This window comes from Puma concolor, chromosome C1, assembly GCF_028749965.1.
Source record: "Puma concolor isolate L17-30 chromosome C1, mPumCon1.1.hap2, whole genome shotgun sequence".
NCBI lineage: Eukaryota > Metazoa > Chordata > Mammalia > Carnivora > Felidae > Puma > Puma concolor.
Genome location: NC_141674.1, coordinates 108,762,885 through 109,339,600, shown reverse-complemented (window position 1 = coordinate 109,339,600; position 576,716 = coordinate 108,762,885). Strand labels below are relative to the sequence as shown.

Here is a 576,716-nt window from a genome sequence, read left to right as displayed (position 1 = left end):
AGCACAGTCTCAATGCCTGACAGCTCTTAACTTACCTGTCTATTCCTTCTGATACCCCTAGGAAGTAGAAATTGTTGTTAGACAGTTTAACAGGTAAAACAACTGTGTAACTGTTGTTAGACAATTTAACAGTTGGGACAGCTAAGGCACAACAAGGTCATGAAGCCTGTCTGAGGTCAGAAAGCTAGTAGCTAATACCAGCTGTAGCACATGGCTTCAGAGTGCCCATTCTGGCCCTGAGGAAGGGCCCACATCCACCTTCTTCCTGACCCCGCCCAGACAGCAGATCTCCACACCATGTTGGAGGCCATGGAAACAGTCACCCTGATGGAACTAGACAGAGGACATTGGAGGCCAACATGGCACTGAAGTTTCCAAGCAGAAGGTGGCTACAGGCATGACATCTAGGTGAACAGCAGAAAACCTGAGGCTAACAAAGGAGGTGCTGCCAGTCTACTGAAAAAAAAAAACTGAAGATAAAGGAAAGGCACAGCTTGAGTGGCATGCCTCTGAGCTCCACCTGGTCCTAATGAATTGCATTAGCAATGATCCAGGCCTTCACCAGCCCAGAGAGCCATTAGGTGGAGTTGCTGGTGTCCAGAATTCATACTAGATTCCATTTCTTTGTGATTCATATCCTTTCAATTAGTCTCTCTGATGTTATTGAACAGTCTTTATATATACAATTCATGTTGTCAAAAATCAATGTGTCTGAAGGAATTGAAGTCTTTTGATAAAGTCAGTGTTTCTCAGAATGAGTTTAGTCTTCTCAAAAGATAAATGGTGTTCTTCCTTAAAGTTCATTTTATGCTTACTAATAGGACATCAATCACACATAGGGTGACTATGAAATACATCATCCAAGCAAGACACTTTTGAGAGTGACCAGGGGCTCTGTTAATGACACCAGGACAGCTGACATAAGCCGGATCTGACCAGAGTAAACTGGGGCACCTAGTCAACCTGGTCAGACAGGAAATGGAAAATGCATTGCATCACTGATGGTTTCCCAGACAGAAAGGCATTGGCCTTTTGTGGGGCAGCGTGTGTTTTCTACACCTGTGATTTTTAAATGTTCAGATACCTGTCACATTAGTATTGGTTTGTGCCACTACACTGATCTACAGTAAACAGAGAAGGTATCACAAACATAGGCTCATCTAGGACACTGCCCTTTCATTTTGAATTTAGTTACTATTTAGGCAGAATTATAAGTATATTTGTGGGATTTATTTACTGTGTAGAGCAGATTTATAAGTATGTTTCTAGAAATAATGACAAATCATTCTCAACTACATGATTTAGGTGGCATGGAACTTTCACTTTAATGATATTTAACTCACATACCAAAATAGATGAATCCAAATTGCTCCATTTCTTTGAATCATTCTTTTATCTGGCTCCCTAAAGAGAGAAAATTTAATTTGCAAAGATTCAAGATAGAACTCCAAAGTGTGCTCCAAGGGATATCAGAACAGAATGAGATCGCTAGAAAGGAAACATCATTCGTATCTATATCGTAAGGTTTACAGGCAAAGTCTTCATGAGAAAGCTCTTATAAACTGGAGCAAGTGTCCAAAAATCTGATTTTCATCAGAAAATCTGAGTCAGCATCTAGTGTTCTATGAGAAATTAAACCTGCAGTTTTTTCAGAGTCCAGCTCAGCTCCCGCAGGATGCAGACTGCTGCAGATCCCCACCACACAGTGCAGAGAACACCTTGCTGGAATCTGTAGGCATCACATTATTTGCCACGGAGGTGACAATCTCATTTCATACAAGGTGGGAATTTGGACTCTGCCCTGAGAACAGGGCCTCTTTGACTCAGCAGATAGAGAAAAGATAGATGTTCTGTCTAGACAGGAGCATGATCTGGAGGAAAATCTGGCTCAAAGCAGTCAGGACACCCTACTCTTGTGACAGTCAAGTGCTTTCACACATTTGATTACTCAAATCTCACAGCAACACTGTGGTAGAGGCTAGTGAGTTGTTCCTCAAACCCTCCCTCTTCCCTCCACACAAAATAAGGACCACATTTCTCAGCCCCCTTTTTCAGCTCATGCTGTGTGACATGGAATGTGAGTAGAGGCGATGTGTGCTATGTAACCTCATACATGTCTTCTATCTCTTCCATTGTCTGCAGCCAGATGTCAACATCAAGGGCATCCCAGAAGCCAGGCTTTGGGAATGGCAGGGGCTCCATCCAGATGTCAAGCCTGGGTCTGTGGATCACAGCACAAAGCACCCTCACCCCTAACCTCCATGGACTGACTGGACTGTATGTGAACAAGGAATAAGATGTTAGATATTTAGCCAAGCCACCAAGAAGCTGAGGTACATCTATTACAGAAGCTGGCTGTATCTTAACTGATAAAAAGAGTGACATTAGGTGGCTTCAGGCTGGCAGAGGGGGGAGAGCTATTGCGAATTGCATACCTTGAGCATCTACTACACCCCAGGCATCCTGCCAGCGCTTTCCTTACCTTATCACATGTAATGTTTACAACCATTCTGGTGACTTTCTTATTACGTTGTATGATGCAATATTTACAACCACTCTACCAAGGAGTTCTCTCCATCTCCATTTCACAACCAAGGGAAAGGTAGCTCAGAGGAGTTAAGTACTTTGCTTAAGATCTGGCAGCTGGCACTTATCAGTGGTAGGAATTTAACCTGGGTCCAATTCCAAAGCTGAGCTCTTTCATTAAAGCAGAGCTCCCGCTTGTCCTGGTTCCATGCTCAAAGCTACTCCCACAACATCATTCAGTCTAAAGTGTTTCTTGAGCATGACATAAAATGATGACATCAGCAGTTTATTGAGGTACTCCCTGCCTTGTCCCTCCCTGTCCTGAGCCAGAACACCCTCCTCCAGGGTCTCCCCTAGGAGGGACAGGAGCTGTGTGACACCCACTCACATCCCCAAACCCACCATGCACAGGGCTCAGCCACACCCCACCATGCAACTGCAGTCCTTGGAGCTGAGTGCTGTGCTCATTCTGCACCCCCTGCAGCCACCAGCCCCAGGCACTCACACCTCCTGAAGGGTTGGTGTGTAGATACTCCAGCTCCTTTCCCTTGGAAAGTGTGCGTTTGCACCAGCCTAGAGTTTCTGACCTCCCATCTGTGGTAGCTGACTGCACTGCTCTCTGCCCTGCTCTCACTTCTTTCCTGCATCTCCCAAGCAAACTCCTTGCCCTGAATTCTTATCTCAGAGTTTGCTTTTGGGGGAATCAAACCTGCTGCTAGCCCTGGGCCTGAACCAGATCCAAACTTGCCCCATCTCCTCTCATTTAGATTCATCTGTTTAGATCCCACTGCTCTAAGCTGTTCAGCTTAGTTCAAGAAATATTTCCTGCACCCATGAGGGCAGCCAGACCTGGAGACACAGAAGTGACTCAAATGTGTCTGTGCCAGCAAACAGCCCCAGGGCTAAGTGGGAAAGGCAGCCAGAGGGACAGGAGATTCTGACCTAAGGCAGTTGGTAAAGGGATGGCTGTTTGCTCTCATACTCACTGAGTGCCGGCTCTGTTGCAGGCACTGAGCACCCAGCAGGGAATAAAGAGACAATCCCTGTCCTTGAGAGCTTCAATTCCAATGGAGACAGACAGCCACAAATGAGTCAGGTGGAGTCGCTGCTGCCAGCACCCAGGACGGGGAGGAGTCAAGGTCAGCTGCAGGCCTTGGAGCTGAGCCAGTCGAAAGATGAAGCTATCAAAGCCACGAGTGAAGGTCTCGGAGTTGAAGAAGCCTATCAAACATTCAAGTAAAGAACTGGGGATTCAGAGGAGAGGGCCAGGCAAGAGAAAAACTGCCGATGAATTTAAACTTTTTTAAAGTTATAGCAATATTTAAAACACTCATATTTCCATTCAATTCAACTGCTCAGAATCTCCCACGGGCCAGTCTGGGAGATGGAATTTTTGCTACAAGTCTTCCTATTCAGGCAGCTAAGGGGGAGGGGCGGGGGGTTCACTGTGACACACAGGTCCAAGTGCTGCTCTTGCTGCAGAAGAGGTGTGATTTGGGTGCTGCACTTTTCTTCCTTGCTCCTTGCTGTGTCCCCGCCACCGCAGTACTAGTAACACCTCTCTGGGTGCCTGGGAGGATCCAATGTCAAGCCCTGATGGAAACACACACTCAAGAAATGTTAGTTTTCCCCTCTTCCCTCTCTCTGTACCTCAGGAGACTCCATAATACTATTTCTAACTAATGTGAGCCTGCAAGACCAATTGTGGTTTGAAGGTGAGATATCGCCCCTGTGTCTCCCCCTACTCATCTACTGAACCCAGGGACTGGTTCTTCTCAGGCACCTGGCACATGGTCTGTGCACTCTCCCATGGCCACCCACCCTATGAGGGCTGGCTGTGACCGTAAAGCACCAGTCAGAACATGCATCCACAGGCATCACCCTTGTGATCCCAGCCCCATGCTGGGTTTAATGAGGAGGAACACAAGACAGGTCCAGCCCCTGAGGACATCACAGTTGAATAAGGCATGCACACAGAGTTCAGAATGCTAGAATGAATGAGTGAAGGAGACCAGTCCCTGGGAAGCTCCCTCTTCCTTCACCTCCTCTCTTCTCCCCTGTGCCATGAAGAGACAATGAAGATGAATTCAGGAAGGCCCTTCCCAAAGACTTACTGGGTTCCAGGAACACTCTCTCCCCATGCAAACCACTCCTAGCCTCCAGATATGTCACCTAGAACTGCACTCAGCATCAAGCAAAAGAAAACCCAAATCATAGTATTTTAAACATATGAGGCTACTTTACCGCAGTAAATTTCAAAGGAGACAATCCTAGGCAGATGCATGTGCATCGTTTTGCTGCCCCATCCTCTGGCCATGGATGACTACTTCTCTAACTTCATCTTTGTCTCCATAGCAAGAGAGAAGCAGGGAAAACCATCCCTAGGTCACAAAAGCAAAACTTTACTGGAAACCATTATCTTCTAACTCATCAGCCAGACTGCATCACCTGGCAAGTTATAAATACCCAGAGGCCAGGGAAGGAGGAGTTTTTATCTGGACACATTGACCGCCAAACAAAATCAAGATTCTGGTATTCAGGAAGAAGGGAGTGGATACTAGGAGAGCAAACAGCCATTTCCACCATCCTAGACAAGGATAAAGAATTATTCTTGAAGAGTAACCCAGACCTGGTGCCAACCCCCTATGTCACAGTTGTCATTTACAAGGGCTGACGCTGCCAAGGAGGCAGGCAGAATCTGTGGGGTCCTGGGCCTGGGAGACATGCATACAGACTCTTTGAATGCATGAAACACATCACAATTCTTTTTTTTAACACATCACATTTCTATTCCATCTCTAAGTTTCCAGTCTGTGGGAGCCATGTTCCCATCACAGAGCGTAAGAACAAAGTTCATGGTCACCTCTATATATTTAATATACCTCAATAATGACCAGGGTGACAAACAGTTATGGGGTCCCTCCTTTCCTGTGAGTCTTCCCAGAGTCTGCAAAGGCAATGAACAATTCAGCTGATGCCATAAGTCCTAAAGCTTTCCAGATCACATTCATGTTCAGAGATTATTTCCTGGTTCTCCAAGTGTTAGCCCTCCATCCAGCTAACAGAGACTCCCTGTGAGAAGAGTAGTTACTGTGTGTAGGGCACCCCCCCAAACACAGAGAGAAGGGGCACTGCCCCCATGTGGAGGAAGGGGCATGCAGGGACACCCCTTTCCCCCATGTAGGGGGAATGGATGTGCCACCTTCTCACCTCACACCAGGCAAAGAGGTTCTTGAGAGAACTACTCAGACATCATGCTGAGGCCTCCTGGGGTGTGCAGGATGTGAGGAGAAGTCTAAAGGCAATGGCTAAGGTTAGGAGGCCTAAGATATAGAGCAGAAAGCTGGGCGCAGCTTGGGAACAAGCCACACTTTTGGCAAGACTGTCTGCCTGGTTTAGTATGTTTGCCACATGTCTCCTTAGTCTCACAGAGAGAAGCAAGTCTGAGACCATCTCAAAGGGAAATGTACCTAAGAGGACAACAGCTAGAGGGAAGACAGAAAATCCCCTAGGACAGATGAACCAAGGACCTCATCCAGGGATGGTAGGAAGATCTCACAGAATATCCAAGGTTGCTGAGACAATGTAAGCAACTGTCCATGACCGATGTCCAAGGCTAGGTGACAAGCACAGCAGCCAGGTGGAACATTCCCTGCCTCTTCTGTCTTCATTCCCCATAGCAACCCTGCAGGGACCAAAACCCAAAACTACGGAGCAAGATAACATAGAGCTAGCAAACAGGGGAGAAGGCCCCAGTGGCCCTTTCCCCTAGTCCAGGCTCCCAAACCCCTGCTGTAGTCCCAGAGGATGGGGAAACAAGGGAGGAAGGAAGACTTAAATTGAGATGGGAGTTCAATGTGCTCGCCTTTATATCAGATTAGACTCAGAGGAACTGGAATCGTGTTGGAGCCTGCCCAAAATACCCAGAGGGCACTTAAGGGGGCAGTAGAAAATGACCAATGTGATGTCTTCTTTGATCATACAAGGTGGTGGGGTAATGAAATGGTTAAACTACATTTACTTATACATATATTTCTAGAATCAAGTTAAAATATCAGGTTTAAAAAAGTCCCCAACTCTAGAAATAGAACCACATAGAATTATATGAAAGCCAGACACCCCATTTGTATTCCCAAGTTTATTCTTCAATTTTATTTTTTTTAATTGTTTTGAAATTTATTCATTTTTGAGAGAGAGACAGAGCACGAGCAGGGGAGAGGCAGAGAGAGAGGGAGACACAGAATGGAAGCGGGTGTTTCCCTTCCACAGCCTTCAAAACCTGCTTTCTCATTTGGAGAAGCAAGTCCACTAAAAGGAAGATTTTTCCAAAATCTTCCTACTGAGAATATTCCCCATGAAGCGTGATGGCCATTTTTCATCCTTTACAACAGGACAGAGGAATTCCCAAGGAAGAGGCACCTCTCAAGCCATTGGTACATTCTTGAGTGTGTGTGGCCCCCACATGTGTGAGGTTGACTACACCCCATCTCCATGGGTGTCCCTTCAAAAAACAAGGGGATGTTTCCCCATAACCTTCCTTTTGAAAATGAAAAAGTGAAAAAATGACTTAGTTAAACCTGACTTTCTAAATAAAACTTTCCCTTTAGCAGGCCTGTAGAAATGTGTCATGTATGGGGGCACCTAGTAAATGCCAGACACTCCTTGTGCATTATTGCTAGCCCTCACAACAGCCTCGGGAGCTAGGCCCTGCTTCCCCTATTTTACAGATGAGGAAACTGAATTTGAGATAGACGACCTTGTCCAAGGTGACCCAGACAAATGACAAGAGGTCTGTACTCCTTCCACTTCCCCACACTGTCGCCCTGCATATCAGATGGCCACTTGTATTATTTTCTGGAAGCAGTTGGGGGGGGGGGAGCAAAAGAAAAGAAAAAAATTGCATCTACCTCATGCTAATAAATGTTCAGTGTATTGCTTTATCTCCTCATGTTAAAGGGTATCCAATTCCCAATAATAGTTCCTATTTCAGCAGCATTAGAGTTCTTACCCCCGATGAAGCTAGTAAAGCCTTCATAGACTTGAAAGATGCAGAATCACAATCCCAAAACTGTAACTGGAAGAAAAGTTGAATTTTTTGGAGCCAGGTTAATTTTCAGTTAATTAAAATATAAGTGAAGAAGAGGGGTGCCTGGATGGCTCAGTCGGTTGGGCAACCAACTTCAGCTCAGGTCATGATCTCACAGCTCATGGGTTCAAGCCCTACGTCGGGCTCTGTGCTGACAGCTCGAAGCCTGGAGCCTGCTTCCGATTCTGTGTCTCCCTCTCTCTCTGCCCCTCCTCACCTCACATACTGTCTCTCTCTGTCTCTCTCAAAAATAAACATTAAAAAAATTAGAATATAAGTGAAGAAGAGAACATGCCTAAGGCAGCTGGCAGAGCATGTACATATACACAGGAACACACACACACTTCTCAGACAATCCAATTATCATTCTAAGATGCTCAGTGTTACAGACACAAAGATAGAGCTGTGTGTCATCATCATCATATCTGAAACCCCCTGTTTCACCTAAATACTAAGTATTGCCCTTGTTTCCCTGCTGTCGCTTTCACCAGGTAAGTTCAATTCCAGCTGGAAAAGGAAAAAGTTACACGCACACACACGCACACACACACACATTCTCTCTCTCTCTCTCTCTCTCTCTCTCTCTCTCTCTCTCTCCCTCTCCAAGAACATCATTATGATTATCTCACCCTGGGAAAAGAAGAATGAGAATCACAAGAAGGCTGAAATGTAAAGATTAGGTATATTGTTTTGTGGGAAGGGAGTAGCTAAAATCCCATACTAATGAGCAGAAGCTTCCTTTTTATGTTTGTGTTATTAAATTTTATTTCACTGAGTAAGTAAAAGCCAGTAAAATTAGAAATCCTCATATTGTTGCCACACTGGGGACACTGTAGCAACACCTTGTGTCAACCCACGGGAGCAGTGGACAGATGTACTAGGCACAGGTGCTCCCTCGGCTCACCACCACCCCCCCCCCCCAGTCTCCAGAGGCTATTCTGCCCAGGTACCTGGGGGTATAGAGCGTTCTATAGAGACTGGAGACTGGGGGATGAGCGTTCATTGCCTGCTTTGTCCCCCATACCTCATAACAAGTTGGTCTCTACTATAAGCACCCAGATCTCAATCCAACCAGTCCCTGAGGGAGAGTTTACAGAGGACCAGGTTAAGACCTACACGTACAGATAACACTTCTCACATTGACACAAACCTAATGCAACAATAAAAGAGTTCTCCTCCTTCCCCCAAGACCATAGCTCAAGGGATAAGACTCTTACAATAAAGAACAAACTAAGGGTTGATGGAGAGGAGGTGGGTGGAAGATGGGCTAGATGGGTGATGGACATTAGGAGGGCAATTGTTGTAATGAGCACTGTCTGTTGTATGTAAGTGATAAATCAACTCCTGAACTCTACTCCTGAAACCAATATTGCACTGTATGTTAACTAACTAGAAAATAAATAAATAAATAAATAAATAAATAAATAAATAAATAAATAAGGGAGCCTTTGTTGGCAGATGCCCCTAAGGCATCGAGAAGGAAAGCCATCCACTGTCCTCTGCCTAAAAGACTATTCCCACACTCCTATAAGGAGAGGGTGGTCTTTGCAGAGCCCATCCCAGAATCCCATCCTTTCTGATGTGCTGTGCTTAGGCCTCTGATATTTGGATTTCTATTTCCAAATTGTTTAAGTGCAAGACCTCTCTTATTTTTCCTTTCTTATTTTCTTCGGAAGTCAGAGAAGCCACAATGAGTGACTGGTGAGTTTAAGGACTTCATTCTCCCAAGCCTGCTACAAAGTTTATGTGTACCCACCCCCAGCACTTCAAGACCTTGCTACAATTTGTAGTTTACTGCCACGTGTTTTCCACTGCCATTTGTAAGAGTTGCCCCAAAAGAATTATTTAAAGGATGTATTTACCCGCTAACCAACCTAAGTACAAAATTCACCCATTCTAGAAATAGTGCCAAACCCAGTCTTGATGGCTGGCATCTTCCAGCTGGCCAGTCCCTTCTCAGCAAACTGGGATCTGCCTTTTTGAGGAGGGTGACCCTGGTAACTGCTATTCTGCACAGTTCACCTTGACCTAGAGCTGGCATCCCGCTGCCAAGCAAAAAACAGGTAGCTTGCTTGCTGCCCCCAGGCTGTTGCATCTTTCAATCTGCAGCAATTTTCTCAGGAACAGGGTCACTTCTAAAGGCTAAAGAACACCCAACTTTACAACTGAGTTCATAATTTATTTTAAACTTTTTATTGTGAACATAACCTAAATAGCAAAGGACATAAAACATATATTTATAATGCATCAAATAATAGTAGAATGAATACCCAACCACAGCCACCTGTAGACAGAGGGCACTGTAACCATCCAGAAGCCAGGGGTCTCCTCCTGACCCCTGCCTCATGCCACCAGTGCCCACTATCTTGACTTTTATGACAGTCAGTCCTTGTTTGTGTTTCATTTTTCTATCTACCTATGCATCTGTCAACAATATACCACATTTCATAATATCTAAAACACTATCAATTATGAAATACATCATTATTTATGTACAAATCAGAAAAAAAACTCCCACAATTAAACACTTTCTTGATTAGAATGTTCATTTTATACTTATTAAAAGAACACTTATGACTTATCCACACATAGCCTTATTATACATTACCCTTGTACATACATGAAAAGGGAAAGGTAAGTATACTGTCTAAGGCTGTCCTAAAACTTCTTTATATTCAGACTCCACACCCTCCATATTACTTTTGGAATTGTATTGTATCTGTTTTTTCCATGCTATAATATCTTCTCTGCAAAATGTGTACTAGAAATGGGGAATTTTTTTATAATAGTGCCCCTCCACTGTTTCCGGGCTTTCCTGCAAACCGCTGGCACTCATTCAACAAGTTCAGGAGGCAGACTTTTCATTATGCCATTCATAGTAATTATCATACTAGTCACCACCATTTGACCTTGTAGCCAATAGGTGGCATCAACATGAAACTTCTGTAACTTTATCAAAGTTCATACACAATGCTGCTGGTACCACTGCTGGATATGTGGCTGAGCTCAATCGCAGAGTGGGCCCTTTTGGCCATTTAAGTTGCTTAAGATTTTTTTTTACCTTGGCATTCCTTTGCAAGACATTAGCTTGAGTTTATTTTAATTTATATCATGATTTATGGGTCAGAATTCAAGCAGGTCTCAGCAGGGTGACCCGCCTGGTGACTCAGCAATGCTCAGCTAATGAATGGGTTCATCTGGAGGTGCAATACAGCTTCCCTCACATGGAAGATACACTGGAGGGGGTGGCGGAAAGCCTGGGCTCAGCTGGGACTGGTGACCACAGTGCCTATATGTGGCCTTTTTGGCAAGTGAGCCTCAGGCTAGTTGCTTTTCTTACATGGTGGCCCAAGGCTCCCAGAAAGAATGATCCAGAAACAAGCAGGACAACGGACCTTAAGTGAACTTTTAATCCTGATTATTTCTAAAAGGTCTTTTTTTTTCAAGTTTTCTAAATAACTTTCTATAGTTTCCTGCTCCCTGCAAACATTTCCAAGCTTGCCCTTAATTTATTAAATATAGTACGCAGAATTGTTTTATATTTCATGTCTGATGACTTCAATACCTGGGTCTTTAAGTTCATTGTTTATTTCTGGGGACAGCAAAGTGGCACTTCTATCCATTCTTGTGAATGCATTTTCTTGTGTGCCCTACTATCTTAGACTATGTACAGTCATTGTACTTAGAAACTTATTTAAGTACTAATCTTTGAAGTCTTGGATCAACATATCTGCCTCCAAAGAAAATCAAAACTGCTCTCTAAAATGCCATTTTATGTCCCCACATCTTGTACGTAACCCATAATATTAAACTTCTTTCTGCTCTGCCTTCCCTGAAGTCTGCTTCTCTTGTGAGGCCAACAGGTGCATGGGAGCCTCCTCCTTCACCTCACATGCCTTGAGGTCAGCAAGTAGAGTTGGCCATTTCTTCACTTGTCAGTGCAGAGCTCAGATTTTCAAACATTTTTTATATCCTTCATAACAAAAATAACAAAACAAAAAAGTATTCCATCTGGATTCATGGTATCCAGTTAAACAATGTCCTAAGTCTGAATGTTTGATCTCCCAAGCTGTACTGTATACAATTTTCACACCTGGTTCACAATATTCCTTTGCATCCAACTTATCAACATCCAGAGTGACATAATTTATTTATAAATTCACCTTAAATCCAACGTGATCAAAAATGAGTCCTACAAAACTGCACCTTCTTCCTATATTTTCATTAATGGTGAATGTCACAATTATTCACCCAGCCCCCCTCTCCAAAAGCCTAGGCATTTTCCTAGATTCCCCCTTCCTTCTCCTTTACTCTCCAGTTAGCAAGTGCTTCCTTAATATTTCTTCCATCTATCCCTGTTCATATTCTCACTGCTATACCCAAGTTCATCCTGCTCCACCCTTCAGGCTTGGATGCTGGCAACAGATTCAGACGTGACTTGAGTGGTCCCATGCCTTCAAAACACCGTAAATGTTAGCTCCCTGGCCCTTCCATACAGTGCTTCCCCATCTCCTACTTAGGCTCCAGAGAGCAGATCCAAGATCTGAATTATGGGAGAACCACTGAAGAAGTTTCAATGACTCTAGCAAATCAGCAATTAGTTCCCCCCTGTAATACTGTAATTCCCATTAATGTTAGAAAACCTCTGTTCTTTTCATTTGTTCCATTTTGTTTCATGTGTTCCAAACACATATTTACTGTCACTATAGACATATATTCATATTAAGTAGCCAGCTGCTGCAACAGTGGCTACTGTAAAAGCTCATATAACAGCCATGTTTTCTGCTGCAGAACCTTTTAACAGTATCCCTGCTCACCTTATCTTCTTCCTTATAGTGGTACCTTTTCTTTTTCTAAGTCATCAACTTTATAATAGATAAAAATTATAAAATCAATGTATCTAGCAAACATTCCTCTTATCAGTCCTATTTATTCAAGTAGCACATAATCTTTGAAGAGGGTTTTGTTGCTTTAAGAAAGAAAAAGTTTCCAAGTCACTGCCATAGGCAACCAGCAAGAATTATTTGCAGAGTCATCTCCTCTTGCTTGTGAATAAAGACACATGAATGATACACCACATGTTTGAGTGGGTATTTTAGCCATTTAAAATACTTTTTTAAAAAAGTAATTCACTTGAGGCACCTCTGCAGATACCTGACATCCATAAGACCAGCTTGACAACTGCTTGCTATAGGGAAAAGTGAAGTTTCTTAGCCAGAGTCACATAAGGCTCTCCCTGACACTGGGAACTGTCTACCCCAAATCTTTCCCCTTTCTGGAGGTAGCAAATGACCCTGAAAGAGGAAGGTCCTTGACTCTCTCCAGGCAAGGTGATGTCATGCAGCACAGTCCCTCCAATCAGATGTGGGCAGAAGTACTGGCCTGGGAAAGATGCCTGGATCTCTCCAGTCCTCCTGCCCTGCCCCTGCAGATGGAAAGAGGACACAGCAGGCACCTGGCACAGCTGTGGGGAGACACTGTAGGGCAGTTCCTGCAGCCCTGAGTATAAAGCCACTTAAGTTTCCTCTATTCTTTGAGGCTGTCTGGAAGCTTTCCTTATGATATGCACAACATTTTTCAAAAACATAATGGTATTATACCAAAACAGTGTGGCAATAGGCAGGGGGATGGAGGGCTATAACCAAATATGTGTGGAAATTTCTGGATTAAACAAAGTCAAGGCAGTTTCTTTCCGGCAGGATGCCTTGAATTCTTTCCTATGTTAATATTAAGCCTAAGAAATCACCCACAGGGGTCTGGAGCATGAGTATTTCCCGGTCTCTTTAACCATGAAACATTTTGAGAGAGATTCCTCCTGGGAGGAACCATTCCACAGAACTCACTGGGGAAGTGTTGCCCCAGGTTCTCTGTTGCCCTGGCCCTCCCCAGTCAGCACCTGCCTCACTGGCCACATGGTTAGCAGCTACTCAAAACTCCACACTGTATCACCTGTCTGGGAAACTTACCTCAGCTGGAACTGTAGCTGCAGTCATCTTGGGACCAGGCACAGGTCTTTGTTTAAGAGCCTGTCCCCTGATTGGGACCCCCTGTATCAGCCATGGCCTGTGGCTCTTCTCACAGGGCCTCACCGTCCAGCCCACCGTGGACATTAGTGCCTTCAATGAATGTTGGAAGCTGTTGAATGGATATTAGTGATGATTGGAGTCATGTAAGAAACCTTAAATTATGGTCAATATGTTTTGTTTAGGAAGAAATGAAAAATGCAATGCTCCTGGAAATAAGTCTATCAAGAGATCAGGAGCAGTGCAACTTCACAAAATTCTGCACTGAAAGAAGAGGCAGTATGTGGACACTTCATTTCCTAGTAATGGCAAGAAAAAGCAGTCTTACTGTAGGAAGAAATCAACTTCTTTGGACACATGCCTTGGACTCTCAGAAATGTATTTTTTATTTTTAATGTAAGTTTGGGAAATACATCACACACACACACACACACACACACACACACACACACACACCACAGAGTTTTGACAAGGGACACAAGTAATTTCTAATTTCTTATTTAATAACTCTAAATTACCTTGTGTCTCCCTCATTAAGAAGGTGATTTAATTTTCTCTAGATGGTGCAGCACTGTCTGAAAATTAGTTCAAACAACAATTCCACTAAACATGGATTTAGTTTTCAGCTTCTCATTAGTCATATTCCAAAAAGAATTTAAATTCCCTACCAGAAACTTTTCCAAATTCTTTTCAGTGTGCTTTTTGGATACTTATTTAAAATTACTTGATAGAGCAATCCAAAAGAAGATAATTCACTCTTGTTTGACTATGGAGATAAGTTGCAAGTGTCCCACTATTAAATTTCTTGAAAAGTTTTAACTACTTCAAATAGACACTTAAGAGAAATTGAATTGGGCCCGGGTTGGTAATCAATTTGAAAACAGCACTAATAACTGAGAAAGTAAAATTGCATTTGCCCGTATGCCTGTCTTCCAGAGATTTATCAAAACTTCATGTTTTATGGCCTTTTAAAGAAACTTTGAAATGGGAATTAGAGTGCCTGACACAGAAATCAATTGGTCTCCATCATTTTTAATGCATACTTAGCAGTGAGTCAGCACCCATCTCCAGAGGAGGACTTAAGCAACGCCCAGTGAGAAGCTTCTGCAAAAGCCCCCACTGATAGATGGAGCCCAAAGGTGCAGCACACCCCAGTTTTTTGGGCCAACTGTAATTCCTTGATTCTCCACAGTGTGAGAAAGAACAGATATATCCACAAATGTCATACCAAGTGGAACTAGGCAGCAACTCAAATGTGATTGCATCTCAATTACCACCCCTGAGGCGACAGGACAGGGTTGACATGACGTGTTTCACCACTTTGAGGCCTCTTATGACCACTTTTGTTTCCTGTCACAACAGAGCTCAGAATAGCAAGAGAGTCAGACAAAAAAAATTGCTATTACTGTGCAACTCGTCATAAGTCATTGTGAGGGTTTGTCTCTATGCCAGGGCATGAGACACCCAAGACATGGTTGAAATAACAACATGGTCAAGTCATATTGATGCTTCTGGAAGATACTCAAGGGTGCCACCATAACCAATGTCCCATTTCAGCTATGGGCTCTGCCTTCAGCCCCTACTGAAGGAAGCAACACTGGTCTGCTTCTTGCCCAGGGGTAGTTGTTACGTGCACCTGAGCGGGCATCTTCCCATAAGTAAGTTATCAGCTACCCCTGAGATGATCTGCTCATGAGGACCTGACACATAAGTAATGAGTTAATTTGTTAAAGCAACCAGAATTCTTTCTTCTGGGATCTGGGATGGAAGTTCAGTTAGAGGAAGAGACCAAGAAACAGGTACTAAAAGAACTGGAGAGAGGAACCCATGCTAAATGGTCCAATTCCAGTCCACAAACATTCCCACCATACTATCCCCTTGTTACTAGGTGGCTTCCATGAGACTCTGTTCCTTGCCCCCATATAAGTTCAACCTTCACCAGAAGGACTGCCAGAGCTATGTTTCCAGAACCGGAAGACCCATGCTTGGCCTGGACTCCCAGCAGGATGTCGGTCTTCCTTGCCTCAAATGTCACTCCCATGTCACAGAAACCAAAGATGCCAGGTTCAACTGAAAACACAAAGGATAAATAGCTTTCCATCCCTACTCTTTCCAAAGCCTAATAGGCAGGCCCAGAATTCATTGAGCAGAAAGAATTAGGGACAGCAAACTCACCATGGCAATCAGATAATAAAAACTGAGTCCTTGAAAGTCATGCCAGAGGCACATGCAAAAGGAGAGAAAGCCAAGCCCTAGCTCTGATGCTCCTGAAGCAAGAGGCTGGCATTAAGCATCTCCAGACCAGCTAGAGTCCATGTGGGACATGAAGGACCCTAGGAGCTTACACAAGGAGAATTCCAAACATGCCACAAGTATTCCTTTTGTTCTGTGTTCTGATTTGCCAGGGATGGTTCAGGTTTATGCCTGCCATCCATCCCAGGGTAATTTTATTATCAGAATTGTTCTAGTTAAGGTAATTAATTATACTATGATCCCCCTCCTTGAGGAGGATTAGCATGTTCTTCACAGGGAGTGTCTTAGTTACCTATTGAGCCTAACAAATTATCCCACAATTTAGCAGCTTAAAACAAGCAGGTATGATCTCATGGTCTCAGCAGCTCAGGATTTCAAGCAAGGCTTAGCTGAGCATCTTGGGCTTAAGGTCTCTCATGAGGTCACTGTCAGGTTGTTGGTCTCATTTATGGTCTCATTTGAATACTCAACTGTGGCGGTAGGGATACAGGTGGACCACTTTCAAGGTCACTCACACAGTTGTTGGCTTCACTTCTTCATGGGCTTTTGTACAGAGGGTCTCATTTCTTTATCAGGGCTCATGGGCCTCTTCATAGGATTGCTCATAAGGAAGCTGGCTTCACCCCAGTGCAAGTTATCCAAGATTGGATGAGATAGAGACAGAGAGAAACAGAGACGAGAGCCCAAACAGTACAGTCTTCTTCTTATGACCTAATCTTGGAAGTGACATCTCATAATTCCACCATATTCTATTCACTAGAAGAAAATCACTAGGTCCAGCCCATACTCAAGGGGAAGAGTTTGCACTAGGCCCATTTACCAGGACAGGGGGTCATTGAAGATCATGTTAGAAGCTGCCACCTACAGTGAGTATATGGATTCCAGGTTCAGAACTTAACAACTGTAAGTTCCTTGAGTCTTGTGTTGTGCCCCTTGATAGTTCTCATCTCTGTTTTATCTCATTGCTATGCTTCCTAGAGTTTCACATTTAAGGAGTCCTTCCAGAGACAGCTATTGACATAAGACATAGACGGTAGATGCTACCTGGCCATTGGAGAGACAGAGGTGGCATAGCCCAACACCCCAGAGGTTGCATGACCCAACCTTGGACAAGTAATTTAGCTTTCCTCTGCCTCTGTCTGTCAAGTGTGGTAGTTATTAGTACCTGTTTCTCAGAACAACTCTGAGAATTCATAAAGAGATCATATTGAAGATGCTTATAGTTCTCAGCTCATAGGAAGCACACAGTAAATGTTAATTATCATCATCATCGTCATAACCATTACAGATGACTGGGCCCTTGAGTTAGAAGAGCAGGGTAGCAGTCCACCTAATGCAATGGTTTCAGGAAACCAGTTTCCACCTGAATGCCTGCATGCCCACAGTGCTTCACATTTCCTCTCCAAGCCCAAAGACTCCTTCTTGGGGCCTTTGTCTCCACAGAAATGGCCCGGAGAGCTAGTCCTCTGTCCAGGATCCAATCCCTTTACCAAATTTCCTGAAATGAGCCTCCAGCCATCCTCAATCCAATCTTTTCCTCCCCTTCCCTCCTCTCTTGCCCTTTCTAAACAGCCAGTTCTCAGACCTGTAGTGTGTTCTCAGTTCTCTCACCCCATCCCACATCACTATGTCTATCCCCACTTGGACTCCTGATGAGGCACTCTGAGCTGACACCCTTTCCAGGGTAATGTTAAAGAATCACAAATAAGTGCCCATCCCTGGGAAGGCCAAGCATGACTGGCCTTTCTTTGCCAACATTTACACACCCCAAATCATTTACTTGCATTTTATCAGTAAAAGAGTTATTGCCACATGAGCTCAACTGACAGATAAGGAGACTGAGTCAATTCATAAAGCTCCAAATCCAGAAATACCTACCCTCAGATTCTGGCTTTCTTTTGCCACCTTGAAAGCTGAAGCCCTGCTCTCCCGTCTTTGCCCCCATAGAAGATGCACCTCACATCTGTGAGAAGATTAACCATGCCCTTGTCACCAAAGCACCAACACATGCACACCTACAGGCCCCAAACTTGCACACAGCACAGGCAGCTCCTGAGTACCTTAGCAGTGCCTTAGAGGTAGATTTTGTGAAAACCCCTGGAGGTTACATGGAAATGTTGGCACTAGAGAACACAGCAAAAGGAACGTGCAGTTGGCCCAGTTCTGAGAGTGTGACCATCTGTCTGTGGACAGGGTCTGACTGGGCTCTGTGAGAGACAGGAGCTCCTTGTCACTTGTGGTCCCTGCAAGCCTCCTATTCCATGGGATGCTTCCTTTTGCTTTTTGCTTTTAGTTTATTGCTTGCTTCTTTTAAGAACAACCTGTTTGGATATATAAAATATTTTCCCTCATCTCCCCAGCCTTCTCCAACAGTGCTTTGAGGTTGGTTGAACAGTAAATTCCATCAATGGCCCAAATTAGGACCCCTGTGCTGGCCACCAGGCTGGGTCTTTCATTTGCAAGAAACAGGGCTTCCAGGCTTCTATTCCTCAGTGGGCTGTCTGGCTGCTGTGTGACCCTACTCATGGACAGGGTCTGCTCCCCACCATCAGACTCATAGACAGGGGTAACCCGTCTACCATTAGACTTATGGACAGGGGCATCCCTTCACCATCAGACTCATAGATAGGGGCAGATCCCCACCATCATATTTGTAGACAGGTGTGGCTCCCACCATCAGTTCATGGATAGGGGCAGCCCCCGACCATTAGGCTCATGGACAGGGATAACTGCCTACCATCAGACTCATGGACAAGGGCATATCTGCACCATCAGATTTGTGGACAGGGGAGCCTGCCACCATTAGACTCATGGATAGGGGTGCCCCCCCCATCAGACTCACAGACAAGGGCGGACTGCAACAATGGTCAGTCAACAAACTGGGAAGACAGGAAGGCAATATCCATCACTTCCAAGAGTACTGAGCAGGCAAACATTTTCCATCCTACTGGCTGCTAAGGGCTGTGTAGATTGTCCCCTGTGGGGAATAAGTTTAGACAGTCCCTGAACTTGCACCAATGGGTTAACAAGGCTTAGGATGAAAGCATCCAGAATAGGTAAACAGGGCAAAAGTGTCCCCAGCATAGAACAAAAGCATAGAGCTGCTTCCACAGGACAAGTGTCCAGAATAGGTAAACAGGGCAGAAGCACCCCCAGCATGAAACAAAAGCATAAAGCTGCTTGCACAGGATAAAAGCATCCAGAATAGGTAAACAGGTAAACAGGCAATAGATCACGCAGCAGGGTGAAACTGCCTGGAGCTAATTAGCAAAAGAAAGGTGCCTTGTTGACCCTGAGGTAATATGCTATATCTGTCTTATCCCCTAGGCAAGTTAAGATAAACAGACACAGTGCCCGGTGCCTGCAGTAAACAGCCATCTGCTCGGTGCTGGGATTTTGCTTTGTATTGACCCAAACCCTTAACACTGCATATCTTCAAGACCCCTTTTGTCTCACACACATGAGTTGATGATCACTGTTTCATTGTCTCTTGCTGCACATCCATCACATTTGTGAGCCTTCTGATCCTAATAGCTATGGAGCAAGGACCCTTACTCAGGGCTCTTGTCTCCTCCCAGACATTAGCCTCGCTCATATTTAATTCTGCATCTGCTCTCTTACTGGACAAGAGAAAACTCCAGACTCAAACTTTGTGACAGTCCCCTCTGTTGGGAGGACACTGGGGCTCTTGGGGAAATGACATGTCCAAGGCTGTACAAGTGGTAAATGGTCTCATCCAGCATGGTCTGAGCTCAGTGCTCATGCTAAATTTACCAGGCTCTGCACTACCATATTTTACTCAGTTGGGTCCAGAACAGCATTTCCTAAAGACATCCAGAGGTCCTTGTTCTGCGTATGGAAGAAAGTGTTAACTGAGTCCAGTGATTTGGGGACGCACAATGCCACCCTCCTAAAGGCTCAAAATGTACACCCACATTTTAGTCCCTGGAAGCCCTCCAGGATTGGAATCTTCTCAGATAGCAGTGTTAATAATAGGTGCTCCAGAGCTGAATCCCAGCTGTGCCTATCCCAGCTGTGGAGTCGGATTCGTCACTTCTCTTCATGCTTTAGTTTCATCCTCTCTAAGGTGGGGTAATAATTGTACCTGCTCCATGGAGAGAGTGAGCAGATTAAGTGAATGAAATACATACAGGCCTCCCCACAGTTTTAATGTTGTGGAACTGGAGGCTGGTGCAAGGGAATTTATTACACTAATTTCAATGTATTGAATATATGCTTGAAAATTTTCACAATGTTAAAGTATAGCTTTCAAACTGGTGAAACCATGTTCGTCATACAAATATAAAATAAACGCTTGCCAAATATTTCATTTAACTCATTAATTAAAGAAATAATCAGATGTTGAAAATGTTTCAAATAAAATTGACCTACAAGGAGGCCTTTCAAGATGGCAATAGAGGAAGATCCTGAACTCACCTCCCATGGACATAAAAAATCTACAACTACATATGGAAAAACCACCCTCTAAAAAAAATCTAAAAACCATCTTAAGCTCCTCCAAAACAAAGGATCAAAGAACAACATCAAAATGGGTAAAAGAGGCATAGATGCAATCTCACCAAAAACCCCATCCATAGCACAGTGACCCAAAGTCAGGCAGTATCTCACAAATATAAATAGAATTTCTCCCTGAGGAGCAAGGGGTTTGTGCCCCACATCAGGCACCTAACCATGGGGACATGCACAGGAGAGAAAGACCCCAAAATATCTGGTTTTGAAAACTAGTGGAACGTGTGTCTAAGAAAGTCATAGTGTTGTAGAGAATGGAGACTCCACTCTTAAAGGGCTCATGCACAGACTCACTTATCCTGGGATCCAGCACAAAAGTAGCAGTTTACAAAGCACCTAGACCTTAACTGAAGGAGATTTGCTATTCTTAAAGTGTTTGATGGAAGGATAGAAGCATGTTGGAATGCTCTCTGGGGAAGGAGATGTAGGTGTTTTCTATCTACCCTCCTAGCAGACACAGGAACAAAGCAGACATCATTTTTGTACTCTTCTAACCTGCTAGTGCCAGTGGGCATTTCCCTGCCCCTGAGCCCATAACTCCACAACTTAAGGTGGCCAGTGGGGCATACCATGCCTGCATGCCACTGTACCATGGTCCCCACAAAGCCAACTGTGGGAAGCCCACACAGAGGATGCTCTTTGAACTTCCTGGGTCTAGTATCCAAGGATTATTTTGAGGTCCTATGGTTCTGAAATTGGCAATCTACCACCCCCAAGGCACTGCAAAGACAGCAAACTAAAAACCACCCCCAGTCATCCTATGAAAAAGGCCTTTTACTTAGTCTGAGCTTCAGCCAGAGGGGCAGGCTTGAGGCTCACCACACATGTAAAAGCTACAGAAGGGCTCTCAAAGAAAGTAGGCTGGGAGATACCATATTTGAGTTCTTATTTGGTCTTCTATATAGCTCACTGGTACCTTCCAGAAAAAAGCCCATACACTTGCCTGGAGCCCCAAATTTTGCAGCTATCACCACATTGAGGGGGTATCAGAAGTGGAGATGCAGTCTCTGAGGTAAACTCCCGAGTGCCTGCTCTGGAGGCCAGTGGGGTCTACAGCTGTGGTCTATATATATTTGCTTACCTTAAAAGCTGCTGCCTGAGGGTCTAGCTTGAATCAGCCTTAACATAGGTGCTGACTGACCCCTCCCTTGGAAGACTCACAGGTGTTAGCACATCCTCAACAACTGGGACTTACAAAAAAAAAAAAGACCCAAGCTGCTTAAACAATCACAAAAATTCAGAGACAACCAAGAGCTAATGTAAGGTTAAATGATAAGATTCATCTCCTACAGGAGGCCACTCCTTCAAGAATGGGAGAAATAGCTATTTCATCTAATACACAAACACAGGGTGTCAAGAAAAATGGACAGAGAAATATGTTCCAAATGAAGGAAGATAAAACCCCAGAAATATATGCCATTTACAATAGAGATAAAGCATGTAAGGTACCTAGGAATAAATCATAAAAAAAGATATTCAAGATATATCTGAAGAAAATCATAAAGTTATTAAAAGAAAATAAAGAACAGTAAACTAAATGGAGAGATATATGATGTTCATGGATTGGAAGGATCAATATTATAAAACAGGTTATTTTCTTCCAAACTGAACTATAGATTCAACAAAATCCGATCAAGACCCCAATAAGGTTTTGAAGGAACTTGGCAAGTTGCTTTTAAATTTTTTATAGAAGAGAAAGGTCAAAGAATTCATGAAGAATTTAGAAAGGACAGTTGCCCTACCAGTTATCAGTTGTCAGTTCAGGGACCATCAAAATGACCAGTGGAACAGGACAGAGAATTTAGAAAAAGCAAACCATACATGCACATTAAATAGTAGCAGAAGTAGGACTTCAGTTCACAGAGATGGCATGGAATATCCACTACACAATACATGGAATAAATCATCCTAAGGCCACTGTTTGCCTCCGTGGGGAAAAAAAGACATCTACTTCACTCCAAATGGTTTAATTATTTAAATTCAAAATCAAAATGTTAACAATTTTGTAAAAAAAAAAAAAATCATAGAAGACTGTTTCTGTGCCTTTGGAGAAGGAAAGTCTTTCTTAAGCCAGACCAACAAAGCACAAAGTACAAAGGGAAAGACTGACAAATTTTACTGCATTAATACTAAGAATACCATATGATTTCACTTTTAAGTAGAATCTAGAAAACAAAACAAGTGAACAAACAAAACAGAAACAGACCCATAAATACTGATAGCAAACTGGCGGTTTCCAGAGGGGCTGGGACTGGGGGAATGGGCAGAAAGGGTTAAGTGGAGTGGGAAGTATAGGCTTCCAGTTATGGAATAAGTCATAGGGATAAAAGGTACAGTATAGGATTATCCTGATACCAAAACCAGATAAAGACACCACTAAAAAAGAGAACTACAGGCCAATATCCCATAGGTGCAAAAGTCCAGAATAAAATAGTAGCAAACTGAATTCAACAATACATTAAAAAATAAATCATCCACCATGATCAAATGGAATTTATTCCTGGGTTGCAAGGGTGGTTTGATATTCACAAATCAATCAATGTGATGCACCATGTTAGGTAAGATAAGATTGGAGAAAGGATATGAATCATATGATCCCCTCAATAGATTCAGAAAAAAATATTTGACAAAATACAGCATCCATTCATGAAAAAAACCCTCAACAAAGTAGGTTTAGAGGAAACATACCTCAACATAATAATGGTCTTATGTGAAAAACCCACAGCTAATATAATCCTCAATGGGGAAAAACTGGGCTTTTCCTCTACAGTCAGGAATAAGAGAGGGATGTCCACTCTCATCACTTCTATTCAACATAGTACTGGAAGTCCTAGCCACAGCAATCAAACAACAAAGAGAAATAAAAGGAATCCAAATCAGCAATGAGGAAGTAAAATTTTCACTATTTGCAGATGACATTCTATGTATAGAAAATCCAAAGACTCTTCCAAAAAAAAAAAAAAAAAAAAACGGCTAGAACTGATAAATAAATTCAGTAAAGTCTCAGGATATAAAGTCAATATACAAAAATCTGTTGCATTTCAATACACTAATAATGAAGTTGAAATTAAGAAAGAAAAAATGAGAAAAAAATCCCATTTACAACTATACCAAAAATAATTAAATACCTAGGAATAAACTTTACCAAGGAGGTGAAAGACCTCCTTGTGCCCTGAAAACTATAAAATACAGATGAATGTCATCGAAGATGACACAAACAAATGGAAAAATATTCCATGCTCATGGATTGGGAGAACAAGTATTGTTAAATTGTCCATATTACCAAATGCAGTCTACACTGATTCCAATCCCTATCAAATACAAACAGCATTTTTCACAGAACTAAACAAATAATACTAAAAACTGTATGGAACCACAAAAGACCCTGAATAGCCAAAGCAATATTGAAAAGAAGAACAAAACTAGAAATATCACAATCCCAGATTTCAAGATATACTACAAAGCTATAGTGATCAAAACAGTATGGTACTGGCAAAAAAACAGACACATAGATCAATGGAACAGGATAGAAAACCCAGGAAAAAAAAACAATTATATGATCAATTAATCTATGACAAAGTAGGAAAGAATACCCAATGAGAAAAAATAGTCCCTTCAACAAGTAGTGTTGGGAAAACTGGACAGCAACATGCAAAAGAATGAAACTGGACCACTTTCTTACACCATACACAAAAATAAAATGAATATGGATTAAAGACCTAAATGTGAGGCCTGAAACAATAAACCTCCTTAAAGAAAACATTGTCTGAAATCATTGTTGCACTATATGCTAACTAACTTGGATGTAAATTTAAAAAATGAATTAAATAATTTAAAAAAAGAAAACATTGTCAATAATCTCTTGGATATCAACCTTAGCAATATTTTTCTAGATACGTCTCCTGAGGCAAGAGAAACAAAAGTAAAAATAAACTATTGGGACTACACCAAAATAAAAATCTTTGCACAGGGAAGGAAACCATCAACAAAACAAAAAGACAATTTACTGAATGGGAGAAGATATCTGCAAATGACATATCCAATAAGAAGTTAATATCCAAGGGGCACCTGGGTGGCTAGGTTGGTTAAGCATCCGACTTCAGCTCAGGTCATGATCTCATGGATTGTGAGTTCAAGTCCCACGTCAGGCTCTGTGCTGACAGCTCAGAGCCTAGAGACTGCTTCAGATCTGTGTCTCCTTCCCTCTCTCTGCCCTTCCCCTGCTCATACCCTATTTCTCTCTCAAAAATAAATAAACATATAAAAAAAATTTTTTTTCAACGTTTTTTATTTATTTTTGGGACAGAGAGAGACAGAGCATGAACGGGGGAGGGGCAGAGAGAGAGGGAGACACAGAATTGGAAACAGGCTCCAGGCTCCGAGCCATCAGCCCAGAGCCCGACGTGGGGCTCGAACTCACGGACCGCGAGATCATGACCTGGCTGAAGTCGGACGCTTAACCGACTGCGCCACCCAGGCGCCCTAAAAAAAAAATTTTTTTTAAGAAGTTAATATCCAAAATATACAAGGAACTTATACAACTTACCAGTAAAGAAACAAATAATCCAAATTAAAAACAGGCAGAAGAGGGGCACCTGGATAGCTCAGTCCATCTGACTCTCAGTTTTGGCTCAGGTCATGATCTCATGATTTCGTGAGTTGGAGCCCTGCATTGGGCTCTGTGTTGACAGTGAAGAGCCTGCTTGGGATTCTCTTTCTCTCTCCCTCTCTCTCTGCCCCTCCCCTGATCATTCTGTCTCTATCTCTCTCAAAATAAACAAACAAACAAACAAACAAACAAAAACAGGCAGAAGACATAAACTGGCAATTTCTCCAAAGAAGACATCCAGATGGCTAACACACAAGAAAAGATGCTCAATATCACTCATCATCAGGGAAATGCAAATCAAAACTACAATGAGATATCACATCACACCTGTTAGAATGGCTAAAATCAAAAATACAAGAAACAGCAAGTGTTGGCAAAGATGTGGAGAAAGGGGAATCTTCTTGCACTGTTGGTGGAAATGCAAACTGGTACAGCCACTCTGAAAAACAGTCTGGCAGTGCCTCAAAAAATTAAAAATAGAACTACCCTATGATCCAGTAATTCCACTACTGGGTATTTACCCAAAGAATACAAAAACTAAATTCAGACATATATATGCACCCCTATGTTCATTGCAGCTTTATTTATAATAGCCAAATTATGGAAGTAGCCTAAGTGTCCATCAATAGATGAATGGTAAAGAATATGTGGTACATATGTACAATGGAATATTATCTGGGCATAAAAAAGAATGAAATCTTGCCATTTGCAACAACACAGATGAATCTAGAGAGTATTATGCTAAGTGAAATAAGTCAAAGACAAATACCATGTGATTTTATTCATACGTGGAATTTAAGAAACAAACCAAATGAACAAAGAAAAATAGAGACAACCCCCCCAAAAAAGACTCAACTATAGAGAAAAAACTGATGAGCAGAGGTGGGAGGAGGGATGTGTGTGATAGATGATGGGGATTAAGAGTACACTTATTATGATGAGCACTGAGTAATGTATATAATTGTTGAATCACTATGTTGTGCACCTGAAACTAATGCAGTACTGTATCTTAACTATACTGGAATTAAAATTAAAATTAAAAGTACAGCACAGGGAATATAGTCAGTGGTATTTTAATGGCATTGTATAGTGACACATGGTAGCTACACTTGTGTCATACACAGTATGACATATAGACTTATTGAATGACTATGTTGTACAACTGAAACTAATGTAACATTGTGTGTCAACCATACCCCCAAAATTAATTAATTAATTAGTTAATTAATTCAAAAAGGAAGATGAAAAGACAAGATACAAACTTGGAAAAGATCTGCAACACATACAACTGACAAGTGATTAGTATTCAGAATATACTTAGAAAAAATTCCTATAAATCAAAAGAAAAACAACTCAATAGAAAAAGACATAATAAGATTATAAGCATTTCATAACAAAAGATACACAAAAGTCAAAGAATTTCAACCTCATTAATTATCAGTTACATAGAAGTTAAGATCACAGTTAAGATACTCCCACGAGATTGCCAAAAGTTAAGAAGTCTGATAATACTATGTGTTAGGATGTGGAGAGAGGGACAATCTTCCAGACCACCAGAGCAAGTGCATTAATTCAGCCACTGTGATAAACAATTTGGCACCATCTGATAATTCTGAGACCTCCTTTATAGTACTCAACACTTTTTAAAAAGCAAAATTAAATGACACGTTGTTTAGGGAAAATACATTTTTTTGTGAGAGAGACAGCAAGTAGGGGAGAGGAGCAGAAGGAGAGAGAGAGAGAAAATCTTGCCTGATACAAGGCTCAATCCCACAATCCTAGGATCATGACCTGAGCCAAAATCAGAAGTCAGATGCTCAATCAACTGAGCCACCCAGGCACCCCTAATATAACCATTTTAACCAAAGAAATAATAAGCACAGATTTCAGGATGATGCTCCCTATGGGGAGGCTGACAGTTAAGAAGAAAGACATGTGGCTTTAGGGATACTTTAGGATTTGAGCTATAAGAGTGTTATTTTGACATTATGCTCCATAAATTGCATGTGTTTGTATGTTTCATTTTGTATATTAAATATCACATGGTAGGGGCGCCTGGGTGGCGCAGTCGGTTAAGCGTCCGACTTCAGCTCAGGTCACGATCTCACGGTCCGTGAGTTCGAGCCCCGAGTCGGGCTCTGGGCTGATGGCTCAGAGCCTGGAGCCTGTTTCCGATTCTGTGTCTCCTTCTCTCTCTGCCCCTCCCCCGTTCATGCTCTGTCTCTCTCTGTCCCAAAAATAAATAAACGTTGGAAAAAATAAATAAATAAATAAATAAATAAATAAATATCACATGGTAAATATTATTTTTATTAAAAAAGAAAGAAAAGCACAGTCACATCTGTGCCAGGATGGGTGCAGAAGGGTATTAGGTCTCTTAGGGCAGAAGGGACTGAGACACTCCCAGTTTCCCAGAGCCCCAGAGTGGTGTCCAGAGTCCTACATGTTCCCAACAGAGCAAGAGAAGACTGTAAAGAGGCTCAGAGAAAGAGAAAGAGCCCATAGAGGCCTGCAGTCAGAACAAGACGCAGACACAAATGACCTGTGTGGACAGGTGATCACACACCAGGCAGGAAGGAGCACATCCCAGTGGAAATCAGTGTGGACACTAGTGTATCTCCACCCGATCTAAAGGCATCCACATTTAATTAAATGAATGATAGATGATGACAATGATGATAGATGATACATAGATAAATATATACATGATAGATATAGATAGATTAAACAGATGATAGGGGCGCCCGGGTGGCTCAGTCGGTTGCGTGTCTGACTTCGGCTCAGGTCATGGTCTTGCAGTTCGTGGGTTTGGGCCCCACGTTGGGCTCTGTACTAACAAACAGCTCAGAGCCTGGGGCCTGCTTTGGATTCTGTGTGTGTCTCTCTCTCCCCCTCCTTTGCTCATGCTCTGCCTCTCTCTGTCTCTCAAAAATAAATAAATGTTAAAAAAAAATTTTTAATAGATGATAGATATAGATAGATGATAGATAGATAGATAGATATGATAGATCGATAGACAAGATAGATAATGGGAGAGAGAGAAAGAGAAAGGAAACAAATCCTCCTCTGCGCTGGGCCTGGCGTCTTGCCCCAGACCACTCCTTCCTTGCTGTCCCCTCCCATGACTGGATGGCTGCCCCCAGGATGCATGGAGGAGGAACCAGGACTCCACCATTGCATTAACTCATCTGTGACAAACACTATGGATTCCAGAGCTCCCATTTCTATTTTACACAGTTCAACAAAGCTGGTGAGCAGCAGTCCCCTATCTGGGGTGGCGCAGCAGTGTGGAATCAGGCAGGTCCAGGCCCACCAGGTGATTGAGGTTCAAGTCTCCCTCAGCTACTGCTTGGCTTTGTCAGCTTGGAGACTTCATCTCTCTTTCTCTGGACCTCAGTCTCTTCATCTGTTAAACCAATAGTGCCTTTGAAAAAGATGAAAGAGGCAAAATGTTTGCCCATAGGAGGTGCTCACTGAGAAGCTCAACAGCTGCCACTCCTGCAAGTGCCACAATGTAGAAAAGGGCCACATATGTAGAAAAACCAAAGTTCTCTTTCTGTAATGGCTGAGCCTTCTATTTCCCCTTGCTGCCATACTGCCTTACAAGAAAGCCCACCCCTTAGGGAGACAGCCAGCACTGTACAATAAGATATGGTCCCCTCCTCTTCCTCCACCTGTCCCTGTGGGGGTTCCAGAAGGAAGGGCTCTAAGGAAGAAGCTGGTCAGAGGAAAGAGTCCCAATTGAAGTCACACATCCAGATGGATCCAGAGACAAAAGTCTCTGTGTCTGAGCCAAGTGTGGGACAAGGGGATGGCCAAGAGGATGAGGGGCCAGGCCTGGGCAGCTCCCAAATCACAAGGAGGTCCCTGCTTGTGCTGGGATAAAGGAAGGGCCTCAAGAGAGCACAGGAAGCTGTGTCATTGGGGCTCAGGGAGACATCCTAGCTCCCCTCAACCAGCCACACAAGTAACAAAATTCCCAGTCTTCTTCTTGGACACATGGCAGGACTGCGTCTCCCAGCCCCCTTGAATTTCAGCACTGCCACCTGATCTGCTTCAGCTAACAGAATGTAAGTGGACATGATGAAGTGACACTCCTGGAAGATTTCATCTGTGGGGCTGTGTGACCTGGCTGCACTCAGCAGGCTACCTGGACTCCTGGGACCAGGAGGGACAATGGAGAGGGACAGGGAAGATAAGCAGGGGAGCCTGCTCCAGCTCCCCCCAAGTCCTGCATGCTACTAGCCAGCATGCAGAGAATCTGCTTCACCCTTCCTGACCCTGCAAGGTCTGCCAGGCTCCTTACAATTCCCAGACACACATAAAGTGAGTAACAAATACCTCAGGTATATTTTCTGTACATTCCTATCTGGGGATAGTGACACCCTTATACGAGGCTGTCAGGAGCAGTCTGCTGTGACATACAACACAGTTGTACAGGAATATTTCACATCCATTCTTAATGCAGAACAATGTCCAAAAAGGCACCAACTCCTGTGATGACCAATATGGCTAAAAAGTAAGCCTTTTGAGACCAAGTCTCAAACCCTAACTGTATAAAATTGAATTTATGATTAATGAGGAGAATCTCAAAAAGGAAGGAAAAGCTTTCTCTGAGAAGAAATAATAAGATGTCTCTCAAGCCATGAGATGCAGACTGGAAAATACCTGGTCTCGTCCCCATAAACAAGGCCCTGACACCTCAAAGTGCCCCTCCCTCGGTGTCCACCCTTCTAGGGGACCCTGATCCCCCATACCCTCACCCCACCCTGGTTTCCCCATATCCCTACCCATCTGGGGGTCCCTTAACACCCCCTGAGTTCCTGCCCATCTAGGAGTCAAAGGGTGGTCTCCAGGGTGGGTCTGCCCCCTGAGAGAGGGTTTCTCAGAGTACAGGATACCAAAGTCAACCAGTAGACTCTGCTCACCCCACCTCATGGCCCTTCTGGCATCTTCCAAAGTGTAGAACACATTTTCTTTCCTTGCTGAAAGGACTCCTCAGGTGAGGGCAATGACAGAATTTTTCAATGAAAACGAGGCTCTTGACTGGAGCACAGCTGCATGTGCCAGTCAATCATCAATAAAGGGACCACGGGACGTCTGCATGGAGACATGAATGCCTACTTCACAGTGAGACATTGGAAGCCAGACCCAAGAGATGGTGAACATAGTGTCAAGCACTGCTGTCCATAACAACATTTCATATGCAAGAGACAGGAGCCCGAACACAGAACACCGCTGGTCCTTCCCCTTAAGTGGCTCCATCACCCCCACTGAACCCGCTTGACCAGGATCACTAATCCCTCAGAACACTGCCCCACACTTCTACTGCAGGATTCATATCTGGTCCCTCCCTGCCCCTGGCTCCCCAGTGTGATGAGCACACCTTGCTCTCCTCCTGCCCCTCTTCTTCCTGTTTCACTTGCTAGTTCCTCCTAGTCTCTGACTTCTAGAAAGCGAACCTGGGGTTCCTCCCTCTGGCCACTCTGGGTCTCATCCAGTGCCCTGGCAAGTAAACTGCCCCTCCCCGAGAACCCCAGAGGTGTAAGTCCAGTCTGTGCCTCTGCCCTGAACGAAGCCCAGGCCTGCTGCTGTTGGCTCCCCACTCTGCTGGAGCCACACAGCCACTCCCATCTGCAGGTCAGCCTGCCCTGGCTCCAGACAGCCAGGTGCCAGGTGCTAGCCACAAACCATGGAGTGAGCTATGACCTTCCCTCTCCCCAGGCCCACACATAGTCCAGCAGGCCATCCAGGTGTCTGCCTCCAAATAGACATGGACTCCAAGCACTTCTCACCACCCACCCTGCCAGCCTTTGGCCTGCGCCACTGCATCTCTCTGTGCATCCCTGCTCAGCCACCCCACCCTTGTTCCTCGGGTTCTTCTTGGCTAGGCAGTCAGAGTGAGCTTGTTAAATGAAAGTCAGTTCCTATCCATCCTCTTCTCTGTGCTGCCTCTGGACTTCTATCTCACTAAGAGTGAGGGCCAAAGTCCCTGCAGTGGCCCAGGCCTGATTAATTCTGGTCTTGCCCTCTCATACCCCTCTCAGGGTCTTTGCACTTGCTGCTCCCTCTGCCTGAAACTCTCCTCCCAGACCTTCACAAGGCTTCCTCCCTCACTTCCTTCAGCCTCTGCTCAACTTCTCAGGCCATCTATTTGTGGTTACAAACCTCCGACTTGACACACACATCCCCACCTTTACTTTTCTTCTTGGTACTGTGCATCATGTCACCTACTCTACAGGGTTTTGTTTGTTTGTTTGTTTGTTTGTTTTACTTATCTTATTTGTTTCTCCACAAAAATGTAGGCTCCTAGAAGGTGGAGGTTTGTGTTTCCATCACTGCTGAATCTCTAGCCCTTAGAATGCAGAGTAGCACATAAGAGACTCTCATTGTGGATTTGGGGGATGTGGAAAAACAGTCAGGTCCAGAGACTTTAGAAGGATGATGTAACATCAGTGTAAGCCCCACCACAGTGTCCAGGGAAGACGGGCTCAGGATGGCCATTCCCTTCCTCCCCAGGAGAAGACACAGGGTTGTGGGTGAGTCAAATGAGATAATGGGGAGTGCGGAGAGGAAGGGGAAGGGGCAGGCACTTCATGAAGCACTTTACACATTATCTACTTCATCTTTACAACAATGCTAAATTGAGAAAACCAAGGTTTTAAAGAAAGGGAGAGCCAGCTCAGATAGCCCTCAAACCTTGCCAACAGCAGAGTCTATAAAAATGTACTCATTACACTGCCTGATGATATTTGGAAAGGTAGTCATCTGTGCAGGAATACTGAGTCTTTTCAGGTGACTAGCATGCAGACAGTGACCCTGGTTCAAAACCTGAAAGCGGGGGCGCCTGGGTGGCTCAGTCGGTTAAGCGTCCGACTTCAGCTCAGGTCACGATCTCACGGTCCGCGAGTTCGAGCCGCGCGTCGGGCTCTGGGCTGATGGCTCAGAGCCTGGAGCTTGCTTCCGATTCTGTGTCTCCCTCTCTCTCTGCCCCTCCCCCGTTCATGCTGTGTCTCTCTCTGTCTCAAAAATAAATAAACGTTAAAAAAAAATAAAAAAAAAAAAACAACCTGAAAGCGTGTGCTGGAGATAAATGATGTGGGGGCACAGGTACAGGGTAAGGTCCAGCCCACCTGGCCAACTCCCAGCTCCCCTGCAGGACAGGGTGTGCCTGCATGCCTCCCAGGGCTGTCCCAGGACTCAGTGGGAAGGTGCCTGGGAAAGGAAATGAAGCCAGCCTCACACCATCTCCTCGTCCCTCACCCACAAGTCAGCCCTCTGACTGCAGGTACAACCTCACCTTACAAGCTGGAGTGTATCCCTGCGAGTTCGCCTCCAAAGTGCCCCTGAGAAAAAGCCTCTATTCAGTCCATGATATTCCAGCCCTGGCCCACAAATGCATGTCCTTTGCACACAAAACACAGTTATTCCATCCCAGGAGCCCCCAAAACTCTGAACTCATTCCAGCACCAATTCTGAACTCTGAAGTCCAAAGTCTCATCTAAATATCACCTATTGTAGGGGCATTCAGGTGGCTCAGTCAGTTGAGCATCCAACTTTGGCTCAGGTCATGATCTCATGGTTCATGAGTTCAAGCCCCACATTGAGCTCTGGGCTGACAGCTCAGAGCTTGGAGCCTGCTTCGGATTCTGTGTCTCCCTCTCTCTCTGCCCCTCCCCTGTTTGTTCATTTTCTCTCTCTCTCTCAACATAAATAAACATTAAAAAAATTTTAATATCACCTATTGTACATAATGCTGCAAACCCTATGTTTATTGGGTTAATAAACTGGGAATATTACTCAGCCATAAAAAGAATAAAAGTATAGAGAGTGTAATACTAAGCAAAATAAGTCAGTTAAAGAAATATACATACCATATGATTTCACTTATATGTGGAATCTAAAAAACAAAGCAATCAAAGAACAAAAAACAGACAAATATAGAGAAAAAACTAGTAGCATCCAGAAGGGAGGATGGGAGGGTGGCATAGATAAGGCATCTTACGAGGTACAAACTCCTAGTTACAAAACAAATCAGTCACAGAAATGAAAAGTCCAGCATAGGGAATATAGTCAATAAGATGGTAATAATGTCGTTTGGTGACAGATCGTGGCTACACTTACTGTGATGAGCACTGAACAATGTATAGAACTGTGAATCATTATGTTATACACCTGAAACTAACATAACACTGTGTGTCAATTATACTTAAATAAAAAACACAAGAAAGGAAGGAAGGGAAAGAGAAAGACAGACAGAAAAATAGAAAGGTCACCTAAATCAGATGTGGGTGAAACTCTGGGCACAGACCATCCTGAGGCAAAATTCGTCTCCAACTGTGTGAACTGTGAAACCAGACACATTAAACACTTCCCAAATGCAATGGTAGGACAGGCAGAGGTCCCATTCCAAAAGGGAGAAAAAGGAGAGAAGGAAAAGGGTGACAGGTCCCAATCAAGTCCAGAACCTAGTAAGGCCGATTCCATCTGATCTTAAGGCATGAGAATAGTCCTCTTTGGCTCAACACCCTGCCCTCCAGGCTCACTGAAGTGACAGCCTCCATGGCTGAGGCCACTTCTCCCCAAGGCTCCATAGGGCAGTCCCAAGGCTTCAGTCATAGACCACCTGACCTGCTGGAACCAAAACAGTGGCCTTGATAGTCTCCAAATTACCTTCGCCCTTCTTCCCTTTCCTTGAAGAATGGCTCATACTGGCAGCCAAATGGCTCTCCAGTCAGGTCCTGTAGGATCTAGAAATCTGATGGCCTTCCTTCATTCTGTCTCTATTTCTCTGTCCCTTCTAGTCCAAGTGGGCAGTGTCTACGATGGCACAATGTCATCTCTACCCCTCTTTTCCACTGCAATGGCTGATTAAGCATATGAGTGGCACCCGTCCCATGACCTGTTTATCAGGTGGCCGTTCAGTCACACTCTTAGTGCTCTCTGCAGAACAAACTTACTTGTTGTTTGCAATATAGATAGACTGAGAATTTTCCAAACCTTCAAGTTCTGGCTCCTTTTTGCTTTACAATTACATCTTAATTCCTTTTACACTTTACATTCCTTAAGCAGTCCGGAGAAACAAGGCCACATACTTTGCTTAGAAATCTCAGCTACAGCAGCAGCTGGGTGGCTCAGTCCGTTGAGCGTCCGACTTCAGCTCAGGTCAATATCTCGCACTCTGTGAGTTTGAGCCCCACATTGGGCTCTGTGCTGACAGCTCAGAGCCTGTTTCGGACTCTGTGTCTCCCCCTCTCTCTGTCTCTCTCTTTCTCAAAAGTAAATAAACATTAAAAAAAATTTTAAGAAATCCCCTCAGCTACATATCCTATTTTATCAGTCACTAGTTCTACCTTCCACTAATGCTAGAACACAGTGTGGCCAAGTTATCTGCCACTTAATAACAAGGATCACTGTTCCTCCAGTTTCCAAGAACATGTTTGTCATTCTCGTCTGAGTCTCATCAGGATCACCCTTAACATCCATATTTCTAGAATGCACCTCAACACTCTTCCAGCCTCTGCCCATCACCCCATCATTCCAAAGCTGCTTCCATGTGTTCATGTATTTGTTACAGCAACATCCCACTTCCCAGTACCAAAATCTATATTTGTCAGCTCGGGCTGCCATAACAAAGTGCCATAGACTGAGCAGCTTAAACAACAGAAAGTTTGTTTTCTCAAAGTTCCGGGGGCCGTAAGTCTGAGGTCAGGGTGCCAATATAACAGGTTCTGGTGAGAGCCCTTTTCCTGGCTGGCAGATGGTCTCCTCATTGCGTTCGCATATGGCAGAGAGAGATAGCAAGCTCTCTGGCAACTCTCCTTATAAGAGTAGTAATCTCATCACTGGGGCTTGGTCCTCATCACTTCATCCAACCCTAATGCTTGTCAAAAGTCCTACTTCCAAATATGATCACACTGAGGGTGAGGGCTTCAGCATATGAACTTGGGGTGGGGTGCACAATTCAGCCTATGGCATCTCCCATAGTGGCTTAGGAGTGGCCTGTGGCACCGAAGTTTCATTGGCCCCAAGCTCTGGAATTAGTAATCCTTGATCCTTGGCATGGAGAAATGCTCAGGGCACCAGACCCTGTGTCCACCTCCACGCCATCCCCTCGTCACTGTCAGCAGCGATGTCGGGATGTAGGTACTCCAGGAACACACCTGTGGGAGCTCACTGCAGGGAACAGAGCCTTCATGTAGACTAAATGCCCAGACGTGAGGTTCAGAGGAGAACAGCATCCCCCAGCCTTAAACCACTTGCTTCACCTGCAACCCCCACCAAGAGTGCATTCAACCTGACACTCACCTGATGTTCCCAGGAAACACGGCCCCTCCCACCCTGTACCCCCAACACTCTGTGTGGGATCAGGCAGACAGTACAGGGGACAGTGCCACACACACACAGAGGCTCCCACCCTCTCTCTCAGCAGGCACTGGTCATCAATGGGACAACATGAGCCCTGCCTTCAGCACCTGTCTGCTCTACTTCCCAAATGTCAGATGAGATTCTGGTCCCAGTTCCAAAAGCATTTTCTTTTCTCTCTGCTTTTCCTTTGTCTTCTTTGCCTCCTGATGAGGGTGACTTCGTTTATGCTACAGAAAGAAATAGGAACAAGGCCTGCCCAAGGGGTGGACTCCTCAGGGGAATTTGGAGTGTCTTCCACTCTTGTTGCTCCAACCCCAGGATGTGACTTCTGTGGAGAGAAAATAGGAGAAAGGAAGGATGGATGGTCCTGAGGGAAAGAAGGAGGACCTGGGAAGGTGAGGAACCAAGAAGGGAGGCAAGGACAGAGAGATAAGGAAAGGCCAGGCCAGGAGGACTTCAGCTTCCAGGGAAAGGCAGAATGGACCACACAGTGGTCTGGGCCTCTTGCCCTCTCAAGACTCATGGCAGGGGTGGAGGAAGCCTCATGGTCTGGCTGGAGGAGGCTCTACAGACCCAAAGAGGTAGATGGAGAGCCTGAGGTCCCTAGAGCACAGTCTAGTGGGCAGAGTGAGAGGGGGCCTACTCCTGACCTGGGCCCTCTCAGGAGACATGGTGGACGGCCTCTGGACTTGCAGCAGAAATCCCGCACCCACCAGGAACAGGGACTGTGTGTGGCAAGGCACCATCTTTAGTCCCTTTGTCACAATAGCCACTCCCAAAAATGTGCTGAATTAATGCATGAAAGAATAAATGAAGTAAAACAATTCAAGAAAACATGCTGTAGAAGGTGAAGTACTGTACAGATGCAATGGTTTTTTCCTTCACTGCCCATAATTCTGCCTGCCTTTTGGGGCTCTGGAATACAACTCTTGGCCCCAGTTTCCTATACTTCTCCACAAAGTTGTCTCAGGGCATGGTCAAATCCTCTTCTGCATACACACCCTCAAACTTGCTTCCCCTCACTTTTCTCTGTGACGTGGATTGTCAGTTGAAATTCCAGGAACTCAGATACCCAGACCTCCACCACTGAACCCCACCAGAGGTCTCTGTGGGTGCTGCATTTACCAAGAAGGATCCACCTGGACGACATCAGACAGGTGATCAATTTCTGTTTCTCAAGCTCTTACACTGGATTTGCTAAGAACTTTAGAGAACACTTCTGCAAGGTGGTGGTGATGTGCTAGGCAGGTTCCCCAGTACCAGCCATGGCACTCTCAAACCCCCATGGTAAATTGCCCCTTCTGGTAGGCAGAGTAATGGCTCCCAAAAGATGCCCATGCCCTAATCTCCAGAACCGGTGACCATGTTACCTTATGCAGGGAAAAGCACTTTACAGATGTGATTACATGTAGGATCTGGGGATGGGGGATATCATCCTGGATTATCCAGATGTGCTCAGGCAATCACAGAGTTTTTATAAGATGGAGGCAGAATAGCAGAACCAGAGAAGGGGACACATGGAGGAGGCAGAGCTTGAAGTGACTGGCCATAAATCAAGGAACGCAGGCAGTCTGTAGAAGTTGAAAAAGGCAAGGAAGCAAGTTTTACCCTAGAGATTCTGGAGGGAATGCATCCTGTTAACACCTTGATATTAGCCCATTTCAGATGTCTATACTCCAGAACGAGAAGATAATAAGTTTGTGGTGTTTTATGCTGCTAAATTTGTGGTAATTTGTTACGGTGACCATAGGAAACAAATACACCCCACATGCTTTTGCACATTCCTTCAACCAAAATTGTGTTGTCTCAATTATTTGTAATGAGGTCTTTACTAGACAATTGTCAAAGGTTTACAGCAGACCGTTTTATAAATTACAGAGAAATAAACTAAGTCAGCTATAAGTATCTCTCTCAAAGCTAACCATTAGTCATACTCCAGTGTGTTTCTTTCTGTCTGTATACAATTTTACTTGCTGCAATGACACCACATGTTTCTGTATTGGCCTTTTCTCAATTACCGTCAATTCATAAGCATGTCCCTGCTATTCCAAACTCCCACAGTGTTCATGACTAGTCACAGAGCTCTCACCAAACCCCTCCTCAGCTCTCCTGTACAACCACCCCCAGACAAACTCCAGCTCTACGGTTCTGAGCAACACCAGGAGGTTTCTGCTGTGGCTTTGAGTTTCTTACTGTTTCTTAAAACAGATTCCTAAAATCAGAATAATCAAATCAAAAAATATATATATAAATGTTAACCAAGTGAAAAAGTGCTTTCTTTTTTTTTTAATTTTTTTTAATTTTTTTTAAAACATCAGTAAAACCTTTATTTTTTTTTTTAATATATGAAATTTATTGTCAAATTGGTTTCCATACAACACCCAGTGCTCATCCCAAAAAGGTGCCCTCCTCAGTACCCATCACCCACCCTCTCCTCCCTCCCACCCCCCATCAACCCTCAGTTTGTTCTCAGTTCTCAACAGTCTCTTATGCTTTGGCTCTCTCCCACTCTAACCTCTTTTTTTTTTTTTTTTTTTTTTTGTTCCCCTCCCCCATGGGTTTTTCTTAAGTTTCTCAGGATCCCCATAAGAGTGAAACCATATGGTATCTGTCTTTCTCTGTATGGCTTATTTCACTTAGCATCACACTCTCCAGTTCCATCCACGTTGCTACAAAAGGCCATATTTCATTTTTTCTCATTGCCACGTAGTACTCCATTGTGTATATAAACCACAATTTCTTTATCCATTCATCAGTTGATGGACATTTAGGCTCTTTCCATAATTTGGCTATTGTTGAGAGTGCTGCTATGAACATTGGGGTACAAGTGCCCCTATGCATCAGTACTCCTGTGTCCCTTGGATAAATTCCTAGCAGTGCTACTGCTGGGTCATAGGGTAGGTCTATTTTTAATTTTCTGAGGAACCTCCACACTGCTTTCCAGAGCGGCTGCACCAATTTGCATTCCCACCAACAGTGCAAGAGGGTTCCCGTTTCTCCACATCCTCTCCAGCATCTATAGTCTCCTGATTTGTTCATTTTGGCCACTCTGACTGGCGTGAGGTGATATCTGAGTGTGGTTTTGATTTGTATTTCCCTGATGAGGAGCGACGCTGAACATCTTTTCATGTGCCTGTTGGCCATCCGGATGTCTTCTTTAGAGAAGTGTCTATTCATGTTTTCTGCCCATTTCTTCACTGGGTTATTTGCTTTTCGGGTGTGGAGTTTGGTGAGCTCTTTATAGATTTTGGATACTAGCCCTTTGTCCGATATGTCATTTGCAAATATCTTTTCCCATTCCGTTGGTTGCCTTTTAGTTTTGTTGGTTGTTTCCTTTGCTGTGCAGAAGCTTTTTATCTTCATAAGGTCCCAGGAATTCACTTTTGCTTTTAATTCCCTTGCCTTTGGGGATGTGTCGAGTAAGAGATTGCTACGGCTGAGGTCAGAGAGGTCTTTTCCTGCTTTCTCCTCTAAGGTTTTGATGGTTTCCTGTCTCACATTCAGGTCCTTTATCCATTTTGAGTTTATTTTTGTGAATGGTGTGAGAAAGTGGTCTAGTTTCAACCTTCTGCATGTTGCTGTCCAGTTCTCCCAGCACCATTTGTTAAAGAGACTGTCTTTTTTCCATTGGATGTTCTTTCCTGCTTTGTCAAAGATGAGTTGGCCATACGTTTGTGGGTCTAGTTCTGGGGTTTCTATTCTATTCCATTGGTCTATGTGTCTGTTTTTGTGCCATGAAAAAGTGCTTTCTTGAAAGTTGGTCCTGATATCCACTTTATCCATTTGTGTCTCCTTTCACACTTGCTAGCATTGTAAAAAGGCTATTATTAAATCCTAGCTAATATAATTGTCCCCTCAAAATGGTATCATTTTATTTTATCTGCCTTGAGTAGCTGGGATATGCAAGCCTCAGACAATAGAGGTTTTCCTTCAGCTCTGCTTTATTGTCACAGCCCATTCTGCAGGCCAGCCATGAACAGAGAAAAGTGAAACAGAGACCAGTCTTCAGGGAGACTGTGACCCTCTGAGAAGACAAGATTTATGTACACATGGAGAAGAACACCAGGAACCATGTTCCACACTGTGGCACACTAAGTTTATTTGCCCAGTATGTCCTCCCTGACACGTGCAGGGGGCAAACTCCTCTGTAAAGACCTCTGACCCCTGACAGAGGCAGCCCCTCCTCTGGCTTCCTGAGCACCTTGCAGGACCAACATCTTCTCTGACTTCCACATCCCTGACCCCTGGCTGGGCTGACCTCTCCTCTGAGCCTCCATTGAATCTTGCTCCAGGTAGGGACCCTGATATACTGATGCTCAGTGCATCTATGTGCCATCCCAACAGCTATGACTATTGTAATATTCCCTGTCCTTAGCATGGTACATGGAATATAGCAAGATCTCAGTAAATTATTATTAACAAATGAAGTTGAGTAAGTGTCCAAGTATGGAACAGACCATCAAAGCACCTGCTTTTCTTTTTCAAAATTGGTTTGGCCATTCAATGTCTTTGTAACTATAAACTTTGTCACTCTTTTCCACACTTGACAATAATAACTTACTGAGATCCCACTATATTCCATGTACCATGCTCAGGACAGGGAATATTAAAATACTCACAGCCCTTGGGAAGGCAGGGTCTCTTCCTGGAGAAAATCCATGGAGGCTCAGAGGAGGAGTCAGCCCTAGAGAACATAGGGGAAAGGAAGAAAAAAATAAGATAAAAACAGAGAGGGAGGCAAACCATAAGAGACTCTTAAATACAGATAACAAACTGAGGGTTGCTGGAGGGGAGTTGGGGTGGGGGGGGGGGTCAGCTAAATGGGTGATGGGTACTGGGAGGTCACTTGTTGGAATGAGCACTGTAATATGTAAGTGATAAATCACTAAATTCTACTCCTGAAATGATTACTATACTATGTGTTAACTGACTTGGATATAACTAAATAAATAAGCATGATTCTGAATAAAAAAAGCAAAGCAAGGAGGCATCACAATTCTGGACTTCAAGGTGTATTACAAAGCTGTAGTCATCAAGACATTATGGTACTGGCACAAAAACAGACACATAGATCAATAGAGCAGAACAGAAAAACCAGAAATGAACCCACAACCACATGGTCAATTAGTCTTTGACAAAGCAGGAAAAAATATCCAGTGGGAAAAGAACAGTCTCTTCGACAAATGGTGTTGGGACAACTGAACAGCAACATGCAAAAGAATGAAACTGGACCACTTTCTTACACCATACACAAAAATAAATTCAAAGTCGATTAGAGATATAAATGTGAAACAGAAAACCATAAAATTCCTAGAAGAGGGCACAGACAGTAATTTCTCTGACATTGGTCATAGCAACATTTTTCTAGATATGTCTCTTGAGGCAAGGGGGATAAAAGCAAAAATAAGCTATTGGGACTTCATCAAAATAAAAAGCTTTTGCACAGTGAAGGAAACCATCAAAAAAACCAAAAGACAACCAACAGAATGGGAGAAGATATTTGCAAATGACATATCCAATAAATGGTTAGTATCCAAAATATATAAAGAACTTATCAAACTCAACACCCAAAAAGCAAATAATCCAATTTAAAAATGGGCAGAAGACATGAACAGACATTTCTCCAAAGAAGACATCCAGATGGCTAACAAACACATAAAATGATGCTCAACATCACTCATCATCAGGGAAATGCAAATCAAAACTACAATGAGATATCACTTCATACTTGTTAGAATGGCTAAAATCAACAACACAAGAAACAACAGGTGTTGGTGAAGATGTAGAGAAAGGAGAACTCTCTTGCACTGTTAGTAGGAATGCAAACTGGTGCAGCCACTCTGGAAAACAGTATACAGATTTCTCAAAAAAATAAAATAAAAATAGAACTACCCTAAGATCTGGTAATTGCACTACTGAATATTTACCCAAAAAATACAAAAATGTTAATTCACAGGAATGCATGCACCCCTATGTTAATTGCAGAATTATTTACAATAGCCAAATTATGGATGCAGCCCAAGTATTAGATGAATGGATAAGGAAGAAGTGATATATATAAGGAAATACTATTCAGCCATAAAAAAGAACAAAGTCTTGCCATTTACAACAACATGGATGGAGCTAGAGGGTATAATGGTAAGTGAAATAAGTCCAAGAACGACAAATATATGATTTCACTTATATGTAGAATTTGAAAAACAAAACAAACAAGCAAAGGGGAAGAAATAAGAGAGACAAACCAAGAAACAAACTGATGACTACCAGAGGGGAAGTGGGGAGGAGGGGTTAAATAGGTGATGGGGATTAAAAAGTGTACTTGTCATGATGGGTACCAGGAATCACTGTACTGTACACCTGAAACTAATATAACACTGTGTGTTAACTATACTGGAATTAAAATTAAAAAAAAAAAAAAACAAAGTCTGCAATTACAGAATGAGAATTCAGTGGCAGCCAAAGAGGCTGGGTGTCTGGGCAGTTTGATGTCACCTGTGCCATCTGCAGGCCATATAATGTGGCCAAGCCTTCAACCTCCCTGAAACTTCATATCTTCATCAATAAAGTGTGAACCATTCCAATTCCCCAAGTCATAGTGGGAGGAATGACCAGAGGATGACCTCATATCACACAATGCTGTGGCCTACTGCAGACCCTCAGTGATCAGTTGCCATAATCGAAGCATGTCTGGGCACAGATCAGGTGCACAGAGGAAGAAATGACATAGTGGATTAGTTGATGGGCTGACAATTGACCAAAGGTTGGACAAACCAGAACTCAGGTCAGTTGAAATGTAACAAAATCTCTTTTGTCAAATTTATCTCCATTCCCTTCTCACACATACACACACACACACACACACACACAAGTCCTCCAACTTCAGAATGATCTATGATTAGTGTACAAATTTTTTAGAATTCAACTGAACAGTCACATTTGAAAAACTATTGCATTGTATAAAGCAAATTCTAGAAGCACACTCCAACAAGACCAGCATAAGTGGATTCTGAATTTGGGAAGACAGAGTCAGTGACACGTGGCAACTCGTCTCACCCTGCTATTGGGAACCCCATGCAGCAACCTTCAGGGACACTTGGCAACTCCACATGTTTACCCCAAGCCCTGGACTACAGATTTGGAGTCCACTATATCCCAGCCCAGGTCAGTACATAACTCACATCCAGATATGGGGGTGCTGCATTCTGAAGTCCTGACAGCCTGTCTGAGGAGAGACTTATCTTGGGTTGGATCCATGTCTCATGTCTCACACTTGACGGGGCTCATGAGATTTATTTCTGCACGAAAGGAAAGCAGAGGAGTCTGTGGATTATCATGTACTCCACATTTGCCTGCTTCTCCTGGCAGCCCCTCTCTTCTGCTCTGCACAAGCTCTGGGCCCTCAGCCCAGCAGCACTGTCCTCATCTGGGAGCTGGTAAGAAATGCTGAAACTGGGGCCCCATCCAGAACTCCTGAACCCACATTTGCTCCTTAATGAGACCCCTGGGAGATATGTAGGCACATTCAGTCTGAAGCCACATAGGACACCGTCATCCACAGCTGGCTCTGTGGATCTCTTGGCCCCCTCACAGTGGACAGCCCAGGAGAACTGTTTTCTGAAAACCCTATAGCACCACTCCATGATCCTTTTCCCAAGGGTAAACATGGTTGTGCCCATCAAATCCTGCACTCCCAAGACAGCCTCTTCTCAGGGCACACTTTTAAAGAGGGATGAGAGCTTGATAGAGAGACTGGATTTTCCAGGTGCCTGGGTGGCTCAGTAGGTTGAGCATCTGACTCTTAATTTCGGCTCAGGTCATAAACTCATGGTCGTGAGATTGAGCCCCACATCAGTCTCTGCGCTGGGCATGGAGCCTGTTTAAGATTCTCTCTCTCTCTAGGGGCGCCTGGGTGGCGCAGTTGGTTAAGCGTCCGACTTCAGCCAGGTCACGATCTCGCGGTCCGTGAGTTCGAGCCCCGCGTCAGGCTCTGGGCTAATGGCTCGGAGCCTGGAGCCTGTTTCCGATTCTGTGTCTCCCTCTCTCTCTGCCCCTCCCCCGTTCATGCTCTGTCTCTCTCTGTCCCCAAAATAAATAAACGTTGAAAAGAAAAAAATTAAAAAAAAAAAAAAGATTCTCTCTCTCTCTCTCTCTCTCTCTCTCTCAAAATAAATAAATAAAAAGTCTTTAAAAAAAAGACTGGATTTTCAGCAACTCAAAGGCAGGGGAAATTGACATCAGAAGACAACAAAGGTGTGAAGCTTGTTTGTTCCAATGTCTTCCAAAATGTGTTTCATAAAAACAGAGGGAAGTTAAATAAATTCACATTAGGGAGGGAGAGATTTGGTTGAAACTTAGCCAGGCCTCCATAGGAAGGCTCAATGCAATGATGGGCTCCATTCCCAGGGAGGTGCTCATGACATTCATGAAACATTTCATTCCAGGGGAGAGAAGCCCAGAAATTTCTAACTTCGCAATTGAAAGATCAGTAGTCAGGCAATTAAACTCGCCAAGAGAAACCATGATGTGATCATCTAGGAAAAATAGTTTTAGAGAAGACAAACTAAAATGGGCTCCTCCTCTGAGTCTGGCCATGGCCATCACCTAGAAATTCTCATCCTTTCTTCAGTAATCCCATCAGGGCCACCTCTCATCACCATTCATCAAAAGGGCACCCTGGACAGGAGGGGCTGTAGCAGGGTGAATAAAGGGGTGGGTGATGGGTCTCAGTCTGTGCCTGTTAGCTCACACCAGATTCCACCTTCGATTTTACTGCATATGTGTCATTGGGTTTCCCTCCCTTTTTTCATTTCATTTTTAAAAATGCAGCTAGACCCGGGGGCCTGGGAGGCTCAGTCGGTTAAGCATCCGACTTTAGCTCAGGTTATGATCTCACAGTTTGTGAGTTTGAGACCCGCGTTGGGCTCTGTGCTGACAGCTCAGAGCCTGGAGCCTGCTTCAGATTCTGTGTCTCATCCTTTCCTTGCCCCTCCCCCACTTGTGCTCTCTCTGTGTCTCCCAAAAATAAATAAATGTAAAAGAAAATTTTTTAATAAAAAAATTAAAAAATAAAATAATAAAAATGCATCTAGACCTTTAGGATCTTCAGACATGTGTGCAGTGTTCACAAAGACTGAAAAAATTAGATGCCATGTATCCTATTCTCTGCCAAAAGCAAACCTGGTTGTGAAAGCATTTACTCAGGGAGAGAGGCCCACCTGCATTTTCCACACTAGACCCCAGAATCACAGCTCACGGAGGCAGGAGGTCTCCAGAACATCTAGTTCCTTACACACAACTGGGGGATCTTAAATTAAGGTTTGCATGAAGACCACACAAGGATTTCTTGAAATCATTGAGCCCACATTCTGGAACAAAAACCACAGCACACAGTGAGTGAGGCAAACTTAAATCAATTAAGCTATCAAGACATTCAATGCAGACCTGGGCTGTCTCCGGTAGAGTGATTCAGCAGGGAGCCGCAGCCAACCAAAAGCGCTGCTAACAGCAAGTATGAGTGGGTCTCATAACTAGGCGGCCATGGCTGGCTGGAGCACAGCCTTCTCATGTCTTTACCCTCTGCTAAATGTGGCATTACCACCAGGCTGGGAAGGGGCCACATCCAGACATAGAAACACTAGAGGTGAGAATGGCTGCCCTTCTCCTGGGACCCTTGTTCAGAGCTAAGGAACTTATCCAGAGCCCCAGCATTTGCCTCCCCCCCACCGTACCCCTCCCACCCCTGCTCGACTTAAATCAGCCAAATGCAAAAGCTGCTTGACTAAGCCACCCACAGAGGGGCTGGGGAGGGGGTTGGACTGGGTGAAAAAGTGCAGCCCTACATGGGTACCACAGCCAGTGACAGTAACAGCGAGGCCTCGGTTTCTACTCACACAGGAAGGAGAACAGAGGGGCAGGGAGGAGGTGCCTGCAGACACTGGGGTGGTACAGTGCTGGAGAGCAAGGAATCAGCAACTGGGCTGGCACCACCTGTTCCACTGACTTTGGGATCCTGCTTTGCTTAAGCTCCCTACTCTATTTCCTCATCAGTAAAATAAAGGTTTATGAGATAATGTAGGAAAAGTGCTGCTTCATGATGAACATTCATTAAAGTATGATTTAATATTGTTATTTTTGTTGTAATTTCTCAACTACAAAGAAACTCCACTCAAAAAAAAATTTGCTGTTGCTCTGATGCCTTAATTAACTTCCTATCTGCTATCTGAGGCTTCAAAGTTTTCCATAATCTAATTAGGCATGAGACTGGAAATAGAAATCCCTGCAGAACAGCGGGCTGTGGCCAACATCTCCTAGAGGGAGATGACAATAACCACAGTAGCCCAGCCCTTTTCCACCAACAAGCCCGCTTGTGTTCCTAGACAGGGTAATGTCAAACACTTGCCTGAACACAGATTTTTACCGGGGTTGGGTGGATGATAGAGGTGAAACTAATCAGGAACAGAGAAAGGAGCACCTAAGGAAGGACAGTGTCAGGGACAGTGTCACTGAAGACAGGCTGGACATGCCCTATCTCTGCCATGGTCAGTGTTGGACTGACCATGGGACTTGCCCCCGCCCCAGGTCCTCCACCTCTGAGGCTGGACTTAGCCTGTCCTCACCACCCCCTGCACCAGTGACCGCTTTTGCTTATTTACCCTGACCTGTGGGGTCTGCCAGCTGTAGTCCATGGAGGTCCTGCCTTAAGCTGGGCCCACCTGGAGCAGCTCTGAGCCAAGAGCTCAGCCCTGGGCTCCTGTCACTGCCTCTCAGGGCCTTGTCCCTGGAAAGAGCTCAGCCCTGGACTCCTGTCACTGCCTCCCAGGGCCTTGTCTCTGGAAAGCTTCCTGTCAGCTCCTGTGGAATGGCCAGTGCCATGTCAGGAGCCACACAGTGACTAAAGGAACAGGAGTCTGGAACCAACCCATCAACTCCCCAGCCAGCCACACATCCTGTGCCCCACAGCTGCAGTTATATCCTCTGCCAACTTCTGGCTTGTACAAAATGGAGATTGGCAGTCTCTTCTGGCAGAACCAGTATGACATTTACCTGAAATAGTAATAAAAATGAATTTCAGCAGTGCTGGACACAGTGCAGGAGAGGCCAGGCCCCCAATGGTACTTCCAGCCCTGAGACTGTGGGCTGCTCCTGACTCACTCCTAAATGCCCCCAGCTTGCCTGCATCTACCCACTAGTGCCTGCTGCTGGGCTCTGTCTCAAGGGCTAGTGTTTCCAGGCCAGTCTATCTGGACCGTGGGTGCTTACCCTTCTGCATCCAGACTACTGCTGGACCTGCTTCTAACAGAGAAGTATCTCCAAAATCCAGGAGGTCACAGGTCAGCATTTTCATCATGACAGCCTCAGACTGCAGAGGAAAAGTACTGTCCTTTTATGGCCCATTCCTCAGGAAAGAAAAAGTTCACTGAGCTTCTATCAGTTCAGTGGGAGTAAAGCACACTTTTCTCCAGGGCTTTGCAATCAGGCACATACATCTTTGCATCCATTCTCAACCATTTATGACTGTGTGCTTCCCTGCCTGAGGCTGCCTTCTCATTGGCTGACTAAGCAAACACTATTTCAGAGCTGGTCTGTGGAGTAAATAGATAACGCAGTCAATGTGTGGGGAGTATGCTTTCTCCATGGCCCTCCCAGTGCAACAACAGCACCTGGATGCCAGGGTGGGGGTCTGCTTGGGTAAGGGCCCCTCAGGACCTCCCCTCATTCTGCCCCAAAGGTCTAGGCTGCAGTGTGAGCCCATGCTCTACTTTCTGTGAGAATCAGAGCAGAAAAGGTGGACCCTCTAGAGAAAACAAAGCCAAGGAGAGAGATGGACAATGCCTGAGTCTGCTGCCAGGCCTGCTGGGCCAATACCCAATTTAGTTCTGCCAGGCTGCAGCAGGGCTCCCTGATCTGCCCATGAGAAAATCAATCAACACAGACCAGGTCGTTACAAAGACATGAGAGGAGGGAAGGGCCTCCAAGTCTGTTCCTTGTAAATCAGCATGTAGTTTTGTATCATTTCTTCTGATTGTAAATCTGTATTCATTGCAGGAAATTAGGAAATAGGGAAAGATGAAGAACAAATAAAAGCTATCCATAATTCTCCTTCCCAGAGAGAACCACTGTTATTAATTCAGTACATATTCATCTGCTCTAGATTTTTCAAAGGTGAGATATTGAATATTCAGTTTGGTGCCCTGCTTTTGTCAGTTAATATTTTATACTATCATTTCATTTTATTCTTTAAATATCCCCCAAAGCATGACCTCTAGTAGCCATGCAATGTCACACTGCATAGATATTTTTGCTAATTTCTCATTGCTAGATATTGGGTTGTTTCCAGGGTTTCACCATTACAAAGAGCAGTAATTACACTTCTTGGTCACAGATGGTTTCCATACCTCTAAGGCATCCTGAGGCAACAGTTGCAGACAGTAGCCAGCTGGTCCTCTTGAGCACACAGCCAGGCTGCATCCCAGCCTCCTTACAGATGAGAGTGCCAGTGCCTGTGCCTGAGCTCTGGCCACCCTCAAAAGGCTCCCACGCTCTTCCCTTTAGAAGTCAAGTATCCAAAATGGCAGAGGCTCTATCAGCCTATGTCCCTCAGTGACCATGGAAATGACCAAGGAAAAGTGCTGCCCTCAGATCTGTTCAATAGTCCAGGTGAGTCCCATGAACAAGAAATAAACTTTTGTTGTTTTAAGCCATTACTTGTTTGGATCTTCTGGAGAGTTTAGCCAAGCTACTCCGTGGTACTGCTGCCTTGACATCCATTTCATTTGGCTAAGCAGCCTGTGGGAAACATAAATTGACACTAGCCCCACATGCAAGTGCATGCCCTAGATAATGGCCCATAGAGTCACAAGTTAGTTTCTGATAGGACTTACCAATGGTCCTTGTGATCAGTCTCCCACTCCTTCCAGGACTTTCCCTTTGTGCATCCCTTAGATAAGACACCTGTGGAGCTCACCAAAACTCCACTCTCTTTGTTTTGGATTAACCAACCCAGACTTAGCCTGGGAACCCCAAAGCACTCTACCCAAGGAATCTAACAAATGCATGAGTCACAGGTCCTATGGCTCTCCCTGCCTGCACTCCACCCTGATCTCCCTGCTTGGTGTCTTGAGGCCTGCCATGTCCTTGCTCTTGAACTTGTGAGTAATGAACTCTACTGAAATTTTTTCTGTGGTCTGTTTTTGAATTATGGCTCACCATCCAGCACCCTATGCTCCACTTAAAAGATGTTAATTTAAGACTAACATCACAAACAGGATGGTAGAGGCATGCTTGCTATTGCCCAATGAGAATGCCTTTTAGCTGTGGATGGTGGTCTGGCTCTGCAGACAGGTAATTCTATCTGGAGAGACAGATCCACCACTTGCTGGTATTCATTCACACTGCTTTTCTCAGCAATGTACTGCTTATGCAGAGTGCTGCCTCAAATTCCCATCCCAAAGTGAAAGCTGGGAAAGAAACAGCCAGAGTTCTCCCAGATCTAGGGGTGTCACTCATTGAAGCTGGCTTGAGGTGCCCTGAATGTGTCTTCTAACTGCTAACATTCCACAGAAGATGAACTCCCCAGTGGGTATTAAGTTTGGGGTGTGTTTCTCAACTCTAAACATGGACCTAGCTATCAACTGTTAGGAGAATTGGCTAGGATTTTTGAAAGGTCCTGTTGTGTTAGTTAACAGCCAGGACACACTAGTGGCAACCCCCACCCAAGGTGAGCTTCTGGGTAAAGGTGCCAGGCAATGCCCTTAGGGGGAGAGAGATACTCCACTATGTTTGTGTGTAGCACTGCAACTCCAAGTCCTAACCAATACATTAAGGGCACCCTCACTCGGGAAGATGTAGCTCCTCACAAAAGCAGGTGCAGCTGGAGCCCTCGGTCCCTCTGTTGCTGTGCACCCTGCTGCTGTTTCACCTCACCACCCAACACTATGGGATATCATGGTTCCTTACCCATGGCACATGGGGGCACAAGATCTAATGGCCTGAGCACCCAGTGTCAAAGCCACCCAAAATGCCCAAGGGAGTTAGCAAGCTCCTCACTAAATGTAAAATGCCCACAGAAGTGGCCTGGGAACTGCTACTCAGCTCTGGGATATACCAATACACAAAGCACCAGTCCTGCTCATCATGGAATCTCCTTCTTAACCAGATATGTGCTCATCCCCTTTGGTCCACCAGACATCATAGATTCAGATTAAGATACCCGTTTCACCTCCCAGGCAGATCAGTTACAGTCTCTATAACGTGGAATCTTGAGGAATCTCCACCTAGTTTGCCAGCTCCAAGTGGCTGGACATATAGAGAGGGACAATGGCCTATTCAAAGATGTGTTCCTCGGGGCACCTGGGTGGCGCAGTCGGTTAAGCGTCCGACTTCAGCCAGGTCACGATCTCGCGGTCCGTGGGTTCGAGCCCCGCATCAGGCTCTGGGCTGATGGCTCAGAGCCTGGAGCCTGTTTCCGATTCTGTGTCTCCCTCTCTCTCTGCCCCTCCCCCATTCATGCTCTGTCTCTCTCTGTCCCAAAAATAAAATAAACATTGAAAAAAAAAATTAAAAAAAAAAAAAAAACAAAGATGTGTTCCTCAAGCTTTTAAACAACAGGCAGTCCCCTACATGGACAGAAATTTTAGCCCAGTCTCCAATACTGCTTGATCCCTGGCCCTCAGGTCTCCATGCCCACTCCCCACCAGTTACCAGTCTTCTGCTAAGAACTCCCATCTAGTGCTTCAGGGAATCCCCACTCCTCTGACATCAGGAAGGACATCATACATATCTGTTCTTCCCATTGTCTCTCCATCTTCTACATGATGGCAACTTGAACAGGGGAAGATTATGCAGTCTGACCCCCTTAGGATAAAAATCCCAAGGGAAAACCCCTACTAAATTGTTTACAGATCATGATTCTACAGATTTATTGGCCCAGATGATGATCCATAACCAGATATGAAGCTAAGGCCACCAGCTTTGCCTCACTATTCAGGTGATAAATCCTGGCTAATTAAACCAGATTCATCACAGATTTTGCAGGAGATTGACATTATAGCTCCAGGACAAATAGCAGAAATGTGTGAATCTCACAGGAGAAGAGGCCCTTCACCAAGTGGATGTCAGTCACATTAGGAAATGAAACCCTGGGATCTGGTGGCTTCTATCAGCAGACCCAGGCCAAGCCCTACCCAACCACAGACAAAGAGGTAAAGAACCTCTTGCTCCAAAGCAGCCATACTGCCCTTGGTCAGCATCCAGATTGTTTGCCCCAAAGGATGCCCCTGCAAGCTACCCAAATGTAAATCCTCCCCTTGGTTGTGACTATTACTCTTACTGTGCACAGCCTGGATAATAGGGTTGCTAGTAGACCCCCTGTCTCAGGAGATGTACGGGAACAAAATCAGCCAGGTATACAACTGCACTGCAGGATTGCTAAGTGCTGGTGCTGGCAGGTTCTGTTAGAAGAGCTTTGACCAGCATGCCACCAGGCATGGATTCTGACCCATAGATCACCTCCTTCTACATTAAATGATACCAATGGAAGCAATGCTTAAAAGAGTCACTCCCTCTTTATCCATGGCCCTCTCAATGTAACCAAATCCTATCCACCCAGCTGGTGGGTTTGTGCTCTAATGACCTTACAATAGTTTTAATGGCACCATCTCTGGATTATAAAAGTGCCATCCATAAAATGTCCCTACAATGAGACTATTCATGTGCCCAGGATTCATATGCATTGTGGATGGGGTCCCCTCAAAGCCTGGTCACAGATATTGTGAAATCTTTGCAAGGTACACTCCTGATGATCTGACAAAGCCCACTGAAGTCTCCTCACCTAGCAGTAGAGCCCACACTTGTAGTTCCATCCTGAGCCAGCCTCTAGCACAAATACTCAGAATGTAACACTGGCAGCCACTCCTACCCTTCATGAATCTCCATCTGGGAAGGCCACTTCTCACCAGGCTGGCCTCTGTCATCCCTAAGTATACCAACACTTCAGAGACAATGACCCAGCCCAAGAGCTCACAGTTGGAGATGACAGTGAAAGGGTCTCTCCTTTCTGCTCTGGATGCCTGTGCTTGGCTTCTTCCCTGGATACATGAATCTTCCTCAGTTTTACAGATAGTTGTTTTTCTGGGCAGGATGTCTGCTCCACCTGTGTTCATCATCTTTAGCCAACACTCTTCTCTGGTATCCTCTTGGGCAGAAGTAAACCAATGCTGCATCAGTGCTACACATCAGGAGTTTCTCACTTAAACTCTCACATACATGGCCCACAAAGACCAGCCAGGCACCCCTGAACCAGTGCTGGCTTTACTGCGATGCTGTGGGAAACAGAGTGAAGCACCCCTGCAAGCCCCAAATCCTTCCCAAACCAGCCCTATTACTGGAGTGCACTGGGCAACTTGTGGTGGGAGATCATTCAGCACTCCATTGTCTTCACCAGACACTGGGGATTCTGGGGTTTCTCAGAGGTTTGCCTCTACATGCATCAACCCATCCCTGTTTCTCCACTGGTGTTTGGGAGGCATTTAGACAGATTTCCGGGTCTGTGGCTGGCTGCTACAGAATCAGTTTTCCAGTAATTGTATTAACCTTTAATGTGCTAAGCCACTTTTGTCCTTTTATTCTGGTTATTGCTACCCTATCCATGCTTTCTGTCAGGTGGAGAAGGAATTGTATTGACTCACACAACTTTGGCTAAGAAACCTTTGGAAAGAAAATGAGGTGGACAAAGAAAGACTCTTCCTTAAAACTTCCACATGCCCTGTAGATTCTGGGGAAGGACACATGAAGTAAGTGTGTAAGGAAGCATACTGTATGCACTATGAGCCTCAAGGCTTCACTCCCTCAGACCCAGCCTCAGCACATCATGCTCCTCTACTCCACAGTTCTGGGTGCTGGCCATGGGACTTGCTTTGACAAATGGGATGCTAACAGGTGCAACACTCATGCTAATGCAGTTGGATACCCTCTTGCACTGCTAGTGCTTGGGTCTCATCTGCCTCCCAGCCTCGAAGCACAGCCATCCCAGCCACCCACAGACATGAATGTAAGACATAGATTCTAGTGGCCATAAGACATGGAGATGCCATAAACCTGTATTATATATAGTGCATGCGCTGACTGATAGAGATTTTTCTCCAGGCCCCCATTTTTTCTATGATATGAACTACACTTCATGTTCTAAGGGTGGTGACCACAAGTCCCCACATGGCCTTAGGGTTCCCAGGCCAGCTGTGGCCTCAGAAATCCCCACATCTCCTCACGGTTGGAGGTGTGATACAATATTCCCTGGAAGAAACCTATCAACCAGATCAATTTTTTTCCAGTAATTTTTAAAAATTATTTTTAATACGTAAAATTTAATGTGTAAGATGTTATTCCTAATATCAACATAAAAAAGTTTAGAGATACAAAAGCCTTATAGTGAAAATATCCCCTCCCTCCCTCCCCCACACCGGGTCCTGGGCCTCTGTCCAGACACAGGCTGTGCATATACCTGCCCAGATTTAACTCCACTGTGACGAATAGCACTCTCTCCCTATCTCATAGTTTTCACTTTGGAAATCAATGCACATCAGCAGTTAGGGTGCCTCCTCACACTTTTAGTTAGCTGCATCATATTCTGTACCTGAATATATCAGAATATATTTAATGGTGCCTTGTGATAAACAGTGAGGTGTCCAAATGTAATGCGACTGCTAACAATATTGCAGTGCATGACCTGAGACAAATGCCACTCCTATGAGTGATTGTATGGCTGCAAAATAATTTCTGTGTACTTTCTACCTTGACAGATACTGACAGAGTGCCTTCCATAGACACTGGATCAATTCCATACTCCCTTCACCAATGTATGAGAGTATCCATTGACCCACAACCTTGCTAACAAGAATCATGTTCCTTGACCACCTAGTAGCTGGAAATGGTAACTCATTGGACCTTTAATTGTATTTCTCTCATTAGAAGTGAGAAGTGAGGTTGAACTTCCATTGGTGGTGATGGCTTAAGAGATATATGCTTTTGCTTTCTGGCAAAGCTTTTTTCTGTGTCCTTATGGCCTTTGGCATTTTTCTATAGGTAATTGTAGGAAACCTTCTAGTAAGGACATGAGCACTTTTTATGTAAATATCTACCCTAGTCTGTGTTTGCCTCTTGACTGCGTATATATTTCTAGTTTTCGGTGTGGAACTTTTTTTAACTGTCTTATAGTTGAATCTATCACTTTTCATTTATGGTTTTGCGGTTTTCATGCTGGGAAAAGCTTTCCCTAAAATAAGATTACAAAAAAAATTTTTTAATCTCAAGTTTTTTCTAGTTATCTTTATGGTTTTATATTTTAGTTTTAAAGCCTTGGTCTGTCCAAAATTTAGTCTGGTGTAAGGTAGGAGGCAGATAAATTCTCTTTTCCCCCAGATATCTAGACAGTTATGCCGACTCATTTCTTAAATGGTCCTATTTTTCTCACTGATTTGCATTGCTCTCCTCATCCAATATCAGCTTCCCATTTCAACCTAATTCTGTCTCTGGAATCCAGCTGAAACAGGAAACATCTCTCCTGACTGGTTCCACCAAAAAAAGAGTGATTTAGTCTACTCTGGGAGATAAAACTGTGCTTCACATTTGGCTAAGACTGCATTCTCCCCGGAACCTATCAGAGTTCAGTGGGGAAATGGACAATTCATCAGAAACTTATGGGTGCTACTGACTGTACCCACCTGACACCCACCTGAAAGCTGGGCTTAGCAGGGCTCCAGTGGCAGAGTGAACAGTGGGCAGATGATGAACAGCATAGGCTTTGAGGCAAAGAGGCCAAGACCAGGGTGTGAGACCAAGGAAGACATTTGTGTAAATACAGTTAGAAATCAAATTTTTCACTGTAAGAGAAAAAAGATGCAAATATAAAGTAAACTAATCTTCAACGTAAAATTGGAATTTTAAATATTAATACAAGTTCATGATTTAAAAAATAAGTCTCCTACCTCTAGCCACTGAAAAGGCTAGAAACTGATATCCTAGCGGTAATGATCACACCCAGAGTGCAGTTTTTGGTTTCCAAATACCCCCTCACCAACAGAAACCAGGGCTCCTTGGAGAAATGACCAGTTCTGGTGCAGGGACAGGGAAAGGACAGGTGAAGCTGGGATGCTTTGTTAGGCCAAAACGAAAGAAATGCTTCAGTCAAAAGGACTCAGAAGGCACCTTGAAGGGGCTTCTGCTGGATAAATTTGGAAAAACATAAGCATCAAACAGACTAATGATTATAAGGTACTATAAAGCAAATAATAACTAAAAATGTGAATCCATAATGTGAGGGGGGTGAGGGAGAGAAAGATGCAGTGGGTAGAGATAAATTGTCAAATACTCAGGCAAAAATAATATTATGACAAAGTGTTAACAATTGTTGAAGCCAGGTGGTGGGTAGACAGATGTTCATTGCAATCTTCCTTTTACATTTCTGTACACTTGAGAATATTCGTTCTAAAAAATGGAGGAAAACAAAAGCTCCCAGGTGGTCCCAATGTACAGCTGCACCCTGCACGTGAGGGAAAGAGCAGGTGGGTTTCCACCAATGAGTGAAAGCGGTAGTCCCGAGGCAAGTGTGAGAGTGAGAGGAGTGTTTTTGTGTGTTTGTGAGTATGTGGGTGAGTGATTTTGTGAGTTTGTATGTGACTGTTAATACGTGAGTGTGTAAGAGGTTTTGTTCCTGTGTGCATCAGTGTGTAAGTATGTGTGAGTCTATGTGTGAGGATATATGTGAGTGGGGTGTTGTTTGTGTGTGTGAGTGTATGAAAGTGACTAGTGAGTCTGTGAGAATATGAGATTGTGACAATGTGTGGTGTGAGTGGGGTATTGTTTGTACATATGAGTATGTGATTGTGTGAGTCAATGTGTATATGTGTATCACTGTGATTTTTGTATATGTGAATGAGAGTGTGTGTACGTGGGAGTGTGTAAAGATGAATGAATATGTGTGTGAGAGTCTGGGTGAGTGTGTACACATGGGAGTGCATGCATGACTGTGAGGGTGTGTGTGCATGAGTGTGTATGTGTAAGAGTGTGGGTGTGTGTACACAGGAGAGTGTGTGTGTGTGTGTGTGTGTGTGTGTGTGTGTGCATGCGCCAGGAGCTGGGACAGCACTGTGTGTTTCTGTGAGGATTTCAGCATCAGGGGAACACTCTGGCCCTGGGAAGCAGCTGCTGGGGGGAGTATAGTAGGCCCCCTTCACGTACACCCTGCTCCAGAAAGCCCTTCCCTGCATGCACAGTCTCTCTGTGCCCTTCCCCTCTTCACTCCTCCACTCTCCCTCCATAGCCTCCCTCGCACTCACACCCCCAGAGTTACACCAGGCCCCACGACATCACCTCTCACTTCCAGTCCAGGCTCTCTGGGAGCTGCCTCTTTCCTTCCTTCCAGGCCAAGATGACTAAAAGCAGACTCTGACCAAGTCCAGAGAGCCCGTGCATGGACCTGCTTTACAGGCCAGACATGCCCAGGGCCTATATCCCCAGCAAAAGGCCTCCTCCAGCTTCTCCTGAGCCTCCCACTCTTCTTTCCTCCCCCAGCTTCCAACTGGAGCCAATGATTTTCTAACCTAGCAGCAACAAGACCACCCAGCTCTTGAGCTCTTTCCCATGTGCTGCTGACATGCCTCGCACTGAAAGGCAGGCTAGCCACTCTGTAAAACAGTATAGATGTTACTCAAAAAATCAAAAATAGAACTACCCTACAACCCAGCAATTGTACTACTAGGTATTTACACAAAGGATACAAAAATGCTGGTTCAAAGGGACACACACACCCCAATGTTTATAACAGCACTAACGACAATAGCCAAATTATGGAAAGAGCCCAAAAGTCCATCAACTGTTGAACAGATAAAGAAGACGTGGTATATATATATATATATGTATATATATATATACATATATATATATACACACACACATATATATATGAATATTATATGGAACATATATAATTATATGGAATATTACTCAGCAGTCAAAAAGAATGAAACCTAGCCATTTGCAACAACTTGGATGGAAGTAGGGTGTATTATGCTATGCGAACTAAGTCAGAGAAAGATAAATATCATGATTTCACTCATATGTGGAATTTAAGAAACATAACAGACGAACATAGGGGAAGAGAAGGAAAAATAAGATAAAAACAGAGAAGCAAACCATAAAGGATTCTTAAATACAGAGAACTGAGGGTTGCTGCAGGGAAGTTGGGTGGGGAGATGGGCAAAACGGGTGATGGGCATTAAGGAGGGCACTTGTTGGGATGGGGACTGGGTGTTATATGTAAATGATGAGTCCCTGGGTTCTACTCCTGAACCAATAATACACTGTAGGTTAACAACCCTGAATTTTAAAAAATAAATTAAAAATTAAAAAGGCCGGCTGGGTTCACTTTGAATTTACTGGAGCTGTGTCTAGGGGGAAAATGCTGGGTCATTTCCAAGATGAGGTCATGACAGGTGATAGAGTCCACCTGGGACACCCCTATGAGAGCCCAGGTGCCATGTTTTGGGTGGTTTTTTTGTTGTTTTTAGGGTTTTTTTGTTTTTAGGTTTTTATTTTAATTACATTTTGTTAACATACAGTGTTATATTAGTTCCAGGTGTACAATATAATGATTCAGCACTTCCATATATCACCCAGTGCTCATCACAAATGCACTCCTTAATCTCCATTACCTATTTCACCCATTCCCCCACCCACCTCTCCTCTGGTAACCAACAGTTTGTTCTCTATAGTTAAGAGTCTGTTTCTTGGTTTCTCTCTCTCTGTCTCTGTCTCTCTCTCTCTTTACCTTTGTTCATTTGTTTTGTTTCTTGAATTACACATATGAGTGGAAATCATATGGCCTTTGTCTTTCTCTGACATACTTATTTCACTTATCATTATACTCCCTAGATCCATTCACATCATTGCAAATGGCAAGACTTCATTCTTTTTTATGGCTCAGTAATATTCCTCTTCTTTATCAATTCATCAGTTGATGGACACTTTCTGTTTCCATAATTTGTCTATTGTAAATAATACTGCTATAAACATTGGAGTACGTGTATTCCCTTGAATTAGTGTTTTTGTAACTTTGGATAAATACTTAGAAGTGTGACTGTGGGATCATACAGAAGTTCTACTTTAATTTTTTGAGGAAACTCCATACTGTTTTCCAGAGTAGCTTCACCAGTTTGCATTCCTTCCAACAGTGTAAGAGGGTTCCCCTTTTCTCCACATCCTCACTAATACCTGTTGTTTCTTGTGTTGTTGATTTTAGTCATTCTGACAGGTATGGGTTGATATCTCATTGTAATTTTGATTTGCATTTCCCTGATCGTGAGTCATGATGAACATCTTTTCATGTATGATGGCCATCTGGATATTTTCTTTGGAAAATGTCTGTTCTGCCCATTTTTTTTAAAGATTTTATATTTAAGTAATCTCTACAACCAATGTAGGGCTCAGACTCACATCCTGAGATCAAGAGTTGCATGCTCTACCTGAGCCAGCCAGGTAACACTGTGCAGCATTTTTTTAATTGGAGTATTTGTTTTCCGGGTGTTGAGATTTATAAGTTCTTTATATATTTTAGATACTAATCCTTTATCAGATATGTCATTTGCAAATATCTTCTCCCTTTCTGTAGGCTGCCTTTTAGTTTCGTTGATTATTTCCTTCACTGTGCAGAATCTTTTTATGTTGATGAAGTCTCAATAGTTTATTTTTGCTTTTATTTCCCTTGCCTCAAGAGACATACTTAGAAAAAGTTGCTAGCTGATGTTAAAGAGCTTACTGTCTGTGTTCTCCTCTAGGGTTTTGATGGTTTCAGGTCTCACGTTTAGGTCTTTCATCCAGTTTGAATTTATTTTTGTGTATGGTGTAGTGGTCTAGTTTCATTCTTCTGCATGTTGCTGTCCAGATCTCCCAGCACCATTTGCTAAAGAGACTGTCTTTCTTCCATTGGATACTCTCCTGCTTTGTCAAAGATTAGTTGGCCATATATTTGTCAGTCCAATTCTGCATTCTCTATTCTATTCCATTGGTCTATGTGTCTGTTTATGTGCCCATACCATATTGTGTTGATGACTACAGCTTTGTAGTGGAGGCTAAAATCTAGGATTCTGATCCCTCCTGCTTTGGCTTTCTTTTTTAACATTACTTTTGCTATTTGGACTCTTTTCTGGTTCCATACAAATTTTAGGATTCTTTGTTCTAGCTTTGAGAAGAATGCCAGTGCAATTTTGATTGGGATTGCATCGAATGTGTAGATTGCTTTGGATAGTATTGACACTTTAACAATATTTATTCTTCCAATCCATGAGCATGGAATGTTTTTCCATTTCTTTGTGTCTTCTTCAATTTCCTTCAAAAGCTTTCTATAGTTTTCAGCATACAGATCTTTTACATTTTTGGTTAGGTTTGTTCCTAATATTTTATGGCTCTTGGTGCAATTGCAAATGGGATTGATTTCTTGATTTCTCCTTCTGTTGCTTCATTATTGGTGTATAGAAATGCAACTGATTTCTATACATTGATTTTGTACCCTGCAGCTCTGCTTAATTCATGTATCAGTTCTAACAGCTTTTTGGTGGAGTCTTTCGGGTTTTCCATGTAGAGTATCATGTCATCTGTGAAAAGTGAAAGTTTGACTTTTTCTTTGCTAATTTTTATGCCTTTTATTTCATTTGTCGTCTGATTGCTGATGCTAGGACTTCCAACACTATGTTAAACAACAGTGGTGAGAGTGGACATCCCTGTTGTTTCCTGATCTCGGGGGAAAGATCCGTTTTTCCCCCATTGAGGATAAGATTAGCTGTGGGCTTTTCATATATGGCTTTTATGATGTTTAGGTATGTTCCTTCTATCCCAACTTTCTTGAGGGTTTTTATTAAGGGGAGGCTGTATTTTGTCAAATGCTTTTTCTGCATGTATTGACAGGATCATATGGTTCTTATCCTTTCTTTTATGGATGTGATGTATCACATTGATTGATTTGCAAATATTGAACCAGCCCTGCACCCCAAGAATGAATCCCACTTGAACATGGTGAATAATTCTTTTTATATGCCGTTGAATTCAATTTGCTAGTATCTTGTTCAGAATTTTTGCAACCCTGTTCATCAGGGATATTGGCCTGTAATTCTCCCTTTTTGTAGGATCTCTGTCTGGTTTGGGAATCAAGGTAATGCTGGCCTCATAGAATAAGTCTGGAAGTTTTCCTTCCCTTTCTATTTTTTGGAACAGCTTAAGAAGGATAGGTATTAACTCTGCTTTAAGTGTCTGGTAGAATTCCCCTGGGAAGCCATCTGGCCCAGGACTCTTATTTGTTGGGAGATTTTTGATAACTGATTCAATTTCTTCACTAATTATGGGTCTGTTCAAACTTTCTATTTCTTCCTGTTTGAGTTTTGGTAGTGTGTGGGTGTCTAGGAATTTGTCCATTTCCTTCAGGTTTTCCAGTTTGTTGTCATATAATTTTTCATAGTATTCTATGATAATTGTTTGTATTTCTGAGGGATTAGTTGTGATAAATCCATTTTCATTACTGGTTTTATCAATTTGGGTCCTCTCTTTTCTTTTTGAGAAGTCTGGCTAGACATTTATCAATTTTATTTATTTTTTCAAAAAAACCATCTCTTAGTTTCATTGATCGTTCTACTGGGTTTTTTTATTCTATATTATTTCTGATCTAATCTTTATTATTGCTCTTCCTCTGCTGACCTTGGGGTTTCTTTGCTGTTCTGCTTCTAGTTCCTTTAAGTGTGCTATTAGATTTTGTATTTGGGATTTTTCTTGTTTCTTGAGATATGTCTGGATTGCAATGTATTTTCCTCTTAGGACTGCCTTGCTGCATCCCAAAGCGTTTAGACTGTTGTGGTTTCATTCTCATTGTTTCCATACATTTTTTCTTTAATTGTCTGGCTGACCCATTCATTATTTAGTAGGATGTTCTGTAACCTCCGTGCATTTGGAGGTTTTCCAAACTTTTTCCTGTGGTTTATGTCAACTTTCACAGCATGGTGATCTGAAAATGTGTGCTGCATGATCTCAATTCTTTTATATTTATTGAGGGCTGTTTTGTGACCCAGTATGTGATCTGTCTTGGAGAATGTTCCATGTGCACTCTAGAAGAATATGTATTCTGCTGCTTAAGGATGAAAAGATCTGACTATATCTGTCAAGTCCATCTGGTCCAGTGTATCATTCAGGGCCATTGTTTCTTTATTGATTTTCTGTCTAGATGATCTGTCCATTGTTGTAAGTGGAGTATTAAAGTCCCCTGCAAGTACCGCATTCTTATCAAAAAGATTGCTTATGTTTGTGATTGTTTTATGTATTTGGGTGCTCCTGAATTGGGTACATAAACATTTATAACTGTTAGCTCCTCTTGATAAATAGATCCCATAATTATGATATAATGCCCTACTTCATCTCTTTTTACAACCTTTAGTTTAATGCCTAGTTTGATATAAGTATGGCTACTCCAGCTTGCTTTTGACTTCCAGTAGCATGATAGATGGTTCTCCATCCCCTCATTTTCATTCTGAAAGCATCCTCAAGTCTAAAATAGGTCTCTTATAGGGGCGCCTGGGTGGCGCAGTCGGTTAAGCGTCCAACTTCAGCCAGGTCACGATCTCGCGGTCCGTGAGTTCGAGCCCCGCGTCGGGCTCTGGGCTGATGGCTCAGAGCCTGGAGCCTGTTTCCGATTCTGTGTCTCCCTCTCTCTCTGCTCCTCCCCCGTTCATGCTCTGTCTCTCTCTGTCCCAAAAATAAATAAACGTTGAAAAAAAAAATTAAAAAAAAAAATAAATAAAATAGGTCTCTTATAGACAGCAAATAGATGGGTCTTGTTTTTCATCCATTCTGATATCCTATGTCTTTTGATTGGAGCATTTAGTCCATTTATATTCAGTGTTATTATTGAAAGATATGGATTTAGTGTCATTGTGTTATCTGTAGGTTTCATGCTTGTAGTGTTGTCTCTGGTCCTTTGTGGTCTTTGCAACATTCCACTCACAGAGTCCCCCTTAGGATCGATCTCTTGTAGGGCTGGTTTAGTGGTGATGAATTCCTTCAGTTTTTGTTTGTCTGGGAAAACCTTTATCTCAAAGAGTCTTTGTATTCTGAATGACGGACTTGCTGGATAAAGGATTCTCAGCTGCATATTTTTCCTATTCAGCACATTGAAAATTCCCTGCCCTCCCTTGTGGCCTGCCAAGTTTTAGTAGATAGATCTGCTACTACCCTTATGTGTCTACCCTTGTGGGTTAAGGCCCATTTGTCCCTAGCTCCTTTCAGAATTCTCTCTTTATCTTTGTATTTTGCTAATTTCACTATTTTATGTCATGCAGAAGATTGACTCCTGTTATGTCTGAAGGGAGTTCTCTGTGCCTCCTGGATTTCAATGTCCATTTCCTTCCTCAAATTGGAGACATTCTCAGCTATGATTTGTTCAAGTACACCTTCCACCCCTTTCTCTGCCTCTTCTTCTGGTACTCCTATGGTACAGATATTATTATGCCTCATTGAATCACTTAGTTCTCTAATTCTCCTCTTGTCTAGAATTATTTTTGTCTCTTTTTCTCAGCTTCCTCTTTTTCCATAATTTTATCTTCTAATTCACCTATTCTCCTTTCTGCCTCTTCAACCTGCGCTGTGGCCGCATCCATTTTATTTTGCACCTCATTTATATCATTTTTTAATTCATCATGATTATTTTTTAGTTCCTTGATCTCTGCAGCAATAGATTCTCTGCTGTCTTCTATGCTTTTCTCAAGCCCAGTGAATAATCTTACGACTATTATTCTGAATTCTTGTTCAGTTATATTGTTTATATCTGTTTTGATCAATTCTTTAGCTGTCATTTCTTTCTAGAAATTCTTTTGAGGAGAATTCTTCTGTTTCATCATTTTGGCTTATTTTCTGTCCCTTATGTGTTTTAAAAGTTTGTTATATGTCCTACACCTGCGAGCACTACTATATTAAGGAGGGGTCTATTAGCCAACCAGATCCAACAATACATTAAAAAAATTATTCACCACAACCCAGTGGGATTTATACTTGGGATGTGGGGCTGGTTCAATATCCACAAAACAATCAATGTGACTCATCACATCAATAAAAGAAAGGACAAGAACCATATGACCAATAGATGCAGAGAAAGCATTTGACAATATACAGCATCCTTTCTTGAAAAAAACCCTCAAGAAAGTAGGGAGAGAAGGAGCATACCTCGAGATCATAAAAGCCATATATGAAAGACCCAACACTAATATCATCCTCAATGGGGAAAAATTGAGAGCTTTCCCCTTAAGGTTAGGAACAAGACAGGGATGTCCACTCTCACCACTGTTATTCAACATAGTATTGGAAGTCTTAGCCTCAGCAATCAGATAACACAAAGAAATGAAAGACATCCAAATCAGCCAGAAGGAGGTCAAACTTTCGCTCTTCACAGATGACATGATACTCTATATGGAAAACCCAGAGTCCACCAAAAAACTGCTAGAACTGATTCACAAATTGAGCAAAGTTGCAGGATATAAAATCAGTGCACAGAAATCAGTTGCATTCCTATTCACCAACAATGAAGCAACAGAAAGAGAAATTAAGGAATCAAACCCATTTACAATTGCACCAAAACCATAAAATACCTAGGAATAAATCTAACCAAAGATGTGAAAATTTTAAACACTGAAAACTACAGAAAGGTTATGAAAGAAATTGAAGAAGACACCAAAAAATGGGAAAAGATTCCATGCTCCTGGATAGGAAGAACAAATATTGTTAAATGTCAATACTACCCAAAGCAATCTACATATTCATTCAATCCCTATCAAAATAACACCAGCATTCTTCACAGAGCTAGAACAAATAATCCTAAAATTTGTATGGAACCAGAAAAGACCGTGAATAGCCAAAGCAATCTTGAAAAAGAAAACCAAAGCAAGAGGCATCACAATCCCAGACTTCAAGCTATACTACAAAGCTGTAATCATCAAGACAGTATGGTACTGGCACAAGAACAGACACTCAGATCAATGGAACAGAATAGAGAACCCAGAAATGGACCTACAAACATATGGCCAACTAATCTTTGACAAAGCAGGAAAGAATATCCAATGGAATAAAGACAGTCTCTTCAGCAAGTGGTGTTGAGAAAACTGGACAGCAACATGCAGAAGAATGAACCTGGATCACTTTCTGACACCATACACAAAAATAAACTCAAAGTTGATGAAAGACCTCAATGTAAGACAAGAAGCCATCAAAATCCTTGAGGAGAAAGCAGACAAAAACCTCTTTGACCTCGGCCACAGCAACTTCTTACTCAACACATCTCCGGAGACAAGGGAAACAAAAGCAAAAATGAACTACTGGGACCTCACCAAAATAAAAGGCTTCTGCACAGCAAACAATCAGTGAAACTAAAAGGCAACACATGGAATGGGAGAAGATATTTGCAAATGACACATCAGATAAAGGGTTAGTATCCAAAATCTATAAAGAACTTATCAAACTCAACACCCAAAAAACAAATAATCTGGTGAAGAAATGGGTAAATGACAAGAATATACACTTCTCCAAAGAAGACATCCAGATGGCCAACAGACACATGAAAAGATGCTCAACATCACCCATCATCAGGGCAATACAAATCAAAACCACAATGAAATATCACCATACACCTGTCAGAATGGCTAACATTAACAACTCAGGCAACAACAGATGTTGGCAAGGATGCAGAGAAAGAGGATCTTTTTTGCACTGCTGGTGGGAATGCAAACTGGTGCAGCCACTCTGGAAAACAATATGGAGGTTCCTCAAAAAATTAAAAACAGAACTACCATATGACCCAGCAATTGCACTACTAGGTATTTACACAAAGGATACAGGAGTGCTGTTTTGAAGGGACACATGCACCCCAATGTTTATAGCAGCACTATCAACAATAGCCAAACTATGGAAAGAGCCCAAATGGCCATCAGCTGATGAATGGATAAAGAAGAAGTGGTGTGTGTGTGTATATATATATATATATATATATATATATATATATATACACAATGGAGTATTACTCGGCAATCAAAAAGAATGAAATCTTGCCATTTGCAATTACGTGGATGGAACTAGAGGGTGTTATGCTAAGTGAAATTAGTCAGAGAAAGACAAATATCATATGACTTCACTCATGAGGACCTTAAGACACAGAACAGATGAACACAAGGGAAGGGAAGCAAAAATAATATAAAAACAGTGAGGGGGACAAAACACAAGAGACTCTTAAATATGGAGAACAAACAGAGTTACTGGAGGGGTTGTGGGAGGGGGGATGGGCTAAATGGGTAAGGGGCATTAAGGAATCTATTCCTGAAATCATTGCCGCACTATATGCTAACTAATTTGGATGTAAATTTAAAAAAATAAATAAATTTTTTTTAAAAAAGAGGGGTCATACACTGTCCAGGGCTTGGTTTTGGAGGTGTTTTTTGGAGTATGTTACTTGCTCTCTGTTTTTTGGACTCTAGTTGTTTTATCTCCCTACTCATAGTGATAGTTTGGTTCCTCCACCAGGTGTGCTTTGATTTGCTCTTTGAAGTAGCCCTGGAAAAAGCCCTGGAACAACAACAACAACAAACAAACAAACAAAATGGATGGGGGGGGCACAGTGTTGATGGAAGAGGTCTTCTCCTATACAAAGAGAGAAATGACAGGGATGAGGAAAAAGAAAAGAAAAGAAAATTCACCAGACAGAGAAACTATACTGCTTAATCCAGAGAGAGAGAAAGAAAAAAAAAAAGGAGATATAGAACAGATATAAAGAGAATAGATTAAATATGTCTGCCTAAACAAACCAACAACCAGAATACCCAGATAAAGGAGGGAAGAAATAAGGAGAAAAGGAAGAAGAAAACACACACACACACACACACACACACACACACACACACACACACACACGTGATAAGAATTATCCAAGATTAAATCAGAAAATGCAAAAACACTGGGTTCCTTGGACCTGGTGGCAGTGCTGATCTGGAGGAAGGAACATCTGGTTCCTCATGGTCAATCCCACTCCGTAGATATGCAGGTACCAGGCAGAGAAGGGTGTGGTTTGGTGTAGGCGGGTCCTGCCTCCACTGTGGGTCCACTGTCCGTTCCCGGAAGCCCCACCTTGTTGGTGATGGGGAGAAAAATGGTGACACCCCAGTGTTTCCTCCACAGACTGGGTGTCCCAAACTACTCTGTTCAAGCAGTCCTCACAGTGCTGAGTGGCGAGAGCAGACCATTTTGTTTGTTTTTGTTTTTGTTTTTTCTACTCCACAGTCTCCAGCGTCTCCCTGGGGCTTGTCTGGTTTTCAAACCCAAATGTCTTAAAGAATCCTCCGTGCGCCCCAGTTCCCGGGAAGTGCGCTCCACCCCACCGATGGAGGGCCTCCTCTCAGTGCCACTCGGGCACGAACCAGATGGCTTGTCCAGCTCTGCTGGCTCTGGTGCTTCCATGGTACTCAGCTGGTATTTAAACCCCAATGTCTTAAAGGGTCCCGCTCCATGCTCCCCAGTTCTGGGGAAGTGCCACTCCGCCCACCAATATTAGCCTCTGGCTGGCGGACGCAGGCAGGGTCCTTTGAGCGGTCATACACCTTCTTCCCACAGCACTCCAGGGAGGGGATTGCTTTCTCCAACTGCAGATTGCACCTCTGAACTAGTTACCGATCCCTGCTGGCTCCCCTCCTTCCCAAGTGCGCGAACTGGGGAGCCGGCCCGAGTCCGGAGGAAGCCCCACAGTCAGATATTGGATCTTTCTCCATCCTGGTCCGTGGTGTCTCCTGTCCAGATACGGTCCTACGCTTCTCCAGCCTCTCTTTCTCTTCCTTTGTCTCTCCGCAGACGGGGATCCCTCCAATCCGTGCGGATGCTGCCTACTTTATCCCTCCCAGTTTGCAATCACACAGCTATGGCCCACCAGGTTGTCCCCATGGGTCCCTGGAGATGTCCCTGTCACTCTGCAGCCTGGACTCTTGGAATTCAAAGTCCTTTGACCTCAACACTGCTGTGTTTGAGGGACGAGGGAACTTTGGGTCCCCCTATTTCTCCACCATGTTCAATCTCCTCTTTCTCTTTATTACTTGCATATTTATTAGTGGTTTTTGATATATGCTCACCATTAGGTTTCTATATAACCTCTTATGCAAATAGCATTCTACCTTAAGTTGCTGGTTGTTTAACTTTGAATGGATTCTTTACTCCTCTTCTCCCCAACTTCAGGTATATGTTGTTACATTTTACATCCTTTTGTTTTGTGAGTTCCTTAACTGATTTTTTTAAAGAAATATTCATTTTTACTGTTTTTGTGTTTCCTACCTTTATACTGTCACTTTTGTTCTCTCCTTTCCACTCAGAGTCCCCTTTAATATTTCTTGTAGGGCTGGTTTAGTGGTCATGAACCCTTTAGTTTCTGTCTTGGGAACTCTTTATCTCTCCTTTTATTCTGAAAGATAGCCTTGCTGGATAGAGTATTCTTGGCTACAGATTTTCCCCATTCAGCATGTTGAATATATCATGTCACTTCCTCTGGCTTGCAAAGTTTCTGTTGAAAAATTTCCTGTAGCTTTATGAGTTTTCCCTTATAAGTTCTTTTGTCTTGCTGCTTTAAAAATTTTTTCTTGGGGTGTCTGGGTGGCTCAGTCGTTTAAGCGCCAGACTTCAGCTCAAGTCATGATCTCACGGTTTGTGGGTTCAAGCCCCACATCAGGCTCTGTGCTAACAGCTCAGAGCCTGGAGCCTGCTTCAGATTCTGTGTCTCCCTCTCTCTCTGCCCCTCCCCTGCTTGCACTCTGTCTCTCTCTGTCTCTCAAAAATAAATAAACATTAAAAAAATTTTTTTTTAATTTTTTCTTTATCACTATATTTGGCCAATTTACTTACAATATGTCTTGTGTGGGTCTGCTTGTGTTGATTTTGATGGGAGTTCCCTGTGCTTCCTGGATCTGGAAATCTGTTTCCTTCCCCAGATTAAGGAAGTTTTCATCTATTATTGCTTTAAATAAATTTTCTGCCACCTTTTCTCTCTCTTCTTCTGCTGTGACTCCTATAATATGAATATTATTATGTTTGATAGAGTCACTGAGTTCTCTAAATCTATTCTTATTTTGTATAATTTTTTTTCTCTCTTTTGTTCAGCTTGACTACTTTCCATCACTCTGTCTTCTAGGTCATCAATTTGTTCCTCTGCTTCATCCATGCTGCTGTTCATTCCATCAAGTATGTTTCTCATTTCATTTACTGAGCCCCTTATCTCTGCTACGCTCTTTTTTATTTGTCTGTTAAGGGTCTTATTCCTGTCTTCTCTTTTTTCTCAAGTCCAGTGAGTATCCTTATGATTGTTGTTCTAAGTTCTCTATCAGGCATTTCCTTATATCTGTTTCACTTAGATCTCTGGCTGTGGCCTTGTCCTGTTGTTTCATTTGGGATATATTTCTCTGTCTCCTCATTTTGTCTGCCTCTCTGTGTGTTAAGAAAGTCAGTTGTGTCCTATGAAGAAGAGGTCGTGGAGTGCCCTGATGTGCAGTGCCCCCTGTTCACCAGAACCTGGCAGTGCAACAAACTATCCTATGTGTGTTGCTTATTCCCTGCTGTTGTATCTGAGTCACTATTCCTTTTAGTGCAGTCATCTGCACTCTCTGCCTGTGGTGGGTCATGCTTGCTTTCTGTGGTGTTAGTGGAATCCAGGCAGGCCAGCTCTGAGAGGGTGTGTCCACCACAGAACTTGGGAGTGGGGTGGCAGTGTTAGCAAATTTGTGCTAGGCCACTAGTCCTATTCCAGATCCCCCAAAGTGCTGCAAGAGCTGGGTGCTGCACAGCAGCTGGGCATGGCCTGAGGCAGCAGTTGTGTGCCCTATGGCTGGGTAGGATGAGTGTGCACAGCTTTAACAAAATTTGCTCTGAGCCCAGGGCCAAGGCTCACAGACTTAGAGTGGGTGAGTCTTCAGGAGAACTCACAGGCATGGCACACTGCTAGATGGTTTGGTTGTAAGAGTCTGTGCAGCATCACCTCCCACAGATGACCTGTGTTTATGCTGGGGGACAGGGGAGGGAAATGGAACCTGCCAGCTCCCTCATTTTCAGGGAAGTCCCCAACACCCTCCAAAATCAGTATGAACAGATCTGTCTCCCATTTGACCATGGTGTTGTATAAACTGCTGTTTTTATGTTGCCTTTCCTTGAAGGCTGCTGTCTCTTTAAGGGCGGCAACCCAGCTATTCCTTGCCCTCCAGGCTCACCCAGTGCTCATTCAGCTGACTCTCAAAGCTCCAGGTTCCTACCGGTTTTACAAACTCTCTGGTTTTCAAAGCCAATGAGGATTAATTTTCCCCATAAGAGCTCCCTGGTGCAGGGGCCTGTTTCTTGGCCCTCTCCATGAACCTCCCTCCCTCCTGGGGGCAGCCTCCCTCTACCTTTCTGACCTTCCTAACCTTTCAGCTGCAGCTTCTTCTCCATATTTAGTTGTGGAACTTGTTCTGCCAGTCTTCAAATCACCCTCCAGTTTATTTACTTTGATGTGGATATCTATTTGTAACCACAGGATGGGGTGAGCTCAGGGTCCTACTCTGCCATCTTCTCAAGCTCCTTCTTTGCTCAGGTGCTATGTTTAAGGAAGTCTGGGCCATGCATGGGTATCTGGCTGACCACCCATCCAACATCTCACCCCCAACCACCACATACACAGTGTGTAAAACTTTGAGATGACAGCATGTGTTAGCTTTCTCCAAAGTATCAGAACCACTGGGATGAGTACACACATGTAGAGAGATTCATCTTAAGGAACTGGCTCATTAGATTGTGGAGCTGGTAAGTCCAAAATCTGCAGGCCAGGTCAAATGGTGGAGACTGAGGAGAGAGCTCTGCTGTGGTCTTGAGTCCAGGAGCAGCCTGGAAGAAACCCCTTCTTCCTCAGGCAACCTCAATCTTTGTTCTCAAGGCCTTCAACTGATTGGTATGGCCCACCCACATTATGGAGGGTAATCTGCTTTACCCATTGTCTACTTAAATACTAATCATGTCTGAAACATAACTTCACAGAGCATCTAGACTTGGATTTAATCAAACATTTGGACCTATAGTCTAACAAAGGTGGCACAGAAAATTTACCACCACACACCATCTGACTGCAATCACATAGAGGGACCCTGAGAATAAGACTCTCTGAGCTAAGCCCACTCCACTCCCAAAATCATAATCAATAATAATAAACTGATTGTTTTAAGTTACATTTTTGGGGTATTTGTTATGCAGCCATACCTAACTAGACTACTATCCAAGCTCTACCCCCAACAACTTGCTGCTCCAGGAATTTTTTCTGCAGTTAAGATGCATACTGACATTGTCTCCACACAATGCCATTAGGGTGAGGATGAGCTAACCCACACTCAGGGAATACATCTTCCCATGAGTCTCGGGTCTGAGCTGGAACATGGCAATGAGTATCCAAGAGGGAACGGCTCCCCCTCCAGGCTTTGCTCTCCTCCCTGTCATTGCCCTGCTGATTCCTGTCCACCCTTCCTGACAACAGTGGATCATCTATACATCTGCACTCCCAGTCAGTGGCCCCGTGTCATCAGCCAGCATTTATTGAATAAATAAATGAGACGCCAGGAACCCTCAGCCGACAGGAAGTGAGCCTGAGAGTGCAGCATGCTGCCCGCCACCGTGCTCTCTCCACAGGGGAGTAGGTGGCAGTAGGTGGAGTAGATGGTTCAGGCAGGTCCTGCATCTCCACATCTCCTGAAGCTCCACAATCACCCTGACCCCTCAGGGAGACCATGCACATCCAGGGCCCAAGGAGAGCTGACCCAGAATAGGCTTACAGTAAATGGTAGGGGTTACCCCAGGTCGATGACCTGTCCGCATTTCCTTGTGTGCCTGTCTGCCTGCCCAGTGCCACTCCCAGAGTGGAGGGCTCAGAACCAAAAACCTCAAGGGATGCACCTGTCCCAAGTCCTGTAGGGCTCTGGGGCTTCCTGTCTCTGCTCTGCTGTCAGGGGCCCAGGCTCATATCCATGCTCTTCCAACAGCAGTGGCCTCAGCACACAACAGACGCTGGCCTGGCCCAGGTGGGAGGGATGCCACAGGGAGCAGAGCAGAGGGTGCGGGCTGGCTAAAAAGACAGATGGTAAACAAGGAAGTATATCATCTCCTGCCTGCTAGTAATAAACAAAGTAGGGGTGGAGACAGAGGCTTCTGTAGATCAGGTGACAAGGTGACATTGAGCAGGGAACTGAACAACAGTGTGAGAGAATGAGATGGGCCTTCTATGGCAGGTGGTGGGAAGAAGAGCAAAGGCCCTGAGGACAGGGTATGCACCCGCACATGTGAGGGACAGAGAAGAGGCTAGAGTGGCTGGGACAATGAGACAAGCCTGGGGTGACAACAAGAAACAGGTGGGGAGAAAACCAGGAACAGATCCAGTGGAGCCTCTAGGGAGCCCACAGAGGGTCAGGGAGGGAGAGCAGACAAGGCAGGGGTGTTGAATCTGATTTCAAGGGCTCTTCCATACAGACAGGTGGGAGGTGGCAGCCAGGCCCAAGTAAGAGACTCAGTGCCCTGACCAGGCCAAAGATGGGGCAGTGGGCGAGGTGTGTCTGGGTCTGGAATCCAGAATTTTGAAGACAGAGGCGAAAGTCTTGCTGCAAGGCAAAAAGGGCTAGGCAGAAAAGAGAGAGGTCAGATACCAAGGCCTGTCCTCAGGTGTAACCCCCAGAAGAGGGGTGTGCCAGAGAGAAGAGCCCCCATCTGCTGGAGAACCCAAGGCTCCCCCTGGAGGGGACAGCATGCACTTGGCTTCCCCACCACCAGACATGTGACTGTCTGTCAGGCAACATCCAACACCGCCACCACTCTTGCAACAGTACCCAGGTAAGAGCAGATACACGTGTGTCCCAAGGGATGGTAATCCACCCCATCTCCCCAGAAAGTTCTTGGATTCTATCTGACAGAGGATAGCCCAGGAGGATATGGCCAGGTTAATAATCACAAAGTCATGGGGTGCCTGGGTAGCTCAGTTGGTTAAGCGTCCGACCTCAGCTCAGGTCGTGATCTCAGTGTGTGAGTTTAAGCCCCGCGTTGGTCTCTGTGCTAACAGCTCAGAGCCTGAAGCCTGCTTTGGATTTTGTGTCTCCCTCTCTCTCTGACACTCCCCTGCTCACACTCTCTGTCTCTCTTTCTCAAAAATAAATAAACATTAAATTTTTTTTTTTAATCACAAAGTCATTTTCTTTCTCATGATCACCAGGGCTTATTTCCTCCGGGCATATATGCGCCAGAAATGGCAGGACCTGGCCGTTCAGAGACCCCCAAAATCAAATCTCTATCGCCAAGGAGAAATCAAGAACACCATGACATGCTTATTGTGTGCCCTAAAGTTTGCCTTTCATTCTGCACCCAACAGGCCAGATGGTCACTGATATATCACTTTGACATTCATGGAAAGATACCTCAGGTCAAATCAGTTCAAAAAGTTCCTAGCTCATACTGAGCATGAGAGGCCATGCAATGTGGTACAATGTACTACAATAAAATATAAGAACTATATGGCTTTAAAGGAAAAATAGAACACACATTCAAATTCTGTGACTTCGAGAAAGCTGCCTAATCTTTCTGATCCCCAGTTCATTCAAGGAAAAGGGATAACAAAGCCCACTTCATGGGTATACAGGAAAATTAGATGAAACCATGTATGTGAAGCTTCAGCTCACCCCACATAAGCGTGCAGAGATAGGGGTCAGACACCTGATGACAGTCAGGGCAGACAGGATGGGCCCAAGGATGGCCTGGGTGAGCCAGACCCTTCAGGAAAACTGCAAAGCCACAGAGGACACTGGAAGAACACAGCAGGGTTCACTTGCTGGGGACACCAGAAGAACACAGCAGGGTCCACTTGCTGAGGATACCGGAAGAATACAGCAGGGTCCACTCACTGCCCACTAACAGCAGCAGCAGCAACAGCAGCTGATGACCATAGTGAGCTGGTCATGGTCTAAGTGTGCGGAAATCACCTGTGTCCTCTAGTAACTCCACCAGGAGAGCACAAGTGACCACAGCGATAAAACTTACAGTACGGCTCAGCCTCCAGGCTCCGTGTCCAGGCATGAAGTCTCCACGATGCAGCCCTGTGCCCTGTGGAAACTTACCCTGCAGTTGGGCTCTCCGCTACCTGTGTACCAGCAGTCTCTTGGACGGCATTGAGACCCAAGGGTCAGCGTGGCGCTGGTTAAACTCCAAACTGCCTCTCACACTGGGGCACCAGAGCCTGGCACCTGACCTCTCCAGCCCCTGCTTCCTCTGTAAGATGAAGACAATAATAGTCTGGCTGCAAGGTGTCCTAGGGGAGGGAGACAACACAGAGAAAAGGTGCCTAGCAGCCTCTCACTGACCCCTGGCCCTCCCTCCAAAGTTCACTTCAGGTTGTGGAGAGGGAAGATGGCAGCGTAGGAGGACGCTGGGCTCACCGCGCGTCCTGCTGATCACTTAGATTCCACCTACACCTGCCTAAATAACCCAGAAAACCGCCAGAAGATTAGCAGAATGGAGTCGCCGGAGCCAAGCGCAGACGAGAGGCCCACGGAAGAGGGTAGGAAGGGCGGAGAGGCGGTGCGCGCTCCACGGACTGGCGGGAGGGAGCCGGGGCGGAGGGGCGGCTAGCCGGCCAAGCAGAGCCCCCGAGTCTGGCTTGCAAAAAGCGGAGGGGCCTGACGGACTGTGTTCCGACAGCAAGCGCGACTTAGCGTCTGGGAGGTCATAAGTTAACAGCTCTGCTCAGAAAGCGGGAAGGCTGGAGGACAAAGGGAGGGAGAGCTGCTGAGCTCCCGGACGACAGAGCTCAGTTTGGTGGGGAACAAAGGCGCTCGCCAGCGCCATCTCCCCCGCCCATCCCCCAGCCAAAATCCCAAAGAGAACCAGTTCCTGCCAGGGAACTTGCTCGCTCCGCGCAAACACCCAGCTCTGCGCTTCTGCGGAGCCAAACCTCCGGGAGCGGATCTGACTCCCTCCTGCTGCCACAGGGCTGCTCCTGAAGTGGATCACCTAAGGAGAAGCAAGCTAAGCCTGCCCCTCCTGCCCCTGTGCACCTTGCCTACCCACCCCAGCTAAGACGCCAGATCCCCAGCATCACAAGCCTGGCAGTCTGCAAGTAGCCCAGACAGCCCACCCCACCCCACAGTGAATCCCGCCCCTAGGAGAGGGGAAGAGAAGGCACACACCAGTCTGACTGTGGACACAGCGGTGGGCTGGGGGCAGACATCAGGTCTGACTGCGGCTCCGCCCACCAACTCCAGTTATACACCACAGCACAGGGGAAGTGCCCTGCAGGTCCTCACCACACCAGGGACTATCCAAAATGACCAAGCGGAAGAATTCCCCTCAGAAGAATCTCCAGGAAATAACAACAGCTAATGAGCTGATCAAAAAGGATTTAAATAATATAACAGAAAGTGAATTTAGAATAATAGTCATAAAATTAATCGCTGGGCTTGAAAACAGTATAGCTGACAGCAGAGAATCTCTTGCTACAGAGATCAAGGGACTAAGGAACAGTCACGAGGAGCTGAAAAACACTTTAAACGAAATGCATAACAAAATGGAAACCACCACGGCTCGGATTGAAGAGGCAGAGGAGAGAATAGGTGAACTAGAAGATAAAGTTATGGAAAAAGAGGAAGCTGAGAAAAAGAGAGATAAAAAAATCCAGGAGTATGAGGGGAAAATTAGAGAACTAAGTGATACACTAAAAAGAAATAATCTACGCATAATTGGTATCCCAGAGGAGGAAGAGAGAGGGAAAGGTGCTGAAGGGGTACTTGAAGAAATAATAGCTGAGAACTTCCCTGAACTGGGGAAGGAAAAAGGCATTGAAATCCAAGAGGCACAGAGAACTCCCTTCAGACGTAACTTGAATCGATCTTCTGCACGACATATCATAGTGAAACGGGCAAAATACAAGGATAAAGAGAAAATTCTGAAAGCAGCAAGGGGTAAACGTGCCCTCACATATAAAGGGAGACCTATAAGACTCGTGACTGATCTCTCTTTTGAAACTTGGCAGGCCAGAAAGAATTGGCACGAGATTTTCAGTGTGCTAGACAGAAAAAATATGCAGCCGAGAATCCTTTATCCAGCAAGTCTGTCATTTAGAATAGAAGGAGAGATAAAGGTCTTCCCAAACAAAAACTGAAGGAATTCGTCACCACTAAACCAGCCCTCCAAGAGATCCTAAGGGGGACCCTGTGAGACAAAGTACCAGAGACATCACTACAAGCATAAAACATACAGACATCACAATGACTCTAAACCCATATCTTTCTATAATAACACTGAATGTAAATGGATTAAATGCGCCAACCAAAAGACATAGGGTATCAGAATGGATAAAAAAACAAGACCCATCTATTTGCTGTCTACAAGAGACTCATTTTAGACCTGAGGACACCTTTAGATTGAGAGTGAGGGGATGGAGATCTATTTATCATGCTACTGGAAGCCAAAAGAAAGCTGGAGTAGCCATCCTTATATCAGACAAACTAGACTTTAAATTAAAGGCTGTAACAAGAGATGAAGAAGGACATTATATAATAGTGACAGGGTCTATCCATCAGGAAGAGCTAACAATTATAAATGTCTATGCGCCGAATACCGGAGTGCCCAAATATATAAAACAATTACTCATAAACATAAGCAACCGTATTGAGAAGAATGTGGTAATTGCAGGGGACTTTAACACCCCACTTACAGAAATGGATAGATCATCTAGACACACGGTCAATAAAGAAACAAGGGCCCTGAATGAGACATTGGATCAGATGGACTTGACAGATATATTTAGAACTCTGCATCCCAAAGCAACAGAATATACTTTCTTCTCGAGTGCACATGGAACATTCTCCAAGATAGATCATATACTGGGTCACAAAACAGCCCTTCATAAGTTTACAAGAATTGAAATCATACCATGCATACTTTCAGACCACAACGCTATGAAGCTTGAAATCAACCACAGAAAAAAGTCTGGAAAACCTCCAAAAGCATGGAGGTTAAAGAACACCCTACTAACGAATGAGTGGGTCAACCAGGCAATTAGAGAAGAAATTAAAAAATATATGGAAACAAACGAAAATGAAAATACAACAATCCAAATGCTTTGGGACGCAGCGAAGGCAGTCCTGAGAGGAAAATACATTGCAATCCAGGCCTATCTCAAGAAACAAGAAAAATCCCAAATACAAAATCTAACAGCACACCTAAAGGAAATAGAAGCAGAACAGCAAAGACAGCCTAAACCCAGCAGAAGAAGAGAAATAATAAAGATCAGAGCAGAAATAAACAATATAGAATCTAAAAAAACTGTAGAGCAGATCAATGAAACCAAGAGTTGGTTTTTTGAAAAAATAAACAAAATTGACAAACCTCTAGCCAGGCTTCTCAAAAAGAAAAGGGAGATGACCCAAATAGATAAAATCATGAATGAAAATGGAATTATTACAACCAATCCCTCAGAGATACAAACAATTATCAGGGAATACTATGAAAAATTATATGCCAACAAATTGGACAACCTGGAAGAAATGGACAAATTCCTGAACACCCACACTCTTCCAAAACTCAATCAGGAGGAAATAGAAAGCTTGAACAGACCCACAACCAGCGAAGAAATTGAATCGGTTATCAAAAATCTCCCAACAAATAAGAGTCCAGGACCAGATGGCTTCCCAGGGGAGTTCTACCAGACGTTTAAAGCAGAGATAATACCTATCCTTCTCAATCTATTCCAAGAAATAGAAAGGGAAGGAAAACTTCCAGACTCATTCTATGAAGCCAGTATTACTTTGATTCCTAAACCAGACAGAGACCCAGTAAAAAAAGAGAACTACCGGCCAATATCCCTGATGAATATGGATGCAAAAATTCTCAATAAGATACTAGCAAATCGAATTCAACGGCATATAAAAAGAATTATTCACCATGATCAAGTGGGATTCATTCCTGGGATGCAGGGCTGGTTCAACATTCGCAAATCAATCAACGTGATACATCACATTAACAAACAAAAAGAGAAGAACCATATGATCCTGTCAATCGATGCAGAAAAGGCCTTTGACAAAATCCAGCACCCTTTCTTAATAAAAACCCTTGAGAAAGTCGGGATAGAAGGAACATACTTAAAGATCATAAAAGCCATTTATGAAAAGCCCACAGCTAACATCATCCTCAACGGGGAAAAACTGAGAGCTTTTTCCCTGAGATCAGGAACACGACAGGGATGCCCACTCTCACCGCTGTTATTTAACATAGTGCTGGAAGTGCTAGCATCAGCAATCAGACAACAAAAGGAAATCAAAGGCATCAAAATTGGCAAAGATGAAGTCAAGCTTTCGCTTTTTGCAGATGACATGATATTATACATGGAAAATCCGATAGACTCCACCAAAAGTCTGCTAGTACTGATACATGAATTCAGCAAAGTTGCAGGATACAAAATCAATGTACAGAAATCAGTTGCATTCTTATACACTACCAATGAAGCAACAGAAAGACAAATAAAGAAACTGATCCCATTCACAATTGCACCAAGAAGCATAAAATACCTAGGAATCAATCTAACCAAAGATGTAAAGGATCTGTATGCTGAAAACTATAGAAAGCTTATGAAGGTAATTGAAGAAGATTCAAAGAAATGGAAAGACATTCCCTGCTCATGGATTGGAAGAATAAATATTGTCAAAATGTCAATACTACCCAAAGCTATCTACACATTCAATGCAATCCCAATCAAAATTGCACCAGCATTCTTCTCGAAACTAGAACAAGCAATCCTAAAATTCATATGGAACCACAAAAGGCCCCGAATAGCCAAAGGAATTTTGAAGAAGAAGACCAAAGCAGGAGGCATCACAATCCCAGACTTTAGCCTCTACTACAAAGCTGTCATCATCAAGACAGCATGGTATTGGCACCAAAACAGACACATAGACCAATGGAATAGAATAGAAACCCCGGAACTAGACCCACAAACGTACGGCCAACTCATCTTTGACAAAGCAGGAAAGAACATCCAATGGAAAAAAGACAGTCTCTTTAACAAATGGTGCTGGGAGAACTGGACAGCAACATGCAGAAGGTTGAAACTAGACCACTTTCTCACACCATTCACAAAAATAAACTCCAAATGGATAAAGGACCTGAATGTGAGACAGGAAACCATCAAAACCTTAGAGGAGAAAGCAGGAAAAGACCTCTCTGACCTCAGCCGTAGCAATCTCTTACTCGACACATCCCCAAAGGCAAGGGAATTAAAAGCAAAAGTGAATTCCTGGGACCTTATGAAGATAAAAAGCTTCTGCACAGCAAAGGAAACAACCAACAAAACTAAAAGGCAACCAACGGAATGGGAAAAGATATTTGCAAATGACATATCGGACAAAGGGCTAGTATCCAAAATCTATAAAGAGCTCACCAAACTCCACACCCGAAAAGCAAATAACCCAGTGAAGAAATGGGCAGAAAACATGAATAGACACTTCTCTAAAGAAGACATCCGGATGGCCAACAGGCACATGAAAAGATGTTCAGCGTCGCTCCTCATCAGGGAAATACAAATCAAAACCACACTCAGATATCACCTCACGCCAGTCAGAGTGGCCAAAATGAACAAATCAGGAGACTATAGATGCTGGAGAGGATGTGGAGAAACGGGAACCCTCTTGCACTGTTGGTGGGAATGCAAATTGGTGCAGCCGCTCTGGAAAGCAGTGTGGAGGTTCCTCAGAAAATTAAAAATAGACCTACCCTATGACCCAGCAGTAGCACTGCTAGGAATTTATCCAAGGGACACAGGAGTACTGATGCATAGGGGCACTTGTACCCCAATGTTCATAGCAGCACTCTCAACAATAGCCAAATTATGGAAAGAGCCTAAATGTCCATCAACTGATGAATGGATAAAGAAATTGTGGTTTATATACACAATGGAATACTACGTGGCAATGAGAAAAAATGAAATATGGCCTTTTGTAGCCACGTGGATGGAACTGGAGAGTGTGATGCTAAGTGAAATAAGCCATACAGAGAAAGACAGATACCATATGGTTTCACTCTTATGTGGATCCTGAGAAACTTAACAGGAACCCATGGGGGAGGGGAAGGAAAAAAAAAAAAAAAAGAGGTTAGAGTGGGAGAGAGCCAAAGCATAAGAGACTGTTGAGAACTGAGAACAAACTAAGGGTTGTTGGGGGGTGGGAGGGAGGAGAGGGTGGGTGATGGGTATTGAGGAGGGCACCTTTTGGGATGAGCACTGGGTGTTGTATGGAAACCAATTTGACAATAAATTTCATATATAAATAAAAAAAAAAACCAAAAAAAAAAAAACAACAAAGTTCACTTCAGGCCTTCCAGCTGCTGTGACCAAGCGTCAGCACAGCCTAGACGCTCCCATCGCCACCCAGGGCCCCAGCCCCCACCCCTAGGGAGCAAGCATCCCTGCACACAGACTGAGTGCATGAGTCCACCCTACCCGCACCGACGCCCCACCCTCTAGTCTCCATTCTAGTGGGGGACAAGCCATTTACCATGGTAGGATGAATGTTTCAGAGTCAAACTGCCATCCTTTAACAATATTTACAAGGTTGTCACAAGGTGATACAGAAATATTCACAAATATAAAAAGGCCTGCCTCCTGATGCCTATATTTTATAGTAAGTTATGGATGCAGACTTTGGCTACACAGAAAACTGATTCTGCCGTGATTACTAAACTCATGAAACAACTTTTTCCACACTTATCCATAGATGGGGCCTCAAAGGTCCTCTAACAAAAGTTTCTCCAGGATCCTCCAATCCCACCCAGTGGCTGTCTGCGCCTGTATGTTGTGCTCCCCAGGAGGGTTCTCCCTAACTCCCTGCCAGCCCATTCTTCTGAGGGACAACAGGAGAGGAGGGTGTGGGAACATGGGAGAGGGCAGGGAGGACCAGCATGGGCCAACAAAGAGCACCAGCATTGTGCATCCCCGGTCCTTGCCCCCATGCAGTGCTTTTTGCTGCCCCATCAGCACAAAGAGGCTGAGTGGGAGCAGAGATATTCACAAATTCTGCCAAAGAACCAGCTGGCAGCCTTCCTGTGAGGCCATCGGTTCTCTCAGGCACTCTCAGCTGTGGACTCCTTCTGCAAATGAAGTCTGAAAAGGAAGCAGCACATATAGAACAGGGAAACCTGGCATGGGTCTGCATGATGTGGGCATGGGGGCTCGAGCCCAGCCCCATCTGCTTTCCCTGGACCCCTGAGGCCCAGTCCTAAGGCACAGCTCTGCAGAGGAATGCTCTTCCCTGAAGCCCACCAAGCCTGCCATCAGTGCAGAGCTGTCTGGGCTCTGTGCATTGTTCAGCATGGTAAGGCCGGTGCTAGGAAAGGCAGGCTGAATCTCTGTGGTTGCTGTTCCACACGCGGAACCACAGGAGCCGCTGCTAGGCTTTTATTCCCTGCACACCGTGGCGGGACCAAGACCACCCCCTCAGCAGACTGGCATCTGTGGTGCCCAGCACACCTCAGGGATGCAGACATCTGTCCTGCCATGTCACCGACCTGCCAGCATCACAGGAGCAGACTGGAGACCCCATTCCTTGCTCAGAGAGGTACATTCTGACTGAGAATCATAAAAGCAGAAATGCCACAGCCCGACACAATTTCTTTATAAGCCGTGACTTCCGCTCAGCTTCTTGCTCTCTCCCACTCTTCCTCACTACAACCCCAACCTGTCATGACAAGTAACGGGACCAGAGGGACAGCAGAGGCTATGCTGCCAGGGCAGCAAGCTCTCCACATCAGGGACTCCTTCTCCAAGTGCCACCCATGGCCAGGGCCTCATCTGACCTCTGGATTCTCCTCCAGGCTCAGCCTCAAGTACAGCAGACAAACGCCTGCAACAAACCCCATACAGAGAGGAGGGGAAATGAGCAGAGGTGAAGAGCCAGAGCCTCGCCAGGAGTCTAACTCCATTAGGCGAGGAAATGCGAAGCTTGCTGTCACAGGCTGGCCCTGGACAGATGGCAGCTTAAGACACCGCACTCCAGGCCCCACGGCTGGAACAGCCCACAGGAACTCCTTGGCTGCAAGCGAATTCCAGGTAACATTTTCCCTCTTTACTTGGGCCAGAAGGAAGCTCATGGATAGGCCCTGTGGGGAGTGCTTTGTGTGTGGACCCCTTGGCGCTAGATGCATCTTATTTTCTCTGCACCCACATGCCTTGTTCACTTGTTTGTGGTCACCCATGGGGTTGGAAGTGCCTCTATGTAAGGCGCCTTGGGTCTTTCCAGTGTAGACAGAGAGGCACACCCTGCAGCTAAGTGATGGGTGGAATTGTGGTGTGGGCAGTGCCCCTGAGCTGTGTCTCTTCCCTGGGGACATCTATCATGAGTGCCAGAGGGGCCTGTCTGGCTGCACAGGACTGAGCTTTGGGCCCAGGAAGACTCGAAGGCTACTGAGAAGGCAGGAACTGGACTCTCTCTGTGGCAGGACTGATCAAAACAAGAATGGCCGAGTGACAATCCCAGCAGAGGTGTTCAAGTCAAGCAGGAGCTTACTTCCTCTCTGGTGAGGCAGCTGAATCAGGCAGGGCAGTTACCTGTCCAAGGCTCACCATGTGCTGTGTCCCAGGGTCAACAGCCAGGCCCTCCCTGCATAGGACCCTGCACCGGTCAGGGCCATGGCTGAGGGACCTGGCCTCCAGTGCTGTGCAGCTTTCTGTGAGTCTGGCAGTCACCAACTTCTCCTGCCCCACCTATCCATGCAAGGAAAGTGCAATAACACTCACATCCTGGGCTTAATGTGAACAATAAATCAGGTGTTGTCCCTACTGCAATGCCCAGGACACTGTGGGAACTCAGCAGATGTTATTCCTCTCTCCCACTAGGCAGATCCACTCTTTTGTGGGCCACCCACCTTCCCAGTCCCCAGCCCGCCTGCCAGGGTTCCCACTCCCCTCCCACTGGGCAGGCCCAGTGCCCCTTCCAGACAACCTTCCCAGTCTCCAGCCTGCCTGCCAGGGCTCCTGCTCCTACTCCCACTGGGCAGGCCCAGTGCCCCTTCCAGACAAACTTCCCAGTCCCCAGCCCGCCTGCCAGGGCTCCCACTCCCACTCCCACTGGGAAGGCCCAGTGCCCCTTCCCAGACAGGAGGCTCAAATAAAGGGCATGGTCCTGAGGCCTAGGTGGGATTGAGAGCACACAGACATGGCCCTTGGGGGCCATCCACAGTGAGGCCATGGCATTCCTCAGGGTTAGGTGAGGGGGCAGGTGAGAAGGCACCCAGAAACAGAGCCCAGCATGGAGGAGACAGGGAAGAGATGCCCCAGCCCTCTCTCCTCACACCCACATCTGCCAGTGCTCTCCATTGGTCAAACCCATCTGGATGCCAATAGGCAGAGGTGTCCCAGGGGCATGTGAGGACGGCTGCCCTTCAAGGGCCTGGGCAGGGCACAGAGCAGAGGAAGGAATGAGGGTGGGGGCAAAAGGAGAACAGCCAGCCTCCCTAACAAAGAGTACCCCTTTCCTGAGACCTACAATCCCTCAAGCAATTATGATTCTCCCCATAATTATTTCAGTTTATTTTTCACCGCAATTCCTTTCATGTAGGGTCATTATTTCCTTCTTTTTTTTTTTTTCATTTAATTTTTTATTTTTTTTTTTAATTTATATATGAAATTTATTGTCAAATTGGTTTCCATACAACACCCAGTGCTCATCCCAAAAGGTGCCCTCCTCAATACCCATCACCCACCCTCTCCTCCCTCCCACCCCCCATCAACCCTTAGTTTGTTCTCAGTTCTCAACAGTCTCTTATGCTTTGGCTCTCTCCCACTCTAACCTCTTTTTTTTTTTTTTTTCCTTCCCCTCCCCCATGGGTTCCTGTTAAGTTTCTCAGGATCCACATAAGAGTGAAACCATATGGTATCTGTCTTCCTCTGTATGGCTTATTTCACTTAGCATCACACTCTCCAGTTCCATCCATGTTGCTACAAAAGGCCATATTTCATTTTTCCTCATTGCCACGTAGTATTCCATTGTGTATATAAACCACAATTTCTTTATCCATTCATCAGTTGATGGACATTTAGGCTCTTTCCATAATTTGGCTATTGTTGAGAGTGCTGCTATGAACATTGGGGTACAAGTGCCCCTATGCATCAGTACTCCTGTGTCCCTTGGATAAATTCCTAGCAGTGCTACTGCTGGGTCATAGGGTAGGTCTATTTTTAATTTTCTGAGGAACCTCCACACTGCTTTCCAGAGCGGCTGCACCAATTTGCATTCCCACCAACAGTGCAAGAGGGTTCCCGTTTCTCCACATCCTCTCCAGCATCTATAGTCTCCTGATTTGTTCATTTTGGCCACTCTGACTGGCGTGAGGTGATATCTGAGTGTGGTTTTGATTTGTATTTCCCTGATAAGGAGCGACGCTGAACATCTTTTCATGTGCCTGTTGGCCATCCGGATGTCTTCTTTAGAGAAGTGTCTATTCATGTTTTCTGCTCATTTCTTCACTGGGTTATTTGCTTTTCGGGTGTGGAGTTTGGTGAGCTCTTTATAGATTTTGGATACTAGCCCTTTGTCCGATATGTCATTTGCAAATATCTTTTCCCATTCCGTTGGTTGCCTTTTAGTTTTGTTGGTTGTTTCCTTTGCTGTGCAGAAGCTTTTGATCTTCATAAGGTCCCAGGAATTCACTTTTGCTTTTAATTCCCTTGCCTTTGGGGATGTGTCGAGTAAGAGATTGCTACGGCTGAGGTCAGAGAGGTCTTTTCCTGTTTTCTCCTCTAAGGTTTTGATGGTTTCCTGTCTCACATTCAGGTCCTTTATCCATTTGGAGTTTATTTTTGTGAATGGTGTGAGAAAGTGGTCTAGTTTCAACCTTCTGCATGTTGCTGTCCAGTTCTCCCAGCACCATTTGTTAAAGAGACTGTCTTTTTTCCATTGGATGTTCTTTCCTGCTTTGTCAAAGATGAGTTGGCCATACGTTTGTGAGTCTAGTTCTGGGGTTTCTATTCTATTCCATTGGTCTATGTGTCTGTTTTTGTGCCATCCTTCTTTTTTTTATTTTGAGAAAGAGAGAGAGAGAGAGAGAGAGAGAGAGAATCCCAAGCAGGCTCTGCACCATCAGCATGAAGCCCAATGTGGGGCTAGAACTCACAAACCTGAGCTCATGACCTGAGCCGAAGTCCTACACTTAACCGACTAAGCCACCCAGGTGCCTCTCATTATTTCCTTCTTAAAGTAAAACTGAGGCAGAGCAGCACAGTGGCTCACCCAGGGGCCCTGCCAGGTGTGCCACAACCAGTATCCTGATCCCTGCAGGTTTGCCTGCCTTGGGACAGGGACACACCAGGAGAACAGTGTCTTTTCTGAAGAGTGTGCAAAATGGCACCAAAACTCTGCATGGCAGTCACAAGGGGGGCATGAAGGATGTGGGGCATGGAGGAGGTGGCTGAGGGACCCACAGGCTGTGCCCAGTAGGAAGAGGGGAAGGGCTCGCCAGCAGGCCCCAAGAAAAAGTGTGGGTCTGGCAATGCAGAGGCGACTGGTGGGCTCAGGCCTGGACACTGGAGTCTCTCCCTGGACTCAGATCACCCCAGCCGACACCACTTCCACAACCTGAGTTCAGCCACATTTTGCTCAATCACCCATCAAAGTATGATTTATTTCCAAGGGGAAGGAATCAAAAGTCAACAGATAGAGGAGCCAAATAAGATTGTTTCCACCCAACACCACTTCTCTACATGTCTGTTTGGCCGTGGGTTGGTGTCTGTCTCTCTATGTGCACACACGCAAGGCAACTGGCATGTATGAAACCTGATCATGTGTTTGATTGCAGGGCACATGTGTCTCTGCATTGATGTGTGTGCATATGACCCACACATGTGGGCCATACATTTATATGGGTGCTGCTGTGCCTCATTCCATTAACATTAGGCCCCCATCTCTGCGCTAAGGGCTGGCTTCTTCAGTAGAGAAGCTGGTTTGTGGTCCTGTTCCCACGCCAGAAGGCCTGGTTCCTGGTGGTGTCAAAGCTGGCTGAGACAATGCTCCAAAATACCAAAGGCCAGTCACAACTAGATAGCAGGGTGCATGTGGTGGCCTGGACACTGTCCAGGGGTGAAAGGCACAGGAAAAAGTAGCCGTGCTGGAGCTCACAAGGCATCCCCAGATGACAGGAGGTGAGACAGGCACAGCCTCTGATAGCAGAATCACAGGGACCAGCGCAGGATACCAAGTGCCATGAAAACTCTCAGCAGCTGCACCACTGGGAACTGCCACAGGACAGTGGAAGTGCTGTGGAACAGGTCCTACATAGAGACCACTCGGGACGGTGGCCTGAGACCGCTGGCCCACCATCTCTCACTGTGTAAGCTTAGGCAGGTAGCCACATGCCGGAGCCTCAGATGTAGGGACACCAGGAGTAAGTGAGAGGGTGCATGGAGAACCCTGGGCATTCAGCAGACCCTGACAAAGGCCATGTCCTTCCATATCTCCCTGCCTGCTGCAGGAGACCTGACCACCTGCGAGTCCAGACCACAGACACAAGGGCCTCCAGAGGTAACCCAGTGCTGATATTCAGGGTCTCTCCTCAGATTGTTTAGCAGCTTGGAGGAGTGAGGGCAGGATGGCTCAGTAGGACAGAATCAGTCTTAGGAGTCAAATCTTTATATCTTCTACTTTGGCAGGCATTCGACCTTGAGCAAATTATCCAACCCTCTGTGCCTGCTTTCTCAGTATAAAATGTGGTACAAGTGAGATTCTCTAAAAGTAAGCTCAGCTTCCTGCCGGGATAGTCCCCAGGTGCTGAGCAGCTCCTATAAACAGCTGGCACCCCAGACTCGAACCACTCAATGTCAAACACGTCTGCTTACACCCACTGGGAAAACTACCCTCACACTTGCTCTACAGGAGGGATATCAGCAGGGCAGGGCTTGCTCCACTGGAAAAAAATCAGCCTCCTGGCCTCAGCACCTGCCCCAGCAGAAAGGAGAATAAGGGAAACCATGCCTTCTCTTCTCTGGCTTCTCTTCTCTTCTCTTCTCTTCTCAGCCTACATGAATGTCCCCAGCAAGGTATATTCCTTAATGTCTGTGGAGTGACATCATGAAACGGGTCCTGACCTAGGCATGAAGCCTCTGCAGTGAGAGCAGAGTGTTCTCAGAGCAGGTCTTCACAGCAGGGGCTGGGCTCTGTCAGTCCACAAAAGCTCACGCAGCACCTATGATGTGCCAGGTCTATCCAGGGTAGATGACAGGGCAGGGCATGGAACAGACAAGCCCTTGACCCTCTTGGGGCTTACACTCTAGTAAGATGGGACAGGTAGCAAATACACAGATTAAGCCTGTTAGATTGTCCTAAATTCTTAGGGGAAAAACACAGCAGGCCTTGCTGGCACAGGAAAGGGTGCAGATGTAAACACCCGTCTATCATCAGGGACTTGTCTCAGTGAAATGTTCTGGGAAGCCCTGTGTTTACTACTGGTCTGCTTGTCCAACTTGCCAGAGCACAGCCCCCTGTGGCTACAGACCAACAGAACTGGGGAATGCGGGACCTTCCTGCCACAGATGGCCTGACTCTACACTCAAATGCCAAAGAGTGCCTTTCTCAGAGGAATCCTCTGATTTGGTGGCACATCAAAGCAATCTGATGTCCCAGTCATTCCTGTTCCTGTTTGTAAATCAGCATGCTAAATGGTGCTGCTTTGGTGAGCTGGTGAAAAATGCGCTGGAAATGTATTCTCCCACACAACCATAATGTTTATTTACTGTTTCAATTAATCTCAATTCTTCCTCTTCCACAAATTAGGTGGCCGCTTTTTACACAAGTCGTCTTTGGAGCTTAAATGAGCATAAGTGTAAACATCGGTTAATTTATCTGTTTTCACTGTAGACAATTTCATATCCCTGGAGAATCTCTCAATCCCCTTTATGGGCTAGCAAAAGGGCTCCCCAGCCAGCACCTGGGGTGACAGTCCCTCAGGGCATAGCCAATGAGGGCATCCATTGTGTTGTGTCTTGCCTACTTTAAGAGGCCATAATTTCAGATGCCCAGGTAAAAGAAAAACAGACATGTCCCCCACAAAAGAGAGTGCTGAGCCTGGGCAGCCAGGAGACAGGACAGGCAGAGGCAGAGACAGCCTTACAGAGGAGCAGGGAGCCAGCAGCCAGCAGCTGTGCCTGGTGTAGCCATCCCCAACTCAGGTTGGAAGGTTGGTGTCTGCACCTAGCTCAGCGCTGAGACTTGTTCCACGTTCTTAAGGAAAGCATTTGAAGCCCTCACCTTAACCACTTCCTGGGGGAAACTTGAGGCAAGGTACTCGGTGTAGGTTAATGAAGAGAGGCCCATTGCCCATTTCCCCCTTGGTGGGGAAAGTGGCAAGGACACTGCAGAAAAGACAGGGAAACTGACCTGCCTGACAAGCCCACTGTGTGGAGGCACTTGATGAATGACCTGAAGAAGATGTTCACTCCATGGGCACCCTTGGGCACTGTGATCAGACACAGACCCACAGGCTCCTGGGACAGCTGCATCCCTCCCACCCTCCACCACACACTCACCATCTCTGGCTGAGATAATTGCGGCAGCCTCCTAGCTGGCCCTTCACCCCAGACCCGACAGCTTCTTGATCTTCCCTACAGTCAACCTCTCTCCTCCCTCACCCTCTTCAGTGGCTCCTCATCGCCCCAAGATAAAGTCCAAACTCCTTCTGATGGCTTTCAGTGACCTTCCTGACCTTGCTTCTTGACTTTTACATTCCATCCCCACCCTGAGGCCTCACTGATGTCCCTGGGGAGCCTGCAGTCATCAGCGCTGGCATCTATCAGGCCAGTGGGTGAACTAGGGGGCCCAGGGACAGGTCGCGGGCTCTGACCTGCAGAGACCCAGTGCCCTGGCCGTGGCTGTCCACTGGCCAGGTCCAGGCCTGGAAGCAGCCATGAACCTCTCCCCACCCCCACCCCCACCCCGGCTCCAATGGAGGCGGCCTCTTGGAACCCCAACCTTGCTGGCTGCCCACTCTCCTGGCCCAAGTTTGTGGGGCCTATGCCAAGCACCAGCCCAGCCAGTGGGGACGCAGTGTCTTTAGAGGTGGGGCATGCTGGGGTGAGAAGAATGGAGGCCACTCGGAGTTGTGGGAGGGCCCAACAAGGCAGGTCTACATTGATGTGAACTTGGCCACCCCTGGGCCTCAGAGCCCCACAGATGCGGGCCATGGGATGACGGCTCCGTCCTAGTTGGACTGCTCCAGACAATGGACAGAGGCTCTATTGGGCCTGGTCCACAACAGGTGTTTTGGTTAACAGGCCATAAGGCAGTGCTCTTCCTTCTACCAGAGGTTGATGTTGGAAAATAGAAATGGGAGAATTTCACACCACATTTGACCAAAAGGAAGACCACCCTTTGGGAAGATTTACTGGCCATTTATAGAAGGCCTGTGTATATAATATGAAGTTATCCCCCAAACTTTCAAAAGAAAACTTTTGCTACCTCTGGGCTTTCTAGATGTAAAGAGGTTGCCGACATATGAGAAAGTAGAGCTAGAAAATCACACATCTTGTAAATGTCTGTTTATTTGTTTTTTTAATCATAGAAAAGAAACGTCTTCTGGAAATGACTTTTGAAATGGAATTGTTAGACAACCTCTGCAAGTGACACCAGGAGCCACACACATTCCTGTTTGTTCAGTGGGTAAAAGGACATGAAGTTGAAGACCTTGAGGAAGAAAGAAGGCTCTGTGCCACATTGGTCATATTTAGAAGACATTTTCATATTATAACCATTTGTGTGTGTGCGCATTTTATTCCTAAACTACTGTATACATAGTTGACAACGCTAAGTACTTTTTTTAAATCTCTAGTCTTTTCAGATGTTCTTAAGTATCTGATATGTTAAAAATAGAGGTAATAAAAAGACATTCTGTAGATATATTTTTGTTGAAATTCATATGAAATAGGTTTTAATTTGGGGGGAATGGCCAAACCACCTCTTTGAACAGTAGCCATTGTGTTTGTGCACTGGTTCAGAGGAGGAAAGGAAAAGGGAGGGCCAAGAGTTCTGCCAGTGTATTCATAGTGAGGCAAGATTTCACCATTGTCCCTTTTGTTCCCGCATTTTGGATTACTTAGCTGTGTATATAGTGTATATACTGGACAGAGGAGTCCTAATTTTCAACATTTAGTCTTTCTAGATGTTAAAGAGGTTGTCAGTATATGACAAGAATAGAGTTAGTAAAATAATACATTTTGTACATTTGGTCTTAAAATTCCTAGAAAGATTGTCTTCTGAAAATTTGACCATTATAGCCCACTGGGTTGACGGAGGAAGGAGAGAAAGAGGAGAGATCACAACCAACACAGCAGAAACACAAACAATAATAAGAGAATATTATGAGCAATTAGATGCCAATAAAATGAGCAATCTGGAAGAAATGGACAAATTCCTAGAAACATATAAACTACCAAAGCTGAAACAGGAAGAAATAAAAATTTGAACAGACCCATAACCAGTAAAGAAATCAAACTGGTAATCAAAAATCTCCCAAAAAACTAGAGTCCAGGGCCGGACAGCTTTCCAGGAGAATTCTACCAACATTTAAAGCAGAGTTAACACCTATTCTTTTGAAGCTGTTCAAAAAAATAGAAATGGAAGGAAAACTTCCAAACTCATTCTATGAAGCCAGCATTACCTTGATTCCAAAACCAAAGACCCCACTAAAAAGGAGAACTACAGGCCAATTTCCCTGATGGCCATGGATGCAAAAATCCTGAACAAGATACTAGCCAACTGGATCCAACAATACATTAAAAGAATTATTCACTATGACCAAGTAGGATTTATACAATATCTGCAAAACGATCAATGTGGTACATCACATTAATAAAAGAAAGGACAGGAACCACATGGTCCTCTCAATAGATGCAGAGAGAGCATTTGACAATACACGGCATCCTTTCTTGATAAAAACCCTCAAGAAAGTAGGGATAGAAGGATCATATCTCAAGATCATGAAAGCCATATATGAAAGACACACTGCTAATATCCTCAATGGGGAAAAACTGAGAGCTTTCCCCCAAAGGTCAGGAACACAACAGGGATGTCCACTATTGCCACTGTTATTCAACATAGTATTGGAAGTTTTAGCCTCAGCAATCAGACAACAAAAAGGAATAAAAGGCATCCAAATCAGCAAAGAGGAAATCAAACTTTATCTCTTCGCAGATGACATGATACTCTATGTGGAAAACCCAAAAGATTCCACCAAAAAACTGCTAGAATTGATCTATGAATTCAGCAAAGTTGCAGGATATAAAATCAATGCACAGAAATCAGTTGCATTCCTATACACCAACAATGAAGCAACAGAAAGAGAAATCAAGGAATCTATCCCATTTACAATTGCACCAAAAATTATAAAATACCTGGGAATAAACCTAATCAAAGAGGTGAAAAATATATACAGTGGAAACTGTAGAAAGCTTATGAAAGAAATTGGAGAAGACATAAAAAAAATGGAAAAATATTCCATGCTTCTGGATTAGAAGAATAAATATTGTTAAAATGTCAATACTACCCAAAGCAATCTACATATTCAATTCAATCCCTATCAAAATAACACCAGCATTCTTCACAGAGGTAGAACAAATAATCCTAAAATTTGTATGGAACCAGAAAAAACTCCAAATAGGGAGTTTTCTCCTGAAAAAGAAAACCAAAGCTAGAGGCATCACAATCCCAGACTTTAAGATGTATTACAAAGCTGTAATCATCAAGACAGTATGGTACTGGCACAAAAACATACACTTAGATCATGGAACAAAACAGAGAGTCCAGAAATGAACCCACAAATGTATGGCCAACTAATCTTTGACAAAGCAGGAAGGAATATCCAATGGAATGAAGACAGTCTCTTCAGCATGTGGTGTTGGGAAAACTGGATGGCAACATGCAGAAAAATGAACCTGGACAACTTTCTTACATCATACACAAAAATAAACTCAAAATGGATGAAAGACCTAAACATAAGACAGGAAGCCATCAAAATCCTCGAGGAGAAAACAGGTAAAAACCTCTTTGACTCTGGCCACAGCAACTTCTTACTCAACATGTCTCCAAACACAAGGGAAACAAAAGCAAAAATGAACTATTGGGACTTCATCAAAATAAAAAGCTTCTGCACAGTGAAGGAAACAATCAGAGACACTAAAAGGCAACACATGGAATGGGAGAAGATATTTGCGAATGACATATCAGATAAAGGGTTAGTATCCAAAATCTATAAAGAACTTATCAAACTCAACACCCAAAAAACACGCACCCAAAAAAAATCCAGTGAAGAAATGGGCAAGAGACATGAATGGACACTTCTCTAAAGAAGACATCCAGATGGCCAACAGACACATGAAAAGATGCTCAACATCACTCATCATCAGGGAAATACAAATCAAAACCACAATGAGATACCACCTTACACCTGTCAGAATGGCTAACATTAACAACAACAGATGTTGGCAAGGATGCAGAGAAAGAGGATCTCTTTTGCACTGCTGGTGGGAATGCAAACTGATGCAGCCACTCTGAAAAACAGTATGGACGTTCCTCAAAAAACTCAAAATAGAACTACCCTACGACCCAGCAGTTGCACTACTAGGTATTTATCCAAGGGATACAGGTGTGCTGTTTCAAAGGGGCACATGTACCCCAATGTTTATAGCAGTGCTATCTACAATAGCCAAAATATGGAAAGAGCCCAAATGTCCATCAACGGATGAATGGATAAAGAAGATGTGGTATATATATACAATGGAGTATTCCTTGGCAATCAAAAAGAATGAAATCTTGCCATTTGCAACTACGTGGATGGAACTAGAGAGTATTATGCTAAGAGAAATTAGTCAGAGAAAGAAAAATATCATATGATTTCACTCATATGAGGACTTTAAGATACAAAACAGATAACATAAGAGAAGGGAAGCAAAAATAAAAATAGGGAAGGGGATAAAACATAAGAGACTCTTAAATATAGAGAACAAACAGAGGGTTGCTGGAGGGGTTGTGGAAGAGGGGGATGGGCTAAATGGCTAAGGGACAATAAGGAATCTATTCCTGAACTCATTGTTGCACCATGTCCTAATTAAAAAATTAATTAATTAAATAAATTAAAAATTAAAAAAATAATTAAAGTAAAAAAATGACAAATATGAAAAACGGGTTGAAATATGGGAGAGAACAGGTGAAGGTCCAGCATTCACTTAACAGAAATTCTACAAGGGGAGCAAAGATAGAATGGAGAAGACACAATTTTTGAAAAGAAAATGGCTGAGGATTTTCTCAAAAATAAAAAAAAAAAAAGAATCTTCAGATTCATAAATCACAAGTTTTAAGTAAGATTTTAAAATGTCTAAATTAGACATATTGTAGCAAAACTGATAAACAGCAAAGACAAAACTGTAAAATAAGTAGAAAGAAAAGGCAGATTACTAACAAAATTAACAGAAATTATGTTCACAGCAAAACTCAAAGCAAAAATTGGAGAACAGGCAATTGTGAACTATCCTAAATGTTGACCAGAAACCAACGAAACAAACAAACAAATAAACTGACCATCACTCTAGTATTCTATACTGAGTTTATTTAAACCATTATTCCTGAGTAATAAGAGAATAAAGATATTTGCAAGCAAAGACTCAGATGGCTTATCACTGCATACCCAATGGAAATGACTCCTAAGAGAAAGAGATTACATGTAGAAGAAAAGAGAAGAGATACAAAGAAATAGCAAATGAGGCAAATATAAATGTTTACTATAAAATAATTATGATAAATTGGAGAATATAAAAAGGAGCTAAACTACTGGACAATAATAGATGAGAATAGATGGCAGAGATAGTGGGAGGTCAACATTCTAAGAATCCAGTGTCAATTAGGGGGCAAATTTGACACTATTAAGTCTGGTTTGTAGACTTAAGAGTAAGCATTAGAATGTTTAATCTCTGATGTACCTAGGTGGCTCAGTCATTTGAGCATCTGACTTTGGCTCAGGTCGTGATCTCCTGGTTTGTGGGTTCAAGTCCTGCAATAGGCTCTGTGCTGACAGTTCAGAGCTTGAAGCCTGCTTTGGATTCTGTGTCTCCCTCTCTCTCTGCCCTCCCCCACTCATGCTCTGTCTTTCTCTCTCTCTAAAAAATAAACATTTTTTAAAAATGTAAAAAAAATTTTTTTTTAATTTTTTTAATGTTATCTTTATTTTTGAGACAGAGAGAAACAGCATGAGCAGGGGAGGGTCAGAGAGAGAGGGAGACACAGAATTGGAAGCAGGTTCCAGGCTCTGAGCTGTCAGCACAGAGCCGAACGCGGGGCTCGAACTCATCAACCTCAAGATCATGACCTGAGCCGAAGTTGGATGCTCAACCAACTGAGCCACCCAGGTGCCCCTAAAAAAAATTTTAAATAGCCAAGATATGGAGGCAACCAAAGTGTCCACCAATAGATAAATGGATAAAGAAAATGTGGTATATACATACACAATGAAATATTACTCAACCATAAAAAAGAATAAGATCTTGCCATTCACATGCCATTCACATGCCATTCACATGACAAGATAAACCTAGAGGGTACTAACCTAACTGAAATAAGTCAAACTGAGAAAGACACAAACCATATGATTTCACTTATATGTGGAATCTAAAAAACAAAACAAAGTAACAGAAAGCAGAATCTAACCCATAAATAGAGAACAAACTGATGGTTACCAGAGGGACAGGGAGTGGGGGGATGGGCAGAATGAATAAAGGGAGTAGGAGATAGAGGCCTCCAGTTACAGAATGAATAAACCACGAGAATAAAGGTAAAGCATAGGGAATACAGTTAATGTTACTGTGATAGCATTGTACATAACAGAGGGTAGCTACACTTGTGGTGAGCAGAGCATAACATATAGAGAAGTGGAATCACTATGTTGTACACGTGAAACTAATGTAATGTCTTGTGTCAAATATACTCAAAAATGTTTTAACAAAAAGGCAAGAGAAGTGCCAGCCTGGATAAGATGGCACAGAGCCATTTCTCCGTGCTTCTTCCACGGAGCACACCTACAAACCCTGGAAATAACAAAAAGCAACCAAGAAGAATTCTCAAAGATGGAAAGAGGAAGGAAAACTGGCTTAGTCCCCCAAACTAGGACTGGAGGCATAGCACAGTGTAGGGCATCTTCTGTCTTCCCAACAGAAGATGACCCAGGCTTAACATTTCTTTCCCAGGCCCCCATCCCCAACTTAGTATGACAAGGTGGCACAAGTAGGCTCATGCTTCCTCTGGTTGGAACGGGAGTCCCTCCAACACTACTGAGCAAACCCAGCACCACCAGCAAGGGGATCAGTCAGGAGCCCCACTGACTGAGGAGGTGGCTGAGGAGGTATTCTCCTTCCTCACCAGGCCTGAGACTCTACAACCCCAGCCCAGATAGTATCTTGGAGGTACCAGCAAGAATGGCCTGGTTACAAGAAGTAGCCCAGTACAAGAAATCTCTTCATGTCTGGGAGCCTGAGATTGCCCTCCCCTGCAGATGGCCCAGGGGCGGGATGAGGGACAGGGAAGTGCAGGCAAGAAGGCTTCTACCTCAACAAACGACATAGGCAAAGAAGCTTCTTTATGCCCTTGAGCCAGACTCCCCTCCTTGACAGGGAGACACTGAGACTGCTGGGGGGAACCACAACTATAAGCAGGGACCCCAAATCCTCTTTGTATACATGGGCCTGAGATTCCTCTCCTCACCCCACCCACCTACAAAGAGGCATGAAGGCAGATGGGTGGCAGGAACAAGAGGTATTCTGCCACAGTTAGTACCCAGCCCTGAAAGCTTCTTCACCTCCCGCTGCAGACAGGAGATCCTACTTTCTGACCCAAAGACATCAAGGTAGCTGGGGGGCATCCACACACACAGTAAGTGCACAGTTCATGAGGTGCTTTCCAACCCTGCCCACGGATGGATCCCACCAGAAAAACACATAGCCAGAGAACCTTCTCTGTCCCCAGGAACTTGAGGCTCCTCTTCCCAATCCCTCAAACTGGACAAACCCCCTACACCCCGGACAAAGCACCACCTTGTGCCAGCAGGAGCCCCAACAACACCAGATAAATCAGAACAAAATATCACTTCCAAAGTTCTGAAAATTCAACTGCCATTAAAACCACAGCCAACAAAAAGTGGGCCCAGACCTGTGCATAGACATAACTAGATTTAATAGAACCCAAAGTCTCTCAACATAAGAAAAAGTAAGAGTCAAGAAAATCACAACCTGAATGAGAAAAATCACTCACCTGACACCAACACCAAGATGAATCAGATGTTGAAATTATCCAACAAGGATTTTGAACCATATATTAATCATGTTTTTCATATTTAATGATGTTTTGACCTGGCTAGCCAGAAAGAGATTGCACTCCCAGAGCTACCTAATTCCTAAAAATAGTAAGCAACTCACCAGCAAACTTACCCTTCAGATGCAAACCAACCAATCCAGAGTCCATAACCCCAACCTTTATGGAACTGTCACACCAAGGCAATATTTCTCCTACCCTAAGTCAACTGAGAGTCAGGTACGAGACAACTAGGGACAGCCTCTCTTCCCCAGAAACTGCTGGAATTATTCAAAGTAGCCAATCCTAAGCTGTTTGCCCTGCCCTGCCCTGCCTTTCTTTCAGAAATCCCCCAAAATGCCATGGCCTATGCCTTCCTTTTGTTACTTCCTGCCTCCTGAACAACACAGGTACTTCCCCACCTCTGTGGCCTTACATGGCATGCCTCTTAGGGAAATTGTGAGTAACATTAAATTTCTTGCAATGACATCAACTTCTTCATGTCGTCATTCAGTCACCTTTATAAATTAAGACTTGGCACAAAATCAACAATCATAAAAATGCTTCAACAACAAAAAATTACAAACAAGTGAAAAAATTGAAAAATCTCAGTAAATAAATAAAAGTAATTTTAAAAACAAATGGAAACAATAGAATTGAAAAAGCCAATCACGGACAAAAGGAACAATGGCTAGGCTCAAAAGTAGTGTGAAGATGACAGAAGATAGAATCAGGGAACCTGAAGACAGACTAACAGAATTTACAAGATAAAGAATAAAGAAGGAAAATAAACTAGTATAGCCTCAGGGACCTCTGGGGGAAAACAAAAGAGTTAACATTCATATCATCATGGTGTCAGGGAGAGGAGAAAAGAGATTGAGTTTGAAAGAATATTCAAATCAATAATGGCCAAAAACTTCCCAAATTTGGCAAAAGACACAAACTCACAGATTTAAGAAACTGAGAAAATCCCTAGGAAAATAAACCCAAATAAATTCATGCCAAGAGTGCATCATAATTAAATTTCTGAAAACTAAGGACGAGAAGAATCTTGAAAGCAGCTAGAGATGGCATCCGAGATGGCAGTGTAGGTGGGTCCTGGGCTCACCCCCTCCTGTGGACACACCTAATCTATAGCTGCAGATAAATCATTTCCCTCTCCAGATCTGAAGACTAGATGAACTGCTCTCCAAAGGACAAAAGTGATGAGGTTTTTGGGAGTGACAGTGGGGTTTGTGGTGTCTGGAGCCGACAGTCAAGAAAGAATTCTTGAAGACGTCTCCAGGGCAAAAATGTGATTTTATTAAAGCACAGGGACAGGACCTGTGGGTGGGAAGAGTTGCCCTGGGACCATGAGGAGGCTGGGACCATGAGGAGACTGGGACCATGAGGAGACTGGGGTTGGGGGAGGTAAGTCCAGGGGAAGTTTCCAATGAGATTTTCATATGCTAAAGAAGACTCCCAGGATCCCGGAGGCCTGGCTATTGTCAAGCTAGGGTTGTTTTCCCTTCTAGCAGAGCATTATCATTAAGACATAGGGAGTTACTCCTGCATGGGTGGCTCAGTAGGTTGAGCTTCCGACTTTGGTTCACGTCATGATCTCCCAGTTCCTGGGTTTGAGTCCCGTGTCAGGCTCTGTGCTGACGGCTCGAGCCTGGAACCTGCTTCACATTCTGTGTCTCCCTCTCTCTCTCTCTGCTTCTCCCCTGTTCATACTCAGTCTCTCAAAAATAAATAAAGATTAAAACAAAACAAAACAAAAAGACATAGGGAGTTACTCTGCCTACCTCCAGGATTTGTCAATGGGCTGCAGTTTATAAGGAAATTTAATTCTATCTGCCTTTTCCTTCTGCCTTTGTTCACCACCTCACTATGGAGGGATGATGGAAACTTAGGTCCTGCAGGACTAAGATCTCTATCAGTTAATCCTTTGTTTTCCCCTTTCCTCTGTTCTTGGGCAGCCAGAGTGCCTGAGGAATATCCCCACATATCCCACCAGGGGGTGGGGGGCTGTTTGTGGCCTGTCAGCTTGCCTTATGCTCCCTCATCAAAGAGGACACATCAAGAGGTGTAGCAGACCAGGCACCTGGATGGCTCAGTCAGTTAAGCGTCCAACTCTGGATTTCAGTTCAGGTCATAATCTCACCAGTCTGTGGGTTCGAGCCCTGCATGGGGCTCTGAGCTGACAACAAGGAGCCTGCTTGGGTTTCTCCCTCCTTCTCTCTCTGACCCTCCCCTGCTGCTCTCTTGCGTACAGCACCCTCTCCAGCCCAGCCCCTCTCCACTCCAACCCCCATGCCCACCTGCCCTGTGGCTCCCTCACATCCTGGCAGTTCTGTCCTGAGAGTCCCTGTGCCCCAGATTACCAGCTGCAGGCCTTACAGGACCATCCCTCTGCCTAGACCTCTGTCCTGCCCTCCGGATGCTCCCATAGGACATTCAGGAGAAATCCCACACCTCACACAGCACACTCCCAATGTCTCTGCCCCCGTCTTACCCAGAGGCCCCAGGATGAGGCCCAGGATCCTGGTCAGGGATCACTCCTCCATCCTCCAGCCAACCCTCAGCAAGTCCTACACGGGTCACTTGACAACAAATCTCCAATTATTCCAAGGTTTGGCCTCCACCACACAGCTGCCAGCTCCTCCCAGCGCTTCTCCAAGTTCTCTGTCCCCAGAGCCACCCTGCTAAAGCCACTCATGGCTCCACCATAGTCTGGAAACCCAGTATAACCCCTGCCCTCCAATGCAGCCCCTCCCAGCACTGCGCAGCACCCACTAAGTTGGGGTGGTTGCTCCACAAGGCAACAACCTGGTCTCTCTAGTCTCATGCCCCAGTGCCTAGCACTGAGCAGAGCCCAGTGTGTGTTGAGTGCATGGGTGGTGTACTCTGGCCTAAAATAGAGGGGAAGACTTGAGTGGGTCTGTGGGCATAGCAGGGACTGTGGGCATAGCCTCGGGGTGGGGGGCATTCAGGAGGCACACTGCCCTTTCATGTGGAGGCAGCAGCAACCACAAGGCTGGACAGGACCTGAGACAGGGCCTACAGTGGCAGGACAGACAGGGCCTAACTGTGTAGACTAGGTCCTCAGGGCCTGGGAGGCCCAGGCCAGGGCTCACAGATGGACTCAAAGCTTGGAGTTTGCAGAAGCTTTGTGGAGGGAGGGCCAGCATGAGAGAGGCACCTTGGGAGGAGTGAGAGTTGGGCATGAACCTCACATCCTTCATGACAGCCTACATGGTGCTGGGGGCTGTCCTTGTCCCCATTACACAGACACTACCAGATTCCCCTCCTCAGGGCCTATGTGGCTCACCCTGGGGAGTTAGGAAAGGACAGGGAAACACTCTCCACCCGGACAGTCTTGGAGTGACTGACATTCAGCAAGCCCCTTCTCCTCTAGGGACGGCACCTAAGGCCTCCTCAGCCCCGAAACACTAGAGACAGAAGATGGGAACATGGACTCCTCAGTCCAGGGGAGTGAGCAGGGAGTGGGAATGTGGGTACAGGGGCTCTGTTTCTGCAGTCAGACCCACACCACGATCCAAGCATGTCTTCTTTGGGGCTAAGTGTGGGAGCCCTGGGAGACAGGGCAGGCCTGGGAGGGGTTGACAGCAGAGACATTCCTGAGGCTGCTCTGACACCCAGTGGTGATTCTCAGAACCAGCTGCTGCAAGGAGGAAGTGTAGCTGCTCCCCAGCAGAGAAGTGGGACAGGGGGTAGAGAAAGGCAGAGAAGGGGTGGGGTGGGAGAGATTGAGGGAAGGACAGAAACAGAGAAGGAGAGAGTGGGTGGGAGAGGATGGGAGGAGGAAGTCTATTTTAGGCCAATGGTTCTCAAGACTTGAACTTGCAGTGGAATCAACTTGAGGGCTAAGTTGCTGATTCAGGTCTGGGCTAAGCCAGAGTTTGCATTTCTTTTTTTTCTTTTCTTTTCTTTTTTTTTTTTTTTTAAGTTTATTTATTTTGAGAGAGAGCATGAGTAAGGGTGGGGCAGAGAGAGGGAGAGACCAAATCCCAAACAGGCCCCGTGTTGGCAGCTCAGAGCCCAACATGGGGCTCAAACTCCCAAACGGTAAGATCATGACCTGAGTCAAAATCCAGAGTCAGATGCTTAACTGACTGAGCCCTCAGGTGCCTGTAGAGTCTGCATTTCCAGTAGATTTCTGGGGGAGGGGGGCTGCTGGTGGTCTGAGACCACACTCACACTCCTTTCCTTGTTTAGGAAAGGAATGGAGGGGAAGAGAAGGAACATCTGGGCTCCTGCTATGTGTCTGGGGGCTGGTTCTGTCATTATTATACTTAGACTTGGGGAAGCCCCCAAAGTCCTTCCCGCGGTCCTTCCTTCACATCTGCCTTGTATCTGCCACCCCCATCGTGGCATGAGAGGCGGCTCCTGGGAACTGGGATGAACAGCCTGTGGGTATGGGGACCATACCCACACCTTCCCGCAAGGATCCAAGGCCTCAGCCTCCCACTGTGCTTGGCACACATTCTCTGTGCCCATGACATGCTCACCTGGCCTCTTGAAAATCACCAGAAGAACCAGGTAGGGCCCTGCCTGGTTGGCTGCTCAGGAGAGCCCAAGGCTCACTGCCCACTAGGGGAATGGCCCTGCTTAATTAAGGAATGTCATCTGGATGACTAGGGCTCGGGGCCGGGGGGGCAGGGGGTGCCTCTGACCTGACTTACCACTGGCCAGGCAGAGGAACAGCCAGAGAGCCATGCAAAGTGTACCAAACACCTGCCTCCCATTGTGTCACTCTCCTCCTTGCTGTTTTTACCTGGAAGGGGCAGAAAATCTCCCTAGGCACAGCAAGGATGGAAGAGAGGTGCCCTAGCAGAGAAGAGAGGAAGGCATAAGTGTTCTGGGGAGGCAGGGCTTGGGGACCCTGGGACTGGGGCATTGAGGCTGGAAGGAGTACCCTGGGGTTTGGTGAAAATGAAGACTCCAGTCTACCCTGAACCCCTCTGGCCTTTCCGGACTTGAGCCCCAGGGTATGCACTTATTATCAGTACCTGGGCTCTACAGTTTGGACGAGAACACTCATGTTCCTGAGCCAATTCATGCCACACACCATACCAGGTGAGGCAGAGAGGTCTGTTCCTCCCAGTGATTGAGGAGACAAGGTAAGTCACACAGAAGCAAGCAAAAATGTAAAACTCTCTCAGCGAAGGGAGGAGGATCAGGGGCAATGATGTAATCTGCCACAAAGCCCACTATTTGGTGTGATAAATGAGTTTAAGGTATTAAAGAACAAATGAGTGAAATGACCACATTCCTTGCTGTGAAGGGGGACTCTCCTCCCCTAGGCCCCAAGCTGCCTGTCAACTGGGGAGTAGGGAAAGAAATAATTGAACAAGAACAAAATCTGTGAGCAATGATGTTTGTGTTGTATGAACCAACAATTTACATGTAATTTGCAACCACCTACTGTACCAATCAGTAAATACTATGCAACTGAGGGTTAATATAAACTGATTTCCATTGAGTGTCAAGGATAGCTGGCCATTGTTATCTGCCATTCACTGGATGTTCATTGGCAACTGTCATCAGGACAGATTGCTCCTGAACTCGGACTACACTGTGTAGCCAGGGCCATGTGACTCTTACCACTGGAATGTCTAAAGTTTGAGCACCACTGCCAAGCTGAAGAATGGGTAGATCTTCACCACCTTTCTGTTCCAGCAGGATGCCAAAGCATCCATGAAGGACTCCAAGACAACCAGTGTGGTCCCTAAATGATAGCCTGGGGAAATCAACCACAGGACGAGGACTTGAACAGTAAAGCATTCAGCACTCAGCTCCTGAGATCTCAAGTGGCTTATCACAGCAGTCAGCCTCTGCATACAGTGACACAGACTCCCACTTCCAGGTCTTATGCTCCAGAGAAGCTTATCATCCATGAGTTCCACAGAGCCAACAGGAACACAACCCCTTCAAGAGCCCCACACTGGGATGAGAAACTTTTGAACAATATCCTTCATTATAGCATTGTTAGCAATAGCAAAAGTCAAATGGGTACTGGATGGAATTATAGGATAAATCAAATGAATGAGGAAGTTCTTTAAGTACTACATGGAAACACCTCAGATATGTTCGGTCAGGGGAAAAAAAAAAAAAAGGTAAAGAATAGCATACATACATCAGCAGTTTTCAAGGTATGATCCAAGGACTCCTTAGGGTACCCAAGACCCTTTCAGGGGGTCTGCTCAGTCCTCCCTTTCCAACTACATGTCTATGTGCAGCCATATTTCCTTCTATGCCTCAACTAACAAATCAAATCAGACTGAACACAGAAACATACAGGAGAATCCAGCTGGTTTCTATTAAACCAGATGCTAAAGAAGTATCTTCAAATGTGAAAATGCTTTGCCTCAGATTTTGGTTTGGAAAATAATTTTTGTAAATTCTATGTTATAGGTTTTAAGTTTCTAATTGTCTCAATTTTATTTCATAATATGGAAAATATTGATAAATATAACTCATGTTTAAAAGCTCTTTGGAGGCCTTAAAAATTTAATAGTGTAAAAGGATCCTGCGACTGAAGTGTCTGGGTACCACTGGTGTATATATCAACCTCTGTGTAAAAAGGGGAGAAAAATAAGAATATTTTTTGTACTAGACTATATATGCATGAAGGATAACATGAAAGATAAACCTTCATGAGAAGAGAGAACCTCAAGAGAGGGTAGGAAATGGGCAGATGGATAACCCATTACTAAATCTTTGTTTTTAAAAAAAATTCTGGTGCTGTGTATAACTTATTCAAAAAAAAATTTTATACAGCTGGAGGCAGCAGGGGTCAGCATGACAGATGACGATAAAGTCAAGCTGGAGAGGGAAAGGGCTGTGGTCTGTGTGTGGAGTGTCTACCCTTCTCCACACCCAGAAAGTGTCTCCTGGCAAAATACTGGAGGATTGCTCTCTAAAGAAATGAAACCAAGAGACTCAAAGTTTCTGGTATAAATAAAACTCACCTTAAACTGTAACACGCAACCACACATCACCATTTAATGAAAGTTTGCAATAGGTGAGGTAAACAGAAAAACTAGCCCAGAGGAAACTGTGGTAATTCAGGATCTAGAGATTTAATTTGGGGATGGGGAAAGGGAAAAAAAGAATACAGTCATGCAACCAAAGACATGTAGTTGGAAGAAGTTACTGAATCTGCACTGCCAAGTGGATCTGGTTCAGGATGATCAGTTTTCTAATGGTCATCTTACAAGTATTACTACACATGCCATCCATATGTTCCTGTGGAAATTACACCTTTACAGGACATGGCATAAGGAAAAAGAATATGCTTTCATATCAGATATAAACCCATTTCACTTACTACCTGTGTGCTCCTGAGAAAAATATTTAACTTTTGAGCCTGTTTCATCCAGTGTAACCTGGACAATAGTGCCTTATAGAGTTACTTTAAGAATCTAATGAGTCATTCTTTTCTGATGTGATAATACATTCCCCAGCACTCAGGGATTTCTCAGTAAGTGCCATTCTTCTTTTTTTTTAATTTCTTTTTAATGTTTATTTATTTCTGAGAGACAGAAAGGCAGACCACGTGTGGGGGAGGGGCAGAGAGCAAGGGAGACACAGAATCCAAAGTAGGTTCCAGGCTCCGAGCTGTCAGCACAGAGCCCTATGCGGGGCTCCAAATCATGAACCGTGAGATCATGACCTGAGCCAAAGTCAGACACTTAACCAACTGAGCCACCTGGGTGCCCCACTCAGTAACTGCCATTCTTATTGCCCATGATGTAGCAGAAAAAACTGACAGTGTGTTACTATAATATTTTTAAAAAATGGATTGGTGGTTGCCAGAAGTGGGGGTGGATAGTGGGAGAAATAGGTAAGCTGGGTTTTATTTAGTTTAACTAAATTTAATTTAAAAAAACAAGTCACAATGCAACCTGCTTTAAGGTTAACCATTTAATGTATTAACATTTTCACTTATAAACATACAATTTGCATATACAGGGAAAATAGGTTCTGTGGACACAAGAGAATATGAGAGGGAAGCAATCAGAAAACAGATCAATTCTAGGGGGGGAAGAAATGGAACTGCATTCCATGCCTGTGTCTACATAAACTTGGGAAGGAGAAAGAAAAATGAAACAGGATCATAACTGATGCAGAAAATAAACTTAGGCCATTCGTCTCAACCATGGTTGAGACCAGTGTCTTGGGTCCAGGTCTGGCCTGTTTTAGGATGATCATCTGAAACACAGCCACTGGTCTTTCTTTTCTCCTTACTATCTAAGACTCTGAAGTTCACTCCAGTAACCAAAAAACAATCAGCTTGGCATGTGTGCAATGTCAGTGGGCAACTTCTTCCACATATGAAAGTGAGAAAAGCTCACTCACACCTGAACAAGTTCCTTCCACCTCATCTAACTTTTTTTGATTTAGGATTACCTAAATTGAGGCAATCACAAAGCTGGCATCTACAGAAATTGGACCAAGGAAATGAAGTATCTCAGCCCATCTTTATACCTACTATGCATTTCCTAACAGCATCAAGTCACTGGCAACACTGAATTTCCAGGTTCAACTGTGGCTGCCCAATGGGGCTGGCCAACAGAGTGCACACACATGTGCCCAAGCTTCAGTTTACACCTGCCCCTTCTGTCAGAGGGGGGACTCTGCTTCCCAGGCATTTCAGCAACATAACTCAGTACCCTGTGGTTCCAGGAACTCCAAGTTCAAAATCAATACCCCAATACCACATTAAAAACTGTTTAATATTTTATTAGTAAAGCATACAGCTCTTAATAATAACTATCATCTAAACAAAGCCATTCTTACTACAAAGGATGTAAAATCATAAGAGCAACATTTTTAATCATCAAAACCAACCTTGTCACAAATCACAGTTGGCAATTTTCCACTGTCTCAAATATCCAAAGGGGTGACAGTCAAGTGCACCTCCTTTCAACTAGAAACAAACTCTACAGTGTAAGTTCAGCAGAACTGCCCAGGAAAACAGACCTGACATCAAGGTCGTTTGGCAGATGGCTTCATATGGAGATACTATTTAAGTCTGCTCAGAGATGGAGTCAGTTGACCTATGAAAGAAGTTATGTATATAACTGGCCACAGAAAATAAAAACAGAATTTGTGCTACTAAGGAGTGTATTTTGGAGTGCCAGCGTAGGGACTATTACTGTGCTAAACTGCCTTGGTGGAAGTACATTTTTTAAAGCTTGCGGGACAGAAGACTGGACTAATTTTGGGCTTTACAAATTCATATAAAGAAATAACAGAAGTGCAGGATTATGGGTTTTCCAGAGCTTCACACATAGCTGGGGCTCAAAATTACATGGTTTAAGCTTCTGTGTCAGGAATAAAAACAAAGCCCATGTCCTGGTCAAGCTGAGTAATACCTTGACAGAAGGTTATTCATGTCCTTAGGCAATCATTTCCCACCTGTAACCTGAGTCTCCCCAACAGCCATGGTCCCAAGAGCCCCCACTATACATCACCAGGGCTCCATGAACCCCAGTGCTTGGGGGACAATCACAGTGCCCCAGTCCTGCACAAAGCAGGACACCTGCTCTTCAGAAGGACAGAAGAGAGGAAAAGAGCACCCTCTGCACAGTGTGATCCCCAGAGGCCTGACACAGTCACACTGTAAGTATGGCTCTCATTCCATTTCCTCACCACTCTTAATACCACTTTCTCAACAAGTAGCAAAATAAGCTATAAGTAGGCTGATGTGGCAATAAAAATATCCAAAGCAGACACTAAAAACATAGGGTCTTCTCTGAATAAAGCACATCTACCTCCACACACTTCAAACTGTTTTGGCTTCTTCAAGTTTTAAAGGATAAAACTTTGAGGCTCAACCCAATTCCTAATATGGGATATTTTCCAAGGATAATACCAAAAAAAAACAAAGAATAAAATGAAGAAGCATCATTTTAAGAGGAGGTGGGGAGGAAGGAGGGTGGGGAGGGGGGCTGACCCTACCCCATCATCCTGAGCAGTCAGCCTTGCTGGCCCCAGAGGTCCTGGGGATACCACCCCACTGCCTCAGGGAAGTTCCTGGTTGCTTACCAGTCCACAACTCCTGAAGTTACATGCAGCCAGCTCTGATCCAAGGCTTCAAAGTTCAATGTTAAACAGAAAGAAGATGCAGTTCTCCTTGCCACATTGCTCACTCATACATCACCATATATAAACAGAACACTAAATTATCCCTTAAGCACTATACCTAACTCTGAAAAGAAAACGCCATTCTAAATAGGTATGTCCAAAATAAGGTATTCCAAGAGTTCTAGAATGAAACTCCTGGAATGAGCCAGTGCCCCAGAGATTCCATGTTTTAGCTAAACACAAATCAGAAGCCTTCTCTATAGTACGTGTATGGATTAGTTAGAACTATGATGTCATCACTTTCAAAAGAACAATTAAACTATTATTAAAAACATTTATCACCAACAGAAATGCCCTGCAAATTATATTATTGCACACAGGGTATCAGAAGCTATGCACATCCAGATCTGAAGGACTCTAGAAGACCCAGAACAGAGACCCTAAGGCCATGCCGGTGGCTGCTCCGGCCAGCATGCCCAGTGCCAGATCACTGTCGCTGTCTCGATACCGCTCCCGAATGATGATCTGGTTGGCAGGCTGTTGTCCATAAAGTCCTAAAAAAGAAGTGAAAAAGCAGATGCTGTTAGGAGCAGTTTGTGAAGTCCAACATTCCCTCATAAAGACAGTGTGCCCTGAAGTGGCAGAGGTCACATCTCCCTGCATGTGCATCTCTCTCCTACAGTGCTGTCTTCCTCTCAACAGGTGTGTGGAGTCGCTGAGTGGGTGCTCCCCGGCTCTCCCAGAACAGGCCATGGTGACTGTTTCTAAGACTGCAGTAAGAGGAAACCAAGGTGCTCAACTTTCCAAGGTCCAAACCCCCAAACGCTGCAAATAGCAGGGTCCTAGTGCAGCTGTAAGCTCCAGTCCCCAATGTCCACTTCTCCCCCAAACACTGCAAACAGCAGGATCCTACTGCAGCTGTAAGCTCCTGTCTCCAGTGTCCACTTCTGCCCTCCCCCAAGCACTGCACACAGCAGGGTCCTAGTGCAGCTGTAAGCTCCAGTCCCCATTGTCCACTTCTGCCTTCCCCCAAACGCTGCAAACAGCCAGGGTCCTAGTGCAGCTGTAAGCTCCAGTCCCCAATGTCTACTTCTGCCCTCCCCCAAACACTGCAAACAGCAGGATCCTAAGGCAGCTGTAAGCTCTGGTCTCCAATGTCCACTTCTCCCCTCCAGTCACACTTATTAGGATGACAGGTAGATACAGGAGAGCATGGGAGATACACAGAGCCTGCATCGTGAGAGGCAAGAATCTGCACCTAAAGCTGAAAATGAAAAATCCATTTAAAAGCTAATTAGCTTCTTGATATTCATGTAAACGATTTTTAAATTAAACCTTAAATCTGCTAATAAAACTTGCTCATTTTTAATCATAGGTCTTTATGGGGGAAAATACTTACGTTAAGGGGAAAACTTCTAAAAAGCAAACTTTAAACAACTTTAATATTTAATTTGCATGACTAAAGTTTACAACTGGAAATGTACTATTTGTTCTGTTCTATACTTCACAGCTATACTATCTAACAGCTAATTAGCTTTAAAATTACTCAAATATAAATAATGTTAACTTCCCTCCCTGACCTGCTGTTCCCTTAACAGTTCAACCCTACGGGAGCAAGAAACTAATACAACAGTAATGTGTATATGTAGATGAAAACCAACAGCAAAACAAAGGCTAACATTTAGAAGTCCTTAGTACTCTAAGCAATTACAGTACTACAAGCATTTACATGTACTGACTCACTTAATACTAACAACCCTATGAGTTGAGTTTATTATTATACCCATTTTACAGATGGGCAAAAGTGAGGCACACGGGGGTTAATGGCAATAAGGGCATGCAAACCCAGGCACTCAGGCTACAAGTGTGCACTCATAAACCACTAATACCTCAAATATGATGGAGGAGAATAGAAGAGAAAAGACAAAACACCAAAGCTGCACAGCAGAATGACACCATTATAAACAAAGGGCTGATCAAGTACAGGTAACAGCACTGGAAGCAAACAATGTTTTATGCAATGTTTACCTTTCAAAATTGGTGAACTAGTAGTATTTACTTTCACTGCCTTGAAATTTAAAAGTTTTCAATTAGGCAAATGGAACTATGAAATGTAGGATAGTAGGAACTTGCAAGCTGACTTAATTAGAAGATCCCTTGGACAATCTAAATCTACATTCCCTCAGTAGATCACATCAAGGGCCTCCTGCACTTCATGACCAGGAGAGACCTCTCCTGCAGCTCCTGCTTGCCTCTGCTCCTACCAGGAAGAGAAATCCTTACCCAAGTCAGCTGGGGACATTTCTAAGTTGTACGTACTGTAATTACCTAACTTAACTAAGCTTTACATAAATGGTCAAAATGTGAATGTGAAATAGGCAGCTATTGCTTCCAGGATAACTAAGTTCGATACTTTAGGGTGGACTGAATAAAGGCAGGTAACTCACAAATTACTATCAGAGCAAGGAAATGAGTAAACTAAAAAACTAAAAAAAGAATCTTAAAACCTAGACTTGTTTGTACTTACCAAGGGAAACCGCGATGCGGTGATAGGTCATGAGCACAGTGTTTACAAGACAAGAAAACTCCAACCAAAGGAGCCAATGCAAAGCAAAATCCTAGAGCCCATGTCAAAAGACAGCTGAACACTGTCCACTAACACAGGTAAATTAAAACAGAACACTCATAGAGTGTACACAGCACCCTTTATACTTTTTTAATTGGCTGACTGACCACTGGCTCCAATCATATTAAATAGAAGGCCTTGGGGCACCTAGGTGGCTCAGTCAGTTAAGCGTCCGACTTCAGCTCATGTCATGATCTCACAGTTCGTGGGTTCGAGCCCCGCGTCCGGCTCTGTGCCAACAGCTCAGAACCTGTAGCCTGCTTTGGATTCTGTGTCTCCCTCTCTCTCTGCCCCTCCCCTGCTTGTGCTCTGTCTCTCTTTCTCTCTCAAAAATAAATAAACATTAAAAAAAAATTTTTTTTTTTAAAAAGAGAGAAGGCCTTTAACCTGCTATATGCATGACTATGGTGTCTAAAGACCACATAATGTCATGAAGCTGGCCAAGCACTGGGGTATCCAGAAAGAGACTGAGAAGCTCCAATCTGGTCATCAGGACAAGGCTACTGGGGGATGACCACAAACTCAACTCACCCTCTCCACAGCAAGTATACCTGCTAGATGGGTCACAATGCTAATGCTGAATGCCCACCTACTTCTTGACTCTGCCCTCTGCAGCAAGTATCTTGAGGGTGCTCATGAGAGGGCTATCTCTTTTTCTATGAAGAAAGGCAAGAGCAAGTAAAGAATCCAATTTACAGAAATTCCCTTTACTAGCACTTCTGCAAAACATCTGCTCTTCTATACAGTAAGAAACAGCTGAGATTACCCCAGTCAGAGGTCTGGGGGCTGAGTAAGAAAGAAGTTCGCTCTCATGGCATGGTAGGCTAGGGCTTAAAACCCACCAACTGCAAGACAAACAGGCAAAGAGATCAAGTTTGTAAACAATTACACCATGTTTATCTCTGCCAGTCAGCAGAAAAATGTAAACTAAAGCAACCTAAGGATCCACTTTAGACCCAAGGAGGGTATCAAAACTTTTAGAGCTATTAACAATAGGCAATCTTTCAGGACAACTGAGAAACCAGTGCTTCAGGAACTTCCTAGAAGTGGTAGAAACTGGCAAATTTTACCAACACTGAAGAATATCTTCATTTTTGCCAATGTGATCAGCAGAAATGGTATCTCATTTCAATTTGCATGTCTTTATTAGTGAAGTTGAATTTTTTGTTATTAGTCATTTGCCTTTCTTCTCATGTAAATGGTCTCTGGCCTCAGTTGGACCAGTCTTAAATTATTCCCTTTTCAAACTCAGTCTATCATTGATTCCTCCCCACCAGGCTACATCTCCAATTCTATCATTGAAGTAGTAGAAAAAAATAAAAGTTCCTTTAAAGAAAAAAAAAAAAAGAAGAAAGAAAAAAAACCATAATGCTAAGTGAAATAAACCAGTCACAAAAATACACATACTATAGGATTCCACTTATATGAGATGTCTAAAGTATCCAAATTCACAGAAAAATAAAGTATAATAGTGGTTATCAGGGGCTGGGAGGAAGGAAAAGGGAAGTTGTTGTTTAACGAGTACAGTTTCAATATGGGAAGATGAAAAATTCTGGAAATCTGATGCACAACAATGTGAATGTACTTAACACTACTGAACTGTACAATTAAAATGGTTTTTAAAAAAGTAAATTTTATGGTACTTTTTTTTTTTACCATAATTAAAAATAATAACAATAGATTTTCTTCAAAAAAAAAGAAAGAAACTGGCAAACTGTTCTGAGAATCAACTGGGCAAATGGTATCAAGATTTGGGGCGCCTGGGTGGCTCAGTCAGTTAAGCGTCTGACTTCAGCTCAGGTCATGATCTCGCAGTTTGTGAGTTCGAGCCCCGTGTCGAGCTCTGTGCTGACAGCTCAGAGCCTGGAGACTGCTTCAGATTCTGTGACTCCCTCTCTCTGCCCTTCCCCTGCTCATGCTCTGTCTCTCTCTGTGTCTCAAAAATGAATAAACATTTAAAAAAAATTAAATAAATGGTATTAAGATTTACTGTAATACTGTCAGATGAAAGGATATAGTGTGGATTTCCCTCAAAACAATCCAAAGATGACAGGAGATGGAGGTGAAACAAAATTAGGCATGATATGCTAGCTGAAGGTGGTAATGGACAAATGACAGTTCATTACACTATTGTCCATACTTCTGCATGTTTGAGAAGCTTTCTAAATTTCAATGGTATCAAAAGAAAAATAAATGTCTATGCCCTTTAACACATTAACTTAATACACAGAAATGAAAAACGTATTCTAAGATCTAACAGGAATGAAAAAGAAAATCATTAGACATGTTCAAAGCAACATTTATGACTGCAAACAGGAAAAAGTAAACAGTTAATACTAGAAGATCACCCAATATGATAATATGCAGTCATTAAAAATACTTACGGAAATTATGCAGCACTCAGAATACACAGAATTTTAAAATGAGAAAAGAAATGCAAAAGGTGATATAAGATTTCAATGACAAAAATTTATTTTGTATGGGGAAAGTAATTCAAACAAAAATAGTTGTGCTAAGATCACAGGGCCAACAAATACTTCATTTTTTAGCATCATCATTTTATTAGTTTTCAATTTGACATGAAAAAAAGTCAAAAAGTCACAGTCCATGCTAGTTGAGTGAACTACATCAGATTGCAGGAACAGATAAGCAGAGAACCTCTCATATTGAATGCTCACCTATGAGACACCAAAGTAACCACCACTAATTAGCAGGATACTTTGAGTCAGGGGGCGGCAGCCCTGGGCCTCTCTGTGAGATTAACATCAGTGACCACTTACCTCTTTGGCAACAGATTCTTCTTCCACTGCCATGGTAAGACACTGCACTAGGTTTGTTCACAGCGCCCTCAGATTCAGATTCCCAACCGCTCTATGGGCTCAGGACTCTTGTAAGCTATTTGCCAGCTTCATTCACTTATACATTGATCCGATATGCCATGCCCACTGCAACCACCTCTGCCTGACTTCCCTTCTCTGGGCTTCTGGGTGTGGCCTTGTTCTTCAGTCCATCAATCACATGATGGGGGCTCTTGGGCCCCCTCATCCTGACTGTAGGCTCTGGCCTCACAGCCAGCACTCTCCTGCACCTCCACCTTAGACCTCCCACTGCCTAAACTGCACCCAGGACTTGATGCTACCTACACAGGCCAGTTACTCACAACTACAATTTTCCTCAGGTAAGGTAAAAAATGGAAGTGCATCAAAAGCCTGGAATAAATGTAAGAACCTTCCAGGCCTTTATTTCACTTGCAAAATGGGGTATCGCCTCAGTAGTGATAATATTTGAAGGATGTTACCAGAAGAGAAAAAACAGGAGAAAGTTATCGTTTAAAATGGGATATAAGTGAATACCAGTAGGTACAAATTCTCTCCTTGGGAATAAATCTGGATACAACAGTGAAGTTTTAACAAGCCTACTCTGGGGCACCTGGGTGGCTCAGTCGGTTAACTGTCCGACTTCGGCTCAGGTCATGATCTTGTGATTTGTGAGTTCGAGCCCTGCGTCAGGCTCTGTGCTGACAGCTTGGAGCCTGGAGCCTGCTTGGTCTTCTGTGTCTCCTTCTCACTCTGCCCCTCCCCCAAAAATAAATAAATGTAAAAAAATTTTTTTAAATAAAAAAAAAAAACAACACAAGCCTACTCCAACTTTATAAGACAACGTAAAAATACATAACTTTTTTTTTTTTTTAAAGCATAGTAGAATCATTTGTGGTCTATAACCAGAAGCACTGCTCACTTATCCTTAAACTAAGAAATACAATTCCTTGAGGCCTCACAGATCCACCCAGTAAATGAAGAGAAATAAGGAATGGAAGGTGGGCGTGGGGTACCTGCATACGGGTACTGGTAGGGTACAGCATAAGCCTGTCCACTTGCAGCATAGACAACTTGAGTTCCTGGAGGGTACGCACCACTGTATGGACCATAGCCATATGCCTGCTGAAAAGAAATAGGCCCATCAGAAATACAATTTTGAAGTTCAGCATCCACTCACAATAAAAATCACCAACAAAGCAGGTGGAGAGGGAATGTACCTCCACATAATAAAGGCCATATGCAACAAGCCCACAGGACATCATAAACAACAGTGTAAAGTTAAAAGCTTTCCTCTAAGATCAGAAACAAGACAATACGGTGCCTGCCCACTCTTACTACTTTTATTCAACATCATAATGAAATTTTATTGTGTTTCACTTCACTGCACTTTGCAGATACTGTGTTTTTACACATGGGAGGTTTGTGGCAACCCTACACAGACCATGTCTATTGGCACAATTTTTCCAACAGCATTTGTTCACTTCATGTCTGTGTCACATTTTGCTAATTCTCACAATATTTCAAACTTTTTCATTATTAATATCTTTCTTTTTTTGAGAGAGCAAGCAAGCGAGCACACAAGCAGGGGAGCAGGGCAGTGGGAGGGAGTGGGTGGGAGAGGGAGGGGGGAGAGTGGGTGAGAGGGGGAGAGGGGGAAAGGGGGAAAGGGGGAGAGGGGGGAGAGGGGGATGGGGAGGGGGGAGGGGGGAGGGGGAGAGGGAAGGGGGAGAGGGGGGAGAGGGGGAGGGGGGAGAGGGGAAGGGGGAGGGGAGGGGGAGAGGGGGGAGAGGGGAAGGGGAGGGGGAGGGGGGAGAGAGGGAGGGGGAGAGGGGGAGGGGGGGAGGGGGGAGAGGGGGAAAAGAGGAGAGAGGGAGAGAGGGGGAGAGGGGGAAAAGAGGAGAGAGGGGGAGAGGGGGAGAGGGGGAAAAGAGGAGAGAGGGGGAGAGGGGGAGAGGGGGAAAAGAGGAGAGAGGGGGAGAGGGGGGAGACAATCTTAAGCAGGCTCCACACTCAGCACAGAGCCCACCACAAGGCTCAATCCCATGACCCTGGGATCATGACCTGAACCGAAATCAAGAGTCAGACACTCAAATGACTAAGCCACCCAAGAGCCCCGTTCATTATTATATTTGTTACAGCAATCTGTGATCAGTGATCTTTGATATTACTATTGTAATTGTTTTGGGGTGTCACAAACCACACCATATAAATGGGCAAACTTAATAGATAAATCATGTGTTCTGCTTGCTCCACCAACCACTAGTTCCTATCTCCCTCTCAGGTCTCCTATTCCCTAAAACACAACAACATTAAAATGAGGCTAATTGAGAAGAACCCTACAACGGTCTCTAAGTGCTCAGGTGAGAGGAAGAGTCGCAAATCTCTCGCTTTAAATCAAAAGCTAGAAAGGATTCAGCTCAGTGAGGAAGGCATGTTGAACACTGAGACAGGCCAAAAGCTGGGCCTCTTGCACCAAACAGCCAGGTTGTGAGTGCAAAGGAAAAGTTCTTGAAGGAAATTAAAAGCACTACTCCAGTGAACATACAAATTGTGAGAAAAAAGAACAGTCTTATAGTTGATACAGAGAACGTATGAGTGGTCTGGGTAGAAGATCAGCCAAACCCTAATCCAGAGGAAGGCCCTGACTCTCTTCAATTCTGTGAACGCTGAGAGAGGGAAAGAAGCTGCAGAAGAAAGTATGAAGCTAAGAGAGGTTGGTTCATGAGGTTTAAGAAACCAGCTTTATAACATAAAAGGGCAAGGTAAAGCAGCAAGAGCTGATGTAGAAGCTGCAACAAGTTACCCAGAAGATGGCAGCTAAGATCATTTATGAAGGTGGCTACACCTAACAAGAGATTTTCGGTGCAGATGAAATAGTCTTCTATTGGAAGAAGATATTATCAAGGATTTTCATAGCTACAGATGAGAAGTCAATGCCTGGCTTCAAAGGACAAGTGGACTCCCTTGTTAGGGGTTAATGCAGCTGGCGACTTTAAGTTGAGGCCAATGCTCATTTACCAGAGTTTCTGCTCTGACCATACTTTTTTTTTTTTTTTACCTCCTGATGTTTAGGATTCTCAGTTGTCCAAAAACAGAATAGAAATGTCAGAGAAAAAGAATCAGTAAACGTACTATAAAGTGGAATAGAGAGGAAAATATATTGAAGAAAAGAAGGTGCGCGTGGGTGGCTCAGTCAGTTAAGTGTCCAACTTCAGCTCAGGTCATGATTTCATGGTCCATGGGTTCAAGCCCCGCGTCAGGCTCTGTGTTGACAGCTCAGGGCCTGCAGCCTGCTTCAGATTCTGTCTCCAGCCCTCTCTGCCCCTCCCCTGCTTATGCTCTGTCTCTAAAATAAATAAACATTAAAAAAAAATTTTTTTTTAATAAAAAGAAAATGAACAGAATCTGAGACATGTGGGATATCTAACATCCATATCATTAGTTTCAAAAGGAAAAGGGGTGGGGCTGAAAAAAACATTCCAGAAATAATGGCCTAAATTTTCCCAAATTTAGCAAGAAACAAAAAGACAATGAACGCCAAATAGGATAACGCCCCCAAAATCCATACCAACATACTATAGTCAAACTTCTGAAAACTAAGGACAATGAAAATAGCAAGAAACAAACAATGCATTACCTACATGGGGAGAAATGTAAATGATAGCAGATTTCTCCTCAGAAACCATGTAGACCAAAGGAAATAGCACACACTTGACAAATGCTGGAAGAAATGTCAACTCAGAATTCTACACTAGTGAAAATATCCCTCAGAAATAAAGAAAAAAATCAAGACATTCTCAGATGAAGAACTGAGAATCTGTTGCCAACAGAGCTACTATCCTAAGAGAATGGCAAAAAAAGAGTTTCACTGAACAAAATGTAAACAATAAAAGAAAGGACCCTAAAACATCAGGAGGTAAAAAAAAAAAAAAAGGTACAGAGCAGAAATACATGTAAATAAACTTTCCTTCACAGCTTGACTTTTCTAACAAGTCTGACAGCTGAAGCAAAATTTCCAACACCATCTGATGTGGTTCTCATATATAAAAGAAACGTGAACACTTGACTTTGAAAAATACGTAAATATGAATAATGTAGAGCAACCACTAAAAAAGCAATACAAAGAGACACACTCAAGAAACATTATAGATAAATCAAAATGCAACTTTATTTTTTTTGATGTTTATTTATATTTGAGAGAGACAGAGAGACAGAGCACGAACAGGGGCAGAGAGAGGGAGACAGAATCTGAAGCAGGCTCCAGGCTCTCAGCTGTCAGCACAGAGCCCGACGAGGAGCTTGAACTCACAAGCATGAGAGCATGACCTGAGCCATAGTCAGATGCTTAACCAACTGAGCCACCCAGGCGCCCCTCAAAAGGCAATTTTAAAACATGTTCAAATAATTCACAAAAAGCTTAAGTAAAAGAACACAGAGAAATTTAAAAAGCACAGAACCAAAGGGAAACAAAAAACAAAATGGCATACTTAAACCTAATATATCAAAAATTACATTAAATGTAAATGGTCTAAATATACTAATTACAAAATAGATATTTGTCAGATGTCAGATAGGGAAAACTCACATACATGTTATCTATGAGAAACTCACTTCAAATGAAATATGTAGGTTGAAAAAAAAAAAAAAAGATGGGAAGAGATACCACACAGTGAAAAGCAAGAAGAAGTGACTATATTAATATCAGATAGAGCAAACATCAGACTAAAGAAAATTGCCAGAAACAGAAAGGGACATTACATTATGATAATACAGTTAACCCACCAAGAAAATGTAAACGTCTGTGGACCAATGACAGAGGTACACACGTAAATTAAACAACTTATATGAAAAGGACCAATTACTCAAAAAGTACAAATTACTACAATCCACTCAATATGAAATAGAAAATGAACAGTACTATAACTCTCAAGAAAATAGAATTTGGAGGCGGCTGTGTGGCTCTCAGTCAAACATTCAACTTCGGCTCAGGTCATGATCTCAGGGTCCATGAGTTCGAGCCCCACATGGGGCTCTGTGCTGGCAGCTCAGAGCACGGAGCCTGCTTCCAATTCTGTGTCTCCCTCTCCCTCTGCACCTCCCCCACTTGCACGCTCTCAAAAATAAACATTTAAAAAAAATAAAATTTGTAATTAAAAATACCCCACCCTCAAAATCTTCAGGCCCAGACTGTTTCACTGGAGATTTCTACCAAATATTTAAAAAAAGAATTAACATGGGACGCCTGGGTAGCTCAGTCAGTTAAGCATCCAACTTCAACTCAGGTCACGATCTCAGGGTTGGTGAGTTTGAGCCCCGCATCAGGCTCTGTGCTAACAGCTCAGAGCCTGGAGCCTGCTTCAGATTGTGTGTCTCCCTCTCTCTCTGCCCCTCCCCTGCTGGCACTCTGTCTCTGTCTCTCTCAAAAATAAACAAACATTTAAAAAATTTTTTTAAATAAATTAAAAAAGAATTAACACAAATTCTATATAATCTCTTCTAGAAAATAGAAGAGCAGGGAACACTTCCCAAAATTCATTCTGTAAAGCCAGTATGACCTAATACCAAATAAGAGTACAAAAAAACTACAGACCAATATCCTTCATGAATATAGATGCAAAAATCTGTAAGAATATTAACAAACAGAATTCAGCAATAAAAGAAAAGAATTATACACCCAACTAAGAGAGGTTTATTACAGGGATGCAACTCTGGTTCAATATTTGAAAATCAATCAGTATAATCCATCATATTGGCAGAGGTTTAAAAAAAAAAAATCACATGACCATGCCAATTGATGCAGAAAAGGTATTTGACAAAATTCAACACCTATTCATGATAAAACTCAGAAAACTAGAAAAGGAACTTTCTCAACTTGTTATTGAACATCTTCAAAAACTACAGCTCACATCACATGTAATGTAGAAAAACCGAATGCATTCCCCTTAAAATCAGGAACAAGACAAGGATGACTGCTCTTACCACTGCTATTCAACATAACATTAGAAGTTCTAACCAGGGCAAGGAAATAGAAGGCACACAGACTGGAAAGAAAACTCTCCCTATTTACAGATGACATGATTGTGTCTATTGTAGAATATCCCAGAGAATGTACAAAAAACTACTTCTAGAACCAATAGGTGAGCTTAGTAAGTTCACAAGCTATAAGATCAATAAACAAAAATCAATGAACTTGGGGAAATTAAAATTTAAAACATAATACCATAGAAAACGATCAAAAAAAAAAAATACGTAAGTGTAAATCTAACAAAACATGCCCAAGATTTTTATACTGAAACTACAAAATGCTGATGAAAAAAATCAGAGGATCTAAAAGAGACAGTCCATGTTCACTGACTGAAAAACTCAACATAATATGTCAATTCTCCCCCCCAAAACCTGATACATAGGTTTAAAACAATTTCTTTCAAAATCTATCAAGAAGATTTTGTTGTAGACTTAGACACATCATATGGAAAAGAAATGGAACCAGAATAGTTCAGGGAATTCTGAAAAGGATATAGTGGGGGATCAGTCTACCCAATTTTAAGACTCATACAGCTACAGTAATCAAGTCAGTGTGGTGCAAGAGGAAGAAAAACACATAGATCAATAGAACAATCAGAGAACCCAGAAATAGACACACACAAATACAGCCAAGTGAATTTTCACAGAGATGCAAAAGCAATTCCAGAAAGAACTTTTCATCAAATTGTAGTGGAATAAGTGGACATTCATATTAAAAAAAAATGAACCCTAACCCTAACGCCTTACATGTAAATCCTGGCACTATGAAACTTCCAAAAAATAGCACAGGAGAAAACCTTAGGAAACCTGGTCTTGGGGGAAGTATGAAACGACAACAAAAGCACAAACCATAAAAACTGATCAACTAGACTGCATGAAAACTAAAACTCCATGAAAGGCACTGTTAAGAGGATAATAACACAATGCTCCAGACCACATATCTGACAAAGTGTTCCTATCTCAAACTCAAAGAACTCTCAAAACTCAATGTTAAAAGAAATAATAATACAATTAGAAAACAAGCAAAAGACATGAAGTGACATTTTACTGAACAGGATATACAATGGCAAAAAAAAAAAAGCACATAAAAAGATGTCCAACATCGCTAGCTATCAGGGAAATGCAAATTAAGATTAGAATGAAATATCACTACATACCTGTAAGAATAGCTAAAATTAAAAAATGGTGACAGCATTTAATGCTGGGAAAGATACAGAGAAACTGGATTATTCACATAAGTGAAACAGTAGAGTCATTCTGGAAAGTAGTTTCTTAGCTTTTTAAAAAATTAACCATGTACTTACCATATAATAGACCCAGCAATTCCATTTTGGGGCATTTTCCCCAAAGAAATAAAACTTTATGCCTATATAAAAAGCTGTACATGAGGAGAATTCACAGTACATTTAGTGGTAATAGCCAAAACTTTGAAACAACCCCAAGTAAACATCCATCAATACTTAATGGGGTATACATGCAAGAATTTGGCTGGGTCTCAAGGGAACTGTACTAAGTGAAAAACATCAAACTCAAAAAGATCAGGGGTGCCTGGATGGCTCAGTCGGTTAAGCATCCGACTTCAGCTCAGGTCATATCTCACGGTCTGTGGGTTCAAGCCCCGTGTCGGGCTCTGTGCTGACAGCTCGGAGCCTGGAGCCATCTTGGGATTCTGTGTCTCTCTGCCTCTCTGACCCACCCACCCCCCTCACCCCCCCCCCCCCCCCCCCGTTCATGCTCTATCTCTCTCTGTCTCAAAAATTAAATAAACATTAAAAAAATTTTTTTTAAAAGATCACATGCTGTATGATTCTATTTATATAACATTGTGGAAATAACAAAATTATACAGACAGAGAACAAATCAACAAATCAGTGGCTGATGGGAGTTAGGGGAATGAGGGTATAACTATGTAAGGGTGTAGTGGGAAGATTTTATCAACAGTTTTATATCTTGACTGAAGGGCTGGTTACACAAATCTACACATATGATAAAATGACACGAAACCAGACATAAACATTTTGCCAATTTCAAATTCCTGGTTTTGATTTCATGTAACATGTAACAACTAAGGAGCTGAATGAGGAGTACATGAGATCTTTCCGTATTATTTTTGGAACTTCCTGTAAATCTATAATTATTAAAAGTTAAAAAAGCAAAACAAAACAGAAGTCCCTCCCACAACAGAGACTTCTATATGTAGCACTGAACACTTAACACATCTAACTAGGAGATACTCCTAAGGTACTTGATATGTGATTTGTTTCTTAAGTTTTGTTTTTTCAAAGTAAAAAAAAGTAGGGCTCCTGGGTAGCTCAGTCAGTTAAGCATCTGACTCTTGATTTCGGGTCAGGTCACCATCTCACAGTTCATGAGATTGAGCCCCACGTTGGGCTCTGTAATGACAATGTGGAGTCTGCTTGGGATTCTCTCTCTCTCCCTCTCTCTGCCTCTCCCCTGCTCGCTCTCTCTCTCAAAATAAACAGAATCTTTTAAGTAAAAATAAAAATAAAGCATCTTTTCTGGTTATAAAGAAAATTCAAGTAATTCATTAAGTATAAAAATCATCAATATCATATTATCAAAGCAACTATGATTAACATGAATCATTTTTAGGGGGTGTCTGGGTGGCTCAGTCAGTTCAGCATCTGACTTTGGCTCAGGTCATGATCTCACAGTTCATGAGATCAAGCCCTGTGTCGGGCTCTGTGCTGACAGCTCAGAGCCTGGAGCCTGCTTCAGATTCTGTGTCTCCCTCTCTCTCTGCCCCTCCCCTGCTCACACTCTGTCTCTCTCTCCCTCTCTCTCTCTCAAAAATAAACAAACATTAAAAAAAAAAATTAGGGGCGCCTGGGTGGCTCAGTCGGTTGAGCGTTTGACTTCGGCTCAGGTCATGATCTCACGGTTTGTGAGTTCGAGTCCCGCGTCGGGCTCTGTGCGGACAGCTCAGGGTCTGGAGCCTGCTTCGGATTCTGTGTCTCCTCCTCTCTCTGCCCCTCCCCTGCTCATGCTCTGTCTCTCAATAATAAATAAATGTTAACTTTTTTTTTTTTTTTTTAATTAAAGGGGCGCCTGGGTGGCTCAGCCGGTTAAGTGTCCGACTTTGGCTCAGGTCATGATCTCATGGTTTGTGATCTCAGGTCATGATCTCAGGTCATGATCTCAAGCCCCGCGTCAGGCTCTGCACTGACAGCTCAGAGTCTGGAGCCTGCATCAGATTCTGTGTCTCCCTCTCTCTCTGCTCCTCCCCCACTCACACTCTGTCTCTCTCCCTTTCTCAAAAACAAATAAACATTAAAAAAAACATTTTTTTAAATAAAAAATAAAAAAAAAAAAACCATGAATCATTATCAGGCCTATCTTAAAAACAAAATGTAAACATGGAGATTATAAAGCAATAGCTTTATTTTATGAAAGCAAACAATGACAATAATCTGTTTTTTAAAAAGTTTAAAGAAAAGGGTTGAGTGCATTTTTAATTTCTCTGATACTGGTTCAAGGGGTTTTTTTGTTTTGTTTCTTAAAAAGGAGAGTAGCACAGTTGGGAGGGGTGGGGAGGAGAGTAGCACAGAGACCCCAACCTCCCTAAAACTTGGATTCCAAAACACCAAGATTTGCTCCCTACCTCAGGGGTTGGTGCAGCATAGGCTGTGTAAGGAGGAGGGGAAGAAGCCACAGCTGTCTCATCATACAGGACTTCTGAGCCAACATAAGCCTATGAGAGGAGAGAGAATGAAAAACAGCTTTCTGTCACAAAGCAACCATATACAGGCTCTCATGATTCTGTACGTATACATATCCTTTCTATTCAGCAAAATTTTAAAAATCAGAACAGCAAATACAACAGGTCTCTGAAAAGCAGTGAACAACAAGAGTATCTCCCCACAACCCCCTCTAATCCTGCACTCTCCTGTCCTCTGAATTCGGGAGGAGGCTGTCCTCCTCAGCCATCTGCAGAAGGCACGAATGGAGCTCTCACTGCCTAAGGAGGCCAGAGTCTACCATTATCCAGGCCTTTTCAAAGATGTGGCACCACTCTCAACAACCCTTCTGTTAAATATAAATCCTACAATCTGAAAACACAGCAGTCAGGGATTGTCCTACACACACAGCCTGCTTCTTGCACTAAAAAAAAAATTCCTTCATTAAATTACTTCCTAGTGGAAAAAGAAAAATCTATGTACTCTTTTAAAAAAAATTCCAGGAGCACCTGGGTGGCTCAGTCAGTTAAGCATCTGACACTTGATTTCAGCTCAGGCCATGATCTCATGGTTCTCGTGGGTTTGAGCCCCATGTCTGGCTCCACGCTGATGGTGCACAGAGCCTGCCTGGGATTCTCTCTTCCTCTCTCTCTGCCCCTCCCTGTGAGCACGTGTGCTCTCTCTCTCTCTCTCTCTCTCTCAAAATAAAAAAATAAACTTAAAAAAATAATAATAAATCCATGCAAAGAATCATCTTGGGATCTTAGCCCCAACAGTATGGATCATTAACACTAATTTCAGCCAAGATTTTTGTGAAAGAAAAGCTAACTGGAGTTGCAGAGTAGGCTAACAGGAAGAACTGTCTTGGGCTAACAGAGTAGGAAACAATGACATTTGGATATTAAGTCTTTTTTACTTTTCCTACCTGTACAAATTATTTTATAAGCTTCATCTACCTTTTTCTTTTCCTACCTTTATAGGGAAAAATAAAATCCTATCTGAAGAATAAAAATGTTTCCTGCAGAGGAAGTTGCCTTGATTCTCGGACACAAAAATGGCATTAGACCCCTACAAATGGGGTTTACTGTCTCAGTGACTTCCTAAGGTCAGAAGCAGAACTAGAATCAAGCACAAGTCCCCAAAATGCTTGTTTCACAAGGCTGGGGTGCCATGAATGGACTCTGGTCCTTTTTGAGCCTTCTCTGTAAACTACAGCAGAATTCAAAGTGCTGCAAAACTTTCTGAGATACAGACACTTCTGGAAGATAATATTAGGACCAGTGTTGCCTGTATTGGCAGGGATCCTCCTGCCTTAAAAGGTTTGGCAAAATCTAGCTTACTCTCATATCAGTAAAAGGTGCCCTGCCCAGCTATGAGTGCTCAGCCATGGCTGGACGGTCAAGGAACCCATCCCCATTTCCCTTTCTTAATCCCCTATCATCCCATTTGTTACAGCAAGGCAAGGCAAAAACGTTACAGGTGATTGCCCTTAGCAACTTACTGTGTTTGTCCTGGAATCCTGCAGTGTAAATTTCCAGGCCCTGGAGAAAAGAAAAAGGGATGCTTATTTAAGGCAATCCAACATCTACCTCAAGGATTCTCAAACCTGTGTCGGCATGAAAATTTCTGGAAAAGTTTGTTTCAAGAACAGGCCTTCTGTCCTTACCCCAAGACCCACTCAATCAAATCATCTGAGATCTGCACAATACACAATATGTGAAACAATATGTATCTGTGGCGCATACACTATGTAGTATTTAAAGCATACTCTATCGGGGCGCCTGGGTGGCGCAGTCGGTTAAGCGTCCGACTTCAGCCAGGTCACGATCTCGCAGTCCGTGAGTTCGAGCCCCGCGTCGGGCTCTGGGCTGATGGCTCAGAGCCTGGAGCCTGTTTCCGATTCTGTGTCTCCCTCTCTCTCTGCCCCTCCCCCGTTCATGCTCTGTCTCTCTCTGTCCCAAAAATAAATAAACGTTTAAAAAAAAAATAAAATAAAAAAAAAAATAAATAAAGCATACTCTATCACTATACAGTTTTTGCTTTACTCTTTAGTAAGTATTAAAAAATGCACCATGTTTAACTCTACTGCAACTTGCTTTGTCAGTTCATGTCACACACACAGATCTACCGCGTTTTAATTTACTGACTTATTGATTGATTCTGGGATTTTATTATTTAAATTAATTTTCAAATTGGTTTCCATACAACACCCAGTGCTCATCCCAACAGATGCCCTCCTCAATGCCCATCACCCACTTTCCCCTCTCCCCCATCCCCCATCAACCCTCAGTTTGTTCTCAGTGTTTAAGAATCTCTTATGGTTTGCTTCCCTCCCTCTCTGTTTTTTCCCCGTCCCCTCCCCCATGGTCTTCTGCTAAGTTTCTGAAGATCCACATGAGTGAAAACATATGGTATCTGTCTTTCTCTGCCTGACTTATTTCACTTAGCATAATACCAACTGCATTTTTTTAATGGCTACATAATGTTCCATGATAAGAGATTCAGATTGTCAGCAATTTTTTTGTGATTGAAAACAGTCCTTGTACTTTTTTGCCAACTTGAGAAATTGACATATTACATGTAAGTTTACAGTATGCAATGTAATGATTTGATGCAAAATGATGACAATATGATTCATACCTTCATCCCCTCACATAATTACTTATTATTTCTGATCATAACACTTAAAACCTAGTCCCTTAACTTGTTCAAGCATGTAACAAGTATTTGCTAATTATAATCACAATACTACATAACTAGGTGCCCAGAACTTAGTCATCATATAGCTGGAAGTTTGTATACTTTGACCAACATCTCCCCATTTCCCCCAACCACCATTCATTCTACTATCTTTTTCTAGGAACTTGGCTTTTTTAGATTCTACAAGTGAGACATATAGTAATTGTCTTTCTCTGTTTTACTTATTTCATTTAGCACAATGCCCTCAAGGTCCATCCATATTGTTGCAAAACACAGGATTTCCTTCTTTTTTCCTTAATTGAATAATATTCAATATATGTGGTGTGTGTGTGTGTGTGTGTGTGTGTGTGTGTGTGTGTGTGTATCACATTTTCCTTATCTATCATCCATCAACAACTGCTTAGGCTGTTTCATATCTTGGATACTATAAATAATGCTGCAGTGAACATGTGGATGCAGAAATCTCTTCAAGATAAGGATTTCATTTCCTTCAAGACATATATCCAGAAGGGAATTGCTACATCATATGATGGTTGTACTTTCATTTTTTTTGAGGAACGTCCATAATGTACCCATAGTGGCTTATACCAATTTACATTCCTGCCAACAGTGCACAGGGCTCCCTTATCTCTACATCCTCACAACATTTACCTTTTTGTCTTTTGACAACAGCCATTCTAAGAGATGTGAGGTAATCTCATTATGATTTTGTTTTGCCTTTCCTGTTGATTACTGAGGTTGAGCATCTTTCCCCATACCTATAGCCATTTGTACATCTTTAGAAAAGTATCTACTCAAGTCCTTTGCCCATTTTTAAAAATTGTAGTGTTTTGCTATGAAGTTATACAAATTCTTATATATTCTGAATACTAAACCCTTATCGTGTGGATGGTTTACAAATAATTTCTCCCATTCCATATGATGCCTTTTCATTTTACCGATGGGTTTCTTTTGCTGTGCAGAAGCTTTACAGTTTGGGGTGTATGGGTGGCTCAGTCAGTTAAGTGTCTGACTCTTGAGTTCAGCTCAGGTCATGATCTCACGGTTCAAGGGATCAAGCCCCAAGTCACGCTCTGTGCTGACAGTGTGGAGCCTGCTTGGGATTCTCTCTCTCCCTCTCTCTCTCTCTCAAAATAAATAAACTTAAAAAAAAATTTTTTTTAACTAAATATTTTTTTTAAAGTTTTACTGTTTGATGTAATCCCATGTGTTTCCTTTTCCTTTGCTGCTTGCACTTTTGGTGTCATATTCAAAAATTCACTGCCAAAACCAATGTTAAAGAGCTTTTTCCTGATACTGGACCATTTTCTTACACCATACACAAAAATAAAATGGATTCAGGACCTAAATGTGAGACCTGAAACCATAAAAATTCTAGAGCAGAACACAGGCAGTAATTTCTCTGACACTGGCCATGGCAATTTCTTTCTTGATAGGACTCCTAAGGCAAGGGAAACAAAAGCAAAAATTAACTATTAGGACTCCATCAAAACAAAAAGCTTCCCCACAGTAAAGGAAGCAACCAACAAAACTACCTACTGAATGGGAGAAGATATTTGCAAATGGTATATATCCAATGCAAGATTAGTATACAAAATATATAAAAAACTTACCAAACTCAACACCCCCCCAAAAATAATCCAATTAAAAAATGGGCAGAAGAGGGGCGCCTGGGTGGCTCAATCAGTTAAGCATCTGACTTCAGTTCAGGTCATGATCCCATGGTTCATGGATTTGAGCCCCGCATCGAACTCTGTGCTGAGAGAGTCTGGAGCCTGCTTCGGATTCTGTGTTTCGTTCTCTCTCTTGCCCCTCCCCTGCTCGCGCGCTGTCTCTGTCTCTCAAAAATGAATAAATGTTAAAAAAAAAAAAAAAAAAAAAAGTTTTTTTAAATGGGCAGAAGATGTGAACAGACATTTCTCCAAAGACATCCAGATGGCCAACAGACACATGAAAAGATGCTCAACATCCCTCATCATCAGGGAAATGCAAATCAAAACTTTAACGAGATAGCACATCACACCTGTCAGAATGGCTAAAAACAACACAAGAAACAGTAAGTGTTGGCAAAGATGTGAAGAAGGAACCCTTGTGCACTGTAGGTAGGAACGCAAACTAGTGTAGCCACTGTGGAAAACAATATGGAGATTCCTCAAAAATTCATAATGGAGGAGTGCCTGGGTGGCTCAGTTGATTGAGTATTCAACTCTCAATTTTCAGCTGAGGTCATGATCTCATGGTTTGTTGAGTTTGAGCCTCACATTGGGCTCTCTGCTGTCAGCACAGAGCCTGCTTCTGATCCTCTGTCCCACTCTCTGCCCCTCCCAACTCACACTCTCTCTCCTTCTCTCAAAAATAATTTTTTAAAATTCTTTTTTTTTTTTTTTAATTTTTTTTTTCAACGTTTATTTATTTTTGGGACAGAGAGAGACAGAGCATAAACGGGGGAGGGGCAGAGAGAGAGGGAGACACAGAATCAGAAACAGGCTCCAGGCTCTGAGCCATCAGCCCAGAGCCCGACGCGGGGCTCGAACTCACGGACCGCGAGATCTTGACCTGGCTGAAGTCGGACGCTTAACCGACTGCGCCACCCAGGCGCCCCTAAAATTCTTTTTAAAAAAAGGAAAAAAATTCAAATGGAACCACTGTATAATTCCATAATCGCACTACTGAGTAATTTGCCCAAAGAATATGAAAAGATACATGCACCCCTATGTTTATTGCAGCATTTAGTGACCAAACAACAGCCCAGGTGTCTAGCAATAGATGGATAAAGAACATGTGGTGTATATATGTGTATGTGTATATATAAACATATATACATATATGGATCTAGAGAGTATAATGCTAAGTGAAATAAGCCAGTCAGAGAAAGACAAACATCATATTATTTCACTCATCTGTGGAATCTGAGAAACAAAAGGCAGAGATTGGACTGATTCAGTGGCAAGCTAAGGAATGCCAAGAATTACCAGCCACAACCCAAACTAGGAGGAGGCAGGAAGGGTTCCACTGAAAGGTCTCAGAGGGAACATAGCTCTGCTGACATATTGAGCTCAGACTCTTAGCTTCCAAAACTCTGAGGGAATACATTTGTTGTTTTAAGGCACCCAGTTTGTGGCCCACAGCAAACTAACATTCTCCCATTCTTTACTCTATTAGCATTCTCATTTTATTTCAAGTTTGTTTCTTGTTAATAGACAAGTTATACTCTGTATTTTTTACCCAATCTCAGATCTTACTTTTTTTAAGGGAAATTTAACCAATTCACATTTATTGAGGTCATAAACATCACTGGTTTAACTACTGCTAATTCCAGATATTTTTTCCACTACTTAAAAGAACATTCCATTTGACACCTTAGTGTACAGTAGAGCACAGCTCCACAGCAGCTCTGGAGACAAAGGTTCAAATCCTCAGTCTATTCTACTAGCTCTAAACTCTTGGGAAGTGTGGTAAGCAGAATGATGTCCACCTCCTAATCCCCAAAACCTGTGAATGTTACTTCACAGGGGAAAGGGACTCTACAGATAGAATTCAAATTAAGGACCTTGAGATAGGGAGATTACCCTGGATTATCTATGTTGGCCCAAACTATTCATTAAGTCCTTAAAAGCATATAACCTTCCCCAGCTGCAAAGAACCAAAGAGATGACCACAAGAGAAGGGCTCAGCCCAGAAGCCAAGAAACCAGGAAGCCTCTAGAAGCTGGAAAAGGCAAGGAAACAGACTGTCCCCTAGAGCCTCTAGAAGGGATCATGGCCCAACCAACAATGGTTGGACTCTTGACCTCCAGAAATGTAATCATAAATTTGTACTGTTTGAAGCCACTAACCTCAGGATGATTTATTATAGGAGCATTAAAAAAGTGATATAGGAAATTAACCTAAGCCTGTTTCTGTTTTGTTTTGTTTTTTTTAAGTTTATTTCCTTATTTTGAAAAGAGCACAGACATGTAAGTGGAGGAGGGGCAAAGAGAAAGGGAAAGGGAGAATCCCAGGCAGGCTCCACACCGTCAGTGCAGAGCCCAATGTGGGCTTGAACTTATGAACCATGAGACCATGGCCTGAGCCAAAGTCAAATGCTTAACTGACTGAGCCACATAGGCACCCCAAACCTAAATTTCTTGTAACAAGAACAGCATCTACCTTGTAAGATATGGTGAGCATTAAATACCATATATAAAGCAGTTAGCACAGTGCGTAGGGCCAAGTGAGTGTTCAAAATGCATGTTTAAATTGTTAGATACTAATAATATATAGACCCGATTTATAAAAAAAAGTAGCAAACTGGCTGGACATGCAGTCCTTTCTCCATCAGTCTATTGGAAAGCAGTATCTCTTCCAGAAAGTATCACCGAAGATTCACTGATAAAAGAAGAGTGTAAAAAAGTAGCTACGGATGGGATTTAAAATAAACTCTAGAGTTTAGCATGGAATAAATGTTTATATTGAAGAGGAACATGTATGTGAAATGCAGAGCAGGCACTCTGACAAACTTCTCTGGATTATATGAAAATACCACTTACATATGAATGCTTTAATATAAATGAAAATCACAATAATCTGTTAGTGAACTCTCACAATGTCCAGAATTTACTCATGGGAGTGATACAGAGTGGCCAGAAAGAAAAAAAACTCTTCCACCCCACCCCCCAAATTTCATTTAATCAGTGTTGGCTCCATATCCCTTCTTCAGAGAAGGCAGATGGAATAAGAACCATCAAAGGAAGGGAAAGACTTCATAATACAGATGTCCGTGCTTTTTAAAAAGACATTTACATAAAAAGAACAAGCTCTAAGAATCCATTCAACTACGCCCATTACCCAATGTGCATCTAGAGAAGAAAAAAGAGCACGTGCAGAATGACTACATGCTAATACCTCCTGTCATTCCCACTATAACGGGGATCTCGCCCGGACAGCTTGCCCAGACACAGAAACTAGGACCAGAGTTATTAGAGATGGAACAAGGCCCTGTTACATTTCTTTCACACATCCTCTCAGTCACTTATTCTGATGCCTGAAAGAAAACTCCATTCTCATGCTTCTCCCTTCCTGATAACTGGAAATAAAACAGGACACTTTTTAAATTATACACATAAAAAAAACCCAAACTTACAAACAATCATCTGTGCTTTCTGCACAAAGACTGATAGTTTTCCCATCTCGGCAAACAATCTGCAGCATACAGTCTTTTGACTTCCCATCTGGAGGCTGAATATCTATGAAACATAAGTAGAATAAAGAAATATTTACATAGTTTTTTTTCAAGATTTATTCTTACCTAACAGCTCCGATAAGCAAAAGACCAGTACTTCAGAACATTCCAATTACAAAACATCTTTGTCCTGCTCCACAGAACCAAGCACATAAATCACAACTCTGTTCCAATTAAACTTAGGTTCCTTCTAAAAGGCAATTCACATATGGAGACGTACAGAAGAGCCCAGATATTACAAGAATAAACCCCACACAATGAAAAGTGTTACAAAGCATCAGGTAACAGAATACTTACTGCTTTTATTCACAGGAAACACTAAACTGGATCACTGCTTTAAAAGTGAAAATCATATTTTTAAAGTATCTGTGTACCAAGAAATAAGGTCTATGATATTTGAGCTTGGTTTAGGTAGATTTCAACAGCTGGCCCATGGACACTGGTGTTTCAAGACCTAACATGTAGGAGTAAGATGTTACAATACCAATACTTACTATAGGCACATATGCCACTTGTGACTCTTTAATTCAAAACCTATTATGTAAGAGCAGGAGGTTTCAAACATCAATGTTTACTAAAACAGATTCTTTATTCCAAACAGAAACAGAGCTAAAAAACAGGGAAGTCTATAAATGCCATTAATTAGAAATAGAGGGGTGCCGGGGCGCCTGGGTGGCGCAGTCGGTTAAGCGTCCGACTTCAGCCAGGTCACGATCTCACCGTCCGTGAGTTCGAGCCCCGCGTCGGGCTCTGGGCTGATGGCTCAGAGCCTGGAGCCTGTTTCCGATTCTGTGTCTCCCTCTCTCTCTGCCCCTCCCCCGTTCATGCTCTGTCTCTCTCTGTCCCAAAAATAAATAAACGTTGAAAAAAAAATTAAAAAAAAAAAAAAAAAAAAAAGAAATAGAGGGGTGCCTGGGTGGCTCAGTCAGTTAAGTGTCCAACTCTTGATTTCAGCTCTGGTCATAATCTCATGGTTCGTGAGTTCAAGCCCCACATCAGGCTTTGTGCTGGTAGTGTGGAGCCTGCTTGGGATTCTCTCTTTCCCTCTCTCTCTCTGTCCCTTCTCCACTCATGTTGTCGCTCTAAAAATTAAAAATCTAAGTCTATACTTATTAAAAATCTGTTCCTTTAAAATGAATATAAGGGATAACTCCAAAAACCAAAGTATCATGGATTTTTAAGTAACTGACTGATGTTGTCATCAGTAAGATGCCCGTTCCGAGTCACAAAACCTATACTGCCTATGTTGGTTCCATTCTTCCTGGGGATCCCAGAACTCTGTTTCCCCACCTTCTCCATAGGACAACAAGGAATGTGAACTGCTGGGTTTAATTCAGATGAGAAAATTCAATCTGCCCCAATCATATGATTCATGATTCAAGTATCTAGGTGTCCACCGTGGTTACCTCCCAAATGAAACCCTTCTTTGGTCTGCTAATGAAAGCAAAATGAGTAAGAAAGAGGATTCAATTCCCACCAAGAATGCGGAAAGGTAGAGGACAGAAGCCGACCACAACAGACTCACTTTCACTTACCCCGACACTCGTGCCCCATGCGGATGTTGATGCAGTCCACCGGCATGTGGACCTTATCCTCAACACTCTGCCGAGTTTGGTCATCATAATAGATCAGGTGACCATCTGACCACAGGTCAAACCAATTCTTCTTCCAACGCTTCAAAATAGTACCTGAAAAAAATGAGAGAGATATGCTTTACGCTAAAACAGTAAGGACTTTATCCTCTAACCCACAGGTAACAGAAACAGGAAACTTTCCTCTGGCCCCTTAAGTATACCTGCATACAAATGCCCAGAGCACTACATCAAAATAGAGATGAAAGCAGATTGCTTGGACTTCAAGCTGTATTACAAAGCTGTAGTCCTCAAGACAGCATGGTACCAGCACAAGAACAGACACTCAGATCAATGGAAAAGAACAGAGAACCCAGAAACGGACCCACAAGCACATGGCCAACTAATCTTTGACAAAGCAGGAAAGAATATCCAATGGAATAAAGACAGTCTCTTCAGCAAGTGGTGCTGGGAAAACTGGACAGCGACATGCAGAAGAATGAGCCTGGACAACTTTCTTACACCATACACAAAAATAAACTCAAAATGGATGAAAGACCTAAACATAAGACAGGAAGCCATCAAAATCCTCGAGGAGAAAGCAGGCAAAAACCTCTTTGATCTTGGCCACAGCAACTTCTTACTCAACACATCTCCAGAGGCGAGGGAAACAAAAGCAAAAATGAACTATCGGGACCTAATCAAAATAAAAAGCTTCTGCACAGCTAAGGAAACAATAGCAAAACTAAAAGGCAACGGACGGAATGGAAGAAGATGTTTGCAAATGACATATCAGATAAAGGGTTAGTATCCAAAATCTATAAAGAACTTATCAAAACTCAACACCCAAAAATCAATCCAATGAAGAAATGGGCAAAAGACATGAATAGACACCTCTCCAAAGAAGACATCCAGATGGCCAACCGACACATGAAAAAATGTTCAACATCACTCATCATCAGGGAAATACAAATCAAACCACAATGAGATACTACTTCACACCAGTCAGAATAGCTAACATTAACAACTCAGGCAACAACAGATGTTGGCAAGGATGCAGAGAAAGAGGATCTCTTTTGCAATGCTGGTGGGAATGCAAACTGATGCAGCCACTCTGAAAAACAGTACAGAGGTTCCTCAAAAAAGTTAAAAATAGAACTACCCTACAACCCAGCAATTGCACTACTAGGTATTTATCCAAAGGATACAGGTGTGCTGTTTCGAAGGGGCACATGCACCCCAATGTTTATAGCAGCACTATCAACAATAGCTGAAGCATGGAAAGAGCCCAAATGTCCATCGACGGATGAAGGGATAAAGATGTGGCGTATATATATATACAATGGAGTATTCCTTGGCAATCAAAAAGAATGAAATCTTGCCATTTGCAACTACGTGGATGGAACTATAGGGTATTATGCTAAGCGAAATTAGTCAGAGAAAGACAAATATATATGACTTCACTCATATGAGGACTTTAAGATACAAAACAGATAAATATAAGGAAAGAGAAGCAAAAATAATATAAAAATAGGGAGGGGGACAAAACATAAGAGACTCTTAAATATGAAGAATAAACAGAGGGTTACTGGAGGGGTTGTGGGAGGGGGGATGAGCTAAATGGGTAAGGGGCATTAAGGAATCTACTTCTGAAACCACTGCTGCACTATATGCTAACTTGGATGTAAATTAAAAAAAGAAAAGAGAAGAGAAGAGAAGAGAAAGAAAAGAAAAGAAAAAGAAAGCAGACTCCAATGGCACAAACACCCGTGCTGTACCAAGGCTACATGCAGCTCACGCTAAAGATACTAAGAATGCTGCTAAATTAATAGGCCCAAATTTTCAAAAAAAAGTTCAATAAAACCTTGATTTTGTTAACAAGCACTGGTGAGGATGCAGAGAAAAAAGAACCCTTGTACACGGTGGGAATGTATATTGGTACAGTCACTACAGAAAACGGTATTGAAGTTCCCCAAAAAATTAAAAATAAAAAGACAATATAGTCCAATAATTCTACTGGGTATTTACACAAACAAAACAAAAACACTCACTCAAAAAGATACATGCACCTCTATGTTTACTACAGCATTACTTACAATAGCCAAGACAGGGAAGCAACGTTAAGTTGCGAAGTGTCCATGGACAAACATGAAAAGGAAGATGTAATGTTTATATACAAAGAAATATTACAGTTATAAAAAAAGGAGACTGTGCCACTTGCAATGACATGAATGGACCTAGAAGGTATTATGTTAAATGAAATAAATCAGATTGATAAAGACAAATACCATATGATTCCACTCACATGTGGAATCTAAAAAAAATATATGAAATGAGTCAGTCACTGGAATAAAAGGCACAGCATAAGGAGTAAAGTCAATGACACTGTAATAGTGATGTATGGGGACAGATGGTAGCTACACTTGTGGGGAGCACAGCATATATATATATATATATATAATAGAGTTATATACCTGAAACTAATTGTGTCAACTGTTTTTAAAAACATTTTTTAAATAGAAAATGAACATCTAATATTTTATCTTCTCAAAACTTTCCCAGTACTATTTAACTTTGCTAGACTGTTCAGAAAACATGGCACTGTGAAGTCTCTATATACAGATAACAATAGTACCTTCCACTTTAGGGAAAATACGTTTTTCTTTTTCTTCAAGGGCTTTCACATCTATTCTTCTCTAACATTCACCTTCCCTTAAAGCCCATGGGTCTGGGAGGGTGGCTCAGACACTGGAGGCACCCACAACCAGGACACTGACCCCCATCCTGTGTGCATCCCTACTACTACCTCACATGTCCCTTTCAGTTTAAGGAATTCATCCTGTCATTTGTAGGGCTAGGCACTCAACTTCATAAAACTCAAATATCTCTGTCAGCGAGAAGGGAAAACTAAAAGGCCAAGTCACTCCTACCCTTTCCTCATACCCAGACACTAAGTACTATATCCTTTGTTCCCATAGATCCCACTCTGTTGTTGGCGGCCATCATGCACAAATCCCATTCTGTGTACCTCTCCTTATGCTCCTGTGGCTGCTACCAGTGTTAACCAAATAGGCAACACATCAGCCTTCCAAACTTTTTACCACTATCAGGTACCCTCCTTGCTGAGAGGGGCATCCACAGCACTGGCCCAAACTGATAAATAAGTGACATTAGCATCCATGTGATTGGCAGCCCCTGAGCTATACAGAAACTACCCAAGAGAGCCACCAAAACAGAGACAGGTGGAATCACTGGATTAGAGAGTTCTACCCAAATATTTCACCTGCCACCGAAGCCCTGACTGCAGATTCCCAAATTAAGCGTCCTCCAGAGCCCAGAGGTCCTAAGGGTCTATATGGCAATGGCAAGAAAAGGAGCCTGGGAGACCTCTTTGCAAACATGTAATTATCTGTGTACCTCTGCTACCCAGTGAATATAATGCATTTCACCTCATTTTATTTTATTGTGATTGATAGTTCTCCTTTTTCAAAGAAGGAAAATCAACCCACACATTGGCTGGCAGATGGGGAAATGGAGTAAATCTTCTGAATATACGGATTTGAGATTGTCATGGACCAGGACACTGGAAAAGTCTATACAACTTATTTAAAAGACATCTATTTTGTGTACGTCATCATGCTAGGCACTGATGGGTGGGGAGAGGGAGCAAAAAGCAATTGTCAAAATGGTCACTGTTCACTTACGCTGACAGGGAGACTGCCCTCAGTCAAGGGCGCAGTAAAGCCTAAGGAGAAAACCAGAGGACATCCAAAGGGCCAGGAAAGGAAGGCACATATATCCTCAAGGTCTGAGCAAGGCTCTCTTCATACCCTGACAATTTAGGGAAGGATAGGATCACAAAATCCAAGACAAGAAAACTTACACAAAGCCTGGGGCTAGGCTCCAATACGCCAGGACTTTCTTTTTAAAGCCAACATTGTAATGGCTCTCTCTATTCTTAGAATACAGAACTGTCACAGACCTTGAAGGACACCTGGTTCAGCTCCAGGTCTGGGAATGTAGAACTAGTGACAGGACAAATAAGCTGAAAGCTTCTCTCCTGGTAGAAAGTGTGTCAATGTTGAAATGACACAGTCCTGCGTCTGAATACAGGTTTGCTACCCTGTGTTACCAAGTTACCAATTATCACTGAAATTCAATTTCTTCTACTAGAAGAGCTGTTGTGATTACATAATATATGTAAAATCTTTATAACAGGGTCACAAACAAGCTTCACAAATAATAGCTTTTATAAACCATCTAAGGTATGCAGTCCATTCTTCACAGTTAGTCTCCATTTTAGCTAAGTTCTAAAAGTATCCCCCATACAGAAATTTGTATCTCAACAATAAAGAGTGTAAACTACAGCTCAGGTTTTTTCTTGAGTCATAAATGATGTCACTTTTCCCTTAACTCTGCTGTTTCTAGAAGAACAGCAGAATAATCTGTTTACTCCTTCTTCAATGAGCAGTCAGTTCTCCCTGCTCCAGAACACACCATGAATTCTACTTCTAGTGGCAGTCTCAGAGATGGACAGTATATGAAAGATCATCACACACACAGATAAGTCTAAGAATGTGAATTCAACTCCATAAAGAATTGAGTCTATTCTGCAGAGTCCTTTTGGAGATCCAAAAGACCTTCTTAAATAAACTCATTCCCTCAGGTCTAATCTTCATCCCTATAATTAAAGTCTCCAGTACTTCAGAACCTTAGTCACTGTTCAATCCCCAGACAAGACAGGTATTTCCCGCAAAAAGAGCAGTACCTCCATGCTAATATATCAGAGCTCAGCTTGGTTACATTCAAGCAGGGCCTCAGGTCAGCCATGAATAATACAGCATGCTAGTGAGAAAAAGAGAAAAACCAGCAGGGATTACCACCATTCTCTGGTTTCTGTCAAGGCAGCAACCAAGAAAGAACTCTGTGTGAACAGAAACACAGCTCACAGAGCTGTAAAATTTCCAAGAGAAAATCCAGAGCAACAATATTAATAAGACTTTGCTATTTGTTTTTTTTGTTTGTTTGTTTTTGAGAGAGAGAGAGAGAGAGAGAATGCAAGCGGTCAGAGAGAGAGGGGGAGAACAGAATCTGAAGCAGGCTCCAGGCTGAACTGTCAGCACAGAGACCGACACAGAGCTTGAACTCACAAACCACAAGATCATGATCTGAGCTGAAGTCAGATGCTTAACAACTGAGCCACCCAGTCCCCCTATTTGTTTTTAAGTGTGATCTGTTTCAGCAACAGAAATAAATATGTACCCTAAGGCAACATTAAACCCAGACCAAGGTGCTCATGTCCTGTACTTACTCTGTCGCAGCAACCAGCCACTCTTCACAAACGCCATCTTTCCACCTATAAAAAAAGCCAGGTTCAAAGTTACACCCAGAAAAGAGAATGGCCCACATGAGCCGTTTTTCACTTACAACACTTCTGACACCAAACGTGTGGGGTCTTTCCAACATTAATAACCAATTCTCCCTATCTCAGGACACCAACTGGATGTCTACTGATTCAACCCAATTCCGACCTGGAGTTAGCATCCGACCCCACAGATTCCGGGCTCAGTTCCACAAGAGTGCTCCCACTTTAGACACAAGTCCTGAGTCTCCAGTATTTCTGACCTACTAACTGGGAGTTCCCACAACCTCTCCTCAAATTTGATAATCTGCCAGAATTGCTCACAGAACTCAGGAAAAAGCATTTTATTTACCATTGCCTGTTTATCATAAAGGATATAACTCAAGAAGAACAAGATGGAAGAGTGAGGGCAAAGTGCCTTCTCTAGGCACACCACCCCCTCAGCACCTCTATGCGATCATCAACCCAGAAGCTCTTGGAACCCCGGCATTTAGGGGTTTTAAGGGAGGTTCCATTAGGTAGGCATGATTGATTACATCACTGGCCACTGGTGACTGAACTTAATAGCCAGGCTCTCCCCATCCCTGCAGGTCCAGGGATGGGGCTGAAAGTTCTAAGCGCTTTTTTTTTTTTTTAAGTTTATTTTTTTTTTTTTAATTTTTTTTTTTTTCACCGTTTATTTTTGGGACAGAGAGAGACAGAGCATGAACGGGGGAGGGGCAGAGAGAGAGGGAGACACAGAATCGGAAACAGGCTCCAGGCTCCGAGCCATCAGCCCAGAGCCTGACGCGGGGCTCGAACTCACGGACCGCGAGATCGTGACCTGGCTGAAGTCGGACGCTTAACCGACTGCGCCACCCAGGCGCCCCTAAAGTTTATTTATTTATTTTGAGAGAGAGACAGAGAGCGTGTAAGCAGGGGAAGGGCAGAGAGAGAGAGACGAAGAGAATCCCCAGTGGGCTCTGTGCTGACACTGCAGGGGCTTGAACTCATGAACCGTGAGATCACAGCCTCAGCAGAAATCAAGAGTTGGATGCTTAACTGAGTCCCCCAGGCGCCCCTGAATGTTCTAAGCTTGTAATCACAAGAGTGACCCTCAGCAACCAGCCCCATTTTGAAGTTATCTGGGGACCCACCAAGAGTCACCCCATTAGCATAAACTTATGTATGGCTGAAAGGGACTTATTATGAATCACAAGACACTCCTAGCACCTCTATCTCAGGAAATTTCAAGGTTTTTTTTTTTTTTTTTAAGTTTATTTTTGGAAGAGAGAGAGCATGCACAAGTGGGGAAGGGGCAGAGAAAAAGAGAGAGGGAAACACAGAATCCAAAACAGGCTCCAGGATCTGAGCTGTCAGTGCAGAGCCTGATGCAGAGCTCAAACCCATGACCTGAGCCGAAGTCAAACACTTAACCAACTGAGCCACCCAGGATCCCGGAGAAATTACAAGGTTTTAGAAGTTCACACATTTCTTATTACATCACAAAATCACAGCCATCTCTCCATTCTCATCCCTTTCTGTGTCAGCTGAGGAAGGGACCAAAGCCATTTTACCTAACTGGCCACTTGGCATTTACCTAATACCTCCTCAGTGGGGTCAATATAAACCCTCCCCCCACCTTCCACTCTAGGGTTTGGCCTCAACACTCTTACCCACCTTACGAAATCTAATGCCACTCAAGAAACATAAAGCAGCCCCAGGAACACTAAGACTCTGTCAAGGACCTGTAGCGTCTCCTAACATGCCCAGTGTCCTGGGGCTCTGGGGTCTGCTGCCTTAGCTTTATATTTGGTGTGCCCAGTTGACTTCACACAGCCCAGTCAGATGTGAACTGGTGTCAACAGGCAGAGTGGCCCGGTCAAAGCAGAACACCAGAAGTCAAGAAAAGGTGCGATAAATTTAACTCCATAAAAATAAAAATCTGAGTGACAAAATAAAAAGTCAAAAAAATAAAAGATTAAAAGAAAACACTTACAGGGTGCCTGGGTGGCTCAGTCGGTTAAGTGTCTGACTTTGGCTCAGGTCATGATCTCAAGGTTCATGAGTTCAAGCCCCAAACTGGACTCTCTGCTGTCAGCTCTCTGCCCCTCCCAGCCCCCCATCTCTGTCTCCTTCCCTCCCTCCCTCTCTCTCAAAAACAAATAAACTTTAAAAAAAGGAAAAAAAAAACATTTACAATTATATGGCAGCAACAAGCTAATTTCCTGCATGTACAAAACTCACATATAACAAATGATTATCATCAGGCAGTTCACAAAAAAAAACATAAATGAGCAATAAATTTGTAAGACATTCAATTTATCTCTCAATTCAAGAGACAAAATTCAAAACACAAATTAACAATATTACCTATCAGATGGGCACAAATGAAAAACACTATTATATCCAGAAAGGAGTATGTATGATGGCAGGAACAAAAAACGTTGCAAACTTTTGGGAGGAAACTTTGACAACATCTATCAAAATTTTAAATGTTCATAAACTCTGACCCAGCGATTTCACCATTACTAGGATTATACCTCATTGATACATGTGCAGAGGCTCACCAACATATCTGTGTATTTGTGGTAATATCACTTATACTGGAAAGAACTAGCTCCAATCAAAGTGCCCCACATCAGAAGACCACTCAAAGGATACCCACCCTCCACACATATGACAGATCATTTCGCAGATGTTTAAAAGGGGGTAGAACAGTATGTGCTGATACCTGCGTAATTGTTTTGTGGAAGGAATCAAAGAAACTGCTAAGGATGTGTATCTGAAGAGAGGAGAGAGGCAATGCTGGGTATGTATCAGAAAAGTGACTATTCAGTCCTATTACACCTTTTTTGTGATATTTCAAGCCCCCAATGCAGGGCTTGAACTAACTAATGAGATCAAGAGTGGGACGTTCAATCAACTGAATCACCCAGCAACTTCTATCCTTTTTTTTTAATCAACAGATTTTAGAGGCGCCTGGCTGGCTCAGTTGGTAGAGCGTGCAACTCTTGATCTCACGTCGTGAGTTTGAGCCTCATGTTGGGCATGAAGATTACTTAAAATTTTTTTTTAATTAAAAAATAGATTTTTTTTGGAGGCTGAAATTATGGGCCACTTTGGTTCTCTACTTTAGCATTTTTAGGTATTCTCTTTAAGGGTTAGTTAGCAAAACAGAGCAAAAGCCCAAGTAGGCACCTGAAAAGAACAAATTAGTCTCCCCACCTTTAATTTTTCCCACATCTAAGTACGGCTAAATTCTCCCCTCTCCAAACCTTTGCAAAAAGAGCTCCACAAGCTTGGTTCATCCTATACTCCAGCATCTCCAAAATCTCATACTCTAAAGGTTCTTAATGTCCTTGCAATTTCTGCCAACTCATGCTATCTGTCCTCACCAAGAAAGGAAGTTTTCCATCTTTCCCCATTTTTCTCCCACATATTTAGATGCTCAAACAGTCCCAGGTGAATGAGAATCAGAAAGGCAATGTCTCCCCCTTTCCCCCAGTGGATATGCAGGTGCACTGGCAGGGAAACCCACCCTAATCCAAAGCTCTCTGTTAGGCAAAATGAATGTTTCTTTATTATTTAAACTGGGTTGAACTGGTTTCCTAAAACTTGGAGCCTAAAACATCCTAAAACAATCATTTAGTTCCAAACGGACACCACCGTATTTTCATCCAACACATATCCTTTGAGTGCTAATATGTTCCCAGCCTGTGGTAGGCACTAAGAACACAGCAGGGACCAAGCCAAAGTACCCGTTTTTACGTACTTATACTTTAGTAAAAGCAACAGGTCAAACTTATAAATTAAACAGATGGGTGATGCAATGTTATAGACAGCATTACATCTCGAACAGCTGTGTTATTACCCCAGAACATCAAACCACATTCATTCATGCCAAATCCTAGGTAATTATAGTAAAGTGTCTACCATCGTAACATGAATTCTCGGTCTGTATTTCATGTGAAAAAGAAAATATCTGGGAATAGGCCAAAAATTACTAGCAGGTATTGGGAGCTACCAAGTCACAATACGATTATTATAAAACTTGGCTACAGGGGCGCCTGGGTGGCTCAGTTGGTTAAGCGTCCGACTTCGGCTCAGGTCATGATCTCACAGTCTGTGAGTTCGAGCCCCGCGTCGGGCTCTGTGCTGACAGCTCAGAGCCTGGAGCCCATTTCAGATTCTGTGTCTCCCTCTCTCTCTGCCCCTCCCCTGTTCATACTCTGTCTCTCTCTGTCTCAAAAATAAATAAACGTTAAAAAAAAAAATTAAAAAAAAAACTTGGCTGCAAAGTTGTCCTACAATTTTGCTGGTACTTCAACAGCTGGTGGTTGTGTAAAAATGTGGAGCAATAGAAAGATGTTTCCTGAACTTTTCTGGTAACTTTTTTGTATTCTCAAATGATTCTTGATATCATTTTGACTCTATTTGCTGTCATTCATAATAGTCAAAATGGCAGACCGGTGTTAACACTGGTAAGAACACCTTCATTGGGGCACCTGATTGGCTCAGTCAGTCAGGCACCTGACGCAGATTTCAGCTCAGGTCGTGATCATAAGGTTCATGGGATCAAGCCCCGAATCGGGCTCTGCACTGACATTGCGGAGCCTGCTTGGGATTCTCTCCCTCTCTGAAATCCCCTACTTGCGTGCCTGCTGTCTCTCCCTTTCTCTCTCTCTCAAAATAAATAAACATTAAAACAAAAAAACAAAAAAAACCTTCATTTACTCAAAGGTCTTTTAAGAAACTGAGTCCAACAATTTTACATACCTGTAAAACCATTAACAACGCTAGCACCCCTGAAAATAGAGTGTCAAAAAGGAAGTTCCAAATAAAACCTTAAAAACCTTGAGATTTCCTATTATCTACCAACTGCATGGGTCAACATCTGAGTTACTCATGTTCTCTTTGGTACTGCCTTGGCGTAAGCCTGGGTTTTACTTTTCAGGTATCTGGCACTCAAGGTATGTCAACAATAGGAATCTGATCAGCTGACTTGGGAAATCAATTTCAGACCATCTGAATAAAAATTCAAAAAGAAAAAAAACAACTTCTACATCAAGGGGACATCGTAAACATACCTTTGGTGTGCTTATGTAAAATAATTCAAAACCATTAGAGAAAGAGAAAACTATTATAACAAGGTCTAAAGAAACTTAAACTGGAATTATCAACAGAAACTCGTGACTTTTTGAAAGGGTAATTCTGTGGACTCAAGTAGCTTCTTATCTGGTATCATCCTGTCTATCTTTAGTCATTATGTGGGACAATCTCACATGCACCCCATGTCCAGATTTTTATCTCTGATACTGGTCTTCTCAAAAAGGAGTCAGTGCTCCTTGAAAATCAGCTGGTTACAATTTAGGGACAGGAAACCGCAAGTTGTGCCTACTGTCAAAAAGCAAAGACACGTGGCACCTGGGTGGCTCAGTCAGTCATGATTTCAGCTCAGGCCATGATCCCAGAATTGTGGGATCAAGCCCGGCATCAGGCTCTGCGCTGAGCATGGAGCCTGCTTAAGATTCATATCCTCCCTCTCTCTCTCTCTCTCTCCCTCCCTCCCTCCCTCCCTCCCTCTCTCTCTCTCTCTCCCTCCCTCTCTCTCTCCCCCGCCCCTGACCCTCTCGCCTGCTCATGCACACTGTCTGTACAAATAAAAATGTAAATTAAACTTTAAAAAATTAAAGACGCTTTCAGGAAGGAATGTCTTTAGAAAGGATTAAAAAAAACCAACCAGCTGAAGGAAGAGCATCTAATAATGCCAAATCGAAAACAATAATTATAGTTCATTAGAACCAACTGAGGATGAAAGGCATCCTAAGAATAAAATGATGACTAAAACCAAATACACTGCTATAGAATGTGTTAGAGAAAGCACACAACTTCCGATGTGAGTTTGGATTTCACCCAACTGGGGGCCCAGGGGAGGGGGGTGTTAAAAGAAAGTTTAAACGCTCTGACTTGTATAATACCTTCTCCTCACTTGATAATTCAAATGGTTATTATGGTAATAATAAGGGGTATGTGTTGTGTTTACCAAGATGCCACAATTTCTTTTTTAAGACAAAAAGCCTAGACTTCTGAGTTAAGGGCTCAAGTGTATAAAACTTAGCAGTAGAGAAGACTGTAGGAATAGACTTCAAACCAGCCTAAAACTTAAACCACTGGAGAGCAGGACTTTTAGGAAACAAACCTGGAATTCACACCCGCAGGAACACAGAGTCCAGTTACTTGTACTTGCTGGGCAGGCACTCACAAGCCAGTCTCCAGAAAAGTCAAAAAGAAGAAAATATTAAAGCCCCATGATAATGAAAGCCTCCTCAAGCACCCTGTGGGATCTTCACTCTAGTCAGGCAGTATCATCCACACAGCACATCTTAGGGGGACTGAGGCAAGGGCATATTGCCATCTAGCAGACACAGCAAGGTGGGCACTCAACTGAAGGCAGGAAAATAAGTTCTTTACCTTCACTGAAGAGATGTGTGTCCTTTGTGACTACTAGCCTCTTCTGTCAGGCACCAGTTATCACCAGCACCATATGCAGCATATTGCCTCATCAGCCTTAGTCTCAGCCTCCAGCAGCAAGAGCAATCTTGCCTCTGGCTCCCAACCCACAAGCAACATGTATGTAACACAATACAGACCCTCCACACTATGCCCTATAAAGAAGATAAACCAAGGGCAACAAGTTCTTTTTTTTTTTAAAATTTTTTTTTTTCAACATTTATTTATTTTTGCGACAGAGAGAGGCAGAGCATGAACGGGGGAGGGGCAGAGAGAGAGGGAGACACAGAATCGGAAACAGGCTCCAGGCTCTGAGCCATCAGCCCAGAGCCCGACGCGGGGCTCGAACTCCCGGACCGCGAGATCGTGACCTGGCTGAAGTCGGACGCTCAACCGACTGCGCCACCCAGGCGCCCCGGGCAACAAGTTCTTAAATAAGCCGTTGCCAGTACCTGGCTCCTTAAATGACCCACTTCACCTAAGCTGGACTGCAGCTGTATCTGTCTAGAATCCATACCCTGCCAAGCTCCTGAACCCTGACCAGAACAGAGGAGACACTGTCACTCAGTCCTGCCTTCAGCCTTACAGAGCACTCACATGTCACTGCCTAAAAGAGGTATCCTACTATTCATTGGCCTAGGCCAATTCCTGATCCTACTAGCCTGCCCTGCTTTGAGGTTACCTAGAAACAGTGCTGGGGCGGGGGAGGCAGACTTCAAACATCCATTTTTTTAATTTTTCTTTCTGTGTTAAACAAAAATATTACAGTTATGTAAAATCCGTATTTTTATCACTAAACACTGTAATTCACAGGAGAGTTATTTTCAAAGAGAGAAGACACACAGTGATATTAAAATGAGAATCCAAGACAAAAGATATACCAATAATGTCAAGATTACCCATGCTAATGACTGCTTTGCTATTTTCAACATTAAAGATGGATTATTAGGAGCATAAACAGCTAACTCTGCTCCCTCCTGAAATGCAACTAAAATGAGTTAAGGGGAAAACAAAGCATAAATCACAGAGAGACCAGCAGCAGAGACAAAAACAGATGACCCATGTTCAAATCCTGACTCACTCACTTATAGATAACTTTGGGCAAGTTATTTAACTTTTCCAAGGCTTAGTTTCTTAGCCCATATAATGAGAACACCAACACCTACTTGATAGATATTTGGAAAATTGGGTGAAAAAACATGTAAATATTTGGCATAGTGCCTGACATTTACTAAAATTCAAGAATTGGTAGCTGCTCACGCAGCAATTACTATTATCACTATTACTTCCTCACTAGCACATGAATAAAATTTGCCCAAAACATTCCAGAAGACAGAAACACATTAGGTGGCTTCTCAAATGGCTTAGAAGACTTAATAAATTAAGATGCTCTTGAAGGTCAAAATTTGAACATATATACACTAGAAGTAAAAACAAAAATCTTGTAGACAAACAAAAAACTTACCTGAATACAGAACCAAATCCATCTTTAAAGGAACAGGAATATTTTTTTGCCTTACTTTGCTGAAGTCCACATCACTTCATAACTTATTTCAACGTTTCACTATTTATATCCTGGAGCAAGATCTACTGCATAAACTAAAACTCATCAGATAAAAGTCCTGCTGTTGGGTCTCAACAGAATAAAACACCAGCAAACTAGCTGCAAAATACCCACATTACACACATGCCAGAAAACCTATAGGAAGTTTTAAACATAAACCATATTCAACAATTCATATTTTTTTTAAGTTTATTTATTTTTGAGAAAGAGAGAAAAAGCAAGCATGAGCAGGGGAAAGGTGGGGTCAGGAATTCCCACACAGGCTCTATGCTGTCAGCCAGCAGCCCGAGGCAGGGCTTGAGCTCATAAACCATGAGATCATGACCTCAGCCAAAATCAAGAGTTGGACACCTAACCAACGGAGCCACGCAGGTGCCCTTCAACAATTCAAATTATTTTATTATTTTTTTTTTTTTTAATTTTTTTTTTTCAACGTTTATTTATTTTTGGGACAGAGAGAGACAGAGCATGAACGGGGGAGGGGCAGAGAGAGAGGGAGACACAGAATCGGAAACAGGCTCCAGGCTCTGAGCCATCAGCCCAGAGCCCGACGCGGGGCTCGAACTCACGGACCGCGAGATCGTGACCTGGCTGAAGTCGGACGCTTAACCGACTGCGCCACCCAGGCGCCCCTCAAATTATTTTAAATGTGAACTGAAATCATTTTAAAAGCACTGAATCCAAAAGAGATTAATTTAAGAGGTAGAAAGAACATTGCCTTTGGAATCTGTCAGTTCTGAGCTCTGCCTTTTACTAACTGGTATGACTTTGAGCACAATACTAAACCTCCCAAGCTTCACTTTTCTTCTTACCTGTACAACAGGGCACTACTAGTTATCTCATAGGGGGTTAGTGTGAGAATTAAATGAGATAATATGCCCAAAGAGCCCTGTAGGTACTCCAAAACTGAGAACTGCTATAATTACGTTACTATTTTAAGAAATGCAATTTAGAGTTGCGTGTCTACAACTGACTCATTCACAATATCCTGGTTCCTCTAGTTAGCCCTCTCTGTACCTTAACTGTAAAAGTTCCTACCTTTTCAAAGGGAGGAAAACTCTGTTCTTCAAAAATAATAGTGTAGGGGAAGGGCCTGGGTGGCTCAGTCAGTAGAGTGTCCAACTTCGGCTCAGGTCATGATCTTGCAGTTCATGGGTCTGAGCCTGCTTAGGATTCCCTATCTCCCTCTCTCTACCCTCCCCAGCTAGAACTCTTGTCTTTCTCTCTCTCTCTCTCTCAAAAAAAAATAAACCTTAAAAAAAAATGATAATGTTAGGGGCACCTGGAAGGATAAGGTGGAGCGTGCCACTCTTGATCTCAGGGTGGTAAATTCGAGCCCCATGCTGGGTGTAGAGACAACTTAAAACCTTAAAAAAAAAAAAAAAAAGTTTTTTTAATGTATATTTACTTATTTTGAGAAAAACAGAGCATGAGCAGGGTAGCGGCAGAGAGACATAATCCCAAGCAGGCTCCATGCTGTTAGCACAGAGCCCGATTTAGGGCTCAATGTCATGAACCATAAGGTCATAACCTCAGACAAAATCAAGAGTTGGATGACTGACTGAGACACCCAGATGCCCCGAAAAAAATTATTTTTCTTTTAAATTATAACCATTTTTTCTTAGGTTTATTTTACTTATTTTAAGAGAATGAGAGAGAGAGAGAACATAGGAGGGGCAAAGAAAGTAGGGGGGAGAGAGAGAGAATCCCAAGCAGGCTCCCACTGTCAATGTGGAGCCCAGGCTCGAACTCACAAACCACGAGATCATGACCTGAATGGAAATCAAGAGTCGGATGTTTAAACAACTGAGCCATCCAGCTGCCCCCCCCAAAAAGTTTTTAAATAACAATAATGTAAAGGCAACAAGAAGTCCCAAGTGTACCCTAAATACAGGGGACAAGAATTGGGTGAGCCATCATCACTCAGAGGTCAGTGTAGCGTTGGCACTACAACCACTGGCAGTAGCAACCACTTCTTAACAAGCCTAATACAAGTACTCATCAAAGGGCAGACAAACTAGACAGATAAGAAAGTTCAACTGTCTGTGCCCATGATCAAATTCAGAAGCAAATATACAACCAATAAAACATGACAGCCCACTTTTTGTAACATGTTTAATAGTTTATTTTACTATCTGCAGTTTTTTGTAGTTAGAGACACTAACCATTTTTAATTTCTTTACACATCTAGAAAAAAGAAAAAAGGCAGAGGTAAGGAGAAAGAAACCAAATATTCCTGTAGGGTGGCAAACTGGGAAGCATAGCATAGCTTCTAGGGAGAGTCAGGAAAAACTAGTATCTTCCAGAAGAATAGGACTATCACAACAAGAGTGGTATCTGTTCTTTCTATACCACTGATGCACACATTTCATAAATTCAGTCCTTGAGATTATTAGGAATTTTACTTATAAAATGTACTGACATCATTAAAAATATGCTAGTGAAGAACCTTTGTCAGATTCTGAGTTATTTTCTGCAGCCTCCCTTAGAAAGCATTTACTGAACACTACCTCATCTGCCAGGATGATCCTCCAACATATGTTGGATTTCTGCCCTCAGAGATCAGATCAGTATGCTGCTGGGGGGGGTGGGGGGGGAGGGGTGAAGAGGAGGAGTCAAGTAAAAAAAATCACTACCAGGAAGAGGAAACCCTAGACATTCTCGTTCCCATGTACAGGCTGGCCCTTAGATAACCTGGCTGCACAAGCACATATAGGCAAATATTTTGGTCATTGATTTGTTCAACAAATAAAGAGAGCCAAAGTAAACAGGCAGCTAAACAGTCCCAGCTCGGCCCTAATTCCCCTCGTGACTTCTGACAACTCACTTCCTGCACTGGCACTGGTTTCCTCAAAGACCAGGAGACCCTTTCCTCCCTTTAAATACAAGGGAACTGCCTCTGGCAGTGGCTTCACCCCGTCCTAATCAGAGGAGGTACTTAAAAAAAAAAAATTCTCAGGGACTTGGAGTCAATGGTGCTGGGAATTAATCACAGTGCTCTAGATTTTTTGGTAGTGTTGACAGTCGTACCTCATTCCCTCCACTTCCCTGAAAAAACGGGAACTTACTATTCGTTCATTTACAAAGCCTCTTCTATGTAATTTACTCTACATTTGAGATAAAAACAAAAAACTCTATGTCAACACTAAATAAACCCCCGCTGAGGTTCAGAGTTCCTGATCTGGATGAATGAAAGGATCAGATGTGGAAAAAGTACAACCAAGGCCCTAAGACTGCACAGCTTAGAGTAGGTGAAACGAAGAGGGGGCCGAGCGCACCCGCGAGTGCAGAGTTTCAATGCCGTTCTGGATTCCTTAAAGAGGGTGCGATCTCCGTGCCGGAGGGGAACGAAAAAGAGCCCAAGTCTCCTCGACCAGACAGCCGGCACTAGGACACCCGAGCTGGAGGAAAGACAGCGGGACGGGTGGGAGCACCTGCGGGGAGCGGAAAGGCAGCGAGCCGGCCGGGAGAAACTGCGGGAAGCGGAACGGCTGCGGGAGAGCTCGGGCGGGGCTGGGAGACTCTAGGGGAGGCTCTGGAGAGGCCAGCACCAGGGAGGGGAGAGGGCGCGGGCCGAGGGCAGTCCCTGCAGAGTGGCGCGGAGTTGGGCGGCTCCAGCCTGGTAGAAGCCGACGGTGTCAGCTCAGAGGGTCGCGGGATGGGCGGCTCTAGGAAAGGCTCTGGAGGGGCCGACACGGTGGAAGAGGAGGGCGCGCGCAAATGGACGGCTCTAGCAGAAGCTCTGGTGGGGCCGACACGAGCAACGGGAGAAAAGAATGTGGGCCGGGGGTCAACTCTGAGGGGCGCCGAGTGGGCGGCGCTAGAGGAGGCTCTGCTGGGACCTACGCCCGGGAGGGCGTCCTCTCGGAAGGGTGCGGTGCTGGGCGGCTCAAGGGGAAGCTCAGCAGGGACCGACGCTAGGGAAGGGGAGGGCGCGCAGAGCGGGGCAACTCTAGCAGAGGCTCTGCAAGGACCGACACTGGAGAGGGGCGGGACGCTAGCCGAGAGGGGGTCTTCTCGGAGGAGTACAGGGCTGAGCCCCAAGAGAGGCTCCAAAGGGACCAACTCCAGGGGATGGGGAGAAGAAGGGGCGCAGGCGGGTGGGTCCGGCTCAGGGTCGCCGGAACCAGACAGGGACATTTACCTGCGAACTATCGGGCCGCCGCCGCGGAGCACAGAAGCAGGGCGACAGAGCGCAAGGACGCCGCTGAGGCTCTCCGGCTGCAAATGCCCCACGCCTGCGTCCTGGCCGCCGTCCAACGTCACACCGCCGTGGCGCATGCGCCTGGCCGCGCGGGGCGTGCCTGGAATGGTCTTGGGGGCCACCGCGAAGCCTGGGTATTCGCGGGGAGGGGAGAGGAGGAGAGGGGAGGAGAGCCGAGGGGAGGGCAGGGGAAAGGAGAGCTGAAGAGGGAGGGGAGGGGGCTGGGACATCCTCAGTTCTGCTGGAGTGAAGGGAGGCTTACTTTTCAACTGAAAAGGAACTGTTTGCACCCTGATCTTGCATCTAAATATAACCCTCCAATAAAAAGAGCCATGGCTCCTTAGAGAAATGAGTGGCTCTAGAGGTGGGGCAGGAAAAGTACAACCTAGAGTCTGGAGCTTGATGTAGCGCCAGAAGTAAGGAATGCTCAAAAAATAAACCGTGGAGGCGTGTCATAAGATACAGAAGTCAACCTGAAAGAGCTCTCCATGGCCAAATCTGGAACAATTTGAGCAGCAAAATAAGTTATACATAATTGGATTATAACTTACAGTGTAAAACAAGCCCTTCTTTTGTAAATAAATGATTAAATAAATTAATGGGAAGAAAAGTTTTTTTTTTTTTTTTGTAGAGGAATTCTAATTAATCATCCTCCATTATGAGGGGCTATTAATCTCCACCCACCCACCCCTCAATCTGCATAATGACTTCCTCCCAAAGAGTAAAGTGTGAGAAGGGGGAAAAATAACTTTACAGTGGAAAAACCTGACAAACGCTACTCAACCATGTGATCAAGGTTGACATCAACAGTGGCAGTAAGTCATGTTGGTAATATTTAACCCTGACATGATGTAATGAGAATGTCACTTTTCCTGTGCTCTTCCACCCCAGTGGAATGAGAAAAACATCAGGCAAATCCCTATTGAGGGATGTTCCACAAAATACTTCACCAGTATGCCTCAAAACTATGAAGGTCGTTGAAAACAGGGAATGACTGAGAAACTGTCAGGTGCAGTGAGGGATCCTAGATGGAATTCTGGAACAGCAAAATTGACAGTGAAAAAATTGGAAATTCCAAATAAAGTCTTGACTTTAATAATAATTACTAGTGATTTTTAGTTTTGAGAATTGTGCCATGGTTATGTGAGATGTAAGCATCATGGGAAACTGAATATACTAATTTTTCTCTGCAAATTTAAAATCATTTCAAAATAAAAATTTTATTTAAAAACAAAGAAGGCAATGGAGGGGAAAAAGAAATGTTAGTTATCTTTACTGAGAAACTTTTATGGTGCTTTTAAGCCCCTGTGGGGCCTCTAGGGTCAGGGTTGGGACACTTCCTGGAAAGTGGCCTGAGGGAATCTTGGGCAACTCTACTCCTGAAAGGTAAGTACTGTGTAAACATTTATCAAGCTGTGCGCTTAAGATTTGTTTTCTTTTCTGTGATAAATAGCAAACACGTAACTGAGTTAATTTTTTTTTTTAAAGATCAAATTGATTTTATTCGAGGATTCATGAATAGGGCAGCATCCTACCTAGCAAATAGAAAGGAACTCCAATGAGCTGTAGAAAAGGAAAGGTTTTTAAAGGTGGAAAGAGGACAGAACAGGAAAATTGTTAGCAAAGAATGCATTGTTTCAGGCAAGGATGCCTTCCTAAGGGGATCTATCAAGCAGATTAACTCACTATGCTGACCAGGTAATTCCATATTGTAGGTTAAAGGTTACATTCCTGGGAGGTTGAAACTACACTTAGGTATTAAGTCTTGGTTTGGTAGTGTGGAATTTGGCACAAGTGACTCCCTTTGGGGACTGCTCTCTCATTTTTAACATCTGCATGTAAACTCTTTCTCTCACGCACACGTGCGCGCGCGCACACACACACATTTTTTAAATTTTAAAAATTGGAGGAAAGGCCTGTAGTTAATGGGCTTCAAAACTCCAAACTGAGATGGCAAGAGCTCCTGTCTTAACCTCGCTTCTCTCTGGGAAAAGAAATTCAGGGTGGGGAGTCCTGTGATGCTTTCCAATCTAATGTTTTGTAAAATAGTGTGACTTAGTCAACAAAGAGTTCAGAGATTGGAGTCTTCTAGAATTCTTCCTGGTCCCCACTACCCAAGAATAAGTCTGAGCAAATTACCTGACATCACTGAAGTTCCTGACCATCTCTCAGTAAAGTGATAAGGCTAGCCCTATCTTCTGTGTTAATCTTAGGTATCTTTCAAGGCTTGGAGTTGAAATGTCCCAAAATACACAAGCATTTTGTCTTTGAGCAATGGGGCTGTGGATGACTTATTTCTTCATACTTTTCTGTATTTTCCAAATTTTCTTCAATTAATCACTTGACTTTAAATCACTGAGACAACAGGAAAAAGGTAATAATTGAATCCAATTTGGTTTAAGTGGATGTTCCAGGAGCTGGAGCAGGAAGTGTCTCCTAGTAAGTTTTCTGGTTTAGTAAAATTGGCTTTCTTTCTTTCTTTCTTTCTTTCTTTCTTTCTTTCTTTCTTTCTTTCTTTCTTTCTTTCTTTCTTTCTTTCTTTCTTTTCTTTCTTTCTTTCTTTCTTTCCTTCTTTAATTTTCCAATCTCTTTAATCTGAATTCAGGTCAAAACAGTCTCTTATGCTATTAATACACTATTCCACCATACATAGCAGAGCTCACAAGCACTCACCATCACCATGTTTTGTGCATGGTTACAAACACTTTATTCAATAAAGGTGAATTGAAAAATCACAGTGTGCCAGTCACTGGTGATACGAACAGCAACTTACAGATCCTAATCAGCCTGGACTACTGGGACTCCATAAGTGGAAGCAGGAGGTAAATGAAAGTCTCCTCTGGAGTGTCCTGACATGCTCTCAAATCACCTAAGTCATTTTGACACCAGCATGCCCAACTTGCTGCCACTAGGCCTGGTGCTGCATTTGATCTGAGGATGGTTGCAGGGCACTCTCACGAGGAGCAGTGCTCAGTAAAATTGGTTTTCTGTCCAAGTTTACTGACAAGAAAGTATAGGAGGAAAAAGGCCAACTGTGGAGGTAAGAATACCTGCTTTCCAGCCCCATATCTGCCAATACTGAATATGTGTCCTCCGGTCCAGAACTGAAAGAGGGCTTCAAGGAACCACGCTAGGACTCCATATTCATTGGTCGCCTTGCTCCATGGCTCCATAGAATTTGTGGTCCCCAACTTGGTCAAACCAAATTATGTGCTCCCTTTTTTGCCCTGTTTACTAGTACTAAAATTGAAAAAAGAAAATGTTAAGTCTTTTGTGGTTAGAAAAGAAAATCTAAATAGGAAATGCGGATGCCTGGCTGGTTCAGTTGAAAGAGCATGGGACTATTAGTTTCAGGGTCATGAGTTCAAGCCTCAGAGATTGGGTGTAGAGATTACCAAAATACATACATACGTAAGTACATAAACTTCAATAAAATAAATAAGACATGAAGTAATATGTCATGTCTCTCCATGCCACATCCCACTTTATTTGGAATGGAAATCTTCTAGTGAAAACAGACTTGACTTTTGGGTCAAGCTAAAGTGAAGTCCAGCCCAGGACTAGGAAGCTCTTTCACTCAGCTTGCTATACCTTTGCTCTACCTAGACAGAAATTCTGAAACGGTCTCTATTGGGTAGGAAACAAAGAGTTTTTGCATACTTAAATTTGACTTTATTTTGCCCTCAACATCTACTGAAAAGCCTTAGTTTTCTTCAGACAGTTGAGCCACTTCTTTTGGGTTTTTGCCCACTATAAACATGAAACTGTCCATGCACACGAGAATGGGAAAGAGAGCTGTTACTGTCCCTGTTCATAGGCTATTTCTCACCACCTTTCCCTCTCCCTCCTCACACCTGCTCTGCCTATTTAAACCATTTACATTAAAGTGAGTCCCTCTCCTCCCTCATTCACCACGGCCTCTATTACTACTTCAGTTTGCTGTGTTGCTTGTTAAACACCTAATATCTATTTCATAGAAGTCTAAAGAGGGAATAGAAGACCAAAGTGTGTTTTTGGTCTGCCATCTTGAGTGAGAAGCTTCGGACCCTAACTGCTTTCTACATGCTCAACTGTCTGTAAATATCTGGTCAACCAATAGTATCCTTAAGTTGTTTTCCAGGACTATTCAGGATTCCTTCTTTTAAAAATACCTTTTCTTGGGGCACCTGGGTGGCCCAGTAGGTTGGATGTCTGACTTCAGCTAGGTTATGACCTCATGTTTCTGAGTTCAACCCGCATCGGGCTCTGTGCTGACAGCTCTGAGCCCTGAGCCTGCTTTAGATTCTGTGTCTCCCTCTCTCTTTGCCCTCCCCCACTCACATTTTTTTCTCTCTCTCTCTCTCAAAAATAAACATTAAAAAAATAATAAAAATAAAAAATAAAATAAAATAAAAATAACTTTTATAGCCTGGCTGGCTCAGTTGGTAAAGCATACAACTCTTGATTTCAGGGTCCTGAGTTCAAAGCCCATGGTAGGCATGGAGACTACTTAAAGTAATAATAAAATTATTAATAAAAAACAAAATAAATAATAATAATAATACATTAAAAACACATTTTCTTTTACCTTAACAGGGTTTGGAAGGGAAGAGTAGATCCCTATGTTTAATCCAATATGCTGAACCAAAACAGTTTTGCACTCTTAAAAACTTTGCCTCCAGCTAGATAGTAAAGGGGAAAAAGTGCTGTTCTCCTATTAACTCCTCAAGTTTTATCAGAAGGAACTCAAACGGATTGACATGAAAAACCCTAAGACTCCAGTATAAAAACAGGCAAAAAATTATGAGTAAATCATTCACACAAATGAATTGTGTAAATGAAGCTTGCCTGTGATCTAACAAATGCAAATTAAAACAAGTGGTTTTTGGGGCGCCTAGGTGGCGCAGTCGGTTAAGCGTCCGACTTCAGCCAGGTCACGATCTCGCAGTCCGTGAGTTCGAGCCCCCGCATCAGGCTCTGGGCTGATGGCTCAGAGCCTGGAGCCTGTTTCCGATTCTGTGTCTCCCTCTCTCTCTGCCCCTCCCCCGTTCATGCTCTGTCTCTCTCTGTCCCAAAAATAAATAAACGTTGAAGAAAATTCTGTAAAAAAATACAAAAAAAAAAAACAAGTGGTTTTTCAGTGATCAAATTTTAAAAGGTTTTTAATGAAATGTTAAATACAAGGATTTGATGAGACAGTGAGTGGCATACAGTGCTTGTGCAACTATAGATTGGTGTAACCCTTCCAGAGTTAAATTTGATATAAGATTTAACATAGAAGTGTAGCATAGTTCGTACTCTTTAAGCCAGTAATTGTTTAGGGCAATGATCCCATAATAAACAGACTCTGGTCAAAAATTATTTACAAGGATTATATCAGGTGCATAAGAAATAGAAGTTAAAACAATTGTGAGATGACATTACACATTCAGCTTATTGGCAAACATTTTAAAGTTTTATACTAAATGTGACAAATATGTGAAGCTATCAGAGCTTGTATCTTACTACGGATGGTGTAGCTTATTACAAACCTTTAGAGAGCAATTTGGCACTATCTAGTCAGTTTTAAGATGCTGGTAACCTGTGAACAAATAATTGTGCTTCTCGGTAAATACCGTAGAGTAGTATTTTCCAACTTTTTGACTATCGCCTACATAATGAATTTACTTCATAACCTAGTACATAATATATGTAAAAACATATATATGAAAAATGAGTGATGGGCATTGAGGAGGGCACTTTTGGGGATGAGCACTGGGTGTTGTATGTAAGCAATGAACCACGGGAATCTACTCTTGAAGCCAAGAGCACACTGTTTACACTGTATGTTGGCCAACTTGACAATAAATTATACTAAAAAAACATACATATGAAGAGTTACAAAGTAATACTTAACCATACTCTTGTGCTAGGCACTCTTTTATTTTGTTATTTTCCAGTCTAGTTCACTCTAAAATGCAGGCAATAAATGACTAGATTGATTTCACAATGTGGGACTGATATTGGGTTGCTGTTCAAGAGAGAGCTGCTCTGATTATGTACTGCTGTGTACCAACTCACCCCAAAATTTAATGCTTTAAAACAGCAATTTATTGTTACGGTGTCTCATAACCTAGACTGACATTTCCCTTTATATTAAACAGTAAGATTTGAGTGAAAAAACCTTATTGGAACTTCGGTTGCTTGTCAATGACATGAGTGACTTCTTTCCCAAGTAGGATAGTAGTTTTTGGATATTAGAAAAATATTTCCTAAATTTTTTGTGCTATTCATAAAGGGAAAGCTATAGACATTATCCCCTTTGAAGTTTAATCTACATTAATATTTTCTCCATCTTATTCTTTTTTTTTTAATTTTTCTAACGTTTATTTATTTTTGAGAGAGACAGTGACAGAGTGTGAGTCGGGGAGGAGCAGAGAGAAAGGGAGACAGAATCTGGAGCAGCCACCAGGCTCTGAGCAAGCTGTCAGCACAGAGCCTGACACAGGGCTTGAACTCACAAACTGCGAGATCATGACCTGTGCCAAAGTAGGACACTTAACCAACTGAGCCACCCAGGCACCCCTCCATCATATTCTTAAGTTTACAAAATTGGCAAGCAATAAATTAAGCCTTGTTTAGTATTATTGGACAAGTTGCATGACGTAGATAGTCCTACCATGGTCAGAGTTCAGGCTACAATGTGACCTCATGGATGGGAGGCAGGAAAGGAAGCTCTTGCAGCTTAGTGTTATAGAGCATTTCCGCCAGGCAGGTCCAATAGCCCCAAAGAGCCTCAAAGAGCCTTAGGGCACAGGCAACAGTAAAACACAATAACTAGGAAGGGATAAGTTTTTGCATCTTTTGTTTTTAACAAATTTCTATAACCTAATCTTGATAATTGTGCTTGCCAAGTGTCTTGCCAAATTCCTGAAAATGTATCCTTTGGCTTTCAGGAGCTAGTTCAAACCATTGTAAGCAGGCCCCAGGCACCCTACTGAATTGGTTCAGCTGTTCTCCTGATGACAGATGTGTGGACTTCTTTCAATTTTTGGCTATTATCAATAAAACTGCTATGAACATTTTTGTACAATTCTTTTGAATGGATGTATGTTTTCATTTCTTTTTGGCAGATACCTACAATTTATTAGGCGATAGGACAGGTGTATGATTAGTTTTTTAAGAAACAAGACTTTTTCCTAAAATGATTATACCATTTTACACTCCTGCAAATTTATGAGATTTTATTTATTTATGATTTAATTTTAGAGTATGTAATACATTCATATATTTCAAAGGAAAAACAAACCTTGAAAATTATTCATCTCTTCCCTGTCTTCCATTTGCTCAGGGTCCACTCTGTCCGTAGCCTCATTACAGTAAATCACTGCTGTTAGTTTCTTGGATTTTAGAAATTATGTCTGTCTTCATACACAAGTAAATACATAGTTTCATTTCCCCTTTTTACATGATGTTCTTTAACAGTTAAAGAACATCATGATGTTCTTTAACACAGTTGAATAGGGCTACTGTAACAAATACCACACAAAAAAACAGCTTAAATGACAAAAATTTATGTTCTCCCAGGTCTGGAGGCTGGAAGTCCAAGATCATGGTGCTAGTAGGGTTAGATTCTCCTGAGGCCTCTCTCCTTGGCCTGTAGATGACCCCTTCACACTGTGTCCTCACATGGCTGTCCATACATCTGTGTTGTCTGTATCCTAATCTCCTCTTCTTATAAAGACATCAATCAGATTGGATTAGGGCCCACCCCACTGACCTCATTTTAACCTGACTATTTCTTTAAAGGCCCTATCTGCAAATGCAGATTCTGAGGTACTGGGGGTTAGGGCTTCTGCATATGAATTAGGGGTGGGGGAACACAACTCAGCCTGTGAAACAGTTCCATCCTTTGCCTTGTTTATTTAACAATCTACCTTGATGGTATCTCCATTTCAGTTTATAGAAAGGTTGCTCATTTCTTTTTTGAGTTATAGAGTAATTTATTGTATAGATGAACCAGCCAATCAGTCCCCTATTGATGGACACTAGGGTTGTTTCCAATATTTTGCTACTCTAAAAAATACTGCAATGTATGAACTTGCGCCTATTTCATTTTACACCAGCAAGCATCTCTATAGACAGATTCCCAGAAGTAGAATTGTTGAGTCAAATATTTTGTGTATACTTGTCATAATACATCAAGTGGTCCCTTCTACACTCTAGCAATGTGCCTGCTTCCCCACAGCCACATTCATAAGGTGTACTGTCAATTTTTTGGATGCTTGCCAATCAAATGGGGGAAAATGCTATCTCAAAGAAATTTAACTTGCATTCTTCTCTTGAGTGAGGTTGGATTTTTTTCATGTGATTAAGAGCCATTTACTTTCTTTTCTGTGAACTCCCCTCATTGTTTTTTTATTGAATTGTAGGATTTTTTTTCTTATTAACTTCTGAAAGTTCTCTATGCTAGGGAGATTAACCCTTTGTCTATCATATGTGTTGGAACTATTTATTCCTTGTTAATCATCTGTCTTTTGACTATGTTCATGGCACTTTTTGCCAAACCAAAGTTTTTCATAATGTGGCTTTTGGATTTTGAACAGGAGTTAGAATGGCCTTATTTACTCTAAGATTAAAAAGGATTTTTTCCCATGTTTTCTTCTTGTTCTTCTTATACATTCATATCTTTCTTCATTTGGATTTAATTCTAGTATAGTGTAAGGTATGGACCCAATTTTATGTTTTTTCAGATGGCTATATTTTTGTCCAAATGCCATTTATTGAATAATTGATCTTCATACCTGGTGGCTTCCCAAAATTATTTGGGTGTATTTCTGGGTTTAACATTATATATATCATTAGTCTGTGTATTCGTATTTCAGTGACACACTGCTTTATTGAGGCTTTTATTTAAAAAAATTTTTTTAAAACTCATGACCCCAAGAGTCAGATGCACTACTGACTGAGACAGGCAGGTGCCCCTTTAATGAGGCTTTTAAATATGTTTTCTTATTTGGTAGGTCTAGTTGCCAGCTCCCTCCCTATTACTCTTTATTTTCAAAGTTTTCCTGGCAGATTCTTTCTTTTAATTCTTCTTGATTATTTCCTAGAGGCAAATTAGAATCACTTCATCTAGTTAAAAATAATTATTGGCGTTTTATAGGAATTGCATTTAAATTTGTAAATTAACTTAGGGAGCATTGACATCTCTTTGATGTTAAATCCACTTTTCCAAGAATATGTTTTTCTCCACATGTTTAAGTGTTCTTTTGTGCCATTCAGGGATTATTCAAAGTTTTATTCACATCAATCTTGTGCAATTCTTTTTTTTTTTTAACGTTTATTTTTGAGACAGAGAGAGACAGAGCATGAACGGGGGAGGGGCAGAGAGAGAGGGAGACACAGAATCGGAAACAGGCTCCAGGCTCTGAGCCATCAGCCCAGAGCCCGACGCGGGGCTCGAACTCACGGACTGCGAGATCGTGACCTGAGCTGAAGTCGGACGCTTAACCGACTGCGCCACCCAGGCGCCCCAATCTTGTGCAATTCTTATGAAAGTTTATTGCTAGGTATTATGTCACTTTATTTATTGATGAATGTATGTATGTATGTATGTATGTATGTATTTATTTATCTATCCTGTAAGTATCCTTGTATACTATTGATCTTTTATACCATTTCATTATATTTTCTAATTGGTTGTTATTTAGATACATGATAGCTATATATTTTTTTCATTTTGATTATTGGTTTTTGCTGAATGCTCTTATTGTTTGTATAGTTTTTCAGACAATCCCACCTGCTTTTGACTTCATGTGTAAGTGAGAAGTAAAATTCTGTTGTGTGAAGACACTTAGGTTTTGGTCTTGGAGCATTTCCTAGTTATCCTGACAGAAACCGGTAATTTAAAAAGAAAGAAAGAAAGAAAAGGGGGCACTTGGGTGGCTCAGTCGGTTAAGCATCTGACTTTAGCTCAGGTCAGGATCTCATTGGTTTGTGAGTTTGAACTTCGGGCCCTCTGCTGTTAGCAGGGAAACCGCTTTGGATCCTCTGTCCCATTCTCTCTCACAAAACAAGGAAATAAAACTTAAGAAAAAAAAAAAGAACAATGAAAAAACAAAGAAAGAAAAGATGCTCAACACACAAATATATTAGGGCAAAATTCTGTGGGGGCAGTGGAAGGAGAAAAAGGAGCAATTAAACTTTTAGTTATAGAATTTACTCATGTCTTTTTTAAATGGAAAAAAATGCGAATTGAATCACCATAGTGTTTATATTCTCATGGATGTTTTAAAAAGTAACATTGTTTTTTTACAACTGTCAACATTTACAGCTTGCCAGGAATCATCTCCTTTGAGACTACTTTAATCTGTACCCAGAACTCTTAACAGATATGCTAGGTAGAGTCTTTAGGAACTGTATATAGTGAGTGTCCCTCCAGATCCGGTTGTTACCTGCACAGTCAGCAAGATAAACTGCTGGTTTCTTTCTGTTGAGTACAGGCCCACAGGATTGTCCAACTCTCTTCAGACCCTTACAAGAGACCCATCTCAGCCTGCATCTCAGGATTCCTCCACCTTTCTCCACAGCCGACTCACGGACCCTCAGTTCAGGCTAGGACCTTGTAGGTTCTGTTAATGTCGTGCAAGTAGCTAGAGGTGTTCTGGGAAAACTAAAACTCAGAACTCCCCCTTTATTATTTTTTTTTTAATTTTTTTTTTCAACGTTTATTTATTTTTGGGACAGAGAGAGACAGAGCATGAACGGGGGAGGGGCAGAGAGAGAGGGAGACACAGAATCGGAAACAGGCTCCAGGCTCCGAGCCATCTGCCCAGAGCCCGACGCGGGGCTCGAACTCACGGACCGCAAGATCGTGACCTGGCTGAAGTCGGACGCTTAACCGACTGCGCCACCCAGGCGCCCCCAGAACCCCCTTTAAAAGCAAGCGCTTTGACGCCAGATGTTGGGGTTTGAATCCTTAGTGGGCTTTCTAATAGCGTGTTCTTGAAAGCTTGTCAGCCGCTTTGTGTCTTAATTCCCTCAATTGTAAAATGATTTATCACAAATATTAAATGACTTAAGGAATGCAGAGCACTGGAAACAATGATTAGCAGAGTGAATGCAGTCAGTGCCTATGCCCGCAGCCTCTACGTGGTGCCCCAGCGTCGCTGGGACGTGCTTTGTTGCGACGGTCCTTAGGGTGTTCAAGGCCGGGCTCCCATGCCGCTCTGTGGGATAGCACTTCACCTGCACGCCACCACACCAGCCCTGGCTGGGGGTGCTGAGTGAGCCTTCTACTCAGTTGCCACCATTGGGCATCACAGCCAGGACCAGGTCACACACCACCACTGCACCTTTGCCTTCTGCATTTACACACAGGTTCCTGCAGTACAGTGGCAGGATCGTACGTATTTTAAAAATACGAAATGAAATGCATTTTTTCTAAGAAATCAGTACAATTCTGTAATTATGTTCCAATACGTTCTTTCCATATTGCATTAGAAAGGCAAAAATGGCGCGAGGAAAAAGTCCATAGTAAGCACCTATTCCTTAAGGTCAACACAGACGTCCCCACGGGCGCCACTAGCTGCTCGGGCTTCTCGCCTTACAAGCTCCGCACGACTGACCCTGGGGTAGCCCAGCCAGGGGTCGCACCACGCGGTGCTCCCCGCAGATTCCATCCGGGCGTCTCTCAGACGCCGGCGGGAGCGAGCACGCCGCCACCCCAGTCTGGACGGAGCCATACAGTCACGTGCCCGGCGCGTCCCCGCCGCGGCGCGCTCCAGGCGGAAGTGAGGTCGGTGGCTCGGTGGCTGCGCAGCGTCGGCGGGGAGCGCGGGCTGCGGAGAGGCGGGCCGGGCGGAGCGGAGCGACTGGAAGCGCGGGCCGGGGAGGCGGCGGCGGCGGAGACGGGGGCCTCGCGGCTCAGCCCCCGCATCAGAACAGGTCTCCGCGGCGCTCGCCCTTCGCCGAGCCCTACCGCCGAGCCCGCCCCGGGCCGGCGTGCGCTGGTCATCAAGGCCCAGGCTGCCGCTGCCGCTGCCGCGGCGCGGTGAGTGCGGGCGGGCGCCCCCGGGCGGGGGCGGGGCGGGACGCTGCGCCCTGTCTGGCCCGGGGCTGAGCGCGGGCCCGGGCGGCGGGCTCGGGCGGCGGCGCTGCCGGCCGGAAGTGCGGCGCTTTGTGCGGCCGGCCTGGGGCGGCGCCAAGGTCGGGCCAGCGGCTTAGGGTCGCTTGGTGCCCGGGCGGGGGGACGGCCTGGTGGCACCCGCGGCGGTAACCCAGGCTGTGCTTTGTCCGGTGGGACAGACCGGGCCTCTGGGGGCCCCGAGGGAGGAGGAACTGGGCGCGGACTGGCGCGCGGGCAGGTGCGGTGTGGGTGGTGGGGGGCTGCTGCCCAGGTGGCCGGTGAGAGGTGGAGTCCATGCACAAGAATGTTCGCTGGGTCTTTTTAAGGTCCGACTTAGATCAGGTCAGGAAAACGTATGAAAAATGGGGAGGCAGCAGGGTGTTGTTTTCTCTAACTTAGATTTGGGATTCTTGTGGTTGCAGTCATTTCGAATGTGTAAACTAGTCACCTTGTCTACCTACAAAGTAAAAATGATTCTATGTGCCTGGCAGAAGCTTAGTGTTCGCCCTCCAGCTTGAAAGGCTTTTTAATTTCAGAAAGGACGTTTTGTCGCCCAGTCTGGGTTAACTTTAAAGAGGTGAATCTTTGCAGCATGTCCACAAACGTTATTTTTCTTTTACAGCGTACTCAAGTGTGCGTCTTAATGGGTCGTATGAGTTAATGTTTTATTAAAGTCGTACATGAAAATATTCGGGAGTGTTTGTGGCATGCAAGAAAAAATTATAAGTGAAAAGGTTTGTCTCATTTCCACATTTAAAATTTTCAAGCCATCGTGTAATTGAGATTATTTTCTCAAATACGTAAAAAAGTTTGAAAGTATTTGCTGTGAGCAGTAAAAGGGATCCATTTTACAACTTTGGTGAGTAAGTAATGGATTATTTTTGCTTTGACAGCCAATTGGACAATTTAAAGCTCTTTTTCCTAATGCTGAAGCTACTGTAGTACACGCTGTGAAGATTTCCCTTTATAAACTTTATAACTTTATAAAGTGGGCTTGCTTTGGTGGGAGGGTTTGTATGTTACTAATGTTTAGTTGTGTTTGTGACTAAATGGAAGCTAAGATTTGATAGAGGTCCCCGCAGGCTTTAAGAGTTGAAGACAGAGCCAGCTGCCTGTGCCTTCTGATGGGTGTCCTTGAGGAGCAATTGCTAAAAGTGTTGAGCAGGTAGCATCCGCTCTTCCTGGCTCCTACCTTTGGAAATAGTGGAAAGATTGGGTTCTGCGTGTGAGGCGAGTGCCTGCAACTCAGGAGGAAGCACCATCTGTTGCTGTAGCTCTTACTGCCCCTGCCCTCTTACCAGGCCGTGATAAATTTGTTAGGATTTTTAGTTACTGTTCTACTCTACACCTGCCTTTCAACTCATTTCTACTTTATGGTTAGAATTGTAATGCCAAAATTGTTGGATTTTCAAACATTGAGAAAATTAGTAGTAGAGGTAGAGGATTAGAATTGGAAAATAAGAACTTAAGTGCGTTGTAAAAATATTTTAATTTTTTGTATGTTCTGTAGTTTAAAGGGAAATTTTATTTCTCACATAAACAGCTTCTTTTTCTAGATCAGTTGAGAGCACTTTTAAAACAACAGAACACTAACCTAAAAGAGTAATAGTTATTTTTCTGATATCTGTGTTCCACTCTACGTATATGCCTTTGAAGTCTTTCCACTCCTGTGTAGAAATACATGAATTTCTTCCAATTTCTACCTCAGTAGTGAAAGTAGAGTTTGAGGGAGTTGAGAACTTTCTCCTCTTTAAAAAAAAAAAAAAGTTTTAAGAGAGAACGAGTGTGCACACTTAAAATTTTTTTATATTTGATTAGTGGATATGAAAGCTAAACCCACTGGCCAATCTTAACATCATCACCACAAGTCAAACTATTTAACACTACGTGCATCCTCATGTGATAGAAGTACTCTGCATCACCTAAGGGTACTGCTACAAAAAAAATTACAGTCTGCATCAATAGATTCTATACATCCAACTTCCAGTTTACAGACAAATTGGAGGAATAGGGTGGGCAACACCATGAAGCAATCAGACAAACCCAAAAGTTGGGGCATTCTAGAGGACATTTTTATAACTGTAAAATCTTTTTACAGTTTTTTTCAATATAAATCAAAATCCAAACAAAATCCACTAATGACTTTTATGTGTAAATCTATTTTAATCTAGAACTGCCCTCCCCACCCCTCTACCTTTTTCCAGACCTTTGACTTACTGAAGAAATTGGGTCATTTGATTTTTAAAATGCCCCCTTTTGGTTTGTTAGTGTTAAATAGTTTGTCTTGTGATGATGATGTTAAGATTGGCCAGTGGGTTCGGCTTTCATATCCACTAATCAGTAAACAGAAGTTTTCAACAATTGTGAGTTATATATTTTTTAAGTTTATTTATTTTGAGAGAGAGAGAGAGAGCATGGGCGAGCAGGAGTGGAGCAGAGAGAGATGGAGGAGAGAATCCTGGCAGAGCCTGGTGCCAGGCTCAATCTCACAAAGTGTGAGATCATGAACTGAGCCAAAAGCAAGGAAGGATCACGTGCTCAGCCGACTGAGCCAACCAGGTGCCCCTAAATTCTGAGTTATATTTTAAGTAAACATTTCAACTTCATATATATATGAAAAAATATATATACATATATACATATACATATACATATACATATACATATACATATACATATACATATACATATACATATATTTAAAGTAAGCTCTGTGCCGAATATGAGGCTTAAACTCACAACCTAGAGATCAAGAGTCCATGCTCGACTGACTGAGCCAGCCGGGCACCCCTCAATCTCACATTTATTGCTGTGAAAAGTTATATTTTCTATTAGTTGTTTTATTCAAGAACATTCAGAAGATACATATAAGATACCTGTGTGCCAAGCATTGATGAAATGCAAGGAGACAGAGCTGAGAAAATTATTTTCCCTGTCCTTGAGCCTCAGAATCTTGGGGAAGTCTCATTATTTGAAAAGTAACCTAAGAATCTTTTTGACATTAGTTCACGGACTTTGTCTTTATATTATTCAGGCCTTTTTATTGAATAGGAGAGGGAACTGCAACCTTTTTTTTTTTATCAGTCTCGTTATATTTTCTTAACCTGTAATTTTTAATTCATTAAAGACTTTCAATCACTCTAGGAAACATTATTAGCCTCTGGGGAAGTAAAAGTGCTTTCAGGAAGTGTAACTTTTGAGTAGTTTGGAACTTATGGTATTGAGAATTCAGGTGCAATTCTGTACATTTTTAGTGGCAAATGTACAGAATTGTGTTACTGGTTTACACTATGAGATCCTTATGGCAGGAGAGCCTTGTGGTATTCAGTGCTTCATTGAGTTATTTAAAATTTTTGGTTGTTATGAATAACACTATTATAAACATTTGTGTACAAATTTTTGTGTGGATGTATATGTTTTCGTTTCTCTTGGGTATTTACCAAGGAGTAGAATTACCAGATCATATGGTAATGCTTGTGTTAAATTGTTTTGCTATTCATGAGCTTCATTGCCTACTCCATGACATCTCCTACTCAGCCCCACTTCCATAACCATATTTGCTGATTCCCTACAAGTCCAATTGCCCAGTATTACTAAAGTACATCTTGTATTTTCTCACTTCTATGGCTTTTCGGGATCCTGCTTGTCCAGAGCTTGTTGGAAATATCACCTCTGTAATCCAAGTTTTTTCTGACCATTCATTCCCCCCCTCACCTGTTGAATTTTTGCTCTCTCCCTCACCCCTCATAATACTTTATTCTTTTATGGCTCTTAATGTGGCTATTACTACTGTTTGTTCTATATCACCATTATTCATGTTTTTTGTTTTTCAGGACTGGGTTGTCCAGTATAATAGCCATCACCTAGGTGTGACTGTTGAAGTTAAACTAAAATGCGGTTCCTTACATGTGTTAGCCACATTTCAAGTATTCACTAACCAGCCATTAATGGCTACTTTACGTGGATAGGGTAGCCATACCTTTTCTTTTTTCTTTTCTTTTTCTTTTCTTTTCTTTTCTTTTCTTTTCTTTTCTTTTCTTTTCTTTTCTTTTCTTTTCTTTTCTTTTCTTCTCTTTTCTTGTCATATGTTTTCACAGAAACTTCTATTGGACAGCACTTTCCTAGATTGTAAACTCAGAACTGGGACTGTGACTTGCTTTTTTTTTTTTTTTTTTTTTTCTTTTTTTCCTCTGTGGCCTTTGCATAGTGCTTTGCTTATCTTGAATTCAGTTGAGTAAATGAAATTAGATCCTGGCACAGGATAGAGAAACAGTTTTGGAAGGTATGCACTTTCTAGAGATCATAGTTGAGCTACAGAGATGGATGGAATTTGTGAGGGTTTCCACAATTCTTATGTTGTACATCCACTAAGAATGGGTTAAAAGTGCAGGACAGTAGGGACTGGAAGTTGTCAATTTGCTTATTTATTTATTTATTGCCAATTTGCTTATTCTTAAACTGTGGGATAAGATACATAAGTAATTCTCCTGCTTGCTTTCTATGGCTGCCTGTTATTTTCTGTCATCTGTATTGTAGACATGTGTCATTCACTGTGATAGCCTCTAGTCTCATATGACTATTTAAATTTAAGTTGAGGGGTGCATGGCTGATTCAGTCAGAGAAGTGTGCAACTCTTGATCTCAGGGTCTTGAGTTCAAGCCTCACTTGGGTATAGAGATTATATAAATAAATAAACTTTAGAAAAACAAATTTGAGTCAGATAAATTTAAAAATCAGATCCTGCAGTAGCCAAGCCATATTTTTGGGTGCTTAGTAGTTACTTTTCGCTAATGGCTGCCATACTGGAAGGCACAGAGAGCATCCTCATAGTTGCAGAGAGTACTGTTGGCCTGTACTGATCTAGATTTATCTTTTACCTGTAATTGTGAATGTCATGGTAAAGTTGGCACCTGCCTTTTGGTTTAGAAGTTTAAAAAAAAAATTAGTTTTTCAGATAATGAATATCCAAATCAGAGATGTTCCTAATTTATTCCTAATTTAGACTAGAACTTGTTACAAAGGTTAAGGATGGGACCTTGTATATTTTTTTCTGTATTGAACTGCTTGATTATGAATATGCTAAATGAGTCGGGTAAGCTGAGACCTTGAGGTAGTTAATTTTTGCAATATGTCTTTGTAATGGAATTTGATACCTACAGTATTTGAAGGTGCATGTGTTTTTTAAGAAAATCAGCAAGTACTTGCACCTGTTTTGTGCCAGATACTGTTATTGGTGCTGCAGTAAATAGGACTGAGTCCCTGTTCGCTGTCTGCATGGGGCCACTTTCTAGTTGGGGATGTGGTAAGGGAGGCACACACTAAACAAGTAAATACATGTACATTTTATTAATTTTTTTAAGTAGACTTTTTTAGAGCAGCTTTACGTTCACAGCAAAATTGAGCAGAAAGTACAGAGAATTCCCATATACCTATTACCTGTCATCCCCCCACCCTGTGGTGTTTTTATTTTTAAATTTAGGGTCCCCCTTAATCCTTACTACCATGTAAATTTGTGTGAGTGACTTACTGGACGAGGAATGCAGAATAGTCTTGATTAAACTCACTTTCAGAAAATACTTTGGGTGATAGAATTCAGAGGAGCTTGCTGAAGATACTGATGAGAATCATATTTCTATTGAGGAAGGGGTAAATTCATGGTTGTAGCTGGGTAAGTTGAACTTTACGGAAAAAGATTGTGAAAAAACATTGAATGGGTTAATAGAGTTGCTGGGGTGTAGCTGATTTTTCTTTTTAAGAAAATATATGTATATTTAACAAAAGTTATTTAAGAAACAAAGAAAAGTGCAGAAAGAACACTAACCCCACCCCATCTAGAGACAGTCTCTGTTCATATTTTTATATTCTCCCAGATCTTTTCTCCTTGTGTTGGAAGTACACATGCCTGTGCCTATACTATGTGCGGGTGCAGATTTGATATCATACTACATAATGCAGCATCATTCCCTTCCTTTTTCTATATAACATTATGTCAGTCATGTTCTTAAACACTTTAAAAAGTAGCTGTACAATATTTCATATTCTGAATAGATCTGGTTTACTTAACTATTCTTTGTTATAAGGACATTTAAATTATAAGGATTTTTTTTTCACTGGTTTAAGTAGGGCCGTAGAGAGCACTTTTTCCCTTTAACTTCCTATGGACTGAAGAAGCTGTGAAGGAAAGTTTACAATATTAGGTGGGTGCTCTTCAGGACTTCTGGCCTTCCTTTTCTAAGTAGATTGGCAGCAGCCTTAGATGCCTTGTTTTTAGTAGACTAGAGGAGGGACTCTTGCTGTCTGCTATTTTGAGACTGATGTTGGAGAAAAACTAGAGAATAAAAGTGCTTGGCTAAATCACTTTTTTTTTTCCTTTTTAGTTCTTGAAATCATGAATCCTGTTTATAGCCCTGGTTCTTCTGGGGTTCCCTATGCAAATGCCAAAGGAATTGGTTATCCAGGTAAGCAAGTAAAACTTTGTTTTGTTACGGAACTTTGAGCACTTAGTAAATTTCCATGTCCCTAAGAATGCTTCTAGTTGACAAACTTAGCTCAAAGTGAGTTACACAAGGAAGAAAATGTTTTGGCTCATGGAACTGAAAAATCAAGAGGTAGGACTGGATTTGGTCAAAGCTTGATCTGGTGGCTCCAACAGGTGGTACTGGGATCTGATTTCTGCCTCCTGGACTCAGCTTCACTTCCTCAGGATTGGCTCAGTATTGGTCATGGGTTACACTTCTCCCCATTGTGGTCTCTCTCTGGTGTTCAGCTACTCCCACCAGTATACTGGCTATGAGCCTTGTTACATCTGCTCTATAGGAACCCCCCATGGGGCTTCTCGTTCTCTATTCAGACCAGTCCTGGGGTGTGTTCTGATTGCACTCAGCTTCCATCCCTGGGCCAGAAGGAGATTCTACTGGTTAATTCAGGTCTGAGGCATATTCCTCCCTTATTGGAGTCAGCTAGTCAAACTTGGGCTGTGAGGGAAGCAGTAAAGCAAATTTGGGGGACTAGGAGCTGATTGGTTGAAAACAGCACATGGTCATCCTAGTTGGTGACATCTAACATGGAGTCATTATTTTATTTTTTTTAATTTTTATTTTTAGTTTTTTTATTTTAGAGAGCATGTGTGAGTAGGGGAGAGGGGCAGAGGGGGAGAGAGAGAATCTTAAGCAGGCTCCATCCTCAGCGTGGAGCCCGACGCGGGGCTGGATCCCATGACACTGGGATCATAACCTGAGCCAAAATCAAGAGTTGGTCGCCCAACCCACTAAGCCACCCAGACACCCCAAGGAATAATTATTTGTAATGTTAAATTTTTTTTTGTGGGTTTTGATAATATGGTGGAACAGATAACCTTAAAATCCTGTTGCTATAAAACCTCTAGAAAATTGAATACAACATTTAGGGGTGCCTGGGTGGCTCAGTGGGTTAAGTATCCAACTTCAGCTTAGGTCTTGAACTTACGGTTAGTGAGCTCAAGTCCCACATTGGGCTGTATATTGTCAGTGGGAGCCTGCTTCAGATCCTTGTCTCCTTCTCTCTCTGCCCCTCCCCTGCTTGCATGCTCTCTCTTTCTCTTAAAAATAAATATTTTTAAAAAATTGAATAAAACATTTAAAAAATGTACAACTGAACTTGCAGGGTAGTGAGCGAAATATCTGTAGCTAAATATGAAAGTGACATAAAAACCAGTGCATTTGGCCATTGAGCTGATAATTAGCTTGTCTTAGGGGCATGTGCTCTTAGTTGGTTTTAACATCCCACAAGGGGACAGAAAGTGAGGCCATTGTGAGGCTGAGAGTTGGGAGTGGGACCCTACACCAATCTTGTTCCTCCAGAGGGTCATACTCCCAGGGAAGATGTAGACTAAAACAGTTCTTTCACTGGTTCCACAAGGGAATTTTATCTCTGCTTGGGCTCTAGGAAGGGGGAAATCCTTCCTAACACTTTATAACCAGTCAGAGATATTGGAGGCTCCACTTTGTATTACCCAGACTTACCAGGGGTCCATAATTGAGAAACTAACATAAAAAGTAGTCTGCAGCCTTCATTACCCCTAAGCACCTGACAGCAGCAAATGCAGAACTGCTCTGGAGGCATATGTTCCCATTCCAGGTTGTGTGGGTTTCCCACGAAATTCTGCCTGTTAACAATGCAAGTAAGAGTCACCAGTCATGATAGACGTCAGGAATAGAACATCAGGTAGAAACCACATCACACAAACAAGTTTAGAATAATTGGAGATCAAAAAGAAAGAATCAGAATATAAGAGGGGAACTAGACATGGGTATGTGTGTGTGTGGGGTGACCATAAAGAACCAAAGGAACTTAAAAAGGAATGGCATGTGAATAAAATTCAGGTTAAATTGCAGGTAAAACACCACTAAATGGGAGAACCAGGATGCCAAATAAGGAAAGGGGGGAGGGCTATAGGAGAGCATTTAAGAAATCTAGATGTCAGAATGAGAAGACTTGGGGAGAATTAAGAGCTCCATAAGGTCGAATAGAGAAGAAAAGGAGTGACAGAATTTTCTGGAATTGATAAAAAGAAATTTAGTAATAAGACCTACTATCTTTAAGTCATCAGACTAGTTTAAACAGAATGCCGAATAGCTGAGGAGAATCCTGGGTGGATCTGGAGCAACGGAAATAGGCAAAACCCTATGGTATTAGTGTTGCCTGATAGTCTTTTTTTTTTTTTTTTTAATTTTTTTTTTTTTCCACGTATTTATTTATTTTTGGGACAGAGAGAGACAGAGCATGAACGGGGGAGGGGCAGAGAGAGAGGGAGACACAGAATCGGAAACAGGCTCCAGGCTCTGAGCCATCAGCCCAGAGCCTGACGCGGGGCTCGAACTCACGGACCGCGAGATCGTGACCTGGCTGAAGTCGGACGCTTAACCGACTGCGCCACCCAGGCGCCCCTAATAGTCTTTTTAATAAAATATTGATTGCCTTTCATATTCCAGTTCTGTGCAAGATACCTAAATTTTGTTCTTGTTCTTTGGCCAAAAGCAGAGATTGGCAAACTTTATATAAAGGTCCAGGTGTAGTATATATTTCAGGCATTGTGGCTCTCTGTTAAAACTATACAACCCCTACTTTCCAGAACAAAAGCAGCCATAGACAGTACTGAGTGTGTGTTTCAGTAACACTGGAAACCGCCTCAGTAGGTTGATTTTTTTTTTTTTTTTTCTTCAAAATAGTAGTAGCAGTGATTCTTCACGAATTTTTTTGTTTCTCCTCCCTTCTCTCTTGGGACTTACATTTATAAGTGTAGTAAATCATTTTACCTGTTTCTTGTGTCCTGCATTTTTTTGTCTTTTACATTTTTTTCCTCTGTGAGCTTTAATGTGGATATTTTATCCGGAAACCGCCTCAGTAGGTTGATTTTTTTTTTTTTTTTTTTTTTTCCCCCTCAAAATAGCAGTAACAGTGATTCTTCACGTATTTTTTTGTTTCTGCTCCCTTCTCTCTCGGGACTTACATTTATAAGTGTAGTAAATCATTTTACCTTGTGTCTTGTGTCCTGCATTTTTTTGTCTTTTACATTTTTTCCCTCTGTGAGCTTTAATGTGGATATTTTGTACCAACCTGCTTCCATTTCACTAATCCTGCTAATTCTTCTCCATTTTGCTATAAAACGCATTTATTGAATTGACTTTTTTCATGTACTCCAATCTTCTCTTTTTTCCAACATACTAATCAGAGTCATTTTAAAGATCTTGTTTGGTGACTGCAGTCTGTGAATCACCTGTGGGTCTGTTTTTATTGTCAGTTGTCCCTTTTTTTGTTTGTTTCTCAGCCATGTGGTCCTGTCTCCGCATGCCTAATGTTTTTTCATTCAGTGCAATACACAGTGTACTAAAATTGGAGGTGGGCAGTCCCTATCAAAATAACACCAGTATTCTTCACAGAGCTAGAACAAATAATCCTAAAATTTGTATGGAACCAGAAAAGACTCCGAATAGGCAAAGTAATCCTGAAAAAGAAAACCAAGCCTGGAGGCATCACAATTCCAGACTTCAAGATGTATTACAAAGCTGTAATAATCAAGATAGTATGGTACTGTCACAAGAACAGACACTCCGATCAATCGAACAGAATAGAGAACCCAGAAATGGACCCACAAACGTATAGCCAACTAATCTTTTTTTAATTTTTTTAAATGTTTATTTTTGAGAGAGAGAGAGAGACAGAGCATGAGCAGGGGAGGGGCAGAGAGAGAGGGAGACACAGAATCTAAAGCAGGCTCCAGGCTCTGAGCTGTCAGCACGGACCCAACGCAGGGCTCAAACCACAAACTGTGATATCGTGACCTGAGCCACAGTTGGACACTCAACCAACTGAGCCACCAGACACCCCCACTAGTCTTTGACAAAGCAGGAAAGAATATCCAATGGAATAAAGACAGTCTCTTTAGCAAATGGTGTGAAAACTGGACAGCGACATGCGATAGAATGAACCTGGACCACTTTCTTACACCATACACAAAAACAAATTCAAAATGGATGAAAGACCTAAGACAGGAAGCCATCAAAATCCTAGAAGAGAAAGCAGGCAAAAACCCCTCTGACCTCGGCTGCAGCAATTTCTTACTCAACATGTCTCCGGAGGCAAGGGAAACAAAAGCAAAAATGAACTACTGGGAACTCATCAAAATAAAAAGCTTCTGCACAGTGAAGGAAGCAATCACGAAACTAAAAGCACATGGAATGGGAGAAGATATTTGCAAATGACATAACAGATAAAGGGTTAATATCCAAAGTCTATAAAGAACTTATCAAACTCAACACCCACAAAACAAATAATCCAGTGAAGAAATGGGCAAAAGACATGAATAGACACTTCTCCAAAGAAGACATCCAGATGGCCAACTGACACATGAAAAAATGTTCAACATTACTCATCATCAGGGAAATACAAATCAAAACCACAGTGAGATACCACCTCACACCTGTCAGAAAGGCTAAAATTAACAATTCAGGCAGCAGCAGATGTTGGTGAGGATGTGGAGAAAGAGGAACCCTTTTGCACTGCTGGTGGGAATGCAGACTGGTGCAGCCACTCTGGAAAACAGTATGGAGGTTCCTCAAAAAATTAAAAATAGAACTACTGTATGACCCAGCAGTTGCACTACTAGATATTTATCCAAAGGATACGAGAGTGCTGATTCAAAGGGCCACATGCACCCCAAAGTTTACAGCAGCACTATTGACAATAGCCAAAGTATGGAAAGAGCCCAAATGTCCATCTACTGATGAATAGATAAAGAAGATGTGATATATGTATGTTTATGTTATATATAAATATATGTAATGGAATATTACTCGGCAATACAAAAGAATGAAATCTTGCCAATTGCAACAATGGATGGAACTAGAGTATTATACTAAACAAAATTAGGGAAAGACAAATATGACTTATGTGGAATTTAAAATACAAAACAGATGAACAGAAGAGAAGGGAAGCAAAAATAATATAGGGAGGGGGACAAACCACAAGAGACTCTTAAATACAGAGAACAAACAGGGTTGCTGGAGGTGTTGTGGGTGGGAGGATGGGCTAAATGGGCAAGGGGCATTGGGGAGAACACTTGCTGGGATGAGCACCGGGTGTTATATGTAGGTGATGAATCACTGGATTCTACTCCTGAAATCATTATTGCACTATATGCTAGCTAACTTGCATATAAATATAAATATAAATAAGAATTGTAAGTGGTCCAGTTGATGTCTTCCTTTGTGAGGCAAGATAGCATACTGATTGAGCTTTATTTTCTTCAAGCCAGCTTTATTGAGTATGATTGACAAGTAAAAATTACATATATTTAGGTTGTACAACATGTTTTTTTTAAAGGGGTATATGATGATTTAATATATGTATACACTGTGAAATGATTACTGTAATTGAGTATCTTCAAATGCTATCATATTTGGAGATTAGAGTTTCAACATACAAATTTTGGAGGGGGCATATTCAGTTCATATCATGCCCCCATGCCAATATGTCCATGTATTTGAATTTCTCTTTTTGTTACACCAGATGTGGTGGACACAGATAGAATTAGAGAAGTAGGCTTTTTGGGAGGGAGGATAATACTTGTGAAAGGTCTAATGAAGAGGAAGCAGAATCAGGTAGGGAGAGCCTCAGGACTGTGCTACACATTGCTGAGGTCTTAGCCGGCTCAGGGGAGAGCTGTGAGGGAAGGATTGGTGGTTAGAGGAGGCCCTCATTAGGCAGAAGTGGCCCTGGGAGTCAGCCCACATATTCCTCATGGCTGAGCAGGGGGTTCTTTTCTGGAATAGTGATGCAGGTGGTAGTGTTCACTTTGTTTTGTCAACTTAAGATATTCTAGGAGTCATTCCATGTTGGTTCACAGAGGTTTGCCTTGTTCTTTTTCATATTTTGCATAATGCTGCTGTTGTAATCTTGCATCTTGTGGGGTTTCCAGAGTTTATTCAACTAGTTCTTTGGATAGATATGTTGTTTGAAGTATTTTGGTATTCCAGCAATACTGCAGCTTATATTGATTGTGGAAATTATCTCAGGGTGGATTCCTTGACATGGGATTGCTGGGTGAGAGAGTAAACACATACGTAATTTTTAAAATACTGATGATTTCCCTTCCATAGGATTTTTATTGTTTTGTATTCCTACCAGAAGCATGGTTTCCCCACAACCTTGCCAACAAAGTGTGTTTTCAGCTTTTGGATTTTTGCCAATCTGATGTTAGAAATGGGATCAGTGTAGTGGTAGTTGGCAGTTCTATTCGTGTCTTCTATTTATTTTTTTCTATTGGTTTTTTTTTTTTTTTTTTTTTTAGTTTTAAGAATTATTTATATATTAGGAGTATTAACTTTTTGTATAATTTGCAAGTATTTTTGCTTTGTATTTTTTTTTTTATTTAGCTTATGGTATCTTCTGAACTTCTTATTTTCATGAAGTGATTAGTCATAAAAGTGATTAGGATTTGGGATTACTTCCAAGTGTTTTACAAGAGTGGAGTCTAGGTTTTGTAATTTCTAGCTTTCTAGTGTTTCTGTCTCAAAAGGGAGCTAGACTAGATGTTGAAGGAAACAGTCTGTGGTACTTACTGTGAGGGGCATTTTTAGGAAGACCGTGCTGTGGCCAGGAAGATTGATAAGAATAGGAAGGCACAGTGCTTTTCCACTTATTTATTAGAGCCCCCCTGCAGGTTAGAGTTTTCTGGAAAAATTAAGAAACTGAAGGTGCTACAACCAAGACCAGTTAAAGCAATGTTCGTGAGGGGCTGGGGAGGCAGTCCTTTCAAGGGTTTCCATGTGGGGGGTTTTGTGTGGATACAGTGGAAACCTTTGGACTAGAGTAAGTGGGGTCCCGCTGTGGGGCCCTGGGTCAGGGTGGTGGTGTGAGTGGTGTGCCAGTGTGGTGTCCTGTTGCTGGTGTTTAATTATGCTGTTTTAAATACTTGTTATTTGGGTTTTCTCTTTCATTTAATTTTATTTTTTTTAATTTTTTTTTTTTTAACGTTTATTTATTTTTTTGGGACAGAGAGAGACAGAGCATGAACGGGGGAGGGGCAGAGAGAGAGGGAGACACAGAATCAGAAACAGGCTCCAGGCTCTGAGCCATCAGCCCAGAGCCCGACGCGGGGCTCGAACTCACGGACCGCGAGATCGTGACCTGGCTGAAGTCGGACGCTTAACCAACTGCGCCACCCAGACGCCCCATTCTCTTTCATTTTAGAGCACAATAATTCATTGTTAGAAGATTAGGATAGGAAGCGCCAAGCAAACATAATAGTAGTGTTCCAGGAACCTCTTAGACACAAGACAAGTACAGGAGCAGATGATGCCCCTGGAGGATTTACTGGTAGAATTTATGGAGAGATGAGGACATTGGATTTTGAGGGGATTGTTGTAGAGGCCTACCTGATAAGATCTAGGTCAGTAGTATTTAAAATTTTCTTCTTAACCATGAAACTTTCGAAGATTTGTAAGTGGTTCCATAGTACTAAGGTAAGTTAGAGCAGCAGGGTGAATTGAGGGCAGGCTCCAGAGCCTGCTTGACCTCCTGCTGCTCACAGTTGAGGCCTCTAAGGAACTGTACAGGTTTCATAGAACACAGATTAAAAACTACCTTCCTGGTCTTTTTAAAATAGACATTTTAGGTCTATTTCAAGTTGAATCTGTCCTTGATATCCAAAATGAGTGAATTTGGTAAGCATTTGATCTCCTCACACTGTTTTCTAAGTAATTGGGCAAATGGGAAAGTGGTGATCTATGAAGGAAACTCAAAATAGCTTCTGCTGAGGTAGAGGAAGATCAATTTTGAGAAAGGAAAGCGACTCCGAAGCAGAGGATTGTATATGAGATGAGAAATGGGCACTTGCAAGTAGGGATCCCTTGGGAGTGGTAGGTCTGGAGCCCCTGCCTTGCAAGGAGACCCGTAGAGCCTACAGGACCACTGCTGGAGCAGGAGATGCAGCAGACCAAGGGCATCCAAGCTGTGCTGGAGAAGGCAGGGGTTTCTGTAAGGCACTTTATCCACACCTTTACAGGTGACAGCCAGACCCACAAAGATTTTCCTTCTGGAATTGTACTCTGTTTTCTCCTTTGTTACCTTCCTACCCTTGTGGTTTTTCACTTTGGTTACTCTTAGAACTACAGTGCCTTAAACATCCCTAGGAGACACTTTCTCTGAGTCTCTTCAACACAGTCTTTTGAAGTCTGCTGTTCCATTTCAACTTTATTTACAGGTGAGGGCAAGAGGAATAGAGAAGGTAACAGCTTTTCTTAACTAGTTTGTGACAGACAGTAGTAAAGACTAGTGAATCTGGGTCATCTTTATTGGTTCTGTGCCCTGAATATAAGGAAGGCTTTCTAATGCTCCAGCTGTCACATGAATGGAGTGTTCTGGACTGTGAGCCAGCTGGGTCAGGGGAATGCCTGGGCATGGGCCTTACAGGGCTCCCTAGGCTGTGAAGAGGCCAGGAGCAAGTAACTGAGGCCCTACTCACTGCTGGTGGACACCTGGTGACTAGGATTTTGACCGTAACACTGTTTTATTTGATGTTTTTGTTGTATTCACATGAATTAGTAGTGGTTGTGGTTTAGTGTTATTAAAGATTCATCATTTGTAATTATTTGTAATTAGGTTGCTTGCAAGTGGGTTGTGACATTGGATTTTTCCCATTTCCGTGTGTCAGTAGTACCAGTTACAGCCCCTTCACGACACGATCTCTCAGCATTCTCATTACTCTTGCTAAGTAATAAATTATATGATGAGAACCTAGAATATAAAACTGATAAGTTTGAAAGACTTGATTATGACCCATCCTAATTCTGAGGAAAGGAGACACCTAGTGACAAACTGCTTAGCATACATACCCTTAAGTCAGTCTGTGGAGAAGATAAAAACGACTGGGTCTAGGAGCCATGGTTGTAAAATTGTGTTACTCTTTTAAGTGGTGACATTACATTGTTCTGTTTTTCTCCAGCTGGTTTCCCCATGGGCTATGCGGCCGCAGCTCCTGCCTATTCCCCCAACATGTACCCTGGAGCAAATCCTACCTTCCAAACAGGTATGCAGCCTGTATGTGCTGGGTGGTAGAAGTGCTTTGCATGGCCGGGGAGAATGTAAAGTGGGTGGGTGTTGAGAAGAGAGGTTATAGAATTAGGATTTGGGGTTGAGTTGATTTCTTGGTTCGTAAGATTAGCCTTGTTGTTGAGTGCAATAAAAGCTTTATTCTTACTGCATGTAGAGGTCTCTGGACACTGCGTTTCTCATGTTCTTCCACAACGTAGATCTTCATTCTAATCATAGGTTGTAAGTTGTAGGTAACTAGAGCCAGGATACATATTTATGAAATAGTGTTGATTACTAGAAACTAAAGATTATTTTGTCTGGTTAATAGGTGGAATTCCATGTTGCTAACATTTTCAGAGATAACCGATTTCTCCCATATTTTAGCACTTTGATTATAGTTTTACTTCTTTTCTTTGAAGTATAGTTAACAATGTTCCATTAGATTCCATAAATCTATAAGTTATGCTGTGCTCAAAGTATAGCTACCATCTGTCACCAGACAATCCTATTACAATACCGTTGATTATATTCCCCATGCTGTCTTACTTCCTCTGCATGAGAATATTTTTAGATTTTAGAAATCAGTGATAGAGTTGAAAGTTTACATGGTTTGGGTCGTAACCTTGTAAAGAGAGTGGGGCTTTTCCTCTGTGAGCTTGCGCTCTGCTGTGGGCTTGTTGCAGGCTCTGTTCACCCAGATTGGACTTCATGATTCTGCTGCAGCAGTAGCCCACAGTGACCTGAAGGCTTGGCCTTATGAGTCTGCTGGGGTGCTTCCCTTTTTTCATTTCAGAACACCTAGCCGCACACTGTTCACTTTGATAGAAAAGCAGATAGCTGTAGTGTCCTTACCTTGAATTCTCCTTATTTTGCCAATCATAAAATTCTTCCTTCTGTGACTCTTTTATGCCTTTTTCCTTTCTTTAAAAAAATGTTTTATTTATTTATTTTGAGAGAGAGAGAGAGAGCGCATGAGCAAGGAAGGGGCAGAGAGAGAGAGAGAGAGACAGAGAATCCCAAGTAGGGTCTGAGCTGCCAGCTCAGACTGCCACCAACTGTGAGATCACCACCTGAGCTGAAACCAGGATTTGGATACCTAACAACTGATCCACCCAGATGCCCGCCCTTTCTCCTTTCCTGTCCCTACTCTAACTGTATCTGTTCAGCTTGTAGCTCATAGGCTGTCGAACTCTGTGGCTTGGTCTTCTCCCAAGCTTTCTCCTGTGGTTCATGTTCCCTGCCTGCGTACGCCAGAGTAATGTTCCCAGATGAAGGTTTCCCAGATGAGACTAGTTTTTTGCCACATTGACTTGTTTTTTCCAAAATAGTTTTTGCTTTGTGTTTTTGGGAGCTTTTAATTACCCTTTTTCTCCTACCTGGCAGAGAGTACCTGCTACCTTGTTGCCTATCTTTTGGGGTCTGTAAAAGAAATCCCTTTCCTGGGATCAGTAGTATTATATTATTACTCACTGAATTCTCTAACAGCTAAATGGCACCACTCATCCAGGAGATCACTGATCTGTTTTCTCTCACTATAGATTGTATTTTTTTTTTAATTTTTTTTAACGTTTATTTATTTTTGAGACAGAGAGAGACAGCATGAGTGGGGGAGGGTCAGAAAGAGAAGGAGACACAGAGTCCGAAACAGGCTCCAGGCTCTGCGCCATCAGCACAGAGCCTGACGCGGGGCTTGAACTCACGAACCGCGAGATCATGACCTGAGCTGAAGTCGGACGCTTAACCGACTGAGCCACCCAGGCGCCCCTATTGTATTTTAAAATTTGTGTATAAATGAATCATATGGAATGTACTTTTTCAGGGCGGGGGGAGGACTGGCTTCTTCTGTAATTAACATCCGTATTGTAGTCTTTTTTTAATTTTTAAAATTTTTTAGTGTTTATTTTTGAGAGGGACAGAACTTGATCAGGGGAGGGGCAGAGAGAGAGGGAGTCACAGAATCCAAAGCAGGCTCCAGGCTCTGAGCTGTCAGCACAGTGCCCAATGCAGGGCTCAAACCCACGAACCATGAGATCATGACCTGAGCCGAAGTTGGACACTTGAACCGACTGAGCCACTAGGCGCCTCCATGTAGTCTTTATCAGCAATTCATTCCTTTTTATTGTGAGGTTCCCTTGTATGAAAATAACACAGTTTGCTTACCCATTCCCCAGTTGGTGAACGTATGGATTATTTGCAGTTTGGGGCTGTTATCAATGAAACTGCTATGAAGATTTGTGTACAAGTCTGTATGGATATATGCTTTCGTTTCTCTTGAGTAAATACAGAGGGGAGTGGCTGGTTCTTAAAGCAGGTGTATATTTAACTTTGTAAAAAATTGCCAGACTGTCTTCCAAAATGGTTGTAGCATTTTATGTTCCCCACCAGCAGTGTGTGAGAGGTCCAGTTGTTCCCAATACTTGGTGTAGCCATTCTTCTTAATTTTAGCCATTCTAGTGGGTGTGTGGTAATGTATATCATTCCAGTTTTAATTTGAACTTACCTAACGACTAATAATTTTGACCTTTTTTTTGTTATTTGCCATTTGTAATGTCTTTGGTTGAGTGTGTACATCTTTCACTGTATATCAGTTTTGAGTTTGTTTTCGTGTTGAGTTTGAGAGTTCTTCAGATACATGATTTGCAAATATTTTCTTCTGGTCCGTAGCTTTTTTCATTCTCTTAACATTGTCTTTTTTTTTTTTTTTTTAATTTTTTTTTTTTCAACGTTTATTTATTTTTGGGACAGAGAGAGACAGAGCATGAACGGGGGAGGGGCAGAGAGAGAGGGAGACACAGAATCGGAAACAGGCTCCAGGCTCTGAGCCATCAGCCCAGAGCCCGATGCGGGGCTCGAACTCACGGACCGCGAGATCGTGACCTGGCTGAAGTCGGACGCTTAACCGACTGCGCCACCCAGGCGCCCCAACATTGTCTTTAAAAGAGCAAGAGTTTTTATTAATTTATGTTTTTCTTTAAAGATTTTATTTTTACATAATCTCCACACCCAATGTGGGACTTGAACTCAGAACCTTGAGATCAAGAGTCACATGTTCCACAGCTGAGCCAGTCAGGCACCCCAAGAACAAGAGCTTTTAAATTTAATCACTTTCGGGGCGCCTGGGTGATTCAGTTGGTTAAGCGTCCGACTTCGGCTCAGGTCATGATCTCTCAGTCTGTGAGTTTGAGCCCCGCATCGGGCTCTGTGCTGACAGCTCAGAGCCTGGAGCCTGCTTTAGATTCTGTGTCTCCCTCTCTTTCTGACCCTCCCCCGTTCATGCTCTGTCTCTCTCTGTCTCAAAAATAAATAAACATTAAATAAATAAATAAATTTAATCACTTTCAGGTTATCATTTTGTTAATTTATGGGTCATATGTTTGGTATCATTTCTAAGAAATGTTTGCCTAACCCAGATCACAAAGATGTTCTATTTTCTTCTAGAAGTTTCATAGTTTTAGGTTTTACATTTAAGTCTGTGGCCCATTTTGGTTTAGTTTTTGCATATGGTGGTAAAAATGGATTGAAGTTCATGCATAAGAATTAGTTGTTCGCGGGGCACATGGCTGGCTCAGTCAGTGGAGCATGCGAATTTGAGCCCCACATTGAATGTAGAGATTACTTAAAAATAAAATGTTTTAAAAAAAGAAAGAAAAAGGAATCAGTTGTTTGTTACCATGTATGATCATGCTGCAGATCACTCTAAAATGTCACATTCTAGAATTTTTTAGAGCAGCTCACTTCTCATGTTTTCTTGGAGTACAAGTTAATGTAAAAGCATACTGAAAGCTTACAACTCTTCTATTCTTTTACCAAAAAACCTTCAGATTTGTTTGAGGCTGGCAAAGCTGTTCTCCTTGCCCAGCGTGTATAGCTCCCCAAGAGGAAGCTTGGTGTTTGTAGATCTGGTCAGCTTTCTCCTTGGGTGCTACTGGGTGTCCTCCATCTTCTCCCGTGGGAGCCTCTGGGTGTCCTCCATCTTCTCCCGTGGGTGCCTCTGGGTGTCCTCCATCTTCTCCTGTGGGGTGCCTCTGGGTGTCCTCCATCTTCTCCTGTGGGGTGCTTCTGGGTGTCCTCCATCTTCTCCCGTGGGATCCTCTGGGTGTCCTCCATCTTGTCTTGTGGGATCCTCTGGGTGTCTTCCATCTTCTCCCGTGGGTGCCTCTGGGTGTCCTCCATCTTCTCCCGTGGGATCCTCTGGGTGTCCTCCATCTTGTCTTGTGGGATCCTCTGGGTGTCTTCCATCTTCTCCCGTGGGAGCCTCTGGGTGCCCTCCATTTTCTCCCGTGGGAGCCTCTGGGTACCTTCCATCTTCTCCCGTGGGTGCCTCTGGGTGACCTCCATTTTCTCCCGTGGGAGCCTGTGGGTGTCCTCCATCTTCTCCCGTGGGAGCCTCTGGGTGTCTTCCATCTTCTCCCGTGGGAGAGAAGTCCTTTCTTGCTACTTTGCCATGACTGCTCTCAGGTTGTTGTAACCACAAGGCTGGGTTAGGCAGGTGGGAGTAATGGCATTGTTGGGAACGGTGGCTGCCTCATTCAGAGGAGCATTTGCTGATAGATGCCAGAGTTGTCAGCTGCCAGACTGCTGGCGCAGTATTGTCAGACCCTCTGATTTTTAGGAAAAGCTGGGAATAAAGATGTATATGATATTTGTGAATGGCAAAGTAAGCTGAGAATAAAAAATAATCTGGGAAGAAACCAGGATAAAGATGTATATGAAACTTGCAAATGAGAAAATAAAAGGCACTTTGAAGGTCCTTCCAGTGTCTCGCAGTGCTTTCAGCCACCTTACCTGAGTCTGGGCCATGGCTGTGCTCCCATCTTTTTCTAGGATCTACTCAGTGTTTTCATACTGTGAATTTAAAAATTTGCCTTTTTGAGGCGCGTGGGTGACTTGGTTGGGCGTCTGACCTCGCCTCAGGTCGTGATCTCACGGTTTGTGGGTTCGAGCCCCACTTTGGGCTCTGTGCTGACAGCTCAGAGCCTGGAGCCTGCTTCAGATTCGGTGTCTCCTTCTCTCTGCCCCTCCCCCACTTGTGCTCTGTCTCTCAAAAATAAATAAATGTAAAAAATAAAAATAAAAATTTTCATTTTCCGTGGGCCTTTCATTTCACCTGATGAGCAAGCCAGAGCTGTCCTTATAAAAAAGTTAAAGTTTGTTTCCATTTCTGTTGTTTTCTTAGTCTGCCTTCTGGTTCTCTTCACACCACGTTTGTAGATAAAACTAACGTAGTACAGGTGGTGTGTTTGTGGAGATTGGCTTTCAGAGAGTTAGTAGTCCTAATATTGCTTATTTCTTAGTTCTTCTAAGTGTGACATGATGAGGGTTTAGAGGACTTTGTAATGAGATGTCATATCTTTTGCTGAAAGATTCCATTACTTGAACCTGTAGGTGGAGGCATCATTCATTTCATCCTCATGGACAAGTGTAACAGGCTGAGTACCCATGCAGCCAGAGTGGGCTGTCCTTTCTTAGAATCAGAGGAATACATTGGAAAGAGTTTGGGCTGTGAAGTTAGCTAGATGTGGCTCAAATCCAGACTGTATCACTCCTGGGAAAGTTATTTTATTTCATTTTTAGCATTTGTATAATGTTTTTCTTTTTAATATAATTTATTCAAGTTAGCTAACATACAGTGTGTATACAGTGTGCTCTTGGCTTTGGGAGTAGATTTCCATGATTCATTGCTTACATACAACACCCTGTGCTCATCCCAAGTGCCCTCCTCATTGCCCATCACCCCCACTGCTCAACCCTCAGTTTGTTCTCTGTATTTAAGAGACTTGGTTTGCCTCCCTCCCTCTCTGTTTGAAACTATTTTTTTCCCCATTCCCTTCCGCTATGGTCTTCTGTTAAGTTTCTCAAATTCCACATATGAGTGAGAATACATATTTGTCTTTCTCTGACTGACTTGTTTCACTTAGCATAATACCCTCCAGTTCCATCCATGTTGTTGCAAATGACAAGATTTCATTCTTTCTCATTATTGGCATTTGTATAATGAATTCACATGTTCCCTCAGCTGAGGATTCCGGCAAGCAGCATGCACAGTCAGGCTCCCGTGGCCCTGAGGATGCACATTCACACTTCCCCGTTTAGTCATGAGTATCTGAAATTAATATTTACCATTATCATGTAAAGTCACCAAGAACACATTCAATTCTTTGTAGTAAACTCTATTTAAGAAGTGATTCAAACACTACATTAGCACATATTTTGGGGGGATATTTATTTATTTTCTAAGTTTTTATTTAAATTTCAGTAAGTTAACATACAGTGTAATATTAGTTTCAGGTGTAGTATTTAGAGATTCATTACTTAGATACGATACTCAGTGCTCAACCCAACAAGTGTTCTCTTTATTACCCATCATGCGTGTAACCCATCTCCCCACTCACCAGCATACATTTTTTTTTACTTTCTAAAAAACGTTTATGTAATTTTGAGAGAGAGGTGTGCACATGAGGGGGGAGGAGCAGAAAGAGAGAGCGAGTGAGAATCCCAAGCAAGCTCCACACTGCCAGCACAGAGCCTGACACAGGGCTGGAACCCTGTGTCACGAACTGCAAGATCATGACCTGAGCAGAACAAGAGTCAGATGCTTAACTGACTGAGCCAGCCACCCAAGCACCCCACCAGCACACATTTTAAAGGGAGGAAAAAATGTTGCTAGGAGTGATGAAATAGTTTCCTTGGTTGCTTTGCCCTGCAGGGCTGGATGGAGGATAAATTGGGGAAGATTTGAATTATGTCCATGAAGTAAGACCCCAGGTTTGTTTAAAAAATAAACTTCATTTATGGCAGCCACACAGGAGAGAAAAGCCTTACAGTGTTACTGGGTTGTGGAGTCATGGGATCTGTTTCTGTCTTATTTAAATTAAAGGTTTAACATGCACATAGTTTACAGATAACCTCATTCTCCTTCCCACTCCTGGTATGTGACCACTTGAGCATCCTGTGGTGAGTGGTTATTTTCTTCAACTGCTCTGACCTCCCTGGACCTGGTATCCTAGTTGAGGCCTTATCCTGGGGGTTATTCTTCTCCATCATCTTGAGTTGCTCGTGTCCTTTCCTTCTGCTTGATTCCGTGTCTTAGTTTACTCTTGGGTTTTAGTGGAGGATCCCCTTTAGTAGTCTTCCAGTAGAGATTGGGAGAGTCACAGTTTTGAGATTTTTCATATCCTGAGGACATTTTGTTCTGCACTCACTTCAGTAGTTGGCTTATAGAATTCTGGGCTCGCAGTTATTTCCTCCCAGAATTTTGATAATATTGCTTAATTGTTTTCTAGCTTTTGTTGCTGCTGAGAATTTTGATACTTTGCTGATGCTTGATTGACTGTAATATAACCTGTGTTTCTCTTTGGTATTCTGTAATTTTTTTTTTTTTTTTTTTTTTTGTCTCCAGTGTTTTGAAATTTCATGGTGCTGTGTTTTGGTGCAGGTCTTTCCTCCTCACATACATTTTATGATCTGAATTTTCTTTTTAAATTAAAAAAAATTTTTTTTTATTAACGTTTATTTATTTTTGAGACAGAGACAGAGCATGAATGGGGGAGGGTCAGAGAGAGAGGGAGACACAGAATCCGAAACAGGCTCCAGGCTCTGAGCTGTCAGCACGGAGCCCGATATGGGGCTCGAACTCACAGACTATGAGATCATGACCTGAGCCGAAGTCGGACGCTCAACCGACTGAGCCACCCAGGCGCCCCTTAAATATTTCTTAAAGATTTGTTTTCTAAGTATTTATTTAATCTCTACACAAACCATGGGGCTTGAACTCAACCCTGAGATCAAAAGTCACATGCTTTTCTGACTGAGCCAGCCAGGCACCCCTATTGTTCTGAATTTTCTAAATAAACATCTTTTATGCTCAGAAACTTACTATATAAAATCTTGTGTGGTATATAGTACTTTTAGAAGAAATGATCTATTCTACTACAAAAAGTTTTTGGCACCTCACAATTTGCAGTCTCAGAACAGTGGCCCTATACATGAGTGTTTCCCTAAGAGGAAGTCAGCCATTGGTGACTCACTTGTTTGATGAGAGTGAAAGGAGAAGCGCTCTAATCATTTTGTTGTCTGGGTTGCATTGCTATGGATGGTCTTTTTAGGAAAGGAGAATCTGGAAAGCTATTAATATTTTTAAAAGACTGAGCAGTGAAGGTATTTGGTTTTGTATTGTGAATGGTTGACAAGTCTAACAATTATTTTAGAAGGCCATGTCAGTTTTGGATGCCGTGTGATAGGGGTGTGTGTGTATTTTAAGTTTCCTGTTGAGGGTCTCCTGTGTGACACGGTGGGTCTAGTGCTGTATAAAAAACAACAGCAGCAAAAAGAAGGTGCCTAGCCTAGCACACACTCAGTTTTTAACGGGACTGGGAGACAGGGTTTTATTCCTTGAAACTGATTTGTCTTGAGTGTTGGATAAAAGGTGCCTATATAAAAACACAAAATTTTCTGGTTAGTGTTAGGACATAGCTCATAGTTACAAGAATATGCAGTAAGATAACCTACATTAAAAACCATTGCTGTCATTAGTAGAAATAGTGGGTGACTATTTTTCCAACATTTTATTGTGATAATTTTCCAGTATACAGAGAAACTGAAAACAAATTCACATTGAACCTCTTGTGGACTGCCAAGATTCCGCAATAAAATCTTTTAAAATCAACTTTTATTTCTGTTTAAGTTTTGTTTAATCTCTGTACCTCATGTAGGGCTCAAACTCAAGACCCTGAGATCAAGTGTCACATGCTCCACTGACTAAGCCAGCCAGGTGCCCCTACAATCAACATTTAAAATTTACATTTTACTTGTATCACATATGTATCCCTGTGTCTATCCTTCAGTCCATCTTACTTTTTGACGTGTTTCAAAGTAAGTTGTGGACATCAATTACACTTGACCCCATTTACTCCAGTGTGCATGTTGTTAATATTTGTTTGCAGCTCTGGGGTACCCACCTGGCTGGTTCAGTTGGTTAAGCATCTGACTCTTGATTTCAGCTCAGGTAATGATCTCACAGCTCGTGAATTTGAGCCCCACATTGGGCTCTGCACTGATAGCGCAGATCCTGCTTGGGATTCTTCCTCTTTCTCTGCCATTCCCCCACTTGTGCTCTCTCTCTCAAAAATATATACATATTTGTTTGCAGTTTTATTTTAGTTTTGTTTTCACATGAAACTTACATATGCACAAATTTTAAATGTACCATTCAATCATAATCTCACAGGTGCATACACATAGTAGCTTTTTGGAGTCATCTCACCATCTTCAACAAAGCATACATATGAGGCAGGTGTTACAAAAGCCACCTTAAGAGACCTGGGGGCAGCTGGAGGGATTTCTGCAACAGTAGGCCTCTGGCCTCCATTAGAAGAAGAAAGGAAAGGCATTGTAGGTTGACCGTTCATTGGTTGTGAGTGAAGGACTTCACCTTCTTTCAGTGCATGTGGTTGACCAAAAGAGTGATTCTGAATCAGAGAACCTCTCTGTGGAGGGCTGTATGCCTGGGTCTTCATTGTTTTGGATTTATACTGTATTCCTGGAAGCTCACTCAGGTTGGCAGCTTCCACCTTGTATGCAGTTCAAAACTCCAAGCTCTTTTTGCAGTTTGAACAGTGACAAAATGGTCTTGGACTTACTTGTTAGGAATAGTGATAAGTTTTTTAGAGGCTCTCTTTTCTCCAATTTTTCATCCAGGTCATGAATTCGTTGCTTGTGTGTTTTCACTTCCTCAAATAGCTTCTTCTTTTTCTGAATTAGTTTATTGTATTAGGATCAGTGAGATGATGGTGCATGGTGGGCACACTTGTGACCAGTCATGTTGATGGAAGCACTGCACCTGAGGAGAGTGGCTATTCGTTGTTGCCACTTAGAGTTAACCTCGCAGTTAAAACGAATTTCAGAATAATTTAGGGAAACCTGGAAGGGTCTTTTCACTCTTCAGGGTGAAAACAAAGTAGTTGAGCTTGGGAGTTGCCTGGTTTGGACAAAGGAGTCAGGACTCACAGTCAGGTCTGGGTTTGTACCTGCTCTACTACTTGGGACTGGGTGACCTTTTGGACAGTATCATCTTTATCAGCATCTTCATAATGAACGCCATGAAGGGCATTCTGTGGAGTGAACCTAGGCACACAAAGTACAGGACAGTTAGAAGAACTTCTAAGACTGACTTGGTCCTTGTCAAAGGGGGATTTCTTTCATGTGACTTGAGAAAAGCATCATTTAGAGCTGGTGTACTTCCTGGGAGTCATTTCATTTTCTTTCTCTCTCTTAAACTTTTTTTTTTAAGTTTATTTATTTATTTTGAGAGAGAGTGAACAGGGAGGATCAGAGAGAGAGAGGGAGAGAGAATCCCAAGTAGGCTCTGCGCTGTTAGTGCACAGTCTGTTGTGGGGCTCTATCTAATAAACAGTGAGATTACGATCTGAGCCAAAATCAAGAGTCAGACCCTTAACCGACTGAGCCACCCACGCGCCCCTCTCTCTTAAATTAATAACAAAATATATGTACACTTCTAACCACAGTCCAATAATGTAATTAAAATTTTTCAACTTTTTAAAGTTTATTTAAAAAAATTTTTTTTTTATTTAAAAATTTCTTTTAATGTTGATTCTGTCTTCAGAGACAGAGAGACAGAACATGAGGGGCAAAGAGAGAGAGGAAGACACAGAATCTGAATCAGGCTCCAGGCTCTGAGCTGTCAACACAGAGCCTGACAGGGGCTTGAATTCATGAACTGAGATCATGACCTGAGCCCAAGTGCCCAAGTTGGATGCCTAACCAACTGAGCCACCCAGGTGCCCCCTTACTGTCTTAAGTCAAATCTTTTTACCATAGCCCTGGTGCTTGATAATTCCTCCCCCCCCCCCCGCCCACTTTATTTTGCTGTGATAAACACTGTGATGAGCATTTTTACAGTTGAGTCTGTTCCAATCTATGCTTTTTTTTGGTGGACTTAGGGGATGTAAAGACAGACATTTAATGCTAGATTGTGCCCTAGATGTGTACCCATTTGTATTCCTACAAAACAGGTATATCTTTTCTGTTCCTGTGTTGAGTATACTGTCAGTAGAACTTTCTCCTTGGTTTTTTCCTTCTCCCCCAAATGCCCCCTGCTTCTACCCCACACACACATACATGTATCAGGTCTGGAAATGAGGTCAGATCTTTGTGGAGGATGGACTGGTCCATAGTGGTGTCACATCTTGACTGCGGTCAGGGCTAGAACACTGCTTGGTTCCTCCCTGTGCCAGGTCAAAAGTGGGTTTGAATTAAAGCCTTTTTTTCTTTTCTTTTTGAATTTTATGTTAGTTTCAGGTGTACAACATAGTGATCCAGTTCTGTCTGTGTGCTATACAGCACAATAAGTGTATTCATCATCTCTCATTGTACAGTGTTATTACAATGTTACTGACTGTATTCTTTGAGCTGTACTTTTTATTCCTCTCCATGACTTACTTATTTTATAACTGGAAGTTAGTACTTCTGAATCCTCCTCACCTTTTCACCCATTACCATTGCCTGCCCAGCCCAGCAACCACCACTTTGTTCTCTACTTATGAGTCTGTTTCTGGTTTTTGTTTTGTTTTGTTTTTTAGATTGCACATATAAGTGAAATCACATGGATCTTACGGTATTTGCCTTTCTCCGTCTAACTTCACTTAACATAATGCTCTCCAGGTCCATTTGTGTTATTGGAAATGACACCTCATTCTTTTTTTTGTAGTTGAGTAATATTCCACTGTGTGTGTGAGAGTGTGTGTGTGTGGATGTATGTGTACATACATATACATGACATCTTTATCTGTTCTGTCTTTGGGTACTTGGGTTGCTTCCGTATGTTGGTATTGTATATAATGCTACAATAAAAATAGGAGTGTATCTTTCCAAACTAGTGTTTTCATTTTCTTTGGGTAAATACCTAGTAGGGGAATTATTAGATCACATGGTACTTCTGTTTTTAATTTTTTGAAGAACCTCCATACTGTTTTCTGTACTGGCAGCACCAATTTACATTCCCACCAAGGTGTACCAGGGTTCCCTTTGCTCCACCTCCTCACCAGCTCTTACTGTTTCTTGTCTTTTTGTTAGTAGCCATTCTGACTGGTGTGAAGTGATATCTCACTTCACAAAGTGGTTTTGATTGCATTTCCCTGATGTGAATGATGTTGAGCATCTTTTCATGTGTCTGTTAGCCATTTGATCTCTTCTTTGGGAAACTGTCTATTCAGGTCTTCTGCCCACTGTTCAGTTGGGTGCTTTTATTTTGGTGTTCTTTGTGTATTTTGGATAGTAACTCCTTATCAGATTTATTTGCAGATCTCTCCTCTCGGTCAGTAGTTTGGTTGTCTTTTGTTTTGTTGATTGTTTCCTTTGCTTTGCAGAAGCTTTTTAGTTTGATGTAGTCCTAATAGTTTATTTTTGCTTTTGTTTCCCTTGCCTAAGAGATCCATAAGTATGCTGCTAAGGCTAATGTCCAAGAGATTATTGCCTGTTTTCTTTTAGGAGTTTTAAGGTTTCAGGTCTCACATTTAGGTCTTTAATCCATTTTGAGTTTATTTTTGTGGCTAGTTTACGAAAGTGGTCCAATTTCATTCTTTTGCACGTAGCTGCCCAATTTTCCCAACACCATTTGTTGAAAAGACTGTTTTTTTCCCACTGTATATTCTTGCCTCCTTTGTTGTAGATTAATTGGCCATATAAATGTAGGTTTATTTCTGGGCTCTTTATCCTGTTCCATTGATCTATGTGTCTGTTTTTGTGCCAGTATCACCATTTTGGTTACAGCTTTGTGTAGTATATCTTGAAATCTAGAATTGTGATACCTCCAGCTTTGTTCTTCTTTCTCAAGATTGCTGTGGCTGTTTGGGGGTCTTTAGTGGTTCCATACACAAATTTTAGTATTGTTTGTTCTAGTTATGTGAAAAATGCTATTGGTATTTTGATGGGGATTGCATTGAATCTGTAGATTGCTTTCAGTAGTATGGACATTTTAATGATACTAATTCTTCCAGTACATGAGTGTGGTGTCTCTTTCCATTTATTTGTGTTGTCATCAGTTTTTTTTCATCAGTTTGTCCTACAGTTCTCAGAGTATATGGTCTTTTACCCTTTTGGTTAAATTTATTTCTGGATATTTTACTGTTTTCGGTGCTGGTGTTGTAAATGGGATGGTTTTCTGAATTTCTCTTTCTGCTACTTTGTTATCAGTGTATGTAAATGCAACAGGTTTCTGTGTATTTTATGTCCTGCAATTTTACTAAATTCATTAATTCGTTATAATTTTTTTTTTTTTTTACTTAGAGAGCGTGAGCTAGGGAGAAGGACACAGAGAGGGAGGGAGGAGGGTAGAGAAAGTGAGAAAGAGGGAGAATATTCCAAGCAGGCTCCATGCTCAGTGCGGAGCCCACAGCTGGGCTTAATCCTGGGATCATGACCTGAGCTGAAATCAAGAGCTGGATGCTCAACCGACTGAGCCACCCAGGCACCCCAGTGAATTCATCTATTCTAACAGTTTTTGGTGGAGTCTTTAGTTTTTGTGTATAGTGTCATGTCAGCTGCAAATAGTGATAGTTTTACTTTTTCCTTACCAGTAGGGATGCCTTGTATTTCTTACCTGGTTGCTGTCGCTAGTACTTCTAGTAATGTGTTGAATAAAAGTGGTAAGAGGGGAGGGACATCCTTGTCTTGATCCTGATCTTAGAGGAAATCTCTTGGGTTTTCACTGGCCACTGGCTTCTTTGTTTCAGGTTACACTCCTGGCACACCTTACAAAGTGTCCTGTTCCCCCACCAGCGGGGCAGTGCCACCATACTCCTCCTCCCCCAACCCCTACCAGACTGCTGTGTACCCTGTGCGAAGTGCCTACCCCCAGCAGAGCCCCTATGCACAGGTAGGCCTGGGTGTGCTATGGGTCCCTTAATTAAGTGCTCTTGGGCATTGTGTGTGTGGGAAGGGTTGGTTCTCTCTGGACTCTGACCCATGAGGTGTGGAGCCCTGTGGTATTTGTCTCTCTTCCTCCCTGCAGCAGGGCACGTACTACACACAGCCCCTGTATGCAGCACCCCCTCATGTCATCCACCACACCACGGTGGTGCAGCCCAACGGCATGCCAGCAACAGTGTACCCTGCTCCCATCCCTCCACCTAGAGGCAATGGCGTCACCATGGGCATGGTGGCTGGGACCACTATGGCCATGTCAGCAGGTGAGTCCTTGACCCTGGGTTGCCTGTTTTATGAGAGCCAGGAGACGGGAGAGCTCACTAATTCTCTGACCCTTGGTTTGATTTTTCAATGGCTTGAGTTGTGTGGAAGGACATACTCTTTGGGAAAGGAACAGCATATGATCCTTCTTTCCCTTCCTTTCATTTCTTCCCCTTCTTCTTTTGGTTGAGAGGAGAGGTGTGACCAGCCAAGAACCAAGTACCCTCCCCATGGGGCATGAGTGGATAGTGATCAATGTATTAGACAGGTGAGCTGAGCCCTTAGCAGTAGGGCTGAGGGGCATACCAGTGAACATACCAAGCTTGGGCAGAAGGTGATCACTTTGTATCTGGGTGGGCTGGCCTTCCTGATAACTCCCCTTTAGTGTAGGCTGCAGGGCAAGTTGTGTGAATGTTGGTGTTTGCATGAATCTAGGAAAGCTGGCTTTGTGTTCATGGACATAACAGCCTCTTATAGAAAATCTTTGGCATTGGTCACCTTTATTTCCCAAGGCTTCCCTTTCCCTTGCTCAGGAAAATACATCACAGAGAGATGAGACTCCTGGCTAGGATGTGCATATCTCCCTGTGAGCCCCCAGTGGGCATGTGGGTTGTCTGTGGCACGCAGCCAAGTACGGAAGATGTCATTGCTTGCCCATGGCTGTGTGTGTGTGTTTTAATATTGTTCCCTCCCTCTCTCTTTTTTTTCCCCCTTTAACTCCAATATAGGGAGATTGTGCCAGAGAGAAAGGTGTGTTAGGATACCATGTGTGTTTCTGCTCAGAGTCTCCCTTGTATTTGGTTTTCCCATACTTTTCTGTGAAGGCACAGACAGAAACTGCATGTTTGAGGCACGTGAAGGGAGAGATGGCAGGCCCTGGGTTGGTTGTGGGCAGGAAGATGGGAAGTGAAGAAAAGCAGGGTGAGGCCGTTAGGTTGGAGGTTATGCTGATTTACAGATGGACTCAGAGTTGCTGAGTTTTCTGCAGATATAGGGAAAATACATTTATCTTCATGTACTTACAAGGTCATGTAGTTTAGAATCTCCCTCCTTCCCTCTCTTTAATTTTTACTCTCTTAACCATTTTTAACTGTATTAGTTGAGTAGTGTTAAGTATTTTCACATTGTTGTAAAACAGATCTCTTTCACCTTGCAAAACTGAAGATCTGTGCTCATTAAATAACAGCTCTCTTTTTCCCCTGCCCCACCCTCCCACTCCCCAGCCCCTGGCCACCACCATTCTACTTTCTATCAGTTTGACTACTTGAGATACCTTATGTAAGTGGAATCCTACTGGGTGTGTCTTTCTGTGACTGGCTTATTTCACTTAGCATGACATCCTGTATATTCATCCATGGGTAGCATGGACAAATTTCCTTCCTTTTTAAAAATTTTTTCATTGTAAAAGCTTATTTATTTGGGGAGGGGTGTTTGGAGGGACAGAGAGGGGGAGAGAGAGAATCTCAAGCAGGCTCTGCACTGTTCCTGAGGAACCCAATGCAGGGCTCAAACTCATGAACTGGGAGATCCTGAGCTGAAGTCCAGTGCTTAACTGACTAACCTACCCAGGCACCTGAATATCTTTCTTTTTAAGGGTAAATAATGATTAATTTGTTGATTATCATCTGATCTGCAAAAATCATTGAGTATGCTTATATGAAGGGAAGGCACAGAGCCTTCTACAGACATTATCATATGAGCTTGCTGTGTTTATACAACTTTGAGTTGTGTATGATCTGAATTCTGACAGCAGTCTAGGTCGTGACCACCCCTCTTCCTGTTAAAGCAGGACAGGCCAGAGCTCTCTTTTCTGGCAGCATGGAGCTGCATGGTGACATAGGCTAGCCTCATGTGGGTAGTGCTGCCTGCCATTGAGACAGCTGCTCTTTCTTCCAGGTACCCTGCTGACCGCCCACTCCCCAACTCCTGTTGCCCCCCACCCAGTCACTGTGCCCACGTATCGGGCCCCAGGAACGCCCACCTACAGCTACGTGCCCCCTCAGTGGTGATCACCCTGCAAATGTAAGTGACTGGTGAAACCTGGGTTGGCTTTTTTTCCAGTACAGAATGACAAATCTATATTTTAAGCACTAACGAGAAAAATGCTTAAATGCCCCTCTTAATCCAAGGGCAGTGTGGCATTTAAAGATTTGTTCTTATTTGGACTCTTAGAAAGTAGAAGGAAGGAAACCATTGAGTACTTGCTGTGTACACTATATACTTTGTTCCTTTCCTAGTCTGTGCTCTAATCTCCTACTGCCTCCTACAGGAACTAGGATTCTGGTTGTAACCAGGAGTCACTCTAAGGTGTGCGGCAACCAGGAGCAGTGGCCTTTCCCACTGCTGCCCTTTCTGGTCCTAGTGGGTTTTGTCCTCCTTGACTTAAATGAAATTCCTTTTTGGAGCAGCGGTGCCAGGGGTGCTCCGTGTGACCATGTTTGTCTTTCTCCCCCTGCCAGGTTTGAGGATGGAGCTGTGCAGTCACATCTTGGAGGTTCCACAGCTGGTGCTGCAGGCCTCGCGCCTCCAACCTGGACTTTCTTCTTAATGCTCTCGACACTTAGCTAACACTACTCTGGCCCGGCCCAGCAGGTCCCAGCGCCATTAGTTTCCAACTGACTCTGTGGGTTGGTCTTAAAGCAATTCCTGTTTTGTGGGCTGCCTGGCAATTTTTTAGCTAACTGTAATGATAAAAAGGGAGTATTAATCTATTCTGAATCATATCTAGTTGAATGCATGTTTAAAAAAAACAAACAAAAAACAAAGCTTGCTCAATCTACCTGCAGTGACTGATGCAAAACCATCATATGCAAAACCCAAAGGAATGGAAAAGCATTTTACAACTTGTATCACTAATGCACTGTTGTAATGTATGCAGAGTCTTCAAGTTATAAGTGTTAAAGTGAATTTCTTCATAGAGTATCTGAAATCCCTTGGATGATTCTTCGGCCTTTGGGGTTGATGTGGGTTGCCAGTTGGTAACGTGGACTTTGAGTTTTCAGCCATCTGTTTCTTTCACACTGACTGCACGGGAAGAGAGTCGCAGGGACAGGAAAAGTGCAGGGTGGGCCACCACTGCCTGGGGCACAGCCAGCTTTCTGGACGTCCCTTTCCTTGCCGTTTAGGCTTGCCTAAACATTGTGGTGTGGACATTCTTAGAGATGATCATGAAAGTATAGAGTTGTATGGCCAGTACAGTTAGGGGCAAGAGGTTGTCTGTGTATCAGCAAAGCAGTTTTCTCTGCCATCTCAATTTTCATTACAAGTCTCCTACACGTAGAGATGAGGTTTTCTGTGTCTTTATTGGGAAAGTTTTATGTAGAATTAAATTATTTTCCTGGGATGGAAGATGTGTGAAGGAGAAACAGTCACACTTGGAGGAGGTATTGGTTTCTCCTTTGTTTAGCTTAGAAAACCATTCGTCCCTCCCGCCCCCAGAAGTTTCAGTACGGAAAACATATGTGGGCATTGCTGTCCTCTACCACTCCCCCACCAACGAAGGGCAAAGATTTCAGCTGTCTGTTACGAAGAAAGTTAAATATTTAAAAGAACTATTAAAAGGGAACAAAACTCGATTTGAAATTGTTTCTTGTAGAGAGGCAGGGCTGTGGCTGTGTTTCAGCCCATCCACCTGAAGGGGCCTTGTCATCTAACACCATCTGGAGGAGACTTCTGGAGATGGGTCTGGGGAGGTGTGAGGGAGGGGCTGGTGCCTCTGGTCTGTGAGCCTTGTCTGCCATCTGTAGCTGAGGGCTCTCAGCACAAAGCAGGTATGGACAGCAAGGGCCCAGGCAGCATCAGAATGCATTTGCCTGCCAGGATTTATTTAGAAAGGAATTTGTGTTTAAAGTCAGAATATTGTATATAAGAAATGAAGGGGATTTTTTTTTTTTTTTTTTTTTTTGCTTAAATGTGCCCAGCTTGTATCAGTGGGAGTGTGTCTGTTCACAGAGGGGGTGGGAGGGTGAGGGTTTTGTTCCCTTTCAGCAGTCTGTCAGGGGGTGGATGTGCTCCTATTCACCCCATCATTTCAAGTGTATGGGCTTTGGTTGGGGAGGGGACCCTGCTCTTACGTCTCTGGCAGCTAGGTCAGGGCTCTGGCACTGGTTTGGCTTTCGGCCCCATTTCCTGAGTGGGACACCTGACCCCTGAGCCTTTGGTAACCTTATTTTTTATAGTAAGTACCCCATAATTTTCTTTTTTCACGTTTTATTTTATAAGAAGTTTAGGAATATTTTTGCATGGATCATTGTAAACAGAAGGTTCCTTATTCCTAATGTCTGTTAACATAGTGTGCTTACTGATAAGTACCTTAAATTGCTTCATTAGCACTTAACCCACGTGTGTCTGTGTGTGTGTGTGTGTGTGTGTGTGTGTGTGTGTGGAGAGAGAGAGAGAGAGAGTGTGTATGTGTGTGTGTGGGTGTGTGTGTGTGTGTACCATGTACCCCAGGCACACAGTTTGTGTCTACTTTAGCTCTGTGCTGGTTATTCCATCTGTACGGTGGATGGTTTATAATATCCATGAGGTTCCAAGGGTTCCAGGGCTGAACTGATCAAGTAACAGAAAAGTCCATTTTCCTAGTTTAGTGTAATAGATTAGGAGAAAATATGATTTTAGTGTATGCTTTAAAAAAGCCCTAAACATCAAAATGGGAAAACACACATACACACACACACACACACACACACACACACATCCTATGTGTAAGGGTGGAGTCACTCAAATGTAGAAGTTATATCGGATGCTTCATTGGGCTTGCTTGAGACATGGTGCACACAGGGTGAGTGTTTTCACAAGCACTGAATTAAATAGTGTTTTCAAGAGCAAGAAGGTTGGGTTGCATTTTGCTCCCATTTACATCAGCTCATAAACACTTTACCCCCTATAATTTTTTAAAATCTTTTTTCCCTTTTGTGAAGGTGAGTTGGGAGACTTTATCAAATACCTTTGCATAATGGAATACATCTGTGTGGAAATCTTTTCACATCAGGGCATCAGCTACCAAATATAATGAAAGGTAGATCTTATCTAGTAGGTAAGAATCTGGACATATGAATAGTAGCAAAACTATCATAGATTGTAATTTTAACAGCAGTTCCAGTAAAAATAATTAAGGAATAGAACTTGTTATAAAATTGCATAATTTGATATCCCAAGCATAATTGTGGAACAGAGAAACGGCCTTTTTTTTGTATGTGACATTCCTAATTTGATACTCTTTCAGCTGAATTATGGTTCTTTTGGAAGTGGAGACAGGTAGGCAAGGACCTAATTCCTCTAAACATGAACGTCGTCATCATGGATAATTAAAAAAATCTTCTACAGCCTCTCTGCCAAGGTTCAGGAGGCCTGTTTCTCTGCTTATGGAAGTTTTGTTTGGATCTGGGCCTGGTGACTTTAGTGATGAGCAATGTTCCCATCAACCCGCTGCCTCTGAGAAGTGAGGCCAACATCAGGACCAGGGCCATTCGTGGGAGGCATGAAGGCAAGGCGCTTCCAGAACCTTTTATGTCTTCTGTGTTAAATCTTGTCAGAACATTCTTGTTGGTATGGTTAATGAGGCCTACCAGTTGCTGTTCTGTGAATCTGTTTCTTGAGTGCTATGCAAATGTATTTATAGGACATGAGAGAGGTCTTGAGACTTGGGCTGGGTACTTGTTGGTGAGCATCCTACCCTTCCCACTCTCGGCGTACAGTGCCTTGCTCCATCTGGTGGCACCATCGCTTCTGTAATAAGAGGAAATATATTCTTACGGCATTTTGGATATGCTGATATCTGGCATGTGAGTTTCTGTGAGTGTGCCTGCCAGTTGGTGGTGAAAGGGTGGCACACACCAACCACATCAATATTGGGGCCTACTTCAAAAGGAAATCCACCCTTCTTCACCTGTTCCTGTACACATTTGAAACAGTATTACTCTGACTGGTTGGGCCACCTTCTCCCCACCTGGCAGCTAATGGCTGGATACCCTAGTCGTCGCCAACCTGGGTGTTGCCCAGTCAGGACAGGATGCCTGTCTGACCCCTCAGCAGGCTCACGGGCAGTTTTAAGGGCAAGTGCTTGGAGGGTGAGGGGCAGCTTCTGGTTCTTTCTGGTGCTTTTTAAGGGTGGGGGGGTTCTCTAGAGAGGAGTGTGGTTGGCTCAGGGGAAGGGCAGACTTCTTAGCTGTTTCTAGCATATCTCAAATATTTGTGTTTTTCCCCTGAGCTGTTTATTATTCAGCCTGAGCTCTCTGAAGGTGCGTCAGACTATTTTGAACAGACTTGCAGATGACGCGCTGCAGAGGAGGGTCTGATCATTTTGGGTAGAAAGTTGCAAAGTTGATCTTACGTGTTTTAGAGGATTTGCCCCCCCCCCCCCCCCACATTCATTTGAAGAACAGAAAACCCTAGGGGTAACCTTAAAGTTTACTCACTTGGGACAGGGAGACAGAGGAGAGGCAGGCATCTGTTCAGGGAACCTGCAGTGGGCTTCAGGAAATGTGTGCTCCCAGGGCTGTTGTGTTGGAGATGACAGGTGTCTCATTTGGGCCTCCTGAGCCCTGTCAGTCTCCCATGGGTCCTTGTGTAGACTAGTGGTCAGTAAAATAGATGGGCTCTGCTGTGCTCCTGGCAGGGTTTAACGTGATGGCTGCTCTGAGGAGAGGTCCCAAGGAACCACGTGGGTTATGACTGACTAGGAAATGGTTCCTTTTTTTGTTTGTTTGTTTAATGATTTTTAAATACTTTTTTTAGACCGTTTTCTTGGTACTTTTTTTAAGCTTATGTCGGCATTGTCTTCCATTGTTAAAGGCATCCCTCACCTCTGCATTGAACTTACGGTGTCAATCAATACAAAGGAATGGAACATCCATCCTGAGCCAGTTCCATTAAGTGTAAATTCATACTATTTTAATTTTTTATGCAATCTGATGAGTAGAGCTCAGATTTAAAATTCTTAAAAGCACGTTTATTGTAACAAGACTTGTTATGTATTAATACTGCAGTTTTCAATAAAGATTGACTTGTGTTGCATAGTGTGATTTTTATGTTTTTTTTTTTTTTCCTGTAGGGTTTATTTTGAGGTGGCATGGCCTGGCTGGAAGGTGGTGTAGCTTCTTTCTAGTTAGGACATGCAGGGTTTGGGGGCAGAAGGCCTTGTGCTGGGCTGTGGTGACCTTGTGTGGTGTTGTGACAGCACGGTGTGTAAGGGTGTGTGGAGGCAACAGTTTGGGAAGACTGCTTCCTCAGGGGAAAGGGGAGGAAAGCTGACCCTGTTCCTTTTCTCTTGGTCTTGTGTCCTGGTCCCCATCCTGGAGGACACATTCTTCTCTATTTCATTGAAGAGGATGCTAAAACCCAGAAAGATTGCAGACTGCCAATCCCCCAAATTCACATTTGCTAACTTCAGCTAAACATGGACTCTGGGAGCAGTCAGGGAGCCAACAGGCTTCCAGCCCCCTGTGGTTGGAGGAGCCGAGCCAGCTGTATCCCATACCAGGACAGCTCCCAGACCACATGCTGTCCTCGCAGCTCCTTCTGAGCATCTGAAGCATTTCTCCCGCCACCTTCGCTTCTTTCCACCAAAGCTCTGAGGGTATGGTTTGCAAGTAAGGGAGCTCCCACCACACTGGGCGATGCTGGGCTCATCCTTTCTGTTTAAGGAGAGGCCCAGGGCAGAGAAAGGTAACTGTCATAGGAAGGATGGAGCATGCAAAGGAGAAAATGCATAGACACAAATGGAAAAACCAGGGCCGACAGGTTATTTTTTCATGTTTCTTTATGAAATTAAATGTGGCTTCTGGCTTGGAGAAGGTATAGTGCAAGAGTGACTGACTGTACATGCTGCTGAATTCCCTTAGGCCAGAGGGGCAGCTCAGTGTTCCTGCACCCACAAGCCAGGTTCTGGCTGTACTTGTGACCCTTCTCGGCAGGACATAGGCTTCCCTCTTAACTCACATGCTCACTGGACTCTGGGTTAGTGGGTCAGTCCTGGATGCTGGGCTACAGAATTCAGTCCTTATGGCTTCTCACACTCACTTAGGGTAAGGCAATCTTTCTGTGTCACTAATAACAATTACTTTTCCCCAATGTTAGAAAAACAGAACAATCCAGACAAACTGGGAGCAGGTTCTGGAGTCAACCCACAACTACACGTGGACTGGTCACAAACCCTGACAGAAGTATGCAGTGACTATGGTTTTGTTTTCTTTCCACTATAAACACATCACAAGTGAAGAGGGTGTCCAGCAGCCAGGAGTGTCTAGAGAGGGACTGGGAGGCAAAAGAGGTGGGCTCTGGGCCCGACATTTTTGTGCACAGAATTCCGGTTCCCACCATCCAGGGATGCAAGTTGCCTGGCACCACCAGCTGGGGACCAGGGGCCTGAAGGAGGACAGAGGGGCACACAGCCCAACTTTGCAGGGGCTGAAGGCAGTCTGCCCAGAGACAGCAGGAGGAGGGATAATAAGATGTCCAGAGAAGAGGGTCCAGAGTGGCCAGTCCTCTCACGCGTGTTGACCTGGCCGGTGGCTCTGAGCTGTGGCTCCCAGGAGGCCCCATAGAGGTCCAGAGGATGGCGGAAGGCTCACCGCTGTGGGCCCCTGCCCCTCCAGCTGGTGTCTTCAGTGCACCAGTGGTGGGGAAGAAACGAAGAATGGGGCACCGAGCAGTTCCCTCCCTCAGCCTGTAACTTCCAGTGCACATGACAGGCAGAGGAGGCCACATGCTATGGGCCTCAGGGAGAAAAAGCTGGAGGCCCACTGGAGGGACAGGTCCATATGGTGCTGTCAGGTGGGGGCTGGCTCACTTGCGGAACGGTGCCAGCCGGCTAATGCTGTGCCAGAAGGTGGATGGCTTCCGCTTGGGCTCTGCCAGTACCAAGACCTGTTGCTGGGGCAGGCTGGCCGGCAGTGCCGGGTGCTTCTGGCGTGCCAGGTAGTAGGGCCGGCTGAGGGCTGAGCAGGAAAAGAAAGCAGGGATCATAGGTGCCTAGGGAGCCAGGTGTCACATGGCAGAATGGCAGCCTCTGCTGCCATGGTTGGGGCGGGGGGGGAGGCCGAATGGGTCCCATCCCATGGGAGGGAAGTTCCTTCATGGGGCTGACCACATCCAGTGGCCTGAGCCACTGTAGAGGGGATGGCCAGGAAACCTGGGACGGTGTGGGGCCCTGGAGCTTCTCCATGGCACAGGCCCCGTGCCAGGCATTTATCAGCTCTGTTGGAATGGGGATATGGGCTCCTTGCCAGGAGGTTGTACGGAGGCCTGCCAGAAAGCAGTCCTGCCTGGGGAGGTGTGCTGTCATTAATGCTACTGCTCTGGGGGATGTGAGGGGATTGAGAGCAAAATTATCAACTGCACACTGATTAAAGCTTTGTCACCAGTGGCCCCTTACCACCAATCTTTGGGAACAAACACCTGGAAAGGGCAGTGGGCAGCAGATGGGACCTACATGCTAGCTGGCTTTGTTCTGGGGGTCAGAGAGGAGTTTGATCTTGATCAGGTAGTAGGGCCAGGCTGCTGTGGGAGGAGGTAGGGTACCATCCACTTACCTTTGGGCTTCCCGGTGGCCTGCTGCTTGCTGGCATTCAGCATGGCCTGCTTCCTCTGCAGCTCGGTGATGGAAAAGCCTGGGAGGGAGGACCCCAAATGAGACCTCTGCTTGACCTCTTCTTATTTTGAGGACTTGACTTCCACCTCCTCCCCCTCCCCAGCCAGTGTTGCTCTTGTCCTGTGCCTCTTGGCACCTGGTGTATCCTGCATCTCTCACAGGGTCTGGTGTCCCATCATGCTGCAGATGCTCAGTATCCTGCTCAGCCAGCCTGCCTTGGCCAACCAGGCAGAGGAGATGCTCAGTGGGCCCTCCCTACATCCTTGCCCTACCCCATCTCTCACCCAGACCCAGTCCTTGATGTATTATTCAGCATCTAGTGTCCTTTCCACTATGGTGGAGGCTCTTTCCCAGACCAAGAGCCAATCTGGTCATTCTGAGTGTGATGTCCAGGGGCCCATGGAGAGAAAAGGAATGCAGCAGGGAGGTATCTTGCTTATGTTGGGGTGGGTGAGGTTTCTCAAAGCCCATGCCCAAATCCTACTTGAATGCTTTGTGCTGGAAAGGGGCCTCATCAGGTCTCTGCAACTGAGAAGGCCCCCACCTTATGGAGTGTGTGTGGTAGAAAAACCTGGACAGGCCAACAGACCATGCCATGCCTTGGGGCTGAAATGAAGAGCTGCCCTGGGTTGTGGCACATGGCTACCTCGCAGTCTCAAGGTTGTCCTGACCTTGCATTCAGGGGTGAGGAGGGCTGGGTGGGCCCTCACAGTGGATCAAGGCTGAGTGGGGTCTCGCACCTGTCTCCTGGTCCAGCCGCACCTGCTCCCTCTCCCTGGCGAAGGCCTTGAGCCAGCGTTGTTTTTGCTCAGGCTTCCTGGCACACAGCAGGTGACTCTCTCCCGTGGTGCCGCAGAGCAGACGGAAAGCATTCTTGACACTCACGTGGAGGTCTCGATCTTTCCCGTCCTCCAGGTCCACCACCTCCAGGCCATCCATGTCCACTCGGCCCTTATAGTACAGCACATCCCGGCGGAGAAGGTCCTACCAGAGACTCTGTGAGCTCCTGCTCTATATCCTGCTTTTCAAGTCCTTACCTCTCAGGCCTCTGAACCACTCTCCTGACCTATTTATGCCTCACCCCCTGCCCTGCAGTCAGAAGGGCCAGCGGGCTGCACACCCACTTTCCCAGCAGGTGGTAAGCTCACAAGGGCAGAGTGTGGTGTGGCCCACAGCTGTGTGCTGAACCCATGCTGGAGGAGCCTCGTGCCTTCAGTGAAATTACTGACTAGCCTGGAGGGCACCCACTGCCTCACAGAGAGGCAGCCATGGAGACAGTGGGTCAGGGCCCATACTGCACAACAGAAGAGTACCAGGCCTACCGGGCCGGGCCCAGTATCAGTTGACCGGGAGGGCTTCCTGAACAGGGCCACTTGGGCCATGTGCTGAGAGGAGCAGAAGCTAACGGCAAAGAAGAGGCAACAGGAGCAGAGGATGCCAGGGCTCAGGGGGAGCTGAGGTGGCTTTAGAAGCAAGCAGAGGTTAGGTCATGAAGGAGGGTGTTCTCAACAGCACTGGACCCTGGTCAGACTGTGAGGGCCACCCCATGGTCCTCGGGCTACTTGGCTTCCTTCACAAACAACGATCCTCATCCTGGCCCTATGGGCCTGAACAGGGAAGGGCCTGCTGTACTGAACGTCCTCAGGACGTGTGTGGCTCCTTTTCTCTGGCAGCTACTCCCAGCCCCCAGCTTCACCCCCTCCACTCCCGCTCTGTGTCCAGCAGGGCACAGCAGCTCTGGTACCTTCTTGCAGTAGATGAGCTGGTGGTCAAAGAGGAAAAACATCCTCTGCTGGCTCTTGGCTTGTGGTTGTGTAACACGGGTCAGCTCCCCCGAGTAGATGAGTTCCGAACTCCTGACCAGGAGATCTTCCCCCTGGTGGACCCCAAGGAACACTATGAGCTGAGTGTACCCAAACTGGGAAGCCCCCTCCACTGGGCACTGCCCCCTGCCTCTGTCATGAGTTGGGCAGGCTCCCCACTGGCCTGGTCTGCCTGTGGCCCCCACTGGGCTAGGGTCTGCAGTGAGCAGCAGGCCACAGAGGGAGGGGTTGCTCTTGAAGCCCAAGGCAGTGGTGGGCACAGTGGGGTGTTAAGGAGTAAAAAGGTGGTTTAACCTACAAGTTAGTTGTCTCTGCAAAATGGGGCCAGTGACGGCCAGTCATGTGCACACTTGAAATGTGGCTGATCCCTATTGTGATGTCATGTAAGTAAACACCAATTTTGAAGACTTAGTATAAAGAATGTGAAATATTTCACTAATGATTTTGTTGCTTACACGTTGAAACACTTTGGATATGCTGACTTAAATAAAACATTATTAAAATTAATTTTACCTGCTTTTTTTCTGTTTCCAGATAGCTATTAGAACATCTAAAATGACCCATGTGGCTCCCATGATACTTCGATTAGACAGTGCTATGCTCAAGAATAATTAGACCTGGCTCAAGTCACCTGTGAGCCTTGTCTTTAGGGGCTTATGAAGTTTTCTTAGCTAAATGTAGTTAGTACCTGAAGCTCCATCATCAGACCTCAAACTTTCAGGCTAAGCCAAGCCTCACTCTGGTTCCTCCTTAGAAAATGCAAACCATAGCCAGTTCTTGGCAGCCATTCAGTTTGGGATAAGTGAGTTTGTAGGGGTCCTTAGCCAGGGCTAGGCCTCAGAACCAGTCACCAGGAAAAGAAAACAAGCAAACAAAAAAACCCCAAAGACTACACTGCTCAGCCCTGCCACCAGGGATTCTAATTCTGTGTTTCTAGGGTGGGGTCCAGGAATCTGTATTTTCATAACATTTTATGGCTGGTGGGTGGGGGTGGAGAGAGCAGGACGGGAAGGCCTCTAAAGGACAGGAATGTCCCCATTCAGGTCTCTGGGTGGCTTCAGAAGGCAAGACTGGTGGATATAAGGGTCATGTGCAAGCCTGAAGAATGGAATCAGGAATGGAATGAAAACCCATGGCAATCCGTTTTCGGTCATGCTGTGGCAGGCCTGAACCCTTCTGTTGGGAGTCCCAGTAGTTACTGCCACTTGGGGATCTGGCCTGTCCCTTGAGGGCTGAGGACTAGCTCCTCCTGCTGGGTCAGCTGACTGCACTGGGAGCAGCATCCTATGTCACACATGCTGGGCACTCTTGACCAGGAAAGAGGCCACCAGGCCTGCAGCTGCATGCTCCAGTGGGTTGGCCTGGGCAGAGGACCAGCTCTCCTACTGCGAGCTCCCAGAGCATGACTCCCACTTCAGCTCCTTCCTAGATTTTTCAAAGGCAAGCGTGATTTTAAAGCAAGGAGCCATGCCCCACGGTATTTTCCGAGCTGTGGGGCCCTCACCTCCCAATCCTCTATGGAGCTCTGCCACTGAGCAATCTTGTCAATGTTTTCAAGCCTCCGTTTCCGTTCGTTGATGAGCTGGGCCACATTCTTCATGGCATGTAAGGCTGCCTCCACATCCTTGAAGTCCCTGGGGCATAACAGACATGGAAGAAGGTTGTACTAGGGAGGGCAGAGAGGGGCTGTGGAGCTGCCTCCCTCTGGGGCTATGCCCTTGGCAGTTTTCACTTGTCAATGCCAGACGGTGCGTCTGGGCACCACAGAACTTAACATCCTATTTTTGTCCTCTTCTTTCATTGTAATGACAGCATGTGACAGCAGGGACTATTTTACTATGAGTAAACACTCATAACAGAACTCAACACTCTGGCTGACCCAAGGCATGAAGAGCCTCAGACTGCCCTCCCTCTCCAGCAGCCTCCTACCTGTGCTGGGGGGGTGTGTACTTGAGCAGCTCAGCCAGCTGCAGAGGGTACTTGCAGATCTTCTGTACCGGTGTCAGCAGAAAGCCGTCCAGGGAGATATCTATCATCTTCTGCAGTAACCGGCAGGCCTCAAAGAAGTACACATACTTGCTGAGCTTGGTAAGCCTGGAGAGCTCCACACAGGCATTGGGGTGGTTGTTGCAGTACTCCGAGTAGATCTGGAAGTCTGCTTGCTGGGGGCACAGCTGGAGGTCAGGATGGTGACCTCCTGCTCCCTCAGGCCACCCAGGCAACTCGGGCACAGCATAGGAGAGGGAGCAGGGGCCTCTGTATTTCCCTCAGGAGCTGGGCTCAGAGGGCCCAGGCTCTCTCTACCCATGTCACTGGGCACAAGCTATGTGGAATTAGACACAGGGGTATTAGACACCTGAAAACTCAGGCATGTGTGTGTCCTGTCACCACCCAGATTTCTCAGCAGATATTTTGACTGTATGTCAGGTTTTTTTTGGGTGAAATCAATGATGTTAATAAGGAAGCACTACCAAGGCCAAAAACTAGAAAGAGAGAGAGAAAGGAGAGAGAGAAGGAGGGAGAGGACAGGGGAAAGAAGGGAGAGAAGAGAAAGAAAGGAGAGACAGAAGGGGAAAGTGGAGTGGGGGGAAGAAGAGAGAGAGAGAAGGATAGAGAGGAGAGAGGATTGGGGGGAAGAAGGGAGAGAAAGGAGAGTGAAGGGGAGAGAAGAGAGGAGATAAAGAAGGAGAGAGAGGGAGAAGAGAGAGAGGGAGAAGAGAGAGAGAGGGAGGGACAGAGACAAGGAGAGAGAGAGGGAGGGAGAAGGACAGAGAGAAGGATTGAGAGGAAGAGAGAGACAGAAGGAGATTAAGGGAGATTAAATGGCTTCCAGGGTCTATGGCTGTGCCCCCTGGTGTGTCACTTCTTCCTCACAAAGCTCTGGCTTCATATCTGGGCAGCCAGTGCCACTTTATCCATTCACCATGTGACAGATACGTCCACATTGTGTGTGTATTGTTTAAAAAAATTTTTTTTCATGTTTATTTATTTTGAGAGAGAGAGAGACAGAGCATGAGCAGGGGAGGGGCAGAGAGAAAGAGAGGGAGAGAGATCCCAAGCAGGCTCCACGCTGCCAGGGCAGAACCTGACACCAGGCTCAATCCCACGAACCACGAGATCATGACCTGAGCTGAAATCAAGAGTCAGATGTTTAACCAACTGAGCCACCCAGGTGCCCCTTGTGTGTGTCTTGAGACACACACACACATGAGGCACATGAGACTCACTGTGCCTTTTTTTTTTTCATTTTTTGTTGTTGTTGTTGTTGTTCTATCTACCTGACCCAGAGAAAGACTGGGTCTTTAGTGACTAGGACTTCATGGACTTAGGTGGGAAAGGAGGGTAACAGCAGTAAGCTCACTGGCCAGTTGCTGTGATGGTCACACTGGGTGATGTCGATAAAGTGCCTATCCCTCCCTTCCAGCCCCCATCACAACTCTGTCTGCTGCATAACTGGCTCCAAATCCCACACTCACTCAGCTGCTCTGACCCCACTACCCATTCCTGCTCAGGGAATCTAAGGTCTCCCCTTCCAGTTCTCCTGCCACTGGAGCCAGGTAATAGGGCCCTTCCAACAGCCCCCTCAACCCCCACCACCACATACACTGGTAGTAGCCAGGAAGGAACCCATATTGTCCTTGATGGGCTGGCCTTGGCATCCTCTGCTCAACCCCACATAAATGCCACAGGAGACAGACAGAAACAAGTGCTTCCTTACCAGGCAAGGCCAGGAGTCCATCTAGCCCACACCATCCAATTAAATCCAATTAAATCACCAATCCAACTGGCATTTAGAGTGGAAGTAAGTGCTACACATTACACAAATTCCAGTTTTCTTACTGTGTGAGGAAGCCCAGAATCTGCTATGACAGCTCTGAGGATGCTCAGCAGGTGGCCCCGCCCAGCTTTGCCTTCTACTTCCTGTAGCCCAAGAAAACCTTTTCTGCTGATGCCTAAGGCCCCCTGCTCCAAGGAGCCTTCTCTGACTTGGTCTGCCTCCCAAAGAAGCAGAGACATTGCTGAAACAGCGCTGGAGGGTGAAGGCGGTTGGGTACTAGGGGAGTGGGGCCTGGAAGCTTCTGGGAAGAGAAGAGCAAGTTGCCTGGGCTTTTAGCCTGCAGGGCCCACTTCTGTCTGCGAGGAGGCAGGAATGGGAGCCAAGGGCAAAGGGTGGCTTACATGCTCGGGGGCCAGGGTGTGTGTGTGCAGGGGAGTGGGGACCACCAGCAAAGAAGGGCAGAGGGGGACTGCCTGGCTGGGAGGCCTGGAGAATGGGCCCTGGGCAGAGAGGTTGCTGGGGCAGGGCGTGCTCACGTGCTCCAGGAAGCAGGCGCCCAGCTCGCTCAGGTGGGGGCGCTCCCTGTTGAACCTCTGCTCTAGCGCCTTCACGAACGCCTTCTGGCACCGGTAGATGTCCTCGATGTTCCCAAAGATGGTGCGCAGCTGTTCCTCACTGAACATGTCAGCACGCTTGCGACACTGCCTGATGTAGCCCTGCAGCCCATGGCCCGTCAGGTCTCTCTCTGGTCCCCCCACGCCACCCTCCGCACCTCCTGCCAGGCCTCACCTCGCAGATGTCCCGCAGATGCTTGATGTAGTCCCGCTCAGTGCTGAGGATCTCGTTGATGACGTTGGTCCGCATCTGGTCCTTGCTGCTCTGTGCCTCGGCACTTCCATCCTCGGCCCCGCCGTCCCCGGCCCGCAATGTGTCATCGTCAGCGGGCTCGTCCTGGTTCACCCGTAGCTGCAGGCAACACGTGGCCAGTCAGTGCCCGGAGGGTCAGCCCCGGTGGCCCGCACGCGGGGGCAGTGGTGAACTGAGGCTGGGAGGAAGGTAGGCATGGCAGCCCCCTGCCCCCAACACCGGAGGCTCGCCAGCCCCTCCAGAGGCGCCAGCTTCTGTCCCTCTCCCTCTCTGTCGCCTTCTGTCCCCCTCCCCCTCCCGCGCTGGTGCTGGACTCCGTGCTGGGAGCAGAGTGGATGCTCACTCTTAGGGGGTTTCCAAACCAGTGCCTGCTCACACCAGCCCCTCTAGGGCCTGTGACAGAAGTGAATGGGTGATTGGGGCCTTTCTGGCTCTGTGACCTGGAACTAGGACAGGCTTGGGGTGGACAATGGGCCGTTTATCCATGAGGTCTGGGGCAGGGGAAGCAATGAAACCCAAGGTCTGAGAACTCTACTCCCCACTGCCTTCTGCATGGCCTTTGAGGGTACCCGGGTTCCTTCCTTGGACACCAAAGGCCACCATAGGTAGGTTCTGGGTCTCCTCCCTGTGATCTTTTGTGCTAACGACTTAACTTGTCCAAGCCTCAATTTTCTCAGGTATAAGTGGCTGTTCCCAGCTCCCAGAGCGTTGCGGAAGTTTGAGATGCCTATCCAACTTTTCTGAAGTGTTTAGTAAATGCTTGATACACCGAGTTGTTTGTGGTGGTGGCATTCTAACATGCAGATTCCCCCTGGAGGAATCCACACACCATCGTTCCTGACCCATTCCTTTCTGCACACCAAGGGCACCCTGGTGGGAGGGGTGGGGCAGGCAGGAGTTTGTGATGGTCTGCAGGTGGAGGAAGGTTGTGTCACAATTCTGTGGCTGGCCTTCTTCACATCCCCGTCCCCACACCTCCCATCTCCAGCCCGCAGTCTTGCAGTCCCAGCACAGACATAGGTAGGTGGGGGTCCATGCCCAGCACCTCTAACCCCAGAGCAGTTTCAGGTCTGCACTTCTGAGCAGAGCCAGTTGGCTCCTTATGGACCCAGAGAAAGCATAGGCTGGTGCCATACCCGCACGAAGCTGGCTGGAAACCACCCCTCGCCATCAGCAACACGACCCCACCACCACTCTCTGTTGGTGGCATCCATTACTTCGATGACATCCCCAGCTTTGAAGCCCAGTTCCTGGTCATCCATGGTGACATGGTCCCAGAGTGCTTCAGCACAGACCACACTGCCATCACTGATGAGCTGTAAAGAGAGCCACAGATAGGCAGATCAGTGGGGTAAAGCTGCCAGGGACCTCCTCATGGGGCAGGGTGTTCCTGTTTTCTGCCCCCCCCCACCCCTCAGCAGCCCTGAGAAGAGGGGATCCTGACTCATGTTACAAAGGAGTGAACGGAGGCTCCTCCTGAGCCAGCCATTCTTCAGGGAACAGGACTATGCCCTGGGCATGTCTGGACTGGCAGGGTTCATGATGAAGCCTGAAGTGAACTTGACCACTAGAATACTGGTGAGCCACAGAATCTGAGAAGCAAGCATGTTGCTCACTCTCCTGCACAGGGCACACCTTCCTCCCATCCCCATTGGACTAGTGATTAAATTATTGTTCTCAGCTTCATTTACCATCTCTGCTCTGCTCTGTGATGCTGGGGCTGGGCACAGCAAGCTACATTTCTTCTGTGCCAGCTGCTCCCTGTTAGGTTCTCCAAATGTGGTGTTGGAGGGTACCACAAGGCTGGAGGGAGAAGGGCTTGCTCCCTCCTGCTGGCTTCTTGTGGACTTGCATTACCTGTGAGGTCACCTGGCAAGCAACAGCACCACTCCTCCCAGGGACAGCGGTTCCCAGCCATCACGGTAGCTGGATCTGGTTTGCAGTGTTTTTCCAACACTGGCAGAACCGGTCTCTTGGCCCTCCCCTGCCACATCCACCAGCACTAGCTGAGCAGCACCTATCCTTAGACTTCTAGGTCTCAAGCCCTACAGGATCCTCAGCTTTAATTACTCCAACCTCTTTCCTATATTCCCTAGCTGTAGGAGAGGTAGGTTCACCTTGCAGCTGCTACCTCTGTAACAGATACCTCAGGATTGTTCTTGTGCACTTGGGTTATGGAGTCAAGTACTTTAAAACTGGCTCATAATTCTTTATATTAATTTCTCTCTGCTGAAATAACTTGGTGTGTTTCCTTACTCCAACATGGCCATGGACCTCACATCAGGAGCGATGCTCCTATCATGGACCTCACATCAGGAGGAGATGGAATTCCGCGCCGCCCCCCTCCCCCCCCCCCCAAGCCCCCAGGCAGCCCTTGTGCTCAGAGCTCCATTTCCTGTTGGGCTGACACCTGCTTTCCTGTAACATGGGCTCAGTTTCTGCTCCATGAATAATGAATGGCTCTGAGTGCTTAGGACAAGAGGAAGGGTAGACAGGGGGCTATACAAGAGGTGAGATCTATGCCCCTTTCTGCTGGGACCAAGTGTTGGTTCTATCACAGCCATGGGCTGGCTCTTTGGTTAAGCAGTCACTACCGCAGAGCATCACCAGTCAGGCCGTCTGCGCCAACTCTTTCCTCCTCTGAGCTGCTTGCCTCTGCCCCCATTCATGAGTGTGAATCCTCCCTTGGCTTCAGGTCCAATGGGACCTTTCCTCAGTGCTCCCAGGGCAGTGTGTGTTCTTCAGATTGAAATGGGAACCAGAGCAGGGCTGCAGCAAGACTAGCTGGGTCTTCACCTAAGAGTTCCAGTAGCTAAAATGTTTCCCCCAAACCCTGAATGGGCAGAGTGAAGGGTAGGGCAGGCCACCTGGTACCAGAGCCCACTCAGGCTGGAACCTTCCCTAGGGTAGGGCCTGAGCAAGCACATTCAGAAACCTTCAGTTTATGTATTCTGGGAATGGAACCTACTCCAAACCCTGATGAAATCATTCCTCAGAATGATTATATGCACATTTACTCTCACGCAACAGCCATTCAGGGGCTGCAGATGCCCAAGGCCCACCAGAGACCACAGGCACCAAGCACTGGGTTATTTCTGGGGGGTTGCATGCCTCCTCAAGGGACCATTGCAATCATCCCAGCTAAAAAGACATACTACAGGTATGTCCTCTTCTGCAAGAAGGCCTGGCCCCCAGGATCAAGACCTCCTGGCTGCAATATGACAAGATGAGACCAGAGGACTCAGCAAGGCATCATGAAAGGAGCCAGCCTGCTGTACCTAGGGAGCAGGCACTAGACTGGGCAGCCCATAGCTGGCACACTCCACACAAGCAGGCTACCACTCCTGGCCTTGAAAAATCTTGCCTGAAGACGAGGAAGAAACAGAGTACTCAAGGGTGGTGTGGGTGAGCCAATGAGAATGTGGGCTGCAGGTGAATGTCCTCTTTCAGGGACAGTGATCACAGGTAAGCATGTGCATCAGGACCGAAGGTGTGTGTGACGATGGATGAGTGTGGGCATAAAGACAGAGGGTGTGTATGACATCAGGCAAATGTGTGCATCACGATGGAGGGAATATGTGACTATAGGCTATTTGGGTAGTTTTGATCCTTAAGAGGCGGGTGTTCCGAGACCCCCCTCTTCCTGCACACACCCTGACATGCACCTGCCAACACACATTTACATACTCACTAACAGGATGCTACACTTTGATCTCTGGAGAACAGTATGCCATATTGCAGGTATATGCTCTCCACCCTCAGTTCACACCAGCTACATACACATGCAGGTCTCTAGGACAGCATGGATGCTGCCTTCACTGCTGGAGCCCAGGCAGGGAGGAAGCAATGCAGACATACCCACACAGCCCAGCTTCCCACCATTTCTCCTCCCAGGTTGTTTCCTACTAATATTAACCAGGCCAGGTGCCTCCTCCTAACTCCAGGTTTTCTCAAGTGAGCCCTGAGCAAAAGCCCCTCTTGTAAGGCCCAATGACTCCCCCTTCTGCTTTATTCTGCCAGCCCTTGCAGAGAGGTGCACATCCTACAGAGTGGTTTCCTGTATAGCTATGGGGGGAAGGGCTCCAGGTATGGGACAAACAGGTAAGGCTTCCCAGAGAGACCATGGTTCCTGACCTTTATGGACAAGCCCCAATACCTGCCTTGTCCAGTTATCCAGAAGCCCTTGGTGGTGGTGGTGGTGGTGGGGTTGGTCACATTTGTCACTTTCTTGTCCTAGTACCTTGCTGTGCACAGGAGTTAGCCTGACAGACTCACAGTCTTCAGCAAATCCCCTGGTCTCCCTCACTGATGCCCACAGTAACCATGTGCTCTCCCTGGGCCACAAAGCTCCTCTATAGATCCACAAAAGGGCGGCACTCTGTCACCAAGATAAAATATAGCTCCAAGAGGTCAGACATGCATTCTACCTCCAGGATAGTCCAGAGGCCATCAGGGCCCACACTAGATGGGTTTCTGGGCAGAGGCCCTTCCTGAAGCTCTCTGTCTGAGGTACGGCTGCACAGAAACCCAGATTTGAGTCCAGTAGGCTGAGGGGCAAGGGTTGCAGGTTCATTCTTGGCCTGGCAGTGGGGAGCAGAAGCTGGCTCTGAGACATGGGCTGTTTACCGGGGGCAGGTCGGGAGAGGGAGGGGGCAGGATCCAGTCTTGTGCCCTGGAGACTTTGACAGGCTGGAGGAAGCCAGGCTTTACCTCAAAACTGCTCTTGATGACCACTCACCACCCTTCCCACCCTGTCCTATCTCCTCCTCTCTCTCACACATGCCCACCCTGTCCTATCTCCTCCTCTCTCTCACACATGCAGGCCGGTGGAGGATTCCAATCAGACAGTCTGGGAAGGAATATGGCTCAGCTCCTCCAGGCCGCGGCCCAGCAGGGGAGAGGGGGTGTTCAGTGCGCCCACGTTCCAGGGATGCAGGCAGGGCTCTACCCGTAGTAGCGGCACGCTGGCCGAGACCACTAACCTGGATAAAGCAACGGCAGATGACACGTGCACAGGAGCCCACTCATCTCCCCATTTTTCAACCCACACAGAAACGCATGTCCAGTTCCGCGCACACGGCAGTCACACGTACACTTTCCAGACAACCACAGACAGCCGTGTCCACAGCTGCATCCGCATCCTCAGTTACATGTAGAGACGCGCCATTTTAGGTACACGCACACGCGCACGGCACAAAGGACAGGCAGAAGAACCCCGTGGCACAAGGGTCACCAGGCCCCAGAGTCACCTGCAGGGCCGCACCACCCGGGGGACGCACGCACACACCGGGCCGTGGCACATGGAGCTGGCAGAGGAGGTGGGGGGGGGACCAGGGCCAGGCGGGGTCAGCCGGCGCACCTCCGGCCACTGCGGGCACTGAGGAGGACGCGGCTGAAAAGGAAGATGCTCCGCGGCGCGGCGCCACTCACCCCTGCGCGATCCCCCGCGGCACCCTGCCCGGGCGGTCAGCGGAAGGCCAGCAGGAATATCAGCACGACGTTGATGAGGACCAGGAGCGCCAGCACGGCGAAGACCACCACGCGCTGGGCGCCGGGGGGCAGGTTGCAGCGCAGCAAGGCGCGCAGGGCGCTGCCGGGCGCCGCGGGGCGTCGCCGGGACTGCGGGGCTCTGGCCATGGCCCCGGCCTGCCAGCCCCGTGCGGCCCGGAGATCCCGCCGCGATACGGCGGGAGCAGGGCGGCCCGGAGCGCCCGGAGGGGGGCGGAGCCGCTGCGGTCGCCGGGCCCGGGGCTTCTCCAGCTCAGCTCGCGACGTGCGCGCCGCGTCTCCAGGCCCCGCAGCCCTAGCAACCGAGCCGGCCGCAAGGGCGGGGGAGCCGGGGTGGGAGGGGTGAGGAGGCTCGGGCGTGCGAGGCGGCCTGGCCAGGGTGCCTCCTGACGGGGGGCGGGGGGGGGGGGGCGGGGGGGGGGGAGTTCCTAGGGGGACCTAGACGCGCTCCCGGCGATCGGGGACCCCGCACTGACCGGGCGCGGAGGGCCACGCTGCGCTCGGGGCAGGGCGTGGGAGGAGGTGCGTGGGGGTGCCTCAAGGCTTCACAGTATTGGGGCACCGGGCCATGGGGATAGGCCAGGGGCTCTGATCCCTAATACCAAGAGCTGTCGTGGCCCCCACTTCAGGAGTCAATGCATCTCGCAAAGGTCAGGTAATTTGCTCACTCATAAAAGCGCCTAGGAATACAGGGATGGTGGAGTCAGGACAGACTGAGGCATCACCCACATGGAGGTGCTCCAGGAAGGTCCTGACTCAGGACTTCTCCTTACTGACCCATCCCAGCAGCATTTTGTTCCTTTGGGAAAGCAGCTGGCTTCTTCAGTGGCTACTCCCCTTCTCGCCCCTCCCCCCCCCCCCCCGCCACCGTTTTATTGAGGTATAACTGACAAAAATTGTATATACTTAAGAGATATAATTTGATGTTTTGAAATAGGTATACATTGTGCAATAATCACCACAATCAGGCTAATTACCCTATCACCTCTCGTGTGTGTGTGTGTGTGTGTGTGTGTGTGTGTGGTGACAACACTAAGATTAACCACTTCACACACTTCAAGTATACAACACAGTACTTCTTAACTATGGTCACCATGCTGCACATTAGATCTCCAGAACTTAGTCATCTGGCACAACAGAAACTTTGTATACTTTGGCTGACATGTCCCCATTTTTCCCTCCCTCAACTCCAGGCAATCCCCTGTCTATCTTCTGCTTCTATGAGTTTGTTTGACTTTTAGATTACACATATAATAAGATGACACACTTTTCATCTTTCTGTGTCTGGCTTATTTCACTTAGCATAATGTCCTCCAAGTTCATCCGTGATGTCACAAATGGTGGGCTTTCCCTTTTAAAGGCTGAATAATATTCCATGGCATATAAACCACATTTTGCTTGTCCAATCATCACGCAATGAATGCTTAGGTTGTTTCCATGTCTTTGCTACTGAATAATGCTGCAGAGAAGACGGGAGTGCAGATATCTCTTCGAGATCCTGATCCCATTTTCTTGGAACACCCACAAATATGATTGCTGGATCACATAATAATTCTATTTTAAATTTTTTGAGGAGCTTCCATACTGGCTGTACCAATCTACATTCCCACCAATAGTTTATAAGGGTTTCCTTTTCTCCACACTGTCACCAACACTTATCCTTTGTCTTTTTAATAATAGCCACTCTAAGAGATGTGAGGTGATATCTCATTGTGATTTTGGTTTGCATGTCTCTGATGATTAGCAATGGTGAACATCTGTCCATATACCTGTTGGCCATTTTGTATATCTTCTTTTGAGAAATGTCTATTCAGGTCCTCTGTCCATTTTAAAAATGGATTATTTGGGGTTTTTGCTACTGGGTTGTATGAATTACTTATATATTTTGGATATTAATCCTTTATCAGATATATGGTTTGCAAATACATTCTCCCATTCCAAAATTGCCTTTTCACTCTGTTGATAGTTTCCTTTAATGTACAGAAGCTTTTAGGCCTGGTGTAATCCCACTTATCTATTTTTGCTTTTGTTACATGTGCTTTTGGCATCATATCCAAAATAACATTGCCCAGACCAATGTTGAGAAGCTTTTCCCTATTTTCTTCTAGTACTTTTGTGGTTTCAGGTTTTTGGTTTAAGTCTTTAATCCATTTTGAGTTGATTTTTGTGTATGGTGTGAGTTAAGGGCCCAATTTCATTCTTCTGCATGTGGTTCAGCAGCTTTTTAAAAAAATCCTGTGTCAGCTATGCAGGAGTATCCTATGTCAGCTCCTATTATGCTCCCTCCTGGGGAATTTCCACTGCCTCCCTGACAGAGGCTGTACACTTAGCAGGTGTCTATCATTCCATCCACAAAGATGTGCTCTGTTACAGTCACCATGCCCCTCTGACGGATCAGAAGGATGCAGCCAAGCTGGCCAAGGAGACTTAAAAGCAGATCAGAAAGACCTGCTCAGAGATTTCCAGGCTCCATGCTCAAACTATGGCCTCCTGGGTCAGAAGGAGTCATGGAATTTGTGCAGAGGCAGGTGTTCACACATGAGTGACTTTGTTTCCTGTATATTGAGGTTTCTGTGTGTTAGTACTACATGCATGTGAGTGAGTACAGATGAGTCACCTGTGGACACCACCATCCTGCTGAACACCCCAAGCAGGTGCCGGGATATATGTGCGCATGTGGGTACCTGTGTGTGTGCCAGGGGAGGGCTAGGATTACATCTAGAGAGGCTGGCTGCCCTCCTCAGATCTGAAGGTTCTGTTCCCATCTGTCTGGTTGTGAGGGGAAAGTCATTTTTCTGTTTCTCTTCAGTTCAGAAAACTAGGCTCAAGATTTGCTCCCTCAATTTCTCAGGAGGATATGGGGTAACAGAAGGCATCAAAGGCTCCCAGCCACCCCAAATCCCAGGGCTCCTCTGTAAGACTGTGTGACATGCCCTCTTGGTAGGGTGTGGCTCAGAAGTCCTGACTTTAGGCCAGATGTTTCATTGTTCCCCTGTGGTTCCAGAGCCACTGGACAGCAAGGAAGAAAGGCACAGAGGACAGTTCTGGGAATCCACTGGTCAGCACAGTGCTGAGGGCTGTGGGTCTATAGCACTCTACCTGACGCTGTACTGGCCCCAGAGGCCTGTTTTAGGGCTTCAGCCATGGCCCATTTCTGGAACAAGACCTCTGTCTCCCCTGTAGCTGACCACCTTGGGGCAGAAGAACCTCTGAACCTGGGCTGGGACCAAGACCTAAGAGTTGGCCACTGCCTTGCCAGGCGGCACCCAGACTTTTGATCCTGGTGAACTGGGGTGATAGCAGGGAACACAATGACAATGTCCTTTTTGTGTATGTTTCATGACCAAAAAAGCAAAGCCAGAAAAGCTTGAAAGCAAAGGCCTTGGCCCTTGAGGGGTTCAAACTGGATGGTTCCAAGCCAGGGAGGGGAGGGTAAGTGGAGGAGGTAGCAGGGAGTTGCAGGGAGGCACTGCCAGTGGCAGGACTGGCAGGGAGATGGACAGGTGACATAGGTGTTTGGACAGATGAGGAATAAGCCCCCAGCACTGTGGCTTGGGGATGGATGAGGAAAACTGCTCTGGGTGTGCTGGCCACCAGACAACTTACAGTCCTGGCCCAGGGTCTCCTGCTACCCCATCTCATGGAGAGTTAAGTGAGGTTGTTGTCCAACAACAGGGCATGAAAAGGTATCTGGGGCACTGACCAGTATCAGGCTCTTCCTTTGGACTGGTGCCACAAGGGGTACCAGAGCCAGGTAGGCCTTGGGATGGATCTCCAGGCTCACGGACACTGGGGAAGACAGAAACACCTGGAGAGAAGGTCAGACTATCTCCATGGAGGGGGAGGTCATAAGCTGGCCTGGTGTCCTGAGTGTCCTCTTAGTGTTCCACAAAGAGTTTCTGGGAGCTTGAGGATGGCAAGACTGTCTTCTATCCTCAGGTTACCCTATGGCCTGTGGGCCAGGACAGTCCTGCTTCCCACCCGCTGTGCTGGCCTAATTATTGGTAGGGCTCCTATTATGCTCTAAGCCCCAGGTTAGAGGACAAGATTTATGTCTGACTGCCCTCTAGTTCACACTTATCTCTTCTCAGCAGGAGGATCCAGGAACTATCCTTGGCACGCCCCCTCCATGCCCTCCTAGAGCAGGGACATCAGGTGCTTGGAGCAGACCTGGATACAATAAGACCCTTAGAGCCAGAGTCAGGTAGTGGGCAGAACTAGGGAAGACTGGCTCCACACATGCGCCCTTTGTTAATGCAGCCATGACCTGGACCCCAGGGGAGATGCTGCCACCCACAGCACAACGGAGGGGGCATCAGAAGACCCCAGGCCAGGAGCCATGCCCTCCCCTCCTCTGGTCCCATCTCACAACTGGGCGGGGGGTGGGGGCGGTGTAGGACTGGTGGAAATGAAAAGAAGACACCTCTTCCTTTCAGCCCTCAACCCCAGAAAAAAATCCTTGGGCTAATGATACCCTCAGGCCTGACTCCAGCCCAGCAAAGTATGCTCAGAGCCTCATGAGGCAGGGAAAGGCTGGGAAAGACCGGGAAGAGGGTGAGGAATTGGCCAGACAGACATAGGCCTCAGTCATGGGCATCTGGACAAGGTACCAGACCGCGTGACACTCAAAAAAAAAAAAAAGGAACACTTCTAGGCACTGCAGTTAACTCATGTTGCAGGGTCTGGACTATCACGAGGTGCAAGGCACAAGTGAGATGCAGAGAATACAGAATGAATATGATATTGTGTCCCTTTTCACTTTTGTCAGCGCACAGACATGCACTGCCTATCCCCACCCTCAACATTCCTATATATTCTGTATCCCAGGGCCTGGGACATTACTTGACAGTAATTACATGCTCAGTAAATATGTCACATGCATTCAACACACACATATACACATCACATTCATAAACCTGCATGTGCATGTGTTTGTGAGCACATGCACTCATTTCTTCTGTACCCAGAATACAAAAATGCTTCACTATTCTCCCCTATGTCTACTGCGCTTTGGACTGGATGGTTTGAACTCCCTTCTGTTTAGGAAACTGAGATGTGGTGTCTTCTTCTGAGGTCAATACAAACGAGAAAGTGTCACAATTTAGAACATGATATGTGTGTCTAAAAAATATAAGTGAATATGTGATTTTAGAGCAAGATAAATATTCTTTAGTATGGACTTTTCTCTGACATCTGTTGCTGCTATAATCTCTAAGTATGAAACTCATGTTGACCCTAGCAAATCAGCTTGCCACACATGTGAACCAGCAGTGAGTGCTGGTGTGTTCAGGGCATTCATGGTGGGGCTTCACTGCTCTTGGAAGGCCAAGTGAAGTAGCCTTATTGCAGAATCACCTTTTATATCTCTTCAGTTTCTGATAAAGTGGGTCTATTCAATGCTGCTGACAAATGGGTGCTGCCTTTCCTAAGTCCCTTATACACCTGGGTACAGTGACCCTCCTGTAGCTGCCAGTGCAGCTCAAGTGACACACCCATCCCACCAGAGGAAACTGAGGCCCTGAGGATTGGATGACTGGCCACATGTCCTCCACTGTCCAGTGGCAGGGTGGGGGGGCAGATGCAGTGCTGCCAGCCTCCAAACCCAGGCCCTGCCCTTCATGCTATGTTGCCCTGAAAAGGGGATCTAGAAGTGCTGGTGGGTCTCATGAAGGAGAGCAGCCTGGTGGACACTGACACCTGCATTCGCTGCTGCATCACTGGAGAGGGGCTCCCCAGTCTGACTGGCTGCCCTCCTGCATGATGTGACATGTCCTTCCCCACAGGGGCATGTCCAGGAAAGACAAGTACCCTGAAGCACCAAGCACTTTAAACATAAGATACAACATCACTCCCCGTCTACTCAGGAACCTCAAATACCAAGAAAGACCTTTGAACCAAACAAGAAACAAAGTCTCTAAGCAGCTAAAATAGGTGATATCCAATTCATGACCTAAATTACCTTTATTTCCTTCATAGAGGTGTCCTCTGCCAGCAGCTATTGGTTCTTAGAGCACTCCTGGCTCTTGGCTTTCCTTATCCAAAACCTTTTAGAATGAATAACTTGTCAAGGGCCCCAGAAGGCACTTCCTTACCAGCAGCAAGATAGGACAGACCAGAATTTCACCCTCAAGTAGGAGATACACAACTATGAAAAGCAGACACAAGACCTCTAACAATGCAGCACTGATGGCTAATCAAATATCCCCACAACTGTTCAGAGTCTCTAAAAGCTTTATGTTAGCATTCCTTCCTCACTATCATCCTCATTGCTGGACAACCCACCATATGCCAGGTTATCTATGTTATTTCAGTTAGTCCTTATGTAAGCTCATGGCTATCCTTGTTTACAGTTAAGTAAACCAGAATTCAGAGGGTTAGCTGCTCAGAGCTTTACGCCAGGCAGGGTACTGGGCAGGGAGGAACTCCCATCCAGGAGTGGGAAGCCCCAAAGTCCGGATTCTCCCCTCTTACACCATGCTGCTCTCCACCAGGGCTGGGGCCCAAGACTGAGGAGGGCAGCCTGAGACTTCAAGAAAAACCATTATCTGTGAATTCTGCTTAAGAAGTCATATTTTAGGACATCTTCCATTCAAAATAACCTATGAGAAGCACTTAAAGAAAGGCTTTATGTATTGGAAAAATCAACTTATTTAACTTATTTGAATATGTATTCTTTAACAAATGGATCTTGAATAAAGCATTATTCAATGACTGTTTTAAATCATTTATTCAGAGCTGGGCCTGGGGAAAGAGTTCATCCACCATCAACAGTTTGTAACCATCTGTCCAGTAAGTAGGTAATAAGGACAGGACACTCCTTGAGGGTTTCTGAGAAGCCCACCAGCCCACTCATTCACTCAAACTGTAAATTGATCCCTTCCGAGGTGTAAGATCCTGGGTGGTCAGATTCTGGTTTTGATGAAGCATTAATAGATAGTAGCTCATGACTAGGAAGAGAACATGGTGTTGTTATGGATGTGGGTTATGGACCACATTATGTTTAATGCCCCCCACCCCCGAATTAAAAGCGAAGAAGGGGAGAAAACAGGAGTATAAGTGATAAAAAGAGAGGAGTCAAGGTCTCAAAATTTCTCTGTCCTTGGACAATGCAGAAGGAGTCCTCGGTATGGGAACCAGTTTTGCCTAGAGGAAGTTTGTCACTAATTTCTTCTGCGTAGGTAGGAACAGAAAGAGAAAAAAAAAAGAGTAACTTGCACACAGTTGTCATAGCAACCATAATAAGTTTTGAGCTCTAGGAGTCAACAGGAAAGAAATCAATTTTCACTTGCCTCACTCCCCCCAATCCTGTCCTGAAAACTTCTTGGAGGGAGGGGGCTAAGCCCTGGCCTTCCTCCCACCAAGCAGAGTTCCTGCATCCAGGAATTGGGTAGGATAGACCAGTACACTTTGATTGTAGGTCCTGAGTCATGCCTGCCATTCTGGGTTCCCTGTAGGTCCATAAGGGCAGAGGGGTGGGCCCTGTATTTGGGTTAGCTCTGCTAGCAGATACCACATCCTAAAGGGAGAACCACAGGCTCAAATGGTGTTGTGTGCATGCTGGTGCCACTGCCATCTGCTTGGAACACGGAGCCTGTGGACATCTAGGTCTGTGTGAGCATGCTGGACTCATCCTGACAGCCAAGCCATCTGTCCCAGTCCCTTCCCTTCACCCATGCAGCCCTGGCCCTACCTCATTGATGGCCAGCTGCTCACCACCCCCTCCAGGGTGGCTGTAGTGGTGGCTGGAGCTGTGCAGGTCCTCATACAGGTCCTCCTCACTCCCTGCCTCGTCAGCACGGATGGCCGGGTCCAGAACTCCATCAGGGATAGCTGGAAGGAGAGACACCAGCTGGCAAAGAGGAGCTGAGGAAGAGGGACAGGCAGAGAAGGAGATGACCTTTTTCAGGATAAATGCTCCTTCGAGAGGAGGGAGAAGACCTGGGAACTAGTTTCTCAAACCATTTTTGCTGCAAAATCGTTGTCTAGTTGAAAGAGGGCACTGGTTGACTTTCACCCCATCATTGTTAATCACCATTCAATTCCCACCAACTCCATAAACAAGGAAACTCATATGTCTGCCAGAGCATGGCACTCAAGAGCCCCTCCATCTGAACCAACATGCCAAGTCTGATAGAAGGCCTTTAAGAATAATGCTAACAATTTATTATGAAATATATATATATATGAATATATGTATTTGGATATATATATATATCTCCAAAGAAATATATAGTATATACATTTAAATATAGATAGAAAATTAATAAAATGAACTCCCATAGTACTTACTCTGTTTAAGAAAAACACCAGAGTCTTAGAATTCAACCGCCTGTATGCCCTACTCCAATTGCATTCCCCTCTCTTCTCTCTTTCCTTTAGGGCTATCCAATATTTCAAAGTTCTATAAATCATACCCATGCTGTATTTAGCATTTATTTCTGTCAAGTTTTGCATGGTTTGACCTTACATAAATGGGACCATCCAGTAGCTTCTCTTTGACTGACTGACCTTTCTTTCTTTCTTTCTTTCTTTCTTTCTTTCTTTCTTTCTTTCCTTTCTTTCTTTAAGTTTTTTTTTTTTTCTCAACAGCTTTTTTTTGGGTTATGCAGCTGTGACTGATTCAGTCTCACTGCTGCACAATCTTGCATTTTATGAATACGTCACATTTTACATACCCATTGCACTGCTGGAGACATTGGGTGCTTTTCTGTGTTGTTGCCAGTGTGAACGATGGCATTGCAAACATACCTACAAACCTCCTGGGCACATGTCTCAGAGTTTCACCTTGGACGGTGTTTCTCAACTCTTTCTCATTATTAACCCCTAAAGAGCCTTTTATACATGGTTTTCCTAATCATCTCAATGAAAATTTAATACTACAAATATACCATATGTTTGTTTTATGTTCTGTGGCTCTTTGGAAAACCACAAACTATCATAATACCTAAGGTTTTTGCCCCCTTTGGCAAAATTATTACCCCTGGTGTGAATTCATGCTCTAGGGGGCATGTGCCCAGGTTTGGCATTCCTGGGTTGTAGGTATGCCAAACTGTTTCCCAAAGCTATTCCACCACTTAAGACCTCCAACAGTGTGTATGAATGTTCCCACCACTCTGAGGACTGGCATTGTCAGACATTGTTGACAGGCTGATGGGTATGGAACCATATCTTACTGTGGTTTGAATTCACCCGTCTCTGATCACTAATGAGGTGAACACACCTTATCTATACTTATGAGTCACTAGTATCTCCTTTCATATGAAATATCTATGTCAACTGAGCTTGTTGGTCTTTAATGTAATCATTAATGTAAAAAAAATTTATTTCTATGTATATATATATATATGTACATACACTGCTCTCATTCTCCATACTAAATCTTTGTCACCCACATGTATCAAAAATATGGTCTCCCACTTTGTGGCTTGTCCTGTCTCCTTAAATTACTTTTGATGAACAGAAGTTCTTAATTTTCATATAGACAAATTTATCAATCTTGTCCTATATGGTTTTGTGTTTAGGAAACTCTTCCCTACCTCAAAGTTACAATATTTTCCTATGTTATTCTTCAATGTTTTATAGTGTTTTTGTTTTGTTTTGTTTTAAGTAGGGCTCATGCCCAGCATGGAGCCCAACATGGGGCTTGAACTCATGGTCCTGAGATCAAAACCTGAGCTGAGATCAAGAGTCAGACACTTAACTGACTGGGCCCCCCAGGTACCCCCTATAGTTTTTCTTTTGACATCAAGTTTTTATGCAACTGGGAATATATTTGTGTATTGTATATCGTGTATTGTGTGGGTTGGAATCTGTGGTACTGTGATTTATAATAAGAAATATATATTTGGTCTTCCACCCGGTCCAGGCAAAGACCTCCTAAAACCCTTGGGAATATCCAGTGATAAGAGAGATAAAGGTTTTTTGTTACATTAATCTGACTTCCAGAAAGCCCCTAGGTAACCTAGGGATGGGGATGGTTGCCAGGGGAAACAACCCTGACATTAGAGGTTTAGAACTTTTAGTCCATCCCCCAACCTACTTCTGGGGCACGGAGAGGGGTTGGAGGTTGAGGTAATAGCCAATGGCCAATGATTTAGTCAATCATGCCTACATAATGAAGCCTCTATAAAAACCCAAAGGACAGTGTTTGGAGAGCTTTCTGGTTGGTGAACACACGGAGACTGGGAGAGTGGCATACCTGGAGAGGGCATGGCAGCTCTGTGACCCTTCCCGCATTACTTGCCTGTACATGTCTTCCATCTCATTGTTCCTGAGTTATATCCTTTTATAATAAATCAGTAATCAGTCAGTAAAATGTTTCTCTGAGTACTGTGAGCTGCTCTAGCACATTACTTGAACACAAGGTGGGAGTCAGCTGGAACCTCCAATCGACAGCCTGTTGGTCAGAAGCACCTGGAGTTTGTGACTAGTGTCCAAAGTGGGAGAAGAAGGGTAGTTGTACAGGACTGAGCCCTGTTAATCTGTGGGATCTGATGCTATCTCCAGGTAGAGAGTGTGAGAATTGAGTTGAATCGTAGGACACCTCGCTGGTGTCTGAGAATTGCTTGGTGGTGGGAGCACACATGATAATGGGGTCCAGAACCTTTAGAATCCAATTTCATTTTTTCTGTAAAGATAAGCAATTGTCTTAGCACTATTTGTGGAATAGATGGTCCTTTCCTATGGATCCATAATGTTTGCTCTGTCCTTAAATCAAGTTGTTGACTCTATTCTTGTGGGAGGCAGAGTAATGGACCCCCCAAAATGTCAAAATCCTAATCCCTGGAGTCCATGAATATGTTATTTTATATGACAAAGAGGAATTAAGGTTGCAGATGGAATTAAGTCTGCAAACCAGCTGACCTCAAAATAGGGAGATTATCCCGGATTACCCGGGTGAGCCAAACATAGGTGAAAATATTAACTTTCAAGACTCACCTCAAGCATTACCTCCTCTGTGTAAGTCTTATTAGACATCATCACTCCAAGGACTGACATCAGCTTCTATTTCACTCCCGAGGTGCTTTGTACAGACAATGGTTATGGCATTTATCATACGTCCCCTATATATTGCATTGTCTGACTGTCTCTCCCAAAGGCAGTAACCATGCCTTATTCATTGATGTAGACTTCTGTAAGTGTTAAAGAAATGAATGAGTAGACAGATGGGTGGAAGAATGGTGTACAGAGGAATGATAGAACAGATGAATAAAAAAGTGGAGAGATGAATAAATGAACGCAGAGAGGCCTAGAAGAGAAATAGTTGAAGGCAGAGCCTATGAGGCCTGGCAGAGCCAATACCAGGAATACAGTTAAAGTTGCATGCACGTGGCTGAATATGGAAACAGAAGCATGTGACTTGAGAGCAGCATCCTGTCCCTGGAACTGACCCGAGAAAGCCCTCTGCTCTAGCCTGGCAGCAATGGTCTGAGCCCAGCTTGGGGGCAGGAGCTAATAGTTCTGCCACTGACCCACGCAATCAAGAGTCCCAAGGAACCCTCATCATTTTTATTTCATTTATGTTTTTAAATTGTTTTATAATGGAAAGTTTGAAATATGTACAAATGAAGAGATGACAGTGTAAATGAATCTTGTACACCCATCATCCAGCTTCAACAATTCTCAACATGAGGGCAATCTTGCTTCATCTTTATCCCCTCTCCACAGATCCAGGATATGACATAATTCCATCTGTAAATACTGTAGTATATATTTATAAGAGATGAGGACTCTGTCTTTATAAAAAATGTAGCTGCAATACACATCTAAAACAAACTATAATCCATCAAAGGTTCTCTGAGTGGCATACCTTCTCCTCTAGAGCATTAAAAAAACTTTTTATTTTGAAATAACCATAGAGTGTAGGGAATTTGTAACAGTAGTGAAGAGGTCTTGTGTACCCTTCACACAGTGATTACAGCTTATGGAATTCTAATATAATATCACAGCCAGGAAAATTACCTTGGTACAATGTGTGTATATGGTTCTAAGTCATTTTATCACCTGTGTAGATTTGTGTAACCACCACAGCAACCAGTATGTAAGCTTTAGAGGTTGACTTTTTTCACTCAGCCAAAGGCCCTTGAGATCTGTCTGAGTTGTTTGTATTTAAACCTCATTCCTTTTTATCGCTTACTAGTATTCCATGCAATGGGTTTACAGGTTTGTTTAATCATTCAGCCCACTGACAGACATCCAAGTGATTTCCAATTTTACACTGTTACAAATAAAGGTACTAAGAACAAGTTTTCATTTCTCTGGGATGAATGTAATTGCTCAGGAGTGTAATTGCCAGGTCATATGGCAGAGCTCAAGGAAGGGCCTGACCTCACGAACTGTGAGATCATGACCTGAGCTGAAATCCAGAGTCGGACATTCATCCGACTGAGCCACCCAGGTGCCCCAAGTGTTTAGTTTTTTAAGAAACTGCAGAACAGTTTTCCAGAGTAGTGGTACCATTTTACATACTCACCAGTAATGTATGTTTCTCAAGAATCCTTACCTGAATCTCGTATTGTCACAATTTTATATTTTAGACATTCTGATAGGTGTACAGTGATATTGCATCATGGTCTTATTTTGCATTTCCCAAAGGGCAGGTGCTGTTGAACATTTTTTGATGTGATTATTTGTCATCCATATATTTTTAATGGTGCAGTATTCCTTCAGGTCTTTTTTTTTTTTTTTTTTGCCTCTTTCCTAATTAGATTGTTTATTGCTTTAATGTGGAGATTTGTAAATTCTTAAAAAACACTTTTTTTATCAAGTAAACTCTGCCCTCACCATGGGGCTTCAAATCATGATCCCAAAATCAAGAGTCATGTGCTCTCCCAACTGAACCAGTCAGGTACCCCTGAAAATTCTTTTTTCTTTTTTTTAATTTAAAATATTAAATTATATATTTTTTAAGTATTTTATTTTTAAAGTTTATTTATTTATTGATCTGTGAGAAAGTTATTTATTTATTTATAATATGAAATTTATTGTCAAGTTGGTTTCCATACAACACCCAGTGCTCATCCCAAAAGGTGCCCTCCTCAATACCCATCACCCACCGTCCCCTCCCTCCTACCCCCCATCAACCCTCAGTTTGTTCTCAGTTTTTAAGAGTCTCTTATGGTTTGGCTCCCTCCGTCTCTAACATTTTTTTTTTCCTATCCTTCCCCTCCCCCATGGTCTTCTGTTAAGTTTCTCAGGATCCACATAAGAGTGAAAACATATGGTATCTGTCTTTCTCTGTATGACTTATTTCACTTAGCATAACACTCTCCAGTTCCATCCACGTTGCTACAAAGGGCCATATTTCATTCTTTCTCATTGCCACGTAGTATTCCATTGTGTATGTAAACCACAATTTCTTCACCCACTCATCAGTTGATGGACTTTTAGGCTCTTTCCATAATTTGGCTATTGTTGAAAGTGCTGCTATAAACATTGGGGTACAAGTGCCCCTATGCATTAGCACACCTGTATCCCTTGGGTAAGTTCCTAGCAGTGCTCTTGCTGGGTCATAGGGTAGATCTATTTTTAATTTTTTGAGGAACCTCCACACTGTTTTCCAGAGCGGCTGCACCAGTTTGCATTCCCACCAACAGTGCAAGAGGGTTCCCGTTTCTCCACATCCTCTCCAGCATCTATAGTCTCCCGATTTGTTCATTTTAGCCATTCTGACTGGCGTGAGGTGGTATCTGAGTGTGGTTTTGATTTGTATTTCCCTGATGAGAAGCGACGTATTTATTTATTTTGACACAGGGAGAGAGAGGGAGTGCAAGTGGGGGAGGCTCTGCACTATCAGTGTGGGGCCTGATGCAGGGCTCAAACTCTTAAACTGTAAGATCATGACCCGAGCCAAAGTTGGATGCTTAACCAACTGAGCCACCTGGGCACTCCTAAAGATTTTATTTAACTAATCTCCACACACAACATGGGACTTGAACTTACAACCCTAAGATCAAGAGTCTCATGCTCTACTGACTGAACCAGCTGAAACCCTGAACCCCTGAAAACTCTTTATATTTTCTAGATGTGAGTCCTTTGTCAGATATGTGATTTGCAAATATTTTCTCTTAGCAGCTTATTTTTTCATCCTCTTAATAAAGGTTTTCATGGGGTGCCTCGGTGGCTCAGTCGGTTGAGCGAATGACTTCAGCTCAGGTCACAATCTCGTGGTCCGTGAGTTCAAGCCCCGCGTCAGGCTCTGTGCTGACAGCTCAGAGCCTGGAGCTTGTTTCAGAATCTGTGTCTCCCTCTCTCTGACCCTCCCCCGTTCATGCTCTGTCTCTGTCTCAAAAATAAATAAACGTTAAAAAAAATTAAAAAAAAAACAAAGGTTTTCATGAAGAAAAATTTTAAATTTTGATAAAGTTCAATTCATTGATTTTCCCTTTTATGGATCATGCTTTTGGAATCATGTCCTAAGAACTCATCACAAACCCTAGTTCTAAAATATTTTCACTTATGTTGTCTTCTAAAAGTCTTTTACCTTTTACATGTAAATCTATGATCCATTTTGAGTTGGGTTTTGTTTTGTTTTGTTTTGTTTTGTTTTTTCAACTGTTGTATACCTACATAAACTAGATGATATGGACAAATTCTTAGGAACACACACTTACCAAAACCGACTAAAGAAGAATCAGAAAATCTGAATATACCTAAAATTAGTAGGGAGATTGAAGCAGTAATCAAAAGCTACCCAAAAGAGAGAAGCCTAAGAGTAGATGGCTTCACTTGTGAATTCTACCAAACACATGAATAAAAATTAGCACCAGGGACGGCTGGGTGGCTCAGCTGGTTAAACGTCCAACTTCAGCTCAGGTCATGATCTCATGAACCGTGGGATTGAGTCTTGCATCTGGCTTTGCACTGATAGCTCAGAGCCTAGAGCCTGCTTAGGATTCTCTCTCTTTCTCTGCCCCTCCTCTGCTCATGTGTGCATGTTCTCTCTGTCTCTCTATCTCTCTTTCTCAAAATAAATAAACATTAAAAAAGGAAATAATAAAAACACTTAGGAATAAGTTTAACCAAGAAGGCAAAAGATGTGTACACTGAAAATTACAAAACACTGCTGAAAGATATTACAAAAAATCTAATAAATGGAAAGACATTCTGTATTCATGAAATGGTAAAGTTAATATTATTAAGATGACATTACTATGCAAAGCAATCTACAGATTTCAATGTAACCTCCATCAAAATCCCAATGGCATTTTTACAGAAATAGAAAAACTCCTCCTAAAATTTATATGGAATCTAAAGGGACCCTGAATAGCCAAAATTATCTAAAAAAACAAAACAAAACAAAACCAAAAACAAAACCTTTAAAATTAAGTTAGAGGACTCACATTTCCTGATTTCAAAACTTACTAGAAAGCCACAGTAATCGATGGGGGGTGGGAGGGAGGAGAGGGTGGGTGATGGGTATTGAGGAGGGCACCTTTTGGGATGAGCACTGGGTGTTGTATGGAAACCAATTTGACAATAAATTTCATATATAAATTAAAAAAAAAAAAAAAAGAAAAGAAATCAAACAGTGAGCGCTGTCCTAAGGATAGACATATGGGCCAAAAGAATAAAATAGAGATCCCAAAAATAAACCCTCATTCATACATATAATCATTTGATTTTTGACCAAGATGCCAAGACAGTCAGTGAGGGGAAAAGATAGTCTTTTCAACAAATAGTGTTGGGAAACTGAAATTCTGCATTCAAAAGAATGAAGTTCAATCCTTACCTTATACCATACACAAAAATTAATTCAAAATGAATCAAAGACCTAAATATAAGAACAAAAACTGTAAGACTCTTAGAAGAAAACAGAGGAAAGTCTTTAAGACTTGGATGGGAAAATGGTTTCTTGCATATGACTAAAAGTATGGGTAACAAAAGAAAAAATAGATAAACTGGACTACATCAAAATTTGAAAGGATTGTGTACCAAAGGATAGTCTTGAGAGTGAAAAGGAAGCCCACAGAATGGGAGAAAATAATTGCAAATCACATACCTAATTAGAGATTAATAGGCAGAATATATAAAGAACTCCTATAATTCAAGAACAAGGACAACAAACTGAATAAAAAATGGGCAAAAGTCTTGAGTAGATATTTCTTCAAAGAAGATACACAAATGGCTAATAAAGACATAAAAGAATGTTCAACATCAGTAATGATTAGGGAAATGCAAATCAAAACCACAGTGATAACCACTTCACACCCTTTAGGATAACTATGATTTAAAAAAACAAAAAAACAAAAAATGGAAATAGCCAGCACTGAAGAAGACTGAATGAACTAGGACCCTTAGGCACTGCTGACAGGAAAGTTAACAGTGCAGCTTCTGTGGAAAACAGTTTGGCAGGTCCTCAAAAACCAAAACTTAGACTTACCATATGACTTAGCAACTCCACTTCTAGGTATAGACCCAATAGGATTGAAATCAGACTCAAACAGATACTTATGCACCGATATCCAGAGCAGCATTATTTACAATAGCCCAAAGTGGAAAACAACCCAAATGTCCATCAACAGATGAATGGATAAACAAAATGCAGTATATACATACAACAGAATATTATTCAGCCATAAAGAGGAATGGGGTTCTGATACATGCTACAACATGGATGAACCTTGAAAACACTATGCTAAGTGAAATAAGCCAGACATAAAAGGACACATATTGTATGATTCCATTTATATAAGGTACCTAGAATAGGCAAATTCTTAGTGACAGAAAGTAGATTAGAGGTTACAAGGGGCTATAGGGATAAATTACTGTGTAATACTTAAAAGAGTTTCCAGTTGGGGTGATGAAAAACTTGGTGATATATAGTGGTGACGGTTGTACACATAAAAATAATTAATGCCACTGAATTATACAATTAAAGTGGCAAATTTTATAATATATATTTACCACAATTTAAAAAATTACTAATGTATACCACAAACCACTGAATTTTATACTTTAAGTGGGTGAGTTGTATGGTATGTGGCTTATATCTCAACAAAGCTGATTAAAACATCGGTTGGCTATATTTGTTTGGCACTATTTCTGAATACTCTGCTCTGTTCCAATGATCTATTTGTTTATTCCTCCAATACCACACAGCCTGTACCATACAGTATTCTGTAGCTGTATAATAATTTTTGAAATTTGGTAGAGTGATTCCTCCTACTTTATTCCCCTTTTTCAGAATTGTTTTAGCTATTCTCATTTCTTTCCCTTTTATATAAGTTTTAGAATAATCTTGTCTATAATTAAAAAAATACTATATTTGCTGAGATTTGATAGAAATTACATTAAAACTGTGGATCAATTTGGAGATAACTGACATCTTTACTCTGTTGAGTCCTCTAATCTGTGAACATAAAATATCTCTCCATAATTTAGATCTTTGATTTTTTTCACACTGCATTATTTTAAAGCAAATCTCACACATCGTATAATTCAATCTGTAAATACTATAGAATATGTCTTAAAAGATACAGACTCTTTGTCTCTGTCTCTGTCTCTCTCTGCCACACCTTCTTCTCTAGGGAATTTAAAAATCAGTGGTCTTGAGGGAAATAAAACTCATTGTAAGAGTCCCTACTTTCCTTGCCTTTTTTCTTAGCCAGTCCCAGCTGGAGTCTCAGCAGCTCACAGGAGGATTGCTCACCTAGCAAACTTGCAGCTCAGGAGAAAAGAAAAGTGTTTCAACATGAGTGTCCCAATATTTTTATTTATGGTCTAATATCCAGCTTCCATCACCCAGGTCTAGGGTGGAGGTAGTGTTTGCATTAAAAGAAAAGAGGGGGAAATTTCTGGGAGTGAGTGGAGGCCATAGTGGGAGAATGACCCCAGGACTAAGTTAGGAAACCCAGGCCCTGGCTGGTCTGTACAAATGGGCAGGGACAGAGTTGTCACCTTCTCTCTGAGAGGTAGCCCAAACCCCTTTCTTACAAATCAAGGCCAAGTGGAAGATTCACATGTAGTTGGCTTAAATGAAAGTGCTAAAGGGGGGAAGCAAGTGTACCACAAGCATCTTTGGGTAAATAAATACACGACCACAACATGGCCTGGTCAACACGAGTCAGTCGTGACCTAAATTTTTAATTTGTATATAGGAAGACAAGTCAGCTGTCTGATCCACTCTAAGAATCTAACAATTTAGAACACTGAAACAGCAAAAGAACCAAGAAATCTGGATTCTAGATAAAGGCCAGCAAGGCCCTTGTACCTCTGATAAACAGCACCTAAACCATTCCTTGTCTCCACTTATAAGGAAAGGCCACGGTTTTGCCAACAAGTGGAGACAGTCCCAGGGGAATCTTTTCGGTGCTGCTCTAGACCTCTGGAAATTACAGTTCTCAAAGTGTGGTCCCCAGACATTACCATCACTTGGGAACTTGTTACAGATGCGGTTTCTGGGGTTCCCAGGACCTCTGGGGTGGAACCCAGCAGGCAGAGCTGAAAGTCTGAAATTGCTGCTCTCAGTCAAGAGTCCTTAACAAAGTGACTTAACTAACTGCCAGGAAATTTCTGCTCCAGCAGATCGATCAGGAAATACATTCTTTAGGGGGTGGCCTCAGGGCACTTTTAGAAACCTGTAAAGAGACTGGCACATAGTTGCAGAGTAAAAACAGAAACTCGAGAATGTCGGAGCATCTGGAGTGGTGAAGGGAGCCTCAGCTGTTCCCCGGGCACCAACTGGCCAGCGGGTCCACTTACTATGCATTTGCTTCTTTCTTTCTGAATTCACTCAGAAGTACTCAGTGCTCATTGTGTGTGTACCATTAGATACACACTGGGTTCTGAGGATGTGGTGTGAAGAAGACAGACACACTCCTTGCTCTTGTGGGGATCAGTGTCTGAAGGGAAACAGGAATGGAACCATTGACAAGCGGCAGAGCTGTGGAAGAGCAAGCCCAGGAGACATTGGCTAAGCCTGGGACGTGCTGGACACCTCGAGGTTGCAGGACCAGGGGCAAAGGGTGTTCCAGGCAATGGGGGCAGCAGCATCAAGCCCCAGAAGCAAGAGGGTGGGGCTGTCCAAGGACATGCAAGAGTCGTGGAATTCCAGGAATAGAGAAAGGGAAAGGGAAGGACGAGGCAAGGTCTGATGGTCACTTCTTGGGGAGGACAGCTGGTGCAAACAGCGTTGTCCTAGGCAGCCCCTTGCTGAAGTAAATTCTCAGGTCTGTCACTACATAGGCTTTTTACTACATCCTAGTGACATGGACAGAAAAGGTTAAATTATGTAACCCGTTCTACAGATGAGGAAGTGGGGACTCAGAGAGGTAATGTTCCTTTCGAAAAATCACCCCGCTGGCAAGGAGCCAAAGCTCGGACACCAGCCAGATCTCTGGACTGTTTGCACCGAACTGAGTTTGTTTGAATTGAGTTTGTTTACATTTATTTCTCTTCTTCTGCACGAAGGGTTCCTGCTGATGGCAAGTCAAACAAGGGATGGTAAGGTTTGTGTTGATTGTTAAAAGAGCACATAGCATAGGCAGTGTCCATGCATTCATTAATAACCTACTGCCTGCCCTGCATCGTCTAGCAGTAACCAGGTGAAGCAGACACTTCCTGCACTGTGTCTGAGGCCAGGTCTGGGGTCAGGAGTATATAGAGTATATACTATACTCTATATACTATATATATATAGTATATATTATATAGTATATAATATAGAGTATATATACTCTATATAATAATTATTACTCTATAATTATTACTCTGTAGAGTAATCCAATTATTACTCTATAGAGTAATTATACTCTACAATATAGTAAAATACCATCACATGCTTTACTGAAAGTTTTCATTTTTACCTCAATACCCTGCAATGCAATAGAATCATGTCATACATTACTGCAATAATAAATTTCACTGCAAAAAATTAAGTACCAAATAAAATATCATGATTTTTTATGGTAGGTTATAGTTGAGCCTGTTACTGAAATAAATTGGGGCTTTAAAATGATACAACTTTCTTCTTTTAGTGTACAGGCTGCTTAAGTTAAATGCAATAGCACAATCTCATGTTGTCTAAAAGGTGTTTGTGCACAAACATTTAAAGAAGACTTAATGGCAATCTTTCTCAAAGTCTTCCAAAAAACTGAAGAGGTAGGAACACTTCCAAACTCATTTTATGAGTCTGTAATTACCCTGATGCCAAAGCCAGACAAAGACAGAATATGAAAAGAAAACTGTAGACCAATAGCCCTAATGAATATTGATGTAAAAGTCATCAACAAAATGCTAGCAAACCAAATTAGAGAATCATACACCACATTAGAAGAATTACACACAATGACCAAGTAGGATTTACCCCTGGGATGCACAACTGGTTCAACAAATGATAATCAATGAATGTGATGCACCATATTAACCAAATAAAGTATAAGAATCATGTGATCATTTCAAGAGTTGCAGAAAAAGTATTTGACAAAATTCACTACCCTGTCATGATAAAAAAATCTCAACAAACTAGGGATAGAAGTACCTCCACATGTATAAAGGCCATGTATAAATTTCTACAGCTGGCATGGTACTCAATGGTAAAAACATGAAAGCTTTTCCTCTGACGTCAGGAATGAGACAAGGATTGCCCACTCTGACCACTTCTATTCAACACAGCACTGGGAGTTCTAGCCAGAGTAACTAGGGGGGAAAAAAGGCTTCCAAACTGGAAAGGAAGTACAATTTTTCCTGCTTGCATTTTATTATCTTATATATAGAAAACCCTAAAGACTCTATTAGAAAAACTGTTAGAATTAATAAATGAATTCAGTGAAGGATGGATATACAAAATAAAGATACAAAAATCACTTGTGTTTTTATACACTAGCAAAAACCATCTGAAAAGAAAAGGAAAACAATTCCACTTAAAATAGCACCAAAAAAAAAAATTACTTAGAAATGAGCCTAAGGAGAGGAAAGACTTGTCTACTAAAAACTACAAAACACTGAATAAAGAAATCAAAGAGACAAAAACAAATGGAAAGAGAGCCTGTGTTCATGGACCAGAACACTTAATATTATTGAAATGTTCATACTACCCACAATGTAATCTCTATCAAAATCCAAAAGGCATTTCTTTAGAAATAGAAAAAAAAAAAAACAATTGTATAATTCATATGGAAACACAAAAGATCACAAACAGACAAATCAGTCCCGAGAAAGAAGAACAAATCTGGAAGCATCACACTTCCTGATTTTAAACTATATTATATTATAAAACTATACTACAGTAATTAAAACAATATGGTAGAGACAGACATGTAGACCAATGCAGCAGAACAGGGAACCCGGAAATACGCCCATGCACATATGGTCAACTGATATTTGACAAGGATGCCAAGAATGTACAATGATGAAAAGACAGTCTCTTTGACAGATGGGGTTGGGAAAACTGGATAGCCATACATGAAGGAATGAAACTGGACCTTTATCTTACACCTCACACAAAGGTCAACTCAAAATGGATTAAAGACTTAGATTTAAGTCCTGAAACTGTAAAGAAGGAAACACAGGGGAAAAGCTTACAGCATTTGTGTTGGCAATGATTTAATGAGTATGACCCCAAAAGAACAAGGCAACAAAAACAAAAATAAGCAAGTCAGATTACATCAAATTAAGAAGCTACTGCTCCGCAAAGGAAACAATTAACAAGGTGAAAAGGTAACCTATGGAATGGGAGACAGTATTTGCAAACCATATATCTGATAAGAAGTTAATCTCCAAAGGAACTCCTACAACTCAATAGCAGAAATAACCCAATTAAAAAATGGGCTAAAGACCTGAATAGATGTCTTTCCAAATAAGATATACAAATGGCCAACAGGTAATAAAAAGGTGCTCCACATCACTAATTATCAGAGAAATACAAATCAAAACCACCGTGAGATATCACTTCACACCTGTCAGTGGCTAGTATCAAAAAAACCTAGAAGACAAGTGGAGACGATGCAGAGAAACTGGAACCTGTGTATACTCTTGATGGAAATGCAAAGTTTTGCAGCCATTATGGAAAATAGGATGGAGGTTCCTCAAAAAATTAAAAATAGAACTATCATATGATCTACTAATCCCACTTTTTTTTGATGTTTATTTATTTTTGAATGAGAGAGAGACAGAGTGCAAGTGGAGGAAGGTGAGAGAGATAAGGAGACAGAATCCGAAGCAGGCTCCAGGCTCTGAGCTGTCAGCACAGAGCCCGATGCAGGACTTGAACTCATGAATTGTGAGTTCATGACTTGAGCCGAAGTTGGATGCTTAACAGACTGAGCCACCTAGGTGCCTTGAGGACTAGCCAATTTTGATTGAAGCTACTAGGAACCACTCACGTGGATGTTAATAACATGCACTGCTGGCCAAAGTAATTGATGCAGAGAGAGGCATGTGTTTACATCCTGACATTTGAGGCTCAAGTCCTAGAATACTGCTGGAATCATTAAGACTTCCCAGAAATTCCATTTTTCTTCTTCTCTGCTACCATCCCTTTTCCTATCAATCCTGATACTGTCTATTCAAATGATCATAGTCTTTTAGACAGATAAAATAAATTTGCTCAAGGCTACTTTCCTCCCATTGTCAAAATATTTTCCATAAAAATCCTGGCCATGGGCATGAACACTGTGAAACTTAGAATAATTTGGGGGTGGGGTAGAGGGGTTAAAGTTGGGATAAAGAGGGCTAAAAGAACAGGCATGCTAACATGCTTGGACTATTTTGTTTTAATACCAAGAAAATGCAGTCTAAACCTTTAAGATTCAGATTCAACAAATATTGCATTTATTCCTCTGTCATGTGAACTAAGTTATTTGTCTTCATTCTACATGAGAGAAATGCTGTAGCCTGGAAAGCTTTACCAGGTCACAGTGGTAAACTGTGGCAGAACTGACATAGAAACTTGAGGGGCGCCTGGGTGGCGCAGTCGGTTAAGCGTCCGACTTCAGCCAGGTCACGATCTCGTGGTCCGTGGGTTCGAGCCCCGCGTCGGGCTCTGGGCTGATGGCTCAGAGCCTGGAGCCTGTTTCCGATTCTGTGTCTCCCTCTCTCTCTGCCCCTCCCCCGTTCATGCTCTGTCTCTTTCTGTCCCAAAATAAATAAAAAACATTGCAAAAAAAAAAAATTAAAAAAAAAAGAAACTTGAGTCCTATGTCTTCAAGTCTGACACATATACCTCTGTACTACCAATTTACCCAGCTCTTGTTTTTTTCTTTTTCTGAAGACCTCTCCAGAATTAACTTAAAGACATTGTCCATTTTGGATCTCCTTTTAAAACACAAATGTGAACGAATTTGATTTCTGAAGTAGAAAAGTCCCTTAAAATATGATAAAATGTAGGACTTTATTACCAAGTGTGCAAATAAATTAATCTTGGTTACAACACTAACACTCACTGTGACTTACACTCATCCTTAATTATTCTACTTCAAGGTGTTTAAGGTCAAGTAAAATGTATTTTCCCATGTCAGAGAATGTCAAAATATCTCCCTCAACTCAATAAATAAAATATTTTTATCTCAAAGGCTCCTAGTTAATAGTGCAATAAACTATCAGAAAAACTCTCCCATGGATAATTATACCCACTGAAAAAAATGTAGAAGTCAACAATTTGATGGCCCTGGAGAATGACCCAAAGCCGGAAGAAATTAGAGGTGAGAAAAACAGAACACTACTGGAGGAGTTTCCTGTCCTTCTAGCTTTTTGCCTTAAGGCAGGCTCCAAGAGCTCACTAAAACTCAGGTAGGAACCTGCGGTCACAGTCTCATTGTCAGGAGAATCAGAAAACAGGATTCAGGGTGATCATAAAAGCGGGAGTGAGGAAGACAATCCCAGAAAAGAGACAATTGAGAGGGAACAGCTACAAATAATTTCTGGGTGGAACTCTGCCCAAATATCTGGCTGACTCCTGAACTCTGGAGGCATGGGAAAGACTAAGAAGTCTCGCTAGGGCTAAAAAACTGAACAGGAATGTGAAGTTCTAATTCAGTAAACTTAATTTCTTGCTAAAAGGAAAAAAAAAAAACCCATACTACTCTACAGAGAAACAGATTATAGAGACTCTACAATTTATCATTCGACGAGCAATATACAATCCAAATTTATTATACACATGAAGAAAAGGAAAACATGACTGGTTCTCAAGAGAAAAGTGAGTCAATCAGTGAAACCAACACTTAGATGATCCAGATGTCAGAATCAGCAAATAAGTTATTGTGATAATGCTCAAAAATATACAGGAAAACATGTTTCTAATGAATGAAGAAATAAGAAATGGCAAAGAAATGGAAATTATAACAAAGAATCAAATGGATATTCTAGAACTGAAAAGTATAGTATGTTTAATAAAAATATTCACTGGATGGGCTTATAGCACATTGGAGATATCAGAGGAGAGAGTCAGTGAATTTGTTTTTCTTGTTGGTTTGTTTTGTTTTTTTAATATTTATTTATTTTTGAGTGAGAGAGAGACAGAGTGCGAGCAGGGGAGGGGCAGAGACAGAGGGAGACATAGAATCTGAGGTAGGTTCCAGACTCCGAACTGTCAACACAGAGCCCATCGCAGGGCCTGAACTTGTGAACCGTGAGATCATGACCTGAGCTGAAGTATGACACTTAACCGACTGAGCCACCCAGGTGCCCCAAGAGTCAGTGAATTTGAATATAGACCAAAGAAATGATCCAATCTGAAAAAGAGATTTTAAAATGTTGGAAAATAATAAACAGCACCTTAGTGACTTGTGGGACAATATCAAATGGTTTAACATTTGATATTTAACATGAGAGAGTAAATGGGGCAGAAATAAATCTTACGAAATAACAGCCAAAATTTTCACAAATTTGGTACAGATTCAAGGTTATCAGTGATCTCCAAGCAGTATAAATAGAAACATAATTAGACAGACCTTAGTTGAATGACAGTTGACTGATCATTATGAGGACAGAAATGTGTTAAGACTATCTTTGAATTCTTTGGCTCAGGTCATGATCTCACGGTTCGTGAGTTCAAACCCCATGTTGAGCTCTGTGCTGACATCTCAGAGCCTGGAGTCTGCTTTGGATTCTGCCTCCTTCTCTCTCTGCCTCCCCCCACCCCCACCCCTCTCTCTCTCACACACACACGCATACACACACACACATACATACACACACACACACACACACACACACACTCTCTCTCTCTCTCTCTCTCTCTCCTTCAAAAATAACCATTAAATGGCACAAAAACAGACACATAGACCAAAGGAATAGAATAGAAACCCCAGAACTAGACCCACAAATGTATGGCCAACTCATCTTTGACAAAGCAGGAAAGAATATCCAATGGAAAAAAGAGTCTCTTTAACAAATGGTGCTGGGAGAACTGGACAGCAACATGCAGAAGATTGAAACTAGACCACTTTCTCACACCATTCACAAAAATAAACTCAAAATGGATAAAGGACCTGAATGTGAGACAGGAAACCATCAAAACCTTAGAGGAGAAAGCAGGAAAAGACCTCTCTGACCTCAGCCGTAGCAATTTCTTACTTGACACATTCCCCAAAGGCAAGGGAAATAAAAGCAAAAATGAACTACTGGGACCTTATGAAGATAAAAAGCTTCTGCACAGCAAAGGAAACAACCAACAAAACTAAAAGGCAACCAACGGAATGGGAAAAGATATTTGCAAATGACATATTGGACAAAGGGCTAGTATCCAAGATCTATAAAGAGCTCACCAAACTCCACACCCGAAGAACAAATAACCCAGTGAAGAAATGGGCAGAAAACATGAATAGACACTTCTCTAAAGAAGACATCCGGATGGCCAACAGGCACGTGAAAAGATGCTCAACGTCGCTCCTCATCAGGGAAATACAAATCAAAACCACACTCAGATATCACCTCACGCCAGTCAGAGTGGCCAAAATGAACAAATCAGGAGATTATAAATGATGGAGAGGATGTGGAGAAACGGGAACCCTCTTGCACTGTTGGTGGGAATGCAAATTGGGGCAGTCACTCTGGAAAACAGTGTGGAGGTTCCTCAAAAAATTAAAAATAGGTCTACCCTATGACCCAGCAATAGCACTGCTAGGAATTTACCCAAGGGATATAGCAGTACTGATGCATAGGGGCACTTGTACCCCAATGTTTATAGCAGCACTCTCAACAATAGCCAAATTATGGAAAGAGCCTAAATGTCCATCAACTGATGAATGGATAAAAAAATTGTGGTTTATATACACAATGGAGTACTACGTGGCAATGAGAAAGAATGAAATATGGCCCTTTGTAGCAACATGGATGGAACTGGAGAGTGTGATGCTAAGTGAAATAAGCCATACAGAGAAAGACAGATACCATATGGTTTCACTCTTATGTGGATCCTGAGAAACTTAACAGGAACCCATGGGGGAGGGGAAGGAAAAAAAAAGAGGTTAGAGTGGGAGAGAGCCAAAGCATAAGAGACTGTTAAAAACTGAGAACAAACTGAGGGTTGATGGGGGTGGGAGGGAGGGGAGGGTGGGTGATGGGTATTGAGGAGGGCACCTTTTGGGATGAGCACTGGGTATTGTATGGAAACCAATTTGACAATAAACTTCATATATTGAAAAAAAACCCAAAAAACAATAAACAAAAATAACCATTAAAAAAATTAAAAAAAAAAAAGGGGATGCCTGGGTGGCTCAATCAGTTAAGCATCCTACTAGTATCTCATGGTCCATGAGTTCAAGCCCCATGTTGGGCTCTGTGCTGACAGCTCAGAGCCTGAAGCCTGCTTTGGATTCTGCCTCCTTCTCTCTCTGCCCTTCCGCCTCTCACGCTCTGTTTGTCTCTCTTTCTCTCTGCCTCAAAAATAAATAAACATTAAAAATAAAAAGACTATCTTTGAATTGCTGGGGGCTAGGGGAGAAGCTGTCAACTCAGAATTCAATGCAGAGCAAAAATGTCTTTTAAGAATAAAAGTAAAATAAAGACAGCTTCAAAAAAAATAAAAATTAAGAGTGTTAGTGACGAAGTAGATCATTACTGCAAAAAATATTAAGTTCCTCAGCTTGTGGTGAAATAATAATAAATGATCTTCAGAAGAAATGACAAGCACCGGAAGTGGTGGAAATGTGGGCACACACAACACGTTCTTTAAAAAAGTCAACTTCTTCAAAACGCTTAAAGCAAAAATTATAACATTATTTTGTGGGGTTTATAGTTTGTGTAGATGAATATATATGGCAGCCCTATCATAAAAAATGAGAAAGCGATAAATGCAAGGTTCTTACATTTTGCATGAAGTGGCATAGTATTATTCTTGGTAGACTGTGAGAAGTTAGAGATATATATTATAATCTCTAGAGCAAGAATTATAAAACAATGCAAAGGAATAGTAGCAAACCAATAGTAAATACAAATGATATTTAATGAAAGGAATAAATTAACCCAAAAGAAGGCCAGAAAGGAGAAAGAGGAACATGAAGAAGTGAGAGAAAGAAAAAAATGGTAAATGTAGGTCTAACTATACTAATGGTCACATTAAATGTAATGGGCTAAAACCCCCTGTTAAAAGACAAAGACTGTTGTGAGAATAATGTCTTATTTCTTGATCTGGGTGTGGGTTGCACAGGAATGAAAATTGTGAAATTCATCAAAGCATACAGCAATTATTGTTGTATGTACTTCTATGTATGTGTATTATAGTTCAAGAAAAGTTTTACAAAGAAAAAACCATATTGATCTAGCTTTTCTACTTCTAGGACTTTATCCCAAGAAAATAAGTACTTATATAATGAAATATCATGCAGCTGAATTCAAAAGGATGATTTTTCTCTATATATTAAAACATAAAGTCACTAAAAACATAGTACTGAAAAAAAGTAGGTTACAAATTCGTAAGTAGAGTGTGACCTTATTTATGAAAAGTAGTGAAAAGACAAATAATGAAAAAGATATACATATACAGAAAGTTATTTACCAAAATGTTAACAGTGTCAATTTTTTGAATGGTGGGATTTCAAGTGAATTTAACTTTAATAATTTTCTGTTATCTTGAATTTTCCAAGAAGAATATATTATTTTCATAAATAGGAAAATATAAACTGTTTACACTTTAAAACAAATACTTGGGAGGAATCAATAAACAGAAGAAAATACCCTCGCTAAAAAAAAAAAAAAAAAAGGTAGGAATAATAGCTAAGAAAAGTTGGGTGAAATATAAGAAAATAATCTGTTTGAAGGTCCCAGGGAGATATTAAGGAAATAGGAAATTATAGGGCTAAAATTGAGGAGAGGAGGGGAGGCCTGGAGGGCATATGCAGCATGTGGGCCTGTTTCCATTTCAAGCATTTGCCTATTTGTTTGAAATTGAATTGAAACAGGGACTGAAAAAGCTGAGCAGAGATTTTGACCAGACACATGGGGCTGGGGGACAGGACATTCTAATGAGGAAAGACCCTAGTAAATTCCCAAAGCTTTGGGTTGGGGCCTCAATGAGCCACACTCTAGAAATAAGACAGAGACAGACCAGCTCTCATACAGGGACTGAATCCCAGATGTGAGGTGATACAAGATTGACAGTGCCACTAGCTAACTGCCCATAAGAAACAAAGTCTTCTCTAGTGGGAGATAGGATCTCTCAGAGCCATAAATTATTTCTCAAAGTGTTCGTATACTATGTTCAGTATTCAATAAAAAATAATTAGGCATAAGAGGAGACACAAGCATGAGATTGAAAGCTCAGGGAGAGGCTCCTGGGTGGCTCAGTTGGTTAAGTGTCTGACTTCGGCTCAGGTCATGATCTCTCGGTTCGTAAATTCAAGCCCCACGTCAGGCTCTGTGCTGACAGTTGGATCCTGGAGCCTGCTTCAGATTCTGTGTCTCCCCCTCTCTCTGCCCGTCTCATGCTCTGCCTCTCAATGATAAATAAACATTAAAAAAAGTTTTTTTTTTAAATAATAAAAAAAAGAAAGCTAAGGGAAATAATTGACAATAGAAACATATCCACAAAGCACTCAAAATGAAGATGTGAGACTCAGGCTTTAAAATAACTATGCTTAACAGGGCGCCTGGTTGGATTAGTCAGTTGAGCATCCAACTCTTGATTTTGGTTCAGGTCATGAACTCAGGGATAGAACCCAGGTGGGCTCTGTGCTGAGTGTGGAGCCTGCTTGAGATTCTCTCCCTCTCCCTCGGCCCCTCTCCCCTGCTTTCTCTCTCTAAAAAAAAAAAAAAAAAAAAAAATCAAATAACTATGCTTAATACATTGGAGAATTAAAAGAAAAGATTGGGAATTTTAGCACAGAACTAGAAATTATAAAAAGAACAAAATGGAAATTATAGACCTGAAAGAGAAGTAAGTGAAATTAAGAAACCAGAGGAAAGTTTAAGTGTGTAGATATAGCTGAAGAGAGATTTTTTGTGAACTGGAACACAATTTGGAAAAAATATTGAGACTGAAGCATAAAGAGAAAGAAGGTGAAAAATATAGTAAAGAGTGTTAAGAGCATAAAAGATACAATGAGAAAACTAATATGGATGTAACTGGAGTAAAGAAAGAGGAGAGATAACAGGGGCAGAAGAAACACAGATACAGTCTAGGAATTCTTCGTTACTGACAAAAGATATGAAGCTATAGTTTTAAGAAGCACAGTGAAACCTGATCAGGATGATGACAATGAAAAGTACTCCTAGCTCATCAGAGTAAAATTATTGGCAAAGATAAAGAGAAAATTATGACAGCAGCCCTTGCTCTTAAGTAAGCCATATTATCTCTAACAGAGTAACAACAAGCCAGGAAGGAGTCAACAAGTGGGTAATTCTAGGTGACAGTTGACTGTACACAGTAACAATATCTTGTGGAATTTAAACTATAGAAGTAAAATACAAACAACAGGATATAAAAGGTGGGAGGCGGGTAAATTGAATGAAAGTACATTGTCTTTGCATTGTCAAGGAAGTTGTAAATACCATTTTATACTTTAACAAGTCAATGATGTTGTAATATGTAGGCTAACCACTAAACGAATAATAAAAGAATGTATAATTAATTAAGTTAATGGAAGGGAAAATTGGGGAGAACTGACATCTTTACAGTAATGGATCTTCTAATCCCTTGCCAGGGTACATCTCTCCATTTATTCAGGTCTTCTAATTTCCTTCACTTATATAGTATAGCTTGCTGGTCTTAAATAACTTTTACTAGATTTTTTCTTAATGTTTTGGTATTTTCAATGCCAAATAATTGGCATTGAAGTAAATATATTATTTAAATAATATAAGTAAATATATTTAAGTAATATAAGTAAATATATTATTTAAAAATTTCATTTCCTAATTGTTTTCTGTGTAGAAATACAATTGATTTTTGCACATTGGCTTTTAATCTAGTGTCCTTATAAATACACTTATTAATTCTAATTGTGTCCTTGTATTTCTAGACACATCACTATCCTGATTACCTTCCAATGGGAAGACTCAGATTTCTCTAATTATGAAATCATGTCATCCTGAAATAATGAGTTTTTTCCCCTTTTTTTGCAGTTGTCATTTCTTCTCTCCTGCCTTGTTGTTCTGGCTAAGATATCTAATACAATGTTAAACAGAAGTGGTGCTGACCAGCATCCATGTGGTATTCCTGATCTCTGAGGAAAAAATGCCAATACCTGACCATTAAGTATGATGTTTAAGGGTCTTTGTTGTTATTGGTAACACTTTTTAGTGTTAGTTTAAGTTAAAAACAAAAAACAAAAAACAAAAAACCATGAATAAATTTTGATTTTGTCAAATGCTTTTTCTAGACCTATTAAAATCATCTTATGATTTTCTCCTTTATTGTCATGTGGCCAGTTACAATGATCAATTTGTTTTGTAACTTTGTGAGGTATAAGTGACAAAGTGTAAAATTGGATGAGTGCTGATATACACATACACCTGTGAAACCATCACTACATTCAAGATTACTTACACTTGTCATCCCCAAAAGTTTCCTCATGCTCCTCTGAAATCCTGTCCTCCATCTATCCCTGTCTGCAGCAAGCACTGTTATGCTTTCTATTAATATAGATTAATTTGGATTTTCTAGAATTTTATGTAAATGGAATCATTCAATCTTTTTTGTCTGACTTTTGCTCAGCATGATGGTTCTGAGATGCATCCATGCTATTCTGTGTATCTGTAGTTTATTCTTTTTTATGTTGAATAGTATTCCATGGTATGGATATACCACATTTGTTTACCTATTCACCTACTAATGGACATTTGGGTGTTTCCAGGTTTTTTTTTTTTACTATTTTTTATTTTTATTAATTTTTTTAATGTTTATTTTTAATGTTTATTTCAGAACACAGTGGGGGAGGGGCAGAGAGAGAGGGAGACACAGAATCTGAAGCAGGCTCCAGGCTCTGAGCTGTCAGCACAGAGCCAGATGTGGGGCTCTAACTCACAAACCGTGAGATCATGACCTGAGCCCAAGTCGGATGCTTAACTGACTGAGCCACCCAGACACCCCTACTATTTTTTTTTTAAAGGATTTTATTTTTTTAAGTGATCTTTACACCCAGGTGGGGCTCAAGCTCACAACCCTGAGATCAAGAGTTGGCATGTTCCATCACCTGAGCCAGCCAGGTACCCCTCCAGTTTTGTGACTATTAAAAATAAAGGTGATATAATTTTTTTTTTAGGTTTATATTTTCATTTTTCATGTGAAAATACCTAGGAGTGGAATGGGTAATACAGTAAGTGTATGTTTACCTCTTTAAGAAACTGCCAAACTGTTTTCCACAGTAGTTATACTTACTGACTGATTTTTGAGAATTTAACCAGGTTAGATGTGTCCATTATTTTACAATGCAGAATCTGCATTGTTTGTTAATTTTTTTGTTTAGAGCTTTTCTCTATTCTAATAAGTACGTCTTGTAATGTTTCAATGTTATATAGCTTCAAAAAACAAAGTGGGAAGTATTTGCTCCTTTATTATTCTCTGGAAGAGTTTATATAAGATTGGTGTTATTTCTTCTTTAAAAGTTTGGTAGAATTCAGTAGTAAAGCCACATACTCCCATTTTATTTTGTGAGAAGGTTTTCTAATTATGAATTTAATTTCTTTTTAGATATAAAACTCTGCAGATATTGTTTCTTCTTGGTTAAATTTGATAAGCTGGTTTTTCTAGGATTTCAAAGTTTCAAGTTTATTGTCAAAATGTTGCTCAAAATATGGTCCTAAGACTTCTTTAATATCTATATGATCTGTAATGAGTTCTTTTCCCATCTTCACACTGGGAATTTGTGTCTTCTCTCTTTCTTACCCTCTGTGATCACTCTTGGTAGGGGTTATGAATTTCAGACTTTAACAAATTAATTACTAGACTTTTCAAGGGAACAACATTTGTTTTTGTTGATCTTTATCCTATGTTTGGCTTTATACTTTTCTTTTAAATTTTTTTTTTAACATTTATTTATTTTTGAGACAGAGAGAGACAGAGCATGAACAGGGGAGGGGCAGAGAGAGAGGGAGACACAGAATCCGAAACAGGCTCCAGGCTCCTAGCGGTCAGCACAGAGCCCGACGCGGGGCTGGAACTCACAGACCGCGAGATCATGACCTGAGCCGAAGTTGGACGCTTAACCTACGGAGCCACCCAGGCGACACCCCCCCTTTTTTTTTTTAAAGGCTTTATACTTAATTAATATCTTCTCTCATATTTGGTATTCCTTTCCTTCTATTTAACTTTGAGTTCAACTTGCTCTTCTTTTTCTAACTTCTTTAGATATATACACATATCTTAAATGTAGTACTGTGGTGATCTAAGGAGGTATAAGTTCCATTGTGTCTGACTGAACACATCTGGAATACTATGTCTGGTACTTGGCAACATACTTTCAAGATGAACCCTCACCAATATGAGCATGTCTGGTGGAAGGTAACTGGGACAATGGTATGTCTATAAATATCAGGAAGAGTTATAAGTAACTATTGGTGGTTATCCTGGCAAAGGGAACACTTGGATACAGAGTAGATGAGAAAGATTTTCAGGCTTTTATAGGGTTGTCACATTTAAGAGCAATAAAACTTTATCTGAATTACTTTAAAGCATAAGCAACAAGGAAAAGCGACAGAAAGGCTGATTTTGGCCCAGTGTAAGGACGAAGCCTTTTCTAAAGCAATAAAGTCTTCCAAAATCAAAACTAATGTATTCAATCCAGGAAGAGGGGAACGATGGCTGATGGGAGTAATAACGAAGGGGTTCTTGCTTGTGGTTAATGATTAAACCAGAATGGCCTTTAGCCGTTTGGGATATTCTTCTATCAAGCCAAAGACTAGCCTTAGTTCTGCACACATATTACCATTGCACGCTGGTATTATTAAAAAGAAACCCACAGGCCCAAAATGGAGACACACTTTGTTAAGGACTCCACATCTGCAAACAAGACTTACTATCCTCCTTCTCCAGGAATGTAATCTTCAACCTTTGAATCAACTTGAATTTCCTGGTCAGCACTTGGAAATTTACTGATAGACCCTTTCCGGCCCCCTGAGGAGGGTGACCTTGCCTAAAACAATGGATTCTTTGCTAATAATTTCCTTTTTTTCTGCTCTCTCTCTACCTTTAAAAACTTTTCCTTTTCTGCAGTTTGATGAAACTCCTTTCTGTCTGCTAGATGGGATGCTGCCGATGCATGATGGTTCTGTTAAATCATTCAGTTAAGTTTCTGTTATTTAAAAGTGTAAATGAATATAAACAGTTTCACTGAATAGAAGAGGGGACCCCTGGACAGGCCCACATAGCCCCAGCATTTCCAGCAGAGCCCAGGGCATATCCTATCCTCTTAGAAGGAAATGGGGAGGCAAGGGTAGAGCAAGCCAAAGTACCTGAGGACAGATTTCTTACCGATTTCTGTTCTCCTCCCATCCTGCCGTGTCGCATTACCGGCCAGAACTCTAGGACACCTCATTAAAAAACAAAACTCCTGCATATAAAATCATGATTGCAGATGAATGGTAGAAGGAAAGTCTTCATCACAAGGATTCACCACAAGATTCCTCTTAATGGTAGTAGGCAACCCATTCCTACATCCAATGCATTTAAACCACTCAGCTTTTCTTTCTTTTCTCTAATTATGAAACAAATATGTTCTCATTGTAAAAAAATTTTAAACATTATCTAAAGTAAATAGTGGAATACTGCCCACCATACTCCCTGTATAAAACACTATCAATAATTTGACAGATATCTTTCTAGATCCATATTCTATACACATACATACACATACGTGTCAAGATTCAGCTTTTCAAAATTTAACTTGTATATAAATCCACATATATATGATTCTTAACATTTATCCAAGGAAAAATGGAACCAGTGACCACTGAATGCTTCTTAAATGGCAGGGCATTTTGCCAGGAGCTTTACATCATTTCTCTTCTTTAATTCTAATAACAACCCAGAAAGTAGATTTTATCATCTCCATTTTAAATCTAAGGAAGTGGAGGTGAAGAAAAATAGTGAATTTCATAGTAAGTGCTTGAGTCCAGAGTTGAACCTGGACTTTCTTTCTTCATGAAATACTCAGGCACCCTGTACTGTTTGGACTCCCCGTCTCTTAAAGACTGTAAGAGGCAGTTCTCCATTACTGTGCTCTCACAACCAGTATGCTGATGAAGAAATTCGGGCCCCTAAATAGAGAGAACCTTGAGTGACATAAACTAGACATAATCTAAACAGTCTCAACAAATGACAGCTCCTTAATGTTTTATTAGGAGATCCTATAACGCCTTTCTAATGCACGTGACCATGACTTGTGAAATGCAACCTTTCTTTCAAATGCTAACTTGCTCATCTGTGAGGATGCAATTTTCTCTCCTTTTCAGTATCAAATCTCCCTGCCCAGTCTCTGCTCACAAGTCTTCCAAAGTCTGCTGACAAGGCAGTTCTCAAATGGAGTATGAGGTCTGAGGTTTTAACTGTAGAGAGAGAACTTGGATTTCCCCCCAGTTTTTATTTTGAAAATGGCAAACCTGAAAGTATGCTGTTTCACCTAGATTCACCAGCTGTTCACACTTGCCACATTCACTTCATCTAGTTTTTTCTTCTTAACTGAGATACAATTGACATATAACATTGGGTAAGTTTAATTGACATATAGCATTGGGTAAGAATGCAACATGTTGATTTGATACATTTATATATTGTAATGTGATTAACACCCTGTAGCAGCATTAGCTAATACTTGTAATCAGGCACATAATTCTTTCTTTTTTGTGGTGAGAACAATTAGCTTTCAACTTTTATAATACAGTAAGTATTGTTGACCATAATCATTCTGCTGTGCAGTACTTCTCCAGAACTTACTTAGCTACCAATTGCAGGTTTGTGCCCTTAAACAGCACCTCTCTAGGTCTTTCTCTTTATACATACATTTTCCTCCCACACATAAGTGATTTATTTCACACACTTTGTTTTGTGCTAAACCATTTATTTTATTTTTTTAAATTTTTTTTTTCAACGTTTATTTATTTTTGGGACAGAGAGAGACAGAGCATGAACGGGGGAGGGGCAGAGAGAGAGGGAGACACAGAATCGGAAACAGGCTCCAGGCTCTGAGCCATCAGCCCAGAGCCCGACGCGGGGCTAGAACTCACGGACCGCGAGATCGTGACCTGGCTGAAGTCGGACGCTTAACCGACTGCGCCACCCAGGCGCCCCTGTGCTAAACCATTTAAAAGTAAGTTGTGGCCATGGCGACCCTTCACCTTTCAAAGTATGAGCATATAACTCCTAGGAAAGACTTTCTCCTATATGAGCACAATACTATTATTAAATATTAGAAAATTAACATTAGTTCAATAATATCGGCTAGCCTATAGCTCACATTAATGCTCTCAATTTTCCCCTAAAGAAGTTTTTATAACTGGTTTCTGTGTCCATTGTATCTCAGCAATAAGGACAATGCCTCAATAACAATTTGATGAATGAATGAACACTTGGGGTCAGGTAGGGTATCAGGTATTAGGTAGCAGCAAAAGGCCACAATATTTACACTCTGCATTTGATTGTTGTATCTTTTTATTTTCTTCTAACTCAGAAAAGTAGGCCACCATGTTTGGAACACCTACTTTTGTATAACTGGCCTCATGATATTCTAAACTTTTTCTCCATGCCACTTTTCACAAACACCAGTACCTGGCTACTTCCATGTACTGTGATAGATGCCACAGCTGTCCTGTTTGTGGTTATGTCCTTACTTGTAGCACAACGACAGGAGGACATTAGAAAATGCTCCGTTTTTGTTGAATAAATGAATGAACTGAACTAAGTAGACTTTTTAGATTAATTTAGGAAAGAGATGAGATTTTACTTTATAATATTTAAAAATAAGTTTTCTAACTTTCAAGTTTTGTTTCAGTAGAATTTTAAAAACTTCTTTATATAGCTCCACCACCTTTCTTTTCAAGATCAAAAGGTATCTTTTAATTTTGAGTAGAGATAGGTGTGACATCTTTTCTTGCATTATTCTTGTTTATATATTTTAAAATGGCTGATTTTTAACATTTTATTTATTTTGCCTTTTTAAATTTTTTTTTCAACGTTTATTTATTTTTGGGACAGAGAGAGACAGAGCATGAACGGGGGAGGGGCAGAGAGAGAGGGAGACACAGAATCGGAAACAGGCTCCAGGCTCTGAGCCATCAGCCCAGAGCCTGACGCGGGGCTCGAACTCACGGACCACCAGATCGTGATGGCTGAAGTCGGACGCTTAACCAACTGCGCCACCCAGGCGCCCCTGCCTTTTATATTAGATATATAATTCTGTGCACCAGTTTTGTGACCAATTACATTACTGAATCTGTTTGCATGTAATAGTTAATTCTCTTTAATTTTCCAGGAATAGACAGTAATCTTCAAATTATAATACCTTTGCCTCCTCCTTTCCAATTTTTATGCCTTTCTTTTCTTTTTTTTAATGTTTATTTATTTATTTTGAGAGAGAGAGAGTATGTATTTGTGTGAGCAGCAGCATGAGCTGGGGAGAGGCAGAGAGAGGGAGAGAGAGAGAGTCCCCAGCAGGCTCTGCACTGCTGACTTCGGACTTGAGCCCATGAACCATGAGATCATGACCTGGGCCAAAACCAAGAGTCAGACACTTAACCGACTGAGCCACCCAGGCTGATTTATGTTCTTATTTTACTGCATGTGTTGGTACATCAATAATAATAATAATAATAATAATAATAATAATAATAATAAAAATTTGAGTGTTCACTATGTATTAGAAATTCAGTTAGTGCTTTATTATAATCTCACTTAATCCAAACAAACCTCTAGATAGGCACTATTATCTCAGTTTAAAGAAACTGAGATACAGAGCATTTAAATTAATCTGCCTAAAGTCACATGGCCAAAGAAATAGTGAATGAAGCTGGATTCAAATCTAGACATTCTAGCTCCAAAACCCATGCCCCCCAAGCCTGACTTATATAAAATCCATGCTTTGAACCAAAAACACTCCAACTGAACCTTTTCTATAGAACAAGCCCACTCACACTGCAAACAGCACAGCTCAGGACTAGATTATGACCCTCAGAAAGGCAAAGTCCTCTCCGTGTTTTAGGGGTTAACAAATCCTGTTGAGGATCCCCCCTACCTTTTTAGCCCTTTCTGAGGTGGCAGGAAGTGGAGAGCACTCATCCCAACCCACCCCTAACACAATAAAATCCTAAGCCAATACCACTCTTTGCTTCAACTATTCCAGGCATGCTGGCAGTCTACCCTATTTTCCCAGAGAGCCCCCTTATATGAGCAACAAACCTTTTCATAATCTCTTGGTGTATATGTGGTGTCATCAGACTCAAGATCTCTCCCAGGTTTTAGTACACTGAGCAAGGAATTGATCCTGCCCTCCATGAGGCAACCATGAAACAATATGCAAGTTCTATGCCAACACAGGACTAAATGCAAAAGTGGAGATGTTGCTCCAGAAGGTATCAGTTGAAAGGTGTGCCCCCTGGGTACAGGTCATTCTTCATTCTCACATTGGCACGGAGATCTAGACCTGGGCTCTGCAAGGATGTGGGTGGCACAGAGGCCACTGCGCACACCTGGAGGTTGGCTGAGGATGGCAGGCCCTGTGGTCCGAATACACGTGACAGGGAGGCAGAGCTTGGGGCATGGCCCTGGAAGGACTATTGATACCAGCTCCAGAGGTGTGTCCAGGAGGGCTTAGCTCTGCTGCTAAGTGAGCTTTGTCAACCCACTTCCCTCCCTGAGCCTTTCTTTTTGTTTTGAGGAGAAAAGACAGGGGAGCCTTGGGTGGCTCAGTCGATTAAGCGTCCAACTCTTGGTTTCAGCTCAGGTCATGATCTCACAATTTGAGATTTTGAGTCCATGTCCAGTTCTGCGCTGACAGCACAGAGCCTGCTTGAAATTCCTTCTCTCTCTCTCTCTGCCTCTCCCCTGCCCTCTTTCTCAAAAATAAATAAATAAGCATTAAAAAAAGGGGAAAAGACAATCATAAAATGGAAACATTTCAGAATGTAGTTTAAAAACTAACATATCTTGATTCCAAAGGTGTGCCCAGAATTCACACTACACTTGACCCAGGCTCCTCCCTTACTTATCTCCCCCAGAGGCAGGTCCAGACCTCCAGGGCATTGGGGGGCTCTGTGGGGTGAAGCTCCCATCCTGTGATGTCCCTCACAAGATGGCCCTTGGGCTGTTGAAAGCTTTGAGGTTTAAAAAAGTCCTACTTCAACAAAAACTCCTTGTGAAGGATCTCTGCATAACTGTTTCAAAGCCATTATTACCCAGTTATCCTACTTAAGTTCTTTCTGATTAAGCCCATCAATTTCACCAAAGCCTGTTTTCCAGGAGACAGATCTGTTAATCTTCCAATAAGTTTTCTAGGTGTGTAGGATGGTTTAGTGTTGGTCTGGCTGTATTTCATGGACGTGAGACACACAAAAGCTTCCATGCTGTTCCACCATCTTGGCTCCTCCTCCAGGAGACAGATCTGAAAGCCATCAGCTGATGGACATATAACTGCTTAGGTTTGGATTTCTAAGCTAGGTTGTCAGATATCATTTTCTCCTCAATGTTTCTGCATTTTAGCTGCATTCTGGCAAGTGTTGCCACGTACTGTCCAGAGCAGGGCAGACTGCTGGCTAAGTCAGAGTTCAGAAAAGATTATCTCAATCTTAACATCAGGGTCACTTGAGTCTCTGAGACAGGGCAGACCCTCCTAGGCAGCTGGGCTGTCATCTTTCTCAGTGACCCAGTAAGTCTGGACAGAGTGTCTTTTAGATTATTTTTCAGCCATGTGCCCACAAGGGCATTCATCCCAGTGCTTCTGGGGACTCAGTGAACCATACATTCCCATCAGTCAGTGTTAAGTACTGAGTGTCTCTGCTTTGACAGAACTCTGCTCAGAGAAGAGAATTCTCTGCAGAGATTACTGGAGAAATTTTAAGAGATGGTTCTCAGGCTCAAGAAGGAAGAAAATAGGAGTGCGTGGGTGGCTCAGTCGGTTAAACGTCTGACTCTTGTTATTGGTTCAGGTTGTGATCTTGCAGTCGTGTGATTGAGCCCTGCATCGGGCTCAGTGCTGAGCATGGAGCCTGATTGGGATTCTCCCTCTTCCTCTCTCTCTGTCCCTTCTCCACTTGCACATGCACTTTCTCTTTCTTTCAAAATAAATAAATAAATAAATAAATAAATAAATAAATAAATAATTTTTTTTAAAAAGAAGAAGAAGATAAAACTAAGAAGCTTACTGAGAAGTTAAGATGCACCAGGAATTTTCATATATATTATTTTACTCACTACAAAGATAGGGTGAAACAAGAATCACCGCTGTCTTACAAATAAGGAACTGAGTGAGGCTCAGAGCGGTTGTGATCCGGAGTAAGTGGGAGGGCCTGGATGTGAAGTCTAGCTATATCTAGAGCAAACTACTTCCTGCTGAGAAACCATGGTGAACAAGATGATAGTAAACAACCAAATACAGAGGAATTGCAGGCACTCCCATGTACAAGACACTAAAGAAGACATGTGGAGGGGATGCTTCCCGGAACCAGAGACACTGGAGCTGGACCTTATATACAATTGGGATTTGTGATAACCTGAGGAAGGGGCAAGGAATTTGGGCAGGACCAGGAGTGGGAGAAGCTCTGGATTGTCAGGAAGACTGTGAGGGGCTCTGGACCACTGGAGAAAAAAGGTTTGTTTGGAGAACTTTGGAAAGATGAAAACAGAGAAAGTTGCTATGAGTACAAAGACCCTAAACCCTTGTGGAATTAGTCATTTTGATGATAAATAATTTTGGCTCCAGATTTCAACATGGGCTTTGTAATCACACAATTGTGTCCCCAAATAAAAGAGTCAGTAGAACCAGTAAGGTAACAGGCATTCTTGAACTACAACCATGTGCCTAATACTCCTGTTATGATCTATGGGAGATGGGACAGTCTGCTTGATGAAACTACCAATGCATGATAAATGAGGGCAACAATGTAAATAACTTCAACCAAGCTGTTAACAGAAAGAACAGATCATACCAATCTTGCCACTGTCCATGATACACATCAATAACTGAGCAGAAGACTGAGAAATTGTCCAGGAATGTAACAGCTGATCATCTCTGCTCTCCATGGGGGTAAATGAGTAACCCAGAAAGGAGCTAAGAAAGACAAATATGGGCTGGCATGGCCAGGGAAGGGTAGGTATGATTTAGAGAGAAAGAGAAGAGTGGGGAAGGAACTCAAAATGAGGTTACTAAGTGCATGGGTGGAGACACATAAACAGGAACGAGCATGCTGGTACTTGAGAGTCTATTTTGGACTCTCAAGTCAGCAGATGTATGTAAGGGAATCAGAGGAAGTATACCCATGTGGAGAGGTCCATTCAGACAAGGCAAAGCCCTGGATGGCAAGCAAAAGCACCTCTCAGTCTTGTTCACCTCGTGGCACCCAGAGAACCGGTCACGTCTGTGCCCAGGGAAAGAGATAGTACTACTACATATATACAGAACACAGATCTCAGAGGAGGTGTGGACACAGCAGAGTGAGCCTGGTCACTCTTCTGAACATACTCTGGATTGCTCTGCCCTTCCTATATTGTAGTACACATATCTGCAATGTCCCAGCAATGGCCTAGCCAACCAATCCAAGATTAGATTTCAAATCGCTCCGCCTAATGCTGGGAAGACTGTCTTAATTTGCTTGATCTCTCCACCCTATTGCTGACTCCTTTAGTTTTCAACTAAAACCCCTCAGTAGCTTTTCTCCTGTGGAGCCATGTCTCCCATATCCTGCCTGCACAGTGAGAGTTTTAAAATTTTACTTCTTATATTTATGTCTATGCTGCATTTTGAGCTAATTTTTGAATATGGCATGAGGTAGGGGCCCAACTATATTGTTTTGTGTGTGGATGTCCAGTTGTGTCAGCACTATTTGTTGTGTGTGGATGTCCATTTGTGTCAGCACTATTTTTTGAATGACTATTCTTTCATCCAGGGAATGGTCCTAGCACACCTGTTGAAAATTAATTGAGAATAGATATGTAGATCTATGTCTGGACTCTTAACTTGATTCCATTGACCTATATGTGTATCCTTTATTTTTTTATTAAAAAATTTTTTAATGTTTATTTTTGAGAGAAAGAGAGAGAGAACGAGCAGCGGCAGCGCAGAGAGCAAGGGAGGCACAGAATCTGAAGCAGGCTCCAGGCTCTAAGCTGTCAGCACAGAGCCTGATGCAGGGCTTGAACTCACAAACTGAGAGATCATAACCTGAGCTGAAGTCAGATGTTCAACTGACTGAGCCACTCAGATGCCCTGAACTATATGTGTATCCTATAGCAGTACTATACTGTCTTGGTTCCTGTAGCTTTGTGGTATGTTTTGAAATTGGGAATCCTCTGACTTTGTTCTTTTTCAAGGTTGTTTGGGTATTCTGGTTCTCTTGAAAGTCCCTATGAATTAAGTTCAAGATCATCTTTCAATTTCTGCAAAAAAGGCAGTTGGGATTTTGATAGGGATAGCATTGAATCTGTTGATCATGGAAAGTTTTTCCATTTAGTTAGGTCCTTAATTTATTTCAGTTATGTTTTATAGTTTTCAGTGTATAAGTATTGCATTGTTTTTGTTAAATTTATTCTTAAAAGTTTTCTTTTTGATGCTACTGTAAATGGAACTGCTTTCTTAATTTCATCTTCAAATTGTGCAGTGCTAGAAGACAGAAATAGAATTCATTTTTGTGTGTGATCCTGAATCCTGGAATTCATTTATCAGCTTTAGTTTTTGTGTGAGTGTGTATGTGTGTGCATTCTTTCAAATTTCTATATAGAAGATGATGTCATCTGTGAATAGAGATAGTTGTTACTTCCTCCTTTCCAATGTAGGTGCCTTTTATTTCTTTTTCTTGCCTTATTGCTCTAGCTGGAACCTCTGGTAAAATGCTGAATGGAAGTGGTGAGTGCAAACATCTTTGTCTTATTCCTGATCTTAGGGGGAAAGCTTTCAGTCTTCCACCATTTATAGGATGTTAGCTGTGGCCTTTTCATATGTCCCCTGGATATCTTCTGGGACTTTCCAGATTGGTGAGATTCCTCCTTTCTCAATGTCCACAGCACCCAGTACTTCTGTCTACAGAAATACGAACAATAACACTCTGCAATCATTCTTGATAATGTGTGTTTCACTGCCCCTTTTACTGGTCTGGGTCCTCTGCTAGGGTAAACTTTCAGTGAAAGCCTGGAACAACTTCTTGTTTCCACCTGTATCCCTCCACTTTGCCCAAGGTCTGACCCACAGGGGCACCCATACACACCTGGTGCAAACGTCTGACTGGGACATTCCAGCTCTCAACTGTATCCCGCCACCTTGCCAAGGCCTGACCCACAGAGGGCACCCATACACACCTGTGCAAACGTCCAACTCGGACATTACAGCTCTCAGACATGGATCCCAGAGGGATTCTTTTTGCTGGGACCTTTTAGCTCTGAGCTTCGTGTGAAGTTCTGAGGGGAAGGACTGTCTCCAACCCTTTGCTCTGGTTACACACAACTGCCACTAGTGGTCTCTGCTTTGCTCTGGGCCATCCTCAAACATTCTGTACAGAAGTAGAAGTGAGACTGACCAGGTCCTCAGGAAAGAGACCTCCATTCAAGGAAAGTCTGGAACTCAGGTCATGGCCATGGAACATTTGGAGCATCTGGTAGAAGTGGAGTAAGGGGGCCTGAGGACCACAGGTCCTCACTAACTCTGGAACATGGCCTGTGGCAAGTCCCATAGAACTGTCAGAACCCTGATATGACACCTGTGTGTATATGACTCTTGTCAGTGTCTATGCTAGGACTCAGCAAGGATGCTGCCCATCCTACAACTGCTGCCAGCTGTGACTACTGGTCTTTCCTGGGGGAAGCCTTTCACTAATTTGGGTATATGGTGGTTTGCACAGTCAGGCAGTGCTCCTTGTTTTCAGTCCTAGACAGACCCGCAAGCCTAGAGCACAGAGGCTGCCTGTCATGCCCACTCAGAACCTTGGTTCAGCAGCATAGGACAACTGCACTGGCTCCTTATTCACCTCCTCCCATTGTGTCCACACCCCAAAACCCAGGTACTGGGGTTCTGCTCTTGGCCTTCTCCTGTTCTCTCTCTTCCTGCCTTTTTATTCCCCTTTGGCCCTTTCACTCATGTCTGTGGTTTCAAAAAATCTCCTCTGATCCATGACTATCTTGATACCTACCTTCCCTGTCCTGAGTACTCGGCTGCTCTGACACTTCTTGGGCAGGCCCTGTGCCTCTGGTCAGGCCATTCCGTTGTTTGAAAGGGCTGTCAGCTTGTGCCTGCTCATCTTTTAGGGGCCTCCTTTACCATCCTTTACTGATGCTTCAACCACTACTGACTCCCCAGATCTCTGGGCACAGAGTCCTGTGCACAGCAGTCCTTGAGTGCCCTGGCGACCCAGTCTTCCAGATCTTTCAATAACTGATGCAGGAGGTAGAAGAGCGAAGGGTCACAGCTGCTGTTACTAGTATCTATTATGACCATGAACAATATTGGCGCTCTGGGAGCAGGGAACTCTGCTTATTGTTCTCTGGTCCCCATGGCCCCTTATGTGGTCTTGCACAAAGTAAGGATGCCCAAATATGTTCAGTGACCACAGTAATTAGAAGCCATCCTTGTTTATTCATGAAAACAGTTCCCACAGGTGACTATTTACAAAAACTACGAACCTAAAAGTGTAAACCACAATCCTGAAAAACTAATATGGGAGGCAGACCAATAGCTCATTTAGACTGTACATTCTGTTTATGAAGGCTGATTTTACAAAGAGCTTTCTTCCCTCATAGCTTTCTTTTCCTTTTAAATAGACCATTAAAAAAAAAGTTTATTTATTTTGAAAGAGAGTGTATATGTGAGTGGGGGAAGGGCAGAGAGAGAGGGAGAGAGAGAATCCCAAGCAGGCTCTGTGCTGTCAGAGCAGGGCTGGATGTGGGACTGGACACAGGGTTTCAACTCACGACTGTGAGATCATGACATGAACTGAGATCAAGTCAGTTGCCTAACCGACTGAGCCACCAAGGTGCCCCTTAAATAGACTATTTTTTAAAAATTAAAAAAAATGTTTATTTATTTTTGAGAGAGAGACAGAAATAATGTTTATTATTTTTGAGAGAGAGCAGGGGGAGGGGCAGACAGAGAGGGAGACACAGAATCTGAAGCAGGCTCTAGGCTCTGAGCTGTCAGCACAGAGCCCGACTCTGGGCTCAAACCCATGAACGTTGAGATCATGACCTGAGCTGAAGTTGGACACTCAACCCACTGAACCACCCAGACACCCCAGTACACTATTTTTAACAGCACTTTGAAGTTCACAGCAACAGCAAAAGTCAGCAGAAAGTCCAGTGGCTTCCTATATGCCTCCTGCTGCCTGCACCCTCCTCTCAATGTTCTGCACCATAGTGGTATGTTTGCTGCCCTCAGCTTTTTTTTTTAATGCTTATTTATTTATTTTGAGAGAGAGACAGAGAGAGAGAAACAGAGAGAGGGAGGGAGGGAGAATGGTAGAGGGAGAGGGAGAGAGAGAGAGAATCCCAAGCAGGCCCCACGTTCAGTGTGGAGCCCAACATGGGCTCCATCCCACGAACCGATGGATCATAACCTGAGCCAAAATCAACTGTCAGATGCTTAACCAACTGAGCCACCCAGGTGAACCACCACCCCGCTCCGCTGCCCCCGCAGCTTTTTAAGTGCCTGATTCCAGGGATAAAGAGAAATGAAATTGGATGAATTAAAAGTGTAATTAGAGCTTTATAGAAGGAAGAGCTCCCAAATGGGTCATTTATTTGTTTATTTATTTACATCCAACTTAGTTAGCATATAGTGCAATAATGATTTCAGGAATAGAATCCAGTGATTCATCACCTAAGTATAACACCCAGTGCTCATCCCAACAAGTATCGTCCTTAATACCCCTTGCCCATTTAGCCCATCCCACCCACAACTCCTCCAGCAACCCTCAGTTTGTTCTCTGTGCAAATTGGTCTTTTAAAAAAATTATCTTAAGCATTAAAAAAGTTTAATTCTGAAACATTTTATTTTTTTATTAAAAATTTTTAATGTGTATTTTTGAAAGACACACACACACACACACACACACACACACACACAGCATGAGTGGGGAAGGGGCAGAGAGAGAGGGAGACAGAATCCGAAGCAGGCTCCAGGCTCTGAGCTGTCGGCACAGAGCCTGATGTGGGGCTCAAACCCATGAGCTGTGAGATCATGACCTGAGCAGAAGTTGGATTGAGCCACTGAGGTGCCCCAATTCTAAAACATTTTAAACTCTATAAGATCCACGAGGAGAGGACAACATGTACATCGTGTTCACTGCTCTATCCTAAGCATCAGAACAAAGCCTGACAGCTAGTAGGTGCTCAGTAAATTATTTTTTGAATAAATGCAAACTAAACATACAGAAAAGTATAGAAATAAGATGAAAAAATCTACACAACCATCACAAAAATTAAACAAGTGCTAATTAACATTTTGCTATATTCTCTGTTGATCTCTGACAATATTATGAGTATATCTGATGCCCCACCCTCATGCAAACTCTTTATCTTCCTCTCCAGGAAGTATATCTCTGTACTTAAAATTGTTCTGTATTCTCATGCATTTTGTATAATCTGACTAAATGTGTATATATCCAAAGGTATTGTTATATTACTAATACTACACATGTATATAGCCAAAGGTATACTATTATGAATTCTGTTATTTGCGTTTTGCACACTTACATAAACCCTATTATACTATCATACCGCATGTATCCTTCTGAACCCTGCTTCTTCTATGTTCCTTGATTATAGTGAAACCTTGAAGCACTAATCAACACACAGCTGTCCCCTCATGCATATACTGACAAGTTTATCTAGGATACACAGAAGATTACCTTCAACTTTACTAGATATTGACAAACTACTCTCTGAGGAGCCTATATAAATTTATACTCCCACCAGCAATTTACAAGAATTCCTGACCGTGTACATCCTCACCAATATTTCGCTTTTGCACTTAAAGTGTCTGCCAATTTGAAGGATGTGATATGACTTGTATGTTGCTTTCTTGATTATCAGTGATGTTGAGCGTTGTTCATATTTTTATTGATTATTCAAGTGCCTCTTCTAAGAATTGCCTATATGTACCATAAATCCATTTGTATATTGAGCTGTCTGTCTTCCTCTTATCTATTTTTAGAAGTTCTTTACACATCCTTTACACTAATCTTTTGTCATTTACAAAATATTGTAAATATCTTTCTTATGCTATGATGTGGCCTATTTTCTAGTCTGAAAAGTCACATTGTCTAGATTGTCCTTTGAAGCATAGTTTTATATTTTAATGTTATCAGATTTATTAATTTTTTCCTTTATATTAGGGCTTCTTTTTTGGTTTTGATTTTCTCTAGCCACTTTAAGGCATATATCTTTCCTTCTAGGTATGGTTGTAGTTGCGTTTCTCATTCAATTCTAAATCCGAAAACCTAGATAAAATAAATACATTCTGAAAAAGTTCATTAATGGTGAAAATGTACATAAAATGGTAAAATTGGCATAAAAGAAAATTTGAACCAACAAAGATCTAAGAAATTAAAATGGTAGTGTAAAAAAAAAAACTTCCTGTGTCAAATCCCATGGACCAGACTGTTTTATACAGGAAGCTATAAATCTTCAAAAGAATAGTTAATTCATATCTTATACAAGTTGTTCTAGAAAAAAGAAAAAGAACAAAAACTGCTTAACTTGAGGGTAGTATAACTATGATTCAAAACCAAATAAGGGAATACGACAACAACAGTGAATCAGGTTTAGATCTCCTTTACGAAAGCAGACGCAAAAATCCTAAATAGAATCTTAGCTAACCAAATATAACAATGCATTAAACATAATATATTGTGGTAAAATAGGGATTCATCCAGAAATGCAAGGATGGTTTCATATGAGCTAATCTATTGATAAAACTGACCAAATAGCAGACAAAAAGAGAAATAACTGAAAATATATTTCAATCAATTCTGAAAAGGCATATTAAAAAGTTTAATGCTTAATTACAAAAAAAAAAACCTTTTAGCAAAACTGGAATAAAAGAGAATTACTTGTTTTACATTTTTATTTTAAAAATGTAAAAAGATTTTATCATGGAGATTTCCAAATACATGTAGTTTTACAACGTATCATATGTATTCCTAAAAAGCATGATGCTGTGTAAAACCATGCAACAAGCATCACAGGATTTGGGGGAACAAGGGGTTAGGGGGATAAAACTTGAAAATTGGTTAGTAACTAACATGTTTAAAAAAGACAGGAGTTTATTAAAAATGAAAAGAAGTGAAAAGAGAGGAAAAGGTAAGATGTCAACAGCTAGTGTTGGGAAAACTGGATTATTTATATCAAGAAAAATGAAATTGGATTCCTATCAACACATGATATGAAAGGGGGCTCCAGATGATTTGAATACTTATAAATTAAACAGTAAAAATATAAAATTAAACACCCATAATATAGAAGAAATAGGGCAGTAGACGACTTCTTAATAACAGCACAAAGCACAAGTCATCAACCAACAATATTATCAATGAAGGCATTATGAATAAGATGGTAGTTAAATGGCAGATTGAGAATATATTTGCAATATCTGCATCTAACACAGGGTACTGTTTAAAAACAAAAGAACTCTTGAAAATCAACGAGACAAAAGAAATCCAATAGAAAAATTGTAATCTGATAAATGCAAATTAAAATTATGATATCACTTTATTTCTATTAGACTTGATAGACATTGGGGAGCTGGAACATTCCAGGTTTTGGTGACAGTGTAGGGACAGTGCTGGTGGAAAGTATAGTGATGAAACTGGATTGATGCATGTCACCTGGCAGGTCTTAATTAGAACAAACACAGGTATTCCCAATGTTTTGGCAAACTCTTCCGGGATAGAGTCCCCCCAAATTCCCACACATTTTATAAAGAAACACTTACAATGTTTATAAAGAAATACTTACAATGCTATATGTTTTTGTGTAGTACTAATTGTGGTAATCGTTGAAGGCAATCTAGGTGTTTATCATTGGAATAATAGGCAAAATGCAGTCAATGCACAACATAGACTACAGTGAGAATCAAAGGACTAAAAATCTACTCAGCAACATAGGCAGATCAAAAAATATAAAGATATAGTAGGTGATGGCCTACTATAATTCACACAATCCTTTTATGGGGAACAATCAGAAAAACTAGACAAGCATACAACACATGTGTTTCAAGACATGTAAGGGTGATTAAGATATGAAGAACAACCAGCTCAAGATCCAGAGGAAAACAGGCATAAGCAGAGAAGCCAAGTGCTGTATTTCCCTGGTGAAGAGAGGTGCTGACTCCTGATCAAACAGAGGAATGGTAGGGTGACTGGATGAGTCAGTCAGTTAAGCGTCCGACTCTTGATCTAGGCTCAGGTCATGATCTTGTGGTTCGGCAGATCAAACCCCACATCAGGCTCTGTGCTGGCAGTGTGGCGCCTGCTTGGGATCCTCTCCCTCTGTCTCTGCCCCTCCCCTGCTTGCGCGCACACACACTCTCTCTCAAAATAAATAAATAAGCTTAAAAAAAAAATAAAAGTAAACTCAGATGAATGGCTGAGGGGCTAGAAAACCTCAAGACATGAGGAGGAGGAAATGAACGCAATTGGGCAGGGTGGGGTCTATCCTTGTGTTGGAACTCTGAAGGACTATATGCTAGGAGGGTGGATAAGTTATAAAAGATAGGCGCTTGCAGGACTTGGCTTAGCTTTGAATAATTTTAAACTGGGCCAAGGTAACTCTAATTGCTAGTGCCCAGACTTACTTGGCAGAAACAAATACAAATCTGCTCTGGAGATAGATAATATCCTCCTAAACTAAAAATTATTTCTATAAACAATTCTGCAAATACTGTGTTCATCACCAAATATAACCAGGTACATGTGGAGGAAAGGCAATACGAACAAAAGAAATAACTTCAATAGATACTGACCCACAGGCAATCCAGAGAATGGAATTATTATATACAGATCTTAAAATTAACATACTTTTAGGTTCAAGGAGGTAAAGACAAGAATAATCATTTCAGCAGGGAAGTTAAAACTATAACAACAACAACAACAACAACAGCAACAACAGCAACAATGACAAATGGAAACCGCAGAGCGAAAAAGTTCAGTAACTGATATCAAGAACTTGGCGAATGGGTTTAATTGAAAATTAGACACAGCTGAATAGAGAAGGTAGTTCAGATAAAAATATTCAGAATACAGCAGAGAGAAAAAGATGAAAAGCAAAGAAGAGAAGGTAAAAAGACACTGCAAAATCACTGAGAAGGTCTATATGTAATTATAGCCTCAGGAGATGGGAGAGAGGGAATGTACTAGAAGCAATATTTGAAAAAAATGGCTGAGACTTTTCTGAAACAGATTGCACACATCAAGCCACAAATTTAAGAAGCTCTATGAATCCTATGTTAAGTAGTAAATTAAAAAAAAAGAAAAAGAAAAAATCTATATCTGGGTGCATTGCAACACTGCTGATAAAAGGCAAACAGAATACCCGGGGAGATGAAAGACTGAGTTTAAGGGTGGGAAAATTAGACCAGCAGCTGATTTTTCGATAGAAACAATGGAAACTATAACACAGTGTAATGATATCTTCAAAGTATCAATATCTGTATTCAAAAATGAAGAAATTAAAGCAAAAGGAAGGCATCTTCAGACAAACAAAAACTGGAGGAATTCATCACTAGAAGATACACATAAAAAAAACCCAAAATAATACTAGGCATGTTTATCACGGCAGAAAGAAAAGCATCCCAGGTGTGAATTGGAGATTCAGGAAGAAATGAAAAGCAATGAAAATGTAAATATATGGGAAAATATAATAATTAAACATTTACCCTACAAAACAATAATGTCTTGTTGATTTAAAAAAACATAGAAAAAAATACACAAAACCTTAAAATATATGACAATAATGGTCCACAAGTCAATAGAGGAGTAAGGTAATAAATGTTCCAAGGTCTTTGCATTATTCAGAAAGATATTTAAAGTACCAATTTATATTAGACTCTTATAAGATGAAGGTGGTTTTATGATGTGATCCCTAGGATAACCACTGAGTGATTAATAAAGTTTATAACTTCCAAACTAACAGAAGATTAAAAAAAAAAAGGAAAAATGTAGTCAATCCTAAAAAAAGGCAAAAAAAGGACTAAAAAGCAACTCAAAATAGATGGGACAAATAAAACACATTTATTAATAAGATGGTAGATTTAAAATAAAATATATCACTAATTATATGGAACTAAATATTCCAATTAAAAGAGAGATTTTCATACTGGATTAAAAAACCCCCTTACTATTTATAAAAGATATGTCTAAGAGAAAGATTAAAAGTAAATTAATGGAAAATGAAATGTCAATCAAACACTAACAAAAAGAAAGCTGATGCAGCTCTATTTATATCGAGGTAGATGTTAAGGCAAAATACGTTATTAGAGATTAAAAAGAACATTTAATAATAAAAGGCTAACATTTAAGGAAGCTATAACCCAAATCTAAATTTATATATTCCTAATAACATAGCCCCTAAATTTATAAAGCAAGTAGAAACATTAAAAATCCAAATGGAAAATTTAAGCATACTTTTCTCAGCATCTGATAAAACAAGCAGACAAACAAATACAGCAATATTTGACTTACTGACAAATATTGCCTTCAACAAGGCCAAACCACACATTATTTTCACATACAGATAAAACACTGAAAATAAGGACTTCAAGCTGTATTACAAAGCTGTAATCATCAAGACAGCATAGTACTGGCACAAGCACAGACACTCAGATCAATGGAACAGAATAGAGAACTCAGAAACAGACCCACAAACGTATGGCCAACTAATCTTTGACAAAGCAGAAAAGAATATCCAATGGAATAAAGACAGTCTCTTCAGCAAGTGGTCCTGGGAAAACTGGACAGCGACATGCAGAAAAATGAACCTGGACCACTTGATTACACCATACACAAAAATAAACTCAAAATGGATGATAGACCTAAATGTAAGACAGGAAGCCATCAAAATCCTCAAGGAGAAAGCAGGCAAAAACCTTTTTGACCTCAGCCACAGCAACTTCTTACTCAACACGTCTCCAGAGGCAAGGGAAACAAAAGCAAAAATGAACTGTGGGGAACTCATCAAAATAAAAAGCTTCTGCACAGTGAAGGAAGCAATCAGTGAAACTAAAAGACAGAACATGGAATGGGAGAAGATATTTGCAAACGACATATCAGATAAAGGGTTAGTATCCCAAATCTATAAAGAACTTATCAAACTCAACACCCAAAAAACAAATAATCCAGTGAAGAAATGGGCAAAATCATGAATAGACACTTCTCCAAAGAAGACATCCAGATGGCCAATCGACACATGAAAAAATGTTCAACATCACTCATCATCAGGGAAATACAAATCAAAACCACAATGAGATACCACCTTACACCTGTCAGAATGGCTAACGTTAACAATTCAGGCAAGAACAGATGATGGTGAGGATGCAGAGAAAGAGGATCTCTTTTGCATTGTTGGTGGGAATGCAAGCTGGTGCAGTCACTCTGGAAAACAGTATGGAGGTTCCTCAGAAAACTAAAAATAGAACTACCCTAGGACCCAGCAATTGCACTGCTAGGCATTTATCCATGGGATACAGGTGTGATGTTTCGAAGGGACACATGCACCCCCATGTTTATAGCAGCACTATCAACAGTAGCCAAAGTATGGAAAGAGCCCAAATGTCCATCGATGGATGAATGGATAAAGAAGATGTGATATATATATATATATATATATATATATATATATATATATATACAATGGAGCATTACTCGGCAATCAAAAAGAATGAAATTTTGTCATCTGCAACTACGTGGATGGAACTAGAGGGTATTATGCTAAGTGAAATTAGTCAGTCAGAGAAAGACAAATATCATATGACTTCACTCATATGAGGACTTTAAGAGACAAACCAGATGAACATAAGGGAAGGGAAGCAAAAATAATATAAAAACAGGGAGGGGGGCAAAAACAAAAGAGACTCTTAAATATGGAGAACAAACAAGAGGGTTACTGGAGGGGTTGTGGGAGGGGGAATGGGCTAAATGGGTAAGAGGCATTAAGGAATCTACTCCTGAAATCATTGTTGCACTATATGCTAATTAACTTGGATGTAAATTAAAAAAATAAATTAAAAAAAATTTTAAAAAGGGAAAAAATAAAAGAAAAAAACACTGAAAATACTATGAAAACCAACCAAGTTTTAACAAATTCAAAAAGGTTGAAATCATTCAAAAAATTTTTTCTATGTCCTAATGCAAATATGTCAGAAATTAAGGACAAAAAGCTAACTGGAAAAACTGCATATATTTAGAAATTAATAATTCACTTCTAAATAACCCACAGGCCAAAGAAGAAATTTAGATAGAAATTAGAAAATATTTTGAGCTGAATGTTAATTAAAATAATATAAACATCTCTAGAATGCAACTTAATCTGCTTGGAGAAAAATATATAAACTTGCATTAGAAAACAGGAAGGGCCTCAATGTTTTATTTTAACCCCACTCTTGAATGATACTTCATTTGCATAAAGAATTCTTAGCACTTGGAAGAACTTTGAAGTTAACTTCTGAAGTTACTATTCTTCTGGCCTCTACAGTTACTGCTAATAAGTAGGCTTTCATTCCAATATCATTGCAGGGTGGGCGGCCTGGCTTCTCTCTGGTTGCTTTTAGTATCTCCCACTCATCTTTGGTGTTCTGTAATTTCACTATGGTGAGCAGCATATTGTGATTATTGAATTAAAGATTCTTATCTTTCATCTATTTTAGAACATTTATAGCTATGAATCCTTCAAATATTGATTCTTAGTCTATTTTTTCCCTTTTTGCACACCTTTAGATATATGAATGCTTCTCAAATGCCCTGAGTTATCACTAAATAGAAACTAATTTTTAGACAATCTCCCAATTTGTAGGTTCTCAGACTGCATGATGGAAATTTGAACCCTATATCCATGTAAGGTACAGGCCTAAGACTCCAAATTCTCAAGAAGAGTGTTTTCGTCTTTTTGTTTTTTTTGTCTTTCCTTATGCAGGCCCAGAACCCAGAGATAGGAAAAGCTGAGTGGAATTTAAAAATCCACCCTCCCACTGATAGTGCAGTTCTTAGAGAATGTCAGTTTTGAGAAGGGCTTTAGTTCCATCTCTCACCTTGCATAGGCCCAAGGCCTAATCTTCCATTCCCAAATGGACAACAACTCTAGCTGCTATTTCAGGCTAACTATCCCTCTCTTCCTCATCAAATACAGTGTCAGAGTGTGTGACTGTCAACTGTCTTCTTTGGAGCCTCCTGATGTTGGCACCCAGAAGTTCTCTATTGCTACGAGCAGCGTCATGCAGTTAAGGTAATTTTTGCTGCATTTTACCCAGCATATTTAAGGGTTTATGGCAAGTAAGTTTTCAGATTATCTGTTTATCATCTTGCAGAAGTGGAAGCTGTAATTTTATCAATACATAGAACATTAGCTAAATCAGAAGCGCCTGGGTGGCTCAGTTGACTAAGCATCCTACCTTGATCTCAGCTCAGGTCATGATCTCATGGTTTGTTGGATCAAGTTCTGTGTTGGGCTCTGTGCTGACAGAATGGAGCCTGCTTGGGATTCTTTCTCTCTCTCTCTCTGCCCCTCCCTTGTTCACACTTGCTCTAGAACATGCTCTCTCTCTTAAATATGTAAACTTTAAGAACAACAACAAAAAACATTATCTAAATTGCAGCTTCTTAGACTGTAAACTCATCAAGAAGCTAATAAAAAATTAAACATCAATTTTAACAGAGAAATAATGGAAAATATCAGATTGGTGAATTTAAAAAAAACTTATTTTTTTTACCAACATTCAAAACACTTCTACTCAAGGATGATTTACACACCTTTTAAAACTGTTTACAAAACATATTCTCCCTCCAGCCACAGAGACAAAAAGAAACAAAATTGAGCTAAGAAGAGAGAAGACTAAATTTCAGATACAGTCAATTTTTATTAGAAAAAAAATGAAAGTTAATAAAGCTAACTGCTATTAAGGATTTATTAAAAAATGTAACGACTTAATATCCAGAGACTATTACTTATGTGGGCTAATTTCCTATGCCTTTTCTCCTACAGCTCTTGGCCACAGTTTCTGATATCTGGGGTCTTAGATCATAACCACTTATTATGGTTCTTAGGGAAAGCAGAAAAAAAAAGATTAAACACTGATTAAACATCTAATATGTCCCAAATACTATATTGGGAACTTTGCATCCAATATTTCAACTAATGAAGTATCTTTAGTCCTATTCCAGAGATGAAAAAATTCAGGCTCCAGACTAGATAAGTGCCCAAGGCCATGTAGTTCACCAGGGAAGGAGCCAGGGCTCAGTGTCAGGTGGGTCTGACCTTGAAGCCCATGCTAGGTCTACTCCATTACAAAAACTTCTTCAGTATATGCTGATATTTAATGAACACATAAAATTAAATCAAAGTTTCTAGACTCACTTAAAAAGGGGGAAGAAATGGATTCAAGTTTAGGGTAAAAAGCAAAAATACTCAAGCAGAAAGAGTTTACTGTTTAGTCCTTGGCCAATCAGAATATTTTTTCTCAACAGAATTAGCAATTGGCTCATCTGAAGAAGGAAGACTTGTGTCTGCCTGACATCAAATCCTTTTATGTAAAATAATTTTTTTTTTCCTGGAATGTGCCAAACTCTAAAAGCTTACCTGAAACCAAAACCCAGGTTCTAAACACCTTTAGATTCCAAAGCTGCAAATTTGAATGGATCCCAACACACAGCAGGGGTTAGGAAGCCCCAGGTAAACTAGTGTGGGACGGTGCAGGGGAAAAGATCACCATCCATGCTTTGTGGAAAGGGATCTGTACCTAGGGAACCATTTTTCTCCTGACTTCTGAGATGGGGCAATGTGAGTTAATCCTGGAAGGGCAGAGTCATCTTTAGGCTCTAAGGCTTAACATGGCAGTAATTCCCCGCCCATATGGCCACAAGACTGATTTTACCTTTGCTTTTCCTGACTCTCAAATCTGTTCAGAGAAGGTCTATACAGAGCACCAGCTTGGTTTGTGACAGTGCTGTGTGATGTCAGGCCACAAGCAGGGATAAAACATGTGCCCTCTCATCAAAAAACTGATACAGAACGGCTGAGTACCCTTCACCACACACAACTCACAAGAGCAGAAGTACCAAATGAAGGAGATGGAATGATCTCAGTTGTGTTTAAATGCACAGAAAAAAAATTGGAAGGAAAATACTAAGATGTTAAGAATACGTCTAATTGGGAAGAGGGATTAGGGGCAATTTTGTCCTATTCCTTTATGCTTATTCATTCTCAGATTTTTTATCATAGTTATGCTCATTGCCAAGAATATGATGTATTTCTATTAAATATTTTAGAAAATATGTTATCTATGATATAGTATAGTTTCCTAACATAATGTACCAGCTCTAATATATTATTGAAATTATAGATAATAATCCTGTTCTAGGGATTCGTAGCAAGGTGAATTAAAACTGCAATCAAAATCTAATTCAAACTTATCAGAAACCTTCACATTTTCTATGTATTTTGACTCAGCAAATCTATTTCTAGAAGCTTAGCTTAAGAAAATAATCATGGAGGGGCGCCTGGGTGGCTCAGTTGGTTAAGCGACCGACTTTGGCTCAGGTCATGATCTCGCAGTTTGTTGAGTTCAAGCCCGGCGTCAGGCTCTGTGCTGACAACTCAGAGCCTGGAGCCTACTTCAGATTCTATGTCTCCCCCTGTCTCTACCTCTCCCCTGCTCACGCTCTGTGTCTCTCTGTCTCTCAATAATAAATAAACATTAAAAAAATTTTGGGACGCCTGGGTGGCGCAGTCGGTTAAGCGTCCGACTTCAGCCAGGTCACGATCTCGCGGTCCGTGAGTTCGAGCCCCGCGTCAGGCTCTGGGCTGATGGCTCAGAGCCTGGAGCCTGTTTCCGATTCTGTGTCTCCCTCTCTCTCTGCCCCTCCCCCGTTCATGCTCTGTCTCTCTCTGTCCCAAAAATAAATAAACGTTGAAAAAAAAATTAAAAAAAAAATTTTTTTAAAAAGAAAATAATCATGGAAGGCTTTATTGATTGGGTGGCTCAGTCAGTTAAGCATCCGACTTCAGCTCAGATCATGATCTCACGATTCGTGAGTTCGAGCCTTGCATTGGGCTCTGTGCTGACAGTTGTTGAGGCTACTTGGGATTCTTTCTCTCTCAGTCCCTCCTCCACTTGCTCTCTCTCAAAATAAATAAATAAAATTAAAAAAAAAGAAAAGAATGATGGAAGAATACAAAGATATATGGAGGATACCCATTAAGGTGCTACTTAAAATACTAAAAAATTATAAATAAGACCTCAATGCTCAACAACAGCATTATTAACTAAAAATACTATGACATATCCATAAAATAGACTAATGTGTAGCCATGAAAATAATAGGAATATTTAATAACATCTAGAGAAGCCACAATATATTGAGTGGAGAAAAAAAAAACAGGTCCTGAAACAGAACATACAGAAAGTGTTCCATTTTGTTAATAAAAAAGTTAATACATGGAATAATGATTGGCCAAATATACACCAAAATGTTAATAGCAATGGTTTCTGGGTTGGGAGATTGTAAGTGATTAAAAAAAAATTTCTATAATGAACATACATTGCTTTTGTAACAACAAAAGTCAACTAAAAGTTAATTCTTAAATCTCCTAAACCCCAGATCCATTTCAGTTCTCTGTGTCCATGCAGCACAACTTCTCAGGTGACTAATTTCCAACCTGCTGTGATTGGGCCTGAGCTGCTTCCAGGGATGAAATACTGCATACACAGATGCAGCTCTGGAACTGTGAGTTCTGGTCATCCATGGCCAAGAGGAAGCTGCCAATCTGAGACAGACTCTGGTGAGGGCCCCGGGATAGCACTCAGGGTGTCCAAGGCCTCCTCTGGCTGCCTGCCAGGGCCTGCACTACAGGTGCACAGCCAGGCTCCCTGGGTACTCCGGGGGCTCACATAGATCTCATCCACAGCAGACTGCCAGAAATTCAGGCATTCATTCCATACATTTATTGAGCACCTAGTGTCTATGTGCTAGGCAATAAATTAGGAACTTCACACACATTACTGCCTTCATTCCTCATGAAAACCACTGGAATCATCTCGTGCATCTGATTTTACAGATGACAAACCTGAGGGCAGGGAATTAGGTCCCTTGTCAGTTTGTCACAGTGAGAGGCACAGCTGAGATCCAAACCCTGTGTCTGTGTGGCTGACAAGTCCAGTGTCCTTCGCAATCCTCCAGTACCTCCCACAGGGTATTTCTTTTTAAAACATTAGAAGATCATATTTGAGGCATAGAACGTTAATCCATATCTTTCACTACATTCACAAGCTGCATTTCCATTGAAATCTCACAGTGAATGTGGCCTTGACACACCTCATAGCACCTACTACTGCTGAGGGTCTGCAGGCTCTCAGCCTACAACCCCCATGAGAAGCAGCATCAGAATGTGGAGATCCACCATCACGTTGGGCTCTTGAAGAGCTCCTTCCAGAATGTGGGAAAGCTGGCTGCCTTCAGACTTCACAGAACTGTCTCCCTTTGGCCCAGCATGGATGTATCCAGGGCCAGGACAGCACAGTACAGCCCTGCACTGCCCTCTGCTCCCTGGGCTGTGTCCTGGGCCCCCTGTGTCCAGCTGCATTCTTGCTGGAGCACCATGACAGACATGGTAAAAGAAAGCCGTGTAGGAATACAGAAGAGCCGGTCTACTTGCATTGTGGGTGAGATGTGACAACACACTGAAGGGGTCTCATTCTCCCTGTGGCTGCTTCAGGGCCAGGGAAGTGCTCTTCCCAACTGCCCCTCCCCCATCAATGCAGACCACCTCAGGCAGGGCACCCAAGGCACTCCAGACAGTGTTGAGACGGGGAGGGAGGGAAGCCTGCTTCAAAGCCTGATGAATTGCCTGAAGCAGGAGAAAGGGGGAGAAGCTAGGTGAAGATGCACTGGGACTGCAGGTACTTGGAAGCAATTATTATTAGGTACCTACTGCCAATTATTTTCCCAAAATTTCACCTGTCTCTCACATCTAGCCCGTTTAAGATCCTTTCTTTTCTTGGGGGAGATGGCTGCAACCTGAAAAGCAGGCAGAGGCACTGATGAAATGAAGTGTGCCCGTAGGAAGAGCTCCCTTTGCTGGGCCCCAAACCAACCTGCCCCCGCAGTTGCTAGTGGAGGTCTTGAGTTCCATCCAGCAGCCCCCCAGCCCCCTTCTTCCTGAGCACAAGCACAGACCAGCTGCACTTCCACATCCATCCAGCTCAAACCTCTCGGAGCCAATCTCGCCAGCCTGCACAGGAGCTTCTCCCCATTCAGCCTCCTCAACAGTGGTGTCTGAGCTGCTTTCCAGCAACAGTGTCTCCACTGCTTCTTGTGTATAAATAGCAGCTTTTTAATGAGACTAGAAAATCCCTGCTGTAGGTACCTCTTGGAAATAGGCAATCGTGACTGTGCTGGCTTCAGATGATTACACGTGTTAAGGCATGGATCCCCCTCAAGGGACCTCAAATTGGGAATGTGAGGACAGATTGCAACATTTGACCTTGAACACTGTGAGCTGCTCCAGGCAACCTGCAAAAGGCTTTCCTAAGCAGACTAAGAAGGAAGCTGATGCACAGAAAAGCAGCATAGACACACACACACACACACACACACACACCTGCCTGACTCCCAGGCTTTCTGCAGGCCAGACTGCATTTTGCCTTTCTTACAGCATATCCCTTCTTTTACCTAAGCTAGTATCTCTTATTTTACATTGCCAGCCTCCAGTCTATGGGGTCCCATCTCTTCTTCAATGCATCTTAACATATGTCAGGTTTTCAGTAGAGACTTTTGGATTCATTGAGAGTTGTCTATCTGATTTTCTGAAGCTTCCTGGAGTAAGAGTTTCCACATCTGGCTTCATTTTTCCTCCTCCCCTCAAAGTCAGTTATTTGCTGGCACTATTATTTGCTGATTTTAGCGAGCATTATTCAGAAGGTTCCCTTATAACTTCTCACCCGACTATCTAACCATCCCTGTCAGAGACCTCACAGCCCAGGAAAGGCTTATGGTATCCCACGGTGCCCATGCAAGCAGGAAACTGAAGGGTGAGGTCAGCATTTCCTGTGTGTACCTCAGATGTACACATACATGTGTGTGTGTGCAAACACACACACACACACACACACACACACACACACACACACACACAGGAATTGTGGAGTCAAATGAATTTTGAAAGCATTACATGCAGATAAGAAAATTATGGTTTCTGATACATTTTAACCTGCGCTTTCCAAACTGATTTGATCTATGGATTTCCCTGAACAGTGCTCAAGACTAGTGCTCCAGGCCACATGCTCTCGGGTACACATTTCTAGCTTCACTTTCATGTGAATGGCCTCAGACAAGCTCCCCATGCATTAATTCCTTGTTTTTCAGCAGAGACTAAATAGAAGCCTCAGAGCAGAGGCAGCTAAAATGAACAAACAGTTCCAGAAATCTGATAGACCTAAGGTCAACGCTAAGATAATCAAGCAGCTGTGATGTGATCACTGTAAATTAGTTAAACTCTGTGAGATCCCATTTTTCTTATTTATGAAATAGGATAGCTGTGAGGTACATAGAAAAATCCTTAAAGTGGCCTTTCTTCTTTCTCTTCCTCATCTGCACCTTTCAACTACTGACTGCAGAGGGTGGGTGGAGAGGTACCTAACTGGTAAGTCTGGAAGCCCAGATCACCTAAGTTGGTGTTTAAAAATGTACCTCAGATTTGTTTCAATCAGGTATGTTAAGACATGGGAACATGGAAACGACTTTCATGAAGGAATAAATTAATACTCAGAGTTCCCTACAAACAGGAAGTGTGGTATGCCATGCAAGGCCACATGGGGAAGCACCAGCATCAGTAAGGAGGCACGTAGAGTGGGGGAAAACATGGGTGGTTTCAGGTGAGGTGGGGTAACTAGGCCTAGAATGGGCTTGTGTGAATAATTTTAGCATATTGACCCTGGGATGATTAGGGCAGGGGAATAGATAGTGGCACTGAGCGTGAGAGCTCCATAAAAGAGGGGGTTGGGAGTGTGGGCTCTGGATTGGTCAGTCTTCATTAGAAGAGAATGGTCTCAGATGGAGTGTCTGCTCTCTGGGAAAGAGGTAATCTGGGAGTGGCTTTCTCCACGGTGTCAGCAAGGCCCCAAGACATCAAAGCATTAGCAAATAAAAACATGATTAATGCAATTAATTCTTTGTACGCTTAGAAGAAGAGGATGTGATCCTCACTATTTATTGATTTCAAAGTTGTCAACATGTTTAGAACTTAACTCATCATCTTCCTTTCCTAAACCTGTTTGTCCTGGACTGCTTACCTCAGTGAGAGCATCTCCATCTACCCAGGTATCTAGATCAAACATCTTGGAATTATAGACTCTCTTTTGCTGTGAGCCACCACTCAGTTCTCCTTCTGATAAAAGACTTGCTGCCCAATGCTGGAAACTGATGGCAGTCTTCAGTAACAGTCCTTTCAGGGACTGCCAAAGCCTTAAGGAGACCCTTTACCAAAGTCCCTGCCCCTCTATCCAGTTGCCCACAGTCAGTCAATGTGGAAGGCTAAAGGCTGAGCCATCTTGGCCCAAATCAAGACAAGTCTGAAGGTCCTTCCCCTTCTTTCATGGATGTTGATTCTCTCTGAGTCTGTTTCTCAGGTAACACAACTATGACACCAATCTATTACCAAGTCCTGGCAACATCTTCTACTCCACATCTGTGAAATCTACTTTCAAGTCTTCCCCTACTATTAGTGTTTTAGTTCATGGCCACCATCTTGACTTGCTTAGATATCCACAAGAGACTGTGAAGAGTCTGGTTTCTGGCCAGAAACCTATGTGGGATCTTTTAGGTCTGATCACAGGCAATCACAAAGACTTTTCCTGGGGAAAGCTGTCCCTCCCCGCCCCCCCCCCTCCGCCCCGCCCATTGCCCACAGCAGACAGTGCACTGCAGTCTCTGAAGGGAGTTGTAGTTAAGGCTCAGGCCTCCTGGCCAGCCATGCTCCCACACATACTTGCATTTCTAGCCCAGGTGCCTCCATTTGGAGACCTCTTTATTGGGGACCTTTAGCCTTCCTCAGGTGCCTCTGCAGAGACCTCCTAATGGGGGGGGGGGAGAGAAACTTTGAAGATGTTTTTCTCCACTTTGACTCAGTACCCAGTACTCCTATCCTTTCCCTGCTCCCAACCCCTGCCCCCCTGTCCATTAGACAATAGGAGTCTTTGTTTTGTCCTCTCTCAGTAGTGACACATTCTCCCCATCTGCCCCGATAGTTGGGAAAATGGAACACTGGGGGAGCCAGCACTTTCTCTTCTTGCTTATATATCATAGTGAGTGATTAAAGGCTGGACTTGTGCTTCATTTTGGCATGTCTTAATTAGTTACTCCAAAACCTGGCAGCTCAACTCTCTCCAGCTCAGCTTCATTAATGATGGACTCCTAATTGTTCTTGTATAACAATAAAAATGATCTTTTAAGATGGAATTTGCACCCAACATTAACCAAGATAGACCATACTCTGTGCCACAAAATAAAGCCTTAAAAATTTAAAGGAACTAAATCATACAAAAATATGTTTTCTGACAATAATTGATTTTAACTACAAATCAATAAAAGATATTTGGAAGAATCCCTAAATATTTGGAAGTTTAAAAAAATTGAAATAATCTATGGATAAAAAAGGAAGTCACAAGGGAAACTAAAAAATATTTTTAATTGGATACAAATAACACAACATATCAAAATTTGTGAAATATAGCTAAAGCAGTGCTTAGAATAAGACTCATAGGTTTAAACGCTTCTATGAGAAAAAGAGAAAGGTTTCAAATTAATTATCTACACTTACACCTTAAGAAATTAGGAAAAAATAGCAGAATAAACCCAAAGAAAACAGAGGGCAGGGAATAATAAGGAGAAGAAATCAATGAAATTAAAAACAGAAAAATAGAAAAAAGTCAACGAAACCAAATGCTGGTTCTTTGGAAAGTCAATAAAACTGAAGAACCTCTAGTTAGATTGACTGAAAAATAAAAAAAGAAAGAAGACACAAATTACCAATAACAACAAGAAAAGCAAGGACACTCTACCTGCATTAAAACCACAATAAGGGAAAACTATGAACACTTTATGCCTATGCATTCAAAAATTTAGTTGAAGTAGACCAGTTCCTTGAAACACACCAACTATCAAAGGTCCATGATTTGAATAATCATATGTCTATTAAAGAAACTGAATTCATAGTAAAACAAACCCTTCTAACCACAACAGCAGAATCCTCCAAGGCCCAGACAACTTTATTGCTAATTCTATCAAACATTACAGGAAAAATAATCCCAAATCTACATAATCTCCTGAAAATTGAAAAGAAAAGAACAATTCTGACAATGCTGAACTTCAGCTGAGCCCTGTGGTCCCAGAAAACAGAAAAACTTCCCCCCTTTTGTGATCCTTTCATGTTCTGTGAAAGGGCTACCACAAAGTACCACCCTTTTCTCCCATATCCTAAGGTAAGACTACCTCTGTCCTGTAAGGACTCTCTTGTTTTATAAAAGCCCAAGTTTTCTCCCTCTTCTCCAAGACTTTCCTCAGTAAGGAACATTCTCCCTACTGCAGTAGCCTGAATAAAACCATCTCTATTGCCCAGTGCTCTTCATCTTTGGCAGTTTTGGTTCTGTGACGTGTACAGCCCCAGAGCCTGCCTTCTGATCCTTGTTTGCTCCACGCAGTTGATGAGCCCCTCCTTTCCAAATGGTGATGGGGAAACAGTGGTGTGTGGGGCTCCTGGTCCTGGGCTCTGCACTTGTGTCCATCAGTAGCATGGTAAGGATTTGATTTTGATTCCTTTTGAGTGCTCACTTGATTTCTGGTGCTGGCTTCATTTGGTTTCTTGGTTTGACCATTTGGTGATCTCTGTAAACAGATAATGGTTTATAGAGATCTTGTTTCTGTTGAGTGAAGATGGCAGAGAATCTGGTTTGTTTGTCTTCTGTTTGTCTAGTTGTCTATGTTAAGGTCAAATCAATTAAGAATTTCATGCCCACCAGCATGTGGATATCTGGACTGGCGAGTTTTGTATTTCTGTGTATGCTTGACCTGTGCCTGAAATTTTTATAAGCTTTCTCTTTGTAATCAGAAAGGTCTTTCCCTCTTACTGTGTAGGTGTGTAATATTTTCCTAACTTCAGGCAGTATTACCAAATTAGATCATAAAATCTCTTAAAGGAGTTCTATTCTGATCAGCTTGAAAATAAATTAGCATTTGTAATAATTGAATATTCCTAATATTAAAGAAGTTAAGGAAATTGAACCTCAAATATATATATATATATATATATATATATATATATATATATATATATATTCTTAAGTTTTAGTTATTTAAGTAATCTCTATATCCAGTGTGGGGATCGAACTCACAACCCCAAGTTCAAGAGTTGGATGCTGTTGTGATTGAGCCAGCCAGGTGCCCTGAACCTAAAATATTTTCAACGTGAAAAAAATAACTCAGAAACAGTTTAACTGTTTAAGTTCAGATAATTTAGGTAAATCTTTGGCAGACAAGACTAATTTAATATGTGACTTAATAAAGGGAGTGATGTTTTCTATATGTTAAATAATTATTAGTGTTAACTAATATATGTGTAGGTTTTTATTCTACTTGGGTATGTTCCTCCTAAACTTACACAGGCTTACTGACTAGTAAGCTAGCTAGTAAGCTAATGCTAGTAAGCTAGCATTACTGTTACTAAATGTTTACCATTATGAAAAATATGCATTTGTGTTTAACAAATTTGAATCATTATTCTAACAAATTTTCTTTCAATAGTAAGTATGTCAACTTGAATATAATTTCCAAGATTTTTATGTCACTTAACCTTCGAGTTAACTGATGGATAGTCAATAGATACTTAGATTATTTCAATAAGATAGAATATTGAATCGTTCATTGATTACTAAACATAAAGTTTATGTATTCTTGTTCTTTTAATGCTACAGAGAGACTATATATATGTACTTGGGTCTTTTAATGAATGTGTTTCCTTTCTCTACTTTGAGAAGTATTCCGTGAGGGGTATAGATAGAACTAGAAAGTTGTGAGAGAAGAGTTCAACTTGTCATGGTCAAAGCTGATGAAGAGTTGCTAGGTTTTATAAGATTAGCAAAAGGAGCTATAGTATCAAATATTATACTTATGCAAAAAAAAGAAGAATTTGGTTTTCCCTTTGTTAAAACGACAAAAATTTCTTGGATTATTGGTTTTCTCTTAATATGAGGTTGTGTAGGGTTATTTATTGCTTTCTGTGTACTTTGCCTAGACAGCAGAGATTCTGTATATTATGAAACCAATCTTTGTGTTTATGTTGACTTTGCCATGTCTCTGATCACTCCAGATCACAAAGATCTCTTAATTAGACAAGAGCTAAGATTCCTTACAATTATGCTTATTTATTTTTGAAAGAGAGATCGAGAGAGAGAGACAAAGAGTGTGAGCAGGGAGAAGCAGAGACAGGGAGACATCGATCCAAAGCAAGCTCCAGGCTCTGAGCTGTCAGCATAGAGCCCGACATGGGGCTTGAACTCATGAACCGCAAGATGACGACCTGAGCCAAAAGTTAGACACTTAACTGACTGAGCCACCCAGGTGCCCCCGTAATCATGTTTATTTTAGAAATACACTTTGGTTACACAGATAGTCAAGTGTTGTTCAGTAACCCATGATCTTATAATCACTGTTCAAATCTCTTGACAACTTTTGATATTTTGTCTTTCCAAAATTAAATTCTTAAAGATAACTTCTGAACCTGAAACTGCCTTTGGGATCTCCCAGAGGGTTCTTGGAAAATCACAAAGCATTTGTTCTTTCACCTTGTAAAAAATACAAGTGTTATAAATATTTATGTTTATCTGATATGTTACCATAGATGAGTTGATGGGAAGACCTGTCAAGTCCAAAAGAAATATGTGACCTTCCCTAGGTTAAATGTGAATGGATAAAAGGTTAACATAAGTATTTCAGAAATTGTATGCTTTATGGCAAGTTCATAGAGAATTGCCAATGCCCTTACTATCCATGATGTGTTCCTATTTATCAGAGTATTGATCCTACTTTGCCTGGTATCATACAACAATAACATAGCATTATAAGCCATGATCTCATTTATTTTTAAATGTTAACTTGGTTGCAACTTTTACTTTTTTAATTTGAATCTAGCATTTTGTAGGCCAGTAGTTTTCAATTAGGATTGAAATAATAAGATGTATGCAGCAATTTTGTTAATATACAGATGTTTAGGACCTGCTCCAAACTATTCAATCTCTTTATAGGTATTCTTGCTATATTCTAACTACATGGTTTGTATATTCATAATAAATTTTCTCAGGATTATTATATATCAGAAGATTTTTTTTCTCTGTAAAGATTATGTTCATTTATTTTAATAAATTAGCTATAATGTTAACCATCTTCTTTGAAAATAGGGATAATCATTATGTTTATAATTATGTCTCAAATGTTTTGATTGACTTTATTATCTTGTTTTGTATACTGCAGAAAGATCCAAAATTCCTTGTCTGTTATATTATTCTTATTTTGAATCTCATGAGATCTCTCACTTTTAAAGTTATTAGTAATAATTTAACCACAGACACTTTAAGTCTTCTGCAGATAGTTTTTTTGTTTTGTTTATTCTGATGCTTCAGCTACTGGCCCAAGAGCTGCTGCAACAACAAAGTGTCTCAGAATCCCATGAAAGGGACTATGACAGTTACCTTTGAGTGTAGGGTTCTGATGATGTTACATAATCGGCTTTGAGACTGCAATAGTGGATTCCTAAAACTCTAGCAGAGAAGCAGATGGGTTTTAGAGACTGCAATACCAAGACAGACCAGAGAAATAATTAATTATATTAAACTATATGAATTGATGAGGGATGATTGTGGGGTTTCTTTGAAATATTGTTAATATTTTAATGTTCTATTTTCTGGATACATAAGGAACCACTTTTTTTCCTCTTTTTTTTTTTTAATTTTTTTTTTTTCAACGTTTATTTACTTTTGGGACAGAGAGAGACCGAGCATGAACGGGGGAGGGGCAGAGAGAGAGAGAGGGAGACACAGAATCGGAAACAGGCTCCAGGCTCTGAGCCATCAGCCCAGAGCCCGACGCGGGGCTCCAACTCACGGACTGAGAGATCGTGACCTGGCTGAAGTCGGACGCTTAACCGACTGCGCCACCCAGGCGCCCCTACTCTTAAGTTACCTTCAGCTGAAGAATAACCATAGACCATGCTTTTGTAAAATTAAACATTTGTTAATTACACCTTTCTCTCCCTGCCTGAGCCCTCTAGAATTTGGACACTCTGAGTATTCTTATTTTCATAGCAATATAATTGTTTGCATAGGTTCAATAAGTATCTATCCTCCTTGTTAACAGGAGGCACACCTGGAAACTTGGCTATACAACCAAAGCCTTGCATAGAATATCATATTTAAGAATATGAATTTAATGAAGTACACTGAAATGCTTTTAAGGAACTAAAACTGACTTTATGCAGCCAATGCTCATAAAGCCTTCTTGGAAAAACTGGTTAGATTTGGGGCTTTTACGGTTCCCAGCCCTATAGGTCAGTGAGGAAGGTCAGTTTCTGGCAGGCCCAGGAACATGAGGATATTTAGGAAACTTTTAGAAGGGAGGAATTCACCCAAATCTGTAGGTACTAGAGGTGATATCTGGTGGGCAGTCCGTAGCTTGGCTTCCTAGCCTCTGATGTACAATGTTCAAAAATTGGAAGACTTCATATTGTCAAGATCTCAATTCTCCTCAAACTGATTTACAGATTCATCACAATCTGTATCAAGACTGCAGAAGGACATTTTGTAGATATTGATAAATTGATTATAAATTGCATATGGAAAGGCAAAAAACCCAGAATAACTACAGTAATACTGAAAAAGAAGGATAAAATGAGAGGGTTCATATATTTTTCTCAAGACATACTATAAAGCTACAGTACTCAAGACAAATGGTATGGGCAAAAAGATAGACCCTTACATCAATGGAACAGAACAGAGAGTCCAGAAATAGAGGCACAAATGTAGACAGCTGGTTTTTGACAAAAGGACAAAGGCAATTCAATGGAGAAAGGATAGCCTTTTTAACAAAGGGTGCTACGAAACCGGACACACAAAAGCAAAAAAAAAAAAAAAAAAAGAAAGAAATTTGACCCTCATCTCAAACTATATAGAAATTAACTCAAAATGGATAAAAAAAATCTGAGTATAAAATGTAAAATTATGGAACTGTCTAGAAGAAAATACAGGAAACACTTTGTCCTCAGGTTCAGCAAAGGAGTTCCTGGATACAACAGTAAAAGTATGGTCCATAAAAGAAAAATTATAAATTGGGTTCCACTGAAATTACAAACTTTTGCTCTGCAGAAGATATTGTTAAATAATTAAAATACAATCCATAGACTGGAAAAACTATTGGCAAATCACATATCTGACAAGGTATCTGTATTCAGAATATATGAAGAATTCTCAAAACTCAGTAATTAGAAAACAAATAATCCAATGAAAACTGGGCAAAACATTCAGGCACTCTGCCAAAGAAGATATATATCTGGCAAATAGCATATGAAAAAATGTTCAACATCATACTCACTGAGGAAATGCAAATTAAAACCAAATGAGATATCACACAGATAAAACACTGGCAATACTAAGTACTGACAAAAATACAGAACAATGGGAACCATCGTACTTTGATGGTGAGAATGAAAATGGTACATCCACTTTGAAAAAGTGTTTGATAGCTTCTTATAGTTAAGGATACACTTAGAAAATCACCCAGTAATTTAGTCCTAGGTATAAAATTATGTCCATATAAAGACTCGTACACTAATGTTCATAGTAGCTTTATTTATAATAGACAAAAACTGGAAACCCAAATGTCCTTAAATTAGTGAACTAATAGACAAACTGTGGTATATCCATTAAGTGGAATACTATTCAGCAATTAAAAGGAAAAATAACTTGATACATGCAAAAACACAGATGAACCTCAAATGCGTTATGCCAGGTGAAAGAAGTCAACCTCAAAAGGCAATACAATGAGTCCATTTATATGACACTTTGGAATAGTCAAATCTATATGGATGGAGACTAGACTAACCAGGAACTGGGGGTGGGGAGAGGGGTTGACTACAAAGGGACAGCATTAAGTTTTTAGATTAATGGGACTCTTCTGTATTTAGATTATCATGGTAGTTACATGACTGTATACATTTGTCAAAACTCTTAGAACTATACAGCAAAAAGAGTAACTTTACTGTGTATAACTTCAAAAATAAAATAAAGAAGGAAAGAAAGTATGCAAGCAATTTGACCACATCAACATCCTGCTTGAAACCTTTCCATAGCTCCAAGAACTGTTAGTCCACAGTTGTTAGCATGGAGCCACAGCCTGGTCCTCCTTCTCTCTTGTTATGCTCCTCATTCCATATTATTTGCAATTCCTGCATATTTAAAGCACCTGATACAGTACCCAGTGCAGGTACTCAGTAAACACAGGCTCTCTTCATTTGAACATCATTCTGCATTTGTTTATGTTGGCCCTTTCTCATGAAGGCTCTTTCTACTCCTCACTCCAGCTAACTTGCAGGCATGAAGACTCAGGCAATACCTTCTCCTGAAGGGTTTCTCTGACTCACTTCCTCCCCATCTCTGCCCCTCATAACAGGTGGACTCTGGTGCCTCTCTTCTGAGCTTCCCCATCTGTGCAATAAAGGCTTGGGGATGTTCAAACCTTACACATTTTGAAGAAGGGCCTGGCCTTCAGCTGGTTTGAGGGAGATTGACTCTAAGGGTCTGAAATATCCTGCCTGATAAGTGTGGCTTTGTATACCTGGGCCTTCAGCCACTCCAGACAGTTTATACTAACAGTGTGATTGACCATGGGGTCCCTGGGCTACACTGTATCAGTGTGACTCTGGAGAGCTTGGAGACTTTAGTTAAGGTCAGTCTTGTGGGCACTACATGCCTAAGTAATTGACCTCCAATAAAAACCCTGGACACCAAGGCTTCAGCATACTCTCCTGGTTGGCAATACTTCCTACATGTTGTCACACGCACGCTGTTGCTGGGAGAACCAAGCATGGTCCATGTGATTCCATGGGAGGGGACATCTGGAAGTTTGCTCCTGGTTTCCCTTGGACTATGGCCTATGATCATTTTGCCTTGGTTGATTTTAATCTGTATGCTTCCACAATAATAAACTGGAACAGCTTTTCTGAGCTGTGTGAGTCTTTCTAGAGAATCCTCCACTGAGAGTGGCTTGGGGCCATGGGTTCCCCCTGACACATCATACCACTGGGTTTACTTCTATCAGAGCACTTATAATGAGCTGTCACTGTCTGTCTCTTTCTGTGCTGTCATTTATTTAAGAGCAAGAACCTTGTATGATTTGCCTACCATCTTAGTGCCTAGTACTGTGCCTGGAACATGATGAGTGTTAAATAAATGTCTGACTTCAAGAGAGGCCTAGCCTTCTCATAAGTCTGATTCCTATCCAAGTCAGAAAAATGCCTCAGGGACTTGCAGAGGAATGTGGAAGTAGCAAGCCTTTTCTCCTAAGAAGAAATCATAAGGCATTAACCATGCAAAAGCACAGGTAGTAAAAACTGTCAACTCCAGAAGCCTGAACTGAGAATTAATTCTGTCAGACAAGACACCCAGAGTAGGAATTTTAAAAGCCTTAGCTCAGGAGTGGCAGTGTGTAACATGACTGAGGGCTATGGAGACTAGGTGGTTGCTTAGGGGGAGATGAGAAGAGCAGGACAGAAAGAAGGGTTACAGAAATTCCACCTTGTCATCTATGTTTTATTTTCAGATTCTGCCTTTAAGGAAAGCCCTCTCTGCACCAGAAAAAGTGAGGTTTCAATGGAAAATGCCAAGAGTGTACATTTAAAATTCAAGAAGTCTTTTGGAAATAAGGAGAATCTATAGGTCTCTGGTAGATTCCATGGCTGATGCTCTGCCCTGCAGGTAAGCTGCAATTCCAGTCTCCAGTACTAGCCTTTCTGGTTCTTGATGACAACTACACAAATGTTTAGCAATACACTCCATTACAAAATCACAAAAACAAGAATTAAGTTTGCTAAGGATCTTTTACTGGTAATTCTTAATTTTTCTTAAGAGAAAAACGTAGTTCAATTAAACACACACATGCTTTGTCTTAGAGCCACAGACCAAACAGAAACACAGCATACAATAAATGCCGACTCACAGACGGTATCCACCCCAAATCAATAGCTCTGACTAGAGTCATGGAATTTTATAGTTGATTAGAGAAGAGGTCAGGTCTTTGATTTCAATGTCTTCGTTTTGAAAATGGGGTAACTGGGATCTAGAAAAAAGCCATGAGTGTTGAATAAAGATAATAGCATGGAAATAGCCAAGACAGTACTTTGATATGTCCTCCCCCACACAACACAACCTTTCCTTTCTGGACCTGGCCCAGCCTCCACTCCAAATCTGGCAAAGAGCCCTTATCAAATCACATGGATACAGACCTAGAGCTCTAGGGAGACAGGACCTAGCTAGGCAGACTGGGATGAGTTACTGCATCTCTCTGGGCCTGTTGTTGTACCTGAGTTGTAGGATAATAATGCTTACCTCACTGGATTTTATGTGGTGAAGGAGGTAACATGCAGCATCATACCTGGCATATAGAAGGTACTCAAAAAATTACTCTCCCTTTGTTCTTCCCATTGACTCCCCATCTATGGCAGCCTTTCCAAGATCTCCTCATCTAAACCACAAATCCAAAGAGTATTACTTGAGTGCTTATTTTCTCAATTCCTTCTAAGGATGGCAAATAGCTAGTACCATTCCAGAAGAGAAGAGAGTTCTTGCATTGCATCCAGTAGATGTCTTGGGACATTAGGGCTTAATTCTCTGTAGGAATCCAGTTGAGATGGTTTCATGGACTCACAAAGCTCTACAGGGTTCATGGCAGTACACTGTTACAAATCTGGTTTTGGATATTACTGATACAGGGTTCCCAAAACAAGGCAGGTGGTAGAGGGTTGAGGGATGGGACTGAGGATGAAGAGGGGATTCAAAATGCTTTCAAGCCCTGGGTCTCCATAGTTGGTTACTGACCAGCACTCCCTGAGCACGAGCATTGTTCTGTCCATAAGTCTAGTGATACCTGTGTTCTGTGAGGGGCATGGCATTTGCTTTTGGGCCTCACATAAACTCTTCCAATATCATGCTGCTTTAAACTCTGCCCTCCCATTATAGGGGCATCTCTGAGTCCCTCAAGGAGCAGTTTTCTGGGCCTTAGCTTTTACCTTGCCCCACCCCCCAACACACACATACACATCACCCCAGAACTTCACACACACACACACACACACACACACACACACACACACACACACACACACACACAGCTGTCTATTATCTCTGAAACTCATCCAGGCTGCCTCCATGCCCCTGGTGTGGTCTGGAGAGTCCCTGAATCTCAGAGTCACCTAATAAACCTGGGTTTCTTCCATTTCCATCTGCCTCACCCCTGCTCTGGGGCAAAGAATCCTTGGGTACACCAGGGCACCTCCTCCAGCTTCTCTGGGCCTGTTTGCCATTGCTAAGGTGGAGCTGGTATGTCTTCTCACTCTGGAAGTGGAAGGAAAGCCATTTGGGCAAAGAGAAAAAAAGGAGTCCTTTGCCAGTTTCCTTAAAGTCTCACTTATGGTATTATCTAGTTTGGTTTTCTCAAGTGGGGTTTCTACTTAAGTACCCCAGAGAGGAAGGAGAGTTTCAAGGGAATTGAGATGGGAGGGTGTCAGAGCTGCAGAATTTTGAAAACCTTTTATTTGGAGGAGACACCAACTTTTCTGAGTTTCATGTGTTTGTTTTGGGACAGCGCAGATGAGAATCATGGAGTGCTCAATACAAGGGTCTGGGCATCACCTTCCTTGTCTAAACCCACTGACTTTAGAGCAGAGTCCCAACCCTGTATCTGCCAGTAAAGGTACAACCCTTGGGAGCCAACCTTTGACTCTACTCCTCAACGTGGTCTATGCTCCACCCCTGGGGGAGGGTGGGAACTGCTGTCTGCATGCCACCCCCCCAACCCCCAACCCCTGCTCCTCTCGGGTTGGCGGCTCTGACCAGAGCACACACAGCGCCTCACTTCCACCTCCACCACTGGGTATGACCACAGACTGTACCCTCTACCTCATGCATAAGCATAATGCACACATTACCTTCTGCCCCCTACCGCCTGATTTCTGATTTCTGGGCAGTACCTGTCTTCCTTTACAGCTCCCACTTCAGGGGCTCAAAAATAACTTTTTGAATGTTTGCAAGAAGTAAAATACAAAGAATCCAGTTTGCCAACTAACCAAGGGTTGGGGATCACCATTTATAAAACCACTCTGGACTTGCTTACTAATACGTAGGGTCAAAGTCTTCTCAATCTGTAGCCAGAACGCGGTCCTCCGACTAGAGCGGGGAGCACATGGTCCTGGGGACCCCAGAGCAACCCTATCTCGGAGAAACAGCACTGCTTGCTTCAGAGGGCCCGAGACAAGCCCCCTCCTCTGGGTGGGGCGCCTCTGTCCTGAAGCCAGGACCAAACACAATGAATCTGGTCCACCCTTGACCAGCGAGCCCTTTCCCACCTTCTTCCGTTTTAGAGGTCAAAAAACTGCAGTTCGGAAAGCCAGCCACGTGCCGTTGGTCAAGCAAGAACAGTTGCATCAAGGACCAAATTCTATTCTCACCTTAAACACTCAGTCTCCCGGCTGACGACGCGCCCTGCTACGGGAGTGGGGTGCAAACAAGGTCCCAGCTGTAACAGGTAGCCCACTGGTGAAAGTGGGGGGAAGAAGGGACAGGCATGACAGGAGGCGGGGCGGCGGTAAATCAGAAGATAAGCAGGGAAAAGAAAAGGAATCTGGAGGGCGACGCAGCGGGCAGCAAGGAACCAGAAAATGGAAGCGAAAATCAGAGAGAGTGAGGGAGGAGAGGACAGGAAAGAAGAGGAGGCGAGACAGTGTCGCGGGGAAGGGGGAGCGGCAGGTCACGAGAGGACAGACGCGGGGCGCGGCAGGGGCGCGGACGGCGCCCTTACCGGCGGTGGCCGAGCGCAGGCTCTCCAGGCTCCAGGAGCGCGACAGGGCGCCGCGCATGCCCCCGCTGCCGCCGCGGCCTCCGCACACCACGCCGCTGCTGTCGGAGTCCGAGCCCGGGGACAGCCCGGCGCTACTGCCCCCGCTGCTGCTGCTGGTGCCGAGGTCGCCACTCGTCTGCCCGCTCGACTCGCTCGGGCATTGCTGCGCCCGGCTGCAGGCGGGCCCGAGCTCCAGCCACAGGCTCGGCGGCGGCTGGGCCGCGGGCGGCGGGGCGAGCGGGCTGGGGCCGGCGGCTCCGTCGGAGGGCGAGGGGCGTGCGGGCGGGAGCGCGGCGTCCCCGGCCCCATCCCCGCCGCCGCACGGCCGCCGCTCCGGCCCGGCTGACATCATGGGGCTCCGCTAAGGAGGCTCGCGGTCGGCCGCCGCCCGCTCAGGCTCTGCGGGGCGCGCGCGGGGCGGGCGCGGGGCGCGGTCGGGCGCCGAGCAGGCAGGGCGCGGCGCCACCGCTCGCCGCCCGCCCCCGGCCAGCCTGGCGGGCGCACAGCCGCGGCGGCCACCCGGGTGCGGGTCGCGGGCCCGGTCGGCTCGCGCTCACGCACGCGCGCACGCAGACCTGGAGCGGCGGGGGCGGCGGCGGCGGCGGGCGCGGCGCGCGGGGGCACCGCCACCCTGGGTCCCCGCAGGGCCGCTCCCCGCCGCCAGCATTCCCGCGCGTGTGTTAGTTAGGCTGGGGTCATCTGACAAGGCGACGCACCCGTAGGGCCGGTGGGCGCTCGCTTCTCTTCCGCAGGGACCCAGCTCAGACTGCGGGCAGCGCGTCCGTGCCCACGTGGGGGCGGGAACGCAGGCGGGAGCGCGGGGCCGGGCTCCGGCTGACCTCCGCGAACACCGTCTCGGGGGAGCGCGCTTGGCCGGGACACGCCCCCAGCCCCCGGGCCTGCCACGCGCACGGTGTGCGGAGGGGAGCGGCACCGCGATCCTCCCGAGAGCCTGTCAGCAGGAATCTGCCCCGCTCAGGAGCATGGTCCCCGCCACGAAAGTGCCTGAAACAGCCTAGCAGCAGGCACAGATGAGAATGGGAGCCCCAAAGCACAAGACAGCCAGGGATTACAGGGGTTTGTTTTGGGGGAGGATAGGGATTGTTAGGGGAAAAAGTTGCTGTTTCCTCGGACCCTCCCAGACACTCCTGAGTGTTTTGTAGGTTCTTGGAGTGTACCTAAAGGGTGAAGTACATCCACTGTTCCATACAAGGACAATACATCAAGAAGTACTTATAGGAGGGGCGCCTGGGTGGCTCAGTCGGTTGAGCGTCCGAATTCGGCTCAGGTCACGATCTCACGGTCCGTGAGTTCCAGCCCCGCGTCGGGCTCTGGGCTGATGGCTCAGAGCCTGGAGCCTGCTTCCGATTCTGTGTCTCCCTCTCTCTCTGACCCTCCCCCGTTCATGCTCTGTCTCTGTCTCAAAAATAAATAAACGTTAAAAAAATTAAAAAAAAAAAAAAAAGAAGTACTTATAGGAAATACAAAATCTGGGAGGTGAAAACAGTGGGAGACTTGGTCTTGGACGTGAGATGTGTGAGGGAAGTCCTAATATGGATTGATATGGACTTATCAGCTTTTTAATGACCCTTCCCTCCCAACCTCCTACCCACCCCACCCCCCTCCCCCAGCAACATCCCTCCTCCAACTCCTCCAAGCCCTAGCAAGCTGGTTGGTTGTAAAGTGGCAGAAGTATTAACAACAGTGAGGATGAAATGAGAGGCCACATACCAGCTGGTATAGGGCGGATGCTGCAAAAGTGGTCATTTTCTCCCCTTCTTTGCATTTGGGGTCCGTTTCCTGTTGCCTGTCTCCTCTGTGTGCTCCTAGCGCTGTACCATGGGGAACCCTGTGTCTTCATAATATCTATCTCCTCTCTTTGTAGGCCCTCTGTTATCTCCTCTATCAGATTAATATATTAATATCTGCTGCTTTTAATAGACTCAGGGGCTGGGGACAATGGTATGCCAACATTTATATAAAGTACAAAACCCTATACAAGCATAAGGTAATGCCGGCATTGTTGGGTGTTCAATTGATGGGCCCTGGGGGGTGACTCAGCCAATCCGCATCTTGAAGCTCCTCCCTCAACTTACTGTACTTGTTCCAGGAGACTGTGTGCTTTCCTAACCACTCCATACCTGGAATGCACACTTCTTATCCATGCCTCTATCCTTTCCTGCCCTTGGGAAGGACAATTCTGTCCTCCCCTTATTCCTGATTATGGGAGGTTCTGCAAGAAGGGCCCCCCTCATATTCTTAAGTGGCTGTCAGGTTGAGGGCTCTGAGATAAGTTCCTGTGGGTGGGAAGAACTGCTCAGGAAGGAGATGGTCATTGCCAGCAGGAGGCACAGATCAAGAGACACCACTCCCAACTCATCAGCAAGTCTGGGTTCTGCCTCCAGAATAAGTTTCAAAGTTGTCCATATTTATTTTACTGCTACCAGTATCATACTGTGCTTGGAAGACTGCTTTAGTCTTTTAACTTGTTCCACAGAGCAGCCTGAGAGAGCTCTAAAATATAAATCATACCATGTCACGCTCCTGCTTCAAACCCTTCAGAAGCATCTCTTCACAATTAGCCAGACCCGCAAAACCCGTGTACTGACCTGACCTATCTCTCCAATTCTGATCATCTCCCCCATCCTTTGCTCTCTGCCCTGCAGCCACTGTGGCCACCTTGCTGTTTCTCCTTCTAGCCTCAGGGCCTTTGCACTTATTGTTCCTTTCACCTGGAATGCTCTTCTTTTTGCTTTTCAAGGTACTGGCTCCTTCTCAACATCAGATCTTAGCAAATGTTATCTCCTCAGTGAAACTTCATTTATTTCTTCCTAGGACTCATCTGTCAATGGCTTGTTGTTTATCTGTTGTCTGCCCCCATAGACCATGGATGCTGTGAGGGCAGCAGCTCCTTACCTATCACTGTGTCTCAGTGTGAGCAGAGCACCTGTTGCAGGCTGGGTGCCTGGTAAGTGCCTGTGGGAGAATGAGTGGGGGCATGGAACTGAACAAGAGGCCAGTTAAGCAGGACGAGAAGAACATTCTTGTTCTGCGGGTTCAGAACAGATGAGCAGATGATGTGTGATACTGAATGGATGGTAACAAAGGTGGTGCCTCCAGATGACAGCAGCATGGGCTGATCTAGCCTGTGTAAGCCACAGTCAACCAGACAGCCAAGCACCATGCTTTTTTTGAGTCCATTTTTCTTTTAAGTCTTCCTGAGACTTCAGTAAATTCTTATTTGAACCAGCTATCCCGGTCTCAGCTCTGCTGTAGGGAAGATCAGAGTGTCCTCATTTGAGCTATAGTATGAAAAAAGGATCCACATTTTTTAAGACCACGGTGGTGATGGCAGCTGAAATTACTACATACTATCCAAGGATAAGGGAATCTTGGGGGATGAAAGTTGATGCAATGAGACTTAGCTGCCTCCCTAATATGGGAAACCCTCCAAACTCATCCATTTCTGATACCAATAAGGGAGAGATGAGATTTTGGTTCTCTTGCCATCACATGGTAGGTTTATAATTATATCTCTATATCTCTATTTCTATCTATCTATCTATCTATCTATCTATCTATCTATCTATCTATCTATCTGAATTAATGTTAATACAGCATCTTTATGAGAAAGGTCAGCACAGAAGGATCACTGTTTGAGACTGGTTCAATGATGTGAAAATAGGAGCTGCAATGTTCAGCTGTACATGTAGAAACAGACAGTTGTCTAAATTTAGAGATTGGCTTCTGTCCTGTCTCTTCTAGCTAACCCTGTATTTCAGTTTCTACAAAAGTGTTAAACAGAAAGAAGCTTTAAAACCAGAGAGATCTGGGTTCAAGTTCTGTTTTTCTCTTACTACTTGTGACTTTGGGTAACTTATTGAAACTTCTTAAGTCTTTCTCCCTTCACCCATCAAATAATGATACTGAGAACTATTTTTGCAGGATTATTGTAGGGATTATATAAAGTGATATGTGCATATACAATAGTGCCTAGCAATGTCTGAACTATTAGCAGCTATTTATTAAGTATATATTAGGTGTTAAGTACTTTGCATATATTATTTAACTTCCACAACAACTTTAATAGGTACCATTATTAGCCTCATTTTTCAGTTGAAAATAATAAGCTCAGAATAACCCAAGGCCACACATTTAGGAAGTGGTGGAATTGGTTCCAGTGCTCACCAACTATGCTTTGAACCACTATGTAATTGTTAATTCCTTTCCTCCTGATTTTGAGGATTCTCTAGACAGTTCTTGCTGGAATATTATCAGTATCATTGGCAAGAGACATTGTGAGCCTACTTTGTACATAGCATACTGCTAGCTGTTGGGGATATAATGAGGAAGTTTAAGCAATGGATCTTGATATTGAATAAGTATGATATAGTCTCAGCCATCCAAATTATCTCCTTTAAGACTCTTCCTGAGATGACTAACAGGTTATAATAATAGGGAAAATTGAGATTGTCTTCAGGCAAGCAGGACAATGACGAATTCTACTGACCCACTCCCCAGTGAAACTAGTGGAAAATACTTAAAAATAGTCACTTAAAACCTCTGGATATATTCCTAGGGGAAAATAGAAAATGTACACTCCTTCAGTGATTGTCACTCAGAGAGAAGCCTGCCATTATCCCCATCCCCAGCTCCAGAGCTCTTCCTCAAATATTTTGCCTAGGGGTAGAATTTTGACTGTGGGAAGGCTGTAAACAGATTATTGCTATTTTTTTCCTAGAAGAACTGCCCTCATTTGTATTAGAGCATGGAGAAGTTTAAACCTAAAGGTGCTCCCCAGAGCAGTGAAGCTTCTGGTGAAAGGCATTTGGGAACATATTCATGGATCTAATGAAAATACAGCCTAAAATTATAAGCCCATTAGTTTTCAAGAAAGAACCAGGAATGAGATATTTCTTTGCAAGAAAGAACCAAGAATAAGCCCTTCTGGGATCAGAACAAATACCAAACACAGATCTCTGAAACTATTCCTTCAAAGGAGCCAGAATTTGAGCAGCTTATGCCCCAAGGCATTGTTGTAAACAGTAGACTAATCAGCTGCCAATCAGTGGAATTTAAAAGCTGAGTTTAACAATAGAAGGGTCAATCCATCAGGAAGATATAACAATTAAAAAACATATATGCCTAATAACAGAGAACCAAAATACATAAGGCAAAAACCAATAGAAATGAAGGGAGAAAGGGATATCCAACTTTCAATAATGCATAAAACAACTATACAGAAGATCACACAAATAGAAGAATTGAACAAAACTACAAACCAATTGGACCTGCTAGTATCTATACAGCATACCACCCAACAATAGAAGATATATTCTTTTCAAGTGCACATGGGACACTTTCTAGGATAGACCATATATTAGTCCATAAAACAAACTTCAGTAAATTTAAAGGATAGAAATAATACAAAGCATGTTTTTTTGACCACATGGAATAAAATTAGAAATCAGTAATGGGAACTTTAGGAAACTCACAAATATGTGGAAATTAAACAACACACTCCTAAGTAACCAATGAGTCAAAGAACAGACCAAAAGAAAAATCAGAAAACACTTTGAGATAAATGAAAATGAAGACAAAATATGCCCAAACTTATGGGACACAGCTAAAGCAACACTTATAGGGAAGTTTACAGCTGCTTATGCCTGTATTGAGAGAAGAAAGCTCTCAAGTCAACAACCAAATTTGCACCTTATAACACTAAAAAAAAAAGAAAAAATGCAAAACCTAAAGCAAGCAGAAGGGAGGAAATAATAAAGGTTAGAGTAGAAATCATTACAGAAAAAACCAGACAACAGAAATATAGAGAAATAGAGAACAGATACAGAATAGAGAAAATAAAAGAAACCAAATGCTGGTTTTTAGAAAAGATCAACAAAACTGGCAGACCTTCAGTTGAAGAAAGAAGACTCAAGAAGAGGAGGATCAAGAATAAAGACGAGTACTCAAATTACTAGAATCAAAAATAAAAGAGGGGACGTTACTTCTGACCCTACAGAAATGAAAAGAATGATAAAGGACTACTATAAACTATTGTATACCAGGCATTGAGATGACTTAAATGAAATGGACAAATTCCTAGGAAGACACAACTTTCAAAACTCACTCAAGAAGAAGGAGACAATCTGAATAGACCTACAAGTGGAGATTGGATCAGTAATCACAAGACTACCTACAGAGAAGAGTTCAGACCCTAGTGGCTTTATCCCTGAATTCTACCAAACATTGAAAAAATAATTAATACCAATTCTTTCCAAACTACTGCAAAAAGTAGAAGAGGAAGGAACATATCCCAACCCATTTTATGAGGCCAATAGTACCCTGATACCAAAACTGACAAAGATATTACAAGAAAACTACAGACCAATATCTCTTATGGATATGGATGCAAAAATCCTGAATAAAATACTAGTAAACCAAATTCATCAAAACATACAGGGATTTATATATCTTAACCAAGTGGGATAAATCCCAGAAGTGCAAGGGTGGAGTAACATCTGAAAATCAATTAATGTAATATACCATATCAGAATAAAGAACAAAAGTTGCATGATTATCTCAATAGACCCAGGAAAAGCACTGACAAAATTCAACACATTCTCATGGTAAAAAAAAAACAAAAAACTAAGGAAAAAGCCAAACAACTCAACAAACTAGGAATAGAAGGTAAATTTACCTGATAAGGGTGTCTATGAAAAACCTACAGCTAACAACATACTTAATGGTGAAGATGGGATACTTTACCCCTAAGATCAAGAACAAGGTATGGATACCTACTCTTGCCATTTCTATTCAACTTTACTGTCTGGAGGCTATAATCAGGACGGTTAGGCAAGGAAAAGAAATAAAAGACATCTAGATGGGAAAACTACCTCTATTTACAGATGACACAATCTTGTATGTAGAAAATCCTAAGGAATCCATTAAAAAAATGACTAGAGCTAAGAAATGAATTCAACAAGGTTGCAGGATACAAGATCAATATACAAAAATCGATTATATTTCTATATAGTTCTATATACTTTCAATGAAAATTAAGAAAATTTCATTTGCAAAGCATCAAAAAGAATAAAATACTTAAGAGTGAATTTTTCAAAAGGGGTACAAACTTGTATTCTGAAGGTGATGAAACATAGTTGAAAGAAATAAAAGAAGATCTAAATAAATGGGAAGAATCCCATGTTTGTGGATCAAGAAATTCAGCATTGTTAAGATACTCTCCAAATTCATTTATAGATTCAACACAGTCCTCATGCTAACCCTAGCTGATTTCTTTGTAGAAATTGATACCTGATTCTAAAATTCATATGGAATTGCAAGAGACTCAGAATAGCCAAGACATTCCTTAAAAGGAAGGGTAAAGGAAGAGAAAGACTCCACTTCCCAATTTCAAAATTTACTACAAAGCAATAGCAAACAAGACAGTGCGGTACTGGTACAAGGACAGACACAGATCAGTGGAATAGAACTGACAGTCCAGGAATAAATCCGTATCTATAATGAACTTACAAGGCTACCAAACCATTGAAAGGGGAAAGAATACTCTTTTCAACAAATGGTACTGGAACAACTGGATATCCACATGAAAATGAACTCAAATAAAAAAACTTAAATGTAAGAGCTAAAACTATGATACTCTCAGTAAAAAACATAAAGGCAAATACTCATGACCTTAGATTTGGTAAAGGATTCTTAGATATGATATCAAAAGCATGGGCAACAAAGGAAAAAGATAGATAAGCTGGACTTCATCAATATTAAAAAAAAATTCCGGGGCACCTGGGTGGCTCAGTCAGTAGAGCGTCCACCTTCAGCTCGGGTTAAGATCTCGCCGTTTGTGGGTTTGGGCTTTGCATCGGACTCTGTGCTGACAGCTTGGAGCCTGGAGCCGGCTTTGGATTCTGTATCCCCCTCTCTTTCTGCCCCTTCCTCATTCGTGCTCTCTCTCTCTCTCTCAAAAATAGATAAACATTAAAAAATTAAAAAAAATTCTGTGCTTCAAAGGATACCATCAAGAAAATGAAAGGACAAACCACAGAATAGGAGAAAATATTTGTAAAGATTATTTATCTGATAATTCATGTGCATCTAAGGTATAGAGAACACTTACAACTCAATTAAAAACAGCCAGATATCCCAATTAACACACAAACTGATGGTTACCAGAGGGAAGGTGGGTGGGGGGCGGTGGATGAAATACATGATGGGGATTAAGGAGTCCACTTGTGATAAGCACCACCTATTGGAAATGTTGAATCACCATATTATACACCTAAAACTAACATTACACTATATGTTAACTTACTAGAATTTAAATAAAAACTTAAAAAATGAGTAAAAGAGTAGACATTTCTTAGAAGAATAGAAGACATATAAATGGCTGATAAGTATATAAAAAGAGAAATATAAATCAAAACCACAATGAGATACCACTTGACACCCACTAGTTTGAAAGAATCAAAAAGTCAGATAACAAGTGTGGTGAGGATGTCGATGTTGGAGAAATTACACTGGTGGTGGAAATGTAAAATGGAACAGCTTCTTTAGAACACAATTTAGCAAGGGAGGAAGATGGCGGCATAGGAGGACGCTGGGCTAACCGCGTCCCGCTGATCACTTAGATTCCACCCACACCTGCCTAAATAACCCAGAAAACCACCAGAAGACTAGCAGAATGGATTCTCCAGAGCCAAGTGTAGACGAGAGGCCCACGGAAGAGGGTAGGAAGGGCGGAGAGGCGGTGCACACTACACGGACTGGCGGGAGGGAGCCGGGCCGAGGGGCAGCCCACTGGCAAAGCTGAGCCCTCAAGTCTGGCTTGCAAAAGCGGAGGGGCCAGATGGAGTATGTTGGGACAACAAGCGGGACTTAACATCTGGAAGGTTATAAGCTAACAGCTCTGCTCAGAGAGCAGGAGGGCTGGAGGACTACGGGAGGGAGAATTGTTGAGCCCTGGATGACAGAGTTCAGCTTGGCAGGGAACAAAGGCGCTCACCAGCGCCATCTCCCTCACCCATCCTCCAGTCAAAATCCCAAAGGGAACCAGTTCCCATTAGGGAACTTGCTTGCACCACGCAGACACCCAATGCTGTGCTTCTGCAGATCCATCCCTCCTGCGGCGGGTCTGACTCACTCCTGGTGCTGCAGGGTCCCTCCTGAAGCGGATCACTGAAGGAAAAGTGAGCTGAGCCTGCCCCTCCCGCCCCTGTGCACCTTGGTGATCCACCCCGGCTAATACGCCAGATCCCCAGCACCACAAGCCTGGCAGTGTGCAAGTAGCCCAGACAGGCCACGCCACCCCACAGTGAATCCGCCCCTAGGAGAAGGGAAGAAAAGACACACACCAGTCTGACTGTGGCCCCAGTGGTGGGCTGGGGGCAGACATCAGGTCTGACTACGGCCCCACCCACCAACGCAAGTTATTCAAGACAGCACAGGGGAAGTGCCCCGCAGTTCTGCACCACTCCAGGGACTATCCAAAATGACGAAATGCAAGAATTCCCCTCAAAAGAGTCTCCAGGAAATAATGACAGCTAACAAACTGATCAAAAAGGATTTAAACAATATAACAGAACCTAGGAGGGAAGATGGCAGCGTAGGAGGACGCTGGGCTCACCGCGCGTCCTGCTGATCACTTAGATTCCACCTACACCTGCCTAAATAACCCAGAAAACCACCAGAGGATTAGCAGAACGGAGTCGCCGGAGCCAAGCGCAGACGAGAGGCCCACGGAAGAGGGTAGGAAGGGCGGCGAGGCGGTGCGCGCTCCACGGACTGGCGGGAGGGAGCCGGGGCGGAGGGGCGGCTCGCCGGCCAAGCAGAGCCCCCAAGTCTGGCTCGCAAAAAGCGGAGGGGCCTGACGGACTGTGTTCCGACAGCAAGCGCGACTTAGCGTCTGGGAGGTCATAAGTTAACAGCTCTGCTCAGAAAGCGGGAAGGCTGGAGGACAAAGGGAAGGAGAGCTGCTGAGCCCCCTGACGACAGAGCTCAGTTTGGTGGGGAACAAAGGCGCTCGCCAGCGCCATCTCCCCCGCCCATCCCCCAGCCAAAATCCCAAAGAGAACCAGTTCCTGCCAGGGAACTTGCTCGCTCCGCGCAAACACCCAACTCTGCGCTTCTGCGGAGCCAAACCTCCTGCAGCGGATCTGACTCCCTCCTGCTGCCACAGGGCCCCTCCTGAAGTGGATCACCTAAGGAGAAGCAAGCTAAGCCTGCCCCTCCTGCCCCTGTGCACCTTGCCTACCCACCCCAGCTAAGACGCCAGATCCCCAGCATCACAAGCCTGGCAGTGTGCAAGTAGCCCAGACAGCCCACCCCACCCCACAGTGAATCCAGCCCCTAGGAGAGGGGAAGAGAAGGCACCCACCAGTCTGACTGTGGCCCCAGCGGTGGGCTGGGGGCAGACATCAGGTCTGACTGCGGCTCTGCCCACCAACTCCAGTTATACACCACAGCACAGGGGAAGTGCCCTGCAGGTCCTCACCACACCAGGGACTATCCAAAATGACCAAGCGGAAGAATTCCCCTCAGAAGAATCTCCAGGAAATAACAACAGCTAATGAGCTGATCAAAAAGGATTTAAATAATATAACAGAAAGTGAATTTAGAATAATAGTCATCAAATTAATCGCTGGGCTTGAAAACAGTATAGCTGACAGCAGAGAATCTCTTGCTACAGAGATCAAGGGACTAAGGAACAGTCACGAGGAGCTGAAAAACGCTTTAAACGAAATGCATAACAAAATGGAAACCACCACGGCTCGGATTGAAGAGGCAGAGGAGAGAATAGGTGACCTAGAAGATAAAGTTATGGAAAAAGAGGAAGCTGAGAAAAAGAGGGATAAAAAAACCCAGGAATATGAGGGGAAAATTAGAGAACTAAGTGATACACTAAAAAGAAATAATATACGCATCATTGGTATCCCAGAGGAGGAAGAGAGAGGGAAAGGTGCTGAAGGGGTACTTGAAGAAATAATAGCTGAGAACTTCCCTGAAGTGGGGAAGGAAAAAGGCATTGAAATCCAAGAGGCACAGAGAACTCCCTTCAGACGTAACTTGAATCGATCTTCTGCACGACATATCATAGTGAAACTGGCAAAATACAAGGATAAAGAGAAAATTCTGAAAGCAGCAAGGGGTAAACGTGCCCTCACATATAAAGGGAGACCTATAAGACTCGTGACTGATCTCTCTTTTGAAACTTGGCAGGCCAGAAAGAATTGGCACGAGATTTTCAGTGTGCTAGACAGAAAAAATATGCAGCCGAGAATCCTTTATCCAGCAAGTCTGTCATTTAGAATAGAAGGAGAGATAAAGGTCTTCCCAAACAAACAAAAACTGAAGGAATTTGTCACCACTAAACCAGCCCTACAAGACATCCTAAGGGGGACCCAGTGAGACAAAGTACCAGAGACATCACTACAAGCATAAAACATACAGACATCACAATGACTCTAAACCCATATCTTTCTATAATAACACTGAATGTAAATGGATTAAATGCGCCAACCAAAAGACATAGGGTATCAGAATGGATAAAAAAACAAGACCCATCTATTTGCTGTCTACAAGAGACTCATTTTAGACCTGAGGACACCTTTAGATTGAGAGTGAGGGGATGGAGATCTATTTATCATGCTACTGGAAGCCAAAAGAAAGCTGGAGTAGCCATCCTTATATCAGACAAACTAGACTTTAAATTAAAGGCTGTAACAAGAGATGAAGAAGGACATTATATAATAGTGACAGGGTCTATCCATCAGGAAGAGCTAACAATTATAAATGTCTATGCGCCGAATACCGGAGCGCCCAAATATATAAAACAATTACTCATAAACATAAGCAACCTTATTGAGAAGAATGTGGTCATTGCAGGGGACTTTAACACCCCACTTACAGATATGGATAGATCATCTAGACACACGGTCAATAAAGAAACAAGGGCCCTGAATGAGACATTGGATCAGATGGACTTGACAGATATATTTAGAACTCTGCATCCCAAAGCAACAGAATATACTTTCTTCTCGAGTGCACATGGAACATTCTCCAAGATAGATCATATACTGGGTCACAAAACAGCCCTTCATAAGTTTACAAGAATTGAAATCATACCATGCATCCTTTCAGACCACAATGCTATGAAGCTTGAAATCAACCACAGAAAAAAGTCTGGAAAACCTCCAAAAGCATGGAGGTTAAAGAACACCCTACTAACGAATGAGTGGGTCAACCAGGCAATTAGAGAAGAAATTAAAAAATATATGGAAACAAACGAAAATGAAAATACAACAATCCAAACGCTTTGGGACGCAGCGAAGGCAGTCCTGAGAGGAAAATACATTGCAATCCAGGCCTATCTCAAGAAACAAGAAAAATCCCAAATACAAAAATCTAACAGCACACCTAAAGGAAATAGAAGCAGAACAGCAAAGGCAGCCTAAACCCAGCAGAAGAAGAGAAATAATAAAGATTCGAGCAGAAATAAACAATATAGAATCTAAAAAAACTGTAGAGCAGATCAATGAAACCAAGAGTTGGTTTTTTGAAAAAATAAACAAAATTGACAAACCTCTAGCCAGGCTTCTCAAAAAGAAAAGGGAGATGACCCAAATAGATAAAATCATGAATGAAAATGGAATTATTACAACCAATCCCTCAGAGATACAAACAATTATCAGGGAATACTATGAAAAATTATATGCCAACAAATTGGACAACCTGGAAGAAATGGACAAATTCCTGAACACCCACACTCTTCCAAAACTCAATCAGGAGGAAATAGAAAGCTTGAACAGACCCATCACCAGCGAAGAAATTGAATCGGTTATCAAAAATCTCCCAACAAATAAGAGTCCAGGACCAGATGGCTTCCCAGGGGAGATCTACCAGACGTTTAAAGCAGAGATAATACCTATCCTTCTCAAGCTATTCCAAGAAATAGAAAGGGAAGGAAAACTTCCAGACTCATTCTATGAAGCCAGTATTACTTTGATTCCTAAACCAGACAGAGACCCAGTAAAAAAAGAGAACTACAGGCCAATATCCCTGATGAATATGGATGCCAAAATCTCAATAAGATACTAGCAAATCGAATTCAATGGCATATAAAAAGAATTATTCACCATGATCAAGTGGGATTCATTCCTGGGATGCAGGGCTGGTTCAACATTCGCAAATCAATCAACGTGATACATCACATTAACAAAAAAAAAGAGAAGAACCATATGATCCTGTCAATCGATGCAGAAAAGGCCTTTGACAAAATCCAGCACCCTTTCTTAATAAAAACTCTTGAGAAAGTCGGGATAGAAGGAACATACTTAAAGATCATAAAAGCCATTTATGAAAAGCCCACAGCTAACATCATCCTCAACGGGGAAAAGCTGAGAGCTTTTTCCCTGAGATCAGGAACACGACAGGGATGCCCACTCTCACCGCTGTTGTTTAACATAGTGCTGGAAGTTCTAGCATCAGCAATCAGAAAACAAAAGGAAATCAAAGGCGTCAAAATTGGCAAAGATGAAGTCAAGCTTTCGGTCTTTGCAGATGACATGATATTATACATGGAAAATCCGATAGACTCCACCAAAAGTCTGCTAGAACTGATCCATGAATTCAGCAAAGTTGCAGGATACAAAATCAATGTACAGAAATCAGTTGCATTCTTATACACTAACAATGAAGCAACAGAAAGACAAATAAAGAAACTGATCCCATTCACAATTGCACCAAGAAGCATAAAATACCTAGGAATAAATCTAACCAAAGATGTAAAGGATCCGTATGCTGAAAACTATAGAAAGCTTATGAAGGTAATTGAAGAAGATTTAAAGAAATGGAAAGACATTCCGTGCTCATGGGTTGGAAGAATAAATATTGTCAAAATGCCAATACTACCCAAAGCTATCTACACATTCAATGCAATCCCAATCAAAATTGCACCAGCATTCTTCTCGAAACTAGAACAAGCAATCCTAAAATTCATATGGAACCACAAAAGGCCCCGAATAGCCAAAGTAATTTTGAAGAAGAAGACCAAAGCAGGAGGCATCACAATCCCAGACTTTAGCCTCTACTACAAAGCTGTCATCATCAAGACAGCATGGTATTGGCACAAAAACAGACACATAGACCAATGGAATAGAATAGAAACCCCAGAACTAGACCCACAAACGTATGGCCAACTCATCTTTGACAAAGCAGGAAAGAACATCCAATGGAAAAAAGACAGTCTCTTTAACAAATGGTGCTGGGAGAACTGGACAGCAACATGCAGAAGGTTGAAACTAGACCACTTTCTCACACCATTCACAAAAATAAACTCAAAATGGATAAAGGACCTGAATGTGAGACAGGAAACCATCAAAACCTTAGAGGAGAAAGCAGGAAAAGACCTCTCTGACCTCAGCCGTAGCAATCTCTTACTCGACACATCCCCAAAGGCAAGGGAATTAAAAGCAAAAGTGAATTACTGGGACCTTATGAAGATCAAAAGCTTCTGCACAGCAAAGGAAACAACCAACAAAACTAAAAGGCAACCAACGGAATGGGAAAAGATATTTGCAAATGACATATCGGACAAAGGGCTAGTATCCAAAATCTCTAAAGAGCTCACCAAACTCCACACCCGAAAAGCAAATAACCCAGTGAAGAAATGGGCAGAAAACATGAATAGACACTTCTCTAAAGAAGACATCCGGATGGCCAACAGGCACATGAAAAGATGTTCAGCGTCGCTCCTTATCAGGGAAATACAAATCAAAACCACACTCAGATATCACCTCACGCCAGTCAGAGTGGCCAAAATGAACAAATCAGGAGACTATAGATGCTGGAGAGGATGTGGAGAAACGGGAACCCTCTTGCACTGTTGGTGGGAATGCAAATTGGTGCAGCCGCTCTGGAAAACAGTGTGGAGGTTCCTCAGAAAATTAAAAATAGACCTACCCTATGACCCAGCAATAGCACTGCTAGGAATTTATCCAAGGGACACAGGAGTACTGATGCATAGGGGCACTTGTACCCCAATGTTCATAGCAGCACTCTCAACAATAGCCAAATTATGGAAAGAGCCTAAATGTCCATCAGCTGATGAATGGATAAAGAAATTGTGGTTTATATACACAATGGAATACTACGTGGCAATGAGAAAAAATGAAATATGGCCTTTTGTAGCAACGTGGATGGAACTGGAGAGTGTGATGCTAAGTGAAATAAGCCATACAGAGAAAGACAGATACCATATGGTTTCACTCTTATGTGGATCCTGAGAAACTTAAGAGAAACCCATGGGGGAGGGGAACAAAAAGAAAAAAAAAGAGGTAAGAGTGGGAGAGAGCCAAAGCATAAGAGACTGTTGAGAACTGAGAACAAACTAAGGGTTGATGGGGGGTGGGAGGGAGGAGAGGGTGGGTGATGGGTACTGAGGAGGGCACCTTTTTGGGATGAGCACTGGGTGTTGTATGGAAACCAATTTGACAATAAATTTCATATATAAATAAAAAAAAATAACCTATCTTAGACTTTCTAAAATATTCTGTTGAACTTCAAAATAAAACAACAAATTATTTACCAAAAAAAAAATAAATAAATAAAAAAAAGAAAAAAAAATAAATAAACAATATAACAGAAAGTGAATTTAGAATAATAGTCATAAAATTAATCGCTGGGCTTGAAAACAGTATACAGGACAGCAGAGAATCTATTGCTACAGAGATCAAGGGACTAAGGAACTGCCAGGAGGAGCTAAAAAATGCTATCAATGAGCTGCAAAATAAAATGGAGACAACCACAGCTCAGACTGAAGAGGCAGAGGAGAGAATAGGTGAATTGGAAGATAAAATTATGGAAAAAGAGGAAGCTGAGAAATAGAGAGATAAAAAAATCCAGGAGTATGAGGGGAAAATTAGAGAACTAAGTGATGCACTGAAGAGAAATAATCTACACATAATTGGTATTCCAGGGGAGGAAGAGAGAGGGAAAGGTGCTGAAGGGGTACTTGAAGAAATAATAGCTGAGAACTTCCCTGATCTGGGGAAGGAAAAAGGCATTGAAATCCAAGAGGCACAGAGAACTCCCTTCAGACGTAATTTGAATCAATCTTCTGCACGACATATCATAGTGAAACTGGCAAAATACAAGGATAAAGAGAAAATTCTGAAAGCAGCTAGGGATAAACGTGCTCTATCATATAAAGGGAGACCGATAAGACTCCTGATGGATCTCTCTACTGAAACTTGGCAGGCCAGAAAGGAATGGCAGGAAATCTTCCATGTGATGAACAGAAAAAATATGCAGCCAAGAATCTTTTATCCAGCAAATCTGTCATTTAGAATAGAAGGAGAGATAAAGGTCTTCCCAAACAAACAAAAACTGAAGGAATTCATCACCACTAAACCAGCCCTACAAGAGATCCTAAGGGGGAGCCTGTGAGACAAAGTACCAGAGACATCACTACAAGCATGAAACCTACAGACATCACAATGACTCTAAACTCATATCTTTCTATAATAACACTGAATGTAAATGAACTAAATGCGCCAACCAAAAGACATGGGTATCAGAATGGATAAAAACACAAGACCCATCTATTTGCTGTCTACAAGAGACTCATTTTAGACCTGAGGACACCTTCAGATTGAAAATGAGGGGATGGAGAACTATCATGCAACTGGAAGTCAAAAGAGAGCTGGAGTAGCCATACTTATATCAGACAAACTAGACTTTAAATTAAAGGCTGTAACAAGAGATGAAGAAGGGCATTATATAATAATCACAAGGTCTATCCATCAGGAAGAGCTAACAATTATAAATGTCTATGCACCAAATACGGGAGCCCCCAAATACATAAAAAATTACTCACAAACACAAGCAACCTTATTGATAAGAATGTGGAAATTGCAGGGGACTTTAACACCTCACTTACAGAAATGGATAGATCATCTAGACACACGGTCAATAAAGAAACAAGGGCCCTGAATGATACATTGGATCAGATGGACTTGACAGATATATTTAGAACTCTGCATCCCAAAGCAACAGAATATACTTTCTTCTCGAGTGCACATGGAACATTCTCCAAGATAGATCACATTCTGGGTCACAAAACAGCCCTTCCTAAGTATACAAGAACTGAGATCATACTATGCATACTTTCAGACCACAATGCTATGAAGCTTAAAATCAACCACAGGAAAAAGTCTGGAAAACCTCCCAAAGCATGGAGGTTAAAGAACACCCTACTAAAGAATGAATGGGTCAGCCAGGCAATTAGAGAAGAAATTAAAAAATATATGGAAACAAATGAAAATGAAAATACAACAATCCAAACACTTTGGGATGCAGCGAAGGCAGTCCTGAGAGGAAAACACATTGCAATCCAGGCGTATCTCAAGAAACAAGAAAAATCCCAAATACAAAATCTAACAAACACCTAAAGGATATAGAAGCAGAACAGCATAGACACCCTAAACCCAGCAGAAGAAGAGAAATAATAAAGATTCGAGCAGAAATAAACAATATAGAACCTAAAAAAACTGTAGAGCGGATGAATGAAACCAAGAGCTGGTTTTTGGAAAAAATTAACAAAATTGATAAACCTCTAGCCAGGCTTCTCAAAAACAAAAGGGAGATGACCCAAACAGATAAAATCATGAATGAAAATGGAATTGTTACAACCAATTCCTCAGAAATACAAGCAATTATCAGGGAATACTATGAAAAACTATATGCCAACAAACTGGACAACCTGGAAGAAATGCACAAATTCCTAATCACCCACACACTTCCAAAACTCAATCAGGAGGAAATAGAAAGCTTGAACAGACCCATAACCAGCAAAGAAATTGAATCAGTCATCAAAAATCTCCCAACAAATAAGAGTCCAGGACCAGATGGCTTCCCAGGGGAGTTCTACCAGACGTTTAAAGCAGAGATAATAACGACCCTTCTCAAGCTATTCCAAAAAATAGAAAGGGAAGGAAAACTTCCAGACTCATTCTACGAAGCCAGTATTACTTTGATTCCTAAACCAGAGAGAGACCCAGTAAAAAAAGAGAACTACAGGCCAATCTCTTTGATGAATATGGATGCAAAAATTCTCAATAAGATACTAGCAAATCGAATTCAACAGCATATAAAAAGAATTATTCACCATGATCAAGCGGGATTCATTCCTGGGATGCAGGGCTGGTTCAACATTCGCAAATCAATCAACGTGATACATCACATTAATAAAAGAAAAGATAAGAACCATATGATCCTGTCAATTGATGCACAAAAAGCATTTGACAAAATTCAGCATCCTTTCTTGATAAAAACCCTCGAGAAAGTCGGGATAGAAGGAACATACTTAAACATCATAAAAGCCATTTTTGAAAAGCCCACAGCTAACATCATCCTCAATGGGGAAAAACTGAGAGCTTTTTCCCTGAGATCAGGAGCACGACAGGGATGTCCACTCTCACCGCTGTTGTTTAACATAGTGTTGGAAGTGCTAGCATCAGCAATCAGACAACAAAAGGAAATCAAAGGCATCAAAATTGGCAAAGATGAAGTTAAGCTTTCACTTTTTTCAGATGACATGATATTATACATGGAAAATCCGACAGACTCCACCAGAAGTCTGCTAGAACTGATACATGAATTCAGCAAAGTTGCAGGATACAAAATCAATGTACAGAAATCAGTTGCATTCTTATACACTAATAATGAAGCAACAGAAAGACAAATAAAGAAACTGATCCCATTCACAATTGCACCAAGAAGCATAAAATACCTAGGAATAAATCTAACCAAAGATGTAAAAGATCTGTATGCTGAAAACTATAGAAAGCTTATGAAGGAAATTGAAGAAGATATAAAGAAATGGAAAAACATTCCGTGCTCATGGGTTGGAAGAATAAATATTGTCAAAATGCCAATACTACCCAAAGCTATCTACACATTCAATGCAATCCCAATCAAAATTGCACCAGCATTCTTCTCGAAACTAGAACAAGCAATCCTAAAATTCATATGGAACCACAAAAGGCCCCGAATAGCCAAAGTAATATTGAAGAAGACCAAAGCAGGAGGCATCACAATCCCAGACTTTAGCCTCTACTACAAAGCTGTAATCATCAAGACAGCATGGTACTGGCACAAAAACAGACAAATAGACCAATGGAATAGAATAGAAACCCCAGAACTAGACCCACAAACGTATGGCCAACTAATCTTTGACAAAGCAGGAAAGAATATCCAATGGAAAAAAGACAGTCTCTTTAGCAAATGGTGCTGGGAGAACTGGACAGCAACATGCAGAAGGTTGAAACTAGACCACTTTCTCACACCATTCACAAAAATAAACTCAAAATGGATAAAGCACCAGAATGTGAGACAGGAAACCATCAAAACCCTAGAGGAAAAAACAGGAAAAGACCTCTCTGACCTCAGCTGCAGCAATCTCTTACTCGACACATCCCCAAAGGCAAGGGAATTAAAAGCAAAAATGAACTATTGGGACCTCATGAAGATAAAAAGCTTCTGCACAGCAAAGGAAACAACCAACAAAACTAAAAGGCAACCAACGGAATGGGAAAAGATATTTGCAAATGACATATCGGACAAAGGGCTAGTATCCAAAATCTCTAAAGAGCTCATCAAACTCCACACCCGAAGAACAAATAACCCAGTGAAGAAATGGGCAGAAAACATGAATAGACACTTCTCTAAAGAAGACATCCGGATTGCCAACAGGCACATGAAAAGATGCTCAACGTCGCTCCTCATCAGGGAAATACAAATCAAAACCACACTCAGATATCACCTCACGCCAGTCAGAGTGGCCAAAATGAACAAATCAGGAGACTACAGATGCTGGAGAGGATGTGGAGAAACGGGAACCCTCTTGCACTGTTGGTGGGAATGCAAATTGGTGCAGCCGCTCTGGAAAACAGTGTGGAGGTTCCTCAGAAAATTAAAAATAGACCTACCCTATGACCCAGCAGTAGCACTGCTAGGAATTTACCCAAGGGATACAGCAGTACTGATGCATAGGGGCACTTGTACCCCAATGTTTATAGCAGCACTCTCAACAATAGCCAAATTATGGAAAGAGCCTAAATGTCCATCAACTGATGAATGGATAAAGAAATTGTGGTTTATATACACAATGGAGTGCTACATAGCAATGAGATATGGCCCTTTGTAGTAACGTGGATGGAACTGGAAAGTGTTATGCTAAGTGAAATAAGCCATACAGAGAAAGACAGATACCATATGTGTTCACTCTTATGTGGATCCTGAGAAACTTAACAGGAACCCATGGGGGAGGGGAAGGAAAAAAAAAAGAGGTTAGAGTGGGAGAGAGCCAAAGCATAAGAGACTCTTAAAAACTGAGAACAGGGGCGCCTGGGTGGCGCAGTCGGTTAAGCGTCCGACTTCAGCCAGGTCACGATCTCGCGGTCTGTGCGTTCGAGCCCCGCGTCAGGCTCTGGGCTGATGGCTCAGAGCCTGGAGCCTGCTTCCGATTCTGTGTCTCCCTCTCTCTCTGCCCCTCCCCCGTTCATGCTCTGTCTCTCTCTGTCCCAAAAATAAACGTTGAAAAAAAAAATTTTAAAAACTGAGAACAAAGTGAGGGCTGATGGGGGGTGGGAGGGAGGGGAGGGTGGGTGATGGGTATTGAGGAGGGCACCTGTTGGGATGAGCACTGGGTGATGTATGGAAACAAATCTGACAATAAATTTCATATATTAAAAAAGAAAAGAACACAGTTTAGCAATTCTTCAAATGATTCAATATAAAGTTAACATCTGACCCACCAGTTCTAGTCCTATGTATGTAAGTGAAAACATAAGGCTTCACTAAAACTTGTACATGAATTTTTATAGCAGCATTATTCATAATAGCTGAAAGCTGGAAACTGTCCAAATGTCCACCAGTAGATGACTGGATAAGCAAGTTGTGGTACATCTGTATAAAATGGGCTATTATTCAGTCATCAAAAGGAATGATACATGTGACAACATGGATGAACCTTGAAAACACTATTCTCAGTGAAAAAAGTCACAAAAGACTAGGTCCTATAGGATTCCATTCATATGCAAATCCAGAATAGGAAAATTTGTGGTGATGATTACACCTATATGTGAACAGACTAATAAAATCTGAATTGTACACTTTAAATGGGTGAACTTTATGGAATGTGAACTATATTTCAATAAAGCTGTTTAAAAAGTAGAGAAATTCACCCATAAGATATAATTGGCTTGAAGAAAGAAGTGACCCATACCTTTGAAATAACAATGGAAACAGAAGGCAAGTAGGAAAGTGCCTGGTAGAACCTCGCCAACCTCCCTAAGTAATGGGCATGGGCTCTGGAGGTGCAGAGGGTTTTACACTAATCTGTGTGCATCTGTGTGCTGGCAACTTGCAGAGTTGTATCTGGCTCTGCTGGTTCCACTGAGAGTGGAGTGGATGTGGTGCAATTTATTCTGGGCACCAACTTGTGGGGCAAAGGGTGGCATGCTCCCACATCAGGATAATTCTTGGCTACTCCACACATGTAAAAGAAATGCTGAAAAGAAGGAAAGTTTCCTGGTGGCACTGCTTACAGCTCCCTCCAAGGTGACTGAACTTGTGATACACATTACAGGGAAGCCTTTCACTTCCTGCTTCAGCTGTGTTTGAAGGAGTTTAATAGCACTCTATAGCAGTCTCTGAAAGGATATTGTCTCCAACTACTTGATAACAAGCCCTTGTTGGGGAAAGATTGATGTCTGTAAGGATAAGCAAATAGAGAAATTTCACCTATAGAAAAACTACCAGTCAAAACAAACGCAGATGAATTTGCAAATAAATTTATAAAACATGAACAGGAGAAAGTTTTTACGAAATTCTCAATATTCTGTTTTTACCAAACTTCTATAGGACATTGGAAAGATTTATTGTAGATTAAAAGTGTGATCACTGAATCACAAATCTAGGAGGCAATGAACAGGTAGTAAAGCCAGAAAAACAAAGTAGAAGATAAAACAGAAATTCTCCAAGACCTAAGCGGAAATATTTTTTATTTTTAAAAAAAAATTTTTTTTTTCAACGTTTTATTTATTTTTGGGACAGAGAGAGACAGAGCATGAACGGGGGAGGGGCAGAGAGAGAGGGAGACACAGAATCGGAAACAGGCTCCAGGCTCTGAGCCATCAGCCCAGAGCCCGACGCGGGGCTCGAACTCACGGACCGTGAGATTGTGACCTGGCTGAAGTCGGACGCTTAACCGACTGCGCCACCCAGGCGCCCCATATTTTTTAAAATAATGCAAATGATGAGAGAGGTTCTTGGGATAGAGACTGGAAATATAACCCCAGAAGTCTGGAACTGAACAGTTGGAATTGAAGTGATAAAGAAAAGAAGGCTTTCCTAAATACAGAGACCCAAGTCCATATTAACTTGACTGTCAATATTAACCTGATGAAATGGGAAAAGAGGAATTATTATTCCTTTTTTGAATAATGAAGGAATCTGATATACAGAGAAATGAGGGATGTGCACGATTTCTCACCCCCATATCTAGTGCAGCTAGAGCCAGAGCCCCGATCTCTTACATCCAGAGCAGTATCCTTGGGGTGCAAGCATGTCAGGACATATGTGTCACTGAGGTTTTTTGATTATTCTGCAATAAATTCACCTGTCAATTTAAAAAAAAATTTTTTTTATGTTTTATTTATCTTTTGACAGAGAGAGAGAGACAGAGCATGAGTTGGGGAGGGTCAGAGAGAGAGGGAGACAGAATCCAAAGCAGGCTCCAGGCTCTGAGCCATCAGCACAGAGCCCGATGCGGGGCTGGAACTCACAGACTGCTAGATCATGACCTGAGCCGAAGTTGGATGCTCAACCGACTGAGCCACCCAGGCGCCCACACCTGTCAATTTTTTTAAAAATTTATTTATTTATTCTGAGAGACAGTGTGAATCGGAAGGGGCAGAGAGCGGGAGAGAGAGAGAGAGAAGGAATCCCAAGCAGGCTCCGCAGGGTCAGCACAGAGCCCGACATGGGGCTTGAACCCATGATACCGTGAGATCATGACCTAAGCCAAAATCAAGAGTCAGACGCTTAACTGACTGAGCCACCCAGGCACCCCCACCTGTCAGTTAATTCAAATGAACCTCTGAAATTTTAGGCACATATGATTATTAAGCTTTGGATTTGTAAGAAAGTTCTAACTTCAAAGGGCAAATTCAGCCTTGAGAATTATCACTGGAAAAACACTATTGTCACCAATTACTGCTCCTTCCATGAGCCTGTAAATAATCCCATAACTTAATGAAGACCTATGTTAGAAATATCTGTTTCCTTTGAAAACATTCTTTCAGCAGTTGTCAAACTTACCTTTTCATGACTTTGCTTACTGTGAATTTAAATCACAACCAATCTGGGAAAGAATAAGTCCACTGCATGATGCAGCATAAGCACATACATTTGCTAATGGAAAATAATCATGTCCACCACCTAATCAGAGCAGCTAGCTCCCCCACGACCAGCACTTAGTATGCACTGAGTTGGATTCAGAGTTCAGGACTCAGTTCTGCATCAGAGCTGACCTCCCTCAGGATGGCATATGCTGCACTTGAACCCCCAGAGCCTAGCCACTCTGCTCCTATCATCTTTTGCCTGGAATGTCAGTCCTGTTCCCACTCCCCAAGTCTGGATGAAGTACATGTTTGACAGGTGTAGCTATTTTGCTTTTTCAACCCTGTCTAGGGATTTACCATTCTTTATATTTAAAACATATATATTTATTTATTTTTGGGTGAGTGCAAGCCGGGGTGGGGCAGAGTGAGGGGGACAGAGGATCCAAAGCAGGCCCTGCACTAACAGGCTGACAGCAGTGAGCCCAATGTGGGGCTCAAACTCATGAACCATGAGATCATGACCTGAGCTGAAGTTGGACACTCAACCAACTGAGCCACCCAGGTGCCCTCCATTCTTTGTCTTTCCTAAACACCAGATTGGCCTCTCCTTCCAGCCAGCTTTCAGACAATAATGTTGCTAATAAAATCTGCACCTGCTCAAGATCTGACACTTGACACCGGGAGCCCTTGAACATTTTCAGCATATGCAAGCCCCTCCTAGGTTAGGTCTGGGAAAGGTGGTGGCTATGCATGAGGATGCCCTATCTTGGCCCAGTTTCCTTCTGGCACAAAGGCCAGTGCTTTTATGGGCAAATATATGATGTGATGCTGTTTGCCATAGATTTGGGTAAGAGACTCAGAGAAGCAGCCATAAAACTCACAGAAGAAGCTTGTCTGTCAAAGGGAAAACACACTCAAGTTCCATTCTAGACTAAAGACAACTGTCTATGTGATTATTTCTTCTGCAAGTTATATATCCTATAATTATAGCCTATTGCTAGACCCAAGAGATGAACATTAGTTTTACTCAAAATAAATGAACGGAGGCAGGTTTGGGGATTCAATAATGGAATCTTCCCTGAGCCAATAATTCCCTTTCTCTGGGTGCTAGGGACCTCTTCCTAACTGAAGGGATAAGAGACACTGGTTTATCTGTCTCACCTTCAAGCTACTTCTGCCAGACAAGTAAACATAGCAGTCAACGATACTCTCTCATTTCTTGTCCTTCTTTCTAGGACACCAGAGTATAAAACAAAAGAGAGAGGCACATGACTCACCAGTGTCTGGTAGGTACTCTGGCCAGCCCATGCAGTTCAGTCCTGTTGGGGCACTCTGGGAGAATGGATGGTTTCTTGTAGCGAGACTCAAAGACTCTGGAGAGGTCACAGTCATCTTCCTCCAACACTGGGAGAGGAGGAAAGAGGCAGAGAGTAAATGAAGAAAAGAGATGATATGCTGTCATTGCCACATCGTACTTTTTTCATTGTCCAGGATCTTTGCTGTGAGCAGGGTACACAGCCAAAATGCACACAGCTTCAGAAGGTGCCATTTACATCAAAATCCATGAGGAAAAAACCCAGAAAACTTCTCCTGGAGTCTGTAACCTGTATGGCCATATATGATGATTGTGGCAGAACAGGTTGTCATTCAACAATGTGAAATAAGGACTATTGAGAAGGTCTCCAAACCCCCAAATCTCCAGCTGCTCAGTCACACAGCCTGACATTTCTCCAAAAGCATGACTGTTAGTTTTACTTAAGGCATATTATTTTAGGGGTGCTTAAGTAAAATACTACCCATGAAGTCCTGGGCAATTCATAAATATGAGACAGACTTACCCTTCAAATTGTAAGGACCAGTGTTGCAGAGGGTCTTGGGAAGACAAGGGATATTGTCCCATTCTTTATCATCCCATCATCCAGATATAAAATTGGCCCCTTCCAGTTTTGTCTACTTTGTAAGGTTATTAGATTAGCTTAAACATTTTCATATGTAGGGGCACCTGGGTGGCTTAGTCGGTTGAGCGTCTGACTTTGGCTTGGGTCATGATCTTGCAGTCCATGAGTTTGAGCCCCATGTCGGGCTCTGTGCTGACAGGTTGGAGCCTGAAGCCTGTTTCGATTTCTGTGTGTCTCCCTCTCTCTTTACCCCTCCCCTGCTTGTGTTCTCTGTCTTAAAAATAAATAAATGTTTATGGGGCGCCTGGGTGGCGCAGTCGGTCAAGCGTCCGACTTCAGCCAGGTCATGATCTCGCGGTCCGTGAGTTCGAGCCCCGCGTCGGGCTCTGGGCTGATGGTTCAGAGCCTGGAGCCTGTTTCCGATTCTGTGTCTCCCTCTCTCTCTGCCCCTCCCCCGTTCATGCTCTGTCTCTCTCTGTCCCAAAAATAAAATAAAAAAAATAATAATAATAAAAAAAAATAAATAAATGTTTAAAAGAAATTTTTAAATTTGGTATGTATTCAAATAAATGTTTGTTCCTTTCCCTTATCTTTTGTATCGCTGAAGTGATTAAGCAAGTAGTGCTTAGAAAATTCTTTTGTTGTCCCTATGATATCCTCTGGCTTGATCTCAACAGCAACTTGAAACTGGGTGTGCCCAAAAGGTACTCCAAAAGAAGCCCTTTCTGGTCTGAAGAGAAGGAAAAGGGGCCCCTAAGAGTATGAACGAATGGGGGAAATCTTCTCTGTTGTTGTTTCCTCCCACCCCCAATTCCCAGGAAATCCTATTGTAGTATGGCAATGACAGCCCGATAGGCACCTAAAACCCTGAGGAAGGGGAATCCTCCATGACTAGAGGAGCTCTGGTCCTAAGAACATGGAGGTGGGAGGAGAATCCTGTTTCATTTTTCTATCTCTGTTTTCCTGCTGCTTGGCTCTAGAGGCAGACACATTTGCAGGAAGTATATTGCAAAGTAGGAAAACAAAAGCCCATCTTTCTTGCAAAAAGATCAGGAATATAGGGGCTTCTGGAACCATAAAGTGTCTGGAAGAATTCAGAGAGGAAGGAATTCAAGAAAATGATCCCAAAAAGTGTATAAACTCCAGGACTTACCCCAAACTGTGCATGGGTGGATCTGAGCCTAAACAGGGTAGAAAGTCTTTGAGGACTGAACTATGGAATAGAATATTTTACAGGTCCCAGACTAGCCACTGAGTGATCTACATTATCCAAATAGCACTGAAAACACCTTGAAAACTGAAATGACCTAAGAAACAAAGACCCTGAAAGCCAGTAAGAACTTGTAGTCTAAACTGGATCAACTTCTTAAAAAATGTAATAGCCATCATTCTCCACAGCAACTAAACAAGGTCCAGAGTCTCATAACATAGTATTCAAAATGTCCAAGGTATTATTCAAAATGACTTAACATACAAACAACTATGCAAATCTCAGTAATGTTTAAGGGAAAGGACAACCAACAGATCTCAACACCAAGGTAATATGGTAGTTGAAATTATCAGACTTTAAAGCAGCTCTTATAACCAGACTCTAAGAAGTAAGGGTAAATACTCTTGAACTGAATGGAAAATAACAGCAGGGAGATATAGTTGACACTTGAATAACACAGGTTTGAAGTGTGCGGGTCCACTTACATGTGGATTTTTTTTTTTTTTTGATAACTACAGTACAGTGCTGTAAATGTATTTTCTCTTCCTTATGATTTTCTTAACATTTTCTTTTCTCTAGTTTACTTATTGTAAGAATAAAGTATGTAATACATACAACATGAACAAGAAGTGATAACTGACTGCTTATGTTAGTAAGGTTTCTGGTTAACAATAGGCTATTGGTAAATTTTGTGGGAATCAAAAGTTATGTGTGGATTTTGACTGTGTGTGAAGTTAGCACTCTTAACCCCTCTGTTGTTCAAGGGTTAAATATAGATGAAAAAAAAGAATGAAATTGATATATTAGAACTGAAAAATATAATAACTGAAATAAAAAATTCACTGGTAAATTTTAATTACAACATAAGTTTACTGAGGAAAGAATCAGTAAACTAAATAGCTCAAAAGAAATGATCCAGTCTGAAGAACAGAGAAATAATAACACAGTAAAACCTTGGCTTGCTAGCATAATTCATTCTGGAAACATGCTTGTAATCCAAAGCACTCATATATCAAAGTGAATTTCAAGAACCATTGGCTCAGTTGTGATCATGCAATGTTCAGCATCACACACTGCTTGTATTGGAAGACATCACTTGTTTATCAAGTTAAAATTTATTAGAAATGTTTGTTCATCTTGTGGAACACTCGCAGAACAAGTTACTCATAAACCAAGGTTTTACTGTATTGGAAAAAATGAACAGAGCCTCAGGGACCTATAGGACAACAATAAACATCTAACATTCTGCCATCAGAGATGCAGGAACAGAAGAGAAAGTGTGGTGGAGAACAATATCAACAAATTTCTTGGAGGAAGAGTTAAGATGGCAGAGTAGTAAGGGGACTTGTCTGTCCCTCAAACACAGCGAGATCAACATCAAACCATTTTGAACACCTAGGAAATCAGTCTGAGGATTAACAGAATAGTCTGCATAATTTGAAGGAAAGAACACAGCAGGTACATAGTGCAGAGAGGGGAACTGGGGAAGTGAAGATCTGCAGTGCCCCAGAGGGGAGGGGGCTGTTTTCAGGGAGAGGAAAAGAGAGGGGGAGAGAGAGCAGTGCACTGTGTTTGCACAAGAAAGCACTTCCTCTGAAAGCAACTAGAGAGAAAGAGTGAAAACACGAACTGGGGACTGCACAAAACAACTGTTCCCCAAAACCACTGACAAGAGAAAAAGGAGAGAGTTTCAATACTGCCAGTTTTTTATAAACATTAGAGCACTGAATCTGAAGTTTCAGAGGTCAGCACCTGGCAGTGCTCTGGTGAGGAAGCAGGGCAGAACCCTGGGAGCAGGCAGCAAGGTCTGAGGATCCCCTGGATCATGTGGGGAGAAGATGTTCCCTTCCTTGGAGTGCATTTGGTAGGGGTTATATGGCCTCTCCACAGGCAAAAGATCCAGTAGGCACCATCAAGCCACATGACACCCATACAGGAACAAAGGATGACAGCTAAGGGCAGCAAAGCTCTGTGTTGTGATTTACCATAAACTCTGAACTTCTGCCATTCTGCAGTGGCATGACTATTTCCTGGGACAAGCTGGCCCCAGCTATAGCACAGTGAGACCCTCCCCCAGAAGATCACTGCAGGTCTGAACCATGGGAGTCTCTGATGTGTGGTTTTGGAACACAACTGCACCTGAGATAAAACTCTGGAGAGAGGTGCCGCCTGGTAGGCAGACAGCTCAGACACAGACAGGAGGAAGGCAGAGAGCTGACAGAAGCAGGGGGCACAGGATGGGTGACTGATCCGTGTGTCTGTGAGAGTGCGAGCTTCTCACTTCGGAGACTAGAGAGCAGGGTGAAGCCATTTACACCATTAGCCCATCAACAATGATTGACTCCAGTAAGCAAAACAGTGCCACTAAGTGGAGAACAGGGCTGTTATACCAAGCCTTGCATCCCTGTTGCCTCCAGGTCCAACTCCACTAGGGCAAGTGGGCCTTGGAATCAGATCAGCAGACCCCTCCCCCAGAGGACCAGTACAAATCCCTTCTGGGAGCTTAGCCTACTGATCATAGAGTGATGCAAAGATTCAGCTCTAGAGGAAAATGGATCTAGCTTCATTTGGGTTTTTTTGTTTGTTGGTTTGTTCACTTTTTTGTTGTTTTGTTTTTGTTTTTGTTGTTGTTTTTCTTTTCTTTTGTTTCTTGGACACAAAAAGAGCAAAAATTTTTATTTTACCTTATTATTTTTTATTTTTTAATTTTAATTTTTTTCTTTTTTTTAATCGAGCTTCTCTTAACAAGCAGACCAAAACACACCTAGGATCCAGCTTCCTTTATTTGATAGTTAAAAAATTTAAATTTTTATTTCATTCTATTATTACTATTATTGTTGTTGTTGTTTTCTTCCTCCAAAATGACAAGAAGGAGGAATTCACCTCAAAAGAAAAAAACAGAAGAAATGACAGCCAGGGTTTTAATCAATGTAGAATTAAGTAAGTGTCTGAACTAGAATTTAAAACAATGATTATAAGGATACTAGGTAGGCTTGAAGAAAGCATATAAGACACAAGATAATCCCTTTCTGCAGAGATAAAAGAAGTAAAATCTAGTCAGACTGAAGTTAAAATTGCTGTAACCAAGATGCAAACCCAAATGGAGGCCATAAAAATGAGGATGGATGATGAGGCAGAGGAGCAAAATAGTGATGTAGAAGATAAAATTATGGAAAATAATGAAACTGAAAAGAAGAGGGAAACAAAAGTGAGAGATCCTGAAGGCAGAATTAGGGAACTCAGCAATTTATTAAAATGTAATAATATTTATAACCTAGGAGTCCCAGAAGATGAAGAGAGAGAAAAAGGGACAGAAGGTTTATGTGAGCAAATTATAGATGAAAAATTCCCTATTCTGGGAAAGGACACAGATATAAAATCCAAGAAACACAGAGAACTCCCATTAAATTCAATAAAAGCCAGCCATCACCAAGACATGTCATAGTCAAATTCACAAAAAACACAAACAAGGAAAGAATATTGAATGCACCAAGGGGAAAAAAAGTCCTTAACCTACAAAGAAAGACAGATCAGGTTCATAGTAGAACTGTCCACAGAAACTTGACAGGCCAGAAAGGACTGGCGAGATATATTCAACATGCTAAATAGGAAAAATATGCAGCCAAGAATACTCTATCCAGCAAGGCTGTCATTCAAAATAGAAGGAGAGATAAAGAGTTTCCCTGACAAACAAAAACTACAGGAGCCAGCCCTACAAGAAATTTTGAGGACTCTTTGAGTGGAGAAAACAAAAGACCAAAAGCAACAAACACTAGAAAGGACCAGAGCGCATCACCAGAAACCAACTCTACAGGCAACACAATGTCACTAAATTCATATATTTCAATAATCACTCTGAATGTAAATGGACTAAATATTTCAATCAAAAGGGCATCAGAATGAATAAAAAACAAGATTCATGTATATGCTGCCTATGACTCATTTTAGACCTAAAGACACCTGCAGATTGAAAGTGAGGGGATGGAGAACCCTCTAACATGCTAATGGACGTCAAAAGAAAACTAGAGTAGCCATACTTACATCAGACAAATTAGATTTTAAAACAGACTGTAACAAGAGATGAAGAAGGGCATTATATCATAATAATGGGTTCTATCCACCAAGAAGATCTATCAATTATATTTATGCCCCCAGCTTGAAAGCACCCAAATATATAAGTCAATTAATCACAAACATAAAGACACTCATTGATAATAATACAATAATAGTAGGGGACTTTAACACCCCACTTACAGTTATGGCATCTAAGCAGAAAACCACAGGACATACCTCCTCATAAGGAAACAATGGCTTTGAATGACACACTGGACCATATGCACTTTGCAGATATATTCAGAATATTTCATCCTAAAACAGCAGAATACACATTCTTTTTGAGTACACATGGAACATTCTCCAGGACAGATCACATACTGGGTCACAAATCAGCCTTAAACAAATACAAAAAGATTGAGATCATGCCATGCATATTTTCAGATCACAACACTATGAAACTTGTAGTCAACCACAAGAAAAACTTTGGAAGACCTTCAAGTACATGGAGGTAAAAGGGCATTCTATTAAAGAATGAATAGGTTGACCAGGAAATAGAAGAAATTAAAAAAATACAGGAAGCAGGGGTGCCTGAGTGGCTCAGTTAAGTGTCTGACTTTGGATTTGGGCTCAGGTCATGATCTCACAGTTCATGAGATAGAGCCCCGCGTAGTGCTCTGCATTGACAGTGGAGCCTGCTTGGGATTCTCTCTCTCTCTCTCTCTCTCTCTCTCTCTCTCTCTCTCTCTCTGTCTCTCGTTTTCTGCCCCTCCTCTGCTCATGCTCTCTCCCTCTCTCAAAATAAATAAATATTTAAAAAAATACATGGAAGCAAATAAAAATGAAACCATGACAGTCCAAAACCTTTGGGATGCAGCAAAGGGAGTCCTAAGAGGGAAGTATATTGTAATTTAGGCTTATCTCAAGAAGCAAGAAAGGTCCCAAATACACAACATAACCTTACACCTAAAGGAGATAGAAAAGGAAGCAAATAAAGTAAAGCCAACAGAAGAAGGGGAATAATAAAGATTAGAGCAGAAATAAGTGATACAGAAACAAACAAAAAACCCAGTAGAACAGATCAATGAAACTAAGAGCTAGTTCTTTGAGAGAATTAACAAAAATGATACCCCCCTAGCCATACTGATCAAAAAGAAAAGAGGAAGGACCCAAATAGATAAAATTACAAATGAAAGAGGATATATCACAATCAATACCACAGAAATACAAACAATTATGAGAATACTATGAAAAATTATATGCCAACAAACTGCAGGCAATCTAGAAGAAATGGATGAATTCCTAGAAACTCACAAACTACCAAAACTGAAACAGAAAGAAATAGAAAATTTGAACAGACCCTTAACCATCAAAGAAATTGAACCAGTAATAAAAAATCTCCCACCAGAGTCCTGGGCCAGATGGTTTCCCAGGGGAATTCTACCAGACACTTAAAGAAGAGTTAATACATATTCTTCTCAAACTGTTCCAAAAAATAGAAATGGAAGGAAAACTTCCAAACTTATTTTATTGAGGCCAGCATTACTTTGATTCCAAAACAAAGACCCCACTCAAAGGAGAATTACAGGCTAATATCCCTGATAATATGGATGCAAAAATTCTCAACAAGATACTAACAAATCGAATTTAATAGTACATTAGAGTATTCACCATGATCAAGTGGGATTTATTCCTGGGCTGCAGGGCTGATTCAATATTTGCAAATAAATCATCATGATACACTCTATTATAAGAGAAATGATAAGAACCATATGGTCTTGTCAATAGATGCAGAAAAAGCATTTGATAAAATACAACATTCATTCTTGATAAAAACCCTCAACAAAGTAGGCATACATGGGACATACCTTAACATCATTAAGGCTGTATATAAGAGATCCACAGCTAATATCATCCTCAAAGGGGAAAAATTGAGAACCATTTCTCTACAGTTAGGAAGAAGACAAGGATGTTCACTCTCATCATTACTATTTAAAATAGTACTGGAAGTCTTAGCCTCAGCTAAGGGGTTCAGAAAACAAAACCCTGAATACAGAACCCCTACAGAACTTTGGTGTTCTGAATAGAAAACCCAGAAATGGACCCACAACTGTATGGTCAACTCATCTTCAACTAAGCAGGAAAGAATATCCAGTGGCATAAAGACATTCTCTTCAGCAAAAGGTGTTGGGAAAAACTGGACAGCAATATGCAGAAGAATGAAACTGCACCACTTTCTTACACATACATAAAAATAAATTCAAAATGGATAAAAGACCTAAATGTGAGACAGGAAACCATCAAAATCCTAGAGGAGAACCCAGGCAGCAACCTCTTTGATCTCACCTGGAGCAACTTCTTACTAGACACACTGCCAAAGGCAAAGGAAACAAAAGCAAACATCAACTATTGGAATTTCATCAAGAAAAAAAGCTTCTGCACAGTGAAGGAAACAATCAACAAAACTAAAATACAGCCTAGGAATGGGAGAAGACATTTGCAAATGACATATCTGATAAAGGTTTAGTATCCAAAATCTATAAAGAACTTATTAAACTCAACAGCCAAAAAACAAATAAGCCAGTTAAGAAATGGACAGAAGACATCCATAGATACTTTTCCAAAGAAGACATCCATATGGCTAACAGACATATGAAAAAAATGCTCACCATCACTCATCATCAGGGAAATACAATCAAAACCATGATGAGATAACCACCCTCACACCTGTCAGAATGGCTAAAATTAACAACATAAGAAACAACAGGTATTGGCAAGGATGCAGAGAAAGAGGAACACTCTTGCATTGTTGGTGGAAATGCTAATTGATGCAGCCACTGTGGAGAACAATATGGAGGTTCTTCAAGAAACTAAAAATAGAACTACCCTACCATCCAACAATTGCACTACTAGGTATTTGCCCAAAGGACACAGAAATACAGATTCAAAGGGGTACATGCACCCCAGTGTTTATATCACTATTATCAACAATAGCCAAACTATGGAGAAACCCCAAATGTCCATCGACTGATGAATGGATAAAGAAGACGTGGTATGTATGTGTATATATATATATATATATATATGTATATATATATATATATACACACACACACACACACACACAAACACAATGGGATATTACTCAGCCATCAAAAAGAATGAAATCTTTCCATTTGCAGTGACATGGATGGAGCTAGAATGTATTATGCTAAGTGAAATAAGTCAATCAGAGAAAGACAAATACTATATGATTTCACTCATTTGTGGAATTTAAGAAACAAAACAGACAAACATATGGGGAAAGTGGGGGGAAGAGAGGAAAACAAACCACAAGAGACTCTTAATTATAGAGCACAAAATATGGGTTGATGGAGGGAGGTGGATAGGCAGTGATCTAGATGGGTACTAAGGAGGGCACTTGTGATGAGCACTAGGTGTTGTACGTAAGTGATGAATCACTGAATTCTACTCCTAAACCAATATTGCACTGTATGTTAGCTAACTAAAATTTAAATTAAAAAAAAATGAGGAAGAAAAAAAAGAAATTTCTGAAAACATTCTAAATGTGATGAAAAAAAACCCCTTAGCTTACAGTGCAAGAAACTCAGCAAACTTCAAACAGGAAAACCCAAGAATATCAATGCCCAACACATCATAACTGAACTACTGAAGACTAGAGACAATGAAAAAAATCTTGAAGGCAGCCAGAAACTAACAACAAATCATGTATATTTAAGGGAACAATCATTCAAATGACTACACATTTTTCATGGAGGCCAGAAATAAGTGGAACAGTATTTTTTAAATGCTACACCAACTGTCAACCCAGAATTCTATATCCAACAAAAAAATACTTTAGGGAAGAAAGTGAAATAAATACATTCTTAGATGAAGAAAACTAAGAAAATTTGTCACTACCAGACCTACACTAAAGAAATTTTAAAGCTTTTCATACTAAAGGGAAATGATACTAGAGAGAAACTTCAAAAGTCAGGAATTAAAGGAAGAGCAATAGAAATAGTAAATATATAGGTAAGTATAATAGATATTTTTCTCTAAGTTCTTTAAAGTATGTTTGACTTAAAAGCAAAAATGACAGGGGCGCCTGGGTGGCGCAGTCGGTTAAGCGTCCGACTTCAGCCAGGTCACGATCTCGCGGTCCGTGAGTTCGAGCCCCGCGTCAGGCTCTGGGCTGATGGCTCAGAGCCTGGAGCCTGTTTCCGATTCTGTGTCTCCCTCTCTCTCTGCCCCTCCCCCGTTCATGCTCTGTCTCTCTCTGTCCCAAAAATAAATAAACGTTGAAAAAAAAAAAATTAAAAAAAAAAAAAAAAAAAGCAAAAATGACAATATTTTCTGATAGGGTTTTCGATGTATGCAGATGACCTATGACAACTACAGCATTAAGAGGGTATATTAAAGAGACCTGTATGGTGGAAGGTTTTCTTTTTTCTTTTTTTTCTTAGGTAGGCTCCACATCCAATGTGGGGCTTGAACTCACAACCCTGAGATCAAGAATTTTATGCTCTATTGACTGAGACACCCATGTGCCCCCTGATAGAAGATTTTATACATCTCTCTTGGTGTAGTAAAATACCAAGTATAAGTGAACTATGAAAAGTTAAGGATGTATATTAATTCCTAGCCTGGCTATTAAGAAAAAAGTCTACATAACAATATATAAAGAAAACAACATATAAGTTAAAATTGAAAATTTAAAAAATAATCCAAAAACAGTAAAAGGAAACAGAGCAATGAATCAGAGGAACAAGCAGAGAACACCGTAGATCTTAATCCCAAACACATCAATAATTACATTAAATTTAAATACGAACATATAATTACAGAGATTTTCAAAATGGATTAATGAAAAAAAAAAAGACCCTGACCATATGCTATCATAAGAAATCCACTTTCAAATTGATGAAGGTGGGTAAAAAGTAAAAGGATGGAAAAACATATGTTACACAAACACTAATCAAAAGAAAACACTAATATCAGACACAACAGACTTCAGAGCAAGGAAAATTACCAGGTATACAGGAGGACACTACATACATAACAAGAGGGTGAATTCACCAAGTAGGCAGGACAACCCTAAATATGTATGCATATAACCGCAGACCTTCAAAATATATGAGAAATAGAAATGCCACAATTATGGTTGGATACTTTAACACTTCTACTGCAGTGAAAAAATAAAAGAAACAGCAAGTGAACAGATGAAGGGAACAACACCATCCACCAAATAGAACTGACACTTATAGAACGGTCCACCCAACAATTTCAGAATACGCGTTGTTTTCAAGTGCACACTGAATATTCACTGAAAGACTATATCCTTGCTGATAATGATAATAACAATGGTAACAACAACGTAAGTTTAAAAGGATTGAAATCATACAGAATATGCTTCTCCATAATGGAATTACACTAGAAATCAGTGATAGAAAGTTAATTAGAGAGTCTCTACTTAGAAATTAAGCAACACACTTCAAAATAATCCATGGTAGTCCAGTGACCACACTTTGAGAACTGTAATCCAGTTTTCCAATTCCTTCAACATATGCTTTTTTAATTCCTAATGTTCTGATTCTTTCAAGTTACACTGTAGTATTCTTTTTGTGTTTACTAGTAGAAACTATCAGACCATTATTTGACTCAACTAGTACATAATCTCCACTTCCCATTAAATTATCAGGACTCTCTCTTAGGCCCCCAAACCTGTTAAAATCAGAGAACTTCAGACTTAGAATTCTCTAGAAATCTACTTTAGTCCTGGTTAAGGGGGCAATGGACCCCACACATGTATTTGTGTAGGTCCAATTACACCTGATTTTTAAAATAGTCATATAAACTGGTGACACTATATCATTTTTCCAAAACTTTCTGTCAAGCCATCTTTCACATGGATTACTAAAACATTCTCCTAAATCTTCTCTCCTTCCTCTACACCATATTTGTCATGCCACTCCCTGTTTAAGCCCTAAAAGCCTGCCATTCCTTATAGGATTAAGTCAAGATTGACTGATGTGGGGCCAACTTTTTCACATTTTGTCTTCTAGCCACTGTGGCAACCACTATTGTCTGCCTCTCTACCACCAAGAACCGATCACTCACTACTGCCTGATACTCCATGAATTCCATACAATCATGCCCTTAAAAAATTATAGAGGTATAATTGACACATAACATTATATTGATCTCAGGCATACAACATAATTATTTGATATTTATGTATATTGCAAAGTGATCACCATATAAACCTAATTACTACCTGTCCCCATACAAAGATAATTTTAGAATTAGCTCTTTTGACAAATTTTGAGCATATGCTATGATATTATTGATTATAGTCACCATGCTGTATATTATGTCCCCATGACTTATTTATTTTATAATGGGAAGTTTGTACCTCTTGACCCTTTACACCTGTTTTGCCCACTCTCCATTCCTTCCCTTCTGCAGCCACCATTGTGTTCTCTGTATCTATGAGTTTTGTTTTGTTTTTTAGATTCCACATATAAGCACATTTATCCAGTATTTATCTTTCTCTGTCTGACTTAATTTGCTTAGCATAATTCCCTAGAGGTCCATCCATGTTGTCACAAATGGTAAGATGTCATTTTCTTTTATGGATGAGTAATAGTCCACTGTGTATTTATATTTAGCTTTGTTCTTTCTCAAGATAGCTTTGGCTATTCTTCTGTGGTTTCATACAAATTTTAGGATTTGTTTTGTTCTAGTTCTGTGAAAAATACTATTGATATATGCACCCCTATGTTTATTGCAGTGTTACTTATAATAGCCATGATATGGAAACAACCCAAGTGTCCGTTGATAGATGAATGGATAATGAAGACATACAATGGAATATTATTCAGCCATAAAAAAGAATTAAATCTTGCCATTCATGACAACATGGATGAACTAGGGATTTATGCTAAATAGTCAGAGAAAGACAAATATATGATTTCACTTATATGTAGAATCTAAAAAGCAACACAAATAAAGAGAAACAGATTCATAAATATAGAGAAAAAAACTAGTGGTTGCCAGAGGGGAAGGGAGTGGGGGAATAGATGAAATAAAAGGGGATTAAGAGGTAAAAGCTTCTAGTTATAAAATAAATAAGTCACAGGGATAAAAAGTACAACATAGGGAATACTGTTGTAGGGAATATTGTAAATAACTTTGTATGGTGACAGACAGTAGCTAACTTACTGTGGTGAGCATTTTGTTATGTAATTATCAAATCACTATGTGATCCACATGAAACTAATATGTTTTATACCAACTGTACCTCAGTTAAAAAAAAACATATTGTACTGGCATAAGAACAAACACAGATCAATTGAACAGAATAGATGGCCCAGAAGTAATCCCATGCATGTATGGTCAATAAATTTATGACAAAGCAGGCAAGAATGCATAATAAGGAAAGGATAGTCTCTTCAGTAAATGGTGCTGTGAAACATGGACAGCTATATGGAAAATGAAACTAGACCACTATCTTATACCATATACAAAAATTAACTCAAAATGGATTAAAGACCTAACTCTAATGCATGAAATCATAAGTCTCCTAAAGGAAAACATAGGTAGTAATCTCTTGGACATCAACCTTAGCAGTACTTTTCTATGTTTTCCCAGGCAGGAAATAAAAGCAAAAATAAACAATTGGGCTACATAAAATTGAAAAGCTTTTGCATAGTAAAGGAAACCATTAATAAAATGAAAATTCAGCCTACTGAATAGAAGAAAGTAGGGGCATCTGGGTGGCTCAGTCAGTTAAATGTCTGGCTCTTGATTTTGGCTCAGGTCATGATCTCATGTTCATGAGATTGAGCCCCACATTAGGCTCTGTGCTGACAGTGCAGAGCCTATTTAGGATTCTCTCTCTTTCCCTCTTTCTTCCCTTTCCCTGTTCACACTCTCTAAAACAAACAAACAAACAAACAAACAAATAAACAAACAAACAATTGTATTTGCCAATGGTATATCTGATAAGGGGTTAATATACAAAATATAAAGAACTCCTACAATTCAACACCAAGTAAATACATAATCCAATTAAAAATCGGCAGAGGAGCATCCCAAAGCAACAGAATATACTTTCTTCTCGAGTGCACATGGAACATTCTCCAAGATAGATCATATACTGGGTCACAAAACAGCCCTTCATAAGTTTACAAGATTTGAAATCATACCATGCATACTTTCAGACCACAATGCTATGAAGCTTGAAATCAACCACAGAAAAAAGTCTGGAAAACCTCCAAAAGCATGGAGGTTAAAGACACCCTACTAACGAATGAGTGGGTCAACCAGGCAATTAGAGAAGAAATTAAAAAATATATGGAAACAAACGAAAATGAAAATACAACAATCCAAACGCTTTGGGACGCAGCGAAGGCAGTCCTGAGAGGAAAATACATTGCAATCCAGGCCTATCTCAAGAAACAAGAAAAATCCCAAATACAAAATCTAACAGCACACCTAAAGGAAATAGAAGCAGAACAGCAAAGGCAGCCTAAACCCAGCAGAAGAAGAGAAATAATAAAGATCAGAGCAGAAATAAACAATATAGAATCGAAAAAAACTGTAGAGCAGATCAACGAAACCAAGAGTTGGTTTTTTGAAAAAATAAACAAAATTGACAAACCTCTAGCCAGGCTTCTCAAAAAGAAAAGGGAGATGACCCAAATAGATAAAATCATGAATGAAAATGGAATTATTACAACCAATCCCTCAGAGATACAAACAATTATCAGGGAATACTATGAAAAATTATATGCCAACAAATTGGACAACCTGGAAGAAATGGACAAATTCCTGAACACCCACACTCTTCCAAAACTCAATCAGGAGGAAATAGAAAGCTTGAACAGACCCATAACCAGCAAAGAAATTGAATCGGTTATCAAAAATCTCCCAACAAATAAGAGTCCAGGACCAGATGGCTTCCCAGGGGAGTTCTACCAGACGTTTAAAACAGAGATAATACCTATCCTTCTCAAGCTATTCCAAGAAATAGAAAGGGAAGGAAAACTTCCAGACTCATTCTATGAAGCCAGTATTACTTTGATTCCTAAAGCAGACAGAGACCCAGTAAAAAAAGAGAACTACAGGCCAATATCCCTGATGAATATGGATGCAAAAATTCTCAATAAGATACTAGCAAATCGAATTCAACGGCATGTAAAAAGAATTATTCACCATGATCAAGTGGGATTCATTCCTGGGATGCAGGGCTGGTTCAACATTCGCAAATCAATCAACGTGATACATCACATTAACAAAAAAAAAGAGAAAAACCATATGATCCTGTCAATCGATGCAGAAAAGGCCTTCGACAAAATCCAGCACCCTTTCTTAATAAAAACTCTTGAGAAAGTCGGGATAGAAGGAACATACTTAAAGATCATAAAAGCCATTTATGAAAAGCCCACAGCTAACATCATCCTCAACGGGGAAAAACTGAGAGCTTTTTCCCTGAGATCAGGAACACGACAGGGATGCCCACTCTCACCGCTGTTGTTTAACATAGTGCTGGAAGTTCTAGCATCAGCAATCAGACAACAAAAGGAAACGAAAGGCGTCAAAATTGGCAAAGATGAAGTCAAGCTTTCGCTCTTTGCAGATGACATGATATTATACATGGAAAATCCGATAGACTCCACCAAAAGTCTGCTAGAACTGATCCATGAATTCAGCGAAGTTGCAGGATACAAAATCAATGTACAGAAATCAGTTGCATTCTTATACACTAACAATGAAGCAACAGAAAGACAAATAAAGAAACTGATCCCATTCACAATTGCACCAAGAAGCATAAAATACCTAGGAATAAATCTAACCAAAGATGTAAAGGATCCGTATGCTGAAAACTATAGAAAGCTTATGAAGGTAATTGAAGAAGATTTAAAGAAATGGAAAGACATTCCGTGCTCATGGGTTGGAAGAATAAATATTGTCAAAATGCCAATACTACCCAAAGCTATCTACACATTCAATGCAATCCCAATCAAAATTGCACCAGCATTCTTCTCGAAACTAGAACAAGCAATCCTAAAATTCATATGGAACCACAAAAGGCCCCGAATAGCCAAAGTAATTTTGAAGAAGAAGACCAAAGCAGGAGGCATCACAATCCCAGACTTTAGCCTCTACTACAAAGCTGTCATCATCAAGACAGCATGGTATTGGCACAAAAACAGACACATAGACCAATGGAATAGAATAGAAACCCCAGAACTAGACCCACAAACGTATGGCCAACTCATCTTTGACAAAGCAGGAAAGAACATCCAATGGAAAAAAGACAGTCTCTTTAACAAATGGTGCTGGGAGAACTGGACAGCAACATGCAGAAGGTTGAAACTAGACCACTTTCTCACACCATTCACAAAAATAAACTCAAAATGGATAAAGGACCTGAATGTGAGACAGGAAACTATCAAAACCTTCGAGGAGAAAGCAGGAAAAGACCTCTCTGACCTCAGCCGTAGCAATCTCTTACTCGACACATCCTCAAAGGCAAGGGAATTAAAAGCAAAAGTGAATTACTGGGACCTTATGAAGATCAAAAGCTTCTGCACAGCAAAGGAAACAACCAACAAAACTAAAAGGCAACCAACGGAATGGGAAAAGATATTTGCAAATGACATATTGGACAAAGGGCTAGTATCCAAAATCTCTAAAGAGCTCATCAAACTCCACACCCGAAAAGCAAATAACCCAGTGAAGAAATGGGCAGAAAACATGAATAGACACTTCTCTAAAGAAGACATCCGGATGGCCAACAGGCACATGAAAAGATGTTCAGCATCGCTCCTTATCAGGGAAATACAAATCAAAACCACACTCAGGTATCACCTCACGCCAGTCAGAGTGGCCAAAATGAACAAATCAGGAGACTATAGATGCTGGAGAGGATGTGGAGAAACGGGAACCCTCTTGCACTGTTGGTGGGAATGCAAATTGGTGCAGCCACTCTGGAAAACAGTGTGGAGGTTCCTCAGAAAATTAAAAATAGACCTACCCTATGACCCAGCAATAGCACTGCTAGGAATTTATCCAAGGGACACAGGAGTACTGATGCATAGGGGCACTTGTACCCCAATGTTCATAGCAGCACTCTCAACAATAGCCAAATTATGGAAAGAGCCTAAATGTCCATCAACTGATGAATGGATAAAGAAATTGTGGTTTATATACACAATGGAATACTACGTGGCAATGAGAAAAAATGAAATATGGCCTTTTGTAGCAACGTGGATGGAACTGGAGAGTGTGATGCTAAGTGAAATAAGCCATACAGAGAAAGACAGATACCATATGGTTTCACTCTTATGTGGATCCTGAGAAACTTAACAGGAACCCATGGGGGAGGGGAAGGAAAAAAAAAAAAAAAAGAGGTTAGAGTGGGAGAGAGCCAAAGCATAAGAGACTGTTGAGAACTGAGAAGAAACTAAGGGTTGATGGGGGGTGGGAGGGAGGAGAGGGTGGGTGATGGGTATTGAGGAGGGCACCTTTTGGGATGAGCACTGGGTGTTGTATGGAAACCAATTTGACAATAAATTTCATATACAAATAAAAAAAATTGGCAGAGGAATAGGCATTTTTCTAAAGAGTACTTACAGATAGATGGCCAACAGACACATGAAAAGGTGCTCAACATTACCAATCATCAGAGAAATGCAATCAAAACCACAGTGAGCTTTAACCTCACACCAGTCATAATGGTTAGTATCAAAAAGACAAAAAATAAAAAGTTTTGGCAAGGATGTGGAGAAAGGAGAATCCAGTCACTGTTGGTGGGAATGTAAATTGGTGCAGCTACTATGGAGAACAGTATGGAGGTTCCTCAAAAAAACTAAAATACCATACTCTTTTGATTACTATAGCTTTGTAATATAGTTTGAAATCAGGGAGCATGATGTCTCCAGCTTTGTTCTTCTTTCTCAAGATTGTTTTGGCTATTTGGGATATTTTGTGGTTCCATACAAATTTCAGGATTGTTCATTCTCTTTCTGTGAAAAATGCCACGGTAATTTTGATACAGATTACACTGAATCTGTAGATTGCTTTGGGTAATATGGACATTTGAACAATATTAATTCTTCCAATCCATAGGTATGGTAGATCTTTCTATTTGTGTCTTCTTCAATGTTTTTCTTTAATGTCTTATAATTTAGTGTACAGTGTAATTTAACCATGGAGGTCTTTGATTCCTAGGGATTGTATTATTTTTTTTAATTTTTAAAATGTTTTATTTTATTTTTGAGAGAGAGAGAGAGAGAGAGAGAGAGAGCAGGGGAGGGGCCAAGAGAGAAGGAGACACAGAATCTAAAGCAGGCTCCAGGCTCTGAGCTGTCAGCACAGAGTCTGAAGCAGGGCTGAACCCATAAACCATGACATCATGACCTGAGCTGAAGTTGGACCCTTAACCTACTGAGCTACCCAGGTCCCCCAGAATGTATTCTTTATGATGCAATTGTAAATGGCATTGTTTTCTCAATTTATCTTTTTTAAAAATATTTTTTCTAATGCCCTTTATTAAAAAAAATGTTTATTTATTTACTTTTGAGAGAGAGAGAGACAGACAGACAGACAGAGAATCCCAAGCAGGCTCCATACTGTCAGCACAGAGCCTGATGTGCAGCTTGAATTCATGAACTGTGAGATTGTGACCTGAGCCACAATCAAGAATCAAATCCTTAACCGACTGAGCCACCCAGACACCCCTTAATTTCTCTTTCTGATTGTTTGTTATAAGTATATAGAATGTAATCAATTTTTTTTTGTATATTGACATTGTACTCTGCAACTTTACTGAATTCATTTATTAGTTCTAACAGTTTTTTGGTGGAGTCTTTAGGGCTTTCTATACAAGTTATATCATGTTGCCTGAAAATAATAACAGTTTTACTTTTTCCTTTCTGATTTATATGTTTTCTATTTCTTTCTCTTGCTTAATTCCTCTGGCTAGGACTTCCAGTACTAAGGTGAATAAAAGTAGTGACAGTGGCTATCCTAGTCTTATTGCTGATCTTAGGAAAGTTTTCAGCTTTTCACTACTGAGTATGTTAGCTATGGGCTTGTCCTAAATGGCCTCTATTATGGTGAGTCATGTTCCTTCTATACCCACTTTGTTGAGAGAATTCTATCATAAATGGATACTGAATTTTGTCAAATCATTTTTCTGCATGTATTGGGATGATCACATGATTCTATCCATTTTGTTGAATGGTGTACTGCATTGGTTTACAGATTTTGAACCATCCACAAATTCTTGGAATAACTGATCATGATGTATGATCCTTTTAATGTCTTGTAGTATTTGGCTTGCTTCAGAATTTTTTTGAAGATTTTTACATCTTTGTTCATTAGAGATATTGGCATGTAATTTTCTTTTTTGTGGTGTCTTTGGATTTGGGATCAGGGTACTGCAGCTTTGTAAAATGAGTTTTGGAAGTGTTGCTTTCTCTTTAATTCTTTGGAAGACTTTGAGAAAGATAGGTATTAAGTCTTCTTTCAATGTTTAGTGGAATTCACCAGTGAAGCTATCTGGTCATGAATTGTTGTTTGTTGGGAGGGTTTTGATTACTGTTTAATCTCCTTAATCTCCTTTAATCAGTCTATTCAAATTTTCTATTTCCTCATGATTCAGTCTTGGAAGTCTGTATGTTTCTAGGAATTTATTTCTCAGGTTGTCCAATTTGTTGGTGTATAATTGTTCTTAGTAGTCTCTTACAGTCCTTGTATTTCTGTGGTATCAGTTGTAACTTCTCTTTCATTTCACTTATTTATTTGAGTCCCCTCTCTTATCCCTTTTTTTTCTTGGTGAGCCTGGCTAAAGGTTTGTCAGTTTTGTTTATCTATTCAGAGAATTATCTCTTAGTTTCATTGATATTTTTTTAAGTTTATTATTTATTTTGAGAGAGAGAGAGAGAGAGCGAGCACACAAGTAGGGGAGGGGCAGAGAGAGAGGGAGAGAGAAAGAATCCCAAGCAGGCTCCACACCGTCAGTGCACAGCCCAATGTGGGGCTTGAACTTAGGAACTGTGAGATCATGACCTGAGCTGAAATCAAGAGTTGGATGCTTAATCAATTGAGCCACCCAGGCACCCCTCACTGATCTTTCCTTATTGTCTTTTAGTCCCTATTTATTTCTGCTCTGATCTTTATTATTTCCTTCCTCCTAGTAATTTTGTTCTATTTGTTCTTTTCCTAGTTCCTTTAGGTATATGGTTTAGTTATTCATTTGAGATTATTCTTGTTTTTGAGATAGGGCTGTATTGCTATGAAGTTCTCTCTTAGAACTGCTTTTGCTTTGTCCCTTAGATTCTATAAAGTTGTGTTTCCATTTTTATTTGTCTTGAGGTAGTTTTTGATCTCTCTTTTGATTTCTTCATTAACCCATGTTGTTTAGTCACTGCACATTTGCCATATTTTCAGTTTTCTTCTTTGAATTGATTTCTAGTTTCCTATCATTGTGGTCATAAAAGATGCCTGATATGATTTCATTCTTCTTAAACTTGTTAAGACTTGTTTTGTGGCCTAACATGTGATCTATCCTGGAAAATGTTCCGTCTATACTTGAGAAAAATGTGTATTCTGCTGCTTTTGGATGGAATGTTCTGTATATATTGGTTAAGTCAATCTTGTCCAATGTGTTGTTGAAAGCCAATGTATCTTTATTGAGTTTGTTCAAGATGACCTATCCATTGATGTAAAGTGGGGTTTTAAAGTCCCCAACCTTTATTTTATTGCTGTCAATTTCTCCCTTTAGGTCTGTTAGTATTTGCTTTATATATTTTGGTACCACTGTGTTGGGTGTATATGTATTTATAAATGTTATGTCTTCTTGCTGGATTGATCCCTTCATCATTATGTAACGCCCTTATTTGTCTTTCATTACAGCTTTTTTGTTGTTGTTCTTTCAAAGTCTATTTTGTCTGATATGAGTATAGCTACATCAGCTTTCTTTTGCTTCCCATTTGCTTTATGTATCTTTAGGTCTGAAGTGAGTCTCTTGTAGGTAGCATACAGATGACTGTTGTTTTTAATCCATTCAGCCTCTATGTTTTTTGATTGGAGAATTTAGTCCATTTAAATTTAAAGTTATTATTGATAGGTATGCCATTTTGTTGTTTTCTAGCTGCTTTTATAGTTCTATGTATCTTTCTTCTTCTCTTGCTCTCTTCCCTTGTGCTTTGATGATTTTCTTTAGTGTTGTATAGACTCCTCATTGTCTTTCATGTATCTATGATAGCGTTTTGCTCTGTGGAACCATGAAGTTCACATATAATACTATATATATATATATATATATATATATATATATATATATATGGTAGACTATATATACACACACATAGTAGGCTATATATATATATACATATACATATATATAGTCTATATATATATACTGTATACACACACACACACACACACACATAGTCTATTTTAAGTTTACAGCAATTTAAGTTTGAATGCATTGTGAAAGCACATTTTTACTTCCCTTCAGCATTTTTTTTTGATATCTCATTTTACATCTTTTTGTGTATCCCTTAACTAAGTTTTGTAGTTATGGTTAATTTTACTACTTTTGTCTTTTAACCTTCATACTAGCTTTATAACTGGTTAGTCTACTACCTCTACTGTACCTTTAAATTTATTGTTGTGATTTTTACTTTCATATATTTTCTAGTTACTAATTAGTGCCTTTTCTTTTCATCTCAAAGAAGTCCCTTTACCCTTCTTGTAAGGCCAGTTTAGTAGTGATGGACTTAATTACCTTTTGTTTGTTGAAAACTTTATTTCTCCTTCAATTCTGAATGATAATCTTGCTGAGTAGAGTAGTCTTGGTTGAAAGTTCTTTTCCCCCCTCTCAGAGCTTTGACTGTATAATACCACTCTCTTTCAAACTGCAAAGTTCCTGCTGAGAGATCTGGTGATAGCCTTCTGGGGATTCCCTTGCATGTAACAAGTTGTTTTTCTCTTGCTGCCATTAAGATTCTCTCTTTTGAAGAGGTTAGAGTGGGAGAGAGCCAAAGCATAAGAGACTGTTGAGAACTGAGAACAAACTAAGGGTTGAAGGGGGGTGGGAGGGAGGAGAGGGTGGGTGATGGGTACTGAGGAGGGCACCTTTTGGGATGAGCACTGGGTGTTGTATGGAAACCAATTTGACAATAAATTTCATATATAAATAAAAAAAAAAAAAATTCTTATCAACTGAAAAAAAAAAAAAAAAAAAGATTCTCTCTTTTGACATTTTAATCATAATGTGTCTTGGGTAGATCTCTTTGGATTCACCTTGTTGGGAGCTTTCTGAACTTCCTGGATCTGGCTGTCTGTTTCCTTTCCCAGGTTAGGGAAGTTTTCAGCAATGTTTTCTTCAGATAATTTTTCTACTCCTTTCTCTCTCTCTCTCTTCTCCTTCTGAGACCCTTATGATGTGAATGTTATCCCACTTGATTTTGTTCCACAGATCCCCTACACTATATTCACTTTTTAAAATCTTTTTTTTTTTCTTGCTCTGTTTGGGTGAGTTCCACTGCCCTGTCTTCTAGATCATTGATTCTTTCTTCAGATTCATTTAGTCTGCTGTTGAACCCCTCTAGTGTATTTTTCAGTTCAGTTATTGTATTCTTCAGCTCTGTGACTTCTGTTTAAAGAATATACTTTCTTATATTTTTCTATCTCTTTAACTTCTCATTGTGTTCATCCATTCTTGTCCCAAGTTTGGTATCTTTATGATCATTACTTTCAATTATTTATCAGAGAGATTACTTATAATATTTGAGGTTTTATCCTACCATTTTGCTTGGAACATATTCTTCTGTTTCCTCATTTTGCTTGACTGTCTTGTGTTTGTTTCTATGAATTACGAAAAAGAGCTACTCTAAAGTCTTGAAGGAGTGGCTTTGTGGAAGTGATAAAATGTGGCTTTGTGGAAGTGATGAATGTCTTTCAAACATTTTTGGTTGTCTAAGCTGCTTGATTTATTCTTGATAGTTTCCCATTGTTGAGAGTGCACCAAGACCTGTCATGATCCAAGGAGAAAGATCTGAGCACCTAGTTTCAGGCTTATTGGAAGTCTGACTCTCAGGTAGCTTTCAAAGTATGCAAATATATCCAGTCCTGGGGGGCTGTAATCATGTACCCTGCTGGCCTCTAGAGTCCCACCTGTGCCCTGCTCCTAAGATTAGCAAATGGATCCCCTTCGTATGTAGTAAAAGTGGTTTTCAAACTGCTGATTTTACATTGGTTCCTGGGGCAAGTGAGACTACATATAAGTCCTTTAAAAGGAGTATCTCCATTTCCTACAGTCCTTTGGGTCCCTTGGATGTAAGCCCCATTAGTTTTCTAAGCCAGACATTTTGGGGGCTCATCTCTCTGGTGCAGGTCCCAAGGGTTGGGATGCTTGATGTGGGGCACAAATCCCTCCCTCCTCTGAGAGAAACTCTGGACTTGAGAAATCCCTCCCTATTGGGTGTCACCGCTTCTGGGGTGGGGTTTTTGGAGAGACTATGTCTCTGCCTCTCCTACTCATCTCCATGTGGTCTTTTTATCCATTGTTGTGGAGAAACATTTCAGCTAGTTTCCAGTTCTTTTTCAGATGGAAGTGTTCCATATGTAGCTGTAGATTTGGTGTGAACAGGAGGAAGTGAGTTCAGTTTCTTCCTACACCACCATCTTGGACCAACTTCCCCTACCATGCCCTTGACTTGGCTTTCTGTGGTGAAAATTTGCTTTCTGTGGTGAAAATTTATCAGTTTTTCATGCAAGTATCTCCCTTCCTGCAAGGTATTTCCCATGCTCCCTCCACACAGAATTACCCACATCTCCTTTCTGTTAACAGTATTCTGTTGATATCACTACAGCATCTGTTTTGCAGTATGGTTATTCTATGGTTTGTGTTCAGTGAATTACAACATATATTTTATTATTGTGTTGGCACTTTAGCTACACTATAAGCTCCCTGAGGAAAGTGACTATCTTCATCTTTTATCCATATCATATGATTCTGAATCAAGCTCATTATTCAGGAAGGGGCTGATAGAGAGAAATGGGATAGCTTTCATTAAGCAATTTATATGTGTCTGGTATGTACTGCACAGTTCATTCATCATTTCTCATTTAATTCCTACAAGTCAAGATAGAAAGAAGTTAACATCTCCATTTTCCAGATGAGGGAAAAGGTTCAAAGAGGTTAAGCAAAGCTAGATGCCTCAAATCTCCTTATTCTCTGGACCATCCTTTTTGAAATAAAACTGTATTTCCATTTCTACTGCTTCATTTTCTCTACTTTCCTCATTTTACTACTCAGTTTGACTTCTGTCTACACTCTATACTCACACTGCTTTACAAAGCTCAATAACGAAGTTCTTACTGTGAAATCCAGTGAGTCACTTTCAGTGCTTTCTGCTGTATTTGACATTGCTGATCATTCCACTGTTTCTGCTCTATTCCTTTTCCTTCTCTCTTGGCTTTCCTTCCTTTGTAATGATTCATGTTGGCATTCTGGGTTCTGCCTCCTCCTTTTCTGACAGAATACAAACTTCCCATGGTTCTTTAATCTCCATTTTAGCCCTGACCTGTTCCCTAAGCTTTAGACTCATAATTTCAACACTGATTCCTGAATATATACATTTGAATGAGCCACAGTTACCCCTGACTGAAAAAGTACCAAATCAAACTCATTCTTTTTTAAAAATTTATTTTGAGTAGAGGAAGGGCAAAGAGAGAGAAGGAGAAAGAGAATCCCAAGCAAGCCCAGTGCTGTTAGCACAGACCCTGATGTGAGGCTCAATCCCATGAACCATGAGATCATGACCTGAGCTGAAATTAAGTCTGATGCTTAACTGACTGAGACACCCAAGTACCCTGAACTTAATATTCTACTCCTTTCTCTACATCCCAGTTCCTCTTGTATTTCCTTTCTCAGGGAATGCTGTTACTATTCATCTACACAATTGTTTGGCTGAAACCCAACATTAGCTTCTTCCCTTTTTCATCTCTCACATCCAATAATAACTAAATCTGATAGACTTTTACCTCTCTTTTTTTGCTTATGTATTATTATTTTTCAAATAATTTATTTATTTAGTTAACATATAGTGCAACAATGATTTCAGGAGTAGATTCCTTAATGCCCCTTACCCATTTAGTCCATCCTCCCTTCCACAACCCCTATAGCAACCCTCTGTTTGTCCTCTATATTTAAGAGTCTCTTATGTTTTGTTCCTCTCCCTGTTTTTATATTATTTTTGCTTCCCTTCCCTTATGTCTATCTGTTTTGTATCTTAAAGTCCTCATATGAGTGAAATCATATGATATTTAGACTTTTCTTTATTAAATACATCTCCAACCTTCTCCTAGAGAGGATGTAACATGTGGTGGTTGAAACATGGGCCCCGGAGCCAGACTTCTTAGGTTAGAATCATATCCCTGCTATCTGCTAGTTATGTGATCTTGGACAAACTCCTTATTTTTTTATGCCTTGATTTTCTTACTAGAAAAATGAGAATAATATTAATACTTGCATCTTATGCCATCTGTAGGAATGAATGTGTTATTTCATTTGAATCAATTAGTGACTATTACATAGAACATGCTTGATAAATACTAGAGCAATTTTTATAATTTTATCTATGCTGGCTACCACTTGACTAATTCAGGTCCTCATATCTTATTGTGTCTCCCTCAAATTCATCTTCTACTCTGCTTCCAAGTACCTTATTTTTTAAATAGGATATGCAATTGTCAGCATCAAGTGACTATATTGCTTCTGCACTTAAAAGCCACATAGTGGCCAAAGGACAAACTATAAACTCTTCATCTAGAATGCTCTATGTCTTGGCCTTGACCTAATCCTCTGTTCCATCTCCTGCCACTCCCCTCATACTTTATTTACTAGGTAATCTAACTCCTTAAAATTACAAACGTATCTGTGCTAAGGATGTTTTCTCTGCTCTAACAGCTTTTTTGCATTCCTTTCTTTCCTGAGTAACCTACACAGCTTTCAGGACTCAGCCCAAGGGACATCTACATTGCTAGACTGGTTTCAGCATTCCTCCTGTGACCCACCCCCATCTCCCCTCCCCCATCCTTGCATTCCTCTATTGTAGTATTTTAATTTTTATATTTTCACCACCCAGAACAATGTTAGTGCTCCATACATTATTTTTAAAATTAAATATATGTTGGGGTGCCTGGGTGATTCAGTCAGTTAAGCATCTGACTCTTGATTTCAGCTCAGGTCATGATCTCACAGTCATGGGGTTGTGGGATCAAGCTGAGAGTTGGACTCTGCACTGACAGCACATAGCCTGTTTGGGATTCTCTGTCTCCTTCTCTCTCTGCCCCTACCCCACTCACGCGTGCGTGTACACATCCTCTGTCAAAATAAATAAACATTAAAAAAAATTTTTTAGGGGCGCCTGGGTGGCGCAGTCGGTTGAGAGTCCGACTTCAGCCAGGTCACGATCTCGTGGTCCGTGAGTTCGAGCCTCGCGTCAGGCTCTGGGCTGATGGCTCAGAGCCTGGAGCCTGTTTCCGATTCTGTGTCTCCCTCTCTCTCTGCCCCTCCCCCGTTCATGCTCTGTCTCTCTCTGTCCCAAAAATAAATAAATGTTGAAAAAAAAAATTTTTTTTTAAAAAATAATTTTTTTAAAGAGAGGTACTTCCTTAACTACTACTACTAATATATTAAAATTAAACATATTGAATAAGTAAAACTAATTTTCACTTTATTTTTTAAGTTTATTTATTTATTTATTTTGAAAGAGAGAGAGGGGAGGGGGCTGAGAGAGAGAGAGAGAGAGAGAATGAGAGAGAGAGAATCCTAAGCAGGCTCACACTGTCAGTGCAGAGCCTGATGTGGGGCTCAACCTCATGAACCATAAGATCATGACCTGAGCTGAAATCAAGAGTTGGATACTTAACCAACTGAGCCACTCAGGTGTCCCCTAACTTCTACTTCAATCAAGATATTTTCAGTATCTAGCTTCTAGCTCTTTCTTTTTCAACGTTTTTTTTTTTAATTTAATTTTATTTATTTTTTTATTTTTGGGACAGAGAGAGACAGAGCATGAACGGGGGAGGGGCAGAGAGAGAGGGAGACACAGAATCGGAAACAGGCTCCAGGCTCCGAGCTATCAGCCCAGAGCCTGACGCGGGGCTCGAACTCCCGGACCGCGAGATCGTGACCTGGCTGAAGTCGGACGCTTAACCGACTGCGCCACCCAGGCGCCCCTCTAGCTCTTTTAAGTAGGTAAAATGTAGTGCCTTGATAAACACTGGACAGCATCCTGTCAGCAGGAGTAACAGGTCCAAAACCTTGGTAATTCTGTAAGTTCAGTCTGGTTGTGGGAGGGACAAAAGCAGGGAATGGGACTGCATCCCACAGGAAAAAGATTTTTATTATAAAAATAGTAAATGAGCCACAACTTTCTATCCACACATCCCTATGCTTCCTGCATACTCTCTTCCTGGAGCTGTGGTCTTCCAATTATAGTCAATTCTCACTATTTGTGCTATGCATATTTTACAAAGTCTTTGAAAACATTGAATTGGCAAATACTGAATCCTCATTCCTGGGGGAAATAGGTTCCTGTGAGCCTCTAGTCACACAATTTTTTGTCAACCAAAACACTATTTGCATTACATTGTATCATTTGTCAACATCCTTGTCAAATAAGCAAGTCTCATTGGCATTGAAAACCCACTCTTCCATATAACCCTTTTCTTGTATAACACTTAGCCAGTGTTTACATTTTTTTCTTGAAGTCCCCTGATCCTAGAACTTGCCTCACCTGTAAGTTTAATGTTTCTTATATGATATAGCCCTTTGAAACAAGTGAGTTGGGCAGCACTAGGTAGATAGGTTTAACATTTTCCTGACCCTAGGTAAGGTGACCATAAATTTCTTTGGTTTCCAGTCTTTTTTTTTAATTTTTAAAATTATGTTTATTAATTTTGAGACAGAGAGAGAGAGATGGGCAGAAAGAGAGAGGGAGACACAGAATCTAAAGCAGGTTCCAGGCTCTGAGCTATCAGTGTAGAGCCAGACGTGGGGCTCAAACCCACAAGCTGTGAGATCATGACCTGAGCCAAAGTCAGATGCTTAACCGATGAGCCACCCAGGCTCCCCTCCTTGGCTTTCAGTCTTACAACATGCTGCCCACTACACTTTTTCATGGTTCATCATCTCATGAGTCCACATTTTAGCTGCTTTTCCATATTTTCCATAGTTACATCATAACACTACAGCTGTTTACTTTAGCATCTTCCAGAATGACTTCATATACATATCAGTAAATTTCCGCTTTCTTTTTTCTGAATGTACCATATGATTAATTCATAACATTGAATTCATGGCCACTTGCAATAGAACTCATGCCTGAGCAAAGCTTATCCAACACATCTATTTCTTCTGTAAGGCAATCACAGTTCTCTTGTGCTTAGGAATACTAGACATCACTTCAGCACTAGGTGTGGAAGCCATTTTAAGCAGCAAAATCGTCAACAATATGCACAAAAACGCCAAAAACATAATACCAACTAGACCACAAAAGGACATTTGTTTAGTAAAAGAGTTTAAACATAAAGGCAGAACATCACCTTGTTCAACCTGACCTGAGGACCTGGCATTGGGTGAATCAAATGTTTTGCTGCTCTGCACATGCCTGTGAATGACTGCAAAAGTGGCTTGAGTACTGATTTTGGGGTTAGAAAGAAATTCTAGTGAGTAGGTGAATTAAAAAATATGGAATCTATGAATAATAAGGAACTGTATTTAGTTTCATACTTTGTAGATTCCTCATAAAAATTAGTGGTAAATCATTCTTTGATTGTTAGAATAGCATGGAGGAAAACATTCTTAGCTCATACTGAGTCACCAGACACAAAGGGCACTGAGGAATGAGAAGAGGCTTTCTGAGATTCTGGGTGCTGGAGGCAAATATAGTCTTTGGGAACACCAGTGTCCGGACTCTGCTTTTGAGTCTCAGACAGGAATGTGGCCTTTGGTGGGAGATCAGTTTTCAATTATTCCTTTAAACTGAAATGCATTGACTGTTAAGTGAGTTCCTCCCCAACGGCAGTATAAATCTTAGTATGAAAAACTGGTAGTGTAGCTAGAATTGAGCTATTTCCTCTTTAGACAGTGATTCTGGCAGGTACACCTTTCATCAGGAGTCTAGAAGCCAGAGAAGTACCATATTAAATATGCAGCATTTGTTCTTGCCCTATGTGGTTACACACTTCCAACAATTTTTCTACATATAAGCTAATTAAAATGAGAACTTACAGTAAAAAATATGTGAAGTTTCATCCCATCATTCCATAACCTACATGAAACAATGCAAGTTAGAAAGAGAAAAGGCTTTGGAGACACACAAATTGGGTTCAAATCCTGTCTCTGCCAACATATGACCTAGAATTTAACAAGTTTCTTAATGTCTCTGAATCTCAGCTTCTTCATCTGTAAAACAAGTACATAATAACCACCTCACAGGATTGTTGTTATAACAAAACTGTTTATACTCATGGGTTGACTTGTGACCATTTAGACATGGCCAGTTTGCAGTAGCAGCTGCATCAAAACATTCATTTCAAAATGTAAAACAATACTTTTAATTTATAATTTATAAGATATAAATTTGCAATTTATATCTCTGACCTTTAGTTATGTATAACTGTCTCCTATATTCACTTCCCACCTTAAGAGTTATAGTCAAATGGTAAAAAGACCTTATATTTTGCACTATCCCCATTTCTGAATCTTAACCCATTCTCCCTTGGATTCCCAGCTATAGGTGTGCATTTTCCCTGGTGTGGGATTTGGTGAGATCCTAAGCTGTTTGTTCCATTATTTTGTTGACTAGAGGTACTATCTGATAATATCCCAAATAAGTTTGTTACTCACATGCAGAAAAAAGCAAAGAGCAGACCTGAGGATGTTATCTTTACCAGTGCCTGTGTACAAGGTTGGTATCTTGGCTGGCATCTGGAAGGCTCTTGAACCATTCCCTAACTGATAAGGATGGGTTCACCTGTGCCTGGGCTCTGTGTACAATTTTTATATATTAACAAATTAAAGTGAGAACTTACAGTTTTCAATTGTATAGTGTGCTGTATGCCAAACACCTGCTTTCCTTCTAGTATTCTGAAATTCAGTATGTGTTAGGCAAGGGGGTGCTGTGTGACCAGCCTCCAATAAAAACCTTAAACTCTCAGCATCTAGTGGGCTTCCCTGGACAGAAGCATTGGGCACATGGTACTGCATTTTTCTCTCCTGTTGGAGAAAGAAGCAAGCTCAATGTGAACCCTTACAGGAGGGAGAAGCATGGAAAGACTTTGTGGGTTACTTATCCAGACTCCACCTGTGTCTTTTTCCCTTGCTGATCCTACCATACATCCTTTCACTGCAATAAGCCTCACCATGATTATATGCTAAGTCTCATGAGTCCTTTTAGCACATCACTGAATGTGCCTTAGGGACCCCCTCACTACCCCCACAAAAAACACTTAGTTCTTAAAAAGCAAACTTTTAGAGATTTCTGATTCTGCTAGGATGGAGTAGCCCCACTCTTTCAAGGCCCTTCCTCTTCCAACTAAACTTCCAGATATAATACAACAAACAAATGTAGAAAGACTGAAAGGTAGAAAGAAGGTGGGCTGTCTAGAGACCTCAAGACTTGTGAGGCAACAGGGTGCTGAGTGACCTGGTCTCCTTATGCCTCTCATATATCCCAGACAAGGCAGTGCAGAAGCCTCCAACCAGAACCAATGACAGGCACAAACAAGAAAAACTCAAAGAAAAGCTTGTTCCCCCTAAACAAGGGAGAAAACATTAGAAGAAGGATGGCTGTTGTAGACAGAATAATATAAGCTGTACACACATCCTAATCCCTGCCTGTTACCTTACCAAACAAACTGACCTTGAAGATATGATTAAGGTTAAGGGTCTTGAGAGGGGGAGATTACCTAGGTGGGCCCAACCTGATCTTGAGTCCTTAAAATAACATTTCCCAGCAGAGGTCAGGTTCAGAGAGAGAGGGAACTACAGAACAGTCAGAGAGATGCCATGGTGATGACTTTGAAATGCAGAAGTGGTCAGAAGACAAAGAATATGGTCAGCCTACAGAAGCTGGAAAAGACAAGGAAATGGATTCTCCCTTAGGTCCTTAAGAAAGGAACACAGCCTTACTGATGTGATTTTACCTTATCAAGGTACAGGACTGTAAGATAATAGGTTTGTGTTGTTTTAAACCATTAGATTTGTGGTAATTTGTTATAGCAGAAATAGGAAATGGGTAGAGATTTTGGAACCTAGAAGTGGAGTGTGACTGTAATAATCACCTAAAAATGTGGACGTGACTTTGGAATTAGGCAATGGGCAGAGGCTGGAAGAATCTGGGAAAGCATGATAGAAAAAGTCTAGATTTCCTTGAGTAGACTGTTGGTAGAAACATAGATGTTTTTTTTTTTTTTTTTTTTTTTTTTTTTTAAATTTTTTTTTTTCAACGTTTATTTATTTTTGGGACAGAGAGAGACAGAGCATGAACGGGGGAGGGGCAGAGAGAGAGGGAGACACAGAATCGGAAACAGGCTCCAGGCTCCGAGCCGTCAGCCCAGAGCCTGACGCGGGGCTCGAACTCACGGACCGCGAGATCGTGACCTGGCTGAAGTCGGACGCTCAACCGACTGCGCCACCCAGGCGCCCCGAAACATAGATGTTAAAGTCATGCTTCTCAGTGAGGGCTCAGAAGGGAGTGAGGACCGTGACAGAGAAAACATAAATTGCCTTAGAGGACAACTAAAATGTTTTGAACAGACTGTTAATAGAAAATGGATTAAAGGTGCCTCTAGTGAGGGCTCAGAAGGAAATAAGAATCCTTGTCATTTAGTGGTAGGATGCTTAAGCATAAGTGTGCCCTGTAGTTATATAGAGAGCAAATTGGTAAATGATGAACTTGGATAGTTAGGTGAGGAGATTTCCAAGCGAAGTGTTAGAAGTACAGCCTAGTTTCTTCTTGCTGCTTATGCTAAAATGCAAGAAGAAAGAAATAAATAGAAGGAAGGACTACTGAACAACAAGGAACAGGGGCTCGATGATTTTGGAAATTCTCAGCTTACCCAGATGGCAAAAAATACTAAAGTTAAGAGATCACTTTCAGAAAACTAGGTCTAGAGAAAAAACGGAGTGTCTAGACTACCTTTTGCTAATACCTCAGAAATACTGAAAGTCAGAGTATTCAGTCATACAAAAGGATCTTTGAAGACACTAAGCACGTGACTCAAAGATCCCCTTAGCCATATCAAAAGAAGCCAAAAACAGAAAGATCTTTGGAAGAGCCTCTTGTTTAATTGAGGGAATCCCTGTGGCATACATGGGAGACCCAAAAGGTTCTTAAGAATTTTATACCAGCAAAATCACTACCTGCTTAGACCAAAAGAAACAGCATGAAATGAAAGTGGGGCCAAGCAGGGAGCTAATCTTTCACCCCACTTCCCTGTCTCACAGAAGCAGATGGCATGCTCTGATTCCCCTCTCAGGTGGTTTGGTGGGGCTGAACAGGAAGCTATATTCCAACTTGCACCAAGCAGAAGCAGGTAATGTCCCACTCAGTGATGTCTATGGAAATGAGTGGGAAGTTTTTATTCTTTTCCAGGCAGAAGTAGGTGGCACTCTAATTTCCCCATGAGTGGTGTTAGCAGGCCAAGCAGGGAACTGACTTTCCATCCCTTGCGTGGGGGAAGCAAACACTGGTGAGCCAATTTGCTTGCTAGAGTAGTGTCTGTAGGTGCAGTGGAGAGCTGAGCCTCACCCTCAGGAAGCAAGAACCAGACAAGGAAGCAATGTGAGGTGGGGTGAGGCACCAACAGGTTTTACTGCCCTCACTCTTGTGTCAGTGGGGTGCAGCTAGGTTGATTGTCTACCACAATTGGCATGAATGAGACTGAATGATGTCATGTAAATCAGGAGTAGTTACCACTTTAATATCTACCTGCCCCAGTGTCAGATAGATAGGAGAAATGAACCTCCATACCTACTGGACAGTAATGAGGCAGGGGAAGAGAAGGGAGTCAAGACTAACTGGTATTTCACTTTGTTTCTTCTCTCCTTGTGTTGGCAGGGGCCAGCAGAGAGCTGAGCTTACATGCTGGAAGCAATGGGATGGTAGAGTTGGTGCGCTACTTTTACCAGGAAGTTGTAAGTAGGGATGAAGAGGGAGATAAACTTCTACCCCACCCAAATGCAATGACGCAGTGAGTACCCAACTTTCATCAGGGGGACTAACTGCTAAAAAAAAAAAAAAAGAAAGAAAGAAAGTAAAATAGGATGCAGAGTCTCATCACATAATATAGAGGATACAAGAGAATCACTCATTATACAAAGAAACAGAAAAACCACAAAATGAATGAAAAAAGACAACATACCAACACTGAGATGAATTAGATGTTGGATTATCAGACAATGTAAAGCAATCATTATAAAAATACTTGAATAATCAGTTACATATTTTCTGGAAACAAATAAAAAAAAACAGACAATGAAGTTATAAAAAGAGCCAAAAAAGAATCAATACTGATACAAAAACCTATTGGATAGGCTCAGTAGTAGAATGGAGATGACAGAGGATAAAATCATTGAACTTGAGGATAGATCAATACAGTTTGCTCATTCTGAACAACAGAAGGAAAACAGACTGAAACAAAACAGTCCCAGTGACCCATGGGCTGATAACAAAAGAGCAGAGTCTTAGAAGGAGAGGAGAGAGAAATGGGATTGGAACAGTATTAAAGAAATAATGGCTGAACACTTCCCAAATTCAGTGAAATTTGAAATTTGAATTCACAAATTCAAAAAGCTTCATGCTATGGACTGAATGTTTATGTCCCCTCTCAACTGATGTTGAAGCCCTAATCGCCAGTGTGATGGCATTTGAAGGTAACATGAAGGAGAAGCCCTCATAAATGGGATTAGTGCCCTAATAAGAAAAGACACAGGAGAGATGATCTGTCTTTCTGCCCTTGAGGATACAGCAAGAAGCCATCTCAAAACTAGCAAGCAGGCTCTCACCAGACACTGAATCGGCCAGCACTTTGATCTTGGACCTCTAGCCTCCAGAACTGTGAGCAATAAATGTTTTTGTTCTTTAAGCTACCTAGTCTGTGGTATTATGTTACGGCAGCCCAAGCTAACTAAAACACTGAGTGGACCACAAATAGGGTAAACCCAAAGAAATGATTTCTAAGACATATCACAGTTAAGCCTCTGAAAACTAAAGAGAGCAACTAGAGAGCAAACATACATTCCTTAAATGGTACACCTAACAAGGAGTTTGTCGTCTGAGCAATGTAGGCCAGACTGTCAACTGCTAAGCCTGTATCTTTTTTCCTTCAGGATGAAGGGAAAATAAAGACGTTTTTAGTTGAAGGAAAAGTAAAAGATATATTGTTCACAAACTTACCCTTAAAGGGTGGCTAAAGAAAGTTTTCTAAAGAGAAAAGAAATGATGACAAAAAAAGTCTGGACTTTCATAAAGAAAGAACATTGGCATGGGTAAAATTTAGGGTAAATATAATAGATTATCCATTTCTCATGAATGTCTTAAATCATTTTTGATGACTGAACAAAAATTTTAAAAAATTTGATATGGTGCTTAATGTAGATAGAGAAAACACTTTAGACAATGATAAAGTGGGGAGGGGAAATGAGCCTCCGTGGGAGTAAGATTACTATAGTTCATTGGAAGTGATACAATGTTGATAATGGTAGACAGTGATTAGTTATGTGTGTATACAACAATACTTTTAGCAACCACTAAGAAAACTACACAGAACCATACATTCAAAAATATTACAGGGGCGCCTGGGTGGCGCAGTCGGTTAAGCGTCCGACTTCAGCCAGGTCACGATCTCGCGGTCCGTGAGTTCGAGCCCCGCGTCAGGCTCTGGGCTGATGGCTCGGAGCCTGGAGCCTGTTTCCGATTCTGTGTCTCCCTCTCTCTCTGCCCCTCCCCCGTTCATGCTCTGTCTCTCTCTGTCCCAAAAATAAATAAACGTTGAAAAAAAAAAAATTTAAAAAAAAAAAAAAAAAACAAAAAAAAAAACAAAAACAAAAATATTACAAATAAATTATGATGGAATCCTAAAAATATTCATAAAACTGACAGAAAAGTAAGAAAAGAGTACCAGAAAACAGGAGAAACAATCAGGAAACTAATAATAAAGTGGCAGACTTAAATCCTAACACAATAAAGATTTCAAATGGAAGTGGTCAAAATGCACCAATTAAAAGAGGTAAGCATAATGGATAAAACAAAAACATCTAATAATGTTGCTTATAAGAAATTTACTTCAAATTAATAACAGGTTGAAAGCAAAAGGTATATGTAAACATAAATCAAAAAAGAAGTGGATATATTCATATCAAAGTAGACTTCAGAGCAAAGAAAAACAACTTTATTGAGATGCTAGGGTGCCTCAGTGGGTTAAGTGCCTGACTTTGGTTCAGGTCATGATCTTATGGTTTGTGAGTTTGAGCCCTGTGTCAGGCTCTGTGCTGACAGCTCAGAGCCTCTGGCCTGCTTTGGATTCTGTGTCTCCCTCGCTCTGTGCCCCTCCCCTGCTCATGCTCTGTCTCTGTCTCAAAAATAAACAAACAAACAAAAAAAGAAAACTAACTTTATCAATCTGTTCAAAAATATAGATGATGAGAGAATACTTCCCAACTTATTTTATTAGGTCCATCTTACCCTGAGTAGGGTAATGAATACACATTTTCATGGGTAAGGGTAGGGGGCCTGAATAGACATTTTTCCAAAGAAGACGTACAGATAGCCAACAGACACTTGAAAAGAGGCTCAATTTATCATCAGGGAAATGCAAATAAAAACCACAGTGAGGAATCTGTAACTTGTCAGAATGGCTGACAATTTATTGTCAAAAAGAAAATGTGTCTCCCTCTCTCTGCCCCTCCCTGCTCACACTTTGTCTCTCTCTCTCAAAAAATAAACATCAAAGATATATGTACCCCTATGTTTACTGTAGCATTATTTACAATAACCAAGATATGGAAGTGACCTAAGTGTCCATAAATAGGTGAATATATAAAAATGTGGTGTATACACACACACACACACACACACACACACACACACACACACACAATGGAACATTACTCAGCCATAAATAAGAATGGAACCTTCCCATTTGTGATGTGACAATATGAATAGACTTAGAAGGTATTATACTAAGTAAAATAAGTCAAACAGAGAAAGACAAATACCATATTACTTCACTCATACGTGGAATCTAAAAATCACATATCAAAACAAATCAACAAACACAAACAAAAAGCAGAAGCAGGCCCATAAATACCAGAAACAAACTGGTTGTTACCAGAGGGGGAGGGTGGTGATGGGCAAAATAGGTGAAGGAGATTAGAGCTGCAGACATCCAGGTATAAAATAAATAAGTCATGGGGATGAAAAGTACAGTATAGGGAATATAGTCAATAATACTGTAATAATTTTGTATGGTGACAGATGGTGACTATATTCATTGTAGTGAGCATTTTATAATGTATATTAGTATCAAATCACTATGTTGTTCACCTAAAACTAATATAATATTATATTTCAACTATACATCAATTAAAAATCTGAAGAAAAGGGGTGTCTGGGTAGCTCTGTTGGGTAAGAATTCAACTCTTGATTTTGGCTCAGGTCATGATCTCACTGTCATGAGACTGAGCCCCACGTCAGGCTCTGCACTGAGCATGGAGCCTGCTTAAGATTCTTTCTCTCTCTCTCCCTCTGCCCCTCAAGAAACGTTTTTTGAAAAAAATACTTAGGAAACATTTTAACCAAGGATGTGTAAGACTTCTGCATTGAAAACTACAAAACATTGCTAAAAACAGCTAAAGAACACCTAAAACATGGAGAAACAACCTGTGTTCATGGATTCAAAGATTTAATACTATTAAGATGGCAATATTCTCCAAAGTTATCTACAGATTCATTGTAATCTTAGCAAAATACCAATAGCCTTCTACACCATACATATAAATAGCAAAGATAACTCATACATCTTAACTTTAAAACTTAATACAAAACTACAGTAGTTAAAATAGTGTGGTACTGGCATAACCATAGATATATAGGCCAATGGAATAGAATTGAGGATCCAGAAATAAATCTATATATCGAAGGCCATTTGATTTTTTTTCCAAGGGTGCCAAGACCATTCAATGAGGGAAAGGTTAGTCTCTTCAACGAATGTTGCTAACGCAACAAGATACCCACATAGAAAAAATTGAAGTTGGATTTCTGCTTCACACAACACACAAAAATTGATTCAAAATGAATCAAAGACCCCAAAACTCTTAGAGGAAAGCAAGGAAGTAAATTTTCATGACCTTGGATTTGGTAATTGACTCTTCGACATGACACTAAATTCACAAGCAACAACAACAAAAAATCAAATTGGATTATATCAAATTAAATAGTTTTGTGCAAGTAGACACTATCAAGGCAGTAGACACTATCAAGAAAGTGAAAGGCAATCTACAGATGGGAGAAAATATCTGCAAATCACTTATTCAGTAAGGATCATAATATATATCCACACACACACACACACACACACACACACACACACACACACATATATGTATGTCATAATATATATCCACGTATATAAAAAAATTCTCACAAATCAATAGCAAAAAGACAAAAAGCCCAATTAAAAATGGGCAAATGTCTTGAAGAGACATTTTTCCAAAGAAGTTTACAAGTGGCCAACAAGCATATGAAAATATATTCAACATAACTCATTAGGTGAATGTAAATCAAACCACAGTGAGGTATACCATTCAGACCCACCAGGATGGTGTAATTTAAACAAAACAATATAAGACAGAAAACAAGTGTTGGTGAAGACATGGAGAAGTTGCAACCCTCATACATTGCTGGTGAGAATGTAAATGGTGTGAACACTATGGAAAACAGCTTGGCAATTCCTCAAAGAGTTAATCATAGAATTGCCATATGTACCAACAATTCCACTCCTATTCTAAAAGAATAGAAAACATGGATTAAAACAAAAGTTTATACATAGATGTTCTTGACAGCACTATTAACGATAGCCAAAAGTTGGAGACAACCCAAATGTCTATCAATGGGTATGATATGGGTAAATGACATCAAACAAATATATCCATACAATGGAATATTATTCAGTCCTAAAAAGGAATGAAGTACTGATATATACTATAACATAGATGAACTTCAAAAAGATTATGCTAAGTGAAAGAAGACAGACACGAAAGGTCACATATTGATTCCTTTTATATGAAATATCCAGAATAGGCAAATCCATAGGCCACAGAAAGTATATTTGTGCTTTCCAGGGTCTGGGGATGGGAAATGGGTAGTGACTGCTTAATGACTGTGGAGTTTCCTTTTGAGATAATGAAAATGTCTTGTAACTACATAGAGGTGATGCTTGCAAAACCTTGTGAATCTACTAAATGCCACTTAATTGTATACTTTAACATGGTTAATTTTATGTTATGTGAATTCACCATAATTTAAAAAAGGGATGAGGGAGACTCAGGGATGTGTACTTCACAAATACTTGATAATAAAAAAATTGCTATTTTATAAAGGGAAAGAACAAGAAACAGAGTCTGGGAATGGGTAAAAAGTATGCTGTGTGCACTATTAAGTTTTTTTAATAGGATGACAGTTTCATAAAAAATCATGCTGTCAAATGTCCCTAGGGATGGCATTTAATTGACTTAGTATAACTTTGTTTAATTAATTTAATTAAGAATATTATATCATAATGTCATACTTATTAGTAGTAGAGATAATACTGTCCAGTGTCAAACATAGTGTTTGACACTGAGTAGGTCCCCAGTAAATGGTAATTACTACAGGAAAGCTTGAGGGTTGGCCCTGCCTTCTTCAGTTCTGCTCCAGTGCCTTGCAAAGAGTTGAACACAGGCAGAGACACACTGTTGAGAGGGAAGAGAAGCCACAACCTCTGGCTCTGAGACATACCACTGTGTAGAATCTCATCTGCAGTCTATGCTGAGGCTGAGGGCATGAGGAAGGGTGTCATTGTGCTGTATACATAGGGCCCAAGGGCAACAAACTATATCACAGGAAAGAGTCAAGGGAGAGCTTAGAAAATGTAAGCAGCTGCAGAGGAAGAGGGGATACCAGGCCAAGTCTGATGATACATGGCATGTAAACAGCTTACTTGGACTCCATCTTTATGTGCTATCTCTGGGTGCATCTTCCTTTCAACCTGGACCTGCTTCTTCAACCTCCTCCTCTGCATCTTCTCCAGCCACAGGTCATCTAAACTGATGCGTGAGTGCCGAGGGATGATGCTCCTAGGTTGTGAAGGAGTCTCCCTGGGGATATCCTCTGCAGAGACGGAGGGGAGGGTCCATGCCACCATCTCAGTGATAGAGAATGGCCTCTGAGTTGGCTCAATGTGAAAAGCTTTCTGACTGTGGGAGCAATTGGGCTTCTTGCCTTGTTGTTCTTCCCACCGCATATAGTTCTAGAGATCAGAGAGGAGAACATATCAACTGGGCACAGTGTCCTTTTCTTTTCAGTTTTTTTGGGGGTATCACCCCCATCTTTGGGTTAATTCCCTAAAATACAGATTCCAGTAAAATACCTTGTTCACAGTAATTCTGGAAAATGTGAAGATTAGGAATAAAACAAATCTTGTTTCTTTTAAAAACTGTACTTTCAAGACTATTTAAAGAGATCAAGTCTTCTACCTTGATCAAAGAATTAAGTCTTGAAAGATTACTGAAAGTGATTACTGAAGGTCTTGAAGTGATTACTTGAAAGCTCTTGCTTAAACAACATACCCTGAGAACAGAATTTGAACACAAACACACTCAGGCACTTATTACTTCTTTCTTGGCACAGACATTAACTAAATGTACACACAGCTGCACATTACCTGTGTTGCCTTCACTTTGTCCTAGTTTACAGTTATCAGGCAACCTAACTGAATTCAAAATAAAATTTGTCCCTACCAACAGACTACATGGGCTTTGTGTTGACATGGCCATTCTTTGTCATCCTTGGTCATCCTTTGTGTTTGACATGGCCTCTGGGATCAACCCAAAGGTGCACCTTTTCTTCACAGGTGTTAAGTCTTATCCCCCACCTCCCACCCCCTGCCACTGCACCCTGGTGGACACCTCTTTCACAAGACTTCTTTGGAATGTCATCTCCAAATACTTTGTGTATACTATTTGGTGGAAACAAAGGTGAAATTTCTGTTAACTATTTCAAGAGTCTGCCTTAAATTATATATATGCATACATATATATATGAATACACACACACGGGGAGAGAGAAGAAGGTAGAGGAGGAGGGAGCATAACTGTTACTTATAGTTTTGGGGTACAGCCTGGGAACTGGGACTTTCCAAAGCTCTCCCGGTGATTCTAATATGCACCCAAGGCTGAGAATCACTGTTTCGTTTTGTTTCATTTTTTTAGCTCCCAAATATTGCTCTAAGTTTAAAAAGTGCTTTCATTTAGTTTTCTTTCCCCAACTCTACTGAGGGCTAGAAACAGCTGGTATATTATCCATATTCTACAGATAGAGTCTCAGAAAGCTTAAGTGATTGTCTGAGTTCACATGGCTCTGTATGTCATCCTACTGTGACTCTACACTCCATGTCCATTCACAACATTGTACAAATTACTGTTTCATAGGCAGATAGAATGATTCCATAGTAAGCAAGCACAACACCTCAGACTCTGATAACTCTCAAAGTCCCCCAAAAAGGAATGGATGTTAATTGAGCACATCTTTATGCAAGACTCCCTGTTACGCACTTTATGTACACTAGATAAAGAAGCTGGGTCCTTCTAGGGCCATTAGGCAAGTGACATAAGCCTTCTGGAAGGAAGGCAAGCTCCCTGGTACTGGCACTTCCACAAGAATGTAACTCACTGCCATTAGAGATGAGCTCACTTATTTTCAACTTAGAAGGCAACTCGGACTTTTCCATCACACCACTCTGTAACCTACCAGCCTGAACCTGAGTTGTTGGCTGGGGCTTCTTCATGCCATCAGTGACGGTTTTATCTACAACTTCTGTTTTATCATAACTTTAGAATGTTATTACTTTCACAGCTTGGTTATGGGCCATTATAGAGAATGCTGGCTGGAGACTAAGTGTCCTAAGTGCAAAACTTTACCTTCATTTTTTTTTTCTGTATGCTCAATGGAAAAGAGTTAACTCCTCCCTTGCCCCTTTTCCTACCTTGAGAGGTGGCTAGGGTCATATATCCATTTACTTAACAAAGAGCTTTGCTCTCAGGAAAAAAGGTCTTTGTTCTGAGGCCATTAATTATAGCTGTAATTTGCAAAGTATGGCCCCAGACCAGCAGCACCCAGTATGATGAGCACCCTCTAAGATGATCTCCAAAGACCTCACCTCATTGGTGTAGGCCCTTGTCTGAGCCTCTCTTCTTGAGAGTGGGCTGGACTTAGTGACTTGCTTCCAATGAACAGAGTACAGCAGAAGGGATGGGATGCCACTTCTGAGATTAGGTTATAGAAAGGCTGTGGCTTCCGGGGTGCTTGGGTGGCTCAGTTGGTTAAGTGTCTGACTTTAGCTCAGGTCAAGATCTCACGGTTCATGGGTTCCAGCCCTGTGCTGGGCTCTGTGCTGACAGCTCAGAGCCTGGAGCCTGCTTCAGATACCAGGTCTCCCTCTCCCTCTGCTCCTCCCCAACTTGTGCGCATGTTCTCTCTCTCCCTCTCTCTTTCTCTCTCTCTCTCTCTTTCAAAAAATGAATAAATGTCAAAAAAAATTTAAAAAAGAAAGGCTGTGGATTCCATTTTGGGGGGACTCTCATGGATCCCTTGCCCTGCAGGAAGCCAGATGACATACTGTGAGTAGTGCTGTGGAGTGATTCGTGTGACAGGGAACCGATGTCTCCAGCCAATAGCCAGCAGGATCTGTGACCTGTCACAGGGCAAGTGTGGAAGCAAGACATCCTGCAGTCCAGCCTTGAGATGAGTGCCACCACTGCCAACATGTTGACTACAGCCTTATGAGAGATCCTGAGCCAAAGTCACCCAGCTAAGTCAGGCCAATTATGCAGTAATGGATAACCAGTACCCTTGGGAACAGGTTCAATCCTGTTCCCAGATTTTCAATCCTCATCAAGACTTTCTGAATTAGAAATTCTGGGGGTGGGGCCAGCAATCTGTTTATAATACCTTCTAGGGATTATGTTGCAAGGCTAGTTTGAGAATCACTATACTATACAGACAGGCAAATAAGAGAGAGGCAAGGCAGATCAGGCTGTTCTGGTGTTCCTTGTGTGCGTCCTAGGGTGGAGGGTCAGGGAGCAGACTGTGGGGTTAGATAAACTGAGGCTGAATCCTGGCTGTGGCTCTTAGCAGCAGTATAACTCTGGGCAACTTACCTTAACTTCTTCTCTATTTGTTCATCTGTAAAATGGGAATACTAATTCCTCTCAAAAATGTTATATGAATGAAATGAGATAGTGAACATGCAGCACTTAGCATAATGCTTGTCACATATATATTACATCAATATACGGCAAACCAATATTGTGGTTTATTAATAGGAAGAGACAGCTGAGATGGCTGTGGTAGTAGTAGAGTCCTATCTTTCTGGAATGATTTGCTTTCAGGTCCCACCTCAGCACTTCACTGAAAAAATGCTACTTAGCATTAAACTCATTCTCCAATTTTTCATTTCTATTTTGGAGTGTCTTCAAGGCTTTCTTTGGGTAAATTTCTAGTACAAATCTATAACTCTCCTTATAGTATTGGGCAGTACAGATTTAGTTTATCCAGTTTGCATCCTTGTAAAGTAACCTTGTTACCACAAATTAAGAAGATGCTGTTCTAATGTCTGTCTGTTTAATATTAGACATTTTATCAGCCAGCACAGCAAGGCATATCAAAAGCCACTACTACATAGTGTAAGACATAGGTACACTATCTTGTGAAACTAGAACTTTATAGAATAAAGGAATATTCCTGTAGATAGACCACTTTCTGAAGTCATTCCACAAGGCTTTCTTGAGCACATAGTATGTGACAGACAGCACTGCAGATGCTAGAGATTCTGCAGGGAAAGAACAAAGTTTGTTGCCATGGAGTTTCTTACGCAATGGGAACACAAAAATGGACAAAACAGTCCCAGCTTTTCAGGAACTCAAAATATAGTGGATGATAGGGACATATAAATGCATGAACTTCTATATATAGATTAAAAGTATATGGCAGATAGTAGGTACTAAAACAACAACAGCTCCTCTGTTCTTAACTGCTAATTTAAACACTAGAGCAGCTTTATGGATAAGGCAGCTAAACATTGAAGGAGCTATCATTTGTTAAGTACCCACTGTCCACCTCTATAACCCCAAAAGAGAAAAATTAAGAAAAGATGAGACAATGGCAGGTGAAGAATTTCAATAAAATCTGAAAAAGGGTAAGTGGATACAGGAAAGGTAAATGACATAGCTGAGCACAGGAAGCTGACTAAAGGAAAGAAGTTATCAGGGACTGTGCAGGACAGACACAAGTCCTAGGGAAACATCAGAGGCTTTGGGTTAAAGTCCGTGTATGAAAGTGTGCCCCCCCCAGTAACCTCCTCTAGCTCAGTCAGTCTGGGGACTATGCACACTTCCCTCTCCATGTCTCCATTCTCCTACACCATCTGTCAGCCAAATTAAAACACAGAAACTTATGGCATTGAATATTTGTACAGAGGACTCAGATTCTGGGATAGCACACTGATCGGTGAAAGCAGTGGAGAGATCTGGGATGAGAACGGATAGAAAAAAAAAATTCTGCATAATGAACTGTATGTTGGTCACTCAGCTCCCTGCTGCATTCCCAAAATGAGGCTACAGTCCCTGGGTAGGAGGTGGGAAAATACTTCTCTGGTAAAATTTACCCACCCCAGAGAAAAGACCTCTAAATACTGATTTGTAAAATGAGCAACTTCTCACTCAATTGTCCTATAGTGAAGCCCAGTAGTTGATTAACTCCCAACATGACCATAAGACCAAACAGATGTTTGGTGTTTTACCCTTAATAAATATGAAATGCAGCCAAAGACTGCCACACATTTAGGGAAAAACTCCAATACACTAAAAAGACCAAAACAAAAAAATAGGAAAAGAAAAAAAAACATCAAATAGAAAATGTGGGGAAGAGAAGACTTCAAAAAAGCTAAAATTGGTAACTTCAAAAATAAAGAGGAAGACACTAACCATGACACAAGAAATGATGCTATGAAAAAATAAACAACAGTTCTGGCCAAGAGGGCACTGACACACCACTCCCTTTTCTCCCTCCCTCTCTCCTACTAAGTGTAGCTACAAACTTGAGAGTTATATATAAAACAAAAGTATAAAGGCTGTGAATGATACAGAGAAGAAGGCACACAAGCTGGGGATTCCAGAATGCAACAAACAATGAGTTCCCTGGGTTTTCTTATACCCCACATACGGGTGCTGGAGAATCTTGCAACCTGGAAATGCCACAAGGCACCGACATTAAAGCCCCAATGAAAGCTAGAGGACTGGTCTAGCAAGACAGAAAATTTTAGACAAGAATTGCTCGATCCTCACATGGTGAAAACCATGCAACATTCCTTCATTCCCTGCTTTCCTCAGCAAAGCATGAGTGGGGAACTTCCAACCTCACCTAGCCATAACTGGGCATAATTCTCCAGACAGACAGTGTTGAAAAGGCCTAGTGGGAAGTGGAGACTCTGATCCCCTGTCATTGGTAATTAGGCTCTCCTCCATCGTGTCTTTCATCCCTTACCTGGTAGTAGACAGGCATCTCTCTCCTGCCCTGCTAGGGTGATGTAGAAGAAGGCATAGTAGAGAGCCAGGACCTTTACCACCACTTAGCATTAACAAAGCTTTCTGACTCCATGGGTAGCAGTCTCCTGCTCAACAGGGAAGGATTAGTGGAGTTCTAATGGTGAACCTTAACGCCCATCCTGACCAGTAACAAGACATTCATCCCTGCATCAGGTCGTCAAAAAAGGCCACATAAGAAATCTGTGAGTTCACCCACACCTGGCAGTAATGAGGCAGTTCTTACTTTCTCCCACTGGAGTAGTAGTAGAGGTGGTCTGCAAAACAGAAGGTTTAAATAAGATACAGAGACTCAAAATGTACTACCCAAAATTCCCAGAATAAAATTGGAACTTGTCATACCAGGAATGAAGAAAATCTCAACTTGGACAAGAAAAAACAGTCAACAAATGCCAACATTGAGAAGACACAGATGCTAGATATATCTGACAAAGATTTTAAAGCATCCATCATAAAAATGCTTCAACAAGCAATAGAAATACTCTTGAAACAAGTAAAAAAAGGACATCTCAGAACATAGAAAATCTTAACAAAAATAGAAGATATAACTAAATGGAAGTTGTAGAACTTAAAAATATAATAACCAAAATTTAAAAATTAAATGATTTCAAGAGAGAATGGAGAGGACAGAGAATCACTGAACTTTAAGATAGAAAAAGAGAAATCCCACAGTCTGAACAGCAAAGAAAAAACAGACTGAAAAGATAATTAAGTAGAAGCTCAAGTACCTGTGAGACTATAAAAATCAAACATTACAGTATATAGAGTCCAAAAAAGAGAGAAGAAGGTGGGTGGCAGTGAAATGTATTCAAAGGAATAATGGCTAAACATTTCCAAAATTTGGTAAAAGACATAAACCTACTGACTTAAGAAGCTAAGCAAATCCCAAAATGGATAAACTCAAAGAAATCCACATGAAGAAACATCATAATCAAACTTCTGAAATCTAAGGACAAAGACAAATCTGGAAAGCAGTAAGGTAAAAAAAGAACTTCCTTATAAGGGAAAAGCAATTTAAATGACATCCTCAGAAACTGTGGGTGCCAGAAAGAAGTGGTACAACATTTTCAAGTGTCATTTTTTTTAAGAAAGCAATTGTTAATGCAGAATCCAATATGCAGTGAAAATATTCTTCAGGAATGAAGGAAAAAATCAAGATTTTCTCAGAGAAGGGGTGTCTGGGTGGCTCTGTGGGTTAAGTGTACGACGTTGGCTCAGGTCATGATCTCACAGTTTGTGAGTTCGAGCCCCGCATCGGGCTCTGTGCTGACAGCTCAGAGCCTGGAGCCTGCTTCAGATTCTGTGTCTCCCTCTCTCTCTGCCCCTCCCCTGCTCATGCTCTGTCTCTCTCTGTCTCAAAAATAAATAAACATTAAAAAAAAATTAAAAAAAAAGACATTCTCAGAGAAAGGAAAACAGAGAATTTATTACCATCCAATATACCCTTAAAAATGGTAAAGGATGCACCAAACAGAGTAGAAGAAAGAAATAAATGGCCTCCGAATTAGTAAGGAAGAAGTAAAAGTGTCACAATTTGCAGACAAAATGATACTACTTATAGAAAAAAACTATTAGCACTAATAAAGAAATTCAGTAAAGTTATAGGACACAGAAATAACTTGCAGAAATATGTTGTCTTTATACACAAATAATGAATTAGCAGAAAGGGAAATTAAGAAAACCTTTTCATTTACAATTATATCAAAAAGAATGAGATACCTACTAATAAATTTAATTAAGGAGGTGGAAGACCTGTACTCTGAAAACTAGAAGGCACTAATGAAAGAAACTGAAGATGACACAAATAAGTAGAAAGATATCCTATGTTTATGGATAATAAAAATTAATCTTGTTAAAATAACCATACTACCAAATCAATCTATAGATTCAGTATAATCTCTGTCAAAATATTAATATAATTTTTCACAGAACTACAACAAATAATCCTAAAATTTGTATAAAACCACAAAAGATCCCAAATAAGCCAAAGCAGTCTTGAAAAAGAACAAAGCTGGAGATTTCAAGATATACTACAAAGCTATAGTAACCCAAACAGTATGGTAGTGGCACAAAAATCGACCCATAGATCAATGGAACAGAATAGGAAGCCCAGAAATAAACCCACACTTACATGGTCAATTAGTCTATGACACAGGAGGCAAGAATATACAATGGGGAAAAGCCAACCTCTTCCATAAATGGTGTTGGTAAAACTGGACAGCTACATGCAAAAGAACGAAACTGGACTACTTTCTTAAGTCATACGCAAAAACAAACTCAAAAGTTTAAAGGTCCAAATGTCAGACTTGAAACTATAAAATTCCTAAAACAAAACACAGGCAATAAACTCTTGGATATTGGTCTTAGAAATATTTTCCTGGATCTTACTCCTCAGGCAAGGACAGCAAAAATAAACAATCAGGATTACATCAAACTAAAAAGCTTTGACACAGCAAAGGAAACGAGAAAACGAAAAGGCAACACTCTGAATGGAAGAAGATATTTGCAAATGACATACCTGATAAGAGGTTAATATCTAAAATACTTAAAGAACTCATGCAATTCAACACACACACACACACACACGCACACACACACACAATCCAATTTAAAAATGGGCAGAGGACTCAAATGACATTTTTCTAGGATGACACAGAGATGGCCAAAGACACATGAAAAGATGCTCAACATCATTAATCATCAGGGAAATGCAAATCAAAACTACAATGAGGTATCACCTCATACCTATCAGAATGGCTAGTATCAAAAAGACAAGAAATTAATGCTGGTAAGAATGTGGAGGGGCGTCTCGGTGGTTCAGTTGGTTAAGCATCTGAGTCTTGATTTTGGCTGAGGTCATGATCTCATAGTTCATGAGTTTGAGCCCTGCGTCGGGCTCCTTACTGACAGTGCAGAGCCTGCTTGAAAGCAGGGAAGCCCCCTGCTTGCTTGCTCTCTAAATAAATAAATAAATAAATAAATAAATAAATAAAGTACACTTAAACAAATTCTTTAAAGGGGGCCATGATGGCAAAACAGCATGAAAGTTTTTTTTGCATCTCTCATCCCTGAAATATAGTCAGATCAACACTAAACCATCCTGCACACCTAGAAAATTGATCTGAGGATTAACACAACAATCTGCACAATCTGAACCACAGAACTTGGCAGGTACACAGTGCAGAGAGGTGAACTGGGGGAGAGAGAAGTCGTAGAGGGCAAGGACCTGTTTTTGCTTGCTGAGAGAAGAAGGAGATGGGGTGGTGGGGGAGAGTACGGGAAAAGCATACTTCCCCCCCACCAAAAGCAGCCGGAGAGAAAGCAGAAAAGTGACAATAGCCACAGGGACTAAACAAAAAAGGGAGAAAGGAGAAAGGAGAGGGTTTCAATACCATTAAGACACTGAACAGGGGGAGTGCACAGTCTGAAACTCTGCAGCTCCATATCTGATGGTGCTCCAGTGGGAAGGGCGAATCCCCAGGAGCAGAGAGTGAGGTCTGAGGGGTTCTCTGGACACATGGGGAGATGCAGTTCCTCTGCTGGGAGGATATTTGGTAGTGTCTGTGCAGCCTTGCCAAAGGCAAGGGTCCCAGTGGACCCCAGAGATCAGCCACATTTGCTGGTGTTGAAACAAGGATGTTGAGGGGTGAAGCCTGGCACCAGATGTGTGTTTTGACTTGCCATAGTCCCTAAAACACTGCTGCTGCTACACGGTTGCGTGAACTTTTTCTGGGGCAGGCTGGCACCCAGCCACAGTCTCTGGACATCAGCAGTAGGGTGGTCCCACAAACGTTCCTGGGTGAGGCCAGCACCCAGCCATTGCTCGGTGAGACCTTCCTGTAGAGGGGCAGAATGGGTCAGAGCCACAGTACCTCAGAAGAGAGGGGTTGGGAAACACAGTCCCATCTGAGATAAAACTCAGGAGGGAGGTGCTGCCTGGCAGTCTGATGGCTTGGTCATGGACAGTTAGAAGTGAGAAGGAAGCTGGAGACAAAAGACTGGTGTGCGATTGCTGATCAGGGAGAACAGAGTTCTGATACTAGAGACTGGGTAGCTGGGGGACACCATTTTCACCCCTCTGGCACTTGCGCATACACAACTACATGAGCTGCAACAATCCACCCCAGTAAGCTAAACAGCGCCATCTAGTGGAAAATGGAGCTGTTACACTAAGCCCCTTTGAACTGGATGAAACATCCTCTCAGTTTATGTCTGCTTAGTTTATGGATTATAAAGTGCTCCATAGTTTGACTTCTAGGGGAAACTGGATGTAATTTCAATCATATTTCATTCTGTTCTCTGGTCCATCTATTCAATTTTTTTCCTTTTTCTTTTCTTATTCTTGAATAAAGAGAAAAAATTATTTTTATTTTCTGTTTTTATATAAGAAAGATTTTTCTTTAATCTTTTTCTACTATATTTTCACCTTTTTGTTAATTTTTTAAATTCTATTTTAATTTAATCATCTCATTTTATTCTATTTTATCATATTTATTTTTCCAAATTTTTAAATGTTTTCCTTTTTTTCCTTTCCTTTTCTTTTCTTTCCTGTTTTTTCTATATTCTAGCAAGCTTCTTTCAACAACCAGACCAAAACACACCTAGGATCTATAATCCTTTATATATTTTGTGCTGTTTTAAATGAAAAAAATTTTATTTATTCTTTTTCTTCCTCCAAAATGACAAAATGAAGGAATTCACCCCAAAAGAAAGAACAGGAAGAAATGACAGCCAAGGACTTAATCAACACAGATACAAGCAAGATGTCTGAACCAGAATTTAGAATCATAACAATAAGAATACTAGCTGGGGTTGAAAATAGATTGGAATCCCTTTCTGCAGGGATAAAAGAAGTAAAAGCTAGTCAGGATGAAATAAAAAAAAAAATGCTATAACTAAGCTGCAATCTCGAATGTATGCCACAGTAGCAAGGATGAAAGTATGGATGAAGCAGAGCAGTGAATCAGTGATATAGAGGACAAACTTATGGAGAATAATGAGGCAGAAAAAAAGGGAGACTAAGGCAAAAGAGCACAATATAAGAATTAGAGAACACAATACAAGAATAAGAATATAAGAATTAGAGACTCATTAAAAATGAATAACATCAAAATCATAGGGGTCCCAGAAGATGAAGAGAGAGAAAAAGGGATAGAAGGGTTATGTGAGCAAATCATAGTGGAAAACTTTCTTAACCTGGGGAAAGACAAAGACATCAAAATCCAGGAAGCCCAGAGAACTCCCTTTCGAGTCAACAAAAACTGACCATCAACAAGGCATATCATAGTCAAATTCATAAAATGCTCAGGCAAGGAAAGAATCATGAAAGCCGCAAGGGGAAAAAAAAATGACCTTAACCTACAAGGGAAGGCAGATCAAGTTCGCAGCAGACCTATCCACAGAAACCTGGCAGGCCAGAAAGGAGTGGCAGGATATATTCAATGTGCTGAATCGGAAATATATGCAGCCAAGAATTCTTTATTCAACAAGGCTGTCATTCAAACTAGAAGGAGACATAAACAGTTTCCCAGAAAAACAAAAACTAAATGATCTGTGACCACTAACTCAGCGCTCCAAGAAATTTTAAGGGGGACTCTCTGATGGGAAAAAAGATGAAAAAACAAACAAACAAACAAACAAACAAACAAACCCAAAAGACCAAAAGCAACAAAGACTAGAAGGGACCAGAGAACACTACCAGAAACTCCAACTCTACAGGCAACATAATGGCAATAAATTCATATTTTTCAGTACTCACTCTAAATGTCAGTGGACTAAATGCTCCAATCAAAAGACACAGGGTAACAGAATGGATAAGAAAACAAAATCCATCTATATGCTGTTTACAAGAGACCCATTTTAGACCTAAAGACACCTTCAGATTCAAAGTAATGGGATGGTGAACCATCTATCATGCTAATGGTCACCAAAAGAAAGCCAGAATAGCCATACTTACATCAGAAAATCTAGATTTTAAAATAAAGACTGAAACAAGAGATGAGGAAGGGCATTATATCAAAATTAAGGGGTCTATCCACCAAGAAGATCTAACAATTGTAAACATTTATGCTCTAAATGTGGGGAACCCAAATATATAAATCAGTTATTTACAAACATAAAGAAACTCATTGATAATAATATCATAATAGTAGGGGACTTCAACACCCCACTCACAGCAATGGACAGATCATCGAAACAGAAAATCAACAAGGAAACAATGGCTTTGAATGACACACTGGACTGGATGGACTTAACAAATATATACAGAACATTTCATCCTAAAGCAGCAGAATACACATTCTTCTCGAGTGCACATGGAACATTCTCCAAAATAGATCATATACTGGGACATAATCAGCCTTCGACAAGTGTAAAAAGATTGAGATCATACTGTGTATATTTTCAGACCACAATGCTATGAAACTCGAAATCAACCACAAGGAAAAATTTGGAAAGATAACAAATACTTGGAGTCTAAAGAACATCCTACTAAGGAATGAATGGGCTAACCAAGAAGTTAAAGAGGAAATTAAAAAGTACTTGGAAGCCAATGAAAATGATAACACCACAACCCAATACCTCTGGGGTGCAGCAAAGGCAGTCATAAGAGGGAAGTATATAGCAATCCAGGCCTTCCTAAAGAAGAAAGAAAGGTTTCAGATAGACAACCTAACCTTACACCTTAAAGAGCTAAAAAAAGAACAGCAAATAAAACCCCAAACCAGCATAAGACAGGAAATAATAAATTTTAGAGCAGAAATCAATGCTATCAAAACTAAAAAAACAAAAAACAAACAAAAAAAAAACAGTAGAACTGATCAATGAAACCAGAAGCTGATTCTTTGAAAGAATTAAGAAAATTGATAACCCAGTAGCCAGTTTGATCAAAAAAAAAAAAAAAAAAAAAAAAAAAAAAAAAACACAAAGGAAAGGACCCAAATAAATAAATAAAATCAAGAATGGAAGAGGAGAGATCACAACCAACACAGCAGAAATACAAATAATAAAAGAATATTATGAGCAATTATACACCAATAAAATACACAATATGGAAGAAATGGATAATTTCTAGAAACATATAAACTACCAAAGCTGAAATAAGAAGAAATAGAAAAACTGAATGGACCCATAACCAGTAAAGAAATCAAGTTAGTAATCAAAAATCTCCCATAAAACAAGAGTCCAGGGCTGGATGGCTTTCCAGGGGAGTTCTACCAAACATTTAAAGAAGAGTTAACACCTATACTTTTGAAGCTGTTCCAAAAAATTGAAATGGAAGAAAAATTTCCAAACTCATTCTATGAAGCCAGCATTACCTTGATTCCTAAACCAGACAAAGACCCCCTAAAAAGGAGAACTACAGACCAATTTCCCTTATCAACATGGATGCAAAAATCCTCAACAAGATACTAGCCAACGGGATCCAACAAATACAGTAAAAGAATTATTCACCATGACCAAGCAGGATTTATATCTAGTATGCAGGGCTGGTTCAATATCCACAAAACAATCAATGTGATACATCACATCAATAAAAGAAAGGACAAAAACATGATCCTCTCAACAGATGCAGAGAAAGCATTTGACAAAACACAGCATCCTTTCTTCAAGGGTCAAGAAAGTAGGGATAGAAGGATCATAAGTCAAGATCATAAAAGCCATAAATGAAAGACTTGCTGCTAATATCATCCTCAATGGGTGAGCTTTCCCCCTAAGGCCAGGAACAAGACAGGGATGTCCACTCTCGCCACTGTTATTCAACATAGCATTGGAAGACTTAGTCTCAGCAGTCAGACAACACAAAGGAGTAAAAGGCATCAAGTCGGCCAGAAGGAGGTCAAACTTTTACTCTTCACAGATGACATGATACTCTATATGGAAAATGCAAAAGATTCTACCAAAAAGTGCTAGAACTGATTCATGAATTCAGCAAAGCCGCAGGATATAAAATCAATGCACAGAAATCGGTTGCATTCCTATACACCAATAATGAAGAAACAGAGAAATCAAGGAACCGATCCCATTTACTATTGCACCAAAACCCATAAAATACCTAGGAATAAACCTAACAAAAGAAGTGAAAAATCTATACACTGAAAACTATACAAAGCTTATGAAAGAAATTGAAGAAGACACAAATAAATGGAAAAAGATTCCATGGTCCTGGATAGGAAGAACAATTATTGTTAAACTGTTGATACTATCCAAAGGAATCTACATATTCAGTGCAATCCCTATCAAAATAACACCAGCATTCTTCACAGAGCTAGAACAATCCTAAAATTTGTATGGAACCAGAAAAGACTCCAAATGCCAAAGCAATCTTGAAAAAGAAAACCGAACCTGGAGGCATCACACTCCCGGACTTCAAGATGTATTACAAAGCTGTAATCATCAAGACAGTATGGTACTGGCACAAGCACAGACACTCAGATCAATGGAACAGAATAGAGAACTCAGAAATGGACCCACAAATGTATGGCCAACTCATCTCTGACAAAACAGGAAAGAATATCCAATGAAATAAAGACAGTCTCTTCAGCAAATGGTGCTGGGAAACTGAACAGTGACATGCAGAAAAATGAACCTGGATCACTTTCTTATACCATACACAAAAATAAACTCAAAATGGATCAAAGACCTAAATGTAAGACAGGAAGCCATCAAAATCCTCTAGGAGAAAGCAGGCAAAACCTCTTTGATCTTGGCCACAACAACTTCTTACTCAACACATCTCTGGAGCCAAGGAAAACAAAAGCAAAATGAACTATTGGGATCTCATCAAAATAAATAGCTTCTGCACAGCGAAGGAAATAATCAGCATAACTAAAAGGAAACTGACAGAATGGGAGAAGATATTTGCAAATGACATATCAGATAAAGGACTAGTATCCAAAATCTATAAAGAATTTACCAAACTCAACACCCAAAAAACAAATAATCCAGTGAAGAAATGGGCAAAAGACATGATTAGACACTTCTCAAAGAAGACATCCAGATGGCTAACAGACATATGAAGAAAATGCTCAACATCACTCATCATCAGAGAAATACGAATTTAAACCACAATGAGATACCACCTCACACCAGTCAGAATGGCTAAATTTAATAACTCAGGCAACAACAGATGTTGGCGAGGATGCAAAGAAAGAGGATCTCTTTTGCACTGCTGGTGGGAATGCAAACTGGTGCAGTCACTCTGGAAAACAGTATGGAGGTTCCTCAAAAAGTTAAAAATAGAACTACCCTATGACCCAGTAATTGCACTACTAGGTATTATCCAAGGGATGTAGGTGTGCTGTTTTGAAGGGGTACATGCAACCCAATGTTTATAGCAGCACTATCAATAATAACCATAGTATGGAAAGAGCCCAACTGTCTAAAGAAGATGTGGTATACAACCCCCTCCCTCACCCTCCCCCCCCCCCCCCCCCCCACATATAGTAACTTGGCAATCAAAAAGAATGAAATCTTGCCATTTGCAACTACAAGAATGGAACTAGAGGGCATTATGCTAAGTGAAATTAGAGAAAGACAAAATCATGTGACTTCACTCATATGAGGAGTTTAAGATACAAAACAGATGAACATAAGGGAAGGGAAGCAAAAATAATATAAAAACAGGGAGGGGCACAAAACATAAGGGACTCTTAAATATAGAGAACAAACAGAGGGTTGTTGGAGGGGCTATCGGAGGGAGAATGGGCTAAATAGGAAAAAGGCATGAAAGAAGACACTTATTGGGATGATCACCGGAGTTATACATAGGGGATGAATCACTGGAACCTACTCCTGAAATCTTTGTTGCACTATATGCTAACTAACTTGGATGTAAATTAAAAAAAAAATAAAGCTCATGTTCAGAGAGATGAAAAAGAAATAAATAAAAAATTTTTAAAAAGCAAAAAAATTTTCTTAAAAAAAGATGTGGAGTAAAGGGAACCCTTGTACAGTGTTAGTGGAAACATAAATTAGTGCAGTCACATGGAAATTTTTTTCCTCAAAAAATTAAAAACAGAAATAGCATATGATTCAGTAATTTCACTTCTGAGTATTTAACTGAAGAAAATGAAAACACTAATTTGAAAATAAATATGCACCCCTGTTTACTGTGGTATTATTTACAATAGCCAAGATACAAAAGCAGCCCAAGTATCATCCATAGGTGAATGATAAAGAAGATGTGGTGTATATACATGATAGAATATTACCCAACCTTAAAAAAGAATGAAATCTTGCCATTTATGACAACATGGATGGACCTAGAGGGTGTTATAGTAACTAAGTTAAAGTTAGACAAAGACAAATGCCACATGATATAATTTATGTATTTGTGGAGTTAAAAAAACAAATGAACAAACAAAACACTAAAAATAGACTCAGAAATACATAGAACTGGTGATTACCAGAGAAGAGAGTATGGGAGGATGGGGCAAACAGGTGAAGAGGGTTAAGAGGTACAAACTTCTAGTTACAAAATAAATAGACCCTGGGGATAAAAAGTACAGTGTAGGGGACATCAATAATGTTGTAATAACTTTGTATGGTGACAGATGGGAACTGCACTTGTTGTTGTGACAATTTCATAATGTATACAATTGTCAAGTCACTCTGTTGTCCGCTTTAAACTAATATTGTATGTCAACTATATTTCAATTAAAAAATGTCTAAAGAAAGCATTGAAACATATGGTAAAAGTTAGAATCTTGCAACAAACATCAGGAAAGAAAAATAACTATGTAAAGAGTAAAAGCATAGGTAAATATAACAGACATTCCTTCTCGTCTTGAGATTTCCAAATTATGTTTTGATATCTGGAGCAAAAGTTGTAACATTACCTGAGGTGGTTCACAGTATATTTAGAGAAAATATTTAAGATAATTATATTATAAACAGAAGAGGGTAAAGGTAGGTATGGTTTCTATACTTTACTTGAACTGCAAAATGTGCACACCAGTCATGTTTAAAATTGTATATATACAATGTAACACCTAGCCAACGACCAAAAAAAATTATAAAAAGAGATTAAAATATGCTAGACATACATAAAAATGGAATTCTCAAAAATACTCAGGAAACCCATAGGACTGAGGGAAAAAGAACATAGAAACAATAAACAGAAGACAAAAAATAAAAATTTTAAACATAAATGGTCAATAGTATATGGTTAAAAGACCAATTACAAGTGGAGAAGGGCAAAGTAGATGATATAATCAAGTATATGTGCGCTGTACGAAACTCATTTCAGAGGTAATGATATAGGTAGGCTGAAATAAAAAGGGTGGAAAAAGTGGCTACTGAGCACATGTAGAAAACCAGTTCAGTCTGTAGGCAAGGGACAGAACCCAAGCTTGAGTTTTGGCAACACCTTCTGGAAAACAAAAGGGAGACTGTCACACCCGGGCTGGTGCTTTGCAGGATGTAGAAGGCATATAAACTTAAGAAACCAGAAGAGGGGATAAGAAGGATGAAACGGGTTAATACCAGGTCTGAGAAAGCCTCAGAATCACCAGCAGAGCTAATAGCAGGTATTTCTGTCCTGAAGGCAGTAAGTCAATTTGAAGACAGCAATGTACAACTTCACAAAATGTGAAAAATTAAAGGAAAATAACATTCCCAAGGATCACTTTAATGTTCCAGTAACCAGCAGAACAGTGGTTACCCGGGGCTGGAGAGTAGGAGAATTGGGTGATGTTGTTACAGGGTACGAACTTGTACCTGGTAGATGAATAATCCTGGAGATCTAATGCACAGCACAGTGGTTACTGTATTATAAACTTCAAAGTTGCTGAGAGACAAGAGCTTAAATTTTCTCATCACAAAAAGAAATGAAAATTATGTGACAGGATAGAGATGTTAGCTAGGGCTGGTAACCATATTGCAATATATAACTCCATCAAATCAATACATTATACACGTTAAACTTATGCAATGTTATGTCAAATCTATCTCATTTTTTAAAAAGAACTCTCAATACTCCACTGTAAAAAGTAACAATTTGGTTAGAGAATGAGGAACACATGAAGGGACATTTCACTGAAGAAGATATATACATGGCAAGTGCTACAGACTGAACGTCTGTCCTCCCAAACTTCACATGTTGAAATCCTAACCCTCAGCGTGATGGTATAGGGAGGTGGGGCCTTTGGAAGTGATTAGTCCTTGAGGGCAGACCCTCTTGAATGGGATTAGTGCCCTTGTAAGAGAGGCCCCAGAAAGCACCCTGTTCCTTTTTGCCTGTGACATTACAGTGAGCAGAAGGTCATCTATGAAGTGGACACTCACCAGACACCAAATCTGCCAGTACCTGATTCTGGATTTCCCAGTCTCCAGAACTGTGAGAAATAAATAAATTTTAGGCTATCCAGTTTGTGGTATTTTTTTTTTAATTTTTTTTTCAACGTTTTTATTTATTTTTGGGACAGAGAGAGACAGAGCATGAATGGGGGAGGGGCAGAGAGAGAGGGAGACACAGAATCGGAAACAGGCTCCAGGCTCCGAGCCATCAGCCCAGAGCCTGACGCGGGGCTCGAACTCACGGACCGTGAGATCGTGACCTGGCTGAAGTCGGACGCTTAACCGACTGCGCCACCCAGGCGCCCCTGTGGTATTTTTTTAACAGCAGCCTGAGCTGACTAAGATAGCAAATAAGCACATGAAAGATGTTCAACATCACTAGCCCTTAGGGAAATGTAAATCATAATCACAATGAGCTATTACCACATGCTTGCTAGCACACATAAAATGAAAAACATCTAAAATTTCAAACGTTGGTGAGGATGCAGAAAATTGGATCTCTCATACATTGATGGTGGAAATGTAAAAATGGTATAGCCACTCTGGAAGAATTTGGCACTTTCTTAAAAAACTAAAAATATACCTGCCATACAACTCAACAACCACACTGATGGGGATTTATCCCAGGGGAATGAAAACTTTTGTCCACTCAAGAACCTGTTCTTGAATGTTTATAGGAACTTTACTTGCAATAGCCCCAAACTGGAAACAGCACAAATGTCCTTCCACAGGTAATTGGTTAAGGAAGATATGGTAAAGCCACACCATGGAATAGTATTCAGCAATAAAAAGGTATGAACTATGGATATACACAACAGCTTAAAAAAAAAAATCAACGGATTTATGGTGAGTGAAAGAGGCCAATCTCTAAAGGTAACATTTTTGAAATGGCAAAATCGTAGAGCTGGAGATCAGATTCATGGTTGCAAGTAGTCAGCAAAGGGGAGGAAGGATGTGACTGTAGAGGAATGTAGCACCAGGGTAATGGAACAGTCTCTATCTTGCTCATAGTGGTAGTCACATAAACCACACGTGTGATAAGATGACAGAGTCACTCAAGCATCCTACCAATGTCAGTTGCTGGCTTTGATATTATTCTACAGTTACATACAGTGTTACATTTGGGGAACTAGATGAAGGGTACCCTGGATCTCTCTGTATTATTTCTCAACTTCCTGTGAATCTATAATTATTTTAAAATAAAAAGTTTAAAAAAGAGCAAGAGGGAACAAGAAAATGCAAATCTAGTTAAGTAAATATGTGCTAACAAAAATTAAAACAATTAAATTAAGTTTTAAAACAATAGCAACAATACCAAACCAAAACAAAAACTATAAGATTATAGTATTCATTACTGATGGAGATGTGGGGCAGTGTAAAATGCTACTGGAAATATGAAATATTGTAGCCTTTTTGGAAGACAATCTGGAATCAATTAAAGTGTAAAAATGCTTATAATCTTTGGCAATTCCACTCAAGACTCTATCCACTAAAGTGTACTAATCTATAAAGTTATATATATAAAATGGTGTTTACTAAATGAAACTGGAAAAGTGTGTAGCTATCTATGGGTGAAATGAGGAGCAAATTTTGAGACCCTTACAGCATGGAATATTATGCAGCCCCATTACTTATAATTACAAGTAACTTGGGAACATTTCCATGAATGTTGTTAAGGATAAGATACAGGAAAGGGTTTTTATATAGGTGTGAATGCACATGTACAAGTATGTATTTATATATGATTATAAGAGTATGGAGAAATAAGGGCACCTGGGTGGCTCAGCAGGTTGAGTGTCTGACTTCAGCTCAGGTCAGGATCTTCCGGTTTGTGAGTTCAAGCCCTGCGTCGGGCTCGCTGCTGTCAGCACCAAAGCTGTCAGTGCACAGCCCACTTCAGGACCCTCTGCCCGCCTCTCTCTCTGCCCCTTGTCCACTCATACTCTCTCTCTCTCAAAAATAAAATAAACATTAAAAAAAAGAGTATGGAGAAAATATAGAATGTCAGTCACTAGGTTGGAGGCATGGGCTAACGGGGGACCACAATGAGGTGATGCTGAGGAGGTTAGAAGGACAGTGGTAACATCTCTATGATTAAAAACAGCAAGAGTGTGGGTGCCTGGGTGGCTCAGTCATTAAGCATTTGACTTTGGCTCAGGTCATGCTCTCACAGTTCATGAGTTCAAGTCCCCATATCTGGTGAGCTCAAGCCCTGCTTCTGGTGAGCTCGTGAACCTCTTCTGGTGAACTTGTGCCCCACTTCAAGTGAACATGAACCCCAGGTAAGCCCCACTTTCCCCCACCCACCCTCTCTCTCTTGCTCCCTTGCGCCCTCTCTCTCAAAAAAAACCACAACAGCAAGAGTGATACCCTGTTTTGTAACAAATTGTGTATGTGACTTTGAGTGTGTTTGCATAAATTGAAGAATAAAATGATGGTCACCAAAATATTGGGCTGATTACAACAAAGTGTGAGGATTACAGAGAATTTTTATGTTCTATTTTTATATACTGTTGGAGTTCTTTATAATGAGCATGTATTATTCATACAACCAGAAAAAAGTCACTTTTATTACAAAATAAAATTTAGAGGACAATGAAAATATTCAATAGGAGGGTTGGAAATATATCTGAGAAAATCTCTCCTCTACCCCCCCAAAATAAAACAAAGATGTAGAGATACCATTCACAGAAATGTTAAGAATATTAAAGCCTTGTAAAGGAGTTGCAACCTCTAACAGGAGTCCCAGGGTGAAAAGGAGAGAACAAAATTATCAAATAAATCTTATATATATTTTCCCAGTACTGAAGGTTAAGAGTCTCCAGGTTTAAAGGGTACACTGAATGTTTAGCACAATGAATAAAAAGAAACTCACATCCAGAACAATTGCTAAGAAATTTCATTACACTAGGGATAAAAGAGAGAACCCTAAAATTCTTAGGAGGCTAATGAGGGATGTTCTTGAACACAATAAAGGACTAAAGGAAGCCTCAGGATCCAAGAAACAGGAAACCAGAGGAAAAAGCTGTATCTTGGGAACAACTAGTCCAACTTACAGCAGGAGGTCAGAAAGTTCTGGAAGGAAGGTCTCGAGGAGAAAGTAGAGACTTGATAGAATGCTGATGTGTTGGAATATTTAGAAAATAGTTTATAAGTGATCTCATAGTTAAATTTAAGGATAGATTTATAGAAAACCACACATATGAAAAATGCAATAATTATTAACTATAGAAAAAAACACATAAGAAATGTCACTGTAGTCCACTGCTTCGCTTTACATTGAAGAATATCTTCATATCCATAATGATATAATCACTTGTTATGGACTTAAATGTATGTTGGGAAAGAAGGTATAGGAAGATGAGAATGGAGGGGGGATGGAATGCAAGATGCAGAATCTTCATGACTATCATAACTGGAAGTTAATAGATAATATTTTAAAATAATAAATCAACATGGCAGTTTGAAATTACCATTAAAACCTAACTTGGTTTTCTCTGGGCAGGGGAAGGATGGGCCAGGTGGCTGTCATTTTCAAAGAAGTCTTCTGACCTTTCACTACCTCCAGTGAGGGGGAGGACCAGCTGTCACAGCACCTGGACACTTGTCAGAATGGAAACCTCAGGGCTCATCCAAACACCTGAATCAGCACCTGCGCCCCAATGGAGCCCTGGTGATTTACATGCACTTTAATGTTTGAGAAGCATTATCTAAGTACTTTGTGATTTTATAACCATGTGCATGCATAATTTTGATAATTTTTAAAAATGGGATAAAAAAGAGAGAATAATACATTCTGAGTAACTTATCTGCAAAGATGTTCAATGTAGCGTTATTTATGGGTTAAAAAGTGGTAAACTACCTAAATGTTTAAATCAACAGAGAATTGATTAAGAATTGTAATGAGTATATACAGTTGAATAGCATGCGGCCATTAAACTAATGACATAAATGTGCTTTTCTCTAATTAAACTTTTAATTTTGATATCATTGTAGATACATGCAGACGTAAGAAGTAGAGAGATCCCCTGTACTTTGTACTCAGATTCTCATAATGGTAACATCTTATAGAATATTACAATATTCAACCAGGATATTGACACAAGCCACAGATCTTACTCAGATTACCTAGTTTTCCTTGCAGTTATTTCTGTGTGTGGAGTGCATGTGTGTGCGCATGTGTGTGTATATGTAGTTCTGTGCAGTTTTATCACTTACGTAGGTTCAGGCACCTACCACCACAGCCAAGATATGGAACAGAGTCAGCACTTCAGGATCCTTTTGCTGCTTTTTATAATCTCACCCACCACTCTCCCCGCAACCTCTGGCAACAACTAATGTGTTCTTCATCTCTATACATTTTTCATTGTAAGAATGTTGTATAAATGGACTCCTGTAGTCCATAACCTTTTGTTATTGGCTTTTCTTTTCACTCAGTATAATTCCCTTGAAATCCATCAAAGTTGTTACATGTGTCAAAGTTGCTACATGTGTTCATATTTTAGGGATGTACCACAGTTTGTTAACCATGGCTCTGTGCTGACAGCTGAGAGCCTGGAGCCAGCTCTGGATTCTGTGTCTCCCTCTCTCTCTGCCTCCCCTACTCATGTTCTGTCTTCTCTCTCTCTCTCTCTCTCTCTCTCTCTCTCTCTCAAAAATAAATAAACATTAAAAAAACCAAACCATGTGTTAACTAACCATTTACCTACAGAAAAACATCTAGGTTGTTTCCAGTTTGGGGGCTATAAAGCTGCTGTGAACATTTATTTGTAGGTTCATGTGTAAACTAAGTTTTGTTTCCCTGAGATAAATGTACAAGGGGGAAATTGTGGGGTTGTATGGTAAACCCAGGTTTTGTTTCATTAGAAATTGCCAAACCTTTATTTCCAGAGTAATTGTACTGTTTTATATTCCCATCAGAAAGGTTAGAAAATGTTCACAATGTTCCCTCTCCCAGACTCCATTTAAAAATATCTAAGTAGGGGCACCTGGGTGGCTCAGTCGGTTGGGCGGCCGACTTCTGCTCAGGTCATGATCTCACGGTCTGTGAGTTCGAGCCCCACGTCGGGCTCTGTGCTGACGGCTCAGAGCCTGGAGCCTGTTTCAGATTCTGTGTCTCCCTCTCTCTCTGACCTTCCCCCATTCATGCTCTGTCTCTCTCTGTCTCAAAAATGAATAAACGTTAAAAAAAAAAATTAAAATAAATAAATAAATAAATAAAAATATCTACGTAGAAGCAGTACCTTGGATCCTTGCTATCAAAATCAGAGAAGACTATGGAGGGAAGGTCAGGAAAACTATCCACCATCCATTCATAAAGTTGATATTTATGAATATCTAGCAGAGGCCTAAGAGATCCCCTCATGCAACCCTTGCAGATACAAAAACAGAGGTCTTACAGCAAGGTTCAGGGTTAGGAGGTAACAGAGTGGGAATCATACACGCACAGGTGTTCAAAACTTCTAGCTTTTCCCCATTTTTCTCACACATCCACAGTTCTTTCTCATCTTGCTCCCTCTTGGTCTTGGTCTTCTTCCTAAGCCCCCTTAGCCAGGGGCGCAAACCCTTGTGTACACAAATAAGATTATAGATAAGATGCTGAGCTTGCTTTCCCTAGAATCATACATTCCTTGCCGCTAAACCTGAATTAAAAAGGGAACAAATCTTCCTCTCTCCCCCTTTTTTTCTTCCTTCCCATAGGAGGTGGGTGGGGGATGGGCTAGATGGATGATGTGTATGTACTAAGGAGGGCACTTAAGATGAGCGGTGGGTGTTGTATGTAAGTGATGATCACTGAATTCTACTCCTGAAACCAATATTGCACTGTATGTTAACTAAAATTTATTAAAAAAAAATTAACATTAATTTATATTTGAGAGAGAGAGAGAGAGGCAGTGCATGAATGGGGGAGGGGTAGAGAGAGAGGGAGACAGAATCCGAAGCAGGCTGCAGGCTCTGAGCTGTCAGCACAGAGCCCAACATGGGGCTTGAACTCTAGAGCTATAAGATCTGAGCCGAAGTCACATGCTTAACCAACTGAGCCACCCAGGCTCCCCAACTAACTAAAATTTAAATAAAAAGTTAAAAAAAGAAAAGCTGTCTCAGGAAAAAAAAAGGTGGGGGGAAGAAATCTCTATGAGTAAAGGGCACCTTCACACCCGAAGACTGCCTCCTCCTGTTTTCCATCATATAGACACACAAATATGCTGTGGTTTCTCAGGTGTGAGGTGACATTATAGAGGGCTAAATTATATGGCAGTGTGTAGGCAAGGGAAATCTTCCACATCACTGAAATGTTGGGCTTGGCCTGAAAGGCCCCCTTTTCTGGTTCCTCATGACCCAAGTCTTGGCTCAACTGTTAGACTCCAAACCTGCAAGGTAAGGGAGGCCCAGCCTCACAGTCCCTAACTCTCCATCCCATTAACCTTGTGAATATCTTAATTACATTTTCATTTGTTTACAGTCTCTTCAATATATGAAATAATCTTATTTGCTCAATTATTTATTTACTCCCATCATGTCTGCCCCTCTTTTGAGGACAGAGATCTTTATATATTTTTCCACATTGTATCCACAGCACCTAGAATATGGCTTGGTAGGTGGCTGGCACTCAGTAAGTGTTCATCATACTGAAGAAGAACCAGGTGGGAGGATCTGATCAGCTGGCAGCAGCACTTCCTATACGGCTACTACGGTGATGAGACACTGAATGGGCACAAGGGTGGACAAGCCGACCAACAGAACACAAAAGCCCGTTTTAGGCATCTCACAGACATATACAAAAAAAAAAGACCAAGAAATTTTTCATAAAAGTGATTTAGGGGATTCTATTCATGACTTTGGGATAGAGAAAATATGGATATACTTGAAAAGATTAAAATTAAGAACTTCTATTCATCAAAAGATACCATTACTGAGGAAAAAGATAAGCCATGGAGTGGGAAATTATATTTGTGGCACATTTAATCAACAATGGGCTTATATCCAGAATATACACCATTAGTAAGAAAAAGGCAACCTCAAAGACAAATGGGCAAGAGATTAGGTCAGACATGTCCTCAAACAGGATATCCAAATTGTCAGAAAGCATATAAACAATGCTCAGCCTCTTTAGACATAAAGGAAATGCAAAGTTAAGACCACAACAAGATATTTCTACCCACCTAGCAGAATGGCTAACATTAGCAAGACTGACAATACCAAACAAATGCTGATGAGAATATGGAGCAAAAGAAACTCTTAAAGGAAGGAGTATAAATTGGCATAATCACTTTGGAAAAATATTTGACAGTATCTAATAAAGCTGACGATCTGCACTGCCCAATGACCCAGCTATCCCACTCCTCATAATGCACCAGGCAGAAATGCATGTGCCTGTGCAGTACGCACCTGAGCATGAACAATCCAAGAAGCCCTAATTATGATACGCCAAACTGGAGAAAGCCCTGAAGTAGCTAACAAACACAGGGTCATGTGCTAATTCAAAGTAATTCTGTATAACAATGACAATGAAAGAACATTAGATACACAGCGTTAAGGATGAGTCTTAACGTAATTAGAGCTAAAGAAAGCAGACAATAGAATGGATAGGTTTAAAGGAATTCATAAGGTTTTATTTACATAAAGTTCAAAAACAGGCAAAAATAAACTATGTTGTTCAGGGGTGTAAAGTTAAGTAGTAAAATTATAACAAAAGGCAAGGAAGTGAACACCATAAAAGTTGGCAGTGGTTAGGGCCGGAGAGAAGGACATGCTGAGCAGGAAGGGCTGGGGGCTGGTAATGTGTTTCTTGGTGGGTGAAGGTTATGCTTTTGCTTTTGCTTTATGACAATATATTATGTATACATTTGTGCATTGTGTCTTTCTGTATGACTTCTGAATTTCTCCCTTAAAAGAGCTTTCAGTAAACAAACTGTAGGATGCAAAATCATAAAAAGCTAAGGCCTCTAAATGGCATTATCACAACCATGTTAAATATATAAAACTTATTTATAGAAAAGAAGCTGAAAGAAAATTTAACAAATATTAAGAATGGTTGTCTTATGGTATTGGAATAAAAAATCTTGCTCCTTAAATGCACTCACTGTGGAAGGCAGAAACGGGAATGCGGACTGAATTCCTTGTTAATTATTCCAACCATCACTGCCTGCTCTCCCAGAAGCAGCCACAAGAGGGAGCCTTCATATATCCACGTTGAGTTTCAAGTTCCGTGATTGCTCAGGACTCATCCAGAGAGCAGACTTCAAAGGTCTTCTCCCCTTCCCATTCCTGTGTACTCTCTTGTCTTCCTACGTGTTCTGATATGCAAGCGCACTAGGCCTTCCCTCTCCTCCGGTAAGATTTGAAAGGCAAAGAGGGATGGGAACTAACATTTACTGAGCACCTGTGGAAATTCAGAAGCACCAACTATCTCTTTATACTGAAAAATATTCAATTGTATTATAGCTAAATTTTAAAAATAAACATATTAAAAATACTAGAAGACAACATAGGGAAATTTCTTTTTTAAAAATTTCACAGTGGGGAAGGATGAAGGCAGACACAAAAAAAGCCTGCATCGAACACCTGGTGGGCAAAGACTATCAATAGGTAGTTGGAAGAAAAAGGAATTTAAACAGCTGGATTTATCAAGGAAAAAAAAAAAAAAACCAGAAACACAAAATTATAGTGAAATGCCAGTTCTTATTTGTTAGATTACTATTTACTTAGTTTACTCCCAGAAATTGGTCACACACTGTGTTGATTAGGGTTGGGCTATCTGGGAGTGTGAGTGGTGCCCTCCCCACAGAAGGCAGACTGGCTTTCTTGCTTCACCTCTCCCCTCACTTTGGAACATTTACCATGTAGCTTCTTGCATTTAGAGGTTGGTGCGAATCACAGGCAACTCACCTCAGTCCCAGGAAGGTCCTTGAGTGAGGGTGCTGTGCTCAGGCCATGGTGATGCCAGCCTCTTTTCCTGCTCTCTTCCTTCTGGTCATCCTGGTCTAGTGTTTGCAGAGAAAGTAGGAGGCTTGCTGGGGCCTTGGGGGTCCTGGGCCTTTCAGAAGCCTCTGAGCTGTTATCCACATCCATGTAGCTTCCAAGCGAAACCATGGAGACAGCACTGCTCCTGCCAGGGTAGTGGAAATCTGCCCGATGAGCACCAGGCCTGGGGTTTCGGGGCTTGGGACTCATGGGTTTGCTGGGCATGCCTTGGCTCCCATATGCCAAGCAACAGGCAGAGCTGGATGGAAGGGTGTGGCTGATCCCAGTCTGCTGGGCACAAGGGCTGGTGGGTGACATCAGCCAGGACTTCTCAGGAAAGATACCTGAAGTTAGGTACCTACCACTTTCCTGGGGGCTTGTGCATTTGATGGTGGGTTCACTTTTTCTCCTGTTATCTGGAGAGACCAAATTGCTGGATGACAAAGGTGTGGGAGCATGTGGGGGTGGCCAGTGATCTCCAAACACACAGCTTTCCTTGTCTTCTGCCTGCTCCTGACAGTGACTATTGGTCCCTGGGGGAGAGGGTCTGAGGAGATTCAAGATTTCCGGTCCTGGAACCAGACTCACTACGGCGGGCCTTTTGGGGGCTTCTACATCTTTGTTTTTCAGAAATGCACGCCAGGAACTCTGGCGCGGCCTGCTCTTCTCCTTCCGGCCCTTGAGGGCATCTGGACAACATTCATCAGTGTTCTCTTTTTCTAAAACCTTTGACTCAAAAAAATTTGCAAAGGTCTTATGAGCTAAGGCCAGCCTTGCCCTGAGCCTTTTCTCTGGAGTTTTGAGTCTCTTGGCATCAGCCCTTTCTGAGGACGGTGTCCTGCTGCCCAGGTCCTCTGGTGTTGCCACATGGTCCCCTTTCCTTAGCCCTACAGCTTCCCCACCTGCGCCCCGGAGAATGGTCTTCAGAGTTGCGCCCGCGCCCACTTGGTGCGGCCAACAGGCCGCAGGGCCCCGACCGTCTGCACGCAGTTCCTCAAGGCCCGAAGAACCCGCGGTCGGGGCGGAGGCACCGGGTGGAGCGGGGCGAGTGGGCTGCAGACGCCCGGGTCCCTGCGCGCCGGGCTCCACTCCTGGGCTGTGGGAGGCGGACCTGCCTTTCCTGAGGGAGGTCACTCTGGGAACCGTCGGGCGCTTCCCGGGCTCCTGCAAGGCCTTGCAGGGGCGGAGGGGCTGGCCCTGCGGCGGCGGCGGCGGCGGCGGGGGCGCGTGGGCGCAGGCAGAGGCTGGGGCTTCCGAACCCGTCTGCGCCGCCTCCGCCCCGCCGGCCCGGCTCCCCGTCTCAGGGTGAAGGCCCTGGGCCCCGTGAGCATCTTCAGGCCCGGGAGCGGGAGGCCCAGCAGCCTGTGTCCTGTGTGTCCCAAAACCGGGGATCCACCTTGCCCCAGGCGGTTTCTCTTCGGCAGCCTCACCCCTGCTCAGCCGGGCCTGGGCAAGCTCCTGGGAACAAGTGTCTTTGTCCCTGGGCCTCTCTTCCGAGGCAGCTTCGGGGACCAGAACTATCGCAAGCTCTGCGTCGTGGGCCCCCTGCTGAAGAGTCCCATCGTCGTCTGCCAGTCTGCTGGCCTCCGGCAGCTCACACTCACTGCTGCAAGTTTGTGGTTTCCCAGCCCTGGGAGACTCCCAGGAGGTCGTCCCAGCACCGCAGGGAGATCCTGGTTTTTCCTCCAGAAATTCGGACAGTGTTTCTGGAGGAGGACCTGTTTTCCTCCTGGTGGCCTGCAGACCTTTCTGCTCAACAGCTACAATGATGAGTGTGCACCTGCCCCTAGATGTTTCCACCTTGGGCTCTAGCTTCAGGCCCTCAGTAGAGGGCTGGGCACCACCCGCCAGCCCCTGGTCACACTCATCCCCACCACTGCAACGAGACACAGGGGCTGCTCTGGTTTCTGAAAATTCCGGCAAGGCACTTTTGGTGCCTTGAGGGTCTAGAACCATCACATCTTCCAGCTCCTTTGAGGTGCCTGTTGCACTTGATTTCAGGGTGGTCTCTGGAGTATCTGAACAATCACTCACTTTGCAGCAACCCATCCAGTCTCTGTTCCACACCTGTGTCCCGCTATTGCTGGAACGATGAGGGAACTTGGCCCTAACAGGTGGCTTTCTTTTCTCACTGAGAATGTACTTTGATCCGTAATTACTGGTTTGGTTTCCTGCCTCAACAGAAATGTCCTGAAGGTGCTTTTGTCTGTCACTCACATCAGCATCGTTTGGTGCAGGGCCAGTGCCTTGGGGTTCCTCTTGTAGGTTTTCTGGGCTATGTTCTGACTTGCACTCTGTGGGCACTGGCACTTCCTCTGTGCTAAAGCTCACAGAGTCCGCAGTAAGGCATGAAGAGACCGGACAGGATCTAGAATCCTGTCCCAACTGGTTTTCCAGCCAGAGATGTTCACAGGGTGTGTCCTGAAAGGCCCTTTTCCAGCTAAGAGCACTGGGTTTATACTGATCCTGCAAATAAGGGGCCCTCTTCTGGGAAGCAGGAAGTAAAGGAGACAGTCGGGTGAAGACAGGGTGGAGAGGGTTTTGTGTTCTTGGGTCTCGTTCTGCTTCAGTCCCTTCCTTCAAATGAGTCCCAAATTTCACAAAATTCTGCCCTGGAGGATTCTCAAGGTATCTTAAGGGAAACACTGCTATGGAATGGGCCCTAGTCAGTGTCCTCATGTGCTGACAGCAGTGCTCTGTGGATGTTCTGTCCTCGTCATTAATATTTTCGGGGGCACTGTGGTGAAGCTTGGCATGTAGGAGGCAAGATGTCCCTAAAGGAAGCTGGCAAGGGGCATCGGAGCAGGGCTGGAAGCAGAGCAAGTCTGTGTACTCTTCAGGGCCTACAGTACTTCCCTTTTTTGTTCTGGCTCCCACAGGGCCTGTGCTGTGCTCAGGGCCTTTGAAAGGTAGCCCTGGTCCCCTGGCCCTGCTGTGGATATGTGGCCAGCTCTGGCCCAGTTCACAGCACCAGAGAAGGAAGGGCCAGACCACTGGGATGTCCAGACAACTCTCAGACCTGGATTTCTGAAGAGAAGAAATAGAGAACCCCCCGAGGACTTGTGCAGTTGCCTTTGCTGGCTGGAGACTGTAGCTGCCTGTGGTGCCCTGTGAGCAGCCCTCTGTGTGGTGAGGAGACCCTGCCAGAAAAGACTCTTGTTCCAGGCTGGCCACACTGTTGTCCTGTAAGTGTTCTGTCTTCTCTTCTCCAGCAACTGCAGCAAAGGTTTGGAACCCAGTTTCATAAGACTCTTCCTTGAAGCCAGGGGACAAATCTAGTTCCTCTTTTGAGTCAAGCTCAGGGACATTAGTTGAATGCTGCTCCTGAGAAGCTCTGGTTGCTAGGATGTCAGGGCATCCCCAGTGTCCTTCTCTGTCCACAGAGGTACCACTTAGAGGAAGGCAGGTTCCCCCTGTGAAGCCACCAGGCAGGGACTCTGTGTCGGAAGCACTTTCAAAGGAGTCGGTTTTTGTGTCTGATTGACTTTCGCTCTGGTGGGACAATGTCTCAAAATCATCATGGTCTGTTTCTTGACTCCATCCCTGTTGCTCTGGTTCTGCAGGTGAAGTGGGGAACTGCTTATCTTCAATCTTGTCTTCACTGGGTGGGTGTGCACCTGGCTCTGGAGGCTGGAAGGGCAAGAGGAGAGGAGTCAGAGATGAGGCCTCAGGATATTTGCACACGTTTACACTGCACCAGCCTTTGTCAGAAGGAGGAAGGTTCAGAAACATCTCATTAGTCCCCCATGTGCCCCTCAGAAAAGATAGGTAAATATGAATACGAATAGCTACCTTTTATTAGCACAGAAAACAAGTGATGAAGCCAAACCCAAACGGCAGGGAGAAAATGTGGCGCGTAGTTAATGTAACGCTATTAAAAGTCAGAATAGGCCAAATAAACACGTGCAGTTTAAGTAAGTATAAATACGTCGTGTGAGTCACAGCTAAAAGCATCTCTCTGTCTAATGTTCTCAGCAGGAAATAACAAATTAATAAAAGTTTGCTTTGTGTTATTTGTTCTTACATAATCAGCTGGATTAAAGTCAAGAGCCTTATATTTAACGTTTTTTTTTGTTTTTTTTTTTTTTATTTATTTTTGGGACAGAGAGAGACAGAGCATGAACAGGGGAGGGGCAGAGAGAGAGGGAGACACAGAATCGGAAACAGGCTCCAGGCTCTGAGCCATCAGCCCAGAGCCTGACGCGGGGCTCGAACTCACGAACCGCGAGATCGTGACCTGGCTGAAGTCGGACGCTTAACCGACTGCGCCACCCAGGCGCCCCAAGAGCCTTATATTTAGAAGTATTTTCTGAGTTAGGTTTACTGGAGTAAAAAAAATATATATATATACATATATATATGTATATATATATATATATATATATATACACACACATATAAGAATTATTGAATTTCAAACATATTTTTTTGACATTATAATGCCCAACAGCTTTGAGAACAGGAAGGAAAAAAGAGAACTGTGCAAATATTTGCAAATTTTCCTTTTGTTGTTATACATTTCTTTTTTTTTAATGTTTATTTATTTTTGAGAGAGAGAGTGAGACAGAGCATGGGCGGAGGAAGGCCAGAGGGAGAGAGGGAGACACAGAATTGGAAGCAGGCTCCAGGCTCTGAGCTGTCAGCACAGAGCCTGACGCGGGGCTCGAACTCATGGACCACGAGATCATGACCCGACCTGAAGTCGGACACCCAACTGACTGAGCCACCCAGGCCCCCCATGTCATTATACATTTCTTAATCAACTTGTTTGAGCTATAAATTTATATGTATTCATTTAAAGTGGATGGATTTATGCATTTTGACAAATGTAGACACCCATGTAACTACCACCATGATAAAAATCTATTTCTATTTCTCAAAAAAGCCCCCTCCCTCCTCCTAGTCATTCCCCACACCCTTCCCCCCATGCCCCAGTGACCTACTTTCTGTTTCACAGACTAGATCTGTCTTTTCTGGAGTTTCTCAGATGACCAGAATATGCCGTATGTACTCTTCAGGGTCTGGCTTCTTTCTTTCAGCATAGTATTTTAGAGCTTCATCCGTAGGTTGTGGTTGTAGCATGTATTATACAGATGGTGCCTTGAACTTGGTGATAATGCTGTACCAAACGTTCAATTACCAAACTCCCCAGACTCCCTGGACCAGGAGTGGGGCAGACACTTGGCTCCACTTGTAGCTAAGGTGCCTCCACACAAGTTTTGTACAGAAGCCATTCACTAAACCAGCCCTCCCTAAGCATGGTTTCTCAGGACTTGTCTTAAGAGATTTCCCAAAGTAAAATTGCTTTTAATTCTCCAAAACTGAGAAGAGAAAAACAGGTGAACACCAAAGCATGTGCTGTGTGAGGCTTTTAAGGCACAAGATAGATTCAGAATATCAGGAATAACACGATACTATAGTTTCAAATTTGTTGCAAAGTAGGAAGGAGTGGGAAATAGGAGAGGAAACATTAAAAATCAAACCATTTGGAAAGGAGGACCCTGTGGTTGCTGTGTGGTCCAGGGGAGAGAAGGGTTAAGAAGCTAGGGATCCCAGGGTCCCCAGCAGGGGCGTGCCAGGTGCCAGGCACCTCCCATGGCCCAGGGAGGATAAGCAAGACGGGGATGTGAACATGCCTTGGCAAGCACAGAGGCCTGTTTTGGGAACAAGTGAAGAGAGAAGGCCAGCTACAGGCCTGCAGCGTTCTCTTGCTCAGTAAATGCTGCGTTGGGAACACCTCCATTCCCTCATCTGGCCAACCGTGTCATTAAGCTGGGACTGACCTTCTGACCGTGGAGCATGTGGGCCGTTCGTTCAGCACTGTCATAGCCTGACATAACCTTACAGACTTACAGTGGCATACTCACATGCATCACCTGACATACTCATAGTGGGCCACATAGTGGCCCAGAGAATCTCAAAGTCCCAAGTTCTAAATGACTGAAGAACTGCACAATGAGTACCCTAAAATACCAGAGGTCTCATTCCTGTCCCCACCTCTGCCCAGCATATCCTCCCAGAACAGGGCCAGGAGGGGATGGGCTGCTACCAAGAAACCAGACTCCCTGGCTGGGTGTTGCTGAGGGCCAAGCCGTTCTTGGAGTTCCAGGACATTTTGGCAAGAGATCTCACTATGTCTCAACAAAAATAAAAGACTTTGGGAAAAAAATATAACTTTTCCAGATCACAAGATTGGCATAGTCTCTGGAAGAGCACTGGAATAGCAGATTTAATTTTCCTTAAAGTGTACAAATGCTGAAATATGGAGAGTATGTTTTTTAAAAAAAGCATTTGATTTGGTTGAATATTAGGTTCTAAATCTTATGAAGAAAGAATATTTTCTTCTGACTTGATTCGTAAGTAATCCTCAAATAATTTCTCAACACCGATCCATATAATTCCAGGGTTATCCTAAAGGATGGCCTGCGGGTTAAAGCTAGAGGCAAAAATATTTTTTGAAGTTTTTTTTGGGGGGTGAGTGGTGGTCAAATTTTAATGCTTTTAAGCAGAAAAGCTCTCTTTCTTTTGTCACAGCCTTGGCACTCTTAATTGTCTTGTTTTTGTAACTATATGCAGCTTCAAACACTAGGGTAAGATGTTTGAACTTCCTCCTGTATTTTTTTTTCTAGCTGCCTTTATGATTTGCTCTTTGACCCATGATTTATTTAGATGTATGTTTTAGTTATCTTTTTGTTTCTGATTTCTGTTTAATTATATTATAATCAGAGAGTGTGGTCTGTATGATATTGATTCTTTGAAATTAGTTGAAAGTGGCTTTATGGCCTAATACATATTAAGGCTTTATTTCACAAATGTTTCATGGATATTCGAAGAGAATGTATATTCTCTAACAGGTTCATGCAGGGTTTAACAGGTGCTCATTAGCTCAAGTTTGTGAATTGTTAAATCCTTGTTAAATCCTCAGTAATATGACCAATTTTTTATATGCTATTAAGAGAAGTGCGTTAAAATTACTGACTGTAGTGATACATTTATCAATTTATTTTTTAACTCTATCATCTTTTGATTTACATATTTCAGCACTATGTTAGTAGGTGCATGAAAAAGTTTATTATTGTACATCTTCCCAGTGAGTGGCTCTTTTTATTATTACATAGTAACCTTCTTCATCCCTTATAAAGGTTTTTACTTTCAATGTGATCTTCTCTAATGTTAGTAGACCTACAATAGCTTTGGGTATTTGCCTCATATATGCTTTCCCATTCTTTTATTTCAGATTTCAATTTATGTCCCGTAGGTGTATTTTTCATAAACAACATAGAGCTGGGGTTTTGAAGCCCAATGTTTCAGTCACTTTTAACCAGAGAGTTTAACCAGTGAGCATCTATTGTGACCACTCGTATGTTTGGGTTTCTTTTTACCACCATATTTTATTATTTTTGACCTCCCCCTTTTTTCCCTAGGGATTTCCCTTTATTGTGTGAACTCTGCAATGGTTTGCTTAACATCATATATTTAAAGGAATGTTATGCTTTGTTTTATGTCTTTTTGTTGCAGTGAGCATTTGGGGAAATATACAATCTGCAATAATTCTAGAATCAGAAAAGTTCCCATCACTTTGCTCATCGTGGCCTGGCTGTCTGTCTGCTCACTCACAGAAATCACTCTGGCAGAGGCCCCTAAAGACCTCTGCATTGCCAAACCCAAGGCTCTGGTTTCCTCTCTCGCTCACTTTTTTTTTTTTTACTTTAATTTTTTACAAATTTACTGAGGTATAGTTGACATAAAATAAACTGTACATATTGCAAGTGTACAATTGAAGTTTTTATATTCATCTGGGAAGCCATGACCACAGGCAAGATAATGAACCTTTCTCTTGCTTCCAAAAGCGACCTAATGCTTTTTTGTTCCTTCTCATCATCCCCCTCTCAACTCTCCCTGGCCACTCTCCTCCACCCCCCGGTGATCTTTATCTGTTTTCTGCTGCTATAGATTACTCTGAATTTTCTAGAATTCCATGGAAATGGAATCACACAGTATATATTTTTTGTCTGGCTTTGTCCACTCAGCACAATTATTTTGAGAGTCACTATGCTGCATGTGTTGATGAGTGACATTTCATTGTATAGAGGTAGCACAGTTGGTTTATCCATCCATCTGCTGATGGACATTGAGTTGCTCCCAGTTTTTGGCTTTCCAAGTAAAGCTGTAGTGAACATTTTTGTACGTCTTTGTATGGATGTGTGCTTGCATTTCTCTTGAGTAAATATGGAGGAATGGAATGCCTGGATCATATGGAAGGGCTCCATTTTTAATTTCTTAAGAAACAGCAAACTGCTTTCCTTTCCACTCCCTTTTACACTCCTCTGGCAATATATGGGGGCGAGGTGCTCCACACCCCCACCCACATCTGGGACAGTCAGCTTTGTTCATTTCAGCCATCCTAGTGGGTTTGAAGTGGTATCTCATTGTGTTCTTTTTTTTTTTTTTGTCATTGTGTTCTTAATTTGCATTTTACTAATGACATATGATGTTGAGCATCTTTTCATACACATTTTTCCATCTATACATCTTCTCTGGTTTCATATCAGTTCAAATTTTTTGCCCATTAAAAAAACTTGGGTTGTAGTCTTATTACTGAGTTATAAGACTTCTTTATAGATCCCAGATATAAGTCTTCTGCTTGAGATAGAGATAGGTCACAAAGTTTCTTCCATTCTGTGCCTTGCTTTTTCATTTTATTAACAATTATTCTTTATTTACAGAGTGAAAACTTTTAATTTTGATGAAGTCCAATTCATTGATTTTTGTGTGTTGAATTTTAAAGACTCTTTACAACCTAAGGTCGCAAAGACTTTTTCCTATCATTTTTTCTAGAGTATGATAGATAGAATAATATCCCTCTCCCCCAAAAGATCCCCATGTCCTAATCCCTGAAATCTGTCAGTGTTACCTTTTACAGCAAAAGGGATTTTGAAGATATGGTTATGTTAAATATCTTGAGAAGATTATGCTGAATTATCTGGGTGGACCTGATGTAATCACAAGAATCCTTTTAAGGGAAAAATGGAGGCAAGAGAGAGAAGGATGTGTAATAATGGGAGCAGAAACAGAGTGATTCAGGGGAGGGCCTCAAGCCAAGGAATGTGGGTGGCCTTCAGAAGCTGGAGACAGCAAGTAAAGGATTCTCCCCTAGAGCCTTCAGAAGGGAACACAGTCCTGCTGACTCCTTGGTTTTAGCCCACATGAGAGTTTTCCATGGTTGTCTAACAGTGGGCATGTGTAGTAACACTAGCATGAAGCCCAAGCACTGTGTTACACAGAACTATGATGTTTTCCAGAGAAAGGTCATGGTCTTTTCAGTGCAGTAAAGAGTCTGGGTCACAGGCCTGTTTTTCTCACTTGCCTGAGTCCACATCTCTGTCAATGACTGCCATGTGGCCGATTGTGCTTACCCTACTGGATTTGGGGAAGATGAAGGAAGGATATCAGAGCTCTCTAAAAATTCTAAATATTCTCCTACCACTCTAGGTTATCTTGATTTTTCCATGTCAAGTGTGGAAAATAAACACCCTATTCTATCAGTTCTTTTCACAGCTAGCTTGGTCACAAATACCTTGAGGACATAAATTATGTCACATACCTGTTATCTCCTGTAGCATCTAGCACAGGGCTTGGTACAGAGTAAACACAAAGTAAGTATTTGAGGGACACAGAATTACACAGGATCACCACTGCAATGGATGGCTGTTTTATTTTTTTGTTTTACTTATTTATTATTTTTCATGAACATACTTTATTGTCAAATTGGCTTACATATAACACCCAGTGCTCAACCCAACAAGTGCCCTCCTCAATGCCCATCACCCACTTTCCCCTCTCCTCCCTCCCATCCACCCTCAGTTTCTTCTCTGTATTTAATAGTCTCTTGTGGTTTGCCTCCCTCTCTCTCTGTTTGTAACTATTTTTTTCTCCCTTTCCTTCTCCCATAGTCTTCTATCAAGTTTCTCAAGATGCACATATGAGTGAAAACATATGACAACTGTCCTTCTCTGACTGACTTATTTCACTCAGCATAATACCTTCCAGTTCTATCCACATTGCTGCAAATGGCATGATTTCATTCTTTTTCACTGCCAAGTAGTATTCCATTGTATATGTAAACCACATCTTCTTTATCCATTCATCAGTTGATGGACATTTAGGCTCCTTCCATAATTTGGCTATTGTTGATGGATGGCTATTTTAAACTCCGGCTAAAGATCTGAATATCTTATCATTTTATTTTCATATGTCATTTTCCCCAAACATAATATTCAAAGGCACATTCAGATTTACATACACATGTTCCACTTATTGTATGCATTAGACCTGTGCCAGCAGAAGCAGAATATCTTCCTGTTTAAGTTTTTCAATTTGTGAATATATTTCGCTGCAGAAATGAAATATTTTATTATTCTATTTGAGTAAAGAAGTGGGGTTTTTGTTTGTTTTTTACAAAAGGAAACTCTTATTCAAATAATTGGACTTAAAGTGCCGTTCTCACGAGACCTCAGATGAGAGGGAGGGTGAGTGTCACTTCAGTCTGTCCTCTGACTGCTGGAGGAGCACCTGGTGGCCCTTCAGTCACAGCTCAGGTCATGGCATACAGTGGGCAAATTTTTCCAGTCAATGTCTGGCAGGTGAGCTAATGAGTAGAAGGCAGTGGAGATTACATCATGGGTGTGGAGAGAGGCTGACAGGACCAGAAAAAGTTGAGGAGATGTGAGGAGCCCCAGAGACTCCCTGCTCACCTCAGTTTCAGAGCAAGCTATATGGTATCACCTCCAGCACATCTACTTGCTTACCTAACCTCATGCCCCACCCATCACTGACATTTGACACTGAGCCGATTATATTTATCTTTTCACTCTCTGAAAAGCATGGGTTTCTAGGTCAATCATTCCCATTGATGGAATTACAAGGAGGATGTATTCTCTACACTCTCCAAGGACTCACTCAAGCAGTTTCTACCTCACTGTATCTAAATGCACTTACTTCTTACCCATTTGTTAGACAGATGACAGGAATTCTTCTACCTGTAAAGTCCTTTTAGGCAGTTAATGGGAGTTACAATGTAATCCTAGAAGTATTACTATTATGTTGACTTAAGAATATTCTAGAATCCCAGGACACCTGGCTGGCTCAGTCAGTGGAGTGCGTGAGTTTTGATCTCGGGCTTGTGAGTTTGAGCCCTACATTGGGTGTAGAGATTACTTAAACATAAAATCTTAAAAAAAGCAAATATTCTAGAATTCCAAATTGCCTTTTCCCTTAATTATCCCTGATTCTATACACTCAGGCTGAATTTCCACATATATCACTTTCTATTTTTCCCCCCTTTTAAAAAACATTTTATTTATTTTTGAGAGAGACAGAGAGAGCATGAGCAGGGGAGGGGAAGAGAGAGTGGGGGGACAGAGGATCTGAAGTGGGCTCCCCAACAACAGTGAGCCAGACCTGGAGCTTGAACTCACAAACCATGAGATCATGACCTGAGCCCAAGTCAGACACTCAAACAACTGAGCCACCCAGGTGCCCAACACTTTCTATTTTCAAAGGCCCTGTAGTTATCTTCTGCTCTGTCTGATTTTTTTCTGGAAGGGCACAGATGCATTTGCCAAAATTCTGGATTCAGAGCTACTTAAGAAGTTGCCATTTACTAGAAACTATTATGTGCCAGAAACAATTTCACATAAAAGACACACAAAACAAAGCCCCTTCTATCAGAGCAGTTGTGAACTAACAAAGGAACAGCCACCTAGACAACTAGCAAGACTGAACTGTATTCCATGTGCTACCAATGGTATAAACAGAAACTATACACACACATGAAAATGAGTGATTTCAGGGGGAGGATGGTTTTACAGGGGCTGCCCTTTGAGCTGTGCTATGACAGATGAAGTTTCATGGACGCCTGGTGGGAAAAGTGTAAAAGGGGGCAGTTTCTATGACCTCACAGGCAAGGGCAAAAGGAGGCAGAGGCCAGATATTGTGGGGACTTGTAGGTGGGTTGAAGAATTGTATCTCATTCTGAGTTCAAAGAGGAAACCAACAAAAAATTTAAGACACGGAGTAACATGATGTGGTATACCTGTAATCACCCTGGACAGTTGGAAAGCTACTGTAGTTGTTTACTTGTCTTTTCTGTTAGCCTCTAATGTCTCACTGCTGGGCATCTACCAAAGGCACCCTATTGTCTGGCTATATGCCCTCATGTTGGCCCCTACAACACTTTCCCCATGGACTACTCCAAGTTGTCAATTGCATCACCTGAGAAACCAACCCAGCTCCATCCCCAGTGGGAAATGGGCATTTAAACACAGCTTTGAGAGGTAAAAAGTTAGTGACTCATTGTGATGAGAATTTGAGTTATACAACTTACTTCCCCGTTCTGTACCTCAGCATCCTCACTTGTAAATGAAGGCTTATGACTAGATTAGCATTTTCCAAGACTGCATTCTGACTGTAGCTTCCGCCCTGGGATGTAAATGAAGTCAAAGGAGCATTACTCCCACTCTTACAATGAAAAAGCCAAATTAACATCAAATTCATAACTTTTTGGGGGGACATCTGAAAGCTGAGGTTGCAGAACAAACTACTGGCCCAAAATATGAAGAGAGACAGACATCTACTGGGGAACAGGAAACCCAAACATCCAAGAATAATATCAAATGATCTAACACAACCATAATTAGAATCCTAGGAGGAAAGGAGAAAGAATAGGGCAGAAGGAATATATGAAGCAAGAAGTCCAAGAATTTCCCTAAATGAATGATAATATTAAACCACAGATTCATAAGGTTCAAAGGAAAAAAAGCTCACATATAGGCATATCACACTGAAACTACTGAAAATCAAAGACAAAGAGAAAATCTTGAAAGAAGATAGATAAAGAGAAACCATAGGGAAAAAAATGAGGATAAGAATTAGAGCAAAAATCTTATCAGAAACCATGCAAGACCATACACAGTAGAGAGACTTTTTTAAAGAGCTGAAAGAGAAAATATATCCAGCAAAAGAATCTTTCAAACATGAAGGAAAAATAAGAACCTTCCTAACAAAAATTGAGGGAATTAATTTTCAGCAGACCCACTACATAGGAAATGTTGAAATTTCTTCAGGCAGTGGGTGCTTGGGTGGCTCAGTCAGTTAAGTGCCCCACTCTTGATTTTGGCTCAGGTCATTATCTCACAGTTCATGTGATTGAGCCTCGCATCTGTCTTTGCACTGATAGTGCTGAGCCTGCTTGGGATTCTCTCTCCCTCTCTCTTGGCTCCTCCTTGGCATCCTCACACACACACGCACGCACGCACACACACACATACACACACACACACACTCTCTCTCTCTCTCTCAAAACAAACAAATAAATAAACTTAAAAAAAAAAAAAAAACTTCTCCAGGCAGAAGGAACATGATAGCAGACTGAAACTTGGATCTGCACAAAGAAATGAAGAGTGCAAACGAGGAGCAGAAGGAATGTTTTGGACCTGATAAAGGTCAACTACAAGAATCCTAAGGCTAACTTGATGCTTAACAGTGTAAGATTGAATGCTTCCTCTGTAGGACTTCAACAAAGCCAGGGGTTTTCTCTAACTCAACACTGAACTCTGGAGTCCTAGCCAGTGTAATAAGGCAATAAAAAGAAATAAAAAAAATACAGATTAAAATGAAAGAAACTAAAGAGTCTGTGTGTGATTTTCTATATAGAAAATCTCAAAGAAACTAAAACAAACAAACAAAAAACACATAAAAACCCCTCCTGGAATTAGCAGGTGATTTTAACAAGGTTACAAGACAACAAGGTCAAGAAAAAACAAAACAAAACTGCATTTCTATATAAGCAATTAGAATTTGAAATAAAAAATAGAATTTACAATAGTAGCTAAAAATTATATCCATAGGTATAAATCTAAGGAAATATATTCAGAATCTATATGCTATATTTCATTAGCATGGCTCTTTAATCAGTACTGATAAAAGAAATCAAAGAAGATCTAAATATATGAAGAAAGTGTGCTGTTTATAGATTTAAGGAGTTAATATTGTTTAATATAATTACTGAATATTAATAATATTACTATTACTTAATATTACTAAGAAGCCAATTCTCCCCATTTTTGAACAATTTGAGTAACAAAAATAACCATATTATTGAATTATAACCCAAAGAAGAGAACAATTATCCATAAGTCTATACTAATATGAATAAATGACTGTATAAATTTTTAAAAAGGAAGAAGAGAAAACTCTTCTTTATGGAAAAATTACAACTAGTGAATGTGGAAAAAATGAGGGAAAAAGAAAACTGCCATTACAATGCCACAGTAAGAGTTGTTTCAGGGAAGATCTACCAATGAATGTTAAAGTCATGTGTAAAGAGTGATCAAAAGGTTCATACTCTGATTGAGTAATCTCACTTGAGAAAGTCTAACCTAAGGAAAGACTCTGTAATGTGACATGTCCATTGAAGTTCTACTTGCAAAATTTAAAAAGGGAAATAATTTGTGATCCACACTAGGAAAATGATTAAACAAATTAAGCCATATGCACTCAATGGACAATTAGGCAGCCATTAAGAATGTAATTAATAGGGATGCCTGGGTGGCTCAGTCAGTTAAGCGTCCAAATTTGGCTAACGTTATGATCTCACAGTTTGTGGGTTCAAGCCCTGCAATTAGGCCCTGTGCTGACAGCTAAGAGCCTGGAGCCTGCTTCAGATTCTGTGTCTCTGCCCCTCCCCCACTCATGCTCTTTCTCTCTCAAAAACAAATAAACGTTAAAAAAAAATTTTTAATGTAATTTATAAAGGCTATTGAATAGTAGAGAAAATATGTATTGTGGGGTACAGAATTTCTATGATCATAGAACGTTTTAAAAATACAAAAACACTGAAATGAAATAAACCAAAGAAACATTTTTGTTATAGTCAAAACATTTTTTTCTATTTTCCACATAAAGTGGTTAAATTACCCTGATAACTTAAAAATATTTGGAAATAATTCCCTTTTTATAAATATGAATTATAGGTAATTTTGTTAATAATTAAAAATTTTTTTTAATGTTTATTTATTTTTGAGACAGAGAGAGACAGAGCATGAACGGGGGAGGGTCAGAGAGAGGGAGACACAGAATTCGAAACAGGCTCCAGGCTCCGAGCTGTCAGCACAGAGCCCGACGCGGGGCTCGAACTCACAGACCGCGAGATTGTGACCTGAGCCAAAGTCGGCCACTCAACGGACTGAGCCACCCAGGCGCCCCATTGTTAATAATTTAAATAGACCTTCAGGAGAAAGAGCTATGTCAATTACTTCTTTGTACCCCATAGTGCTTAGTTGTAAGACCTTATAATGTAGAATGATCTCAATATCTTCATACTGATTCATTATCAATATTCATAGCTATAGCAGGTGCATCAAGAAAGTATAGTGCTTGTTTCTCTTCACAGCTTTCATTTCTTCATTTCACCAGTGGAGAACCTGGGTTCCAACCCTACTCGGCAGTAATGAGGTGGTGCTCCTGTCTTTGTAAGAACAGTGTCAAAGGAGGCCTGCTAAGTTATAATATTTAACTAAGGTCCAGTGTTTCATAACGTGATACCAAAAATGTCCAGAATAGAATAGAAAATAACTCATCACATCAAGAAGCAGGAAAATCTCTACTTACATAAGGACAGACACTCAACAGATGCCAACACCAAAATAACAGATGTTAGAATTATCTGACATGGATTTTAAAGCAGCCGTCATAAAAGTGTTTGAAACAAATGAAAAAGTGGACTCAGCGTCCCCCTGCTCCAAAATAGAAGATATAAAGAAGAGCCAAAAGGAACATTTAGAAATGAAATATACAATACTGAAATTTAAGAATTCAATGGATGGGTTCAAAAGCAGTATGGAGAAGGCCATGGAAATAATCAGAGAACCTGAAGACAGAACAATGGGAATTACATCATTTGAACACCAGAGAGAAAACAGATTGGATAGAAAAACGGACAGAGCCTCAGGGACCTACAGGACTACAACAAGATATAACATCCAGGAAACAGATTTTCCTTATCCTCTTCAGTTTATAAAGTTGTGTTTCACTCTGGAAGCAGAAATTATAACACTGCCAGATATCAATATATAAAGAGGAAATATTTAAGATAATTATAAATGAAGGAGGGTAAGGGGATATAAAGGGAAGTAAAGTTTTACATTCCATTCAAACTGGTAAAGTGTCAACAGCAACAGACTGTGGATAAGGACATGTGTAGGACTTGTATACTAAAAACTATGAAACAGTTTGTTCCTTGAGTTGTCTTTTTATCTCCCCAATGTTCTAGACAAGATGCCAGAGAAAACAGCAACCTGGAACCATCAATAGGCAAAAATAAAGGAAGAAAAGAAGGGAGGGAAAGAAGGGAGGATAGAAGTGGGGGAGGAAGGAAGACAAGGAAGAAAAACTTGTTCTCTGTTTCATTTGTGTCCACAGAATTTTAAGTTATGGAGGTGACTAAGCAACAACATGGAGAGGCTAATGCCTTGAAAAGAAGATTTAGTTTACTTAAGAGTTTCCAAGATAAAGGGGCATGCCATACTAAACAGGGCCACATGGGAAAAAACACTACTGCTGGGCAGGAGGCAGAAGGAGCACGGGGACATCCTGGGTCAGAGCCATTATTGGGGTTTCTGAGAGAAAGACAAGGCAGAACAAGGTAAACAGCTTAGGATCAGCAAGTTTGACTAATTATAGTGGGCTCTGGAATTAGGGGCTGGCCCTGGGCTGATTCTGGGCAGGAGGAATATTAGCTTGGTGTGTGGTAGTTTGATAAGGATTCAGGGTATGGATCTCAGGACAAGTATAAACCACTTTGGCCATTAGTTTGGACCTATAATGGAGGTCACAGCAGTGGCAACAACAGATCCTGGGTAGGTCAAGCCATGTTCTCTAATTCCCCTAAATGTCAGCAAGAGCAGGCTGATCGGCCAACAGCAGAGCCTGGGCAAGCCATAACCCCCCCCCCCCCGCAACACCTGCTTGGAACAGCTGGAACCTCTGCCTGCATAGGTGGTGTCAGCTGTCCTCGTGTCTCCTAGTCCTCTACCCAGCAGCAAAAGCAACACAGGACTGGTGTCTCCCAATACTCCACCTAACAGCAGAGAACTACCCAGACTCCATGGCTTCTGACCCTTCTCAGTGGCAGAAGGTGGCCTAGGTAGGCACTTCTCTCCTCCAATGGCAATGGCAGAGATAGAGTAGGAAGCCCACCAGCACTGGGTTTTTGGTGAACAGGCCAGGGGAAGTGATCTCTGTCCTGTGAGTTGGGATTCCCACATCCTACAAACAATGCCAGGCAGCCCAGGGAAGCCATTTCTGGACCAGGCAGACAGCACCAATAGTGGTCTAGGGAGAGTTTAAATAGAAGAATGAAGCAAACCAGAATAGTATTGCAAAATCTCAGAAAACTAAATTATCATTGGAATTTCAGCCAATAAAATAGGCCAGACTTACATGCTAAATTTAAATAGGGCAAATCTTTGTTTAAAGAGAGAATTTAAATAGGACAAGAGTCTCTTAACACTATCCAGAATGTCTAGGATACAACAGAAAAATCACTTGTCACCAAGAACCACAAGTTAAATGAGAAATCACAACTTAATTGAGAAAAAACATGCAGCTGATACTAATGCTGAGAAGAATCAGAACAATCTGGCAAAGATTTTGAAGCAGCCATCATAAAACTGCTTCCAAAGTATGAATACACTTGATACAAAAGGGGGAGAAAAAGAAGTTATAAAAAAGAACCAAATGGAAATCATAGAATAAAGAAGCATAATAATGGAAATAAAACTGAATGGATAGGTTAAACAGCAGAATGAGGGGGAACAGAATCAGTGAACTTGAGAACAAGTCAATAGAATTCTGAACAGAGAGAAAGCATCCTGAAAAAAACTTCATAGCCTCAGAGGCATTTATGTCATTGAAGTCTTAGGAGGAGAGGGCAAAGGAAGAACTGAAACAGTTTTTAAAGAAATAATGGCTCAAATTTGGCCAAAGACATAAACTATAGATTCAAGAAGCTGAAAGAATCCTAAACAAGATAAATCCAAATAAACCCATGCCAAAATACATCATAATTAAGCCTCTGAAAACTAAAAACAAAAGGCAAAACCTTAAAAGCAATGAGAGAGAAATGAGGCATTACCTATAGAGAAATACCAGTTCAAAGACCAGCCTATCCTCATCTAAAACCATGGAAGCCAGGGGCGCCTGGGTGGCTCAGTCGGTCAAGCATCAGACTTCGGCTCAGGTCATGATCTCATGGTTGGTGAGTTTGAGCCTCGTGTCAGGCTCTGTGCTGACAGCTCAGAGCCTGGAGCCTGCTTTGGATTCTGTGCACCCCTCTCTCTGCCCTTCCCCATTCACAGTCTGTCTGTCTGTCTCTCTCTCTCAAAAATAAATTAACATTAAAAAAATAAAATATAAAACCATGGAAGCCAGAAGAAAGTGGTACATTTTTCAAGTGGTATTAAAAAAATATTCAACCACAAATTCAATATTCACTGAAACATCTTTAGTAATAAAGGGGAAATCAAGATACAATCTCAGATGAAGGAATATTAAGAGAATTTGTCGCTAGTAGATCTTAAAGAATGGCTAAAGGAAATTCCCCAACAGAAAGGAAATAATTATAAAAGTAGTCTTGGAACCTTATAAAGGAAAGGACAACAGAATAGGGAAAAATAGAGGTAAATATTATAGACTATCCTTCTCCTAATGAGTTTCTTAAAGCATATTTGATGGTTGAAGCAAAAAATTATAATTATCTGTTGTGGTGCTCAGTGTATATAGAGGAAATACTTGAGACAATTATATTTTAAAAGACAGAATGGTAAAGGGACCTAAATGGAAATCGAGTTATAATACTTCACTAGAAGTGGTAAAAAGTTTATACTGGTAGGCAGTTATTAGTTACATATGTACACTGTAATACTTTGAGCAACCACTAAGAAAACTATAGAAAAAAGATATACTCAAAAACAGTATGAATAAAATAAGATAAAATCCTAAAAAATGCTCAAGTAACCCTCAGGAAGGCAAGAAAAGAAAAATGGAGAAACAAGAAATAGAAACCACATAATAAAGTAGCACATTTAAGCTCTAACATATTTATAATTCTTTTAAATGGAAATAGTTTAAATATACAATTTAAAAGACAGTGGATAAAAAAACATGATCCAACTGTATGCTGTCTAGGAAAAAAACTCACATCAAGCACAATATAGGTAGATTAAAAGTAAAAGGATGGAACAAAATATATCATGCTAACATTAAAAAAAAAAAAGCAGGAGTGGTTGTATTACTATCAAGTAAAGTGAACTTCAGAGCAAAAAAAGTACCAGGGGTAAATAAATGAAATTTAATAATGATTAAAAAATGATCTAACAAGAAGACCCAACAATCTTAAGTGGTATACACCAAACAACAGAGCTTTAATTTACATGAAACAAAAGCAGAGCTCAAAAAAGAAATTGAAGTCTATAATTATAATTGGGAAATACAGAACCCACTATCAGCAATTGATAGAACTACTAGACGGAAAATTAGCAAAGATATAGAACAACTGAACAACACACTTAATCAACCAGATCTGACATTTATAACACACTCCACCCATCATGAGCAAAATACTCATTCTTTTTAATTAATTTATTTTTAAAAATCATGGTAAAATGGACATAACATAAAATTTACCATTTTAACAATTTTTCAGTGTCTAGTTCAGTGGCATTAGGTACATTCATACTATTGTGAGCCACCCCCACCATCCATCTCCAGAAATCACACATTCTTTTTAAATGCTCATGGAACATTAGCCATGACAGACCTTTTCCCAGGTCACAAAACAAACCTCAACAAACTGGAAATAATTGATATCATAGAGTATATTCTCTGTATTAGAATCAAACTAGATACCAACAACAGGAAAACAAGAATGTGTTCTCATAGTTGGAAATTAAACAACACATTTCCTTGGGTCAAAGAGGGAGTCGTCAAAGGAAGTTTAAAATGAAGTACACAGGAATGAATGAACATGGAAGTACAACACATGGAAAACTAAAGCAGTGCCAACAGGGAAATTTATACCACTAGATTCTTATGTTAGAAAAAAGGAAAATTCTCAAATCTGTAAGTTCCTACCTTAAGGAAAAATAAGAGCAAAATAGATCCGAAGCAAGCAAAAGGAAATGGTAAAAACAAAAATAGAAATCAATAAAATTAAAAATAGGACAAAAATGAAGAAATTCAATAAAACAAAAGAAATTGGTTCTTTGAAAACAAAAATCATATAACTTGATGAAGAAAAATCATTTGACAAAATCCAACACCCATTCATGACAAAAACTCTTGGCAAGTTAGGACTAGCAGAGAACTACCTCAACTTGATAAAGAACCATTGTGATGACTAATTTTATGTGTCAATTTTACTGGGCTAAGAGATGCCCAGATATCTGGTAAAACATTATTTCTGGGTGTGTCTGTGAGGGTGTCTCTGGAAGATATTAGCATTTGATTCAATTGACTGAGTGAAGAAGACCCACTCTCACCAATGTAGCTAGGCATTAACCAATCCAGTGAGGGACCCACTAGAATAAAGTGAAGGAAGGGTGAATTCCCTCTCCTGAGCCTATATGTCCATCTTTTCCTGCCCTTGAACATCAGAACTCTGAGTTCTGAGTCCTTTGCACTCCAAGGTTTACTCCAGTGGCCCCTTGATTCTCAGGTTTTTGTCTTGAGACTGAGACACCATTGGCTCCCCTGTCCTCAAGCCTTTAGTCTTGGACTGAATGATACCACCACTGGCTTTCCTGATTTTTTGGCTTGCAGATGGCAGATTGTGGAACTTCTCAGCCTCCATAACCTTCTGAGCTAATTCCTATAATAAATCATCTTTTTTACATATCTATCTATATCCTATTTCTATCTAAAAATTTTTTTTTCAACGTTTATTGATTTTTGGGACAGAGAGAGACAGAGCATGAAGGGGGGAGGGGCAGGGAGAGAGGGAGTCACAGAATCGGAAGCAGGCTCCAGGCTCTGAGCCATCAGCCCAGAGCCCGACGCGGGGCTCGAACTCACGGACCGCGAGATCGTGACCTGGCTGAAGTCGGACGCTTAACCGACTGCGCCACCCAGGCGCCCCTATCCTATTTCTATCTATATATATCACATCTCTCTGGAGAACCCCAATACAAGCAGCTACACAAAATTTACAGATGTGTCATACTGAATGGTGAAAGACTAAATGCATTACTTCTAAGGTTGGGTCCAAAGCAAAGATATCCACTCTTACTACTCCTATTCAATAGAAAACCAGTAGTTCTGCATAGGGACACTTGCACCCTAATGTTTATAGCAGCACTTTCAACAATAGCCAAATTATGGAAAGAGCCTAAATGTCCATCAGCTGATCAATGGATAAAGAAGATGTGGTTTAGATATACAGTGGAATACTACTTGGCAATGAGAAAGAATGAAATTTGGCCATTTGTAGCAATGTGGATGGAACTGGAGAGTATTATGCTAAGTGAAATAAGTCATACAGAGAAAGAGAGATACCATATGTTTTCACTCTTATGTGGATCCTGAGAAACTTAATACAGGACCAGGGGGGAGGGGAAGGGGGAAAAAAAGTTACAGAGAGGGAAGGAGGCAAACCATAAGAGACTCTTGAATACTGAGAACAAACTGAGGGTTGATGGGGGGTGGGGGAGAGGGGAAAGTGGGTGATGGGCACTGAGGAGGGCACCTGTTGGGATGAGCACTGGTTGTTGTATGTAAGCCAATTTGACAATAAATTATATATATACTTATATAATATATATATAATTGCGTATATATATTATATATGTATATATATAATTGTGTAAATATATAAATATATATAAATATACATAATATATATTGTGTATATATTATATATAAATTATAATATATAATATATAAATAATATATAATATAATATATAATAATATAGAACCAGTAGTTCTGACCAATTCCCCCACCCTCCCAAACACAAACACACAAACATGCACACACACACACACACACACACACACACACACACTCAGGAAAAAGAAACAAAAGGCACACAGATTTGAAAGAAAGAAATAAAATAAAACTGTCCTTACTTGTGGATAACAAGATTGTCTGCTAAAAAGTCCCAAGGAATCTACAAAACATTCCTAGAACTAATAAAGGAGGTTCAGCAAATCTGCAACATACAATATCAGCATGCAAAAATCAATCACATTTCTATATATTAACAGTGAACATGTAGAAATTAGAATTAAAGACAATACTATTTTTAATTACTCCAAATAAAACGAACTATTTGAGTGTAAACATAATAAAACATATGCGGCATCTATATGCTGAAATTTACAAAATGCTGATGAAAGAAATCAAAGAAGATGTAACTAGGTAGAGAGACATGTGTTCACAGATTCTAAGACTAAATATATTTAAGATGTCATTTTTCTCTAAATTGATTTATTGGTTTAATACAATTCCTATCAAAATCCAAGCAACGTTTTTATTTTTTAGATGTAGACAAAAATTTTTCTAAAATTTATATGGAAAGGAACAGGATCTAGAATAGCTTAATAATAGTCTTGAAGAAAAGAATAAAGTGGGAGGAATTAACCTACCCTATATTAAAGCTTACTATTCTGCTACAGTAATCAAGATAGTTTGCATTTGCATTGAAACAGACATGTAGATCAATGGAATGAGAGATAAAACCAGAAATGGACCCACATGAAAACACCCAACTGCTTTTTGACAATGGTGCAAAAGCAACTCATAGGAAAAATAATACCTTTTTCAACAAATGACCATGGAATTGGACATCCATTTGGAAAAAACAAACAACCAAAAAACCCCCAAACCTACCCCCAAAAAACCCTGATCTAAACCTCACACCCTGTGAAAAATTAATTAAAATGGATAATGTACTAGAATGTAAAACACAAGGCCTTCAGGGAAAAAAAAGGAATAAAACAGGAGAAAATCTTTGGGATCCAGGGCTAGGGAAATAGTTCTTAGACTTGACACCAAAAGTCCCATCCATAGAAAGAAAACTTGATAAACTGGAACTCCATTAACATTTAAAAATTTTGCTCTGTGGAAAACTCTGCTAACAGGACGAAAAGACAAGCTACAGACAGAAAATACTTGCAAATCACATGTATGGCAAAGGACTAGTATCTAGAATATACAAAGAATACTCAAAACTCCATACAAAAAATGAAAATCACTTAGAAAATGAGATGCACTGATATTTCATTGAAGATGATATCCAGATGGGAAATAAGCACATGACAAGAATCTATTGGAATAGCAAAACTAAAAAACTATTACAATATCAAATGCTGGTGAGAATGTAGAATAACTGTGTCATTCATACATTGTTGGTGGGAATATAAAATGGTGCAACCACCCTGGAGAATGGCTTTTAACTATACTCATAAAACTATACATGCAACTAACATATGACCCAGCAAGTGTGTTCACATAAAAACCTGTCCACAAATGTTAATAGCAGATTTATTTGTAATAACCCCAAACTGGAAACAACCGAAATGTCCTTCAATGGGAAAATGATTAAACAAATTGTGGTAGACCCATAATGTGGAACACAACTCAGTAGTAAAAAGAATGGACTATTATACCAAATAATAAATGGGATAAATCTCCAGAGAATTACCCTGAGTAAAAAAAAAAAAAGCAAATCCCCAAAGGTTGTATACTATATGTACCTATTTGTATAACATTCTTGCAGTGATAAAAATCATGCAAATCAAGAACAGATTAGTGATTGCCAATAGTTAAGGGTAAGTAATGGGGGCACTGGAGGAACATGGTGTGTTTATAAAAGGGCAACGTGAAGAAAACTTATGGTTATGGAACTCTTTTGTATTTTGACTGCGGTGGTAGGTACACTAATCTACGTATGATAAAACTGCATAGAACTAAACACACAGACAAACACAAATAAGTACAAGTAACTGGGGGAGATCTGATCAAGATCAGTGGAATTATAACAATGTCAAAATCCTGTTTGTAATATATTACTATAGTTTTGCAAGATACTATTATTTGAGAAAATTGGGTAAAACATCTGTGGGATTTCTCTATTATTTCTTACAACTGCATGTGAATCTACAATTATCTCAAAGTAAATAGTTACAAATTTAAATTATGTAAACTTATGATTAAATAAATTATATAAAAGGAGAAGTAATGAACACTTAAAACAAATAAAGAGAGAAAGAAAATTGTGAGAAATGCAGAGCCTCATCATCAACTAAAGATGTACAAATAGAGATGGCTCTATCAGCATAGTGAGTGTTTTTCAGACCCCTGAGCCCAGGCTGTGTGGATATGATGACACTAGAATTCATCTTTGTTTCTTATAAAGTCTCCTGCAATGTGTAGTAAGAATGATTAACATTTTTTTGACATATGGAATTGGATTAAAATTTCTGGTCCAACAATTTCTGGCTGGGGACCCTGAGAAATGACATGCCCCTCAGTGCCTCACTTTCTTCATCTCCAATGACAGGGATGACTCCTTAAGAAGCCGATACACAGATTTAACAAGCCTATGTATAAGAATCTAGTACAGTTCCTGAGAACTACCAGGTACTCAGCAACATGTTAAATTCTTTTCTTAAAAAAAATCCTATAAAGTACTACACTTATATAGTCTTAAAGGAACATTCTACCAAATAGTCAAGGATCAGATAATTCCAGTCTTACCAAAGAAGTGAAGAAAAGGGATTATCCCTCATTTGATTAATGAAGATGAATTATATGAACACAAAAACTCAACAGAGACGGCATATCACACTTACTAATTTCACCCACGAACATAGATGCAAAAATTCTAAACAAAATATGAGCAAAACAAATCTGATGTAAAAAAAAAGCACTTCATTATTACCACATAAGTAGATTAAGTTTGCAAAAAAAAAAAAAAAAAAAACAGATTAAAGGGGAAACAAAACATAGCCATCTCAACAGAGTCAGAAAAAAAATTGAAAATATTCAACATTCATTCCTTTTATCAAAATAGAAAGAGAAAGAAACTTCTAGATCTGATGAAGGGTATTTTAGAAAGCCTACAGAAAATATCACATTCAACCTCTGAAAGCACCTTTTCAAATTAGGAACAAAACAAGGAGGTTGCTACAACACTGTCAACATTGTACTAAAGATCCTATCCTGCACGAAAGACACAAGAATCAAGAAAACACAAACATAATTCATTTTATTGTGCTTCACTTCATTGAGATTCACAGATAATGCATTTTTTTTTTTACTAATTTAAGGAATATGGCAACCCTGTATTTGCAAGTTATCAGTGCCATTTTTCCAGTAACATCTACTCACTTCATGTGTCTGTCACATTCTGGAAATTCTCCCAATATTTCAAAGTTTTTCATTATTATTATATTTGCTTATGGTGATCTGTAATCAATGATTATGATTTGATGAAAGCTCAGATTATGGTTAGCTTTTTAACTAGTATTTTGTTTTTGTTAAAATTTTTTTAATGTTTATTTAATTTTTAGAGAGAGACAGAGACAGGGAGACAGAAAGACACAGAATCCGAAGCAGGCTCCAGGCTCTGAGCTGTCAGCACAGAGCCTGATGCGGGGCTCGAACCCACAAACCGTGAGATCATGACCTAAGCCGAAGTAGGATGCTTAACTGACTGAGCCACCCAGAGGCCCCTAACCAGTATTTTTATTGAACTTTTTAAATTTACATCCAAGTTAGTTAGCATATAGTGCAACAATTTCAGGAGTAGATTCCTAAATGCTCCTTACTCATTTAGCCCATCCACCCTCCCACAACCCCTCCAGTAACCCTCTGTTTGTTCTCTATACTTAAGACTCTCTTATGTTTTGTCTCCCTCCCTGTTTTTATATTATTTTTACTTCCCTTCCCTTATGTTCATCTGTTTTGTATCTTAAGTATTTTTAAATTAAGATATGTACATTGGTGTGTTTTTGACATAATTGTAATACACAATTGATATAGTGTAAACACAACTCATATGCACTGGTCAACAACAAAAAATTCATTTCACTTGCTTTATTGTGATATGCATTTTATTGTAGTGGTCTGGAACCAAACCTGCAATATCTCCGAGGTTTCTCTGATACAAGAATTGTAAAGGAAGTGGGGTGCCAGGGTGGCTCAGTCGGTTAGGTGTCCAACTTCAGCTTGGGTCATGATGTCACTGTTCATGGGATCGAACCCCACATTGGGCTCTGTGCTGACAGCTCGGAGCCTGGAGCCTGCTTCAGATTCTGTCTCCGCCTCTCTGCCCCTGCCCTGCTCACTCTCTGTCTGTCTGTCTTTCAAATATAAAATAAGTTAAAAAAAGAATTGCAAAGGAAGTAATGAAGTTACCATTACTCACATATATTCTCATAGAAATTCCAAAAGAATCTTTAAGTAAATTATAAGAATTAAAAAAAGATCAATATTATGAACTGAATTTCTATAATCTACCAAAGAATGTTTAGAAAGTGCAATTTAAAAAAGACATCTTTTTTTGGCTTAAGTTTTTATTTTAACTACACTTAGTTAACAGTGTTATATTAGTCTCAGGTGTACTATATAGTGATTCAACACTTCCATACTTCACCCAGTGCTCATTACAACAAGTGCACTCCTTAATCCCCATCACCTATTCCACCTATCTCCCCACCCCTCTCCCCTCTGGTAACCATCAGTTTGTTCTCAGACCAAGAGCTGTTTTCTTGCGGAGCACCTGGGTGGCTCAGTCGGTTGAACATCTGACTTCAGCTCAGATCATGATCTCATGGCTCGTGGGTTCGAGCCCCACGTCTGGCTCTGTGCTGACAGCTCAGAGTTTAGAGCCTGCTTCAGATTCTGTGTCTTCCCCCCTCTCTCTACCCTGCTCATGCTCTGTCTCTCAAAAATAAATAAACGTTAAAAAAAGAGTCTGCTTCTTGGCTTGACTCTCTCCTTTTGTCCCCATGCTTGTTTGTTTTGTTTCTTAAATTCCACATGAGTGAAATCATATCATAGTTGTCTTGCTCTGCCTGACTTATTTTACTTAGCATAATGCACTCTAGTTCCATCCATGTTGTTGCAAATGGCAAGATTTCATTCTTTTTGATTGCCAACTAATATTCCATTGTATATATATACCACATCTTCTTTATCAATTCATCAGACGATGGACATTTGGGCTCTCTCCATAGTTTGGCTATTGTTGAAAGTGCTGCTATAAGCATTGGGGGTGCATGTGTCCCTTCAAATCAGTGTTTTTGTATTCTTTGGATAAATACCTAGTAGTGCAACTGCTGGGTCATAAGGTAGTTCTATTTTTAACCTTTTGAGGAAACTCCATACTGTTTTCCACAGTGGCTGCATCAGTTTTCATTCCCATAAATAGTGCATATGCTTGCCAACAACTGTTGTTTCTTGTGTTGTTGATTTTAGCCATTCTGACAGGTGTGACATGATAGCTCATTGTAGTTTTGATTTGTATTTCTCTGCTGACAAATGGTGTTGAGCATCTTTTCATGTGTCTGTTGGCAATCTGCATGTCTTCTTTGAAAAAAAAAAGTCTATTCATGTATTCTGCCCATTTTTTAACTGGATTATTTGGTTTTGGGTATTGAATTTTATACATTCTTTATATATTTTTGGATACTAATCCTTTATTGGATATGTCAATTACAGATATACTCTCCCATTCAGTAGGTTGTCTTTCAGTTTTGTTGACTGTTTCCTTTGCTGTGCAGAGGCTTTTTATTTTGATGTAGTCCCAATAGTTTATTTTTGTTTTTGTTTCCCTTGCCTCAGGAGACATATCTAGAAAGAAATTGCTATGGCTGATGTGAAAGAAGTTACTGCCTGTATTCTCTTCTAGGATTTTTATGGTTTCAGGTCTCATATTTAGGCCTTTAATCCATTTTAAATTTATTTTTATGTATGGTGTAATAAAGTGGTCCAGTTTCATTGTTTTGCATGTTGTCCAGTTTTCCGAACATCATTTGTTGAAGAGACTTTTTCCCATTGGGTATTCTTACCTGCTTTGTCAAAGATTGGTTGCCTGTATAGTTGTGGTTTCACTTCTGGATTTCCTATTGTGTTCCATTGATCTATGTGTCTATTTTGCACAAGTACCATACTCTCTTGATCACTACAGCTTTGTAATATAACTTGAAATCTGGAATTGTGATGCTTTTAGTTTTGCTTTTTTTTCCCCCAAGGTTGCTTTGGTTATTCGGGGTCTTTTGTGATTTTAGGATTGTTTGTTCTAGTTCTGTGAAAAATGCTGTTGGTATTTTGATACGGATCGCGTGAAATCTGTAGATTCCTTTGGGTAGTATAGACATTTTAACAATATTTATTTTTCCAATCCATGAGCATGGAATGTCTTTCCATTTGTTTGTATCATCGTCAGTTTCTTTCATCAGTGTTTTATAGTTTTCAGAGTATAGGTCTTTCACCTCTTTGGTTAGGTTTATTCCTAGATATCTTATTTTGGGTGCAATTGTAAATGAGATGTTCTTAATTTATCTTTCTGCTTCATTATTGGTGTATAGAAATGCAAGAGATTTCTGTATTTTGATTTTGTATCCTGTGACTTTATTGAATTTGTTTATCAGTTCTAGCATAGAACTGGGGTCTATGGTATATATATACATGTATATATACATATATATATACATGTATATATATATATAATCTCATGCCATCTGCACATAGTGAAAGTTTTACTTCTTCCTTGCCAATTTGGATGCCTTTTATTTCTTTTTGTTGTCTGGTTGCTGCAAATAGGATTTCCAGTACTATGTTGCATAAAAGTGGTGAGAGTAGACATCCTTGTCTTGTTTCTGACCTTAGGAGAAAAGCTCTCAGTTTTTCCCCATTGAGGATGATGTTAGCTGTGGGTTTTCATAGATGGCCTTTATTATGTTGAGGTATGTTCCCTCCATACCTACTATGTTGAAGGTTTTTAGCATGAATGGATATTGCACTTTGTCAAATGTTTTTATGCATCTAGTGAAGTGATCATATGTTTCTTATCCTTTCTCTTATTGATGTGATGTACCACACTGATTTGTGAACATTGAACCACCCTTGCAACCCAGGAATAAATCCCACTTGATTGTGGTGAATGACTTTTAAAAATGTATTGTTGGATTTGGTTTGCCAATATTTTGTTGAGTATTTTTGCATGTATAGTCATCACGGATATTGGCCTACAGATCTCTTTTCTAGTTTTCTTATCTCATTTTGGTATCATTGTATTGCTGGTCTCATACAATGAATTTGGAAGTTTTCCTTCCTTTTCTATTTTTTTTTTTTTTGGAATAGTTTGAGATATGAATAGGTATTAAATCTTCTTTATTTTTTTTTTTAATTTTTTTTTCAACGTTTATTTATTTTTGGGACAGAGAGAGACAGAGCATGAACGGGGGAGGGGCAGAGAGAGAGGGAGACACAGAATCGGAAACAGGCTCCAGGCTCTGAGCCATCAGCCCAGAGCCTGACGCGGGGCTCGAACTCCCGGACCGCGAGATCGTGACCTGGCTGAAGTCGGACGCTTAACCGACTGCGCCACCCAGGCGCCCCTAAATCTTCTTTAAATGTTTGGTAGAATTTGACTGTGAAATCATCTGGTCCTCAACTTTTGTTTGTTGGGAGCTTTTTTTTTTTATTATTACTGAATCAATTTCCTTGATGGTTATCAGTCTTTTCAAATTTTCCATTTCTTCTTGCTTCAGTTTTGGTAGTTTACATGCTTCTAAGAATTTACTCATTTCTTCTATGTTGTCCTATTTGTTGGCATATAGTTTTTCATAATATTATCTTATGATTTTTTGTGTTTTTGTGGTGTTGGTTGTGATCTCTCCTCTCTCATTCATGATTTTATTTGAGTCTTGTCCCTTTTTGTCTTGAGAAGTCTGATTAGAGGTTTATCAATTTTATTCATTTTTCTCCAAAACCAGCTCCTCGTTTAATTGATCTGTTCTGTTTTGTTTTCGTTTTTGTTTTTTAGTTTCTATTATTTATTTCTGCTCTAGTCCTTATCTCCTTCCTTCTTCTGGCTTTAGGCTTCATTTATTGTTCTTTTTCTAGCTCCTTTAGTTGTAAAGTTAGGTTGCTTATTTGAAATTTTTATTGTTTCTTGAGGTAGGCCTGTACTACTGTAGACTCCCTTCTTAGAACTGTTTTTGCTGTATCCCAGAGGTTTTGGACCATTGTGTTTTCATTTTCATTTGTGTCCATGCCCTTTTTAATTTCTCCTTTTATTTCCTGGTTGACCATTGATTGTTTAGTAGCATGTTATTTAACCTCCAGGTATTTGTGCACTTTCCATATTTTTTCTTATGGTTGACTTCTAGTTTCATAGCATTGTGGTGGGAAAATGCATGGTATGACTTTGATTTTTTTTTAATTTCTTGAGACTTGATTTTTGACCTGTTATGTGATTTATTCTGGAGAATGTTTCATGTACACTTGAAATGAATGTGTATTCTGCTCTTTTAGATTGAATGTTCTGAATATACCTGTTAAATCTGCCTGTTCCAGCATGTTATTCAAAGCCATTGTCTCCTTGTTAATTTTCTGTTTAGATGATCTATTAATGTAAGTGGGGTGTTAAAATCCCCTACTATTATTGTATTACTATCAATTAGTTCTTTTATGTTTGTTATTAACTGTTTTATATATTTGGGTGCTTTATGTTGGGTGCATAAATATTTATAACCATTATATCTTCTTGTTACATAGTCCTCTTTATTATGATACAGTGTCTTTCTTTGCCTCTTTTTACAGTCTTTGTTTTAAAGTCTATTTTGTCTGAGGGGTGCCTGGGTGGAAGTTCAAGTCCCACATTGGGCTCTCTGCTGTCAGTGCAGAGCCTGCTTTGTGTCCTCTGTCTCCCTTTCTCTCTGCGCCCCCTGCCCCACTTGCATGTGCATGCTCTCTCTCTCTCTCTCAAAAATAAATAAACATTAAAAATATTAAATAAAATAAAGTCTTTTGTCTGATATAAGTATTTCTACTCCATTTTTTTTCGACATCCATTTGCATGATATGTGTTTTTCCATCCCCTCACTTTCAATCTGCAGGTGTATTTAGGTCTAAAATGAGTCTCTTGTAGGCAGCATATAGGTGGGTCTTGTTTTTTTTTTTTTAATCCATTCTGTCACCCTATGTCTTTTGACTGAAGCATTTAATCCATTTACATTCAGAGTAATTACTGATATGTATTTATTACCATTTTATTACTTATTTTGTGGTTGTTTGTGAAGATTTTCTCTGATCCTTTCTTGTAAAAGAGACATCTTTTTATAAAAGCAACAACAAAAACAGTATCTAAGAATATATATATAAATTTGTCTAAGAGCTTCATGGAAAATTTTGTTTTTACTTTAAATGTAAAATTTCAATTTCAATTTAAAAGTTTATTGAATGACATGATAGGACTTCTTGTTCTGCCAAAGATTGAGCAGTCCCATTGCTCCCACATTCTCCCCCTTACAACTAAATAACTGTAGACACAAGACATAGTAAGTCTCTGAAAAGTGGGAGGCATAAGGTGGCTGTTTACAAACTTCTAGACTTAAGAAATGACATAAGTTCATTGGTTTCCTTACTGCCTCCCATATATATCAAAGAACTTCCAAACCTGAACTCACAACAGGCTCAGACAAAAACAGCCCTAAAAAAAGGGCCAGGACAAGGGCAGCCTCACAAAAGAATACCAGTGAAAAACACAGTCCCTTTGTTTCACCAAAGTGAGTACCCAGATGATATTCCACTGCTCCCAGGAAGCAGGTGGCACTCAAGTTTTCTCATCTGTGGGTATTGCCCCTGGTGGGCAGTGTCAGTGACCCCAGCAGAAAGAAGATCTCCTGTTCAGTGGAAGCAGGTGGTGCTCTGACTGCTCTGCCATCCGAGTGCCAGCAGGGTGCTGGACCTTAACCCCAAAACAGTAGCAATCAGACTTAACAAGGCAGAATGAGGAGGATGTAATTACCACCATGCTTCACCACTACGTCCCCCAACCAAACCTCTACCCTGCCCCAGCATCACTGAGGTGGAAGGAGTGGTGAAAGGTTGGCTTGTTGGCACTTTGTTTACCCTTCCTCACCCTTCCCCTTCCCATTTCTTCTCTGGTATCATTATGGCCCAGCTGGGAGCTAAGCTTCCACCCCTCTCTGAAGCAACAGCATGGTATGAGTCAGCCCTCTGCTTCCCCTTCTTGTCCAGACAAAGAGGCAATGTCAATGTTCCATTTTTATTGGGGTGTTATTGTTAAGGTCCAGTGGGAAGATGAACATTACACATCCACCATGCCCTAGCAGTACATCTTAACTGGAGACTGCCTACTAAAAAAAGGAAAATTAAATAGGATCCAGAGTCTTATAATATCCAAATTTCCTGGATACAACTGAAAAATCACTTGTCCTACCAAGAGCCAGGAAAATCACTACATGGATGAGAAAAGACAATCAACAGATACAAACACCAAGATGACTCAGAGGTCAGAGTTATTTGACAAAGAGTTTAAAGCGGCCATCATAAAAATGCTTCAACAAGCAGTTATGAATTTTCTTGAAACTAATTAAAACTATAAAACCTCAACAACAGACAAAAACAGATAACTTTTTTTTTTAATCGATGAATAAGAAACAAAAAGGGGCACCTGACTGGGCTTAGTCAGTAGAACAGATGATTCTTAATCTCAGGATTGTGAGTTCAAGCCCTATGTTGGGCATGGAGCCTATTTAAAAAAATAATAATAATAATTTAAAAAAAGTAAAAAAGAAAAAAGGACCAAATGGAAATTATAAAACTGAAAAATACAGTAACAGAAGGAAAAAATCTGCCAGATAGACTCAGAAGCAGAGGAGAGATGACACAGGATAGAATCAACAAACACTTGAAGACAGATCAATGGAATTTTCCCAGTCTGAACAATAGAGAGAAAATAGGTTGTAACAATATTAGCAGAGTCTCAGAGAAACACGGGATCATAATTAAAAAGCTAATTTTGTATCACCAGACTCTCACAAGGAGAGGAGAGAGAGCATAGTACTGAAAAACTACTTGAAGAAATAATGGCTAAAAATGTCTCAAACATGGCAAAAGACACAAACTTACAAAGATTCAGGAAGTTGAGCAAACTCCAAGTAGAATAAACGGGAAGAAATCTATACCAAGACACAGCATAATTGAATTTATGAAGACTAAAGACAAAGAAAAAGTCCTGAAAGCAGCCAGAGAGAAATGGCATACTTTTTAGAGCAAACACAATATGAATGATAGTGGATTTCTCATCTAAGACTATGGAGGTGGGAAGAAAGTAGGTATTTTTCAAGAGCTGAAAGGAAAAACTTGTCAACTGAAAATTCTACTTCCAGTGAAAATGGAATTCTTTCAAGAATGAAGAAAAAATAAGGACATTAGAGAAGACATATAAATGGAGAGAGATGCCATACTTATGAATCTTAATAATTTGGTCATGACTGGAGGGCCCTAGAGCACTGATTCATGATCTTTAATAGGGTTACTTAGTAATGTTGTGAAACATCTACCCAGCCTTGTGAACAGACGTAGTCCAGAATATCACTAAAGATAAGGAAGAAACAATTGAGGTGAATCAGAATGAGTGACTCTCCAGCAATGCCTGATATTCCTACTTGGAGACTTCTTATTTTTGGTATCTATTAAAATCACCATGTATTTATGAAGTTTCTTTAAAAATTCTATATTTTCTACAGAGCCCAGGCCATTTTATATAAATACCAGGAGACTCACATGATCTCTTTTTCCTTTGAACATATGTAAAAATTATACCACTATCTAGCGTAAATTATACACATTTATAGGGCATCTTGTTGTATTTGTAGGGAATTTTGGTTATATCATTAATGACCTTTAATGGTTATTTCATTTACCATATATATTCTTCCACCTAAATTCTTTGATGAAAAGGTCTATTTCTAGTTCATTGTTTTAATACTGAATACATTGTGACCGGCAAATAGAAGGTGCTCAAAAAAAATCTTCATGAATAAATGCATGAATTAACTGAATATTCTAGTTTTTCAAATTCCATATAATGCATATACTATTGTTTAACATTATCTAGATCTAGGGAATACTTTATTGATTAATACATAAATGTACCTATTGGATACTTAGTGTCCTAAGGACAGCAAATTTAATTTCGTACCACATTCCAACTCTCACTGACTGGTAATGCCAGAAATACAATGTTAAGAAAGATTCTAAGGCCACCTCTGAGCCTAGACCACATGAACGCCATGCTCACAGCAAGATTTGCTGGGGGTGAGGGAAGGGGGAATGTTCTACCCCTTGCCCCAGCCCTTAATCTAATTAAAACTATATCCAAGGGGGAAAGTATATTGTTTATATGGATTGCATTGACATTTTAAAATTTCTTGAAAATATGTTTTTATTTCCCTAAAGAAAATGTTTTTCCTTTCTCTCATTCATTAAGTGTCCACTTAAGCATATGTAATGGGAAGAACAAACCCTTTGGGGCTCTGCAGACTTGGGTGATCACCACTGCCCTGAAATTCTTCTCTATTTCCAGCAAACACTCTCCTGTTCCCCACAAGGCTACTTCAGACCTTCCTGCTACCCAGTTCTCCTACTCCATCTCCTCTTCTCCTCTCTTTCAGAAGACAATCTGACTACCTCCTTCATAGAGACCACAACATTGTCACTCAGGAGTACCTTCAATTTTGTTTCCTCCTTTACAGGACCTGCAGTGTCACACATCCCTTCCTCCTACCTAGTCCCACTCCATCCTTCCTGTATGTGTTCCCAGTCACATCTTCTCCTGCTTATCTAGGGCCCTCTAAACTCCAACAATTATCCTGTCTTTTCTGTATGTTCACCTTTCCACTGGCTTCCTCTCAATAGCACTTAAACATAAACTTCATTCTCTCATTTAAAATACACCCCCCCAACTTTCTTGACCTTGGTTCCCTCCAGCTACCATCCTTACCTCATGTGTCACTCTTTAATGCACTGCCACCTGATCCTATCCACCATCTATGGGTAATATTCTTAATAGGTCACCAGTGACCGTGCTGGTGCTAAATCCAATGGACATTTTTGGTCTTCATCTAACTTGACTTTTCAAAAGCACTTGACTTCAAGTTCTTTCTTGAAACCCTATTTCTTTGGCTCTGGGCCATGGTGCTTCCCTGGATTTCTTTTTTCTACACCTGCTGCTTCTCCCCACTTTTCTGGCTTCCCTTTCTCCCTCCCACCATTGAGAATAGTTTCAATCATTCACTGATGACTCCCAAAGCTTATCACTATTCTAGATCTACCTATGGGGCATCACCACTCACTGTCTCACAGCCACCTCAAATTGTTAAACATCTCTAAAAACAGCTTATGTCTCCAATTCTTCTGTCTCTCCTTCCATCTCTGAATGGTACCATTTTGCATTTAGTCAGCTAAGCCAGAACCCGGGAATCACTCAGAACTTGGTACCTCTCACACTGAATCCCACATTGTATCACATTCACCTCTCTCCCTCACACTGGTATTTCCACATTTCAAGCCATCATCATCTTGCTTGGATTACCACAACAGCCTCCTCATTGGTGTGCCACCCTCCTTTTAGACATAATCCTGTCCATGCCCATAGTGCTATCAGACAACCTTTCAAAATGAAAATCTGATCATCTCAGCTCCCAGCTTAGAGTCATTGGTGGCTCTCTCATCTGTCCTTCCACTGCCCTGTTGCTTGGGCTCCCTGAAGTGAATTCCACAGGCTGACAACAATGAGCCATTGCACAGCACATGTCTATGCTATTCTTCCTTCCATCCCTTGCTACATTCTACTCGTCACATCAGGCTCAACTTAGATATTCTTCCTCCAGGAAGCTTCCCCTGCTTCAATTAGAGAGATCTCCTGAGTATGCCACAGCACTGTGCTTACTCTCCTTGTAGCATTCATTAGTTTGCATCACAACTGCCTGTTATCAATTCTGATTCCCTCATTCGAGTTGGAAGCAAAAGGAGAGCAAGAGGCAGAATTTTTGCCCCTAGTATCATGCCCATAAATATGTTACATGACAAAAATGATTTTGCAGATATAAATAAGATAATCAGTTGATATCAAGATAAAGAGATAACCCTGGATTATCTGGGCAGGCCCAAAGTAGTCATATGCTTTAAAGCAGAAGAAGGCTGTGAGATGGGGCAGTAGGTAGAGAGATTCCATATGTGGCAAAGTTCAGACACTCCCTCACTGGCTCTGCGCTGGAGGGGATATGCACAAGACGAAGCTGTAGTAAAGAATTCTATGAATCGGGGAGAAACTGTGAATGTGAGATATGTGTATATGTTTGAGAGTGGGGGCAGATTTTCTAGGGTGAGCACCCTCACATCAAACTGAACTCATGTCATGCTATAGCCTGGCAATCAAACAAATACAATGTGCATAGTGGCTAACATCAGTCTTATCACCAGGAGGGCATTTGTGTGAGCCAGAACCCTCTCCCATACTCTTGACTCTGCTTTAGTCCAGAGAAAGCAGCAGCTTCAGTCTGCAGCTTCTCATTGCCTATCATTTCCCTGTTTTCCACATACTCCTTCTTCTCATGGGTGTGTCCAGGCTCCTCCTGGGGCCTTGAAGGGTCTGTCCAGTCAGAGTACTTACCCATTGCACCTGAGAATCCGGGCTTCCCTCTTCTCTCTGACCAACTCATCAACCTATTCAGGGTTGCCACTTCTTGAAGCTCTCCCAGACCCAAATCCCACAATTACATATTCCTTCTATCATTTTTATTTCATTCATTTACCATCTGGTGTAGAGTCTCTGCTCCATGCCAGGCTCTGTGCTCGACACTAGGAATATACTGATAAATACAGGGTTAACTCACCCCTCCACTATCAGTTCCCTGACCTGGGAAAGTGATATAACTTCTTTCACCCTGGGCCCATACCTATGGAAGGCCTCCCTCCCAGGCCTGCAGTAGGACTTGAAATAGTGTGTGTAAACATGTAGCACACTGTCCAGAGCTCAAATGGGCTTTAGTTCCACCACCCCTGCTGCACAGAGCTTAGCTACATCTATGTCTTACCTTCACATCCAGGACAGTATTCAGAAGATCTGTCTATGCTCCTGACCTAGCTAGGGCTCTCATCTGGGTACATGATAATAGCATTTTTATGTTCATAGCACAGGAGAAAAATGGGGATAAAATGAAACTACTCTACAAATAAAAGAAAATGCTGTTTTTCCTGTTTGTATGTTTCTTAAAGTGTATTTATATATTTTGAGACAAAGAGACAAAGAGCATGAGCAGGCAAGGGGCAGAGAGACAGGATTCCAAGCAAGCTCCGTGTTGTCAGTGCAGAGCCCCATGTGGGGCTCAAACTCATGAAACTGTGAGGTCATGACCTGAGCTAAAATCAAGAGTCAGATGCTTAAGTGACTGAGCCACCCAGGCACCCCTTCCTATTTGTATATTTAAATATTAATCTTAGCATGCATATGTATACCCCTCTATTCTGCCTCGACTTGTATGTTTCTTCTGGCATGTTCACTGTACAGTTAATATAAAGATTTATTTAGGGGTGCTTGCGTAGCTCAGTTGGTTGAGCACTGACTTCGGCTCAGGTCGTGGTCTCACAGTTTGTGGGTTTGAGCCCTGCATCTGGCTCTGTGCTGACAGCTCAGAGCCTGAAGCCTGCTTGGGATTCTGTGTCTCCCTCTCTCTCTGCCCCTCCCCTGCTTGTGCTCTGTCTCTCTCAAAAACAAATAAATGTTAAAAAAATTTTTTTTAAAAGTTTCATTTAGTTGCTTAAACATAAAAAAAAAGCTAAAATAGGTCCATTGTACTTGACAGTTTGTAATCTTTGTATTCATTATCTCATTTGATCTTTACAATTACTTGTGAATTACATTACCCTCAATTTTGAATTAATAGTAGCATGATGTTTCAAAAAATTAAGACTCTGCTGTCAGAAAGAGCTACCACTTAGCTTTGTGTCTGAGGGTAAGGCATCAGACTTGCCAAACTTAAGTTTCCTGATGTGTAAGACTGAAGGAAAAAATGTCGTATTGTGTATGTGTGTTTGTGTGTCAAATGAAATAGTAGGTGTAAAATGTCCAGCAAATAGTAGACATTCAAGAAATATTAGATCTTTACCTCTTTTATTTTATTTTATTAAAAAAATTTTTTAATGTTTATTTCTTTCTGAGACAGAGAGAGACAGAGCATGAGTGGCGGAGGGGCAGAGAGAGAGGGAGACAGAATCAGAAGCAGGCTCCAGGCTCTGAGCTGTCAGCACAGAGCCCGACATGGGGCTTGAACTCACAAACTGTGAAATCATGACCTGAGACGAAGTTGGTTGCTCAACTGACTGAGCCACCCAGGCGCCCCTACCTCTTTTATTTTAAAACTAACAGAATTGAAGCTGGGGAAAAGTTAAGCAACTTGGCAGGGTGGTCAGAACTCAAGTCCATGCCTCCTGCTTCTGGGTTTAGTGCCCTTCATCCTGGCTCACACTGACCTAGTCATTCAGCCCCCACACTTCCACATTGGAAAGAAGGTCCTTCTGTGGCAGGAGGATAACTAACTAACATTCCTTAACTTGCAGTCAGCAGCTTCTGCTCACCTAGTAACCAACAATCACTTATGCAAACACTGCTTGTCCGTTGTTTCACAGGAGGCAAATGGCACATACATTTTCTTGAGTGTGCTGTAGTTAAAAACACAGAGCCATGTTTAATGATGGGCTGGAAGTACAGTGCCACAGAAATGTTTTCATCCTGGTAGCATTAGGGGATGGGAGCTAACATTTATGGATTTCACTGTGTCTTATGGTCCTCCTTTCATTGAAATTCCATAGGAACTACATTCTTCTGTCCTTCCCTAGTCTGGTGATCAGGGCCAACAGGCTAACAATAATTTATTCCTACCATATGCCAGGAATTTTACCTGTGCTATCTTATTCAATCCTCACCACCCTGGAGGATGACTGCCACTATTCCTATAGAGACTTAAATTCTACTGAACCAGCAGACAGTCCCTGGCATGAGCAGCCACCAGTGTGGACCCATACGGAGCTGGGGACTGTTGACCCTGGATGCTGCTAGATGCAGACACCTACCCTCATGGTCTCTGGTCTACAACTTAGGCTTCAGAGGCTCGTTCCTGAGCCCTTTTATCATGAGGCCTGAGTTTTCTTTGTTTGCCAAATGTACCCTCACTTGGTAAGTGATAGTTGGTTCTAAAATATCCTTAATGTGTTGTTTAATTTTATGTGTCGGCTTGACTAAGCTAAGAGGTTCCCAGATAGCTACTGAAACATTATTTCTAGATGTATCTGTGGGGATGTCCCTGGAAAAAATTATTAGTGTTTAAATGTGTACACTGAGGAAAAAATTACTGGGCTCATCAATGCAGGTGGATATCATCTAATTTGTTGAGGGCTCAAATAGAACAAAAAAGTGGAGGAAGGGGGGATTCACTCTCTTAGGTTGTGATGTCCTTCTTCTCCTGTTCTTGAATATCAGTGCTCCTGGTTTAGCGATTTGGACCCAGGACTTACACCATCAGTCCCCCAATTCTCTGACCTTTGGGCTCAAAATGAATGACACCACTGGCTCCCCTGGTTCTCCATATTGCAAATGGCATATCATGGGACTTCTCGGCCTCTGTAACTTCAGGTGCCAATTCCTATAATGAATCTCCTCTTATATATATTTCTACATATCCTATTGATCCTGTTTCTCTGGAGAACACGAACACAATTAATATAGAAAAAAACGTGAAAACTGCCAGTGTTGGTGGAAGCAGTATAATAAAAAGAAATGGTATTCACATCCAAGCTCTGATGTGTGTTTCCTGTGGGTCAGTTAACCATTCTCTCTAAGCCTCACATTTGCTATCTGCAAAATGAGGCAGCCTCATGCTGTCATTGTAAGAGTTAAATTAGGTACCCAAAAGATAGTATGTGCTCAATGAACAGTAGTTGCCTTCCCATGTACACATAGTGTCCATATGCTATAGGCCCTGCATAGTTAAGCACTGTAATGGTCCTGAGTCACTGCTGCCAGGACAATGGTTTCTGATTGGACCCCAACAAATAGGAGGCTCTCCCTGTCTACTCCATATAAAATCTCTCCCATTCACCAGCATGGAAGGTTCTATGTAACATAAGGAATTATAAGACTATGCCATTTCAAGTATTCCAGAAAAAGAGAAATAACAAAAGGTCATTTATTAACTTATATATTAAGTACCATATTTTTCCAGTGCCTTAGATTAAAAACTAATTAAAAAGACTATATAAAAACCAAACCCTATAATTCAGTGTAAAAAGAATACTAGTCTTTTAAATAAATGGTACTAGAAGTATCATCATATGCAAAAAATGCAAAATCCAAAACTCCCTCTACCTTACACCATATATACAATTAAGTCAAAATAGATCATATTCCTAAGTATTAGAACTAAACCATAAAAATCTTTAAAATAAATATAAGAAAATCTTTTTCATCTTGGACTAGGCAAACATGATGTAAAGTAGTCATACAACACGCAAAGAAAGTGAAAATCAAACTTCATCCAAATTTAAAAATTTTGCTGTTTAATAGTCACTGTTAAAGAAATGAAAAGGTAAGCCACAGACTGGGAGAAAATATTTGAAAAATATACATTTGACAAGCATTGTATCCAGACTATTTAAAGCACTCTTATAGCTCAGTGGTAAGACAAACAACCCAATAAAAAATGGGCAAAAAATTTAAACAGACACTTCACCAAGAAAATTATGCAGATGGAAAATGAGCATGTGAAATGGTGCCCAACATCCTTAGTCATTAGGGAAATGTAAATTAAAACCACAGCTCTTACACACTGCTGGTGGGAGTGTAAAATCGCACAGCCACTGGGAAAGAGCTTGGTAGGGTCTTACAAAGTTAAACATACACTTACCATGCAACTGGCAATTCGACTCCTATGTTTTTACAGAAAAAACTGAAGCATATATTCACACAAAGATTTGTAAGCAAATATTCACAATAGACTTATTCATAATAGCCAAGCTGTCAACAATCCAAATGTCCACCAACTGGTGTATGGTAAACACACAGTGACATCACGGAACACGACTCAGCCACGATAAGGGAATGGACTTTTCACACTCACAACAACATGGTTAAATCTCATAAGTGTTCCACTAAGTGAAAGAAGCCAGACACCAAAGGCTACCTATGTTACCATTTATGTGAAAGTCTAGAAGAAAGGGATACTCGGTGTGGGAAGGGGATTTACTAGGTAGGGGCAGAGCAGAACCTTTTCAGGGACTAGAAAGGTTCTACATGATGACTATAGGGAATATTATGCAACTGTACACATTTGTTAAAACTTTTCAGGGAATAGAAAAGTTCTACATGATGATTATAGGGAAAATTATGCAACTGCACACATTTGTTAAAACTTTTCAGGGAATAGAAAGGTTCTATATGATGACTATAGGGAATATTATGCAACTGTACACATTTGTTAAAACTTTTCAGGGAATAGAAAAGTTCTATATGATGATTACAGGGAAAATTATGCAATTGTACACATTTGTTAAAACTCATTGAACTGTACATTTATAAGTGGTGAGTTTATTATATATAAATTATACCTCAATAAAGCTAATTTTAAAAATCCATGTTGTAATCTTTAGGATAGTCAGGGAAAGAACCACGGAGGAAGCTAATGGAGGAGAAAGGTGCATACATATAAACAGAGGTTCATCTGCTGAAGAGGATGTGAACTGGCTAGCCTGACACCATGGGACAGGGCAGGCCATGCAGGCAGCCACAGAAGAGGACCCTGGGAGAAGCAGCAAAACCTGGAAAGGATGAAATTGTTAAAGATTTTCACCAGTTCTTCCCCTCCAGAGAAAAGTGTTTTTTTTTCTAAAAATTAGAAAGGCAATAGATGGTTCATTGTGCAAACAAAACAATAAAGCAGAAGGATATGAAATGACAGTAGAATGCCCTCTCTATCCCAGGACTCCCAGCCCTTGCCTCAGAAGTGACCTCTGGGGGCAGGGCACACCCCTCATCACACTGTCCTCCTGTTTCCTCTGCAGGTGGTTCCTCAGTGGTTCTTTAATGAAAAAGGACTGAAATCCACTCCTGGATTTAGTTTTCAATCCAGGGGTTCAGAATTCATTGAACAGTCCTTTGTATTCCTCATAAAATCTCAAATCTCACTTCTGTAGGGATCATACCAGGAGTGAATAAGGCCTTTCTGACCACTCACTGTAGGTACAGAAATCAAGCAACAGTTCTGGGTGGGCAGTGGGTGAAGCAAAGAGCATGAATATGCATGTAGATAACATCCTTACGGCAATTTCTGTGTTTCTATGTAACTAAGTTAAAGTTCAATTTAGTTTAATAAACAGATTTTTTTTACAGAAAATAATCACATCCATAGCAAATTGACACATATATCCAGTTTGTAGCACACAGTTTCAAAATTCTGAAACTATATTCAGTGACCAGGTGTACTCATACAGGGTCTGTCTGTGCCCTATCATGGCCTCAGTGGGCTGTGGGTTGGCACACTCTTCATACCCAGGCACAGCAGGGCAGGGCAGGGCAGGCTGCAGGGTTCTGAGAACAGTAACAGGACCATCTAAACTCTGAATTTACTCTCCCATCCAAATCTCTCAAAAAATGTTTTCCCAGACACAAGACTAGTCTCCCCTCTTAGAAGTACTTGTGGCCCTTTCTTACCTGTTAAGTCCAGCTGTCCTGGAACACAAGTAAACCAAGTTGCGGCCTTCGCCAGCAGAGAGCCTTCTGCAGAGAACTGGGGAACATGCCTGGACTGGGCAGGGAGGGAGGCCTCGTGAAGTTTGGAAAGAGCCTCCGGGTACCTGCAATGCTAACACGTGCTTCCCTAGGCCCATTCTGGTTGGGCTGATTCACCAGGTGGGGCCACAACACCTGATGGATAAAAATGGAAGCACAGGCTTTCCTTCCTGAGCTCCACCCTCTGGCTCTGTGGGACTGAGTCCTGAAGGTAAGCAGGGAGGAGATTATGTCTCCCCACCCTGCTAAGGCTACACTGACTGGCATGGAAGACTGAGCATTCAACCCAATTCAACACCCTAGTTCCTGAGGCCATGCTCTGTTCCCGGTATTGTGCCAGGCTCTAAGACCAGCCAGAACAAAGCAGAAGAGAGCCAAGGCTGGCACAAAGTGAATTACTAAAAAACAGTGAAGGACAGTTTATAATCAGGTGGAATATATTCATCCTCCAAAATTCAATAATTTATTCAAACATTAATTTGTTGATACATACTCTGTGCCAGGTTCCATGCTAGGTAATGAAGATATAAAGATAAAGGACTCTGTGTTAACCCTTAGAGAAATCAGCCCAGAAGTTGAAGCAAAAAAGAAGGCAGACAATTATAAGGCAAGTGATGAGTACTAGATTGCCCAATGCAAAAGTTTGGTGGGACCTCCCAGGTAAGTAAGCCAAGGCAGACAGGAGCAGCTTTCTGAAGAAGAATGCATGTGCTAAACTTTGAAAGATGAGTTGAAGTTCAGCCAGTAGATATAGGAAGGCACCACAAAGGGGAAATCTGGTGTTAAGGATATACTTGTAGGAGAAAACATGCCATGAAATAGAGTCATTTAGCACAACTGGAACATTTATTGGGAATGGCCAGAAAAAAAAGACTCAACTGGAAGGCAGGAGCCAGGATGCAAAGGGTTTTGTATGCCATGCTCAGGGTCTGGCCTTGACCTACAAGTCACTGTTTTTAAATAAGAAAGTAAATCAACATATTTTTGGGGTGAGGAACGTCCACTCTGGGAGCCATGTTAGACACAGACATCCAGACATTGAGAATGAAGGCAGGGAGGGTAGTGCCTATGCATGGACCTCAGAGGCAGGTCCAGTAGCTACAGAAAATTCCCTGGAGGAGGTGGGTCTTAGGTGGGCTGTTGAATGCAGCAGAATCTGCACAGGCCTCAAAAAGGAGAGAGAAGGCTAGAAGTCTAGGAGGAGAACCTGTGGACAGATGTGCATTGCGGGTGGGGTTTACTGCTGCTCGTTGGTGGTGGTGAAGAGCTGACCTGTCTGCTGGTTCTAGTCTTCAGTCTACCACTAGTGAGCTGTTTGCTGCTGGGCAAAGTTTATGGGTACCCAGCTTCTATTTTCTCCTGAGAGGAATGGTCTAGAAGAGGTTATAGTCAATAACCTTTATCTTATATTTGGGGTACAGGCTCGGTAAAGCCTGGAAAAGTTATTTGAGGTAATGGTAGAGGGCAAAGGTAGGATGAAAATACAGCTCTTCATTGACCCATTATATTCCAATGACTTTACCTCTGTGTCCCATCCACCCACTCATCCCACACCTGTATAGGGGCCAGATAACAAGGCAGTGCCCAGTGAATGCCTGCTAGATGACAGTGGGCTGACTGGCTGTGTTGTCTCCGGTCATAGTGTACTGGAGCCACCTACAGGGAGCCACTCACCAGGTCATTCACTCCACTGTCCTCTCAGAAACATTTTCCCAGTAACAGGGTTGGCAGCCTCCCCTTTAAGAGTGCCATCACATCCTAGTGAGCCAGTTCTTAGATCCTCTCATCTACCAGCATGGCCCCAGGTTTGTCACTGAAACCAGCAGTTGTGCATGAAACCCGCCAGAATGGCAAAATCAGGGAGTGGTATAAGAAGACCTAACTCTTATGGTGAGAAGAAGCACTGAGGCTAATCTTGGTACCTTTCCTTCTTTGTCAATCCAAAGAGCTTTTTACCCCAAATGAAGACCCATTTCTCCTTATAATCCCAAAGTCCTCATAGATCTTACCTACTTGCTATACTTAACAGGTCCACACCTATTGCATAGAATAGGAAAGCAACCAAGAAAATCCATTCACTCAGGTGAAGTACCTGATTGCAGGCACCTCCCAAAAAGCAGATGTAAATGGAAATGAGTAAAAGAGTCTTGTGAAAGAAGCACAACCAAGGACTTATGGCTTTCTTCAATGGTTATAATTTTGTTATAATTTTGGCAAGAGTCATATCTTGTCAGCATGCACAAGGAGGGGTCAAGGTTTTGTCTGTCTTAATCACATCTATATCCCTAGCACTTAGAACCCTGTCTTACATACAGGAGCTGTTAAAAAAATATTTGAATAAATGCATGAATTTGGAATGATACAGGTTGTCTCACATACATTGCACCAACTGCCATTTAAATTAAAATTTTGGGGCGCCTGGGTGGTTCAGTCGGTTAAGCATCTGACTTCAGCTCAGGTTATGATCTCACAGTCCATGAGTTCGAGCCCCATGTTGGGCTCTGTGCTGACAGCTCAGAGCCTGGATCCTGCTTAGGATTCTGTGTCTCCCTCTCTCTCTCTGCCCCTCCCCAACTCATGCTCTGTCTCTGTCTCTCAAAAATAAATAAACACTAAAAAATTAAAAAAAATAAAATTTTGTACTTTATTCTATAAGAAATAAAAGGGCAATGAAATAGAACTTGTTCAGGACCTACTTACTATAATTCATCACTTAGGTGCTTTTGATAAATTAGGCTCCTCTCTAGCAAAGGCTAAGGTTAGAACGCCCAGCTGGTCAGTGGGGACAAAGCATCTGACCCTGGCTATGCCTCAGATGCTGTGCTCTTCTTTCTGAATGTCAAGAGCCAAGAGTGAGTGCCCCGAAGAAACATGATTTCAAATAAGTTTTGTCACATTTACAGGTTAATCATTTATATATCTAGATAAGAAATTGGCAAAATGTAGTCCATGAACCAAATCAGTCTGCCACTTGCTTCTGTAAATAAGGTTTTATTAGAAAACAGCCTTACTCATTCATTAATGTGTTGTTTGGGGCTGTTTTAGGCTCTGTTATGGACAGAACAGTGTGTCCCCCCACTACCAAATTCGTATGTTGAAGCTCTAACCCCCAATGTAACTGTAGAATGAGATAGGGCCTTTAAGGAGCTAATTAAGGTTAAATGAGGTCATAAGGGGAGCCTTTCTAGTAGCAATGATATCCTTATAAGAAGAACTCTTTTTCTCCCTCTGCACACACAGAGAGGAAAGGCCACATAAGGACATAACAAGAAGATGGCCATTTGCAAGCTAGGAAGAGTACTCATCAGAAACCAACCATTATGGCATCCTAGATCTTGAACTTCTAGGTTCCAAAATTATGTGAAAATAAATTTCTGTTGTTTAAGTCACCCAGTCTGGTATTTTGTTGTTATGGCAGCCCTATACGACTAATACAGGCTACAATGCTAGAGCTGAGTAGATGTGAAATACACCATACAGTCAGCAAAGTCTAAGATACTTATTGTTTCACCTTCATAGAAAGAGCTTGCTAAGCTCCAATCTAGATATTCATAGCCAGGTATTAATAAATGCTCAACAAATAGAGTCCAAATGGTTTATTTTAATTATATTGATATTTTAGTTATTTATTAATTAATTATTACACATATATTTGTATCCTAGCTTTGTGCCCAGAACACTGAGTCATGCAATGACCAAATATTTATTAAGTCTTGTGCTAAACACTGTAGTGATGCATCAGACACAATCCCTGCCCTCAGGAAGCTCTCACAGCGAATCATGGAAATGTAAGTCTTAGTTCCATAAGACCTTATTCCATGCTCAATGACCCTGCCTCTTTTGTATAGTTTAGGGGAGGCTCCATCAGACAGAGGCAATCTCTCTGTAGATCCCCAGCAGGGATCAAATCCAAGACTTCTCTCTGGCTCAGAGAAATTTTTCAGAGCTTCAGCTTCTAGCTGAAGGCAGATGATAGAAAAGGAACTAGTGGACCTTGAGACAAGTGTCTCTGTGTTTTTATCTCTATTATAGACATAATGATACTATTATAGACATAAGGTCTTGAGAACTAAAGAAGACAACAAATGCTAAGTACCTGAAGCTAAAATAAGTTTGTTTGCTATGTTTAAAGAAACAGAGACAAGCTTAAGTACATATATGAAACAGGAAACTAGATATTAACTTCCACAAATCAAAACCCTTTGGAAGTAAACTATAATAAAGGGATTAAAAACTTAACAGCTTTATCAACAAGTTAGATACAGCTAGAGAGAAAATTAGTGAATCAGAAGATAGGTCAAAGGAAATTAACAAAATGGCACAGAGAGATAAAATGATGGAAATTATGGAAGAGAGTTTAGGAGACATGATGAATAAAGTGGGAAGGTGTAACAAGTTCAAACTAGAGTTCCAAAGGGAGGGGGAAAGAAGATGGCAAAGATGCAATATTTGAAGAATTAATGGCTGAGAATTCTGTAAAACTGATGACACCCATTTATACATTTAAGAAGTCCAAAAAATCTGAAGTTCAATAAATAAAAAGAGAAATATACTCATAGACAAATTAGAGTGAAACCAAAAAATTCCAAATAAGGGGGTGGTGTATTTTAAGAAATACCTTAAAAGTTGCACGAGGGGAAATAATTACTAACTGCAAAGAGTTAGACTTATTTAAAAATTTTTTTAACGTTTATTTATTATTAAGAGACAGAGAGAGACAGAGCATGAGCAGGGGAAAGGCAGAGAGAGGAGGAGACACAGAATCTGAAGCAGTCTCCAGGCTCTGAGCTGTCAGCACAGAGCCCAACACGGGGCTCAAACTCACAAACTGTGAGATCATGACCTGAGCGGAAGTCGGACGCTCAACTGACTGAGCCACCCAGGAGCCCCAAAGAGTTAGACTTATAAGAGCAACAACAGAAGTCAGAATACAGTGGAAGAATATCTTTAATATTCTGAAAGAAAATAGCTGCCCAACTATAATAAAACATTTCCAGCGAAAATACATCTTAATAATAAGTACAATTTAAGAAAACAAAAGGCTGGGAAAATTCAGAACATATAAAGGATGAGTTTCAGACAGAAGGAGAGAAATCCTAGATGGACAAAAGAAGGAAGTCAAAAAAGTAGTAAATGAGTAGGTAAATAAAAATGCACATGGACTACATAAAATAGTAACATCTAGTAGGGTTAAAAAACAAAAGTTAAATATAGAACAACAATATAGAGGAAGTCAGTAAAATTATAAGGTTCAAATTGTTCTGAGATCATTGTATTATCCATGAGGAAGATAAAGGAATTGATTTATTATAATTTGGTAAGCTAAATATACATATTGTAAGTCTTGGGCAAATATTTAAAAAAATGGACACAGAATGTGTAACTTCTAAAAAAGTAGAGAAAAATATTGTAATGATTACACAGTTCAAAAGAATGAAATAATTCCATGTTCATTCTTTGATCCAATACACTTAAGCTAGAAATCAACAAAGTCTTATCTCTGTATATTTAGAAATTAAGTAACAATAACCCATGGATTGGAGAAAGAATAAAAATTGAAATTGAACTGGATGATTTAAAAAATACCATATGAAAACTCATGGGATACAGCCAAAGCATTACTTAGGGGAACAATTTAGAGTTTTATATAACAGGAAAAAAAGGCTGAACACTAATATATTAAGCATCTTTTTAAAGAAATTAGAAGGTGCTGGGGTGCCTGGTGACTCAGTTGGTTAAGTGTATGACTCTTGACTCTTGGTTTTGGCTCAGGTCATAATTTCATGGTTTGTGAAATGGAGCCCTGCATTGGGCTCTGTGCTGACAGTGCAGAGCCTGCTTGGGATTCTCTTTCTCTGACTCTCTCTGCCCCTCCCCCCATCTCTATGTCTCTCAAAATAAATAAAGTTAAAAAAAGAAGTTAGAAGGTGAATAGAAAAATAAAGCCAAATTAAGTATAAGAAAGAATATAACAAAGCTAAGAACAATTAATAAAACAGAAAATCCATGTATAACAGAGAAGATCAGTAAAGGAAGAGTTTTTGTTTTTGTTTTTATTTAAGACTAACAAAAATCTCTGTAGAATACACAGGATAGCTGTACAAACCTATTTCTCTTCTTTCTGGGCACACAGCTCCTTAACATTGCCCAGCACCGCCTGAATGGTGGTGGTCCTGTGAAAGTTCTAGTGGTGGAGTGTGAACAACAGTGACATGTGCCATTCTCAATCCAATCCATGGAGCCCTCTCATGTGTGGCCCTCCATTCTCTTTCCCAGCATGGTAAAGGCAAGCAAGGCAGCCTTGGAAACCACACTGTGAAGATGGCAGAATGAAAGATGAAGAGTCACTGCCACCTAGAAGCACCTATTTGGAGAAATAAACTTCTATAATATCACATTGTTGGTTGTTGTTGTTGCAGAAACCATGAATGCCTTACTTAATACATTCACAAACCTCTGAAAAGATAGGTTAAGGGAGAAGTGAAGGCATACATCACTAATGTGAGAAATTAAAAAGATGATACCATTACATTTTGCAGGTATTTTTTTTAATTTTTTTTCAACGTTTTTTATTTATTTTTGAGACAGAGAGAGACAGAGCATGAACGGGGGAGGGGCAGAGAGAGAGGGAGACACAGAACTGAAAACAGGCTCCAGGCTCTGAGCCATCAGCCCAGAGCTCGACGCGGGGCTCGAACCCACGGACCGCGAGATCGTGACCTGGCTGAAGTCGGACGCTTAACTGACTGCGCCACCCAGGCGCCCCTTTTTGCAGGTATTTTAAAACATCACTGAGACAGATCGAGGAGAATGGCGGCGTAGGAGGACGCTGGGCTCACCGCGCGTCCTGCTGATCACTTAGATTCCACCTACACCTGCCTAAACAACCCAGAAAACCGCCAGAGGATTAGCAGAACGGAGTCACCGGAGCCAAGCGCAGACGAGAGGCCCACGGAAGAGGGTAGGAAGGGCGGCGAGGCGGTGCGCGCTCCAGGGACTGGCGGGAGGGAGCCAGGGCGGAGGGGCGGCTCGCCGGCCAAGCAGAGCCCCCGAGTCTGGCTTGCAAAAAGCGGAGGGGCCTGACGGACTGTGTTCCGACAGCAAGCGCGACTTAGCGTCTGGGAGGTAGTAAGTTAACAGCTCTGCTCAGAAAGCGGGAAGGCTGGAGGACAAAGGGAAGGAGAGCTGCTGAGCTCCCAGACGACAGAGCTCAGTTTGGTGGGGAACAAAGGCGCTCGCCAGCGCCATCTCCCCCGCCCATCCCCCAGCCAAAATCCCAAAGAGAACCAGTTCCTGTCAGGGAACTTGCTCTGCGCAAAGACCCAACTCTGCGCTTCTGCGGAGCCAAACCCCCGGCAGCGGATCTGACTCCCTCCTGCTGCCACAGGGCCCCTCCTGAAGTGGATCACCTAAGGAGAAGCAAGCTAAGCCTGCCCCTCCTGCCCCTGTGCACCTTGCCTACCCACCCCAGCTAAGACGCCAGATCCCCAGCATCACAAGCCTGGCAGTGTGCAAGTAGCCCAGACGGGCCACTCCACCCCACAGTGAATCCTGCCCCTAGGAGAGGGGAAGAGAAGGCACGCACCAGTCTGACTGTGGCCCCAGCGGTGGGCTGGGGGCAGACATCAGGTCTGACTGCGGCTCCGCCCACCAACTCCAGTTATACACCACAGCACAGGGGAAGTGCCCTGCAGGTCCTCACCACGCCAGGGACTATCCAAAATGACCAAGCGGAAGAATTCCCCTCAGAAGAATCTCCAGGAAATAACAACAGCTAATGAGCTGATCAAAAAGGATTTAAATAATATAACAGAAAGTGAATTTAGAATAATAGTCATAAAATTAATCGCTGGGCTTGAAAACAGTATAGCTGACAGCAGAGAATCTCTTGCTACAGAGATCAAGGGACTAAGGAACAGTCACGAGGAGCTGAAAAACGCTTTAAACGAAATGCATAACAAAATGGAAACCACCACGGCTCGGATTGAAGAGGCAGAGGAGAGAATAGGTGACCTAGAAGATAAAGTTATGGAAAAAGAGGAAGCTGAGAAAAAGAGAGATAAAAAAATCCAGGAGTATGAGCGGAAAATTAGAGAACTAAGTGATACACTAAAAAGAAATAATATACGCATAATAGGTATCCCAGAGGAGGAAGAGAGAGGGAAAGGTGCTGAAGGGGTACTTGAAGAAATAATAGCTGAGAACTTCCCTGAAGTGGGGAAGGAAAAAGGCATTGAAATCCAAGAGGCACAGAGAACTCCCTTCAGACGTAACTTGAATCGATCTTCTGCACGACATATCATAGTGAAACTGGCAAAATACAAGGATAAAGAGAAAATTCTGAAAGCAGCAAGGGGTAAACGTGCCCTCACATATAAAGGGAGACCTATAAGACTCGTGACTGATCTCTCTTTTGAAACTTGGCAGGCCAGAAAGAATTGGCACGAGATTTTCAGTGTGCTAGACAGAAAAAATATGCAGCCGAGAATCCTTTATCCAGCAAGTCTGTCATTTAGAATAGAAGGAGAGATAAAGGTCTTCCCAAACAAACAAAAACTGAAGGAATTTGTCACCACTAAACCAGCCCTACAAGAGATCCTAAGGGGGACCCTGTGAGACAAAGTACCAGAGACATCACTACAAGCATAAAACATACAGACATCACAATGACTCTAAACCCATATCTTTCTATAATAACACTGAATGTAAATGGACTAAATGCGCCAACCAAAAGACATAGGGTATCAGAATGGATAAAAAAACAAGACCCATCTATTTGCTGTCTACAAGAGACTCATTTTAGACCTGAGGACACCTTTAGATTGAGAGTGAAGGGATGGAGAACTATTTATCATGCTACTGGAAGCCAAAAGAAAGCTGGAGTAGCCATCCTTATATCAGACAAACTAGACTTTAAATTAAAGGCTGTAACAAGAGATGAAGAAGGACATTATATAATAGTGACAGGGTCTATCCATCAGGAAGAGCTAACAATTATAAATGTCTATGCGCCGAATACCGGAGCGCCCAAATATATAAAACAATTACTCATAAACATAAGCAACCGTATTGAGAAGAATGTGGTAATTGCAGGGGACTTTAACACCCCACTTACAGAAATGGATAGATCATCTAGACACACGGTCAATAAAGAAACAAGGGCCCTGAATGAGACATTGGATCAGATGGACTTGACAGATATATTTAGAACTCTGCATCCCAAAGCAACAGAATATACTTTCTTCTCGAGTGCACATGGAACATTCTCCAAGATAGATCATATACTGGGTCACAAAACAGCCCTTCATAAGTTTACAAGAATTGAAATCATACCATGCATACTTTCAGACCACAATGCTATGAAGCTTGAAATCAACCACAGAAAAACGTCTGGAAAACCTCCAAAAGCATGGAGGTTAAAGAACACCCTACTAACGAATGAGTGGGTCAACCAGGCAATTAGAGAAGAAATTAAAAAATATATGGAAACAAACGAAAATGAAAATACAACAATCCAAACGCTTTGGGACGCAGCGAAGGCAGTCCTGAGAGGAAAATACATTGCAATCCAGGCCTATCTCAAGAAACAAGAAAAATCCCAAATACAAAATCTAACAGCACACCTAAAGGAAATAGAAGCAGAACAGCAAAGGCAGCCTAAACCCAGCAGAAGAAGAGAAATAATAAAGATCAGAGCAGAAATAAACAATATAGAATCTAAAAAAACTGTAGAGCAGATCAATGAAACCAAGAGTTGGTTTTTTGAAAAAATAAACAAAATTGACAAACCTCTAGCCAGGCTTCTCAAAAAGAAAAGGGAGATGACCCAAATAGATAAAATCATGAATGAAAATGGAATTATTACAACCAATCCCTCAGAGATACAAACAATTATCAGGGAATACTATGAAAAATTATATGCCAACAAATTGGACAACCTGGAAGAAATGGACAAATTCCTGAACACCCACACTCTTCCAAAACTCAATCAGGAGGAAATAGAAAGCTTGAACAGACCCATAACCAGCGAAGAAATTGAATCGGTTATCAAAAATCTCCCAACAAATAAGAGCCCAGGACCAGATGGCTTCCCAGGGGAGTTCTACCAGACATTTAAAGCAGAGATAATACCTATCCTTCTCAAGCTATTCCAAGAAATAGAAAGGGAAGGAAAACTTCCAGACTCATTCTATGAAGCCAGTATTACTTTGATTCCTAAACCAGACAGAGACCCAGTAAAAAAAGAGAACTACAGGCCAATATCCCTGATGAATATGGATGCAAAAATTCTCAATAAGATACTAGCAAATCGAATTCAACGGCATATAAAAGGAATTATTCACCATGATCAAGTGGGATTCATTCCTGGGATGCAGGGCTGGTTCAACATTCGCAAATCAATCAACGTGATACATCACATTAACAAAAAAAAAAGAGAAGAACCATATGATCCTGTCAATCGATGCAGAAAAGGCCTTTGACAAAATCCAGCACCCTTTCTTAATAAAAACTCTTGAGAAAGTCGGGATAGAAGGAACATACTTAAAGATCATAAAAGCCATTTATGAAAAGCCCACAGCTAACATCATCCTCAACGGGGAAAAACTGAGAGCTTTTTCCCTGAGATCAGGAACACGACAGGGATGCCCACTCTCACCGCTGTTGTTTAACATAGTGCTGGAAGTTCTAGCATCAGCAATCAGACAACAAAAGGAAATCAAAGGCATCAAAATTGGCAAAGATGAAGTCAAGCTTTCGCTTTTTGCAGATGACATGATATTATACGTGGAAAATCCGATAGACTCCACCAAAAGTCTGCTAGAACTGATCCATGAATTCAGCAAAGTTGCAGGATACAAAATCAATGTACAGAAATCAGTTGCATTCTTATACACTAACAATGAAGCAACAGAAAGACAAATAAAGAAACTGATCCCATTCACAATTGCACCAAGAAGCATAAAATACCTAGGAATAAATCTAACCAAAGATGTAAAGGATCTGTATGCTGAAAACTATAGAAAGCTTATGAAGGTAATTGAAGAAGATTTAAAGAAATGGAAAGACATTCCCTGCTCATGGATTGGAAGAATAAATATTGTCAAAATGTCAATACTACCCAAAGCTATCTACACATTCAATGCAATCCCAATCAAAATTGCACCAGCATTCTTCTCGAAACTAGAACAAGCAATCCTAAAATTCATATGGAACCACAAAAGGCCCCGAATAGCCAAAGTAATTTTGAAGAAGAAGACCAAAGCAGGAGGCATCACAATCCCAGACTTTAGCCTCTACTACAAAGCTGTCATCATCAAGACAGCATGGTATTGGCACAAAAACAGACACATAGACCAATGGAATAGAATAGAAACCCCAGAACTAGACCCACAAACGTATGGCCAACTCATCTTTGACAAAGCAGGAAAGCACATCCAATGGAAAAAAGACAGTCTCTTTAACAAATGGTGCTGGGAGAACTGGACAGCAACATGCAGAAGGTTGAAACTAGAACACTTTCTCACACCATTCACAAAAATAAACTCCAAATGGATAAAGGACCTGAATGTGAGACAGGAAACCATCAAAACCTTAGAGGAGAAAGCAGGAAAAGACCTCTCTGACCTCAGCCGTAGCAATCTCTTACTCGACACATCCCCAAAGGCAAGGGAATTAAAAGCAAAAGTGAATTCCTGGGACCTTATGAAGATAAAAAGCTTCTGCACAGCAAAGGAAACAACCAACAAAACTAAAAGGCAACCAACGGAATGGGAAAAGATATTTGCAAATGACATATCGGACAAAGGGCTAGTATCCAAAATCTATAAAGAGCTCACCAAACTCCACACCCGAAAAGCAAATAACCCAGTGAAGAAATGGGCAGAAAACATGAATAGACACTTCTCTAAAGAAGACATCCGGATGGCCAACAGGCACATGAAAAGATGTTCAGCGTCGCTCCTTATCAGGGAAATACAAATCAAAACCACACTCAGGTATCACCTCACGCCAGTCAGAGTGGCCAAAATGAACAAATCAGGAGACTATAGATGCTGGAGAGGATGTGGAGAAACGGGAACCCTCTTGCACTGTTGGTGGGAATGCAAATTGGTGCAGCCGCTCTGGAAAGCAGTGTGGAGGTTCCTCAGAAAATTAAAAATAGACCTACCCTATGACCCAGCAATAGCACTGTTAGGAATTTATCCAAGGGACACAGGAGTACTGATGCATAGGGGCACTTGTACCCCAATGTTCATAGCAGCACTCTCAACAATAGCCAAATTATGGAAAGAGCCTAAATGTCCATCAACTGATGAATGGATAAAGAAATTGTGGTTTATATACACTATGGAATACTACGTGGCAATGAGAAAAAATGAAATATGGCCTTTTGTAGCCACGTGGATGGAACTGGAGAGTGTGATGCTAAGTGAAATAAGCCATACAGAGAAAGACAGATACCATATGGTTTCACTCTTATGTGGATCTTGAGAAACTTGACAGGAACCCATGGGGGAGGGGAAGGAAAAAAAAAAGAGGTTAGAGTGGGAGAGAGCCAAAGCATAAGAGACTGTTGAGAACTGAGAGCAAACTGAGGGTTGAGGGGGGTGGGAGGGAGGAGAGGGTGGGTGATGGGTATTGAGGAGGGCACCTTTTGGGATGAGCACTGGGTGTTGTATGGAAACCAATTTGACAATAAATTTCATATATAAATAAAAAAATAAATAAAAAAAATAAAAAGAAAAAAAATAAAAAGAAAATATATGAAATAAAACATCACTAAGAAGGTTTATGGGGGGAAAGCCAATTAATTTGAACAGTTAAATGAAATTATAAATTCTCATAAAATATAATTTAACAAACTGGACTTGGTATTGTTAAGATGTCAATTTCTTCTAAATTGTTGTGTGCAATAAGTGTAATCACAATCAGGATTCTAGCAGGACATTTTTTTTAAGTTTATTTATTTATTTTGAGAGAGAGAGAGCAAGAGTGAGAAGGGGGAGGGGCAGAGAAAAAATCCCAAGTAGGCTCCATGCTGTCAACTCAGAGCTCAAGGTGGGACTCGATCCCACGAACCATGAGATTATGTTCTGAGAGCCAAAATCAAGAGTCGGACACTTAACAACTGAGCCACCCTGGTGCCCCATAAGCAGGCTTTTCATAGACACTGTAATGTGATTCTGAGATTAACACAGATACATAATTTTCTAGAGTAGCTAAAACAATCTTGAAAGAAAAAGACAAAACTGGGGTACTATATAGCCTGACTTCTAGACTTTCAAGAGTAAAGCTACAGTAAGCAAGACAATGTGATATTGGGTAAGAATACTAGATTGATGAGACCAAATAGAGACAAGGAATTAAACAATGTGGACCCACAAATACACTGTTTTGTTGGTGCCAGGGTAATTCATTGGGAAAAGGATAGTCTTTTCAACAAACAATGCTTTATAACTATATAACCACATAGAAAAAAATAACTTAGCAAAAACGACTCAAAAAGAAGTAGAATTGTGAATAGCTCAATAATCATTAAAGAAACTGAATCAGTACTAAAATATTTTTTCCACACAAAAAACTTCTTTAGCAATTTTTACCAGATATCCAAGGAATAAGTAATAAAAATTTTATACAATCTTTTTTGGAATTTTTAAAAAAGGTAACACCTGTCAATTCATTTTATAGGGTAAATACATCCTTGATTTCACAACGTAAAACATTAATGAGAATGAAAAGTTACCCATCAATCTCACATATGAACAAAAATGCAAAATCTAAAACAAAGTATCATCATACCAAATCCAGCAATATAGTAAGAAACAAAACCATTACAACCAAGTTTGGTTAATACATAGTTTGTACTTTCAAATATGGTACCTCATTTAATTCTTCCCTATAGTACTGTAAGATAATGGATTCTGTCCTCATATTAGTGATGAGGACACTGAAGAGGGTCTAGAGAGGCCAGACTTTCCTGGTCTAGACATATCCTGGGGATGATCCTCAGCCTGCAATCAGAGTCTGCAATCAGCTCTTCTATGGGAGGCAGCAGGGCTTGGCTTCAAGGGCCCCCAGCCATTTCTGGCTAGTCCTGGAAAAATAGTAACACACATCCTAGCCCATCAACGGTATTTCTCAAATCCCTCTACCCGTCGGGGCACTTTGAGATATCACTTGTATTAGGGTTACCTGTTCTCTGTGAATGGTTTGCATCTTCCAACAGACAACAAACAACAGACAGCTCAGAAAAGATATGCAACCTGCCTTTTAGTCTTCAAAGTATCAAAAATCATGCCAAACACCACATATTAGGTACACAGTTAACAATGTCAGCTAACACTGTTGAGTCTTTAAGGGCTTTTGATAACAATTACCTTTCAGATAGGTATTATAAACATCCCTATTTTACAAAGGAATCCACTGAGGCACAGAGCAGTTGAGTAACTTACACGATGTTATGTAGCTAATAAATGGCAAAACCAGTAATCTAACAATTGTAGTCTGGTTATAGAGTCTGTGCTTTTTAATCATTAAACTAAATAAAACTGAGTTCTCTAAATGCTCTTCTGTCTATTCATATGCCATTACTTATATTTCTTCAGGCTCAGCTCATTTACTGTCTCCTTCAAAAAGCCTTTCCAAACTATTTGGTGAAAACATTTCATCCTTTTCAGAATTCCTATACCATTTTTTGCTTTCACAACATAAAATAACATTGTAATATGTCAGTATGAGAGGACATAATGATGCTGATGATGGCAATGGTGATGATACTTAACATTTTTTGAACACTTATTATGTGCTATCCATTATTGTATGGACTTTAAATAAATTAATTCTCACGAGTACCCTGGAAACATATACTATTATTACATATTTTACAGATGAGGAGACCAAGGCTCAGAATGTTAAGCAATTCACCTAAGGACACATGGTTAATGGTAGAACCATTGCTAGCCCTGGCCTAGGAGATCGATTTCCTGAGGCTCTTCAGAAAACCAACCTGCCCACTGCTGTCAGACACCTCAGAGAGGGAGCCCCAGATATGTACAGTCTTTTCACAGCAGCCTCTGCCTCTCCCACTCCCTGTTATCCATAGTTACACATGGGTGCTTCCACCAGCTCTATGACTGGGTCACAGCCAGGAGAGTAGCACTTGCTTCTGGTTTCCCCAGGCCTGAACAACTAAGTCAACACTCATGCAGGAAATTTAGAAAAGTGTTATAAATAAGAGAATACAGTATTTTCAGAGGGAGAGAGGAAGAAAGAGGTATTTGAGAAATCCATATATCCTTGATTTGGACTTTTTTTTTCCATAAGAAAAAAGATTTGTTTCATTATACCATAGCTGCCTACCATTTCAGCTGCCTACCAACATCCCAAAGATAAGAAGAGGAAGTGCAGCATCCCTGAAGACGTCAGGGCACTTTTAGTATTCAGGCGGTACTCACTCACCTGAATACGCTTAGGATCAGAAGGAAAGAAGACTCTTTGGAAAACACAGGGATCCCCCATCTCCAAGTCCCATAAGCCTCTTTCTACCTCATTTCACTTCAACAAATACCAGCTGTCTACTATGTTCTAGGCATTGATAATACAAAGATGAATGAGATTTCTGAAATCTCATTGAGTCATTTCAATCCTGAAATCTCACTCAAATCTTATAGGAAAGACAGATATGTAAGAGGCAATTCTAACTGAGGGGGAACAGGCTGCCATCAGGAGAGCACAAAGCCTCTAGCATCTTGCTCCTGAAAGATCTCAATTTCTCAACGGTATCCTGGAAAATGACTCTTAGAGTGGGAGGTAGAGAGGGAATAAAAGATGCATCACCACTTACTTGGGGTAAGGAGCAGTTTGCTAATGAAATGTTGTGTTGAAAAGGGAAGCCAAAAAGAAATTAAAATAAAACAGAAGCTAAAATGCAGAAAAGCAAAAATCTTAGGTAGGACGGGCAGCTTTATGTAAGACCCCCTACCTGGGGGCCATGGCAAATAACATGGATGGAGGAGGACCTGCTCCATGCAGAGCAACCTGAGAAGTCAGGACAATTGCTCCCTCATGCTCCAGAGGGACATGACCTTCTTTGTTGCACCATCAGAAATTTAATTTTGTTTGTCTTCTTTTAAAATGTGAATACCTGTGGGAGATAATGCATGTGAAGTCACCATCGTCTTGATTTGGAACAGTGGCATTTTGCCTTAAGAGTTGGGAGCCTCTGAGAGTTGGGGCAGGTTTTGGATTGCAGGCCTGAGGGCAAGAAGCAGGAAGAGGACTGAGGATGAGGGGAAGACCCTCTCCTCCTGAGGTCTGGCTTGACCACTCGCTACCTCAGTCCATTCTATCACGAATGATCTCCTCTCTGTTCTGGGCAGTGAACTCTCCTTCTCTCTGGCCATTCTCTATACAAAGCTATCTTTGAGTCTGCACCCCAGTCACTGGTGACTCCCATGAATCCTGCCTATGTACCAGCCACCCAAACAGACCAGAGAAGGGCATACTTTCTTTGACCAGCCAGCTCAGCCTTGGCCTCAACCCACCCCTTTTGACCCAGGTAGCTCTCTCTCTCTTTTTTTTTTAAGTTTATTTATTTATTTTGAGAGAGAAAGAGAGAGCACGAGAGCAAGTGCACATGAGTGGGGGAGGGGCAGAGAAAGAGAGAGGGAGAGAGAGGGAGAGAGAGAGAGAGAGAGAGAGAGCGAGAGCAGAGCCTGATATGGGGCTTGAACTCATGAAGCACAAGATCATGACCTGAGCTGAAATCAAGAGTCAGATGCTTAACTGACTGAGCCAGCCAGGCATCTCGGCCCAGGCCCAAGTTGCTCTGACAGCACACCTGCTCCAAGCAGATGCTTCCCATGCAAACCTTCACCACATGCACTCTGCATCACTGTTTCCTCCTTATCTCCAGCCTCCCCACACTCAAGGGCCACCTTCCAAATATATCGACTTTGGCCCACACTCGTCTCTGTAGCATTCACTACAGCAAAAACCCTGGGGAAGAGAGGCCTTCCAAAGATAGCTTGCGCACGACTGTAGTCTCTTAGTTGATGAACTCCAAACCTGAAAAGGCAGTAGCTCAATGTCTTAAGTCACCTAACCTTGAATATCATATGTCTGGACTGTGCTGTCCATGACTACTCTGACTACAACCATATACTGACCGCTGGATCACACACCCTCATCCCTTCAAGATTTCGGTTTCTAATTCACTGTCAACTGTCTCCGACGAAAATCTTGTCCTAATTCTTGGCAATTTCAATATTCTTCTGGATAGTTCTTTGTGTGTCAAGCTCTGTGTATAGTGCTTTACAAATACTATCTTATTTCACCTTCAGAACTCATTTCTCAAAGGAGGAAAGTGAGAGTTGGAGCAAGTAAGCAATTTGTCTAATTCTGCACAGCTATGTAGTGACGCTGAGCTGTTCATATCATAAAGCCTGTGTTCTTGACTGCTATACTGTGTTGTCTCCTACTGGTAGAACATGTACCTTTCCTTGGTACGTTTTGGACTTATTTCACTCAGCATAATACCTTCTAGTTCCACTGACATTGCTGCAAATGTCATGATTTAATTCTTTCTTATTGCCAACTAGTATTCTATTGTATATATAACCACATCTTCTTTATCCATTCATCAGTTGATGGACATTTAGGCTCTTTCCATAATTTGGCTATTGTTGAAAGTGCTGCTATAAACATTGGGGTACATGTGCCCCTATGAATCAGCATTTCTGTATCCTTTTGATAAATTCCTAGTAGTTCTATTGCTGGGGTGTATGGTAGTTCTATTTTTAATTTTTTGAGGAACCTCCACACTGTTTTCCACAGTGGCTGCACCAGTTTGCATTCCCACCAACAGGGCAAGAGTGTTCCCATTTCTCCACATCCTCACCAGCATCTGTTGTTAATTTTAACCACTCTGCCCAGTGTGAGGTGGTATCTCAGTGTGGTTTTGATTTGTATTTCCCTGATGATGAGTAACATTGAGCATCTTTTCATGTGTCTGTTGGCCATCTGGATGTGTTCTTTGGAAAAGTGTCTATTCATGTACAAGAGACTCACTTTAGATTGAAAGCCACAAATAGGGTGAAATTGAAAGGATGAAAAAATATACTCCACGCAAATACTAACCAAAAGAGAGCTAAGGTGGCTCTACTAATTCAGGTAAAATAGACTTTAAATCAAAAACTATTACAAAAACATTACAGATTGATAAAAGGATCAACCCACCAAGAAGATATAACAATTTTAATATATAAGCATCAAACATCAGAGCCCAAAATATATAAAGCAAACATTACAGAATTGAAGGGAGAAACAGACATCTCTACATTAATAATTAAGACTTCCAAACATCACTTTTAATATGGTAGAACAGACAATGGAAGATCAATAAGGAAATATAGGACTTGAACAAAACCATAAGCCAATTAGACCTAACAGAAATATACTGAACACCCAAGAACAGCATAATACACATTATCTCAAATTCACATAGAACATTCTCCAAGACAAACCATATGTTAGGACACAAAATGAGTCTCAATAAATTTTAAAAGACTGCAATCATAAAAAAATATTTTTAGCTATCACAGTGGATAAAAATCAATAACAGAAAAAAAAATACAAATACAGGATATTAAACCACACATTCTTAAACAACCAAAGGATGGAAGAAGAAATCAAAAGGGAAATCAGAAGATACAGATAGTCCTTACTTATGATGGTTCAACTTACGATATTTCAGATGTACATTGGTGCAAAAGTGATATGTATTCCGTAGAAATCCTACTTTAAATTTGAATTTTGATCTTTTCCTGAGCTAATGATATGTGATACTATTAATACTCTTGTGATGCTGGGGAGTGGCAGCCATGTGATCATGAGGGTAATGGAAATACATTTACAACCATTCTGTTTTTCATTTTTAGTACATTAGTCAATAAATTATATGAGATATTTGACACTTTATTATAAAAAGGGCTTTGTGTCAGACGATTTTGCCTAAATGTACACTAATGTAAGTTTTCTGAGCATGGTTAAAGTAGGCTAGACTATTATGGCTTAAATATGATATTCAGAAGGTTAGGTGTATTAAATGCATTTTTGAATTATGATACTTTTACTTTTTTATTTTTTAAAAGTTCTTATTTTAATTCCAGTTAGTTAACATAATGTTATATTAGTTTCAGGTGTACAATTCAACACTTCCATACATCACCCTGTGGTCATTACAACAAGTGCACTCCTTAATCCCCATCACCTATTTAACCCATTCCCCCACCACCCTCCCCTCTGGTAACCTAAATAACTGTTCTCTATAATTAAGTGTTTATTTCTTGATTTGTCTCTCTCTCCTTCTTATTCTTTTCCCTTTGCTTGTTTTCTTTCTCAAATTCCACATGTGAGTGAAATCATATGGTATTTGTCTTTCTCTGACTTATTTCACTTAGCATTACACTCTCTAGCTCCATCATATTGCTGCAAATGGCAATATTTCATTCTTTTTTATAGTTGAATAATATTACATCTATCTCTATGTAGATATATCGAGATATATTTATAGATAATATATATACATATACATATACATATACATATACATATACATATACATACACACATACGTACACCACACCATCTTTATCCATTCAACAATCGATGGACACTTGGGTTGCTTCCATATCTTGGCTATAATAGTGCCATAAATGTAAGGTGTATGTATCCCTTTAGATTAGTGTTCTTGTAACCTTTAGGTAAACACCCAGTAGTGTGATTCCTAGATCACAAGGTAGTTCTATTTTTAACTTTTTGAAGAACACCCCCTACTGTTTTCCACAGTGGCTGCACCAGTTTGCATTCCCACCAACAGTACAAGAGGGTTCTCCATTCTCCACATCCTCACCAACACCTGTTGTTTCTTGTGTTGTTGATTTTAGCCATTCTAACAGATGTGAGGTGAAATATCACTGAGTTTTTATTTGTATTTCCCTGATGATAAGTGATGTTTAGCATCTTTTCCTGTGTCTGTTGGCCATCTGTATGTCTCCTTTGGAAAAATGTCTGTTCATGTCCTCTGCCCATTTTTCAAATGGATTATTTGCTTTTTTGTAGTTGAATTTTATAACTTCTTTACATATTGTGGATACTAATCTTTTATAAAATATGTGACTTACAAATATCTTCTCCCATTTGAATTATGATACTTTCAACTTACAATGTGTTTACTGGGATATAACTCTACTATAAGTTGAGGAAGATCCGTACATTGAGACAAATGAAAGTGAAAACACAAAATACCAAAATCTATGAGATATAGTGAAAGCAATGGTAAGAAGGGAATTTACAGCTATAAATGCACACATGGATAAAAGAAGGTCTTAAATCAATAACCTAAGCTTATGCCTTAAGAAAAAGAAAAGCAAATTAAACCTAAAACTGGTAGAGGAAAGAAAACTCACATTATTAAAATCAGATATAAAAAAAGGACAATACTACTGATGTTACAGGAATAATAATGCTATGAACATTTATATGCCAACACATTGGCTAACCTAAATGAAGTGGACAAATTCCTAGAAACACACAATACACCAAAACTGAATCATGAAGAGATAACAAATCTGAATAGACCTATAACTTGTAAATAGATTAAAACAGTGGCCAAAACTCCCCCTAGCCCCCCCCCCAAAAAAAAGAAAAAAAGAAAAGAAAAAGCCTAGAGCCAAATGACTTTACTGTTAAATAGTACCAAACATTTAAAGGATTAACACAAATTATTTTCAAACTTTTCAAAATACTGCAGAGGAAGAAACACTTCCTAACTCATTCTATGAAGCCAGTAATACCTTGACACCCAAACCAGACAGACAATACAAGAAAACTACCAACCAATATTTCTCATAAATATTGTTGTAGAAACCTTCAATAAAATATTAGCCAACTGAATTCAGCAGCATATTAAAAGGATTATGTATCATGACCAAATGAGATTTATCTCCAGAATGTGATAATGGTTCAACATAGGAAAACTGATTTAGTAAAATCAATTACTAGAATGAAGGCAGGGGTTGGGGTGGTGGGGGTGGAATATACGATCATCTCAACTAATGCAGGAAAATATTTGACAAAATTTAACACCCTTTCTTCACTAAAAATAGAACAAACTCAGTAAACCAGGACTAGAAGGAAACTTCCTCAATATGGTATGGAAATTCCACACCTAACATCATACTCGGTGGTCAAAGATTACAAGTATTTCCCCCAAGATAAGAACAAAATCTGGATTCCCACTTTCTCCACTTCTATTCAACATAGTACTGGAAGTCCTCACAAGAGCAAATAGGCAAGAAGAAAAAATAGAAGGCATTAATATTGAAAAGGGAGAAATAAAATTATCTTTGTTTGCACATGACATGACCTTGTATTCCAAACACCCGTGCGCGCGCGCAGCACACACACACACACACACACACACACACACACACACACACACAAACTGGTAAAGCTAATAAACAAGCAATTCAGCAAAAAATAAACCAATTTTGTGGGACACAAAATTACCACACAAAATTCAGTTGCATTTCTATGCACTAATAATGAAAAATCCAAAATGAAACTAAGGAAACAATTCTATTTACAACAGCAGGAATAATTTGACCAAGGGGGTGAAAGACTGAAAACTATGTAACATTGCTGAAAGAAATTAAAGAAGATGCCAATAAATGACATCCCATGTTCACAGACTAGAAGACTTAATATTGCTAAGATGACAATACTACCTAAAACAATTTTCAGATTCAATGCAATTCCTATCAAAATCCAATGACTTCTTTTTGAAGAAATACAAAAACATATCCTAAAATTCCTATGAAATACCAAGGGATTCCAAATAGCCAAAACAATCTTGGAGAAAAAAGAACAAAGTTGGAGGTCTCATACTTCCTGATTTCAAAACTTACTACAAAGCTACAGTAAGCAACAGTATAGTTCTGGCATAAAGACAGACATACACAACAATGAAACAGAAATGGGAGCCCAGAGATAAACTCTTACATAAATGATCAAATGATTTTTACAAAGGTGCCAAGAAAGGAGTCTTTTCAATGAAGGGTTTCGGGAAACTGGATATCAACCTTACAAAATTACTCAAAATGGCTAAAAGGCCTAAGTGTAGGAGCTAAAAAACTATAAAACTTTTAGAAGAAAACATAGGAGGAAAGCTGCATGACAATGGATTTGGCAATAATTTCTTAGATGTGACACTAACACACAGGTAACAAAAGAAAAAATAAGTTGAACTTCTAACAAAACTTAAAACTTTTGTGCATCACAAAACACTATCAAACAGGGTGAAAAAGAATGAATAACCTGAACAGATTTATATTTATTAAAGAAATTAAAACAATACCAAACAGTTATGAAATAATTCTCTACAATCTCTTCCATAAAATAGAAGCAGAGAGAATACTTCCTAGTTTATTAGATTATACCAGCCTTGTTCCAGCTTTGAGAAGAATGCTGATGCAATTTTGTTTTTTTTTTTTTTGTTGTTTTTTTTTTTACTTTTATTTTTATTTTTTTTTTATTTATATATGAAATTTATTGTCAAATTGGTTTCCATACAACACCCAGTGCTCATCCCAAAAGGTGCCCTCCTCAGTACCCATCACCCACCCTCTCCTCCCTCCCACCCCCCATCAACCCTTAGTTTGTTCTCAGTTCTCAACAGTCTCTTATGCTTTGGCTCTCTCCCACTCTAACTTTTTTTTTTTTTTTTTGTTCCCCTCCCCCATGGGTTTCTCTTAAGTTTCTCAGGATCCACATAAGAGTGAAACCATATGGTATCTGTCTTTCTCTGTATGGCTTATTTCACTTAGCATCACACTCTCCAGTTCCATCCACGTTGCTACAAAAGGCCATATTTCATTTTTTCTCATTGCCACGTAGTACTCCATTGTGTATATAAACCACAATTTCTTTATCCATTCATCAGTTGATGGACATTTAGGCTCTTTCCATAATTTGGCTATTGTTGAGAGTGCTGCTATGAACATTGGGGTACAAGTGCCCCTATGCATCAGTTTTCCTGTGTCCCTTGGATAAATTCCTAGCAGTGCTATTGCTGGGTCATAGGGTAGGTCTATTTTTAATTTTCTGAGGAACCTCCACACTGCTTTCCAGAGCGGCTGCACCAATTTGCATTCCCACCAACAGTGCAAGAGGGTTCCCGTTTCTCCACATCCTCTCCAGCATCTATAGTCTCCTGATTTGTTCATTTTGGCCACTCTGACTGGCGTGAGGTGATATCTGAGTGTGGTTTTGATTTGTATTTCCCTGATAAGGAGCGACGCTGAACATCTTTTCATGTGCCTGTTGGCCATCCGGATGTCTTCTTTAGAGAACTGTCTATTCATGTTTTCTGCCCATTTCTTCACTGGGTTATTTGCTTTTCGGGTGTGGAGTTTGGTGAGCTCTTTATAGATTTTGGATACTAGCCCTTTGTCCGATATATCATTTGCAAATATCTTTTCCCATTCCGTTGGCTGCCTTTTAGTTTTGTTGGTTGTTTCCTTTGCTGTGCAGAAGCTTTTTATCTTCATAAGGTCCCAGGAATTCACTTTTGCTTTTAATTCCCTTGCCTTTGGGGATGTGTCGAGTAAGAGATTGCTACGGCTGAGGTCAGAGAGGTCTTTTCCTGCTTTCTCCTCTAAGGTTTTGATGGTTTCCTGTCTCACATTCAGGTCCTTGATCCATTTTGAGTTTATTTTTGTGAATGGTGTGAGAAAGTGGTCTAGTTTCAACCTTCTGCATGTTGCTGTCCAGTTCTCCCAGCACCATTTGTTAAAGAGACTGTCTTTTTTCCATTGGATGTTCTTTCCTGCTTTGTCAAAGATGAGTTGGCCATACGTTTGTGGGTCTAGTTCTGGGGTTTCTATTCTATTCCATTGGTCTATGTGTCTGTTTTTGTGCCAATACCATGCTGTCTTGATGATGACAGCTTTGTAGTAGAGGCTAAAGTCTGGGATTGTGATGCCTCCTGCTTTGGTCTTCTTCTTCAAAATTACTTTGGCTATTCGGGGCCTTTTGTGGTTCCATATGAATTTTAGGATTGCTTGTTCTAGTTTCGAGAAGAATGCTGGTGCAATTTTGATTGGGATTGCATTGAATGTGTAGATAGCTTTGGGTAGTATTGACATTTTGATAATATTTATTCTTCCAATCCATGAGCAGGGAATGTCTTTCCATTTCTTTAAATCTTCTTCAATTACCTTCATAAGCTTTCTATAGTTTTCAGCATACAGATCCTTTACATCTTTGGTTAGATTTATTCCTAGGTATTTTATGCTTCTTGGTGCAATTGTGAATGGGATCAGTTTCTTTATTTGTCTTTCTGTTGCTTCATTGTTAGTGTATAAGAATGCAACTGATTTCTGTACATTGATTTTGTATCCTGCAACTTTGCTGAATTCATGGATCAGTTCTAGCAGACTTTTGGTGGAGTCTATCGGATTTTCCATGTATAATATCATGTCATCTGCAAAGAGCGAAAGCTTGACTTCATCTTTGCCAATTTTGACGCCTTTGATTTCCTTTTGTTGTCTGATTGCTGATGCTAGAACTTCCAGCACTATGTTAAACAACAGCGGTGAGAGTGGGCATCCCTGTCGTGTTCCTGATCTCAGGGAAAAAGCTCTCAGTTTTTCCCCGTTGAGGATGATGTTAGCTGTGGGCTTTTCATAAATGGCTTTTATGATCTTTAAGTATGTTCCTTCTATCCCGACTTTCTCAAGAGTTTTTATTAAGAAAGGGTGCTGGATTTTGTCAAAGGCCTTTTCTGCATCGATTGACAGGATCATATGGTTTTTCTCTTTTTTTTTGTTAATGTGATGTATCACGTTGATTGATTTGCGAATGTTGAACCAGCCCTGCCTCCCAGGAATGAATCCCACTTGATCATGGTGAATAATTCTTTTTATATGCCGTTGAATTCGATTTGCTAGTATCTTATTGAGAATTTTTGCATCCATATTCATCAGGGATATTGGCCTGTAGTTCTCTTTTTTTACTGGGTCTCTGTCTGGTTTAGGAATCAAAGTAATACTGGCTTCATAGAATGAGTCTGGAAGTTTTCCTTCCCTTTCTATTTCTTGGAATAGCTTGAGAAGGATAGGTATTATCTCTGCTTTAAACGTCTGGTAGAACTCTCCTGGGAAGCCATCTGGTCCTGGACTCTTATTTGTTGGGAGATTTTTGATAACCGATTCAATTTCTTCGCTGGTTATGGGTCTGTTCAAGCTTTCTATTTCCTCCTGATTGAGTTTTGGAAGAGTGTGGGTGTTCAGGAATTTGTCCATTTCTTCCAGGTTGTCCAATTTGTTGGCATATAATTTTTCATAGTATTCCCTGATAATTGTTTGTATCTCTGAGGGATTGGTTGTAATAATTCCATTTTCATTCATGATTTTATCTATTTGGGTCATCTCCCTTTTCTTTTTGAGAAGCCTGGCTAGGTTTGTCAATTTTGTTTATTTTTTCAAAAAACCAACTCTTGGTTTCATTGATCTGCTCTACAGTTTTTTTAGATTCTATATTGTTTATTTCTGCTCTGATCTTTATTATTTCTCTTCTTCTGCTGGGTTTAGGCTGCCTTTGCTGTTCTGCTTCTATTTCCTTTAGGTGTGCTGTTAGATTTTGTATTTGGGATTTTTCTTGTTTCTTGAGATAGGCCTGGATTGCAATGTATTTTCCTCTCAGGACTGCCTTCGCTGCGTCCCAAAGCGTTTGGATTGTTGTATTTTCATTTTCGTTTGTTTCCATATATTTTTTAATTTCTTCTCTAATTGCCTGGTTGACCCACTCATTCGTTAGTAGGGTGTTCTTTAACCTCCATGCTTTTGGAGGTTTTCCAGACGTTTTTCTGTGGTTGATTTCAAGCTTCATAGCATTGTGGTCTGAAAGTATGCATGGTATGATTTCAATTCTTGTAAACTTATGAAGGGCTGTTTTGTGACCCAGTATATGATCTATCTTGGAGAATGTTCCATGTGCACTCGAGAAGAAAGTATATTCTGTTGCTTTGGGATGCAGAGTTCTAAATATATCTGTCAAGTCCATCTGATCCAATGTCTCATTCAGGGCCCTTGTTTCTTTCTTGATCGTGTGTCTAGATGATCTATCCATTTCTGTAAGTGGGGTGTTAAAGTCCCCTGCAATTACCACATTCTTATCAATAAGGTTGCTTGTGTTTATGAGTAATTGTTTTATATATTTGGGCGCTCCGGTATTTGGCGCATAGACATTTATAATTGTTAGCTCTTCCTGATGGATAGACCCTGTCACTATTATATAATGTCCTTCTTCATCTCTTGTTACAGCCTTTAATTTAAAGTCTAGTTTGTCTGATATAAGGATGGCTACTCCAGCTTTCTTTTGACTTCCAGTAGCATGATAAATAGTTCTCCATCCCCTCACTCTCAATCTAAAGGTGTCCTCAGGTCTAAAATGAGTCTCTTGTAGACAGCAAATAGATGGGTCTTGTTTTTTTATCCATTCTGATACCCTATGTCTTTTGGTTGACGCATTTAATCCATTTACATTCAGTGTTATTATAGAAAGATATGGGTTTAGAGTCATTGTGATGTCTGTATGTTTTATGCTTGTAGTGATGTCTCTGGTACTTTGTCTCACAGGGTCCCCCTTAGGATGTCTTGTAGGGCTGGTTTAGTGGTGACAAATTCCTTCAGTTTTTGTTTGTTTGGGAAGACCTTTATCTCTCCTTCTATTCTAAATGACAGACTTGCTGGATAAAGGATTCTCGGCTGCATATTTTTTCTGTCTAGCACACTGAAAATCTCGTGCCAATTCTTTCTGGCCTGCCAAGTTTCAAAAGAGAGATCAGTCACGAGTCTTATAGGTCTCCCTTTATATGTGAGGGCACGTTTACCCCTTGCTGCTTTCAGAATTTTCTCTTTATCCTTGTATTTTGCCAGTTTCACTATGATATGTCGTGCAGAAGATCGATTCAAGTTACGTCTGAAGGGAGTTCTCTGTGCTTCTTGGATTTCAATGCCTTTTTCCTTCCCCACTTCAGGGAAGTTCTCAGCTATTATTTCTTCAAGTACCCCTTCAGCACCTTTCCCTCTCTCTTCCTCCTCTGGGATACCAATGATGCGTATATTATTTCTTTTTAGTGTATCACTTAGTTCTCTAATTTTCCCCTCATATTCCTGGATTTTTTTATCCCTCTTTTTCTCAGCTTCCTCTTTTTCCATAACTTTATCTTCTAGGTCACCTATTCTCTCCTCTGCCTCTTCAATCCGAGCCGTGGTGGTTTCCATTTTGTTATGCATTTCGTTTAAAGCGTTTTTCAGCTCCTCGTGACTGTTCCTTAGTCCCTTGATCTCTGTAGCAAGAGATTCTCTGCTGTCAGCTATACTGTTTTCAAGCCCAGCGATTAATTTTATGACTATTATTCTAAATTCACTTTCTGTTATATTATTTAAATCCTTTTTGATCAGCTCATTAGCTGTTGTTATTTCCTGGAGAGTCTTCTGAGGGGAATTCTTCCGCTTGGTCATTTTGGATGGTCCCTGGCGTGGTGAGGACCTGCAGGGCACTTCCCCTGTGCTGTGGTGTATAACTGGAGTTGGTGGGCGGAGCCGCAGTCAGACCTGATGTCTGCCCCCAGCCCACCGCTGGGGCCACAGTCAGACTGGTGCGTGCCTTCTCTTCCCCTCTCCTAGGGGCGGGATTCACTGTGGGGTGGGGTGGTCTGTCTGGGCTACTTGCACACTGCCAGGCTTGTGATGCTGAGGATCTGGCGTCTTAGCTGGGGTGGGTAGGCAAGGTGCACAGGGGCAGGAGGGGCAGGCTTAGCTTGCTTCTCCTTAGGTGATCCACTTCAGGAGGGGCCCTGTGGCAGCAGGAGGGAGTCAGATCCACTGCCGGAGGTTTGGCTCCGCAGAAGCACAGAGTTGGGTGTTTGCGCGCGGAGCCAGCAAGTTCCCTGGCAGGAACTGGTTCTCTTTGGGATTTTGGCTGGGGGATGGGCGGGGAAGATGGCGCTGGCGAGCGCCTTTGTTCCCCACCAAACTGAGCTCTGTCGTCCGGGGGCTCAGCAGCTCTCCTTCCCTTTGTCCTCCAGCCTTCCCGCTTTCTGAGCAGAGCTGTTAACTTATGACTTCCCAGACGCTAAGTCGCGCTTGCTGTCGGAACACAGTCCGTCAGGCCCCTCCGCTTTTTGCGAGCCAGACTCGGGGGCTCTGCTTGGCCGGCAAGCCGCCCCTCCGCCCCGGCTCCCTCCCGCCAGTCCGTGGAGCGCGCACCGCCTCGCCGCCCTTCCTACCCTCTTCCGTGGGCCTCTCATCTGCGCTTGGCTCCGGCGACTCCGTTCTGCTAATCCTCTGGTGGTTTTCTGGGTTATTTAGGCAGGTGTAGGTGGAATCTAAGTGATCAGCAGGACGCGCGGTGAGCCCAGCGTCCTCCTACGCCGCCATCTTCCGCCCCTGCTGATGCAATTTTGATTGGGATTGCATTGAATGTGTAGATTGCTTTGGGTAATATTGACATTTTAACAATATTTATTCTTCCAATCCATGAGCACAGAATGTTGTTCCATTTCTTGTATCTTCTTCAATTTCCTTCATAAGCTTTCTATAGTTTTCAGCATACATCTGTATGCTTTTACATCTTTGGTTAGGTTTATTCCTAGGTATTTTATGATTCTTGGTGCAATTGTGAATGGGATCAGTTTCTTTATTGTCTTTCTGTTGCTTCGTTATTAGTGTATAAGAATGCAACTGATTTCTGTACATTAATTTTGTATCCTGCAACTGCTGAATTCATGTATCAGTTCTAGCAGACTTTTGGTAGAGTCTATCGGGTTTTCCATGTATAATATCATGTCATCTGCAAAAAGTGAAAGCTTGACTTCATCTTTGCCAATTTTGATGCCTTTGATTTCCTTTTGTTGCCTGATTGTTGATGCTAGCACTTCCAACACTATGTGAAACAACAGCGGTGAGAGAGGACATCCCTGTCGTGTTCCTGATCTCAGGGGGAAACCTCTCAGTTTTTCCCCATTGAGGATGATATTAGCTGTGGGCTTTTCATAAATGGCTTTTATGATGTTTTAGTATGTTCCTTCTATCCCGACTTTCTCGGGGGTTTTTATTAAGAAAGGATGCTGAATTTTGTCAAATGCTTTTTCTGCCTCGATTGACAGGATCATATGGTTCTTATCTTTTCTTTTATTAATGTGATGTATCACATTGATTGATTTGCGAATGTTGAACCAGCCCTGCAGCCCAGGAATGAATCCCATTTGATCATGGTGAATAATGCTTTTTATATGCCGTTGAATTCGATTTGCTAGTATCTTGTTGAGAATTTTTGCATCCATATTCATCAGGGATATTGGCCTGTACTTCTCTTTTTTTGCTGGGTCTCTGTCTGGTTTGGGAATCAAAGTAATGCTGGCTTCGTAGAATGAGCCTAGAAGTTTTCCTTCCCTTTCTATTTTTTGGAACAGCTTGAGAAGGACAGGTATTATCTCTGCTTTAAATGGCTGATAGAATTCCCCAGGGAAGCCATCTGGTCCTGGACTCTTATTTGTTGGGCAATTTTTTTTTTTAACGTTTATTTATTTTTTTGGGACAGAGAGAGACAGCATGAACGGGGGAGGGGCAGAGAGAGAGGGAGACACAGAATCAGAAACAGGCTCCAGGCTCTGAGCCATCAGCCCAGAGCCCGACGCGGGGCTCGAACTCACGGACCGCGAGATCGTGACCTGGGTGAAGTCTGACGCTTAACCGACTGCGCCACCCAGGCGCCCCTGTTGGGCAATTTTTGATAACTGATTCAATTTCTCCCCTGGTTATGGGTCTGTTCAAGTTTTCTATTTCTTCCTGTTTGAGTTTTGGAAGTGTGTGGGTGCTTAGGAATTTGTCTATTTCTTCCAGGTTGTCCAGTTTGTTGGCATATAATTTTTCATAGTATTCCCTGATAATTGCTTGTATTTCTGATGGGTTGGTTGTAATAGTTCCATTTTCATTCATGATTTTATCTATTTGGGTCATCTTCCTTTTCTTTTTGAGAAGCCTGGCTAGAGGTTTATCAATTTTGTTTATTTTTTCAAAAAACCAACTCTTGGTTTCATTGATCTGCTCTATAGGTTTTTTAGATTCTATATTGTTTATTTCTGTTCTGACCAGATTATACCAGCCTTAACCTAATACTAAAACCAGACAAAATAATATTATAAGAAAAGAAAATCATAGACCAATATATTTCATGAACATGGATACAAAAATCTTCAACAAAATATTAACTTAAATCCAACAATGTACTAAAAGAATTAAATGCATCTAAAAGCAGAATAAAAATGTCTGAGGCAAAAACTGATAGAAGGACAAGGAGAAAGAGAAAAATCCATTATTATATAGTTGGAGATTTCAACACCCCTCTATTAGTAACTGACACACCAAGTGAGATCTAGTTATGCATGGCTGGTTCAATATCCTAAATGCAATCCATTATATAAAAAGACTAAAGAAAAAAGATAATTATACCATATTAATTATTAAGAAAAAGCATTTGATAAAATCTAATACAATTCGTGGTAAAAAAATAACTCTCAAAAATGGGATTATAGGAGATCTTCCTCAACTTGATAAAGAACATGTAAAAACCTACAGCTAACATCATAGAGACAATGCTTCCCTGCTAAGGAATTGGAATGCCATGGATGTTCCTTCTCACCATTTCTATTCAACATTGTACTAGAGGTCCTAGTTAATGCAATAAGACGAGAAAAGGAAATAAATGTATGCACACTGGGAAGGGAGAAATAAAACTGTCTTTGCCAACAGATGATGTAATTGTGTATACAGAAAAATCCCAAAGAATCAGTAATCAATAGCATCATCATCATCATCATCATCATCATCATCATCATCATCTCCTAGACCTAATAAACGATTATATCAAGTTTCAGGATACAAAGTAATATGTAAACATCAATTGCTTTCCTATATACCAGAAATAAGCAATTGGCATTTTTATTAAAAATACAACCACCAGGGGCTCCTGGGTGGCTCAGTCGGTTGAGCATCTGATTCTTGATTTTGGTCAGGGGATGGGGCCCTGCATCAGGTTCCCTGCTGAACATGGAGCCTGCTTGAGATTCTCTATCTCCTTCTGCCCCTCTCCCCCACTCACACACACACTCTTACTCTCTAAAATTAAAAAAAAATAGGAACACCACTTACATTAGTACCTAATTAATTATCTAAATTTATATGTAATTTAGGTATAAATCTAACAAAATAGGTACAAGATCTAAATGAGGAAAACTACAATGCTCTGATAAAAGAAATCAAAGAAAGCTAAATAAATGAAAAGATAGTCCATATTCATGAATATGAAAACTCAGTATTGTTGGGGCACCTGGGTGGCTCAGTCGGTTGAGCAGCTGACTTCAGCTCAGGTCATGATCTCGCGGTCAGTGAGTTTGAGCCCCGCATCAGGCTCTGTGCTGACAGCTCAGAGCCTGGAGCTTGTTTCAGATTCTGTGTCTCCCTCTCTCTGACCCTCCCCCGTTCATGCTCTGTCTCTCTCTGTCTCAAAAATAAATAAACGTTAAAAAATTAAAAAAAAAAAAAAGAAAACTCAGTATTGTTAAGATTAAGTTCTTCCCAACTTGATATATATATGCTATGCCATTCCAATAAAAATCCCAGTAGGCTACTTTGTGTTCTGATTCTAAATTGTTTCTGATTCTAAAGTTTATGTGGAAAGGTATATAAACTGGGTCTAAAGTTCATATGGAAAGACAAAAGACCTGGATTAGCCAGCACAATATTAAAGAGGAATAAATTCAGAGACCCAAAACTACCCGACTTTAAGACCATATAGCTATTATTCAAATTATAGCTACTTTTCAAGACCATATAGTTAAGGTATTTATCTACGGTATTAATTTACTTCAAAGCTACAATAATTAAAACAGTGTGGTATTTGTTAAAAAAAAAAAGGAAAGAAATAGATCAGTCAATGGAACAGAATAGACAGCTTAGAAATAAACGCACATAAATATAGTCACCTGATCTTTGACAAAGGAGCAAAAGTCAACACCATAGACTATAGTTGTAGAAATAGTTCTAGAATAACTGGACATTCATACACACAAAAAATTAATCTAGACATTGGCCTCCCATCTTTGACAAAAAAAAAAAAAAACTAAAAATGGGTCATAGACTCACGTGTAAAATACAAAATTATAAAACTTCTACAAGATAACATAGGACAAAATCTAGGTCACCCTGGGTTTGGCAATGAGTTTTTAGGTATGACACTTAAAGCACAATCAAGGAAAGAAGAAACTGATGAGCTGGATTTCATTAAATTGAAAAACTTCTGCTCTGTAAAAAACACTATTAAGAGAATAAGACAGCAAGCTATAGACTGGTAGAAAATATTTGCAAAACACATACTTGGTAAAGGACTTAAAATTCAAAATATACGAAAAGCACTGAGATATCAACAATAAGAAAACAAATAATCTGATTAAAAAGTAGAACAAAGATCTGAAGGATACCTCACCAAGAAGATATACAGATGATATGTGATGAAAAGATGCTCAACATATGTCATTAGAGAGTTGCAACTTATGACAACTATGAGATATCACTACACATCTATCAGAATGGCTAAAATCCAAAACACTGACAACACCAATGTTGACAAGGATGTGGAAAAACAGGAACTCTCATTCATTCCTGAATGGGACGCAAAATAGTACAGCTACTTTTGGAAGGCAGTTTGGTAGTTTCCTGCAAAACTAAACAGACTCTTATCTTACAATCTGGTAATTACACTCAGTGGTATTTATCCAAACGATCTGAAAAGTTATATCCAAAAAAAGCTGCAGATGAATGTTTATAAGGGGCTTTATTCAAAATTTCCCAAACCCGAAAGCCAAGATGTTATACAACTGGTAGATGGATAAACCATATGTAGTTTATCAAGATAAAGGAATATTACTCAGTGATAAAAAGATATGAGCTATCAAGTCACAAAAGATATGGAGGAAACAAAAATGTATATTGCTAAGTGAAAGAAGCCAGTTATAAAAGGATTCCAACTATGGGATATTCGGGAAAAAGCAAAGCTATAGAGACATGAAAAGATCAGTAGTTGTTAGCAGTTGGAGAGAAGTGGAGCACAGGGGATTTTTCAGGCAGTGAAACTATGTTGTATAATATTATAATAGTGAGTAGATGATATTATGCAAGTTTCAAAATGCCCCAAAACTGTACAACACATGGAGTGAAGCCTAATTACATATAGAATTTAGTTAATAATAATGTGTTACTATCGGTGCATCAATGTAACAAATGTACCACATCAATTCAAGATGTTAATAACTAGAGAAACAATCAGTGAGTGATGGTAAGAAAAAATATGTGAGCTCTCTGTACTTTCTGTTCAGTTTTTATATAAACCTAAAATTGCTAAAAAAGATTAAGTATATAAAAAATTAAACCCCCAAATGCCCAAGTAACTCATAGAAAGAGTGGAAAAAGAAAATAGAGAAAAGGGGGAGGACAAACAGAAAAAAATTTAATGATGGAAGACTTACCCCTACTATATCAATATTTACATTAAATGTAAATCATCTAATTATAGAAATAAAAAGACAGAGATTGACAGAGTGGATTAAAAAGCATGATACATATGCCTCCTGTCTGCAAGAAATTTTCTCCAAATACACCTGTAAGATAGGTTGAAAACAGACAAATGGAAAAAGATACATCATGCAAACACTGGTAAGAAGAAAGCAAGAAAGACTATTTTATAACAAAAAAAACTAGACTTCAGAAGAAAGAAAATGACCAGAGACAGAAAGAGACATTACATAATGATTAAAGAGCCAATCCCAAAAGAAGACATAGCAGTTCTAAATGTATATGCACAAATGAACAATATGTGAAGCAAATACTGACACAACTGAAGGAAGAAATATACAGATATGCAATATAGTAGAAAAGTTCAACCCTCTGTCAACAACTGATAGAACAACTAGATGGAAAATCAGCAAGGATCGCAAAAAGCTCTACAATGCCATCAACCAGTAGAATCTGATAAAAATTTACAGAATACTTTTCCCAACAACAGCAGTTCTTTTCTAGAGTGTACAAAACATACATCAAGTTAGATCACATTCTGGCTATAGAACAAACCTCAGTACATTAAAAAGAAACTGAAATCATATAGAATATGTTGTCTGACCATAACAAAATCAAACCAGACATCAGTAATAGAAAGAACACAACAATCCAAAGACTTAGAAACAAATGAACACATGTCTAAATAATCCATGGTCAAAGAATAAGTTTCAAGGAAGATGTAAAAAAAATAACTAAATGAAAATGAAAATGCAACATATAGAAAATGGTGGGACACAGCTAAAGCCATGCTCAGAGGGAAATTTATAGCACTAAATGCACACATTAGGGAAAAAATAAGTCTCAATCTATAACCTAAATTCCATCTCAAGAACTTAGTTCAAGAAGAGCAAAATAAGTGTAAAACAGAAGGAAATAAATAATAATAATAATAATATAAATATAAATAATATGTATAAATATAATAAATATAATAATAATAAGTCTAAGATAGAAGGAAATAAATAATAAACAGCAGAAATCAATGAAGTGGAAAACAAAAATAGAGAAAAATCAATAAAGTGAAAGAGCTAGTCCTTTAAAAAGTCAGTAAAATTGACCAAGCTCTAGCCAGACTGACAAAGAAAAAAGAAGGTACAAATTATTGATATCAGAAATGAAACAGGAGACCCTGCCAGTATCAAAAGGATAAGAATACTACAAATAATTCTATATATATAAATTTGACAACTTAGAGGAAATGGAACCATTCATCAAAAAACACAAACTACCATACAATCCAGCAATTGCACTTCTGGGCCTTTATCCCAGAGAAAGTAAAACTTACCTTTATACAAAAACCTGTAATGCATGCCCATAGCAACTTTATTCATAATAGCTCAAATTCAAAATAGCTTAATATTCATAATAGATCAAAACTAGAAATGGCCCAGATGTCCTTCAACAAGTAAATAGTTACACAAACTGGTACATCCATCCAATGGAACAACAGCCATTGGTATATACACAGCTTGGATGAATCTGCAGAGAATTATGCTAAGAGAAAAAAATCCAAACCTAAGTGTTACATACTGTATGAATCTATTTATATAATATTCTTTAATTTTTTAAGTTTTTATTTAAATTCCAGTTAATTAACATACAGTGTAATATTAGTTTCAGGTATACAATATAGTGAGTGATTCAACACTTCCTTACAACCCCTAGTGCTTATCATGAGTGCACTCCTTAATCCCCATCTCCTATTTAACACATCCCCCCCCCCAACTCCCCTCTGGTAACCATCAGTTTGTCCTCTATAGTTAACAGTCTGTTTCTTGGTTTGCCCCCCCCTTCTCTTTGCTTTTGTTTCTTAAATTCCACATATGAATGAAATCATATGATATTTGCCTTTCTTTTACTGACTTATTTCACTTGGCATAATACTCTCTAGCTCCATCCATGTTGTTCCAAATGGCAACATATATAATATTCTTTTTTAAAAAATATGGAGCACTTCAGGAATTTATGTATCATTTTTGCACATGCTAATCTCTGATCATTCCAATTTTAGTATATGTGCTGCCGAAGTGAGCACTATAATATTCTTGAAATGACAAAATTATAGAGATGGAGAACAGATTAGTAGCTGTCATTGGTTAAAGAGGGGGCATGGTGTGGCTATAAAAAAAGCAACAGGAGAGATCCCTGTAGTAATGGAAGTACTACATGTCTTGATGGTATCAAGGTCAACACCCTGGTTGTGATATTGTGCTTTAGTTTTACAAGATGCTGTCATTGGGAGAAAATTGGGTGAGAAGTACATGGAAGCCCTCTGTATTATTTCTTATAACTTGTATGTGAATCCATAATAACTTTCCTCCTCCCCAAATTTAACTTAATTATTTAAAAAATCTTATCCCTACTCACTAGCTACTGTGAATCCTCAGGGTGCCCTTTAAGGAAGTTTGAGCAAATTTTGTCTCTATTTGCCATAAAAGAAAGAGAAGGCACACACAGAGGCAAATCACACTGAGGACTCATGCCTGAGTGTTGAGCCTAACCATGTCCTGGGTAGCCATGACCTGGGGTAGAAGACTAACTTTTAGCTCTATGCTGCATGCACAACAATTCCTCTTTCTCCCACCACTTGGGGAGAAAACAGGGGAACCCACTCTTGTACTGCCACCTTGTGGTTTGCTGAAAATAAAAACGAACAGAATGGAATTGATCATGGGGAGTCTGAGTGAGACTGAGATGCTGGTTTTACAGATGGGGAGATCCCTAAAAGGCTGGTAGCTTGCTGGGGTCAAACAGTTAGTAAGCTATTCATTAATTCATAAAGGGAAAAAAACAGGAACTAATTTATGCTGTTGGGCCAAAGGTGCCAGGAAGGCTAAAACAGAGAAACAAAAAGTTCAAAATTCTTCATTAATCTGGAAAGCCAATTTCAAAATAGCCTCCTGCTTTCATCTGTTAGGGAAAGAGCCCCATGTGATCTGTTACCACCAGGGGGCAGTAAGGAACCCAAAATAGTTGTCATTTCATTGCAAAGGGCCTTGATCAATGCAGGTTATCCAGGGAACCTGGGAGTTATTTCCTGGAAATCCAAGGCTGTGTACCGCTGAACCAAATTGCACCCCCGGAGCACTCTTACCCACCTGCTGTCACACACACACTTCCCAGTGTTACTCTATATGGTTTTTGATCTCCTACCAGTTGGGATTCATTTCTCTGACCATGAAAGAGCTGGCATACTAGGGAGGACTGTAACTGAATCAGACACATGTCCTAGTTAGTTCTGCCACGAGTAGCTATGGTAATAGTGTCAATCTCTGAGTCTTCTTTTCTTCTTTCATAAAATTAGAGAAATGACAATAATATTTATTGAACCTATACCTTACACGAGTCTCATGACGGCCATATGAGGTAGGTACTATATCCTCATTTTACAGAAGATGAAAATGGGGCAGAGAGAGAGAAATCAAGTAACTAGGTCGTGGTCACATAAGCTAGGAAGTGGTGAGTCAGGATTTAAACCCAGGCAGTTTGGCTCCAAGCCTGTGTGTGCCCATCCCTCTGAAGATTAAGAAAGGCAATAAAAGAAAATTAGTGTCCACAGTTAGCCCTGTATTAGTTGTCAGACTTGGAGCTTTGCAGTCTTTGGAGCCTTTAAAAGCATGTTCTACAAGCTAACACTGAGTGTGTGGATGAGTGGCAATGGGTGAGTATATGGACATGGTACCAGCAACATTTGTTGCACAGCTGCAGGCCAGGAGGTGCTCCTGGGCAGCCTAACAGAGGTGGCCCCTGCTCTTTGAAGGTGGGCTACCATGAAGGCCTGACCCCATCCCATCAAATTGCACCATGGCCCTGTGAGGTACTGGTGCTCCCATTTTACACATATGGCACTGATATCCCAGCCCATTCTTCCTCCTCTACTCCTTTGTATCTTCTTGTAATCCATAATCCCAAAACAACAGGGAAATTCTTCCCTCTTGTAAGGAACTGGCAGAAAGACAGTCTCCTTTCTCAGTGACTCCTTTAGAAACCCCTTTAAGAACATTGCAAACATTAGACAAAAGAGTTTTCCAGCAGTAAGACTGCAACTGTACCCAGTGGTCATGGGGAAGGGACACACAATTGGTATAATTCAGCTCAAAGTAGCTCAAAGAGGAAAGCTGGGAAATAGGAGGAGCCAAACTCTGGAGTAATTTCTGCTGACAAGAGGCTTGGGTGGGGGAACAAGAGGGGTTTTGCTTTAGGACAGAGGAGCTTGTGGGTACAGAGGTCAATAGTGCCAGGTTTCCTAAGACAATCTCAATTTCAAAATTTCATCTGCTGTCAATCACACACTCCTAGTTTTAGTACAAAACCATTTTTAGCTTCTAGGGCAAGTTCTAGACTGCAGAAGTCTTTGAAAGCAAGGCTTACAAACGGGTGTGCCTGGTACAAGGCTGGCATTTCTCCACATACCCGCCCCAGTTTCTCCCTGAAGCCTAGGCTCTGCATTTTGATAATCAGCAAAGAAAGACCCATTAACCGTTACCAACAAGGTAAACAACTTGAAATAAGCTTGAAGTCATTTTTAGAAAGCTAAGCCTATTCCCTCCGGAGAAAAGAATAGCAGTTCCCTTCCCGCTAGGTGCACTGCCTAGCAGAGCAGAGCAGAGCAGCCTTGCAAGACACCATCGCTCAATTTTACAGATATGCAGTTTGTGCTCTGCCAGGTTAAGTACTCACCTAAGGTGAACAGCTGACAGGTGATGCACCAAGATCTGAAACCACATTTCACCAGTTGCTATGCCCAACATGTTTTGTGGATTGTGAAGGAAGAATTAACATCAAAGCCAGGGAGATAAGGTCTCTCCCTTTTTCTTGCTCCAGTGGTGGAAGAACTGTAAGGGAGTGAGTCAAGTTGTTTGATTTTTTTTTTTTTTAAGTTTATTAGCTTTTGAGAGACAAAGAGAGACAGAGCATGAGTGGGGGGAGGGGGAAGAGAGAGAGGGAGACACAGAATTTAAAGCAGGTTCCAGGTTCTGAGCTGTCAGCACAGAGCCCGATGTGGGGCTCAAACTCACGGACTGCAAGATCATGATCTGAGTCGAAGTCGGATGCTTAACCAACTGAGTCATCCAGGTGGTCCCAACTTCTTTGATTTCTAACAAGAAGTTGGAGGGTCTTCCCAGGATCTGGGGGAGTAGACCTGAGTTTCCCAGATTGCTGGCATGAAGCATATCCTGAGGCAGGGTCCATAGGACTTGGAAAACAAATGATGAGATTGACAATTAGGTAATTATGGAAAATGCCTTAAGGTTAAATTGAGTTTTTTCTTAAAGACTTCTCAAAGTATCTGCACATTAGTGGGGATTTCAAAGCTCTGAGTATAGGAAGCTGAGGTTTAGAAAAGTCCCTTGTCCAAGGCCAGTGTAGAGCTCAGACAGCTGACCCACACCACAGCTCTCTCATCCGCAGGCTGGGTCCCTTGGGCCTCTTTATGAACCAAGGTCTTCGGTCAGTAAACTGAAGTGACTATTATATGGTAATGTCTTTGGAGTTGCTCTTCCTTTGACATTCCACGGCTGCAGACCTGCTTCTAGGAAACCCCCACCCCTATCCTAATGCTTACTACAGTGTTACCTAGGACCTGGTACTTCCTCCTCAGAATCTCTGTTCCTTATTTACAAAGTAAGGCTGACAGCACTTGTCCTAGGAAAGCTGACAATTAAATGACAACCTGCATTTTTAAAAATTTTTTAACATTTATTCATTTTTGAGAGACAGAGACAGAGAACAAGTGGGAGAGGAGCAGAAAGAGAGGGAGTCACCGAATCTGAAGCAGGTTCCAGGCTCCGAGCTGTCAGCGCAGAGCCTGACATGGGGCTCAAACCCACGGACCACGAGATCATGACCTGAGCTGAAGTTGATCGCTTAAGACTCAGCTATCCAGGTGCCCCAAATGACAACCTGTATTTAGAAACCGCACACGTAAGTAGCACTCAAATAGTTCCCTCCCCCTCAGTTTCCATCTTGGAACTAACCCTGACTGCCATGACTTTGGGAGCTTGTTTAATTTTCTTTCGCTCACCTCAATACACGCAATTCTGAAAGGCTTACCTGGGAATGGATGCAGGAAAATAAGGACCATTCAAACATGAAGCAATGCTCTGTACTAGAGGAAGGAGCAAGGTCAGAGAGCCCCTTTTCTGCTTCCTCTCTAGGTCAGTGTCACAGCAGCTCATGGCCAGGAGATATATGCCCTCTGGCTGAATCAATCTCTGGGCCCACCCCTCTACACTTCGTGCCCACTTCTGCTTTTCCATCTTAACATGCCCATCCCTCCATCTGAAATATACCCCTTCTTGACTATCCAGTTCTACCAAAAGGCCTATCCTATTCCCAGGGGACATGTTAAGTCTCACCTCTTCCATTAGGCCTGTCCTTACACATTTTGCCAACATTCACCTGTCCCATCCTCTTATCTCCTCTTTCTTCCCAGGGCTGGGAAGGAACATGAACAAAGGAAAGGCAGCAACACATATAGAAGAAACAGTCTCTAAGGCCAGTGATCTCTCCTGCAGAAGTATTTCTCCACTGTGCCCTTGTAGTGGAATGACAGAAGAGGATGAATATTGTTCTCAGAGGCAGGAGACTTCTGCATTGCACCAAAACTTTGAGCCTCTTCAGTGAATGTGCCCAGAAAGGCAAATAATAGAGCTTTTCAGTTGTTGCCAGGGCAAGCCTGAGAGCAAAACAGGTCCTCTTAGCCATGACTAGTTCCAGTGAGAGGGACTCACTGAGCTCCTTCTATGTGTGCGTGCACCTAATGTCCAAGAACCAACCCAGTTCCCAGCCAGAGCCTCTGGCCCTCAAGGTTAACAAGCAAAACACAGAACCATTTCTACCCTTTTCCTGCAGGGTTTCACTTGATAAGAAGTGGCCATTCCTCCGGGGAGGAAGGGCTCTGTTTGAGTGCAAATGCATCAACTTTCTGTTCCAACACAGAACATACTCTGCCGGTGCTCCCCCTGCCTCTCTGGCTTCCTCCCACCCATATTTCTCCCTGACTGTGGAAGCCATTGTCCCTGCCCCCACTCCCTCAGGCAGCTTCTATGCTCTAATTCTAGACAGTCCTGGGGCATCTGGTCTACTGTGGCTTCAAGTGCTGTCTGTGTGCTCAGCACACCAAGCAGCTGTCACCACCTTCCTCTCCAGACCCACAGACCTAACTGCCTACCAGGTCTCATTGCTTACCTCATAGACACCTCAAAGTCAGGTTCCAAACAAACCATCTCTCTCTGCCCCTTCTGTACTCCCTACTCACCAATCAGCCATCTGATACCATCATCAGCCCATCTGATGAGTGCAGAAACCCTGAGTGAGCCCTTCTAGACCTCTTCTCTCATTCATCCCACATCCTAGCTGGCTCCAAGTCCTGTGGGTTATACCTCCTGAGTGCTCTAGATATATCCTCTTCTCTGTCCCATTGCCACTGATCCAGTTGTATGCTCTCATTACTGGCAGCTTCCAAAGTACTTCTCAGGCCTCCAGCCTTATTCTTCCCACTCTGTTGCCAGACCGGTCTTTCTAAATCATGAATTAGACAGTTTATCACATCATCCTTTCCAACAAAACTCTGTGTAGGCTGAATAATAACACCCATGGCATTCATTTCCTAATATTCAGGACCTGTGAATGTCACCTTTTATGGCAAAAGGGACTTTGAAGATATGATTATATTCAGGATGTTGAGATGGGAAGACCACCTTGGATTATCCAGGTGGGACCACTGTAATCATCATGGACCTTCTCAAGGGGATGAAGGAGGATCAGAGGAGGAGACCATATGATGCTGAAAGCATAGATGAAGTGATGCTTATGAAGGTAGAGCAGGCCATAGGCCAAGGAATCTAGGCAGTCACTAGAAGCTGAAAAAGCAGGGAAATGGATTCTAGAATAAAAGTATCAGACACCAGAATAATGTGGCTCTAGGAAGAGAGACAGTAGGAGTTATTTTATTGAGTACCATGTGAATGGCCACCTCTTTGTGTATAAGGCTGGTTCTAGGTGGAATGAGGCCATCCTGCTGTTGGTGGGTCCAAACCTCATCCAGATCCTACAGCAGGCCCAGTGTTTTTATTCAGCTCTAAAAAGGTTTCCCTGTTCAGGTCCCTGGACCTAACTTGGCAGAGATTTTAATCCACAAAGGAATGTGGCTGCCCAAAGAGCTAAGGTTATGTTAGGATGCATCAAAAACACAGCTAGTACAGGAGAAGAATGAGGTCAGTACCATATGCTCCTGGGCTAGTCAGGCCATAATAGACTAATCTCAGTTCTGAGGCCCATGCTTCAGTAAAAGACTGACAGATTTGATCACAGAATGGTGAATAAGATGGGAAAGAAGCTCAAAACCATGCTAAATAAAGAATGATTAAGCAACTGAGTTTGTTTAACTCCAAGGGGGGGAAAATGGCTTAAAAGGCAGGAAAAAGATAAAGATCTTTACCTTTATTAACTATCACATGGAAGAGAAATTAGACGTGTTCTGTGTGGATTAGAGGAAAGAAAGAACATCCACTAGTGACAGTACTACAGGTGCACATAAGGAGAAGAGATCTGGGACTGTGATTGTGGGCAGCTCATGTAATACTGAAGGGCCAGATTTTTTTCATCTGGAAAATAATGATAATGATGAGGAAGATAATGACATCACCTATCCCATATGGGAAGAATTACTTGAGATACTATTTCTGAGGCTCAGCACAGTCTTGCAATAATAACTGCATTATAAATGGTAAGGCAGTATTATCAGCAGGAGAAAGATTCTACTTAACACAAGGAAAGACTTTCCAGCAATTAGAGCTGCCCAACAGCATGTGAGTTGCCTCAGAAGGCACCTGCGAGGGTTGTACAAGGAAGGAGCACTTGGAAACAATTCTCTAAACCCCCACCATCTACCCAAAGCCAACCTATCTCTAAAGGCCCAGTGCAAACATTTTCCTCTTTTGAGATGCCTGTTTATGACTATGCTAACCCTCTCTGAATTCTTCAAAATCTTAAATTGTGGTGATAAATTTCCTAATCAAACCCTTGTTTAAAAACAAGCTCCTCCTGTGAGGACAAGGAACACAACTTCGGTATTTTACAGCACTGTTTTGAGTTCCACACGTGACAGAGATGTTCAAGAAATGCTGGCCAGTTGACTGGTTCCACTCCCAGAACACAAAGCCATTTCATGTCTCTGCCATCAAATGGAAGGCATTTAATGCAGCTGCTGTCACTTATACCTCCCCACCTTTTAAAATATTTATTGAGGTATAATTTACATACCATACAAATTACCCATTTAAAGTAGACAATTGGATTTTTTTAAATAAACTCATCAAGTTCTACAACCATCACCACAGTCTACTTTGAGGATGTTTTCCCCCCAAAAGAAATCTTACTAGCATTCCCTATTACACATCCAAAAACATACCCTCAACCCCACCCTACCTTCTGTTTTTACAGACTTGTTAATTCTGGTTATTTCCTATAAGTGGGATTGTACATCATGTCATCTTTGTGACTGGCTCCTGTCACTAGCCATAATTATTTTGAGATTTGTCCATGTTGTATGTATCAATAATTCATTCATTTGTTGTGGGAAGTATTCCATTGTGTGGATATGCCACAGTTTATCCTCTTGACTGCTGATGGGCATTTGAGTTGTTCACAGGTTTTGACTATTGTAAATGAAGTTGCTTTGCATATTTGTGTACAAGTCTTTGCGTGGATGTTTGCTTTCATTTCTCTTAGATAAATGCATAGGAATGGAATTGCTGGAACATGGGGCAATTCTATGTTTAACATTTTGAAAAACTGCCAAACTGTTTTCCAAATTGGTTGCACCATTTTACTGTCCTACCAGGAATGTATTAGGGTTCCAACTTCTCCAGATCCTTACCAACACTTTTTTGTGTCTATATTTTTTATTAGAGCCATGCTAGTGGGTGTGAAATGGTATCTCTGTGATTTTGATCTGCATTTTTCTTTAAAAATATTTTTTTGCATGTATTTATTTTTGAGAGACAGAGAGAGACAATGTGAGCAGGGGAGGGGCAGAAAGAGAGGGAGACACAGAATCAGAAGCAGGCTCCAGCCTCCAAGCTGTCAGCACAGAGCCCGATGAGGGGCTCGAACTGACGAACCCATGAGATCATGACGTGAGCTGAAGTCGGACGCTTAACCGACTGAGCCACCCAGGTGCCCCTTGATTTGCATTTCTTTTTTTTTTTTTTTTAATTTTTTTTTTCAATTGATTTGCATTTCTAATGACTAATGATGCTGACCAAATTTAGATGTGTTTATTGGCCACTTATACAGCCTCTTTGGAGAAATATTTATTCAAATCTTTTCCCTAGTTTTGTATTTGGGCTGTGTTTTTATTATTAAGTTCTAAGGCTTGTGTGTGTGTGTATATATATACACACATATTTATATATTTATTTTATATATTTTTTATTTTTACATATTTATTTATATATTTTATTTTTATATTTATATAAGAATAATTTATATATTTATAAATTATATAAATTATATAATATATAAATTATATAATTTATATAATATATAAATAATTTATATGTTTATTTATATATTATATATTTATAAATAATTTAAATTTATTTATATAAATTTATAAATAATAAATTTATTTATAATATAAATAAATATATTTATATTTATATAAGAATTATTTATATATTTTATTTATATTTTATTTATATATTTTATTTATGTGTATATATATATATATATATATATATATATATATATATATATATCCTGGATATAAATCTCTTATCAGATATATGATTTACAAATATTTTCTCCCACTCTGTGTACTTTTAACTTTCTTGATGGTATTTTTATGTTTGCAGCACAAAAGTTTTTCCCTGGAATAAGACGAAATTTGTATGTTTCTTTTGTCACTTCTGCTCTTGGTGTTTTATCTAAGACACTACTGCCCAGCCCAAGATACAAAGATTTACTCCTATGTTTTTCTTCTCTAACTTTATTCTTTTTCAAAATTATTTTTGCTATTTAGAGTTGCATGAGATTCCGTATGAATTTCAGAATGCGTTTTTATATTTCTGCAAAAAAATGTCATTGGGATTTTGATAGGGATTGCACTGAATGCGTAGATCATTTTGGGTAGCATTGTCACTTATAATATTAAGTCTTCCAGTCCATGAACACAGAATGTATTTCCATTTATTTTTGTCTTGTTTAATTTCTGCCAGCAACATCTTACATTTTTCAGTGTATAAACCTTTGGCCTCCTTGATTAAGTTTAGTCCTAAATAGTTTATTCTTTTTAATGCTATTATAAATGGAATTTTTAAATTTCCTTTTTGGATTCTTCATTCTTTCTTCTTTTCTAAATTAGGCACCTATAGCTATCACTTTCCTTTAAGCTGTAACTGCTCTAGCTGTATCCTGTAAGTTCTGGTAACTCGTGATTTAGCCTCTATCCATCTTAAAGTATTTTCTAATTTTCCTTGTGATGTTTTTTTTTTTTAAATATATGAAATTTATTGTCAAATTGGTTTCCATACAACACCCAGTGCTCATCCCAAAAGGTGCCCTCCTCAATACCCATCACCCACCCTTCCCTCCCACCCCCCAATCAACCCTCAGTTTGTTCTCAGTTTTTAAATTTTTTTTTTTCCAACGTTTATTTATTTTTGGGACAGAGAGAGACAGAGCATGAACGGGCGAGGGGCAGAGAGAGAGGGAGACACAGAATCGGAAACAGGCTCCAGGCTCTGAGCCATCAAGCCCAGAGCCCGACGCGGGGCTCGAACTCACGGACCGCGAGATCGTGACCTGGCTGAAGTCGGACGCTTAACCGACTGCGCCACCCAGGCGCCCCTGTTCTCAGTTTTTAACAGTCTCTTATGCTTTGGCTCTCTCCCACTCTAACCTCTTTTTTTTTTTTTTTTTTTCTTCCCCTCCCCCATGGGTTTCTGTTAAGTTTCTCAGGATCCACATAAGAGTGAAACCATATGGTATCTGTCTTTCTCTGTATGGCTTATTTCACTTAGCATCACACTCTCCAGTTCCATCCACGTGGCTACAAAAGGCCATATTTCATTTTTTCTCATTGCCACGTAGTATTCCATTGTGTATATAAACCACAATTTCTTTATCCATTCATCAGTTGATGGACATTTAGGCTCTTTCCATAAGTTGGCTATTGTTGAGAGTGCTGCTATAAACATTGGGGTACAAGTGCCCCTATGCATCAGTACTCCTGTATCCCTTGGATAAATTCCTAGCAGTGCTATTGCTGGGTCATAGGGTAGGTCTATTTTTAATTTTCTGAGGAACTTCCACACTGCTTTCCAGAGCGGCTGCACCAATTTGCATTCCCACCAACAGTGCAAGAGGGTTCCCGTTTCTCCACATCCTCTCCAGCATCTATAGTCTCCTGATTTGTTCATTTTGGCCACTCTGACTGGCGTGAGGTGATATCTGAGTGTGGTTTTGATTTGTATTTCCCTGATGAGGAGCGACGTTGAACATCTTTTCATGTGCCTGTTGGCCATCCGGATGTCTTCTTTAGAGAAGTGTCTATTCATGTTTTCTGCCCATTTCTTCACTGGGTTATTTGTTTTTCGGGTGTGGAGTTTGGTGAGCTCTTTATAGATTTTGGATACTAGCCCTTTGTCCGATACGTCATTTGCAAATATCTTTTCCCATTCCGTTGGTTGCCTTTTAGTTTTGTTGGTTGTTTCCTTTGCTGTGCAGAAGCTTTTGATCTTCATAAGGTCCCAGTAATTCACTTTTGCTTTTAATTCCCTTGCCTTTGGGGATGTGTCGAGTAAGAGATTGCTACGGCTGAGGTCAGAGAGGTCTTTTCCTGCTTTCTCCTCTAAGGTTTTGATGGTTTCCTGTCTCCCTTGTGATGTTTTTCTTGATCTATTGTTTATTTAAAAGTGTGTTGCTTAAAAAAATAAACGTATGTTATTTAATTTCTACATATTTAATGAATTTCTCAAATGTCCTTCAGTCATTGATTTCTTAATTCCATTTTAATTGAAGAACATACGTTGTATGATTTCAATCCTTTTACATTAAAAAAATTTTTTTAATATTCATTTTTGAGAGAGACAGAATGCAAAGGGAGGAGGGGCAGAGAGAGAGAGACACACGCACAGAATCTGAAGCAGGCTCTAGGCTCTGAGCTGTCAGCACAGAGCCCAACACAGGGCTCGAACTCACAACTGTGAGATCATGACCTGAGTTGAAGTCAGACACTTAACCAACTGAGCAACCCAGGCACCCCAATCCTTTTACATTTTTCATGCTGGTTTTATGCAACATGTGGTCTATTCTGGAAAATATTTCATACGCACTTGAGAAGAATGTGCATTCTACTTTTGTTTGGAGTAACACTCTATAGATGTCTATTATGTCTAAATAGTTTACGGTGCTATTCAAGACCTCTGTATGCTTGTTAATCTTTTGCCTAGTTATTTTATCAATTAAAGTCTGATATTGAAGTCTCCAACTGTTATTATTAAATTGTTTATTTCTCCCTTTAATTCTGCCTATTTCTGCTTCCTGTACTTTGGGTCTTGGTTAGTAAGTACATATGTATTTGTGATTGTTATATTATCTGGATGGATCAACCTTTTTTTTAATTTATTAAAAAAATTTTTTTAATATTTATTTATTTTTGACAGAGAGAGAGAGACAAAGCATGAGCAAGGAAGGGGCAGAGAGAGAGAGAGAGAGAGAGAGAGAGAGAGAGAGGATCTGAAGCAGTCTCCAGGCTCTGAGCTGTCAGCACAGAGCCCGACACAGGGCTCAAACTCACAGACTGAGAGATCATGACCTGAGCCAAAGTCAAATGCTCAACTGACTGAGCCACCCAGGTGCCCCAGGATGGATCAACCTTTTTACCATTATAAAATGTCCCTCTTTATTTTTTATCCATTCTGACAATTTCTGCTTTAGATGATATCTGCCACTTTCTTATTTTCTTTATGTGTCATATTTTTTTGTGCCTCTGCCCCTCCTTCCTGGCATTTAGAATATTTTCTAGCATGACATTTTAATTCCTTTAGTGCTTTTTTTTAACCATATTTTCTTAGCTGTTTTCTTAAGTGCTTACCATACTCAGCTTACCAGGATCTGCTTCAGATTTATATGATTTTAATTTAGTGAGACATAAAAACTTTACTTCAATATTGCTCTATACTTCCTTTTTTGTGCTATTAATTTTTTTGTGTCTATAAATATTACTAACCCATCGACACATTGTTATAATTATTATTTTATACAATTTTATATTTTTTTAAAAGTTGAGAGAAATATATATTTAGAGTTAGTTATATTAACCTTATTATTTACCATTTCTGATTCTCTTCATTTCCTTTTATGGATTTGAATTATCATCTGGTAAGGTCCAATATGGCTTCATTCCCAATCAATCATCGTTTGTGCTCTACACAACCCACATCTGATGTCACTATTCTGGGTCTCCACTGCCCTCAGGGAAATGTCCAGGCTAAGGCCCATCCTGGCCCTAGTCTGCTTCCAGAACGATCTCTTCCATGTCCCAGCATATACCCTGTGATTTTTCTGAGATTCTTACACTCACAATACACACCCTCTCTGATTATTTGCCTTTTTGCATGTTGTCCTTACCAGCCTCACCAGGCTCCTTCCAGCCTACTCTTCAGAGTCTCCCTCAGGTATCACATTAGCCATGCAGCCTTCTTTAAGTTTCTCCAGGCAGCAGGCACCCCTGACACTAGTGATTCCCACATTTTTGCATCATGGTCTGTTTATTTCTCAGTATCCCTGGTTCCCCAGGATTCTCCCTTTTGCCCCAGGCAGGGTTGAGTGTTCCTCTCAGAGTTTGTCCCCAACTCTGACCACTTTTGGGTTCAGTCCCTGGCTGCACTGGTGTTGCTGTTATTGTTGCCATTGATGCTGTTGCTGCTGCTGTTGTTGGCTGATCTGTCTCTCCCGCTAGACTTGTAGTCTAGTGGACAAAATGTCTCGGCCCTTCCAGAACCCCAGTTACAGGGACTGCACAGAGCAGCTGCTCAGCAAACTCTTGAGTAAAAACTGTAAAGTTGGAGAAATTTGTCTCTCCTATTATAAAAATAACATCTATAATAATAAAATAGCTATGTATGAAGTGCTCACCACATCCTCTGTACCTTATATATACACTATTTAAACCTAAAAGGATGCAGGTAGTATTGTCTTTATTCTACAGGATCCTTATGAGGCTCAGAACAGCAATCTGCTCAAGCTATACTTGCATAAGTATGGTATGGCACAACTGGTGGCATTTAAATCTGGATGAGGTCTTTCTGGCTCCCAATCTCTGCGTGTACAAACATTATAGAATGTTCACGTTTTGTGAACATTATAGAATCCCCAGGAGACTGGCACAGTGAGTCTTCATATCCTCATATTACCACAGAGGCCCTGCAAGGGTCGGTGACTAGCTCTAGATCACAGGTGAGCTGATGATGGCAGTAACCAGGATAATTAGTAGTAGTGTCTGTGTTGGTGATGTCACTCTGCTCTTCATGTGGCCCACAAAATGCTGGACTCTGACCTGAAGCTTTGCAGGTACACTCGAGGCCCACGGCCTGCTTTGTTCCAATTTCTTGGACCAGAGACACCATGAAGCCGCCCATCCAAACCCTGGCAGTAGATCCTGTTCCTGGCAGGGTGAGGGTAGCCTGTTCACCTTAGACTTAGCCAAAGAGGTTTCCCCAAGCTGAAGGAACTGCTCCCAGGCTCTGTTGGGGCACACTCTTGCCCACATTTCCTAGTTGTCCATCTCATGGAGAAGAGTGTGGCTTTCCTTTTTCTGAAAAAACATAGCTGCCCAAGAAACAACACTGCACAATCCCCTAATGTAAATTAGAGCTAGGTGAGGCGCCTGCACAGGCTCTTCTCCCAACAACTGAAATAATGATCCACATACCAGCTGCGCATCAACCGCCCGTGGTGGGCAGACGATGTCTATCACCACTTATGGATGCATCCTGCTTTGTGTCCTCGCTGCTCTGCCTTTCCTGGATCACTCCTCCCTCCTCAACCTGCCACCCTACTACAGGCAAGGGAAAGGTGTGTGTTGACCTCTGGTCATGGAGAAACTATCCCTTCCCAGTTACAGGCAGTACTTGTCCTTCTCCAAGTGCAAACATGTCTGCACTTTAATACCAGTCGGTACACCTCACTTTCGATTAGTGCCATACACAGTGCACAAACCTGGAGAACTTCACATCTCATTGTACCTTCCCAGAGCTCTGAGTGGGGGACTTACCAGGGTGGCTACTCCAGTTTTGCACCAGAACAGACCTATTAATAGGGCTTATAGCGGATCTGCAGGCATGGCAGCCCCAGGTCCTAGCCGAGGCAGGGCCTGCACCTGGGGGCTCTGAGGCCACTGTGCACGCTGCATGGTGGGGCCTGGAGCACATCACACCCTGCACAGGGAGTTTTCTTCTTCTGATACAGAAGCAATACATGACAAAGGCCCTGTATGACCTCAGAATGTCATCAGAAAGGGTCTCACTGGAAAGCCTAAATTGCTGGGGGCTGCCCAATATGCAGAAAAGTGGGAGTTTTGAAGTTGGATCTTGTTCCATTATTTCCTTGTTCCCCCATCACCACTCTGCTCACCACCCCTGAGTTTTAACTCTTGCATCTACAAAATGAGGCCTCTGTTATGAGAAACACCTGCTTGCCTGCTGCCACATCACCCCTCTTAGAGGCTCTGACGTTCCTATGGTCTGTCCCCGCTACCCATTGGTGGTGTGTTTTACTTACTCTGTGACTTGTGTTAGGACACATGCAGCTGGGCCGGAGGGAGCCTGTGTGTTCTGAGACAGGCATTGGGCAAATTTGGGGGGATTTGGAGTTGGGAGGTGTGGGTGATAGACAAGTTGGAGGGGGTCCCAGGACCTGGCTCATTGGAGGAGCATAAAGCCAGTCCCCAGAGAAAAACAATCCTTGAATGTTGTGGCCCAGCCACTGCCTGTGTCAACAGCTCTCTGGGCAGACTCCAGACCATAGGGGTCACCAGAAGTGCCTGCTCCCTGAAATGCCCTGAGAGGTGACTCAATTTGCATGAAGAAGGATACAGCACACACTCAGTCAACATGCCTCTTGCTCTATCTATCAGACACAAAAACATGCTGACTACACACACTTCTAGTAAGAGGTGATATGAATAGCTCTGGGGACTGGGGCAAGGAGCTTCTGTGGGACTTTGGGGGAATCTGTTTCTTCTTGCCAGGGAGGCTTGTCCAACTGTCTTTGTGTGTCACTTTGAGGATGTCTTGGAAGAATGCATTCCAGGATCCTTCGAGAACCCTCAATGGGCTAGATTGGCCTGATCTAGGAGTTATAAGGCCCCCAAATGGGGCGGGGGGGCTTGAATTGGGGTCTCCCAGGGAGGTCACACACTATGTTTCCTGATCATATGTGACGTTTACAACTATCCTATTTCCTCAATGCAAAGATGCCACTAAGTTAATGACAACTTTTGAGAAGGAAGAATAAATCACTTTTAAACATACACATCAAGTATAAGTGCATCTTGATTTCAAAAGTATTAAGCAATTTTTTTAAAGTGTACCTTAAACTCAAGGAAAGGTGGGACGTTACAGTGCCTCTCCTAGGTTATTTGAAGTGAATCTCCTTCAGGTTCTGTGAAGAAAGGTGACCTGGGCCAGCCCTCTGGGGTGTACCCCAGGAGGAGGTGGCTGTTGTGCTTGTACCTAGCAGCTAGGGTGTTGGGGCCCCAGTCAGGGCTGCCTCTGTGGACAGGAAAGGGAATGGACCTCTGTATAGGGTACGGAAAACTTCCACACATCCCAAAGTCTCCTTGCCCTGCCCATTTCTGTGCTTTTCTGACATGACACTGAACACTCAACAGGGTGTCCTCTCTACAAACCCCTATGAGGAGCCAAAGCTCCCCGAGACCCCTAACACTCTCTTGTTAACTCTTCGGGGTGGGGGCTCCACCAGGTAGGCACTGTGTCCATTTTAGAGAGGAACAAACATGCTCTGAGATGCTGCTCTGCTAAAGACCACACTGAATGGAGGTATAAGAGCCAGAATCCAGGCCACTGGACCCACAGGGAGATGCTTCTGTGCTGGGGCTGCCAAGCCCCCCTCACTGTGGTCCCACTGAAGCCTACCCACTATGGGTAGTGTCTGACACCTTATCCCACTAACATGGACAACCCGCCTATCCCCTAGGACCTAGGTCTTAGTGACCTGGAGTGAAGGGCCATGTTACCAGTCCCTTCACTGAAACATGTACAGAACCTCCACTTCACTCAAAGCTCCATGCTGGGCACTTGAGGGAAGGAAACAGAAACAGTGGCCCTGGTCCTTAGGAGCTTGCAACCCAGAGCAGGGGTCTTAACTCACCATCCACAGGCTTTGTGGGCCTCTGAAATTGGAAGCAGAAGGTCCATGTACACAAAAGCATGCAGAGTTCATATGAATCCTCAAGCAGCATGACGGTTCATATATATCCTCTACTGAATTCTCAAAAATGGCTGTCCTTATAATTCAAGAGTGTTCAGAATCACTGACCAGGGGCTTGCAGCTGGCCAGACTGCATCCTATTCATAGCTTAGTCTCCTTAGCACAGGGCCTGGGATCAAAGAGGACTTGGCAAATTCTATGTGTTGGAATGAATGAACTGAACTTTGGGGTTCAAATCAGTATAACAGGCTAGAGTGTAGGATGCTTTAGATCTGATCCTGGCCTAAGGGAGTCACTGCCCATTCAGGGGCAGTTGCCGAGGGCAGCCCTGAAAGACAGCAGTGGTCAGGGGGACAGTTTGCCCCAGAGGACACTGCCTCACACAAATACCATCACACTGCAAATACAGCCCCACTCCTACTTCAGAGACTGGGGCCTTCAGTGCCAGTCCACTGCCCCCAATGTCCCACGTCCACATCTCTTTTTCCTTTGAGTTAAGGAGTTCCTGCTCCCCACAGGGCCTGTCCCATACCTGTGGTCTGCACATGGCCAGTCAGCTTCACTCAGAGGTAACCTGCCATACATGTCTGCCCACAGAATTCCCTGTCCAGACACTCAGCTCCTACCCTGTTCTGAGACAGGGTTGCGGAAGAGCCTGTGGGGAAGGTAAGAGGCTGGCCTAGGGAGGTGGAATAGGGTAAGAGGCACCAGGTTGCACACAGGGGTGGGGCCACATTAGCTGCCCCTTCATGGAGCTGCCTTCCCAGTGCCCATCTCCTCCACACCTTACTCATCACCCTCCAGCTAGAGGCCACACCTTCTCCACCTTCTCTAAGCCAGTGTTTTTTCTCCAGTGAACCCTCACCTGACATTTTACAAACTCTAGAACTCACAGACAGAGAAGGGACTGGAGTAGACACAGGAATGGACAGAATATCAATGTGTTCCCACCTTGGGAACTAGACTAGACTTGGGCTCTAGTCCTTGGGAACACTCAAGGTTTCTAGGCCAGGTATTTTACAAATGTGAGCACATTAACTTTGACAACCACTTTTCAGAGACATCATCAGCCCATTTTACAGATATGAAGACTGTGGATTTGGATAATTAAGTCACACCAAATATGTAGTTAGGACATTGTGGTGTCCCTAAGTCCACCATGGTAATCAACATCTCCTCTGTCTTGCAGCTTCTGCAAGACAGGTAAAAAGTAGATATTAAAGAACAGAGACAGGGTGCACAGCTGCCCCATGGTGAGATTTGGCTTAGGCACTGAGCAACATGTGGATGGCCTGCAATGCTGGGCAAGGCCAGATTCTTGAGTGGGGAAGAAAGAACCTGCTGGAAAGTGGAGTTGGCTTAGCAGGGGGCAGGAGGAGGAAGTGGTGGTGGAAAGAGCATGGAGCATCAACTCTGCTGGACTCGGCAAGTCAGGAATATATGTGGGTTCTTAGCCATGGTACACAGCACAATCACCCTAGGGCTTTTCTTAGAATATCTGTTGGGTCCCCTCTGTAGTAACCATGGTCAGGAGGAGTCTCGCCATGTATTTGTGTATAAAGTTCTCTAGGGGCTGGATATGTACTCTACTCGTTTCCAAATGAGCAAGAAAGACAACAGTAGCCACAGTATGCAGGAGCTGGCTGGTGTCACAGCTGGGCCCTGTTATCATCCTATGGAACATGAACAGTGTTACAGAACATCACTTTTAGGCAGAACATCACTTTACTCTGGGATAGTGATGGAGAAACACAAGAAGAAGCCCCTGTCATATTCCTGCTGGGCACAGACAGCACGTGCTTATTGTCCAGCTCACAAAGACTAACAGCCCCATGATGGCTACTCTGAATGATAGTTGCTGCTTTACCAGTCCCAGATATAGCCTCAGACTTGTTGTCCCTCCTGCTGGGTAAGATTTCTTAAGTCGCTCAATCACAGAATTGCCCCTGCTTCCTTCCCACATCCAGGGGAGAGCAAAGCCCTGCTTCCTTAAATCTCTCCAAACCCTCCTCACCAGGCCCAAATGCTACAGCCAGTCCTTCTAACACCACCTCACAGAGATGTAAGGAGGCATTTGCATACTTTCAGGAGTGAGGCCTGAGATGACCAAGTACCCCAGGTGGGCACAGCACCCAGGCCTTACACCTCTCACAGAACCAGCCAGAAATGACACATCATCAACAATGCACAGACATGCATGTCCTAAGGACCTCTTCTGCTGAGCACACAGCTGAGGAAGCCAGAATCACCTTGTCTCTTTTTTAGGCAGGGTCTCCATGCTCTCACTAACCAGCATGGTCTCTGTGCATGTGGCACCCAGAAAGGGCCTTGTTTTCAGAGTAGGAAGAGTATTCTGAGAGGCTCTGGCCAGGAGACCTTGGGCCGGTTCTGCCAGGGTAGGAGGTAGCTGATAGGTACAACTGCATTCACTGAAAGTATGACTGGATGGTTTCCCACATGAGTACAAAGCATGAAACTATCACCACACTCAAAACAACGTATGCCTCCACCACCTCCTGTCCCTCTGTCATCCCACCCTCCTGCCCCCACCTGCCCTGAACCCTGTCCCCAGGCACCACTGATGAGTTTGCTTGTCACTAGAGACTCATTAGTGTCTGGAATTTCAGATAAATGCAATTATACAGCATTGTGACTTCTTACACTTAGCCTAGCTCTCTGGAGAGTGACCCAGGCTGGTGAGTGCACCAGCAGCTCATTTTCTCTGTTGCTGCATGGTATTCCATGGTGTGGATGGACCACCACTTAGCTGTTTCCCATTTTCTCACAAGCCTCAATGTCCACATGGAGGAAAACACTCTCAGGACCCTGGCTTTTCCCATCTTCTGTGTGGACCATTCTGAGGCGAGTTTCTAATAGTGTTCTCCTCTTGAACACAGACTTTGTCCCTATATCAGGAACTGTAGCCCATGGCATCAGCATAAATAGCACCATTACAGCCCAGTAACAAGACATGGGTTTCCATTTAATTCCACTGGCTATAAGAAAAAAAACCCGTTTGTTTTGGGGAAGAAAAATATAAGGAGATAACTAATAGTTGTTGAGTTCTCACTCTGAGCTGCCTGAGTCCCACGCTTTCCCATGCTTTCACTATCCCAGCTAACTTCCACAACACCCCTGAGATGGACAGGTTCACATGAAGGAGCACTGAGCAATGTGAGAGAGCTGGTCCATGCTGGGGCTCCATGGGCCCACCACCAACACAAGGGGACCCAGGAGGAGGGGCAGGTGCCACAGCAGGTCAGCAGGTGGCTTCCAGACCCAGAACTTGCTCCAAGAAGATCCCTTCTCAAGCTCACAGGCAAAATGTGGTCAAGGAGAGATCAATCAGCCTACTTGGTACAAACACAGATGATGCTCAAGGCACAACAAGCTGGCCTGGGTGGGATGGGTCTGTAGTGGCATCTTAATGGGGCTTACCCACACTCACTACAGTTAACATGGTGGTGTCTGCTGGGCAGGGAAGTATATGCTCCCTGCCTCAGTTATAACAGGGTGGTGTGAGGGTTGGAGGGCAATGCACGGTCTGACCTCAGCTTCTCTTTAGTCCAGCGAAGGCTCAAGAATGGCCCTGCTCTGATGGACTGTGCAGGTAGCTCCAGGGTCTATAGTACAGCAATTCTCAGTGAGGCTGCCCAATGGAGTCACCCATTGTGATTAGGGCCCTGCCCTGAATTCTGCCTCACTTGGTCTGGGTATAGCCAGTGGTTCTGACATGCAACTGTGGCTGAGGAAGACTACAACTTCAGGTAATCAGGCTGGTTTTTGCATTAGGGTTTGTGGCATGCCACACATCAGAGTAAGATGGAAAAACTGGGGATTTGAGGGAAGAGGAAACTATACTGTGTGGTTATGGGGTCTTCTAAGGACAGTGAAAACCAGAAATAGCTGTAAGAAGACCCTTAATAAAGGTACATCTAAATGAACATATGTGTGGAGGCGTGAGAGACAATTACAAGCCAGTGAACTCCTGTAGCTCAGGAGGCTGAGCTGCAGCATAGAGAAGGGGCCTGAAGGGGGTGGGGAGGCATCCAGGGAAGACATACTGAAGGTGACATTGCATCCTGAGAGACAGATGGGGCAAGGAAGCTCCAAGAGGCTGGTGCAGTGAGGAGGCACCCTGATGCAGGGCACCCTGTGAGTGTGCGGGAGCCTCCAACCAATGACCTGTGATATACCTGTGGGTCACCAGATGAGAGGGTGGAGGGCCTCACAGGCAGCACCACCCATACCCCCAAAGGGTTCAGACTAGGTAACTCAGGAAGGTTCAGTAGCCAGGCATGGGGCCAGAACCAGCAATATCACTTAAACCTCACATCCTTACAACTGGCAAGGGAGAGACTGCCCACTGTAGATATGTAAAAACCACAAAAGGACTCCCGAAAGAGCACGAGCATGCCACCCAGTTCCACCATGCAGGAGAAGCAAACAAAACATTCAGGCTCAGTAAGCCCCACATGAGACCAAGAGTAAATTCAAACCCTCCCTTGGGTTATCAAACCGTGCCTGGAATCTCACAGTTGGCTGAGTCTGCAGCAAGTAGTAGAGTGTTGTCACTGCCTACAGCTAAGGGGAGGCCAGGCACCCAGAGTTGGGGAGGCTGGGCCACCCCATGCCTGGACAGTATGGCTAGGCTCACTTGAGTTTGGAGAGAAGGTTGCAAGAGTTCATGTCTCCAGAACCATCCACCCTGCCTGCCTACTCAGGACCTCTGGATTAAGAGGCCCTCTCACTGGCTGAGGTCTTCTGCAGTTAATTCACAGGCTACACTCACACTTCCAAAGACACACTATGCTTCAACCCCTAGCCCTTCCCTCTCAGAGTCTACAGTGTAGGGAGAGAAAACAGGACCCAGAATATGGAAGTACTCAAAGAATGTGTTGAATGGCTGAGTGGAGGTGATCTTGTCATAGTTGCCTCCCAAGTTGGCAGAGATAGCAGAGTGAGGGGCTAGAATAAAAGGTGGGAACCATGCCCCAAGGCCTCTGACTTATGGCCACAGCTGAGGATCATGACGGACAGAGTAGGAGAGCAGGCCCCAGGGAGGAGAACAGCCCTGGGTCTCTGAGTGGTGGCCGGGAGACAGCAGCCCTGGGGAGGTACTGACAGCCTCCTGGCAGGCAGCTGGTCCCCATACCTGGTCTGTCCTGTCTATCTACCCTCTCCTTTCTGCCATCCTGTGGGACAAGCTTCTTTAGGACTCAAAGGGAAGGCCTCTCCATGACCTCTCATAGGATAGGGTCTCTGTGGCCTCAGGTACCTGCTCTGACCTTTACCCAGAAAAGTTCAAACATGTGGGTGACCCACTAGCAAATGTCCCCAGGCACCTGGGGCTTACACTCCCCCATCCCCAAAGCTGGGAGGCTGAGTGAGTCCTGGTGGAACTTTCCCTTAATTGCATGCCATGAGGGGGTGTTTTCTGCTTTCCTGCCCAGCATTTGAACAGCAGCCATGATTGGGAGGAAGGAGGGGATCCTAAGAGAATTCAGACACTGGGGCCTATCCATGTCAAAAATAGAAAGAGAGCAGATATCCTCTCTTCCTACTTTTCAAATGGCAGCTCAGCTAACCTCCAGCCAGGACCTTGGATCTTGAGGACAAAGCTAAAAGTCTACAAGAGGGAGCTAGACAGTATCCTTAGTGAGGAGCCAGTAAAGTGTCCCCCAGGAGCATCCTAAGCAGCTGGCCCACCTAGAAGGACCTAATGTGCTTTGCCTCTCTGGATCCCTGTGAGCTACCCTGCACCCTTTACTTTTTTTCACTTGACTGCAGTCCATTTCTGTCTTTTGCAACCAAGAGACTTCAGTAGTAAAGAAGTTGGTGCCAAGATGATTTTAGATAACAGACCTGTCAGGAAAGGGGAAAAGAGTGTCTGAGATTGGTTATTACACCCAATTGATGCCAAAGTCAGTGAAAGTATATTGGGAATTAAGTTATGGAACTCTGGCATCTCATTGCATGCATGGCAAACCTCTAATTAAATCAGCTGCGGCCAAATGTCCAGTAGGGGCTTTTGGGGGGAAAAGTGACTCTTATGACAAAACCTGAGAAAAAGGCACAAAGAACTCAAGTACTATGGGGTGTACTTCTTGCTTCTAACTGTTCTGGCCAGCTTAAAGAGAGAATAACAAAGTCAAGTCTCTGAGCTCCCAGGGACTGGCTATGACAGTGTCTCTTCTCTCTGCAATCACAGGCCTGAGACATCCCTAAACCAAAGCAGTCTGAGTCCATCTATCTGTGGGTTGTTGAATTAAAAAGGCAGCTGAACGGATTGTTTCCCTGCTCCTTGAGTGAAAGAGTGTCATTTAGGAAAAAATGGGAACCCTGGTCCTAGGAGTGGGGCTCTGTGAGGGAATTCATAAACCCATGCAGTCCTTGCTTCTCTCTCTGGCTGCTTCAAGAGCCTGTTCGCCCCTATTCTGGAAACTGAGCCCACCTCTCCTCATGTCTACCCCTTTCCCTTTCCCTGCCTGCCCTGCCCTGACTCAAAGTAGAGTCAGATCTCAGCATGGCCACGGGAACCAATCAAAGTCAAACTATGGAGGAAAGGGCTCATGTTTCAGAAAATTATGATTTTGCTAACATGTACTGGAAAGAAGCTGAGGGGGTGGGTAGAAATGGATACTGGGATTATCTGACCAAGGAGGTAAGGAAAACATTCTGGGTTGGGATGAATATGTTGATATGGGAATGACCACCCATTTTGGAGTCAATGTACCAGCTCCAAGAGTCAGCCTGTGTTCCAGTAGGTGGTGTGTTGGTTAACTAAACCAACCCATGAAATGAAACTAAAAAGCCAGAAAGTCCTTGAAGGAAACCAAATATCTGAAGGAATAGAATGTTGGAATGGATTTATCAAGAGCAACCTGCTTACCATCCCCTAACTATGTCCCCTGGAAGATCAAAAAGACATGCCCTACCTCCAAGGCACGAAAAACTACTTTGGCAAAAAGAATGTCAACATCTCAGAAAACTGCCATAAACACTGTTCTCTACCAGCTTGCAATGCTGATGAGAGATGCTAGTTTGGCTGGGAATTCTACAGATGGGATGGCAGGAGCTGGCATGACAAGGAAGAGAAGCAGTATGTAAGTGCCAGAAGCCAAAGTAATATCAGAATTTTTTGATGCCAGGGGTTCTTTGTCATTGAATAATCAATCATGGGGCTGCCAGAACTAAAATGGATGAGCAACACCAATAGGGTCCTATTGTACTTGTGTAATATTGATTAAAAAAAATGTTAAAAAGAATTAAACCAGGTCTGGTAAACATAAGGCTCCATGAGTGCCTAGAACAGTGTCTGGCAGATAGTAGGTGTTCAATAAATGTTCACTGATTAAACTCTACTTGCCTGATTCCACTCCTCTTGCCTGATTCTCAGACTTGAAACAATAGATCCAAAGTTTCTTCAATGAGGGGTAGTTACTTGTAAAATCATCCTAAGCACATACTGTGAGTCTTTTAAAGGCTCCTATACAGAAAAATACCTAGACTTCAGGGATTACTGAACACTGGCTCACAGCTAACACTAATTCCTGGAAGGTCAGGAAGCTCACCACCAGGAATGAGGGCCCATAAGAGGTAGGAGGCATGCCAGGTCATAAATGGGGACTTGCTGTACATCCAGCCTCTTAGCAGCCCACTGGGATCCTGAATCTGTCCTATGGTGATTCCCCAGTTCCTGGGGGATCACCCCAGTTCCTGGGTGATTCCCCAGTTCCTGGGGGATCATAGTGAGTCCCTGGGAGCTCAGAGACATGCTCAGTTCCTGATAGAAACTCCACCCTGGTTCATTCATCCATTATGTGGAGACTTTCGTGGTAGGGAATGCTTACCAGAAGCCTCTGGAACACCCTCTCTCCTCCAAAATAGGGCATCATAAGCAATATTTAACATCTGGTGGGTAAGGAATCTCCAACCAGGGGTGGAGATCTCTACTGCATCCCTACTCAACTTCCCAGCTTGGCTTGCACAGACTACGTGAGACCTTAAAGAATGTCGGTGCGCTGTTTTAGGCTTAATTGTGACCTGTCTATGTTGTCCTACAAATGATCTTCTTAAATGGAACAAATCTATTACACTCCTCGGCCAATGATTTGGTGAAAACTGTGCTTGTGTGTGCATGTGTGAGTGTGTATGTTTCCCATCTTAACATATAGGAATAACAGAAGTAGGTTGCTTTCCTCAAGACAGGGACAGCAACAAAACTTCACCACCTGTCTCAGGGCTTCAGTAGCTCCCTGATTCTGTGTCACCATTTAGTTAGAAGAAACCCTGACCTTTATACCCCAAAGGACCTTATGCTGGTCAACTATGTCATACTGACAGGACTTAAAGAACAGCAAGTGGCAAGGTACCCTACTGTGCACCAGAGTGTGGGACCTAAATTCCATGAAAACAGAAGGATCTTCCACTTTGGTGAAGGCTCCAGGCAGGCAGTAGAGGTGGACAGTTGTATGGAACATTTTGGAACAGCCCTTTAAAAATAAAAGAGAGGAGCACCTGGGTGGCTTAGTTGGTTAAGTGTCTAACTCTTGATTTTGGCTCAGGTCATGATCTCACGGTTCATGAGATTGAGCCCCTTGTTGGGCCCCAGGCTGACAGCATGCAGAATCCACTTGGGATTCTCTCTCTCCCTTTGTCTCTGCCCCTCCCCTGCTCATGCACATGTGCACACTCTGTCTCTGTCTTTCTCTCTCAAAATAAATAAATTAACGTTAAAAAAAATAAAAGCAGGGCGCCTGGGTGGCTCAGTCGGTTAAGCTTCTGACTTCAGCTCAGGTCATGATCTCGTGGTTCATGAGTTTGAGCCCTGCATCAGGCTCTGTGCTGACAGCTCAGAGCCTGGGGCTGCTTCGGATTCTGTGTCTCCCTCTCTCTCTCTGCCCCTCCCCTGCTCACACTCTGTCTCTCTCTCTCTCTCAAAAATAAATAAGGGGCGCCTGGGTGGCGCAGTCGGTTAAGCGTCCGACTTCAGCCAGGTCACGATCTCGCGGTCCGTGAGTTCGAGCCCCGCGTCGGGCTCTGGGCTGATGGCTCAGAGCCTGGAGCCTGTTTCCGATTCTGTGTCTCCCTCTCTCTCTGCCCCTCCCCCGTTCATGCTCTGTCTCTCTCTGTCCCAAAAATAAATAAATGTTAAAAAAAAAAAAATTAAAAAAAAAATAATAATAAACATTAAACAATTAAAAACAATTAAGAAAAATAAAAAGCAAAAGACATGTTGCTAGACATTGGCTCCCTACCATGAAGGAAGATTTCACAATGCTTGGTGGGCCTGTGGAGTTTTGAGGCAAAATTTCCTCCTTGGGTGTGCTTCTCCCATTCATTTGCTGAGTGATCCCAAAGGCAGTGAGCTTTGTGTGGGACCCACCCAAGTGCAGAGTCCACCTCTGCACTGTGAGGTGTCACACCCTGTGGACCCCATAGCATAAGAGTGCCCACAGCAGAACTGGATGCTGTGGAGAGTCTGGAGCAAGTCTTACTTGGGGCCTGGGGTTTGAGGGACTGTTTTTGCCCTGGGCCTTGGTGGACCCTATCTGTGTCTCTGCTACCAGAGTCTGACTGGGACCCAAGGATCTGAGTTTCCTAGAACAAAGCAGTGTTCTTGATCAACCAACAACCAAGTCAGTTACCCATCAAGACAGGCCCAGGCCCAGGAGGGATCAGGAGGTGACTTGAGCAAGTGGTTCCCTTCACTTCCTGCACCTGTGGCCTTATAGAGCATTCTTTGTGACCAGTGTCTGAGGAAGAACATGTGTGAACTGTGTTTACAGGTGGCTCTGCAAGATATACCTGCACAGCCAGAAGTGGACTGTAATGGCATTCAGGGCCCCTCCCAAGGGTGGCTCTGAAGGACAGTAGAAAGAGAGATCCTCTGAGAGGTACATCTGATCGTCGTCATATGTGTATAGACAGAGGCCTGAAGTGTCTCAGCACCTCCAGGGACCTGAGGATAGGCATGGGGTCTGGGGACAAGGAGAGGTAGAAAGCCTTCTCGGAACAGGTTGGGAATGTGAGATAGTGTGCCCCTTAGAACACCTTCCCAAAGGTCCCCCTTCCAAGGAGGGTCCCAGTCAGCAGATGGGCAAGGCAGTTGCCCTGAGATATCTAGGGACCTCTTCCCCAGCCACACCTGTCTGCTCCGTGAGTTTCTGGGTCCACTAGGCTTCTCAGATTCTGCCTGGCCAACTCCCCTCCAGGTGACCTACTGCTGCCACTGCATGGACGGGAAGGAACATGGTCCCAGGTTCACCTTTTTATAAGAACATGTATATTCTGTAATAAGATCCTTCCATCCACTCTGGAAGATGTGGAATTATCACCCACATTTTTGAAATGGGAAAATAAAACACCAAAGCAGTTAAATGACTGTCCCAAGATTGTATACCCTGTCAGTGACAGAATCAAACTTCAAAGAGGGCATCTGTGTGCTCAGAACCACAACTCTGATACCAGCCGGGCTCCTATGTTCTTCTGAGGCATCTCCTGCAGTCACTAACAGAAGTGAGTACCCTGCAAGCTGAAAGACTCCATCCCTCTTCCCTGCTAAGTTTATAAACAAGTCATTATCCCTGGGGATGAGTCCACACTGGCTGAGGAACAGGCTGAGGGGAGCACTCCTGCAGGTCCAGCTCTGGGTCATCTAGCCTGCTGCTTTCCCCAGAGCTCTCAGAGTCAGAGAATTGAACCTGTCCCTTTAGTCTGCACCCTGAGGACAAAGTGGCTTCTGGCTAAGCAGGGCTGCTTAGCCAGCACCCCCCCCCCCTCCACCACGGACAGCCCCACTGTCTGCTCTGGGTCCACTCACAGCCCCCCACTCCTTGGGCTGTCACTCTGGCAGGACAGAGTGGCTTCCCTGCTAAGCAGGGCCACTCCCCCCACCACGGACTGCCCCACTGTCTGCCCTGGGTCCACTCACAGCTGCTCCCTCCTTGGGCTGTAGCTCTGGCAGTACTCCCCTGCTTCTTTTGTACGCAGTTGCTTTGGCAGTCAGAGCCAACCCCACCCTGCCTCCCTCCCACCCACCTCCCACCTTGCTCACCTGGGGAGGTGGAGCTTGGCAATCTGCAGATGCCCCCTGCTCCCCCATCTGACAGTGCCCTGGAGCCTACTGCTCACTTTGGGGCCCCCACTGGGGGCAGGGGAGGCAGAGGTACCCCAGATAAGTGGGTTCCCATGGGCCATTTGTGAACAGTCCGGGACTTTGGGCCTGGGGAGAGTCAGGTTCCTGTTCCCCTCCTCCTGCTTAGACACACCTTCCTCAAAATGGTGCCCCAACTTTGTTGGTCCCCTCCCTCGTACCCTTGGGAACCCTCAGCCGAGGTAATAACAATATCAAACACTTCTGGGCGCCCACTAGCTGAGGCACAAGCCAGTGCTTCCTGGAATCGGCCGTCCTGCGCCGAGGGGCCTAGGCTGCCGAGTGCCCCGCGTGCCGAAGGCCAGTAGGTGCCCAGGAGGCCGGCACCCGGCGGTCGCCCTCGCCGAGGACGGTCCAGGCAAGCCTCCGACACAGTGCCTCTCCTTCCCTGTGGTTGGGGCAGCCACACTCTCTGAACACCGGTCGGCACGTTGGAAAGCTGGGGGCGGCCAGGCGCGCCCAGGGTGCCTGCACCCACCCGGTGCCCAGCAGCCAGCCCAGGGCGCAGCGCGGCGCTCCCGCTCTCCCCGCGCGCGACCGGACGCCGCCTCTCACCTTGAAGAAGCTCCGGAGGAAGTGCACGACGCTGAGCATGGTGGCCCCGCGGAGCCGGGGCTCCGGAGCCCGCCGGCAGGACCCGCAGCCGAGCGACCGAACCGGCGCTCCCGGAACGCCAGCCCCCGCCCCGCCCCGCCCCGGCGCTCGCCCCGGGCCGGCAGACACGCCCCGCCTCCCCGCGCTGGCCACTCCGGGCACTTGCGGGTCTCCCGGGACGCTCCCGGGCACCCGCCCCGCCCGCTCCCGTCCCGAGACTAGGAGCCATCGGCGGCGACGCGGCTCAGGGGCCCCAGGGAACAGCCCCACCGCCCCTCCCGCGGGGTTCCTGCCCTTGCGGGGAGCCTCGGAGCGCTCTCTAAGAAGGAGCGGGCGAACTGGCGCCGTGCGCTTCTGCCCCGACGCGGCACAAGTTGCGGGTCGCGCCGAGTCCCGGGCCTGTACGCCATACCCTCGTCTTGAGACTTTGCCCCCACTCCCGGGCAGGGGAGGCCTCTCTTTCTGCCTGAGAGCTTTGCTTTTCAGTCTTTGAGAGCCTGCAGAGCATTTGCCTGAGGTTCTCATTTACCATGTGAGGAAACTGAGTCCCAGACAGGCTCAGCAACATGTGTGAGCTCACGTATCTGACGAGCGCTGAGGATGAGCTAGAATCCCCAGGACTAATTCTTGCTCAAGAACTCACTCTAGCTCCTCTCCCTGCCGTTCCAGTCGCGTCCCTGCAGGGAGGGTATAAGTTGGGAATCGTCCCTCAGGGGCAAAGGGAAGTCCTCGCTGTTTTCTTTGTGGGGCTTTAGGACAGGAGGCCTGTCCAAGAGACACTCCCACGGGCCACTAGAACCACAAGATTTTTATGAACCAACTAAAATGTTTTAATTTTAATTGCTTTTAAAAACAAAAGAACTTGAGTAAAATAATATCCAGCCTGGATTATATTAATCTTTATACAAACACAGTTGTAAAAAATATATTTAAAATCATATCTATATCTATATATCTGTATCTGTATCTATATATATTTATTCTAAAAGAGACCCAGGAAGGAAAAGTGCCAAGGGCCCATGGGTGTCATACTGTACTCCTGCTCCAAACCTACCATTTCTGGGATCCAGAGCCTCATGGGGGGGGGGGGGGGCGGTTAGCATCTGACCAGACTGGCTTTGCATATTCCTGCAGGCCTCCCCAATTTCTGGCCCCTTTGATTACTATTTCTGACCAGCAGCACATGTCCAGTGTTTCTTGGCAGAGTAGTTTCTCCCCCACACCCAGCCTACTTCTGCTTCTTCCCAGACCTTCAGAGCAGCCAGACCAGAGCAGAAAGTCCTGAATCCCAATCCTTACTCTTCATTGCCTAGGGTCCATGCTCAACCCACTGAGCCACTCAGGTGCCACCTTAGTATTTATATTTTAATAGGTTCCCAAGTGACGCTGTTGCTGCTGCTGATCTTGGGACTTCATTCAGAGAATCCCTGGACCAGGAACTGGGGTCTGGACCAGTCTCAGAGTTTAACAGAGAGACATACCCCAGGTCAGATAATAGCTATCCTAACAGTTCCATTTACAAGCACCTCCACTGTGTCTCAGCCCTGAACTAGGTCCTTGCCATATTTTCTGCCATTTAATCTCTCAGCAGTCTCGGGGGAAATGACAACATTGGATGATGAAGGGTAAGTAAGTTAAATGTAGTCTTATGTCTGAGTTTTCCTTCTGGAGAACATGATTTTGGGGAAACTTGACTGTATTGTAGAGTTAAAGGGTGTGCACTGTTTTGTTATTAAAAGATGAAAGGAAAAAGATCAGTCGTTGCCAGGGGTTAGACATCAAGGGAGGGATGAATAGGCAGAGCACAGAGGATTCTGGGACAGTGAAGACACTATGCATGATACTGCAATGGTGGGTACTAGTCAAAACCCATAGAATGTGTAACACCAAGAGTGAACCCTAATCAATGTAAACTATGAATTTCAGATGATAATGACATGTCAATGTAGGTTCATCAATTATGAGAAATGTCCCACTGTGGTGGGGAGATGCTGATAATGGGGAGGCTGTGCATGTGTGGGGTAGGTGCATATGAGAAATTTCTGTACCTTCTCAATTTTGTGAACTAAAACTACTCTAAAAATAGTATATTAAACCAAATGGCAGCAGGCCCCTTTGGTTTTCAGAAGGATTTGCATGACATGGTTTCTAATGATCTAAGTGCGTGCACAGTGTTTAAATTCTATGATCCCGATTTTGAGTCTGTCACATATAGCCCTGAAGCAGGTTCAGGAAGTCAGGGGGTGAGTCAAGTGGTCAGAGACAGAACATTGCACCAGATGCCAAGAGGCACTGGGGCAACAGGAAGAGTATAGGCTCTGGCAGACAGACAGGGCTCAGGAGCACCGTGCTTCCCCTCACTGGTAGCCTTCTCTCACTCGCTTTACACCTCTGTCCCAAGTCTCCAGGTGCACATGTAGATGGGCCTACACCACCAGCCAGGGTCTGGGTCACAAAGAACAGCTGCCACCCATAGTTAATCTTGCATGATGGGGTTTTTGGAAGATTGTGGAGTAGGCCACAAATCCATAGACAGGTGGAGGGATGCTGATTCAGGGAAGAGGCAGAAAGCAGGAGAAGCTGGCACAGCAGCTGGCAGCTGCAGCTGAGACTACAAGAGAGATGCCCTTCTGGAGAGGCCGATGCTGGTTCCTCTCCCTGAGCATGCTGCAGCCCCAAACACTTGTGCTTTGTTCCTAGCCTCTGGCCTGCCTCAACCTCTGCCAGTGACCCCTTGGGTCCCTGGGCCTGGATCAGCTCCCAAGATGTAAAGTTGAGGATTGCCAGAGTCCCCACTTGTGTGCCTGTTCTGGGGAGCTGAGGTGGGGAGAGGATGAGCCTTCAGCTTCCTTGGCAAGAAGCCAGCCTGCCTGTACTGCAGTCACCAAATGGGGGACAAATCAAGACACATTGGAAACAGAATTTGTAAGAGCTCCTTGGGCTGGAAAGCCAAGCTGACACCAAATGATGCAATTCTCTGGAGTGAATGTAAAATGCTGAACTGAGACCAAATGAACTCTGATATAAGAGCAGGTCTGCAGAGAGACAGCTCAGACAGCCAAGGAGGCACAACCACTGGTGGTCAGCCACCAGACAGATGTGGCAGCATTAGTGTCCCCTCCTGGCCAGTCCAGGAGGCAGTGCCCAAGAGAGGGGCTTCCCTTCCCCCACTGCCTTGGCCCTGTCATGACCAACTCTGTAAGTCAGATTTTCATGAATCCCTGGGATGATCTGAAATGCTCTGAGAACAGAGACTTCCAAACTAAATTGTTATCCTGAAATAGTGGCATTTGGGAAGGGCAGAAAGAAATTAGGGAAGGCCCAAGGGGAGCTCACTCTGGTATCCTCCAGGAGCCATCAGGAGAAGTAGGCAGACACACTCTGCTTAGTGCTTAGAGCTAGGATGGGAACCAGGATGGACCTTGATGTAAAGAGCTTTGTGATGATGGCTGATGCAGGACAGCTGGCCCACAGTATAGTCAAGCAGAGGCCGAGACAACTGTGAGGAGCTTAGCAAAGCACCTGAAAGAGTCCCAAGCCTCCAAAGTTCCAGGATAACTGTTTGTGCATGGAAGAGGGCAAGTGGGGCCTGAAGGCTGAGCCCGTTGCAAAGGATTCATCCTACCACCTACCATTCCCATCCCCTTCTGCCTTCCCCCAAGTGCCACAACTGCAGGATGAGAGCCTCCTCTATTCCAGGCAGCTCACATACCTGACCTCACTACCTCTCTTGAGGGTGAGAGAGACCCACTCACTGGTGAGAAAGCAGCTCATCCGTGACTTGGGTGCTCCAATGATCCTACCCTGCTCCACTCTGTTCCACTGGCACACTTCCTCTCCTCATCTCCCTGTCTTTTTAATTTTGGACCCACTTTTTTTGTGGCTGTCTTTCTAAAACCCCTGTCTATCCCTCCATCTCTTTCTCCACACCTGTCTCCCTGCCAGAAGAGGCAGGCCCTGTAGACTCATTGCCTGGGTGGCCCAGGAGAGCAATTCAAAACAACACCCAAAAGAAAATGGGTGTACTCCTTGGCTGTGCATGGAAAACTGTCCTACAGAATAGGCAAGAGGATTTACCTGTATTTCTGTCTTACCACCTAAGGAAACTGAGATTCTGAGAGGAAAAGCACTTTGTGTGTGATGGCCCCTGGAGAGGCAACAGCTGGAATCTAGCAGTCAGGGACAGATGAGGGCACAATGGAGTGTGGGGTGCAGCCAGGGTCTGGTGGCCAAACAGAGCAGGAGTGAGCCCTGTGGTCAGTCTCTGGGAAGCTGCAGGAAGGGACCCTGAAAGGAGTTGGGGACTCAGTGAGGAGAAGCTCTTATCCTGGGTGGGGTGTCCATGAGCTCTCTGCTGGACTCTTGCCTAGCTTGGCTTTGAGGGCAGCAGAGACAGGACGAATATTCCATGAGGATTCCCATGAGGGTGTTGGTCTTTGAGAGAGTGGTCCCTGCAGAGTCTATTACCTGTTGTCCCCCCCGACAGTACATGAAGGCCAGACAGAGCCCAGGCCAGGTGGGACAGCCCAGGGATCAGCAGAGCTGGGATTGGAAACCATCAGCTCGGTTGTCTCTTCCCCAAGACACAGACCTAGAGGAAATGGAGGAAAGATTGGAGCCCGGAGCCCAGGCCTCTGCACAGGGTTCTCTATATGGCCCACCTTCCTGCAGAGATGGCTGGAAATGGGCCCCACTCTAGCCTGGCACCAGGTGATCTTCTTCTGCCCGGTCTGAGAAGCCAGGCTGATGCTTCTCTAGACACTGGGGTCTTCTCCTGGCCACCTCACTGGGTCCTGCACTGCAGCCAGGACACCCACCTTATGGTGCTCTCCTATCTCCCTACTACATCTGCATGTGGGCAGGACTACACTGTTCTGTGTAAGGATGATGGAGGCTCTAGGCTGTGGTGAAGGAAGGATGCAACAGTGCCCGTGTGTGCTTGAGCCCGTATGTGCTTGAGCAAGTCACCTAACCCCTTGTGCTTCAGTGTTCTCATCTGTGAAATGGGATGATGATAGTATCAGCTCTTAGGGATGTTGTCCTTATAGCCTCGGGATTCCATGTCATGATTATGTAACCCCACTTAGCCCTGAAGTCAGTGGGGGGGGGGGGGCAGGTATTTTTATCAGCACTTGTAGGGGAATGCCCACCCCTTACAAGGTGGCTGTGAGGAGCATGAGTGTGGCTTGCATGCGGCCCAAGGCATAGATATGAGCCCCTTCCCTTATAGAGGGAAGATGTGGCGGGCAGGAGACCAGACCTTGTCCAAGTTCCCATGTGGTACCTGTGTGCGGATGCTAAAAGAAGAAAGGAAAGTTGGGGGATGAGGTGGGAGTCTAGGTGTGGAGACAGAACAAGTGGGCCCAAGAGGCCACAGGGAGGGTAGTGATAAGCCACTGAGCTAAGTGCAGAAGAAAGGAGGCTTTTGAGATCACTTTGGAGGCCCTGGGGGTAGATGGCCAATAGTTGAAGCAAGGCTGAGGCATTGCAGGTGGCTGGGAGCAGTGGGACTAGGGTACATTTTGGAGGTACATCCAACAGGAAGTGCTGGTAAATTGGGTGTAAGGCTTTGGGAAAAGGAGGAAACTTTTTTTTTTGTCTGATAAAGTAAAGGGATACTAGTGGTATTCAGCGAGATGGGAAGATCCCTAGGGAAGATGACTTGTGAGTGGGCATGGGGTACAAGAATTCAGTTTTGAACATGTGAAGTTTGGGATGCTACTCTGGGTCTAGTCCCAGGGGACTTGGAAGGCATGAGAGCCGGGTTCCTGCCCCCTGGACCGGGGAGCTCACAGGTGGGAGGAGGTAGAGGATTGGGGTGCAAGGATCATGCAGGCTGGGTGCAGCATGAGAGGCCTGAGCTGAAGCTGTCCTGTGAGTGCTTACCTGTGTCCAGGTCCCACACAGGGAAGAGAGAAAGGATGATACAGCCTTAGCCTTAGGGTCCTCAGGTCCCATCTTGGCCAACCCTGGCCCTTGTCCTCTCACCTTCCCATGCTACTTCCTCACATCTAGTCATGGTGTTCTCTGCTCATGGAATATCTTTGCCCCCATATGCTTCCCAACTCCCCTGGCTCCCCTGTGCCACAAAAACCCCTTCTCAGTGTCCAGGCTTGATTCAAGACCGACCTCTCAGAGGCAACTTTGCTCAATCCTTGGGAAGTGGCCCATCTGTCTTGTCCGTGGGTGCCTGGGTGCCCTCACCCAGAGCAGACTCATTGCCTCTAGCAGAATGGGGTTCCTGGGTGCAGGGTGGGATTGAGCTATGTATGCACTGAACTGCAGACCCTCAGAACAGTTCTGCTGTCTGGGGAAATGAGTGGATCCCTTTCCTCAGGTTGGAGGGCTGGTAAATGCTCTTATCAGTCAGGAGGCATTCTTTGCTCCTACAATTAGCAATCTTTCCTTTAATTAAGTTCTAATCCTGCCACCTGATGAGGCCTTAGTGTTCATAGGTCTTCAGAAACCCTGTTGAGAGAGAGAAGGTGCCTCTGTGGGAAAAGGTGGGTGCCCAGAAGGAAGAAGGGGCCATATCAGAATAGCACTTGAAGCTCATTTTTTTTTAACTTTTTAAAAAAGTTTATCTATTTTGAGAGACACAGAGAGCTAATGAGGGAGGGCCTGAGAAAGGGAGAGAGAGAATTGCAAGCAGGCTCTGTGCTGTCAGCACAGAGCCCGGTATGGGGCTAGAACCCATGAACCATGAGATCATGACCTGAGCTGAAACCAAGAGTTGGACACTTAACTAACTCAGCCACCCAGGTGCTCCTAAGCTCATTTCTATATCAGACTTTCATACACAAATAGCTGCATAATCTCCTCAATCAGATGGGTCCTGGCACAGAGGTCTGGAGCAGCTGCACCCAACTCCCAGCAAGTCTCTGCATGGCCTCACCCTCATCCCCCAGTGGCTGTGTGTGGATCCCAGTGCCCCACTCCATCAATTGCCATCTGACCCCCAGATGGGCGGAACTGTATGGACTGATGTCTGCCCTCAGAGGGCTCCCAATGAGTGGGGAAGCAGGCACAATGTAGGGCCTGGGCTGTCTTCCTGGAGGAGGCAACTTGTACCCACACAGACTTTCAGTGAGACACAGACATATGCAGTGTGCACCTAGGAGCAGGACACACATGCCCTTCCCAAGCCCCTGGGTACACACATTCAGCATTTCCTGGTCTCTAGTAACTGACAGCTCTGATTCCATCCTTTTGAGATCTGAATGGAGGCTCCCAGGCACTTCTGGCTCGAAGGCAGCCTGGAAGTCCTGCCCCTGGGGCCTTCTCCCCTCTCTTGTGTAGGTAGTCAGCCCCTCTGTCATGGAGAGCACCAGTGTTTCAATTAACTTCTACTGAGGAAAGGAGCAAGGCATAGATCCCAGGTATGTCTTTCCAGTGGTGGGACTAAGGACTCAGAGACCTTCAGGCAGGAAGGGCCATCAACTGTGTTCTACCCAACAGAGATATGTTACTGGTGCCCCAGGAAAAGCTCCGCATGGGTCTTATGGTAGGATCAGGCCATGCTTCCCACAGAGCTGGGAGGTGGAGCTCTGGGGTAACCACCTGGGTTCAGACCACAGCTCCGGCCCCCATTGCAGAATGTTCACTAGATGCTGTTCCTTCCCACCTCCCCTGAACAGAGGAGTCAGGACAGGGCTGACTATAATGCAGGTGAAGCTGGGGCATTTTGAGCCTAAAAAAGTGGAGGATTGGCCAATAGCATGACCAGCTCAGTGCACTAACAAACAACTCATCTCTGCCCTCAAGTCTGAAAAAAACTCAAGTGAGCCTCTGTCCAGCTCTCTGAGGTCATGACTCATGAAGCATGTTTTGAGCAGGGCAAAGAAGTGTCCACAGAGTCTCTGGCCAATACCATGGATGGTTTCTTACAAAGTGAAAGAGAAGAAAAAGAAATACAAAGGAAGAAAGGAAGGAAGGAAGAATGAGCAGAATCTTTATTTGAGAACAATGGGAACCTTCTTCTGTGTTTGCTGTTGGAACCCTCAAGCTAAGAGCAAAGCAAGCATCTCTCAGAGTCCCAGGACCTCCTTTGAGCTTCAGTTCCTGCCTGCAGTTCTTACACATACAGTGCCCTCCACCTTCCTAGGGAAAACCCTGGAGGTCAGGACCATGGACGAGGGGACATAAGAGAACTGATTCAAGCCCTGGGTGGGCAGAGTCCCAGAGGGGTGGCCAGGGCTGAAGAAAGGCATTGGGGGCTAAGCTGGTATGTGAAGGGGGTGCTGTAACTCCTCATGGCACATCCTCCAATGAAAGGCAGGGTGTGAGGGAAATGAAGTTTACTGAAACCTGGGCATGTGTGGAGCCTCAGGGACTCTGACCCACAGCCCCTCCTCCCCACCACACTGCACTCTGCACCTTCATGTTCTCCTGCCCTGTACTTCAGCCACCCCTCACATGCTGAGATGAATTCTGTCCTCATCTGGGAACACCCTCTGCATACCGCCAATCCCCCCACCCCTGCCAACTCCAGAGCAGGAGTGGTGTGCTGCTGCTGCTTCTGCAAGATGCTGGTGCCATAGTTCTCTTCACAGCTGACCTTCAGCAAGGAGGCAGGACTGCAACTGAGGGTGGACTGACTGAGGATGATGCAGGAGTAGGAGTGTGCCTTTGAGCCAAGGTCTGCAGGTGACAAGGAGCCAGTGACTTCAAGATTCTGAGTCAGACCCTGATTGGGGATGCTCTACGTGGGGTCCCTCAGGTGCGTGGATGAGCTGCCTACTTCGGATGCTGTTTCTGAGGTAGCCTGGGGACCTGCACTGAACAGCTGGGAGCATAGGCTCTGGGCCTAGCCAGAGGCAAGTTACTTGATTCTTCTGCGCCTCCTTTCCTTTCTGTTAAATAGGGGCAGTCATTGCACCTGCCCCCTAGGGCTGCTGTTAGCCCAACAGATCAAGTGTGTGTGGACATATCAGGTGAAGCCACATACCACTGATCTGGGACCCACTTCCCAGGTCCTGGCTGTGAGGAAAGACGAAATGACAGGATGCTGTGATACCCAAACTGTTGGCAGCACCAACACCTCTGGGGCTAGGCTTTTCCCTTTAAATACTGTGCATTGTTTGAATTCATTTTGTTATTATAGCTCTAATGATAAATGATACCAGTAAGAGGAAGTGGGATCTTTTGTGTGCAAAGTAGGCACCCCCCCTACCAGCTGAGCTCCTTGGGCCTGGGCGCCTCTTACACAGACACTCCTCTACTTCTTCCTCCACACTCAGAACCTCCTAGCTGAGTCCTTTCAATCTCTAAAACTGTAAAACATCATAACAAAATATTGTGTGAAGCCCCTAAATTTGGGGTGCTCCTGTCTCCTTTTGTTGAAGTGAGGCCCAATGTCAATACACAAAGCAGGGAGCAGCATCCAGCATCCAGCACATGCAATCACCGGTCAGCATCAGCTCCCAAGTTATGGGTTCTGCTTCTATTACTGAATTGTGATTTGCCACCCTGATTGGTGTGAAGCTCCAGGAGGGGATGACATGAACCAGTGGCCCACGCACCCTGCAATGTAACACAGGTTGTGGCTCAAGAGTAAGGGATATAGGGCTGGAGCCTCTCATGGTACCCCCACGCACCCTGCAATGTAATGCAGGTTGTGGCTCAAGAGTAAGGGATACAGGGTTGGAACCTCTCATGGGGGCATTGTTGGAGGAGGGGTGCTGAGCCAGGCTCTGGAGGCCTCAAAGGACTGGAGTGAGGGGCAAACACGGGACCACAGGTAAGTGAGAGTGATGGCTGCAAATGAAATACACTGCATCCAGAGCCAGCAGGGCTCCTGGGAAGAACAGGGAGCCCATAGGATACCCGGCTTCCCTGGAGAGGAAGCAGTCCAGCTGAAGTGGGGGCAACTAGCAGGGCTCCATAACCTGAGAGCTCACTTGGGGCTGAGCTGGGCCAGCATGGGCAGGGAAGGGGATGGATGCTTTGGGCCGGAAGGCGCCGGTCTCCGGGGTGACGCTGCCACTGCCTGGTCTCAAAGAGAGAGGCCAGAATGGGCTTTTGTGTGCAGCAGAAGGGGGTGTGTGTTCCCAGGCCTGATGGAGAGAAAGGGGTGGAGGGAGGAGATGACTATAGGAAAGAAAGGGGGCTATAAAACATGGTGAAGATGCCCACCTAGTACCCTCACTAGGCAACAAGTAGGTTTTATTCCAGGCCCAGAAGGCCAGGGAGTTGCATGCTCTGAATAGGGGCCTAACCAGGGGCTCTGGAGCCTGAGAGAAGCACTCCATTCAGGTGGAGAAGGCTCAGCCTGTGCCTGTCCGGATGTAGCAGGGCAGTGGGCGTGTTTGCAGGCCGAGCAGTGATTGTTCCCATGGCAGAGACTTCTCTCTCTCTCAGAAGGCCAAAAGGCCACTGAGCTTTAGTTGAAGGAAGAATAAATCAGAGCCAGAAGGCTAAGTTCTCTGAGCTGCAGCCTCACCTCCCACAGTGCATCTGCCCAGGCTGTGAATTCTGTCTCCTGTCTCAGGAGCAGGCCTGGACCTGAGGGGAGCATCAGTCACATGGGAGTGACCCCTGGGCATCGCCCTGCCTCTGTGCCTGGCCCTGGCCTTATCGTACCTGAGCTGTGGGGGAGGCTGCCCAGGGGCAGGTGAGGCCCCCATCTGACAGGTAGATAGGATAAGACCAGGTTTTCCTTTGAGAAGGACACTGGGGCTGGGGAGTCCATGCACTTTGGCCTCTCACTCACACAGACCTACTTTCTGAAAGGAGGGGCTGAGGAGCCTGGGAAGGGGGGACCCCCTTGGAAATTGCTGGGATTTTACTCAGACCTGAGTGAAGGGCTTGTGTTCTGCTGTAGTGTGTGGCTGTCCTGGTCTGGCCTCTCTTATAAGCCAGAAGCTGACCTCAAACTAAACACTTCCTAGCAAACAACAGGTCCTGTCCTAAAAGGCAGTCCTCGGAGCCCATGTACACAGGATGGACCAGGCAGGGGCCAGAGCCAGGGGGACCCTGCAGCACTGCCCACTCGCCACTCCTTCACTCTCTTTACTGCACCACCACCACACCGTAGGACCTGAGCACCCCACGCCACTCTGTCCCCATGGCTCATGCCAGCAGCAGGATAGACATTGGGTCTTTGTGCCTGGGAGCCAGGCCAAGGCTGCTCTCAGCAACGGGGTGCACAGGGAGAAATCTGCTCATAATTCAGGCCATGTCTGGCTGCTGGCCACTGTGATTGTGCACTTGTGTGAAACGCCTTTACAGAGGGGGAATGTGTGTGTGTGTGTGTATGTGTGCATGTGTGTGTGTGTGTGTGAATCATTCCTGCTTACACATGAGACAGCTGAGCTCAAGCAGAACAAAAAGATTGAATGAGGGCCCATCACCACCATTCACCATCAGGGGTCTGTTTGAGAGTCTTGGTGACTCATCCTTCCATGCAAAGCAGAACACAGAAGAGATTTGGAAGTTTCTGTGCTGTGTGAGTTTTTGTCTTTGTGAATCAATTCTGTCACACAGAAAACAATCAGAATTCTTAATAAAGAAAGCAGTTTAGCAACAGTTTCAGCTGTGTTCACGAGAACATTTCAGTTTCCTATGAAGAAATGATCAGGTGGTCATGCTGTGGGCTGCTCAGGATGTCCTGTCTGTGTGGGTGTGTACAGGCCCCAGCTGGTGGCCCTGGGGAGCTGGGCCAGCTTTGTTGGTCTTCTGACAGTTGCTGTCCCCAGTGTCCAGACCACAGAGTAGGCACTTTACCTACATCAGTAGCCCATTTAACAGATGAGGAAATGGGGGCTCAGAAGTTATGATTTCCCAAAGTTGTCCCTTGCAATGAGGGAGTGGCAAAATCAAGAATGATTGCAGGCTTGGCTGACTTTCTACTGAATGAAAAGGGCATGGGAGGTGTGCTCTGAGACTCATGAGGGGTTCTCTGGGGATGCAGCCAGGTCACAGGGGCATGGCAGGGCTTTAGTGTGCCTGGAGGGGGAGGGCAGTAACTGGAGCTGAGGTGCCAGGAAAAAGGCCCAGGGCAGATTGCTTTACTCTCATCCCTGGGAAGGCCTGCCAGATAGAGTGGGGAGGTGGCAGGGCTGGGGCCAGGCTGTGCTTCTGATTCTAAGTCTCTTGTGGCCTTGGGAGAAAGTTCCAGCTTCTGTAGGCATCAGGTTTCTCACCTGGGACCTTCCATGTGGTCTCAGCAAGTCCCTATGTGGGGAGGGGACTGGAATAAATGCATGAGGGAATAAGAAAAAGGGATACAGAGAACAAACTGAGGGTTGATGAGGGGTGGGGACGAGGGGAAAGTGAGTGATGGGCATTGAGGAGGGCACCTGTTGGGATGAGCACTGGGTGTTGTATGGGAACCAATTTGACAATAAATTATATAAAAAAAGAAAAAGAAAAAGAAAAAGGTACCCTGGGTTGCTTGGCTTAGTCACTGCCCCTTTGCTGTGCTTTGGTGGTTGTCCATGGATGTTGCCTGGCCAGATGTCTAAGTCCATACAGCCAGGAAATTTGAGCACCGGGACATCTCCAATCAGAGGCAGGGAGACATGGCTTAGAGCTAAATTGTGCTGGAGTGGCTTCACCTACAGACGCTTGTCACCTGGAAACAAGATGACAGCAAGGGGCTCCATCCCACAGGAGTGCTGTTGGTCCTGCACAGACACGCTACAGAGATGGACACAAAGGATTTTTCTCTGGTCCCTCAACAGTCGGAACCCAACTTCTCCTGAAGCAGGATAGCCCAAACATCCCACCCACAAAAAGCTGATTGGATTTCTGCTAACATGTCAGCAAGTGGCCTCAAGGTCCCTACTCCTATCTACCTCCTCCTACCCTCATCAGCAGCTGTGTTCTGAGAGCAGTCTCCACATCTTTCCAGGCATGCAGATTCCAACAGGACCAACTCAATGCAGGACCCAGCATGGCCATCAATTCCTGTCTTTCCCTGTCCACCTGACCCCAGAGAGTAAATCCTTTCCTTGATCCCACACCCAAACTCCACATACCTGCCCTGGAGCCACCCATGAACCAGCAATGCCACAGGCTGACAAGGCACAGGGAGTGTGTGGAGGGGGTGGGCCTTACACCAACGGACTCTTGAGGTCATCGATCCAGCCTGAAAGGATGTCATGAAAGTGCTATACCGTCTGTTCTCCCTCCTCCCAGAAAGGTCAGGGGCTCCCCTTGATATAGGATAAGCAGAGGAAGAGGCAGCCAGCAGGATAGCAGTGGCCCAGCTGAAACACGTGGATCTCTGTCTGCAATGGCTGGACACTCCTGAAGGGCAGCTCCACCTGGCACAGAGGGGGTGTTCATCTCTCTTCCCTAAGGAATGGATGGTGGGTGGAGGTGGTCAGCTCTAAGCATCCTTCCTCTCTCCAGTAGGGGAATACAGGGCAATGGGGTCACCCTTCCAGCTTGTCAGTGGCCCGTCAGCATAAACTAGTTTCCTCCAGTTGGGGTCTCTGAGTGGACTGGTCAGAGCTATAGCCTGCTGCAGGGGCAAACCAGGGATGAACATGAAGGCACTCAGATTGGCATGTCTTAAAGCATGTGCACCCCAAACCAGGATGCTTTGCAAGTAAAAGGAACACTGTAAGTTGTTACACTGGGATCAAGACATTAACCAGGAGTATGCTGGGAAAACAGGGCACATGGTCTACTGGTTACAGACCCTCTCTTAGCACCCATTAACTCTCAATGATCTTAGCAGTGATCTATAACATTTAGTGGAATTCTTCCCCCCACCTCCCCTCCATCCCGCCACTCCCCACCCCTCCCTCACTACAGGCAATGGATTCGGAGTGTGTTCTTAGAACCAGGTGTCTTGTTTTCTTTGTGAATGTATTTTGAAAGTACACAAACACTATTGTGCTATAGTTGTGTATCTGGCTTTCTGCCTTCAGCGCTATGCTTTGGGCCTGGCCAAGTGACCATGAGTGCCCTCTAGAGTAGTGTCTAGGAAGAACACTCCTGTGCTTTCCCTCAGCCACACATTCACAGTATCTCTGACACCCATGTGTGAGGTTTATGCCACCAGATGGTGTCCCACAGTTTAAGCACATTCTGACAGAATGTGCTCAGCACTCCGTCCCACCAGTCTGGTAAGACTGCCCCTCCCACTCCAGGTGACAACGGCAAGGTCAGGTTTGTCCCCATTCCTTCTGACCTGCTGGCTGTAAATTGGGGCTCCCACAACTGCCTCCTTTGTGTTGGACAATTTGCTAGAATGGCTCACAGAATTAAGGATAACACTGTGTTTACAGGTTTATTGCAAAGGATATAAGGAAGAATATAGATGAACACCCAAATAAAATGCTACATGGGGTGAGGTCAGGGGGAGGGGCACAGAGCTCCCACACTCTGTGGACACTCCACCTTCACATGTTCACCAACTCACAAGCTCTGCATGGGAAGGAGCACAGAGCTCCCACGCTCTCTGGACACTCCACCTTCACATGTTCACCAACTCACAAGCTCTGCATGGGAAGGAGCACAGAGCTCCCACGCTCTCTGGACACTCCACCTTCACATGTTCACCAACTCACAAGCTCTGCATGGGAAGGAGCACAGAGCTCCCACACTCTCTGGACATGCCACCTTCACATGTTCACCAACTCACAAGCTCTGCATGGGAAGGAGCACAGAGCTCCCACGCTCTCTGGACATGCCACCTTCACATGTTCACCAACTCACAAGTTCTGCATGGGAAGGAGCACAGAGCTCCCACGCTCTCTGGACACGCCACCTTCACATGTTCACCAACTCACAAGCTCTGCATGGGAAGGAGCACAGAGTTCCCACGCTCTCTGGACACGCCACCTTCACATGTTCACCAACTCACAAGCTCTGCATGGGAAGGAGCACAGAGTTCCCATGCTCTCTGGACATGCCACCTTCACATGTTCACCAACTCACAAGCTCTGCATGGGAAGGAGCACAGAGCTCCCATGCTTTCTGGGCATGCCACACTCACATGTTCACCAACTCACAAGGTCTGGATCCTGTACTTTCAAGATGGAGGCAGGACCAGGGGAGGCATTTCCAGCCCCTCTCCCCTTTCTGCAGAATAGGAGCTGGGTCTGAAATTTCCAAGCTTCTAGTCATGGCTTGGTCTTTCTGGTGACCAGTCTATATCCAGGAGCACACTGAGAGTCGCCTCATTAGAACAAAAACCACCCCTACCACCCAGGACATTGCAAGGGATTTGGGAGCTCAGTGGCAGACACTCCTATCAGGAAATTACAAAGGTCTTAGGAGCTCTGTGTCAAGAACTGGGGGCAGAGACCACAAGTGTGTCTCCCACACCTCCTTATCCTGGCTCCAGGAATGGGCATCGGGGAAGCCAGTCTCCTGCTGAGTGAAAGAGGCTGGATGCTCTTGCTAGGCTTTGTTGCTAGTTCTCCCACAGCTTGTGAGGTAGGTAGCTGGGTCATGGTGAGGAAGAGGCTGCAGTGGACACGGCATGGTCAGCTGCTCTGTCAGCTTGGCCTCTGCCCCACATGGATGGCCTTGATCTGTACCACCTGCAGCCTCTTCTTCAGTCCCACAGGTGGGACTCCCGCTTCCCAGCCAGGTGTGTCATCCGGCACCATAAGGCCTGCTTCTCCTGAGTTGCCCCAGCCCCCAGCTGAGCTCAGCACAGCCTGGAGATTTTCACCGCATCAGAGAGGGAAGGCCAGACAGGGGAAGGAGAAAAGAGGAGATGAGTGGGGACTCCAACTTTCTCACTGACTTGTGGACAGGGCTCTTAACTGCCATCACTTGCCACGTCCATACACTGGGGACGGTGATGCCCTTCCTGCAACTGCAACCCTTGAAGCAATGGTGCATCTGGTGCAAAGCATGGCAAAGCCCTGTGCCTTCCCAACCTCTCCCTTGTCTGCCTCCCTGTGGCAGGCACAGGGGCCAAGGCTAGGTTGTGGGAGCCGGGGCACCAGGGCTATGCCATCAATAATGCTCTGGAATCTGATCCAGTCCTCGGGAGCTGCTGATGGGGTTAGCCTCTGCCACCCCGGACTGTCCAGCCATTTTATAGAAACTACCATTCTAGGTGCCAAGGCTGGCCCTGCAGGTGCAGCAGGGCTCCCAACCTGCAGCATGAAGCTGGCTGCTTCCTCATGAGCATTCCTGAGAGCTAAGATGTACAGAAGCCCTCAGATTGTGGCTACAGTTGGAGGGAGCTGTTGGTGCTTGGAAAGAGAGACCCGGTGAGAAAAGGAGGGAGGGGTCTCAACTCTCTGAGTCACAAGAGACCTTGTTTGTGAGGTTTGGGATGTGAAAACAAAGCAGTGCTGCATTATTTTTATTCAGGAGGTTGGTGAAGGGTTTCACAGTGCTCCCTGGCTGGCTGGTTCACCTTGTTGGTGTGAGCAGCAGCCCGGCCACAGCTCTGCCAGCCCCTTCTGGATCCTCCCTCACCTTGAGCCAGAAGCATGTTCAGCACCTGGGGAAGGGCGACAGTTTTACCTGCAGGACTTTCATTATCCTCCTTGGAGGTTCCAGATGGTCCTGGGGATTCCAGTGGGTCCCTTCCCTTCTTGCTTTCCCTCACGGACATCAATTTTCTCCTTCCCAGCGTACTTCAAGCCCCAGCTCAATGGGCAAAAATAAGAGCCTTACACAGGCTGATTACCCACCTCCACAACCATGTAGGATCAAATGCTTAAAATAAAGCTTTGATCACATGTCACCCCAAGAGGTTCTGTTCACTTTGCTTTGGGTAACATCTGTCTGTTAGTGAGCTTACCCACCTACTCCCCAACACAAAGCCCCAACAGTCTCTAATCCAGAGGCACAGAGGTCCCAGTCCTGCTTCTGAAATTAGCTGGGCTCAACTGGTCACACACTCTCTTCTGGGACAGTTCTGCCTTGGTTCTGCACACCCACTCCTTCTCCTCTCCCAGCCCTCTTTGTGTATCCTGCCCAGACCCCTCAGCCTTTTGGACATACATGAATTCCCTCCAGCCCTCTTGCTGATTTAAGTGGTGTCTGCCAGAATGGGGCCCAGCCCTTTGGGAAATGGTGCAGGGGACTCCCCACCTTGAGCTGAAACCACACACCTGTAACATGGTCCCCTTGGGCAGCATCTCCAGCCACGGAGAACACTCAGGTGGAAGGTATTTCAAGCCCAGACTTGGGACCTCAGGTTTATCCTGCTTGATTTTACCTTGTGGGTCAGGCCTCATGTTTCAGACCATCTCAGCACAGAGCTGTAACTCTTTGAAATCCACAGAGTATTTAGTAATCTGTTCTGGGATGTGGTCAGGAACCTACTTCAGATTTAGACTTCAAGAGTCAACTCTTACTAACAGGAGTCTTTCCTCTATGGTATAGTCATGAAGTACTTATGAGCCAGGCATTTCAATTCTCTCCATTTGTTTCATTTCATTTCATTTCATATCATTTCATTTCATTTCATTTCATTTCATTTCATTTCATTAGATGGTAGTAGGAGTTTGGACTAGAGCTAGACTGCCTGATGAATCCCAGCTTTGACACATTTACTATGCTACCTGGAGCAAGTTGCTAAACCCCTCTGTGCTTCAATTTCCTTACCTGTAAAATAGGGATTATGGCAATATTTCCCTTACAGGACTACTGGAAAGATTAAAAGACAATGGATTTAAAGCATAAGTTTCATGTGTTAGCTGCACTATTACTTAATTTCATCGGATTCAGTGATTTTCCTAATAGTGCTGTGTGCTGCATCTTTGAAGAAGGTTCCTCAAGTTGCTCACAAGGCCCCAGCTTAGATACCCAATCCCAGCTTGAAAAAGTCTGAGTGAAGGTGCCTCCTTCCCTGTCTCTTGGGGAGCACCTTTTCTGACACTAGGATGTAAATGCCTCCTTAGACTTCTGTAAAACTCCAAAACTGGAAGCTTCAGGCTGAAAGCACTTTGTTTTGTGATTCTGGGAGCAAATTCGTCATCATAAGCAGTGGCCTCAGGCCAGGTTCCTTTCCTGCTAAGGAAAGTTCGCCTCTAGCTGGCGGTGTTTTCTTTCCTTCTCAGTACGGCCTGTTCATTCTATAGCTCTCTGGGAACAACATCGTTGGGTTTTTTTTTTTTTCCACATTAGGCATGCTTTTCTGTGAATGCACAGGGCTGCCAGATGTTTAGCAGAGGAAGAAAAGTACAATAATGGTTTTACTTCCCTAGTCTAGTTGTGATTAAAAGGTTTTCTGAACATTTCAACCAACAGAGGAGGGAGGGCCAGACCTAGATGCTTCCTGCAGATAGCAGCCTGCAGCAGCCCAAGATGCTGGGCGAAGACCAGCCCTCCTCACAGGCACCCAGCAGGCAGCACAGCTGAGGTGATCAGAACAGCCTGATCCCCGCAGTTCAGGCAAGGGGCAGATGTCAGGAAATGCCAAGGTCAGCTGACTCTGCTCATTAGCTCCAGACCCTCATGCCAGCTCTGCTCTGGGTCCGCCACCATGGCTATGAGCTGCCATCTTCCTTTCTGCTACATGCATAGGGACTGGTGAGTCCCCAGGGTGGTGGCTAGAAGGAGATGGAACCGTGGGGCTGCCTCTTTGCTCTAGATCATGCTTAACCCTGAGTTCCCCTGTGGCCTTGCACGTAGTCCAACCAAGAGGGCCTCCACTTCCTATTTGGAGTGGATGCCTATTGTTTCATGGGTGTCCCCATGCATATAGTTCCACCTTGGGCTGGCCTGTGCGCTCCCAGGGGTTGCAGGAGTGAGGTCCTGACCTTAGGCCCTGCTCCCTGCCCAGCTTCAGGCATCTCAGCCTTCCTGAATCTGAGGATTTATATTCATGGGTTTTGGAAAACTCTCAGTCTTTATTCTTTAAATATTGTTTCTGCCCCATTTGTTTCCTCCTTTCCTTGTTCTAGTCCAATTAAATGTTTGAAGTACCTTCTCGTATCATCTATGATTTTCATTTTCTTGCCTTTCTGGACACTAGTTTGGAAAGTCTCTTTCCCTCTTTTTCATCTCTATCTTAAGTTTTTCCTTTCAGAGCAGCATGATTTTCAGCAGTGTTTTTTCTGTACCTGGCTTGTCTTTTTTTCAATTTGGAACTTGAGGCACAGGGAGTTGAATTATTCTTAATTCTTACTGCAGGGTTCACAGATTATCATCGATATGGCAAAACCCTCCTCTTTAAAAAAATTTTTTTAATGTTTATTTTTGATATATATAGAGAGAGAATGAATGGGGGAGGGGTAGAGAGAGAGAGAGACACAGAATCCAAAGCAGGCTCCAGGCTCTGAGCTGTCAGCACAGAGCTCAACACGGGGCTCGAACCCACAGACTGTGAGATCATGACCTAAGCCAAAGTCAGACGCTCAACCGACTGAGCCACCCTGGTGCTCCCAAACCCCAAACCTTCCTCTTTGTTTATTCCACATGGTATTTACATATTTACAGGCCTGCATCATTTAGTGCATTTTGCTTTACCACACTTTGTGTTTTCTGCACACATGTACTTGTGTTTTTTGCTGTGTTGAGCAAATCTCCAGGCACAATTTTTCCAAGAGCATTTAATTGCTTCTCTATGTCAATTTAAGCTGCATGATTCCTGTTACAATAAAGTGCAGCCAAAACTCAATAGTACATGGTTAGGGTTCACACACAGGCAGCAGTGCTGGTGTATTTTATTGCCAATTTGGCTAAATTACAAACTACAAATCCGAGTTCCCTTCCCTGTGTGGTTTGAAGTTAAACCTGACCAAAAGAGAAACTTAAACAGGATACTGGAGGCAAAAGTGAAGCAGCAGCCCCTTTTCTTGAAAGGCATGTGCAGTCAAATGTGGTGACAGACAGACACAGAGGTGCTGGGTTCCTGCTTACTCTTCATCTCCTCTCCGCAGCTTCCAGCCCTTCTGTCCACTGCTGGCCCTTTAGCCAACTGCAGGTAGCTGGCAGTGGACTCACAGAGGGACCACCACACAGAGACAGTCACTTTACACAGTCTTCTGCAGCTGTCTCCTTGTAGCCCTGCTTGGTGGCTTGGATTCTTAGCTTTTCCTTGAGATGTTGGCTGGCCCATCCACACACAGCTTCAGGAGCTGATTAGTGTTTTTTCTTCCATCTCTCCCACAGTCCCTTCCAGATCTTCACTGAAAGCTAGAAGGTGTAATTCCTATAAGAAACTCCTTATCCCACATCGCTATAAAGATGAACAAGGGAATATCTTGCACAAAATTCCTCAAGTAGTGGGGAGAAAGGACAGCATTAAGGAGGGGCACATGGGACTTCTGAGGCTTTGGAATGTTCTTTTTCTGAAGTTTGGTGGTGGGTACAAAGTATTCATTTTATTAATATCGCTTTAGTTGTACAAAATATGATGTTACAATTCAAAGCTAAAAATGAAAACAAAAGTCGGTGGGGGGATGGGTGAAATAAATAAAAGGGATTTTAAGAATACACTTACTGTGATGAGTTCTGAGTAATGTATAGAATTGTTGAATCATTATGTCATGCACCTGAAGCTAATATAATACTGTATGTTAATTATACTTCAATAAAAAATATTTTTTAAAAAGTTAAAACAAAAGATGTTTATTCCATACATTTTTGCCTTCACTCCTACATATAGAAGTAATGCAGAGCAGGTGAAGGAAAGGTCAACTTTGTTTTCTCCACATAGGAGGTGAGAGAGTGAGTCATGAAGATCCTAGAGGAAAGGACATTCCAGGCTGAGGGATAGCTAGTGTAGGGACCCTAATGTTGGGAATGCCTGATGTGGTCATTTTGACAGCAGTGGAGTGAGCCAGGGGTGAATAGTATGAGATTTTGGAGAACCAGTTGTGACAGGTGGTGTAAAGAATTACAGGCATTGCAAGGTCTTGGTCTTTACCCTGAATAAAACAGAAAGACCTTGGAGGGTTTGAAAGGAAAAGTGACATGGTCTATACAGACACATACAAACATGTATATGTGCATACTTTATTATGTATGTATGTATGTATATATTGCTGAGTTTGAGTTTTATTAAGCTACAATTCACATCCATATAATTTTCTTCTTTAAAGAATACAATTCAGTATTTTTAGTATATTCACACAGTCATATAACCATCACCACTATATGATTTTCAACACTCCCTAAAGAACACTTTTACCCTCCTCACTTGAATTGCCAATCACATAAATGGAATCATAAAATGTTTGGTGTTTTGTAAACTGGCTTCTTTCATTTAGCATAATGTTTTCAAGGTTCACCCAGGTTGTAGCATGTATTAGAACTTGTTTCTTTTTATTGCTGAATAATATTTCAATGTTTCATATACCACATACTTTTATTGCAATGGTTTGAGTTGATTTTCCTATTTGCAAACCATCAATCCATTCCTAGGACAGTAGCTAGTAGCTTCTCAGCTGTATGTGCAGGTGTGTAAGTGCACATCTGAGCAGATGAGTGCAGGTTACATGTATGAATGTGGGTGTGACAGTATGCGTTTTTAGCAGTGGCTCATGTGTGGGGAGTGGGAGGCTTGTCCAGGTGTGGAAGCAGGCCTGGGGGGCCAAGGGGGAAGGGAGAAAGGGGACTTCATGTGTGCCAACCTGAGATGAATCTCTAACCCTGCAGAAACTTGACCTCCATATATCCAATCCAACACCACCATCCCCAAGTTAGAGGCATTGTGTCCATGAATGTGGGGTGGGGTCTCCCTGACTACCAGCATTGCATGAGGCCTAGCCCTGTGCTGTGCTGGAAGCAGCAGGAGACCCATTTCCCATCTACTATGCTGGGTTCCTAAAGCAGAGCAAGCGCTTGGCAGAAAATCTTGGATCCTATGGACAATTGGACACATTCTGCAGTGAGTGCTTTACTCGCCCTTACACCTGTGAGGAGCCTTCAAAGGAAGCCGGTCTGTGACAGGGAGTAATGGATTAAGTTATCTTGTGTCCCCAGCAGACAGGTTAATAAACTAAAATACACCTCTCCAAGTCTAGTCAGGCTAGCCACTCCTTTTCCACATGTGACTCCCTTGAACAGAGGATACAGGGTGTACAAAACTCAGGTATGCATGGGGTGAGGGTGGGAGTGGAGGCACAGACTACAAAAGCAAATGGAGGAGGCTGCTGTGGAGGACAGGTTTTGAGTAGACTTCAGGTTGAATTGTTATTCTGCTAATGATCAGAATCATGACCTTGGAACTTCAATTTCTTTACTTGTAAACTGGATCAGAATCCCTTCCTTCTGGAATTGTGGGGAGGCCTTGCACTCATTTGAGAAAACAGCTCAGCCCAAGTGTGGTAGGAAGGGATGCCTGTCTCCCTCTTCCAGCAGCCCCTGGGCTGGACAGAGAGAACCCAAGCAGGCCCTCAAAGAGGCTACCTTTCCATGCCCTCTGCAAAGCTTGGAGTTCTGTGGATAAAGAAGCCCCTTTGGGAAGCAATGCCCAGGATTTAGTGGCTCTGGTGGCATCATCTGGATACGTCAGTCTGGGGGGACCTGAAAAACCCTTGGTGAGCACCCTGAGAGCAAGGCTTTTGGAGGCTCTTCCAAATGGGGAACTTGTTAGAAATGCAGATTCTCCAGCCTACCTCAGACCTGTTGAGCCAGTGATTTGTGTCTTATCCAGCTCTCCGTCTGAAGGTGTGAATGGCCCAGTAAAGAACATCACAGTAAGGAGGAGTGCCAGCTGAGCTTGCATAAGGAAATCCTTCTCCTCAATCAAGTCTAAATCACAACCTGTAGGTATGGCTGATCTATAGGAAGTCTTGCTTCTGACCAGGCTCTGCCCCATGGCCCCGGGTCCTTGCACTGCAATACCCACTGCCTGGGGTGCCTGCTCCAGTAAGACCTTTCATCCTCAATGGTTCCCTCTATACCATAAAGTGGAGGGAGTTGGTCCAGCAGCCAGGGCCTGGGTCAGAGGAAGTGGGAAGGTCTTCAACTCTATAGACAGTAGTGGCCTGGGCAAGCCTTGAAGTTCCATTTTTCTCTGTAGACACTTTGGTCAGACACAGTAGAAGGCTGCTCCAACAGGAGTATGGCTGCCCTTGGCCATGGGGCCAAGGACCTGGACCCTGGACTTGAGGGTCCAGAAGTATTGGGACCCCTTCCTGGGTCTGAGCACCCTATATCCTTGAGTGCTATGACAGAGGCTGGTTGCCTTATTGTGGGATAGGCACCTGCAGAGGGTCTTCAGGAAGGAGGACTTGACCCTCCAAGAATGCTCTCAGCCTGGAGGAGGTGGTTGGTGGTGGAGGGAGTCATAAGACCTCAGCCACTGCTGCAGCTCCAGACTTTTAGAATTATGAAGAGATTCTTGTCAGGGTACAGTAGAGGCCTGGGGAAGGGGTATGATCACTCCACTGCTTCCAGGCTGAGAACAGAGTCAGGTGAAACTTAGGCATTGGGTGACCCAGAGGCAGTGGTCCTACAGCTGTCAGAGGTAGTGCTGCCTCTCCTGTAGACACCATGTTCCTTTTTACCTCAGGCTTTGAGGCTTTCAGTTTCAGTCACAGAGTCCCTTCCTCCTTCCTCTACCTGGCCTGCTCACAGACAAGGTCATACATTAAAGAGGCTTAGAGAGAAGACTTCTCCAGGGATGATGTTCAACATAATTTGCCATGGGCCCCAAACCCAGGTTTGTTTGTTTTTGCCAATTTTTATTTAATTCTTTTAAGACAACCTCCTTATAATTTCCAAGGAGAAAATACAAAACAAGAAACAGACTTGAGGTATTGCCCAACAGATAGTCAAGATGTTATAGTAAAGCTGTAATAATTTAATAATTACAACACGATGGTCTTGGTACAGAGAAATACAAACTGACCACGTGGTGGAATAGAGCACTCAGCAGCAGACCCTCCCATGGGTGGAAATTTGGTTTGTAACAGAGGTTGCAGATCAGTGGGCAAAGGGTGGGCTGAGAGATCAATTTGCAAGAGCAATTTGTTATCCATATGGAAAATAAAATAAAATTGGATATTTGTTTTAAACCACAAACAAAAATAAACTACCAATGGGCTAAAGATCTACATATGAAAATAAAACATTTAAAACTGTTAGAAAAATCTGGAGGAGGCTATGAGTTTGCTGTAAGGATTTCATAAACAAGACACAAAAATGCAAATCATATAGGAATTTGACAACATCATAAAAAACAGCAACCAGGGGCACCTGGGTGACTTGGTTAATTGTCTGACTTCGGCTCAGGTCATGATTTCATGGCTCATGAGCCAAGCTCTGTGCTGAGAGCTCATGGCCTGAAGCCTGCTTCTGTGTCTTGATTTCTCTCTGCCCCTCCCCTTCTCTCTTTCTCTCTCTCTCTCAAAAAAAAAATAAAATAAAATAAACATTTAAAAATTTTTTAAGAAGAAAACCTAAAAAAGGCAACAAAAACCAAAAGACAGTCCACAAACAGGGAGAAAATAGTAGATTAGTGTACAGAATGCATAATGAAGTTGCGCAAACCAGTAAGAGAAATATAGAAAAATGGGTAAGAGACATAAAAAGACATTTCACAGAAAAGGAAGTGTGGACAACCCAGAATAACATGAAAAATGGTTTGTCTCATTAGTCACAGAGAAATGCCAAGCAAAATGACAATGAAATATTTTATACCCACCAGATGGCCCCAAACAAAAGTTTCTGACAATATGGGAAGTCCTGTTTGCTGTTGGAGGCAGGATCCATCATTGCCAAGACGAGGGCAGTTTGGCGGATGGAGTCAATTTGGGGGATGCACTCCTCACACTCAGTAATCCTAGTCAAATGAATAGAAAGGTAAGAATAAGGAATTTCACTGGTTGGTGGGAACCACTGTGAGCCATGAACCTAGTTTAAAAGGCCAAGGCCAGCATCCAAAAATGCTGTAGAAGAGAATTGAAAATATCAGCAGTGCACTGAAGGTAGTTAGAGCAAGTATTATTTTATAGAATTCTAATAAACCTATGTGTACTGAGTTACAACATAAAACCAATTTTCCTCTGTGAACCACAGCAAAAAACTGTTTGAAAGCCTCTTTTCTGGAGGAACAGCTGTCTGTGCATCAGGAAATACCAAGTTAGTCACTGCAGCACTTGAAAGAACAAAAAGATCATGAGTAAATGACAGGATGAGCAACAAGAGAATAAATTGGGATAATAAAAATGGGATACTACATAGGGGAAGTACATGAACCAGAAGTGCACCTAACTTTGGATATATGTCAGGGACTTAAAGCTGAGTGAGAAGAGCAAGTTGCACAGGAATTTCTACAGAATGATACTCTATATGCAAAATATAAAAACTGCAAGTTACAAGGACAGTATATAGTTTAAGAATTAACCTATATTGAGTAAAAGTATGAAGGGATGCATGGGGCTAACAATACATACCAAATTCAGGGTAGTAGTCACTCTGGATGGAGGGAGGTGTAGGCAACTAGGGAGAGGCATATGAGAATGATGTTTTATTTTGTAGGCTAGTGGTAGGCACACAGATATCCACTGTGCAGTATTTATATGTTTTTGTATCTTTTAAATAGTACTAAATAAATAAAATTCTCTTTAAAAAATCTATCTTCTGGGAGCTTTATCAGTTCTTTGCACTGAACAGTCCCTTCTGCCTCAAGGGGAGGTTTCAGGGAACATGTGGGCACCAACCCCTCAAGAAAACAGGAAGGAGGTTCTCTACAGAGGCAGAGAAAATGGGGCCCTCCCACCTTACTGTCTGCCCTTGTCCCCAGGTCCTCATCTCCTCTGCACTGAGCTCCTGTGTCTCCTTAACCCAACCTGCCATGCCTGCCCATCTCCACACTTCAGCTCATGACCTTGAATCCATAGCCCTGCATTCAGCTGTTATCTTTATCCTTAAAGATGCAGATTGGGGCCTCCTGGAAACTTCTCCTAAAGAGTATAACTGACCATGACCTTTGGGGGTCCAGGATTCCTCTGTGCACTCCTCCATCAAATCACTTTCCTCCCTGGATATCACTGTCTGTGTGGTGGTCTTCCCAATGGGCCTCCACCCACCGAAAGCAGGGACTATCTAGAAGTTACTTGATGTGCCATCAGCTCCTGCCACATTCAAGTTACTTAGTATACACCAGATGATGAAGGAATGGAATTAAAATGTTCTTTTAAAAAATCAAATTATTCATGTCATTGCATGCATCTCTGGGTTTGAGGATAAGATGATGAACTATATGGTGGAGGACACAGGTAACTGACCCCCCAATTTCCTGAAAAATAGTTGAGTAGTGAAGGCAGGATGGTGGCACAGACAACCTGGATTTCAGAATCCAGCCTATGGTTGGCCAGCATCATGAAACTCCATTGATGATAGTAGAAATGAATGCCCTCCCATCTTCTCCATCGTTTGTATTTTAGATTTTGGAGAATAATTTTATCTTTGCTTCCTTTCTTAAAAATTAGCTGTCTAGAATCAAGAAGAAAACACTCAGAAATAAATTTAACAAAAAGAAGTGTAAGACTGGTGCATTCACTACTACAAAACATTGTTGAAAAAAATCACAGACCTAAATAAATGGAAAGACACCCACGTTTATGAATTAACACACTTAATATGGTAAAGATGGCCATATTCCCCCAAATGATCCATAGATTCAACACAATCCCTGTTGAAATCTTAGCTAACTCTCTTTCTTTTTTCTTTTTGTCAGAAACTGACAAGCTGATCTTAAAGTTTATATGGAAATTCAGGGGCCCAGAATAGCCAAAATCACCTTGAAAGAGAATAACAAATTTGGAGGCTTCACATTGCCTGATTCTAAAACTACTACAAACCTATGGTAATTGAGACAACATGGTACTGGTATAAGTTGAGATCTATAGATAAATGGAATCAAATAGAAGCCAGAAACAAACTCTTAATTTATGTTCAATTGATTTTTAGCAAGCATGCCAAGATAATTCAATGGGAGAAAATCTTTTCACTAAATGGTACAGTGATAACTGGATATTCATGTGGAAAAGAATGAAGTTGGATCCCTACCTCATGTCATGTATAAAAGTTAACTCTAAATAGATGATAGGCATAAATGCATAAAAGTATTAACCTCTTAGAAGAAAGCATAGCAGTATATATTTATGAACTTGGGTTAGGCAATGGTTTCTTATATATGAAAATGAAAGCATAACAATAAAAGAAAAAAATGGATAAGTTGGATGTCATCAAAATGAAAAACTCGTACTTCAAAGGACACTATCAAAAAAGTGAAAAGACAACATGCAGTATGAGAGTAAATATTTGCAAAATGTATATCTGATAAGTCTTGTATCCAAAGTATATAAAGAACTACAATGACAATAAAAAGACAAAATCCAAGTTTAAAAAGGGAAAAGCTTTAAAAAAAATTTTTTTGGTAATGTTTATTTTTGAGAGAGACAGAGACAGAATGTGAGTGGGTTAGGGGCAGAGAGAGAGGGAGACACAGAATCTGAAGCAGGCTCCAGGCTCTGAGCTGTCAGCACAGAGCCCGATGTGGGGATCGAACTCACAAGCTGTGAGATCATGACATGAGCCAAAGTCGGATGCTCAACAGACTGAGCCACCCAGGCGCCCCAGGGAAAAGATTTTAATATACATTTCCCCAAGTGATTAATAAGCACATGAAAATATGCTCAATATCATTAGCTGTCAGGAAAGTCCAAATCAAAATTATAATGAAATATCATTTTATACCCACTAGAATGGCTATAATAAAAAGTGTTGGCAAGGATGTGGAGAAATTGGAACCTACATGCATCACTAGTGAGAATGTATGAAGGTGCAGCTGTTTTGATAAACAGTTTGGCAGTTCCTCAAAATGTTAAACATAGAGTTACTATATGATCTAGTAATTCCATTCCTAGGTACATATCTTAAAAAAATGAAAACATACATCCAACAAAAACTTATCCATGAATATTCATAGCAACATTATTCATAGCAGTGAAAAAGTGAAAGCTACTCAGATGTCCATCAGCTTATGAGTGGATGAATAAAATGTGGTATGACTACAGAGTAGAATATTATTCAGTCATAAAAAAGAATGAAATACTGATACATGTGACACCATGGGTGAATCTGAAAACATTATGCTACCTAATGGAAGCTAGTCACAAAAGACCATATACTCTATGATTCTATTTATGTGAAATGTCTAGAATAGGAAAACCTGTAAAGAGAGAATATAGATTGATGGTTTCCAGGGGCTGGTGAGAAGAGAGGATGTTAAGTGATTACTAATAAATATAGGGTTTTTAAAAGAAAGGACAAAAATGTTCTAAAATCAGAACTATGTGAAGGCTGCACATTTCTGTGAATATGCTAAAAAAGCATGGAATTGTCTACTTTAAAAGGGTAACTTTTATGGTATATAAATAATATTTCAATAAAGTTTTTTTAAAAAAATAGCTGCTAGAGTACCAGCCCATGGGGGTGTGAGGCAGGTGTAAGTATTCTACAAGGCCTGGCACAGACCCAGCTGCCTGCTGTGTTACCTCTTGCTGAGTCAAGCACCCTCCTGTGCAGCTCAGATGTTGGGACACACATCATAGGCCAACATGACAATTAGGTGGTTAATACCTCCTTACTAATAGAGTATGTTTGCCTTTACTTTACAACCCTATTTAAGTAAACAGGCTTATTTGATTGAAGGTGACTACTAAGGAGTATAAATGGCAGTAAACAGATATTTACTGCTGACTCCATGGCTTGAAGAATTCTCTCAATAGTAACTGTGGCTTGATTGTTGCTGTGAGCCTGTTGTCCAGCCTGCCTGTGGCCTCGGCTTCCTGTAGTTTTACTCTCTGTGCACTGTCTGCTGGCTTACAACCATGAAGGGACAAATGACATCCCAGATGGTGTAAGCACCTTTTCTTCTGGGTTACCTAAACTCAGGCATGGTTGGGTCCAGGCTTTTACCTGATTCCTGTGGTACCAAGCAGGGGCAGAACTGTGTTGTTGGCTGACCAGCTGGTGTATTCCTTGGCTGGAGGAAGGTTCAGGTGTTAAGGCATATCTGTGACCTGGGTCACCCAATCTCTTTGGGCTCAAAATGGAGATAAGCATAGCTACTTTGCAGAGGTGTTGTTAAGAGAGGGCAAACACATGCTCTGGTCCAGACAGATGGCTGGTGCTCAGTATGTGAAGTGGTTGTATTTTTAGACCAGAGTTTCCATGAAAACACAGATCCTTAGTCTTTTCAACTTTTACTGTCAAGTTCAAACCAAGCATGGGTTGTGGAAGAAATTGGAGAAGGCTGGCCCTGCTCTGTGGCTTCAAGCTGACTGTGAATCGTGAAGTCTTTTACTTTTGCAATTCCAGTTTGGAAGCCCCTACCTTAGAACTGTTAGGAGTTCTCTGCCCTCTTTCAGTACCAGCTCTTTTCCATTTTGTTTCTGTCTGACTTTGACCATTTGCCCCTAGATCGTGACCCCTTTTCTAGTAGTGTTAGTGATCAACTTTTAATTAATCGAGTTTGTGCTGTACCCCCAAAGCTCAAGGAACTTGTGTGGAAGGACAAATAATAACTATGGGATGAATTACTTTCTATGTCTTCTTCCTTGTCACGCTGTCACCCTTATTTTCTAGCAGCCTGATTATTCAGGAATTGGCAGAGACCTCTTAGGGTATCCTGGGGCTCCTAGAAGGCTAGTGAAATTCATTCCCACCTCATGGATTGGAGAAAAAGATGTGTGAGTAATGTGCAGGGAACCTTCCCTGGGACACCTAGCAGGTGTCTCCTAGTTGTGCTTCTGATAGCTGTACTCAAGGAACTCAGGTTTGAATTTTCTTTTTTTTCTTTTTTTCTTTTTTTATATTATTTCATTTTTTTCAATATATGAAGTTTATTGTCAAATTGGTTTCCATACAACACCCAGTGCTCATCCCAAAAGGTGCCCTCCTCAATACCCATCACCCACCCTCCCCTTCCTCCCACCCCCCATCAACCCTCAGTTTGTTCTGTTTTTAAGAGTCTCTTATGCTTTGGCTCTCTTCCACTCTAACCTCTTTGTTTTTCCTTCCCCTCCCCCATGGGTTTCTGTTAAGTTTCTCAGGATCCATATAAGAGTGAAACCATATGGTATCTGTCTTTCTCTGTATGGCTTATTTCACTTAGCATCACACTCTCCAGTTCCATCCATGTTGCTACAAAGGGCCATATTTCATTCTTTCTCATTGCCACGTAGTACTCCGTTGTGTATATAAACCACAATTTCTTTATCCATTCATCAGTTGATGGACATTTAGGCTCTTTCCATAATTTGGCTATTGTTGAGAGTGCTGCTATAAACATTGGGGTACAAGTGCCCCTATGCATCAGTACTTCTGTATCCCTTGGGTAAATTCCTAGCAGTGCTATTGCTGGGTCATAGGGTAGGTCTAGTTTTAATTTTTTGAGGAACCTCTACACTGTTTTCCAGAGTGGCTGCACCAATTTGCATTCCCACCAACAGTGCAAGAGGGTTCCCGTTTCTCCACATCCTCTCCAGCATCTATAGTCTCAGGTTTGAATTTTCTAATGCCATCCATTCATCCATCCATCCATCCAGACATCCACCTAGATATCCATTCAGACATCCAACATCTATTTTCTGGGCATTATCTCAGCTTGGAACTATATGCCAAGAGCACTTCAAGGAGTTGAAGAACACTTTACCTCTTAGGTAGCTCATAGGGAGCTCATAGATATGTACACACAATAACACATAATCACATGAAGCAGAATGTCATTAGCTACAGACAACAATAAACAAAATGCTATTGCTGCTGCAGCTAAGGGTGCATTCGGGTTGGGAGGAACCAGGAAGCGTTAGTAAGGAGAATGTTTTCAATAGATGAGAAATGGAGTGAAGCTGGGATTACATGATGACTGGAGATGTTTAAGGGAGAGAATAGCTAGGGCAAGGGATGCTGCTGGCATGGAGTTCACTCAGCATCCTGACTGGGAACTACAGTGTGGCTCAATATTTTTTTGCATAATCTCACTTAAAATATAAGAGTTTGGGCTTCATCTTCTAGGTCAGATGTGAGAAAGCTTTTTCTGTAAAAAGCCAGATAGTAAATATTTTAGACCTTTCAGGCTATATGGTCTACTGTTGCAAATACTCAACTCTTGCAACAAAAGCAGCCATAGATAATATGTCAATGAATGGGCATGGCTATGTCCAATGAAAATTTATTATTGACCTCAGGGCGCCTGGGTGGTCAGTCAGTTGAACGTCTGACTTCAGTTCAGGCCATGATCTCATAGTTTGGACACTCTACTATCAGCATGAAGCCCAGGATCTGCTTCAGATCCTCTGTCCCCCTCTTGCTCTGCCCCTCCCCTGCTTGGGCTTTCTCTCTCCCTCTCTCTTTCTCTCAAAAATAAATAAAACATTAAAAATTCTTTAAAGAAGATGGCGGAACAGCATGGAAGCTTTTTGTGTGTCTCACATCCATGAAATACAGCCAGACCAACACTAAACCATCCTATACACCTAGAAAACTGATTGGAAGATTAACACAACAATCTGCACAACCTGAACCACAGAATTCAGCAGGTACATGACATGAAGAGCTGAACTTGGGGAGCAAGAAGCCCCGAAAGGTAGGGAACCCCTTTTACGGGCAGAGAGAGGACAGAGACTGGGGGGGGGGAGCATACGGGAAAAGCACCCCTCCCCAAAAGCATCTGGAGAGAAAGTGGAAAATTGGAAACAGCCTCAGGGACTAAACTAAAAAGGGAAAAAGGAGAAAGGAGAGGGTTTAAATTCCATTAAGACTGTAAACAAGGGGAGCGCAAAGGCTGCAACTCTACAGCTCAATACCTGACGGTGCTCTGGTGGGAAAGGTGAATCCCCAGGAACAGAGTGGGGTCCAGGAGGTTCTCAGGCCACACGGGGAAAAGTGGTTCACTGCTAGAAGAACATTTGGTAGAGACTGTTGAAACCACCTGGTCCCAGCAGACTCCGGAAGGCAGCCACATTCGTTGGTGCTGGAGCAAGGCTGTTGAAGGTGAAGCCTGGTGCCAGATGTGTGTTGCGATTTTCCAAGGTCCCTGAAATGCTGAGGCTACACTGTCTCGCGATCTTCTTTTGGGGTGGGTTGGCACCTGGCCACAGGCTCGGGGCACTGGAGAGTGGTCATGGAGAGTGGAAAAGCGGAGAGTAGACAAGAACTGAAAACGGAGGACCGGTGTGTGATTGCTGATCCCGGAGAACAGGCTGGGTGGCTAGGTGGCGCCATTTCTCACTGCTCCTGCACATGAGCACGGAGGAGCACCGCAACAATCCACCCCAGTAGGCTAGCAGCGCCATCTAGGGGAGAGCAGAGCTGTTACACCGAGCCCTGCCCAACTGGGCCAACTTTCCTCTTCAAGAACACAAACCTCACCAACGGCTCAATTTATGGACTATAAAGAACTACATGGACTGACCTCTAGGGGAAAACGAAGCAATTTCAGTCCTACTTCAATCTGTTAGTAGGTTCATCTATTCAATTTTTTTTCTCTCTCTTTTTCCTTTTTCTCCTTTACAATTCTTTTCTTTTTCTTGAATAAAGAAAGAAAAAACTCATTTATTTTCAGTTTTTATTAAAAATATCTGTCTTTAATTTTTATTACTATATTTTTTACTTTTGTGTAAATTTTTTCAAATTCTACTTTACTTCCATCATTTTATTTTAGTCTACTTCAGTGTATTCACCTTTTCAAGTTTTCAAACAATTTCATTTTTTTCTTTCTTTTTTTTTTTCTTTTTCATTTCTTTTCTTTTTCTTGAATGCAGAAAGAGAAAAACTTCATTTTTACTCTCAATTTCTTTTAAAAATATTTTTATTTAATTTTTATTACTATATTTTTGCTTTTATGTAAATTTTTTTCAAATTCTATCTTACTCTCATCATTTTATTTCAGTCTACTACAGTTTATTCACTTTTTAAATTTTCAAACGATTTCTTTTTTCTTTTTTTCTGTCTTTTCTGTTTTTCTTTTTTTATCTTTTTTCTTTTTCATTTATTTTCTTTTTTCTCAAATACAAGAAACAAAAAAATTCATATTTCTTTTTAATTATTATTAAAATATTTTTATATAATTTTTTCTACTATATTCTCTACTTTTGTGTATTTTAGTCTACTTTAGTGTATTTTTTCAAATTCTCAAACGATTTCCTTTTTTTCTCCCCCCCTTTTTTTTGTTTGTTTCTCTAATCTGTCAAACCATTTTCCACATCCAGACCAAAACACACCTAGGATCTAGCATCATCTATTCAATTTGTGTGTGTGTGTGTTTTTAATTTTTAATTTTAATATTTTTTTAATTTTAATTTTTTAATTTCAATTTTTCTACCTCATTAATTCCTTTTTTCCCTTCAAAATGACAAAATGAAGGAATTCACCCCAAAAGAAAGAGCATGAAGAAATGACAGCCAGGGATTTAACCAACACAGACACAAGCAAGATGTTGAATCAGAATTTAGAATCACGATAATAAGAATACTAGCTGGAGTCGAAAATAGATTAGAATCCCTTTCTGCGGAGATAAAAGAAGTAAAAAAAAAATAGCCAGAATGAAATTAAAAATGCTATAACTGAGCTGCAATCACGATGGATGCAGTGGTGGCAAGGATGGACGAGGCAGAACAGAGAATCAGCAATATGGAGGACAAACTTATAGAGAATAACGAAGCAGAAAAAAAAAGGGGGATTAAGGCAAAAGAGCACAATTTAAGGATTAGAGAAATCAGTGACTCATTAAAAAGGAACAACATCACAATCATAGGGGTCCCAGAGGAGGAAGAAAGAGAAATAGGGGTTGAAGGGTTATGTGAGCAAATCATAGTGGAAAACTTTCCTAACCTGGCGAAAGACACAGACATCAAAATCCAGGAAGCACAGAGGATTCCCACTAAATTCAACAAAAACCGACCATCAACAAGGCATATCATAGTCAAATTCACAAAATGCTCAAGCAAGGAGAGAATCATGAAAGCAGCAAGGGAAAAAAAGTCCCTAACCTACAAGGGAAGGTTTGCAGCAGACCTATCCAGAAACCTGGCAGGCCAGAAAGGAGTGGTGGGATATATTCAGTGTGCTGAATCAGAAAAATATACAGCCAAGAATTCTTTTTTTTTTTTTTAATTTTTTTTTTCAACGTTTATTTATTTTGGAGACAGAGAGAGACAGAGCATGAACGGGGGAGGGGCAGAGAGAGAGGGAGACACAGAATCGGAAACAGGCTCCAGGCTCTGAGCCATCAGCCCAGAGCCCGACGCGGGGCTCGAACTCACGGAGCGTGAGATCGTGACCTGGCTGAAGTCGGACGCTTAACCGACTGCGCCACCCAGGCGCCCCCAGCCAAGAATTCTTTATCCAGCAAGGCTGTCATTCAAAATAGAAGGAGAGATAAAAAGTTTCCTAGACAAACAAAAATTAAAGGAGTTTGTGACCACTAAACCAGCCCTGTAAGAAATTTTAAGGAGGACTTTCTGAGAGGGGAAAAGATAAAAAAAAAAAATATATATATATATATATATATATATACACACACACACATCTATATACACATATATATCTATGTATATACATATATATACACATACATATATATACATATACATATATATACATATATATATATATATATATATATATATCAAAAGCAACAAAGATTAGAAAGGACCAGAGCACACCACCAGAAACTCCAACTCTACAAGCATCATAATGGCAATAAATTAATATCTTTCAGCCTCACTCTAAATGTCAATGGACTCAATGCTCCAATCAAAAGACATAGGGTAACAGAATGGATAAGAAAACAAGACCCATCTATATGCTGTTTACAAGAGACCCACTTTAGACCTAAAGACACCTACAGATTGAAAATAAGGGGATGGAGAACCATCTATCATGCTAATGGTCAACAAAAGAAAGCCTGAGTAGCCATACTTATATCAGACAATCTAGACTTTAAAATAAAGACTGTATCAAGAGGTGCAGAAGGGCATTTTATCATAATCAAGGGGTCTATAGACCAAGAAGACCTAACAATTGTAAACATTTATGCACCAAATGTGGAGCACCCAAATATATAAATCAATTAATCACAAACATAAAGAAACTCATTGATAGTAATACCGTAATAGTAGGAGACTTCAACACCCCACTCAGCAATGGACAGAACATCTAATCAAAAAATCAACAAGGAAACAATGGCTTTGAATGGCATGTTGGACCAGATGGACTTAACAGATATATTCAGAACATTTCACCCTAAATCAGCAGAATATACATTCTTCTCCAGTGCACATGGAACGTTCTCCAGAATAGACCATATACTGGGACACAAAACAGCCCTAAGTAAGTACAAAAAGATTGAGATCATACTGTGCATATTTTCAGACCACAATGCTATGAAACTCGAAATCAACCACAAGAAAAAATTTGGAGACTGAAGAACATCCTACTAAAGAATGAATGGGCTAACTAAGCAGTTAAAGAAGAAATTAAAAAGTATATGGAAGTCAATGAAAATCATAACACCACAACCCAAAACCTCTGGGACACAGCAAAGGTGGTCATAAGAGGAAACTATATAACAATCCAGGCCTTCCTAAAGAAAGAAGAAAGATCTCAGATACACAACCTAACGTTACGCCTTGAACTGGAAAAAGAACAGGAAATAAAACCCAAAACCAGCAGAAGACAGGAAATAATAAAGATTAGAGCAGAAATTAATGCTATCAAAACCAAAACAAACAAACAAGCAAACAAACAAACAAACAGTAGAACAGCTCAATGAAACCAGAAGCTGGTTCTTTGAAAGAATTAACGAAATTGATAAACCACTAGCCAGTTTGATCAAGAAGAAAAAGGAAAGGACCCAAATAAGTAAAATCAAGAATGAAAGAGGAGAAATCACAACCAACAGAACAGAAATAAAAACAATAATAAGAGAATATTATGAGCAATTATATGCCAATGAAATGGCAATCTGGAAGAAATGGACAAATTCCTAAAAACATATAAACTACCAAAACTGAAACAGGAAGAAATAGAAAATTTGAACAGACCCATAACCAGTAAGGAAATCAAATTAGTAATCAAAAATCTGCCAAAAAACAAGAGTCCAGGGCCAGATGGCTTTCCAGGGGAATTCTACCAAACATTTAAGGAAGAGTTAACACCTAGTCTCTTGAAACTGTTCAAAAAATAGAAATGAAGGAACACTTCCAAACTTTTTTTATGAAGCCACCATTACCCTGATTCCAAAACCAGACAGAGACCCCACTAAAAAGGAGAACTATAGACCAATTTCCCTGATGAACATGGATGCAAAAATCTTCAACAAGACATTAACCAACTGGATCCAACAATACATTAAAAAATTATTCACCACGACCAAGTGGGATTTACATCTGGGATGCAGGGTTTGTTCAATATCCGCAAAACAATTAACGTGATTCATCACATCAATAAAAGAAAGGACAAGAACCATATGATCCTCTCAATAGATGCAGAGACATTTGACAAAATACAGCATCCTTTCTTGATAAAAACCCTCAAGAAAGTAGGGATAGAAGGAGCATACCTCGAGATGATAAAAGCCATATACCAGCGACCCGACCCTAATATCATCCTCAATGGGGAAAAACTGAGAGCTTTCTCCCTAAGGTCAGGAACAAGACAGGGATGTCCACTCTTGGCACTGTTATTCAACATAGTATTGGACGTCTTAGCCTCTGCAATCAGACAACACAAAGAAATAAAAGGCATCCAAATCGGCCAGGAGGAGGTCAAACTTCCCCTCTTCGCAGAAGACATGATACTCTATATGGAAAACTCAAAAGATTCCACCAAAAAACTGCTAGAACTGATTCATGAATTGAGCAAAGTTGCAGGATATAAAATCAATGCACAGAAATCGGTTGCATTCCTATACACCAACAATTAAGCGACAGAAAGAGAAATCAAGGAATCGATCGCATTTATAGTTGCACCAAAAACCATAAAATACCTAGGAATAAATCTAACCAAAGAGGTGAAATATCTACACACTGAAAACTATGGAAAACTTATGAAAGAAATTGAAGAAGACACAAAGAAATGGAAAAAGATTCCATGCTCCTGGATAGGAAGAACAAATATTGTTAAAATGTCTATACTACCCAAAGCAATCTACATATTCAACACAATCTCTATCAAAGTAACACCAGCATTCTTCACAGAGCTAGAACAAATAATCCCAAAATTTGTATGGAACCAGAAAAGACCCCGAATAGCCAAAGCAATCTTGAAAAAGAAAACCAAAGCAGGAGGCATCACAATCCCAGACTTCAAGCTATACTACAATGCTGTAATCATCAAAACAGTATGGTACTGGCACAAGAACAGACACTCAGATCAATGGAATAGAATAGAGAACCCAGAAATGGACTCACAAACATATAGGCAACTAATCTTTTACAAAGCAGGAAAGAATATCCAATGGAATAAAGACAGTCTTTCAGCAAATGGTACTGGGAAAACTGGACAGCGACATGCAGAAGAATGAACCTGGACCACTTTCTTATACCATACACAAAAATAAACTCAAAATGGATGAAAGACCTCAATGTAAGACAGGAAGCCATCAAAATCTTCAGGAGAAAGCAGGCAAAAACCACTTTGATCTTGCCCGCAGCAATTTCTTACTCAACACATCTCCAGAGGCAAGGGAAACAAAAGAAAAAATGAACTACTGGGACCTCATCAAAATAAAAAGCTTCTTTACAATGAAGGAAACAATCAGCAAAACTAAAAGACAACCGACAGAATGGGAGAAAATTTTGCAAATGACATATCAGATAAAGGGTTAGTATCCAAAATCTACAAAGAACTTATCAAACTCAACACCCAAAAAACAAATAATCCAGTGATGAAATGGGCAAAAGATATGAATAGACACTTCTCCAAAGAAGACATCCAGATGGCCAACTGACACATGAAAAAATGCTCAACATCACTCATCATCAGGGAAATACAAATCAAAACCACAATGAGATACCACCTTACACCTGTCAGAATGGCTTACATGAACAACTCAGGCAACAACAGATGTTGCTGAGGATGCAGAGAAAGAGGATCTCTTTTGTATTGTTGGTGGGAATGCAAGCTGGTGCAGCCACTCTGTAAAACAGTATGGAGGTTTCTCAAAAAACTAAAAATAGAACTACCCTACAACCCAGCAATTGCACTACTAGGCATTTATCCAGGGGATACAGGTGTGCTGTTTCGAAGGGGCACATGCACCCCCATGTTTAAAGCAGCACTATCGACAATAGCCACAGTATGGAAAGAGCCCAAATGCCCATCAATGGATGAATGGATAAAGAAAATGTGGTATATATATATATATATATATATATATATATATACACAATGGAGTATTACTCAGCAATCAAAAAGAATGAAATCTTGCCATTTGCAACTACGTGGATGGAACTAGAGGGTATTATGCTAAGTGAAATTAGTCAGTCAGAGAAAGACAAAAATCATATGACTTCACTCATATGAGGACTTTAAGAGACAAAACAGATGAACATAAGGGAAGGGAAACAACAATAATATAAAAACAGGGAGGGGGACAAAACAAAAGAGACTCATAAATATGGAGAACAAACTGAGGTTTCTGGAGGGGTTGTGGGAGGGGGAATGGGCTAAATGGGTAAGGGGCATTAAGGAATTTGCTCCTGAAATCGTTGCTTGACTGTATACTAACTAATTTGGATGTAAATTTTAAAAAATAAAAAATAAAGTTAAATTACAAATAAAAAAATTCTTTAAAGAAAATTTATTATGGATCTTAAATTTGAATTTTATATAATTTCACATATCATGAAAGGATTCTTTGTATTTTGTCAACCATTTAAAAAACATAAAGACCAAGTAACATAAGTGACATTCATCTTCTATCCTCCCATGAATGAAGATTAACAATTTAAAATCACAAGATCAACCATTTAAAAACATAAAGACCAAGTGACATGAGTGACATTCAGCTTCTGGTCTCCCATGAAGATCAACAATTAGACAGATATCCACAGCATAAAAAGCTCTAGAAGATCTCTGGAGTCCACTTAAGAAACTTTAGCAACAGAGTGGGATAAAAGCCTGAGAAGAACTGCAAAAGAAGAGAAGGAAAACAGCTTCATCCCATCCCCAAAGTAAGCATTGCTCAGTACCAAGGGAGAATTTCTTCACTAGAAAGAACTCTTCTCACCAGAAAGGGTAGAGTGAGCACCAGCATTCCCAGCCTTTTGGAGAACCACACAAAGGTCTCGCTTTGGTTTTATTCAGCCCAGATTGGCAAAGCTGAGATGTATGGGCATGGCTAAGAACAAGGGAAAAAATGCAGAGGCTATCAATAGCTAGGAACAAGGAAGAAAAGAAAGGGCTACCAATAGTAGCCATGATGAAGGAGCACTTGTAGTTCACAGTGACCTGCTGTGCAAACAAACCCAGCAGATTTTGTCACTGAAAAAACAGTCAGCAAAACCACCCTGGGCCCTCTGCAGACTTCACCAGCTTTTGCACAACAGGTATTTATGTCTGTTGACACTTGAGTCCCTCCTTACTTTCTCCACCCCCTACCTTTAGAACCTAAGAACTGCAATGGCAGACAAACCAGGACATTGTGGCTGCACAGTGCAAGACACCAGCCTAAACACCCACAGCTGACCATCCTCCTCAGTATGCATGTGCTCAGGGCTAACCCCTCTAGCTATGTGCCTGCATGCCTACAGCCCAACTTCCATCACCAGCCTCTATTACTGTATACATTGAGCAGCCAGGGAGAGCATGCTGACAACCTGGGCAACTACAACTGCCAGTGAGCCTATACTTGGCTCTGGCCCTTTTTTCCTTCATTTGCCCCCATTACTAGGTGTGTTTCTGCACCTTGCACCTAGGCACCTACAGGTAATCCCTGCAGCCAAGTCTCCAGCCACCATTGTTGCCTGCTCACTGGAACTGGAGGTATACTGAGGACCCAAAAACCCTGAAACACTTCCTGCAGTGCTCACCAAAACCACATGGTTATCAATGATGTGGACTCCAGTAGCCTTAGCTGAAGAGACATCACACACCTTTGGACCTATGCTATCATATGCCCCCACACTTGGCACCCTGCACCACTAGACCCAGGGGTACAGTATATTCCACATGCCCCCACCTGCAGGTGAAAGTCTTCCCTTACCAGAGTCATTTCATAAAGTTTGGAAGAGGAGACTATTTCTTCAAATGTACAGATACCTTTGCAAATCTACAGGAGTAATGAAGAATCAGGGAAACATGACTCCACCAAAGCAATACAGTAAACCTCCTATAACTGGCACCGAAGAAATGGAGATCCAGAAATTCAAAATAAAATTTCTAAAGATGCTCAGAGAGCTACAAGTGATATAGAGAAATGATTCAATAACATCAGGGAAACACTATGAGAACAAAATGAGAAGATTAACAAAGAAATAGAAGACATAAAAAAGAACCAAACCAAAACTTTGGATATGAAGAATACAGTGATTGAAGAATTCAATATAGAGATTCAATAGAAATTAAACCAAACAGAAGATGTGATTAGAAAGCTAGAAGATAAGATCAGTTGAAATTATCCAATAAGAGGGGCAAAAAGAAAAAGAAGAATGAAAAGGGATGAAGAAAGCCTACATGACTAGTGGGATACCATCAAGATAAAAAATGTAATTATCATTGGAGTTCCAGAGAGAGAAGAGAGGAAAAAGGGGGTGGAAATAAAGCCTGAGATATTTCCATACCTGGGGAGAGATTTGGATAAGCTAATAGGTCACCCCCAAAATTTCAATCCAAAATAATCTTCTCTAGGACACGTCATAATCACACTGTCTAAAATGAAAGACAGAGTTTTAAAAGCAGCAAGAAAAAACAATTTTCTCATATAAGGGAATTCCATAAGGCTACTAATGGAGTTTTCTTTTTTTTTTTTTTTTTTTTTTTTTTTTTTACTAATGGAGTTTTCAGCAAAAATCTTGCATGCTAAAAGATATTGGGATGACATATTAACAATGTGGCAAGAAAGAAACTGCCAATCAAGAATACATTACCCACAAAAGTTGTCCTTCAGAAATGAAGGTTAGAGAAAGACTTTTCCTAACAAACAAAAACTGAAAGAGTTAATCACAACTAGATCTGTCCTACAAGAAATGCTAAAAGGAGTTTTTCAAGCTAAAACAAAATGATATTAATTATTTACATGAAAATATAAAACACATTGTTGAAGACAAGCTTACTCAAGCAGATTCAGAATACTCTAATACTGTGATGTGGTGTTGTGCTAACTATTAAACTCTAGTATAAGCCCAGAACAAAATGGTTTCACTGGTGAATCCCACCAAATATTTGAAGAAAAACTAACAACAAACTCTTCTCAAGCTCTTCCAAAAAAAAATTCAAGAAGAGGTAACACTCCCAAAGCCACTTACAAGGCCACCATTACTCTAATACCAAAGCCAGATAAGGGATCTACAATAAAGGAACACTACAGGTCAATTTCCTTTATGAATATAGATGTAAAATTTTTCAACATAATTTTAGAAAACGGCCCACCATGATCAAGTGAGATTTATCTCTGGGATGTAAATATGTTTTAACATATACAAATAAACAGATGTAATATATCAAATTAATACCATGAAGGATAAAAATTATATAATTTCCTCAGTAGATGCAAAAAAGTTTGACAAAATTCAACATCCTTTTGTGAAAATACACAATGCTGGGTATAGAAAGAACATACATCAATGTAATGAAGGCCACATGTGACAAACCCTCAGCTAACATCGTACTCAACAGTGAAAAATTGAAAGCCTTTCCTCTAACATCAGTAAAAAGACAAGGAGGTCCACCTCACCACTTTTATTCAACATAATACTGGAAATCTTGTAGTGAAATCAGACAAGAAAAAGAAATAAAGGACATACAAATCAGAAAGGAAGAAATAAATCATCTCCTTTTTTTGCTGATGATATGACCTCATATATAAAAAATCATAATATTCCACCAAAAATTGTTAGAACTAATCAATGAATTCAGTAAAGTTACAGGGTATAAATCAACATACAAAAATAAGTTGCAAAAAAATAAGTTGTATTCATGTGTAATAATGTTGAAACATTTGAAAAAGAAATAAAACAATTTAATTCACAACAGTATCAAAGCATAAAAATACTTAGGAATAAATTTAACCAAGGAGGTAAGAGATATGTACACTGAAAACTATAAAACACTGATGAGGGGTGCCTATGTGGCTCAGTCAGTCAAGCATTCAACTTCAGCTCAGGTCATGATCTCAGGTTTGTGGGTTTGAGCCCCACGCCGGGCTCTGTGCTGACAAGTCATAGCCTGGAGCCTGCTTCAGATTCTGTGTCTTCCTTTCTCTCTTTTCCCCTCCTCTGCTCATGCTCTGTCTCTCAAAAATAAATAAACATTAAAAAAACAACAAAAAAACCACAGATGAAAGAAATTGAAGTAGACATGAACAAATGGAAAGATATCCTATATTCATGATTCAGAGAATTACTGTAATTAAAATGTCCTTACTACTCAAAGCCCTCCACAGATTCAATGCAATTACTATCAAAATTCCAATGATATTTCTCATTGAAATAGACAAAAAATAATCTTAAAATTTGTATAGGAACCACAAAATCCCCAAACAGTCAAAAGAATCCTAACAAAGAAGAAAAAATCTGAAGACATCACACTTCATGATTTCAAACTATACTAAAAAGCTATAGAAAACAAAACAATATAGTTCTGGCATAAAAATAGACACAAAGACCAATAGAACAGAATCAAAGCCCAGAAATAAAGACTTGCATATACAGTCAACTAATATTTGACAAGCCAAGAATACTCAGTGGGGAAATGTTCATCTCTTCAGTGAACAGTTTTGGGAAAACTGGATAACCACATGCAGAAGAATGGATCACTACCTTACACCACTCACAAAAATAAAAAAAATAAATGAGTTCAAAGCTTAAATGTAGGACATGAAACCATAAACCTCTTAGGAAAAAAACATAGAGAAAAAGCTTATCAATATTCGTGTTGGCAATAATTTTTTGGATATGACACCAAAAGCACCAGCCTCAAAAGCAAAAATTAATGAGACTACATTAAACTAAAAATTTTCTGTATGGCAAAAGAAACAATGAAATGAAAAGGCAAGCTATGTAATGGGAGAAAATATTTATAAAATATATAGACTCATACAACTCAATTGAAAAAAAACCCACAAATAACCCAATTTTAAAAAGGGCAAACAACCTAAATAGACATTTTTTCCAAAGAAGATATTCAAATGGCCAACAGGTAAACAAAAACGTGCTCAACATCAATAACCTTCAAGGAAATACGAATCAAAACTACAATGAGATGCCACCTGTTAGCTATAATTTAAAAAAAAACAGTTAACAAGTGTTGGTGAAGACATGGAGAAAAGGGAACTCTTGTGCACTAATGGTGGGAATGCAAACTGGATAGCCACTATGGAAAACAGTATGGAGCCTTCTCAAAAAATTAAAAATACAACCACCAGGGGCGCCTGTGTGGCTCAGGTCATCATCTCACAGCTCATGAGTTTGAGTCCCGCATCAGGCTCTGTGCTTGCATCTCGGAGCCTGGAATCTACTTCGAATTCTATATCTTCCTCTTTCTCTGCTCCTTCCCTGCTTGTACTCTCTCTGTCTCTCAAAAATAAATAAACATTAAAAAATTATTTTAACGTTTATTTATTTTTGAGAGACAGAGCATGAGTGGAGGAGGGCCAGAGAGAGAGGGAGACACAAAATCTGAAGCAGGCGCCAGGCTCTGAGCTGTCAGCACAGAGCCTGACACGGGACTTGAACTCACAAACCATAAGATCATGACCTGAGCTGAAGTCGGACGCTTAACCAACTGAGCCACCCAGGCGCCCCCCAAAATTATTTTAAATAGAACTACCATTGATCCACTTTTGCATACATATCCAAATAAATGAAAAGATAACCAACCTCAAAGAGATATCTGTACCACATGCACATTACAGTATTATTCACAATAGCCAAGACACAGAAACAACCTAAGTGTCTGTTAACAAATGAATGGATAAAGATGTGGTATATATACAATGGGATATTATTCAGCCATAAGAAAGAAAGAAATCTTGCCATTTATGACAATATGGATAAGACTTGAAGGCATTATGTTATGTGAAATAAGACACAGAAAGATAAATGTATGGTATCACTCATACATGGAATCTAAAAAAGTTGAACTCCTATACAGAGAAAGAGTAGAATGATGTGGTTATCAGGGACTGGGGGTTAGGAGGAATGGGGAGATATTAGGAAAAAATGTACAAACTTCCAGTTATAAAATAACTAAGTTCTGGGGATCTAATGTGCAGCATGGTGATTACTAATAATAATTACCAACACTGTATTATATACCTCAAAGGTGCTTAAGAGATTAGATATTAAATATTCTCACTACAAGAAATATCATTCCAATTTTAGTATATGTGCTGCCAAAGTGAGCAACTCACCACAAAAAATAAATGGTAATAATTATGTGATGTGATAGAGGTGTTAGGTAACACTATGATGGTAGTCATTTTGAAATATATAAATGTATCAAATTAACACCTTGTAGTTCTTAAAGTTACACAATATAATATGTCAATTGTATTTCCATAAAGCTGGAAAAAATTATCAGTAGCAAATAAAAAAGAAAAAAATTAAAACACAAAAACTATTCTTAGTTTGTGGGCCATGCAGAAAGTCTGAAAAACAGGCTCTTCTGAGCATTTGTTAAGTCAAGAACTATCTGGGCTTCTGCCTAAAGGTCTGACCAGGAGGCCCAGGTGAGGCTGAAGCACCTCAAGTCCTAATCAGTTACCCAAGATTCTAGTACAGCTAGCCCAAAACTGCATTCAAAATCACTGTGGCTGGTGGGGGAGAGTCACTGAAAGTTTCTATTCAGGGGAGTGATGTTGTTGAGAAAATCTCCCAGGCTGAAGTATAGAGGATGGACTGACAGAGGCAGAACCAAAGGCAAGAAGCCCCATTAAAAGTCTGTAACCAAGGGTGGAAAAAAGGCTGTGACCAGGCTCTAGGAACAACACCAGAGTCTTGTAGCACAGTAGCGCTGGAAAGACCAACAGAGGCAGAGGATGGGGTGAGAGATAAATGTTTGAGAGGGAGAATAGATGAACTGATAGAACTTGTCTGGATATAACATGTTGGACAGACAGAGTAGGTTTAGAATGCCCTGTGAGACTGAGGACATGGGAACAGTGAAAAGAGCAGTTCAAAGTGAAGATGCTAAGCTCAGGTTGGAACATGTGGAACATGGAGGTATCTGTGGGATAGCCTGGGATACTGAGTTCCATGATGAAAATTGATGTTGACTCCAGGGATAATAGGGATCCATTGAAAGTCCTTGAAGTAGCAGTGCAACATGGAGAATTTAGAATTTAAGGAAGGTTACATTGATGTGGAAATTGCACTGTAGATGGGGTACACAGGAAAGAGGTCAAACATCTAGCCGGTGATGGGGCTTGTCCAAGTGAGAGGTGGTGTGTACTGAAGCTGGGGAACAGCAGGGTGCTGCTAAGTGCTATCTCTAAGGAAGAATATTAATAGGATTTGTGAGCTCCTTTGTAATGAACAAAAAATTACTTATTAATTCATCTTGATTACAAACCCACCCATTCACACTTGAGATCTTAAAGTGGGGCCACTGTGTGCCTGACCAAGATGGGACAGCCATGTTGGGATAATGCCTACTGGTTCCATCCATCTTTCATCTTCTAGAAGCTGGCTGATAGACTATACTTGAATTCTGGCAGATGCTTCTTTGACTTTTGCTCAACAGTCCTACTCTTACCTTGGCTTCCCAGTTGTGCTTTCCTAGAAATTATGGCTACAAGAAACCAGACCCTGACCCCTTTGTGCCCAGGGCTGGACTAGCTGACAGTGCATGTTATTTCTTCATGCTCATGGGCCCTTCTATCCTTCTCTGCTATGGCTGCCATGTTAGAGAACAAGCCAGGAGACATGTCTGTTCATTGCAGGCTCCACATCAGGGCCTAGTTTGAGGAAACCTCTCCAAAACCACTTTGTTAATGACATAAATAAAAAATCAACCTGGCGTAGACTTTTGAGTGAGATTGGATTGGTGAAAATCATCTAAATTGTTTTGAACCAAACCTTGATTAACCAAGTCTTATTACTTAAGATAATGATCAAGCTGGCTAGAGCTGTTAAAATATGGAAGAAATAGAAAATTATAAGCCCTAAATACTGTGATTCTGTCTTGGTTAAAATTGTAGTTAAACACAAAAGTCATGGTAATATTTAAAGAGAAAACCTGAGGGAGAAAAAAAAGGATTGATAACTTGTGTGCTTCTGGGAATGCCAGCTGTCTCAGTGTGTTCAGGATGCCATAATAAAACACCAGACCCTATGGCCTAAACAATTTATTTTCTCAGTTTGGAAAAGACTAGAAGTCCAAGGTCAAGGTGTAGGCAGGTTTGGTTTTTCCTGAGGCCTCTCTCCTTGGCTTGTGAATGGCTGTCTTCTTCCCTGTATTCTCTTCCCTGTATGTCTTTCCTCTGTGCATACACAACCCTAGTGTCTTTTCCTCTTCTTATAAAGACATCAGTCAGATTGGATTAGAGCCCACCCTAACAGCCCCATTTAACCTTAATTATCTCATAAAGGCTCTATCTCCAAATACAAGTCATAAATGGAGTTACAGCCTCAACATATTAATGGGGGGAAGGGAAAGAAGACCCTTTAGTCCATGAAACCAACCCTTTGAAATAGAATAAGAAGGTTGAGAAATACTTACTAGTTATCATTAAGGTGCAAGGGATAAAAATCTTATCCTTTAAATACTTTATTTAAAAAATTCTTATACAGTACTTATTATAAGTCAGGTACTGGTTCTAGAAATTTACATTTATTAATTCATAAGGTGAAGGACCTATTAAAGGTCAATTTGAATATTTTTTCCATCTTGTCACGATAAATTGATATACCAGCTGCATCATTTACTACAAAGAACAAAGAAGTCCCTGGTAATAATGACGAGCATTACATCTACATCCAGATCCTAAGGTCTGTAACTTGTGTCCTTGAGACCCTGGATAATTGTTATAGGAAACTGCATTTCTCAGAATGTTTACTATAGACAATTGTATCAACTCACTCCAAGTTATACACTATATTTGTTTCAGGAAATTAAATTTACTCACCAACTTTGTTGTGATTAACCCACTATCGCCTCATCCTTCATTGTATTAATTTGATATATTACATTATATTGATATATTACACCAAGATACTGGCAAATTGAATTCAACAGTACATTAAAATAATTATTTACCATGATCAAATGGGATTTATTCTTGGACTGCAGGGCTGGCTCCGTATTTGCAAATCAATCAATGTTATACATCACATTAATAAAAGAAAGGATAAGAACCATATGATCCTGTCAATAGATGCAGGAAAAACATTTGACAAAATACAACATCTATTCTTGATAAAACCTCTCAACAACATAAGGATACATTGAATATACCTCATTAAGGCCATATATGAAAGACCCACAGCTATATCATCCTCAGTGAGGAAAAACTAAGAGCCTTCCCACTACACTCAGGAAAAAGATAAGGGTGTCCACTCTCACCATTACTATCTAACAGAGCACTGGAAGTCTTAGCCTCAACAAACAGACAAAATGTTTATTCTTCTGATCTATGAGCATGGAATGCTTTTCCATTTTTGTGTCCTCTTCAATTTCTCTCATAAGCTTTCTATGGTTTTCAGAGATCTTTTACCTCTTTAGTTAGATTTATTCCTAGGTATCTTATTGTGCTTGGTTCAGTTGCAAATGACGTTGATTTCTTGATTTCTTTTTCTGCTGCTTTTTGTACAGAAATGCAACCAATTTCTGCATGTTGATTTTATATCCTGAGTCTTTGCTGAATTTGTATATTAGTTCTAGCAATTTTTTTGGTGGAGTCTTTCGAGTTTCTACAAAGAGTATCATCATCTGAGAAGCTTGACTTCTTCCTGCTGATTTAGATGCAATGTATGTATGTATGTATGTATGTATAAATGTATGTCTGACTGCTTCCCCTGGAAAGCCATTTGGCCCAGGAGTCTATTTTGTGGGAGATTTTTGATTACTGATTCAATTTCTTTGCTGGTTATATGTCTGTTTAAATTTTCTATTTCTTCCTGTTTGAGTTTTGGTAGTTTGTGAGTTGCTAGGAATTTGTCCATTTCTTCCAGATTGCCCAGTTTGTTGACATATAATTTTTCATAGTATTCTCCTTTAATTGTTTGTATTCTGTGGTGTTGGCTGTGATATCTCCTCAAATTTTATCTATTTGAGTTCTTTTTATTTTCTTTTTGATTAGCCTGAGTAGGGTGTTACCAGTTATTTTATTCTTTCAAAGAACCAGCTCTTTGTTTTGTTAATTTGTCCTACCGTTTGTTTTGTTTGTTTCTGTATCATTTATTTCTGCTCTAATCTTTATTATTTCCCTTCTTCTGCTGGCTTTCGGCTTTATTTGCTGTTCCTTTTCTAGCTCATTCAGGCTGTATAAGTTTAGGTTGTATATTTGGAATCTTTCTTGTTTCTTGAGATAGGCCTGAATTGCAATATACTTACCTCTTAGGAGCACCTTTGCTGCATCCCAAAGGTTTTGGACTGTCTTGTTTTCATTACCATTTGCTTCCATGTATTTTTTTTTTCTTTAATTTATCGTTAACCCATTCATTCCTTTGTAGGAGTTCTTTAACCTCCATATATTTGAGGGGTTCCCAATTTTTTTTTCTTGTGGTTGACTTCAACTTTCATAGCATTGTGATCTGAAAATATGCATGGAATGATCTCGATCTTTTTGTACTTGTTAAGGACTGATTTGTGACCAAGTACGTGATCTGTTCTGGAGAATGTTCTATGTGCACTTGAAAAGAATATGTATTTTGTTGCTTTCGGATGAAATGTTCTGAATATATCTGTTAAGGCCATCTGGCCCAGTGTGACATTGAAAGTCATTGTTTCCTTGTTGATTTTCTGCTTAGATGATCTGTCCATTGTTGTAAGTGGGATGTTAAAGCCCCCTAATGTTATTGTATTATTATCAATGAGTTTCTTTATGTTTGTGATTAATTGATTAATATATTTATATATTTCTTTCAAGTTGGGGGCATAAATATTTACAATTGTTAGATCTTGGTGGATAGGTCCCTTAATTACCATATAATATCCTTCTTCATCTCTTGTTACAGTCTTTGTTTTAGGGACACCTGGGTGACTCAGTCAGTTAAGCATCCAACTTTGGCTCAGGTCATAATCTCTCAGTTCTTGAGTTTGAGCCCCACATTGGGCTCTGTGTACAGCTCAGATCCTGGAGCCTGCTTCAGATTTGCTGTTTTCCTCTCTCTCTGCCTCTCCCCTGCTTGTGCTTTCTCTCTCTCTCTCTCTCTCTCTCTCTCTCTCAAAAGAAATAAACATTAAAACATTTTAAATCTGGCTTATCTGATGTATGTATGGGCTATTCAGGGTTTTTTTTTAATGTCCATTAGCATGATAGGCAGTTCCCCATCCCCTTACTTTCAATCTGCAGGTGTCTTTAGGTCTAAAATGAGTCTCTTGTAGGCAGCATATAGATGGATCTTGTTTTTTTTTTTTTTTTTTTTTTTAATCCATTCTGATACCCCATGTCTTTTGATTGGAGCATTTAGTCCACTTCCATTCAGAGTGATTATTGAAAGGTATGGATTTAGTGCTATTTTGTTACCTGCAGAATTGGTGTTTCTGGCCCTTTTTAGTCTTTGTTGTTTTTGGTCCCTTTTTGTTTTTCTCCACTCAAAGAGTCCCCCTTAAAATTTCTTGTGGGCTAGTTGTCACAAACTCCTTTCGTTTTTGTTTGTCTGGAAAACTCTTTATCTCTCCATTTTGAATGACAGCCTTTCTGGATAAAGAATTCTTGGCTACATATTTCCCCCATCCATCATGTTGAATATACCCTGCCACTCCTTTCTGGCTTGCCAAGTTTCTGTGGACAGATCTACCTTGAACCTCATCTGTCTTCCCTTGTAGGTTAAAGACTTTTTTTCTCTTGCTTTTTTCAGAATTCTTTCCTTGTCTGTGTATTTTGTGAATTTGATTCTGATATGTCTTCGTGATGGTTGGCTTTTGTTGAATTTAATGCAAGTTTTCTGTGCTTTTTGGATTTTGATATCTGTGTCCTTTCCAAGAATAAGGAAGTTTTCAGCTATAATTTTCTCACATAAACATTTTGCCCCCTTTTCTCTCTCTTCATCTTATGGGACTCTTGTGATACAAATGTTATTACATTTTAATAAATTGCTGAGTTCCCTAAGTCTGCCTTTGTAATCCCTGACCTTTGTTTGCCTCTCCTTTTCAGTCTCAATATTTTCCATACTTTTACCTTCTATATCGCTAATTCGCTCCTCTGCCTCATCCACCCTCGTTTTTATGGCCTCCATTAGTGTTTGCATCTCAGTTATAGCATTTTTAATTTGGCCTGAGTAGATTTTAGTTCTTTTATGTCTGCATAAAGGGATTCTCTGGTGTCTTCTATGCTTTTTCCAAGCCCAGATATCGTTGGGCTTGGATTTAAATTTAAAATTTATTTTTAAAATTTATTTTTAAAAAATTTATTTTTAAAATTTATTTTTAAAAAAATTTAAATTTAAAATCATTGTTTTAAATTCTAGTTCAGACATCTTACTTATATCTGCATTGATTAAGTCCCTGGCCATCATTTCTTCCTTTTCTTTATTTTGAGGTGAATTCTTCTGTCTTGTCATTTTGGAGGAAGAAAAACAATAACAACAATAATAGAATGAAATAAAAATTTAAAAATTAAAAAAAAAATCAAATAAAGGAAGCTAGATCCTAGGTGTGTTTTCGTGTGCTTGTTAAGAGAAGCTTAATAGAAAAAAAAAAAAAAAGGAAACAAATAAAAATAAAAAATTATAAAAATTAAATAATAAAATAAAAATTTGCTCTTTCTGTATCCAAGAAACAAAAGAAAGACAACAACATCAACAAAAACTGAAACAACAAAAAAAAGCAGACAAATAGAGCTGAAACTTTGCAGCAGTCTATGGTCAGTAGACAGAGTGTGGACGGGATTTGTACTGGTCTTCTCAGGGAGGGGCTTGCTGCTCTGATTCTCAGGTCAACTTGCCCTAGTAGAGGTGTGCTTGGAAGGCACAGGTATAACAGCTCTATTCTCCACTTGGTGGTACTGTTTAGCTCACTGAGGTCCATCAGTGTTGGGCTACTGGTGAAAGTGGCTTCACCCCACTCTAGTCTCTGGAGTGGGAAGTTCAGACCCTCACAGCTGAGCGATCTATCACCACTCCTGTGTCTCCCACTTCTGTCAGCTCCCTGCCTTCCCCTGTCTGTGTCCAAGCTGTCTGCCTACCAGGTGGTACCTCCCTCCAGAGTTTTATCTCAGGCATGGCTGTGTTTCAAAACCACACACTTCAGAGACCCCTGTGGCTGGGCTTGGGCCTGCAGTGGTCCTCTGGGGGAGGGTTTTACTGCACTGTCGCTAGTGCTGGCCTGTTTCAGGAAGTGGCACTGTGACTGGGCAATGGCAGTGTCTCAGTGTTTCTGGTAAATTGCAACACACAGTTGACACCAGGGTATGCTGCTCTCAGCCGGCATCTTTGTTCCTAAATGGGTGAATACGGCAGATTGATGGCACCTGCTGGGTCTTTTGTCTGTGGAGAAGTCATAACACCTCTACCAAACGCACTCCAAGCAGGGGAACCACTTCTCTCCATGTGACACAGGGACTCCTCAGACCACACTGCCTGCTCCTGTGACTCCATCCTGATTCCTCACTTGAGCACTACCAGGTGCTGACCTCTGAAACTTCAGACTCTATGCTCTGCTATTTATAAAAACTGACAGTATTGAAACCCTCTCTATTTCCCCCTTTCAATGGTTTTGGGAAATAATTTTCTTGTGCAGTCCACTGTGTGTGTTTTCACTCTTTCTAGCTGCTTTCAAGGGGAGTGCTTTCTCTCAGAAGCCTAATGCACTGCTCTCTCCCTGCCTTCTCTTTCTCCTCTCCATGAAAAAGTTCCCTCCCCTCTGTGGCACCACAGCTCCTTTCTCTCCAATTCACCTCTCTGCACCATGTACTTGCTGTGTTCTCTCCCTGAAATTATAGAAATTGTTCTGTTAATCCTCAGATCAATTTACTAGGTGTTCAAAATGGTTTGATATTGATCTAGCTCTATTCGAGGGATGAGGCAAGCTTAGGGTCCCCTTACTAGTTTGCCAACTTAACTCCTCCCATAATTCTATTTTTACTTTTTTTTAAGTTTTATTTATTTATTTTGAGAGAGAAAGAAAGCACAAGTAGGGGAGTGGCAGAGAGAGAGGGAGAAAGAGGGTGAGAGAGAGAATCCCAAGCAGGCTCTGCACTGTCAGCATAGATTCTGATGTGGGGCCTGATGCAGGGCTCAAACTCATGAACTGTGAGATCATGACCTGAGCCAAAGTTGGATGCTTAACCTACTGAGCTACGCAGGTGCCTCCTATTTTTATTTTTTTGAAGAAACACCATACTGTTTTCGACAGTGGTTGCACCAATTTGCATTCCTATCAATAATGCATGAAGATTCCTTTTTCTCTACATCTTTGCCAACAATTGTTATTTCTTGTGTTTTTAATGTTGGTATTCTGATATGTGTGAGGTGATATCTCATTGTGGTTTTAATTTGCATCTCCATTGTGATGAGTGATGTTGAGCATACTTTCGTGTGTCTGTTGGCCATTTGTATGTATGCCTTCTTTGGAAAAATGTTTATTCAGGTTCTCCGCCCACATTTTAATTCGATTATTTGGTTATTTTGGTGTTGAGTTGTATCAGTTCTTTACATATTTTCGATATTAACCAATGGGTATATCATTTGCAAACATCTTCCTCCATTAATAAAGGTGCTTTTTCTTTGTTGATGGTTCCCTTCACTGTGCAAAGGCTTTTTATTTTAGTGTAGTCTCAAGTTTAATTTTCCTTTTGTTTCCCTTGCCTGACGAGACATATCTAGAAAAATGAATCTATGGCTGATGTCAAAGAAATTACTGCCTATGTTTTCTCCTAAGAATTTTGTAGTTTCAAGTCTCACGTTTAGGTCTTTAATCTATTTTGAGTTTAGTTGTGTGTATGGTGTAAGAAAGTGGTCTGGTTTCATTCTTTTGCATGATGCTGTCCGGTTTTCTCAACACCATTTGTTGAAGAGACAGTCTTTTTCCCATTGCATATTCTTGTGTCCTTTGTTGTAGATTAATTGACCATAAAAGTATGGGTTTATTTTTAGGTACTCTATTCTGTTCCATTGATATATGTGTCTACTTTATGCTGGTCCTGTACTGTTTTGATTACTACAGCTTACTATACCTTGAAATCTGGGATTGTCATACCTCCAGCTTTATTCTTCTTTTTCAAGATTGCTTTAGCTATTTATGGTCTTTCCTGGTACCAAACAAATTTTAGGATTATTAGTTCTAATAATAGAACTAGCATTTTCTGTGGAAAATGCTGTTGGTATTTCATAAAGATTGCATTAAACCTGTAGATAGATTTAGAAATATGTACATTTTAATAATAATTTCCCAATCCATGAGCATGGAATATCTTTCCATTTGTTTGTGTCATATTTAATTTCTTTCATCAAGTTTTATAGTTCTTGGAGTCAAGTTTTGTCACCTCCTTGGTCAAGTTTACTTATACATATTTTATTATTTTTGGTGAAATTATAAATAGGATTGTTTTATTAATTTTTCCTGCTACTTCATTATTAATGTATAGAAATGCAACTGTTTTCTGTACTTTGATTTTGTATCCTGAAATATTACTGAACTCATTTATCAGTTCTAGTAGTTTTTTTTTTAATTTTTTTAATCTTTATTTATTTTTGAGAGAGACAGAGCATGAGCAGGGGAGGAAAAGAGAGAGAGGGAGACACAGAATCTGAAGCAGACTCCAAGCTCTGAGCTGTCAGCACAGAGCCCAGTGTGGGGCTCGAACCCATGAACTGTGAGATCGTGATCCGAGACAAAGTCGGATGCTCAACTGACTAAGCCACCCAGGCACCCCATCAGTTCTAGTAGTTTTTTGGTGGAATCTTTAGGGTTTTCTATGTATAGTATCATGTCATCTGAAAATAGTGACAGTTTTGCTTTTTTCTTACCAATTTGGATGCCATTTATTTCTTTTCCTTGTCTGATTGCTGTGGCTAGGACTTCTAGTACTATATTGAATAAAAGTTGTGATAGTGAACATCCTTGTCTTGTTCCTCATCTTATAGGAAAAGCTCTCAGTTTTTCACCATTGGGTATGGTGTTAGCTGTGGTTTTCCACATATGGCCTTATTATATTGAGATATGTGCCCTCTAAGCCTAGTTTGTTGAGTTTTTATCATGACTGGATATTGTACTTTGCCAAAATAGATTTTGAAATCTATTTGAAAGGATGAAAATATTTGCATCTATTGAAATGATCATGTGGTTTTTATCCTTTCTCTTATTGATGTGATGATCATATTAATTGATTTGTTCAAATATTGAACCATCTTTGCATCCCTAGAATAAATCCCACTTGATCATGGTGAATGATTTTTTTTAATGTACTGTTGGATTTGGTTTGCTAATATTTTGCTGAGGATTTTTGCATATATGTTTATCAGAGATATTGGCCTGTAGTTTTTTGTTTTGTTTTTTTTTTTTTTTAGTGTCTTTATCTTGCTTTGGTATCAGGGTAATGTTGGCCTCATAGAATAAATTTGGAAATGTTCCTTCTTTTTCCATTTTTTGGAATAGTTTAAGAAGAATAAGTATTAATTTTTCAAATGTTTGGTAGAATTCATTTGTGAAGCTATCTTGTCCTGTACTTTTTTTTGTTGTAGGGTTTTTTGTTTTGTTTTGTTTTTTTGTTATTTTTATTATTTTTGCTTTGTTTTATTTTTTATTATTTCAATTTCATTGCTAGGACTGGCCTGTTCAAATTTTCTATTTCTTCCCAATTCAGTTTTGGAAGGTTATAAGTTTCTAGGAATTTATCCATTTCTTCTAGGTTGTCCAATTGTTGACATATAATTTTTCATACTATTCTCTTAAAATCCTTTGTATTTCTGTGGTGTCAGTTGTTATTTTTCCTTCTTTATTTCTGATTTTATTTATTTGAGTCTTCACTCTTTTTTTTTTTCTTTGATGAGTCTGCCTAAAGTGTTATCAATTTTGTTGATGTTTTCAAATAACCAGTTGCAGGTTTCAATGATCTATTCTATTGTTCATAAGTCTCTTTATTGACTTAGTTTTGTTGGATGTATGTTTCTAAGGATTTGTCCATTTCATCTAGATTATCCCATTAATTGACATATAAATGTTCATAGCATTCTTTTATAATCTTTTTTTATTTTTGTAAAATGGTAGTAACATTCCTACTTTCATCCCTGATTTTAGTACTTTGAGTCTTTCTTTTGTTTTCAATCTAGGTAAACATTTGTCAATTTAGTTCATCTTTTCAAAGAACAAACTTTTGGTTTTGTTGACTTTGCCATTGTTTTTGTATTCTCCATTTTATTTATCTCTACCCTAAGCTATATTATTTCCTTCCTTCTGCTGGCTTTGAGTTAGTTTTTTCTTCTTTTTCTCATTTCTTAAGGTATAAAATCAGATTATTGATTTGAGATCTTTCTTTTTTTAATGTACGCATTACAGATATAAATTTCTCTCATATTGCTTACTCTGCATTCCATAAGTTTTGGTATGCTGAGTTTCATTTTTATTTGTCTCAAGGTATTTTTAAATAAAGTTCCCTGATCCTCCATGTTGAGTCTGTGATGAGCCCATCAAAGGAATTCTTCATTTCTGTGCCAGTACTTTTGATTTCAAGCATTTTCTTTTTATTTATTTCTTAAAATTATTCTTGTAAGTTGTTATTACCACTGGTTATTACATGTTGTCTACTTTTTCTCATTAGAGCTCTTAACATATTAATCGTACTTATTTTATAATATTTATCTGATAATTCCAACATCTGTGAGTCCAGTTCTGATGATAGCTTTGTCCTTCAAAGTTTGTTTCTTCTTGAACTTTATAACTTTGTGTTGAAAGCAGGACATATTGTATAGAGTAATATGTACTGAGGCAAATAGGCTTTTAGTGTAAGGATTTACATTAATCTAGCTAAGAGTTGGTCTGTTTTAATATTAGTCGCAGCTAAAGGCACAAGAGCTTCATATTACTCTAGTGAGCTTACTTTTTCCTTCCTTCTCATCCTCATCCTCCTGCTCCTCATCTTCCCCCTCCTCTCCTTCTCCCTCTTCCCCATCTTTCTCCTCCTCTTCCCCCTCCCCGCTTCTCCTTCTCCTACTCTTCCTCCATCTTCTTCTTCCCCTCCCCCCTCCTCCTCCTGCTTCTGCTTCCCTTTGTTCTGGTCCTTAGATGGAATCTTTATCTTGTAACTCTTCTGGCTGTGATTCACTGTTATTACTGGATGCTTATTAGTGTGTTGATAGGGTGAGTGGGTAGGGTGAGGAGGGAAGGGATGTTCCTTTACACCTAAGCTTCTAAGTATGTCTCAGTCCTTTGTGGGCTTGTACTTTGGGGGTGGGGTTAGACCTTAAGAAGATTTAGTCTCTCTCCTACTGTTTCCAATCTGTTTTCTTGAAGTCCCTCTTCCAATTGACTGTCACTTACTTTACTTATTTACTTATTTATTCACACATGGGAAAGGAAGGTTGGAGAGGACTGGAGTGGGGTGGAGTTCTTTTCCTTCAGCTTGGAAAAGTTTCAGAATCGCCCTCTGGAGAAGTCCTTCCCATGTGAGGTAGACCTATTAGGGAGAATGGTCTGGAGGGTTTCATAGTAGCTATTTTTCCTCTCCCTCTGCCAGGCCTATGAGAAGATCTTTCTCTGTCCTCACCCTGAAAAGGTTCCTAGAGGAAAAGGCTATGAAAGCATAGCCCCTTTTTACTGTCCAGCCTTCCAGCTTCTTGCTCACTTGCAACAATTTGTCAAAATTACTTTTTATCTCTTCCTAACAGTTTTTGTCATTTCGTAGCTTCTGCTCCAGGTCTTGGTTGCTATATTTCTCTGGATGCACCTGTTTCTCCATATTTCAAGGAAGTTGTTTGCTCTGTTCTCTGACGGGTCATGAATAGTCATTGACTTTCAGTTTGTCCAGCTTTTTCTTGTTGTAAGGATGGGGATGGCAGTTTTCAACGTCTTACATGTAATAACAAAAAACCACCTTTCCCTTCCTAAATATGGGTGTGTGTGATATGTGTGTATCACCATGGAGCCCAGAGCATTAACATCAAGGCCTCAGGACAGCTGGGCAGGGGGTGAGTACAGGAAACAGGATGTATTGTTCACTTTTTAAATGTATCTTTTCATTGTTAAGTTTCATTTTTATAGTTTTTAAGAGGACTTTAATAAAGAAGACTTAGGAGAATAAAGAAGTGACCAAAGCATTGTTTTTTAACAGCAAAAATCAAAATAACTTGAATAGCCATCAACAGGAGAATATCTAAATTAATTGTTACCTATAGGAGATTGCTGTGGAATTGTTCAAGAGAATGGAGAAACTGCCTGCTGCTGGCACCTGCTAAGAAGATGTCTGTGATGCACTGTGCAGTAAAAAAGATTAACATTCATGTGTGTTTATTTCATGGGCATAAAAAGGGTCTGAGGACATACCCAGTGTTCAAGAAGCTCCAGGAAGTGGAGGCTCAGCACTTTGCTTTGTTTGGATTGTTTGTAGTAAATAGGAATAAATTTTGTAATCAAAACAACAGAAGGATAAAAGAAGGAAAGAGACTTACTTTTTATTGTCTTCTCTTCTGTGTCTTTTGAGTTCTGTATCCTGCTTATTTATCCTCATTCCGTAAAAAGTAAAATAAAATAAGAAACCAGGAAAGGTAAGAAGTATCCCCTGATGTAGTTCACAGGCTCTTCCTTAGCATGTGCTGGTCTTTACCTGTTTTCATCACCTCCCCCCTGTTCTCTGCCTTGCCCCCTGGTGTACTCCAGGTTACTCTGCTGTAGGTCCAGGCCACCACCACATTTAGGGCAGGCTTGGAGGCTGCCTGGCCTCCTCCCAGCACCTCCCATTTCCCCATGCAACCCTGGAAGACTGGATGTTTGAAAGGCATAGTTCACAGGCCGCAGGGTGAACCCCAGCTCTCTACTTGCCACTGTATGACCCTAGGTGAGTCAGACTCTGTGGAATATTTATGGGCTGCAACAATTAGACGTACTTCTCAGGATTTTACTTTATATGGGAGAAACAAGCTCCTATAACCTCTATAGCCATGTGAATGAGAGAGTAAAAAATGACCGGAATTCTGAAAATGCCTCATAGGCCTCTGCTACTCCCAACACTGGGCTAGGCACTCAACCCAGGAGCTGGCCCTGCAGTTCGATCCTATGCTCTCCATGGATCACCTGTAGAACATCCTTGAGGCCTGCAGAACCCTGACAGACGGGCATTGCCTGGACCCCTCTTGCAGAGGAGGGCAGCCTAAGGGGTGGGATGTGGAGAGAGATGGTCTTTGGCTTCCTCAGACCCTCTGGACACAAGAGAAAGGGAAGTGCCTCATCCATTCTCCCAGCAAGGTGCCTAACAGGCCACTGCTGGGACTTTCCCCAACATTGCTGAGAATGAGAATTTATAGGGTGTCAGGATTGCTTAAGATGCTTCCCAGAGTGAGAGCCACTGGGTTGGGCGTTTCTCTCAGGAGGCAGGACCTGTTCCTTGTCTGTCCTGCCCTGCTGTGTGTCACTGTAGACTACCCTCACCATAACCTCTGGGTCCTGGGTCTACTTTTGTCCTGTCATCCTGACCCTAGCCCCCTCCTGACTGTGCCTGAACCTCCTCAGTCCCTGCCTCTCCCAGCGCTCTTGGAGCTGGCTGGATTTGCCTCCATCACCACCAGTCACCACATCACATCAAGGAAATGTTCCATCAGAGCTTCTGCCAAGGTAAAACCTTAACTCTGCTACTCTCCAGACACAAGACTCACATTTAATTAAAAAATCAGAAAGCCACAAGCAACCTTTTGATATTTCATTATTTGAACAAGTAAATATGCACTGAGCACTTGCTCTGCTCAGGTGCAGTACAAAGTGATAAGGGCCATGACTGAATGAGATACTCAGCCTGCTTACAGGGGGACATGTGGCTGGCACCCAGATGGTGCTCAGACATCTATGCCCTGAAAGAAGGGAGGAGTGGAGGCTTTGAAAGAGGTGTTTGCTGCAGGAGCTCAGCAAGAGAAATTCTAGAACCTCGTGAAGAGCTGGGCCTTAGGAGTCAAAGTGTGGGATTCAAACCCCATCAACCCCACACACTAGCTGTGTGCATCCATGGGCAAGTCACATCAGCACTCTGTGCCTTGGTCTCCATATCTGAAAAATGATGACAACAATTATATCCAGGTTGATGCAGGGATGAGATAAACTATTCCACATGTAACCTGTTCCCAGCACAGTTCAATAACACTAATCATTTGTGGAGGTCCTGAGAGGAAGCATCATGTGTGATTTCCCAGGAAGACTGGCCCTGTCTTTCCTCAGTGTCCAAGGTCTGGATAGGCCTGGTCAGCGGCCTATAGGAGCACACAGTAGGCTACAGTAAGCAGTTGTTAATGAGGGCGGAGCATTTTCTATCCTGAAATGAAGCCTCAGACAATCAGGAGAGGCCCCAGCCTGTGATCAGCTAACAGACTGCATCCCTATGGTTGGCATTTCTCCCCTATCCCCACTTAACCTATCCCTTTCTGATGACCTTTCCTCTAGAAACAGGTTCGTATCTGTGGTGGCCATCCTTTACATCTCACTGCAGCATGTCAGGTGAGGTAGGATCTTATCACAGAGAACCTTGATGTGTGGTCTGTTGCTGTACCCAATATCCTGACACCTGCCCTTCCTGAAGATGTGGGCCACCTTTCACTCCAAGATTCTGGACAGTTGGTGTTGTGCATGTTGTTGTGGCTTTTGGGAAGATGAGAGAGTTGCAGCTTCATTCCAAGGTAAGTTTTCCTGAAGGGGGAGGCAAGGATGCTGACAGTGTGGAGGGATGAGAATGGCAGAGTTGCGAAGAATCAATCAACTTCTTCCCTAAGAATATTTTGCCATCCTTGGCTTCATTTAGAGAGTGAAAGTTTGGGGAAATTATCGGGCTGATTTGTAATTGAGAACTCACCAACACCCACAGGATCTTCAGAGTTTGGCTAGCCCTGGCAAGGTTGCACAGTAACACATGGTGTCTGCTGATTCAAGGCTCTTACTGAGATGAGACCTGTCCTGCTTCTTACTCCCATGAGAAGTCCTTCAGGGCCCCAGCACATTGTGGCTGCTTGTCCTGGAGGTAGAGATCAGGCTTGTGTGGGGCCAGTGGGCATTCCTGAGCTCATCCGTGGCCCCCTATCTTGCCTGTATCCCATTCTCTGCATCCCACCCGTAAGCCTTGGATCACACATTATTATTCTCAACCCCCTATGCAGACTTCATGGCTCCCTCTACCTCCGATTTATAGGATGTTCTGTTATCTCCCCATCAGTTTCAAGCCTGAGTTCCTCTCTATGACATGCTGTATAAGGAGAAGCCAGGTGTGGCCACTTCACAGCCAACTGGGTTTTGAGTCTTCATTTCTCTGTGGGGAAATCAGTGAGGCACACTTTGAGAGCAATGGCAGCTTTTCAGCTGTCCTTGGCCTTAGGCTACCCAGTATCTGGCCTGCTGAACTGGTGGGTTCAGGCATAGATGCCTCCATATTAAAATGCTCTGCTCCACTTGCTTGTGTCCTGCCACCTCCTACCCCCCAATAGTCCTTACATCAGGGACAAAGATGGAAAGTTGGGTCTTAAGTTCTCTTGAATGTGGCCACAAAGATGCAGTTCTTGGTGACTGGGGGTCCGTGCTACACGTGAGGCTCAAACATGGATGGCCTAGGGCCCCTACTTCCAGCTGGTTTCAGGGGAGGCCCTTATGGTCCAGGAAGTTTTCTGGGACACTTGCAGAAGGGGTTCACTCGTGCTGGTTTTTGGAAGTGAAGTCCAGGATTCCTGGCAATTTGCCCCAGGGTCTCAGCTGGGTAGCAGGGCCAAGAGGGGTTATAAGTCCAGCTGGCCCCTGTGTGCCCCTGCTCCACAGCCCTTGAGTTGAGCTACAGGGGCTGGTCCTCCACAGAGGCACGAGACTGGGCATCCATCCTGGTGTGCTCCACCCTGAGCTGGCTGAGGTCAAGAACATGGCCTGGGCACCTCTGGTCCTGTGAGCTGTGTAGTGGACTACCCAGGGAGGGCAGGCCACATGAAACTGCCACGCTAGGGAAGCTGTTAGGCTGTTTCTGCTGAATTTCAGGGCCCCTGGTTTGAGGTTGCCTGCAGAGCCCACTGCTCATGTCCTGCCTTAGGGGCTGTTTAGTAGGGGGTTGGCAGTCTGGTTGGATCTGCAGGGCTGCAACCTGGGCCGCACAGCCTGTCAGGGTGGGCTCTACATCGAGGGTGCTTTCCCCAGGACCAGGCCTCCAAGAACCTCGGAAATACTCCAGATTCTCAGGTGGTCTGGGCTCCTGGGAGCTAGGCCAAAGGTTTGAGACTTTGTTTTTGCTGCAAGTGTCTGTTGTTGCAGAGGTTGCAGATCCCACAGGGGAGAACAAGCCTTCATAGCAGCCTTGTGTCCCTCCTTCCCCAGAGACCTGCACACACTCCAGAGATGGGTCCCTGGACAGAGAGCTAGTTACCTGCTCAGGCCCTGCTAGGACCTTGCTCTCTCCAGCAAGTAGGCCCTTGGTAAGCGAATGTGCCCACAGCTCCCGCCTGCTGGGTACTGAGCCCACAATGGTCCTACCTGCATCTGAAGCCCCAGGCCCCCTGACCTCCAGCTTCACTGGACCTGGGCTCTTTTGCTCAGAGCCAGCTTCCAGTTTCTCTGTCTGACCCCTGGGTGAGGTTGCAGTATCTCCAGGGGCTGAGGCAGGCGGGGTGCGGAGCTCAGGGCTACGGCGAAGCCAATTGATAATGCCCATGGTGATGGCAAGCTCAGTGTCACAGAGCTTTAGCAGACACTCTTTGCCCTTCCAGGAGCTTTGCAAAAAGCTCTGGCTGAGCAGGTCTGGACCTGGTGTTGGGGCCAAGTTTTCCTCTGCCCCCACATGGAAGCTGCACATGGACAGTGGTGCTCCTAGTGCTGGCCCTGACAGACTCTCAGACACACACAGGTCATCATCCAGGCTTGGGCCAACAGGGCCCTCACTGGGGTCATAGAAGAGCTCATAGAGGGCATCTCCACTGTAGCTATCCCGGGGGAAGGCAGCTGCAGGTGTGCCTGGGCTCGAAGCCTCCTTCTTATCCTCCTCGAGGCCAGGTGAGAAGGAGTCATAGTAGCCTTCATCACTTGTGGACACAGATTCTGGCTGTTCACTCTTGGGGGTACCTGTGTCTATGGAGCTGGCTTTGGAGCCACTGTGGGGGTCCCTGCAAGGACACAGGGGGAGCTCAGCAAGCCCAGCTGTATCCAACCTGGGTCGGTCTGTATCTGTCCCCTGGGGACTCCCCAGCCATGGGCCCAGTAGGGTGCTATGCTGCTGTCTCACAGAGCGATTCACACTGTCCCAGAACTTGGCAAAGTCAGACATCTCATTTTGGGCGGGTGATGCCAGCTGTTCCATGCTGCCCTGGAAGGGGCCCCTAAGAACTTTGTTTTCAAGGGCCTGTGATACCTGAGTTGGGCTCTCCAGGCCCTCGTTCAGTTCCAGGGATGGCACGGAACTTTCATCTGCAAAGATCTCCCCACAGCCTGTAAGAGAGTCAAAGCTCTTGAGTGAGGCCACATCCTCACACAGGGCCCTACAGAGGTCAAAGGAAGAGTCGGGCAGGAGCTCGCTGTCAGATAGGTCTTGACATAGGCCATCTGGCCCCAGTCCTTCACCAAAGGGAAAGAAGCCTGTGTCTGTCTGCCCTCCAGCCTCTGATGGGCCTCCAGGCGAGGACAGGCTCTCCCTCTTGGTTACCAGTGAGGCCAAGTTCTCAGTCTTGTTTCTGCGAATGTGGAATAGGTTCCGAAAGCACTTCTTAGGTCGTTTCAGGGAGATCCTCTTCCTTGGTATGCTCTTGGCCACAGCTGGCACGAAGGGCATCTGGGGCACAAAGTGGCGGTAGTCAATCATGCGCTGGCTGCTAGAGGGTCCTGGGAAACTCGCGCTGCCCACCAGGTGCCCTGTGGTGGCACTCACCCTGCCAGCCCCAGGCACACTGTCATGAGTCTTGCTCTTTCGTACCAGTTTGAAGGTGGCCCCACAGAAGGCTGTAGCCCCCACCTCGGGTTCTGGTTTTGCTCCCTTGTTGGGGCATCTGTCATATCCTTGGGCGTTGGGACTAACCTGTGGGGCTCTCTCACTGTAGGGCCGCTGTTGCCCTCCTGGTGAGACTGACCAGGGACCTGCATCCTCCCTGACTGGAGCAGTGGCTGCTGGGTCTGGGGGTTTCTCATGGGAAATCTGCAGGCTGGATTTGATGAAGGTCTTTCCTCTCTTCAGCTCCATGCTGCCAGTGCCCCAGGCTGCTGTGAAGGAAAACAGGAGGCACTTAGTATCCAAGATGGAGGCCTATGGTTCTAGAAGACCTCTGCCTATCCCTGCTTACATAGTTGCTTTGGAGCTGAACTCTGACATCTAAACTTGGATCCTTTCAGAGGTAAGAGAGAGGGAGATGGGATGGCCCCACCCAGACTCACTGCCCCAGGGCTGCTCATTGCTCCATAGACAACTGATCCCAGAGAAGTTAAGTCACATGCCTAAAGTCACATAGAAGGAGCCTAAATGAGGACAGACTGGGGTCTGATTCTATTGTGTCTGTGATCTCTCAACTCAACCAAGCATCATCTCAGAGTTTACCTGGCCAAGTCAGATTCCCATTTCTATGCCCAGGCACTCTACAAATAGCACCCATCCTCACGGGGGAAGTATCATCGCTCTTTCAAGTGGTGGAGGAAAGGATTCAACAAATAAGTTCCTGCCTTCATCTAAGAGACAAAACTCAAAGGGAAACCCAAGCCTGTATCCTGGGCTGGATGGAGTAGCTCATCAGTTGGAAGGGGAGACACATACAATGCCCTTCACGGCTATTGCATCTGTCTGAGGAGGTAAGACTTGGTCTACACAGAGACCATCAGCAAGGCACAGCTGAGTATCTAATGGTGCATGTTGAGCTTGAGCACTGAGAAGAGAGACAGCATCATGGTAGAAGGCAAAAGAGAGGAGGCAGGCATGAGGCCAGGATCAGACAGATTAGATAGACACAACACATGATGGGTTGGAGAGCAGCCAGGTATCACTTTCTATGCACATCTTAACTGAGAGGCATTGATGCCTGGAATGCCATCCAGAGTGCCATCCAGATGAATGCCCAGTCTGAGTTCAATGGGAAAGGGTGTTGTGGTTGACTATTGATGTCTGTCCTGGTATGGGAGGGGGAAGCCACATAGGAGTGTTAACTTGACCATTTTTGCATTGCTAGGGAGTATGGCCTTACTCTGAGATCAATGAAGAGCTATAAAAGTCTTCTGAGTGAGTGGGTGGGTGTAAAAAGTGGCATAATGAATTTGGTGGTCTAAGACCATTTATCTGATATCTAAGTGGAGGACAGAATAAATTAGGAGAGAAGCTTTGAGCAGAGAAGATTCACAAAGGGCAACTAAAGTGGTCTGAGTATGTGGAGATAAGATCCAGATGGAAACTGCAAAGTCATGAAAAAGAGAGGTAAAGTTATAAGGACCTTTCAAAGGCAGAAATGCTAGGATTTGGCAACTGAATAAAGAGAGAGAAGTCATCAACAATGAGGAAACAGTAAATACTGATCCAGACAAAGAAAAGTGGGAAACAGTAAGGAAGTGGGAGTGGAGTGAAGGTGAGGAATGGGCTTGTGCTAAGAGCTGGTTTGAAAAAGGGAAGCAAGGCTCTAGTTTTAAACATGTGGCCTTTGGGGTGAGCTTGGAGACCCCCAAGACCAGACCAAAAGAAGGTGATGTCCAAGAGCACCTGCAAACTTCCCCAGACTCTCCCTTGCTGTGTCTTCACAGGTACCCAGCTCACAGCTCAGTCTGTGCCAGCAGCTGGGAGTGGTGAGTGACCTGTGGGTCAGTCCTGTCAGTCTGGTGAAGGAAAGACTAGAAGAGAGAGTTTGGGGATGGTTTCTTTGACTTTCTTTTTTTTTTCTTCTTAAAAAAACTTTGTTAAATGTTTATTTTGAGACAGAGAGAGAAAGAGAGAGCAGGAGAGGGGCAGAGAGAGAGGGAGACACAGAATCTGAGCAGATCCAGACTCTGAGTTGTCATCACATGGCATGTGACATGGTGTTGAACCCACCAACTGTGAGATCATGACCTGAGCCAAAGTCAGCAGCTTAACCAACTGAGCCCCCCAGGTGTCCCTCTTTGGCTTTTCATAAGGACTTCTCCATAGGGAGCATCTGAATTCACTCCCCACCCCCGCCCCTGGTGCACAGCCTGTGAGGGACGTACACCACAGGTGTGAAGGCAAGTGGCTCTGTCAGCCTGCTTGCCTTTCAGACCCACTTCCGAGGAAGATTTGCAGCTACCTTCAGAAAGCTGCTTGACAGTTATGAGCTGACCAGGGTCAGCTTCGGAGTCTCTCAAATGCTTAGACATGAAGACCTGGAGGTGAAGAGAGGGGCTGCCTCACAGCCCAGGTGACAACATTAAAGCTGAAAATGAGAAGTGGTGACAAAGCTGCCACTGCAGGGGCTCACAGGGACAAGCTGACTGGCCTCAACCCTACTCCCACTCATGGGCAGCACTTCCTCCCCTACAGGGGGACACTTGGGACTTTTGGCTGGAAGATAGGAGAAAGTGCTATGCCAGGGAAAACCACAGAACCTGGACTTGGCTCTGGCAGCAGCTCAGCTCTTGGTGACAGCATCCTGGACAGTGGGACAGTGCTTCAAGTTACCTTTCTGCCTCCTATGAGGTGTCATGCACCCAAGCCTTTCCTACCCTATACCTGCAAATCCCATTTTCACTCACCACAGTCCTCTGTGGCTGAGACAAGTCCTTCCTTAGCTCTGATGAATTTTCTTTACACAGCATAGTGGTTAATATTTGGACTCTGGAGTTGGAGAACCCAGATTTGAGTCGTGGTTGCATCTACCTAACCAGGTGAGTTCTTCATCTATAACCATATAAGAGACATAACTTCCATTTTACAAAGGAGAGAGAATAAGGTCGAAAAAAGTCAGTCAATTGGCCCAGGTCACACATGTGGTAAGTGACAGAACTAAGATTTGAAACCAAGCCTGTCTGATTCTGGTCATGTGCTCTTAACCACAACAGACATTCTGTGAACCAAAAACCCAAACTCTTCTTCATGGGAAACTTAAAAATCAAATACTAAATGTGCTCTTATGAAGAATTTTGAAAGCACAATGAAAATGGAGATTAAAAACCAAAGTGCAGCTTACACAAATTCAGAAAAATTATAATTGAAGGTCATATACTTTCTATGACAAGAAATCTTGGAGATATTTTATTATGAGATCTCTATTCTATGTTAGAGAAATATTTTTATTAACACACTTTTGGAAATAATTTCAAGTAAGCATGACAAAGATTACTTCACTGTGTGCAGAATTTGCAACTACAAGAACTAAGGTGGTTCATTTGATATCGATCTCTATCAATAAAACTGCTGATTTCTTATTTCTCAATTCAGTGAACTGATTTAAACTCATGGAGAACCAGAAATTTCACCACATTCTGAACTTGGAAAATAGCCTCTCAGAATAGCAGTCACTGCTAAAGATGGCTAGACTCAGTGTCACTGATGTTGCCAAACCTATTTCTTGAGTTCATTTAATACTTTGGCACATTGATGGGACAATAAGCAGTAATGTCCAGAATAATGAATGAGAAACTTGCAAAACACTGGAGCAATCATGTGAAATCCAGTGTATGTTCAATCTGGTCACATTCCACATTAAAATACTTTATCAGAGCCTGACTCTCTGGAAATGTGAGGCCCATATGTGACATGGGTGGGAACACCCTGAGGGGTCAGAGGCCTCACTGTCCAACTGGAGACAAGCTGAGCAGTCTCCTTCCATGACAGTTCTCAGGGACAGAATGGAATTTATCTGGAAAGCCAGATGCTGGCACTGTCATTGCCTAAGGGCAGAGGCCAAATATGTCCAGGTTCCCAGCTGCAAAAATGTACACTCTGCTCTGTAACTCTCTGGCTAAAGACCCCTTAAGTGGATCCCAGCATGAAACCTGAGAAATAATCCTCTACCACGTGCCACATCCCTCCCCAAAGGGCAAAGTAGGCCTGTCCCTTTCCTGGTTTGGTGCCTTCTTGTATATAACACTCAGGGATCACTGGCTGCTCATTCTGGTGCCTGCTTGGTCTTGCAACTCCCCAGTGAGGTTGAAAACTTCTTTAAGATTCAGGACTCCAATGGTGGTCAACTGTGAGCTACTACTTATTTAAATGAAGTATTTATGTTTTTGAGACATCTTAGCTATATATTTACATCTAAGTTTCCTAAATGGAACACTGAGTCTAGTTTTTAATTCCATAATTTATGTACATCATTCTTTAAGACAGTTCTCAGTGACACCAAGACCCTGGACCGAGTTCTTCATCTCTAAAATGAACTTGCAGGGGCGCCTGGGTGGCGCAGTCGGTTGGGCGTCCGACTTCAGCCAGGTCACGTTCTCGCGGTCCGTGAGTTCGAGCCCCGCGTCGGGCTCTGGGCTGATGGCTCAGAGCCTGGAGCCTGTTTCCGATTCTGTGTCTCCCTCTCTCTCTGCCCCTCCCCCGTTCATGCTCTGTCTCTCTCTGTCCCAAAAATAAAATAAAAACGTTGAAAAAAAAATTAAAAAAAAAAAATAAAAAAAAAAAATAAAATGAACTTGCAAATTCCACGAGAACAAGAACCATACCATGTACTTTATTTAATCAACTCTGATTCACGGATGTGCTATTTTAACCAAGATCTAAAAGACAGCTGAAGACAACCAGGCAAAAGACGTGGGAAGCATATTCCAGGCAGAGGGAACATCCTGCAGAAAGGCCTTGAGGAGCAAAGGAGGAAGAATGTTTAAAACTCTGAAAGCAGGCCCAGGTGGCCAGAGCAGCCGGATGAAGCTGGGAAATGGGCAGGGCAGACTGTACTCTGCCTGAGGTCACAGGGAGGGTCTTGGCTTTTATTCTATGCACCATGGAGAGCATATGCACCATGCTTTTATCCTATGCACCATGAGATCCAGCCATCAAGGGTGAGTAACATGGCTAATATTCAGTTTTTAGGGCTGCCTGGGTGGCTCAGTTGGTTAGGCATCCAACTTTGGCTCAGGTCATGATCTCTCAGTTTGTGGGCCCGAGCCCCGTTTTGGGCTCTGTGCTGACAGCTCAGAGCCTAGAGCCTGCTTCGGATTCTGTGTCTCCTCTCTCTGCCCCTCCCATGCTCATGCTCTGTCTCTTTCTGTCTCTCAGTAATAAATAAACATTAAAAAAATAAAAATTAAAAAAAGATTAGGAGCCAGAGCAGGGTCTAGCTGAAAGTAGTGACAGAGACTGCTCATGTATGTAAACCTTTCCTCTCAGCACCTTACACAAAGTATGCACTTGCATATGGATTTATTACAAACTGAGCAAATGAAGTAATTCTAATGGCTGCTTTTCTACATGATAAATAACTTTAGCTCAACTGCCTACAATTTTTTTTTCCTTTGGGAAGGTAATTCTGTGCTCTTCTTTCTTTTTTTTTAACATGAAAGTGACTGAGTGTTTCATGCATGAAAATAAAAATCGCTCAGGTACACATATGTAACAGAAGTGGTTGGAGATACAAACATTTTGACTAATAGTTTTGGCATTGCCATGCCTTCTCCGGCCCCGCCCCCAACATCCAGTAAAACCAGAAGCCTAGACATACAAAGAGGTGAATAGTGATTAGAAAGCAAAAGCCTCAGAGGGGAGCCTTGCCCAGGGACATCCAGGACATTGGGGCCAGGGTGAGAGGCTAATAAATGGGGCTATAGTTTATCTCTGTAGAAGGTACCTGTCTAAGCCAAAACCTTCAGGATGGATGGAGTGAAGGCTATTGTGGGGAGAGAAAGCCTCGTGTTATGGGGTGGGTGTGGGTTGGGGAATGAAGCAGAAATAGAATCCGCAGTGAAAACATCACCAATTCACCCAACCCCCACGTCAGGGAGACAAAGGGCCCTTTAGGGAGCGAAGGTTCTGGCCCACCTCCTCTAAAGGGAGTCTCTAGGTGTTCCTGGGCTGCTCAACTGAAAGAAAATCGGTCTTGAATCTAATCTATTCTTTCCCAGCCCCTGCATCCGCGCGCAGGGGGTCTCTCCCCTCCCGTAGCCAGACCTAAAAGGGTCGTCTCCCTCAGACCCCAGATTCCTCATCAGCCACGCAGGACACCGCAGGGTTGAGAGGGTGCAGACCCTGGTTCCTCCACTCAGCCCGTCCACTGCGCGAAATAACGCACAAAAATTCCCCCCAAATCTTTCCTCCAAGTCTACATCGGAGGGCCGTTGGCGACTTACCGCTGGTGGCCGGCCGGGAGTGTCGCAGTAAGCGTCCTTGGCAGGGCCGGGAGCCGCTCCCGAGCCGCGCACGGAGCTCAGCACCACGGTCAGCTCCCGGCGCCGCGCGTCCCCGCCAAGTGGGGGAGGAGGAGGGCCAGAGCCCGCCCGCAGCGGCTGGAGGGGCTGGGCGGCTGCGGCAGGAGGCGGGCAGGCGAGGGTTAAGCTGCCGGAGAGCACTGGGGCGGGGGCGGAGCCGGGCCGGGAGCCAGCTCGCCAGAGAGGCAGGCGCCCCCAGCGAAGCAGTGGGCGAGATGAAGGGCTCTGGGCCTGGGTGGGGGATGCTCCCGGAGAACTGCAGCCTCCTTGGGCCGCCACCGCCTGGGCCCCGCTCGGTCTCGCTTTGTTAGTATTTCTCCCGGTCTCTGTCTCTGTTTGTCTGTCTCCCCGCAGCGCTGTGGTTTTACATCCTTCAGGCCTTGCTGCCAGGGCTGCCAGGATGTACAGACGCCCAATGGTCTCTCCTGGTCCGCGACTGCACGCCTGCGCGGCGGTCTGAACCCCTTAGAGCTCACAGGTGTGGGTGCACTAATCCCTGCAGCCGGTAGCGCCCAGGCAGATTTAATCCCAACGCTCTCGGAAGAGCTGGGCACACGGGGCCTAGTTAAAGATTCCTACTCAAGATTCCGAGCTGGCTTGGAAGAAGTGGCAGTCCAGTCTCGGGATGCAGGGCTGAATTTTACAGAACCTTTTTTACAGAGTGCCTTTCTTGTACCGAATTGTATTACTAATGGAACGCTTCCCTTAAAGCGCTTCCCTTACAAGTACTTACTGTGTGAAGTCAGCCGGTGCTTTGCCCTGCAGCAGTTTTGTGGGGAAGAGCAGAAATGTTGTGGGGACTCTCCCCTCTGAGCTCAGGACCAAGGACCTGATGGTGGGAAAGGAATAAAGTAAGGATTAAATAACTTCTGGATGGCTCTGGGAGCGGTGCCAGGACCATGGGGGAAGGTGTGTGGGGTGGAGAGGGGCGGGAGCGCACAGCTGGTGCTGGTGAAGCTGCCTATCCCTCAGGAGTGTGTAAGGGAGACAGAGATCCAGGTGGTGGTGATGGCTGATCCCACACAACAGGGGTGAGTGCAGGCAGTGAATGATGGAAGGAAGGACTCAGGGGTTGCCTAGTCCAGCCTTGGGTTGAGACCCAAAAGAGGTCAGGACTAGGGCAAATGACAAAGACCATGAGTTCCTTTCAGCCTGATGGTCTCCACCTCGTCCCCATGTCCAAAAAACCCCCTAGACACAGGGTGTGTCATGTTGGTGTGGGCTGTCTTTGGCATAACCCATCAACCTTCTTTATAGTCATCTTGAGATCATTTCACCCTAGAGTCAAGAGGCTTCTCACTGCTGTCCCCTCCTCCAGAGAGTGTCTGCCACCACCTTTGGATAAATCCACCTAATTAATTGCATTTCTTGCTATTAAAGGGCCTTTCTACCTAGTGACTGATGCAAGATGACCCCAGGTGTCCCCTCTCCCTGTGGTGTAGTCCTGACCTTTTCTGGCAGTTTCTGGCCATCAGACTTCCCTCAGTCAATTCTTCCCTGTTAGGTAGAAACAAAGGCTGGTCTATGTTTCATCGCCACATACACCCTGAATCAAGAGGAGGACTCCCACAGACTCCACAGTCCTCACTAGCTGAAGTTAACAAACATTACTTTCTTCTGTTAGGATCTTCCATCTTCTGCATTACAAGGACTTTATATTTTTCTTAATTTTCTCCTGTTTTGAGGATAATTATGGGCTTAACTTCTTCCAGTGGGTGATAATTGCTCTTTTCCATCTGAACCTGTCACCCTTGGGCCAATGAGAGCTATTCTAAGCCATCTACTCTCATCCTTTCAGAGAATTTTAAAACATCCTTACTTTTAGGGGCAGGTGGGTGGCTCAGTCGGTTGAGTGTCCGACTTCAGCTCAGGTCATAATCTCACAGCTTGTGGATTCAAACCCCGCATCAGGCTCTGTGCTGACAGCTCAGAGCCTGGAGCCTGCTTTGGATTCTGTATCTGCCTCTCCTATGCTCATGCTCATGCTCTGTCTCTCTCTCAAGAATAAATGAACATTAGAAAAAATTTTTAAATAATATAAAATATACTTTTAGGTAACAAAACAAACTATGTGTATAATTTATAATATATAATTTTTTTCTTTCCCAAAGATATGGGATCAGGTCTTCTCCAAGGATCCCCTGGAATGATCTTTCACAGCAAGATTTCCCAGTTCAGAAACTACTGATGATTTTTCTTTAATAGTGTCCTATTGTAAACTTCCTTTATGTAATTTTTATAACACACTTAGTTTTCTTATCAGACCTCACAACATTTTTGGGCCATGGCTGTAACTCTTTTCATCCCTGGCATGAGCTCTTAGGGTTCTCTGACCTTGCTCCCTGTCCTCTTGATTGGCCAGCGGGTCTCAGACCTTCTGGCCATAACCCTTGCTTTCTGAAAGACCCAAAAGATTTCAGTTGACTGAACATAAATACAATACGTAGGTGCTGATTTGTCAACTGCATTGGTCATGGTGCAAGAATCCAGGTTTGCAGCCTGAACTCAGTAGTTCCTTATGGATCCTACATCAGAGAAGACTGGGAAATGAGACAATGGGATCCTAGGAAGGCTGGCAGGGCTGGGACTGTCAACTTGGAGAAGAAATGCTTCAAGGGCCACAATTTGGAGTAGGTATCTGGGTGAGGAGGAGGAACTCTAGTACTCAGGCTAGTTCTCCTGCAGAAAGTTGTTCTCCCCAATCTCAAACAAACGCACATTAGAGAGTACATTCACATGATGTGGCCTACTGCAATGACTTGGTGGTTTCTTGTTCTTCAAAGCTATCTGTATTTTGTTTTATTTAAAATATGGAATACTTCATGGATCTGCATGACATCCTTGTGCACGGGCAATGCGAATCTTCTTTGTTTCATTCCAATTTTAGTACATGTTCTGCAGAAGTGAGCACAAAATCCATCTATATTGTAAAACTTCCATTTAAAAAAATTGAACACAGTTTGTTTCTTTTTCTTTTTTAAAATTCTGGTAAAATATATATAACACTGAATTTTCCATTCCAATACGTTTTAGGTGGACAATTCAGCATCATTAAGTACATTCACATGGTTGTGCACCATCACCTCTAGCCATTGCCAAGATATTTTTATCACCTCAACAAAAACTCTACGAACTAAGCAAAAACTCATCCTTCTCTCCCTAGCTGGGGGTAACCTCTATTTTACTTTCTTTCTCTGTGAATTTGACTGTTCTAGGTAACTCTTAATGAGGGAATTATACAATATTTATCCTTTTGTGTCTGGTTTATTTCACTGAGCTTAAGGTTTTCAAGATTCATCCATGTTGTAATATGTATCAAAATTTCATTTCTTCTTAAGGCTGAATACATTGCTTTATCCATTCTTCCATTGATAGACATTTGAGTTGTTTCCACCTTTGTCTATTGTGAAAAATGCTGCCATAAACATTGGTATATAAATATCTGTTCAAGTTTCAGCTTTCAGGTCTTTTGAGTATATTCCTGGAAGTGGAATTATTTGATCGTAATGGTAATTCTATGTTTAATTTTTTGAGGAACATTGTACTTTTTACTACATTCCTGCTAGCAATGCCAAAGTTCTCCATTTCTCTACATCCTTACCAATACTTGCTATTTTCCATGATTTTGTTGTTTTTCAATTAATAGTCATCCTAATGAATATAAAGTAGTATCTCATCATGGCTTTGACTTGCATTTCCTTAATGATTAGTGATGGTAAGAAATCTTTCATGTGATTATCAGCCATTTGTATATATTCTTTGGAGAACTGTCTGTTCAAGTCCTTTATGTATTTTTAAATTGGATTGTCTTTTTTTTCCCAGCTGTATCGAGGTATTACTGACATATCCATATGGAAGTTTAGGCCATACAACCTGGTTATTTGATACATGTATATATGGCAAAACATCCCTCCTCAATATTAGGGTGTTGTAGTAACATTTGAAGTTTACTCTCTTAGGAATATTCAAGTATATAATACAGTATTGTCAATTAGTGTCATTATGTTGTACAGTAGATCCCCAAACTTATTCATCTTATGCTGGAAGTTTCATCCTTTGGTCAACATCTCCCCATTTCTCCCCCCACCATCCCCTGCCAACCACCCTTCCACTCTCTACTTCTATGAATTCAGTTTTTTTAGATTCTACATACAAATGAAATCATATAGTATTTGTCTTTGTCTGACTTATTTCTCTTAGCCCTCAAGATAGGTCCATGTTGTCACAAAAGGCAGGATTTCCTTCCTTTTTTATAGATGAATCATATTCCATTATGTTTGTGTGTATATATGTGTGTATATGTATATGTACATGTATATACATATACATATTATTTATCCATTCATCCATTGATGGACACTAAGGTTATTGCCAAGTCTTGGCTATTATGAATAATGCTGGAATGAAATATGTATATGTACATGTATATACATGTACATATTATTTATCCATTCATCCATTGATGGACACTAAGGTTATTGCCAAGTCTTGGCTATTATGAATAATGCTGGAATGAAATATGTATATGTATATGTACATGTATATACACATACATATTATTTATCCATTCATCCATTGATGGACACTAAGGTTATTGCCAAGTCTTGGCTATTATGAATAATGCTGGAATGAAACATGAGGGTGCAGACATCTCTTTGAGATAGTGATTTCATTTCCTTTGGATATATACCCAGAAGTGGAATTGCTGGATCATAAGAAATTCTATTTTTAATTTTTTGATGAACCTCCATTCTTTTTTTCATAGCAGATAAATCAATTTACATTCCCAACAACCACATACAAAGATTATATTTTCTTCACGGTCTCTCCAACACTTGTGGTCTCTCGTTCTTTTGATAATAGCAATACTAACAATTGTGAGGTAATATCTTGTGGTTTTGATGTGCATTTCCCTGATAATTAGTGATGTTGAACACCTTTTCATGTTTCTTGGCCATTTAGAAGTCTTCTTTGGAAAAAATATCTGTTCAGTTCCTCTGCCTATTTTTTAATCAATTGTTTTATTGTTGTTGTTACTGAGTTGTATGAGTTCTTTATATACTTTGGATATTAGCCCCTTATCACATAGAGAGTTTGTGAATATTTTCTCTCATTCCATAGATGCCCTTTACATTTTGTTGATTGTTTCTTTTGTTGTGCAGTGCAGAAGATTTTTAGTTTAATGTAGTTGCACTTTATTTTTGCTATTGTTGCTTATGATTTTAGTGTCATATTTTAAAATTCATTGCCAAGACCAAGACAGCTTTTTCCCTTGTCTTTTCTTTTATGAGTTTTATAATTTCAGGTCTTAAATATATTAAGTCTTTAATCCATTTTGAGTTAATTTTTATAAGTAATCTAAGATAGGGCTTCAGTTTCTTTTTTCTGCATGTGCATATACAGTTTATTGAAGAGACTATTCATAGTCTATAAATATGCTATGGTATTTTGATTACTACAGCTATGCTATGCTATAGTACTATGCTATTTTGATTACTACAACTTTGGCATAAAATTTGAAATTAGGAGGTGTGAGGCTTCCGGCTTTGTTCTTTCTCAGGATTTGTGCTATTCAGGGTCTTTTGTGGTCTTTTTGGAGTTTTAGGATTGTTTCTTCTGTTTCCATTAAAAAGTGCCATTAGAGTTTTGATAAAGATTGCATTAAATCTATAGATGACTTTGGATAGTATGGACCTTTGAACAATATTAATTCTTCCTCCACAAACTTGGAATATTTTCCCATTTATTTCTATCTTCAATATCTTTCATCAATGTCTTGTAGTTTTCAGTGTACAAATCTTTTACCTCTTTAGTTAAATTTACTCCTAGGTATTGTATTATTTTTGATAATATTACAAATATAATTATTTTATTTAATTCTTTTTCAGATTATTGTAAGCATAGAGAAATGCAACTGATTTTTGTATGTTGATTTTGCATCTTTCAACTTTACTAAATTTGTTTATTAGTTCAACAATGTTTTGGTGGAGTCTTAGGAATTTCTATGTATATCACATCATCTGGAAACAATGACAGTTTTACATATTCCTTTCCAGTTTGGATTTCTCTTTTTTCTTTTCCTCAGCTAATGGCTCTGCCTATAGTTTCCAGTACAATGTTGAATTAGGAGTGGTGAAAGTTGTCTTATTCCTGGTCTTAGCAGAAAAGTTTTCAGCCTTTCACTGTTGAGTATGATGTTAGCTGTGTGCTTGTCATATATGGCTTTTATTGAAGTATACCCTTTTATATACATTTATTGAGCATATTGATCCTGAAAAGACATTGAATTCTGTCAAATGCTTTTACTGCATCTATTGAAGTGACCATATGATTTTTCTTTCATTCTATTAATATGGTGTATCATATTTTATTGATTTGTGTATTTTGCTTGCTTGGGAGTGTTTCATACATATGAAAGTATATAGCACACTTGTAAAGGTAAATATGCAATCAGATTTAGAAAATGATAATTTGTAATAGAATGGTATGTTAACCACTTAACTATAGTTTGAAAGTCAGAGGGAAAGAGTATTAAAAATAATTATGGCTACTATACTTTGTTAATGAATTCAATATGAAAAGAAGTAAAAGTGACATCAAAAATAAAAGCAGTGGATTAAAAGGTGAATTTTTTAACAGGTGATCAAAGTTAAGTTACTATTGGCTTAAAAAGGACTGTTTTAGGGCGCCTGGGTGGCGCAGCCGGTTAAGCGTCCGACTTCGACCAGGTCACGATCTCGCGGTCCGTGAGTTCGAGCCCCGCATCAGGCTCTGGGCTGATGGCTCAGAGCCTGGAGCCTGTTTCCGATTCTGTGTCTCCCTCTCTCTCTGCCCCTCCCCCGTTCATGCTCTGTCTCTCTCTGTCCCAAAAATAAATAAAACGTTGAAAAAAAAAATTTAAAAAGGACTGTTTTATCTATGATATGTCTTATGTAAGCCTCAGGATCATCACAAAGCAAAACCCTAGAGTAGATTCACAAAAAATAAAGAAAGGGGAAACAGAGCACACCACCACAGAAAATCACCAATTTACAAAAGCAGGCAGAAACAGAGGGAAGAAGAAACAATGAAACTACATAGCATCAGAAAGCAATGAACAAGATAGCATTAGTAACTCAACAACAACCCAATTCACCAGTCAGAAGGCACAACGTGCTGGAGTGGCTAAAAACACAAGACCAGCTCACATACTGCCTGTAAGAGACTCACTTCAGCTTTCAGGACACATGTAGGCTCAAAGGGAAGGAAAAAAAAAAAAAACAGGCAAATAGAACAAAAGTGGGGTAACTATATTTAGATAAAATAGACTTTAAGCCATAAAAGGTAACAAGAGACAAAGAAGATCATTATATAATGATAATTGGGTCAATACATCAAGAAGCTATACCAATCATAAATATATACATACCCAACATCAGAACACCTAAATATATAAACTGAATACTAGCAGATCTGAAGGGAGAAACAGACAATACAGTAATAGTAGAGGCCTTCAATATCCCACTTTCAACAATGAATAGATCATCCAAACATAAAAAATCAATGAGGAAACATTGAACTTAACCATGCATTAGTCAAAATGGACCTAACAGACATCTATAAAACGTTCCATCCAACAGCAGCAGAACACACATTCTTCTCAGGTGCACACAGAACATTCTCCAGGATAGATCATATGATAGGTAACACAGAAAACCTCAGCAAATTTAAGAAGATTGAAAAGATCATACCACTGATCTTTTCTGACCACAATGGCATGAGACTAGAAATCAACAAGAAGGGGAAAGCTGGAAATTTTTAAAGCATGTGGAAACTAAACAGCACACACCTGAGCAACCAATGCATAAAAAAATCAAAATGGAAATTTAAAAATCTCAAAACACATGAAAATAAAAACAACACACCAAAACCTATGAGATCCTGCAAAAGCAGCTCTGAGAGGGAAATCTATAGCAACAAATGCATATAGTAAGAGAATAGAAAGGTCTCAAACAACTTAACTTTACACTTTAAGGAACTAGAAAAAAAAAAGAACAAATTAAGCCCAAAGTTTGCAGAAGGAAGGAAATAATAAGGATCAGAGCAGAAATAAATGAAATAGAGACCAGAAAAACAATAGAAATGATGAATAAAACAAAGAATGGGTTTTATTGAAAGGTGAAAAAAATTAACAAACCCATTAGCAAAACTAAGAAAAAAAGCAAGAAGCCTCGAATGAATAAAATTAGAAATGGGGGTGCCTGGATGGCTCAATACAATTAAGTGTCCACCTCTTCATTTTGGCTCAGGTCACGATTTCACTCACAGCTTGTGAGTTCAAGCCCTGTGTTCAGCTCTGTGCTGACAGAGCAGACCCTGCTTGGGATTCTCTCTCTCTCTCTCTCTCTCTCTCTCTCTCCCTCTCCCTCTGCCCCTCCCACTCTTACTCTCTCTCAAAATAAATAAATAAACTTAGAAAAATTTCTAAATGAAAGAGGAGATATTATAACTGATACCACAGAACTACATAGGATTATAAGAGACTTCTATGAACAATTATATACCAGTGAATTGGATAACCGAGGAGAATTGGAAAAATTCCTAGAGATGTATATTCTATCAAAACTGAATCAGGGAGAAATAGAAAACCTGAGCAGACTAAGTATATTGAATAAGTATTCAAAAAACTCCTAGCACGGAAGTGTTCAAAACCACTGGTAAATTTACTAAACATTTAAAGAAAATTAACCCCAATATTTATCAAACTCTTCCAAAAAATTGAAGAAGAGGGGACCCTCCCTAACTTACTTTAAAAGGCAGCATTATCCTGATACCAAACCCAGATATAGACACTACAAGAAAAGAAAACTAAATTCCTGATGAATATAGATACAAACATTTGCAAAAAATAGTAAACTAGGGGTGCCCGGATGGCTCAGTCAGTTGAATGTTCCACTCTTGATTTCGTCTCAGGTCATGATCCCCAGATCATGGGATCAGGCCCTTCATGAGGCTCCTCGCTAAGTGTGAAGCCTGCTTGAGATTCTCTCTCCTCCCTCCCCATAACCTCCCTACTCACATTCTCCTCTCTCTCTCTCTCTCTCTCTCTCAAATTAAAAAATATATATATTAGCAAACTGATTTCAATAACATATTAAAAGAATCATACACCATAACCAGGTAGGATTTATCCTTGGAATGCAAGCATGGTTCAGCATACACAAATCAATCAATGTGATAAGCTACATTAATAGAATAAAAGAAAAAATAATATAATCATTTCAATAAATGATTGAAAAATCTGTTGACAAAATACAACATCCTTTATGATAAAAATAATTCTCAAGAAATTGGGTGTACAAAGAACATACCTCAACATAATAAAGACCAATGGAACAGAATGAAGAGCCCAGAAATAAATCCAAACTTATATGGCCATTTATTATTTGACAAGAGAGACGAGAATACTCAATGGGGAAAGGATAGTCTCTTCAACAAATGGTGTTAGGAAAACTGGGTAATCAAATGCAGAAAAAAAGAAATTGGAACCTTATTTTAAGCCATTCACAAAAATTAACTCAAAATGGGTTAAAAACAAACATAATTCCTGATGCCATAAAAATACCAGAAGAAAACATAGGGAAGAACCTCATCACAATGATTTTTTAGTTAACACACCAAAAGCACAAGAAACAAGACGCAAAAATGAATGAGTGAGACTACATCAAACTAAAAAGCTTCCACATAGAAAAAGAAGCAATCAACAAAATGAAAAGGCAACCTAGAGAAGGGGAGAAAATATTTGCAAATCTGTATCTAATAACATGTTAATATCCAAGATATATTAAAAAATAAACAACTCCTACAACTCAATGACAAAAACCAAACAATTGGATTGAAAAATGGGCAGAGAAACTGAATAGAAATTTTTCCAAGACGACATTCAAATGGCCAACAACTACATGAAGAGGTGCTCAACATTGCTAATTATCAGGGGAACGGATGCCAAAACCACAATGAGATATCACCTCACACTTGTCAGAATGGCTATCAACAAGAAGACAAGAGATAACAAGTTGGCAAGGAGGTGGAGAAAAGGGAACACTGTACACTGATGGTTGGAATGCAAATTGATATAGCCACTATGGAAAACAGTACGGGTTTTTGAGGTTCTCAAAAAACTAAAAATAGAATTACCAAATGAGGGGCGCCTGGGTGGCGCAGTCGGTTAAGCGTCCGACTTCAGCCAGGTCACGATCTCGCGGTCCGTGAGTTCGAGCCCCGCGTCAGGCTCTGGGCTGATGGCTCAGAACCTGGAGCCTGTTTCCGATTCTGTGTCTCCCTCTCTCTCTGCCCCTCCCCCGTTCATGCTCTGTCTCTCTCTGTCCCAAAAATAAATAAACGCTGAAAAAAAAAAAATTAAAAAAAAAAAAAAAAAAAAAAAAAAAAAAAGAATTACCAAATGATTCACCAATCCCACATCTGAGTATATATTTAAAGGAAATGAAAACAGGATATTGAAAAGATATCTGCATCTCTATGTTTACTTCAGCATTATTGATGGAAATAACCCAAGCAGAAAAAGAAGATGTATATATACATATGCACACAATGAAATATTATTCAACCATAAAAAAGAAGAAAATTGTATCATTGATAACAACATGAATGGACCTTGAAGGCATCATGCTTAGTAAGATAAGCTGGACAGAGAAAGACAAAAACTGTATGTCACTCACACATAGAATTCAAAGAAGGCAAGTTCATACAAATGGAGAGTAGATACAGCATAGAAAATTGTTAAAGGATTCAATATTGCAACTGGAAGATTAGAGTTTTGCATGGCATAATGATTACAGATAGCAGTACTGTATTATATACTTCAAAATTGCTAAGAAACTGGATCTGAAATGTTTTAACCATAATAAAGAAATGATAATTATGTGCTGTGTCAGTGGTGTTAGTTAAAGCTATATTGGTGATCATATTGCAATATATAAATGTATCTAATCAACATATTGTACACCTTAAACATATACAATATTATATGTCAATTATATCTCAATTAACTAAAGAAAATATGCATGTGCAATGATAAGTGTAGGATAAATAACTAGGAACAGAATCCTGGGTCAGGTGTATGAGTAAAAACGCTCATATGGGCTAAGATTTGTGAGCATGTGATTTAACACCAGACTGCCTGAATGTGAATCCCAATTCTACTACTTATTAGATGTGTGATGTTGGAGAAGGTACTTAACTTCTCTCTCTGTGTCTGACTTTCCTAATCTGTAAATGGGAAAGATGACACGGTGTCTATCACACAGCGTTATTATTGTGTGAATTTTAAACATTGTTAGTTACTGCAAATTGCCCTCCCTAGAGTTTAGAACAATTTATAATCTTACAACCTATGCTTATCACAGTCGTCAAAAAAAAGGTATTCTTAAACTTATAGAATTTTTATCAATTCAAGAAGTGGAAAATGTTATGTCATTGTTTTATTTTCCATGTCTATTGTATTAGTGTAGTGAATCACCTTTTCAAAAACTTATAAGACTTGACTAGTTTCTTTTATGTGCACCGGGTATATGTTTTTCAGCAGTTTTTAATTGTGTGATTTGGGGTTAAACTTATGGACTATATAATACATATACATGTGTATATATTATATATATATATTATGGACTATATATATTATGGACTATATATATATTTATATATATATATATTTAATGTTTATTCATTTTTGAGAGACAGAGATAGAGCGTGAGTTGGGGAGGGGCAGAGAGAGAGGGAGATACAGAATCCGAAGCAGTCTCCAGGCTCTGAGCTGTCATTACAGAGCCCAACGCAGGGCTTGACCCCATGGACCATGAGATCATGACCTGAGCTGAAGTCAGACGCTCAACCAACTGAGCCATCCAGGCGCCCCTGGACCTTATATTTTAAGGAAACCACTCATTTTTGAGATCAGTAGCAAGTATTTTGTCACAACTTTTGATTTGTCTTTTGACTTTACTTATGGTATTTTTCCCTTCTGTAGAGTTTTATAGCTTTAGATAAGTAAATCAATTAATATTTCCTTGTAACACTTCTGTGTTCTATATCCCATTTAAGAAGGCTTTCTACTGCCTTTGATGGCTTTATTTTTATATTTAAATATTTCTTTCATGTGAGATTGTTTTTAAAGCTAGATGGCCTCCCAGACGTCCTAAAATAATTGAATAATTCATCATTTCTCACTGATATAGAATGATGCCTTTACTATCTATCTGTTATCTATCATCTATCTATCTAGCATCCATTTACCATCTATATTATCTTATCATATTATTTTACCTTATCTAGGATTGGGAACAAAGGGAAGTGATTGGGGTTACCAGACCCAGAAGCTCAGTGAAGAGGTTTTGTGTCACTGAAACTCAGACTCTCAGAGGAAGAGGTGCTGTCTGGTGATGATACTTCTGAGGGACACAAAGAGAGAGAATCCTAAAGGGTGGAAACTGGAACCAATTGTTACTGCTGAGGTAAAGGGCTATTATTGAGGTGATGCAGACAAGAACAGAGAGCAAAACTGGAAGGGTCAGTATTTTATTCCTCCTTGTGCCCTCCATTCTCTCTCTAGGACCCTTTTGGACAGAGTTTAACAAGAGACGAGCGGGCAAAGGAGAGTGTGGCTTGAGAGCCCAGATCTAGCATCACAAAGATAAGTATAAAGGGTGGGAATTTTTGCAGGGGGACAATAGCTTACTAACCTGCATGCCATATGTTTTAGAGCTACTTCTGGACTTTCTATTTTGGTCTGTTCTTCTGACAGTTCATGTGCTAGTACCACATTGTTTTATGTCTTTGCTATGACTAGTGCCCACTCATTAGTCTTCTTTTTCAGAATATTCCCCGTTCCTTTATCTTTGTTCACTATTTCTTTTTCCCAAAGCAACATTGTTGTAAGTATGGATTGGTATAATGTTAAACCTATCAATTGGTAGAAATAATTGTCCAGTGTATGATGTAGAATATTCAGGACAGGGCTTTCTATGAGTTCAAGGCTTCTTTGTTGTTGCTTAAACCCATAATTTATAACACCCCCACTTTCTGGACCAAATTCTGTATAAGTTCATGTTCTTAGTCGCCAGCAACAGAACTGTCCTCTGACTGGTTCATCCAGAGAAAAGACTGCACTGAAAAATTTTGAGTAGGTCTCAGAATTTTCAACAGCCCTGCAGAACAAGACACAGAGGCCATGTAGCCATAACCCAGCCCAAACCATAGTACCTCCTCTGCTCCTGGCAAGGTGAGGCTGTGGCTTGCACATTGACCACACAGCATGGACCTGGCTCTTCTGCTGTCATCACTGGCTCCTGTTTCCATGTATGGGTTGGGGACATCCCACCAAGCAAGCCCAAGTCATGCACCCACCACTGGCAGGACAAACTGTAAGGGAGGGGAAGCAGAATCTGGATGTTCTAACTTCCCAAAACATATTGAGAGAGTGCAGAGCTCTCTCATCCAGGTGTCTACAGATGGCTTCCATTGAGCCTACAAATGAGAAAATCTGTGTCCCATTGTCCAAGACTTCCCTGCCATTAATGGGAAAGTTAATATACATGCTCATCTCTGGGCCAGTAACAGCCAGTTACAGTTGCCCTAGAAATGCTTGTTCTCTTGACCACATTCCTTACCCTCTCTAGGTCTTTACCTTCTCATATATAAAGGGAGGTAGAAAGGTGGGAGAGCTGAAGAAGGAAAGGCTGTAGGTCACGTATTTTATTAATTCTTTTGTTTAACACAGCATATGTTAAACAGTATGTATAAGTTCTATGTAATTTTAAATATAAGAAATGGAACAAATACTGTGGACCCTGCTTATAAAATATATTAAACATAATTTAGAAAATCCCTGTTATCTCCAGTGACATCTTCCTCCTTCCCACATATACTCTTTTTTCTGAATTTTGTGTTAATCACATTCTCTTTTATACTTTCCAAACATAAGCATGTATTGGTAAACTTCATGTTGTTTAATCTTCTCCATTTCCTTCTGCTTTATAGAAATGAAACTGGAAAATATGTATTCTTCTGTCACTTGCTTTTTCCAGCAACAATATCCTTATGAGATTCACCAATGTTAATGTGTACGCTCTTTGTTCACTTTTCAATGCTGTATAGTGTTCTGTTGTATGAATATTCCATAATGCATTTACCCATTCTTTTTTTCCTGGCCATTGGTGTCATTTTCCATTTTTAGCTATAGTAGCAGTGCTGCCATGAACACAAAATACCTGACAAATATTTCTCTAGGGACTGTATCTTGAAATGTAATTCCTGGATTATAGAGTAGGGCATCTTCAACCTTGTTATTTTCCAAAATGGCTGTAAATTGCTATAGTAACCCTCCCTGTATCCTTGTCCCTTGTAATGTGATTTGGAGCTTCTCCCATCAGGAGGTAGAGTCTGTTGTTTCATCCCTTGACTGTGGGGTGGTGCTGTTCTTTATCCAACAGAATGTGTTGGAAGTAATGGTGTGCTTGTTCCAAGTCTCTGAGTACTTCCCCTCCCTTGAAACTTCCACTGCCATGTGAACTGCCCAGGTTAATCTGTGGTAGATGTGACACTATGGGGAGCAGAGAAGAGCCATCCATAACCAAACCCACTGTATTATTTTCCTATTGCAGTTGTAACAAATTACCAAAACTTAGTTGTTAAAAATAATACAAATTTATTATCTTACAGTTCTGAAGATCAGAAGTCAAACATGGGTCTTACTAGACTAAAATTGAAGTGTCTTTTGGAGATCTTAAGGGAGAATCTATTTTCTTTTCTTGTCTACCTTTTAGAAACCTTCCACATTCTGTGGAAGATGGCCGCTTCTCCATTTCAAAGCCAGCAGTATAGCATCTTCAAACAGTTCCCCCTCTCTGGCTTGTGATTCCATCATCACATCTCCTGCTATCCTCCTGTTTCCTTACTTCTTTGTAAGAATCTTTGTGATTACATTGGGCCCAGGCATATAATCCAGGACAATCCTCCCTTTTCAGGATTCCATCTGCAAAATCCTGATGAGACACAGCCATTGCTAACTGATAACATACATGTTTTATCTTCAGTTTCTTAATTTGGATACTAGCTCATTAATTTTGAGACTTTTTCCTTTTGGATAGAGCATATATGATTATGTATTGTCCTCTAAATTCTGTTCACATATCAAAATTTTTGATATTTAATATTTTATTGTTATTCAATTCTAAACATTTTCTAAGTTCCAATATTAATGAACTGGTTTTTGGTCCATGAGTTGCTTAGATCATGGATTTTAAATTTCCAAGCATACAGCAAAGGAAACAACCAACAAAACTAAAAGGCAACCAACGGAATGGGAAAAGATATTTGCAAATGACATATCGGACAAAGGGCTAGTATCCAAAATCTATAAAGAGCTCACCAAACTCCACACCTGAAAAACAAATAACCCAGTGAAGAAATGGGCAGAAAACATGAATAGACACTTCTCTAAAGAAGACATCCGGATGGCCAACAGGCACATGAAAAGATGTTCAACGTCGCTCCTCATCAGGGAAATACAAATCAAAACCACACTCAGATATCACCTCACGCCAGTCAGAGTGGCCAAAATGAACAAATGAGGAGACTATAGATGCTGGAGAGGATGTGGAGAAACGGGAACCCTCTTGCACTGTTGGTGGGAATGCAAATTGGTGCAGCCACTCTGGAAAACAGTGTAGAGGTTCCTCAAAAAATTAAAAATAGACCTACCCTATGACCCAGCAATAGCACTGCTAGGAATTTACCCAAGGGATACAGGAGTATTGATGCATAGGGACACGTGTACCCCAATGTTTATAGCAGCACTTTCAACAATAGCCAAATTATGGAAAGAGCCTAAATGTCCATCAAATGATGAATGGATAAAGAAATTGTGGTTTATATACACAATGGAATACTATGTGGCAATGAGAAAGAATGAAATATGGCCCTTTGTAGCAACATGGATGGAACTGGAGAGTGTGATGCTAAGTGAAATAAGCCATACAGAGAAAGACAGATACCATATGGTTTCACTCTTATGTGGATCCTGAGAAACGTAACAGAAACCCACGGGGGAGGGGAAGGAAAAAAAAAGAGGTTAGAGTGGGAGAGAGCCAAAGCATAAGAGACTCTTAAAAACAGAACAAACTGAGGGTTGATGGGGGGTGGGAGGGCGGGGAGGGTGGGTGATGGGTATTGAGGAGGGCACCTTTTGGGATGAGCACTGGGTGTTGTATGGAAACCAATTTGACAATAAACTTCATATATTGAAAAAAAATAAATTTCCAAGCATATTTTAATTATCTTTTTCATATTTATTTCTAAATTAATTGCACTGGACTCAGAAGACGTGGTCTGCACAAGAATTTCAATTATTTGAAATTTACTTAGATTTGCTTTGTGGGTAGCATGTGGTCAATTTTCTTAATAATTTCAGATGTTTAGATATCCTATATATTCTCCAATTGTTGAGTGTCATATTTTAAATTTGTCCATTGGGTCAAGCTTGTCAATTGTGTTGTTCAAAATTCAATATCCTTGTTTATTTTGCCTGCTTGGTCTACCAATTAAGGAGAAATGATCCCCAAATTCTTTATGAGGGTTGATTTATTCATTTCTCCTCATGACTTTATCAATTTTGCTCTGTTATTCTGTGTTATTCTGTGTTAGTTTTTTGTCCTGATAAACTGGGCCTCATATCATTATGCAATGAGCTTTTTTAGTAATGCTTTTCTTGCTTGAAAGTCTACTTTCTGTCTTCTGTTAGCTTACATTTAATGAGCATTTGCTTTCTGTATCTTTTTCTGTTCTTTTTACTTCCAGCTGTTCTCTGCTATTTATTCAGGGCTATCTTTTATAAATGACATATATCTGATTTAAAAGAAAACTGACAATATTGTCTACCCATCATCAAATTTTAGTCAATTTAAATGTATTGTTTTTGTACATTTAAACTAGTTGTTTGGATTCTATCATATTATTTTATGCTATTTTTCCTGACTTTTCTATATAGTTTTTCCTTTCTTGCTTTATTTTGGATGATTTCTGTTTTCTCTTACTCATTGTATTTGTTCCATAGATTTTTTTGAAAGCTTTCCTCTTTTTGCCTACTCTGTTAGTGGTTACCTTGGGTATTTTAACATACTTGCTTAACAAAGTCTTAGATTAATATTTCTACCCTCGGCCTGAAGACTGCTAGAACTTTAGAATGATTTGTGTGCAATTATACCATCCCATTCATATGATATTTTTGTATGATACTTTTTTTAACCCCCTAATTAGACATTTTTATTGCTTTCATACAGCCAACCAGACCATGACTGTTCAGATTTATGCACATAGATTTCAATGTTTATTCCTCACCATTTTTTTCATGCACCTCAAATCATCCATGTGGAATAATTTTCCATCTGCCAGAAATATATCCTTTAAAATTTCTTTAATGTGCACTGTTAAGAATAATGTCTTTTGGGTTTTGTGTTCTATAATGATTTTTATTTTGCTTTCTGAAAAGATTGTTTTCCCATGTGTAGAATTCCAGATCAACAGTTATTTCTCTCATTACATCAGACTTTTGCTGTTTTTGTCAGAAGTCAGCTGTCTTTTAAATTGTTATTCTTTTGTCTCTTATCTCTACCTGCTTTAAATAGCTTGTCTTTGTATTCAGTTCCCTGCAGTTTCACATGATGTGCTTCAGGTGGATTATTTGTCATTTGTAGTATTTGTAACTAGTTAAGAGTTCTTGGGTCTGAGGTTTGATATCTTTCAAACATCTGAAAAATTATCAGATATTATGTCTTTAAGTATTTTCCTTTCCACGTTGTCTCTATTGTATTCTTAGATGTCAGTCTTTTCTATTCTAAATACAATGTCTCTTAATCTCTCATTTATATTTTTTTATTTCTTTGTCACTCTAGGCTGAATTTTAGATCATTTATTTAAACCTATCTTCCAGATTTCAAAATATCTCTTCAGTTGTGTCTAATATACTTTTTTTTTGTATTGCATAAAAGATTTATTAACATAACTTCGGAGAGTTCAAAATTAGCTGTGATGAAGAATCTGCTGCATACTATACTTTTTAACCCATTTTAAATATAACCCATCTTTTCCAATTCTAATTATTATGTATATATTTTTATTTCTAGAAGTTCTATTTAATATTTTTCCCTAATCTTCTCAGTTATTGTAAAAATGTATTGCTCTTTATTCATATGCCCATGTCATTTTTCATGTCTTAAAACATATTGAGGGGTACCTGGCTGCCTCAGTGAGTAGAACGTGTGACTCTTGGTCTCAGGGCCATGAGTTCAAGCCCCACACTGGGCATGGAGCCTACTTAAAAACAAACAAACATTGAACATTTTTGTATTAGCCAAGTGTCTGACAGTTCAAGGAGCTGGATGGAGTATACTGCTGCTATCTTTTTTCTTCTCACTTTCTTTCATGGTGCCTTATTCTTTTGTGTGCTTTTGTGAGTTTTGACTACATGCAATTCATTTTCTTTGGCATTCTTTTACCAGGGAAATTCTTTGAAGCATGAGCTGAAGCTCTAGTCCTGCAGAAGAGCCACATCAACCACAGTATGAGGTTTGTTGACCACAAAAATAATTTGAAACCTAGTTCTAGTCCTGTCTGAAGGGTAGCTTCTATTTAAGAATTCTTGAGGAATTTTCTTCCTCTTCTGCACAGCACCAATATCAAGGCAGTAAAGTCCTTTCTGTTTGTTAGTTGTCATATATCCTTGTTCTGAGACTATAATCGTTTGGGGTTCCAGCTTTATAGATGTCTTCATGACACTCCAAGGTATAGATGGGTCCTAGGTTTGCTCTCCTCCCTCCCACATCCTGAGAAGCTACCCAAATGGAGGTTCTTGGTCCCAGATTCAGCAAATCTGCTTGCTTACACTTCAGATTCAGATTACTTTCAGTAATCTTTTGGTTTCTGTGTGTTTGTCAGCAACATGCTTTGTCAGTGGCCTTGGAGGGTATGGGGGAAACCATTGGAAAGGCACAGATCTGGCCTCAGCTTCACTTTGATCAGAGCTCTGCTGAGTCATTTTACTTGCTTCAATTTTCAGGTAGGGCTTCAGTGAGAAGTTAGCTTTCTCTACTTAAAAACTTTTGAAATGTTGAATGCTGAGGTCATCTTAAATGTCCTGTTGCACAAGTATATTACAGTTCTCTGGAGTTGATGATAATTGAACGCTGATGCATCCAACATATAATTTTTAACCTCAGCTTGCCAAACTGTGAAATTTGTAGCTCTTAAAAATAGTGAAGATGTCACTGTGCCTCCTGGAGGAGAAGTGGCCCCCGACCATCCCCAACAGCTACCAGTAGTGGAGTGTATACAGGTATGGGAGCATGGCACGAGGAGCATCATAAGCACCTCGCTGTTGGCTGCCATGAACCACACATGAGTTTTGGCATCAATGTGGTTGTACTTGGTTAGCATGATATCCAGGCAAAACACCATAACAGGGCTAACGTACAGTATGAGTAGCACTGTATGGATGAGCAGGGTGCCCATGGCCCAGGAATAGCCCTGGACCCAGATGCCTGAAGTCCTGGTCTCTGCATAGATCCTCCAGAAGCAGTAGGTGATGAGACCTGTGCATAGAAAGTGAATGCATAAAATGTAGGTGTGGGTAATAGTGACCAAGGGGCCACAGCCTGGCTCATTGCACAGGGTCAGCTGCAGGATGCATAAGGCCCCTTGTTTCTCTAAACTGGCATCTTGCTGCTTGCTAAGCCAAATGAGACATGTAGGGAAGAATTAGGCCAGCAGCCAGATGAGGGCCACCACTTTCTGGACAGCCTCACAGGACATGAAGGAGAAGTAGCACAAAGGATAAGCAACTGCCAGGTAGGTGTGCAGCATGGTGGCCATGAAAGACAGGATGGTGCTGGTGTAGGTAGCAAAGACAACATCTGTGAGAACACCACAGGTGATGTGGCACAGAGTCCAGCCACCCAGGTTGCTGGATGAGATAAGCATGTAGAACACAAGGTAGGCCAGATCTGAAAGCAGGATGTTAGCCAGCAGTAGGTAGTGGAGCTCTTGCCACAGCTTCTGGCTCTTCAGGATGGTTGCCAGCAGCAGGAGGCTCAGAGTCAGTGTGGCTGCAGCCAGCAGGCTTGAGGGAAGGAACAGCCAGCACAGCACGGAGACAGGCACCCTGAGGTCCCCAAAGTTTAGGAGGTGTTGCTGGCTAACGTGGCCTGCTGATGAGCTGGTCAGAGGCTGACCAGGCTGTTGTGTCCAGGGGGAAGGGTGCCAACTGAACCCCCAGGCTTCCTGGCAGGAATGGCAGGCTTTCTCACAGGTGGTTGGTTCTGTACCCGCCCAAGGTATAGATCTCCCCTGCAGGATCCTCATGGTGCTACTCCTCTGCAAAAATGTTGAGCTTGAGCAGGTCTTAGGGATGACTGTTTAACAAAAATAAAACAACAGAGCAAAATTCTGCTCATACAGGGCTTCCTACATTCATGCATAGCTGTCAGCTGTCCTGGCTGCATGTGTGTGGGCACATCTAAATGGATCAGCCTATTGCCATGATTCACTGGTCACTGATCTCTGATCTCTTGAGAAGTGTCCCCCATTTTGATGTCCCCCAAACCCATCTGGTTGGCTAGCAGGGAGTGTGCAATGAATGCTCACCACATTGGATTGAATTCAGTGGTCATAGTCAGGCAGTCCTATCTGAAGGGAAGGAGCAGACATCTGGGAACTAGGATTTCTGGACTGTGGAACAGGCCTAGCTTCCGTCTGAGGCTGCACATGACAGGGCCTCAGGAAGTGGTACCAGGCTAGAGGGGCCTGGGTATGCTCACATAGGTGACCCCATGTGTGAATGTGTGTGTGTCCCACAACCCTTCTACACAGGACTCCACATGGGAGAGCATTCAGCTGCCCTCTTGTGGTGTCCCTGTGTGGCAAGACAGATACCCCACTTGGCAGAGGCAGCACAGATGCTAGAGGAAAGGGGCGGAAGGCAGGAGAGAGAAGAGGATGGGAGGTTCACAAGCAGCTGGGACATCACAGGTTATCCAGAAATGTATAGATGGTTATGTGCACTTGGTTGGGGCCCACAGTGGGGTGGCCTGGGAAAGAACAAGGCATGCTCCAGTTCAGGTAAGCAGGCTTTCTGTTATTGAGATCCTGGCTTTGAAACCTTAGGAAGCTTTGCTCATCTCTCTACATTTGTTTCCTTATCTGTGAAATGTGAGTGCTTCCTATGCAGACCTCATGGAAATGCTGCAAAAACCTAGAGGTTACATACTTAGTGCAATGTGTAGCCTGGGGTAAATGCTCAATACTAGAACACTAGCCCTTACCTTACCACACTCTCCAGAGGCTTGGGTCCTCTCTGCTCCACAGACCCCCTTGCCCTCACTGCAGAAGGAGTGCACTAAGTGCTTCATGCCCCTAGGACCCCCGCCCCATGCTGCTTGTGCCACACTCCTCCAGCCCCTCTCTGGCCCCACACCAGGCCCCAGCTTGACACCATACTGAGCCCAAGGAAGGAGCTGCTACAGAGCTGTTGACTTCCTGAGCACAGGCGGAATGTTCTTAAGATTAGAGGGAGACAAAAATTTCAGACATTGAGCCACAAAAAGCCCAGCCTCACATCATGAATGTCACTTGGAACATATTCAGCAAGTGACACACCAGAGTCCTGCCTCATCCCTCAGCTAAGGGCCCTCTGACCACACGGGCATTTGCTTTCTGCCTCCCTTCTCTTTCTCAGCAGTGTCATGAGCTGAAGACTTCAGAGGAAATCTGGCTTTGCCTCTTATGATTAACTGTAGCCTTGGCTGAATTACTTTGCCCCCCTGGGTCTCCATGACCCCACTGGGGGCCCATGATGACAATACACCTGTCCTGGAGGCCTGCATCCAATTACACAGGTGCTGACAGTCACTGCCAGGTAGCTTCTTTCCTAAGAGTGCCCCATGGACAGAGCCTTGCCATAGAACACATCTGGGGTACAGGTAAGGGGAGACCCCCACTTAACTCCCACTCAACCCAGGGACCATGCCTTTCTTGAGGGTTTGTTACAGTATTTGAGGAGGAGCAGCAACTTCATCCTGAAGGTAGACTATGGTAAAGACTCTAAGGGTTGTTCTGACAAAGTACATCTCCCTCCTCCAGAAAATTTGCAATGCCAGAGAGCTAACCCTGCCTCCCTATCTCCTCTGCCAGGGCCTGTGCTCCCCAGGGGGTCACCCCTCAGACCTTAAGTGGCCCCAGGTCTGGGGAGGGAACAGAGCCCTGCCCTGCAGGTGTACTCTGAAGCCTGTATGCCTAGAGCTGGGCTGGAGGTAAGGCTGCCCCCTGCTGTCAGCCTTACAGATACCCTTGCCAGTCCCTGACTGTCAGTCTTGCCCTCAGCAGGTGCTTGTCTTAGAATACAGATTCCCTGGGAGAGGGAAACCATTAAATGACAACCCTTCAGTAAAAATGTAACTGAAGGTTCAATCCTTCTGATAGCTGGTGACAGGCAACAGCTCCAGGGAAATGGAAAGTTAGTAACTCCCATGATGAATGAGCTGGTAAGTGTAGTAAGGAGCCTGCCTTACTGTTGAAAATCATGCACCACCCAGGTTGCCCTTTCTGGAAAAATCCAGACTAGCATGGATGTGGGGTCTCTGGTATCAGCCTTTCTCGAAGGTCAGTATGTGCTGACTGCTGTAGCAATGACATAGCACTGCCCCTTCTTGGTTAGTGACATCACCACCTTTAAATGCTCTATTCCCCTCCATTCTCTGATCTCAGTATGGGTCAGAACATGCCTGTCTGTACACGTTGTGGGTGCTATAGGAGACCACATACTGATACAGAGAAAATTAGCAGTACAGGTTAGCAAATCTACATGTCACTTTGGAAATAAAATCTTCACCATGTGTGGCATTTCAAAAGCCTCTGGCTCCTGGGACTGCCCTTGTCCAGGGGCCAGACAGAAGGCACCATCCAGGAAGCTGGAGATAAGCTGAAACTATGGAAAAGCTTGATGCAAATTCAAACTGCCAAGTGGACAGGCCCCCAAGTCCTGCCCCCCAAGGGAGAGAGAAACTAAGTGACTGCACACAGCCTCACTGTGGGGCACCTACTGCATGCAAGCACCAGCACATGACATCATGGGAACACTACACTGAATCAGCAAGACAGCTTCTAGGTGGGAAACTGAGACCAAAGGAGGTTAAGTGCCTTGCCATTGTGGGAAGGCTCAGGATGAGTACAAGCTGCCTTTCCCGAGACATGCAGAGTATTTATTGCTGCATCCCCCAGAGTTGGCAGCAGAACAGGAATTACTCACTGTAGTGTTAGCATGAAGCTCAGGTGTGTCAGGGTGTGGGCAGTTGAAGTGGCAGAAGTAGCCCCAAGCAGAACCTCTACCTCACGTAGCTGTTCCCATAGACAGCCAGCAGCCAGGACTCTCAAGTTGAAGGGAATGATCTAAACAAGAGCTCTTGGGCTCCTAGCAGCAACACTATGTCCCTCAGCAATAGGCAGTGTCACCTGACTGGGCTGCACAAATGAGGCCCTCATCGTCATATGCCTAGCTACATGCCTCTGTGTCAGGGAGAAACAAAGGAAATTTACAGTTGTACCTACTGGGTGCCAGGTAATTTTATACACATTGTTTCACCTTTGGGATTCTTTTTGAGGGTGAGGAAATTGAGGCAGATGTGAGATGAAGGCATTTTCTCAAAGGCATCCAGAAAATAGATGGCAGAGCTCTGGTGTGTCTCACTCCACATCAAGTGTTGTTTCTTTCCATCCTTGCTCCATCAGTGTCCAGGACAGTCCTCTTGTCTCTACCGTCCTAGCAGGTATTGGTGCTGGACTCTTCACCACCATCACCATTTCCATCAGCATCTCAGTCAACACATCTTTTTTTTAATTTTTTAGATTATATTTTTGTTTTTTTGAGTATAGTTGACACACAATGTTACATTAGTTTCAGGTGTGCAACCTAGTGATTCAACAAGTCTATATGTCATGCTGTGCTCCCACAAATATCACCACACAGCGCTGTTACAACACCCTTGACTATATTCTCTGTGGAAGCCTGTACCTCCCCTCACCTGTTTTGCACATTCCTCCACCCCCATCCCCTCTGGCAACCATCAGTTTGTTCTCTGTATTTATAGGTCTGGTTCTTTCTGTTTGTTTATTCATTTTCAATCTACATATCTTCATCATCACCATTATTATCACCATGTCAGCATCACTGTCACCATCACATCGGTCTTATCCTTATTTCATCCCTGTTATCACTGTCCTCATCATCACATGATCATCACCAACGTCACTGTCACCATAATCTTCCTCCTCAACAGTCTTACCATAACAGGATCACTAGCATAGCATCAACATGTTGCTCCTATTTTAAATAAAACTCTTCTCATTGCTCTTAAGATAACGACTAAGGTCTTTGTCCTAATACACGAGACCAAGGGCAGCCCATCCCTTGCCCCTCCCTCCATCTTCAGTCTGTTCTCCAGCTCACTTCCCTCCTTTCCATTCCTTAAAGAACATGTGACTCTTGCTGCCTGGAAACATTGTTACCCCTCTTCCTTATCAGCCAGTTATCAGTTTGAAGGACTTTTTTGGCAAATGTCTCCTGCCTGCTGGAATGGATCACAGCTATCTTCTTTATACTCATATATTTCCACCCCTGCTTTTTTTTTTTTCTATTTACAACAATTTGTTTTAGTGTTTCCTTGTGTGAGTCACATCTAACTTTGTTATCAGAATCAGGTCCATAGAGGCTGTCCTGCTCACTAGC

The 576,716-nt window shown here is 42.0% G+C and overlaps 6 protein-coding genes, 1 non-coding gene and 1 pseudogene across 17 annotated transcripts; 1 reads left to right on the top strand and 7 right to left on the bottom strand.

Annotated features, from left to right (window-relative positions):
- Positions 1-102,756: 102,756 nt before the first annotated feature.
- On the bottom strand, positions 102,757-147,278 carry PLEKHB2 (pleckstrin homology domain containing B2). Of its 3 annotated transcripts, XM_086718292.1 has the most exons (9): positions 147,158-147,237; positions 134,907-134,951; positions 134,364-134,440; positions 129,560-129,712; positions 127,926-128,028; positions 121,606-121,645; positions 120,029-120,118; positions 111,396-111,504; positions 102,757-105,491 (listed from the first exon to the last, which is right to left on the bottom strand). In XM_086718292.1, exons 4-9 carry the CDS (start codon positions 129,603-129,605, stop codon positions 105,355-105,357), a joined length of 525 nt encoding a protein of 174 aa, XP_086574418.1. In that variant the 5' UTR covers positions 129,606-129,712; positions 134,364-134,440; positions 134,907-134,951; positions 147,158-147,237; the 3' UTR covers positions 102,757-105,354. The 3 variants fall into 3 exon arrangements, with proteins under 3 accessions (XP_086574418.1, XP_086574417.1, XP_086574416.1); XM_086718291.1 differs by lacking the exon at positions 134,364-134,440 and having other exon boundaries at positions 111,396-111,501; positions 147,158-147,278; XM_086718290.1 differs by lacking the exon at positions 134,364-134,440 and having other exon boundaries at positions 147,158-147,276.
- Positions 147,279-158,996: 11,718 nt separating this feature from the next.
- On the top strand, positions 158,997-196,094 carry FAM168B (family with sequence similarity 168 member B). 4 transcript variants are annotated; one of them, XM_086718286.1, is made up of 7 exons: positions 158,997-159,124; positions 165,683-165,763; positions 174,787-174,870; positions 188,624-188,766; positions 188,902-189,079; positions 190,974-191,099; positions 191,537-196,094. In XM_086718286.1, the coding sequence occupies exons 2-6, from the start codon at positions 165,694-165,696 to the stop codon at positions 191,084-191,086; spliced, it is 588 nt and encodes a 195-aa protein (XP_086574412.1). In that variant the 5' UTR covers positions 158,997-159,124; positions 165,683-165,693; the 3' UTR covers positions 191,087-191,099; positions 191,537-196,094. The 4 variants fall into 4 exon arrangements, with proteins under 4 accessions (XP_086574412.1, XP_086574414.1, XP_025791000.1 ...); XM_086718288.1 differs by having other exon boundaries at positions 159,097-159,230; positions 188,905-189,079; XM_025935215.2 differs by having other exon boundaries at positions 159,097-159,230.
- Positions 196,095-197,245: 1,151 nt separating this feature from the next.
- ARHGEF4 (Rho guanine nucleotide exchange factor 4) lies at positions 197,246-482,318 on the bottom strand. 6 transcript variants are annotated; one of them, XM_086718280.1, is made up of 14 exons: positions 482,198-482,318; positions 375,274-378,978; positions 348,429-348,737; positions 309,251-309,377; positions 218,336-218,508; positions 206,274-206,453; positions 205,060-205,236; positions 204,807-204,986; positions 202,422-202,654; positions 201,997-202,126; positions 200,414-200,545; positions 199,410-199,653; positions 198,611-198,688; positions 197,246-198,016 (listed from the first exon to the last, which is right to left on the bottom strand). In XM_086718280.1, the coding sequence occupies exons 1-14, from the start codon at positions 482,234-482,236 to the stop codon at positions 197,865-197,867; spliced, it is 5,859 nt and encodes a 1,952-aa protein (XP_086574406.1). In that variant the 5' UTR covers positions 482,237-482,318; the 3' UTR covers positions 197,246-197,864. The 6 variants fall into 6 exon arrangements, with proteins under 6 accessions (XP_086574406.1, XP_086574407.1, XP_086574408.1 ...); XM_086718281.1 differs by having other exon boundaries at positions 218,336-218,475; XM_086718282.1 differs by lacking the exon at positions 204,807-204,986.
- On the bottom strand, positions 210,604-210,826 carry SMIM39 (small integral membrane protein 39). Its single transcript, XM_086718289.1, has one exon. It carries the CDS (start codon positions 210,772-210,774, stop codon positions 210,604-210,606), a length of 171 nt encoding a protein of 56 aa, XP_086574415.1. The 5' UTR covers positions 210,775-210,826.
- LOC112849109 (U6 spliceosomal RNA) lies at positions 453,962-454,057 on the bottom strand (annotated as a pseudogene).
- A 58,969-nt stretch (positions 482,319-541,287) lies between the features above and the next one.
- On the bottom strand, positions 541,288-551,980 carry AMER3 (APC membrane recruitment protein 3). The gene is made up of 2 exons (XM_025912550.2): positions 551,813-551,980; positions 541,288-545,800 (listed from the first exon to the last, which is right to left on the bottom strand). The coding sequence occupies exon 2, from the start codon at positions 545,778-545,780 to the stop codon at positions 543,402-543,404; it is 2,379 nt and encodes a 792-aa protein (XP_025768335.1). The 5' UTR covers positions 545,781-545,800; positions 551,813-551,980; the 3' UTR covers positions 541,288-543,401.
- A 2,714-nt stretch (positions 551,981-554,694) lies between these two features.
- Positions 554,695-554,801, bottom strand: LOC112849049 (U6 spliceosomal RNA). The gene has a single exon (XR_003222499.1). It is a non-coding gene; the product is annotated as a U6 spliceosomal RNA (small nuclear RNA).
- Positions 554,802-571,154: 16,353 nt separating this feature from the next.
- Positions 571,155-573,345, bottom strand: LOC112865461 (putative G protein-coupled receptor 148). Its single transcript, XM_025928563.1, is given in 4 exon segments — positions 571,155-571,297; positions 571,300-572,120; positions 572,122-572,218; positions 573,264-573,345. Coding segments are annotated over 4 exon segments (1,143 nt in total).
- Between the last annotated feature and the right edge of the window lie 3,371 nt (positions 573,346-576,716).

Excerpts from the sequence above, each read along its gene's own strand:
- AMER3 (XM_025912550.2), bottom strand. The coding sequence starts at position 545,780 with ATGGAGCTGAAGAGAGGAAAGACCTTCATCAAATCCAGCCTGCAGATT.
- PLEKHB2 (XM_086718290.1), bottom strand. The coding sequence starts at position 134,943 with ATGGCGTTTGTGAAGAGTGGCTGGTTGCTGCGACAGA. Across the intron at positions 128,029-129,559 it reads CATGGGGCACGAGTGTCGGG|ATATTCAGCCTCCAGATGGG; the intron begins GTAAGTGAAAGT and ends TATGTTTCATAG. Across the intron at positions 111,505-120,028 it reads ATGCTGCACCAACCCCTGAG|CAGGCATATGGCTATGGTCC; the intron begins GTAGGGAGCAAA and ends ATTTCTTTTCAG.
- ARHGEF4 (XM_086718280.1), bottom strand. The coding sequence starts at position 482,236 with ATGCTCAGCGTCGTGCACTTCCTCCGGAGCTTCTTCAAG. Across the intron at positions 206,454-218,335 it reads AGCAGCTGGCCATCAATGAG|CTCATCAGTGATGGCAGTGT; the intron begins GTAGGGCCAGGG and ends CTCTCTTTACAG. Across the intron at positions 198,017-198,610 it reads GGCCACCGGGAAGCCCAAAG|CCCTCAGCCGGCCCTACTAC; the intron begins GTAAGTGGATGG and ends TTTCCTGCTCAG.
- SMIM39 (XM_086718289.1), bottom strand. The coding sequence starts at position 210,774 with ATGGCCAGAGCCCCGCAGTCCCGGCGACGCCCCGCGGCGCCCGGCAGC.
- FAM168B (XM_086718286.1), top strand. The coding sequence starts at position 165,694 with ATGAATCCTGTTTATAGCCCTGGTTCTTCTGGGGTTCCCTATGCAAAT. Across the intron at positions 165,764-174,786 it reads CAAAGGAATTGGTTATCCAG|CTGGTTTCCCCATGGGCTAT; the intron begins GTAAGCAAGTAA and ends GTTTTTCTCCAG. Across the intron at positions 188,767-188,901 it reads AGCAGAGCCCCTATGCACAG|CAGGGCACGTACTACACACA; the intron begins GTAGGCCTGGGT and ends TCCTCCCTGCAG.